Raw genomic sequence first — 509631 nt, 5'->3', positions numbered from 1 at the left:
CTGAATACTGGTTGTATATGAAAATACAGTGCCTGTTGAGGAGAAATGATTTTGAACCCACTCATGGTGATGATGATGGCCTTGGTATATATCGCTTACCCGCATTTGTAATAGAGAATATGTTAGCACACCGATATAGTCATGTCTTAAGCACAAGTCACACTTGAACACAACGACCAGGCTGTTTTTCAACCTACAAAAAGTGTTGGCTTCAGTACTGAAAGACATTTAAGCTGAAATGCCAAACAGCTCTGACAGTAATAAATGTGGCATTCACTCAACATGGTTCTGCTTTTACTTTGAATATATTCAGTCTTTAATATTGTTTTTGGTAAGGCATCCAGTGAAATCCATGGCATCTAGTTACAACTCAATTGTTTATAGCCTCATGTGAGAGTTTGTGAACCCTTTTGCACTTCTTATGTGGCATGGGTGAAGCATAATGCTCCAACATCTCATACTGGGAAATTGATATCTGGATAATAACAATAAGGGGATACTAATCTTCTTAGGATTTGGATTCATCTATTCTAGATATTGAAGCCTCTCTACAATTACTGTGCAATTCCCAAGTCTTGGTTTGTTTTAATTCCTACTGTATTGGGATAATCCTTAATGAGATTTGGATATTTTTGACGGCCTTAGATAACCCTATATTGAAACTGGTATTGTTGGGTATGCTGTTGTACATTGGATCAATGACCTCTCACATGTATAAGGATGGACGTTACTTTAGTGTTGATTGATGGCTAGACTTGTGTCTGTCTTTCCTTATTTAATGACTAGCCCTACACCAAATGACGTGTCTATAAATAATAATATACTTGTCAATCTTTGAATTGATTTTATCATGAATTCAATGTCTGCCTACATTAGTGTTTTAGCAAAAGAAAAGTGCATATGTGTGAGTTACAGAGAAATTGATGTTATAACATTTTTTGTACATCCACACATTATTGCAACGTTCGTATTCAGTAAGTCGACATGATTTCTTGTCTAGACCGATGGTTCTTTAATATATAATACTACAGTATTTTCTCAACTTTTTTAGGACAGTTTTCAAGTTTCTGATTTCTTGTGGTTCAATATGGAATATACCAGGACCGAAAGCGGTGTGTTTGTGTACACTCAACGTGGGTTTAGTCCTATAATGGGTTAGATGCAGGCCTGTTTATTTTTGGATATTGGGTTTTATTTTTGGAGATTCTCCAAAAATAGGATTTGAAAACATCCAAAAATAAGATTTTTTTGGATGATGTTTTTCAGTGAAATAAACAAGTCAGAGCGATGTAAACGACTAGAAAACTCATAAAAACACACAAAACAGCATCTATGTGAGGGAAGGGGTCACCGAAACGCTAAAACTACTTCCATTCAATCCACTTCACGTTTCTGCTGACATTGCCTGCCTGCCTGCCCGCCCCTCCGCCATTGTACTCCTATAAGTTTCACAGTGCGACACGTAGAGAAGACGGGAATGCAGCTTGAGTGAGGCAAAGGGAACGGCGAAATCATATACAGCCACCTCTGTCACAATCACTTCGTCCACACGATGACGGGACTCATCTGCTGATGCTTCAGACGACAACACAACTTGATCCAGAGTAGATGGAAAGCGTGCGCCCCAAGTTTGTTGTCGCTCGTTTATTGTCAATGAAGAGGGTGGCCTCTTGGTTGACTGGAAACCGTACCAAACTCCTCGATGTTATGGACGAAAACAGTCCGGCGTGTGCAACTTCGCTGCTGTGGTGGATCCATCTGATCGTTCTCGATCGCATGGTCACGCTCGCACATAGCTGAGCACCACCGTCACGAAGCTTCATGGTCTTGACGTTCTGATCATGCAGCAGCAGGAGCTCATGCACCTGGTCGAACGCCTATGTCCAGGTGAGGACTGGGACGAGGACCGCCACAAGGAAGGTTTTCTGGTCAGATGGTGTTGGGCTGTCAAGTTCAATGAAGCACGCAACTTCGCGGAGTATCAGAGGTTTCAAGCTCATTACTGACGAGCGCTTTTCAGGAGCAAAGGAAGATTGGAAAGTTTGAAGAGTTAGACATTCCTCCATTTTTGGACCCCTAACCTCGATGTTCCCCACAATTGCGATGTTCGAGACCGATATCTCGAAAATCAAGGAGGGGGAGCGTCTCGCAGTGATTAATATTCTTTAGAAGGCATGCTCCAGGCCAAAGACTAAATTTGTGAAAAATGTATTGGAAAGTTAGATCAAGATCACTGATGATATCTATGTGTTGCAGGACTTGAATACATGATAATAACATACTTTTGGTGGATTTTTTCAGTAGTAATGGGGCTCAAAACACCTTCAATTCTTATTTTTGGAGATCCTCCAAAAATAAAATTTGAAAACATCCAAAAATAAGCTATTTTTGTTATTTTTGGAGAAATCCAAAAATAAACAGGCCTGGTTAGATGTCATCAGTGATTAAGAAATAGAATTAAGGTTTTGCTTGACAATTCTATTCGGAGCAAATATCTTGAGCGAAAGAAAAAAGGTACAGTAGTAGAAATGTAGATAGTTACTTCTTGATAGCACTCCGATTAAAGTGACTCGTCTGTGGATAATACTGTCTTCTGAATATTCTAACGGTAAATATATATTATTAATATTATTATAATAGAGGGTTACCATATTTTGAGATTCGAAATAGAGGACACTTCAAAAATCCTGAAAGCTTCAGCCCAGGTCAAGAAAACCGGTGATTTTGAACCGACAGCCCTGTGTTTGCTATAAAAAGGACGTATGGTAACCCTATTACAATATGCATGCATTCAGCATATTTTCGTACAGTAAATTTTCTGAAATCTACGTGCACCACTGTAAGCGATAAAAACCCAAATTTTGTGGGCATGAATATTCCCATCAATTGGACTGCATCCATTTGTAGTAGCCTTTGACATTTTGCGTTATTCATGAAGATTCATCGTGCAATTCGTGAACTAGCAGCCTTCGATTAACAGCTAAACATACGTGACCCATCAACCAAAGCTACATTTTTAAACCACTTACTTGAGTATCTTTTAAACCTTCCATTTTATACTTGAAAAGTATAATCGACAAATCTAGGATATCCCTGTGCAGGTCAAATTTACCATGTTACTTCTATCGGAGTACCAGCGCCGATAACTTAGACCGCCTCTGCTTATAATTGAGTAGAAATTCATGCGAGGGTCACAAGAATGACTACAGTGACCACCTCAGATTCTAATGACCATCAGAGCAACAAATTCTGAGTCTTTCGAAAGTCAGGAATGGTTTGGTACTGCCAAATCTTTCTTTCGAGCCTTGTGGCATACTTCATATTCCATTTTCGGCATATGCTATTCAACGTCAGCAACTGGTTTTAATCATACCGAATTGGTTCAGCCACGTCTGCAAGAAATTTTGTCCCAGCCCTAGGATACAATACAATTGAACTATTCTTGAATATTTATATTAATAGGTTTACAGCGTATGCTACAGATTCAAGACAAGTAAACCGAAACAGAAATTTTGAGTATTATTACTTGTATTATAATGACAAAAAAGACAAGACACTACGAAAAGAGATCGTGAGATGCAAACCAAATAAACAGCAATGCGTTTCCAACTATGTACAACACAAAGTTAAGTTTCAAAACAGCACAGGCGCTCATGCGTGAACAATCCGAACATAAACAAATCATGTCAATATCCCTTAGCACTAGGCCTACAATGAAAGGCGCGCACGAGAGCAGACAAATGCATGGGGAAATAAAGGGTGTTTTCTTGTTGGTCTGAATAATCAGACAGCAGACAGACGCGCATTAGCAATTAAATGCGGGACAGTATGGACGATACATAGTTGTTAACAATATCTTCAAAACGCCAGTGTTTTGCAGCTGAGAGACACAGCTGACTGGGATAACATGCATAGTTATCGTACAGACATCAGTCAATACGACAGCAAATACTGCAGGCGATATAGCCACAAGCATTGCTCAATTGATGTATTCGACATGCTTTGGTTGGACAACCACATTTAGATATCAAGTGATGATAGCGAGTATTGCACCAATATACGATTTAATCTTAACCGACCGACAATTTATTTGCACCGACCTAGCTTATACACTGCGTTCAGACAAGATTTCAAGGCTGATGGATGTAAACTGATCAACGACTAGTACTTATTGTGGTAATAAAAAGCAACCATAACATAATGCAAGCAACGAAAACGTGTCTATCAACAGCTAATTTCATTAGGGCCGGTAAAAATAGGTAATTTCACAACCAAATCAACGGGCGCTTCACCGTTAGATTCTTCGAAATTTCTATGGAATTTAGCCAGAGCTGCTAAACAAGTCCGCGTTTGATGGCAATCAATCAATGTATTTGTATTAATCGCAAGCGATTCCTCAGTTATTGATGATCGCCTCACAACTGTCTGAATTTACTTATTGCACAGTTTGTTTTAAGACTTACACGTTCGTTCATTCCGAAAAATTTAATGTGTTCCCAATAATATAAATGAGCATGTTCCAGAAACAATAACACAATAGTAGAGAACGCTCGTCAGTATGCCTCACGTCACAAAGAAGTTCATTGGCTACGGAGAGTATACCTCCGAATTAGCATCAAGGTATGTACAGCGATAAAATAAAAGGCACAATGAAAACGATTTCGTTATTTGGGCAGACGCATATCTTTGGTCACTGGCATCTAAACATTTGCGATGGCACGACGAATGCGATTTGATAAAATGATTTGTTCCGTAGAAAAAAGTAAACGTAGTAGGTGTAAGACAAAAATTTGGCGTCAGTAGCTCACTCGCACAATGAATAATGAAATAAACTATGCATGGCAAATAAGTCACAATGACCTATTGAATACTTAATAACGCGGACCTATTATGGCATGGATTGTAAACCAAGATACTTGACGCATACTAGTCAGTAATTTGTAGGATTCGTCTCTAGAATGTCACTCGATATAAAATCAACACCTAACGAGTTACAACGGTAACACGACCCTTTGCGAATTAAAATCAAGAATTAGCAGCATAGAAACTGGCACACAAATCGGTGTATTTAGGAGATAACTGGGACACATCACATCCTTAAGTAGCAAGAACAATTTTTAGAATAATCTCTTCGGAGCGGAGCGATACGGAACCGCGAAAATCTCAAGCGACATTTCTCGGACATGCAGTTCGCTAGCGTGGATGACAAACGCGAATACAATTTTCACGTCAAAATTTCAGAACGAAAAGAGTCTGCATGCCTTGTATATACCAAGACCCTCTTTTTCATGTTTGGAGTACAATAAAAATACAGAAAAGGACTATGCCTTCATCGACGAGTAAATTTTGCATGAAAAAATCCGATATGCGAGTCATCATGGCACTGAAAACCGTTTAGCATTGCAAGCGATGCAACGTTGGCCAAATACTAATTGGAAGCACGAATTTAAAAACAAGAAAATACAGTAGGTTGTTCGTTAGCACATTGTCACAGAAATGCGACCGCAATATCTAGCAGAAACACTTTGAAACTGCACTCTAAAATGAGCTGGTAATATGAACAAATTACAAACAATTTCTCTTGGTGGATATCAGTAGGCCTATATACCGGTTAATCAGTGTCCGATTTGACTAATTTTATAGCCTTGGCAACAATGTCGTTACTTAGTGTTGTTTAGTGGTTCTCAACCCTCCAAATAGATTCAAATTATATTTGCAAGAACCGGTGCATGATTTAAAGAATGAATTTGAGAAAATACAAAATTCAACGAAACCCATTTAGAACGATTTCTGACATGAAATAGAGTTCACAGTTTACTCTGGACCAATGCTGCATCACAATGCCGCAAGCGTCGTACCAAACCGCATAAAAGTAGCCCACAACTCGTTCAAGACCAGTAATATGTGAAAGCTCAGAGGACTTTTCCATCAAAGTTTGACAAATTTCATAAGCACAATTTAGCGACATTTGACAGCATAACAGAATCTAGCAAACTGCAAAGTCGCAACAACCCATCGGCCATAACAAAGTCGGTGGTTTCATTGCCTCGCAGACACTTTGACAGAACCACGCATAACAGGTGTAATATCTAAAAGACAGCAGTAAATTCAAGTTCCATTTCTTTGTTTTGAGAAGCATACTTTTGTGATAACACATCTCTAAATGACGGAGTGTTACCACATCCCGATTCTCGCTACAGCAAATCAAGTACATGAACAGCTTGTGCGCCCAGTGTTGTAATTAACCTATAATTTGCAACATCATTTCTTCAGGTGTTCTTTGGGTTATATGCTTATAACCTAATAAAGCTGATGTCCCTAATCATCATCAGCAGATGACACCAATTAGTAATTATTAGTTGGTATCCATTTTTAAAAAGTTTGCCAGACAGCTGAATTTATTTTGAAATTCTACCGGTGCGCAAGCACTAAAGGTTGAGAACCACTGGTTGAAATCATAATGGCCCCGGAGCTACACGAAAAATTCCGTTACTGACCAAGATTCGAATACACCTGATAGATGAACTAAATTAACGTACTATGCTTTGAAACGAGAACATATAGAGACATAAGTAATAATTCAGAAAATACGCGTGACATTTGATTGCATCTCAGATCGCAGTACAGTTGAGAATCACGAGGCCGGGCTGCCGAGATTAACGCGTCAAGCAGCGCCGGAACATATTTTAGGGCCACTCAACACAACGGAGTACATCTCATCTGGCGCTAACAAGATATTAAAAAGATAAAGCACTGGTGATCTATTCGCATTGGCACAACTCCTCGAATGGGGCCATCCTACCGATAAAACAAGCAAGCAATTACGAAATGCATAAAAACTGCCAAACGACGTCATTACCGTGAAGGCATGAGACAGTATGTCTCGTTTTTAAGTGGACGAGGTTGACAGATTCATAAAGGTTCAATTAATTGCAGTAATCGTTTTGAGATTTTAATAACCACCTATCCCACAATAACCTCAAAAACACAACAGCGGATTATCAGATTACAATGACATGATTCGCCAGTCGAAAATGTGGCTGTCTAACGAGGGTATATATCTCAAGGCACGTTATTCTGATATCTGCGGTGAAACAGGGAACAGTCAAAAGCGGAAAAAAACACAATGAAATCTGCAGTTCAGCGTGGGTTACGACGAGGGACATCGTCAAGGCGTTATTGGAGGGAAAATTGTATTCTCGACATTTCAAACATGACATTTTCCAATAAATATGTCGATTATGCAGCTACGACATAATACTGGCACGAAAGTGGCCTTTCAAGGACTTTGACAGCACGACAATGGAACATAGTAGGACCCAGATCTTGACGATGGTCTGTATTCTCTACTGCATATTTGCTACGGTGTGATACTATTAAACGTCTGTTGACGCGCGCGGATTAAAAATATTGTTTTTGACCATGCAGGCGTACGGACTTGGTAATTTACAAGGAAGAAAAATGCAGTTATCGAAATGCGACAGAACAAAGACAGCCAGTCGTACAGCGTCAATCTCGCCGGGGCCCACAATTTTTCAGATCGTTAACGATAGCCGGCGTCGCCTGGGGGCGCACCGGTCCATTCCAGGAATGAAGTTGCCTTTTCCTGTCGTTGCAACTTCATTCCAACATCAGTTTCTTTAGGTTATCCTGCAGTATGGTGTCCTCGACTGCGTTGTACACAAAGCGAATGTTCTCCGTGTCGATGGCTGTCGTGAAGTGGTGGAAAAATGGCGCGTTGCGATTTCTCCTCTGAGACTCGAATCTGCGACGAGAAAAAAACAAGTTTTTCAAATGCCATTGCTACAAGGAAAATTGATTTTTTTTCATTCATAATTATTCATTATCATTTCACATGCGCAATCACAGTGATACCAGTTTTCAGAGGTGACCAGCAGCAAAGCAGCATACGTCCGCTTTTTCAGAGTACTTAACCACGAGTACCACCTCCGAGCAGTCCTAAGTGACCCCACAAATCAAATCTAGGCCTACTTTTTGAAACAAGTCACACAAATAACTTTTAGGCATTAATTTCCGCTCCCACTCGCGAATGGCTATTTCTACTTGTAATTGAGTAGAAATTTACATTATTCTACTTCTACCGTAGTAGGCCTACCGACACTGACTATTTTGACCACCCAGGCCAGTGGTACAACCAGTATCCGGTCTGACCCACCAGGCCCGTCTGGGACAAAATTTTAAACTGTTGGATGGTCTGATGGAAAATAGCTTTCTGACTATAAGGTCACGAAAATCGCTCAAATTTCTCTGGCTAGCGTTGCTAGCTGAATGAGAGCGACTTCGGCTACAAGGCTTGTGTTGGTATATGTTACAGGCTTAAAACAGCGCTTTAGGACTTCAATTCAATTCAATTTATTGCTAAAAATTTCATCATTTCAATACACCACAAGACTGCGATACCATGAACGATAGGAAGGTGTCGAAACGACTTGGAGTGGTCTTCGAAATCGGACACCAACCTGGGCCTAGGCGATGTAGAAAAGGAGGCATGCACACTGAACGAAAAGTAAAAAAAGATAATATGAAAGGACAGGCGACAAAAAAGGCGGCATGTGTCGGAAGGCCAGATCGATATGTCAGGTCATGGTCCGGTAAACTAGAGTGCTAACCGGCGTGACACTGTTCCAGGGATGTAGTAACGAAGTCACAATTCTCCGAGTCACAAGTAAATCTCACTTTTATAGTTTTGACTCGAGTCAAGTCGAGTCATTTTCAATTCACCACCGAGTCAAGTCCGAGTCCAAGTCAGCGAGCAGAGGGTCGACTCCGAGTCATGGTATTATGACTCGAGTCCGAGTCCACGTCATTGTGTGTTAACTGCTCAGTTTCCAGTTAAAGTCTTGTTAACCCACTTTTTATAACTCTGTTTGGTGATGTCGAATGGCACGCATTTAGAATATACTAATTTTCTTCACTTTTAGCAGTTTCTGGTCGTATTTTCAAGTACCAGTACCAATAGACGAACTCCCAATAGTGTGGTAACTTTACTATTCTTCGAAATTACAATGAAATGTCTGCCTTGGCCGTCTGAGTGGCGAGTCATGACTTGATTCGAGTCAATGTCGAGACATTTCCGAATTTTGTGAAAATGACTCGAGTCAAGTCGAGTCATCAGAAAATCGTGACTCGAGTCATTACAACCCTGCACTGTTCCACAAAGCCCGTCCCGCATATTTGATAGAGCGGCGATCTTTTTTGTCTGCCATATGGTAGTTCGACGACGTGGTCGCGAGTGGTAAAAGTAGAAGCTCAATCCTTACTTGTACAGAAGAAACCCTTTCACGTGGTCCAAATTGAGCGGGTCCCCCTTATGAGTGTCGAGGAACTCCGGAAAATAGTCTGAGATTTTAATTCCCTGCTGGATTTTGGCGATCAGCAAATCATACTTGTTGAGGAAAAGAATAATGGAAATGTCTTTCAAATAAGAGTTGTTCACGATCACCTCGAATATGTCGAGCGATTCCTGAAAAAGACACAGAAAACAAATCAGGTTCAACGAAACGCGGCGGCAATCACTAAGGGCTCGTTAAATGTAAAGTTCCTGGAACTCGCAGGGAAAGGAAGTTGCAAACAATGTAATTGCAATAAACCGTCATTATGGCAACAATTCTGATTCTCATCATCGGCGACAAATGCTTGACGCGCAGATAGGAATTTGAAATAAAAATCACTATTTTATTTGCTATGTAACAATTCCTGATTCTTATGGAGATGGTCAGAGGACTCACCACAGTGATTACATCGTCGCTGGAAAACCAAGCTGTTTTATGTCCAAATTTGGTAATTTTGAGTTTTGGACAAAGATCTTTTGTTTTAGCTGGGTTACATTTTTCTAGGTGGTAGAAATCTGTATTGAAGTAAACGTATGAGCTTGAATGTTCAAGGTAAATTGAAAAGAAAAATGGTTGATGTCCAATTACATGGTCAAAGGCAAAATCACCAACATCGGACATAAGACAATTTGGTTTTCCAGCAACAACATGTAGGCTACTCAATGTGATGAGACGCCGCAAAAACCATACTTTGATAGAATCAGATGAAAATAAGAAATAATAAAGGCGAACCATATGTTTATTTTTAATTACGGTAACATAGACTACACTCGCATTCAAACAAACACCTATAACCTATAACCACAATTTCCCCTGAAGGTGAAAATTGATAGCTTCGAGCAATGTTCCCTCTAAGCTGCGCACACTAATGACAAAGCCAGCGTGCACAGAAAAATGTGCACCGCGCACAACAACAAATCAGCCCGTGGTTTAAAAAAATTATCAGACGAAATGACACAGTCTCTTTTTGTAGAAAATGTAAATGCAATAAAAAAAACTCAAGCTGGCCGCAGCGAATGTCGCGCAGCGAGTTGATGAGACCGCGCAGACTCGAGAGAAATTAGAGGGACCATTGGCGTTGAGTCCAACACTTATCGACTTGACTATACCCTGAAATAGCGTCAAAGTTTATAAGAACAATGGCCATACTTGAAATTAAGATTCTTGAGATATCAAAATGCGGACATATTTGGACAAAATGGTTCTCAGATTTTACCGTTTACCACAATATCCTGCAGATGAATTGTGAAATGGTCGGTAGACATATGAGCATGCGATATCATAGCATGCGACACTTCGGCATGCGACACATGAGCATGTGGGTTTACTTACAGGTTAGGGTTAGTCTTGGGTTAGGATGCATACAAGGATTAATTTCAGGGCTATGTTTACTTACAGATTAGGGTTAGTCTTGGGTTAGGATGTATACGAGGGTTAATTTCAGGGCTATGTTTCGGGTTAGGGTAAGTTTTTGGGTTATAAATTCACATGCGTAAACGAGGTTTTCCATTCTGCTGCATAGTATGTTTATATGTCGGGCAACCTTATGAAACACCTTCCAATCAATGAACTGCCTCAGTAGTTTCCCAGAAAAACACCCTTGTCTGTGGGCTGATCAAAGAGACATTCATATAAATAGCATCGACTGTTATCAGAAAATCAAAGATTATCTCATGATATTGTGACTTGATTGCAGCAGTGACACCGACTTATTATCGCAACATATCTACAATAAACACCAGTGAATGCAATTTATAATGTAGAAATACAAGTAGCCTACAAATTTGCTGAATACAAGTTATCATCATAACACAGTGATAGAGCCTTGTAAGCAAATTACTGACCTAAGATGTCATTTGAGTGGCAGTAGCAGGTATTGTATACATATACACATGAGTAACTTCATTATTTTAGATTAAAACATCTAATTACTACAGTTACGGTAACTCAGTACCGCAAAATACCGCAGTAACAGTAACTCATGAGCTGACAGCATGCAATGACGTTAAGGATATCGACTGTGTGATGATAATAAATTGCGTGTTATTTTCGGCAAATCAACTTGCATAACGGCTTGCCAGTCCGTTTAGGCTTTGAATCGAATTGAAAAACCATAAACCATAGTGTGGCAAATATTTAAAGGGGTTCCATACCGTTCATTCACGGTACCAGCACACCTGTCAACAGCTAGCAAACAAAGCCTTTCAGAGTGGTAAGATTTAGGAAGGTTTGCGAGGAAGACATAACATGGGACGGAGGCTTTAAAATATCATATATCACAGGAAGTAAACATTTAAGGTTTTATATTAGGATTCCGTGTGTGTGTGGCATAAATAGGAACTGGATAAAACGGGTATTGTGCACAAAATCATGATTCCTATTTCCTATCTAATACCGAATACTGTGCACGCATATTTTCTGTACCACCATCACTGCCGTTTGTTGTGTATTTTGGTTCGATGAAAATAAAGACTCTCTCTCTCTCTCTCTCTCGAGTTATTTGCCACTACTTTTATGCTTGTAATTTTGATGATAAGTTGCTTCAGTCCACGCCAACGAAGCAGTGCATTTTGACAATGTTAAAACGATGACTAACGCCCATACAGTTACAGAATCATTACAGGGGTCATCTTTGCATTGAATCCGAGAAAATTGACAAAATAACACACATAGCAATTTCCATTCTACATCGATAATTGCTGAACTGAAATAATGATGTGGAACCAAACACGATTGACTATGGCCGATAACCATGGATCAATTCAACACAGTTCGGATAAAGCCGATTCCAGAGCATACTTTATCATTCGACAATTTCCATTCCTAGCAGATGACACTGCTACGAAACTGTCAACAATTTCACACAGACCTGACCAGGGTCCCAACTACATTCCAAAGGTCTTCTAATTTACCTTCGCTTTCACGAAAACCCTCAACATGCCTCAAAGCCGTCTCATGAAAGACGTGATGTCAATTGATTGATCAGTCGTTATGACAGGTGGTGCATATGATTTCATTCGTATGGAGCTGAATAAGCTTGCGCAATGAATTGCGTCACATAATTACAGCAGGCTATACACCAAGTCATGGGATTCACCGCAGAGATTTGACTGAATAGCATGAATATTTAATGAAGTTGTTAATAATTGGTAAGTAATCCAAAGAATCTGTACATAATCACGACATTTGCATACAGCAAGCGTATGGAGTTTTGCCAAAAAAAGTAGAACCATTTCAAGTTAGATGTTCATTGATATCTTCGGATTAAAATGAGTAAAGTATACATTGTCTTTGATGAACAGATAGGCCTACTTGTTTCCAAAATAAAATAGATTTTACAGAACAAAACATGCTTTACTATAGTGACTAATATAAATACATCAAGGTCATGCTGGTGGTCAAGTCACAGAAAGACCATATCTGCACTATTTCAGAATGGTATCGCAGGCCACACATTGCGGTCAACACTTAACCTGTTACAGATGAATCTAGGTTATGCAGCCAAAGTATATACAGCAGAATCAGTGTGAAATGTCACACAGTGTAAGACTAGTGTGAACAATCTTCACTAAATGTCTTCCGTGAAATCGCAAGGCTCCGTTATTTGACATTTCATGTTCGCATTGTGACATAAATACGGATGACATGTCATAATTTAAATTACATATAGGCCAGCCTATTCTCAGTAACATAAGAGTACAGATCAGCGAATTATTGATACCTTTGTGGACTTGAATATCTTGAGTGTTAAATCTCAATCACATTGGTAAGAATACAACCTCGCCCATTCAGATTTAAATTCTAGCGTCTCACATTAGATTGCCCCCAGTTAAAAACATATCTTAATATAAGTAGATCTTAAGTCAAGTATGTCAAGGTAACTGTTGGAGGTACCGGCATCAATGATTCAAGGCCTGGAAAATGACAACTTGATACTTTACTATCAATTTGGAGATTACCATAATTTATTTAAACTTCCGAATAGTATTAGATAAGTGTTTTAGATCTCTCCAAACAAAACATCGACTCAAGAATAATCGCTAACGCAATCGTTTACAGTGAGACACCTCGCATAGGAAAGGCAATCTGCACTCTGTAGGAACAGACACTACAAAATTTCAGAGGCAGCAAGCTCACTAACCCGTAAACGATTAGTCCTGCGGTCTTCCATTAATACTTGGTCGAATTCTGAGGTAGACGCCATAAATAAAATTGATGTGACATCTTCAAAACACTGGAACCATTTCTAAAAAAAGAGTAGTAAACAATTGAATCTTGTGTAAAAGTATTGATAAAATAATCGATTTTGACACAAGCCTAAGTTGAACAACAAAATTACTATTAAAAAATATCAAGATACAAAAACAACAAAGAATCAAAAAGTTTTACGGTATATATATTTCAATATATTTTTCAATACATATTGTGTAAAAGTATTGATGAAAACAATCGATCAAGACAGTGTGCCCACAAGCCCTAGTTGAATACCAAAATTAGAAGTACAAAATGCCAAGGTACCAAAACAACAAAGAATCAAAAAGTTTTATATATATCACTATATTTTTCAATGTATATTGTGTAAAAGTATTGATGAAAACAATCGATTAAGACAGTGTGCCCACAAGCCCTAGCTGAATACCAAAATTACAAGTACAAAATACCAAGATACCAAAACAACAAATAATCAAAAACTTTGATGTATATCAATATATTTCCCGATATATATTGTGCAAAAGTATTCATGAAAACAGCCGATGTAAACAGCGTGCCCACAAGCCCCAGTTGAATAACAAAATCACAAGTACAAGATACCAAGATACCAAAACGAAAGATAACCAAGAAGATGGATATATCAACCTGTCTTTGGCTGCGTTGACCGCCGACATCGAAAAACCGAAAAGGCACGTTTCTGAATTTAAATCCATATTCCTGAATCCCTTTTGTGGCCTTCCTGGATAACAACATATCCTTTTCGCTGGGTATGTAATCCTTAAAAACAAATCACAAATATTGCATTTCTGATGTCACACGTATATTGTTTGTCAAAACACAGAATAGAGAATAATCCATCCTGCAGATGCCAACGTCGCCACTCGAAAACATCATGAGTAACATATATTCTAAAGAGGTGACACATCGGTTTCATTACAGACAATGCGTTGTATGCAAGTGTACATCATTTACTCAGGCGATAACATGTTGGTCATTGACACGAGAGTCTATTGCCCACACTTGATACTAAGTCATCTATTTATAGTAATAACTCCTCAGCAAAATGAGCTACGATACCTTGCCGACGTTACGACATGATATCGTCTATTTCTTTTGACAAATTGTTCATCCGAGATAAACTTAAAGTGATCGAAGTTTTGTAATTCGTAAAAGTTCAACGTACGAACTCGGTAAATCCTTTTTTTTGCTCAAGGGCAATAGTAGAATAATCTTCTACCGTATTGAGAATATAATGAGTTGTGCATTCAAAATTCTGAATCTGAAGAGCCACAAGTGCGGCGCCGGGAAGAAACGCATGATACAGAATTGATTGCCACAAAAGTACGTGGGATAATTGCTACTCACAAGTTCACTGATTCTTTCGAGATTTTCGTAAAAATATGAAACCGATTCTCCCTGCAAGAAGTATTCACAATTTTAAATCGGTTACGACATCAGCACGCTGCGAATATATTCGCCTTCACATACGGCAAACACACACATATTATATATTCAGGCCATCTCTTCTGTTACAATTTTAAGCACGATAACGCAAGATAGATCTAGAGAAAAGCTAGGAATTCTCATTGTGCTCTGATTCGAGACCTTATAATCTTGTCTTGTGGAAACACAACAACGATTTGTGATGAATAACTCTAATATTGCATGCAGTTCCCAACTGACACATTACAAGAGAATTTGGATTGCTACAAATTTATCAAAACAACAGTCATGGAAAAGAAATTGGTGTCTCGTGCCTATAGTACAAGACAGGGTCGATATTATTCATTTTTCATAAAGGCTTGACGTAAGTCGATTATTTTTCAGCAACATACAATAGCAATTACGTACACCATTAAAAATTGATTTAAAATAAACAATTTTCAAAAGAGCTAATTAGCTACGATAATTTGACAAAATAAAATAGAAAAAGAACAGATTGACATACATACAATAACAGGTAGGTTTTAGCGAATTCACGGAAAAAACATCTGCACCTGAAATCATGTAGAAAAGATAGTGAAATATATGTATGTACTACACCACAATAGGCTGCACATTGCACAACGATGACATAATACTTCAGACAATCAAACGATACAATAAGCATAAGAACGTCACCGTCACAGATATGCCATTAACGCAATAGGTTGAAACCTACCAATTGAAATTCACGTCTTCTCTCGTAAGCTTGCCGTATGCCGCTGTCCGTCCACAGTTCTCGAATGTGTGGCGCGCATTGACGAAAAATCTCAGGGTCGGCGTCCGTGTATCGGTTAAAAGCCATTACGAAATCCGCTTCAGTCTGCCGATTCGGCTCGCCCCATAAGATACCCAGTTTGTCTCTGGCGTCCACCAAAACCTACAGAAAATTACAAGTGCATTCCATAAAGACGCAATACACAGTCGTACGTGCAGCAACCAAAAACTGATATACTGTAGAGCTAAATGTACTACGCCATACCAAATCGAGGCGAATAATGCTTGTTTATATATTGCCAATACTATTGCTTATGTTTTTAGAATGTTCCGTATCACGGGGGAAAAATGTGAAACACCAGTTAAAACCACAAAGCCTTTCAAGCATGAAAAGCAGATGAATGAATATCGGTGATTTGGCGGTAGACTAGGCCTACTCATTGAACATGGGCCAATGGCCCATAAGGACGTTTCTTTTCAACTGGGTTTTCATCGAAGTTCAGTCAATATATCCTAATTATGCACACAGATACAAACCTAGATTGTTTTATGGTCTTTAATTAACCAAATTGAAATGGTGCTTGGACAGCGAAGTAATGGTGCAGTTCTTTCATTGTCAAAGTTTTTACTTGCTACCATTATTCGTTTTACTATGCACAGTATAAATTATGGGTAAATATGGCAACGGGTGAGCAAACATAAGCTAGAGTCAAACTATGAAAAATATAGTACAGGGGCGGCCAACCTTTTCAGCCAAAGGGCCACATTCGATTGACGAACAATTGCGCGGGCCACTAGCCGCGCGAAGCGAAAATTTTTCGAAGTTCATAGGTCAATACTGTTGCCATTTGAATATATTGCGGGCCTGCTATATATCGCTGGGCTCAGTTTGCAAGGACTGGACTATTCGATGCCTGGACATATCGATATCGAAAGCTTCGACCAACATGCGTCAATCATTTTGTGCCCAGGTTTCATTTTGGACGGTCTTTCTGCGAGCGCAAACGCAAGTTCGCATATGTTGAACGAACCTTTGTCTCGTCATCGAGAATACAGTTAGACTCAATCTGATACATTCGGCGTTCTTTCATTTTCACAACGGGGTAACAATATTAAAAGCAAGAAATCGAGTGACATGATGTTGCGCAAGCGTGTAGAAAATTTTTACTTTTGGTAAATCTATCGCAAATTCTTCTGCTTTATTGCAGTGTACTAAGATCTACCAAAATTTGACTGGCTCATGAATCTGCCAATGCGTCGCAACTGAAATTTTAGTCATCACATCTCAAGTGTTGCGGCCAGACTAGCCTAATCGAATTTTTGGTTGGCCTTGCAAGTTCACAATCTGGGTAATCCATTTTTGATAATAGGCCTATTACTAATTTCGGAAATTACCTCGCGGGCCACAGGTTGGCCGGTCCTGGTATAGTACGTGCCAGGACCGTACACAGCTGGACAACTAGAAAATGTTCAGCTTTTCCGAATTAGATTGGAATTAGAATTAGCCACACATTTTCTCCCATATTACACTAGAAATAGAATTACAGCTACACAGTTTTTCCAAACAAGATTAAAATTACTGAGTCCGCGACAACTTGAGAATTGTATCAACTTCAGTTCTTATCAAGTCAGGGTTCATCCTCAGGCTTACAAGACAGTACAGCAAGCCGGACTCGTTTTGCACCATACAGATCTCCTGTGTCCTTGTCGGGAAGAACAGAAATTAGATTAGAATTAAAATTATAGCATAGAAACATTTCAAAAATTTGATAATACCGGCAATTAGATTACCAGCATTTCCTCGTATTAATCTAATTTGACAACTAGAACTATCTAGTTGCCCAAGACTAAAGAGTATTTTACCAAATTCAACAGTCTGCGTACCGTAGTTTGTCAATAACTAGTCTACCGAAGCATACAAAAGGCGTGATGATGACACCGAACAGGAAATTCATCAAGCTAAAGCGCGACCAATGCCATCCTGGCACTCTCAAATTGAACACAAAAACGTTATTGGAGGTTTCAAGTTTTGAATCACGGCCGATTAGCCTAAATACCACACCACTACTTCGGCCGTCCAGCAAAAATATAGGCCTAATCAACTGATCGCAATTCATGGTTCATGTGTTTCAGAAACTTTAGCCAGAGAAATCTGAGTGTCTAAGAAATTGGAGAAATTACTCAGCGGAAAGGTAATTACTTCAAACCCAACGATGTACCTTCATTCCTTTGATCATATTTTGGTATATTATCGGCCGGAATTCCAGCAGATCTTTTTTCGCAAAGCCTTCGCCTCGGATTATTCTCATTTGTTTCAGAAAAGTACTCTTTCCGCTTTCTCCTGCGCCAAGCAGTAGCAATTTCACCTGAAATTCAATTGCATCGTCAAGCAATTGAGCTGGGAAATTTTCTACGTGTGGATACATCAAAATGCTGTGGCGCAATGAACAGATAGGAAACTATTTGAAAAAACACAGTCCGGACTCAAGTATAATGGGCCAATAAAACACCTATTTTGACCAACAATTACCAGATAAAACATTGCGATTAGATAGCGTCGTTGGACAGTCCATTATTGAACACCCAAGGTACAGACTGATAACCATCATTACGATTCAAAAGTTTAACTGGTACTATGAATCTTGCAAACTGTTTCGACATAAACACATCCTATCGATAGTATATTGAAGATGGTAAAAATAATCACCAAGGTGAAAATAATCATACGAGGTTGCAAATTTTTTTTCTAGAATAGCGCATTAGACAAAAGCCTGCATAAAGTACATAAACGCATAGCTCAAAACATTGCCTCGGACAACTAGTCACAGTTTACCATAGATCAAGTCAGCACAATTCTCAACAACTATAAGACGCATCTACCTGCGTGACATACATGGTATTTACAGGTGTACTGAATGCTCCATAAGAGGAATTTTAGCATTCATGATCCAGTAGATACATCATAAATGCGATGTGATCATAACATAAAGTCAACGAGGGTCAGCAACAAGAGATTTGGAGCTCGGATAGCTTTTCAAGTAGTTCTCAATTGGTTTTGTATTTACTCTAAGTCAGTTAGTGTGTACCTTGTGTCAATAATTATAGTATTTTTGTGAAGACGGATTAATGAAACTGATGCATGCATCTGGAATCGTATGGAAAATTAACTACCAACAAGTATATGAAAATTTTGTTTGGATAGTGAAATATAGTGTAAACGTCTTCTAAATGGTGCTAAATTGACAGTTGACCCTGAGAACCAAACCAACCAGTTCATAAATTACATCAACAAGACACTGGTATAAAGATAAAATAGTAAAATATGGGAGGCTAAGAGCCCTTGGTACAGTAATATAAATGTTTATATGCTCACCAGTCTTTTGTAGTACATTTTCTCCTTCGCCAACTTTTTGTCTATTTGATTACTAATCGCCGTCGATGGGTCAGTGACAAAACAATTGAGTCCACAGCCGACCATGCTTGATTGATAGCAGCGGCCGGACCGGCCAATCCAAACAGAAAGTTGACTATACAGATCCAAGAATTATGCAAGGTCACATGAAAATTGATTATGAATTTATAGACTCGCCGACTGTTCCATAAAGCAGGTACGATAATTCTGCAAATAAGAATAAGCAGGCTCATGTTGAACTGTTCATACAAACTATTTATTGAATAGCTCTTGAGATATTCAAGCACACAGATTGAAGAATTGCCGAGGCATTACGAGATCTATAGCCTGTAGTATTATTGAATGACCACTACTGCTGATTGGTCATGCCTCTGTCTACAATTATAAACAGCATAATTATCCTCAACTGAAAAAAGGACTACCAGTATGTAGGCTAGTGAAAATAAGATCAATCTTGTAATTATGAGATAGTATCATTGAATCACGCTTTCATCATCAAGGCCATAACCAGTTAAATTTGACCATAATAATGATTCTCCAATTATGACAATTTCAATTTTTTTGTATAAGTTCAGAGCTTCATATCAGATGAATTTCCCGATCTCTCTTCTGAACTATTTTCAATAGTGTAGGCTAGTGATATTCATAGTCTACCACAAACGCTAACTGCAGCGAGTCGTATTATTGCACTTTGTAGGCCTAGGCCTACTATAATATTCTGTATTAGTTTAACCAAGTTAGTCATTAGTTAAAGTTGATGACTTTATTTTGTTTGAATAACCATTTACTACATGGCTATGGTTGACACAAAGATCATGATCATATCACTGGTAACAGTCAATGCCTGGTATGATGCCTACAAACCAAATAGGGCATACAAGGCATCATTTATTCTAAACATACGTACTACGTGATTATCAGGTTTCATGCTTTAAACTTTCAAAGTATATGCAAAATATTATTTATATAGTGCGACTCTACAGTTCGAGTAGTTTAGAATAGTGTCATGGTAATTTTCTTTCCTTGATTTCAAAATGCGGATCAGATGATACGTGCAATTGGCGAAGACCATAAACACATAATCAAGTGTATAAAATTATGGAATCGGACCTAAATGTTTCAATTAAACGCATGTGATGTGGTTGACATGAAAACGAGAACATGCAGAGTATCACAAGAATGCACGAGAGGAAGGCGTTAAAACACAATCACCTAAATCTAAGATTCCGGTCCTGCAAAACATAGGTTACCATATCGATTGCCACTAAGGCTAAGCGAAGAACCATTTACTGATATTCGAAATGAAAATGAAATATTAACCTGGTCATGAATGCAATAAGTATTCTATCAATTATCATGGCTTCCAATAACTTATGGCTACCTTAAAGCCGTTAAATATGAATTAGAAAAATGCGAAACAATCGTTCAATACTTTTATGCATGGAAGGAATGGGGACTTTTGTTATCAGCATGTGTGTTTACAAATATATAACACATTACCATGATAATAAGGTATCAGACAATTTTATTATAAAAATTCCAACAACTGATAGCAAGCAACATGTGTGATGGATATAGAGCGTCAACAGTAGGCCTTCGTGATGTGACCAGAATTTTTTGTCGGCATTATTCAGGCCAGGACAATCTAAATCAAAATACTCAAAAAAATAACTGAGAATTATTCGGAACCTCGCAATACTATTATGAATACATATAGTGTTATCTTAATAACAACTCTATATGTAATCTTCGTTATTAGACAAAACTTCTTTCGCTTGGGGCTGTGATATCGATGTTGAAAAGCAGTTTTCCAAACTAATAAAAGTGCATGACATTTGAAATTACGGTATTCAGTTCATGCGGTCCAGCTAAGCCCTCGTTCTCTAACGCTTGAACTATGTATGAATGATGCAACAGAGAACATACAAAGGTGAATACTGTTTGATAGAAACCGCTGTATCTGTATGACAAACATTAATATACACTACAATTAGCCCTAAATAAGCTCGTCTAATACAGTCATATAGAGAAACAAAACTGTAACTGAACTTCACGAGAAATAGATTGGAAACAATGTGACCGGAAATGCCACCACACTGGCAGCTAAGGTAGTACATTTCCCTTCCCGCTGACAAAATTAAGTCTCACGCTTAGTCACATCACCGTGCCATGTCAACGCACGATTCTCAAAAGTGCAACTTTCACGCCTGTGCATTTGTAGTTCACACCCTCTCGACAAGCAACAGTCCCCGCTAGGTGCCGCGTTCATATTTATTCGTCGAAGGACTTCCATTTGCGGGATAGAAATACGCGTGGATGTAGATCGAAATCTGCGGCGCCACATTTATCTGACTGAAATCTAACAGAGAACGCGCAGAACAGCAGAACGCCGCCGCCGACGCGATTCCCCTTTCGTAAATGTTACGTCAATCTGAATCAATGAGAGAAAAAATAGGCTGACAAAAACAAAGAAAGTTCTGAGAGAGAAGTTGTGTGCACGGGAAACGTGACGTAATAATGACCTCTTAAATTACGCATAGTAGTAAAAAACAAACAAGTGCGCTTGCAAATAATCTTGCAGGTGGTTACTGGCTATATTTCGCATTGACCAAGCTCATCAAACCAGTCGCGTGTTTATGTTTATGATATCGCTACAACCGTGGGATGCGACGGGCCCGGTTCTTTGCTGAATCTATTGTCTGCATCTGCATTCGATTTGCCGAGCACAACTGGACTACGTACGCAAGATAATTATGGTGAGTAGTCAATTTAATTATATACAGTTTGTAATAATTAACTTTTAATGAGAATTGAAAGTGTTTGTTCTATCAGATGCCATGCATACCAACGCTAGGCTTACCATATTTTGGAAATCTAAAAAGAGGACACTTCAGAAATTCCAGACTTGCAAAACCGGAGAAAAATTCTCAAAAAAAAAAAAAAAAAAGGTCATCAATTCGCTCAGAGCTAAATTCACCGTGTTTTCTCTCCGTAATACCCGCCGTAGCTTCACTTCTGTGCTAATTTTCGGCATATCACTCGCAATTTGCTCTAAATCTAACCTAAATTTTCAAAAAAGAGGACAATATCTCAAAAAAGAGGACGAAAGGGCGTCCTCCGAGGACACTTTCAAAAAAGTCAAAAAAGAGGACAAATCCTCTTAAAAGAGGACGTATGGTAAGCCTAACCAACGTAGTGTGCGGAAATACAGAATACTACGGTCAGTTGATAAAAATCATAGTATACTTATAATCGGATCAGTCTATTTTGTACATGTCGGCAGGAAATCACTTCCAAGTATACTAATGTGCACCATTTAATGCTCCTGCATTCCCGCAATAAGACTTCATTTGCAAACCAAGGTAACGGATATCATGAAAATTCCAAGAAACTTTCATCAAATCCTCGAAATCAAAGAAGAATCATGCGAAGGAATGATTTTGTATGTTGCGGCATTAAATCTGTTATCTGTTTGTTCATGTTTATGGTGCTACATTATTTCGGAAATACTGAAAGTGCTGGTTGGCTGGAGTTGAAATCAAAGTCTTTACCTTAATCGAGCCGCTTCAACTCCTGGTGATAACTGATTAGTCATTATACACAAACGTACATAGCTGCGGTATGGCCCACATAGCCGACATGTGCAAAACCGACCCGATATAATCAATAAACCGATTGTAGATTACTTCCAAAATTGCTCGACTTACTACTAAATCAGTCTAACGACTCTAACCAAATGAACAATTTGAAGGAATTACATGAAGTCAGCAAGGAGGATGAATTTTTCAAGCAACTCAATCTATCGAAGTTATCAGAATCATCAGAAGTGGAGCATGCGGCGTTGCCTTCATCTTGCAATCTGCGCTCATCTAACAGAACGAACTCGAAGAAGTGCGATTCATCTTATCAAGGTACGATGTTGCTATCGTCTAATATAGTAGCTCTTTCTCTCTTCTCCTTCAGCCTTTAGCATTGAGATTTTCATTGCACAATCTTCTATAATCCTTTTGGAAAGATTGTCAATCATAATATTACTAATAATACACTATATTATTATAGACGACATAATTATTCTCACCGTTTCTGGGACTGTGAACTTTCTTTACATGTGCAGTGAATTTTAGCTCTTTGCTATTATGGGCACTTTCCGAGCGATGGCAAAAAAATGTGTTGCGTTTTGGTCCATTGTTTAGAGCAGAGGTTCCTAACCTACGGGTCATGCCCCCCTAAGCGTTATTCAGAGGGGCCATGAAAAAATGTTTTAAAAACCTATCATATTCAACTCCACTTCATTATCACAATTGAAATAAATTGAAATTCAAGTTTCAAGCAAAGAGAGCATCTCGATTGAACTTTTAGAAAGATTCCCCATATTTGGGACGAAACTAAGCAGAGCATACCATCTGCTCAATGAAATTGTACCATTGTATGCCGTTAATTCTGAAAGCAAATTAATTTTTCTAACAATTATTTTATTAATTAATAATAATTAATTTATCAATGAAATTAATTTATTTAAAATGCTGAAAAAATAGGGGCTATTGAAATTTCAAAATTTTCGAAGGGGGCCACTGTGTACAAAAAGGTTGGGAATCTCTAATTTAGAGCTTCCACCTTGATAGAAATTGTAGTGGGCTACCTTAATATTCACCCGATAGCACTATTTCATCTTCAGATGCTACTGACGAGTTGGACGGCAGTGGAAATGCAGATATCATGCCAAGTAAAGATGTAAATTACATGGGGGATGCCGACAGGTAGCAATTAACTCAGTCATAAAAGTGCATGAACTAGTCCGAATTTTAATCCACCCCATTCCTATTTACATGTATTTTTGCAAATGCCTGTCTCGTGTAAACTTTTTTTTTATTGTATTGCTGATATCGTCCCTGTGGAGTCCAAGTACCTTATGCCCATTGTTCAAATTTACAGAGGATCAAATTTTTGTACAATTTTAATTTTTTTCCACATCTTGGCCAACTTTACGTTTGACAAATTGTTTGAAAGTTAACCATGGCAGAAAGAAAATGAAATCTTTAGATCAAGTTAATGTTCCCAAAATGTGTAAAATAGCCATAAGCAACTTTGATTCCACAGCGACGATATATGCTGGTGGTATACATTTAGACAAGTCTGTCTGCTGTTCACCAGCATCTTCCAGAACTTGGTCAACGGTCCATTTCTTTTGGCTAGTACATCCATTAGGGTTGTTCAGAATTGACCGACTTTCAAAAAGTCCAGGTTTTCAGTCCGATTCCCATGCCTTATACCTTAAAAACATATTCTGGCTACTTTTTTTTGTAACTCGTCCCCTGCATCCGTGTGCACATTGAGCTGGAAGAATAGCAGCTGAAAATAGGGGATTCCCCTAAAATCTGAGTGTCACGATTTTACCTAGCCTAGTTAAAGTGACATATATTATGGATTTATGCAGCTGTTGCGGTTTGGAGTGCTTCAAAACCCCACTATACAAGGCATTCCTAGTTCAGGATATCATTTCCATGTCCCACACTGCCTTAGAACTGCTCAAAACTACCTCAAACTGATAGTCATTTTGTTGGATCACATATCCTACACCCCTCAAACCTACCCGGCACTGTTCATCAATTTCCTGGATCCCCTTGTGCAAGAATACAACTGTACATGTAACATCCACTCACAGCCACATAATAAACATCACAGGAAACGAAAAAATAAGGCAAAGAAAGAGATCAACTTGGCAAAATATTACGTAAATCAGGTGGATGAAATGGTTGCTTTCGAGAAATCTGCATATCTGTTCCGGTGATCTTCCACAGCTTGTAGGAGGCTCGCTCGCTGTTTTTTGTCATCCGTTATGAACGCAGCATAGTCGGTATTTAATTTTACCATACGCTCTGCTGCATCATTAACTACTTCAACAGTATTCACAAATTCTTGAGCAGTCACGAAATCCGGATCAGTATGCCATTCCGAAACTGGAAGACTCAACCAATCATGTTCTACATGTATAGCATCAAATAGAAACCACGATTCTGGCCCAATCAAATCGACCATACTCATTGACTCAGAGACAGAGTCAGAGATCAGACTGAGAGGGATACCTCTGCGACATTTTTCAGGGATTGGCATTTTCAGCAATTTAGCAGCCATCGCTTCCTTCAGTTTGTCAGGAATCTTTGGATTAGCCGAGAACATGGTAAATACCACCATTTTCTCAGTTAGATACCAATGATGTTTTCGCAATTTCTTGTATGCCACATCAGCAACAGTGACATCGCATAATGAAAAGTTTTTCATGTCATGAAGGAATTTGAGATCATTCCAAGGTGCGTCACATGCAATACCAGTTTTCAACCAAGCTGGAACATAAAGCAAAGCAATGAATGTATTGATTCGTTCCAACTTTCCAATGAACTCTTCAGAATAGTCCATTTGCTCACTCCACATGAACATTTTTTGACAGTACAGGACTTGACTCATCCATCTAGCGCTATGAGTAGCACCAGGCTTGCGAAAACGATGATCAACATATTTGTCATCCAAAATCGCCAAGGTGCCTGTTGCACATTCTCTGTAGTCATCTCTTATCAAGACTTCTTTCTGCTTTCCATCATTGGGTTTCATCAGTGGAAGTATTTCTTGCTTTGCTTCATCAGCTTACATTGCCAACCAGCTGCCTTCAATAAACCTTAGCGTTTTATAGCTTCTTGATTTATCAATATGTTTCCCCTTCTTCTTGAAGGTATTAAAATCCGTGTTTTCAGGGCCTGTGGTTGTCGATCCAAACAAACACTTCCAAACCTCTCGAATGACAAGTTCATAAATATGATGGCGACAGGCATTGTAGAAAACTTTCCTGTTAATCAATTCTTCAAGTAACGGAACCGCACCTTTGTTTTTACCAGTGTTTGAGGATGTTGTGTCAAACACAAGAGCTCTAACAGATTATGTTAAATTCCAAAGTTCCAGCAGTTCAAATGATGCATCAGCCTGTGCTTTTCCTGCAGCACTTTCCAGAGTTTGAATGCAAAGAAGTTTCCCTTTCTTAAATGCGCCGGAATACGCAGACGATGCGAGCACTGCCAAGGCCTCAAATTGATATCCTAGACGACTCTTAGTGAGCTTTCCATCCCAGTGCAATGCAATGTGCTCTGGTGGATTGGTGGATATTTTTTCAAAGATAGATTCGGAAATTTTCAAACGACTTGCAATGCGTCGTCGATAGGTCCCAGATCTTGAAAGATGGAAGTCATTAGGGTTGCCATCGCAAGCTTTAATCAGTGCTGAAGTTATCATGGTAGCGGCATTATCACTGACTTTCAAGCGATCAAAAACTTGGCATAGGTCTTCGTCGCTGAATAGGTTTACAGGAGCTTTTAGAGTCACAAATTTAGCGGAATGTTCAGATGTCGACTGTGCAAGTTCAAAATCAGTGCTGTGAGAAGTGTCAGCTACCTGTGAAGATATAGATGAGCTCTCTGTAAATTCACCTTCGCTACTTGATGCTGGTGCAGACTCTCTTGCACTCATGGTCCGTCTCTTTTGATGCATGATTTTCGCTTTCAACACTTTCTCTCTGCCACCGATCGTTGCTAATCTCGGACCCCTTTGATCCTGATAAAATGCTATGTCTTCACGTTTTTTATCGTCAGATAGAAGTCTACTTGCTTCAATTGTCGCTATCGCGTCAGGGGCTCCTATATCCCATAGCTTACTCAGTTTGGCTTCAAAGTCGCTTTTTTTTGATACATATTGCCGGCCTGCAGTTTTCTTTAGTGACAGCCATTGTTTCCATAATGTTTCCAATCTTTTAGTGGCATTGACTTTTGTGATAGTCTTTATGCCAGCAAGTAACCAAAAACCGATCACTTCATCTACTGCGACCTGGATGTGTGACTTGACTGGTTCATTTTTTAAAAATGAATGCTCTCTCAGGTGTAGCACATATTGCATAACTTGCCTCAGAGTGGGCAACTTCGATCCCGTAATGGCTTCCTCAGATGGCCCAACTAAGAAATGCTGTGTCTGCGATCGTGGTCTTCTAGTTTTCTTCGGTACTGCTTCACTAGATGACGATGTTCTTTTTTTTCAGACATTTCGCACTACAGCTAATCCTAGAAAAACAGATATACATAAACTCAGTCAAGCAACAAAGAATAGTGGAAAACATTTCAGTTCTTTTAGAGTTTTAGGTCGAACACATACTGCATAACTTGCACAGGAGTAGCCAGATTAGATCCAGTTATAGATTATCGAAGATAGTTATTCCTAAATTGGAAAAACTCATACCAGTATATTGATATCTTGGGATATAACAAAAAATTTAGAGCAATCGACTGGCGGTTTCCCCCATTCACTAGAATAGACATTTGCAAGCTTTGTTTCTATCCCAGTAGAAAGGAAAAGAGTATCAGGTCTATTATATCAAATAGTTGTATACTGCTATAATACTATGTTCACTAATCACACGCTAAACTCGCTAATAGCATGAGTCAAAACGCCGCCTGATAAGTCCTGCACCTCAATCGTAACACAGTCCATCGACAACAAAGCAGCAAGGCACCTGACTAATCAATGATCCCCGTTTCACAGCCGTGCTCAGCGCTTCATCAGCGCTAGAACTTACGCGTCACGTCAATGAGAACACACGCCATTCCTGTCGAGTCACTGACAACGGGGGAATCCCCTAATTCCGAAGAAATTTTTAGGTGCATGAGAAAACGGCAATGTGCACACGGATGCAGGGGATGAATTACAAAAAAAAGTTGCCAGAATTTGTTTTTAAGGTATAAGGCATGGGAAACGGACTGAAAACCTAGACTTTTTGAAAGTCGGTCAATTCTGAACAACCCTAACATCCATGTTGTTTGCTCGCCGCTCGGTATGCATGTTTTTGTCTACAATAAAACTTGCCATTGTTTGCTGACATGGCATGCAGCGTGGGGATGGATTTCAACTGCAATCCAGCTCAGTCCCTGACACTGAAAAACGTCTTTGTGGCTCTAATCTTAATCCTAAACGAAATGGGTAACATGATAGCACGCGGTTACTAATGTCACTGTTTGGTATTATATCTCTGTTGTCAAAGTCTTCGAAATCACACCACAATATGTGTGTAAAATATATCTATTCACTAAAGCACGTCCACAATAGTTCAGCTGCATTCGCCACACCACAATTTGTTTGTAAATTACGTACTGTACAATCTCGTTTCGACACGTGCATGCGTTTGATGTAATTTCCGTGTAATTTCCAAGGAAGGTCAACAATTGATGCTGTTGCGTTTCAGTGATACAGAAATATCTGACCTTTACGAAGAAAGTAGTGACGACCAGGCTTCCGAATTACCGAGCGATATGAGAGACGTATCAGCCGGTAAAGCAGCATTGATCAAGTCAGAAGTGAGTAAAAATAGATGTAATGTCCTAAAAATCGACTCAATTCGGGTAGAAGAAGCAATTCGCAAAATATGTCAAAACCACTTCCAGTGGAATTAGAAAATGGAAGGTTTGATAATAATTACTCAAGTAGATGTAAAAAGCAGATTCCATTGAGGTTTGCGTACTTTTGTAGGTTAATCAAGTGTATCTACGGTAGGGGTGTTCAAAAATAACTTTTTTTCTCAAATTCTACTGGCTACTTGATAAAATTGTTAGGTTACCTAATTGAAGCCTGCACACCAAATTTGGTTCAATTCCAACCAGTAGCCGCATTGCTACAGCAGAAGGAAGTTTTTTATTTATTGCATAGAAGTAGATAAAAAAATTCCCCATGAAATTGTTCAGTTATCTATAGGAACGATGCTCACCCTATGCTCAATTCCAACCAGCGGAAGCGGAGTTATTGATGTCGAAAAATTTGGATTTGAATAAAACGGTGTTCACGGTGAGCACAACTATAATAAATAATTCAAGAATTGGTCACCGTAAATGCTATTTTATTCAAATCCAAAATTTTTCGACGGCAATAACTCCGCTTCTAGTGGTTGGAATTGAGCATATGGTGGGCATCGTTCCTGTAGACAACTGAACAATTTCATTGGGTGAACAGAAAATTTTGAAATTTTTTTCCATTTATTTTTATGTCATAAATAAAACTTTCTTCTGCTGTAGCAATGCGGCTACTCATTGGAATTGAACCAAATTTGGTGTGCAGGCTTCAATTGGGTAACCTAACAATTTTATCAAGTAGCCAGTAGAATTTGCGAAAAAAAGTCATTTTTGAACACCCCTATTCTACAGTCATGTACAAATTGACTAATGACAACACAAATACGGTAGGTAATATTTGAAAACATATTCAGTTACCATAATAGAGGGCTATTTCACATGGATGGTTCCTACAAAAATTTCATAAAACTGCGGCACTACTTTTTGAAATCCAGAGTGTAACATAACAAGTAGTTGTACCTGAGTATTCTGGAAAAGTTCAAGTTGAGGTTGGAACTGAGTCACAAGGTTTGAATATCACAAGTCAATTTGACTTTGATAATTTTGACTCAAGTCAAGTTGGGTCATTTTCAATTCACCACCGAGTCAAGTTCAAGTCAGGGAGCAACGGGTCGAGTCATAGTGTTAATATTCGAGTCCAAGTCGTGTTTATTGTTTTATATCGAGTTCAAGTCAGGCTTAACTCACTTCCGTGGAACTTTTGGGTAATATCGAAGTCTTCTAATTCATAATATTCTCATTTTTCGCACTCTAAATATGTTTATTCAAACTGATAGAAGACAGTTTCTGAGCCTATTTTTCAAATATCGGTCCTGATATCAGGGTTGTAACCAAGTCACAAGGCTGCAAGTCACAAGTCAATCTCACTTTTTTAATTTTGACTCGAGTCGAGTTATTTTAAATTCGCCACCGAGTCAAGTCCAAGTCCAAGTCATCGAGAAGAGGTTCAAGTCCGAGTCATGGCATTATGACTCGAGTCCGAGTCCAAGTCATTGTGTTGACTGCTCAGTTTCCGGATAAAGTCTTGTGAAACCCACTGTTAAAACCCTGTTTGGTAACATCGAATGGTTCTCATTTATAATATACTAATTTTCCTCACATTTAATGGTTTCTGGTCGCATTTTCAAGTAACAGTACCCATAGACGAACTCCCAATAGGGTTGTTATACTTTACTACTCTTCGAAATTTCAATGAAACGCCGCTCTTGGCTGGCTGAGTCTAGAGTCATATGACTTGGTTTGAGTCATGCGTAATGACTCGAGTCCAAGTCGAGTCAATACACATATTGACTCGAGTCGAGTCATTTCCGTATTTTGAGAAAATGACTCGAGTCATTTGAAAATCGTGACTCGAGTCGAGTCATGACTCGAGTCATTTGAAAATCGTGACTCGAGTCGAGTCATGACTCGAGTCATTACAACCCTGCCTGATATACGATACTGGGATAAGTCCTATAAAATGTATCGAGTCAATACAGCCCAGGTTCAAATAACTTACCACCTCTGCTATTCTATAGACGGAGAAAGGCACAGATCAGTCTGTGCTAAAGCGGGAGAAAATGCTGATGAAGAAGCTCAAGTGTCCGCCGTACAACTGCATCGTGAACGGCTGCGACGTGTCGTTTGACGCGTGGAAAAATTTTGTCCGTCACTTGCGAAAACATCAGTCCCTGTGCCCGTATTCGTGCACCCAGTGTAAAGCGAAATTCCGATGCCGCAGTGATCTCAGGAGTCACCTACAGAGACACTTTGGTATGCTATGATTTCTTCCAGTTACCTGGTATATTCTTCATATTATGATAGACTTGAACTCAAACTTCAGATATCAGAACTGTGTGGGTTAAAGTTTCAAGTCTTGGTTAAAGTCATCATATATTCTACTTAGCAAAGCATTCTGCACCTCTCGGTATATCTGCAGTTTCCCAAACCAGCCATGTCATTTTGAAATGAAGAGTAAAAATATCTCCTAGACCTCTAAACTTAACTTTATTTCTCATCTGCACATAATGAGGTCTGCATTGATTAACTATATAGCTGTTGTGCAACATTTAAGCCAACTGATGTGGTTTGGATTGAACTATAATCCCGTAGTATTTAGCATTGAAAACTATTCGCTGTAACTTACGTGAAGGAGTCGTGACTCGCGTGGTCCCAGTATAATTTCGAAATGACACGGCTCCAAGTTCGACCTAGTATGGCCATTACTCGTGATACATGTCCGTAGAATAATTCAGAAGACTCGAGAACACTGAAATTTGTTTGCCACTCGAAATCAGATAATTTCAGATGAGTTGGATGTACTTGAAAAATTTCACTACTCTACTCAAGACTAATTTTTTGAAACTTTGACTTCAATTGAGTCAAAATTTACGGTGTGTTAAAAGGACTTGTGACACAAAACCTCCATACTGACTGTATCGCTGATTGAATAATGTCAGAGCGAATGCTAGTAATGCAATCAATGTTTTCAGAGGTCAAAAGTTTATTTATAGTGTGGCATGGATACGAAATAAGAGTAGCTTGACGATACATTTGTTCGCTTTAGGCATCATGAAGATAAGATGCAAGTTTTGCGGGGAAGGATTTGAGAAGAAGAGAAGTCTAACGTCCCACATGATTGCCAAACACGACCAGCCCGATGAGAGGGCGAGAAATTTCAGATGCACGGTAAGGACTGGGTAGATTGACTTGTTACAAATTCTCCAGTGGTGGTCATGGTCAGTAACGGAGTACTCGTGCTTATTTGGTGTAGTGTGCTCGTTGCTTTCACCAGTTTCTCTGCCGTTGATTCTAAGCTGTCAATTTACCCGCCTTCAGGAATGCGGGGAAGCTTTTTTGTCCAAGTCTGCTGTTGATCGGCACATGCGTTTTCACACGGGTTTCCGGCCAGAAATTTGCAAGATATGCAAGGCGTGCTTCCATACGGAGTACGATTTAAAAGAACACTTCAGAATTCACACAGGTAAATTGCAGGGTTGTGACCAAATCACAAAGCTCTGAGTCACAAGTCAATCTTGCTTTTATAGTTTTGACTCGAGTCAAGTCGAGTCATTTTCAATTCACCACCGAGTCATCAAGCAGTGTCCGAGTCATGGTATTATGACTCAAGTCCAAGTTGTTGTGTCGACTGCTCAGTTTTTAGTTATAGTCTTGTTAAACCCACTTTTATAACTCTGTTTGGTGATATCCAATGGTTCGCATTTATAATATACTAATTTTCCTCACTTTAAAAAGTTTGTCGTCGCACTTTCAAGTACCAGTACTAGGCTTACCATACGTCCTCTTTTAAGAGGATTTGTCCTCTTTTTTGACTTTTTTGAAAGTGTCCTCGGAGGACGCCCTTTTGTCCTCTTTTTTGAGATTTTGTCCTCTTTTTTGAAAATGTAGGTAAGATTTAGAGGAAATTGCGAGTGATATGCCGCAAATTAGCGCAGAAGTGAAGCTCCGGCGGGTATTTCGGACGGAAAAGTGGTGATTTCAGCTCTGAGCTAGCAACGTGGAGTGAAAAACGTGTTTTTGAGCTCTGAGCGGAAGTGATGACCTTTTTTTTTTTTTTTTAGTCAACCGATCATGAAGCGGGTGTAATTTTTACCTGTTTTTGAGAATCCTTCTCCAGTTTTGCTTGTTTGAAATTTCTGAAAAAGTGTCCTCTTTTTTCATTTCCGAAATATGGTAAGCCTAACCAGTACCAATAGACGAAATCCCAATAGGGTGGTTGCTTTACTGTTCTTTGAAATTACAATGAAATGCCGGTCTTGACTGTCTGAGTCCCGAGTCATATGACTTGGTTCGAGTCATGCGCAATGACTTGAGTCCAAGTCGAGTCAATACACAGATTGACTCGAGTCGAGTCATTTCAATATTTTGAGAAAATCGTGACTCGAGTCTAACTCTAGAGTCATTACAACCCCGGTAAATTGCTGAGTTGACAGGCATCGATATATAGGCAGGGCTGACCTGGTACTTGCACTGTTTTGAAGCAGTTGACCAACAAATTGGTAACGTTGGTGATGTAGGGACCCATAACTTTGGTACTGCTATTTTGAAAAAATCTATGAAGTGTTTGATTAGAATCATTACAGTCAATATCAGACTCAGAATCAAGTACAATTAGTTTGATAAGTCTCCACCAACTTGGACGATGTTCAAATTGTAGGTGAAAAACCATTCACGTGTGACGAGTGTAGCTACAGCGCGAGGACTGCTCAACTACTCAAGAGACACAAAAAGTAACGGAGTTTTCTGTCTCGTTTTGATATGTTCGACGTCACGTCTGCTTTGGTTTATAGGTCGCACAGCTACGATCAACCCTATCACTGTGACAAGTGCAATTTTACGTGCAATAATGCGCAGTCGTTGAAAAGGCACAAAGTGAAACATACTGGGAAAATGCCTTTCAAATGTCCGTACTGTGAATACAGGTTTGTTACCAATTTATTTGAATTATTCCCACAGGCCAAAGTAGTCAGTGTCGCTAGCTTGCTACTCAGTAGTCAAGTAGAAGTAACACCGTAAATTTCTACTCAATTGCAAAGTAGCAATTTCCAAGACATGTCAAACAACTTAAAGTTGAAAATTACTACATAGTATCAAAACTTATGGCTGACGATTCGGGACACTGTTAGCAGTTAATCTGAGGTGGCTACTTTTGAATCTACAAGATGTACCTTTGTGACTTTCTCAGATTATCCAAGTGACGCTACAAAATCTTCGAAAATATTATTCACTTCCCGTGATATTGGGACTATTTCACACGGCTCATATGACAATTTCATTGGTGACTGTGATGTAGACAACTGTGTTCTACTTTTCAGTATCCAAATTGTGAAGAGATAGTAGTTATGCTTGAACTGTGCGGAGGTAGTCTTAGAACATAACCACTCGACTCTGAGAAATAGTACCACCTCTGCGGCTGGAGGTTTGTTTTTCTCCCAATTAATGAAATCCCCACTAGTTGTTGCTTTATCAGCTAATAAGTAACTGTTCATTTTCCATCACCCCCTCATGCCAAGGATTCTACTCCTAGCTGTGTGCTGCACTCCGGTCAATGGCTTTGCAAAGTGATAATTGCGTTTCTAGATGCCGTGACATGGACAACTTGAAGAAACATGTGCGCAAAGTCAAAAAGCACAAAGGTTTGAAAGTGTATCCGTGCAGGAGCTGTCAGTTTTCCTGCGACGATGGCTCAGGCTACTTGAAGCATGTCAAGCAGGTAATACACAGGAAGTTAGGTTTTGTAAAGCACACCGTCCAACATGCTCATGTACAAAGTGCCACACTCCATCGCTCGACCTCAAGACAGCAAGAGCGACAAAGCTTTCGGGAATTCTTGTGGAGGACGCGGAAAACAACACCGACAGCCCGCAAGTTCCTAAAACGCTTGAAAACGCTGCCCGTTTCACATTGAACGACAGCTTCAAATCAGCATCGCACGATGGTCACACGGAGTCTTTGTATCCGCACAGCAAAGGCGACATTCTGCTGTCCTCGACTGCGTTTGATGTTAGTGACACGTTACAAAAGGAAGGAGCATTTCCATCAGGTATGTAGGATGTACGACTGTACGTGCGTCACGTCAGCCCAGGGTTGTAACCAAGTCACAAGTCAATGTCACTTTTATAGTTTTGACTGGAGTTATTTTCAATTCAACACCGAGTCAAGTCGTAGTCCCGGTCAGCTAGTAGAGGGTCTAGTCCAAGTCATAGTGTTTTGACTCGTGTCCAAGTCATCGTGTTCTCTGTTCAGTTTTCAGCTCAATCCGGTCCAACCCACTTTTTCAACTCTGCGTGAGTGATATAGAATGGCTCGCATTCATAATATAGTGATTCTCCTCAGTCTTAACAGTTTCTGGCCTTATTTTCCAAGTATCAGGACTGATAGCCGAAATACCAATAATGTGATAACCTTGCTATGTTTGGAAGTTACAATGAAATGTGAGTCTCGGCAATGAGTACAAGTCGAGTCACCAAAAAATCGTGACTCGAGTCGGACTGCATCAGCCATCATTGGTACCAAAGTAATAGAAATTGAAGTGCAGAAATAGCCTTGTAAGGCTTTTCAAGTCAAGCGGGGAAGTCATGGATACCAGTGTCACCAATCAGGTCTTTGGTCTGACCCGGCCGGGGGTTGAACACACGACCTACCGAACAAGAAGCCGGACACTCCACCATTACGCAATCTTTTCGGTACATACAGAAGTAACCAGGGGTGGTCAAAGTAGTCATCGTTTCGTTGGTACTTGAGTAGAAGTAAGCAGAAGTGGTCAGATTACATCGTTGGTACTCGAGCAAAGGTAGAAGTAACGTCATCAATACTATTCAAGTACAATTGGAAGTAGACATTCTTAACCAAGTAATATGGTAAGTATTCTACACCTGACTCTATAAGAATGACCCTTCAAGTAGTAGTAGTCCAAAATGATAATCACTCAAGTAGCGCAGGTAGGCAAGACATACTTGATAACTTCAAAAAAGTAGGGTAAATTTCTGCTGCTTTACAAGTTGAAGTGGCAAGGCTACTTCAAGCGGAAGTAAAAAATGAAAGTAAGAGAAGCACTCATGTAAGTAATTTCAAGAGAGGAGTGGATTTTGTCGACATGTTGCCTACTTTAGCAGTTGATTTGCGGCAGCTACTTGCGAAATTGGTGGGCGCGTCTTCGCGACTGACACAAATTGACAAAAGTCACTACAAAATGAGGTGGAATTTTCGAAAATATATTTAGTTACCGTGCTGCAAGTATATGCTGCCCAGTGCCCGGTTATGACAATTTTACGTGCGAAAGTGACACAACTATATAGTTGAGCCTAAAAAACAGCTGGTAGAAGTGAAAGTTGCAAAAAAACAACCGCGGTAGTAGGAATTGCAAGTAGACAAGACCTGCTTAAGTAATTCAAAAAAAGAAGTGTATGACTTTCTTCAATAGCAATTCAGCATCTCATTATTCCTGACGCAGGATCATTCAACGAAAGCACGTGCTGGGTGCCGGCTGCGTGCGGCGGCGCAGCATTAGAGGAAAAGGCACCCTGCGGGTCAGAAGAAATTCAAACGCAGGAGTACATAGCTATCTTTATCGAGCACCCTCCGGCGCAAAGGACAGATCTGCATCGAAGCAGCGGCAACGATACACAAGTGTCTGACCATTGAAATATAAAAATGCGCAAAGTACAATACTTTCGAGATTTCATCAGTATGAAGCGTGTCGGAGAAGTTTCATTCGTCTTTCGATGATTCTTCAGCCTTCGGTTTCAAAGAAACTTTGAATTCTTTAAAGTTGGTGTTCATCGCTAATTCTCTAGCCTCCTCCAGCCTTCCTTCGCTCTCCAGCCTACGGATCTTTTTAATGGTGCTTCCCTCTTTCATCAACGGAGCCAACGTGTAGTATGTAGTTAGGGAGCAGACTCCGATCATAGCAGCGTACATGAGCAGGCGATTACCTTGGAGCATGTTAGACCTAGACTGCAAGGGTGTCTTTAACTATTGAACATATATATGGATGCTAGTGAACACAGGGATCATAATGAAATATCAATAAACTTCAGAATGCAGCAAAACTACCATCTCCTCCCAAATTCGGGGTTTGATAAGTCAAGATTAGGATTATAGGCCTAGTCATTATACTAATCGAAATTTGGATTGAAACAATTAAAATTATGATTCAAAAATCTATATGTGGATTCGAACAATGTGAATTCTTAAAAAAATTCATATGTATGATCCTTATTGTTCTATTTTCATTGTGATCCCGTGTTCATTTGCTTCCTTGTACAAAATAACGATACCAGAGTGCGATAAAATGGGTGTGCTCAATATAACGCTGTCAATAAGGGACTTGTGTTTGAGTGTCGAATACACAGCAGCATGCTCAGTTGTTACCGTGATAAATTGCAAGCGAAAGTGGAATTTGCACCATACTTATGATGCGAAACTCGGCAGTGATTGTGCAGCGATTATTTGCCTGGATGGTGAGACAAGCAAACAGTTATCGCCAAGTTGCGAGATGTAACTACGGGGAGTCATTGTACTTTCTTTTTTTGTGTTTAGGTTTTTTCTTTAAAAACTTGAGTTCTTTGTGGTCTTTCTTGCGTTTTTTATGCTTATGGCGAGGCTTAGTTTCCTCTTCAGACGATTCTTCGCGGGGTACTGGCCGAGATTGTCGCATCTGTGGTTTTGGGGCAACCCCTTCTTCCCTTATATGCTTGGTAAGTTCATCAATGTCGTCATCGTCTTTGGGCGGCTTATAATTGATAACGTGGTCTACGCGTATCTGCCTTCCTTTTATCTTTGTTCCATTCAAATTATCAACTGCGAGAATCGTACTTCTCTGATCTTGATAACAAACAAATGCAAAACCTTTTGACTTGCCCGTCTTCTTATCTCTTATCAGGTTGATATTCACAATCTCCCCGTATTGAGATAATACACATATCACATCTCCCTCCGAAAGTTCAAAGGGCAAACCTCCTGCATATATCCAAGCGCTGTCCCTATACTGTTCATGCCATGATGCTTTGGTGCCTGCGATTCCTAATCGCAGCTCTCTCTCGTTCAAGTCATTTAGAAGTCTGATCTTAGTTAATATATTCATCTAAATTTGATGGAAACACAGGATTACACAACCATCATCACTGAAACTGTATAAATCTGTAATCTGACCAATATGAAAAGTCATGCAAAATTCGGCTCAGTTCCCAACTTTAATTTGAAATCGGATCAAAACGGAATTTCAACTAACAAATTTGGTACGAAATACGCTAGATTACAATGCAAACAGAATCAGGAAAGCGATCATGAGACAAAAGAGACCCATGGCTTCTGACAATGCGAATCCCAAGATAGTAAATGAAAACATTTGCTGTTTCAAAGATGGGTTTCTTGCATATCCGATGATGAAGCTACCGAACACTGTGCCAATACCAGCTCCTGATCCAGCAGCGCCGACTGTAGCTGCACCAGCTCCGATGAATCTTGCGGCAGAGTCGATATCCCTTTGCGCTGCGGAGGTTTGGAGGCTTCTTTCAGCAACTACCGTGCTTTGCGTCACTGACGGAGCGAAGCTTCTCATAACGAGACGGACGGTGGTCTTTGAGATCGGCGCGAGCTTGTTGCAATAAGCCATCTTGATTGAAATTTACCTTTCGACTGATGCGCAACTACAAGTCAACTGAAGATAGTGCTGAGGGAGCAGATTACCGAATGAGCTCGAGCGAATGACCTGTGGCAGACGTCGACCTCGTTTCGTTCCGCATCGACGATTGTCATTGTGATGATCTTTGAACCGGGCGGTTTGACTAGGACGAAATTTTATCTAACGATGTTTTTACGTGTTCGTTTGCATTCGAGTTCGGTTCGGTTTATTAGCAATTTTCATCAGTTCAAGGCGCCACAAAAATTGCGATACAATGAAACGATAGCAAGGTGCCGAAGCGACTTGCAGTAGTCTATGGAATCAGAAACCCACCTTGACCTAGCTAGGCGATGCACACTGAATGAAAAGTAAAGTAGATAATATAGAAAATGGAAAGCATCAAGAAATGGGCGGCATGTCATGAGAAGAGAGATCGATAAGTCAGTCGTGATCTGGTAATCTTGAGGATGAACTAGAATTTATTTAGTAGTAACGGCATGTATTTCGACTTGAATGTGGACACTGGACATGCTCGTCGACTGTCGGATGACCGGCGGGGTATTGTTCCACATATCAGGCCCGACATATTTGATAGAGCGATGATATTTTCGGACGATCATAAGATATTTGGACGACGTGGATGCGCGTGTGTTGTACTTGTGCGCATTTGATTCCGAGGTAAAGAAGTCATTGAAATATTCGGGGAAACGACCGCCATGGAATTGATACATAAACTTTTCGATTTCTACTTTCCGCATATCTTCTATGTTTCGGACACTGAATCTCTTCAGCAGAGACTTGTTGGATGAGCAAGCAGGCCCCTTTGGGGCCCTAGTCATGATACGGAGTACTTTATGTTGTAGTTTTGCAGTGGCTCGAGTGCCTAGATAGTTGATAGAGTAATGTTAGAGTGCATATCTTATTGCTCGGTCAGATAAACCACTTTACATTAAAACTGGTGTCCACAGCTTCCACGCCAGGCGCTCAACGCACTGGGATTGCGTGGACAGATGAAATCGTGGTGCAGGCTCGATAGCCTTGCAGTTTCTTCGCATCTCCATCGCGCAAGCCCATTAGTGATGCAAGCTTGGATAATCTGACTCCCTGCCCCTCATTCCTTTTCTACATACAGAAGCCGCCTTGCTTCAAACAGTTCGTTTATTCCGTTATTAAAATCGAAAGTAATAGGAGATATGATTGCAATCATTCATATACAAGTAGTTAAATGCAATGTATTGAATACATGCTTTTCACATAAAACACCGAGGGGCACGAGAGATCAGAGAGATGTAGCCTACTTTACCCGGCGATAAGTATTTGCACTGTATTCTGATGTCGAACCATAATGAACGATTGGAACTGGTCTGTGTCAACAAGATTGTTCCCTGAACATTGATTGGGGGAAACATTCCATTGTTCCCTGCATCAACCACAAAGATATCATGACTATTGGTCAATACGCAGGCTTGGCCTAAGCATTTTTCATCGATCGATGGTGCTGCATTTGATGACGCAAAGTAGGCTATCTGGAGTCATTTATTATTATAACAGTAATTTGATTATATAGTAGGCAGATTTACGACCTATGTCCACCTCATCGGTTAGCAGCTTGATCTAACAACCACTTGCGCGATACAAACCGATCCTTGCACCCAAGTAATCAAGTATCCCCTGGCATACACGCCATCGATAGTGACTGCGACATTTTATTCGTACATGATTTGTTTCAACCTGGAAGAACGGGACCTAGCTATAGGCCTATCCAACTTCTTTTGAATATCGGCTGATATTCGGGTTAAAGGTCAAGGTGTGAGACATGGGTTTTATCGGTATCGACCCAAAAATCCAATATCGGTCGGGCTCTAGAATATATACCAAAGGTTATTCGCTGCTATCTTTGCGCTCGAATATCCTGCAGCGATGAAGTGCTTAAAACCTCATTGGAAGTCGGATATGTCCGTTGTGCAACGCGATCTCCCGTTGATATGATTGCGAAATTAGTAGGGATGGTGTGAACCTCTGAAAGGTTCAGGTTCGTGTGAGCGTGAACCTTTTTGAAAGGTTCTGTGTGAACACGAACGTGAACCTTATGACGCCACGTGACGTCATATTGCTAATTTCAACCCCATATTTCAATTAGGTCAGTGGTTCCCAACCAGGGAGGAATTCCCCCCTTGGGGGGAATTTTGCAATTTTTAGGGGGGAATTGGACTTTAGAATTTTAACGGATTTCCCAAATTGTTCATTTTCGAACAGTCATTTAGTCAACCAGTTATATCCGAACGTATACTCCTTATGGCTGTTTTTTGTTTGCTGAAACTATGTTCAAATGCTATTTGAAATTTCTTTTTCACATTCAGATCCCCCCACCCCCTTTTTAATTAGTTCAGATGTGACAAGACAATTTTGTAGGCCAGCGACGGCCTCTCAATCAAATATATCCTACGCGTGCCGAATCTATCACAAGGCCTCTAGTGAAAGTATTTATCTTATATTTTCAAGTCAACATTTTCAGATTGCGACTAAATATTCCAACGTCATCGATTCAAGTCAGAGAGATTGCTAGCCTTGCTTTATTTTTAGTGAACAGCTACCCGATCGAAAAAAGACATGATAAACTTGGTGCAATGTTGCCGAAACGTAATGGGTGTCCTAAATTTCAATGAGCTCTAGCAGGGAATCTGATCACGTGTATATGTTATATATCAGGGCTGTAACCCAATCAAGAGGCTCCGAGTCACAAGTCAATCTCACTTTCATAGTTTTGACTCGAGTCAAGTCGAGTCATTTTCAATTCACCATTGAGTCAAGTCCAAGTCACCGAGTAGACGGTCGAGTTCGAGTCATGGTATTATGACTCGAGTACGAGTCCGAGTCACACTCAAGTCAACACTGTTTGGTGATATTTAATGATTTGGATTTATGATATACTAACTTTCCTCACTTTGAGCAGTTTCTTGTCCCATTGTCAAGTACCGGGATCAATAGACGAACTTCCAACAGGGTGGTCACTTTACTGTTCTTCGAAATCACAATGACCAGTCGGTCTTGGCCGTTTTATAGTCTTGAGTCATATGACTTGGTTCGAGTCATGCACAATGACTAGAGTCCAAGTCGAGTCAATACCCAAATTGTCTCGAGTCGAGTCGAGTCGTTTCCGTATTTTGAGAAAATGACTCGAGTCAAGTCGAATTATCAGAAAATGGTGACCCGATTCAAACTCGAGTCTGGTCAACCCTGCTATATATCAACGTACCACTATTGTTGGCCATATGCATGCGCAAACTTGAGAAAAAAATCGCGAGACCAGTAAATTTATGGATACTGATTTTTCACAGCAGTTATATTAGCGATTGGTGCATGGTAAGCCGAAAACACAAATGGAAGTGTGGGGTAGGGCTCTTCAAAAATGACCTGTTGAGTCAAGCCTTCCAGAATTTGTGTGATTGGGACCAAGACCATGGTTTTTGGAGGTCTACAAAGTGTTATTACAGCACTGCTAGAAACAAACACTCGGTACCGCCCGTCTTATTCTCTTAGTCAACAGGTGTTTGCGCGGTAAAAATGACCATTTTTAATCATCGGGCAGATTTATCCTAAGGGGGGAATTTTGGCCCAACTTTCGGCCAAGGGAGGCACGAGATGAGAAAGGTTGGGAACCACTGAATTAGGTGATTGCCTATATTAATCTACTGTACAGTGTACACGATATCGAGCGACGACTCAGGGCCACATAATAGCTCAGTACTTATAAATACATATTGACGTTTGAAACGTCGCCAAATGTATCAACTGAGGAAATCAAATGATATAATAATCTCATAAAATCAGTATCTTGCGTCGCTTTGCCAACAATTTCGACCTGATCGGACAATGTATTCGGCGTCTGAGTATTGCCACATGGATATTGAGCAGAGCGTAAATGGGTTTCTACATTTACTACCGATTAACAAGTTATACAGCAGTATAGCCAACACCCCAGTCGCACGGATTTGGTTTTTAATATACAGTATACATATGTAGTCAAGATTGACCCCCTACGCCTTCAAGATTTTTACATCAGAAGACGATATCAATCTCATTGATTGGTTGAATAAGGATCATTCGCTGAAAAAATACAGTGTATTTCGCTCTTGATGTCATGTGATTGAGGGTCAAGCTCACAGCACAGAGACACTATAAATATGCACAAACGGAAAGCTGGATATTTCGAGCAAACTTTTGTAACAATACAAGTAAATCTTCGAGATTGTCAAGGGCATGCTCGTTTAGTGTTTAATGTTTATGCTGCCAGCTCCATGCATAGAGTAGCCCGCAGTTGAAAGTCAATAAATTTGAACCAAAGATGTTATAATGAAGTGAAAATTGCAATATATGAAAAAGGTTCACAGTGCAGAACCTACCAAGGTTCTGTTGTGAACGCGAACCTCAAATTTTCCGAGGTTCACACACAGAACGCGAACGTGAACCTCACGTTCACACCATCCCTAGAAATTAGGTCATTGGTTGACGCGTTCTCGGCAATCGCCGCTAGCCTGATTAATCGCGTCTCCATCAAGCTTAGTTCCGCTGGCTTCAAGAATCGCATCTGCAATAGGCCCGGTGCACACTATACCATCGCTGGCCTGTACAATTGCGTCTGGTACGAAATATATTATCGCTGTCCTAACTATCGCGTCTCGGGCCTAGCATGCTTTGGCTCCTAACTCCCAATTGTGATTAAAGGTTGACATCGCGAACCTGGATGACATCGATTGTCCGCACCGCATATGTGCGACGCGTGCGTACTTGCGTCTTTGATTTCTGCTAATACTCAAACATAACCACCAGAAGATGTGTGTCCACTGTCAAGGCTTGAGTTATAAAAGAAAAGGTTTGAACCACCAGAAATCGATGCCATCATAGAACATACTCCATAACAAGTCGGCTATGCCGAGACCTCGATACTAAAGGTGTCAATTTCTATATGCGCGAAATGTGGCGATCGTCATCTTCTGCTGTGATATTGAAACTTCTGACTCCTCTGAAATCAGAGTCCCTAATGAATAGAGTCCAGAACAGACTTTCCATCAACGAAAATAACTCCTGTAACATAAGTTTATTAGCCGTCGGGCCCGTCGCCAAAGACGCGTATTCGTTTGTTCTCGATTGAAATCTCCAGATTGTCGGCGAATATGTTGCAGGAGATGGCGAGCTCGCTAATTGACTGCACAGTAGGGCTGTTCAAAAATAACTTTTTTTCCCGAATCTTGCGGGCTCCGTGATTAAATCGTTAGGTTGCCTTGAAAAACGACGCACACCAAATTTGGATTCATTCAACCTATAATCGCTGATTTCGTAGAGTTTGAAAATTTTGAGTTTACCCAAAAGTCCGAAAGTTTTAAAAAAGTGTCCACCTTTCTCGATTCATGGTAACCCTATTTAATAGTAACAACGACATGAGTTAGCAGGCATACAAATTACAAAGCCAACTGAAGTAAAATGTTTACAAATTTATTGATATAGTTAAATATAATTTATTGACGAGTAAAAAAGCTTTTCAGTTTGCTCCACCAGGATCTTTTCGTGACCTCAGGAGCAGCAGTATCCATCGATTCATACTTGACATCCGCAGATGCGTGATCTTCATCACTTTCCGACTTTTTCAAATTTTCTGCAATAATATCTGCTCAGTAATGGCGATAGTTACTTCCATAGTCGCATATTCGTGACGTAATTGGGCGGGGATCTGCTACGTTCATATTTGTTGCTTTTCTCTGTAGATAATAGTGGATACATGAATATTTTCCGTTGAGGTTCGTTCTGCATCCCTGCCATGCATTGCATTCTGTCCTATGCTATGCAAAGCCTATATGTCATTGGTCATTATTGATGTCGTGCATCATTGTACGCACTTACACTAGCCTATTAAATGAAGTGTCCAGCCTTCCATGTTGTGTCCGAAATGTACCGGTAACGGGGAACAGCTTGCTCATATAACCTGCCTTGCCTTTACCATTGGATTTTATATTTGCATGATTAATTACCATGCAAAAAGTTGGGGCAGTAGTTCTATACCAGGGGTGGCCAACCTTTTCAGCCAAAGGGCCACATTTGATCGACGATCTATTGCGCGGGCCACTAGCCGCGCGAAGCGCGAAAATTTTTCGTTCATGGATCAATAATATTGTCACTTGACTATATTGCGGGCATGCTGTATATCGCTGGGCTCAGTTTGCAAGGAATGGACTATTTGGCGCCTGGACATATCGATATCGAAAGCTTCGACCAACATGCGTCAATCATTTTGTGCCTAGGTTTCATAGTCGACGGTCTTTCTGCGAGCGCAAACGCAAGGTCGCATATGTTGAACGACACTTTGTTTCGTAATCACGAATATAGTTAGACGAAATGTGACAGTTCTTTCATTTTGACAAAGGGGTAGCAATATTAAAAGCAAGAAATCGAGTGACAACATGCTGCGCGAAGCGTGTAGAAAATTTTTACTTTTGATAAATTTATCGCAAATTATTCCGCTTTATTGTAGTGTACGAAGATCTACGAAAATGGGATTGGCTTATGGATTTGCCAATGCGTCGGAACTGATATTTTAGTCATCACATCTCAAGTGTTGCGGCTAGACTAATCAATTTTTCGGTTGGCCTTGCAAGTTCACAATCTGTGCAATCCATTTTTGATAATATTACTAATTTCGGAAATTACCTTGCGGGCCACATGTGGCCCGCGGTCCACGGGTTGGCCGGCCCTGTTCTATACCAATATCTGTTTATGATTTTGAAATATCTTTTACATATTTAGAAAGCAAAGGGTAATGAGGTTTGACCTGCGAGTAGCCAAACTCTAATAAATTCTTGATCACCAATAAATGATCACTCTTGTCACAGTTGAATAAATCCATTCATGAGATTTCAGACTGCTGATTGCTGAATACAATATTCAAAGGATATTTATAGCTGATTTTCTCAAGTTCGTCAGCATTGAAGCTGAATACCTGCTACTTTTATAACTGCAGGAAGCCAGAGCAAAACATCAGTCACGGGCATCTGAACACTGTGACAGGCAAACCTTTTACATACCCTGTGAACTGCTATCAGAGCTGGAAAAGTCGATGTTGTTTTCGCTGGTTTCATCGACGTCGAAACTTGAAATTATTTCGCGCTGCCGTTTTGACAGTGTGCTGGAATTGAACAGCGATTGATACTTGTATTATGTGGGGTCACAGCACCGTGTATCGTTGTACCTGGGCATTTTGATGAAGGTGTGAACATGATGATCACCGTGCCCGTACGAATTTAGTCTTCGTATCCCTTTCCCGCGGTATGTAAAAACGTGATGCGATGAAGTTAACTCCGGAATCTGCATAGAATGTGAACATATTATGCTACTGCGTGACATTTACTTCGAAGAAATTCAATCATCGCGTTCCACTGAGTGTAATGGCAAGTTCAAGAGATAGTTTTCTAGTGAAGGTTTACTAAACTGTACATGTACACTGGCTTGAAAAAAAATTAGACTTCCGGCACTGCAGCAACACTTTTCCATCAATAACCATATGAATAGTTTAATACAAACTCTCCAAAGTTGCCCCTATGTCGCAAGCAACCCCGCATTACGTATTATGGATACGAGGCATTCAATATCACATGCCTTGAGCTCGGTAATAAACAATGAACACTCTGACTTGGACTAGAGTCCCAACACTATTACCGGTACTCGGATTTGACACTTCGTTGCCTGACTATGACTCGGACTTGACACGGTGGTGAATAGAAAATGACTTGACTTCAGTCAAAACTATAAAAGACTTGTGACTCGGAACCTTAGGACTTTACAATTATGAACTCCAGTCACCCCACTTCCCGCACCATGGCGTAGAGGTGGCTGGAATAGAACCACATGGCGCTCAACAATAGAGACCGAGCTAGCGCAACGCGGGCTATCGCTCGAAGACGCCCACGACCGCCCACGATGGAGGCGCTTAATAAGGGCCCAAAACTCATTATCTTGATGTTCATTTGTTTCCTGTTTTCTTTTGCCCTTTTATTTAATTGAAAGCCGATATATATTTATCCCGCACCAATTGTAGATAGAATCCCCAGAGAACCAAGAAATACTCACTCTGACCAATATATCGTCATGGATACCCGGTATTTTGATGGATCCTCCTAGGATTGCTTGCGAAAACGATATTTTAATGTCAGAATGCACATCAAATCCCTGTCTTCTAAAAACAGGACTTGGTGCAACCTGAAATGGAAATTTATAACATGGTTTCATTTCAACGCTCAAGTCCGACGCGTCATCTGACTGACCTTAAATGTCACGTATATCTCTTTAGATCCCGCTTGCGTACGCATCGTTTGGTGATTGTCCACACCTAAATTCATCGTTACCCACATATATATTAATGATTGATATTTTGTTAGTATAAATCAGTGCCATACCGGGTGGGACGGGTACAGTGATACTCTTCATTTGAATCAATTGACCTCTTCCAACACACATAGTGCAGGGTGTTGTAATCAATTTACCGGATCCGTTGCATTTTCGACACGTGGAACGCATTACAAATGGTCCCGATATGATTTGTTCCTATACATAAAGCATACAATCTGCACACATGGTCCAAGTAGTCAGCGTTGTTACCAGTGTTGGGATCAAGTCACTACCTTCGAGTCACGAGTCATTTCGCGTCATTGCACATTTTGACTCGAGTCAAGTCAAGTCAATCGATTTTCGAAGGTGACTCGAGTCAAGTCAAGTCACTCGATTTTTGGAGGTGACTCGAGTCAAGTCAAGTCAAGTCACGAGTTAAGTCACGATTCAAGTCAAGTTACCTTTTCGAAGTATGAGGCATGATTACATCATTGCATTTTGCTAGCTGTCTGATATACAGATTGAGTGGTTATTGATTTCGAACCGATGAACGAATATAGAGTTGAATATACACGATGTGTTGCTCACACTGCTGAACTACCTAAGTAATTGCATAGCCTAAGTTTATAGTTACCAGCCAAAATAGACAATAGAGAAACGAATTGATAAGATGCAATACATTGCCCATTTTAAAATTGATATGGTATAATTCGAGCCTGCGCCAATGACGCTATTGTCGTACTATATCAACTATATTCTAATTCAATTTCAATAAAGCAAGAGGTTTGGTTAAGGTACGAACAGAGAACAGAAATAGACATTTTGCTATTAAATTACTTTATTATACTAGTTTACGACAACGTAAGCTGTAAGCTTCGATCACTTCGTTTGCGGTCAATATATTTGTGAGAGAACAATGGAGGCTCAGTAAAACGCACGATCATTGCATGATTGGTTGCTCTCACGGGTTACACCTGCGTTTCGCGAACAATCCGAACATATACAAGATACAGTGATTTTTATCGACACCGATTACTTGATGACTTGAAATTGACTCGTGAATTTTGCTCGTCACGAGTCAATCCACATTTCTGATACGCTGAGTCAAGTCAAGCCATTTTAGCAAAGTGACTCGAGTCAAGTCAAGTCAACGAAAAAGGTGACTCGAGTCAAGTCATGACTCGAGTCATCCCATCACTGGTTGTTACTCAAGTGCAATTAAATGTAACGCAGTAAATGTACACTCAATTATAAGTAGAACGTAGAAGATACGATTTCAAATTCATGTCATAAGTACTTTTAGTAGAATTATTAAAGGAAAACTCAAACATACTCAAGAAATAGTTTCGAGTAGATTTGGCAGGGTGGCAATGGAGTCATGACTTGACTCGAGTCACGGTTTTTTGGTGACTTGACTTGACTCGAGTCAATCTGTGTATCGACTCGACTTGTATTCGAGTCATTGTGCATGACTCGGGCCAAGTCAGACTCGAGACCAGGACATCCAAGACAGACATATCATTGTAACTTCAAAGAATAGTAAAGGCACCACGTTATTGATATTTCATCGATCAGGCCTGATACTAGGAAAATCGGGCCGGAAAAACTGTTGCGACTGAGGAAAATAACGATATTATGAATGCGAGCCATTCTGCATCGCTCAAGCAGAGCTGAAAAAGTGGGTTGAACTCACAACTGAAGAGTAAACAATGAACATAATGACTTGGACTCGGACTCAAGTCACAACACTATGACTCGGACTCGACCCTCTACTCACTGACTTGGACTTGACTCGGTGGTGAATTGAAAATGACTCGACTTGACTCGAGTCAAAACTAAAAAAGTGAGATTGACTTGTGACTTGGTTATAACCCTGAGATTTGGTTGCGGGGCCGCATACTTTCGACAGGTAATGGGGGGTGGGCACTTTTGAAATTGCAGGATGCATCTTCACGACTAACACAAAATGACCAATGACATTACAAATAGGTGGAATGTTCGGAAGTGTATCCGGTTATACGGGTCTCTTTCGGCCAGTTGTCATGACAATTTCACCCAGAAGTGATGCAAGCATATCCCAAAAGTACTTTCTACTTTTAAAAATCCTGAGTGTCAAAGTAGCTGAATTAGTTTTGACCTAAAAAAAATGTCGAGCAGATGTGCAAATATTTGAAAACATAGCTACTTGACTAGAGAAAGATACATTCAAGTAGTCACTTGGAAAAAGTATAATTACTTTCTATCGGCTAACCGTGTCACAATATCATTGAGTGAGTCGCAAATATTACCATGCCAGAGCCGCCACAATAGCCACACTTGGCTATCTTAGTCCCAGGTTCGTTACCGTGACCTTGGCATCTGGGACACGAATCCATCAATTCCAATGATAAAGTCTTCTTTGCACCGCGCGCTGCTTCAAGGAAGCTGATATCGAGTGAAACCTTCACAAAAGGAATGAGGCAATTGTTAGGCATTATACGGGTAGAAAAAGGATAGTTTTGCAGTGTGATCAATAAACTCCCCAGTAAATACCATTTTACATGTTCATTACTACTATACCCATATGCTTTTTATGTTTCATTTTATGTCACCGTCATAATTGGTTGTATGCAAAGCATTCAAATTAGAGTTTTTAAAAATTCCTAATTTGACGACGATTGCCATTGAAGAGGGTTAGCTTGAAAGTATATTTAGTCCTGTACCCAAAAAAATTCATATATCGTACCGGCAGCAGTTGCCAACTATTAACAGCCCCATGCACAGACATTGGTCACACCAGAAAAATAAAATGATGTCTTCCTTATCAATATTTCAAGTTCTTGCTGTTTCCCTTACTGTTTCTCACTATTATCGACCTATTTACAATATGTAATATTTACTTCTACTAGGCTACTATACACAATTAGTCAAAAATATGAATTAAAAGAGGAAAGTTACAGTTATGTGATCATGTGATTGCTACATTAGCGGCAACCTATGTAAAATTTGAAAATTTTTGTTTCAGGATAACTGAGCCAACCAGGGATGAGGAAGTTCCAGTTTCGTACTTCATAGAGGCCCATGACATGACGTTACCGATATGGACTACAGGTTGGCAGATAGCAGTATAAAAATCTCACGTTATTGAAATCTGCTGACACTATGGAAACACAATCACCGCGAGCACGGTCAGAAGGAAGTTAGAGCACTCATAATCTAGACGCAAATAACAAAACTGCCTAAGCTACATGTTTTTGAGGATAGATAAAAGTATGAAGCGAAATACTCACCTCAACAGGGGCATATTCCCGAAAATCTTGAAAAGATTCACCTTGCGAGTGGAAGTCGGAGAATATTTTTCGAAATAACTCCTCGGGATCGATATTCTGTTGGGAAAATCCAAATCCTCCTCCTGGCCAGGACGTTTGGTCCGACTGAAATCCAGTCGGTCCAAGTGTATCGTACTGCTGTCTCTTCGTTTCATCGCTCAATACCTGTTGGCATAATGTAAAAAGCTCATTGAAAGACCATAATAATTCAGTTATCGGTACCATGAAATACCTCCGTGGATAATAGAAAGAAGCAAATATATGCATTACTCATAATATTCACAGGTGGTCTAAGTAGTGATCGTTGGCACTCAAGTAGAAGGACGGATGCAATTTATACTAAATTACAAGTGGAAATAGCGATTTTAAAAACATGTCATAACTAATTCAATTTGAAGTACAATATTAAGGTCAGAAAAATATTCGAGACGTTTCGAACAGTAGATTTAGTCGATGGGTCATATACATTTACCAGTTGATCAAAGCTTGCTAATTTCAAAATGGAAGTGTACGTCCGCACAACCAACACAAAATGACAAAAGACAGCAAAAAGAGTCTCTATTTTCTACAAATGTATTCTTTACTATGAAACCGGGAATATTTTTTGCGTTTGACATGGCAACTTCCGTCATAAGAGCGATTAAAACATATTCCAAAAACTCTATTTCTTTCACAAGGTTCAATGTATAAAAATAGGTAATTTTGCATCTATAGAACTATTGCAGCAGAATAGGAAGTATAGTGGGGGGTGATGGTTACAATTCGTCGGAATCTCTGTACGACATTTCCGATCAATATGTGTGATGAGTCGGGTTGGAATACCGGCAATATATTTGGTGTGCCAAGACAGTTCTCATTGACACAAATATGTGCAGTGAGTAGAATCTTAGGTGTGCACGAGACACTGAATCCATATTTCGGGGATGAGACCATTCCAAACATGCCTGTACTATGTGATAGTCCTATCGTATGAAATGTGACTAATCCGTGCGATGGTTGAGATGAAAAAAATACAGGTTTAGACTTAATTCTTGCTATCGAGAGCGATCCTGATGAAACATATACGATGGAAATATATTTTCAGGCATCTTCACTACTTGAAAACCTTTTTAAGCAGTCAGTCGGTCAATGCCAAGTTTCCATCCATGGTAACATATATCATATTGATATTGCTAATGTATAACCCAGAGTGGAAACAGTAGTTGTTTTCAGCAATAAGTTGCGTAACAGAAGGGTTTCTTGCATAGAACAATTAAGTAATTAAATGAAAAGTTTCGCGTGACGATTCCACCAATTCTACTCTGGTGTACTGGTATAACAAATACACACTTTTCATTAATCATTACTAACTTACAGTAGCCTACATTACCTCATATGCCTCTGCTACTTCTGAAAATTTTTCCTGGGATGATCGATCCCCTTTGTTTGTGTCCGGATGATATTTCTTTGCGAGTTGATAATAAGCCTTTTTAATTTCCGCAGGTGACGAGTTTCGAGCGATGTTGAGTATTTTGTAATAATCCTTGCGGGCAAGAGCAGGATTTGTAGTATGAAATGTCGCACAAAGATCTTGAATACGGCCTTTCGATTTGTCAAGCCTTTGAACTAAAATTTACATTCAAGGTTCACATCATTCTCATCATGATATAATCCGTTCAAGTTTACTTACTTTTCTTCGCACTGTTGAATGCATGCAAACTGCGATTGAGTATTACAAATCGGCGTAATATGCTTCGTGTAAGAAGAGTTACATTCTTGGAAGACACTCTCACTGCAGTCATACTGGTTGTTATCATCTCATTGAGTCAATCAATCCAGATATACGCGAATAGTAGCTGGGATTGATATCGTCTCTAGCTCACTACTCGCCAGATTAGTTCACGTCGCAAATAAAACGAAATCCTGTGGAAAAATATGAAGTTGCGCAATACAACATTGCTGCGGGGGATTTCCCTCCTAATCATATTTTCAGAGATGAGCATGGATTAGGATTAGGTTTTGAAAAAACAGGATTTGTGAAATTTTGTCGGATTTGGATTGGATTTGGATTAGACATTTTTTTCAGAACGGATTAGGATTTGGATTGGATTTACCTATTTTCTGGGAGATTGAAATGTCGTGTGGCGAATGGCGACAAACTTTATTCAGATCAGTTTTTAATGTACTTATGATTACCAAGTTATCTTGAATCAAGTGAATCGGCCGTGAAAGAAAATTTTCGAATCCCTCCATTGCAGTAGTTTTTCTGAATTTCCAGTTGGAATCGGATTAGGATTGGACATGGACTTGAATATGAAAAAGTTATGGATTAGGATTTGGATTTGAAGGTTCGGATTTGGATTGGATTAGGACATAGAAATTTCAAATCCGCTCATCTCTGCATATTTTACCTACTGACCACTGAGCTATATAAACACTATATACTGACTGACTGAGCCTGATCCGGTTTTCAGAAATCAGAAGCCGATGCAGGGCAAGGATACTACGGTAGAAACGGAGTGTGCAGTCAGAGCGGATCCTAGACAGCCAAGGGAGTTTAAACATGACAAGATTTGCAGGATTCTTCGGCGCAACCGGAGTGAGTTTGCGTAGTGATGACGTTGGTGCCTGTTACCCGGGCCTCCTCGGTTCGATTCCGTGTCGGAGGTTTATCTGAGCTCCTCATCCCCTGCATGGGGCGTCAAAAAGCCCAGAAAAAGACCTGATGAAAGAACGCACTCTCAAGGAACGGAAAGAGCAGTGGAATAGAGATCATCATCGAAAAGAACTGTGACATTGGGCACTAGGCCGATGCAAACGCCAGAATAATCCAATTCAAATCAATTTTCATCATTTCACTCAATGTAACAAACGACTGCGATACCATGAAAGATAGGAAAGTGTCAAAATTCTTATTGGAGTAGTCTTCGAAATCAGACATCCACCTGACCTAGGCGATGTAAAATAGGAGGCATGCACACTGAATGAAAAGTAAAAGAAGGTATTATATAATCACAGGTGACAAAATGGTGGCATCTGTAGGAAGGCGAGATCGATATGTCAGATCTTGGTCAGGTAAACTATAGAGGCTTACTATAGGCCAAGAGACCACAACCAGTCGTTGAGCATCCTCTTATCTGTTATTCATTACATCGTATTGTACATTGTATGTGTCTTGACAGACAGACAGACAGACATTTATTGCTTCGTCAAACATAAAAAGTTGACTGGAGGTGACGATATGGCCTATAAAGGCCTTGTTACTCGTCACCTCCATGGCAGTAAAGTAATCGAGTGCACTCATCCGAATAAATATAACACTGGACAGTCTGCAACACAGAAGAAAATAATAATCACAAATAGAAGAAAATAATAATCACAAATATATAACAAAGACAGTAGTCATGGCAACATACTAGGTAAAGCAATATGAAATCAATAAATAGATGTATAATTTATAAATTGCCGGGTAGCCTACATACTCTCATATCTTATTATAATTTGAAATAAGGTAATCCAGGTATTGGGTTTTAAATTCATGCTGAGAGAGCTCTTTAATACTGTCGGGCACTCCATTCCAAATATTTGGGCCCATATATTCAATGGACTGTTGGGTCAATCTGGAGTTCATCCGGTGAACATAAAGATGACCAGATTCCGATGATCTAGTAGAATACCCATGTACAGTGGAAGATTGCTCAAACAAGCTATTAAAGTAAGGAGAGATATTTCCGTTTGTAAATTTATGCATCAGGTTGGCTATTTCATATTTATACAAATCGGGTAGCTTAAGTATCCTGAGAGCTAAATAACCAGGAGTAGCAGATGATCTAGAATCTATTCCACATATATTTCTTATGGCTCGATTTTGGATGACACAGATTCTGTTTAAATCCGTCTGATTGGCCTTCCCCCATACACACAATCCATAAAGCAGATGAGGGTGAAATAAGGAGAAATAAATGGTTCTCAAGATCTGTCTAGGGAGAGAATGTCTCAGTCTCGCTAGAATTCCGGCCGTAGCAGATAGCTTTTTACATAGATTGAAAATGTGGGTCTTCCATTTAAGATTGGAGTCAATGATAATTCCCAGATATCGAGTATGGGTTGAGGGTGCAATAATGACATCAGATACACTTAGTGAAAAAGTTGAGGTAGCTTTACAATTGAAGACCAGTATCTGAGTCTTAATTGGATTAATGGTTAATCGATTGGTTTTCATCCAAGCAGTCATCTGACAAATCTCGGAATTAGCTTTGGTTTGTAGAGAGGTCAAGTCTGTAGCAGATATAAGTACACAAGTATCATCGGCAAATAGGACTGAGGTCTCTGAGATACATGCAGCAACATCATTGATATAAAGACTAAATAATAGGGGTCCTAAAACGGAGCCCTGTGGTACACCACACACTATGTCACCCTTTTCAGAAGGTAGGTGATCCTTACTGTAAACATATTGACATCGATTGGTAAGATAGCTTGTAATCAAATCCAAGGCTACACCTCTGATACCATAACACGAGAGTTTACTTACAAGTATTGAATGATTGACAGTGTCGAAAGCTTTTTTTATATCAAGAAAAACAACACATGAAATCATACCAGAGTTGTGTCTCTGATATATTTTGGAAGTAAGGGCAAGAATTGCTTGATTTGTGTCAAGATTTTGTCGGAAGCCAAACTGGTTGTCTAGTATGACAGAATGAGCATCGAGGAAGTTGGTAAGTCGTCGATGTAATAGCTTTTCAAAAATGGTTGACAAGGATGGTTGGATAGATATGGGGCGGTAGTTGTTGACATTGTATTTATCACCTGACTTGAAAATAGTGACAACCTTGGCGACCTTCAATGCATCTGGAAATATCCCTAATGAAATAGAACTGTTGAAAAAATGGACCAGGTGTCTAGAAACCAAAGGAAAAATCAATTTTAGTAGTTTAATAGGAATTCGATCACATCCTTCAGCTTTGTCATTCTTGAGTGAGTACGCTAAGATAATCATTTCCTCTTCTGTGGTCGGAGAGAGAAGTATCGAGTTGGGAACACTGCGAATAGCTGCTATAGGGGAATCATTGCTTGGCGGCACTTTGGATGCGAGGTTATTACCGATAGAACAGAAATGTTTATTGAATAACGATGCTATGTCATGAGAATTTGAAGTGGGTACTCCCTGCTCATTTGTAATGGTTGTTGGCAGCGTACCTTTAGCCAAAGGACGATTTATTAAGCTATTGATAGTTTTCCAGGTTTGCTTAGGATTGGTTTTATTTCTGTGAAACAGCTGATAGTAATACGTCCGTTTTGCTTTAGCTTTGATCCTGGAGAGTGCTTTAGCATACTCTTGGTATTCAATTTTGGATTCGTCTGAGCCTAGTGATATCCATTTTCTATGAAGACTATTGCGTTTTTTGATGGACCTAATTATACTGGGTGTTATCCAAGGTTTCAATAACAATTTTCTCTTTTTTCTACTCAGTTTTTGCAGAGGCATATGTCGCTCAATTAGTAGCTTCACAACTGACAGGAAATGGTCAAATGATGGATTAAAGTTGCTGTTGCACAAAGTGGGAAGTTCATTGGATGTGAAAAATTCCTCTACATCATCTGTCAGAAGTTCACATGCTTCATTATGTATACTGCGCCGGTATATCGGTTGCATATTATCATTTTGACGTTTTTTTGACAATTTTACCTGCGCAAGAACAGGGTAGTGATCCGTCATGTCATAGTCTAACACTATAGGCCTTATATCAATAATGGAAAGATTGGTGTATATGTGATCGATAATGGTGGAAGAGGTAGCTGTGACTCTAGTGGGTTTTGAAATGATGGATGCAACGCCTTTAGATCGTAGCATAAGGAGATAGTCCTGGTGAGACGTTAAATCAGATAGGTGGTCAATATTGATGTCTCCCATTATGAAAAATTGGATATTTTTTGCTGCAGTTTGGTGAGAGTACTACTGAGTTCACTGGCGAATTCTGAAATAGTGAAGTTAGGGTGACGATAGATGACACCAACAACAGTATGTTTGTTTCTAATTCTTGGATTAGAAATTTCCACCCATAATTGTTCAACACCACTGCAATTCAAGTCATATTCATGCAGCTGTTTGGAGTTGATATAGGACTTTAGGTAAAGTCCTACACCCCCTGCCATTCCCTGTGTAGGTGAATTTAGGTAGTAGTAGCCGTTGATATCAATTGAAGTATTCGGGTCAGCTTTTAGCTTAGTTTCTGATATGGCAATCGAGCAAGGTATACTATTTAAGTTAGCAATCAAATCACTCAGCTCATCCAAATGACTAGGTAAAGACCTAATGTTAAGGTGAATCATTGTAAACTGTGCATATTCTTGGACTTGGCTTAAAATAGGCAATAAATGGTCACGCGTAGTCATAATACAGTCGCTAATATTTGGGTATTGCATATCCTGGATATTAGAGGAAACGTCAGCATTGTCCTCGTTTGGAGAAGACATAAAAATAAATGATAGACAAGAAAACAATGATTTAAGCTTCGCAGCGCAGCTTTTCTAGGGTTTCGTAAGAATCAATGAAAATAGATTTTGTGTTATCAAGAAGTCTGAGAAAAATTTTACCATTGACCACCCAACAGTGCTTGTATCCAAGAGATTTACCCAGCTGGCGAGTCTTCGAGTGGAGCACTCTTCTGAACTTGGTCAAGTTTTCATTAATATAGAGATCCTCAAAGCCAGTCAAGTTGTCATGGATGCTTCGAAGTTCTTTTCTTTTTTGCAGGAGTTGCGATCTGATTTTGGAGTTCCTGAACTTTACGAGAGCCAGTGGAGCATGTTTGTCTGCAGTTTTCGATGATTGTTTGAGTCGGTAAGAACACTCAAGGTCACTGGGTTGGATATCCAGTCCAATCCTTCCTCCCATATCAATTATTTCTTTTTCCAGATTTTCGTTTTCTTTTTTAGGTAATCCACTGATAACCAAGGAATCGTTCCGCTGATTCTGTTCGAGCTGGTCGATCATTTGGCGATTGCTGTGGAGTAGTCCTCTCAGATTCTGATTGTCCAGAGTGATTGCCTCAACCTTTGATTCCAATTCTTTCAGCCTAGTGTCCTGGGCTTCCAGTTTGGATTTCAAGGCGTCCTGAAATCCTTTTATTTCGTATAGACTATTTTCTGTTTCTTTATTTTGATGAATTATATGATCCATCTTCTCATGGAGCAAACTGATGGCATTGGTGTCGTTGTCTTGATTTTTGGAGATAGCAGAATCCAGATGGTTTTCCACGCTTCTCTCCACCAGAGGTTTTAGTTCCTGTACAAGTTTCTTGAGTAAACGGTTTTCACTGTTGTCGATTTTAGTTGCAAGTTGTTTGGTTATTTCTTTCAGTTTCTTTGATATCTCTGGATCCATATCAAGTTGCAGAGCAGCCAGTTGTTATACTAGGCTAGACTTAACAGCTTAATTCCATGAAAATATTATCTGATGATGATTATAATTATTTATAGGACTCCAGATTTCAGATTACTAGCCGGAGCCGCATGACATTTAAGAATCGGATTCAGGTATATAGAAATACAAATGCGATCATTCCAATCATTACCTTTTTACTTTTACCACCGAATGTCACAATCAATGATGTTGGCCCCAGGGTAAAAACAGTCGATAATAAGGAGAATGTATTTCTTCACTCTTGAGTCCTATTCAACGATTCTTATTTGAGCAATGACGTCATCAGTTTCTGAATATGATCATCACGTTATGAAGCGCCCAGAGGCGATCAAAGTAGTCAAGAAAGCTACTCAAGTAAAAGCAGCGATGAAAAAATCGACTAAAGTACGGGTAGAAGTAGCCTACTTCTTTCATAAGCAACCTAAAACTACTTGAAGTAGAAGTATAATTGACTGACTTTAAATCTACTGAAGTAAGTTTAGTTCTGAAAACGATCGCAATTCGTTCGCACAGACTGTCAAAAGCTGCAATAGAGCTATGCAAAAGGTGCCGAGCTTGATTCATATTGACGCATACCAGGAGGTATCCAATTTTCGACACCATAAGCATTCGTCCGCATCATGGGAAGAAAATGACAGTATTGAAATGGAAATGCGATACGTATCCTCTGTTTACTCGAACAGTTCATTTTAGAAAATATCATGGTATGGCGCCCTCCGTCAAATTATAAGGCCTGTAGTTTAGTCGAAGAGCAATTCGGAGAAGTTATTGGATACGGTGTAAACATTTGTGCGATTATTAAACGTTAATAAACATTATGGGGGATCGTAAAATGGCATCTGTAGCTTTTATTTCCAGAAATTCAAGGCAGTACACTACACTTGTTTTTTTTTCTCTTCAACCTGTATGTTCTCCAGACAAAGAACTGAAACTAATTAGAACTCAAGGTATCATACTGGGAATTGAAAGAGAAATATAAATACTACTTCTTAAAGCGTAAAATGTATTTCATGTCATTAGTCCAGAAAGTTTCAAAGGTGGTATGATAAAACAGGTCGAAGGCTAAAAAAAGTCAGAGTCCACTTTTCCAATTTAGGACACGTCATGGACTGCTAGATTACGATATGATGAGTAAATGCTAGATAGCGAAACATCAGTTAAAAAAGTTCTGATGGTCCACTGTGATGAAATAATTCATATGGGAGACAATGCGGTGTGGACGGAACCACGAAACCCGCCACCTAAATTATATTCACCGATACTGTCGTGAAATCATATTGGTCACTCCATATCCACTGTGCGCAAAGCTCAATATATACTCCATATTTATGATAATTAAATGTTGATACTCCGTGAAAACAGCCGCCCCAAAATTCCTCAGGGTATCATCCTGATTAGAGGATTAAACTACTTCTACTTGACAAACTGAAAATAGCGCAAAGTAAGTAAGTAGATCGAAAAATATTACGAAGTAGAAGTAACGGGAAATTAGATCTACTTGAGTAAGTACCCAAGTAACGGAAAACTACTTAAGTACTTTAAAAGAGTAGAAGTACTTCTGTACTGACCACCTCTGGTAGCGCCCAATAGAAATTCAGTTGCATCTATACCAGGGGTTGCCAACTCGAAACGGTTCGCGGGCAACTTTTCAAATTTTGTAGAGGCGGTGGACCGCATGAACTCAATATCGAGATAAAACAGGCAAAACAGTTTAAAGCCACGTTTTTTTAAAAACTTTACGTCGGTACAACGCTGTGCGCATATGCGACGGGCATAGTTACCACAAAAGAAATATTATTTTATTAAAGAAATACAAATGCAAAATAATATATATCATGATCATCACTTTTATTATATTTTTAACAATGATGTGCGCACGATGCGTGACAACACTTTTCAGCGAATAAAGAATCTAGAGATAGCTATAGAGATGGTAGTCATAGCCGGTACTTGCTGAAAAACTATCTTATCGTAGAGCTATAGATTATTAACCTACGGGATTTGATTGCACGTCAAGGCAATATGTCCATCATATTCCGGATCTTGTGACGTACTGAAAATATGGGGTTGCAGTACCCAACTCGATGGAGGGGGAGTGGGAGCGAAGGCACTCTTTGCGAACCTGGCTATATATGCATTAACAATCCCCGTGAAAATGATACCTCGATAAACAAACAACACGCTTAGCGTTAATATTTGATATCACTATATGCCGGGTTCGACTTTCCTGGCCATTGTATAACTAACCATGCATTGAATAAACAAGGTACCATCGGTATGTCAACAGAAATCTTGCAGAAGTATACAGGATAGTCGGCATCGATAAAGGAGTCATAGTCCTGTTATGAACTAAAAAGTTTCATCGTTTTACTTATTCGGATATATTAGATGTGTAATATGACGAAATAACCACTCGTTGACTATAGTCAGATTAAGAGAATATATTCCCTATTTTGGGAAGACGATAGGATAGGACAAATGGATGATTTCTTCGACCCAGTGTCCTCCACGGGAAATGGCCAACAAGGAAGTCTTGGAGGTGACTTACTCAACTCGGACGATTTCTTTGTTCTAAGTGACATTGGAGACTCAACAGCTCCGGCGAGCAGTCAGAACCAAGGAGGAAATTCTCTCGATATCTTTGGGATCAATAGTCAACAGGTTAATGATCTCGGAAATCAGAACGATTCGTTTACCCTGGTGGATGACGCTTCCACGGTGTCAAAAAATATGGAAAACGATAATGTTTATGAGCTCGGCGGTGTTGCAACGTCACAAGAGCCGTTTAGTCCTGGAAGTTCTTTCGACGTGCTGAGTTTTGATGGTGGTTCACCAGATCCACAGTCTTTTGCGCCATCTACTGAGGTTGATATGTTCGACTTTGGTGGCCACAAATCCGATAATTCTAACGGCCTACAACCCCCATCGTCGATATTAGGAGATCTCGATACAAAGGCAGCACCCAACGCTGCAAATAGCTTAAACAGCGAGAATGAACCTCCGACAGCCCATGTTTTCGCATCGGTTACGATGGTTCCCCCTACCGATTCCGTGAGAGTGGATGGAGCGCTAAGCTTCCAGCAAGACGTGCCGGATGATGGGAATGTTTCAAACCCTGTCACGGCTTTAGAGTTCGGCGGGATTGCTCCTACTGCTCAAGATAAAAGGGAAAAGACAAGCATCAAAGGCCCAATCAACGAGGACATATATGCTGCTGTGGACAGAGGAAGTAAAAAGCATAGTACTCAAAATGTGACTTACACCAACGAAATGTCTGCAGCTGCAGGTGGCAGTATCATTGGCACTGCGGGTTCTATGATTGTCGGATCACAGTCTGGAAGCTTAGCAATTCCTTCAAATGACAGCTTACTGTATCAATCTGATAGCCACCGGGCGATACCTTCGACGCTTGACTTGGGAGGAGATTTTGAGCATACCGGTACCCCGCCGAGTTCTCCGACACTTATCATCGATCAGGAGGCAGTGGCTGCAAATGCCATGGGTGCAGTAGATCAGTTTCTAGAAGATTTTGAACGCCAAAAGTCGGAACCGGAGCGTGATGTCAGCCCGACTTTAGATTTAGACCAGGTTATAGCGAAGAGTACGACGGCTGTAGAGCCTGCTATGTTAGATGCAAGCGACAATTCCGAATCCGCGAATAATCAGCCTCCCAAAAATCAACAATCGAAGAAAATTTCATCTTCAAAAAAGAAAGTCAGTTTTGCAGATGTTCACGAAAAGCCAGCGGGTAAAACGCTTAGATCTCCGGGACCTCCCAACGGCGAATTCGGTACGGGCGGCCCAAGCATAACCATGCCTGAATTTTCAGACAGATGGGATTTTGCCGATGTAGACGATGGCAAAAGCGAATTTATTCCAACTACCAATTTAGAGTGAGTATTATGGTTGGTATAATGCAGTAACAAGTACTTCTATACTTTTTCGATGTGCTCACGAAAGTTTTGCCTTCTTGCACAATGCACACACTACGTAGGCTACTCTAGTGGTTATGATTTCAGGTTACTTGTAGTTCACAGTATTCAATTTTTCTGTAAAACTAGGCCCACATTACCTAATTTATTTTGACTTGTTGTAGATCGTTACTTATACCTGTACTTGAATAGGTGTTTAAGACGGTACTTCGTCTTCTACTTGAGTACGTTCCGGACATATATGGTCTGCGGTAGACATATTGGCATCGTATTCACATCAGATGAATAGAGTCAACTTATAGTATTGTGTCCTTCATTCACAGCGTAAACAGCAAAGCAAGAGCTATTATTATTTATTCGAATTGACTGCCAGCAATGTTGATGAATAATTTATAGCAGAAATAAGTAATATATTGAACCGTATAGCCCCACGTCGTACATCTCGACTGTTCCGAAGCGGAATGTCATTTGTATTGCAAATGAGCAAGTGATAGTGCAAGTGAGCAATGATAGCCTACTCTGCGACTAACTTGATGACAAAATCGTGATCGTATCAGACATGGGGTAATCGCAATTAGTAATCGTAATCGATTGCAGCATTTTCAAGTAATCGTAATCGCAATCGATTACATTAAAAAAAACTCAAAGTAATCGTAATCGTAATCGACTACTTCGCATATCTAATCGATTTCTTTATGTAATAACTATTACTTTTTATTTGTACAAGGACTATGACATAAACTGAACATTAGGGCTCTTCAAAAATGACTTTTTTTCTCAAATCGTACTAGCTACTTGACAAAATTGTTAGGTTACCTAATTTAAGCCTACACACAAAATTTGGTTCAATTCCAGCCAGTAACTGCTTTGCTACAGGAGATGAAAGTTTCTATTCATTCATATTTATAACATCTGATATGCTGTTATAATTACGTTATTGTATGTTATTAATTGATGACGTCTGTTATATAATCAAAAGATATTGTAGTCGCCCAAACGTAGCAGACTAAAAACTTCGTGGGAAGCACACACAAATTGCTATGCATTCATTCCTCTGAGGGTGCCCTGGGTGGCATCTGTATTTTGGAGTTCAGATTTGGAAGACATGACTATTCGTCACGCCCATCCACCGCGGCTATTGACAATGAACACATACCCAAAGTGGTATTTTTTGGTAGCACACTTCGTGGAGTCGCATATTGGTTGAAGCTGCACCTGTCTTTTGGTGTGTCGTGGCGTGGTAATGCCGTGCACCGAGCCCCCTATTGTTATAAATTAGGCATGCTTTTTTGCTTAACGGGAGACGTATGCATTTCAGAACCAAGCTATCCATACGGAAATGAAATTAAGAAGCTTGACGAAAATTTTGAAGTTGATTAAATTTCTTGAAAATTGTCTAGAATTTATGTTGATTACGAATTACTTTCGATTCCCTTCGAGCTCGCTCCAGGACCGTAACTACCGCAATCCAAACCCTTCAATTGAGGGGGGGTTCGATAAGGACCCAAAATAATTTCGTGAGTATTTTTTTTGAAAATATATGCAACTTTATGCAACAACGATTCAATGGTGCCGAACCTCTTCGTTATTGTGTACTATTCTCCAAGCAAAATACGCATGATTAATAGAAATTGTCATTTCGGCGTCGGCCATTACCGCGCCACGACGCATCGAAACATATAAAGTTTTAGGCCATGTAATATGCAACTCCGATAAGTGTGCAAGAACGATAAGCAGCGAGAAAAAATTGACCGACCGCCCTTATGCTGACCGAAAACTTATATATATATACAGATATGTTCAATTGGTTATAGTAGCCTTTTACTGGCTGGCGCCAAATGTCCCTGTCCTGACAATCTACAAGACAAGTGCCGCACTGCAGAGAAAAATTATTTGCCAGTGAGGAAATACCAATTTGAAATCGTGTGCGACTTTTAGTTTAGTACGTTTGGGCGTTTTTAATATCATCTGACATAGCAGACAGGAGTACACGAAATAACAACGGGCCCATTCGATTATGTTCAATTATTATTTACGAGCCCGACATTTTCCCAGGCAACACCTCACTCAGCACTACCGGCAAATCTGATTACGTGGGCAGAGAGAGGATAAATTTTTTATAGCAATCTATATGCAATACCCAATAGTCTTGACCGAATCAACAATGAATTATATAAAATTATTAAAAAAATAGTGATCCTATGGGTGCCCAAGACAAATGTTTTTTGGGTGGAGGGGGGCTGACGAAGTGATTTTTAGGCACTTGCTCGCTCACTATCATATGAGGGAGTTTGGGGTTCGGTAGTTACGGATCTGACAAGGATGCAAATCGGTGGGTGCGATAAATCGTCCCCTATAAAGTTGAGCAAATATTATGACGTAACAAGAAAATGATGTATCATCGATAAAGAAGGTTGTTTTTAGGCCTTTTCATCGCAATCTTTATATTGTCTTCCAATACACTTTCTAAGTTTAGTTCAAAGAAGAAAAATAAATGTAATCGTGAGTAATCGTGATTACTTGACCAATGTAATCGTAATCGTAATCGACTACTTCCTGATTTTGCTGTAATCGTAATCGCGCTATTCAGAAGTAATCGTAATCGCAATCGATTACATTCATGAAGTAATCACCCCATGTCTGGATCCTATCCCAAGCTGCGCATCTCTCTCGTTTGCTCATGCATAAACGGGCTCAATTTACTCAATCGCATGGTCGCACAATTTTGTATGACACGAGTGATCTGTTTTACAGAAAAGCCCAGTATAAAGTGAGACTATTTGTGGATCATCTTCCCGTGCGTCTGTTCATTTGCGCTCTCATTCTCCTCGATGTTATACTCACGATTGTCGATCTTAGTATATCGGAAAAACCCAGGAAGACCCAATTATTCTACGATGGAATGGCACTCGCCCTGTCAATCATATTTATGATTGATCTACTACTAAGGATTTTCGCATATGGGTAAATAAAAAGCATCAATAACGTTACTTGAAAGCGTGCATGAAGTTTGAGATATTGTCATTCAGAAAAAAATTCTTCGAGAACAAATGGGAGGTTGCAGACGCTTGTATCGTGGTGATAACATTCATTACTGTCGTAATATATATTGCACTTGATGAGAAGATACAGAACGCCGACACAAACGCGGCTGACATAGGCAGGTGAGCAAAAATTTGAACCAGCCTGCACATGTTAAAAATACGGCAACATTGTGTATCACTCAGCCGAATCATAATGATTTGCGAGTGAGAGCATGTCTTTATGTAGATTGTATGTTTATGTATTTCTTTTCTTTATTTCATGCCATCATGTTAGTTTTAAGGCGTTCCGGTGTAACTTACTAATCGCCATTTGCGTATTTTAGTGCGGCTGTTGGTCCAAGTGGTCATTGAGGCAATATCAATATAAGTTTAATTGATACCTCAACCGCTAGAGGTAGCCTACTTCAAGTAGATATCGAAAACCAAAGTTTTTAATGTGCTGAAGTAAGTAGCTTGAAGAGCTTCTTTGAGGTACAGCACTTCAATATACAATTGAATTATTCATGTTGAAATAAACCCGAATATTTTCCGCTGATAATCGTCAGGGGTAATCGTCAGCAACTAGTAGAGAATTGGAAAGAACATTGTATGTGAACGATCGTATCACCAAATATGACGTCACCATGGGTAGAGTAAGTACTACAAGTGAATAGAACCTATTCGGCGGCACTAAATAGCAGTGTTGGAATGAATCGAGTCTCACCTTTTTCGTATGGCTTGACTTGACTCGACTCGAAGTTTCAGAAATGCGGGCTGACTCGTGACTCGAAGCAAAATTTGCGAGTCAATTTCAAGTCAGCAAGTAAAGCAGTAGGTTAATCGATGTCGACTAAATCACTGTATATCTTCGGATTGTTAACGATACGTTGGTGTGACATGTGAGCGCAACAAATCACTCAATGTTTGTGCTTTTCACCGAGCCTCCATTGTTATATCACAAATAAATTGATCGCAAACGCAGTGATCGGAGCATACTGCCTATGTTGTCGTAAACTAGTAGTAAAGTAACATACTAGCAATGTATCCCTGTTCTATAAACAGCTCACTGTGCGAGTGCTCACCTTGACCAACCCTATTGCATGATTTAAATCGAACGAATAACGTTCATACGTTTATATTTGTATATGCTGCATATGTAGGAGGTTAGGGTATTGCAACATACCATTTTTCTACTTTCTGAGGTTTCGTATTTTATCCCGTATTTTGGCTGAGACTGGGGTTATACCGATACTATAGCGTAGTTTATCATATATAGCCTACGTGAGCGGTTTGCGTGTATAATATTCAATCAACTATTTCAAGGGTTCTCAACCCGCGGCCCGCATGATAGAAGCCCACAAATGCACGGTAATAATGTTTTGCGGCCCGCAGCGTCTTTTGCAGGTAAAATGCGGCCCGTTATACATGGGAAGTTGAGAACCCCTGAACTATTTATTCGTTCAGAATAAATGAGGACTACATTGTATTTAAAATAGTTAGCAAAATGCAATGACTCTGAATCATGTTTCGTACTTTGAAAATTTAACTTGACTTGACTAGTAACTTGACTCGTGACTTGACTTGACTTGAGTCGAGTCATCTACAAAAATCGAGTGACCTGAATTGACTCTAGTCAAAATGTGCAATGACTCGAGATGAGTCGTGACTCGAAGGTAGTGACTTGATCCCAACACTGTCAAATAGTAGTAGTACTTAGTAACCACCACATGTGTTCACTTCATCCGACTTGCATTTCGTCGGTTTCAATGTCGGACTAACGAGTAAAACAATGACATTTACAGCGCGGGCAGACGTTATTAATTTCCTATTAATGTATATATGCATGGTATAAAAGGGATCTGAGCTAACCATCGATCCGTTTCGATTTAGATTAATCGTACTGGCTCGTTTGCTTCGGATCGTTCGATTTGCACGACTCATCTACGGGCACGAGCAAATGAAGGCATCTACGAGGCGCACGGTGTCACAGAATAAAAGAAGATATCAGGTCATGTGTACGCCAGAATTAGGAAAAATATAGGCCTACTTGTACACAAAGCCCAGGCGGTCCTATATGACGTGGTTAGTCACACATCCTATTCTTAAAATAAGTCCATATACTAGAGGTAGGGTTGCCATATATTGGAATCCGGAAAAGAGACCCCTTTTTACAAATTAACAAAGTCGGAAGACCGGACTAGAAAACTGCTGATTCTAAAATTTGTACTGGAAATTTTTTTGTGTTGACTAAAAAAAGGTCATCTTTCCGACTCGACTACCGATTTACCCGCTTTCTGACGAGACTGATGTGGTGTTGACTAAGAAAGGTAATTTTGCCAGACCTACTCCCGAATGACCCGCTCGAAGTCCGCATTCCAGAAGTCGCGTCATTTATGGCCTTTTTAGTTTAGTCTGGCTGTCAAAGCTATGTAGGAGGACAAATTTCCAAAACGGAGGATATCTACGTTTCCTCGGAGGACATTTTCGATTTCCTGAAAAAGAGGGCATTTGGTAACCCTAATATTCGGAAACTATCCGAAGATCATGTCGCAGTCTGCCACTAAATGGCGGTTTTACTCTTACCACAGAAAGATGGATTTGACCTGGACTTGACTTACGTCACAGACAGAATTATCGCGATGTCATTTCCAAGTTCTGGAAAAACCAGCATTTTCCGCAATCCGATCGAAGAAGTCAGCCGATTCATGAAGACGAAACATCCTGGGAATTACAAGCTCTACAATCTGTGCAGTAAGAGCAGATAGTTCACTGCCTTTCTTAATCACGCGTTGCGGTAGAGCGTCCGGTTTGTCAGTCGTGGGTTCAAGCCCTGGCCGGATCAAACCAATGACTTGTTCGTAAAACTGCCATCCACGGCTTTCAAGCTAAGAGATCAGCATTCCGGGAGAGCGTGGAGAGGAAAATGATACCACTGAATCGATACCCTCCGCATCTCCATCGACACACCAGCTTTTGAGTCCAGTGCAGAAGAAAATATTCATGTTCCTTCAAACGAAAATCCATACCGGCCAGGAATATATTGATATCGTGGTCGCGATTTGTCGTCCATTTTGTACAATCTAATCGCTGAGATAGGCAATAAATGAATATTACTGCGAGCAATTCGAACTCAACCTTCACGCCGCCACATTTGTTCTGCTTTACGATCGTACTGTCAATATGTCCTCTTCCATGTGTCAATATCGCAGAATATTTTCCGTCAAATTTATGACATCATTTGGTATTGAATCGACGTTTGCATCCAATCGTAACAATGGATCGGAATCGGAACAATCGTTTCATTCTTCGCTTGGATACTTTTCAACCTATATCCCAAATGACGTTAACATGGAAAGTATGACGAGTAGGCTATATATTTCATTGGTGTTACTACTCAGCCCTTAGCCGAGAGTTGAGTAACTTTGTACGTGACTTCTACATAGATTTCAATGCTGATCGATATTTTGTTTCCGGTGACCCCGCTTACTACATTTTCATCGATTGATATTCCCGATTCCTCAAATTATACCAGGTGAACGAAGTTATGATCCGAAATACTTCGAAGGAAGAGTAAGCCGGGTGCACATCGATGACCACAACGTACCGACTCTTGAGTAAGTGGGATGATATTGTCACAAATCGCAATACTTAGCCTCATTATGCAATTATGTAGCCCAGTGCTTTTCAACCTCCATTCGCACTTTTTTTGTAAAATAATTTTCATTCACACAAACTAATCGAAAATTAATATACAGAAAGAAGATACTTAACAGCATTTTGTTCAGATGTGCAACAATTGGTTACTATGTAGCTCAAGCTATCAAGTGCCTCATTAAAAAGGGAACTTTTTTCGCTAGTTTTGATTTCAAGTATTTCACTAACCCCCTTCTCGGTAAAACAAGTTGTTGGGTTTTATACAAGAACGGCTACTAGTGCTTGGATGGCCAGGTATTAGAATCTGTTCTGTACTCCTATTCAAAATACAGCGTATTTTTCGCGAGTGAAAAATGCTTGCTGGCAGAAATCGTTTTTGAGAGCCGTCACAAAGGTCCCGGAGGCTCCAGTTTGTCGAGAGGGTGCAAAACCCAAATGTTTGTGTTGAGGCTTTTGCCTGATGTCTTGGAACATAAGGTGCAAAACGATCAAGGAGAGTATATGCACATGAAAGCTCGCTTACCTTATGATACGTTGCTCCATATTCCGTCTCGCGAGTACATGTGAAGAGCTACTAAACTCACGATACTGTGTGTTTCGCTCTTTAGCTCAATCTATCTTGAGAATTAAGAACAGTTTAATAACGGTAAAGCTGCTTTTGGACCACCACTAAATTCTGAGTTTTTGGGGCATCTCGCGACCCGAGCATCACCCGTGTACAGTACGCGCACACCACAATTCTACCCAACACAGCTCTACAAAACATGTCTGACGCATGCGATTTCAAATTAGGGCAAATTAAATTGCTCTGCGTGTCGCAGCTGTGCTGAACATATCCATATCGAAAGCTTTGGCCATCAAGCATCGGTCATTTTATGGCCAAGGTTTTGTCACCGCTTATATTTTGGGACCGCATTTTATCAGCGGTTTGCTGGCCAAAACTTCACGTCTTCATGTGTTCCGACGCAGAAGTGGTTGGCCTCGAAATGAATGAGTCTCATATAGGCCTGAACTCACCAGCTTCCAAACCAGGCTTTTGGTTACGCAATAAGCATAGTGCGAAAATATTAATTCACTACTGCTTGTGAGAGCTACGATTAGTGGTGCAATAAGTTAAACAAGTTTTTACAATTGCGTCGCCACTACAAAAGTTACACTGACCTTAAATTTCCTATTAGGTTTATTTGAATTATTCCACGTCAGAAAAATCAACAATTATTCACGATTTTCATTTGTACTTAGTCCGGATCAAAATTCGCACTATTCGCACCACCTTCGTCATTCGCACTGCAATATTTTTCATTCGAACCATGGCCATGTTCACACAAGTGTGAACCGTTACACAGGTAGATGTAGGCTATAGCGATGTTGGTGCCAAGAAATTGCTGATGCAATATCGCCAGTAGTTGTGATGTACAATCCTAATGACCCTACCCCAGTCGATAGATATCACCAAATAACTGGATATGCCATAGAGCAGGGGTGGGCAAACTACGGCCCGCGGGCCGCATGCGGCCCGCCACACCGTTCTGTGCGGCCCGCGAGAGTCTAAAGAAACTTTTTTAAAATATTGATAAAATCCGCACTAAAAATCGAATTAATGCAGGGACTTCATTAAACTTTTTCTTAGTATACTTCACCATGATAATTCGAAGACAGTGGTTCTAAAACTGGGGTACGCCCTCCCTCCACTGAAAAATTTTTTCGCGCTACGTGCGATTCTCATTCACGTCATGATTATTGCTCTGTATTTAGTCTCAATTTCAAATTTAAAAATTCCTCATCCATATTCGTAACCCTCCGTGCCATCAAACTATCTGTTAGGTTGCTAGCACCCTATTTGCGTTTTGTAATATGACGATAAGGTCGGCGCAAAATATTTCACCATCACAAGGGGGGTAGCGTGTCTCAAAAAATTGATAGCCACTGTTATGAGGAAAATACTTCTTTACTTTATGATTAATTTCTGGCGCGACAGCCCGATCTCAAGGCGCACTCAGTTTGAAAGGTTTCAACTGCTAAACATCACAGAAATCCTAAACTAGATTGACATAATTCGGATGACGAGTGGGATTTCATATTGGCCACTTCATTGCAGTTTTAATTATTTCAGTGATGTGCTTATAGAAACGATTTGCGCGTGTCTTAGGTATAGATTCCTTCTCTGTATGCGCAGAATTGGGGTATATATATTTTATCTACACATCGCAGATGCGTGTTTGAAGCTAACATGGTTATGATGTGTCCTGGAACTGAGCCAAAAGTGGAATTAGTAATTCTATGAACGGATCACTGCTCATAGATTTAAATTGCAATCCTGTTCTAAGAATCGGGACAAACGACTTTCATCTCTATAATTTTGACAAATTGGTTATTGAGGTCGACCAGCCTCTGAAATTTCGCCACTATGTTTCTGACGTGTGTACGATATCATCAAAGCAATGTTTTTTTTTTAAAATAGGAACATATATAATCTCCATGTCCTCACCATTATATGCATATAATCTCAGTTTTATTCAATGCGGCCCGCGAATGGATTTAGATGTTGAATGCGGCCCGCGAGCTCAAAAGTTTGCCCACCCCTGCCATAGAGAGAGTTATCAGGAGAGGCAATAGGTCTTGGGCGGAGAATATGAGTATTTACGAAATTTACACCATAGAGTATAAGGTGCAAATCAGACTATCGGCACTGTCTTGTATCGAATAGTGTTTGCACAATGCACACCCATACAGACGGGTGACAACGAGACAATTACACCATAGTGTCCTATATGGTGTCGACACAAGCAAATCTCACGCCTCAGTGAAATTGTATGACGTCACAATTTCCATTTGGCGACAGGCAATTTGACGGTCATTTTTGACCGGCTTGCCGAGCATTAAATTTAGTAAAACGGGAATCAATCGAAAGCTGACTCTGCACTGATTACGAAAATATAAATTTTATTCCGCTCGTGGCCCTGGAACTCCCACAATCAGCCTCGAATTTTTCATTGTTAAGGAGATTGGCATTGAGACGCAACAATGCTGTCTGGCTCTTTTTCTCTTGAGCTACTCTCTCGTTTCGCCAGACAGCATTGTTGCGTCCCAATGCCAAATCTCCATAACAATGAAAAATTCGAGGCTGATTGTGGGAGTTCCAGGGCCACGAGCGGAATAAAATTTATATTTTCGTAATCAGTGCAGAGTCAGCTTTCGATTGATTCCCGTTTTACTAAATTTAATGCTCGGCAAGCCGGTCAGAAATGACCGTCAAATTGCCTGTCGCCAAATGGAAATTGTGACGTGATACAATTTCACTGAGGCGTGAGATTTGCCTGTTTCGACACCATATAGGACACTATTACTTCGTTTCCATGCTCGGCCGACGGTCGGCCGAAAGGCCATGACGCATGCGTTGTACATGTCGGCCGTGTTTCCATGAGCAGACGTAACCCAACCGTGACTTGGCCGAACTAGGTGGGCGAAGCGATCGCGATGACGTTTTTGGCTTACTTACTCAGTAACAATTTCATAATAATCAGAAGATTGCGATAAATGACTCGGTAGGAATGAGCCGAAAAGACTTGTAGCGGTCATTCAATCAAATAACACGCTTTGACCTTGAACACGAAATGCATCCAACATGTAAAATGGTCACGATGAACCAATTGCTTAAAACAAACAGAAGATAAAATAAGATGGATAAAAGATGAAAATTGGTGGTATATCTTAGTATGTGGGGGATATAGATATGGGATATCGTGGTCCAATAATTTCGAGCACAGAATAGTAACTTCTCCAGTAGTCTACCGGTACTACTGTTTCGTCGTCATGATTCAGACATGAACGTCCAGTGTCCTGTCGATGATTTGCTTACCATGGGAATGTGAATAAGTTCACCTAGTTTGTGGTCAAGCGGTATAGTTTGTATTGTATCCATGCACCATAGAACGCAAACCTTCGAATTGTGGCAGCAGCGTATGAGATCAGATCGCGAAGATTTCGGTAGCCTACGGGTAATTCGCAGCAGTACCGGTACTACTAAATTCCGTTGCGATCATAATTCTTGGTTTCTCAAGGCGTCCAAGATCCGTCCGGAGTGCAGCCATGGTTAATTTGATACGAAAAGTGTATTGTAAGTAGCGAATACCAATTAGCTAATCGAAGACACAGCGCAAGCATGGCCGAAGGGCTAAGCCGAAGGATTTACTAGATGGCCGACGAGTCGGCCGACGTGGGTGTGCATCACTGTAAATGCGCAACAAAATTCTCTCGTTCGTCGGCCGAGTCTCTCGAAAATGGGCCCATCGGCCGAGCATGGAAACGAAGTATATGATTACACAAATCCTTATGACGATATATCCCAGGACTGTAGTGGATTCTGTTTCAATGGTATCATTTTTGAGCCTCATGGCATGGATTAACTCACGAAAACAGAACCCAATCCGCCCCCGGGATACATATCCAGAACAATTAGTGTATCTGTCTCTTTTCAACCCATTGTAATTGGTTGAAGATTGAAATCAACAATTTATACCATAGAAAGTGCCGTTTAGCTGATTTGCACCCAAGGTTATGGTGGAAATCAGTGAAATACAGGATTTTTGTTCACAGTGTATAGGCACGTGAATTCGAATCGCTAAATTCTCTCTCTAAGAGTGTGAAATTCTACCGGTTTAGGAACCTATGCCTTTGGTTGCAGGCTACATATTGAATGTGATTATACGGTGTTATTGCATGACAGAGACCTGTTCTCGTTCATTGAAAACGCGAGAGAATGGATGGCCGACGAAAACCACATAATGGCGATTCACTGCAAAGGCGGCAAAGGCAGAACAGGAACGATAATCTGCTCCTGGCTCATTGAAGACGGGATGTTCGTCAACGCCAAGGTGATGAGCGTATAACAATAACGATTATATCCCCAATTTGCAATGTTAGAATGAAGTGGAGTTACAAGTTATTTTGCCATGAATCAGATTAAGTCATTTCAGAAATTTTCAAGTCAAGTCACGCAAATCTTCAAAGTGATTCGAGAACGTATTAAGTCATCTTGAATTTTCCGATTTCGAGTCAATTTCGAGTAATTATCAATTATCGACAGGTGTCGTCATCGAGTGTGGATGCATATGCATGATTGCATATTGGCTGGTCTAAGTTGATGAGATTCACCGCTGTAATATTTGCGCATTGGTGAGAATACTGTCCACAGGTTATGCTCAATTAAAAATAATATATGGGGCATATATTTCAAAGTGAATAGAATGAAATGTGGCAAGAAGGCTATAAAATCATTTGCCACCGAGTCACGAGTCCTTCCTTATATCTTTCACGTTAATTGAGAGCCGAGTCAAGCCATTTTGGGACAGTGACTCGAGGCAACACGGCATGGCAATTATGCGATATTTGAAAGTAACATTTTAGCCTCTGTTTTAGGACGCACTGAACTATTTCGGACAACGACGAACCGATCTGGAGGTCGGAGAAACATTCCAAGGAGTAGAAACTGCCTCTCAGATTCGATACGTCGGTTATTATGAGAAGATCAAGAATGAATTTGGTGGAGGATTGCCAGAACCTGTCCCGCTAACGCTAAAATCAGTCAAGATATCATCTATTCGAGGTAACGCGTACTTTTTCGATACCTCATTTGTTCTGGGATTTAATCAAGATAAGGAACGCCCTTCATTCTATATTTTGATTGTGATACGGTGTAGTGACACAAATTATAACATAGCCATCAACTTGTGGTGACTAATACCAGGGCTGGGCACAATGATTCGAGTACTCGAATTTGAATCGAGTATTAATTTTAATGATTCGAGTCGAGTAGTAAAAGACTATTTTTTCGAGTACTGAAATTTTACGCTCCTCGCAACTGAAAGTTAATTTACTAACGAGAATTATAATTTTGATACTTATTTTCCACTGAGGAAGCCTTGAAACCTTGATTGGCCGTGTCGCAGCATACGACACATAGTGCAAAGCTGCGAACGTTACTGAAAATAACGCATTTCCGAAGTCATGATCATCCCACAACATTGTCAAGAAGTGCAATGAAATCGGCATGGTCGAACAAATACAACAGTATCTTTAATGTGAAGGATAAAAGGCGTTATATGTTGCTTGTGGAAGCATAAAAGGTACATATTTGAACTTTGACATAGTGCATTCTGTTGTGACGTCATAATGAGTAACACTCGAATTCTCGACTCGAAGCGTAATACGTGATTCAGAATCGAATCACTCAGGTACTCGATTTTGCCCAGCCCTAACTAATACCCGCAATTGAAATATTTCGAACCCTTCAGTTTTTAATAAATTTCCTTATGATCTAGAATCCGGAATCTCTATCCTAGATGTTGCTATGAACATAAAATTTGGAATATATGCATATTGGGTATGCAAATATGTTTGAGGCTTTTGAGTGACTTGAGTTACGCTGATAAGTCCCGTGTGACCCAATGTCGATGCAACCTCGTATACATGTGATCTGTGGATGCAAATGAGTTTCACACCCCTATTTTAAGGTGTCGGAAGAGGAAACGGTTCCGACTTGTCCATGACTATAATTGTCAAAGGAGATGAAGTATTTCACTGTAAATTCGCGGAAGGACTCAATTGTCAGGTAACGTTTGCATATGTTCACCGTGCACGTGTCAACATGTACAACCTACCAATCTAGGTGGTTGGTGGCCAACTAACTTCTGTTTTTATAGTAGTTTTTAGTTCTAGTTTCGGGTTTTGAAAAGAGATTAGTTCTAGTTCTAGTTGCGCATTTTAAAAATCCACTAGTTTTTACAAGTCGGGCATGTGCAGTGCATTGTGCATTGTGGACGTATTCTGTTGGAATCAACTGCGCAGGTGCGCATACACTCAGGATTGTTGATTCGCTGCCGACTTTTGAAGATTCATGTAACTTTTCCACGCAGAGGTGATGATATACCATGTTCGTTAGATATAGTCCATTTTCTATTGCGGTTGAAAACTACCCCGTATTGATATCGGAAGCCTTTAAGTATTTTATAAATCCCCATTTCAAACTACCATAGTACTTTTACAAAAATGGCTTACAAAAACACATTTTTCATTTACAGATGCTTCATAACTCTGACCTAAACCACATAATCGTTACTGATTTGAAGCAATGTCCAGTTCTGTCTGGTGATATCAAAGTCCGATTCACCTCCACGAGCGTACGTATCGGTTAATCAATACATTTTCCCGACATTATCGAACGACCGCTCACATTTTAGAAAGAGCTCCCGCGTGGATACGATAATTGCCCGTTCTATTTCTGGTTCCACACCAGTTTCGTTCCGGGAGACCGTGTTCTGCGTCTCAAGAGAGATGAGCTTGACAATCCACACAAAAAGAAAACGTGGCATATTTTCCAGGAAGACTTCGCCATCGAAATGGAATTTAGTTCCACTCCCGAATCGCTATGCTGATCTGAGCGATTGCGCTAAACTGAGAAGTGTTAAGTTGTCGATGAAGATCTGCAAGTTTTGGCAGTTACTACTGATCGTTGAGCTCCTACAATTTACCTGAAGCGCTTCCGCATCGTTGCAATAAGTTTTCCAGCTCTATTAAGCAGTTGTAGTGATATTTTAGGTATCAAAAGCTGCGTTACGGGCGATATTCTCTACAATTTATCATGATCACCTGTTCCACGTTTCTGCGCCTTTCAAAACTGATTCAAGCTTCCGATTTACCACAGAGCTGAAATATAATAATATAATAAGGTATATGATTGAGCAACGACATCATTTTTACGGAATGTGCGAGATACCCAACCTGAATCATATAAGAAACAGGATTCTTCAATTTCGCTATTGCATAAATTTGCGTTATTAGATTTATCTTTGCTCACAGATGTGTGCGTTCCAAAGTAATGTTGCAGCGGGACTGCTCAAACTAGGACGTTATCTAAGACAAATCGTGTTTAAAAACGCCCCTATCCAAAACGAGCCTTCTTAAAATGATATTGAAAGTTTTTTAGAGCACTGTAATTATATCATAAGGACCTAATTATTTTCTAAACAGCACTCAGCATTATCCAACGTGATATTCTTAAGAAGATCCCGATTATTACGTGAATGCCTGACTAGACAGCAGCATGATCACACCGAAACAATACCATTTGTAGAATCGGCTTCTACAAGAATATTTCATGACTATGCATTATATAAAGCTTCAAATGTATTATATACAGTGGCGGCTCGTGACACTATCGGGTGGTGGGGCAAGGGCTGCAAGCGACTTTTTATCAAGATGACGTCACAATGGCGTTTTCCAACGTAAACATGTAACTTAATGATGCTACTATAGAATGTAAACGTTTACATTCTATAATGGTACGGTAACATGAATTTCCCGACAACAGTGATTTTAACGTATGTGCCACGAGAGGTCTGCCGGTGAGCAATGACTTGAAGTGTGGTAACTGCGTAAACGGCGTACGGAACAAAGATTCCACACGGTTCATGTTCGCACTAGACCTGACTAATTATCTGCAGAAATGGAAATGACTATAACTCGAGAGATTGCGTAAGCTTAATTGGAAAGGTCAACGAGTTCGGACACGTACGCAATTGTTATCTCATACATTGGGCCTGTCATATTGAATCCAAAACATTCTGAAGAACTAAGAATAGCAGCCTCGGAAATTCGGTCTCGGTACAGCATAGAAGATTTTGGCCTTGAAACTGGAGATTGTAACACGACACATACGGCTTTATTACTGTCTATAGGTCTGCTGCGAAATCGCCTTTGGAAAATATATTACCGAATAAATACGTGGATGAAAGCAGTAAACTTAGTACACTGTCACATGACATCATCGAGAAGTAGCCTCATGGCCCTTTTTGGTATGGTACACTGTCAAAATTAATGCGAACAGACCGAATTTTGCGTGAAATTTACTGAGGAATAGGCTGATCAAGTGATCAGCTGTTAGCCGCCATCGAAAACGAAATAGCTATCGCGCTTGACAGTGGGTTGTAAGTAAGCAAATGGCTTGAAGGCTACAATTTCACGGTGAAATTGACATTGGAGAATAAAATATCAAAGTAAATATTTGAATGCAAACCGAGAATGATATCATCATCTCATCACCTATCTCAGTATGGAACACAGTTAACGTTACCACAGATACATCGGCTTTTGCGTGAAATCCGCAATGCGTTGTAGGCTAAAGTGTCAGATCAGAGCATATCTCTACCATACTCGACCCTGATAACAAAATTACTGCCCTAATCATTGAGTGTCAACCTTGAGACTGGGCACAGCGTTCGATACTAAAATCAAGACATACCGTGCAAAAGCTTATGATGGATCTAGGTAAGGAGCATCGTTAAAATCAATAGAGACCAATACCGGATTTGCGTAAAATCTGTTAGCGCTAAATGACGAGTCAGCTCTCACTCGACTTAGGAAACGAAATTACCACTAACATAGTTCAGTGACAAACTTAAAACTTGGTACAGCGTTCGATACTAACATTAAGACTTACCGTGCCAAATGTCATAACCGATCTCAGTATTGAACATCGTCAAAATCAATGGATACCAATACCGGCTTTTGAGTAAAATCTGTTTGCGATACATGACGGATCAGCGCGCATTCAACTTCGGAAACGTAATTACTACCCTAAACTTTAAGTAGAAACCCTGAAATTTGGGGCAGTGTTAAATACCACCATCACGACATGACATACCAAGTTTCAAGAGTTTTCATGGTGTGAAACACCATCAAAATCGACCGATACCAGCAAAGGTCGACTAAACGCATATGACGGTAACCGAGTTCAGATATAAATACGATTGTTACGTCACACCTTAGGGGCACAGAGCTATTGTGCCCCGGTTGCTCGGTAATTTTGTGAATAGGAGAGAGTAAATCACCGTTTCTTTATTGTGCGCGGCTTTGAGAGAATAGACAGTGAAAGCTTGTTATGAGCGCTACCGGGGCATGCCCCGGCTAAGCATTCGCAAAGCGAAAACACAGAAGAGAATTTGATTTTCGCAGAGACTTCGCTATATATGGGCAATGGGCATTTACAAGCGAAAGGACAAGAAGAATACGATTTTTGCTGTGATTTCGGTATATATAGATTGCTGTGCGTCTATAAATGGTAAAGAATTGTTATTGAACAGAATTTTAGGTGGGGCAATGCCCCAGTTGCCCTATAGGACGAGCCGCCACTGATTATATACGGTTGATATATTAGTGTGCGACTTTCGTGCCGTGGAATTGAAGCGAAGGAATTTTATCAATTTATATTTACATCCATGATTTTGGTATATGAATATACATCTCATATATGCCTCACTATACACTTGTCACTATATATGCAGGAGGATTAAATTACTTGAAGAACAATAAAATAGGAATGCATCAACAGGTCAATTATATTATGGAGCGAACTAACTCATTCGAAAGCAAAGTGACATAATTATCATACATCATCTGTGCGAAAAGCAGGATTTCTCCGACTCCAACTCCGACTGGAAAGACTACACTGGATTAGGCCCCTCGAAAACTGAAGTTTGCTACCGAACGCTCGATTCTCAAAAACTCGGAATCTGAAATATAATGAACAAGAGGGAGCTGCATATTGCCATCCAAATTAGCTCATAAATCGCACCCAATTCCACAATTTACGGTCACGAATCACCAACGGGTGGTATTTTATCACCATGGACTAGACTTGTGCCATAATAGCTGATTTTCAACCCCGTAGCCCTTGAAAGTGATGTGGTAGCAAAGTTGGATGAGATTTCAGGTTTTAGGAGAAGTTTTAGTGTGAACTTTAAGTTATCAAATTTACAAAAGAGATGTGGCAGTTGAATATATTGTCGGATACTTGAAAATCCAAAATACTGCTACGGGCCGCGTGTTTGAGCCCCCTGTTTTAGAGCATATACGAGCATGTACAACAGAACTTATGAATTTAGCGTTGTAGCGTATACTTCAATTGATGTTTCAGTCTACAAAATAGTATTCTGAGAAATGTTTTGAAATTTCCATTGATATGGATTTGTTAAAGGGGGTCAAGTCAATCGTCCAGATGCGGGCCGCAGAAAATCGTCTTTTACGCACTTGGGAGACCCCTGCTGGCCATATGCGTTGATATATGCATGTTTCAAATTCAAATAAAAAGTGTGCTGTGACAATGTAAATACATTACAATGTTGAAATAACTCGCTTTGCAAAATTCTAATAGCTCCTACTCGTCTTGACGTAAATTTTCCTGTCATCACTAATTCACGAGTGATGATTCAGAAACACTGAGACTCTATATCAGAGGTCTCAAACACGCGGCCCGCGAGGACATTTCAGATTTTCATTAATTTTACAACATATAAGTGCCACATATATCTTTTCAAATTGTAAAGGGAAACTTCCCTCTTAAATTGCTCCGATAGCCTAAAACTATTCATCCAACTTCACTATCCGCGACCATGCAGTAGAGATTCCCTATTTCGCAACATTTCCAATTCATGATAATAAACCCTGACCCTTAGACGATAGTCGTTTACAGCACTATGCTTGGACGATTCGTGACTGAAATTTTTGAGTTAGACTTGGACGCGACCTTTATTAGAATTACTCGGACTAAGGCTGACTCGATGGCCAAATGAAAATGACGGAAGTGGACTCGGAAACCCGTGAATTGGTTAAAACCATGGACGCAACAAACTATTCGCGTGTCATGGGAATAGTACTAGATCAGAAGGTAGCAGCTTGGCATTTCGCTAACTAAGCAAGTAGTTATGGCAACCATTGGCAATCTGTTACTTACATCTTGGGTCGCTAAACCATGTTATTAATGCCACTTAAAGATTCCGAGTATACCGTAGTGGTACGCTCCAACGATGTAACGATGTTGTTCGGCGTTCCGATATTTCTATAACTATGACACAATCATTAATAGATTTATATTGGTATTTTTCTGCTCCAATATTCGAAGGTATTTGACCATGAGCTTAATAACCTAATTATCAGGAGTATATCCGAATCCTGGATTGGGCTACACTGCTAAACCCCAAATGCTGTGATAGCAGGCAATCTCTATTATCAATCTGTTAAATTCAAAATATTCATAGTAGCTGCAAAATTGTAACGTGATAGCTTTACGATAACATTATATCATTGTCCGCTCAAATGGCGTCTATATCTTAGAATTAATACATATCAAATACAACAACACTTCTAAATGTGATATTTTTTTCATGCCAGGCCTAAATTGATACAAGAGTAAACCCCATTTTTATGATGAGTGTTGAATGTCAGTCTGTTGGATTGGCTCACTTTCAATACGATAATTTCATCCCGTCAAATACGGCCTACTTTGAAAGACATGAAATACCCCTGTTGATGCTGCGGCCCGCGGCGTCGTCAAAACTAGAAAATTGGCCCGCGAGCACATTTGAGTTTGAGACCTCTGCTCTATATATTAGGAAATTTTCGATGAGCATTGAAACTAACACTGAACATTATGGAACGCTGGATCTTTTGCGAGTCCTTATATTTTGGATATTCCATAAAATGAGAGAGCGGAAGTAAGGATGTCTCACGATCATGCATCATGCGTGATAATGATTAGGAGTTATGATTGCGCTCATTTTGACCAGTACAGATTTTTTACCAAAATCATACATAGTTAGAAATAATTTGTATGTACTGTACGTATATTCTGGGCAATGCATTTGAGTTTTATCACCATTGCAAGTTGTATCAAGTATCGCCACAATGACTTGAACGTCTTCGAGTTAGCGAATCTGATCCTGAAAGTATTCGAGTTAGGGAATCTGTTCCTGAAAGCAATATTCAAACTTGGTGCAGCTAATGAATTGAAAGTAAATGAAGTTTTAAGCTATCAGTTAGTGGTATAGGCTATTAGGGCCTATGGGTACGCGCGGATCACTTCTAGACATAATTAATACATCCCTACAATAGTCATGAAGAAGTTTTGGATGAATTTCATTATAAATTTCAGAAGTGGTGGACCTATTCCATGGAGAAGTTATGATGTTACTATTTTATTCGATTCGTTTGTTTATAAGATTCGCAAAGCATATTGCTGCCACAGTTATCCTAATGAGTGCTAAAGAAGGCGATATGTTTTTGATCTGAACGAGGACCATATTTTCATCAATCAACGAGAATGAATATTGGGAATATTTTGCTGACTTACTGCCATCAGTGACATAAGACGCCCCTTAAGCAGAATAATGTCTTAATGACGGTTAAAATGACAAAAAAACGAATAGTTAATATGATGGAGTCACGGATAACTGATACCTAATGCAACATCTTTCACTCCCTGTGTTTAATCTACCCTTCCCTCCAAATGGGGGAGGTGTAGGGCCGAGCTGTCACTTTCGATATTCCAACAACAGCCGTCCGAGACGATCTAGCAACCGTAATGCGAAGTCCATGATAAACTTACCGAGAGCGATATGAAATTACAATCTTTTCGGCAAAATTCTAAGCGGGCACATTTTCAATGCCGTTAATCTCTGATGGGACAATAACGCGAGAGACCTATACCCAGGGAGTGGTATTCACATTATGTAAACTAGCAAATATTTGAGAAGCAAGCACGGCCTCGCCGATGAAATCAAACGCTTTCAATTCAACATCAGCAAAGTACGTTGTTGGTACAAATTGGGCAACAGTCGAGGTTTGGATACCACCGCAGAGGAAAGATCTTGAAAGGTGAGTGGTACATCTTTTCAATGTTTTTATTAGTAATTAGGAAGTTTACTTTGGTCAACATACTATGCTTACTAGGTAGACCAATTTATCAACATATTCAACCAAAACAGAAGAACCATATTGCTTAACCATAAAATACGGCCGATTTTAGTGAATGAGTATTTTAGCGCATCAACATGTATTTCTTCATCCATAGGCGTATATATTCAATACATTTCGACGCATCGAAATCAACGTATATTTGACACATTCCGAAGTAGGCTATACTCTGTATTTACCCACTGGGCAGCACGACATAAGCCTAGCATTTGGCGAGATTATAGCCTAATAGCGAGAGAAATAGATAAACTCTATTAGATATCTCGTTAAGGGGATCCAGATGTTTGATTAGCTGTCCAACATCCACCGAGTGATCTACGGCACCAGCAATTACTACAAGTATACCGTGTTGACTTACGCCGTAGCCGCCATATGTTTTTTAGTGTTCTCGGGCAACAGCCGATCAAGGATAACGATACGCTACAAATTGTATTGTAAACTTTTACGGTAGTAGCTCAAAATGTTTTGAGGCATCCCCGAATGGGAGTTTCCTGTGCAGCCAGAAAATGAGCTGAATCCGTCATGATAGTATCGCCTTTCAGCGCAACGCTCCAAATGACATTTTCGAAACAATACATCCACGACAAATAATAACTCTTTTGGAGCATAGCGAAGTTCCGTCTGAAGACAATTCAATCAATTCAATGGAACACCTAAAAGGCTAAAAATTGTTTAAATGTAACTTCAAAATCCATGCAACCAAATCGAATCGACTCGTAATTGAAATAACACTAAACTCGAAAAGGGCATTTTTTCCACCAAATTTAGTAATAAAAAGCCTACCCCATCCACTGGATTACTGGCAATTACTAGACATCCCGGGTGGAATCTCAGTGGCTTTTAAGTAATTAAATGCGAATGATGAGAGAGTTCTCAGCGTGAAAGAACCGAATATAAAGGGTTATTATAAGAGCCGCGACTGTTCTCCAGAAGCATGGTGTACTTCGCACTAGCTTGTCTACCATAACGCACGATAAACCAAAGGTTTGCCATAGAATTTCCCTGACATGTCCGGTATTTTGGTGTTGAAATCTGCGTCTGAATTTTTATGCATGAAAGACCGATGATATCCCAAACATTTTATCGTATTCAGGTTTTTCGACATATAGGTTGCCACCTTTTCCTTCATCTTTAAATGCAGTGAACAATTGAATAAATGAACATTCATACTTGTGCCATAATTGCCGTCGCTTTTCCGATCGATAGGTATACTACCTGTGATGTCGTACTCTGTACCCCCATTCCAATTTGTTTCCAATTCAACATCCTCCATTGATTCCGACCTTTCCTCCAAGCCTATATTTCCGTTCTGATTCATACGCGCTCGTACATTAGCTTGATGCTTCAAAATTATATCCCGGAGTCGGTTTACGATGAGGTTCCTAACCCAGTTCCCTGTTCGGGGTTGGGCAAACCTTCCAAATCCAACTTCATGCTCACCTGAAATACCTACAGGGTAGGGATGGTGTGAACGTGAGGTTCACGTTCGGGTTCTGTGTGTGAATCTCAGAAATTTAGAGGTTCAAGTTCACAAGCGAACCTTGGTAGGTTCGGCACTGGGAACCTTTTTCATATAATACAATTTTTCATGTCATTATAACATCTTTGGTTGAAATTCTTTGCATTTCAACTTCTGACCTCTCTATGCATGGTGCATAGAATAAAAATGGCGCATGGCGCATAAAATATCAACACTAAACGATCATGCATGCACCTTGCCTATCTCAAATATTTCACTTGCTTTGTTACAAAAGTTCGCTCGAAATATTCAGCTTTCCAGTAGTCAATATTTAATGACTCTCTGCTGTGGGCTTGACCCGCAATAATATAACATCAAGCACAAAAATCACTACATTTGGGAAGTCAGCAATCAGTGAAATTGATATAAAGAATACATTGTTGTCTAATGTAAAAGATCTACAGCAGGAGCACGGGATAGATCTTGATTTGATATGTATATTGTATCATAAAAAGTAAATCCATGCGTTTGGGGTGATCGTTACTGTATAACTTGTTAATGGAGTAATATATTATAGAACGTATAGAAACTAGAGGTCGGCCGATTATCGAAATGGCCGATTATCGAGGCCGATATTTAGAGCTTTTCCGATTATCGATATCGGCCTATGAAGGCCGATATTTTATATTTAAAAAAATTCAAAAATATTGGAAATTCTCTGCTCCTTCCATTTTAATATCGGCCTATGATATCGGTTATAGGCCTTGTGAGTGTGCCGATATATCGGTATCGGCCTGTAAAAATCAATATCGGTCGACCTCTTATAGGAACCCGTTTTACAGTCTGCTCAATATCAATGTAGCAATAATCAGACGCCGAATACATTGTCATTTCTAGCCTATAGACCGCTAAGGCGTAAGTTTATGTTCCCTTGTAAGTCGAAATTGTTGACAAAGCCACGAAAGATATCGATTTTATTATAGCATTTGATTGCTCCAGTTGATACATTTGGTGACGTTTAAAACGTCAGTACACTTAATTAAGCATTGTGGCTTATGTGACATGAAATGAAGGGTTGGAATTGGCAATATGACGTCACGTGACGTCATAAGGTTCACGTTTAAGTTCACACGAACCCGAACCTTTTAGGGGTTCGCATCATCCCTACTACAGGTCCAACCAGTGATAGAAGGTGTTACGTACTCAAACTTAATTGGATTACTGGATTAGGCTCTGTTCACGTACACACTCAAGTGGTTCCTGTTTCCCAGATCTGGTTCACCTCCAGTTCAGTGTAACCTTAGTCTTACTTTTTAAAATACGTTCCTGGGATATTATAGAAAGACGCTTCCATATTTTACTTCAAATTCAAGTACATTTGGGTTGTTTCATTCATGGATGCTCTACTCAAGTAGAACATTCTGGTAATACTTCTAATCAAGTAGCATCCATGATTTGTCCAGGATTGCTGTATTCTCAAATATGGTCAGATTGGCCACTTCTACACTTAGCAGGCATGTTACAAACTTTGGTTTCACGGATGGCCTTCGATTCAAAGTTGATTAATAATGATCTACAAAACACACTCTGAAATGATACAATAAAGCGGCAATAGATTTGTTAAATTACGTCATAATTTCAGCTGAACATCGAATTACATCTTCAGTAGCCCCTGGGCGACATAAACGTCACAGTTTAGCCTACCAAATGAATGGAAACATACCAAACACGCGTGAAAAGCATCCGGCACATTCAGCGTACACGGTGCTCAAGTAATATTTGTGGTGTGCGAAACGTAACGCAGCGTTAAGCATTTTGTAGTATCTGTAGCAATAGTCGTAAAGCAACGGAAGTAGAACAGTAGACTATAGTTCTGGGTCTAAATAATCAGCTTGACTCTAGTATCAAGATGTGCGACGAGGCCATGAAAGTATAAAGTTAACGAGATTAGCACTTTCGTAAGCTAAGGCATAGCAGTTCATGAACCCTATTCTAAATACACAATTTGGTTGGAGATTTTGGCCATCGAAGATAGCAAAGATTCCGAATGAATAATGCAAACTTTATATAGCATTATCCTAATGGGATTTTCTTGCATGTGCCGACATGAAAGTTCGTGGATGTATAGGCTACTCACATCATACTGGAAATTTTGATTATAGGCTTGTGTCTTGAGCCATAAGCATTACACAGATATATCTGTCTCTGGTTACATCACAATAATGGGCGGATTATTGGCAACACGACGTCACGGAAGTCAACGAAAACATGCGCCCAAACATAGACATGATTCCTCATCTTCCAGTTCAATATCTGATGCGCGCGTACCCAAATCCGAACCACAAACACATATTGCTAAAGGGAATGTCCAAGGCAAAATGAAAATGTTCAATAAGTTGGATGAAGAAGCGTCGCATCGCCATAAACCTTACAGACCTGCATCACGCAAAACCAACAGCACAACAAAGGGATTCGATTATAAAGTTGATAAGCGAAGCAAAAACGAAAACGTAGTCACCATCGATTTAGATATCCCCAAACTTACCGCTTCCCAGCACCCTCCCCATTCCTACCTTCCTAACAAAACTTCTTCAAAAGCTACACCGTCCAGAATGCCGACCAAGAAGGAATTCGAAGAGGCTTGCATCAAGGCCCACAATCAATACAGAAGTTGCCATGGTAGCAAACCTCTGGAACGAGATTCGAAGCTAACATCGATGGCCCAAGAATGGGCGAACAAGCTCGCCAAGGCTGGCAAGATGCAGCATTCTACTAACAAGGGCTACGGAGAAAACATTGCATTCACCTCAAGAGATGAACCTTCAGGTAAACGGGACATTAGCTTTATTGGCCAACTCGTTTAGCCTCCGATATTGGATGTGGAAGTAAGCGATTATATATCTGAATAAGGTAGGCCTATCATCAGATTCGGTTTTCAATCAATTCCAACACGGTGTTCTCTGGTACATAAATATTAGGAAAAACTGCCAATTTGTAAGCTCAGTCATCGGTCCAACCGGTGTACGATTATATTGGCATGAATGAGCATTGGGTAAAGTCAAGTCCATGGATCAGCTGCTTGATTACCAGTGGCGGCTCGTGACAATATCGGGTGGTGGGGCAAGGGCTGCAAGCGACTTTTTATCAACATGACGTCACAATGGCGTTTTCCAACGTAAACAAGTAACTTGGTGGTACGGTAACACGAACTTCCCGACAACAGTGATTTTAACGTATGTGCCGCGAGAAGTCTGCCGGTCAGATGTGACTTGAAGTGTGGTAACTGCGTGAACGGCGTACGGAACAAAGATTCGACACGGTTCATGTTCGCACTATAGCTGACTAATTATCTGCAGAAATGGAAATGACTATAACTCGAGAGATTGCGTAAGCTTAACTGGAAAGGTCAACGAGTTCGGACACATATCCAATTGTTATCTCATAGATTGGGCCTGTCATATTGAATCCAAAACATCATTCTGAAGAACTACGGATAGCAGCCTCGGAAATTCGGTCCCGGTACAGCATAGGAGATTTTGGCCTTGAGGCTGGAGACTGTCACACGACACATACGGCTTACGAGTGTCTATATGTCTGCTGCAAAATCTCCTTTGGAAAACATATTACCGAATAAATACGTGGATGAAAGCCGAAAACTTGGTAGGCTACACTGTTACATGAAATCATCGAGAAGTAGCCTCATGACCGTTTTCGGTATGGTACACTGTCAAAATTAATACGAACAGACCAGCACCGAATTTTGCGTAAAATTTACTGAGGAATAGGCTGATCAAGCAATCTGCTGTTAGCCGCCATCGAAAACGAAACAGCTATCGCGCTTGACAGGGGTTGTAATTGAAAGCAAATGGCCTTAAGGCCACAATTTCACGGTGAAATTGACATTGGAGAATATAAAATAAAAGTAAATATTTGAATGCAAACCGAGGATGTTAGTAAACTGTTTCATGATATCATCATCTCATCACCTATCTCAGTATGGAATACAGTTAGCGTTAACACAGATACGCCGGCTTTTGCGTGAAATCCGCAATGCGTTAGGTAGGCGTGTCAGATCAGCGCACATCTCTACCATACTCGACCTTGATAACCAAATTGCTGCCCTAATCATTGAGTGCCAACCTTAAGACTTGGCACAGCGTTCGATACTAAAATCAAGACATACCATGCAAAAGCTCATGACGGATCTAGGTAAGGAGCATCGTTAAAATCAATGGGGATCAATACCGGCTTTGCGTAAAATATGTTTGCGATAAATGACGAGTCAGCTCTCACTCGACTTAGGAAACGAAATTACCACTACATAGTCCAGTGACAAACTTGAAACTTGGTACAGCGTTCGATACTAACATTAGGACTTACCGTACCAAATGTCATGACCGATCTCGGTATGGAACATCGTCAAAATCAATGGATACCAATACCGGCTTTTGAGTAAAATCTGTTTGCGATATAGAACGGATCAGCACACACTCAACTTCGGAAACGGAATTACTACCCTAAACTTTAAGTAGAAACCCTGAAACTTGGGACAGTGTTAAATACCACCATCACGACATGACATACCAAGTTTCAAGAATTATCATGGTGTGAAACACCATCAAAATCGACCTATACCAGCAAAGATCGACTAAACGCATATGACGGTAACCGAGTTCAGATATAGATACGATTGTTACATCACACCTTAAGGGCGACCAGGCTATGTTGCCCCACCTGCTCGGTAATTTTATGAATAGGAGAGAGTAAATCAGTGTTTCTTTATTGTGCGCTGTTTTGAGAGAATAGACAGTGAAAGCTTGTTATGAGCGCTACCGGGGCATGCCCCGGCTAGGCATTCGCAAAGCGAAAACACGAAGACAATTCGATTTTCGCAGAGACTTCGCTATATATGGGCATTTACAAGCGAAAGGACAAGAAGAATACGATTTTCGCTGTGATTTCGGTATATATAGATTGCTGTGCGTCAATAAATGGTAAAGAAGTGTTATTGAACAGAATTTTAGGTGGGGCAATGCCCCAGTTGCCCTATAGGACGAGCCGCCACTGTTGATTACACTTATTTAAAATTCGTACAGTGAGGAAATACTTTCTGTTCGCAGGTCTCGAAATCTGCAAGATGTGGTACGACGAGATCAAGGACTACAATTTCAGGTCTCCGGGGTTTGCCGGAAATACTGGTTAGTAGGAAGCAGACCTTATAAAATTAGTGACGCACGTTTACCTGTATATCTCACACGCACCAGGTCATTTCACACAAGTTGTTTGGAAAGGCACGACCCACGTGGGCGTCGGTATCGCTACGGGATCAAAAGGTGAGTGAGAAATGACTGCAATGTTTGCTGTAACATAATTAAGACGAATCAATCACGCGTCTGTTGACATCGGTTGATATAGGAACATACCAAATCGGCGATATCTTCTGCCATTGACGTGAGTGCATTAGCGATATAATTCGCTGCAATTTTGCACGTGAACCTGATGTTCAGCTGATGTCTGGACATCACAGTGCTTGCGTCTTAGCAACGGTGGAAATCCCAAGCATCGTATTATGATTTACAGGTTTACACCATGTACTCTCGTATACAGTCGATGACGATAAACCATAGTGGTTATGAACTTTTTTCGACTCATCGCCCCTTTGTCAATGTCGACACAAATTTTCGCCCCCCCCCCCCATATTTATGGATCTAAAAATGGGGACTTATATATAAACTCTGGTCGCTGATGAATTTACTAAGGCCATTTTCCGATGTTAGGTGCTCGGAAAACCTGTTTCCACGTCGCCTTCCGTTGAGTTGACCTTTTTTCGCGTCATTTGCAGAATAACCGTCTTTACGTGCATATTTAGCCGTGTAACTAATACATCTCACTGGATGTTCCAACATTTTCGCCTCTAGCGCCCCCGGTCGCCCCCTTGTTTCCCAAAATCGCCTACTGGGGGCGGAAAAGTATGTTATCGCGACTTCTTGGGGCTTGGCCCCCAGACCCCCCTTCAGCATCTATTATTTTCAACTTCATATTAGTCCGCCATATGGAACGGAATTACGTGGTGTGTGTATGACACTACGACACGGCTTCTGAAGCAGGCTTAGATGGGGAATTGCTCTAGCTCCAGAGCCTTCTTTTATCATACATTGTCAAATTATAAAAGAAGTGACCCAGCTATAGCTCATGTTGAAGATGTATGGCATGTAGCGTGAAATAATAGAATACCCATACAACTGCTGCAGGATAAATATACCACACTAATCTGGAAAGCTATCGGCTGTCATTAGTAATAAGCCAGCAGACCACGTCCAGGTTTGAGCCAGGCGCTGGATTAGGCCATATCTATTATTATTGCATGTGTGCATGTGCATTGTGCAAGGATAGATTACATCAAAACCAAGTAACTCTACCGCATGCAGAGACGTGATGATTATCGGGATATAGGACTTTTCTAAAAAATTGCAGAGATTTGATGATGATTGACCCATCTGTACCGAATTATCTTCTTGATGGGTACACGGATTTCCACGTTTATTCGCTATAATCCTTGAAAAAGCGCTTAAACCAAAGAGGGGGCCCCTTCGACCAGGGAGGAGGGGCGGGCGACCACCAATCTCGCCCACCCCAAAAGCCACCACTGCATATATGGTATCATAGGCGCCGAGTTACGGGGTGGCGGGGTGGCGCAGCCACCCCATGACATAATTATGGGGTGGCGGCCACCCCATACAAAATGCTTAAACGCCTGCCGTCTGTGCTGTCAATTAGCGAGTCTATGATTATCGCGTAAATGCCAACTGCTTACTATTAGCCGATACGCGCGCGACTAATTGTATACGCAGCTTAAACTAGTGCTTAACGGCCACATAAATTGTAATCCGTGATTAGTAATCATGCAATCGAAGCGATCTCGTTTACGACGTCGATTTCGACACGCGTGCTCTGAGAAACACCAGCTCTCTCTACAGGACGAGCGAATTCACGTTATACTTCTCTCAATTAAATTGTCTTTGCACGCATATTCGTTTACAAAGTAATTCTTGAGTTAGGATCGTGATAGCCTTTTTGATTGGACCGCGAAATAGGACAGTTGTTTATGTATGCCTGCGAATTGAAAGTCATTCCTGCGCTAAGTGCGCATATTCAATTGCAAAGAATTGTCGCGATGTCAGACTCGGAACTCCATTGTGCCACACGCAAGTTGAGGAATTACTGATTAGATACGCGCTTTCTCGTTTGCTATCATCTCTAGGCTACTAATTCTTGTCTGCTTTACACACTCGTATTCCCTCGAAGACACTTATATAAGTGTTTGATCTGTTAATAACACTGTGCATTGTGCAGTGCACGGCGTTGAACTATGTTGTCAAATATTGATGCAACAAGAGATTCTCGAGGGCGCAAATTCTGAATTTATTCGATTAGTTTGAGCGGGAACCTTTTAACTTCCAATAAACTTCATTGCTGGACGGACTCTATCGGGCACAACTATGTCGCGGATCGAATTTCAAACCATCGGGATTTGTATTTCTATTGAAGAGGTTGCGGCATGCGCAGCCATAATGCTCCTGCAGCAATAACACCTGGATAATTAAAATCGCACCATTTCACGATCAAATTCGACTGGCTGATCGGGACTTGCGTCTGCCGTAGATCCCGGCTGAATAACCAGCGCGTTGTCGGTATTAAAGCCCTAGGTGCGTAGCCAGTGAGTTTCTCATTTAAAACTAGAAATCCGGCCCTTTTCAAATGCCAATTCACTAATTCGTATTATCGATGCTGCGTACTGAAAAATAGCTAGAATCATTTGTGTGCGAAATGGGTCATCGGTGTCTCATTGGTACTATCAGCGGTGGCATGATTTAGCGCCTCCGCATGCAGGCCTACTACCATCTGCAGAATCAGTTTCGCCAAACAGTAACAATCTCTGAGTGCAATATTGTTAGTGTCTATGTATCTTTTTGATTAAAACTTATGCCCGCGTCTGAACAAATTGTGCTCGTTGTCATTGCCGAATCTGGGTATTTAGGTATGACTAGCGCACCCTGTAATTGTAATTATTGAAGGTTTGCGGCATGTCTGCAATTTCCTTATCAGCGCAACCTTGCCGGTCGATTGTAGCCTACAGTCCGATAAAATTGATCACTAACATGTATTTCGCACAGCGTACTGATGCTGATTTCAGCAAACTGACGATCCTTATTAGATGTGCAAATTCGACCTCATCGCTAGAAACGTAGATTTCATCGCGCGCTCTGAGAAACACCATCTCCTATCGCGATTTGACGACAAAATATACGTTCACCTTCTACAAATTAAAGTGCATTATTTGCATCGATGAGGGACGCAAGCCGCGTTTAAAATATTTTGTGAACCATTTTTGTGATACATATTCTCGCAGCGCAAAGTTGAACAGTGTTTTATTGTGTGTGCCTGCTAGTTGGAATTTATTCCAGTGCCCATAATATTAATCCAATTATGGTTTGCGAACGTAAATCGGGAAATGCAGCAATGCAGTCAAAATCGATGTTTTAATCAGCAACCAATTGTCGCGATGTGAGATACTTAATACTAAGTAAAAATCCATTGCGTTGGCGGTAAGGGATCATTACTGATTGGCCGCGCGCGTTTGTAATCATCATTCTTGCCTGTCTTTCGTGTTCCAGAATTGTCCCGCCGTGTTACTGCTCTGTCCAGCGACGAATGCCGTGTGCGCGATAATCAATGACCTACTTTCGCAATCATCTCAGCGGGAGATCGTGTCGCGTTACATCGTGTGATGCGATATGCGTGCACAGAATAATCTCGCTAATTGGCCCCGCGTAACACTGATAACACGGCTTGTGAATTGCAACTGAATATTACCGTCAGAATGGTCATTTCAAAAGGAAGGGATTTTTCGTTTCAAAAGGTAGGGGTTTCGACACCCCCTGGCTACGCGCCTGCCGCCACCCCATGCAAAAATAAAAGTCGGCGCCTATGTATGGTATCCCTAAATTAGGCTAGAATTATCTAGTTGCCAAGTCTGATTTCTAGTCAGTACGAGCTACAGAACTTTTCCATATATAACTAGTACCATCAAATGTTCGACACATATCTTAACGACAGGACGCATGTGCGGATAGCGGCGCGATATTTATTTGCCTTCGTTTGTGACGTAAATTCTGACCGACATTGTCGATGTTTGCTCTATGCATTCAGCGAGTGCCTGGCGTGTTTGCGAACGCCATCAATCAACGCTTATCCATGGCAGGTACATTTGTGGTAGCCAACTACAAGCCGTCCGGTAACATCACCAATCCCGGTTACTTCAAAGAGAATGTTGAGAAGCAGAAGAGCAAACCGACATTCGCAGTACGAAGGAGATCCAGTTCCTCATCATCATCAAGCTCTTCAGACGATGGTAAGTAAATAGTCGTTCCCAACACTTTATTGTCTTACTTCACCTTGGTCCTTTTCATTGTGAATATTGGTTATGTTTATGAAGCAGTGAAGTGACAAACAGCACTAACTGATACTTCTCTGTGTCATACATTTCGTCGCTCTACGTTTTGCTGTAAACCATTCAGTAACAAAAGGAGCTTTTCTCTCAACTAGTGTGTCAACAGCTGATGGTGTCACGCCGCATTGGACGCCCGGTGTAAAATTTCGATGTCGATCGATGCAAAATGTATAGCCGACACATGGTTCTTGCTTCAGGCGGGAGATGCCCAATAAAGCATAAATCCATGGACTGGAGAAATCCGTCGAATTCAATGTGATGCAAATAAACTCGCACCCCGCCCGTCGGCTCGTTGGTCTAGGGGTATGATTCTCGCTTCGGGTGCGAGAGGTCCCGGGTTCAAATCCCGGACGAGCCCGCTCTAACCATTTGTTTTTCTTCAATTTGAGATACGTATATCTCTGTTGGAAATGTTGTAATTCATAGTGCTAAATATCACGTCGTGGACCACACCCGCCTGCTCGTTGGTCTAGGGCAGGCATCTACAACCCACGGGCAGGCCACGCGGGCCCGCGCCTACTTATTTTTCGAAATCGCCTATTATAGTAATTGATGGCGAACTTATATTCCGAGACATTCGCGTTTATTATTTGCTTTCTTTGTATATTACTCTATAGCAGTGATTTTCAACCAGAAAGTAGCTTTGTTTGTCCTTTGTTCTCGGAGCGGTGAAAGGTTCTGATAAATAACAATACCAATGTTGTCACTGTGCTATGCAATGTGCATACACAGATGAACTACACATATCAGAGTGCCATGTTTTTGCAGAAGATCGTTAGTTATAGTATGTTGCTAAAATGACTCGCGATATGAAAAAGGTTAAAAACCACCACTCCATGCTTGCAGTGCAGGGTTATACAATTTGTCAAGTTAATTATAATCCATCACATGCATATTGCAACGCATCAAAATTTTCCTCATTGTTTCATCCAAATTCTTTCCACACAATCGTATACTCGGGCTTCAAGTGAGAAAATACAAGACAGTCATTTCTTCACAAACTCGCTTCTAACACTCAAATTGGCACAGTCAGTCATTCGTAAACCGCATGCGGCCCGTTGACCGAAAAGGTTGGACACATCTAGTATATAATAGGCTCCTCACCCCGAGTTCCTCAGTAAGACTGTATATAATCGCTCCATATTGTGATTACACGAGACAATAATAACCTTAAAGTCCAGCCTGTTGCTACACATCGGGTTGATTGCAGTATATTTTATTTCGAGAGTGACTCTGCAAGATTCGATTCTCCTGGGATCCCTCACCGATAGCAATTAAGGTCAATAGCGCATCGCTATAGGCGTATGATGTGGAATTAAATCTCAAGATGCCTGCTACACTTCTGGTTCCAGTTCGTTTTATTACTATTTTTATCAATTCTTTACCAGATTGCGATGAAATGAAAGGATAGGATGTGTCGGAACTAGGGATACATTTAAAACAGACGGTGTTTTAAAACACTTTGTTTAAAACATGTTTTAAACAGTGTTTTAAAAAATAGCCTTTAAAAAAACAAAATTGTGTTTTTTCAAGTTGTAAAATTATGCCCTAATTGTCTAAACACTTTGCAAAAAACATGTTGTAGGGGCCTACGGACAATTACCACCCGATGTATAGCCGACGTATATATCGATATGAGATGGTTGGAACACTCAAAATAGTCGGTTCAACAGCAATAGTACATATATTTCGTCAAAATAGCTATGTCTACCCTATTTTTTCAATTGTCAATGTCAATCCACTATGACGTAACAATTGAATATTCGTGACGTCATGGCTTTAAAGAACATAAAAACAATAAAAAACATGTTTTAAATCAGGGTCTCGTTTTAAACATGTTTGTTTTCAATTGATTATTATTTTAAATGCAACCCTAGTGAAGTAGTCTTTCAATCACATAAATACACCCATACCTTTTCCAAATCATTACTGTAGTCCTAGTACCATAATTACTCCAACTTCCGCATTATCGTCAATCAGCGTGATATCTGCAGACCTATACTGCAAACATCAAAACCTGTAAATGAAACTTGACTCCTTTTCGACAAGATAGCCTTATTGTGTAGCGTCAGGCTGATTCTTCGATCGGTAGGTCGTGGATTCAATCCGCAGTCGGGTCAGACCAAAGACCTGATTAGTAAAACTTGGTACTCAGTACTTCCGGGATAGCATAGAGGGATGGTGCAAGACAAGGCTATTTCTGCACCTTCCTTGCCCATCGGCATATTCACAATGCGCATCATGCACTCATTGTGTCCATATGTCCATATCGTGTGTATGTGTCGGTATACATGCCGCGCAAACAAATATATACAACGTTATATCCTATCCTTTCAGACTCAAGAAAAAAACACAAGTCGAAATCGGGTGCGGTCGCAAAAAGCTCGTCCGGGGCGCCAAAGCCGGGCAAGACTGTGGATACGAAGACAGAGATCTACACTGAAAACGGTAGGTCTTCTAAAAAGCAGACACGAATACACTTGTTTCAAAGACGCGTACACAATTTTCATACGACAGGAGTGCGTAAGAAGAAGACAATAGTTACTACGACAACTGTTACGGTGACGCCTAAAGGAACTCAAACTTCGACGCAAACTCAAACGAAAACCGAAACTTTACCAGACGACGGCAAATCAACATCATCGCGTAAGATAGTTGACAAATTTCTAACTGTAACCGGAACAAAAATGTCAGAGAATTGAACAAGAGTGCAGAGATCATCAGTAACGAAACCCTTCTACTACCTACTTTTCCCACTTTAAATCTTGAAAAGTATTGCTACTTCTACTTGTAATTGTGTAGAAAGGTACGTCGTTTCTTCTACTTGAGTAGCTACGCTGACTAGGTACCTTTACCACGTCTGTAAGAATAGCTTTGAATTACGCCCGCCTATATGATGGACATGAAATACTCAAATCATCGCATCGGCATTGCTGCAATATAGTTCATGATCATTCGCAACGCGTGCGTCCAAAATATGCTATATTAATGAAAGTCATATGATGCGTCGTCCCAGTGGAATCGCGGTGCCACAAATAGCCTATACACCCGGGTGAGTTCCAGACAGTTCTTACGCTTTCGGTAACCGCGTATATAAAAGTCAGTGCGAAGCGGAATGTAGCGTTTAGTAGCTATCACGATTCTCACCAACAGCAGTATAGAATAAAGATATAATCAATATGCCGACAAGCGAGAAAAACGTATATAGCTTCGACACCTTCGTGTTGGATTTAGATTTAAATTTAGATTTAGACATCGAATTTGAAGGTGAGTTGATATTACTTGATGATCAGAGGTATAGTCAGTAACGAAGTGCTCCTTACTTTTTCGAAGAACTCAAGTCATTTTTGCTTGCTTCTACTAAACTTACGCAAGTGGCTATGTTTTCGGACTATTTCTATTTCTACTCGAACAATTTTTAGGCAGAGCTACTTACTTTTTCCGCTTTGAATTTCGAAAAGTATAATGGCTATTGTTGGGGTGAGTTTGCATCACTTTTATGTGTGAAATTGTCGTAAGAACCGCCTTAAATAGCCATCGCAATAACGGTTGAAGTGATGAATATGTATAGTTGACTATCGTAACCATTTGGAGCATAGTGATTTTACGTTGGTCGCGAACCAGTCACCGCCGATTAATTGCCAAAAGTAAGCGAACCCTCGACTAAATCTACTTTTCGAAACTACTTACCCGAGTAATTTTCAGACCTTTCATTTTGTATTTCCAATTGAAGCTCTGCTTTTAATTGAGTAGAAATGTACTGCGTTACTTCCGCGCCTGTACTTTAGTAGCAACGCTGACTACTTTCACCACCTCCGCTGATATACCGCGGCGACACTTTGAAACACCGGTCTAAAATTTCAGTTGTTTTGCAGTCGGAGATAAATTCAAAAAGCTGAGAACCCGCCGGGACAGCAGCAGTAGCAGCAGCAGCAGTAGCGACGATGACGACGGCGGGAAAAACGTAATGTCGTCGTCCGACACCAAGAAATTCCGCAAGGAATGCCTTGAAAGACACAACGAGCTGAGGCGGAGACACGGCGCGCCAAAGTATAGCCCCCACCAATCGTATTGGCAAACCCATTGCGATCCAACGCCTACCGTTTCTTTCGTAGACTGAAGGAAAGTAAGAAACTGCAAGAGGCTGCCCAGAGACACGCCAACCGCATGCTAAGGCGCGAGAAATTGTCGCATGCCGATAAGAAGAAGTACGGAGAGAATGTGGCGATGAAGATGCCGAGGCCGTCAGGTATGTATTCGTATTTGCTGAGGAGTTCACTGGTCAGTAACGATCTACTTCAACTATTTTGGAGTATGCTCAAGTAGACAATGCTTACTCGTAGTACTAACTATTACCTCAGGTGGTGTCATGTTTTTACACTACGTCTTCTTCTACTTAACGGTTTATCGTGAATTACTGCTTACTTTTTTTATACTTTTGATTTTAAAAAGTATAATGTAGTTTTGGGTTGACTTAGCATCACTTTTATGAATATGTTCGTCATAAGAGGCAAGTGAGGTGACCCCTGTATCGCGGTAATTAAACATAATTTCGGAGATGCCCCCGATATCTGTAGTGTCATTAGTAGGGCAAGTTTTTGTCGCAGACAAATCCGCGGAATGTTGCACTTATTTTTTACAAAAGTTTCAGTAAAAATTGCATTTATTTTCACAAAAGGTGCACTAAAAAGTTGCATTTATGGAGAAGCTCTTGAAATTATTAGGGTATGAGATACTCGAATGAATCCGTATCCAAGGCACTGTAGCAAAACTCAATGTTGGCGACTGCAACAAAATCAACAGCATGAAAAAAATTGACCCAGTGAAAATATAATTTTCGGCGATCCATAGCCTGAAGGTACGTCAAATCAGAAAGTACCTCAAATTTAAACGACAGTGAAATAATGAAGCGATCTATTTACATATGGTGCCAAATATTTCAAGTAAAATGTTAGTTGCATGAAAATGCAAATGAAAATTGCAAAGAATTTCATGAAAAATCGAAAAAAGTTCCAAAAAGTTGCTTAAAAAAACGGAGAGAAGTTGGAAAAAGTTGCGGTTTAAGATTCCTCCAAACAGCTTAAAACTCCATACTACATAACTTCTGAGTATTCAGGAAGTTGCCGGAATCTGTAAAAACGTGGCAAAAGCTGCAAAAACTTGCCCTAGTAATTATTCAGTTTGTGTTAGTTGCGAAGATTTATCTTGAATTTTGCAATATAGTCACATCTGGTGTATGCATGTATGTATAAGGGGTTTTTATGGTGCTCGACTACTAAGGTCTTGTGCACCAGGCCTGGGGGAGCTAATAGTTGTATCATATGTGTCTGCACCAGTGGTTCTCAACCTTTTTCACCTCGCGGACCGGTAAAATTTCAAAAAAAATGTCTGGCGGACCGGTGAACTTTGAAAATTGAAATGAAGCCAGAATGTAAAGTATGCCACCGTTTTTTGCAATTATATGGTGCTAGAGAGTGACATTTAGAGGGTTTTGATCGTGATTGATTATCTTCATGATGGCATCCATGTGATTTTATGATGGTCAGTCTGTGGAGTCGAGGTAAAATTGCCTTATCCAGATGAACGTGCTACTGCCGAGAGTCGTTTACAGTATTTCGCACCGAAGGCCGTGGGTTTAACCGACCTCGCCAACTCGAACCAAGCACCTTGTAGTGCTACCTTTCTCATTGCCCACTGCCACCAGACGCAGCATAGGCTATTCAGGCAACTACGAATACAATGCTTCCGCAAGAAAACACCTTGCAGCAAACTATACCGGCCATCCGCAAATCCGGGCCGCAAAAGCACTTCGCTAGCCCGCCCACAATGACGTTGATCTTGGGCCCCACAGGGCGATAATCCCGACTTCCGGGGCTTCGCCCCCAGACCCTATTCCTACAGTTAGGTGGATGTTTTCACCTGTACCTACTTGTGAGCACATTCATTCTACTCAGTGTAAGCAGAGAGTTTATCCAGCTTAATCGCGCCAATAGCGAAAATTATTGATACTTCATGACTGAATCGGTTTTCTCGCTGCCGAATTTTTGGCACACCTTTCGGAGTCCCATGTTAGCCTAAACTTCATTATGGGTTGCGTGGCATGGTAATGGCTGACGCCGAAATACCTATTTCTATACACCGTGCGTATTTCTCGGAGAAGGGCACCTAATATAAGCAAGACATTCAGTGATACTAAATCGCGCAAAGGGCGAAAAGAAATTGAAAAATGTTGGAAAAAGTTTCAGAAAAATGCACTATGATTTATATTCATCTGGAAAATAATTTTGCGCTCTTTTCAATCGGCCCCTCTCCAATTGGGTTTGGGTGCCCCAGTTACGGTCCTGCATAAAATGAATGAATCGAAAACGAGTGATCGCGCAGACTGCGCTGTTTAGCGGCGGGTCAGCTCGTATCTGCTCTGTACTTCTCGCTCACATGTCGTCAAATGACATATCTTGAACTTTAAGTCAAATTGAACATGTTTCCAGTCCTAGTGTTACCTCATGAAGTTCTGAATTATTTTAAAATTTGATGTTTTATTTATTTTATCAATGGACGAGCCTTCAATATTGCATCTTAAAATTAAGGTATAAAATTGTAATATACCTGGCGGACCGGCCGGAATGTCGTCGCGGACCGGCACCGGTCCGCGGACCGGCGGTTGAGAACCACTGGTCTACACAATACAACAAATTCTATGACCGGATTAACCATACGCGGATCAGATCTGGTGTATATGGGACCTCTTGAAGAAATGTACTTTGTGAAAATATGCACTTGTTTTCTTGCCTTGAAGCAGTGTTGTAACCAAGTCACAAGGTTCTGAGTCACAAGTCAATCTCACATTTATAATTTTGACTCGAGTCAGTTCGAGTCATTTTCAATTCACCACCGAGTCAAGTCCGAGTCTAAGTCATCTAGTAGAAGGTCGAGTCCTTGTTTTGACTCGAGTCCAAGTAATTATGTTCACTGTTCAGTTTTCAGTTCAGTCCGGCACAACCCACCCTTTTCAACTCTGCTCTAATGATATAGATAATATAATAGCTCGCAGTCATAATATAATAATTTTTCTCAGTCTTAACAATTTCTGGCCCTATTTTCCAAGTATCAGGGCTGATATACGAAATTCCAATAATTTGGTAACTGTACTATTCTTCGAAGTTACAATGATATGTCAGTTTTGACCGTCCTAGTATCGAGTCCTATGTCTCGGTTCGATTCATGTACAAATCGAGTCATTTTACGCATTGGAAAAAAATGACTCGAGTCTAGTCGAGTCACTAAAAAATCGTGACTCGACTCGGACTCAAGTTGAGTCACGACTCGAGTCATTACACCCTGACTTGAAGTAGTTTAGACATGTCTTGGAGATCATTACTTGTAATTGCAATTGCGTGGTAATTTATGGGATTACTCCTAGTTCTATTACGTAGTAACGTTGACTTCTTTGTCCGCCTCTGCTTATTTCGTTATTTCGTTGTTGATTCTACTTTGACGTGCTCTGTGACAGGGTCCGAAGCTTGCGATATGTGGTACGACGAAAAGAAGGACTATGATTTCAAGAAAGCCGTCTTCAGCGGAAATACAGGTGAGTTGCGTCATTGTCATGATACGTAATGTTATTCAATCTTCGCCCGTTACTGCAATACAGAAAATTAATCTGCAGCGCCCCGTGCAACGAGATACTTAATTTGTAACATTGTAATTGGAAAAGTACAAATTATTGCCAGTTTAACCTTCTATTCCACGAATTTGGAGTCAAACAGATATATTTAGTGACCAGATTTTTCCGCGAATGGTTGACCATATCTGGTTGAATTCGAGGCATAAGTATGGCTAAAATTGATCTGGCAACCGAATTTCAGTTCGGAGTCTAACAAAAATTTATAACGGCAAAATTTTGTCAGCTAATGGTCGGCCATATCTGGTTGAATTCGAGGTATATAGTAGTATACAAATATACAAAATATTTGTACTTGTATTTGTAATCTGGCAATCTTGAGTAGGCAACATGCATTGATGTTTATGCCTGATGCAATTAACTCCATCATGGTTAGCTGATATTTATATCCGCTATTTCTTAACGTGGGTAATCGAAAGATAAAGGCAACATATATTCATAATTGGGTTATTACGTGCGTGGAATTGAAAAACAGTAACATGTCTTCAAATCGGAACTCAAAGTTTATACCTAATCACAATATACGTATTTCAGGTCATTTCACTCAAGTAGTGTGGAAAGAGACGACGGAAATTGGCGTGGGGGTAGCATCCGACTCTAAAGGAAAGACTTACGTCGCGTGCTTCTACAACCCGCCAGGAAATATGCGGGGGGAGTTTGCAAATAACGTGAAACGCGCATGAATGGGAGATTCTCAACTCAACGATGGAAAGCATTCAATTTTTTACCCTGTTCTAACTTGAACTCTCTGTTCACATTCCTGATCTTCTTCAACGCCTTTCCGAAACTTCAAATCCATGAGATTCAAATGTCAAACTTTCTCTTCAGATAGTACAATTTTTCATTCCTGCACGTTTTATTATGTCTCCCGATTGTGAAACACGTACGGCCAAACTGTGATTAGTTCGGTGGAATCATGTCCTTTATGCATAATAAAGTTGGAAGAATCGATTGAGCGAGAGTCGACTCTGTTCTGTCATAGATGTGGTGTAGTCTGATGCGCGAACAGTGGTAGCACGCCAGCTTATTTTGTATTCTGAAGGAAAGGTGTGCTAAAGACGTGATGGCAGGGTTTTGTATGTTAGGCTGTATATCGAATGGATCATATCGAAGGAAGCCCGGGATTAACAAAAGAACATCGCATGTAATAGCACTAATCCTTGAAGCATCAAAGAAACATTCCTATTGACTACTGAGATGGAGGATTATTACTTTTATTACCCAATAATATGTGGACAAACTGTGTATTTGATGATGCCGAGACGTATTCGCGCGTGTCTGCGTCTTCCAACGGCTAAAAGTGTTTTGGATAATATTCAGCAAGCTGTCGTGGTGCTGTAAGTTGCACAATGCGCTGATCGGAGTAGTTGTTATTTTCGTTTCGTTGTGTAACACATCTAACCTAAAGAATTTGTATATGCATATCATGCATTATGATGGGGGTTTCTTCTAAAGCAGGGGTGGCCAACCTTTTCGGGCAAAGGGCCACGTGAGATTTACGAACTATTGCGCGGGCCACCTGAATGTTGATGCCATTTTTTAGTCTGCAGATAGTAGCGAACCGGATTAGGTAACTCTGAAAACTATACTTATAATAATAATACGCATCAAAGTGAATACCAATTATGACATGTAGATTCAGAGTGTAACCACGAGCCAGCCGCGCTTAGCGCAAATTTTTTTGAAAGCTAATATATGAATTCGGTGAATAATAATGTTACTTGCATATATATTGTGGGCCGCCTCTATGTATAGAACGTTGGGCTCATTTGGTAAGGAAAGGACTATTCGGCGGTGGACTCATAAATATCAAAGATTTCGGATAATATGCGAAATATTGTACTTTATCGTCATGAAAGAAGATCTACGACAGATGTGGCTGGTTCCTGGCTACGCCAATACGTCGGGACTGGTATTTCAGTCATCAAAATTCCAAATTTCGCGATCAAGCTAATCAAATTTTGGTTATTTCGTTTTGATATTTTTTTGATAATAGAACTAATTTCGAGGATTACTCCGCGGGCCACTTAAAACATTCTTGCGGGCGACGGGTTGGCCGCCCCTGGTCTAAATGCAACGTACCTGTGAAGTGAGATACTCGCATCGGACGTAACTGCGATTTTATGACATTGACGATTGGCCTCCCGGTATAACGTATAACAGCCAGCATATGATACTACTCATAGACATTGTGTTCAAATCTTGGTATTTCGTGAATAGTTGACTAAGTGCAGAACCTTTGTATGCTCTGAATTAAGAATACATCTGTATAGGAGTCGAGGGTAGTAAAACCGCATACACACAATTAAAAATAAAACACGCTGGCCATACGCATAAAAAGACATTATAAAATTATCTGACGCGTTTCAAATTTGAATTACCACCCACGTGTATTAACGTCGAGATCGAAAATAAACTATCCATCCATTCGAATAACAGGAATGATAAAGGTTCACAGTTTATTGACCGCTAAAATCACGTGTTGTCCGCAGAAAAGATTCAAGATATAAATTGGCTGGGCGGCTGGCGATTCCATCATCTAGCATAGCATGCAATATGCCGCAAAACCAATTCTCCCACGTCCACTGAACGTGTATGTAGGAAATATCAGAAACGATCGCATTGGTCTACTCCTCCAGTATATAGTATGACATTTCCTGATAGGTGGGGCTGCTACCGGCTATGGTCAGAGGTCACTGCGGATGGGAATAACCCGTACGAAGTGTTTGTTGTTATATTCTCCGTCCAAATGGACGGATAGATCGCAGAAGCCAACCGCTATACAATGATGTCAGAAACAAAAGCAAGTGCTTACAATGGAGCGACCCATTTAATGTAACGTACTTTCTCGAAAATACTACTAAACGTGCAACCCAATATACCCGAGCTTAGTCATAAGTCCAGTCGGCATTCTGCTGGAATCCAGGGTTTAAACATGCGATGCCGCCAACACAGAGTCCACATACCGCGATGGCATTCATGACGGGCGTGTCTATTATGCTTGAATGTGCCTCCGTTACTGCTGCTTTCTAGCAACCCGTATATTTTAGTTTAAACCTACAGTTAGAATACCAACGTAATGGAATGGCTTTATAGATGTCCTTTCAAGCGCAGCGATTTAGAAAAACATTATTATTATTATTATTTGCGACGTGAATAGGAATTCTTGATATGCCAGATTGACTTTTCATTTGAGTATATCGGTAAGGTCTGACACGGTGGAATCGATATTCAGCATCTAATATGTCTATCGAAATATCTACCGTATGGAGCGTAGTTCCGATTCAGTCAGTTAGCATACCTACCAACCAGTAGCCTGAGCGGCCGTCCATTTAAATATGCAAGGCCTCATTTGGGTACGGCTCATATGAATATAATATCAAAGCAGGATATGGGATACGATTATACGCTACAAGTGATGAGGAGCAGGAAATATTTCGCAGTATATCCGGTATTGCAGGCACCGTATGATTCTGGTGATTAGATAGCCTTACATTACAGAATAGCTAAAGGAAGCAGGGACATTGGGGACTGATGGTCCTAACTAGGGCTGGGTAAAATCGAAGACTCGATTCAGATTCGGATACTCAGACAAGTGAAACTTTTCGGTGACATAACAATTTGTGTCTGTAGCCCATCGATCGATAGTACAGTAGCGACAAATTGAGTTATGGACGCGTCGAAGCTGCGGACATTTCGTGACGAATGCATGAAGGCTCACAACGAGTACAGAAGAGCGCACGGTGCCGAGAGTCTGCAGGAGTCGAAAGAGTTGAATGATTTCGCGCAGTCGTGGGCGGAGACAATGGCGGCCAGCGGGCAATTCAAACATTCGAATACCCGCGATTACGGCGAAAACATCGCTTTCATGATGCGGAATCCTGGCCCGACAGGTGATCTCGTGCCGGCTTTTTGGGCGTAGCGTAAATGGATAAATTCTGTCTGGCTAATTCTGGATTGTTGAACACGAGATGCCAGCTGCCGAATCGAACATTCTGCAGTAAATATGTTGAACTATCTTACACATAGGTGGTCAGTGACCAAGTATAGCCTACTTATACTATTTTAGAGTATCCAATTAGGTTTTGTAGCTAGCAGTACTTATTCGAGTGGTAATGTTTTTTTTTTGAATTCTAACCGGACAGGAATCCGGCAAGTTTTTCTGAAACAGGATTGGATCCGAATTCACATTTTGCAGGATTGTACATTTATAGGAATGCATCAAATCGAATTCCTGTATAATGTATATTTATATGGATGTTTTTGTGTGAGACCCAGCATTTTTAGTGTCTTGGAAATCGCGTAGACAATTACGATGTTACTCATCTTTCTACTTGAGTAGCCACGTTGACTACTTTGACACTCTCGGCAGAAAATACTCGGTCTTGGTCTGGACCAAACTTTAATATACAGGATTGAGGATATTCTTTATATCATAATCCAAGCAATAAAGAAAATCTTTGAGGAGCTCTCACTACTTTGACCACCTCTGATATTATATCCTTTCTCAGGCTACGACATCACAACGATGTGGTACGACGAGGTGAAGGACTACAGTTGGGAAACTCAAAAATCCAAGGTGCCAGGCCGTGCTATCGGTAAGTCGAAATCACCTCCGCTGTAAACGTGACCTTTTGGCAAACAGTACATTGCAACAGCGAGGTTAACCAATACAGTACCTCGGGTGAATGGTCTATGCTGTCACAATTGTGAAATTTATACAAGCTTGCCTTGAAGAATATCTTGCTGATCAAAAACGGACTATAACAAAATCCTATAACGTTACGTTTCGATGCTACATCTGACTTCCACACTGTCTGCTTTTACGAATTTAAAAAGGGTTGAAATTCGACCCCAAACAATTGAAACACGTATAGTTAGTAAATGTAGCAAAGATACCGGAACGAAGGTCGCGAGTATCAGTCTTTAGTTGTAGGTTTCTTGATATTTTGAATGATTAACCCCAGGCGTTGCAAAATGTCCAATTATTTCATGGAAAACCATAAGGGAGGGGTTGCAAAATCACCTCGGCTATTCTATAAAGTTTGAATCAAGTTGAGAAGGCACCGTCATAGTTAAATGAATTTATGTATATACACTATACAGCCAACATATATAGGTTGTATGCTGTGAATATAAAGTTATTGCTAACTCGGGTTCGTTTGCGTTTGGTTGCAGGTCACTTCACCCAAGTGGTTTGGATGAGCACGACCCACGCAGGTTTTGGAATCGCACAAACGAGCAACAACAGTAACTATTACAGTCTAACATTTTTCTTTCTATAACCCACATATTACGAATACCGCGAGTGACCCTGTAAAACAGGGCTACTTAACTGGTGAACCGTGGTCTGAATGCGGACCTTTTCAGTGCTGAATTTGAACCTTATCTGTCACAGTATTTACTTAATATTTTTAACAAAAATAAATCCATTATCATTGATTTGCTAAAATAAAATTCAGTGTTTTTGTTCTATTTGTTCAACTCCAGGCTAGCAATATGTAACCGCCTTGGTTAGAGTCATAATGTCACCTGGATCTCTGGTCACCACTGCATTCGACTGCCTCTCACCTCGTTAGAAGCAAGATATAGAGAACTATCTAAAATGATAATTCTTCAATTAGCTGTAACTAACAGAACAATAATTACAATTGCTTATTGCATTTTCAAATACTGCTATACCTAATTTTTTAAATTTAGTTATACCATACCGTAATACATTTGTTTGATTGTTAATTATTTCATGAGAGTTATAACAGACCTAAGCAAATTTTAACCTTTTGTAACTGAACCTTTGCTAAAAATAGTTGAGTGGCCCTGCTATAGAGTTACTAGTAAATACAAGATACTTCCCTGCTGAAACCATCTATTACGGTTTTATATTACTTCCAAGTGTCTCACCCCTACATCACGGTACGTTGATCAGTCATTGAATTCCCTACTTGAAAGACGTAGGCTACATGCAATGATGCAACATTTTGTAAGCTGTCCTGTTTTAGAGTACTATGCCGTCGGAAGCTACAACCCCGCCGGAAACATGCAAATGCCCGGATATTACGAAAGGAACGTTGGTAGAAAGACCGGCACACCGAATCTGCCGGAGCCAGAGAAACCTCCCAAACACGGTACTGATATCCAAGAATATTATGAATGTTGTGATATTACGGCTCCTAAAAGAATAAACTCGAAGTACGTAGCGATGCTGGCAGGTCGTCAACGCGCACCACAACCACGCGTTGCATTTGCGTTGAATATACTCGTTGAACAGTTGCCAAGGCACTTGAATCTTCTTACACTGCAGTGGGACGAAATTGGTGCGGTGAACTAAAAGTTACACAAAACAGAATCAGATACTTGACTTGTGTGTCCTATCTAACAATGCAAATATTGCCAATTTATTCCGGCAACAATCCTGAACTGACGTCACTGACTCGTCATTACGTCTGTATAAAGGTAAATAACTACTAAATATACCGATTAACCATGAACAAAAATAGACCACGATGATTGCATTATAGTTGAATGCACATTGCACTCATTGCTCGATCTTGGGACGGTGTGAACGTGGGGTTCACGTTCGCGTTCTGTGTGTGAACCTCGGAAATTTGGAGGTTCACGTTCACCAGCGAACATTGGTTGGTTCTGCACTGTGAACCTTTTTCACATATTACAATTTTCACTTCATTATGGCAGATTTGGTTGTAATTTACCACATTTCAACTCCATGCATTTGAATCAATCAATCATTTAGTTATATTTTTCATCTGAACAAGTCACACACAATGTACAATGCGATAAGACACAATGCGATGTAATGAACAGATCGGAAGATGTCGAACGACACGCAGTTGCCATCATTTTAATCTCACATCCACCTCGGCCTAGAGTGCCCGTTTTCATCGTTCTTTTCGATATTGAACTTTTTTGAAGGCTTAGCCCTTTCTACTAGCTCTTTCCATTCCTTGTGAATGCTTTCTTTCGTCGGGTCTTTTTCTAGGATTTTTTGTCGCCGTAAGAACAAAAACAGCGAGGGAAGAGGAGCCCAGATAAACCTCAGACGGGAATCGAATCGGGTCCGCCAGATTAGTAGGCGCTTATCGTCACTACTACGCAATGTCCCCCGCGTGGCGCTGACAGAGTACAAAAATCAACACTAAACGAGCATGCACCTTGGCAATCTTGAACATTCTACTCGATTTGTTACAAAAGTTTGCTTGAAATATCCAGTTTTCCGTTTGTGGATATTGAGTGACTCTCTGTTGCGAGCTTGACCCGCAATCACACAACATCAAGAGCGAAATACCCTACATGTAGGTAGTCAGCTAATGATGCTTATTCAACCGATCAATGAAATTTATATAAAGAACACATGTCTGATGTAACAAATCTAGCAGGCGTACGGGTCAATCTTAATTTCATATGTTTATTGTATCATGAAAACCAACTCCGTGCAATTGGGGTGTTGGCTACTGCTGTATAACTCGTTAAAGGGGTGATATCGGTAGCAAGTACAGATACCCGTTTTACATTCGGCCCAATATTAACGTATCAATTATACTCAGACGCTGAATACATTGTCCGGTCTGACCTAGAGACAGTTAAGGCGTAACCTTATATTCAAGTCCTCGTCGAAATTGTTGGCAAAGCGACGGAAGCTATTGATGTTATGGCATTATTATATCATTTGATTGCCCCATTTGCCGAGGTTTAAAACGTCAATATGTGGCATTATGTGGCCCGAATCGTCGCTTGCGGTATCTTGTACATTAATATCGGCTCTCACTTCACTGAAATATAGGGTCGGAATTAGCAATATGACGTCACGTGACGTCATCAGGTTCACGCCCCCGTTCACGCAGAACCTTTCAAAAAGTTTCGCGTTCACACGAACCTGAACCTTTCAGAGGTTCACACCGTCCCTATAGCCCAGTGGTTCCCAAACGGTGGGGAATTCCCCACTGGTGAGGAATTTCGGGATTTCTGATGGGGAATAGACTCACTTTTGAAAAAATCTATACGGCAATAATCTCCTTTATTAAATGTCGTGTTGAAATCCCGACCCAATATTTCATAGCTCATTTGCAATTCAGCGATTCACATTATCAGTGTCTCCAATTAGCGAGAATCACCTGGATAGCAACAGGCGATCTCCAGAAATGTTTTTATTCATTTGTACACCATCATCGGTCACGAAACCTAGTGATAGAAAAATTATGATTCGTTGTAATAGGAGCTCATATTGCTGAACATGTATTCAAGAGAGATCGTGGACTCGCTAATTGATTGCACATCCGGACTCGTTACAAATGAAATTACATATTTATGTATTTCCAAGTTCTCTCAGTACTGTGCGAAAGGGTAGTTTACGGCGGCTTATATATAAATCGCACGCATGAGTTCGTCAACATCAGGAAGTTTAGTCGGCATTTCCGTATGTAAATTGACGCTACTCCGCAACATTTGGAAAATTTTCAAACCCCTCCTATTTTTCTGTTGGCTGCGCGCCGGGGTAGATACATATATTTACGGAGGTGCGTTGACGGTTACCAGTTCACCGCTGCGTTAATTTTATTGTGTGCTGATCAATTCCGGGGATCTTAACAATCCCCAATAGCACGTACTATTTACTAAGCAAAGTATTGCAAAATTTTATTGGAGGTAGCACTATAAAGGGTGGATATGGATTTGGATATAGAGATTTTAGGTGGGGAATGAAGGCTCGGAATAAATCGGAAGTGGGGAATTAGGATAAAAAGGTTGGGAACCACTGCTATAGCCCGATACAAATTCTAAATAACGATAGCGAGCTATCGGTGCATGCTACTCATTTCGTACAGGAAAATAAGGTGCTTCGAGATTCAATATATACTTTTCGGATAGGGGCATAACGTAACTGATATTGTGACTGTTAATATTTAAAATACACTTTTACTTTTCAGGCGGTTCAGCGAGTAAGCCCATCGCTCCTACTGATGGAGGTAAGGATCGCTAAGATGAAACTTTGGTATTCACCTGATTGCATTATACAGCATGCTACATAATTAACATGTTTATGTCCATGTGACAGGGAGCATGCCGAAACCCGGCGAAAAGGTCGAGACAAAAGTGGAGTTCTATAATGAGGGAGGTGAGGATGACTTGTATTTGAAATGACATAGCGAGTCCAAAAATCTTGGCAAAATATAAAACAATTTATTTTAAAGAATACTCGATTGCTATAGTTGTTATTCAACGTCATACTCAAATATATATCACGACACTGCGTAGTGGTAAGATAAGTCAGTAAAAGTCAACCTGTAATGGAAGTATTTCCAATATAAGCAGGTTCAGATTTCTCGGGCATCTGGAGATCGTTTAAATGAAGCACGAATAGCAAGTCCGAGATTCAGTCCCTGTTATATTTCCGTAAAGGAAAAAGATATAAAAAGACTACAACCATCACTACGACCGTAACTGAACAGCCGGGCGGGGGCATGAAGACGCTCACATCTACCGCAACACGAACCGAGGAAGTAGACCCGTCTGCTACGCAAGGTATGAGAGGAATTTTAATTTTGCTATACATTATTTATGGACAATGGGAACAAAGGCTAAGATGTGGGTCATGCATCCATAGGCGCCAATGTCCTTTGCTTCCTTCCACTCAACAATATAAGTCGTAGACATTATAAGGTCAAGAATGTTCATTACGTAATTGTGACAATCTTCCCTGCCCATAACACTATGTTTTACATGTATGCCCTTCCAACTTTCCGTGATACAATAGATGTTTCGCCCAATTGTTTTGGCAATTTCGCTCAAGCGATGCCAACATCTCTATTACTACTTTCTACTTTACAAAATACAAAGTGTAAAACGTAGATAGTTTGGCCTAAACACTGAAGTAGTTCAAGTATAGCAAACATCTACTGAGTACTCCGAAAAAGAAGTCACTTCTATACGAGGCCACTCCTGTATCCTGGCCGTGCTTGCCTTGTAATACCTTAACATAATATATATATGGTATGTTATGTTTGTATAGTGTATATGTTACTTACGGACATTATACGGCGCTTCTTTGGTATACCTCCGATATCAAAATTAATAAACGGAAAAAATAAATTCTTTTTTAGTGTTTGGTACTGGATATTAGGGTTGGAAGTGGGTTAAGGTTAGGATTATACATAGGGTTTATGTTTAGGAATGATACTGCAATATGTAGACGCATACATTTGTGCTATTGGTGTTGTTAAAATGTTCAAATGCGTTAGTAAATGTCTTTCATATTCTCCCGAGGCCAAATTGGTGGTATATATACGGTATGGTGTGTACATATGTAATAGTTCTTATTTATATTTCAACTGTGCAGATATGGCAGTAATGATGCTTGTGTACCAGACTAATAATGATACGCATTCATTCAAGATTCAGTCACGGACAAGCTCGAGAAATTGAATGTTACCAAAGACAGTGATGATGACGTGGAAGAACAGGATGACGCGAGTGAAGGGAATACACTGTCCAGGCCAACAATGAAATCCTTCAGAAAATCGTTCCTAGAACAAGCGAACGCATTCCGAACCAGCAAGGGAGCTTCTAGGTTTGTTGATTATCGTGTATATTTTTAAGTACTCTACAAATGTTTCGCTGACATGCAGAGGTTATAGAATCTTTACTGGGAGTGGTGCTCTTACGTCGTTGACCAACTATTGACAGTACTTCTAGACGACGTAAACCTTGAATTCGTTTTCTTTTTTTTGTGGAAGCGGTAGCACTAACAGAAGTGTTATGTATCGATTTATATACTTTTACGTATTCCTAGTGCTCAATTAAGTTTTGCAATTTGAACAGCAACAGTAAGTATTTAATAGCACTTACGGAATTATATAATTTGCGTACCAGCCGACCTATAGTTAGACAGTGCCACTGTCGATCATGCCACTAAAAATGAACAAGGCGAGCTGGAAGTATATAGGCATAATTGATCCGATAAAGCATAATTTAAAATGTCCAGTGGGCGAAGAGGAATGGTATCCTTTAGAAACTTTGCCTGTACTTCAAGTGTGGAACTGTCCCGGCATTTCTAACATAGACGGGTACGGATTGAAATATATCGTTTACAGCTTGGCAAAAGATAATGCACTCCAAAAGCTGGCTCAAAAATGCGCAAACGCCAGGGCAAAAGGAAAGGACAGAAGTGATCAAGTCGGAGCTGCGTTGAAAATGGCGGTAGCCCCGTTCCCCGAGTCCGGTAAGCTGACTACACGCCAGCATACGGTTCTTGATGTATCAGGATGATATGGTATTTTTTAATTGCTTTCCAGGGGGTGAAGCCGCTAAAAATCTGGAGATGAGAAGTAAATCAGACGAAAGCTCGAAACGTATGATTATTTGCAATGTTACTTGAAGTTCTATCGACACTGTAAACACCACATCATCCGCGTATCGGCGCGTGAACGATCAAAAGTCTGCAATAGAGGAGTAATTCTGATGCATATATAAGTCAATGAGTATCAACTTCATCTCCAAATGATATTAAGTCGTCGGATGACCGCCTTATTTTAATTCAAGAAAACCTGCAAATTGACTGAAGCATTTAAAAATAAGGGCATTACCACAAAATTTAAAAAACAGTGGTGGTTTCGTGAAACGTAATTGTATAGTCCGTGTATAAGCCAATTGGAATAATATTAACTCGTAATTCATATTCATTTAACTACTTCTAGCTAGCATCCAGTGGTCGGGAACCTTTTTTGTCCGAAGAGCCATATTGACCCCATATTTTCCATTTTAACTTCCAAAGAGCCATACATTTTAATCAACTAATACGTCACAATTGAAAAATCGTGACGTCATGGTAGCGCAAATTCGTCGACTTTCGTTAGTTAAACGAGATCGTAGGTTCGTCTTGACGAAATTTTTAAATGCGAGGACCCATGGGGACACAAGTAGGCGGAGCCAAACATGATGGTCACTACACAGCAGCATGCATACGCACTGTAATGTGTGATGCGTCAGTGACGTGGTTTCAGGAGAGGCACGTGCGGCTGTGCCTTACCTGTCAACTAGATTTTGAACATTTTTACTACGAAAATCACGCAACTTGCCTATTTATTGTTCGAAAATATAGCGTGAGAGGGGAGATAAGGCATAGGTGAGGCACGGCCGGTATTAGCATAGCGCAATTCATCGTAAATATCATATAATTTATAATAACTGATAACACTGGTCAACACATATTTTCAGGCATTCAAAGTAGGAGTGGGTTTGGTGGTTCTGAAGGGCGCTGATTCCGAAAATGGCCTTAGTTTTTTTTCAATTTGGCTCTTGTTTCGGAGATAACCTAACCAATGGGGACGACATGAGGGTTCTTCATAGTCAATTATTATCTATTGAAGGTGCAGTATAAAATTAGAAAAAAACTACGATTTTCTTCTTGCCAAGTGAAATATTCAATGGTAAATACAGTAATTTTGGACTTTTTTAGGGGTACAAGAGCCAATCTCTAATCACTAATAGGATATTCGTAATCAGCATCCTCGAAATCCCCAGAAACGGCTCTTGGATGTTCTGCCCCATTTTTTTTCGTTCTGTTGACCCGTGAATGTAATTGCCGCCCCGATTCCGATTCGATTTTTCAATTCTCAAAGTATTCGGCGGTAACACAACGTTGTGCCACACACCTACATTGAACAGCAACTACAAAGCCAAGTTGTCAATCAAGAACGTGGATCACTATGGCGTTGTTTGTAATTTGAATTTGAATTGTGAATGACATTTCCACGGAGTTCATTTCTCGCCGTAGATCAGGAAGACAATGTGTATATGAAGACTGCATTGTCATACAGGCATCGCCTTGTCTGCTATTCTGATTGAGCAATCAACGCATCGTGCAATCCGAGATTTCGTGTCGGATACTTCGAAATTCGCGAATGATATTGGTCGCAGGCGAGACAGCAACTTGGATTTGAGGATTTTGAAACGGGGTCCGAGCCCCTAACCTTGAATACACCCACTATATTCACCTCTCAAAGACATGTTATAGTGCCACAAGAATAATTATACTGGTCGTGCTGAAGATTTAATAACAAGTTGCTGCAATATTGATAAATTATGCACACAATTTGAATTTTCGGAAAGAGCCATACTTTATGCCCAAAAGAGCCATATATGGCTCGCGAGCCATAGGTTCCCGACCACTGTAGTATACTGTAAGCAGAAGTGGTCAGTAACAAATACTTCTACTTTTCGAAGTATACTAAGTAGGTTTTGCCTACTCTCACCACTATTATCACGGGATTACATATATCTACTTCTACTTCACGATCTTCAGTTTGTAGGCTAGGGCTGGAATACATAGTTTTTACTTACCTGGAAATCGTTACTTGTACTTGTACTGGAATAGAAATTGGCGACGTTACTTCTACTTCTACGATGACTACTTTAACCAGCTCTGACTGAATTAGTCAGCCCCCGAGTTTACCGGATAGAAGATACCTCGATCGATCCGACGAATAAACCTCACCTATATCGATATATTCGACATATCCGTGATGCGTCATTCATTTTTATCTCTATTCGTTTTATGTTATCCCATATATTTTCAATCCAGTGTGCATGCCTCTTATAGTGTAACGTAGCATCTGAGCAATGTTTCGGTGAGCGATTTTTCTTCAGCTGTTGGAAATATCCTATTATAGTAGCATGATTGAGCTGGGCCCATTGTTCATTATGATTTGCTTCTTTCGGTTATACTTTTCTGACTTAAGGAACCTTATAAACCTAATGTGTACCTAACTTCTTCAATTCCAAACTAATCCCCGATATAATCTGCAACGAATACCATTAGCTTGCAGGTCTGACAAAATTATGAGAAAAACTGGTTTCTCCTGTAGACCGAATGCCCTTAAGTTTACCGGACCACGACCTGTCATACCGATGTCGCTTTCCGTCACACACCACCTCTTTTTATCGCCTCTACTTTTATACTATCTTCTATTACTTTTCATATACAGTGTCCATGCCTCCTCTTTACATCAACTAGACACAGGTGGGTGTCTAATTTCAAAGACTACTCTCCAAGGCGTTTCGACACCTTCTTATCATTTCATTGTATCGCAGTCTTGTGGTGTTTTGAAATTATGAAACTTATAAATATACTGATACAGATTATTAAAGGTAGATGCACAAATGAGATATTTTTAAAAATTATATTTCAGAACTGTTTGAGATACTCATGTCTCAGGATCGTAGCAGGATGGGAGTCGGGGTATCCTGTACAGAGGGTGGCGACCCGGATTTCACACATATCATCATATATATGGAGTGAGCAAAGCCGAGGATTATGATCATATGGAGCTGATGTTACGACTAACGATTTATTGCCCCTTGTCTTTTTGCTCTTCAGTAGTTTTGCACTCGAGTTTGTATACCAAGACCAAATAAATATAGAAATGTATGAACCACAACCAGTAAGTTTGTCGTATTGTTAAGCTTCCATCTAGCGATCATAATTTCAGAGAAAGAGTTTGCCACAAGCTGTCGGCCAAGGACTTTAGGATGATAGCGCAATGGAAAACAATTTCTGAATTGTGCAGTGCACATGTGCAGTGCATACAGTACTTCTATCCCGGGTGAATTCGCGTCGGAATGCATCGCATTAATCGCCAGATTATATCTTTTTATCCGATTAAGACACACTATGTATAATGCGATACACAAGACACAATGCGACAGATGGGCGGATGCCGAAACGACCAACGTGCGGTCTCTTAATTTGACATCCATCTCGGCCTGGTACCCGGGGCCGGAGCCACATTTGGTCGATGTTAATCCTTATTCAGCGGTCGTTTAGACACTCTTTCTTGCTCTTTGCATTCGCTTTTTTTAGTATGCTCTTCATCGGGTCTTTACTGGCATTTTCTGTCGCCACAAGAACGTCGACACCGGGATGAGGAGAGGAACCCATGTAAACCTCCTACACCAAATTGTACCAGGGCCTCGTGCGAGTTGACCGGCATTCACAAGTAGACGATGAAGGCTTCAGTGCGATAGAAAACGAGGCAGAATCATACAAGTTGCACTTGGCTGAAGTAATGTGTGGCATCAAAAGGAATGCTGTTGATTCACATTGGAATAACGAAGACGATCGGGTGTAATATTGCACTTGCGCTCTCTATGCCCATCCCAGTGATGGTAGACGGGTGAGACTAAATTGCACCTGAAGCGTCGATCACAAAACCTATTGAAGGGGGGTAGCATTTCCAACAATTGTCCTTTAAAACACACATGCTAAAAGCATGTCTTCAACATAATTTAAAACGCAAATCCTTGAAAACAACATTTCTTTTTGCAAAAACGTGGTAATATGTCACAATAACTCAATTACTTTCGAAAGGAAGTTGTTTGAGTATTGTGAGGTCTTTGCATAGAGATATTCTATCTTAGGGTTGCCATACGCCCAGAATTTCCCGGACATGTCCGGAATTTCACTGTTCAAACTGCGTCCGGGAGGAAATTCTAAAATTTGCCCTAACGTCCGGAATTTTGAAGGTTGAAAATAGGATCAAATTTGTTTCGTAAATCAACATAACCTATCTAATTTTTTGGCAGATTTATGCCACTTGAAAGTTTTCTTCGCGCAGGGCGCGATTTAGTGTCACCTTCATTGATTTTTATATGTGAACCACCGCCCTCGCAAAACATGAAATCAAAAATTAATGTAAATAACCATCATTTACTAAAATAACTTGTAATCGCAATTATAGGAGAACGTTATATTCCTAGAGTAGGTTAAGGCCATTTAGATGCTTAAGTTAAAGACGGTGGCTCCAAATCTGGGGTTCACGAAGATGTTGAACGTAATTAGCTTCCAAAATAAGCTGCAAGTAAGTCTGGGCAAAGGTGCTGACCGTTTTTTAGTAATCACTAGGGCGTTTTTTTTTTGACATGTCAAAATTTGTCAAAATTTTGTCAAAATTGTAGCGTTAGGTCAAAATTTGTCAAAATTGTTCATTAAGTCAAAAATTTTTTGACGTCTTTATTTCGTTTGTATCGTAGATTTTGCACTGTCGGTGAACGTATCATTTGATATTTTAAAGCTTGTAGCCTACTTTATAGGCCTACTGTTGTAAACGGCTAATTGTCTGCTCATACTGAATCATCAACGGTCAAATAAAACAAATAGGTGGACATGGTATTATGGTCAACGTACCGCAATATCCTAACTGGGGCATCATTCTTATATTGAGAAGCGCATGATGAAAAATTGTAATAGACAACATTGTCAGAATGAAGCAACATGGTGTGCCACCAGTAGTGTATGCACAACTTGAGTGTTGTCAGCCTACAACTGCTGCTGTTGAACGTCCTTGGCAAGTAAGGACATGCACTTTTTACCCAAGAATATAGGAAAGTATCTCTCGTTGTACTACAATTTTTTAATACGTACTGCAACCACTGGAATTCTTCCTAGGGCCAGATTTCGTTAAAATATTGTTTTTTGTATGTACAAAGTTGCCTGTTTCTATGCCAAAAACGTTTTTTCAGGTCAAACTACTTCGTTGGGACAGCCAGTTACAACCGGAAATGTAGATAACTGGTACAATTTTGACATTATTTGGGAAAACACCTAATTTGCATAAGTTAGGTCAAAATTTGGTCAAAATTCATTTTTTTAGGTCAAAAAAAGTCAAAATTTTAATTTTTTAGGTCAAAATTTTCTTTTTTTTAGGTAAAAAAAAACCGCCCTAGTAATCACTAATCAGCTTATCAAATTTTGAGCTGGGCCACAGAAAATTTTCAAATTAGAAATGGAGTCGCGACCATAAAATATTGAAAACCCGCGGATGTGCAACCTGCTGGTGCGGACCGGTATTTAGAGTCATAAATAGTCTTATCCGTGTGACATGACATAACTTTACGATGTATAATTACGTTTCCTACATTTTCGAAGTCACCATCCTCCACCAGCTCAACCACTAACTAAAATCATGCTGTCACCAGAGAAAGGATCAAAATTTTATAGTAATACATGGAAGAAACCAGATGAATATAGTAAGCCCCCAGAGGTTGTATCGATTACCTTATGGTGGGCTCAAGATCAGTGTTTATTTGAACGGGAGGGGACTGAAAAAGCGTTTCTTCGGCCCTGGTTACAACACAGTACCACATAAACGCACCGACCAAACATTGTAGCGGCTCTTGATCCGGATCGTGACCACCTCTGGTCGAAAAGCAAAGCTTTGCTAGTGTGACGTCATATTGACAGACAATGTGTCATACCTCATTTTAAAATCCGCTAGAGAACGCTAAAGAGTATCCGGAATTTGGTCCACAAAATATGGTAACCTTGTATTATCTGAATAGAGTGTTAAAATACAATATTATTACGTCTGCTCACCCCGGATATGATATCAGTAAAGTCAAATCGAGGCTTGGGGAATTTCAGATACTTTGCGCAAGTACGAGTGATTTTTGTGTTGAACGAGCGAAAAAAAACTAATGTTTCTGTAAATTTGCCGCAATGTTATCATTTCAAATTGCAACGCCGTATGTCAATGAAGCGACTAAGTTAAACTGGTGGTAGCAAAATTATTATATGCGAGGACAAGTTTAGAAATTTCGATTGGTAGGTAAATTTTGCCGCGGTCTTAGTTTGCTGCAACAAATGCATTAATTGACCACAATTCATGTGGAAATTAGGAAATTATTCTACAATCTACTTGTTAAGGCTTAAGGCTCTGTTTCGTGTCATCGTCGACCAATGTTTATTGCATTCGATATAGAAGTGTAACTAGCGTAGCTATTTGACCGTCAATTGTGTTTTTCTTTCGCAAAGGGCGTTATCAGGTAAAATCAACATTCATGTAGTGTCATCCGTCGTTACTTCTTTGCTAAAAAAGGCCGTATTTGCGATATGAATCCGAAAAATGTCAGTGAATGCCGAAGCGCGTCAGTACCGATACGTATGCCGTATACACAGACACGGCTCAATGACTACCATTCACCGGATATGCGCGCGACGGACGTCGAGGCACAATTATTTCGTAGCCTATCGGGTAGTGCTTCAATATCACTTTATCTCTCTCGCACTCAAGGTTAACTTGTAGCTAAACCATGTCGGAGCCAGGAAAAACTATCGAAACCAAGGTGGAGTACGTCGACGAAGATGGTGAGTTGCTTTTAATGGTCGCGTACCGGTCTTGCGTCATATGGGACGTATGACGTGAAGATATATAGCCTAGAGCCGTCGTAATTTGTCTAAATCTCCAAATTCAATCGAGATTACTCGTGGCGAGATCATTTCGCATGTTTCAAACAATTTAGGACTAGATGTAGCCGTGTTTATAATACGGCATTCGTGTAATATACATTATACATTTGACTGAAATATGTGCACATGTACAATTGCACATGCACAGTTGCACACTGCACAGTGCTCAGCCCCGAATGTGTGAAAATGTGCTTTACTATATTAGCGCTGCCCTGCATGGCCTGACTCGACATATGAAATTAGGTTCAATCCGATTTTTTGTGCTTCAATTATCTCAAGTTTTATCGCCCCAAAACGGATTGTAAAATGAAATTACATATGTCATGTCAGATAAGGTGATCTTTAGAAAACATATGAAGTGTTTGGATTTTAGTGGCACTCAAAATGTTTCGTTAGATCTTATATACGAAGAAAGGTTTATATTCTAGTTCACTTGTTTGATTCAACATACGTGAATCAGGCGAACTTTTGCGACATAATTGTCGTTTGCGCGTGTCATTTGACAGCGCAGCTCTTGAAAATAACTCGCTGTTTCAGCAATGCTACGGTATTTCCTGCGCCTTCTCGCTGCTGCAATCAATGCGTCAAGTGCAGCGACAGCATTCTGCTGCATTACACATGATCAATCAATGTTTTTGATTCTGTACCAGTCCTACGTTAAACCTGCACTGCGCAGTGACGCATCCAAACATTGCCTGCTTTCCGGTATTTCGCTATATAGTCAGTACCGGAATGTCAAGCCAACTTGTCACAACGTAATGCATCGCAGAATGCCATCATAATCACGTTTCGCTGTGCGAAGTATATCAAATGAAACATGGTTGTTTCTTGTTGTTTTGTGGTATTCACAGCGTTTATCGGCTACAATGGTCATTTACACCAGACCGATATTCATTATTACAAATGCACAGTGCACAGTGCACACACATACAAATTACAAAAATGACAAAAGCGCATCCTGGATTTATCCCTGGACACCAGCGTGCCGTTTACAGTGGTTTTATTATAGCAGCACATGAAGCTATCGGCATTTCGGCCTCTGCCTCACTGATTTTGAAATCTGACACCGTAAAACTGCCCGAACATACAACGGTTTATGTACCGTTATGTGTTTAGGACAAAAGAAAAGGAAAACAACCAAAACAACCACGATAGTGCGAGAAACGAAATCCGGAAGCTTGCAAACGAAGACTGCAACCGAAATTCGCACGGAGCACCTGCCCGGGGATTATTCAGGCACAGAAGAAAGTATGATACACGTTTCGAAAGGGTACCGGTATAAGTCAAGGGTGCACTTGAACTAGGTACACAAAGGTGCGGCGGTGCATTTTAGAATCGCAGGCTATCAACCAATGACGTCTGCCTACCGAAGTGTGTCCACCAATTATACCTCAGTAAGAGAAGTTATGACGCGCGATACACCTATTAGTCGGGATTTCACTAATTTATAGGATGCGGCGCACGTTTCGTCCGTACTTATCGGTATTCCGGTAGATCGTGTAGGAGAAAATAACTTGGATCATTAAAAAGGGTTCGGGCGCGACCGTGACCCTGTTGTCGTAAAAGATACGTCGGGTTTACATTGGTGTGCTTCTTCAAACAGTGCTTGAACCTCGACCCACCAGGGTGACAAAGCATTCGCCTATCGGAAAACTACATCACCTCTATATCTCTTACGCTTTCATTAGGCGTGCGTCGCTGGTAACAATGGAACCGTGATACCCGATACAGAGTGGCAACTATGGTGATTTCGATATAATCAGTTACTTACAGAATACATGACCGCCTGAAATACTCCACGAAAACAATATTTTCTTTGGGGTCGGGTGTCTAAGTCTAAGATATACACATTACACATACTTTCAGGACAGTCACTTTACCCGTTATCGCATGTGAAGTACAGATTAAAGCTGTCATGATGCGCTCTGAGATTACGACGGAATGAACATGTCATATATAGGATCAAAAGTCATAGTTGCAATCCCCTTTGATATCAGGACTACAGGGTCGCAGTGATATGACATATATATAATCGGATAGGGGGTATACTATGCGTGTAGTTAATAAATCTTTTTAATAAGTTCTGTCTTACGACCTACTTGGGAGTAGCAGACCTTTCTTAGTCACTTCAAACGGCTTGATGGTCTCTGTCGTATACACGTTTCTTTTCTAGGTATGTAATGATATGCTCCACACGATCTGATCATTCTTGCGTGATATCGGACAAGATTGTGAGCAATGACGCGTTATTTGTCGATTCCCATATAAGGCGCAACTTGCATTCTCTCAGACTCAGATATAGGATTGGTATTAGAATATATGGTAAAATTTTGGAGTTGCTCTAAAGAAGGGTGCCGAACACAAACATATCAAAACGGGTTTAACGAGTAAATCTTCTAGGGAAATTTGACTTGATTTTCATCATTAAAAGAAGTAAAAATTGTGATTTTCAGCTGGACTCTCAATTTGGACAAATTGCATCTACTTGACTTGGCCATCGATAGGTTGTCACTTCGCGAAAGACGAAATTGTTGTGAATTAGAATCTATCTACCAGTGGTTCCCATTTCCCAACCTTTTGAAGGTCACGCCGAATATTTATGAAGCCAATAATTTTAAAAGACTATGGCTCAGTTCAGTTCATTAATAATTTCATTATTTCAAAACACCACAAGATCGCGATATTATGGAAAGTTGGAAGGGGTCGAAGCGATCTGAGTTATCATTCAATCAAACACTCAGCCGTGCCTACTGCCTATGTAGAACGTGTTACTATAAGCGGCACGCACCATTCACACTGAACAAAAAGCGACACAAGAGATCATAAAAATGACAAGGGATTAAAATGAAGTGGCATATGTCGGTAGGCGAAATAGATTTGCAGTTTTAAGCAGGCTGCTAGTAAATTGTAAAAGATTAATAGGATAGCCAAAAACTTCCGGAAAAAGAACTCATTCCGAATCCAATTACGTTTCATGAAATACGCTAAAAGTGATACAAGTTTATTGTCGTCATTTCGCGTGAAGTCACAGAATTTCTCATGAGACTCTATCTGGGATTGTCCCTCCTATTCTCAACTCCGTCCAGCTCCAGGTATGACTCCCACTTACGGCCCGATCAGTTTCCACAGGTGGTCAAAGTTGTCAGCGTTGCTACTCAAGTATCGAAGTAGAAGTAACGCCCTAACTGTCCACTCAATTGCAAGTATGGATGTCAATTTGCGAGACATGTCAAAACTACTTGAAGTGGACTTAGAAACGTGAAGATGTGCCAAGTAATTTGTCGAGATAGCGTTTTGGGATAAATCACAGCTGCAACACCAATGGGTTGCGGGTTCGAGTCCGACCGAGATCGACTCCGGAATTCCTACCCAAGTGTTGGAGGTTTATCTCGGCTCCTCCTCGCTACGTCATCCGCATAAGCGGTGTCTTACAAAAAGCCTAGAAGCGGGCCGTGCTACGGAATGAAAAATAAAGAATATCGGCCCGGTGTAAAATGACCAATGTTGTCGAAACACCATGAATATAAAAATGTGAACATTTTCAAGAACTAGTTTCGGGCGAGGGGGTCACATACTTTTGGCAGTTGAGCATGAGATGTGACCATTTTCGAAATTGCAAGAGGGTGGACGAAATGAATTCAATGACGGCGCTACAGGGGCTATTTCACGCTGCTATCATGGCGATTTCACCCCGAAAAACCACGGACCTCATTAGAAGAGATAAAAGATTTTCTCCCGTTACAGCCACTATAAATATCGAAAAACTGAAAATCACCGACGATAGCGACGACGAAGAGCACGACGGGAAAAACGCAATGAACCTCGGCGACACGCAGGATTTCAGAGAGGATTGCATCAACGCTATCAACAAATTCAGAAAGAAGCACTCGGTCAAGAAGTAAGTACCGCCAATGAGCCAAGATCTTATTCGTACCAACTTCTAATCTAGTTAGTTGGCGGTCGACAAACTACTCGTTTTGGAGTAGTTCTAGATAAGATAAGATAATCGTCACAATATACAATGCGATAAGATACAATGCGATGTGATGGACAGATAGGAGGATGCCGAACGACCAATTGCGATTGCGGTTGCTCTCTTTTAAACTGGCATCCACCTCGGCCTAGTGTCCGATGTCGCAGTTCTTTCTTCGATGTTTGTCTCTATTTCGCGGCTCTTTGCTGCTCCATCCATTTCTTATAAGTGCGCTAATTCTTCTTCGGGTCGTTTTCTGGGATGTTTTTGTCGCCGTAAGAACAGCGACGCGTGGTAGCAGGAGCCCGGGCGGCAGGCGCTTATCGTCACCACTACGCTATCTCCCCCGCTGTTTCTAGTTGGAGATTATGAAAAAGCGAGTAGTTCCAGTTCTACTCTTTGTTGCGCATTTGGAGAATCGTTAGGGATGGTGTGAACGTGAGGTTCACGTTCGCGTTCTGTGTGTGAACCTCCGAAATTTAAAGGTTCACGTTCATAAACGAACCTTGATAGGTTCTGCACTGTGAACCTTTTTAATATATTACAATTTTCAGTTCAATATAACATCTTTGGTTGAAATTTATTTCACTTTCAACTTCGGGTCACTCCATCAACGGCGATGGTCGCATAAAAAAATCAACACTAAACGAGCATATGCAACTTGACAATCTCAAATATTTTACTTGCTTTGTTAGAAAAGTTTGCTCAAAATATTCAGCTTTGCGTTTGTGAATATTTAGCGACTCTCTGCTGTAAGCTTGAACCGCAATCACACAACAGCAAGATCGAAATACACTACATGAAGGTAGTCAACAAATGATGCTTATTCAACCAATCAATGAAATTGATATCGTTGTCTAATGTAAAAAATCAGCAGGCGTACGGGTTCAATCTTGATTTCATATGTTTATTGTATCATAAAAACCGAATCTGTGCGAGTGGGGTGTTGGCTACTGCTGTATAGCTTGTTACTGGGGTAATATCGGTAGCAAGTATAAAAACCCGTTTTACAATCTGCTCAATATCAACGTGGCAATATTCAGACGCCGAATACATTTTTCGATCTGGCCCAGACCACTACGGCATAAGCTAACTGTCCCTTGCAAGTCCTTTTCGAAATTGTTGGCAAAGCGACGGAAGATATTGATTTTATGGGATAATTATATCATTTGATTGCCCCAGTTGATATATTTAGCAAAGTATAAAATGTCAATAAATACTTCAGCATTGTGGCATTATGTTGCCCGAGTCGTCGCTAGGTATCGTGAGCATTATTATAGGCTATCACTTCACAGAGATGTTGGGTTGGAATTAGCAATATGATGTCTCGTGACGTCATGAGGTTCACGTTCGCGTTCACACAGAACCTTTCAAAGAGGTTCACGTTCACGCGAACCTGAACCTTTCAGAGGTTCACACCATCCCTAAGAATCATAGTTGGTACATATCTAGCCAAGACGGAATACAGAAAACCTTAAGCTTCTCGCGGATGACTCGCGACTATGGCGCTGAACAAAATCCGATTACCTGAATGATTCCAGGTTGAGTATTCGAGTGTCCCTCATTATAGTATATCATAATAGTAAGAAGAACTTCAACCATTCAATTTCGCCTAACGCAAATATGACACTGGTAATCGAATCTGAATCGAGTATTAATTTTAATGATTCGAGTCGAGTAGTGAAAGACGATTTTTTTGAGTACTGAAATTTTGCGCTTCTCACCACTGAAAGTGAATTTATCAATGAGATTTATAGTTTCGATACAAATTTTCACCGTTGAAGTCTTGAATCCTTGATTGGCGGTACATATACAAAGCTACTGGATGTAGCTCATTTCTGAAGTCATGATTATTCCACAACATTGTCGCCAGGTGGAATGAAATCTGTATGATCGAAAAAATGCCAAAGTATCTTTTATGAGATATGGATAACTGGCATTATATTCTTTGTGCTGGCGTAAAAGGTACATATTCGAACTTTGACGTATTCTGTTATGACGTCATAATGAGTGATACTCGACTCGAAGGATATTACGTGATTCAGAACTGAATCACTCAGGTACTCGATTTTGCCCACCCCTACTGGTAATAGGTGCAATTTTCGAAAATATATTCAGTTGCCGCGATACAGGGGCTCTTCCGCCCTCTTGTCATGACAATTCACCAATTGAAGCGATGAAGACATACCAAATCTGTACTGTACTATTCTGCCAAATCCAAAGCGTGAGAAGTTAATAGTTTTGCCTAAAAACTGTCGAGTAGACGTGGAAGTAGAGTGAAACATCGTCACTTGGGTAAGTATTGGAAGTAGGCAAAACCTTGGTTGTTCCCCAAAAATAGAAGTACTTCGTTACGAACCAACTATATGCCGGTAGTATTACCACATCAGTTCAAGAGTCCAGTTTAACACTTGACCACTCGAGTAACAAAGTACTCGAAGTACGCAAAACCGACATGAGTACTCCAGAAAACTAAAGGTAATTCTTAACAGACCACCTATGGGTGTAGCACATAATATCTGATGACTTCCATTTCTGCATTTGCATGCTCGTTCGTTTTGCCAAAGCTGTTCATCCGCTCTTTTAGACTCAAAATGTCCGGCAACCTGACCGCGAAAGCCCAAGACCACGCTGTGAAGATGTTAAAGAAAAATTGTCTCAGCACCCTCAAGGGAGCGTACGGACAATCGCTTTCCATGAAAATGCCGCGCCCGAAAGGTAAAAAACAAAGCAGGAACAGCAATGTATCGTGCGTAGCGAATTTCCGTAATTTCTATGCGTTGCAGGTAAAGAGGTGGCGCAATTGTGGTATAAAGAGGGAGAGGACTACGATTACTCCAAGAACGAATTTGTGAAAGGAAAAGGTAATGAGTCAGAGCGCGCCGCCCGGACATAAGATGTATTTTGGATAGTTGAAAAGTCGGCCGCTTACAAGGGACAGGAACAGGGCGGAAAACGCGTTCCAACAATACGTCATGATATAATGTCTCTGATAGTTGTCAAACCAAGCATACTCCTGGCTAACCATCGAAAGGGGCAGACATATATACTTTATACTAAAAATAATCGGCAGAAAATGCAACCCCTTCACTATATCTAAATTTTCATGTTCTTGTACTTGAGTAGTAAGTCTGTTTACTTTGATCACACCTGAAAATTCTTTAGTTTAAAAACGTGTCTATTAGCTGATACAGAACCCGACGCTAGGGTTGTTCGGAATTGACCGACTTTCAAAAAGACGTGGTTTTCAGTCCGTTTCCCGTGCCTTATGCCTTAAAACATATTCTAGCTGCCCTTTTCCCTTGCATCTGTGTGCACTGTGCATGTTGTGCTGAGAGAATATCGGTTGAAAATGGGGACTCCGCTAAAATTTGCGAGCCGCGATTTTACCTAGCCTACTAAAATGCCATATATGTCGGGTTTTAAGCAGCTGTTGTGGTTTTGGGTGATGCAAAACCTCGCTGTAGATATTCAGGACACCATTTTCATATTGCACACTGTCTTGGAAATCTTCAAACTTACCTAAAACTAAGCATCATTTAGCACTATTCACCACGTAGAAGAATACAACTATAAACGCACCATCCAATCTTACTATACTTACTTACTACTTCAATAAAACGTAAGAACATAACGGGTAAATGGATAAGGAAGCGAAATAACATAACAAAGAAATGGATTTATTTGACAAAATCCCATCAGTTTGATGGGTTGATTTTTCAAAATTTGGAATTCTTTGCCGGAGATCTTCCACGGCTTGTAAGAGACAGGCTTGCTTTTTCTGTCGTCTGGTATGTGGGCTACATAGCGCGGTCGGTATTTATTATTAATTTGGCGATGGAAACTTATCTCCAAACTGCTTTCTACTTTTCAAAATCCGAATTGTAGAAAGTAAGTAGTTTTGTTTAAAATCTGTTAAAGAAGAAGTGGAAGAATATAGTCCAGAAACATAACAACTTGTTGATGTAGCGCAAGTGTAGGAAAAACCGACTTCTGTGCTGCGAAAAAAGCGATAATCGATGGGTATAAAAGCGAATACTCGTCAGATACAGGAATTCGATACCGTTTGCAATATACAATATGAAGAGCTAACCCGAATTGGTATTTTCAGGAAATTTCACTCAAATCGTTTGGGCGGACAGTACCGAAATCGGCGTGGGCATCGCTTCGAATCAAGCCGGCGTCACATTCTCCATAGCACTCTTCACTCCGCCGGGCAACGTGCAGGGTCAATTCACAGATAACGTGAAAAAATGCTGAGCTTCGCGCACCTTCGATGTTGCCATTCTAGTTCTGTAACTGACTGTACGTAACAGCGTCTGCATTTTATATAGTCGATGCGATTTTACTTCATAATCATGCGTTGCGATGTTGTTTCATCTTTTGCACCTGCGTAGTGTGTTACTGTCGATAGATATAGTCACAAGAAATGCTATATGCTTTTAGATGTGTAATATCAATTCTTGATCTAACACACGACACTGCTTAGTAAGATTAGATCAGGTTAGAGGGTATGGTTTGTCGTGAGATAATACATACACGTGAATGTTTTAGATTCAGAATACACGAATGAAGTGTGTGTTCGCAGTATACTTTATTGCGTTGCCAGGAAGTTTTGCTGACTCCGGAATTGGTTGATTGTACTCAACGCTTTTGGCTGTAACGCGTGTATTCAGCAGATGTTGTCAAATTAGTCATCGTTGGTACTCAAGTAGAAGGAGCCATTTTCAAGACATCTCAAAACTACTTCACGAGAAAGTAGAAATGACAGGCTGAGAGGTATTTAATTCAGTGATGTAGAAATGTGCATTTGTTCGAGGTGTTACTTCTAGCAGTCAATCGGAGGTTCAACTTTTTGAAAGGTTTTGTGTGAACGCAAATGTGAACCTACGGCGTCACGTGACGTCATATTCCCAATTCCAACCCTACATTTCCGTTAAGCGGTATAATAATGTACACCAGTGTTTCTCAACCGGAGGGCCGCGAAGACATTTTAAAAAACAATCATATAGATCCTAATTTGTAGATCTGTTCTCTACCACGCAAGTCGAAAATTAACGACAAATGTCAAAATTTTCAACGGTTTCTTCCACTTTCGGATGATGATTCCGGAACATGTAATTGACGGACCTGCGGGGCTCGTGCACTTTCGGGCCAAACTCACTACAGCCTTACGGAGAAAATGTGTTTTTGGTCTGAAAGTGCACGAGTCCCGTACTTCTCCGGTTTCGTCAAATTCAGATTTGGGAATTAGGCTGCGTGATTCGCAAAATACCAGTTTTGAAATGTTAGTCACCTTTATTGCTCTCAGAGAAATGCAGAGATACCTGAAAAATGTGACTGGCGGTAGGGCTTTCAGAACTACATTGATTGCAGTTGAATTTGTTACCTCAAATAATTTTCGTGCGCCCCTTATCAAATTTCCATACATTTTATATTCTCAAGATTAGAAAAGTAATTTCACATTCTCCTGCTCCAAATTAAATTGTTTTGCGCCACAAGCTGCGTCGCCGTGCTCGCTATTCGGGAGTCAGATTTTCGCCACAATCATATTGATTGGAGCGTGAAATCCGACAGTGCTTTATTGTGTATGCGGGAGATTGAAAATCACTCTTTCTTCAAAGTCTTTGCGAACGTTGATCGGGAAATGCAGCAATCCAGCCCAATTACCGCAAATCAAGCTCCTCATAACCCGTTAATTCGACGTAATAGACGAATTGCTGATTGGATATTCGCTTTATTGTCTGTGGTATTCATGGTGTTTTTGTACTACTAGGCGCGACGAGATAACTGTACCGCACTGAAAACATAAAAACTGGCGCCCAGTAGCAGTGGTTTGAACGTTTGTCGCGAAAGAGTGTCTGGTGGGCCGCGCAATGAAATTTGGATGAAAAGTGAGACGCGAACTGAAAAAGGTTGAGAAGCACTGATGTACACGATACCCAGCGAAAACTCAGATCACATTATGCCACCATGTTGAAGTAGGCATATACTTGCTGGCTATGCCTATAGCTAGAGGTCATGGTGAATGAGGAACTACAGTTGCCAGATTTAATACAGTTACCACGGTTTCTTTCAACGTGAATGTCAGCTTTGCTCAGTATTAGTGCCGATTCAGAGATTTCCACGGATACGAACTTTTATTTTCTTCTACAGTACACAAACAGGAACAGATGTGAACAAACAAATACTTATCAGACAGAGGAACTCAGCTTACAAAACGAAACATGAATAAGTTCATATGAAACAATATCGATATAAAGTGCTTGCATACCGAGTGTAAAACTGCACGTTGTACAGAAAAAGTGCATAAAATGGTAAATATTATCTATTCTCCAACGAGAATGGGTCTGCTCGTAAAGGCCGCTTTGTCATGAACCGTTAAGAGCTATAAATAACTGTGCAATGCGATGATGACGATGATTCTTTGTTGAAGTAGGTTTTCATTGTAGTCTGAAAATAAAGCATATAATACAGCATATTCAAACGTAACGGCAAATGGAAGTCACAGAGAATTATAGCGCCGTCCTCGTAACAACTGCACGTCAGATATATTGAGTTAGTTACACCTGTAAAGCAACTTTAGTCCAATGCTGCTTTGTGACAATATATCGATAAGATCAACGAATGGCCTATTTATTCGATTCAAATGATCTCTATCAAACTTGAAGAGCTTCTTGGAGGTACAGAACTTCAATATACAATTAAATAGTATATTCATATTGAAATGAACCCGAATATTTTCGGCTGACACTCGTCAGGGGTAATCGTCAGCAACTAGTAGAGAATTGGAAAGAACATTGTATATCAACAATCGTATCACAAAATATGACGTCACCAGCATGAAATTTCGAATGAGAGAGCGTTCAATGTACTATTTTTCGGTGATACACGAACTCCTTTTGTTGACAGAGTTTTGGTTGGTGTATTTTGATAAAAGTTGATTCCAAGGCACACAAATGGAATTGTGAACGGCCTCGACCTACGATTCGAAATCGGTCGAATCAAACTTCATTCACATGTTATAGGTAGAGATGATCGGTATTTATACTTTTTCAAAGTACTCAAGTAGCTTCGGCCTGCTTTGTATCGTAATCTTGTGGTGTTTTGAAATGATGATGATAACTGAGTGCTATCCATTTCGGGTATTTTGTAAGTTATTAGCGCATATTCTCCAAGGGATTTGCGAAAAGAAACAAGTTTCAGACATAGCTACTGCGGAAATAAACTTCCACAATGGTTGTTTCATACGTGACATAAATAAACTCAAACGCAAACCCGACTTTACCTGCAGTCATTGCGAATCACGTAACTTCCACGGGGAGTGATTGGCGTGATGATGATCTACTTGTCAGCTCTTGACTTAGCGATGGTGTTTCGAGACTACTCGGAGAAGAATCGTTAGCAGCTTGTTGTCTGAAAATGTAATCGAGCATTAGACGTCGAGTCGAATGAGTAATAGTCATTATGACGTTATACCGATACCAATGACTCGAGAAGTTCAAATAACTTATGTTTACGCGACCAGAAATGAAATAATGCAACGAACTGCTTTTCATCTGACGCTTCAAGCTAATAAATTTCGAATATGAATGTCATCGTTCGTTGCATTATTCAAATCCTGTAGCCTATACCAAGAGAAACTTATTTATCATTTTCATGACTACCTTATGCGGGTCAATAACTATTTCACAGCAATGCGGTTCCCGCTAAAGCTCGCAGCCTAGTTCTCCGCGTCTTGAATGCTGGGATGGCTTCAAGGTTTCTACTGGGAGTGTTTCACTACTACTCGAATCATCACATTTACTAAACGGTTCGGAGCCGAGTATACTCGTGACAGCGCGAAGTCTAAACCATGATCTATGCACGATTCTTCTTTTGACTTTCAAATTCTTGAAGTATCAGATTATGAACGCATTATCCGTTGCATTATTCACATTCTGTACCACGAAGAACTTATTTCAATAAAACAATGACACTTACACTTACACGTTCTTTGCTCACCATATCAATTTCATAGCGCTTTTAAGATCACTTCATGTGGGTCAATCATGATTTCATAGAAATGCGGTTTCCACTAACGTTCGCAGCCTAGTTCTCCGCGTTTTGGATGCTGGGATGGTTTCACCGCTTTCAAGGTTTCTACAGCGAGTACCAAAATTATATTTTTCGTTGATAAAATAACTCGTAGCTCTAAGGGCACCCCGAAAAATCGTGACAATTAATCAAACAAATCTGCTCGAATCATGACAATTAATAATTGTTAAACGGTTCGTAATCGAGTATACTCGATCATGATCTATGCACGATTCTTCTTTTGATTTTCAAGTTCATGAAGTGCGACACCTTGAAGCTTTGGGCAGCACCAAATTTGCGAAATCCACGATGCTAAATTTATCAGGTAGGCTACGCTGAATAGCTATATTGTGAGTAACGAATCTCAGATCGTAACGATGGCGACACCGAAAAAACTGAACTCCATCCATATAGTAGGCCTATATATAGAAAACAGTAATAAATTCTCTTCGGAAGTAAGCTGGGATATAGAACTCGCCGAAGCAAGGCCGCATTACATGCGTCACATCGGCACGACGCAAGCGTGAAACACGCTCAGAATACATGGCAACGACACAAATGCATCTGGAATGGACTGCTCTTGAAGTTCTGATAAGCTGAAGTGGCAGCATTAGACATTCACTGTGAATTGTGGTGTATATTTGTATCAAGTCTAATTTTTGATCTCATATTTCAATAGCATTGCTGTAAAATGAGCCTTGAACTTTAAGATTTATAATCCATTGCTCTAGAGCCAGAAACAATGATGGGAATCCAGTTGAAGTATAAACCAATTATGAAGGACATTATGCCAATCATTTTCGTAAGTCAATGATGACATGAACTGATAACTAGCACATTTATTCCATACACTGTTTTTGTTGTCCATTATGATTATTTCCCATCGATCTTCGTATACCGTTGGTAATCATGTTTCTTCAAATCTGTGCACTTTTTAGTATTCATTATTTCTGTTCATGAAAATTCAATTCAGTATTTGTAAATGTTGCTTTCTTCAAGTGTATGTATTTTATTTTATAGTACATAATTACTTTACATAACATGATTGGGGACCTGGAAATTCACTTCTGTATTGAAAGGCATATGAGATTTGGTGGAATGATCAGGGATAGGCGACTTTTTATCAGAGTTATGCATACGTTTAACAGATAATCGGAGATGGTCAGTTTTGAAATTACAGAGTACATCTTTGTGACTACTGCAAAATGACCAATGACACTACAAGTAGGTGCAAATATTCAAAGTGCAAAAAGCAAGTAGCCATGCTGTTACGTGGAAGTGGTATTACAAAACACAACTATTTGAGAAACCCTTCAATGTATCCTTATGTTGAAAAATCGACACAAGCTGGAATGTATCGGGTAATGTAATGCCACGAACAACCGTGCTTGCACGACGGCGACTGTGTGAATATACGCCCGATTGTTTGAATGTATGAATTGGATCTTGCGATACGTGCGTTACGCGTGAATTTACCGTACGAACCAGGTGTGTGTGAATTCGCCTTAAGAATTCCAAGCGCGATAATACGGCGCAGAAGCCTTATGGCTACGCATGGTTACCGATCAGATTGGTGCGTCACCCACAGCGGGTCGACTTATAACATTGCGCATTCTGCACGGAAATAATACCATAGCCTGCTGTACCGACTGTACCGGTGACGAGCCCACGTCTTTTTGAAGGACTATGAAAATATTGTACTAGCTCCAAACATTGCTTGGGTGTTACGATGTCAAGAAAGTATCAAAACTATAATTCTCGCAGATAACACAACTCCTAGAGCTAATAAACGTATAGTTTCAGTACCCAAAACAATAGGCTCTCACGATTCTACTCGAATCACTACAAATAATACACGATTCGGGTTCGAGGACAAGAATGATTGTGACCAGCCCTACTAATAGCCAGTGGCGGCTCGTGACAATATCGGGTGGTGGGGCAAGGGCCGCAAGCGACTTGTTATCAATATGACGTCACAGTAGCGTTTTTCAACGTTCATGATGGCCACATGAATTTCCCGTAAACAATGATTTTTAACGTAGGTGCCGCGAGAGGTTTGCCGGTGGCGTGACTTGAAGTGCGGTAACAAATGTTTTATTCATTGTTTTTTATTCAAATGATTATTTTACAAAATGTACGCGAACTAAGAATCGTTCCCATGCCACGAATCAATCATCAGGTTATCCTTAGTAGCATGCGTTATGATTTCGTGGTAGAGATTACGCAAGCGCCGAGTAAGACTATACCAAAAATACACAGACCAACTACCTACAAAGAGCATTCGCATGACACCTTGTGGTGTTTTAATCGTTCCATGCTCAGCAATTCTGTAAAGTGCTGCAGCGCCTCCGACCCGGTTTGTATATGGATTCTCGTCCCGAAAGCGAGTCAAATCGATTTGCCCTCGTCCGAAAGTGTTTGGTACACGATCCTGATGCGTTACGACCAGGGGATAGGCAATCAAAGCGGTGGCACCCATAAACGTAAAACATGATAAAAAGCCAGCTGTTATCCATGGAAGATTAATTACGAGTCTGCCTGCCATCATTCAAGCAGGAATCAAAGCATTGTGTTAAATTGAAATGCGAGCACATATCGCATTAAACAATTTCATGAATAAATTATTTCATCTTGATGAATTTTTCACTTTTTTTCCATAGCCATAACAAAATATATCGGTAAATTAACTGTCAGTGTGCCTCGAGTAATAAGGATGAAAACCACTCACTTTTCCTTAGCCATAGACATGGTTGAGTTGCCTGGGCTCACTTGATTGAAATTATTCGGAAAGAACATGATGTGTACAGTCGTCCGCCCACCAGCATTAATTTATGTCTTGTATAAGTATTGTGCGCGACGTGATTTCGTATTAGCAAAATGTTCAATAACGAGTTCCCAGAACCACGTCGTTGTGAATCGAGAGAACAGCCAACGCATTAAGCCTAAGGTCAACGAGTTCGGACACATACGCAATTGTTATCTCATAGATTGGACAAGGAAATGTCATATTGAATCCAAAACATCATTCTGAAGAACTACGGATAGCAGCCTCGGAAATTCGGTCCCGGTACAGCTTGGGAGATTCTGGCCTTGAGGCTGGAGACTGTCACACGACACATACGGCTTACGGTCTATAGTGTCTATATGTCTGCTGCAAAATCGCCTTCGGAAAATATATTACCGAATAAATAGGTGGATGAAAGCCGAAAACTTGGTACACTGTTACATGAAATCATCGAGAAGTATAGCCTCATGACCGTTTTCGGTATGGTACACTGTCAAAATTAATACGAACAGATCAACGCCGAATTTTGCGTAATATTTACTGAGGAATCGGCTGATCAAGCGATCAGCTGTTAGCCGCCATCGAAAACGAAACAGCTATCGCGCTTGACAGGGGTTGTAATTGTGAGCAAATGGCCCGAAGGCCACCATTCCACGGTGAAATTGACATTGGAGAATATAAAATAAAACTAAATATTTGAATGCAAACCGAGGATGTTAGTAAACTGTTTCATGATATCATCATCTCATCACCTATCTCAGTATGGAACACAGATACACCGGCTTTTGCGTGAAATCCGCAATGCGTTAGGTAGGCTAAGTGTCAGATCAGCGCACATCTCTACCATACTCGAACTTAATAACGAAATTGCTGCCCTAATCATTGAGTGTCAACCTTGAGACTTGGCACAGCGTTCGATACTAAAATCAAGACATACCATGTAAAAGTTCATGACGGATCTAGCTAAGGAGCATCGTTAAAATCAATGGAGACCAATACCGGCTTTGCGTGAAATATGTTTGCGATACATGACCGATCAGCACACACTCGACTTTGGAAACGGAATTACTACCCTAAACTTTGAGTAGAAACCCTGAAACTTAGGACAGTGTTAAATACCACCATCACGACATGACATACCAAGTTTCAATAATTATCATGGTGTGAAACACCATCAAAATCGACCTGTACCAGCAACGGTCGACTCAACGCATATCACGGTATCCGAGTTCAGATATAGATACGATTGTTACATCACACCTTAGGGGCGAGCAAGCATATTTGCCCCGGTTGCTCGGCCATTTTACGAATAGGAGAGAGTAAAGCAACGTTTCTTAATTGTGCGCAGCTTTGAGAGAATAGATAGTGAAAGCTTGTTATGAGCGCTACCGGGGCAAGCCCCGGCTAGGCATTCACAAAGCGAAAACACAGAAGAGAATTCGATTTTCGCGGAGACTTCGCTATGTATGGGCTGGGCATTTGCAAGCGAAAGCACAAGAAGAACGCGGGTTTCGCTGTGATCTCGATATATATTGAGCGCTGTGCGTCTATAAATGGTTAAATTGTTATTGAACAGAATTTTAGGTGGGGCAATGCCCCAGTTGCCCTATAGGACGAGCCGCCACTGCTAATAGCCATCAAATACTTACTCAATTCCGTCATTCTGCGTATTCTCTTCTGCGTTTTCTGTGAGGTCTTCACTTGCTGTACCGTCAACAGCATCCACGGTGTCGGAATGGATTAGGGCTGCCTCGTCGTCGTCATCGCGATCAAGCGTCACTTCCGACAGTGGCACGTCGACCTCTTGAGCGTTTTCGTCGGAATCTATCGAATAGGCCAAATTCGAAAAGCCTCCGTCGCTCTTAGCCTCGGAACGATTTTGCGCCCTCGACTTCTCCACAATGTCACGGATATTCTTCAAGTTCGGGTCGTACTCGGATATCGGTAAGTCCGACTCTTTATTCTCAATCGTGAACATGTACCACACAAGGAAGAATCCGATGCCGAAAAATATAGACAAGCCGCCGACGTAACCGACCAAATCCGCGCTGCTAAAGGTCCCCGCTATTCCAGTGATCATGAGAGGCAGGCCGCATATTATAAGGATTGCACCGACGATGTAAATGGCCTTGCATTTGCTGAAGTCCCCTGGTCTCTTCAACAGAGCCATACTGCTTACACTGATCACCTACGACACATTATATATTAAGTCTATCGCCTGCATAGAAATTACTGCCACAATCAACACATAAAGGCAGAGACTGATGGGCAGAACTATATTAATCACTACGCTGTATTTCCTTCAGCGTTACGGATATTAAATCACTGCATGACATTTTCCTGTATCAACGCCTTTGACGCTATTGCTGAAACTTGGCTTAATGTCATCTCAACGCTTGAACCGGCATTAGAAACATCGATGCATTACCGAAATGCCTGTTTTGACATACGTCTTTACCGAACGATCGTGTTCCAAAAACGTGACAACCACAAAAAACGTAGCAAATTCTTTCGCGCTCGCTTTTACAGTGCGTTGGGATTGTAGATGCTAGGTCTTTACTACATTACATCATAACGATTTTCCGATGACCAGCGCCTAGTAATATATAACTTGTTTTTGACGGAATATTCAGTCTGCTGCTGACAAATAATGAATGAATGGCCCGGTAGCTTTATGTAGAAATATTGAGAAAACAAACTTTCAGAGCGTACATCATGTTATCACAACTAATGGAGAACTTATTTGATATCGAGATTATGCAACAACAATGACTGCCTACATTTTTATTCTACCAACCGGTAGCCCATTTAGCCTCTAAGAGGCCTGAATACCTGAAGTAATAGCTCACTGAAGTAATTTTCTCGTAACCCTGCTTATAATTCAACCCCAGCTTACCGTTGTATGTGGTATCTTAATAATACAATGAATGAAGCCTTGCTTAGGCCTGTTTACCTTTCTTTCATAGCCAACCAGGCGCGACCCCTCACATAATTCTATTTCAAACGAATTCGTTCAAACCCGTCAATTCATTATTATTGACGTCTCTATTTATCACAATGTGATAGCCTGGGGCACCGCTCGGTATTGCTATGTCACGCACCGACGTTACGAGGTGACATGAGACATCAAATTGATATCCTGTCACTCATGCAGTGACATCGCATAAAGGCACTTCAATAGCTGGATGATATGCGTTATTGTGAATAGGGCGTCTGTTATATCGACTTGGTAAATAGTCTGCTGTATATAGTAGTTATTTGTATATGTTACAATGCATGCATTTATTAATGCTATGCTACTATGATTCAGTAGTCGTTTGTTATTATTTAGTCATCAATGGTTCACAATGTTAGTGATGACGGAAGTCCTTCTGTAGCACAAATAGATGACGAAAGTCCTTCTGTAAAAGCCTCAACAGAAGTGAAGCAGTACTTAGGCTTACCATATTTTGGAAAACTTAAAAGAGGACACTTTTTCAGAAATTTGAGACTTGCTACAGCCGGAGAAGAATTTTCAAAAACCGGTAAATTTTTCCCACTTTGTGATCGGTTGACTAAAAAAAAAGGTCATCTTTTCGCTCAGAGCTCAAAATATCGTTTTTCTACCCGCATTGCTAGGTGGGTGACCGTTTTTCACTCCAAAATACCCGCCGGAGCGTCACTTCTGTGCTAATTTACGGCATATCACTCGCAATTTGCTCTAAATCTGACCGAAATTTTAAAAAAGAGGACAAAATCTCAAAAAAAAGGACAAAAGGGCGTCCTCCGAGGACACTTTCAAAAAAGTCAAAAAAGAGGACGTATGGTAACCCTAAGCAGTACTGCTCTCTGCTGATGGAATAATAATTTTAAAATTCAGTATACTAGTAAAAATCTCTACTTTGTGGTCATGGCGTTTCAACTACATTTATTGCTACACAAAGTAACGGGTGCAAGTGAACATTAGGGGTCTTCAAAAATGACGTTTTTTCTCCAATCGTACTGGCTACTTGATACAATTGATAGGTTACCTAATTTAGTCCTACACCCCAAATTTGGTTCAATTCTAGCCAGTAGCCGCTTTGCTACTGGAGAAGAAAGTTTCCATTTATTATATGAAAATAAATAACGAAAAATTGGAAAATTTTCTGTTCACCCCATGAAAGTGTTAGGTTGCCAATGGAACCGATGCCCACAAGATCTGGTTCAATTCGAACCAGTGGAAGCGGAGTTATTGCCGTCAAAAAATTTTGGATTTGAATAAAATAGTATTTACGGTGGGCACCACTATAATAAATAATTAAAGAATTGGTCACCGTAAATACTATTTTTTTCATAATCGAAATTTTTCGACGGCAATAACAAAATATAGTAGACAGATTGTACTGAGAATGGGCATTAATGACGCTAAATAGGAATTTCGTCGTTCGAACGAAAGTGATAACTTCTTTTTCTTTTAGTCAACCAACAAAAAGAGCGATAGATAAACTGTATTTCCGGAGTTGAGCCAGAAGCGCGAAAAGTGTCTATGATTCATGATTTAATCGCTCAATATGATTGGAAATTGCATATGTATTGCTATCAATTTTTTAACCTCTCTCTGCCCACGTAGTCAGATTTATTTGTAGAGCTGAGTGAGGTGTTTTGAAAAATGTAGGGCCCGTAAATAATAATTAAACATAATCGGGTGGACCCCTTGGTATAATGACCTCGTTACATTACGTTTTTTCGTGTGATCCTGTCTGCTATGTCAAAAGATTTTGAAATCGCCCAAAAGTACCAAACTAAAAGACGCACAGGATTTCAAATTGGTATTTTTTCATTGGTAAATAATTTTTCTCTGCCGGATGGCATTTGCATTGTGGGGTTCAGATTGCCATGACAGGAACATTCGGCGTCAGCCATTTAACATATATTTATAAATACCGAAGTTTTCGGTCAGCATAAGGGATGTCCTTTTCGGTCAAGTCTTTCTTGATCGTTCTGGCACAATTCTCGAAGACACATGTCATATTTTCTAACACTTCATATATCTTGGTGCGTCGTGGCGCGGTGATACTCGACGCCGAAATTCCCATTCCTATAAATCATGGGTATTTTTTCCTGGGGCAGGGGCACCTAATAATTAAGATACTTGACAACATTAAATTGTTGCAGAAATTTTCAAAAAAATACTTTTTAAGTTATGTTAATTCACAAAGTAATATTGGCCCCCCTTCGAGCTCGCCTCCTTCAATTGGGGGATTTGCGGTCCTGCGTGTAACCATGACCAGGTACGCCAAATGAACCATGACCACCCCCACGACTAAGTGTCACTTGATTTCTATATTCTTGATTTTTATATATCGAATACGGTGCCCATTGTCCATACTTATGCGTCGGGTGCGTATGACCACCACATAGCAAACGGCAGTAAATGCCACAAATAAATAAACACATTCGCGGTATCGCACTGGATTGCCGACAATGTGAGTGAGTCTTGGATCACTGGCGCCAGTTACCGGCAAATGCAAAATTGTGTTTGACCGAGGGATGATATGTATGTGGAACGACACGAACGCCATCTCAAGTCTTCCTTGTTATCGCGTAATGACTAGACATCACTAGCGCAATAACTAGACATTTTTCTGATGTAAATGCGTATGCATTTTGTTGCATCATGTAGCCGCCACGTGCTGCCCAGGCTGCATTTAGCTCAAATGCATACCAAATTCCATTCCCCTTTAACTTGCAATGAAAACTGTCTGCACAGGCTATATGTTCAATGTTCATTTTTCAATTACTGATAGATTGCGTCACGTTTTCAATTAGGGACATAGTTTCATCAATGAACAGACAAAAATAGCCCTCCAGATCTATACATATTTTCATATTAAAAATATTGACTCATGAAGTCACGCATGATTTCTACATATTGGTTAGGGAGTGAAGGCAGCGATCTAGCCAGAGTCCAATTTAAATTGTTATTATAAGTATTGTGACCAACGTGCCCTCTAATTTTTCACGAATCTGTGCTCACTCATCAATTTTCTGCGTGGTCCCTTGAACAACAGTGCGTAACGACTAAAAAAGTCATCAATTCGGATTTTTTGTGCGCAGCTTAGATTTTCTGTGTGCAGAGACCGTGCCAGCACTGCGCAATTTTGCACGCACAGTGAATCGACTATTGAGAATAGGTATTGTAGGATTTAAATCTTGCTCTTTGATGGCACATGTGGATACTACATGTTTTGTGACTTCCGTGAAAGACCAAACTGAAGCATTTTACATGGTTAATTCGAGGCTATATAAATCAGTTCAAGACGATGCCCAAATTGCCAAAAATAAAATATGAAAAATGCCAAAAATAAGCTATTTTTGTTATTTCTGGTGACATGTGCCCAAAACAACAAGGCCTGGCTATAACTGGTGAAGTGAGCTGACGACGATTTCGATGGTTCTTATCAATCCATATCGTTTACGACGACTATATCGGGTGCAAATCATCCGTATCTTCACACTACATGTTTTGTGGAATGTCTTTACACAATTATAGCATAGTTGTATATCTCTTGAAAAAAATATTCATTTTTAGATGATTTTTTTTAAACAAAAACATGTTTTAAACGAAGTATATAAAAGTACCATTTGTTTTAGATGCCACCCAATATACAGTGTTAAATGGAAGAACGTGGTAAGAACTTGCATGCATACTCATTGGGGCATGTAGCGTACAGGCGACATCGGTGTGCCAAATTGCTTCGGCAACCTGAATACGCGCGCTAGTATTCATTCAGCAGAAACTGGTGTATTTAGAGTTTTAGACTTCAAGGCTACCTGGTCATACTTTACTACGCTCTGATATCCGGCGAAATATCATTCCACGCATTAGGTCCTTCTACCTTCATTGAATGTTTTGTTTTGCTATAAGTCACGCCTATTTTGTGTTAATTCGACGACGTGAATGAACTCTATTGTATATATGCACGCGAGAATTCCAGAGTGAAGAAGCCGTTAAATTCGTCAGGACGGGTACAGAACTGATACATGAACTTCGCAATTTCTACTTTCAGTGATCAAGACACCAAATTCGCTGCCCTGGTCGCATGCCCTGGTCCGTTTCAAGTTGTTTTTCATAATTTCTACTGACCAGTGTGTGTTTGATTGGAAGTATACCAAGTTCAGTCGACACTTTCCTGTCCTTCATTTTATCATAATCTAATGATTTGCGGAATAACATGAATCAGAGAATGTAAGGATACGTTCAGTTCCAGACGAACCGCTAGATGTCGCAATTGGTCCGAATTTATCACTGGATCCTGAAGTTATGAAGTTTTAGCAATTATGAACGAAACTGTCTCGTGATTTCTCTAATTTAAAAAAAGGTTAAGTTATCAACCATTTTGCAAATTTGGAGGTTTCGCGGACCCCCTGAAAATGCTTCGGAGACCCCAAGGGTCCCCTAGCAACGATGTACCTTGTGTCTATAGCCTACTCCACGATTTTCTTAATAGTATTTTCGTTCAAATAAATATGCTGTTTCGTTTACTTTTGTCGGCACAGAGTATGTGACCTTGTACAAATTTTGTCATTTCAGAGGTAGTAAATTTGTACATTAATCATAGGTTGTGACGATTATAAGTTCTGGGTAGACGGAGACATAAGTAGTAGGGATGGTGCGAACCCTTGAAAGGTTCAGGTTCGTGTGAAAGCGAACGTTTTTGAAAAATTCCTTGTGAACGCAAACCTTATGACGTCACATTTCTAATTCCCCCTACATGTCAGTGAAGTGATATATTAATGTACAATTGTATATGTATACCTAGCAACGACTCAGATCACATAATGTCACAATACTGAAGTACATGCTGACTTTATAAACGTCAAAAAATCCATGAACAATCATATGCTATAATAATCGCATAACGTCAATATCTTCTGTCGCTTTGCCATCAATTTCGACGAAGACTTACAAGGTAACGTAAGCTTACGCCTTAACGGTCGAGGCCAGACCGGACGATGTATTCGGCGTCTGACTATTGCGACATTGATATTGAGCAGATGGATCCCGAGCGCCTGCTTGTTGTTTTAAATTAGACAGCGACGTATTTTTTTAATCAATTTCAATGATTGGTTAAATAAGCATCATTCGCAGACTACTTACATGTACTGTATTTCGTTCTTGGTGTTGTGTGATTGCGGGCTCACAGCAGAGAGTAACTAAATATTCACCACCGGAGAGCTTAATATTTCAAGCAAACCTTTTTGTATGTGTTGTAAAATTTTTTGGGATTGGCAAGGTGTATACTGTATATGCTTGTTTAATGTTGATTTGTTTTATGCTGCCAGCCCCTTGCACAAAGATGGTCTGAAGTTGAAATGCAAAGAATTTAAACCATTGAAGTGATAATGACGTGATGAAAAAGGTTCACAGTGCAGAACCTACCAAGCTTCGTTTGTGAACGTGAACCTCTCAATTTCTGAGGTTCACACACAGGACGCAAACCTCACGTTCACACCACCCCTAATAAATAGCTAATATCACTATGACCAAGGGAAAAAGAAAGTAGCATTGGAAAGTCCTACAATTCGCCATTTTTAGAGGAAATTGAACCTACTGTAGAAAATGAAACATCGTACGAGCACGTATAGTCTGAAGAAGTATTTCGAAGCTCCGCACCCCTACATTTCATTGTAATGCAGCTGAACAAGAACAGGCCCGTATTTACGTTGCACACGCATACTTTTTGTACATGAATATCCCAGTTCATGAGATAATATGTGTGTGCACAATGCCATTGAAGAACTTCAGGGAATTGTATTGGTTTCTGTTTATACTTTACAAGATCATCCTGGATATTATTATACCGTTAACGAATCCGAGAAACCACAAGCAAAATAGACACCCTTTGGCCTCGCAAATAATATAATTGAGCGTGAACCGACTTTTCCCGCACAGTTAAATGCAAATTATAATCTATTATTTAGCCTAAATGACCAGGCACTTTTCGGAGAAAAGTTACACATTAGTATATAATACATCAACCTTGGGAAATAACATAAAAACTGTGATCTGTAAGTTGGCTATTCTATTTTTCTATATACGAACGTTATTGGCAGAAGTGCTGTCAATCAATCAATGGACAGACTATATTTTCATCTGCACAACACACGCACACAATGTACAATGCGATACACAAGACACACAATGCGATGTAGTGAACAGATAGGGGTGTGCCGAACGACCAACCAGTTGGGGTCTCTTGAACACTGGCATTCACCTCGACCTAGCGCCCGTGTGTCACAGTCTTCTTCGATGCTATATTCATTCTTCGTCGGTCCTTTTTAGAATCTATTCCTTGCTCGCTTTCTTTCTTTATCAGGTCTTTTTTCTGGGCTTCTTTGTTGCCGTAAGAACAACGACACGGAGGACGAAGAGCCCAGAATAATCTCCGACGGCGGGAACCGAACCCGCAACACCTGCTTGAATGGCGCCGACGCTCACCACTACGCTATAGTGAATTCCAATACATGCCGAAACTATACTTTAAGTGGAAAGGAATGTATGAAAAGTACTTGAATAAATAGTTTCAAAAAGTATATTGGGCCGAGGGATGTTATACTTTTAATAATCGTCCGAAATTGGCTATTTTTGAAATTGCATGAGCATAATCACACTGCAAATTCCTGCAAGTTCGAAAATATATTCGACAACCGTCATATACAGCGGATATTTCGCCGATTGCCGCTATAGCAGTTTCACTCATAAACGTGTTTGAAAGATATCGCTAAACTAAATTCTACTTTGCGAAATCCAAAGTCTAAAAAGTGCCATAAACTGTCGGGTAGTCCAAAAACTTAAATATTCAAGTAGTAAGTACTAAGTAGTGTAAGTTGGTAAAAGTAGAAGTACTTCGTTACTGATCACTAGAGCATTTATTTTACGAAAACATCGGAAGGTTTTGACCTACAAATCAAAGTTATGACATTTTGTGACCGTAAAGGACTAAAACCAAATTTCAACCCCATGTATGCAAAGTAGGTGTTTTCATGTATAGTGTTATAATTGTACTCTTATCTTCATTTCTGTTTGGAGCTGTCTGTCATTACGAAGTAGTTTGGCCTGAAATAAGCTTTTTTGGCTTAACAACTGACAGATTTCAACATGAAAAAAAAATTATTTTAACGAAATCTGGACCTATGAAGAATTCCAGTAGTTGCCCCACGCATTATGGTAGAAATAATTGAAATTTGTTGTAGTAAAACGAAAGATACTTTGCTGCATTCTCAGGTAGAAAGTGACAACATTGCTAAGTGGATTGCCAAGAATGGACAAAGAACGTTCAACAGCAGCAGTTGTTGGCTGGCAACACTGGAGTTGTGCGTACACCAGTGTTGGCATCAAGTCACTACCTTCGAGTCACGAGTCATTTCGAGTCATTACACATTTTGACTCGAGTCAAGTCAATCTATTTTCAAAGGTGACTGGAATCAAGTCAAGTCACTCGATTTTTGGAAGTGACTCGAGTCAAGTCGAGTCAAGTCAACTCAAGTCACGAGTCAAGTCACATTTCAAGTCAAGTTGGCTTTTCGCAGTATTAGAAATGATTACGTCATTGCAATCTTCTAGCTGTCTGAACTACAGATTGAGGGGTCATTGATTCCGAACCGATGAACGAATACAGAGTTATATAAACGCAGGAAGGCGCTGCATCGCTCACATATACGTATATACGCGTAATTGCATAGCCTCAGTTTATAGTTACCAGACAAAACAGAGAATAGAGAAACAAATTGATAAGTTGCAATACATTACCCATTTACAAAAAGATATGATAGAATTCGAGCCTGCGCCAATGGTAGAGCTTCAGAATTATATAAACTATATTCCAATTCAATTTCAAATAAACATTAGGTTTGGTTAAGGTAAGAACAGAGAACAGAAATAAACATTTGGCTATACTCTACTACTAGAGTTACGACAACGTAAGCTGTAAGCTTCGATCACTTCGTTTGCGGTCAATTTATTTGTGAGAGAACAATCGAGGTTCAATGAAACACATGATCATTGAATGACTGGTCGCTTTCACGGCTTACACCAGCGTTTCGCGAACAATCCGAACATATGCAAGATACAGTGGTTTTTATCGACATCGATTACTAGATGACTTGAAATTGACTCGTGAATTTTGCTCCGAGTCACGAGTCAATCCACATTTCTGATACGCCGAGTCAAGTCAAGTCAAGTCATTTTAGCGAAATGACTCGAGTCAAGTCAAGTCATGCGAAAAATGTGACTCGAGTCATCCCAACACTGGCGTACACTGCCGGATGACACACCGTGTTGCTGCATTCTGACAATGTTGTATAGGCCTACATCACAATTTTTCATCATGCGTTTCTTGATGTAAAAACCAATGCCCACGCAGTCTTCCTTCAGTTGGGACATTGCGGTACGTTGAGCATAACACCACAGTGACCTATTTGTTTCATTTGACCCTTTATGATTCACAATGTGCAGACATTGGGGCGTCTACAACGCTAGGTTTATAAAGTAGGCTACAATCTGTAAAATGTCAAATGATAGGTTCACAGTGCAAACAAATTTTTTACTTTGTAAACAAGTTTAACAATTTTTAGATCTAACACTACAATTTTGGCAAAATTTTGAATTATTTTGACATGCCAAAAAAATCGCCTTACTGATCACATATAGTACCGATACCACACCCACACACCCACACACATAACATGCACACTCTATGTTATGGTAAATATCGTGACATCGCTATGTCTATGTCGTTTTGTTGCAAACGTTTTTTACCATCAAATCGCCTGGCTATGACGCTCGCTACCTGAGCTATGTGATTTTATTTCTTTGATTCGGTATTAATGCAGGGTTACCATATTTCGGAATTGGGAGAGAGGACACCTTCATCAAATCATAAAAGTTGGTTTACAGAAATGGATAATAGATGATTTTTCGATATTTACTGGACCCAACCTTGTTATGTTGACTAAAAAAATTGTCATTACTTTAACTCGAATCCCGAATGACCCGCTCGAACGTCCGTTGACCATGTCCATTATCCTAGCTGTCAAAGCTGTAAATGAAAACGAATTTCCAAAAATGAGGACAGTTAGGCGTGTTAGGCTGACATTTTCGATCTTCTGAAAAAGAAGGACAAATCCCCCTCAAGTAGGATACATGGTAACCCTGTATAAATTATAACAGAACATGATAAACGGCAGTGCCAGTATCGCTTATTTTGTACATCAATTTCACTGCCACCGCGTGCTGGAACCGTTTTTATCACATAACTGCATGTATTATACAATATCTCCTTCGCTAATCCGCATGGTCGATCGAAATATTTATATCTGGATATATACTTGACAATAGTCTCATGCGACCTATGTATACATATTCATGTTGATCCATATACATATCCACAACGCCAACGAAAGGGAATTGAGTTATGATGGCTCCAGTCAGTAATTCCGGCGAAAAATAGTTCGTGTTGCATCTGATGATATTAGTATTTCGAACAACAAGCCATCGAATTCATTCAGTTAGTACAATATATTGCGGAATTAGATAAGTTAAAATGGCCGTTCATGCTGTGATCATGATCAGCACCAAATTGTCCCATTAGAAATCTTGCATCTTCGTGACGACGATGAGCCGTGCTGATCAAGTGCGCACAAAACCAATGTCGGAGATTAATTGCGACTTTGTTTGTGTAGTCATAATGCTCGATTAAGATCTCAAAATACATGACTTCCATCCACGAAATGTCGTGGTCTGAAAGTGGCCTCTCTTTTAACAACAAATCAAAGCTTTTTGCTCTCACTTTCAATCAAAAACGCTTGGAGCAATGTCGCGCGTTCTTGGTAAGCGAGGAGTATATAGCACATTGGCGCTGCCTCATTAATTTAAATTTTGGTTGATAATACGTTGCGAGCAAGGAAGCGTCAAAATATAAGACAGATCGAACACTGTAATGTTGGGCAATACCAGTAGGGCGAAGTGCGTGTTAGATTGACAGACCGCACATCGTCGTTTCGACATCTTCCTATCTGCCGACCACAACGCATTGTGCGATGTGCGTTGTGTGTCTTGTGCAGATAAAAACACTAATACTGTCGATGGTATTCTTATGCCTACAATAACCATCTTGGACGTTTCCGAACAAATTCTCTTGCGGGCAAGATGTCACGACGGAGAATGTCGGTTATGCTGACTAGCTTTCGATATATGGTTTCGTTTGATATCTTCTTAATATTACAATATAAGCTAATTTATTGCAGAATTTCCCTTCCCAGACATATAGTAAACATGCTAAGAATCGCGTTGGTGGTTCTCGTTGTAGCAGTAATCGACCTTTCGACTTGTCAAACTCCATGGCAGTTGCGGAAGAAATTTAAAGCTCTCCAATGCGCTCCGAGTAAGTTATCTCTTTTTAATCGAGACGAATGGAAATGCTGAACATTTTCCCGATTGATATCAAGAAACTGGATTCGAAGACAAAGTCCAACCGTGCTATGATTTCATAACGAAGAAAATCGTGTCCCCCGAAGATTGCGGTCTGGTCAAAAATCAACACTGCTGCCTGCACGACTGCGCGTGTGTGATAAGAGGAGGTAAACTATCCCTTTGATATTATTCTTTATATTCTGTTGAAAGTGAATCTTGAATTAACAGCTGGACATCCGAGTCCAGCGATTCCAAAGCGATTCGCACGGCCCACGTCAATTTTAAAGAGTGCAAACAACAAGCTGCAATTTTTGGAGGGATGCGCGCGCAGTGAAACAGGAGAGGAGACATCAAGCCAGACAACGACCAAACCCGTCGTGAAAACCACAAGAAAACCATACTCTAGGCCTGCGTGGCGACGCACGCCGCGGCCATCGACAGTATCAACTGCCAAGCCAACTCGAAAAAGTTTCATACCCAGGAGGTGGAGACCAAGGCCTGCGAAAGTGACACCAAAGCCAACTCGAAAGGCATTTTCAAGACCTGCTTGGCGGCGCACACCGCGGCCATCGGCAATGACAACAGCCAAGCCAACTAGAAGGACCTACGCATGGAGGCGGACACCAAAGCCTTTCAAAGTAACGACGCCTAAACCGACCACCAAAAGCTTAAGAAAACCAGCGTGGCGACGAACACCAGCGCCGGTCAAAGTAACGACACCTAAACCAACCCCCAGAATGTTACGAAAACCAGCTTGGAGGCGGACACCAAAGCCTGCCAAAGTCACAACACCTAAACCAACTCCCAAAAGCTTACCAAAACCAGCGTGGCGACGACGAACGGCTTGGAATCGCGCATCAAAACCTGTACAAACCACCACCACTCCCACGCCGACCCGTAAGACTTTTGCCAAACCTGCTTGGCGGCGCACGACACCAACGGCCAAGCCCGCGAAGATCGTAGTCCCAAAGCCCACACTCAAGCTTTGGCGACGCAGAACTAGACCGGTGACTACCACAGCGAAACCTACCCCACGATTCCAGCGGAAAACGAGACCGGCGTGGAGAAGGCCAGCCATCACGCCTAAGCCTGCACTAACGCGCAAGCCTTGGACTCCGAAGACTACGAAGAAGCCATGCAAGAACAGCAACACGGAGCCATCGCTGTCGCTTGATTTCTTCTCCATGCTGTCTGGGTATATGAACAATTATGGGTTCAATTCTAGCGTCGTCAGTAATGAGGACTGCTGAGTATCGCACTGATCAGATTTCATTTTCGACTATGTTGTGATATTTTGAACAAGCGAATGCTGACAGCCTTGAGATTGGCAAGATCACCGTGGTAACGTCTACAGCATTGTTTACCGGTCGTTATGAGTCTGAAATTTGCCGCGGTGCCTTAAGTGATAATGGCGATTCGTATGCTCGTTTTGCCTTAAGATTAAGATGTAATGCATCCTGGCGAATACCAAGTCGATGGCATTTTCTTCCTGTTAAAATCGAAAGCGGTATCGCTGAATTTATCGCAAAGCCTGTGATTGCTTCCAATACTATTTTCGTTGAATGTATAAGCCTGGTAACCGATACTTTCGTTTCTTGCAATGAAAATTTGTCTTGTAATGAATGGAAGGAGGATTTGTGCGTGACGTTGTGAATGTATGTCTTTCGGGGTTTCACGTCTAAACTCACTGTATTTGCAACCCGTATTTATCTATGGTAATACCGACACTGACGACACATTGCACATACTTGATTGGGCAGTTTCAGGTGTCGAACATTTATAAAATCATGAACTCATATCCGGAATCAAAGTCATTTAGAACTTTACATAAGCTACGACAAGCGTTTTATGGATATTCCTAATATTTTGTGCATAGCGATAGACATTGTCCTCCACGATGATGACTCCTCTTAACCTCCTGCACATACTACAGCTGCTATCGATTGCCCCTATAGTTTAATCTACCCTTGCTTGAAATTGGAGCATGCGCCGCAATCAAAACCGGCAGTTAAGCGATAATTCACTCTTGCATGCGCACTGCGCAGTGGAAAATGTGAGTTTATGACCCTAAAACCAACGCCAAGCCTAATCCAAACCACAACCCCAACCCTAATCTGCACAGTGCACACTGCACCGCATCTATATCCCGCTCTTCGGACCTTCTACAACACATCGGTTCTTAAAGTATGGGTCGGGAAGGGTCACATTTTGGTCACCACCGCACCAGAGGTATTATTTAATTCACGTAATATTTTCTGAATCTCCCGAAAAAAATCTTCGCGCTTGACGCGATCTTCTTTCGGTGCTTTGGTCATTCCTCAGCCATCTGTGCTCGGCTACGTATACAATATGTACACAAAAGTTATTTGGACATTGTGGCTTTATGATAAAATTGCGTCCACCACTGGAATAAACTAAACTAAAATCTCCTTTCGTGAGACGCACAAGTATACAGATTCGGATTGCTTCGCGATTTCAATTATTTTCCTATGTGAGACGCATATGCACAATGCACCGCATGGCTCAGGTTGCAAGGGCCGGACTATAACGTGCTTGTCATATCGGCGCCCGTGCATAGTAATATTGAAGGTTTCGGCAAACATACGGCTGTCATTTTTATCCTTGGTTTATCGCCGCTAATCTTTTTGGCAGCGCGCTTCATGGAGTCGCATGTTGCCAAACACGTTATATGCCTTGGTGTGTCCGGATCTTGCAAGCCGCGAAATGTCGAAAACGTCAAAAACGAATTATGTATAGCGGACAAGTGGTCGTCTCGTATTCACTTTAGCGATTCCATAAATGACCACAAAAATGTAGCTTACTAACGTTCTTTCCATGTCTGTGGTTTGGGTCGCAAGGAGTAAATAAGACTGAGATTTGGGTCGCGTTCGAAAAAAGATTAAGATCCACTGCTATAACAGGACAGCCAATCTATTGGGGCATATGGGCAGAATATAGTTCGAGCCTATCCGTACAAAATATGGGCTGAAATGAATATTACCCGATTGCTGCACACACTTAAGGTGTTGTACAATTGTACAATGTACATCAATATTATAATGACACAGTTTAAATTGGACATATCACAGTACCAAATGGAATACGAAGTTCCACGATTAATGTCACTCTGCAGAAAAGTTCGGGAATAGTATTTTTGAAAGAACTACAGCACGTGATATTTATGAGATGAATAATAAACAACCGTGGAGACAAAGAGATACCACGTGTTATGGTCCATTGAAAAATACTGATCCCAAACTTTACGACTTGAGCGGCGACACAAACATAACATTTTCACCATGTTATCGTAGCACCGGCTCGCCCAATGTTGTGATGGTAAATATATTTATTATTGATTTTCCAATCAGATATTATGAATGTCCTATCTTTACTTATCTTGGGGAGGATTTAACTATGTGAATAACGCTAATGGGCTACATCACTCAAAACAGGCGATGGTCGCACGTGCTCCAACACGTGGCTATAAGTATAAGTGGTCACGTCATTCAATGATCGTTGAGTCGAGTACGTGCCATGCCAGGGATATCTAGATATTTAGATACCCCTGGCCATGCCTTGCACAAAACTGGTTTGAAAATTAAGCCGATGATCAATGTTTCAAGTATACCTACTATTCACAATATTTCGCTTTGTTATTTAAAAATTAATACATTGGTAACTTTCACGCCGTATTTCCACTTGAAAATCAATATACCTTTATTTGTTACACGAGCTTTCGGAAAGCCGTTCCTTCACCATATCATTAATTCGCGAGTGAAGTTATTAATCTAACGCAATGTGACATATTGAAAATAGTTAATTACGAGCCCCATCAGCGATTGTTTAATGAGTCAGTAGTTTACACTGCATTAAAATTTATATTTCATAGGAGCTATCAATGATCATTGATCACTCTACGACATGTGGGGCGTGTGCGCGGATATATTTATTATTGAAACGGAAATTTCCATCGGTAATCTTCGTAAACATATCGAGCGGGTTCCAAGGTCAGATTTGAATATCGAGTCGACACACCAGCTGTGAGACTGCGGCCGAGGCTAAAGGCCCGTCAACTCTGTCAAGAGCATTGAAGATATGAATTCATTGCTGACAAGTACGTTCTTTCTATCGACTGCGGACCGTTCAGAATCGCCTTTACGAGAACAGCTTGTTGTTCGAATAATGCGCTCACTGTAGACTGGCATCTCTTTTGCTCAATTCAATTAAATTCAATTGAAAGTTTGGTATATACCTTCTACATTGTACTGATGCTTTCGCGATGATATTCTCCTGTCGCAGAGTACATTTTCCCACGCGGCGAGTATTTATTAGTTATAAAATGGACCCCAAATATTTATTCTTACCTTCCTCATCCCATAATGTAGAAGCGAACATACAATGTATAGTCTGTTCGTCATTTTATAAAACTCATTATTCGCGGCGCACCAGGCTGATAGCTTCGAATGACAAATGTATATAAAATGTGAATGGCGAATGCCTATATAAAATGGCGAACGAATATAACATGGATGATGGCTGATGAACTTAAGTTCATCACATGAAATAAAACATCGTATCTTGGTAACCTTTCCTCACAAGGTCAGTGTGTAATATGTACTGTTACGGAATATATATCACCCTCCCGGGCTAAACAGCAGAGCTGCGCGCGTATTCTACAGTTTAACCTCTGTGAGAATATTATTGTATGTCGACCACAAGTTTATTGTGCATTCTTCTGTTCACAATCCTGTTATAATAAGTCGTTCAATCGATAGCAGACGATATAGATAACAATAAGGTCGTATTATAATCCTGTCATAGTTACTTAAGTTGGATAATGTTATATAGTTGCAACGAGTAACCGTAACGTAAGTTTTATACATATACAGAAACTATTTGTGCCTTGACAAATTTCCAGAAAGCGAAAGCTGAAAAACAAGTTGAAGATGTTTGTAAATCTCGCTGAATGTATACGTTGGCAATATTTAAGATGTTATTCACATGTTTCACCTGATAAAGACACAGCTTCTTGTACCAGAATAGTTCCTGCGGTGGTCGGTAACGAAGTACTTTTTTACATTTCCGGGGTACTCGAGTAGATTGTGCCGATACATGCACTATAGTTGCACAAGTGGCTTGGTATTTGGACTACTTTTACTTCTAGTTCATAGTTTTTCAGCCTAATTAATTACTTTTTAAACCTTAGATTTTGTAAAGACATCAGTTTTCGGATATATTTCCATTGCGTTTACGAGTGAAATTATCATAACGACTGCGTGAAATAGCCCCTGTATCACGGTAACTGAATATATTTCCGAAAATGTCTCCAATTGCCGGTGGCATTAGTCACTTTGTGTTAGTCGTAAAGATGTACCATGCAATTTTGAAAGTTCTCGCTTTCGATTGGTTACTGAAAGTATGCGACGTCTAAGCAAAATCTACTTTTTGAAATAACCTACTTTGGTACTTTTAAAATCTTCATTTTTAGTTGCACTTCAAGTGGTTTTACATTGAAAATCGCTAGTTCTACTTTCAATTGACTAGAACTTAACGGTGTGATGTCTACGTCTACTGGAGTACCAACGATGAACTATATTTTGACTATCTCTGAATAGTTACATAAAGTAGGAGTGTCAGGTGATGCTGACTACTGCATACATCATTTTCTCAGACGGGTAGGTGAAATCTAGCCACAGATTTAGACGAGTCGTTTGTTTATGGTGCCAAATGTTGTTGACTCAAAACCAAATATTGATTTACGCGCTGTTTCAAGATTGTGCGTTGGTTCGAGTCATAGCTATTGTTTTGTCTCATTCTGATAAATATCATCTTGTTTTATTCCTCAATGTGAATGTTTTTCCGTTTTGGATCCCAAACAATCTTAATCGCCTACGCACACCATAATATTATGGGTGACAAGGGAAATCCTAGCGTAGCAACCCAGGCCTTCGTTCCGGTCGTTCCTCTGACAGAGCGGACTCTCTTTCAGGCGAGTGTCTTCAGGATATATTGCCACATCGAAGTACATCCATAATACCTAGAAATTGAAATATCAATTGGACCACACATTTCACCAAGTAATTCGGTCGAATGATTGTGTCAAACGGGCATTGTTTCGAGTGACGTCAGTGGAGGCACTGTCTCCGTGACAAGTGGAATAAAATCATGAAAACCTTCAATGATAATATTATTGGTTGTTTTCTACCGATGTTCATGAATGACTATCATTGAGCTTTTTAAACCCAAAAATATGCAGTTAGGAAAATTATTCTTAAAAATGTGGCGCGAAATCACAGCCGCACACGGGGGGGGGGGGGGGGGGGGGGGGTATGGCATAGACGAGACAATCCTCGCCTGTAATAGCGTAATTCATCATTAACAGTTCAAAATTTATATTAACTGGCATTCATCGAATGCTATTGTCGCACTGAGTCAGACAATCTAAATATTAATGCCGTCAGAGCACCAGAACCCGCTCCAAATCGCCAAGGAACGAGAAAATCGACGTTGTTATGTACAATGATAGCGCGGTACAACGATGCCGACGGTGTAGAAGTTGCGACGGCCAACATCAATATGTAGTACAGAGCAAATACCTTCTCTTGCTGATGTAGTATGATGTATGTAACCGCAATCAGCAACGAATATTCACCGTAGTACCTTCCGACGTAGCTAGCGTGTGCAGAATGCTAATGACATATGAAGTAAAAAGTAGTCATTGAATGAGCAACCCTTTTGGCTTCATGTATTTGTAAATCTGGCTCTAAAGGGTTCATTTATCATCAATCATGAGCCTCACCGCACATCACAAATTGTTTCACCGAGCATTTCCATCAGCAACCGCTGCTAGCGTAAATTTAAGTCGTTAAAGATAATTACATGCTATATCGCAGCGCTGTCATTTGTATTTAGTCTGCGATGCTGGACTGACCCGAGTTAAATATCTTAAGTTGTTTATCTGATGCTCCCATTCAAGCTATCATTACTTGATCAGTCAGCGTACCCGCAACATCTGTGATTAAATCTGAGAACCGTCGGATGTGATGCTGGTCAATGAAGTGGTTGCACCTGACTTTCGCTGAAGACTTGCACACATATCAAATTATTATTTCACCTCGCTTTGATGAATTATCGCCGAACGATGTAGCGACGAAAAACAACTCTTCCTTCGCATCGACATCCTACGGCGAACGCTGGATGAACTTTGTATTGACACCGTTTCTCACCTCACCTTTCACCTCTTACATTATGAACGTGACAGTAAACGAATGAAAATTCAGGAGTTGAGAATTCGGGAAGCGGGGAAACTTTCGACAATGGCATGACGTCGTAGATTTATTGTGGCTAAATCAAATCATATGACGTCCAGGAGTGGTCAGTCACGAAGCACCTTTACTTTTTCGCAGTCCTGAAGCTTGGTTTGCCATACTTGCAGCACTTATTCAACGGAGCGAGCGAGATAGTGTAATGCTGGTGCGTCCGACTTCTTGATTGGTATGTCGCGGGTTCGATCCCCGGCCGGGTCAGACCAAAGACTCGAAAACTGGTATTCGCACTCCGCAGCTATCTTGCTAGGCGCTGAGCATACGGATAGCATGGTGGAGAAAAAACGGGGCGCAGACTAGATGACCTTACGGTCGCATCGCATCTCCGTCGTCAAAAGCATCATGGTGAAGGCGGTAACGAATCCCCCCTTCTCTCGTCTCTCTCTCTCTCTCTCTCCCTCTCTTTTTCTCTAAAAGACTACTTCAACCTCTAATGAACCAGTTTTTTTTTTCGCCAAAAGTACCGTTCTTGAACACTTTGGATTTTGAAAAGTAAAAAGTAGTTTTGGGATAAGTTTGCATGACTTCGACGAGGGAGATTGTCATAAGAACCGCGGTAAATAGCCACCGTATCACGATAACTAAGTATATTCTCGTAGATCGCGTCTATTTGAAGAGGCAATAGTTTTTTTTACGTTTGTGGGGATGGAACATCTTGTAATTTTGAAAGAGGCCACCTACGTTTGAATCCTAAAATTATGGGACCGTTCGACCACGTTTAGTTTTTAAGGATTTTTCTGATCTTTCGTGGTATAAGTCCCCTTGAAGTGGTATTAACATGCCTTACAACTTGCTACTTCTAATTGACATTGAGTAGAAATCTAAGGCTTTACTTCAACTTCTACTTGAGCAGTAACAAGCAACGCTTATTACTTGGACCAGCTTTGATCACCTCACGATATCCAAATGAACAGGAGAGACCAAAGGCGCTTATTGAGCATTGGCCAAGTCTGAGATTCCACTTACTAAAAGTCCCTCATGCATGCGGATGTGGAAGCAGCATTTACAACTATAGCTTTGGTTAAGAGTCTCCGATGAAATAAAAATAAATGATTGAATTTGTCCCCGAATTCCCATTCCCGACGTGTCGCCAGTAAGCTAAATATATATGGTGTGATGTGATACTTTATTGTTGCCGATAATTAGCTATTGAGAAATTTACGATCATCACCCGTCAGTCTGCATTTCAATTCATTGAGTCTGGCGAATTTTATCTCGCTCTGACCGCACAGTCATTTGAAGTGCCTTTTGAGAATGTCCATCGTGCATCATTCAAAATCATTGAGATTATTTTTCATAATGCCCAATCCAACACTGCATATCGCACTCCTGTATATCCACCACCTCCGGGGGTGTGATTGTCAAACCACTAATTGTAGAGTGATAGCAAACAGTACGATATTTATCAGTGAATTTTCCGTCGAAAATCACCGATAAAACGTTCTTGAAACTTCCCTAAACAGGGAATAAGCGGTAATTTTGTTGAACCACCACCTAAACGCTGAATATTAGGGGAGTTTCTGTGGTAAACCGGTAAAAAACGTCACGATACTACCAACTAACGACCCGATTCAACCGGTTACCACAAACCCGTAGATTTGCGTACGCGATCCGGTTTATAATCCGACATATTGACCATTCGAAACGGCACTTACGGGAAATGAATCATCCGGTTTCAATATAGCCTGTTATAGAGGCGGGGTTTTGTATAGGAGAAGGTGAATTCGTCACTTATACTGGCAAAAACAATTGTACAGATGATTGCATATTGTAGAATGTAAGAAAGTTCGAGATGTCTACGTATCCACAGTCCGATCAAAAATTGCTATTTTAGAATATCGCAATCTCTTGAGAAAACACTCTAGGAAATTCCAGGAAGTTCGTGTTTCGAAATAAGTACCCAGACTGTTGTCAAGTCGATTTATGGCGCTGATACATGGGAAACCGCCAACAGTTCTAAATAATACATACCTCACCATCAAATTCCAATCTGACGTGCGGTGGGAAATTAGTATATTCGGATTATATTATCGTTATCTTCAGCACGCCTCGTTATGATTTCCGGCCACGCAGTTTGCGGGCCCTGACTTTTGACAAGTCTGTCACGTAGCCGATGTCGGAGATACGCATACCTTCTGTTGTGTTTTGCGCGTGACCGCCAAGGTATAAATAACCATGACATGGAAAATCTACGACAACAAAAGATCGAGAAAGCAACAAACACAATCCGTAAGAAAAATAATAAGAACAACAACAATAATAATACATTCTGATGTATGATGAATCAACAGCTTAGTAGTTCATGTAGATCAAGCCGATATCATTATAAATATTGCATTTGTTTCCGCCATGCGTATATGATACTTCATAATAAAAAAAAAATTACGCGACTTTTCCTGTTACATATCAAAGAGGGGAAACCATTGGGTCGCATGACCAGAACATGATACCTTCTATCATTAATGAATTCATGTATAGCAGGGGTTCCTAGCCTGTGGGCCATTGGCTTTTTCTTGAGCCATGAAAAAATTTGTAAAATTATACTTTCTAAAATTTATCATCTCTATGTCCATGTCCACTCCACTATAATTGCATAAACCAGTTTGTTTAGTTAAAATGAAGTTTAAAAAATCTCCAAGGTTCGTAAATAATAGTGGATCCATTGAATTTTGAAAAAAATACAAAGAGGGTCACGGTGTAAAAAAGGTTGGTAACCCCCTGATGTATAGTTTTGAATATGCACCAAGGGCTGTAAAGAAATGTAGTAACGGATTTGATGTTATGTCTGAATTGAGAGAGTTTGAACGCGACTCACCCTCCCCTTTTCATATACCGCGAGTATACGGGGATGGAAAATGGGTTTACGTACCAGATTTCTACCCGTACGACGTGTAGTGTCAAAACTCAAAAGAAGTCAAATACAAAAATCTCTATGGCATAGGGGACTGAGGCCTTTTTCACCACGGGTGCATGAGTTCTATAGACGTAGACCAATTTTTTGCCTTTTTAAGGTGGTGCATCGTACACTAAAACTGAGCCCAATTCACCCTGGGATTCATCACCATAGAAATTGGTGTATTTGACTCGTTTTCAACGAGAGGAATGAGTGTGTAAGCAAAAGTTTGTACCAGAAAGTGTCGTTTAATTGATTTATTGCCTATACGCTACGTTAGAAATGTCCGTTTACAATGAGAAACACACGTATGAGTGTATTTAGCTCAATCACGCCAAGTGACGGTATGTTTCTATTTGCACACAATGCTACGGTTGTAATCCCGAAAATCCGCATTTTTCTCTTCCAGTGAAATGCTGGGAGCCGTATCTTGTGTCGATGCTAATCCGGTAAATTCGATATCGCTTGTTTTTACACCTGAATTCTTTCGCGACAAAACACGAGTAAAACGTGATATAAAAAGCGGCCTTATGTGGGAAGTAATATAGTCGGCTCAGTGTCGAATAACGGGTATCTGCATTGATGACGCTGTCACGTAGATATAATCGAAAAAATTTGAGCGTAAGTCGGTCAACATCAGAAGCATTTTCTAACTGATTCCAATCCAATACAGTCTAACAATAAAAATAAGTCCGCCAATGCAAATTATAATATTGCATTGCACATGGTTACATCTCGGAATGTAGATGCGTCATAATTTAGCAACCATTTTACACGTCACCAAGGATTTTGATAAATACGAAATACGATATTATGTCTATATATATCCGAAGACATGGTCTGGTCATTTCAGACAGCGAGGCGCCGGGTGATATTACCTCGTATCTCATTAAAATTCGTGGTCGCATTAACTTATTTGTGTTTAGAACCTCAGATAATGCACCCATCGCGTACACGTTACTCGGACTTGGCGGCGAGTTCATCGTTGTGAAAATGAAAGCCGCGAAGTGATTATATTACTATTAAACGGATTTTCGTCAAAAGCGATGCGTTGATGCATAAGGTCCCGACCGCTAAATAGGATTGACATTTGCAGGAATAAATAAAGTCGTTGAGGTTAAATAAACACATATCTGCTAATACCTTCCGATTGATGAACACGCGTGTTGCAAAAGAATGTGAGAACAACTTTATCGACTTGATTATATGGTACATAGGGCCGTTGTGGAATCAAGGTAATTATTAGGGATGGTGTGAACCTCTGAAAGGTTCGGGTTCGTGTGAACGCGAACCTTTTTGAAAGGTTATGTGTGAACACGAACGTGAACCTCGTGACGTCATATTGCTAATTCGAACCCTATCTTTCAATGACGTGATAGCATATATTAATGTACACGGTACCCAGCGAAGACTCGGGCCACATAATGTCGCATTGCTGAAGTACATATTGGCGTTTTAAACGTCGCTAAATGTATCAACCGCGGTTATCAAAGGATATAATAATCTCATAAAATCAATACATTCCGTCGCTTTGCCAACAATTTCGACGAGGACTTACCAGGGAATCTAAGCTTACGCCTTAACGGTCTTAGCCAGACCGGACAATGTGTCCGGAATCTGAGTATTGCTACATTGATATTGAGCAGAGTGTAAAACGGGTTTCTGTATTCGCTACCGATATAATAAACAACAAGTTATATAGCAGTAGCCAGCACCTTAATCGCACGGATTTGGTTTTATTGATACAGTAAAGATATGAAGTCGAGATTGACCCCGTACGCCCGCTCGACTTTTACATCAGAAAACGATATCAATGTCATTGATTGGTTGAATAAGCATCATTCGCTGACTACGTATATCGCTCGTGATGTTGTGTGATTGCGGGTCAAGCTCACAGCAGAGAGTCACTAAATATTCACAAACGGAAAGCTGGATATTTCGAGAAATTTTTGAATACTTTGTTGCGCCGATGGCAGACGAAATATATTAACGTAAGACCTTGATAGCTTTCACACCCTATTTAACGTCCACTTGTATGAATATAACTTTATTAGTTACACGAGCTTTCGGAAACTTTTGGTAACAAAAAAGCAAGTACCCGTAAAACTGTTAAGGTTGTCAGGGTGCATGCTCGTTTAGTGTTGATTTTTATGCTGCCAGCGCCATGCATAGAGTGACCCGCAGTTAAAATGCAATAAATTTGAACCAAAGATCGTATAATGAAGTGCAAATTACAATTTACCAAAAAGGTTCACAGTGCAGAACCTATCAAGGTTCTGTTGTGAACGCGAACCTCTAAATTTCCGAGGTTCACACACAGAACGCGAACGTGAACCTCACGTTCACACCATCCCTATAGTAATTATGTCTAATTTACAAATTTTGATCAAATTAACTTTCTTTAAAGTTTTCATATTCATATATTCGTAATATAGTCGGTAAAGATAATTCATTGCATCTCAGGAATAGAAATAGGACGTTGTATATTTATGCCCTTGATGCTATTGCGGCATATACACTGACTCATGATATTCATACACAGTACACACGATATGTGCAAATGCAAACCGTGAGTGGATGATGTGAATATGCCGCTGGACAAGGAATGTGCAGTTACAGCCTTGCAAGACTTTCTAAGTCTTGCATCACCCATCCATGTTATCCCGGTCCCGCTGAGCGCGAGCCGGGGAAGCCATAGATGCCAGTGTTACTAATCAGGTCTTTGGTTTGACTCGGCCGGGGATTGGACCCACGACCTACCGATCAGGAAGCCGGACGCTCCACCATTATTCGATATCTTGTCGGTAAAGTACTTGTAGTGCATTTTTGTAGCGTGCCTGGCACTATAGACACTGTCTACTTGCTCGGTGATTGAGAACGCACTTCAAGTGCACCCATCGCTCAAAATACACCGATCACATTATATTCAGACCACCAACGACTGGTGTAAATTTCCAAGCTCGTCTATGTTGAAATAATACCACATTTTTGTGAAATGTCATTTATAATATATGCCAATTATTGTGGTTCTGCGGAAATGCGTATCGTTTTACCTGCGACTTTTATCTGCAGTGCCTGCGAATTTCCTGCGCGGCTAGGATTACATCTCACGCTCGCGAAATGTACACGATTCGTAGAAAAAAGTTTATCGCCGTGGATCGTGAATCTCACTTTTCAAATCACGGAACATTTTTTTTCCTCATTCATTTTCAAAGCGTACAAATGCTTTGGTGACGGGACAATTCAGATGAAAATAAGATTACTGTAATCTTAGTCACCATTCTCAGTTATAGAAAGCTGTGTCCACTAATCCTGACCAGAAACGCATACTTTGAAATAATTATTGCCTAAACAAATACTGTCGCAACAAGGTTTCGCAAGCTAAAATTATCAGAACTGATCACGATTACTCATTGTTAGTATTTTTCCTGCACATTTTGCTGCGATTGTTTGTAGAAAACTGCGACAAAGTTGAGATTTTTTAATTTACAATCCAATTAATGGCGTGGAAACAAATACCCGATCATCACATACAATTAACAAGTGGATTAGTTTTTGACACAGCCTACCGCGAAAATAAGCAAGACATATTAGGATGTATCGGTCAGATTATGACCGAATGGAAGTGCAATTGTATAGAAGAAACACATTACGATATATCCTTTAGTGTCCACTCATGTCAAGTACGAAGATATGTGCCCAGCTGCAACGATATCACAGCAATAAGTCAATAACTCGCCTTGAAAAAGTCGTCTGCTCATATCTCTCAAATAATCTCAAAATGTTTTATCATCACCTTGTTACAACACGCGTGAGCCAGGGTTAAATGTCAAGTCACATTCCTGTGCGTGGTCACGAGAAAGAGGGGTTTTCATAAAATTTCATATAATACATATGTGGTGCATGCGATATATAATTTCGTCATAATATATGTGAAACGTCACATCGCCGTTGAAATATCCCCTCCAAATATCCGCGCCCATGTCCTGCTGGTCACAGTGTTTAAATTCTAAAATTTTATGTTTGTTTTCATGTTCTATTCAGCTCTTCTGTAGATATTCGGCACGGGTCGGCAACTTTTTATGCTCTGCGAGCAGGTTTCGTAATGACTTCGTATCGCGGATCAGTCTTCAAAAATCACAAATGTTCAACATAGAAAATTGCTTTCAGCTCACACACTTTATGGCCACTAAAGGGTGCCTAAGCAAGGCAGTAACACACATGTATAGATTAAATAGACGAACTTTATTTTAGTGTTAAATTTATAGCATTGATTGACCAAATGACCACAGTGCAAAATACGAAAGTTTCGAGGTCAGTAACGAACCTCTCGCGGACCACAGGTCGCCGGCTTCTGTAGTAGAGAACCCCTAAATCACGCGAAGATGTTTCACGAAAAAAAGTGATTTTTGATGCGGGAGTACAGCCATTTCTATAATTTTGCTTCATTTTGCGCTTCACGAGTGGGCCGTGTTTTGATAGTCTTCTAGCGTGACAGGCTTGGTAACAGAATAGCGATACAATCGACGACGACGAATTAAACAATATTGTTCTTTCGTCTCGAGACCAGAGTTTCCCGACTAGAAAACTTTAAGATTTTCCAAATCAGATTAGAATTCGAATCTCTCAATTTACAAAAGCTTATAAATTGCATTAAATTCCGAATTAGGAGGAAGTACAAGAAAATAAAATTCAGCTCCTACAAAATCAGAGTTCGTTATCATAATCACGAGGATGGCAAATGTCAACTGTCTGCACACCAAGCTTGATTCGTTTCGCACAATACAATACTCCTGTAGCATTTTCAGGAAACCAGATATTACATTAGAATAAAAATTAGAGCTGGGAAAAATTTCACACATTAGACTAGAATTAAATTGCTGGCCTTTCGTTCGAATTGGTCTAATTCGATAACTAGAATTATGTAGTTTTTCAGGTCTACTCATAAACAGAGCGACCACGTGCATCGAGTCATGGCCGCGTCACGGCATTTAGCGGTGGCATGACTCTGGAAACGCCACGCTGTGTTGACGCTGACTTTTTTAATTACCGGACTGTCGCGATACGCGAGCATCACCGCGTGATTGCGGATAAGGACAATTCATTGTAGACAACCGCCAAGCCATATGACGACGCTCTTGCGCAGGGATAGAAGAGACTCGCAGAAAGCCGATGGACGTTGAACTTGACCACGGGTGCTCACTGTTCAGTGTTCATGTACAAGCTTTTTGCTTTCACGGCCGCTTCCGGCGTGTAGAGTCGTTAAAACTCAGTGGTTCTTAACTTTCGTTGACCCGAGAAACACTTACCCTAATCTGCACGCCTTCGGGAATCCCAAATCTTCTCTTGCGTGACAAAAAACTCCAGCTCAATACACCTTTGGCTACAGTGTGGCGAAATAACGTAATCGGCAGAACTCCTATACTAAGTGTTCGAGGTTTATCTAGGCTCGTCCTCGCCATCTCATCCGTGTAAGCGGTGTGTTGTAAAAGCCTAAAGTGGCCCGTGCTACAAGTCGGCAGCTACGGAATAACAATGAAGAACATTGGCCTGGTGTAAATGACCATAGTATTCAACAAACACCACGAATACCTCAAAACAAACAAGTCCTAGTGGAAAGGGAAGTCTAATCTCAGTAGGCTACTCGAGCAAAATCGTCTCTCATCACTCAACTCGAATCAATACAATTAAAATTCTATTCGAATTCGAGTATACTCAAACCAATGTACCCGCAGCCGAACTAACGTAATTAGAAAGCGATATCACTATCACTTTACCGTTATAGATACCATCAGAGGTGGTCAAGTACTCAAGCAGGTTTCGGCTACTCGGCTTCTTACTGAAAGAGTTATGTTTTTATATCAAATATGGGAAGCTGATGACCACAAAAACAAAAGTCCTCACTGATTTTATCGCCCAACCTCCATCTCGGCTCATTTAAGAAGCACTACGCTAAAATTATTTTGCATGCGCAACGGGCATGGAAAGACACTTTTCATTAAAAATATGCGGTTATCAAATACATATCTTCGAGAACGAAGTATGCTATGAATTGCAAGTAAACACACATTACTATGATGCACTATATATGTATGATTATATAGTACTCTGGCATCGAGTCTCGGGCGCAAATGGACGGTCCAAAATTGACATATTGTTATTGTTGTATAAGTTTTATATTGGTGCTCGACTTGTAATGATCTTTTGCACCAGATCTATGATGAGAGTATTATGTATCGTTATATATCTTTATATAAATCTCGACCAGTTACTAGGGCATATTCTATCAGAGTACCCATGGTGAGAGGATTGACCAGTAATGTTTCCAAGCGGAAAGGTAATGTCTCTTATTTGGTCCCTCAGATACCTACTGTCGAGGGTCTTCATATTTGGTGCAGTGAATGACGTGAATGTTTAGCTGTTCCAGGTACGCCAAAGCTCTCGCACTATGTCCCGTATCGTGATTCCCTAATCTATGCAGACGAGAGTTAAGTTTGCAATGGCCGGTTTGCAGACATATTTTTTGACATATTCGGAAGGTTTATTAAATCCTATAGTTATGTTATATCAGTTGCCGAAATACAAAAAGCGTTTGATGCGAAAAGCACCGCTAAATGGTTTGATACCTAATAATAACAATAATAATGACTTATCACATTGTTTAATGAAAAATGGTCTCTTCAGAATACTGTATCGCGCTACAAATGATCCATGCCAATACTATACATTGCCGTTTAGCTCTCGTACGTGTAGGACGTAAGTGACTATGTACTGTGCATTGTATTATATATCTGCCCTGCATATATTAGGTTGCTTGCAGACTTTTCAAGATTTCATTCGTGGATGCTTTGCGAAAACGCTATTATCGTAATTGTAATGGCGAAAAAGAACTCCGCTAATGATTAGAACACTGCAATTGGCAATGATGGAAGTATTCGTGAATTCACGCCAAGGTGCTTTTGTGAACTAAGTGTGCACCCGTCTGGTTGACGACAGTGAAACTCGTCGATTAGTGAAGCTGTCATTACAAGTCTATACCGGAACCGGTGATGAGTTACGACAACAGTGTAAACTATGCAACTCAAAACACATAGTTGTAATATGAGCCCGTGTATAATTGACGGTATCGCTTCCTCGTTGCGGTCTGGGTCATCTTTGAAGATGTCTGGATAGTCTGCATAGCCCGGAAAATAGGTAAGCTACCTAGCCGATCGCAACAATTGCGGGTTCGAGTCCGACCGAGGTCGACTTCAGAATTCCGATACCCAAGTGTTGGAGGTTTACCTAGGCTCCTCCTCGCCACCTCATCCGCATAAGCGGTGTCTTACAAAAAGCCTAGAGGTGGGCCGTGCTATAAGTCGGCAGTTACGGAAAATAATGAAGAATATCGGCCTGGTGTAAATGACCATAGTAGTCGACAAACACCATGAACACCAAAAAACAAACGAAGGTAAGCTACCTAGCTGATCGCAACTATTGCGTTGCAAAAGCAAGAAACTTGCCGACACTGCGAATGCCTTTATATACTTGTCCCGTCTTTATCCCACGTTTTGTAACACGATTACTGGTCTAAATACACATGTCAAGGACAGTATGATTTTGATATCAGTAGAACCGCTTAGCACCCCGAGTGGCTTTTTCATGAGATACCAAAGCATTTACTACACCGTGTACATTGCACAACACACTGTGTTTCAACTACACTACAAGGGTGGCCAACCTTTTTGCTATTCACGGCCGCATTCCAGGTCATAGTCGTAATGAACAAAGTGGACGCCAAATACCCATGTTATACGGTCCATGTTCATTCCCGGTGAACTTTGGACTAATATACTTTTTTCATAACGGCTTACCATACGGACAGAAATCGCGAGTGGTCATGTTATGAATAGTTACTGGGATTGGCTAAGGTCGCGCGAAGCGAGAAAATTTTTCAGATTCACCAATGAATTTCGTCAACAATATTATAGTATAGCTTTACATATCAGTATCAAATATTTGTCCTTTCTCAGCCCATGTGATCATTTATTCACCATAATAAATGATGATGCATCTTCGGGTAGCCAAGTCACTTTGTTGCATGCTGTTATTTCTTGACCTCCCATCAGGACTGTCGGTGCCTCAGACGCACCAGAAACAAATTTCTTTCGTGAGTAGCGCACGATTCAAAGTTGGTATTTTTATTTGGGGTGCATCATTTTCCTCAGCTGGTCGCAAATGTACTGTGGGGTTCAGATTGCGAAGGGCGCTACTGTATTAAAATCGAAAAATAAAGCCGCACTAAAACACGCCTAGCGCGAAAAAAATTCAAGATCAATTAAAATCTCAAAAAATTCAGGAGTCAATTTCTAAATCCAATCTGATGTCGACGGCCGCCAACACATACTAATTGAATTACGTGTATACGGCCGCACAAATTTCCTTCTGCAGCCGCAGGTTGGCCACTCCTACAAGCATGTAGGGCTGCCCAACATGTGAGCATGTGGCATTTGAGTGTTTGACTTCATATGTATGAAATTAACCGTTCCCCGGCAGTAATTTTGGCCTGCAACATAACCCTGAACTAATCCCAACTCTAACTAGTCTTACCCACATGATGCTCGATTGTCGCATCGCATGATAATTGCTTAATGCGCATGCTCAGGTGTCCAAATATCCACGGATTGTCTGATGTCCTGCCCTAACTATCTTTAACCCTCACAATATTTCTGATCTACATCCCGACCCTGAAACTAATCGCAACCCTAACCTAAACATAGCCTTCCGCAGATGCTCATTGCTCAAGTGTCGCATTATGTACTATTGTGCGACAAAATTACAATTCCACGGGTAACCTGATGCAGTACCGGTATACTGTGTAGCTTGATATTGTTGCGATTAGATTTGCATTTAAAACAAAATTATTTTATAGAAACCTTTTTAAAACAAGGCCCTTGTTTAAAACATGTTTTTGATTATTTTTTTAAGCCATGACATCATGGATATTCCATTGTGACATCATAGTGGATTTACATTGACAATTGAGAATATAGGGTAAATATAGCTCCTTTGACGAAGTAGGCTTCCAATTCCAACTGCTGTCATATACGGACCAAAAATATCTTTAACCAGGACTACATCGTCATGCATCATTTTTACGGTCGGCGGTCATCATGATCAGAACATTCATTCCGTACCAATGATCTATGTCTACGTACTATAGCTGTTGAACCGACTATTTCGCGGGTTCCAACCATCTCATATCGTATACGTCGGCTATCGGGTGGTAATCGTCCGTAGGCTCATACAACATGTTTTTGGACAGTATTTACACCATTATAGCATAATTATAGAACTTAAAAAAACAATTTTTCAAAGTGTTTTTAACAGCCATTTGTTTAAATGCAACCCTAGTTGCGATATATATCAACAACGTTTCGCCATATCTTAATCAAAATCAATTTTATTTATTTGTGCTCTCTGTTTCACGACACAGCATGTGCGATGTTCAACATAATAAATATGAGCATCTGTAATAATAATTAGCAAGTTACAATATCTTTGTACGCATTCCCTTTGACTACTCATTGCAATTAGCAATCATCGGACTCGTCAGCTCTGAGGCTACAGGGCCATGTGGGAGTTTTGCTGGATTCGACGTTAGGTTCCATGAGAGTGTTTGTAACGTTTTCAAACTAGGCGAGGGCGTAGGTGTCGTGTTCGGCTTGGAGGTGGTTGATTTCGCCGGGATACATCCTTCTTGTAATACCACTTTTGTTGGGGCTGTTTTCATGATCGGTGTAGGACGGGCGAATCGTTTCGGTATGACAGGAGAATCGTGACCCGCTGCAACCTACTAAGTTTACAGGCAAAATACCAGCTATATATCGGCCATCGGGGTCTTGTCAGTTTACCTCTTCTCATCACACACGCGCAGTCGTGGATACAGCAGTGCTTATATTTAGAAATCTTGCATTCCTTGGGATAGACCACTGTATTTGAAACGAAATCGTAACATGGTCGCACTTGGAATACGAATCCTGCTTCTCTGAATTGCAAACGAGGAATTGAAAACGGCAAAGAAGATATGAAACTTACTCGGACTACATTGACGTGCCCTTAATTTATTTCCTAGCTGCAAGACCGTTACACTGTTTGTCACGTTAGACAATGTCACGGATAAAAGAACTATCGTAATCTCCATCATGTTAACTATAAGTGGCCGAAAATATAATGAGTCTGTGAGCATTGTACTCTTGGTTTAACTCAAGGACACACAATGTCGACAGCATCATAACCATGTTACCTTTAAATACGCATCTACAATATTTAAATATTAAAAATACAAATACTTCTACACAGACAAAGAACGAATCCATCTAACAAACCCGCGAATCGGTTTTTCCAAGTACAGCACTAAAAGTAATAAACTTGCTCGTGTTGCCAATCTAAAATCACAGTCGTAGTCTGAATTAAGTCATTTACGTTTCACTTTTTGTGATGTTCAGCAATTGAAACCCTGAAAAAGACATGGGCCACGAGGTCATCAACAAATAGAAGAAATACTATGGTACGAATAGAACTTATCATCATCATGTTGAAATATATTACGAAAAAGTTTAATCAAGTACCTACAGTAATTTGATTTTTAGTACGTAGGCCTATTTTATCAATATTTTTACACAGTTTCCTGAGGCTTTTGCGGACATGCACAGAACGGTGTTGCGGGCCGTAGTTTGTCCACCCCTGGTATAGTGGGTACGAATATAAATCAGCGGGAAAGGGTACGATGAAAAAATGAGTACAATTTGGTTACGTCCATCAAGCCTGTGCCCGCAGAAGGAGTTTGTGTGCCTTCTAAATTTAGTACATTGAGCTCAAGCGTTATCTCCGCCCCGCTTATTCGAAATTACACGCCGGTGACGTCATATTTTGTGATACGATTGTTGATATATAATGTTCTTGCGAATTCTCTACTAGTTGCTGACGATTACCCCTGACGAGTGTCAGTCGAAAATATTCGAGTTCCTTTCAATATTAATTTACCATTTAATTGTATATTGAAGTTATGTACCTCCAAGAAGCTCTTCAAATAAATAGATCCTAAATGTATAGTCTCAGAATGTAATATTCATTATGGGAATAGTTTGTTTAAGTTTTCTGCCAATTCTCTGAAAAATATCACTTTTCGCTTAGTGCACGAATTTCATACACGCTAACTGCAATAACTATACACTCGCATCTTTGACAATTCTATATAGCTATTCCCAAATGCACCGTCGACACGCACACTGCGCTGTACTGAGCATTTGCACTTTACTTCATCGTCAAACATTCATTACATGTTTCAAAATATTTCTATAGTTCGATATAAATAGTGAGTGTCTATTCCATACTGGGACCAACCGCAACGATGGGATCTCTTTTATGCAACATTTATGATATATATTTTGATGTTTTTCCTATCATTGCACGATATTGAAGGTGCGACTTATGGTGACGAAATAAATCACAATACTAACTCCGGTTGCGTCACAGCAGGCGCAGCTACACTTTAGTGCAAACCGGCAATATTCGTTACTGAACTAATGAATCATTTGCCCAATGCTACTTACGATACGTTATACAGACTGATTTTATGGCGATAAATAATTGCGTCACGTCTATCGAAAACTACCACCGCCATCATCATCGGTATTACAATATTATTGCGTATGGATATCGTGAAACGATTATATGCGTAAAATCCGCTGGAATCTTCAGACCACAAAGTGCTGGGTAATGGGTATGCATCACCACAAAGACGTATTCGCAGTTCGCACTCCCGAACACGCCAGGAATCGATTTTGATTCCTAAGCATGGTGACGGGAAATCTTACGAGGAAATGACTCGGAATTGTGTTACCACAATGTCATATTACAACCAGTCTCTGGAATAACGGCACTGTATACAATACATGATACATGCGACCATAGGCGCCGACTTTTATTTTTTTACGAGGTGGCGAAGTCTTGTGACGTCATAATTGTTCCATACCGATGACGTCATCGTCGCACGAAAACGCACGTTACTACATGCCGGTGGTGTGCGTGCAGCGTTAAACCATTCGCGTGACATTTTAATACGGGCCTTGCACTCATTAATATCAAAACCATGCAGTCGAGATATTAAATGGAATCTTAAAACGGTAAGATCATTAGAAGTGTTGAAGTGCCTGCGCTACCAGTCCGTCCGACGGAATCTGCAGTTGCATCGATGTTATTCACGCGCCATGCTCAGTGTGACTAACGAAATGCAATACGCAGTGGCCTTGCAAGTAACACACGACAACTCTCGAATACTTTAAGCAGACAATAATGATGATTACAAACGCGAAATCGCACAGCCAATCAATAATTGTCTCTTGCGGTTTCTTGCTTCGCGTTGACCAACTCGCATCGCGGCAATTGTTTGATGATTAAAACATTGGTGCATTTCCCGATTCAAGTTCGCGAAGCATTCCGGGAGTTCATCGGTCAATTCGTAAATTCAATCTGCATGTCGACGGCCGCCAACGCATACTAATTGAATTACGTGTTGACGGCCGCACAAATTTCGTTCTACGGCCGCGGGTTGACCACCCTTGGGCTAGAATTAATTCCACTTTCGGACGCATGCCGCGATCTTACCAATAGAAATCCACTGTCTATATAATGCCTAATAGTTTAATATTCGATAATGTTGTTCTCGATGCGAGTACATCAGCAATCATCAAGTTTATCGCAATGTAGAAGGTTCCCTGATCAAACAAATCGAATAAAATCAGAATTTGTTGCACCCATAATCCTGTGATGCATCACGTTAATAATGAGAGGAAGACTGAAAAATGACTTTAGAATGAATTTAGATTTCAGAAAAGCAGAACGTATATTTGCGCGCTTGGTCGGCAGAGGAGATCTAGGATGGTGCTTCTCAGCACACGCTAGGCGCGTAGCAAGTCGAAAAATTGGTAGGATTTGGATTTTTTTTAAATTTACCAATATAACATCAATTCAATTAGGGGTCAAGTACAATGTACATGCGTAAATGGCGATCATATAATAACTTCGTATTGACGATTTTAGGCGTATGATAAGCTTGCCAGAGTCCGGGAGTGCTGCCAATTAGCGAGTCACTGATCTCTGGTGAACAATTAAATACGCGCGAGTATTACGCAGGCTACAGTTTTCGCAAATCAAAATGTCCGAGCTTGATTGCACCGATTTCAAACCTTTGTCGTATTTCAGAACTCGAGACATGATACACATCTTCTGGTCGTTACGTTCAAGTATTAGCGGGAATCAATTTTGCACGTTAAAGTCTGTTTGCAGCGATTTGATTTTATTCAGGTTCGCGGTGTCGCTTTTTAATCAATATGACATAAAACAATAACTAATTAGCGTAAACTAGGCCGCATTGTCTCGAAACCAGCGGGAGACAGGAACCAAAGCATGCTAGGCCCGAGACGCGATAGTTAGGCCATAGACCAGCATTCAGCAATGATATCGTTCACTCCAGGCCTATTGCATATGCTATTGTGTAGGCCAGCGATGATATCGTGCACACGAGGCCGAAGCCGCCAATGCAGATTCGATTGCGCAGTTAAGCGATGATATATAGTGTGAACTGGGCCCATTGCAGATGCGATTGTTGAAGCCTGCGGAACCAGGCAGGCTTGATCGAGACGCGATGAATCAGGCTAGCGACGATTGCCCCGCGCACGGGGATTACCAGTGAACCCAGCCCTCGGCAAACCCAGCCTTACAAACCCAGCCCTCGGTAAACCCAGCCCTCGGTGAACTCGACCCTCGGGAACTTTTGTAATTAAGTGTATTAACAAGTATTATTATGAATTATTAAACTAATAATGTTATTATCAACTGATTTGTCGATCTTGTAAGGAGGTCAGGGCATGCGTAGATCACGCAGTCACGGCGTGATCAGATCACGTGATCACGATTACGCAAGCGCTAAGCGCGGCCTTACAAACTCGGCCCTCGGGAAATTTTGTATTCACCGGCAACCCTAATATCCCCCTCCCCAAACCCTAATATCCCACCTCCCCCAACCCTAATATCCCACTTCCCCCAACCCTAATATCCCACCTCCACCAACCCTAATATCCCCCCTCCCCCAACCCTAATATCCCACCTCTGACAACCCTAATATCCCCCCTCCCCCAACCCTAATATCCCACCTTCCCCTACCCTAATATCCCCCCTCCCCAACCCTATATCCCACCTCCCCCAACCCTAATATCCCACCTCCACCAATCCTAATATCCCCCCTCCCCCAACCCTAATATCCCACCTCCCCCAACCCTAATATCCCACCTCCCCCAACCCTAATATCCCACCTCCCCCAACCCTAATATCCCCCCTCCCCCAACCCTAATATCCCACCTCCCCAACCCTAATATCCCACCTCCACCAACCCTAATATCCCCCCTCCCCCAACCCTAATATTCCACCTCCGGCAACCCTAATATCCCACCTCCCCCAACCCTAATATCCCACCTCGACCAACCCTAATATCCCAGCTCCCAGCTTTAATTCAAAATTGTTCGGGGGCGGAATTCACCGAGGTCCATAGTATTCGAGAAACACCATGAATACCACAAAACAAACAAGTAGAGTATGTGAGCGTCGCGTTATCTTCCCCGCTTACTCAATCCGTGAATACAAAATTTCCCAAGGGCCGAGTTCACCGAGGGCTGGGTTTACCGAGGGCTGGGTTTGTAAGGCTGGGTTTACCGAGGGCTGGGTTCACCGGCAACCCGCACGGGAATGAATGACCTAATTTCGCGACCATCTCAGCGGGAGATGATCACAGATTCTTCGCGCTAATTGACAACACGTTTCTCGCAAACCCGCCGCGCGGAACACTGATTACACAATTATTGAATTGCAACTGTTGCAATTGCAAGAGTTAGAATGATCATTTCAAAATGACGCGGTTTCGCGTTTCAAGTAGGGAAGTTCGACCCCCGAAAACCGGTGTCTACGCGCCTGGCACACGCGCGTATCAAAATCGAAGACGCCTCTAACGAGGTCGCATCGATTCGCCTGATTACTAATTACTGATCACAAATCACTTGGGCGTTTGAGCATTTTGTACGAGGTGGCCGCCACCTCGTAAATATGGTCACGAGGTGGCTGCGCCACCTCATAACCTCGTAAGTCGGCGCCTATGCATGCGACTATTACTCATAGGCGATCTGTGACGAAATACTTCTGCTTTTTCGAAGCACTCGAATATAGGTTTTGCATACTTGTGCTATACTTAATCTTGCAGTTCTGCTTTTTGAGTAAGTTCCACTTCTACTAAACAGTTTTTGGGCGAAAAAACTTACTTTTTACACTTCAAATTTTGTAAAGTAGAAAGTAGTTTAGAGGTATGTTAGTATCGCAGTCATGAGTGATATTCTCATACCTACACCGGGAGAAATAGCCTGTGTATCGCGAGAACTGAGCAAGTGAGCATATTTTCGAAAATCGCACCTTATGGCGCGTCAGTCATTTGCGTCGGTTGCAACATTTGGGAAGAAGCCGCCTGCGATTAACGGCTAAAATTGTGCGAACCTCGGCCAAATCTACTGCATGAAACTAATTACTTGAGTAAATTTCACACCTTCACTTTCTGCGTCCATCATTAATTCTCTATCATTAATTTCTCTAAGCCTTTCATTTTGCGATGATGTGTAAGGCTTTATGGTGGTCGAGAATACGATCAATGAATATGCTAACAAATAATGCATTTCGTGGGACTGAAAGCAAAAATGGACAAGGATTCACTCTCCATCGAAAAGCGCAATCACAGCTATTCATCACTGTGACCACCACCCCTCCTATTCTTCCTCGTGCTTACCGTGCATTTCAAGGAATCCGTAATCCATGCAGATGATTGCAAGATATAGAAGAGAAACGCATAGAATGTAACGTAATCTTTGTCGTCGTTAGAGATGTATGCTTGGTAACGTTAAGGTAAACTGCAACCGCATTTATACAGAATAGTCTCAGAAACGTTACTATGTCACCTACCGTATTTTCGATACGACGTGTAGATCTGAAGCATCTGTCGAAAATTAATGTTCATGAAACAATAATCGAATGTTGTTGATGATACAAATTCATTACGCGTGCAATCAACGAATTGGGATTTTCACAAATGTGAAATGCGTCAGGACTGTTGAGGGATGCGTGCGTGAAACACGCATACGCGGTATACGAACCTTGTAGAGTAGATTTCAGAAATCCCAAAACTGATTACATCATGTTTTGTCTGATAATTTCATTTAATCATCGATACTGGATTACTCTGCTCAAAGTGATTTTTAAATGTGATTCACGAATGAATAAAACAAGGATTTGGTGATATATCATATCTCAACGATAGTCATGTTATTTTGCTATTCACGGGTGGTCGCCCTCAATCGCGCACAGTAAGACCTCGAAACTCAGAGAACTGGAGTAAAAATGCGGACACCGGGCCCGCACTTATTTCAAGTTCCTTCAGAAGTAAAAATCTACTTTTGCATTACAATAAAGGCATTCTCGATCTGCGCTGAGCTCAGCCAATGATGCGTAGGAGCCAAAACTTAATTTCCAAAACTCGCCGGATATACGGAGGACCTGCGGGTGCCGGAGTGTACATTCAATATAGTTTTCGGAAGTTTACAGCTACCTTTGCCATCACAATTTACAATAGAGGCAATCTGGATCCCAGCCGAGCTGAAGCTCAGCTAACTTGTTCGTAGGGGCCGAACATAATTTCGAAAACTAGCTGTCTTAATCCAAGTGCCCGGAATTTATTAGTCCCTCCCAGTTTGTATGATATACCTAAATCTCCACGGAAAGTATTTGGTAAAGTATAGGCTAATTGGCCTGACCTGTAATCATAGAAGAGACATTCAAGTCCTGCCAGACACTTTCAAGTCGGGTTTCGGACGTTTAATAAAAACCTCTCCAAATCTTATTTACTTCCATTATGAGTAGTCATTCATGCAAATCTACTGGGTGCTGGATTTGATATTTCAGGTTTCGCGTTCAAGAGTGGTCTAAAATTTCTGCTACTTTGTTGCTACTGTGCGATGGAGACCTACGTTGACTGCCCATATGGGTCCAATGCAAACGACAAGAGCGCGTTCGTAAACAAGGTGATCCTTGCATCCAGACAGACAACGAATTGCGTAGTTTACAACTGATCATATTTCCGCACAACTTTTGGCTAATGGCTGTCTTTCTAATTTTTCTTCTCATCCGACGACGTAGTTATGAGCGATGAGCGAGTTGGTAACTACCTTATTAGAATAGTCAATATAGAAGATTGCTGCTATACAGCCATTGGCCGATATATCATACGCAAAGCAAGGCTATACACTTGGAAGTGTGGTACGATATTTATTGAATTTCGCAGCAAGACTGACGCAAATGAGGTAGTAAAACAATAGACCGTGAAAAAAGTAATAATTAAACATTACATTTCCATCCGGTAGAAATGATATTATCATTCGAACTGCGGTTAGCGATCAAAGTAGTAATGTACAGGAAATTGTTTTTGGTATTGTGCTATTTCATAGCCAGGAACACGATATTGATTCTATAAATATTTCAGTAAAATACAAAAATGAACATACACTGTGGCAATATACTCTCAACAATCACTAGTATCGACCCCTGTGTTGAAGCCGAATTGACTGAATATGCTCGAAAACGATGAAAAGAAACCGAAAGAAGAGCCCGAATTATTACAGGGTTTCTTCGTCGTTGATTTGGTGGTTTTGGGAAAACGCTGCTTCCACGGCTTCACTGTGGCTTTTTGAGTAGTCGTCTTTGTTTTTCGTGTCCACTTCGTTATTTTCTGCGCAGTGGCTTTGGTTGTTTTCGGAGACCATTTCCACACGCGTTTCGTTGTTTTCTGTGATGTCGCTTGGGTGGCTTTCGGAGACCATTTTTGCACGCGTTTCGTGGTTGTATTGGGAGCCTTAGAAGTGCTTTTCTGTATTGCTTTCGGTGTTCGTCTCCAAGCTAGCTTCGGCGACAATGTCGAGTCTAATGTAGTAGTCGGCATTGTTGTTGGGTCCGCCACACCTGCTTTCGAAGGAACACACCCTTCCAATAGTTCTGTGTTAGTGGCTGCGCTTTTCTTCACCGACTGCTTAGTCATGAATCGTTTGGGAATCATGGGCGAGGAATATCCCGCTGCAAATGAATTACGAAATATAAAAACTGGCAAATTATGGAAAATCTGAAGATCTTACCCCCTCTCATTACGCATGCGCACTCGTGGAGGCAACAGTGTTGGTATTTAGGCAGCTTGCAGTCTTTCGGCGAAACCAATTCCTTTGTCACGAAATCGTAGCAGGGTTGAACTTGATCTTCAAATCCCGTTTCTACGAAAAGTAACAGTCATCGATGATAAATACGAATAATAACAACAAATAGTGATATTTCAGTAAAAGTTACTCGATGTGTCATGTATTATCAAGACGCTTACTTGGAGCACATTGTAGCGCTTTGAACTTTTTTCCCAACTGCCACGCGGTCTGACAGTTAGTCACCTCTAACAGTGCAGCAGAAACAGCAATTGCAATCATTATTCTCAACATGTTTATCGCTAATCTAAAATATAAAAATTCAAATGTTTTTGTAGAATTCGTACCCAAAAGCAATCTTCACATTCATTATATACACAAAGATAAACAGATGTATAATTTGTCGAAGGTAAAAAATCAGGGGATTTTATATTTTATGTCAACGCCAAATTTTGCTATCACGCTGATATTAAATATTAATAAAAGGTGTCAATTTAGGTCGCCGCCACAGCATGTCGGCGTTAGCTGGTAATAGTTACTGTGATACAGTCAAAAAGACATGCAGTCATTACAATGTACTTTCTAAAACATTTTGAATGCTTTAGGCCTGTCAAATATATCTTCATTTTTGACTAGGAGTGTATTAAACACTGGTAAAATCATTCGCAAGAGGGCCCTTATATACAATTTTTTCAATGATTTAATTACTGACTTCTCTCAACGCGGATTGTTATCGCAAGAAATCTGTGCGTAATGTGTTGCGTCACTCAAAAAAAGGTGTCTCGATTCCAAGACTGCCAGAATAGCTCATCTACGTCAAAATTGCGCCGCGATACTGCACACAAGTCGACTATCGTACAGGCTGCAGATTTCTAGACAACAAACAACTCAAAACCATCTTGTAACGCGCTATTCCAACACGCTGATCTTACCGCGATAATTTACACCTCTTGACTAATAGGTATATTTTTACGTCACGCGCACGGGTATCTGCAAAGAGCGTTTTAATTCGTAACAAGCGCGGAAATGTTGAATAGGTACGGTTCTAGCAGAGTGGAAGGTCGTAACCTCGAGATGTTAAATTTGAGTCAACACAATGCATTGCGTGGGCGCCGGTTCACTATACAGCGAATAGGACGAGAATTGCGATGGCGATGGCGAAAATGACATCTTATAACAAGCCAATGTTGCAAATACAATTTTATCAATATAACAGGAGTTTTGCAGATACGGACCTACATATGGGAATTATAGCCAGTATAGTCAGTATACTTGCGACCATTAATTTCTCTGGGGAAAATAAAATTGATATCATCTAATTTTCCAGCTTGATGGAATATCGTTAGATAATAAGGTTGGGACTTTGCATCTGCTTCCAGGTGTTTCTTAATACCGCCGATTAAATATAAATCAATTTATGTCATCCGGTGCTATCCCATCAGGTTATTTTGCGAAAATAAAATGTTACTGACAAATTTTCTAACATAATGGAAGTCTTTCTTTCCAAATGTATCAATAAAATCCTGTTCACTCCCCAGTCACTGGTCAAAGCAAGTCGCCTCGACGCATGATTTGACAAAATTATTCCAATTAATATTTTCCAAAACAAATGTATCGTTAGATAATTAAGTAGGGATTTTACATATACCCCAATAATACTATCGATTAAATGTAACACTCCTCAATTGATGTCATTCGATGCTATAATTGCCGAATTATAGCAGACTGAATTAGTGAGCGGGAGATCTTATGGTTTACACATACGCTATTGATGGCGTATTCTGTAGCGAGACGTGTTGTCTGGTTACCAGACTCTGATGATACGGGATTCGTTTCTTCATTATTATCCATGCGCCGTAACCTATTCTGGTGCTAATGAATAGCCAAGCATATACCTGACACTTGGTGAGGTATTGTTCCCAGTTTCGTGCTATACGTTATGACAGGGGTTCTCAACTTCCCTTGCGTCGCGGGCCGCAACAGCAAAAACCGCAGATCATTATTACCGTATATTTGTTGGCTACTATTAAATTTAGGCTATTGTTGCCTATTTACCAGTCGTATACGGGCATTTATTACATTTTATACATTCTAAAGCCTTAATGGACAGAGTTAGTAAGTTTGCAGTTGCTGTTTCTTGTGAGAATATGTCGTCTTCCAGCGACGCAAGTAAATCCCTCCATGGAACGTGCATTGCATTCTTTGCCAAGCCGGTATATACAGTGCGTAAACCTTCAAACCCTTTAAGCAGAGAACCGAACCCTCTGTTTCAATGTCCGAGTGAGAACGATTGAAATTACGTTAACTTTTTCGTTACAGAGGCCATTATCACTTTTAGATTTCAGTGACATGAGAAGAAGTCTGGGGTTCGGGGTCATTTCTGAGCGAACCTATTCTATTCTCCTTTCCTTCCATGACTGGAGCCCTGCACCAATAGTCACAGAACTCAGCTTTGGCAAGTCGATGTTTTGCTGGTCCCCTGGCCACGTTTGCATGATGCGTCTTTAACGTCGTCGGCAATTTTAACAATGCCTCGAAATATGGATTGCTGGGCTTGACACCTAGCTAGCAACGTTCTTTCCTAAGAGCAGGCGATATGTATAAATCCAGAAGAAGCTGTCGTGCTATCATATTAAGCTTCTACGCTTCGTGACGACAACTGTTCTTCGATAAATATGACACGCCGGGTTTCCATTTGTATCTGAGAGAGCAAATTCATTGTTCCACGCAGAGTTACAAACCGAGTTTTCGTCGTTTAATTTCCCGGTCCTTGTTTTTGTTTCCCTTCAAACCATTCGCGGTGAGTGTAAAATTCTTCAAAAGTGTTCTACGCAGCGGGATTGTCTTTAACCCGGGTCGAGTCAAATACAGATTCAAAACAATAAAAAATCTAAACCCGAGCATATAACAAGAAACCAGAACACATCGAAGAATGAGTATATACTCAAACGAATCAGAGACGGTGCGATAAGACAGCAAAGCCACTTGATTATTTTGTAACAATACGGTGCCGATAGTGATTGCTTTCATCATGAAAGATGTGGCGAGCCGCAAAATAAGCGTCTGCGGTCCGCGGGTTGAGAACCCCTGCGTTATGAGATACATAAACGCAGCTTAATTGTCCACAATGAACTACAATTTGCATCGCTGCCATATATGGTCCATATGTGTTTGCCATCATTCGTTATTGCTTACATATCTGTTATATTGTTTATGGCGGGTGAAAATACAAATGAATAACCTATATCAAAATCATTCCATATAGGTATTTACATATATTGCGGCCTATGGAAGGTAGAATAGAAGCGACATCCTATTTTTATATCTGTCCGTTGCACCTCAAAATTTTGGTATATAATATATGATGTTTGTAGATTTTCGATAAAGATTCTTTTACCTTGATATAGTTGAGATCCATCATCATGGCATGTATATAGTTAGATTATGGCGATACGGAATTTGACATTCATTTGTTCGATATCGAATTTAACCTGCTAATATAATATTTCTACTTATGCGATATCCTTAAAACATGTGGTGTAGGATATGGAATTTATACCATCGAATCACAAACCGTAGGAAACTTAATTCTCCAGATTGCAGTAGCTTGACACCGGTATCTTTTGAGCTATTGCACAAGGAAGCGATAATTCGATTTCATGATATTTTACAATTAGATATTTCTGACTGATCAAATTTATCCATTCCGTGAAATTTCCAAGCATGGGATTATTGAGGAGCTGCTTCCAATGTACAATACATTGAGTTCAAACCATAAGTTCAATGTCTCTTATCAATCGTTCTGGTTACAGAAGACAATCAGAGGGAAATTTTAGATTGTTCTTATCAAAACTGAAACCATATATCATACCAATGATGACAATACACCAGCGTTCACCTCATTCGTGGTAATAAATGAAATGTTAGTTTCATTTGATTATTTATGAGCGGGAGGGTCGCTTTAGTGCTTTAGCGCTTTAGAAAGTCTAGGAAACACTGATGTAGACTATATGGATAGTGTGAACGTAAGGTTCACGTTCGCGTTCGGTGTGTGATCCAGTTATACATTTCGTGACGTTTCAAAAGTCAAGTACATATACATATACAAAATGTGGTCTGAGTCGTTGCTAGGCATCGTCCACATCAGTGGTTCCCAACCTTTTTCGGCTCATCGCCCCCTTTTCAAGCTCCACACCGATCATCGCCCCCCAAATTTTGTGAACCGAATGATGAGCATACAAACTGTAATCACCGGCTGGTTGACTAAGAAAAAAAAAGGTCAACTTTTCGGCTCGATGTCGAATTTCGATACTTTTGCAGCTAAATTTTAATGGGTTGACTAAAAAAAGGTCATTTCTCCGATTTGGCTCCAATTTCCCCGTTTTAACGCGCCATCGCCCCTTCGCTATTTTCGCCCCCTGTCGCCCGGTTTGTCCATTTTCGCCCCCTATCGCCCCTTCGTCATTTTCGCCTCCCTAGACCGCCAAATCGCCCCCTGGGGGGCGATATCGCCCACGTTGGGAACCACTGGTCTACATTAATATATAACCAAACAGAAATGTATTGTTGGAAGCAGTACATGACGTCATAGGTTCGTGTTAACGTTCGCCTTCACACAGAATAGGGGCGGGCAACATACAGCCCGCGGGCCGGATCCGGCCATCAACGAGATTTTGAGCGGCCCGCAGACACTTTCAGGTGGTCTGCGGATCTATGCATGTGCAAGCAAACATTTTCTACCATGAACATTAACGAGAAAAAGCTGTGTTACAATATAACTGATATTCACGTACAGTCTTTACTAAGGGTTTCGTTGAAAACTTTAATCGAAGACCGATGTCTCACTGGCTTCAACAGATATTGTAGGGCATTACGTTAATGAATCGTGTCTGGCGAGATAGCGTATAGTGGTGTAATCCACAGCTGCGACATCAATGGGCTGCGGGTTCCAGTCCGACCGAGGTCGACTCAAGAATTCCTACCTAACTGTAGGAGGTTTATCTAGGCTCCTCCTCGCTATCTCATCCGCGTAAGCGGTGTCTTATGAAAGCCTAGAAGTGGGCCGTGCTACAAGTCGGTAGCTACGGAATAAAAATGAAGAATATTGGCCTGGTTTAAATGACTATAGTAGTCGACAAACACCGTGAATACCACAAACAGCAGCAATAACGTTAGAAGATTCATTGAATGCTGTTTTTGGTTTCTATGCTTTCTACAAAAACGATTTATTACTTTTATATAAGCGGATAAATCCGCGATTAAGGTATCGATTCGGGAATCCATCCCGACAAGTACTTAATTTTCCGATATCCGGCCCGCCGACTGGAGAAGTTCCCCGCCCCTAAAATAGGACCTTTCGATGAGGTTCGCGTTCACACGAGCCAGAACCTTTCAGGGGTTCGCACCATCCCTAGGTATAGGCGTATAGGTCGTAGGGTCATACCAGGGTTGTATCCAAGTCAAAAGGCTCCGAGTCACAAGTCAATCTCACTTTTATAGTTTTGACTCGAGTCAAGTCGAGTCATTTTCAATTCACCACCGAGTCAAGTCCGAGTCCAAGTCATCGAGCAGAGGTTTAAGTCCAAGTCATGGTATTATGACTCGAATCCGAGTCCAAGTCATTGTGTTGACTGCTCAGTTTCCAGTTAAAGTCTTGTTAAACCCACTTTTATAACTCTGTTTGGTGATATCAAATGGTTCGCATACTAATTTTCCTCGCTTTTAGCAGTTGCAGGATGCATTTTCAAGTGCTAGTACCATAGACGAAATGCCAGTAGCGTGGTCATGTTACTATTCTTCGAAATGACAATGAAATGTCGGTATTGACCGTCTGAGTCTCGAGTCATGTGACTTGGTTCGAGTCATGCGCAATGACCCGAGTCCAAGTCGAGTCAATAGACAGATTGACTCCAGTCGATTCGAGTCATTTCCGTATTTTGAGAAAATGACTCGATTCATTACAACCCTGGGTCATACACGATTGATTCGGTGTCTCTTACAAGTCGATACGCCACTTCGTTTTCTCTTGCGTCCGAATGCCCTGTATCCAATATTAATGTTATACCGAGTGATGGGAATTGCTTCGTTTTTCAGCCGGCGAACTAGTACCACAATTTCATTGATTAGGAAATTCCACGCTGAATGAAAATTCTAAATGGACTGCAGAGCACTGCTAAAATCAGTAGTATTTGTTGTAATATGGTTGTCATAAGTTGTCCTTTTTGTCACGAGTCGCGACACTGTTTTTACTCGATATGTAGTGAACCGGGTCTTGCCTAATACTGGAATCTCGAGTCTAGACTATATAGGCTCAAGGTGAACATGAACATGCTGAGATTACTATCTTTCGTCCAGCTAGAACCGGAACTATTGCCGCCGCTTGACATTTTCGCGATTGCTATAATAATTATAACTTTCTTACCAGATTCACGTGCGCGTGACGTGGTTATACCGGGTTAAGAGGTGTAAATTATCGCGGTACAATCAGCTTGTTGGAATAAAGCGCTGTAAAATGGTTTTGAGGTGTTTGTTGGCTAGAAATCTGCAGCCTGTACTATAATCAATTTGCGCACAGTATCGCCGCGCAATTTTGACGTAGATGAGCTATTTTGGCAGCCTTGGAATCGTGGCACTTTTGAATGACGCATTACATATACGCACAGATATCGTGCGATAACAATCAGAAATGAGAGAATAAAGTAATTAAATCATTGAAAAAATTGTATATAAGGGCCCACTTGCAAAAGAAGTCATCAGTGTTTCATACACTCCTGATCAAAGCTGAAGATATATAGGGCAGACCTAAAATGTCCATAGTGCTTTTGAAAGTACATTGTGACGTCTATCCGTCCTTTGGTTATATCACGGTGGCTGCATTTAATGTCTACGTACTGAAAAGACGGTCCAAATTGACACATTTCAATAATATTTTATATCAGTGCCACAAGCAAAATTGAGTGTTGCTCAAAATTGGAAAATCATTTCGAAACATCTATTTTTCGTTGTTTATAATTAGAGTTAACATTAATTATGAGTATGAAAAATCTTTATAACACTGAATTGTTATATTTTAGATCAACGATAAACACGATGAAATTAATAATTGCTATTGCTGTCGCTGCTACACTATTGGAGGTCACCAATTGCCAAACCCCATGGCAGTTGGGAAAAAAGTTCAAAGCGCTTCAATGTGCTCCAAGTAAGTGTCTTGATAATAAATGATACATCCAGTAACGTTTACTGAATTAGCAGTATTTGTTGTTAATATTCGTATTGTTATCATCGATGACTGTTACTCCTGTAGAAATGGGATTTGAAGATCAAGTTCAACCATGCTACGATTTTATGACAAAGGAATTGGTTTCGCCGAATGACTGCAAGCTGCCTAAATACCAACACTGTTGCCTCCACGAGTGCGCATGCGTAATAAGAGGGGGTAGGTATACTTCTGATATTCTATACTTGTCCATTTTTTTTATTTCATAATGCATTTGCAGCGGGATATTCCTCCCCCGTGATACCCAAGCGATTCATGCGTAAGAAGTCGGTGAAGAAAAGCGCTGCCACCAAGACAGAATTATTGGAAGGGTGTGTTCCTTCGAAGGTAGATGTTGCAGACCCAGCAACAACAAACCCGACTACTGCATCTGACTCGACATTGTCGCCGAAGCTAGCTTGGAGACGAACATCGACAACAGTACAGAAAATCACTTCCGAGGCTCCGAGTACAACAACGAAACGCGTGCGGAAATGGACACCGAAAACCACCCAAGCTACATCACAGAAAACGACGAAACGCGTGTGGAAATGGTCTCCGAAAACAACCAAGGCAACAACACAGAAATCTCTGAAATGGACACGGAAAACGAAGACGACTACCGAAAAAGCCACAGTCAAACCGTGGAAGCAGCGTTCTCCCAAAACTACCAAATCAACGACGAAGAAACCGTGTGATAATTCGGGCTCTACTTTTGGCTTCTTTTCTTCGTTTTCAAGTATATTCAGTCAATTCGGCTTCAACACAGGAGTCGATACCAGTGACTGCTGAGAGTATATTACCACTGTGTAAACTCGTATGGGTATCTTACTAAATTATTGATCGGAACAAGATCGCGTTCGCTCGCTATGAAATAGCACAATAATAAATAAAATTTTCTATTTTATTGTTATTTAGATCAGTTATTGCAGCTCGAGTTATTGTGCATTTCTACCTGATGTGAAAGTATATACACTATTATTGTCTATTTTAATACTTCATTTTGGTACGTGGTGAAATTCAATAAATATCGTACCACAAATTCAAGAATGTAATCTTCCTTTGTATATTACACATTGACCAATGGGCTGTAGCAGCATTCTTCATATAGAGGCCTAACCAACACGCGGCTCCCGAGGCGTATGTGGCTCTTTGCGCGATTTAGTGCGTATCTCTTTTATATTCGTGGATACTTATGTTCGTTAATGATAGGCTCGAGTCGCACATCTCTATGTTTAATTGTTCTGTCTATTGATGGAGCGCATCTCACTTCGAAAATATAGCGGCATGGGGAGACAGAGCCTTGTGCTTTAATGCAGTGGTTCTCAACCTCCGACTACTCAATTCTATGCAATAAGTGTGGCGCTTGTCTATAACTAAAAACAAGAAAATGTCAAATTAGAAGCTGATTTGGAGGTGTTGAATGTATTTTTCTCAATGATTCCGTGATAGAGAGTTCATGGTTTACTCTCTAGGCCAGGGGTTCTCAACCTGGGGGGGGGGCGCGGGAGGCTCTCAGGGGGGGCGCGAGAAATTTTTGTCAATTTTGTCAATGTCTGTATAAATTGTGACTAAACATGTGTTTTACAACCATTCTGAAGATACGATTATTGAAGATTAAACTTAATTCGTATTCTAGAAAGTTTGACAAACTCAAACTCCAGCAGTCGCGCTCAACGGAGTATAGGCTGACTTCAACTTCAGTTGAGCAAATTTTAGATATTCTTTGAAGATTTAGAGAAATTCCTACGTGCAAGTCATTCATTACTTTATAGCTTTGGCAGTAGCCTAAAGCTCTGTGCGCTAGGTAACTGTTGTTGATAGCTGGCGAACTGCACTGCCTAAGACAGACTTAGATGCAATATAGGTTGCCCGGTTTCGCCCTCAATTTGGCTATAAATCAACACAACTTAATTAATTTCCAAAACTGATCAAATTTAGCATGGCAGGACAGAACGACGCCGTGCTCTCTGTAGTCACTACCAGCATCAGGATTAGTCTCAGTGCCACCTACCTTGAAATTAATTGATGTCCTTTTCAATGTTTTTTTGTTATTTTCAAACAAGTTTGGGGAGTTTGTCAGCAATGTAAAAGACTAAACAACTGTAATGCGGATTCAAAATTGGCGTAAGATATACCTTATGTATACTATTATGTCAGGGGTGGGCAGCCCGTACGGCCGCATGCGGCCGTAGAAGGGAATTTGTGCAGCCGTTGACGCCTAATTAAATTAGTATGTGTTGGCAGCCGTAGACATGCAAATTGCAATTACGAATTCACTCCCTAATTTTTGAGAGATTTTATTTGATCTTGAAATTTTATTCGCGCTCCGCGCAATTCAACAAGATTTCATTTTTCGATTTTAATGCAGTAGCGCCGTTCTTAATTGGAACAGGAATGGGAATCCTCAAGAAATAACAATTCATTCGCGGCTCTGAAAATTTTTCGCGCCCCGCGCGACAATATGCGCTCCCAGCAACTATTCATAACATTGCCACTCGCGATTTCGGTGCGTACAATAGGCCGTTGTGAAAAATAGAATAGTCCGGAGTTCACCGGGAATAGATATGGACAGTTTACCATAGGCATTTTGTGTCCAGATCGTTCATTGCGGCTATGCCCTGGAATGCGGCCTTAGGCTACATAATTAATCGAAATGCGGCCATGATTAGCAGGAAGGTTGCCACCTCTGTATTAGATGATGTGCTCTTTTTGACATGACGATAAATGTAAGGGGAGTCAGGTGGCGCGATTTTTTTGACCATCGCCAAGGGGGGCGCATGTCAAAAAAGGTTGAGAACCGCTTCACTAGGCGTAGGACTACATCGCAATATAGCCAGTGATGTACGAACTGTTTGTAGCTTACCACTCATTTCGGACAAGTTATGTGTGAAAACTACGGAGATTTGTAAACAAATTCGTGAAATTCCTAGTGTGAAATTAAGCGACACTTGTCGGGACAAAGAAGCTAGAGCAGGGGTGTCAAACTCCACTTGGCCCGCGAGCCAGAGTCAAACCCTTTGATAGCCTGAGCGCAGGTAAATTCAATTGTGCCAAATTCCAAACACTTGCTTTGCACCGAAATCCTACATCATCAAATCTGTATGTATACACAGTATAGATTGTATTACGGATCATAGGAAACGTCTTTATACGCAAACAACGGAATTTGCCAAATGATTGGGCGATTGAATTCAGTTAAAAACCGTTAAAACAATGGCTATCCCTTTGTTTTAGCCGTGAAGCGACATTGGCCCTGATATAAGTTGTGAGGAAGACAAGAGATTAACTGTAAAACACTCAACTGACGTCGCGGGCAGGATTCAACACCTCAGATCGCTCGCGGGCCACACCAAAATCACTCAATCCCTAAATACCTCAAAATCCATGCTCTTTTTTCCATTTGAATACTTCACTAACCAGCGTATACACACAATAGTATATTACATATAGTAATGATCATAGGGGTTCTATTGTTCGCAAAAAAAATCGGCAATAATACGATGATTGGGCGGCTGAATACAGTTACAAGCCGATAAAACAGCGGCTCTAACAATGACATAGGTTGGCATACTTCTATGCTACCTTCGTTTTAGTCAGAGGTCTCAAACTCAAATGTGCTCGCGGGCCAATTTCCTAGTTTTTGATGACGTCGCGGGCCGCGGTATCAATAATAGGGATATTCAATGTTTAATTTCCAAGTAGGCCTTATTTGACGGGACCTTGCTGACAGGCATTCCACAAACATCGCGGAAATGTAATTTGCTATTGTACTAGTCACGATTGACACAGAAAAAAATCACATTTTCAAATATTTGAAGAAAATTGATTTTGTGCCGGGAATCATGCGAGAGGATGCATCCTGACATCGTAAAAAAGCTGTCGGGTTATAATACTGCAGCTAGTGGACCTTTGACGTGCCACAATTTTATGCAGAATATTTTAAAATCTACTGACGATTGATCTGATATCAGAGCATTTGAGCGGTGTAGCCTAATACTGGTTTTGATTTAGTCGTGATAAGTATAGGCCAGTGTTTCCCAACCTTTTTCGACTCATCGCCCCCTTTTCAAACTCCACACCGATCATCATCACCTGTCGCCCCTTCGTTATTTTGGCCCCCCTAGAGCCAAGTCGCCCCTGGGGGGCGATATCGCCCACGTTGAGAACCACTGGTATAGGCTATTGTTACTGTCATTGTTAAAGTCAAATTAAATCAGCGTTAGATTTTGCCTTCGATTATTATTGGAACATATCAATAACAACTTAAACATAATCATTATTGAGCCATAGTAATAGCATTTCTTCTTAACCCTTTTAACGATCGTGCCCCTTGTGCTTCCAGCATGTCGTACACCCTGATGTGGTGCTTCGTACTACGATGGGGTCTGCGTACCCTGGTTAATAGAATAGAAATTTCCAATCGGCGAAGCATTCATTGGTGTTACAGCTGTAGAGCGTACTATACTTCCTTACTAGCCACCGATAATAACATGGATAAAGACAACAATAAATAACACCCAGCATGTAACCAACTATACGTCACGGGGGTCACAGAATACCAATGGTTGCCAATTACCATACTGACCTGATCAGATAGCTAACCCTACGCAACGCAAGCTTCGATATCTTGATATATTACTATTCACCATGACAGTTTCATAGATTGTTACATCCGCAGGATTACCAAGTCACCGTTCCGAGTCGCAAGTTCTTCTCTAATTTTAACGTTTGACCCGACTCAACTCGAGTCATTTTTATTTGATCACCCAGCCAATCCGAAATCGAGTAATTTTACGAAAAGGTCGCACCAAACCAAATCACAATGTTATGTCACGAATCATCAACGGGTCATGTTTTATCATCATGAACTAAAAATGTGACGTAATAGCCGATCTTCTACCGCATGGTAGCTTTTAAAAGTGATGTGATAGTGAAGTTTGTTGAGATTTCAGTGATTTTTATAGTATTTTTATCGTGAACTTCAAGTTCTTGTACCTTGAAAAGACATATGGCACTTGAATATATTGTTGAATACTTGAAATTCCAAAAGGGCATCACGGGACGTACAAAATGCTCTCGCGCGCCGCGTGTTTGAGACTTTTGGCTTTAGTGATACATTGCCATCAACCTTGCGTATGCAGTGTGAGGAATGCAAAGGATTTAACTGTAAACGCGGGCGGTGGAATTTGCTTCATATTAATTATATCGCGATGCGGGTTTCTTTCGAGGTTCGAGACCATGTAACCTGCAAATCAGGATTCTAGGCGTTTTCGCTTCTGGGAATAACTAGTTTTTGATCAGTGAAATGAATTCACAATTTCTTGCCTTGACTTGGAAGAATATTTCTTACCAAAAATCTCAATATTTGTTAGAAATGTGCTGGATAATACACGCATTTTTCAATCTACTCAGAATTAAAGTCACAAGAAATCACTTTTTCCATATACAGTTTATTTCAAACCTTCTTTGTTGCCATCGTCACATTACGCATTACACGGTCTGTGTTACCAATTATTACGCGATAAGTTTCCAAATCCCTAATCCGCAGAACAAGTCAATCAGTGCTTGCGAATACTATAGTACTCATCATATCTAATATCTATCATACAAAGGACGGGCATTTCAAAAAGGAAGCCGAAAGCCGAAATTCAAAGAAGGCTTATAGCACTAGATATTTGTATACTGGAGTCAGAGATAAACCTTTGAGTTTGTGCCGAGCATGTCGCCGAGATTGAGGATTTTAATTATAGTCCGTCTTATGACAAAAACACGAATGCAGACATTCGGTCAAGGGAAGGAGAATTTCAGAAAAACTGCAAGCTTTGCTCAACATCATGGCTATTTAAGCTGCACACTGCTCGGAAGGCAGCGACCAAGACAATAAGCTTTGTACTATCCCAAATACATTTCAGTACAGTGATTCTTGAACCGGGGAAAAAAAACATCTGAAAGGGGCGCGACACCGACGTTGAATGGAAAAAATTTTCGCGCTCCTCGCGATTCACCACCAGCTCATAGTTGTTACTCTGTGATTTGATATTCTAGAATTCCCCCATCAACAGTCATCACCTTCCATGCCATCAAACTATCTGTTGGGATTGCTAGCATTCTGGTTGATCTTTTTACTATTTCGTGATATCATGATAAGGGGGGCGCTAAATATTTCACTGTCATAAAGGGGGCATGCCTAAAAAAGTTTGAGAATCACTGTTTTAGTGTCTTAATAGTAGAACGTGGATACGGGTTTACATATAGTTGTGGTGTCATGGTGTCATTGATGGCTTTGTAGTCTGGTTGATAATTGGTGAGGTTAAGCTTCATACAAGCGTTGAGACTTTCGTCGGTTAAACGAGATCGTAGGCTCGTCTTGATGTTTTTTAAATACGAGAAAGACTGCTCACATGCGTAGGTGGAGCCGAACATGGTCACTACAGCAGTACATACTCTCTGCAGGGTGTGATATGTGACAGGAAGCTCATTCCAGGCTTTCACGATCAACTGATCTACGGGTTGAAGTGTTTTCATTTCCGTCCATTTGTGTTTGCTAGCAAGCTCTGCTTGCCGCCGAGCAATTTTTTCCAAATCTTCATTCAGTGACTTGAATTTGTTCACCCAAATCTCAGAAGCTTTCAAATCTACAACTTCTAATTCAAAATCTCTGACGGAGACACCAGGGATATAACTCAAGTCCACTTCGTCCACAACACACTCATGCGGATGAGTGATAAATTTAAAAAGAGAAGAGCGCTCACGAAATTCTTCGAAGCGTTCTTTGAACGACTGCAGAAGATTATCTGTGAAAGCAACCAGTTGCTGGATATTAAATTGTTGGGTAGGGTTACTTGTAATGAAAGCATCTCTAAATGCTTTCAACGTTTCAAAATGTAACAGACGACCCGTTCCAATATCCGCTATGAATAGCTCAAGCTTTCTTTCGAATGCAAACACTGCTTGTTGAAGAGATAATATTGTATTACCAGTGCCTTGCATTTTGATATTTAGCTGGTTTAAGTGTCCTGTCATGTCCACGAGATAGTAAAATTTCCGGAGCCAGTCATTATTAGTTAGCTCAGGATGCTTAACGTTGTTCATTTCGAGAAAAGTCCTTATTTCTTCCAAGCAAGCTGCAAAACGGCTGAGCACCCTTCCTCTTGATAACCAACGCACATTACTGTGCAAAACCAGTCCGGGATAATTATTGCCAACTTCATCCAGCAACGCTTTAAATTGACGATGATTTGAAGCTCGGGAAACGATGAAGTTGACCACCGAAAACACAACACTCATCACTTCACCAAATTGTTTGCCACACGTTTGCGCACAAATTGCTTCTTGGTGCAGAATACAATGGTAGCTTAGGATGCGTCGACTTTCATGTTGGCGAAGAAGCGCTACAAATCCTTTGTGTTTGCCCAACATAGATGGAGCACCATCAGTACATACAGAAATAAGATTATCCAATCGCAATTTTTTCTCTCTTGCGAAATCTAGGAAAGACCTGAGTAAATCCTCCCCTCTTGCTTTTCCTTTCATTGGTAAGACAGCAAGACTTTCCTCGCGTACTATGTTACCTGTAACGTATCTTGCAATCACGCTGAACTGACATAAATGACTTACGTCCGTCGACTCGTCCAATGCGAGGGAATAGTATGTCGCTGTATCAATATCTTTCAACTGAATTTCCTCCACCTGATTTGCCATCATGATGGTACGGTCATGAACAGTTCTGGCGGAAAGAGGCATCTCTTTTATTCTCTTGATTATTTGATCTTTATTTCTAAAGTCTTCAAATAACTCATTAGCCACATCAAGCATAAATCTTTTAACATACTCTCCATCTGTGAATGGCTTTCCATTCTTCACTATTGCTAAAGATCCAGCCAAGCTAGCCGAGTTGCAGTCACCTTGTTGCACCCATACACGTAGTTGGTGCTTACGTGCTTCCACTCCGCGTAACAGTTCTTGGCACGCTTTCTTCCTCTTGTTTCCCATTGGATATTTGGATGCAAACGATGCATGGCGCGATTCAAAATGCCGTTTTATATTCGACCGTTTCATTGACGAAATCTTATCATTGCATATAAGACATACTGCACAATCTGTTTTTCCAACAAATGCAAATTCTTCTGTCCATTCTTGCTGAAATGTACGATACTCTTCTCTACTTCTTTTAGGCATCTCAATAGTGCTAAAAAAACTAGCCTTCCCTGGACAAAAAAATGCGTAGGATATTCTTATTCTTGATCATCTAGGGGCGAACACAGCCGCGCAGGTGGCGCCCTTCGATTGACATATATATTATTTACTATACGAATTGCTACATTACTAAACGAAGCCCACTATACCGCATCGTCGATGTAATTAACCATCGCACAGCAGAGGCCGCTGGCATCATATGCGTAACTTAAGGTTGAGCCACGCGTTGTAATTTGAATTTGTTGTTGTGAACGTCACTTCCAAGGCTGCTAATTCCTCTCCGTAGTTCACGAACACAGTGTGTATTTGAAACGGCATTGTCATTAGGCGTCACCATGTCTGCTTTCTCTTTGATCAATCAACGTATCGTGTCAATCAACATTTCGAAGCGTATACGTTGTTAGGTACATTGAATTCGAGAGTGCTATTTGTCGCTAACGCGGCAACAACTTGAATTTGATAATTTTAAAAAGGCATGTCTGAGCCTCTAACCCGCGATACGCCACTGTCTTCACCTCTCAAAAGCAGGTATATGTTGCCACGAGAATAATGATGCTGGCCGTTATGAAAATTAACTATCTAGTTCTAATATTGATAAATTGAGTCCAAAATTAAAAATTTGTAAAAGAGCCACATCTTATACCCAAAAGAGCCATATGTGGCTCGCGAGCCATAGGTTCCCGACCACTGCTCTAATGAATAGTAAATAAAAAATTAAATGAGGTGGGTCAGCTTCCTAAATAATAATGTTTATCGATACACAACACAGGCGTGTAGTAACACTAAATTCATTCCGTGGAAATAATTTTTAACATATCGATGGCATTGCTTGAGAGATAATTAAGGTTCATTAATTACCACTGATCGGCATAGGTATAGCGAATTGGACTTTTCGCAAATGTGCAATGCGTCATTAAAATCAGGAGGTTCGCTTGAAAGGTAACGTAATTCACGTTCAGCGTCGATAGCAATCATTCATCGCGCAAACGTTGAGGTAAACTGCAACCGCATATCCAGTAGTCTCAAAAACGTCACTATATCCACCGTATTTTCGATATGACGTCTAGATCTGCAGCATTGTTGAAAATTTATGTTCATGAAACCATAATCGAATGTTATTGATCATAAAAATTCATCACGCGCTCTATTTTCACAAATGTGATACGTCAAGACTTTTAAGGTTGAAGCTACCTTAGAGATAATTTATAATTACATCATGTTCTGTCAGAGAAGTTCAATATAATCATTGATACTAGATTACTCATCTAATGATTCCTCGGTGTTACTTAATAAAGACTAAAACAATGAATATGTAATTAATCATATCTCAAAGATGGGCATGCTATATCCACCATTCATATAGCTTGTCGCCCTCAACCGACATACAGTAAAACCTGGCAAATTCTGAGAACTGGAAGATTCAGGAGCATAAATGCGGAGTAGTAATTGACCACCGGGCGCGTACTACTAGTTTTCGGAAGTATAGAGCTACTTTTGAATTATAATAAATGCAATCTTAATCCCTGCTAGACTGAAGCTCAGTTCACATTAGATGGAGACAAAATATAATTTGGAAAACTAGCTGTCTTGATCGACGTGCTGGGAAGATATCCGCCCCTGTCGGGTTGCATTATATACTCAGTTTTGCTGGAAGCATTTTTGAGGTAGACCAGCCTGCATTTACAGGAGAAAATTCTAAGTCCTGTAACGGCCCTATCTGTGGAGTTGCATTGCGATTATTCGATGATAAACAAAACACACGATGCAAACCTACTGTAGGTGGGTTTGATAAACTGTAGACTGTAGAGCAGTGGTTCTCAACCTTTTTGGCTTCGCGGACCCCTTTTGACCGTCACGGACCCTCGCGGACCCCCTCAAGTTTTAGTTCAATTTTAGCCCTATTATGGTGCAACCTTCATCTGCTTGTGCAAATATGAACTGTAGACTTGTGATTAACAGCAAAATAATGATTTTTCTTGAAGATAAAATCGTACTATTTATGTAGAAATAGGTGGACTATTATTATTTCAAAGCTAATTTTGCTGCTGCATTTCTTGACGTACGTGGTCGTGTCTTGAAAATCTGCGTCTTCGTTTTGATATGAACGAGGAGTGCCAAAAACCATTTCCGCAAAGATAGATGGAGGCTAATGCAATTTTAACCCATAACGCCTCCGACGATACTTTTGGTGTGATCGCAACATTTATGGCACCAAAATGAAGAAACACATATTTTATGAACATATCACGTCCAGCATCTAGCGCAGGGACGGGCAACATACTGACCGCGGGCCGGATTCAGCCCGCAGAGAGTTTCTACCGCCAAAGTGAGATCCTAATCTAAAAGTATAGACAAATTGTTTGCTCCAAAGAATTGATCGAAGTTTTCCAACCAGAGAAAGACTGTCATGAAACGACTTGTTCTGTTCGGGTTTACTTATATATTTACGAGCAAATATTTTCGATCATGAACAATGGACATTAACAAGTCAAGGCTGCATACCAATATAACTGGTGATATGAATTTCAGGGTTGGAGGGTAATGCTTTGATAGCAACGAAACACTCCTTGTTCATCAAAAAAAATCAGCATTGTCGATAGGGCATCCGCAATAAGAATGCGCCAAATCTGACAGCCGATCGAGCTTTAAGAGCAGGTATATCATTGTCCGATTTATGACGAGTGTCAGCCGAAAATATTTGGGTTCATTTCAATATGAATATACTATTCAATTGTATATTAAAGTTCTGTACCTCCAAGAAGCTGTTCCCTGCATTGCGACAAATTATGGAAATACTTCGGAAATTTTTATTTCAAACGACTGTTCACTAATTTGATGAGACTGACAACTTCAAATCGAGAAGGATTCGCAGACATTACGAATAGGGTTGGATTATCCGGATAACGGTTAACCGGTTACCCGCAGATATTTTCACTATCTGATATCCGGATATTTTTCTGCCGGTTAACCGGATAAAAAAGAATCGTTGCTAATGCATTTTACTCGTTTTAGTAAGCTTCAATAAGTCGTATTCAGTGTTGGCGCGGCCGACTAACGTGAAGCGTGTTGCCAATTAGCGAGATGCGTCTGTACTGTACACATTGCACAATGTAATGTGACGCGATCTCCTGCTGAAAAGATCGTTAAATTAGATCATTGATTGCCGCGCGCTCGGCTATCGTCTCTGGCCTGATTTATCGCGTCTTCAACAAGCCGATAGTTCCACTGGATTGAAGAATCGCATCTGCAATAGGCCATGTGCAGTGTACAGTACACACTAATCCATCGCTGGCCTGCACAATCGCATCTTCATTGGCTTGGTGCTCACGATATTATCGTTGACCTACACAATCGCATCGGCAATAGGCCTACGAACGATATAATCGCTGGCCTAACCATCTCGGACCCAGCATGCATTGGCTCCTATCTCTCGATGGCTTGTTGACGATATGCCGTTAAGTGTATTCTAATCAGTGATTCTGAGAATGACACCGCGAAACTGAATGACATCGAATGTTCGCAAAAATGTGCGTGCGTGCAAGCGTAATTGATTTCCGCTGATGATTAATTCGAAAAACTAATCGAAACCCCCTGATTTTATTTCAATCCCCCTACATTTTCGGCTGGCTGCGTGCCTGATCACGTGAATTAGAGCGAGGTATCATGTCGGCATCAATTCCAGTATCAGCTAGTCGTCCTTCTAGTACTCCAAACCTAAAGATAAGGATGGTCAAAAGGATGTAAAGCCGTTGAAGTTTCCGGCGTACGATCTGCCAACCTTTTGACTCTCTACGAAGCGCTGCTTTCTATTCAGCCCACTTATGTGGAAGCTGAAAAAGCATTCAATGAACGTGGACTCTTTGTTACAAAATTCCGGTCCCGGCTACAGGATCCCACAATTGATGCATCTGTGCTTTATAAAGAGGGCATTGCAGAAGCAGTGAACATTAAATTTACGTGGTTTTTCTCGTATTCGCTCATACTGCGCGCGTTGCCGTAGGTATAGGTACTCTACAATAACACTGTGTAACGATTTTGCGATCCGTTTTAAATGCAGACCTAATGAAATCGATTGTCTCATTTAGCAGTTATTATCCGGTTAACCGGTTAGATAAATTCCAAAATATCCGGATATATCCGTTATCCGGATAGTGAAAATTATTGATATCCGAACTAACCCTAATTACGAAGCCACCCTAATTGACGTTACTATCTCCATATTTTTTTTTTTCCACAAACTCCAACAAAACGTCTCTAAACAGCAATATGTCTGTATCAGCAGGTTATAGGAAAATTGGCAATGAAAATGAGTTTCCACACTACCATAGTCCATGTCAGACGATTATTATGATGATATGAGTCATGAGGTTTTAGCAGTTGTGGTGCGAAACTGCCTCATGCTTTCTCAAATTAAAGAATAAAATAAAAATTAGGTTATCAACCATTTATAAAATTTAGAGGTCTCGCGGACCCCCTGATATTGCTTCGCGGACCCCTAGGGGTCCGCGGACCCCCTGTTGAGAACCGCTGCTGTAGAGTATATGTGGAAGTATATGCAAAAAACATAAGGAGATTGAGTAAGCATTGCAGGCAGGGGAATACCGACCAAGGTATTCCCGGGAGAATAAAGGTACCTCGTTACTGACCATCTCTTCCATCCTAAGTGCGTCACGAGGGAGTTGACCTGAAGTTAATAACGATTCCGGAATTTAATTGTAAGACGGCTTTATAGGCGGGGGCCATACGGATTTTTTGTGGGGTGGAGGTGAAATGGTACTGTTGCGCCCCTGACCATAATATCCCTCTATTGCTCATTAAACGCTGACCAGTGAAAATTTGTGAACCATATACTTATCCATACAACGATATCCTCGATTTGTTAAAAATGATTTTCTTCGGGTGAAGATATATTGTTGGTGAACCACTAAGTTGTGTATCGTTGGATGATATTTTTTTCAAAAGTTTGTCCGCCGAAGCTAATTTTGAAATTTCGAATATGAAGAATGCTACTACAATCCATTGTCTTGTAGTGTATGTATGCAGAGCGAGATTACGTTCTAAATGTTTGATATATTTCGCCAGAAGATTGATGAAAAGGTAATTGAAATGTACTAAAAAGGGTTAATGCAAATAGACAATTGTATACTTTTTCATATCGCGGAAATGCTGTGGAAAATAGAAATGCGACTACTGATCAAAATAGTAAAATAGGAAATTGTAATTTATATGCTATTTCATAGCGAGAAAACACGATATTGTTTCGATAAATATTTTAGCAAGATACCCAAACGAGTGCCCGCAGTGGTAATGTACTTTCAACAGTCACTGGTATCGACTCCTGCGTTGAAGCCGAATTGATTGAATATGCTTGAAAACGAAGAAATGAAACCGAAACAAGAGCCCGAATTATCACAGGGCTTCTTGGTCATTGATTTGGCGGATTTGGGAGAACGCCGCTTCCACGCTGGTTTTACTGTGGCTTTCTGCGTAGGGGTAATCGCCTTAGTTTTCTGTGTCCATTTCCTTGTTCATTTTGACAAGGAGTGTGTGAAACACTGGTAACATCTTTTACAAGTGGGCCCTTATATACAATTTTTTCAATGATTCAATTACTTGATTCTCTCGCTGCTGATTGTTATCGCACGGAATCTGTGCGTAATGTGTTTCGTCATTCAAAAAAGGTGTCACGATTCCAAGACTGCCAGAATAGCTCATCTACGTCAAAACTGCGGCGCGATACTGAACACAAGTCGATTGTAGTACAGGCTGCAGACTTCTAAACAACAAACAACTCAAAACCATCTTGTAACGCGCTATTCCAACACGCTGATCTTATACCGCGATAATTTACACCTCTTGACTAATAGGTATATCTGTACGTCATGCGCACGGGTATCTGCAAAGAATGTTCTAATTCGTAACAAGCGCGAAAATGTTAAATAGATGCGGTTCTAGCAGGATGGAAGGTCATAACCTCGACATGTTCAATTCGAGCGAACACATTACATTGCTTGGGCGCCGGTCCAATTCCAATATACATCCAGTAGGACGAGAATTGAGATTCGAAGCGAAAATGACATCTTATAACAGGCCAATGATACAAATACAATTTTATCAATATAACAGGAGTTGTGCAGATACATACCTACATATGGGAATTACAACGAGTGTAGTCAGTATAGTAACTCCCATTAATTTCTCCGGGGAAAATGAAATTGTTACCAACTTATTTTCCAGCTTAATGGAATATCGTTAATAAGGTAGGAATTTAGCATCTTCCTCCAGATGTTTCTCAATACCGCCGATCAGATAAACATCAATTCATGTCATCCGGTGCTATCCCATCAGGTTATTTTGTGAAAATAAAATGTTACAAACATATTTGATGACATAATGGAAGTCTGTTCACTCCCTAGTCATTAGCCAAAGCCAGTCGCCTCGACGCATAATTTGACATAATTATTCAATTATTTTCCAAAACAAATATATTGTTAGATAATTAAGTAGGGATTTTACATATACCCCAATAATGCTATCGATTAAATGTAACACTCCTCAATTGGTGTCAGTCGATGCTGTAATTGCAGAACTAGCAGACCTGAATTAGTGAGCGGAAAGTCTTATGGCATTCGCATACTTTATTGATGGCATATGAGTCATATTGCCCCTTTACTTTCTCCTTCTGGGACTTATTTTGTTGCGAGACGTGTTGTCTGGTTACCAGACTCTGGTAACACGGGCTTTGTTTCTTGATGATTATTATTATTACCCAGTCGACTATAACCTATACGTATACCTGAGATTTGGCGAGTTGTCGTTCCCAGTTTCATGAGTCAACTACAAATTTCATCGGGGTCATATATTATGCATATTTGTTTTATTCCTTATATTTATGTTATATTATCTATGGTATGTGAACATACACATGAACATAGCAAACGTACTATACGTGTCATACAAACATCTCTACCTTATAATAGGTATTCACTCATATATATGTCCTGTCTACTGAAGGTATAATGGCAGCAATGTTCTGTAACATTTTAAATAGTAAGTATCGAATTCACCTAATGGTGTATATTCGTATATTTCGATATGCTTTCTGTGGACGTGATATGCTTACGATCCCTCATGACGGCATGTATAAGTAATAAGTAAATACTGTAGATTAGGTTATGGCCGTGCGGAATTTAACATATACGCTTGTTCGAATTCGGAGTGTTTCAACTATTTTTCGTTTATCTTTATAATATCATTTTTATTGTGGAATGTTATAAAAGTCAACAGACTTATAAAGCTTCGTACCGGAATTTTACCTGACCATATGACATTTCTACCGATGCGATATCTTTACAAAATATGGTACGGTATGAAATGTAGGCCATTGAATTACAGCCGAAGGGAAATTGTAACCAATCCTGAACTTGCATGAGCTTGATGTCGGTCGTTCTTGAACGAATAAATACACAATTCGAGTTCGGGATAATTTACAATCAGAAATTCGTGACTGAGTAATCAATCCATTCTGTCAAAATTGAGCTCAAACCAAACTTCAAGATTTTTTATCAGTCGTTCTGGACACAGAAGCAATTCAAAGGGTATTATCCTACGAGAGGTCGGGTTGGATTTTTTCTCATTGCTTTTTCCAGCTAGTAGTTCGTAGAGATCCCAGTTCATATTTGGTAGTGCGTGATTTCACTGATGTGACAAAGTATCTGACTCACAACATGAACCAGCTTGACATAGCGGGACGCGGAGATTTCAGATTGTTTTTACGAAAACTGAAACCATTTATACCATATTACCACACGGATGATGACAATACACCAGCATCATTCATCTCATTAGCGGCAATACATGCAGTGTGACTTATGTTTAATTATTTAGGCGGGAAAGGGGACGCTGACACTTTATTCGTTTTTGTCCAGTGGATGCTAGATAAAGAAAATTTAGGAAACACTGGTGTAGAAGTAGGTCATACACACGATTGGTGCGGTCTCTTTTACAAGTCGAAAGCAACTTCGTTTTCTCTTGCGATAGAATGTCCGGTATCTATTAGTATTTATCCATGTTATATATATATAAGATGTCCTTTTTTCACGAGTCGCAATACTGTTCTTACTGGATGTATATATGACCCAGGGCTTGTCTAATGCTACGTGTGTAGGCTCGAGGTGAACATGTTGAGATTACGAGCTTCCATCCAGCTAGAACCGAAACTAGTGCTGCTATTCGACACTTTCGCGCTTGCTATATAGTAATACCAGCTTTCCTACCAGATTCTCGTGCGCGTGACGTATAACTGGTTAAGAAGGGTAAATTATCGCGGTACAATCAGTGTGTTGGAATACCGTGTTATAAAATCGCTTTGAGATGTTTGTTGACTAGAAATCTGCAGCCTGAGGTATAATCGACTTGCGTGCAGTATCGCCGCGCAATTTTGACGTAGGTGAGCTATTCTGGCAGCCTTGGAATCGCGGCACTTTTGAATGACGCATCGCGTACACGTGAGGTTACCGTGCGATGACAATCAGAGACGAGAGAAAAAAGTAATTAAATCATTGAAAATATTGTATATAAGGGCCCACTTGCAAAAAATGTTACCAGTGTTTCATGCTCTCCTGGTCAAAGCCGGAGATATATAGGGCGGACCTAAAACGTTCACAGTTCTTTCGAAAGTACCATGTGGCGTTTACCTATCCCTTTTGGTTATATCCCAGTTCCTGTAATTAATGTCCACGTACTGTAGATACGGCCTAAATTGATGCATTTCAATATTATTTCATATCAGCGCCATAAGCAATATTAAGTGACGGTCAGAATAATTTCAAAACACAATGAGGGTGCACATTATTTTTGAGTACGAAAAACCTTTAAAACTCTGAATTGTTATATTTTAGATCACCGATAGACATGATGAAAATAATAATTGCTATTGCTGTTGCTGCTGCACTGTTAGAGGTGACCAATTGTTAAACCCCATGGCAGTTAGGAAAAAAGTTCAAAGCGCTACAATGTGCTCCAAGTAAGTGTCTTGATAATAAATGATACATCCAATAACGTTGACTGAATTATCAGTACTTGTTGTTAATATTCGCATTGTTATCATCGATGACTCATATTCCTCGTAGAAACGGGATTTGAAGATCAAGTTCAACCATGCTACGATTTTATGACAAAGGAATTGGTTTCGCCGAAAGACTGCAAGCTTCCTAAATACCAACACTGTTGCCTCCGCGAATGCGCGTGTGTAATGAGAGGGGGTAGGTACTATATAGGCACTTCCGATAATCCATACTTTTCCATTTTTTATTTCATAATTCATTTTCAGCGGGATATTCCACGCCCGTGATTCCCAAGCGATTCATGCGTAAAAAGTCGGTGAAGAAAAGCGATGCCACTAAGACAGAATTATTGGAAGGGTATGTTCCTTCGACTGCTGGTGTCGCAGACACAACGACAGTGCTGACTACTGCATCTGAATCCACATTGTCACCAAAGCTAGCTTGGAGAAGAACATCGACAGCAGTACAGAAAATAACTTCCGAGGCCCCGAGTACAACAACGAAACGCGCGTGGAAATGGTCACCGAAAACCACCAAAGCTACATCACAGAAAACAACGAAGCGCGTGTGGAAATGGTCTCCGAAAACAACCAAAGCAACAACACAAAAAATTACGAAATGGACACGGAAAACGAAGACGACTACTGAAAAAGTCACAGTCAAACCGTGGAAGCATCGTTCTGCCAAGACTACCAAACCAACGACGAAGAAACCCTGTGATAATTCGGGCTCTTCTTTCGGCTTCTTTTCTTCGTTTTCAAGCATATTCAGTCAATTCGGCTTCAACACAGGAGTCGATACCAGCGACTGCTGAGAGTATATTACCACTTTGTAAATGGTATGCGTATCTAACTAAATTATTGATCGAATCAAGATCGCTCGCTATGAAATAGCACAATATTAAATAAAATTTTCGATTTTTCTGTACTTGAATCAGTTATCTCAGTTCGAGTTATTGTGCATTTCTGCCTGATGTAAAAGTATATACACTATTATTGTCTATTTTTAATACTTCATTTTGATTAGTGGTGAAATTCAATAATTATCGTGCCACAAATCCATGAATGTAATCTTCCTTTGTATATGTTACATTGATCAATGGGGCTGTAGCAGCGTTCTTCATATCCAGGCCTGGCCAACACAAGTCTTCTCATTTACTTAGAATTGCTTCGTAGGCCGGATGAAATCGTCTGGCGTGCCGTATGTTTGAAACTCTTGGGCTAGAGCAAACAGCAATGTCATTTCTTTCAAAGGATATAGAGAAATCACAACCAAGTTAGAGGTTTTTAACAGGACTTCACGAGAGTCATTTTGCAGAACCTTCTATAGAACCGCTTGTAATTTAATCTGATAATAGCATTACATTACATTCACAATATTACAGTTGGTTCCATTTGTCGTAATTAAATTTAGGGTAAATTTTGATTTTTGAAGTTTGACCGGTCCGCGTGGTAAACAAATGGTTAAGAACCACCCAGGCTCTAATGCAGTGGTTCTTAACCGGTGTCCCGCGGCACACCAAAGTGCCATAGGTGCCGCGAGCAAATGTAGAAAACATGTCGACGTATAACAATATTGAAGGAATAAAAATTCTGAGTATGGCATAATCGGTTGTTTTCATATTGTTACCCGCTCAATGTACAATACGATGCAATGAACAGACACAAGGATGTTGAAACTAATGGTTGCGGTCTCTCAATCTGGTATATCATATTATCCTCGATCTTTTCATCATCTTTCTTGGATTGGTTCTGGATCGGGTCTCTTTATTGTAAATACGCGGTGAGCTTGAGCATACAGCCACCATCACAGATAAATCCCCGATGCTTCGGGATTTCCTACTGACATGATTCAAACTGGGGCCATCGCCGTCAGTTATGGTGATACGCTGATTCGCCCACATATGGTAGCATTTGCGACGGTGATAACTCAACAGAAGGTCATCACTCGGGCAATTGGGCTGTGAGGTGTAGCCAAGAATGTTCACCTTTTTTCCTGTCATCCCCATCATAATCGGAGGCTGAACAGTGACACGTTAGTAGTTAGTATGATCGGTCGTGATCTGCCATTGGTTCTTATGGGTGCGGCGGTGAGGTGCCGCGAAAACTCGTGTTGAACCGGTGACCCTTTTGACCCCCCTTCCGCTCGACCGGTGCCTGGGTTGGTATAGGCATCTCTCGACCGGTAACCCTTTTTGGTATAGGGATCGCTCAACCGGTGCCTCGAAACTCGTGTTGAACCGGTAACCCTTTTCGGTATATGCATCGCTCAACCGGTGCTAGTATAGCCATCTCTCGACCGGTAACCCTTTTCGGTATATGAATCGCTCAACCTGTGTCGCGGTGGTAATTCATACTTTCGGGTATATGCATCTCTCGACCGGTGTTGAATATGTATCAAGTAAATAGTCATGTGATTGGTCCTTAGGTAATGTGTATATTCCAAATTACGGCGAGTACGACAATGATATATCGTTATTCTTATGGACGCGGCGATGATTCGTACTTTCAGGCATCTCTCGCGTGGTGTTGAATAGTCACCAACAATAACCGCACAGACGGAAACGTGGCTTGCAAGAGGATTAAGCAGTGCGTGCGACCTATATTCCGAATGACCTGCGCGCTGAATTATTTCTCGTCCAGCCGCTACTATCGATTATTACACTAGGTCAGTCAGTGCGAAATAGTTTGCTAAATCTAGGAATCACTTCCAAGGTAATATTTTGGTAATTAGTTTACTGCAGAGCCGGCGTAGACGGCGATTCGAATATCGACAATAACCGCGTTCGCATACTAACACTCTAAAAAGGTGTGAAATATTTGTAAAAATCCTACGACCACTCACAAGATAACACATCAGAATAGTCATCTCTCGTGGTTTGGTGTTACAAAGGTAGGAATTACGCATAAGTAATATTTTGGACGACAATGATATATCGTTATTCTTATGGACGCGACGACATGATAACGTTACAGGTATAGGCTGTGGTGGTGATTCGCCATGTGTTCTTATGGGTGCGCTCGCACGTCGTACTTTCAAGTATAGGTATCTCTCGCATGTCGTATTGGAAACTCGTGTTGGCTCGCTCACGCGGTGAAATTTTAGTAATCAGTTTGTCGCAGAACTTGATTTCGCTGGTAAGATTTAATAAGTAACGACTAACAGAACCGCCAGTGTCGGTAACTTGAATAGCAACAAATTACCACTTATTTCCGTCCTAACCCTAATCCTTTGTGAGGTTACCGCATACTCAAATAGGTGTGAAATAATTGTAAAATCCCACGATCGCTCACAAGGGTAAGGAATAACAGAACCACAACGGTAACGACTTGAATACCCACAGATTGTCAATTGTTGGTATAACTCGAATCTTTTTAAGAGTATAATCCTTTTGAAACTGAATATTACTTGACTTGACCAACTTTCAACTCCGTTTCCCGATCATTCACACATTCCACGCCGATGTTTTAACAATTATAGAATCAATACCAACTATCTCTAACCCGATAATATTCAATCATTTTGGTAATTTGTCAACTTTAAATCCATTCGTCAGATGTACTACAGGTAAACTGAGATAATCCAGAATGAAATATTTTGACTTTGACATAGTGTGAATTGAAATAGGATTGACAAGCATAACTACCAACTTTGATCCAGTCACATTTCGAGATTATACTTTGAAACAACCCTTGAAACTGACAACTCTATTCGCGATCTTGCTTTCCGTTTGCCAAAGAGACATTTTAACATCTTACCATACTCAAAAGAATTATTCATAACATTAACCGGTGTTAAAAATATAGTTTTACTTACTTGATTATATCACTACAACTCGCAAACTTGAATTAATTCATCCTGGTTGTATTCATATGACGATATTACTTCTCAGTGTCGGCGACTTGAGATTAACATAATATGTTTGAGTATACGAGATTTGAAAGTCCGACCAACGTAGTTGAGAATTCATTTCTTACAATCGAACGATGGTGTTATATTCAAAGTTATCATGCTGTGAACATAAGGATTGACACATTGATTTGACATATGAGATTTTGTAATAGTTGATCATTACTTTATTATTAAATTATTTGCGTTAATTAGACCCGGCGTTGTGGTAAATGTTATGACAGCAACAAACTTTTCAGTACCAATGTTATTGACATATTAAGCTGTAAAACTATGTGTGTCTGAAATGTTCTTGATAGGAAAATTACTCCACCTTGGTAAAAATCACTCTGCGTATCGCGGATATCAGAAAATATTTCCAGTAACCAAGACTAAAGATGAAACGACAATATCGGTATTATTACATTCAGCAATCAGTACAATTATTAAAATCTATCGTTTGCGATAAACAGCACTAAAGATGTAATAATTCCAGTATTCATACATTGAACATCCGATACAAAATGCTTTATTATCCCGATTCCCAACGGGTAATTGAAACGAATATGTGTAGAATCAGTATATCACAATATCGTTACTATTGAATCCAACGATTTATTGTCGGAATTTGTGACAGAGAATTGAAACATATGCACTTTACAGAGTGTGAAAATATCACTTTGAGTATCGAGTACCGTTCGAAGCTAGCGATCAATTCTTAATCATTTCAGTAACTCCCCATTGTGCGTGCTAAATGTAAAATATCGCGAGGTTATACACTCTAAGACTTTGATTATTGTAAAAGTAAATTGTGATATGTTTGTTAGATGCATCCAATTCAACTAGAAGTGTCTAGTATCCAACACTCGTAATATCAAAAAAGTACTTGCTACACTGTTATTTGCTAAACGTGTTTTGTATTGTTGTTCATTTCTAGTATTGATTGAAATCATTCTTGAACCCTCAAATAATAATTCCCGACATGAAACCAAGCCGCTGAAAGTCGTTACCATCACGAAGATACAATGTGTACGATGTTTGTCAAATGTGTCCTACCTGGCCAACAGAAAACAAATTTCACTAGCTTGGTAATGAAACCGAAGTCTCCATTCGATATTTTGTTTGTGTCAAATACTTTACAATGAACACATTTGCGTGGTTGAGCTTTACATCATCAAGCTGTTATTTGTAAATCAAGATTTCGGTAAACTTGTAAATGTATCGTTTAACTAACTGACATTTAGTGATTGATGAACATGCCGAACGATACACATCCATCTCCGAAATACTGCATTGATCTTAATTTCCATCATCGTGATAAGCGAAGTACATTTGTTTTGAATTCATAACAATAGGCTTTTCTATGGCATGATAAATTATTGACAAGTTCTGCTCAGAAGATGGGTTGCATATCACTAAACGACAATGATATATCGTTATTCTTATGGACGCGACGACATGATAACGTTACAGGTATAGGCTGTGGTGGTGATTCGCCATGTGTTCTTATGGGTGCGCTCGCACGTCGTACTTTCAAGTATAGGTATCTCTCGCATGTCGTATTGGAAACTCGTGTTGGCTCGCTCACGCGGTGAAATTTTAGTAATCAGTTTGTCGCAGAACTTGATTTCGCTGGTAAGATTTAATAAGTAACGACTAACAGAACCGCCAGTGTCGGTAACTTGAATAGCAACAAATTACCACTTATTTCCGTCCTAACCCTAATCCTTTGTGAGGTTACCGCATACTCAAATAGGTGTGAAATAATTGTAAAATCCCACGATCGCTCACAAGGGTAAGGAATAACAGAACCACAACGGTAACGACTTGAATACCCACAGATTGTCAATTGTTGGTATAACTCGAATCTTTTTAAGAGTATAATCCTTTTGAAACTGAATATTACTTGACTTGACCAACTTTCAACTCCGTTTCCCGATCATTCACACATTCCACGCCGATGTTTTAACAATTATAGAATCAATACCAACTATCTCTAACCCGATAATATTCAATCATTTTGGTAATTTGTCAACTTTAAATCCATTCGTCAGATGTACTACAGGTAAACTGAGATAATCCAGAATGAAATATTTTGACTTTGACATAGTGTGAATTGAAATAGGATTGACAAGCATAACTACCAACTTTGATCCAGTCACATTTCGAGATTATACTTTGAAACAACCCTTGAAACTGACAACTCTATTCGCGATCTTGCTTTCCGTTTGCCAAAGAGACATTTTAACATCTTACCATACTCAAAAGAATTATTCATAACATTAACCGGTGTTAAAAATATAGTTTTACTTACTTGATTATATCACTACAACTCGCAAACTTGAATTAATTCATCCTGGTTGTATTCATATGACGATATTACTTCTCAGTGTCGGCGACTTGAGATTAACATAATATGTTTGAGTATACGAGATTTGAAAGTCCGACCAACGTAGTTGAGAATTCATTTCTTACAATCGAACGATGGTGTTATATTCAAAGTTATCATGCTGTGAACATAAGGATTGACACATTGATTTGACATATGAGATTTTGTAATAGTTGATCATTACTTTATTATTAAATTATTTGCGTTAATTAGACCCGGCGTTGTGGTAAATGTTATGACAGCAACAAACTTTTCAGTACCAATGTTATTGACATATTAAGCTGTAAAACTATGTGTGTCTGAGATGTTCTTGATAGGAAAATTACTCCACCTTGGTAAAAATCACTCTGCGTATCGCGGATATCAGAAAATATTTCCAGTAACCAAGACTAAAGTTGAAACAACAATATCGGTATTATTACATTCAACACCCGATGCAAAATGCTTTATTGGTCTAATTCACAACGGGTAATTGAAACGACTAAGTGTAGAGTATATCACAATGACACGGCGTTACTATTGAATCCAACAATTGATACGATTTATTGTCGAGATTTGTGACAGCACATTGAAACATACACAACTTACAGAGTGTGAAAATATCACTTTGGGTATCGAGTACCGTTTTAAGCGCGCGATCAATACATAATTCCGTTCGCACTCTCTAAGATGTTGTGAAGTCTACAGATTTACACTTCAAGACTTTGATCAACACAGAAGCAATTTGGAATATCTTTACTGGACGCATCCTATTCTACTAGACTTGGGTGATACACAAAACTCATAGCATTAACAAAATCGCAATAGGCGCTACACTGAAATCTACAAAATGTGTTTGCATCGTTGTTAGTGATCATAAATTATCATTTGAATAAGTAATTGTAATCATAAAACCAAACTTGCGAAAGTCATTACCATAACAAAAGAATATTGTAGGTTGCTTGCTAAATGTACGCCAGAAATATTTGTGGAACGCTCACGACCAAAGAAATCGGAAATTTCCCTCGTTGTCATTCGTCAAAGTAAATGTTGTCACAATACTCAACCCATAAAAGATCTTACTTGTATGTGATTGAATCGCAGGTAATTAACCCGCTAAATCAAACCATAAGGAAATTTCACTCACTCATCGGATATGAAACAGCGTCACTTAATCGGCGTAGATCGTTTTACTAAATGCAAATCATACCTGACCAACAGAAAACAATTTTCACTCACCTTGTAATGAAACCAAGCGGTGGGCCTTCGTTCAATATTTTGTCCGTGTCAAATACTTCGTAATAAACACAATGGAGTGGTTGAGCTTTACATCATCAAGCTGTCATTAATAAATCAAGATTTCGGTAAACTTGTAAATGTATCGTTTAACTAACCGAGTTGTATGCACAGTTTGATATTTTTGTCATTTAGTGATTGCTGAACATACCACTTCGAAATACTGCGTTGATCTCAATTCCCTTTGTCCTGATAATCGAAGTACTTTTGTTTTGAATTCATAACAATCGGCTTTTCTATGACATGATAAATTAGAAGGTTTAGAAGATTGGTTGCATATCACTAAAAATAATATACCACACATATTATTACTGTTACTCCATTCATCGGTATTTTTTCCGTTGTCGATTTTCAAACGAGTAAGATTTATTACTTGAGTTGCTCTGCTTAATGTAAATGTAAACTCACCCGTCTTTCAACAACAAACAATGTTAAAAAAAGTATGCAATCAAACACAACAAGTTTTACGATACTAACACTGGTCAACAATTTTTTTTTCGTTTCTTGTTGCATGAGATTTTTTAACTGATTCTACACAATTTTAGGATGCTGATTTCAAATCTGCAATCAGTTTCTTTATGCATGCTCTAGTTTTCATGCAATCGACAATTTAATTTTTTTTCGTTTGTGGCACATATTTAGTGCATAAATCTCATCTGCATCGAACACTTTTTATCTATCCAGCCCCTTTTCTTTTTGTATACATCATCTGAACCATTCTGAATATTTGCTAGTCATTGCTGACTGACTTGCACATGGTGGAGGAGTGTTTTTGCAGGCCTGCTTGCTCAACAGCATGTTTTACTGATACTCAGGTTTTCAAAGTTAGCTTATTTGTGTGTGCGTTGTCTGTACTATGGTACAGTACCAGTGTTTCAGATAGATGCTTTCAGCTCTTTTAAGTTGTAGCCTACTACTGTTTAAGGGCATTTGAAGAAGTTAGGCAACTTGATGATAGTGAGGTATTGCGGATCGATGCTGTAGAATATTCTATAAGCTCTATTTTACGGTCTCTGCTGGTAGCCCTAATTAGAACCATGTTTTTTTATTCTTTTTGATTCACATAGATATCACCGGACTTTCTTTCGATTCTGAACTTTTTTCAGATTTGGTCATGGCTTCTTCTAGTAGATTTAAATGCAAAAATAAACCTGATTCATTTTGTTTTATCTGTGGTGTGTACACGCTTTCTCGTCAAAGACGAAATATAACATCGTTCGTGAAGCGTGCCTACAGAGCTTACTTTGGCATCCATCTTGGCGATCAAGATAAGAAATGGTCTCCAGCTCCACATGTTGTGTGCCATAACTGCGAAGAAATGCACAGAGACTGGACAAAAGGAAAGCGGAAGAGTCTGCCTTTTGGCATTCCAATGGTGTGGCGTGAACCCCAAGATCACACGACTGACTGTTACTTTTGCATGGTAAATAGCCTACAAAAGGTGTTGGCAGGAAGAGCCGACAAATGCTTTCTTATCCAAGTATACCATCAGCTATACGACCTGTTCCGCACTCTGATAGATTCCCTCCTCCAGTCTTTAGTGGTTTTACATTTTCTGAAGATGAGGAAACTGAATCGCAAAGAGAAGAGGTTATGGAAATGGAGTATAAAAGAACAGATACAGGATCTGAATCTGAACATTCTTCTTGTGAAACCAGAGTAGCTGTTCAGCAGTTTAATCAATCAGAACTGAATGACTTAGTACGTGATTTAGATTTGTCCAAGCAAGCAGCTGAGCTCTTAGCCTCCAGACTCAAGGAAAAACAGGTTCTGGATCAATCTGTAAAGGTACCCTTTTTCGAAAAAGAGAAGAACTCTTTCTTCCCTATTTTCCAGAGGAAAATAAGCTGGTATTTTGCAACGATATACCTGGTCTTCTCGGACAATTGGTTATCTTCTCGTATGATCCGGGAGAATGGCGATTGTTTTTGGACAGTTCCAAGCGCAGCCTCAAGTGTGCCCTTTTACACAATGACAATGTTTATGGAGCTGTTCCAGTTGGTCACTCCACTGTCTTAAAGGAACGGCATGATGACATTAAAACTGTTATGGGTTTGCTCAGATATCATGAGCACATCTGGATCATTTGTATTGACCTCAAAATGGTTAGTTTTCTGCTAGGTCAGCAAAAAGGATACACTAAATTTCCATGTTATCTATGCATGTGGGTCAGCAGGGCACGTGAAGAACATTGGACACAAAAGGAGTGGCCCTTACGTGAAACATTTAAAGCTGGCATGCCTAATGTAACACACAACCCAATCGTAAGCAGAGACACAATTGTTTTTCCGCCCCTGCACATCAAACTAGGTCTCATGACACAGTTTGTTAAAGCTCTAAATCAGTGGTTCTTAACCTTGCCACCAGCGCCCCCCAGGGGGCGCTGGCGATCTTGAAGGGGGGCGGAAACGCTCAGGGGGCGATATGGGGGGCGCTGGGCTCAGGGGGGCGGTATGGGGGGCGCTGGAGAAAAATGGCTTCGCAGTAGATGATGTGGTGATAGGACATATCCTTAATGAGTATTCAGAGCAAATTAACACCGAAAACGTCGTTACATATAGCCTTCAAAATACATATCGGTTTAATTGTCCATGGGCGCTTAAAGGACTGACACCGATTGTTCCTGTCTTGGCAATCAGAACCCCAGAAGACGAATTCCATCTGGCAGGGAAAAATTATATGTCAGTAAAGAAATATCAACCTGAAATCGTGTGCGTCTTTTAGTTTAGTACGATTGGGCGACAGGGATATTCCTGCTGGGCGATATCCCCGTTGAGCGATTCTATATTTTTTGATATTGCAGACAGGGGGTCAGGAAATAACATTATGCAACGAAGTCATACCAACGGGTTCGCCCGCCCGAATATGTTCAATTATCAGTAACGGGCCCTGCAGTTTCCAAGAAACCTCACAATGTTCGCTTTAAGTTTTGATTAGTCTGCGCACACTCAACAACTCACTGCGCTGACCCTTGGACAACAGTGCGTAACGACTTAAAAAGGTAATAACTCCGGATTTGTTGTGCGCATCGTAGATTTTCTGTGTGCAGAGACCGTGTCAGTACTGCGCACGTGCGCAGCTTAGAGGGAACATTGCACCTCACTCAGCTCTACCGGTAAATGTGTTTACGTGAGCAGAGAGAGGATAAAAATTGATCTCAATTTACATGCAATTCTCGATGATATTGACCAATTCAGTCATTAATTAGTGAATTTTTTCGCACTTCGCGCGAATAGGCGAGAATAGCTGCCTCAGTAAATGGACACCCAATGTAGATACCTAATAGGCTATCAGCAAATAGCGGACAGCCTAATGGGGGTCTGGGAGTGAAGTCCCCCGGAAGTTTGGTTTATCACCCGATGGGGCCCAGGACCAACGTTTTTAGTTTGGGCGGGGGGGGGGTGGGATGACGAAGTGCTGTTACGGCCCTGGTAACGAATAATTGTACCTGCGGGCACGCCCGAATATGTTTAATTAATAATTACGTGCCCTTTATTTTCCTATACAACAGCTCACTCAGTGCTACTGGCAAATCTGATTACGTGGGCTGAGAGGATAAAAAGTTTATATAGCGACTTATATATGTAATTACCACTTATTCATTCATGCATTATGGAAAATTTTGGTACTTAGGGCGACCAGGCCACACAAACTTTGCTGACCATCAAAATCACGATATGGGGTTCGTGGGGGCGAAGCACTCAGAAGTTCGGTTTATCACGCTATGGGTGAGCAAGGCAATCGTTTTTAGGGGGGTTAACGAAGTGCTGTTACGGCCCTCCCTCTTACTCATTGTCTTTATTACATTCCTTACAATATGAAGTTGGGGGGGGGCGCTGGAGCACGATAATTTTTGAAAGGGGGCGCTGGAAGAAAAAAGGTTAAGAACCACTGCCTAAATCCTGACAATGAATCCTTTCGTCATCTTCTTCATACTTTCCCTGCTTTGTCATATGATGAAATGAAAGCAGGAGTGTTTAATGGACCACAGATACGTACACTTATTCGTGACCGAAACTTCATTCAGAAAATGAATGTCAAGGAGAAAGCGGCATGGCTATCTTTTGTAGATGTTATAAAGAACTTTCTTGGCAACAAAAAGGCTCAAAACTATGAAACACTTGTATCCAAGATGCTCTCAGGGTTTCGTGATTTAGGATGCAACATGAGCATAAAAGTACATTTTCTGTACAGCCACCTGGACAAATTCCCTGAAAACCTTGGGGCTGTCAGTGATGAACAGGGAGAGCGTTTCCACCGGGATCTCATGACAGTGGAAGAACGCGACCAAAGGTCGGTGGGATCGACATATGATGGCGGATTATTGTTGGGGCATCAAACGTGACTTTCCTCGAAAAGCGTACAAACGCAGAAGTTATAAGAGGAAATTTTTTCCGGGGTTGTAGAATAATTGAATTTTTTGCATCTTTTCATCGATAGCTTTAAGTTTATACAGTGGATTGTCAGCATTCTTTTCAATGTCATTTTGCAACAAAAACTCGCTTATTACATGTATTTTACCAGCAAAAATGTTCTTTGTTACATTTTTTCAAACATTTGGTGCCTAATTGTCTGTAAATACAATTGCTAGTGGTAACACAATAATTTCTGGGAACCTATTATTGTTTTGAGGTTGGTTATTCGACTATAAGCAAGAGCGTCATTTGAAAAATCATGTAATTTTTCAGAAAATTTGAATTTAGTAAAAATAAAATAAAATCTCGATTTGCTAAAAATCTAGACCTTGCAGAAAAAAACTAAGGTCAGATTCGGATTCGGCGCCCCAAAATTAGGTAAGAACAAGTGTTGGTAGAAATGCAACAAAATTTTTGTTGACCAGTGTAATTATTATCCCACATAACCCATTTCTTACCGAAGCCATACGAAATATATTCATGTTACACGAAAATATTCGCTCATGCTACAAACCTGTACAATGATTGGTGGTGCTTTCAAACTGTTTCGTTACCTCAAGAACTTTATTGTCTGAATGGTTGTTCATGTATCTTAATAATCAAGTAGTTCAACACATAACTAGTATTAACAGAAACACCAGAGTTGTTTACACAAAAGTTTGTATGTGTACAGTATGCGAATACCATGTGCAAGTCCAGCACAATTGTGGTATCCATACGAGTTTAGTTAACACAATTTACGACACCGAGGTCGTATCATCTTTCGTAAGACAACAAACCAAGGCTTCAGGATATGTCCATGTCATAACAATAAATCAGCTACTCCAACAACAGAGTACATATGTTTTCTAGTTACGGTGCTTACATCTTACACACAATTCATCACATGGTTGTCCCCACAACAAAACAGCTAGAAGATGTTATCATACAAAATGGTCGTTATAGTTTGCACACCAATGGTACATCGTACAAGTAACAAGTCTCGAGAATCCAGTTATTCAAAAAACGTGAAAGTGTTTCTACACCAAGTCGTTATGTTGACGAAAGCGTATATTGTAATATCATGATCGATTTGCATTCGTTGGTTACAAAATGTCACTACTCTAAATAATTTTTTTTTCACTCAAACACAAACGCATACTTGTCACCATTCGTTTCATCAAGCACGAGTTCAAGAAACCTGCTACGACATGAAGTGTTATTTTTATGTTGTGTAAATAGGTAATAATTAATTTTAGTAACACTATATCAACATCATCGAGTTGCGCGAATAGATTTACATGTGGTCTTGTGGTTTTAATCGAAGTATACAGCACGGTCTAATGTAGAGTCATCTCTACTGTACAGCAACTCGGTAATCGAAATGCATTAAAATTTAAACAACGATCTTGTTTCGTCGCACCAAAAATATGTTTACTATCGCGATACTCTGCACAGGCCGTGTAAATCCTTTTCACACTCGTAATAGTATACCAAACGCTACCGGCGACAACGTTTAACAATACCAACAACACTAAACATACGATACCTACCCAAGTAAAATTACCATTTTCACCTGGAGGTCAGTCGTTATCCGAGTAGAAATACCATTATCCTTTGGAGATTTATCGTTTACCCAATGTAACAAACCCCTTTTCCTTTGGTAATCTATTTTTTCTCTGGGTAACAATCCTTTTTCACTTGGAAATATATTTTTTCTCTGGGTAACAATCCTTTTTCACTTGGAAATATATTTTTTCTCTGGTTAAGAAACCTTTTTCACTTGGAAATATATTTTTTCTCTGGTTAAGAAACCTTTTTCACTTGGAAATATATTTTTTCTCTGGTTAACAAACATTTTTCACTTGGAAATATATTTTTTCTCTGGTTAACAAACATTTTTCACTTGGAAATATATTTTTTCTCTGGTTAACAAACCTTTTTCACTTGGAAATATATTTTTTCTCTGGGTAACAAACCTTTTTCATTTGGAAATATAATTTTTCTCTGGTTAACAAACATTTTTCACTTGGAAATATATTTTTTCTCTGGGTAACAATCCTTTTTCACTTGGAAATATATTTTTTCTCTGGTTAACAAACCTTTTTCACTTGGAAATATATTTTTTCCCGGGTAACAAACCTTTTTCCCTGAGCAACAAACCATTTTCACTTGGTGATCCGTCGTTTACCCGAGTAAAAATATCATTTTCCTTTGGAGATTCGGCGTTTACCCAGTGTAACAATACATTTTTACTTGGAAAAATACTTTTACCTAGAGTAACTAATCATTTTCTTCTGGGTAACAAACCCTTTTCGTCTGGAAACTGTCATTTACCTGAGTACCAATACCGTTTTCACTTGGAAATCTATCTTCTCCCTGGGTAACAATATCATTTTCGTTTTGAAAACTGACAACCACACCGGTCAATTTGATATTTTTGTATATTGTTACAACGGACAGTGACAAAATATACACCAACAACGACTCCGATACATTTGTGTAATCAAATATTCACTTGCTCTGATGCATCCCATCAAAATCATTGGTTACTCACATACAATAACAATGAGCTGTTGTACATCGACATGTATGTTTTCGGAATTGGCGAATAAAGGGGTTTCCGATATGTCCGTGATGTCCGGGTTCGTGCTTTGGATTTTCCAGAGTCAAAATGCCTGAATAAAACACCTCCTCGACTTTGGTAGCTGGTTGATACACGGATAATGGTATTCGGAAAACGGATGAATTTATGTTCCCCATCGCGCCAACAACTCCGGGTTACTTGTGAGTTTCCTCGGGTCTGTTTACTATATTGTGTCTTTACTGGTCAATACATGTCGCTCCAGTCAGCTGAAACCGGATCACTAATACGAGAAAGTGTGTGGGGGCCTGATCCGGATATTCACTCATGAACCAACGACCGATATTCAAGTAAACATGTTACAGACAGTGTTTTGTCTCCATGAAAAATACCAACCATCACATACAAGTAACGTCGCGATTGTTCACAAGTATTCGCGTAAACGAGGTGTACAAACAATGTGTCGGTGTACAAACATCATGGAAAACAAATTCATGTTCTCAAGTCTCATCATGTGACGACTCTGTACATTCAATGTGGGCATAGATGACACACGACATGACACAATTGACAGCGCATTATGCCTGTTGATATATTCTCAGTCAAATATGCGAACCATACACAATCATATACCCTGATTTTCGCTGAATATCCACAACACCAACAAATCTGTACATTTCTTTTCCCTCAACCTTGACGATAGAGTTGTCCTCCCAATGTATCAATCGAGTGTATGGTTCATCAGGTGTAAAATCCAAATCAAATGTCACCAAGGTATCGTTTTTCATTTTTAATATTTCCACTACCGCATCTTGCCTGTGTCGTAAAACCACGGTGTGGGGCCAGAGGAATCTATGGACAGTTACGCGTAGTCCCATATTTACTCGTGGATATGGTTAGGTTACGACAACGTTTTCTCAATGGTCTGTGTGGGTGCACCGTTTCAATACGTTGCTGGATCAACTAGACCAAAAGTTTCCAACCGCGGTTTTTGTTGACCTGTAGAATTACGAGACAGCGCCCTCTTGTGGCGTGATTAACACGAAGTCAGTCTTCGACTCGCAGAGATTCACCTTGGATTACATTATCAAATCGTAATCGAACTCGAGATTCACACACACACAGAGTCCATGTTTACGATTTCAATGCGGAGTCAATGCTCACGATGTTTATCTGTAGTCGTTATGTGGGAGTAGCGACATCTGACATATTCATCGCGTGAAAGATTGATAACGATGGTGATCGCCAAATACATTATGTCGGGTGAAACACTGTGGTCTCGGCGAAAAAGTTAGCAGGTTATGACCAACAATGCGCAGGGATTAAGTGAGTTACGCAACACGATTATATCGAGGTCTTGATCACGATGCAAGTCTATCTGAGAATCCGAACAATCTTGCAAAATCAAGGTGTGAACCCGTGAAAGGGTTGTACTGGTGTGAGATTGATTTTTCACAAGTTGGGTGGAGGTTGGTTCATACTAAGACCATGTTACGTCCAAATATGGCTGCTTGCCTGTCCCCAAGTCATCTATGCCCACATTGAATGTACAGAGTCGTCACATGATGAGACTTGAGAACATGAATTTGTTTTCCATGATGTTTGTACACCGACACATTGTTTGTACACCTCGTTTACGCGAATACTTGTGAACAATCGCGACGTTACTTGTATGTGATGGTTGGTATTTTTCATGGAGACAAAACACTGTCTGTAACATGTTTACTTGAATATCGGTCGTTGGTTCATGAGTGAATATCCGGATCAGGCCCCCACACACTTTCTCGTATTAGTGATCCGGTTTCAGCTGACTGGAGCGACATGTATTGACCAGTAAAGACACAATATAGTAAACAGACCCGAGGAAACTCACAAGTAACCCGGAGTTGTTGGCGCGATGGGGAACATAAATTCATCCGTTTTCCGAATACCATTATCCGTGTATCAACCAGCTACCAAAGTCGAGGAGGTGTTTTATTCAGGCATTTTGACTCTGGAAAATCCAAAGCACGAACCCGGACATCACGGACATATCGGAAACCCCTTTATTCGCCAATTCCGAAAACATACATGTCGATGTACAACAGCTCATTGTTATTGTATGTGAGTAACCAATGATTTTGATGGGATGCATCAGAGCAAGTGAATATTTGATTACACAAATGTATCGGAGTCGTTGTTGGTGTATATTTTGTCACTGTCCGTTGTAACAATATACAAAAATATCAAATTGACCGGTGTGGTTGTCAGTTTTCAAAACGAAAATGATATTGTTACCCAGGGAGAAGATAGATTTCCAAGTGAAAACGGTATTGGTACTCAGGTAAATGACAGTTTCCAGACGAAAAGGGTTTGTTACCCAGGAGAAAATGATTAGTTACTCTAGGTAAAAGTATTTTTCCAAGTAAAAATGTATTGTTACACTGGGTAAACGCCGAATCTCCAAAGGAAAATGATATTTTTACTCGGGTAAACGACGGATCACCAAGTGAAAATGGTTTGTTGCTCAGGGAAAAAGGTTTGTTACCCGGGAAAAAATATATTTCCAAGTGAAAAAGGTTTGTTAACCAGAGAAAAAATATATTTCCAAGTGAAAAAGGATTGTTACCCAGAGAAAAAATATATTTCCAAGTGAAAAATGTTTGTTAACCAGAGAAAAATTATATTTCCAAATGAAAAAGGTTTGTTACCCAGAGAAAAAATATATTTCCAAGTGAAAAAGGTTTGTTAACCAGAGAAAAAATATATTTCCAAGTGAAAAATGTTTGTTAACCAGAGAAAAAATATATTTCCAAGTGAAAAATGTTTGTTAACCAGAGAAAAAATATATTTCCAAGTGAAAAAGGTTTCTTAACCAGAGAAAAAATATATTTCCAAGTGAAAAAGGTTTCTTAACCAGAGAAAAAATATATTTCCAAGTGAAAAAGGATTGTTACCCAGAGAAAAAATATATTTCCAAGTGAAAAAGGATTGTTACCCAGAGAAAAAATAGATTACCAAAGGAAAAGGGGTTTGTTACATTGGGTAAACGATAAATCTCCAAAGGATAATGGTATTTCTACTCGGATAACGACTGACCTCCAGGTGAAAATGGTAATTTTACTTGGGTAGGTATCGTATGTTTAGTGTTGTTGGTATTGTTAAACGTTGTCGCCGGTAGCGTTTGGTATACTATTACGAGTGTGAAAAGGATTTACACGGCCTGTGCAGAGTATCGCGATAGTAAACATATTTTTGGTGCGACGAAACAAGATCGTTGTTTAAATTTTAATGCATTTCGATTACCGAGTTGCTGTACAGTAGAGATGACTCTACATTAGACCGTGCTGTATACTTCGATTAAAACCACAAGACCACATGTAAATCTATTCGCGCAACTCGATGATGTTGATATAGTGTTACTAAAATTAATTATTACCTATTTACACAACATAAAAATAACACTTCATGTCGTAGCAGGTTTCTTGAACTCGTGCTTGATGAAACGAATGGTGACAAGTATGCGTTTGTGTTTGAGTGAAAAAAAAATTATTTAGAGTAGTGACATTTTGTAACCAACGAATGCAAATCGATCATGATATTACAATATACGCTTTCGTCAACATAACGACTTGGTGTAGAAACACTTTCACGTTTTTTGAATAACTGGATTCTCGAGACTTGTTACTTGTACGATGTACCATTGGTGTGCAAACTATAACGACCATTTTGTATGATAACATCTTCTAGCTGTTTTGTTGTGGGGACAACCATGTGATGAATTGTGTGTAAGATGTAAGCACCGTAACTAGAAAACATATGTACTCTGTTGTTGGAGTAGCTGATTTATTGTTATGACATGGACATATCCTGAAGCCTTGGTTTGTTGTCTTACGAAAGATGATACGACCTCGGTGTCGTAAATTGTGTTAACTAAACTCGTATGGATACCACAATTGTGCTGGACTTGCACATGGTATTCGCATACTGTACACATACAAACTTTTGTGTAAACAACTCTGGTGTTTCTGTTAATACTAGTTATGTGTTGAACTACTTGATTATTAAGATACATGAACAACCATTCAGACAATAAAGTTCTTGAGGTATCGAAACAGTTTGAAAGCACCACCAATCATTGTACAGGTTTGTAGCATGAGCGAATATTTTCGTGTAACATGAATATATTTCGTATGGCTTCGGTAAGAAATGGGTTATGTGGGATAATAATTAGTATCGTAAAACTTGTTGTGTTTGATTGCATACTTTTTTTAACATTGTTTGTTGTTGAAAGACGGGTGAGTTTACATTTACATTAAGCAGAGCAACTCAAGTAATAAATCTTACTCGTTTGAAAATCGACAACGGAAAAAATACCGATGAATGGAGTAACAGTAATAATATGTGTGGTATATTATTTTTAGTGATATGCAACCAATCTTCTAAACCTTCTAATTTATCATGTCATAGAAAAGCCGATTGTTATGAATTCAAAACAAAAGTACTTCGATTATCAGGACAAAGGGAATTGAGATCAACGCAGTATTTCGAAGTGGTATGTTCAGCAATCACTAAATGACAAAAATATCAAACTGTGCATACAACTCGGTTAGTTAAACGATACATTTACAAGTTTACCGAAATCTTGATTTATTAATGACAGCTTGATGATGTAAAGCTCAACCACTCCATTGTGTTTATTACGAAGTATTTGACACGGACAAAATATTGAACGAAGGCCCACCGCTTGGTTTCATTACAAGGTGAGTGAAAATTGTTTTCTGTTGGTCAGGTATGATTTGCATTTAGTAAAACGATCTACGCCGATTAAGTGACGCTGTTTCATATCCGATGAGTGAGTGAAATTTCCTTATGGTTTGATTTAGCGGGTTAATTACCTGCGATTCAATCACATACAAGTAAGATCTTTTATGGGTTGAGTATTGTGACAACATTTACTTTGACGAATGACAACGAGGGAAATTTCCGATTTCTTTGGTCGTGAGCGTTCCACAAATATTTCTGGCGTACATTTAGCAAGCAACCTACAATATTCTTTTGTTATGGTAATGACTTTCGCAAGTTTGGTTTTATGATTACAATTACTTATTCAAATGATAATTTATGATCACTAACAACGATGCAAACACATTTTGTAGATTTCAGTGTAGCGCCTATTGCGATTTTGTTAATGCTATGAGTTTTGTGTATCACCCAAGTCTAGTAGAATAGGATGCGTCCAGTAAAGATATTCCAAATTGCTTCTGTGTTGATCAAAGTCTTGAAGTGTAAATCTGTAGACTTCACAACATCTTAGAGAGTGCGAACGGAATTATGTATTGATCGCGCGCTTAAAACGGTACTCGATACCCAAAGTGATATTTTCACACTCTGTAAGTTGTGTATGTTTCAATGTGCTGTCACAAATCTCGACAATAAATCGTATCAATTGTTGGATTCAATAGTAACGCCGTGTCATTGTGATATACTCTACACTTAGTCGTTTCAATTACCCGTTGTGAATTAGACCAATAAAGCATTTTGCATCGGGTGTTGAATGTAATAATACCGATATTGTTGTTTCAACTTTAGTCTTGGTTACTGGAAATATTTTCTGATATCCGCGATACGCAGAGTGATTTTTACCAAGGTGGAGTAATTTTCCTATCAAGAACATCTCAGACACACATAGTTTTACAGCTTAATATGTCAATAACATTGGTACTGAAAAGTTTGTTGCTGTCATAACATTTACCACAACGCCGGGTCTAATTAACGCAAATAATTTAATAATAAAGTAATGATCAACTATTACAAAATCTCATATGTCAAATCAATGTGTCAATCCTTATGTTCACAGCATGATAACTTTGAATATAACACCATCGTTCGATTGTAAGAAATGAATTCTCAACTACGTTGGTCGGACTTTCAAATCTCGTATACTCAAACATATTATGTTAATCTCAAGTCGCCGACACTGAGAAGTAATATCGTCATATGAATACAACCAGGATGAATTAATTCAAGTTTGCGAGTTGTAGTGATATAATCAAGTAAGTAAAACTATATTTTTAACACCGGTTAATGTTATGAATAATTCTTTTGAGTATGGTAAGATGTTAAAATGTCTCTTTGGCAAACGGAAAGCAAGATCGCGAATAGAGTTGTCAGTTTCAAGGGTTGTTTCAAAGTATAATCTCGAAATGTGACTGGATCAAAGTTGGTAGTTATGCTTGTCAATCCTATTTCAATTCACACTATGTCAAAGTCAAAATATTTCATTCTGGATTATCTCAGTTTACCTGTAGTACATCTGACGAATGGATTTAAAGTTGACAAATTACCAAAATGATTGAATATTATCGGGTTAGAGATAGTTGGTATTGATTCTATAATTGTTAAAACATCGGCGTGGAATGTGTGAATGATCGGGAAACGGAGTTGAAAGTTGGTCAAGTCAAGTAATATTCAGTTTCAAAAGGATTATACTCTTAAAAAGATTCGAGTTATACCAACAATTGACAATCTGTGGGTATTCAAGTCGTTACCGTTGTGGTTCTGTTATTCCTTACCCTTGTGAGCGATCGTGGGATTTTACAATTATTTCACACCTATTTGAGTATGCGGTAACCTCACAAAGGATTAGGGTTAGGACGGAAATAAGTGGTAATTTGTTGCTATTCAAGTTACCGACACTGGCGGTTCTGTTAGTCGTTACTTATTAAATCTTACCAGCGAAATCAAGTTCTGCGACAAACTGATTACTAAAATTTCACCGCGTGAGCGAGCCAACACGAGTTTCCAATACGACATGCGAGAGATACCTATACTTGAAAGTACGACGTGCGAGCGCACCCATAAGAACACATGGCGAATCACCACCACAGCCTATACCTGTAACGTTATCATGTCGTCGCGTCCATAAGAATAACGATATATCATTGTCGTCCAAAATATTACTTATGCGTAATTCCTACCTTTGTAACACCAAACCACGAGAGATGACTATTCTGATGTGTTATCTTGTGAGTGGTCGTAGGATTTTTACAAATATTTCACACCTTTTTAGAGTGTTAGTATGCGAACGCGGTTATTGTCGATATTCGAATCGCCGTCTACGCCGGCTCTGCAGTAAACTAATTACCAAAATATTACCTTGGAAGTGATTCCTAGATTTAGCAAACTATTTCGCACTGACTGACCTAGTGTAATAATCGATAGTAGCGGCTGGACGAGAAATAATTCAGCGCGCAGGTCATTCGGATTATAGGTCGCACGCACTGCTTAATCCTCTTGCAAGCCACGTTTCCGTCTGTGCGGTTATTGTTGGTGACTATTCAACACCACGCGAGAGATGCCTGAAAGTACGAATCATCGCCGCGTCCATAAGAATAACGATATATCATTGTCGTACTCGCCGTAATTTGGAATATACACATTACCTAAGGACCAATCACATGACTATTTACTTGATACATATTCAACACCGGTCGAGAGATGCATATACCCGAAAGTATGAATTACCACCGCGACACAGGTTGAGCGATTCATATACCGAAAAGGGTTACCGGTCGAGAGATGGCTATACTAGCACCGGTTGAGCGATGCATATACCGAAAAGGGTTACCGGTTCAACACGAGTTTCGAGGCACCGGTTGAGCGATCCCTATACCAAAAAGGGTTACCGGTCGAGAGATGCCTATACCAACCCAGGCACCGGTCGAGCGGAAGGGGGGGTCAAAAGGGTCACCGGTTCAACACGAGTTTTCGCGGCACCTCACCGCCGCACCCATAAGAAGCAATGGCAGGTCACGACCGATCATACTAACTACTCACGTTCCTGGTTGATGACCTTTTTCTGTTTCTTTTTTAGTTATCATCTTGTCATGTCTTCGACCTCGTTTAGTCGTTTTACACCATCGATATTGCTTAGTGATTTGTTTAGTGACACTGCTTATGCGTGATAAGCACCTACAATCTGGCGGATCCGGCTTGATTCCCGTCGACGGTTTATCTGGGCTCCTCTTCCCCTGCCGTTGCCGTACTTACGGCGACAGAAAAAGTCCAGAAAAATACCCTACGAAAGAAAGCACTCACAAGAAATGGAAGAAACCAGTAGAAAGGACCGCGGCTTCTAAAAGATCGACATCGAAAAGAACTGTGACATCGGGCACTCTAGGCCGAGGTGGATGTTACATTAAAAGGATCGCTACTGATGCAAGTCGTTCGACATCCTCCTATCTGTTCATGACATCGCATTGTGTCTTATCGCATTGTACATTGTGTGTGACCTATTCAGATGAAAAATATAACTCAATGATTATCATTATTATTATCAGATAAACCCCCAACACTTAATTAGCAAGAGATTCTGGACTAGAACCCGTCACCGATTTGTGTTGCAGTGGTACAATGTAACACTCCACGATATACCCGCCACTCAAGGTACTCGAAGTGCTATGGGGTGCCGCCAAGCCGCGAACTATTTCCCTGATGAGAGTGTGCCGTAAGCTCGAAAAGGTTGAGAACCACTGATCTAATGAATACTAAACAAAAAATTAACTGAGGCGGGTCATCTTCCGATGTAACATCGTTGACCGATACACAACACAGACATGTGGTAACACTACATTCACTCCGTGGAAATTGTTTTTCAACATATTGATGTCATTGCTTGAGAAATAATTATGTTTCACCAATTACCACCGACCGGCATCCCGCCAGCAAAGATTGCCAATGTGCAGGTGACGAATTGGACTCTTCGCAAATGTGCGATGCGTCATTACAATCAGGACTTTGAAGATTCGCTTGGAATGTGACGTAATTCATGTTCAGCGTCGTTCGCGATGCATTAATCAGTAAACTGCAACCATATGTACAGTAGTCTCAGACATGTCACTATATATCCACCGTATTTTCGATATGACGTCTAGATCTGTAGCAATGTTGAAAATTTATGTTCATGAAACAATAATCCAATGTCATTGATCATAAATAATTCATCAGGCGCCTAATTTTTGCAAATGTGATAAGCGTCAAGACTTTCAATCATTGATACTAGATTACTGATCGAGTGATTCCACGGTGTTATTCAATAATGAATATAGCAATGAATATGTAATTAATCATATCTCCAGGATAAGCATGTTATATCCACCATAATTATAACCACCGGGCGCGTACTATAGTTAAATAGTTTTCGGAAGTATAAAGCTACATTGGAATTAAAATAAATGCAATCTTGATCTTCGCTGGACTGGAGCTCATTCAGTTAATAGTTCGATCGAGACAAACATAATTTCGAAAACTCGCTGTATTGATCGCCGTTCTGGGAACGTATCCTTCCCTGTCAGGTTGCAAAAATTACTACTGTAAAAATGTTTGAGGTAGGCCATTCGATCTGGGGTTACGCTCGCATTTATAGAAAGGAAAAATGGTACTGCATACCGATTTGGGTGGCGGGTGTTCGATGATAAAAAAATACTCCCGAAATCCTCGTTACTGACCACCTATATCAGCCTCCCCCCACTCAGGGGTTGGGAGGCTGAAATAATACTGTTACGGTCCTGACCACAATAGCTGTCCATTACTCATAAAATGATGATTAGTGGTAATTTATGAATAATATGCTTATCTATACAATAATGACCTCGATCTGTTGTAAATGACTTCCTCTGAGTAAATGTATACTGCTGGTAACCCCTGCGTTGTGTATCATTAAACGATAATATCTCGATAGTTGGCCCGCTGAAGGTAATTTTGAATTTTCGAATATGAAGAATGCAATTACAACCAGACATGGGGTAATCGCGATTAGTAATCGTAATCGATTACGACGATTACAGCACTTTGAAGTAATCGTAATCGCAATCGATTACATTCGAAAAAAATCCGAGGTAATCGTAATCGTAATCGACTACTTCCGATATCCAATCGATTTCTTTGTGAAAGAACGATTACTTTGTATCTGTACAAGGACTACGACATAAACTGAACATTCGTGAACAAGGAACAGATATTATACGAGGTTAGTGATAGCACAAACGTCTGATTTTCAAACGCCACTCCTCATTATTACGTCAGAAGTATTAGCTTTGCTCGTCATTGCGTAAGAAGTATCCACACATAGTAAATAGGTATTCGATGTACATTGTAGAGCAGGGGCGGGCAACTTCTTCAATCGGCGGGCCGGATATAGGAAAATTTAGTACTTGGCGGGCCGGATTGCTGAATCGATACATTATTCGCCCATTTATCCATATATACAAGGAATAAATCGTCTTTAATGAATGTATTTTAACGACAACGATAATGGCGAAGACAATGTGGATTTGAGAATAACATTGTCATACAGGCACCGCCATGTCTGCATCTCACTGATCATGATCAATCAACACACGGTGCAATCCCTAATTAAGATTTCAAGGCGTTCGGTAGGCCCGGTTACATTAATTATCCAAGATATCAATTCATCAAGGTTGAGTACGCGACGGGATAGCGTCGTTGTTCAACTGCGTGTGGCCTATTAACACTAGAACGATCAAGTGGCTTTTTTGACGCATTTTCATTTTTGAAGAGCTGGCATTCAGTCAAATCTTACGCTGTTCGGCTGAAACTTCTTGACTTTTATTTATTTTATGTAGGCCACCTTACCCATGATTTTCATCACTCATCTAGTACAAATAAAAAAGGTATACACAGAACTACCTATAACTACCGAGTGGCTTTTTTGACGCATTACACTTTTTCTACCTTCAGGCATCACAGTTTCATATTCTTGAAAGTGGTTATGTATCTGATAAACGCAGAAAAGCCGTTTGTAACAACAGAACTTTGTTAATATCGACTCGGTCTAACTGTGTTAGCAACAACATCCCTTGTAATAGAAGGCCCTGGATCTTCCTCGTTCCCAGTCACTAAAGCTCTGTAATATTATATTTCTGAAGCTCAGCGTGTTACAGGACATGAAATTTGAAATGTACCATTAGACCAAGCCGACATCTGTATTGTCCATACTAATATACTAGGATTGTACAAGGGCAAAGGGTCTTTGCTCCGGTCTACGAGATGGATCTTCGGGGGGAGAGTGAGCTGAATCTAGTGAATTGAATGCATATGAGGACTGAGGGCATGGGTGCATTATGTTTAGTCAGGCCCTCTCGAAGAACAGAATTATGAAAGTCATTATCTTTCCATTGACATAAGGAGTACAAAAAGGTGTGGATTCGATAAAGATAATATGGTTTTCGTTCATTACATGGTCGAAATGCCAGCAAATAATTGGGGTAAAATGTCAGATGGTGGACGCTGCTGCTACCAAGTATCTGTACAAGGGCGTCTCATATTTAGGCAAGGATAGGACAGGACACCTCTTCCATAATCTATACATTTGCCAAGCATAGTAATGTGAAGAGTCTGATGTAATCCATCTCGAAACAATGTTACGTGGATGTGGCTGTATACGCTTGGAGAAGCAAACGAAGTCCCGGTTGACACTATTGTCAAAAGTTGCTTGAAGCTACCCAGGACCAGAAGGAACACAGGCAGCCACACTTTTCAAAGCTATCATCTTGTTGATAAGCGTAACGGCGAGATGCCAGTGTAGAGATCGAATTTGTACACATATATATTGAGTTCACTGCAACTTGAGGTAACTGTTTCCTTCAGAAACAACACAAACAAGAAACCAGTGACGGTTAAATGTTATAACGAAACAAAACCAGGGGGATATTATTGGTCAGGTTGCAAGGCAGTATTCTATGAGGGTACCAACAAGTCGACGATGGTCCGTGCATGTTTTCTTAGAATGTGAATGATCGTCTACTTGCCAAAATGCCGATACTCTAAAAATATGCAAATCGAGGATTAGTTGCAAAATTGAATTATGCAAATCTTATCTGATAAGCTTTATGATATGTCAGCAATAACCAACAATGATGATGTGGCTAAAGCGAATCTGGAACCTACTCTAAATTTTTAAAGAACGTGCTCAAATACCAAATGCACACCAGAGCAACACTTATATGTTACACCAAAAACGGCGATTTGTTTTATAAGTGTTGACCTAAGGTGTATGTAAAATATTGCAAGTAGCTGTGAGCGCAATAAACAATGGTTTCTGATGCCGTTTGTTGAGATTTGTGCTGATTTTTAGCTCCGATAAATGCATTTAATCGAAGAAGATTCAACATGCGTCAAAAAAGCCACATGGTAGTTCTAGGTAGTTCGAAGTTCCGGTAGTTCTAGTGTTAATCTCGACATTGCATTCATGCGGCCCGCGTCCTCTACGAAGTTTGAAAAGTGGCCTGCGATCCGTTTTGAGTTGGCGACACCCGGCATAAGCGGTGCCTTGCCTAGAAGTGCGCTGTGAAGAAATATCAGCCTGGTGCAAATGACCATTGTAGTCGACAAAAATCATGATAACCACAGACGGCATTATGGTTGAGTGCATCGTAAATGCCGATAATGCAAGTCTTCTCGCTTCGACGAACTTACGCATAAGCTGCACTCTCGCAACGCTGCGCATACACGTGTATAATGACATACAGTCTCTAAAATTTGACGTAGTAAGCACGTAGTGCGGAATCTCGGCAGGCTGGGGCCGCTGGCCACATTATCATGTAAGACGGAAAACTATCCGCGGGCCGGACAAAATCCTTTCGCGGGCCGTATCCGGCCCGCGGGCCGTATGTTGCCCACCCCTGTTGTAGAGTGATTGTAATAAGTAACACTCACCGCGGTGAATATCGGATTATCAATGCTTTTCAGACGCCACTACCTCGCAGCAGGATAATAATCACCACTCTGCAGAGTGTCAAATAGTAACTTATGTATTGATGTTTGGTTGATGGTTATTCTTAGTTATACGTAGTTTGACCGCTGCTGCTTGGCGAACAGTAGGCCTATGTAGTGTGTACGTATACGTACAACGTACACCAGACAAAGATTTGAAATTTTGTACTCAAATAAAACATTACGGTTTCCACAACGAAGAATTAAAAATCAACAGTTGCTGATATATATCATAACCGAGACGTTCTTTGCCGTTTCTTGTAACGGCAGCTGGCAGTATCTATATTGAGTTGAAGGTAGAATATTATGTTTTCTTTATCTTATTCTCATATGACTCTATACTTGAAACGGGTGTCAATCGATATTTCACAATTCTTTACTCAATATTGGGACCTGCCGCCATAGCCATCCGCTTATACACCATGTGCGCGTGAGTTATAGCTAGAATCAGACCAAAACAGCAATTCGTCCCCGACTCCAAACGTTGGTCTTGGGCCCCATAGGGTGGTCAATTTTCAAGTTCCAGACCTAATTTCGTCAATAATATTGGTAATTGCATTATATTTAGGGTTGCATTGCACCATTTGTTTCATTTGAATTTTTTAATATGATTCACAATGAGCAGACAATGGGCTAATCTACAACGGTAGGCCTATAAAGTAGGCTATAAACTGTAAAATGCTAAATGATAAATGCACCGAAAGTGAAAAATGTACGGTACAAACGAAATGCAGGTTGAAAAAAAGGTTTAATTTCGTAAACAATTTTGACATTTTTTGACCTAACGCTACAATTTTGACCTAATTTTGAAATGTCAAAAAAAAATCGCCCAAATTATTATTCATTTTTGATCCTCTGCGGTCCCCGATGGTCAGATTTACTTGTAGATCCGTGGGAAGTAATTCATAATCATTACCATCTGGTATGTTGTTATAATTACTGTATTGTATGTTGTTAAATCGTGACCTCCGGTCTGTTATGTAATAAAAAGATATTGCAGTCGCCCAAACGTAGCAGACCAAAAGAAAAACCTTCGTGAGACGTTCACACAGATTGTCATGCCTTAATTCGTTTTTGGGTGCCCTCGGTTGGCATTCGCATTGTGGGCCCTGATTGAAAGGACAGCACTATTAGTCACGCCCACCCAGCGCGGATATTGAGAATGGACAAATACCCCAAGTTTCGAAAAAGGTCTTTCTTTAGTAACTCACTCCGTGGAGTCGCATATTGGCCGAAACTGCATATGTCTTTTGGTGTGTCGTGGCGCGGTAATGACCTGCACCCAAATGCCTATTACCATCAATTATGCATGTTTTTTTCCTGAGGGGGAGAGGTATGAATCTCAAACTTAAGCTATCTAGAAACATTTAAATCGCGAAGCTCGAAAAAAATTTCAAATTAATTAAATCTCTCGAAAATACTCTATAATTTATGTTGATTTAGGAAGTATTTTTTATTCCACTTCTCGCTCCCCACCCTATTGGTGATTTTTGGGTGCGGCAGTTACGGACCTAGCTGACAATAATGCAAATCGTTGTGTGCGATAAATTCTATATTGTTGGGAAATGGCTACATGATGACGTAACAAGCAACTGACGCATCATTTCTAAAGAAAGTTGTTAAATCATTAGGCCTTATATTGTCCTCCAATATATCTTCTAAGATTATAGTTCTAAGAATAAGCAAAATAAATGTAATCGTGAGTAATCGTGATTACTTTTCCAATGTAATCGTAATCGACTACTTCCTGATTTTGCCGTAATCGTAATCGTAATCGTAATCGCGTGATTCTGAAGTAATCGTAATCGCAATCGATTACATTCATGAAGTAATCACCCCATGTCTGACTACAACCCATTGGGCGATGTATCACATGCAGAGGACGGTAAAATTTTTGAAATTGTTGTAGGACGTTTAGTATATTTTGCAACAAGATTGATGAAAGGGTATAGTTGAACGGTGATAAAAATGGAAAATTAAAAAAAACTATATATGTATACTTTTTCATATCGCTGAAATGCTGTAACACATCGAAATGCGACTACTGATGAAAGTAGTAAAATAGGAAATTGTAATTTATAGTATTGTGGTGTTTCATAGCGAGAGAACACTATATTGTGTCGATAAATATTTTAGAATGATACAAAACGAGTTCACACAGTGCTATATATACTATCAACAGTCACTGGTATCGACTCCTGTGTTGAATCCGAATTGACTGAATATGCTCGAAAACGAAGAAAAGAAACCGAAAGATGATCCCGAATTATTACAGGGTTTCTTGGTGGTTGATTTGGCGGTTTCGGGAGAACGCCGTTTCCACGTAGGTTTGGCTGTGGTTTTCCGAGTAGTCGTCTTCGTTTTCCGTGTCCATTTCGTTGTTTTCTGTGCTGTTGCTTTGGTTGTTTTTGGTGACCATTTCCGCACGAGTTTTGTTGTCTTCTGTGATGTTGCATGGGTTGTTTTCGGAGACCATTTCCACACGCGTTTCGTTGTTGTACTCGGAGCCTCGGAAGTGCTTTCCTGTACTGCTTTCGTTGTCCGTCTCCAAGCTAGCTTCGGCGACAATGTCGAGTCGGTTGTAGTAGTCGGCACTGTTGTAGGGTCCGCCACATCTCTTTTGGAAGGTACGCACCCTTCTAATAATTCTGTCTTGTTTTCTGCGCTTTTCTTCGCCGACTTTGTACGCATGAATCGTTTGGGAATCACGGGTGAGAAATATCCCGCTGCAAATGAACTATGAAATAAAAAATATTCAAGTATGGAAAATGTGGCGAACCTACCCCCTCTCATCACGCACGCGCACTCGTGGAGGCAACAGTGCTGGTATTTAGGCAGCTTGCATTCTTTAGCAGAAACCAACTCCTTCGAGATGAAATCGTAGCAAGGTTGAACTTGATCTTCAAATCCCGTTTCTACGAGGAGTAGCAGCAATCGATGATAACAATACCAACAATACCGAATATTATTTATTTTTGATAATAGGGTAAAGGCGACAAATGGTGATAATTCAGTAAAAACTTCTGGATGTATCATATATTATCGAGACACTTACTGGGAGCACATTGCAGCGCTTTGAACTTTTTCCCCAACTGCCATGCGGTCTGACCATTGGTCCCCTCTGACAGTGCAGCAACGGCAACAACCACGACACATATTATTTTCGTCATGTTTATAGCTGATCTTAGGTATAACAATTTGATGTTTTAACGAATTCGTATAAACAAGTTATCTTGACCCTTATTATACACAAAGATAAATTGTTGTATGCTATTTCGAAATGAAAATGTGAGGGTGATATTCCAATTTTGAGCATGGCTCAATCTTGATTATGGCATTGGTATTAAATATTATTGAATGGTATCAATTTAAGCAGTTGCTACATCACGTCGACATAAAATGCACGAACTGTGATACAACCTAAAAAAAAATCGATATCACGATGTGCGTTCTAAAGCACTCTGATCGTTTTCCGTCTGCCCTATTTCTATTCAGCTTTGAGCAGGAGTGCCCGAAACACTGGTACGTTCTTTTGCAAGTGGGGCCTTATATACAATATTTTCAATAGGTTAATAACTTGAATCTCTCATTTCTTATTGTTATTGCATGGTATCTGTGCGTATATGGGATGCGTCCTTTTAAAGTGTCACGATTCCAAGGCTGCCGGAATAGCTCATCTACGTCAAAATTGTGCCGCGATGCTGCAGACTAGTCGATTCTACTCCAGACTGAAAATTACTAGTCAACAAACAACTCAAAGCGATCGAATAATGCGCTGTTCCCACACGCTGATTTTACCGCGATAATTTACACCATTTGACGAGGTATGTTTACGTCACACGCACGGGAATTTGGTAAGAAAGTTATAATTAGTAGCAAGCGCGAAGGTACCGTCAAATAGCAGCAATATAGTTCCGATCGTAGCTGGATGGTAGCTCGCAATCTCGACAGAAGCATAAGCCTAGCTTCACTATACATTGAATAGTAAGGATATTGCGCGAGGTGTCAAAAAGGAAGTCCGATAACAAGCCATGCTGCAGACAAAACTTTATCAATACCAAAATGGGACCATTTCTACTCATTGCTTTTGTGCTTCCCAATTCTCTTTCTTTGCAGGGGCATCCTCACCGAATCGGTGTCTCTGCGCCGGCATTCACTGTTGAACGCACGAAGATCTCATTCCTCAACACTGGTCTATTATGCTAGTGCAGTGGTTCTCAACCGGGGGTCCGCGGACCCCTGGGGGTCCACGAAGCATTTTCAGGGGGTCCGCGAAGCCTCAAAATAGTGGTCAGCATAATTTGTATTCTTTCAAATTCGGAAAATCACGAGGCAGTTTCGCTTCATTACTATAGTAAAGCTCCAGATTTCACATCAACAGAACCGCCGTCTGAGAAGAAATATTCTACTGTGCAGACTCATTTTAATTGCTAAATTGACAATATAGCCTACTGATACAAACATTATGCTGTTTAGATAAGTGTTGTTGGGGATTATGTAAAAAAAAGTTGGATAAGTAAGGTCAAGAACAGGGACTGCGAAATGTTTACAAAAATACCGTCTCTCCTGAAGTATAAAATTAAGCTGATAGGTGGAAATGACCAGGCTTGACGTTATATGTTCATTAAATAAAAATCGGTTGTCAAATTTGGGACCATATATATATAGCGACTTTTCAATTAGATAAAATAAAAAAGGGCAAAAGAAAACAGCAGACAAAAAGAACATCGAGATAATCAGTTTTGGGCTCGTGTTAAGCGTCTGCAACGTGGGCGGTCGTGGGCGTCTTCAAGCGACAGCCCGCGTTGCGCTAGATCAGTCTCCATTGTCGAGCGCTATGTTCTCCGATTCCAGCCACCTCTGCGCCATGGCTCCGTGGGAATGTGATTAATGATGGCGGCGGCTGGTTGCTCGTCTTGATGCCGCACTAGATGGCCGATTAGGCGGAAGCGTCGTTCAGCTGCCAGCAGACGGCATGGGACCGTTCCTGTGAGTTCTCGCAATGCGTTCGTGGATATATGCTCCGGATGGTGAATGCCGAGTGCATAGCGGAGGAGTGCGTCATAGTTAGCGTTGAGCGTCTTAGCCATAGTTGTTGCGATGATACCCAAATGTATCGTCGGAAGTGTTACGCGTTATCGCTACATTCGCCCCCACCTATATTTGTGGAAATGGATTTTCGGCACTCGTTAATATCCAATCGAAGGCGCGGATTTTCAAGACACGACCACGTATTTCAAGAAATTCAGTTGCAGAATTCGCTTTGAAATAATAGAAGTCATGAATGGTATGATTTTATTTTCAGGAAAATTCATGTTTTTGCTGTTTATCACTGAGCCTACAGTTATCACTTGCATCAGACATATGACGATTGCACGATAGCTGAGCTAATTTTGTCCAAACTTTTCGTGGGGGTCCGCGAGCTCCGTGATGGTCCGAAAGGGGTCCGCGACGACAAAAAGGTTGAGAACCACTGTGCTAGTGGATTGTCCGGGACTAGAACATCGTCGTCAGATTGTTCCATTCCATTTGAATGACTTATTGACTGACAATAATATGTTACAACATACTGTCGATTTTGCGGTTGCATTGCAACGTCGCATATAATTTATGACCGTCTTTTAATATTTTGAATGTCGTATAGTGTTTTGCAAAATTAATTAATTACCTTGCATTGAAAAATATATTCATTGTTTTAAGTAGGGGAGATGTGGTACCGATGAGACACTGGGACTGAAAAAATACTTGAAAAGTTCTCTCTGATAATCCCATGATTACACTCCGTGAAATGGTCTACAATTGCATGCTGGCAGAGTCTTTCCTCACACGCAAAAAACTTCGACCTGCACGAGATATGGGGTCACTGGCTGATGTCTTCTGTTTTAAGGGGTGCCAGATAAATTTCAATCGACGCATTCATTTCTCTTTGTAACCTTCAACACGAACAAACCATCAATCATTTCTATTGTGCAGTGTGGGGCTTGTACCAGGCTATATAACGGCACATATTTTTTCATTCAATACCATCCTTGGGTAGACTTTTTCCAATTCAATTACAAAATTTATGGAGATGAGGCCGATGATACCATAGCCAAATCAAGCAATATAGTTGGACTAACCAATCATGCGAAACAGAAACGCTGCTACATACATAGACGCTGTATATAAAAATTATATGTTTTACCGCTATAATGAGCTACTTGGAAGTCAAAATCTCGATTTACGGGCAATGTGTTTGTGTATGTACCCTCAAATTTATAAGTTTGTGCTTAAATCGGAACGGGATTTCATGACTACATTTAAGCTATTATATTTATTTTATTTTCTCGGCGGTTGCGACCAAACATTCGTTTTTGGCATGCTGTAGCTTAGACACAGCAATAAATTTGGAACATTTAAGTTTTTGAGCGTAAGCCTCATAGGTCCCCAGGTCGTGTTCCTTCCGACCCACCGTGCGAGGACCGATGATACGTTCCAGCTACAAATTTTGAACGTTCATAAATATTCTTTGAAAAAGCGGATAATCATGTATATAAGTGCGGTAGGTAGAGTTTATATCAAAGTGTTGAGCCAGCAGAAGATCTGTCGTTATCGGCTGAAGATCATTTAACAATTTTTGATCCATCTGTGCCACATCTCCCCTATCACACCATGACTTTGTAACAATAAGCAATCAGATCTGAACATCCATAACCTAGTATATTTTAACTGGGTGATTATGCAGAGAAACTATTCTTCCTGCATTACAATCTATCTCTACTGGACTGATCTGCCATTCTGTATTACGTTTTGCTCGTTTGTTGTTCAGCTTTCTCTGGCATGTGTAAGTGCCACATTGCCTAATATATAATATTTTTGTGAAATGGCTCGCTGCTCCTTCCATCTTACTATCGGCCTATGTTATCGGTTATCGGCCTCGTGAGTGTGTCGAAATCAGTATCGGTATCGGCCTGCAAAAATCAATATCGGTCGACCTCCAGTTGGTAAGGGTTTAAAACTACTGGAGTAAGCAATCGGGTGGTATATGTTATGACGTTATGGATAGCATATTGTGATTGTGATTAACGTAATTATTATGTGTGTGCTCCCGACGCTCCTGTCACGCGATAGACAGAACGGGCTCGAAGGCGAGAGGACTGGTTGTGCGGTTTTTACGGAAACGTTTTAAATACATTGAACTATATTACAGATATGAATCATATTACCACTTTAATTTCTCCTTCATAGACTCATTATGTAGCGAGACGAGTTGTCTAGCACAACAGGTTCGTTTCTTGATCACCGAAAGGACGTAACGTACTCTCGTGACACTAAATAGACAGACCTACGTGAAACGTGACATTTGGTAGGTTGTTGTTTTCTGGTCTGCCGCGTGATACGTTGCTGCGATGCGTGTTGATTAATCATTGGTAATTAACTACAACTTGCATCGCTGCCATATTTTGTCCAGTCCATATGTGTTTTATAGCCATCCTTTATTCCTTATATATTTGTTATAACCTGCGCGATGTGTAAAATACAAATGTAAATAAGTAAATAGGTATTTCACTGTCACGTATATTTGGCTTTCTACCTAAGATATGATGAAAGTGATATCCCATGACTTTGTATTTCAATGATTGTAGAGTTCACCTCAAGGATTCACGTACTGTACAATATCTGTAGACCTTCTTCATAGTTTCTGTGGATTTTATAAATAGTTGCGCTCCATCATTGTGGCTAGGTATATTATGCCCATGCGGATTTTGACATTCCTCTATTTGATTTTTTGATTTTCAACCATGTTGCTTAGATCATATCATATCGATGCGAGCATGTCGAGGTTACGATCTTCCATCCTGCTAGAACCGGAATTATTGCTACTATTTCACATTTTCGCGCATGCTATACTAATTATAACTTACCAGCCAGATTCCCATACGCATGACGCAAATACACCGGGTTAAGAGGTGAAAATTATCGCGGTACAATCAGCGTGTTGGAATACCGCATTGTATTATCACTTTGAGTTGTTTGTTGAACAGAAATTCGCAGTCTTAACTATAATTCATTTGCGGGCAGTGTCACCGCGCAATTTTGACGTAGATGAGCTATTCTGGCAGCCTTGACATCGTGACACTTTTAAATGACGCAACACATACGCGTACAGATACGGTGCGATAACAATCAGCAGTGACAGAATCAAGTAATTGAATCATTGAAAAAATTGTATATAAGGACCCTCCTGCAAATGATGTTACCAGTGTTTAATACACTTCTGGTCAGAAATGAAGATGTGTTTCAATGTTCGGCAGGCCTATAACATTCATATTGTTTTGGAAATTACATTGAGACGCCTGCATGCCTTTTGGGTAGTATGACGGTACTAGCAGTTAAAGTCGACGTGCTGTGGCGACGCCCAAATTGATACCTTTTAATAATATTTAAGATTAAGTCTCATAACTAAGATTGAGTAATGCTCAAGATTAAAAAACGCCCTACATTTTAATTTCGAAAGAATAAACAATTATTTTTCGTTGTATATAATGAGGGTGATGATTGGTATTTATGACTACAAGTTCACCAAAACACTGAATTGTTATACTTCAGATTAGCGATAAATATGATGAATATAATGATTGCTGCTGTTGCTGTTGCTGCACTGTCGGAGGTGACCAATTGTCAGACACCATGGCAGTTAGGAAAAAAGTTTAAAGCGCTACAATGTGCTCCCAGTAAGTGTCTTGATAATATTTTATGCATCCAGTATTTCATATTGTTTGTCAATAATAATATTTGTTGTTACTGTCCATATCGTTTTCAACAATGGCTACTATTCCTCGTAGAAATAGGATTTGAAGATAAAGTTCAACCATGCTACGATTTCATGACAAAGGATTTGGTTTCCCCGAAAGACTGTAATCTGCCAAAATACCAACACTGTTGCCTCCACGAGTGCGCATGCGTAATGAGAGGGGGTAAGATCTTCAGATTTTACCTACTTGAATATTTTTTTATTTCATAATTCATTTGCAGCGGGATATCCATCACCCGTGATTCCCAAGCGATTCATGCGTAAAAAGTCGGTGATGAAGAGCGCTGCCGCTAAGGCCGAATTATTAGAAGGCTGTGTTCCTTCGAAAGAAGATGTCGAGGACTCAACCATATTGCCGACAACCGTGCCTGACTTGACATTGTCGCCGAAGCTAGCTTGGAGGCGAACATCGACAGCAGTGCAGAAAAGCACTACCAAGGCTCCGAGTACAACGACGAAACGCGCGCGGAAATGGTCTCCGAAAACCACCCGAGCAACATCACAGAAAACAACGAAACGCGTGTGGAAATGGTCTCCGAAAACAACCAAAGCAATAGCGCAGAAAACAAACAAATGGACACGGAAAACGACCACGACTACTCAAAAAACCACAGTCAAACCATGGAAGCACCGTTCTCCCAAAACCACCCAATCAACGACCAAGAAAGCCTGTAATAATTCGGCCTCTTCTTTCGGTTTCTTTTCTTCATTTTCAAGCATATTCAGTCAATTCGGATTCAACACAGGGGTCGATAGCAGCAATGACTGTTGATAGTATCATATCATTGTGTAAACTCGTTTTGCTCTCTTACTAAAATGTTTATCGGAACAATATCGTGTTCACTCGCTATGACATAGCACAATATTTAATTGAAATTTCCTATTTCAATATACATAGATCAATAATCACAGCTCGATTTATCACAGCATTTCCACCATATAGATGTAAAGTATATATTGTTATTGTATATTTTCTTACTACCTCATTATCATCTGTCTTGCGAAGATATTCAATAAAATTCGTACCAAGCAAGTGATCTTACTTTGCATATGAACCAACGGTCAATGCTTGTCTGTAGCAGCCTCCTTCATATATAATCTAATAAAGAAGATGCTGGAACTAGATTATGATCGCTTCCAATTATGTCACCAGAGGAGAAGCAAAATTACAACTACTGCTATTAACCACACAACTTAAGTTGAAATTGATCGAGTTTTAAACTGAGTGATTCATTTTATCTCTGGAGGCATGGATCTCCTTATTTGTGAATGCAGGATCAGGGATGTTAAACACACGGCCTGCGGAACAAGTATGAGTTAACGAACTTTCAAAAGTACTACTAAGTTAATAATCTCAGAACAGCAAATGTCGAACACTTTTCTACGCCATCAGACGTAACGTATAGTACTAGTACTTATAAGGAGTATTCAAGAAGGCTTTTTTGGAAGAATCATATGGGCCTACTTTTTTGTTTCCTACATAGGAAAGGAAAGGACGTAGTTTATTTTTTTGCGGCATAAACACCTACTAATGATATACATACACACGATATGCGCATATTGCGCATATGCATATCATGAGTGCATGATGTGCATATGCCGCTGGACAAGGAAGCTGCAGATATAGTCTTGTAAGGCTTTCTAAGTCTTGCACCACCCCTCCATGGTATCCCAGAAATGCATGAGCGCCAAGCGGGGAAGTCATGGATACCAGTGTTACTAATCAGGTCTTTGGTCTGACCCGGCCGGGAATAGAACCCACGACCTAGCGATCAAGAAGCCGAACGCTTAACCATCATGCTATCTGGTCAGGATATCGCTGCTTCTACTACTACTTGTACTTGAGTAGAAATTTACAACGCTACGTCTATACTTGAGTACTAGATAAACTACTTTGAGCACCTCTGTATGCCATATTATAAGCGCCCGGCGCCAATGTTCGGCTCTTACTCTTGTCATCATTAGTACTAGTAATTAATCTGTGACATCGACACCAAATTCGGAAGAGGTAAAAAGTAGCCTACACAAGCAGTTAAAAGTTTTCAGGAATACAGCTAGAAAGAGACTCCAATACTATATCGCAGTACGTACGTTACTTAAAGAATATAATTAGGTTTACGATACGTCCTCCTTTAGGAGGATTAGTCCTCTTTTTTCCGGAAATTGAAAATGTCCCCCTTTTTGACAATTTGCCCTCCTTCACAGCTTTTACGGCAAGACTAACGGACAGGGTCAACTGAAAATTGGTATAAATGAACAAAATAGATCATGCGTACGTTCGAACGGGTCATTCGGGAGTCGAATCATAGTGATGACCTTTTCTTTAGTCAAGACAACAATATTTCCAGTAAATATTTCAAAAGCAGCTGTATAGGCCTATTCAATTTCAAAAATTGAATTTCAATTTTTAAAATTTCAATGCAATTCAAAAAGTTTCCTCCTTTCCAGATTCCAAAATATGGTAAATCCAAATATACCAACAATATATTTGGTCACACTGTTATACAGCTTCTGACTCAAAAGGCCCCGCCCTTTCAATGTCTCTATTCTGTCCATCAATTGTTCGCTTTCAAAGAATAGGCCTATATCAATTGCGGTATAAAACATTTCTTCACGTCTCCCACTTCCTTTAGTGCAGTTAGCAGGTTCAGTACGAAGGTACAGCAACATGTTCTATGCCGTGAATACGTGAATGGTGATTTAATAATAATGAATCTCATTCGAAGAGCCCGCAATTACAGTTGAATCGCTTGTATTCCCCGCGACGCTTACGCGGGCTAACGTCGCATCTAGGGTTGCATTTAAAGCAAATGACAAAGTGTTTTAAGCAGAAGCCTTTTTAAAAAAATTATGTTTTTTAACATGTATAATTACGCCATAATTGTGTAAATACTTTCCAAAACACACGTTGTATGAGCCTACGTATACGATTACCACTCGATATAGCCGACGTATACGATATGGGATGTTTGGAGCCTCGAAATAGTCGGTTCAGCCGCTACAGTGCGTAGCTATAGATCAGTGATTCTCAACCGCGGCTCTCCGAGCCGCATGCGGCTCTCGACTGCTCTCCGTGCGGCTCTCACTAACGATGTGAAATCATTGATGCTTCTACGGAAATTCTAATTATTCATGATCATAAATAAATCGCGCCTTCAACACAACAAATGTACGTTTATGTTCACGTTTACTGACGCGAAGGTCATTCCCTGATCACAATAGAATCCTACGTAATACAAGTTGTACGGGTTGTGACGTAACATTACCGATAGTAATTTCGGTAGGCTTTAAATCCGAACCTTTACTGCTTTACTGAAGGCTCTGACCGTCTGACCTAAGCCTAATCAGGTGTCTGTAATGAGACGGGCGAAGTTTATTTCGCTCGAGACGGCGGCTCATATTAGAATACGGGTGACAAGAGACTCGGTCAATAAGACAATCAACGTTTGGGGTAACTGCAGGTACTTTATTTTCTTACTCTTTGCTTTGATCTTGATAGCGTTAGAAAATATCGGAGACTTTGGTTCAATGATAATGTCAGGTTCAGATCAACCTGCAAAGAAATCTCGCACCCTTGTGCAAGAAAATCGGGCCTTTCAAAGTGAATGGGAAGAGGCGTATTTTCAAATTGAGGAAAACGGCAAAGCGAAATGCCTTCTGTGCCCTATAATAATAAACGGTGTAAAATCTTTCAACGTTAAGAGGCATTATAAAACACATGCGGGAAAATACGACGTCTATCAAGGTGAATCAAGGAAACGGAAGTTAGAATGTCTGAAAGCAGAGCGTAGCAAACAAGGAAAAATGTTTTTAAAAAAAAAAGAACCCGAAGAGGTAACAATAACATCATATAAGATCAGTCATCTATTGGCCAGCAATATGAAGCCATATTCTGATGGCGAAATTACGAAGCAGGCTATTGTTTTGTTTACCGAAGACAATTGTTCTCCTGCCATTCAGCAGAAAGCTAAAAAATTGCAGCTTAGCAATGATACAGTAACGCGTCGTGTCGATTGCATATCCCAAGATCTGCATGAGCAACTTATTCACAAGTCGCAAGATTTTTCTTACTACTCGCTTGCTCTTGACAGCACTAACGACATTACCGACATAGAGCAATTAGCTGTATTCATCCGGGGAGTCATGCCAGATTTCAAGATTTGCGAGGAGTTTCTTACTTTGCGATCTATTCATGGCACAACGAAGGGAACCGACATGTTTCGTGAATTTCATGCTACTCTTCAAGAAGCGCATTTAGACCCATCGAAATTATATTCATTGGCGACAGATGGCTGCCCAGCAATGCTCGGCAAAAATCTAGGTCTTCAAGGACTCGTCAACAAATGGCGTGCTGAACAGAATCTTGACGCTGTGACTTGGCAACACTGCATTATACACCAGGAAAGTCTTGTTGCTAAATCATTAAAGATGTCCAATGTGACAGATATAGTAATATCGACCGTAAATTGGATTCGAGCAAACGCACTTAACCATCGAAAATTCAAGGCTTTTCTCACCGATATTGATGCTGACCATGGAGACTTGATCATGTTCACCGCTGTACGATGGCTAAGCCGAGCTGCATGCCTCAAAAGATTTTACGCGCTACTTCCTGAGATTAAAATATTTGTCGAAGGAAAGAAAGACATCCCTCAGTTGGGAAACGAACACTGGGTTGCTGACTTGGCGTTCATGGTGGATATTACCTCACACCTGTCGTCACTAAATCGGAACTTACAAGGAAATAACAAGCTCTGTCACGCCTGGTACGGGACAGTGTCTGGTTTCATTGAGAAATTGTGTCTTTGGAGAAAGCACCTAGAGGAGGGTGTTACGACACATTTTGTAACGCTTTCAAACCACCGACAGAATGGATCATTCAAAACATATGACCAGGTTATTAGTACCTTGATTGACGGGTTTAAACGTCGAATAGAGGGAATGCATCATTCCGTACCCCTGATGAATATATTTTCAAACCCAATGGCAGTAGATGCCGCCACTGCCCCTGATATTTTTCAGATGGAACTGCTGGACTTGCAGTCCGATATAGAATTGCGACTGTTGTTTCAAAGCAATGGACTCCTTGAATTTTGGGGTGCTGTTCCTGAAGAAAAATACCCCAACCTGATAGCTAACGCATCGAAGAATGCCTGCATGTTCGGTTCAACCTATGTATGTGAAGCCCTTTTCAGCAAATTAGTGAGGATCAAAAGCAAATATCGCAACCGATTGACTGATCGTCATCTGAAACAGCTCTTGTGCACAGCTTCCTCCACGATGAAACCTCGTTATGACAAACTTGTGAAAAATCAAATTCAATTTCAAGTTTCGCACTAAGTTGCAAAATAGATAGTGATCACCACAGATTTAGCGTCACGCCTTGTTCATCCAAACTCAATTCACATGCTCTCGGAACTCAGAAAGATTGTGGATTAAGTCTCAATAAACATGTTGTGACGCTAAATCTGTGGTGATCACTATCTATTTACTATCTGGAAGAATGTAAATTGTAAATCATCCGCAATCGGCTTCAACGGTGAAGGGTATACCTCGGTATACCATCGGTGAAGGGACGTGGCTGGGTAACGTCGTTTCGGAAGTTGTCCGTATGGGGAGTGCCCGCTGTCACAGTGTCGTCTGGGGAAATTGTCGTATTTGTTTTGGCCGTCGCTGTTTGAGCCAATCGCGGTTTTGGCCGTCGCTGTTATGGCCGTCGCTGTTGTGGCCAGTCGGTGTTTTGGCCGTCGCTATTAAGGCCGTCGCTATTTTAGCCGTACACCATTTCGTTGATACCATTTTTGATGATATTTTTCTATTCTCAATAAATTACGTTATTCGTGCCATCATGCGGCTCCCGACAGAGTTGAGGTTCATAAAATGGCTCCCACAGTGAAAAAGCTTGAGAACCACTGCTATAGATCATTGGTACGGAATGAATGTCCTGATGATGATGACCACCGACCGTTAAAATGCTGCATGACGATGTAGGTAGTCCATGGTTAAAGATATTTTTGGTCCGTATATGACAGGGGTTGGAAGCCTATTTCGTCAAAGGAGCTATGTTTACCCTATATTTTCAATGGTGAATGTCAATCCACTACGACGTCACAAATGAATATTCGTGACGTCATGACTTTAAAAAAAAAGGAGTAAAAAAACATGTTTTAGACAAGGGCCCTGTTTTAAACATGTCTGTTTTAAATTGATTTTTGTTTTTAATGCAACCCTAGTCGCATCACGACTGAAACAAAGGGAGCATTGATATGCAAATTGCTTGTCGTGACCATGCAGTGTAGGCTAGGACGTTGGTCTGTACTTTTTAGTGGTTAATGACTGTATTCAAGCGGCCAATCATTTTATGTTTGCCAATTCCATAATAGGCGAGACTAGAATAAATGGAGTACCTAGAATAGAGCCCCAATATGATCAGTGATATTTTGACTTTTATCAAAATACACCAACCCAAACTCTGTCAACAAAAGGACTTCGTGTACCACCTAAAAATAGTACATTGAACGCTCTCTCATTCGAAATTCCGTGCTGGAGACGTGGTATTTTGTGATACGATTGTTGATATACAATGTTCTTTCCAATTCTCTGCTAGTTGCTGACGATTACCCCTTACGAGTGTCAGCCGAAAATATTCGGGTTTATTTCAATATGAATATACTATTCAATTGTATAGTGAAGTTCTGTACCTCCAAGAAACTCTTCAAATATTTCGTATTATGAATGGTTTTTATGATGAGGTATCCCACTGAGAGAAGGTATGGATTTATCTAGAACAGTGATTTTTAACCGGTTTTCCACGGGTTTGTAAAGGTTAAGAATATCTGATGAATCTGGTATATTCTGAATGGTTCAGCCCGCAAGTGATCAAAAGGATTGGATCCGCCCAAATTGAGTTTGACATCTCTGATATACAGTACATTTGACGAACATCCAATCTCCTAAATGTATCATAGCCGACGGGACCCTGTGTAGCACAATTGACAAAATACATCTATTTATTGGTGTAATTTAACGGGAACCTCGTAAAAAAGAATTCTTAATTCAAGATAACCCGTATGATATGACAGAGAACAAACTATATAATTTGACAGCGGCATTACTCAAGTAAGCCTATAGGAATGTATATAAATGGAATCTAGTGCGTCATCGAGATAAATGTCGTGCAAAAAACACTCCAAGCACTGTTCACAGACGCGGCAATGCGGCATATGATTAACGTATTGTAGAGTTTACGAACTTTCAATCCCATCTGCAAATTAAAGCGTAAAAAACCCTTCAAACAGCCAATATACTTCACCGTGTAAACTATCTCCAGTTAATCACAAATACTTATAACAATTGGATTCTCTGTTGACTAGTACAAAATCTGCAGTGACATTTCATTGCAGACTGTCGTGACGCAATCGGTATTGGGTTTCACGCTCATGACGACAAAAGTCCTATTATGTAACCCATTAAATCATAAGTAGATATGGAAACGACACCTAAGCTGCACACCGACATTTTGCACGATCGCAATCTAGCACGAATTTGTCAATGCAACATTCCGAAATATTGTATATAAGGGCTTACCTGGTGCAATGGTGCAAGTCGCCTTGAATGCACTACATTCGAGAACAGACCAGATGTATTAGGTATATCCCGTAACCTGTATGTCGATTAGGTTCCGATTATTGAAATTGTAGCTAAGTATGATATACATCGCATATATACTGTCGCCCTATGAGAGGTTGGTAAATCGTCGCAGTAATCGTCAAATCAGTCGTAATTCAAAAGGAATTTGCAGTATCCCCGCACAACTAAGTTAGGGTTGCCATACGTCCGGAATTTCCCGGACATGTCCGGAATTTCACTGAAAAAACTGCGTCCGGGAGGAATTTCTAAAATATGCCTAAATGTCCGGAATTTTGAAGGCTTGAAGCAGGCTCAGAAGTTTTTCGTAAATCCACATAAACAATATTATTTTCAAGCGTATTTATGCTATTCAAAATTCTTCCTCGCGTCGTTGCAACGTATAATGATATTAGTATGGGCACCAGGCACCACCCTCGTCAAAAATGCGATCAAAATAAATATAAATAACCACGATTTACTGAAATAAGTCTGATCGTAATTGCAATTATAAGCTAACGGTATATTCCTAGAGTTGGTTAAGGCCGATTGGATTCTTCAGTCACAGACAGTGGTTCCAAATCTTGAGGTCGTTTGCCTTTATCTGGGGATCGCGATGACTTTGGACGTAATCAGCTTTCTAGGCCGTGAGTGAGTTTAGGCAAGCTGAAGGTTTTTAGTAATCAGCTTATCAAGTTTTTAACTTTGCCACGGAACATTTTCAAGTTGGAAATGAGGTCGCAACCATAAAAGGTTGGAAATCACCGGATGTGCGACCTCTGGTGCATTGTATGAGCCTAATATATGGAAGAATCAATATTATTGACGGAATTCATATTATCTAAAATTTAACAACTAAATGCATATAGTAAGTGTCCAACAAGTTACATCGACCACCCTATGGTGGGCCCAAGATCAGTGCTTTTTTGGGGGGAAGGGGGCAGAAAATATGTTGTTTCGGACCTGATTAATACACATAACCAGCTGCGCCAACCTAACAAACAATATCCTGACAGGTCAGACACAATCCTGACAGGTCAGACACAGCCCGCCAGACGGTTTCATCCGGCCCATGGAGGAATTTATTGCATACCCTAGCAAGTAGAAATCACCAGAGCTCGCATTACAGATGACCCAATTCATGACCTATGTTCCACTTCAGTCCTGTATAGTGTATACCAGCTGCATCCCGCCGGCCAGATGGTTTCATCCGACCCGTGACGCACGCATTTTCAGCACATTTCTAACAAATGGCGATTCAGTGCTGTATAACCGACTATGATTCATGTTAAAAACAAGGGCATGGATTTTGAGGTAACATTTTGGAACCATTTGACTGGTCCCACCCGCGCGCGAGTGCTCTGAAGGTTTCAATCTGGCCCGCAACGCAAGTTGAGTTTGACACCCCTGGTGTATACACTCGATGAGCAATCCTTTGCTAGTGTGACGTCATATTGACGGACAATGTGTTAAACCTCATTTTGAAATCCGCTAGTGGGCACTAAAGAGTGTCCGGAATTCGCTCCACAGAAATATGGTAACCCTAAACTAAGTACGCTATTGAATCCCATGGTTTTTCACGCATTGATTGGTTTGCAAACAGATTTATTTATAACTAGCACTATGAAATTTACTTTGGTTGCAATCGTCCTTTATTCCGCACTGCAGTTGTCGCACGGTCAGACAGCGTGGCAGTTGGGAAAAAAGTTTAAAAAACTGGAATGTGTTCCAAGTAAGTTTCTGATAAATTGTCTATTTCCGTCGGCGGGAAATGTAACGCGATTTGTGACTCTTTAAGAAACTGGACACGAACACAGCGTCCGACCCTGCTACGATTTTGTCACCAAGAAGCTCGTTTCTCCAGATGACTGTACGTTACTGAAATATCAGCATTGCTGCATTCACGACTGCGCATGCGTAATGCGAGGAGGTAATGTACAGACCAGACTTCGACAAGGATAATTCTAGTTTTCATATTAGATAAACTAATGAGAACGAATGCCGATAATCTATTTCTAATCTAATTTGTGAAATTGGATTCCATCTCCAATTTTTTGCCAATTCAGTAATTCTAATTCTAATCGAATTTGGACAAGATAACAGTTTTCTAGTTATCCAATGTTAGGATAAGCATGTCTCTCAACGCTATTTCATTTATAGCCGGATATGATGTGCCTGATATTCCGAAGCGATTTGTCAAACCATCACCTATCAAGAAATCAGCGACCGTCGCGGTGACGCTGTTAGAAGGATGCACTCCGGGCGAGGAAAACCCAACTCCATCTAAAAAAACCGCGCCAAAACGCAGACGAAAGTGGCAGCCGAAGACAAACAGAAACGGGAAAGTCACGAAGAAACCGGCGCGAAAATGGGCGCCAAAGACAACTCCGAAAACCCCGTCGAGACCAGCGAGAAAATGGACTCCGAAAACGACGACCAAGAAACCGTGGGTGAAACCTCGAAGGCAGAACACTAGGGCCTGGAAACCAACGCCCGCACCGACAACCAAAAGGACGACCACCAAGCCGTGCAACAACTCGGGTTCTTCACTTAATATTTTCTCGCAGTTTTCCGACATGTTCAGTCAGTTCGGATTCAACGCCGGAGTGGAAGCGACCGATTGTTAACTTCATTTTATTTCACAGTCAGCGTTGAAGTATATATATAATATACATAGTGTCTGACGAAATGTTTCACTGACTCGCCAGCTGTACACTGAAATGAAACACGGCATCGTGCGTCCCGCGGTTATAATTACCATTCCGCTATTTTATGAGGGATGAAGCTACTCTTTTTCTGTATTTGTTTTGCATGTGTGCGTTGTTATTGAAATAAAAATTGTAAAACACTAATGCGGGAATTTGAACTTGTTGCTTCGTTGATAGAGGTCTTTTTGTTGCTTTCTTATTTGGTTTATCTTGCGCTCCAGCTGTATAGGCTAACTCGAACCGAGAACAATCTATAGATCGGTGCCCCATTTCCACGCTCTATAATAATTTACGTCCACACCGTCTACAGTGAGAAAACATTCGTTTATGACGAGTACATCTTAGTTGGGTCACAGTTAATGTTCAGGCCTAGGCAAATTGATATTAGTCTGGGATATTCGTCCCTAAACCAAACTTGAATGTCGAGGGCAGTGGTTCCTAAACTTTATCACCTTGTGGCACATTACAAATATTATGTAACGCTCGCGCCGCATATACACACAAAATTGAATAAAACATTTATTTTCGCGTTTAATTAGGGCTGTGAACCACTGGACTAACTGTTGAATGTATGCGACCATCCGCCCACCGACCAAATACAGCCTACTTAGATATTCACTGACTTCCTCAGACCCTTCATTTCCTATTCCGCTTGAAATAGTTTTCAGATGTCTTAGAAACTATTACTTCTACTTGTAACTAGGTAGCAGTAAAAGGCGTTACTTGTGCTACTTGAGGGGCAACGCCGCTTCCTTCGACCAACTCTAATTCATAGTAAAATATTACGGCAAATCAGAAACCACCAAAAATGTAAGCTGCTTGAATTTAGAACTGGCATTTAATCCTGCAAAACACTAGGGAAAAGCCTCGAAACCATATAAAACATCACTAGAAGTTAATCAATGCTCATCTCTGGGCTCTCTTCCAGCATAGAATACATGGTATTTGGTGTAGGTCATAAAATGTCCTTTGCCGAGATGGATCGACTGTCCTTGAACCGATGCATGTTTAATTGTTTATTTCTATTTTGCAGTAACACACACTTCAGGTTTCGTGTTGAGCTGTTAGTAAGCAGTCTCCATTCATCTGGTTGTCTATTATACACAATGCAAAAGAAGCCCTTTATACCATGGCAATAAACCAAAAGAAATAAAGCGTTCGGAGACAGCTTTCCTCGATTCCAATAAAATGGTACAGAATATGAAAACTGGAATATAAGAATTAGCATGATAAGTACAGGCGTAGATTAATAATGATAAATTCTTTCAAGTTATCATGATAAGCCCTTTTTTTGGAAAAGCAGATATCCTGTTTCTTTTAATGTTTCAAAACAAACTTAAAGGGGCACATATTTACGTCATGTACCGGAGCGAACAATTCTCTTCTACATAATATACCAGCAATACAATGTTTGTTGTTTGCAAACTTTTACGTTTTACGAAAGAGCAGTGTGCTGTCATCAAATGCATTGACCGATTAAGTCTGCAGGACAGATGCATAAAGATAGATAACGTAGGGAACTAAATTAGGTACGGAGCTACTAATGACAATCTTTAAATGAACAGTGGTATACAAAGATGATGACTGCTAAAATTAGTTGCATCCACGTATAAATTTATTTGTCGAAAGGAGGTCTTGATCGAAAGAAGATAGAGAACCACTGGATTCAAGATCACCGAAAACTCCGTTATTTTGTTCTATAACAACCCAGGTTTCATCATTATAGATGATTTTAATAACAATATTTGATTTGTTGCAGTTGTACGTTCACCGCAATGTCACTAGCGAAAGCCGAAATTTGATTAATTAAAATTAGTAAAATACATACCGTAAAAATTGACGTGATGGAGAAATTCTCCGCACAGAATCGGATTTAGCAACCTAATATTAGCCTAAATCAATCATCAAAATTTTGGAGGCAAATTTTTCTTGAAATTTGTAGATCAGTATAATTTTATGGGTCGAAAAGAGCTGCTGATTGAACGAAGATAGCGAATCACTGAATTCAAGTTCATCGAAAACTCACTCATTCTGTACTATAACAACCCAGGTTTCATGATGCATGATTTTAATAACAATATTTGATCTGTTGCTGTTGTATGCTAACCGTGATATCACTAACGAAAGCCTAAATTTGATTAATTTACGAAAATGGGAAAAATACATACTGACAAAATTTGACGTGATAGAGAAATTCTGAGCACAGAATCAGATTCAGCAACCGTAAATTAGCCTAAACCGATCATTAAAATTTTTGGCGCAATTTTTTTTCGAAATTTGTAGATCAGTGTAATAGATCGCCTAGGACCCTAGCTCAATGTGGGTGTCTGATTCTAAAGACTACTCCGAGTCGTTTCGAGACCTTCCTATACCTTTTCATTGCATCGCAGTGTTCTGGTGTTTTGAATTGATGAAATTATTTAATCTGATACTGATATATACTATGTCGGTGGCAGGTAAATCATATTAGCATTTCAATTTTAAGTCCTGAGACTATATAGTATTGTACGATGTTTTACGAGACGAGCTGTCTGGGGAAGCCCGCCATGCGTCTCCTAATTATAGATTCTCAAGTAAAACCGTAGAGCGCCTTCTCGCGACCAATAGCAACCATGCCAAAAAGTCATTTGATGAGCCTTTCTTTTCATATCGCGGGGATTCCATATATTGTAGTGCAATGTGACTTTACCTGAAACATTTAGAACAAATTTATGTCAATGTATTGCATGTTTCAGCGTGTTTTGCTAACCATAGCTTATGTGATACGGCACCGATGGAAACGATGTCATAAAGTACGTTTTCTCGGCATTAATTGACTGCGAAAGACTTTCGATGTATTCTCTGCGTGCTTGGTAGAGTTTTTTCCTGTTAGAACGTATAGGTAGATCAGTCGTACCAATTTAAGCAATTAAAATACATATTTCAATTAGCTTCGTTTTAAAAATCAGCGAATTTATGATGTAAGATTTTCAACTTTGGTCAGCATATTTCCATGCCAAATTTAATAACTTATCCGAAATATCCTTACAAATTCTGTGATATGAAATCAATACACCGTCGAAAATATATCAGCACTCGCTGACAATAGCAATCAAAACCCTCATCACTGAAGCGTTGGCTGAACATAAAAATTTAACATGCATCAGAGGTGTTCAAAGTAGTCACCGTCGCTACTCAAGTACAAGTAGAAGTAACGCTGAAATGTCTACTCAAGTAGAAGTAGGAGTGATGGTTCACGAGTAAGTAAGTAGGTAGGTATTCTACCCCTATTTGTGCCTAAAAAACTGAAAACTGTTAAGTAGAAGTAGAAGTAGTCTAAAATCATAACTACTTAATAAGTAGTGCGAGTAGGCAAAATCTACTTCAAGTACTTGAAAAGTAGAGGTACTTCGTTACTGACCACCTCTGACATGCATGGAGAGTGGAGACACAAAATGGCAAAAATGTTGTGAGCATCTCGTCATGTTATACCTTGATTCCTTCAGTACCACCAACAAAGCACGACAGAGTAGCTTTATCGAAATGAAGTTAGAAAACGGAATACTTGGAAAATTTTATTTGAGCATGGAAGTGACTAACCGTTTGACATCACGAAATAGCATGTTGTGACAAAATCCAACACAAAATTTTACGACGTCAGTTTTCAAGTAAGTATAAACAAGTTATAAGAGAATCTTGTGCGTCATCACGATAAAAAAAAACTCATTTCAAGCAGCTATCATATATAGGCCACTTGGAACTGCGACATATGATTAATGTGCAATTTATGGACTTTCGATGGCGGCCTCAAATTATAACGTAGTGTTCACTTGCTAGTGCTTTACTCTATAAATGTTCATGAGCGATATAATTTATCTCGGGTAAATCGCTAATACATGCGACAATGGTTGCTCTATTAATTTGAAATCGATCTCCAGTGACATTTCATGCTTCAGATTGCATCTATAGAGCTGAGTTCCGGGTCATAACGGAAATGCCTATTCTATAATATATAATTCTTAAATACGGCGTTAAATCTGCAATTGCGCAGGATTTGATGAAAATTTAGCAACTTTTGTCGATTCCTCATACCCTATCGGCCTTGCACGTTGCAAATTGACCCCACCCTATATATTTAATAGGGATGGTGTGAACGTGAGGTTCACGTTCGCGTTCTGTGTGTGAACCTCCGAAATTTAGAGGTTCGCGTTCACAAACGAACCTTGGTAGGTTCTGCACTGTGAACCTTTTTCATGTATTACAATTTTCACTTCATTATGACATCTTTGGTTGAAATTTATTGCCTGTCAACTGCGAGCCACTCTATGCGTGGCGCTGGCAGCATAAAAAACAATTAACACTGAACGACCATGCACATTGAAAATCTCAAAAATTCTACTTGCTTAGTGACAAATGTTTGCTCGAAATATCCAGCTTTCCGTTTGTGAATATTTAGTGACTCTCTGATGTGAGCTTGACCTGCAATCACACAAGATCAAGAAGGAAATACGCTACATGTAGGTACTCAATTAGCCAGGGATATCCATGACTTAGCGAATGATGCTTATTCAACCAATCAATGAAACTGATATCGTTGTCTGATGTAAAAAAAATCTAGCTGCCGTACGGGGTCAATCTTGATTTCATGTGTTTATTGTATCATAAAAAACAAATCCTTGCAATTGGGGTGTTGGCTACTGCTATATAACTTGTTAATGGGGTAATATCGGTAGCAAGTATAGAAACCCGTTTTACGCTCTGCGCAATATCAACGTAGCAATACTCAGACGCCGAATGCATTGTCTGGTCTGGCGTAGACCGTTAAGTCGTAAGCTTATATTCCCTTGCAAGTCCTCGTCTAAATTGTTGGCAAAGCGACGGAAGATATTGATTTTATGGGATCATTATATGATTTGATTGCCCCAGTTGATACACTTGACGACGTTTGTCGACGTTTACATTGTTATAGGCTATCACATCACTGAAATGTAAGTTTGGAATTAGCAATATGACGTCACGTGACGTCATGCGGTTCATGTTCGCGTTCACACAGAACCTTTCAAAAAGGTTCGCGTTCACACGAACCTGAACCTTTCTGGGGTTCACACCATCCTTAATATTTAACCAATACTATGCACAAGGAGAATGGAAAGAGCACTACACTCCCATGCACCTTAAAATTGTATATAGGATTGTCCATTATTTGCAGCTATAATGGTACATCATTCCTAACACTGATCAAACACATGCAAAATTAACTTTGTCGATACGCAGCGTCATCCCATTGCCGATTGTGTGTTAGTAACAAAAATGGCACTGGGAGTTTTGAAAGTTCTCGACATGTAGTCTGAGACTTCAATTTTTCTTGTCTCTAGATTTGGAAGGTTCCCGAATTTTCATTTAGCCCTCTTGAAAGTCGCTTTACTTCAGCTTGTACTCAAATTAATGGCATCAATATTTGCAGTTTACTTGAGTACAGATCCTGTGACGGCTTTTAACCTCCTGCATGTGATGGACGCGGCAATGCTCATAATATGGTGTTTGCACTGTGCAGGCAAAGGCAACTATATTATTTGATATGATAACACACGTATCTAATTCATTTCCGAATCGTGAGAAGATTTTTAAGATAGATATACGAAAAGATTAAATTGGCATCGATGGCAACAGGATGCATCAGTCAACAAGAAATTCGATCAGGATCTCGACGAGGCGAAATTGTTTTAATGAAGCATGCTATATGCTCTTACTTTTTCTCTCCCCGACAATTATGACGAGATGTGACATCACAGTGACTAAAATTCAAAAGAGAGTGGTCTTCGATAACGTGGTTGCAACGACTGCATGTAAACATATAGGCGTCATTCGTGCGGCGCTGTAATTCTTAAGAAGTGATATTGTGTATAGATAGGGGTATCAGCAAGCATATCCAGTGCCCCATCAGGTGCATGTTATCTAGGCTTACCATATTTTGGAAATCTAAAAAGAGGACACTTTTTCAGAAATTTGAGACTTGCAAAACTGGAGTAGAATTCTCAAAAACCGGTGAATTTTTCCCACTTTGTGACCGGTTGACTAAAAAATAAAAAAATAAAAAAAAAGGTCATCACTTCGCGCTCAGAGCTCAAAATACCGTTTTTTTCTGCGCATTGCTAGGTGGATGACTAAAAAAAAAGGTCATCTCTCCGCTCGGAGCTCAATATAGCGTTTTTCGCTCCGAAATACCCTCCGGAGCGTCACTTCTGTGCTAATTTACGGCATATCACTCGCAATTTGCTCTAAATCTGACCTAAATTTTCAAAAAAGAGGACAAAATCTCAAAAAAGAGGACAAAAGGCCGTCCTCCGAGGACACTTTCAAAAAAGCCAAAAAAGAGGACAAATCCTCTTAAAAGAGGACGTATGGTAAGCCTAATGTTATCAAGCTTGACAACGTAACATTCTGATTAAAGCCATACCGAATCGATATATCACGTATACTGTATAGCAGCCATTGTCTCTAAGATACGATTGACCGGTCACCATACGCTTGGATGCTTCTGGAATAATCCAGTCGGGAAGACTTGAATGAATGTGCGCTTCATAAATCAGGAATTCTTCATTCAATTATTTTCCGCTGCAGTCAATTGCCGACAGGCGGCATGCTGAATAAGAATCGCTGTTACTCGATCGATCAAAGTAAATTTGTCGATATTACTTGACCGCACAGGAAATTGGATTGTCGTTCATAAATGGTCGTTGTCCTCAGAAATTACTTCGGTCTATACTGCAGCAAATAACCCCCAGCACACAGACTGGGTCATTGGTTCCATATTGAGTTGAATGCTTTTATTTATATTACGATATCCGTTAGCTCTGACCTCGAATCCTTATCATAATGCACAAAACTTTTTAGTATTTTGCCTTCTCTCAATATTGTTGTTACGAATCAATAAAGAAGCATCCGGTTTTTGAATGAATATAATAACAAGTGCGGTACGGGAATCGTGCATGCTCACGGCCTCCGTCTCAGTGCGTCTTTGAAATATATTATCCCATACAAATGCCGCCTTTGCGGTGCATGGGCCGGTAACGCCAGGTTATTTTACGAGTGTAGGCAGGAAAGGAAGGCATACATTCCTCAGGCACCGGCGGGTGGGGGTGGGGGGGGGGTAGTAGAAGTAGTTGCAACAGTCAACACCTCATATGCCGTATTATGATCAGAAATGTAGTTTGCTTCCGCTCATCAGATATGATTTAATGAGCGTGACAATTCGACACAGCACGGCGATAGAATCGTATGCGACTCGCCTTTGATCGTAAACATATGAATTTGAGAATTATATAGGCCTTCTGCAACAAACTATAGGGTACCGCTTAGGCCTACCTTGTGTAACTATCAGAAGAAAATAAATCGCTCATAAAAACTAGCCATGAATCGTGAATGTCCCGTCAATAGAATGTAAATGTCAAATGCAGTCATGACGTGCTTGAACTAATAATAGGAATCAGTATCGATGCCCACTTCGGACAACGGCTTTTATGTATGTTATATGAAATAGCAAGCGCTTTTTGGATTTGAATTATCGCTAACGAAATCTTTTGGTATAGTATAGCTTGATGATTCGAAAATTTAATGTTTGTTGACAAAACAGTGTTTATCCCTGAAAAACAATCCATGACTTGCATCGAGCATTGACTTATGACGTAGGACGACTCCATCCATTTTGAGACGGTTTCACTCCACCCGAATTATTATCGATGCTCAATAGATCTAGATAGCAAAGGAAATGTTATACGCAATTTTAAGCGTCACCCCAAAGGTCTGCGGCAGTGCAAGGATTATTTATGAAATACTGCACTTTCAAATAAAAGCACCTATACACACAAAGATGACTAAAGTCACGTTTTATGAATGACTTGCCCGACACGGCATATGAGAAATATGGTATCATTCGTGACTCGGAGACGACTTTTCGAGTCAATTGTCAAGTCATTAAATGTACTAATTCTCAAAGCATTCAGAACCTGCCAGCTGCACTCGTGATTTTCATTAACAATAATCTTATATTTACCGGATTCCATTTCCGTTTACTTCTTCCATGTAGTTAACTCCAGAAGTAGCGAAGAAAAAAGAACAGATTGAGCATGCCCTTAACTACTGATTCCGGTCTGCGTAGTCGGAATACGGAAATGATGAAGATAATAATCTATAAGCTTGCACTTTTATACGACGATCTAAATTCCTTTTGGGTTTCCGTGCACAGAAAGTCATATTTCGAGTCTGTTGAACGTAATGGAGATATTAACATTTGTAGTCATTGCGACTGGGCTGCTGATTGAGATCTCCCACGGTCAAACGGCATGGCAATTGAGTAAAAAGTTTAAAGATATGCAATGCACTCCAAGTCAGTATAAATGAATAATATGTGAGTCTTACCATTCTCTAATATGTTTTTCTTCAGAGATTGGACATGAGGAGCATATCGAACCGTGCTACAATTTTATCACCAAGAAACTGGTACCGCCGTCAGACTGTGACCTCATGAAGAACCAGCACTGCTGCATATATAATTGCCGGTGCATCATGAGAGGCGGTGAGACCACTATCGCTCTGCGTCAGACTTGTACAAATGTATACAAACTATCAATCCAGTTAATTGACGGTCAACTAACCACCGGTCCTATAATTCTAGTTGTACACTTAAAAATAATTAGGTGTCGAATAACTCGAAAACACACGTCGTCGTTTGGCTTGAATCATGATACAGGCGTTCTGTTTCGTTATGTTCTTGCAGCCATAGCAGGTATCACTATACTAACAGTGGAGTAGCCGGGGGGTTTGGGGGTCGAAACCCCTCCCGTTTCAAACCTGTACTGATGTTCATGTGGAACGCCGATCCGATTCCGATAAGTTAAAAATTAATAAGTTGCTTCGGTATTGAATCTGTTTGGTTATTCGTGTCTGGGTTGGTTCGTTGCGAATTTTTATGTAGGTCATTGGTTCTAGTTCTAATTGAGAGGTTTAAAAGTGAGTAGTTCTAGTTTTAGTCGCTAGCTTTGAAAAGTGATTACTACTGAATCTAGTTCTGCTTGCGCATTTTGAAGATCCGGTAGTTTGTACAAGTGTGCTCTGCGCCTCTATAGACCGATTTTGAAACTGTCTTGCGTTCACAGCTGGGCACGAAGTTCCTGAGATTCCGAAACGATTCAAACGACCGGAGACATCATCCGATTCTGATGAGATAGAAGTAATCGAGGGTTGTATTCCGATAACGTCGGAAAAGAAGGCGTCGACTACTGGCGAACTTGTTGGGAAAACTTCGAAAGTTACTGATGCAGGGGACGACAACAAGCAGGAGCACAAACGAAAATGGAAACCGGCATCGGCTCCCAAAACAACAACTACCGCTAAACCGGCACGGAAACGTAAATTTACGCCGACCCAAAAGCCAAAGAAAAAAAGATGTACAACGACGGCTTCCTCCTCCGCTTTCCATTCATCGTTCGCGAGCATTTTCTCGCACTTCGGATTCAACCTCGTCAGTAACACGAATGACAATGACTGTTAGAGTAGTGTTTCTTTACCTTTTTCTAGCGCGGACCCTTAAAAGTTTATTAGGTGATTGCTTGGGTCCCTAACCTTGGAATTTGGGAAGCTGGTGACTAAACAAATGTCATCACTTCCTCCCAGCCCTAATCATAGCCTTACAATACCATCCGGTCTAATTGTTGCCTACAAAGGTACTTGGCGGCTAACAGTCAAAAATAATGTCAGATATTATCAAGGAAACTGTAGTGCACCCCAGGCCTTTCATGGACCCCTTAGAAATAGTCAGCGGGCCCCCAATATATCCACGGACCCCAAGTTAAGGATCCATGTGCTATGGAGTGTTGGGGAGATTGCGATGGATCGGAATCGCTACCTGCGAAATTAAGGGTGTCTTTTTTGGGTGGTTGAAGCACTGCAAACCACAGTCACCTGGACTCGGAACATCACATGTCGTCAACTCTCTATAAAATCAATTCGCTGTCAAAATGGTTGTATCTTTACCCCCCTTAATTTTGCATATTCACTGATTTGTGTTCTGTTTTTTTTTTGTGTGTGTGCGTGTTTGCTTGACCCATTATATCATGATATCTGGAACTGAAACTAAGTGCGTTTTATAGGAAACGAAAAAACGTTTCACGTTCGCAATTCCATTATCAATGAATAATGAATATTTACGAGCTGATAAATATTGCACAACACATTCTTCGTTAGATATTAGAAGAGAAAGTATCTACATTCAGTATTGTATGTCTGCGTCGAATTTTGTTAACCAGTCTATCATCTCCGCGTCGACAAAGCATTTTTAATCCTGCGTGTTGTAAATAGACCTTTTAAGTTTGTTATTGTTATTCTCTCCATAAATACATTGGAAACATAACAACAACAAGTATGTATTTGTCGTGTAAGTAAAATATAATCAACTGGCATCTATACTTGCTTCCGTTTTGTATATACCCAAATATTTTGATGTTAACGGTAGTTTGTACTTATAAATGCCATCAAGATTTCTAAAACAGGGATATCAAGGAATTGTGACGCTGGGTATAGTCCTGTAGTACTATTTCGAACCCTATCTTACATATAACGTGATCGAATCCGAAATAAATCGTCAGTGTGCGCGAGATCTAAATGATTTAAGTTGGGGTATCAAGTTTATTATGTAAGAGAAGAAGTTCACCACACAAATGCTTTCAATAAAAACATACTGGTACTCAAAACCGTGATACGATCTTTAGCTAACGGATAATTACAGGATATTAGTCATAGCGATTACGAACTTTCAGGAAGAAACCGTAATGCTGGATGTTCATTTCTGGTTATGCCATAATGCGGATGTAATAATTCTTTTCCTTCACTTTTGTCATGCGACTAAGCACGTACATTAGGAAATGTCCTGAAATTCTTCAATATTCTGACTTGGTGCCATGCTGTGCAAAATATATATCCACATGGTCACCGGTGTCGTGCGAGTGGTAAACAATAGCTGCGATAATTCCTCGAGTGATATAATATTTCTCATACCTTTTCTCGCTTTGTTAAACGCTTTGTTGAAAAGTCGGAATACACATCTGAAATTCCCATTATTATTCTGTTGGTTTTGTCAATGCTGCTGATGCGGTTGCTGCTGCCTTTTCGGTAATTGATATCGTAGAGAATATTATTCAGTATAGGCCTATTTGTTAGTTGGATTGTTATCAATTACACGCTAGTTTTGATTTTTCAAATAAAAGCAATTCTTCGAAAAATTCGAGAACATCGGACCAGGAACTTTTTTGGCACCCCGAAATGTCAATACTCGGCCATGCCCATTTCGCCGTGAGTTACAGCTGTAATTATGTATACTATACTAACATATTTGTTACCCTTCACGTATACTTTTAGTACGGTCATTTCACGTTAGTTTCGGTGCATACAAATGATCATTCTCTTTCAAATTGCTGTGTGGAAATGTGCTTCTGATTACAGTATCTACCGAGCCTTTCTTCCGAATGAGATAAACAAAACGGCCGAAGTAAGAAAATAGTGTATTCCTCCTGTTAAACTATTAAAATTGCACATGTCTTTCGGAAATTTCGATCATGAAACGTTTACTTAAATCGAATCATCTCGCCGACTTATAATTGTAATGAAATCGAGTGGAAACTATTAATCATGGGTGCTATTCTCAATACTTTGTATCACTCATATAGAGTGATAATTGTTGTTTCGAAGACTGGTGCCTTCACTTCGAGACCCTGCAGTTGTTACAGAAACAGGGTAGCCTACACTTACAGTGTGCGGTGAGAATGATGAAGAAATTTACTTTTAAATGATGGGGAAATACGGCATATATATGATATAATCCATTTTAATACATCCTATGGCTGTATCTGGGAAACTGTATGCCAGGTTGCAATATCTCAGCCGTAATCGTTTGAATAAATTCCAATGCAGCAGTTAGAGAGAATCCATTTCTAACGTTTTGGGAGTTTATCTAGGCTTCTCCTCGCCATCTGATCCGCGTAAGCGGTGTCTGGCTAGAAGTGGGATGCGCTACAAGTTATCAGCAACGAAATCAGAATAAAGTCTATATCGGTCAGTTGAAAATGACCATTGTTGTCGGAAAACAACACGAATATCACAAACATCAGCCGAGTTAGACATATGTACGATGGAGGTACCAAGGTCTTATGCTCAATCCACCGTACAGTATGTCAACAGCTAAAGTTAGAGGACATTATTCTATATCTGATAATCCCTCAACAGATGTATCGATCGGTTTGGACTGAAATGTATTCTTTAGTTACCTGTAGGCCTACAGCAACTTGTTTCTTTTATTGCAGGTGTCGTATTTATGAGTCCTGGAGAACGTTATTTCACCACAGTCAGATTTATTTGTAACACCGTAGTTTTAAGTCCCTGCTAAGAGACAAGTAGGCACCTGTTATATAGAATAGATCGTTTTCGGACAGTGAGCCTTTCTCTGCTAATCGTATGGAATACAAAATCACCAAGTTTTATGAATGTGAAACGAAAATTCGGATCAAAGTTTGTCGTTGGAAATTTTCTATAACCACCAGAGTATTGTGGAGGTTGCGTGCTCGCTTATCGGAGACCAATCCTCCCGGAAATAGGCTACAGCCACGATATATATATGCCATCCGTCGTGTCTCTGACGTGTCGGAACACCATATTTTGTACGACGATGGTGCTGGATTGAAGAACCGTATTCAACATGATTCTACAATCGAATCGGTGGAACGTAGGACATGGTATTTGGGGACTCGGTGGTATCTCCATTACCGACTGTCAAGTGCTCAATTCCAATATTCCGGTTCATAACCATAAATCAGCTTTCCAGATTTAAGAAATTCCGCGGCTCTGCAGGTTTAACTTAGCCTAAACAGCAACAAGACAAAAAAAAAACGAAATATTCGTCGCCCGCATATCCACATATATATTGTCGAGCAGTGTAAATCACTGGTTTTTAGCGTACATTCGCATAATTCACACAAAGCCTCCAAGCTATCAAACGAATCGTATGATACGCCGGTCCAAAAGTAGCCGATATCGTCATAAGTTGGTAATATCACATTTTTTCTCACGACATGAGATCTCGTTTTTTGCTAAAACGCGATGGGAATTTACGATAACCGGCAGTATAAAACCACCCGCGTTTGCTTGTCTTGTGATAGTTAGGTTTTATTTCGGGTATGAGTGACATGAAATCTCATTTTATTCAAATAGGAGTAAGAAAATGAGTCCAGTGAAAGTATACAGTGTTCAATCTATATATATACTACAATATATTCGTTATTTACAGATCTCTAGTCAACATGTTGCGGATTACAGTAGTGGCTCTGGTTGTGGCGTTATTTGAAGTGACGAACTGTCAAACATCGTGGCAGTTATCGCAACGGTTAAATAAATTGGAATGCATTCCAAGTAAGTGGCCTATATTATTATATATTCCGACTTCCTTTGTTAACAAAATTCACGCACGCTTTTCAGAAACTGGATTTGAGAATCAAGTTCAACCATGCTACGATTTCAATACCAAGGCAATCGTCGCTCCAGAAGACTGTGGATTGCGGAAGTACGCGCATTGCTGTCTACATGAATGCGCTTGCATCATGAGAGGGGGTAAGTAGCTTGCTTTTGGCGATTCAGTTTCATGAAACTTAAACTTGAAATACTTCAGCTGGATATCCGACGCAGGCGATACCTGCGAGATTCGCGGCCAAATCGCCAACGAAGAAGAAAAATGTCGTGAAACTGCAGTTGTTAGATGACTGTATTCCTTCCACTGAAAGCGCTACAAAACCCACACAAAAACCGAGATGGACGCCTAAGACCACAACGAAGAAAGCGAGAAAGCCGTCGAAACCCACTGCAAAGCCGAAATGGACCAAACCAACAACATCAAAACCAGTATGGAAGCCGAAAAAACCGAAGGTGAAACCCGCCAAACCAACAGCATCAAAGCCAGCATGGAAGCCCAAAAAACCGACGGTGAAACCCGCCAAACCAACTGCGTCAAAGCCAGCATGGAAGCCCAAAAAAACGACGGTGAAACCCGCTAAACCAACCGCGTCAAAGCCAGCATGGAAGCCCAAAAAACCGACGGTGAAACCAGCCAAGCCAACATGGAAGCCTAAAAAGCAGACGGTGAAACCTAAATGGACCAAACCATCAAAGAAGCCGGTCCCCACTACTCTTAAACCCAAGAAACCCAAGTGGAACCGTCCGAAAACTACGGATAAACCCAAAACAACAAAATCCACTTTTAGTTGTAAGACGGTGCGACCAAAGAAGATAAATGGCAAATGGATTCGTCCGACGTGCATTCCCTTCACAACAACCAAAGCATGTAAAAAGGTTAAAACCACTACTGAGAGCTTCTCGTTCAATTTTTTCAGTTCGTTTTCCAGTATTCTATCTGGATTTGGGTTTAATACGGACGTTGTCAGAACCGATGGCTGCTGAGCTATATACGTACGCATCACGAATTCTGAACTCCAGTCAGTATCGAATGACTATATTTTTGTACTCTGTAACAAAAGTCTATCGCTCGTCGGCGTGAAACCATGTTGAAAATTGATATGGCCCGGAAATTTGAGCTTCCTTGCCAATCACCGATATGACGAATTGCCCACTGCATATCTTTATTGACTGTGGATGGATAGAATACAACGTTAATGATACCATGACGCTATGACGACTACAAGCAGAATTTACTGCACCACTTGTCGGCTAGGATGTTGTCCAGCAAGGCACTGGTTACTTTTATACCTCAAATCGTATGTACGTACACCCGTCGCGGGTCGATGAAGTGAGACTGTTTTGTACATTTGCAACTAGATTTGAAGTGTTTTATGCTTCTGATGAGTTCGAAATATAAATTTGAAAATGAATCCAGAATTCTGCAAGATGTGTGAAGTTTGTATAAGCGACAATACTTTTAAATTTGCCATCATGCAGGATTTCGACGTACCAAATTTAGCAGCTCAGGTGCCGGACAATCACTGCAGAATATATCAATAACACAGCTTATCAAATTGATAGAAGAGACTTCAGATCTGCTTACATGATTTTTTATAGAACCCGCTCCAGCCAGCAGATTCACATATAGTGTTGCAGTTGCCGCATTAAAATGGTCTGGGCGTGGCGTTGCAAGTAATTGGAGTTCTATGAAGAATTCTCAACAAGTTCTGCAACGTTTTTGTGGGTACAATTATTTTCGCAAGTATTGTCCATGCCGAAATGACAGTATATCATATTGAGAACTCTTAAGTCTTGCTGTAAGTGAGGAATGCCCCTTAACCCATATGTAAGGAATTTCCTCTCACTGGAGATCGAATATATTTAACAACAAATCGTAGTAATGCCAATTTGTCCGTCCGATTCTACAAAGTAAATTCCAAAAAGAATCCTAATTGATATAGATTACATTGCTTGAAACCAACATATCTTTATTAATGATAGGTATGCTTACATTTTGTAGATATAGTTTATCCGATTGGAATGATTTATCGAATAATATCGCATGTTAGAACGCGCAAGGGCAAGAAGATAGGCGTCAGATAGACAAATATTCGATGACTTATCCAATCTCCAATCATCATCTCGAAAGATTGAAGATACGGAGAGAGTTGATTTTGGATAACAGCAAAGATCACTGTCTCTGGGTATTGCGGCAGCGGCAATCGCATCGTTAAAGTATTTACACTGTAGTTTTGAACCATAGAAATAATAGCGGGTGATCTTCCTGGAGATATAAATTTCCCTATAAGCGATGCAAATAACCAAATTAAACATTATCAAATTAGTTTAAATCCTTGAGCACTAATTTTATTTCATCCCCAGAAATAGGGAGAACATGACTATTTTATTATCGGGGTACACTTGAAACATTACATAATTATTTTAATGTTTGTCGTGGGTTCCGGATAGTAATGCAAATACTAACGGCAAACTAAAACGGTTAACCGACAAATTTGATGCATGTCTTGTGAAATAGGCATTGAATATACCGAGAAGTTTGACGAATATATTTACATTTATCCAATGCGTGCTTATGTTCAGTTGCTACCATCGAACGTGGCTGAACGATAGTCAGGGGATGGGATCATGAGTCCTGATCATGTCAAAACTGCCACTAAAATTCGTTTAGCTGTTGTTAGTTATTTAGCTTTCGGCGTATAGACGCGTTCAATTAGATCTGGTGCGTGTGTAGCGCCATAGCATACGGCTCTTCAATTATCCAAGTCGTATAATGCGAACCGGGAAGCAACAGTAATCAATGTGGCCATTCAACATCAAGGACATCGAGAATAGAAATACCAACGAAACGACCGATTCTTATTTAGTTCAGCGATCTTTTAATGATCATTCCAATCGCTTGTCGAAATTCTCGGATTCTCTCGGATTCTGCTATGTGCCGTAGATTATGCAAAAAAAACCATAGTTCAAAGCTCCTTTACCGTTCGATATATGAAACAACACGAATGTGGATCACGTATATACAGTGTTGGGATGACTCGAGTCATGACTTGACTCGAGTCAGACTTGAGTCAACTTTTTCGATTGACTTGACTTGACTCGAGTCACTTTGCAAAAATGACTTGACTTGACTCGGCGCTTTAAAATGCGGATTGACTCATGACTCGAAGCAAAATTTACGAGTCAATTACGAGTCATCAAGTAATATAATAATAAATACATCACAGTAATTTATGTTCATTAATGTATGTTCGTATTGTTCGCGATACGCCTGCGTCACTTGTGAGAGTAACCAGGCATTCACTGAATAAACGTTTGAATGATCCTCCATTATTGTATCACAGATACATTGACCATAAACGAAATGATCACGGGTTACGTTGTCATAGTAGTAGTAGTAGAAGAAGAAGATTATAATAGCAACGTATCCATGATTCTTAGACGGCTCAGTGCTAACATTGCCCAGTGATCACCTTTACCAACCCTCTTATAAGAATTAAATCTAGCGAATATAGTTGATGCGTCTATTTTCTCACGGATGTGTAGATGGGTAGTGTATTGTACCATATCAATTTGTTACAACTTCTCGAGGCTTCGTATTCGATCCTATTGGCTGATAATAAGTAATAACAGACTGTAGAATAGCTATACAGTTCGTCGCGTATTTTATCTGCAGTTCTACGTGTGCGTGATGGACACAACGCCTTCTTGCTTGCATATTAAACTTTATATTCGGTATTTGATGCAAGATAAATGGCAAATTATTCAATCTTTCTCACAGCTAGCAAAATGTCATGACTTTGAATCGTCGCTGATACTTCGAAAATTCAATTTGACTTGAATTGTGACTTGACTCGTGACTCGACTTGACTTGACTTGACTGGACTCGAGTCACATCCGAAAAACGAGTGACTTGACTTGACTCGAGTCACCTTGGAAAATCGATTGACTTGACTTGACTCGAGTCAAAATGTGCAATGACTCGAGATGACTCGAGATGACTCGTGACTCGAAGGTAGTGACTTGATCCCAATACTGCGTATATACCGAGTCAGCGTTGTGACAGTTATCTTCAAAGTAAAATATATGAAACCCGCGCTGTTCCGTTGTTCGGATAGCCAGATTTGTCAAAACTTTCTCATTGTGGAAGATCAATATCATATAGATGTATTTTTCGAGGCGACGCGCGACCTGTCGTTCATGCTTTGACGAGTGACGGTATGGCAGAACATTGAAAAGGAGTGGCCATCTCTAGTGAGATGCATTTCAAAGGTACAAAATGGGATAAATGTCCCATACATGATATCAACGTGATATGCAAACTCGCTATGGTAACCGATATCATCAATCAGCCTTAAGGATTCTGATGCTCGTGAAGTTGACACCCTATTATAGTATCATGCCAAATCGTTGGAATCGTAAAATTATGCAAGTATAAAACATGTATTGACGAGAAACGCCCTGGTTCAAATTAATGTAATTTCTCTCGACGTGATTAAACTTGGGCGAATGTTCCGGTCAAATAATGGTGAAAATCATTCCTCTATCTCACTCGATGAAAACAAGGCATTCCCGGAGGCAATGGCCCAACTGCTCATTCCGGATAAAATAGGAAGGTATATGTAAAGGTAATAACTAGGGCGATTTTTTTAACATGTCCAAAAAGTCAAAATTAGGTCAAAATTGTACCGTTAGGTCAAAAAATGTCTAAATTGTAGGGATGGTGTGAACCTCTGAAACGTTCAGGTTCGTGTGAACGCGAACCTTTTTGAAAGGTTCTGTGTGAACGCGAACGTGAACCTCATGACGTCATATTGCTAATTCCGACTCTACATTTCAGTGGAGTGATAGCCTTGTTATACTTAGCGACGAGTCGGGCCACAATGCTGAAGTACATATTGACGTTTTAAACGTCTACAGATGTATCAACTGGGGAAATCAATTGATATAATCAATCGCTTTGCCAACAATTTCGACGAGGACTTGCAAGGGAATATAAGCTTACGCCTTCACGGTCTAGACCAGACCGGACAATATATTCGGCGTCTGAGTATTGCTATGCGTTGATATTGAGCAGAGTGTAAAACGGGTTTCTATACTTGCTAGCGATATTATAGCATTAAAAAGTTATACAGTAGTAGCCAATACCAGAAACGCACGGATTTGGTTTTTATGATACAATAAACATATGAAATCAAAATTGACCCCGAACGCCTGCTAGATTTTTTACATCAGACATCGATATCAATTCAATTGATCGGTTGAATAAGCATCATTCGCTGACTATGACAACCTAGGTAGTGTATTTCGCTTTTGATGTTGTGTGATTGTAGGTCAAGCTCACAGCCGAGAGTCACTAAATATTCACAAACGGAAAGCTGGATATTTCGAGCAAACTTTCGTAACAAAGCAAGTGAAATTCGTGACCGACAAGATAGCGTAATGGGTAAGCGTCCGGCTTCCTGATCGGTACGTCGTGGGTTCGATTCCCGGTCGGGTCAGACCAAAGACCTGATTAGTACCACTGGTATCCATGGCTTCCCTGCTTGGCGCTCATGCATTACTGGGATAGCATGGAGGGGTGGTGCATGACTTAGAAAGCCGTAAAGGCTACATCTGCACTCTCTTGTCCAGCGGCATATGCACATCATGCACTCATGGTATGCGTATGCGCAGAACGTGTTTATGTGTATCATGAGTCGGTGTATATGCCGCAAAAAACATCAAGGACGACAATAAACTACGTCCTGTCCTGTGAGATGGTCAAGGTGCATTATCGTTTAGTGTTGATTTTGTTATGCTGCCAGCGCCATGCATAGAGTGACCCGCCGTTGAAATGCAATAAATTTCAACTAAAAATGTTGTAATGAAGTGAAAATTTTAATATATGAAAAAGGTTCACAGTGCAGAACCTATCAAGGTTCGTTTGTGAACGTGAACCTCTAAATTTATGAGGTTCACACACAGAACGCGAACGTGAACCTCGCGTTCACACCATCCCTACTAAATTGTTTACGAAGTTAAAACTTTTTGCAACCTGCATTTCGCTTGTATCGTAGATTTTGCACTTTCGGTGCACTTATCATTTGGCATTTTACAGCTTGTAGTTTACTTTATAGGCCTACCGTTGTAGATGGCCCCTTGTCTGCTCATTATGAATCATATTAAACATTCAAATGAAACAAATGGTGTTATGCTCAACGTACCGCAATATCCCAACTGAAGGAAGACGGCGTGGGCCAGAGATGGAAGCGGGCCGGGTGAGCCGGACCCGAACCCGGCCCGAACCCGACAAGTTCAGCCCGAACCCGGCCCGAACCCGACGGTTGAGTTTTGAGCCCGTTTCGGCCCGAAACCAAGTTCAAATAGCAATTTTCAACTGTTGCGAGCAAATAAGCTGATATACGATTCAAATTTCGAGCATTTCAATGCTCTAACTTTGTTTTCTTTCGATAGCAATCTTGCATATGGCAAGAGAGCTTAATATATCTGAATGAGAATACGCTGAAAACAGCCCCACTGTTAACTTAGTCTGCAACTTTACCCTGAATTTTAGTCGGTTCACTATAATTGAGATTTAGTCGCATCTGCATGCTCGATCGTGGCGTCTTTGGTATCATAGAAACAAGGAGATCGCCCTCTACAGTATTATGCCATCGAAAAAGCTATCCGCAAGGTGTATCATAGGGCTATTGGCTGTTGAAAGCGAAAATATTAAGTTTTCCTCAACAATTCTGTTTTTATAACTGCTGATGAACCCTGATAAACTGTTCTGCGGCATTAAACATGTTGCTATTTGAAAAGATAATGATCTTCTCTTCTCAACAAAACATCAATGATTTCTTTACCGTTATTCGTCTCGAAATAGTGTGTGGAATTATGACCTCGGTTTACAGAATTTCGGTAGGCCTGATATCTCGATGCGATGCCGAGTAATCACGGCTGAGTGAACACTTCTTGAAATAGTGATTACGCGATGCCTACGCAATGTCGACGGCTTGTAGCTACCTTGCCTGCAACGATACAGTCATTGGACACAAATCATATAACAGATATGAACAAAATTTGAATGAATTGCCTAAAAACTATGTACATACATGACGCTCACAATATGAAATGTTCATAACAACAGGATTCGTGTTCAAGTCAAGAATCAAATTAGACTTTTTGGTGATAGAACAGAAAGCATTGTTAGACATTGTGAGACCATTGTCAGACAAAACAACATCCACTCTAATGGCACTCTCTATCTATAAGCTGGGACAAGGTCAGACCGCACGATGAAAAATCTCTTTCGGATTGCGCACTTGAGCACTGGGCTGCAAACATCTTTCTAGCCACCCTGGAGAGCGTTGGAAAGTCCCGTTCATATTTTCTCCAGAAGTCCAGCGGATTGGGGTGCGATGATGCATTTTGGTATTCCTTGTACCGTTGAAGTTCCTGGAGTAAGTTTCGCTTGATACTGTCAGACGAAGCGAGGCTTGGAGCGGAATGTCTGTCAAGACCGTCGCGAAATTGGGAGAATGGATCATCAAGTTCGATTGGTCGCATTTCTCTTGCTTCTGATCGAACATAGTCTTGATTGCCTGGGCTATAATCGGCAACCTTTTCCATGTGTTCAATTACCCATTTATCAATGTCCGAGAGCAATCTTATCTTGAATGAGACCTCTTCATTACTGATAAGTGGCAGAAATTCAAATCGTTTGAAATTTGGATCAAGAAAGGTAGCTAGCCAGTGATGGGCCTTCAGCGAAGATTCAAAATATACTGTGTCCAAAAGTTGTCTAAGTTCTGTCTTCATGGCCTTGATAACGGGATGGTCATTCTGGCAAGGTTTTGCAAGTTCAAACGCCTTATAATACGCTAGCACGGCGTAGCCTATCGTTGGTTTGGAATTAAATTGCATAACATCAAATATATCGCCGAATGGTTTCATGAATTGTAAAATTTCCGCGTTCATTCTTCGATTAACAGATGCTATGAGCTGCATGCGGTCTCTGTGTGGTTCTGAAAGAATGCGCACCAAAGCTTCATAACTTTCGTTGATGGAATATGCTCTATCAATATAGCCTTGCCATCTCCGAGTTGACGAGCCTTTTTTCAACGACACGGGCAGTTGTTCCTGCACACCGGAGGCTTGATTACAATACTTTACCAGAGAAGATGCATTGTTATCGTAATCGAGCAATTCTGACTGTGAAGTGCATACCCGTGACCACATGGTTGAGAAGCAAGTGTGTAGCCTATGTGCCATACAGTCAAGGCGTGCGGACGTTTCCAACATTCCTACTCGAAAGGCAGCGACCACATTTGCACCGTGGTCGGTAGTTGCCGTAATGTTTGAAGCATCAATAGCATATTCAGCCAATATAGTCTGTATAGCCTGTGAAATATTTTCAGCAGTGTGACGTTCAGTCCCAAAATGACGTACCGCCAAAACTTGATGTTTCATTTCAAAGGACTTATCAATCCAGAAGACGTGTACGTCTAGGTATGACGTATGCTTGTATTCGTCCGTCCACAAGTCCAACGTTACTGCGACGGCTTCGGCTAACTGTGGTTCAACTAAAACCTCTGTTATCCTTTCCCTTATTACTGCAGCTTTTTCCTTGCAATATAACGATATAGTTTTACGTCCATATATCACGTCTGATACATTAAAACGTCCATGCGTCGCGGACATGTTCACAAATTGCTGTAATAGCTTGATCAGGCCGTCATTTTCAACTGAATGAAAGGCATGATAGCCACGAACGCAAAACTCCAATTCAGCAGTTTTTATGTCCAGCTTTTCAGATTCGCTTAGTCTAAGCGTTTTATTTGCAAACTGTAACATTAGCTGCTGCTTCTTTTTTCCATGAGGCCCAGGCTTGCAATGTTCGGAATGGCGCTTGATATGGGACGACCCTGTTTTTTGGCAATCGTATTTTAATACTAGTTTGCAAACACCGCATGAAACTATTCCGGTCAAAATTTCCGGCGTGACACCAATTACAGCATTAGTAGGCTGACAACGCCGTGCTACGACTTTCATTGTCCTCCAAAACTCTGATCGACCTGGAGCAGGAGAAAACGTAAACCGTTCTGGATGTCTTTGCAATTCTTTTGATAATTCATGTATCGTCTGCATTATTTACTGTTAGTGTAGCCTACTATATAACAATACTACCGCTGTCACATAGCCTAATACAATATAAGTTAGTCGCGTCGTTCACGCGTTGTTTTCTCATCAACAGTTAATTGTAAACGATAACGAACATTGATAACATGAAAATAACAACTTATAACTGAATGAAATCATGTTTTGAAGCAATCGCATCTGATTCGTGCTTTGCCGAACTCAAGCCTGTTCCCCAAAACACCGTGAAGACACAATACATTCGATTCGCATTATATTTTTGACGCCATTGTTGTGCCTTGTCTTGACCTCAATGACCATGTATACGTCATACTAGATTATGCCTTTCGTGATCGGTATCCCACCAGGACGCATTCAGCCTTCAATAGCCGCGCCGAAACTTGTTTGAGATTCCCTCGCTTTGCGAATAAGTCATTATTCACACGCCGGTACAATTAGTATATGCGCCATGTTCGAAATGAATGGAATTAAAACGCCGAGAAGACGTTACTCTTACACGCGAATTGAGTCATGTCAAAATTCATGAAGATATAACAGATTCTGCGCTGTATAGATTGTTCGTCGTGAAATGTTGTTCTGGTATTGTTCCAAGGTCGATTACTTATTTGAATACAAATAAGATCTCCTGCACTGTCACGGGATAAGCGCATGCGCATCGTAACATGATCCCCGTGCAAGTTGTTGATTGCTAACACGATCCCGTGCAAGCTGTTGATTGCTAACTCGCTTTCAGTAATTAGATCCGCCAATTAGTTACGCTTTCAAAAGCGTACGGAATACAGAAGTCGCTATCGCTAAAGGTATGGCGCATAGAGGCTCATTCTGCCCCCTTTATTCAGTTCTACCCCCTTTTTATCTCGGCTGGCTACGCCCCTGACTATGGCGCATCTAAAAGCTTTCTTTAATAAATATTAACACCGCCTTAACACATCTATCGATCAATCCTGCTGTGCCACAACGGAAGCCGTCGTCTCATCACCTGCTTCTAGCTGTTCAGTTCAGCATGCCTCATCGAAAATAAAACTAAATTGGTAGTAATCCAGGCTCCAGCATGGTTATCCATCCATCCGTAATTCATGTTTTCGTCACAATGTGGCCTGAACAATGATCAATGTTTGGCGTATTTGGGACGCTTGTTTACTATTTAGCTGACATTGTTTCATTACAATCATAGTCTTCGGGCCGTCTTATAATGAAGTTTATCTGGGTTCGTACTTCGTATAAAGTTTATTCACAGATATTGCCATACTTACGTGATACGGTATTGGTGTATCTTATATGTAGTTGTGCCACTTTCGATCAAAATTGCAAATCAAATTTGTATATGAAGTCAATGCTTTTCGTAGTGACTATTCGGCCCGATTCAAGCCCGATAATTTTTATAACTTTGGGCCCGAACCCGGCCCGAACCCGGCCCGAACCCGGCCCGAACCCGAAAAGCCCGGCCCGACTTCCATCTCTGGCGTGGGCATTGCATGGTTCTTATATCAAGAAGCGCACGATGAAAAATTGTTATATAGACAACGTTGTCAGAATGAAGCAACACGGTTGGTCACCAGCAGTGTACGCACAACTTCAGTGTTGTCAACCAACAACTGCTGCTGTTGAACGGTCTTTCTCCATTCTTGGAAAGCTACTTAGTAAGGACAGACACTTTCTACCTGTAAATGTAGGAAAGTATCTTTCGTTGTACTACAATTTGATTTAATTATTTCTACCATAATGCGTGATGTAACTACTGGAACTCTTCATAGGGCCAGATTTCGGTAAAATATTAGTTCTTCATGTAAAAATTTGTCAGTTTTTTAGCCAAAAAAAAACGTTTTTTCAGGCCAAACTACTTCGTAAGGAGAGACAGTTCCAACCATAAATGAATATTAGTAGTACAATTTTAACATTATGTGCAAAAACACCTAATTTGCATACGCGAGGTCAAAATTTGGTCAAAATTCATTTTTTTTAGGTAAAAAAAAGTCAAAATTTAAATTTTTTAGGTGAAAATCTTCCGCATTTTAGGTAAAACAAAATCGCCCTAGTAATAACGTATGCCCTTGATGAGGCACAGGTTAATTTTCGGAGTCCTAATTGTCATTTATGTTTTCCAAATTATCATTTGGGACATGTTTTTTCTTACCTTAGATATCAGGCTATTTCTGTCATTCTTATGAACAACGTAAATTTTGCAGCGCATATGCTGATTCCTCAATGTAGCAAAACATTCGAAATCCTATTAAAAAGATATCCCGTTTCGAATTCTTGCTATAAGATACTGATGATCTTGATATTGACCACGGAATCCGTTCTATTTTTACACTTGCAGCTGCATGAACTCATTTTATCAGTGATAACGCGAGACAGGATAATTGCCGGAGAATATCCTACCCTCAAACTTAGATAAGCTTTGAAGATGGTGCCGATATACCATCACTAATACCGCAATGACGTTGGAATTGCGCTAAAATTGTTATCGAGCGGCTTTAGTTTCGGAATTCCGTGCGTTTCAGAATGAACGTATTGTCCCCAAGCGGAAAACCATCAAAATAATATAATATCCGTATACAATGGAGTTTCGTGCACCGTGATTTACATTGGAGTCTTCCTACCACGGTACGTATCTATTGCTTAGCTAAATGTGATTTTGTCGGCATGTGGCAAACAAATTTCCATCACAAATATTTAAAGTTATGAAGTAGATTCATTTGATATGCATTGTCGCCTATACATAATGAGACTTGCGGCAGACGTGGTTCTGTGATTATTATGTAACCGCTAAGGATTATAAAGTAAAGATTAAAGTGACGGGTGAGATAATCTAAAAGGTTCTGGTTCGGGTGCACACGAACCTTTACAAAAAGTTCGATTTCGTCGAACATATGACGACATTTAACGTCTCCATGCTAAATCGCGTTTAGTCTCCCTGTATAAATAGCACAGGCGTAGATTCATAATACTCTTGGTTTCAAGCGAATGATGTCGTCCGACTACATGACCGAAGCGGAATGTTCTGCCGTGATGTTATAACAGCTTGTTTGTTAAATTTTAATAGACCCGGGATTCGTTTTCGTCCCGCAAAGACTCCTTACTCCCACCTAGTATTATCGGGTCGCTCTAAATCTTCCAAGCCTATACGAGCAATTGGGAACCGCGAGACCCAAATATCAGTCGTGAATTCATCAGCACTGCCACTGCGCGGGAATATAAGATCTCGGTCTAGTATGCTAGCCCATTCCTGGTCAAACAAGTAGCGATGACGGAAGCAAGCCAATATATGACGCAGGATTTCATGCAAAATTGTCGAGAATCAATAAAATAATCGACTATGATATGTTATCCAAGTTTTGTCGTCATATATCTCTTTCTTGCTGTCAACCCGCGCGGACTTGATATGGAGTATAAATTGAAGGCATTATGATCGAACATTGCACTGCGCTCTAAATATGTTGCGACTCAAATTTAAGTTGAGATTGTGAAAAACATTTTGGCTCCGAAATTTTCCTCGGGAAGCCTCTGCATACGAACCTCTGCTAAAAGATTATCACGGAAGGTGCCATTCCGCTATCTACCTGCCTTTGTAGTATCGAGTTCAGGCGTCATGACCTCTCAACCCTATGCGAAATTTCTGGCGCGCAGAGTGCAGACCTGATTCAGATTTGAAAACCGAAATTAGGATAATGGATTCATAATAATATTGGAACCGGAATAAATCCTTTAATATGAATTTATCGTCCCTGTGATTGTAAGGTCATCGCGGTTTCAATTTAATAATAGTCGCATCACGGTTCTTATGGTATGCTATCATTATCTTAAAGCTCATGTACGTCAGACATCAATTCAGTATCTCAAGCTATCGCACAATAAATGTTCATTGTCCTCGGGATGGTGATGTTAATCATCCGCAAGACAATGACATATGTGCGGCGCTGTGCGGTCACCCGCAGATTAATGGCAAAGTATTTAAAGAGACCATTCTAGTCGCGATGATGGATTACGACCTTGAAAGTGTATAAGTGCTTCAAATTCGGTGTTTGCGGCTGATTCCCTGGCTTTACGATTGTGATTGTTTCCTAGACGTTATATTGTAAATGACCTTTGAAATATCGGTAACAATCACCTCGGATTATCCTTCTTTTCTATTTCGAGATAGGGGCATGGACATGGTTTGCTACAATTACGAAGATTTTACAAGAAAAACGATCCTGAAACCAAATATGTTTTCTCAGCTTGCAGTTGTTCATCTGGTTATATCACTGTGTCATAATTTGCGACCAATGAAACGGTAACGAAGATGCGGATATGACAGCGCTCAAAATAATCATGAAGTGCGAATATGGAAGAATACTCGTTTTACTGGTACGGCGGAAAATATTTGTGGAATTTTGTGTAAACTCATACTGTACGATAGCTAAGGTTGTATTTGAAACAGACGAGCTTAAAACACGTCTGTTTAAAACCTGTTTTAAACATTGTTTATAAAAACACTTTAAGTCATACTCAAATCTGCCACAATACTATTCCTGCTGCATATCTCATTAGAGATGGTCAGTAACGAAGTACTTTTACTTTTAAGAAGTACTCAAGTATTTTTCCTTTACTTGCAGCAATTACTCAATTAAATCTAACTTTCCGCCATTTGTACTTCTATACTTCGTAATATGTTGTGATTTACTTACTTACTGATAGCTATTTACAGTGTGTGAAATAGAAGTATTATGTTCTTCCAACGAGATAGGGGGAGATCTGAGACACAGAAATATACGGGGCTGTTTTTACGGAGTACCATCAATATTTTAATTTGCACAAAATAATCTGGAATTTTCGTTGAGCTTCGCGCGAAATAGATATAGAGTGACATGTTTTCACGAAAGTATCAGTCAATATAATTAAGATAGCATGTTAGTTCCTTTCTCATCATATTGTGGTCCGTGTGACAAGTATCATAACAGTAAATATGGCTCAGCAAACATTTGGAATTATCTTATCGCAATCCAGCAGGTCACGGCGTGTCCTATACTAACTAGAAAAGTTCTCCTTGGCTCTTTGAGCGTTGCGTTTTTAGTTAAAAGCGTATTGCTTTTCATACGCGGTATCATTACTTCGAGTTCTTCTAATTGATGTGAGTTCTTTTTTCTTGACATTTAAAGCTAACAGCAGTTACCGGTATTTTCCACCGATTTGTAAAATGCCAGTGACCGTGGTGCAAAAGGTTGTCAGCAGAGGTGGTCAAAGTAGTCAAAAAAACTACTCAAGTAGAAGTAGAAGTAGCGACGAAAAAATCTACTCAAGTGCGAGTAGAAGTACTTCTTCCATCAGCCACCTAAAACTACTTGAAGTAGAATTGACTGATTTGAAATCTAGTCAAGTAAGTAAGTAGTTTTGAAAACAGTCTCAATTCGTTTGCATTAACTGTCAAAAGCTGCAAATTGAACTATGCGGAAGGCACAGAGAGCTTGATTCGTATTAATACATCCTACGAGGTATCAATTATCGACGTAAGAAGCCTTCTTTCGCATCATGGGATGCAAATTATAGTATTGATATGAAAATGCGATACTAACCCTTTGTTTACTAGAAGACCCCGTTTTATTGAACATCATGGCATGTCGCCCTACCCCATAATCTAAGGCCTCAAGTTTAGGCGAAGAGCAATACGGAGAAGTTGTATCGGATACGGTTTCAACACTTTGCGCAATTATTATACGTTAATAACAAATATTGTGGATCGTAAAATTTATATTTAGTGCACTGAAAGTAATTAGAACTAAACGTATGATACTCTGAATTGAAAGTGAAATACAAATACCATACAGCTTCAAAGCTGATCTGTTAAAACACGTGTAACGTTATAAGAAGACGGATTTTCCAGATTATCAGGACATGTCATGAGCTGCTAGATTACGATATGATAGGTAATTGCTAGATTGCGAAACGGTAGTCTCAAACATTATAGTGGGGCATATTTACTGTGATGAAATATTTGATATAGGCAACAATGCGGTGTGAGCAGAACCAAGCAATTCTATTCACTACTACCTTCGTGAAAACATATTTGTGAAGCCAAAAGTACTGTGCGCTAAGCGCACCAAAATTTCTGGGCTTTTCTTTTGACTTTTATGAATAATAAATGTTGGTACTCCGTGAAAATAGCCCCGAAATTCCTCAGGCTATCTTTCGTATTGGGAGATTAAACTACTTCTACTTGACAAACTGAAAATAGCGAAAAGTAAGTAAGTATATCACAAGATATTACGAAGTAGAAGTAGAAGTAGAGAAAATCAGTTCTACTTGAGTAAGTACCAGAATTAGAGGAAAACTACTTGAGTACTTCCAAAAAGTAGAAGTACTTCGTTACTGACCATCTCTGTTGTCAGGAAAATCTTTTCGTTTAATAAACAACAACAACAAAACAATAAATCTCTATTTTCCAGAAGTATCTATTGCATAGCTAAATGTGATTTTGTCGGCACGTGACACACAAATTTCCATCACAAATATCTAAACTCCAAAGTAATAAAGTGAATTAAACTGATATGCATAGTCGCCTATACATAATGAGACTTGCAGCATCACTGCAAATTGATATTTCAATCGTAGTCTGGCGTGGTTCTGTTATTATTATGTAAAGTTCACATCTGTGAAAATCCGGTATACGGGCCAGGGTGACGACAAGGGGCCGGGAGGTACACAGTCGCCGCCTGTAGCAGTACACACACTACAATCAATGGCACATTACAACCAAAACAAATAGATCAAGATACAAGTATTAAGCGTAAACAAATGCAACCAGGATACAACATGTGGATCGAGATTTGGAACATCAATGCAGGACTATTACCGTAGTGTTATGAACTGCATTTCAGAAGGACAGGTTTTCGATTTTGAGCCCAACCTCCCATGCGTACGCTATACTGCACACGACGGACCATCACATGCAGCCATAATTCCATTACTGATTGCCAGCAACCAATGATGGCCAAGACGGGCGTGTCATCACAAATCATAAGTAGGGGTGGACTGTGTGACCTCCAGTGAACCCCTGAGGCTGACTCAGTGAACCCCTGGGGCTCCGGGGATCACCGGTTAAGAGCCCCTGATCTACATAAATATTTCGAAAAACCGGGTATAGGGTGAGCGTGCGGGTTACTTGCACTAGAAATAGATGACGTGTACGACATAAAACCTTCGACGCCCGCAGATATCGACGACAGCTGCATCACGCAGATCATAGGCTATATCAATTAACTCAAGGGTCGGCAAAACTTATCCGGCATGATGTAGATAAATCAAGTATTTGGCGGGCCAGATCAGTGAGGACAACGTTGTTTAACAAGAGCCAGCTTCACGGAATCTTATTGACATGTAAAGGAAAGGACTATTAATTTTTTTCCTTGATGTTTTTGCGGTATATACTCCGACTCTTGATACACATACACACGACATGTGCATATGCATACCATGAGTGCATGATGTGCATATGCCGCATATAGCCTTGTACGGATTTCTAAGTCTTGTACCCCCTTCATGCTATCCCAGTAATGCATGAGCGCCAAGCGGGGAAGTCATTGATACCAGTGTTGCTAATCACGTCTTTGGTCTAACCCGGCCGGGTCGGGTATCAAACCCATGACCTACTGATCAAGAAGCCGGACGCTTCACAATTACGCTATCTTATCGTGAGCATGAGCACATAATATGACCGCACAATCGTCCAGTCGCCGACTTTTTGGGGGTGGAGGGTAAGGGTACCTTACGCAACCCGGGCGACCCAAGTGGGAATATTGTAGTCCAACTCCGAGCAGTTGCAACTGAGTCGGCTTAATATACAGCCTTGTATTTATTGACACACATGGGGGGAAGTCAAGTAAATTGTTAATATATTATACATCTCAGTCTGCCGTGGATGTGCCCCTTGAAAATACCCGTTGAATACAGGCACGAAGACATTGTTTCTTAATACGGGTACCGATGCAAATAGAATCTCTTATCCGGAACTAGTTATCCACTACGGCCATTACCATGTTTAATAATATCTCATCATGATTGGCTTCATTTATTGTAACATAACAAAATAATATTGCGTGCCGCCCTGTGGTTCATTGCAATGAACAACAATAAGTCGATTCTTGAGCGTGAAGAATCTTTGTATTTCTAGAGCTACAGGTAGAATTTAACTAGAGCGTGTATACTAAGGGAATATTCACGCTAATACGTGACAAAATACCTAAACTATACTTACATGCTTGTGACATCACGTATGCACGACAGCAGCTTTGCGATCAATTGTAAAGTTTGCAGTATAGTACCCTACAGCAACACATATAACGCTTTTCAGTTATACATAGACACAGTCAAGCTAGACAGCCTAATTATAGATACCGTTTCCTAACTTGGAATAGGACGTACTATATTTCTGTCTTTGGTGTTTTTGCGGCATATAGACCGACTCGTGATGTACATACACTCGATCTTTGCTGTGCATATGCAATGCACACCATGAGTAGGGGAGATTTGGTACCGATGGATCACTGGGACCGAAAATACTTTGAAAATTCTCTATGATAATTCCGTGATTACATTCCGTGAACTTGTCTACAATTGCATGCTGGCAAAATCTTTCCTCACATACAAAAAAATTCAACGTGCTCGAGCTATGGGGTCTTTCACAGATGTTTTTTGTTTTGGGGGGTGTAAACTAAATTTCGATCGACATATACATTTTTCTTTGTTACCTTCAACACGAACAAACCAGCAATCATTTTTATTGTGAAGTGTAGGGCTTGTATCAGGCTATATAATGGCACCTATTATTTTTTTCAGTACCTTCCTTGAGTGGAATTTTTTCGATTCATGTATCAAATTCGTAGTTTGGGGACCGATGACACAATAGCAAAATCAAGCGAAATAATCAAGCATACTAATCATGAAACAAATGAAACATGTCTACGTACAGAAAATCTTCATGTAATAATTGCATATGATGTTTTATCGCTATAACGAGGTATTTGGAAGTCACACTGTCGATTTTCGGGCAATATGTATGTACCCTCAAATTTATAAGTTCGAGCCTAAATTGAAACGTGATTTTATGACAACATTTGAGTTAATATTTATTCTATTTTTTGACGGTTGCGACCAAACATTCTTCTTTGGCTTGCTGTAGCTTAGATTATAATACTGACCAAGAAAAATTGTCACATCTGAGTTTTTTAGGGTATATGTGTCATAGGTCCCCGGGTCGTGTGCCATTGGACCCACCGGGTGGGGACCGATGATACGTTCGAGCAACAAATTTTGAACGTCCATAAATATTTTTTAAAAAGACGGATATTCATGTATATGTGCGCGATAAGTATAGCTTGTATCAAAGTGCTGAGCCAGCAAAAGATCTGCTGTTTTCGGCAGAATATTTTGGGGCCAGAGATCATTTTCCAAATTTTGATCCATCGGTACCACATCTCCCCTACATGATGCGCATATGCCGTAGGACAAGGAAGGTACAGATATAGCCTTGTGAGGCTTTCTAAGTCTTGCACCATCCATGCTATCCCGAGAATGCGGAGCGCCAATCGGGGACGGATGCCAGAAGTGGGATTGAGCCCACGACCTACCCCTATCGATCAAGAAGCCGGACGCGTCCCCATTATGCTATATCTTGTCGCTGACTGGTCTGGACATGACGATCTGATAGCGCTTTGAACTAATAAAAATCTCAGTATACCGAAAGTGGGAACGAATATATTTGGGGTATCTTGGATACATGCACCTTTCAAGTTCAAGATAAATCTATGAATATCTTGTATGTGTTGGGGAGTGGGGGAGAGCGAGTCTTTTAGTCCAATAGTGAATAAAATATATTGAAGAGTAATATATAAAAACAACATTTGGTATTGTATATGATCGAGTCTATTTGGGGGCAACGTATGACCGTGGCCTGAATTTGTGCATCTACATCAGGGGTGTCAAACATACGGCCCGCGGGCCGCATCCGGCCCCCCAGACGATTTCATCCGGCCCGCAAAGCAATTCTGAGTAGAGTGAAAAATTCCTATATTTTCCAGCACATTTGTAAAAAATGTTGAGATTCTTGCAGGAAATACTACCAAGTTCGTAGGCCCCATTATAAGCACTCGACTACGACGCTGTGGTTCCACTATAGTTATCTCTATAAGCAAGTCGGTGAAATTAATATTCAATTTCAAGAAGGCAAAAAGTGCACACTAAGTTCAGAGTTTTATACAAATATAGCCCTAAAAGTAGTAATTCACAGAAGCAAAAACGCCAATGCGGAACCGTTATAGGCAATTTACATGGAAAATATGTTAGTCCACAAATATATAATTAGAATATCTATGATAGCACTGCTGTGTCACTATCAACCCACTACATCCCCAGACATAAGAGAAACGGGACTCGCGGTTTCATAATAATAAACCAAATTTCAACGTTCGCGTTTCCAATTAAATGTCTTGTATTCTTCACAACGTATATGCAGGGCTAACGACAGATTACAACTAAATCAAAGGGAGCATAGAATATGGCAAGTTACATCGTTGTTAACGCCGCTGTTTTAGCGGACAATCATCGCATTTCTGTCAATTTCATTGTTCGCGAACAATGATGTTGCGACTTCTTACTTTAAAAACCCTATGATCCGTGTATTATCTATATATGCTGTCGAGGTATTCAAAAGCAAGAGCACGAGGTAACATTTTGGAACCAGTTGACTCGTCCGTCCCGCGAGCTATTTGAAGACTTGAATCCGACCCGCGACGCAATTTGAGTTTGACACCCCTGATCTACATTCTACGTTATATTCAATATAGGCTATCCATCTTGTTGATTGCAGCATTCCGTCACTTCAGAAGTGACTTTAACTGATCAGTCCGGGTGATAGCGTGGTATCGTACCAAGAAATGAAGAGAGAATCGACGGGATTCTTCCACGACGGCTAGCATAGTAAGCTTTGCATTCGCTGTAACAGTCATTAGAGCGACGCAATAAATTTTGAGTCGCGTGTATTTCTTTAGTACCGTAATAGGCTAAATCCTACCAAATCCCATGTTGATAAGCGTATCAGTATGATAATACATGATTAGCATTTAACGTTGTGACCATTCTCATTCGATAGATTCTACGAAGCGTTTCATATCTAAACAGGATCTTGAGAACAAGGTTTCGAAAACTGAAATAAAGTAAGCGTCTCACGATTGTTTATTGTGCTATTAGTCATCATACTCTGGAATATTCTGCAGTTGTTCCTATCGTCGATTTAAGATAAGATGCAATATGCAGTTCATGTCAAGGTTGCGAAAGGGTTTTCGGAATCTACGCCATAATTCGGTTGGTTCAAAGAGACGAAGTGTGAACATAAATGAAATTCCGGTCACAGTGGCTGTGACGCAACAGACATCTCCTATTGTTACTATAGTTATATTTGAGTCGATAGTTATCGTCTGTCCGTGAATAAAACATATTCTTTATAGACGGAGATGTCCGACACGATGATGACATGAGAACATAAGTATTTGTTAAAGCAGTAATCCATGTTAGTAAGATTGAGGATCAGTTAGTACAGGGCATATATTGTACATGTCATAGGCTACAACTCGGGAAAACCAAACCATATGAAACTGCGCCGGTAATAGAAACGACGGCCATTTGCAAATAGCCCTTGAGTATTCAAAATATTGCGGTGGATTCGTAACAATGTTGCAATGTTTATGACAGCATTTGGTCTGAAAGTATTTATTATTGTTTCTGGGACCAAATCTCATTGTTACATTACTACTAACAGGTGATGGCAGGTCAGGTGTTTAGTGGACGGACTCAAGCAGGACATTTATACACTTTTCCGTCGCTGAATTGTATTGCAGCATTGTGATCTTCTAAAACGTTCATCTGATAAATACAGGACCGAATGAATGTAGTCCGTATCAACAAAAGTCTTCTCCCTGACACAATGGCAATCCAATAAAATTCTAAATTGAGACACACCACTGAAAGAAAACAGAATCATTTTCCAAAAGATCCTAATGTCACATTAATCAAGAGGGCATACATTACTTTTCGTGATTCGAAATCTAGCTTAGATCGAATCCGTGAGATTCACCCGCGGGTAAAGAAAATGGCGAATTCAATTATGTATGGAGTCGTCTCAACACCACCACCTGGAGATGAGAATAAATGAGTCCACGAACGATCGACTTCCCTTGAACCCCAAGGCAAGAACACGACACTTGGCGGGTTTAAATTTCATACCAGACCACCGAGAAAATTCATCGCACAGATCTAAATGCGCTTGAAGCTAGTCGCGAGACGAAGCACACAGACATGTGTCATCTGCATAACCCTGAACTCTGACAGTGACGCCATCTGCCGCGGAAATTAACAATAAGACATATGAAGCTGTTGTATGTGTCATCATCCTTATCATTATATTGGGTTCAATATTTTATAAGAACAATCTGAAATCTCCACGTCCGGCTATGTGAAGTAGGTTTCTGCTGTGAGTTAGAAGATTTGTCACGGCACTGAAAGCACGTTCTAATAAATATAAGCCGGGAGGGCTAATGAGGACAAATTTAACCCGACTCCAAGGAGAGTATTTCTATTCGATTCAATTGTGTATCCAGAACGATTGATAGTAAGAGATGTTGAACTTTGGTGTGAGCGCAAAATTGTTCTGCAACGTAGAAGGCTCCTAAATCATTCCATTCTCGGAAATTTCACGGAATGTACTGATTATCCTGTAAAGATAACTTCTGACTGGAATATATTCTGAAATGAAATTACCATAAATCCTTATGCAGTTTTTCGATATGATTGCTGTATGCTGATACGTCAAAATTAGATAGGCCTATGCGAGCAGGACCGTTATCAAGCCCAGGCAAGCTGGAGAATTGGAAAAGTTCACGTCTTAATAAATCTCTCTGATCTATCACGAGCTTATTACTGAATACAGACAGCGCCATTTTCACGTTGATGAGCTTCCATCATTACCAAAAGAGGATAAGTTCGACTCATAAAACATGATGAATAGCCTTTGTCCGTCAATTATTAGCGATATCTTTTCTCGCAACCAGAACTATTGTGGGACGGGGTCGCATCAGTGTGAAAATTCCACGACCGTTGGAAACAGAGAGTAAAATCGCGGAAGGCGCTTTTCCTTAAAGCCATCGCACCTAACTGTGCATCAATACAAGTGTTCAAATACATCATAGTTCTCACCACACAATATACCACGCTTTCTGGTCATTCTGCTGACTGCTGAATCAGTCCATTGGTGGGCAGGATATATATTGTTAAGAACAATCGAATTTTCCGGTACTGCCGCTTGAACACTTGAACAGACCGACTCTTGGATCGACCGTAAATTGCCGTGACGTAACCGATTTCCCAGTTTTACTGCATATATTCATGTTTTATTCATCAATCGTTTCAACACTACGCAGCAATTGCCTCTAAACCTACACCGCCCCCATTTGCTCTCAGCGCCTCCCTACCACCCAATTCGTAGCCAGCGCCCAATTTGGGAACCACTGCTCAAGCGGAATAGCCTAGCGACCCGGCTTCTTGATCGGTAAGTCGTGGATTCAATCCCCGGCCAGACATGACAAAAAATCCGAACAGTATAATACTGTTATTCATGGCTTCATCGCTTAGGCGCTTAGCATTCCCGGGATGGCATGGAGGGGTGGTGCGAGACTTTGAAGACTTACAAGGCTATTTCTGTACCCTGCTTGCCAAGTGTCATATGCACGTCATGCACGCAAGGTATGCATGCATTGCAAATGCATGCACATTGCACAATTGCACATATATATCGTGTCTATGTACCATGGCGTTGTTAATCGTTGCATATGCCGCAAAACGTCAAAAGACAAAATAACAGCGTCCTATTCATCTTCTCTTTTTCTCTCTCACGCTAGTAAAGATCGCGCGAACGTTACGTTCAGGTTTGCTTCCGGTGTGCCAACCTGGATAGGGTTCCAAAACGAACCTTTGTAGGTGAACACAACCTTGAACGCTAGCGAAATATCAGAACTTTAGCATTTAAAATCAAAATGACTTGAATTTCAACTTGCTCTTGTTTGAAAAATCACGCTATTCCCGGTGACAACTGACAACGATAAATATAGGGATGGTTACGAATGATTCGAGTAGCCTACTCGAATCCGAATCAAATATTAATTCTAATGATTGGAGTCGTGCAGTGAAAGACAATTTCTTCGAGTACATAAATTATAAGCCCCTTTCGTTCAAGACTTATATTAGCAACGTGTAAGTCTTGAAACCCCGATTGGTCGTATCAGCATTTGAAATAAGTACCGGGTGCTGTGCGTACTATAACTGACCGCATGTTGGAGTATGCGAGCTACAGAAATTAAGTTTTAGACCGGAAGTTCGCAATAAGGACGATTTCACCCGATAGGGGTGATCTCGCGCAACAAATGAGGAGGAAAATCCACGGGGCGATTCCGGTGCGAAAATGCCCAGCACTCAGGCGTTCATTTCCAGTTTTTGAGAAGTGGAATTTCAGATCGATGGAGAATGGGGCATGGGAATTGCTAAAACGATTCAATGATTTCTTGATGCACATGCACAATGTGCAATTAAACATGGTCGATGCGCCCTAAAATACATAGTTATTTTGACACCATTGCCCTATATATCCTATTGTTAATTGCTTCATAGTACGATTATTTCGTCTAACGATAGCAGTGGTCTCTGACAATAAAAACACGCAACCAAACCAAGACTCTGCCAAATGGTTCGTGGTAATTTTGACGCAAATGCTGACTCCTGCTGGGCCCTTAGAATCTACATATCATAGTCTGGAACATTAACCTCCTTGAATATTATTTTTCTAGTGTGCTCGGCATCATCGCTGTAGTTTTGTTAAATATTAGTATATTTCAGCATCAGAACTGTCGAGGTAAAGGTCGCAAACAAACAAAACTACTCGAATAAGTAATACATATAGGCCTACATAAACATAAACCTGAGTAATCTATAAAAGTAAATTAATTCGCTGTTGATGACCTCCGACTTTTGGGGGCGATAAAGATGTGTCTGGCGATAAGGGAGCGATGAGTTTTGCAACAGTTTGAACTCCACCATTGGTTTTCAACTCCTTTTATGCTCGCGACTGAATTTGCGATATGAAAATGCTTCGCGACCCACCTTTACATTTGGTAAGCTGATTGGTTATTAAAAATGTAAGCCTTCGCTCAAAACAAAAAAGTAAGCATCTTCACGATCCTCGGAAAATGGCAAACAATCCTCCGGGACGGGTTGTGACACCCAGGTTGAAAACCACATTTTTCGAAAATCGTATAGATAACTCGTAACTCGTTGTGTTACATCACAGATGACATTCGTATCGTGTATCGGATATTTTTGAAGCAGTCACGGTAATTATGGAACCGAATGAATCCTGTGGGTAGAAAGCCCAAACGCGTCGCAGTATTTAATGAATTTTTTAACGACTCAGCTGGTATGCCATGAAATAATATAATCACAGAATGCTGCTACAGCCAATATAGATTAGGTTTTCACTCCACACAGATAAGGACCATCCAAAATTAAGATCTGCGTCAGCCTCTAGAACCGATCGTACTTCCTAATTTTGTAACTTTCCTGCGACACATATGTGCATAATCGATAATTCCAGCTGTCCGCCGCATAATTGGTTAAATTCCAAATCTTATCCCGTCAAATTGTTTGTGTTTATCGCAAATCTCCCGTCATTTTGAAGATGACTTCCCGTTCAGTTCGTTAAGAGTGATGTATGTTCTGTAAATGAGACGTGCTACTGTAATGAATTGCGTACCGCCTTAAAACGGATTTAAAACTGTTCAGGTCGCGTCATTTGCCGTTACAAGCGCAGAAATTGCATAGTCGCAACGATGTGTTTATCATGCTCGATAATACAAACATGCTGGAAGTATGCAGCATTCTTGGAATGCTTATTCTTTACCAGAAAAAATTCTCAGAAAGATGAAGATATCGGATTATTCGCGAGTTGTCGAATGAGTAAAATGGAGTGTCAAGAATCCTCCGTACGAGTGCATTTGTGTTCTATTGCTGACTGTTGCGATACGTCAGGATGATGGGTAAGGCCATTTCTCATGCCAAATCCAGAACCAGACGAAACGAATAGTATACAATACGAGTCCGAGGTCACGTTAGGTGCGTATTGACATTTTGCGACATACCTTGCGGCGTTAGAAGCATATTTAATAAGTAAATGGTGAGAGATGTCGGCTAAATGAACGCGATCTTACCGGCGACATCACATTTCGCACCGATAGGGGGAAGTCGCATCTGAATACATGGGCTGACAGCGATGGACTGACCTTTTGTCCGAATGCTATATAATTAGAGTATGTATTGTATATAGATAAGACAAGCTATACGTAAAATATTAGTTTACATTCACGTGAACCGACTAAAACGAATACGTGTAGCCTGTATATCCAATTCCTAATCCCATAACACATTCTTTTTTAATTCCTATATATCATTCTTGTCGAATCAACTGTTTAATAATCTTCTTGACATAGCCAGCAGACATCGCAATATTATAACGTATTTAATGCTAAACACGATAAATTGTTCGTGGATTAAAATATTTTAAACAAGAATATACTTTTTAACTATTTACAGAACACTATTTAGAATAGCTAATAATAAATCGAATACCTTACAAATACTTGGGCACAATCTACAATAGACATTAAAACACGCTGCTTTTGTGCCGAAAGTACAGAAACAATTGCGGTTTGTCCGTTGCAAGCGCGACCTTTCACGAGGTGCGTTAGAATAATATAAAGAACTTGTTCCAATATTACGCATCATTCTTCATTGTATTAGCATGTTGTGCTTCGAAGGATGTGGGATTGAACGTAACAAATTTTAGGTTACTTGACGAGTGGCAGGCTTGATTCAGACCTTCATAAATCATCATCTCGTTACATTCGTGCAGATATCGCAACCCCGGGAAACGAGTTTGGAGACTGCATTCTGCTGTGCAAACACCCATTGTTCGCTGTATACATATAAATTAAATGCATGAGAGAAGACTTGTATATAACCTTAGATGAAATGCAGACATGATTACGCAAAATAATCCAGCAAGCGCCTAGCAATATCGCTGTGTCAGAGACGGGGTCCAAAATTGTAATGAAGCATGTGTAAACTTATAATCGGGAGCATCTGCTGTGTTTCGATATGCATAAAATGTTTTCGGGGCCCGGACTGGGTAAACCCAATTTATCGCTACGTGCATGTGCTGTGCATGTGCATTTTGCAATTCTCGCTAATCCAACAATTGACGACACATTGCACTGCTAAAGCGGGGGATTTTGAAGAGTAGGAATTGAGAGATGTCAATAAACGCCTTGGATAAAATCGTAAATCATGGTGAGATTTAGGTCATGGGTAGAATATGACTTCACGCACAAGGTGCGAGGCCTATAGTCAGATCTATTTTAGAATTGCAATTGGATGATGATGTTGGGTAATCAGTATCGTGCCGCCACACTCTCGTCAGTGGATAGTGTGTCAAAAAAACCACCATCACTTCGCGTTGTTTGTTTATTCAAGGGCGATACAGAATACTCTCGAAGTTACTGATCAGAATTTTAAAATATTACGTTTCCGGAGTGCAAATGTCTGGTAATATGACCACGAGACTTTGCGAAGGTCAAGAAACTTTTCAATGGTCAGTGATTTTGAAATCTGACGAAGTCGGCGTTCGGATTGACCGCCAACGTAAATCCTTATATTTTCTATAATCAATCGTATAACATGCAGAGTATGGACCTTTGTTTAAAAGTTCATCATATTCATACTAGCTCATTACTAAATCGTATATTTAAAGTGGATTGCACTTTTGTGTGTGTCAGATATCTTACGTGCCATCTTGAAGAGTTTGTTCGTCAACATAGTTTTAAGCCGCAATTGGCAGCTTAAACTGCTCGTAGCTTCGGCGTGCGTGAATGAATAAATTCGAGAATGAGACCACATATTCAAGTACTCGACAAGAATGACATTTACGCCGGTTCCACTTATATATTTTCACGGCACCAATCATTCTGCATATTCTACATATTGTCTATGGGTCGCGCCTGAACGCAGGTGTGGCATACTTTAGTGTGGCAGCAAAATAATTGGCTTCGATCTGGTAAAGCAAGACGCAGCAATATTGCTGTTAGAGTAATTTAAATATATATACCAATAAACAAGCTATATATTTACCAATTCGTTACTCGGAAATCAAAGTAATATCGTGTCAGACAGCGAGGGGGTGACGGATAACTTACTGAAATAGATGTACGCAATTATAGAAAGCTCGTGTGGTTCGACTGACACTCGGGAACTGTCATGTTATATTTTTGGAGTGTAATTGTGGGTTTGAAATCAACATTGAAAATTTCGAAATCCCTTATATTCTGTATTTCTCCCACCCGTGACTCATTCCAACCTCCAGGCATTTCAATATCGCAATATGCAAACTGAGGGCAGCGTCGTCGAAAGCCGAAAGGCACATGCGGACTTTGCGATATCATGCAGCGGATCAAGCGGTAGCAAATCGAGTTATTTTTCATTCTCCATGCAGGACGTCAATCAGGAAGCATCGAAGCATTACGGCATATGCAAATGGGTTCTTAAACTGGGGCCCGTGAAAGGGCAATGTTGAACTACATCATTACAAAACTACAAAACCAGATTATTATCCTTTGGCAATGACGCCGTGAGTGGGAATGTGGCTACCAGCTTATTTGAGGCACAGCATAGCCTAAATCATGGGTTCATAAACTGAAAGGGCAAACCAATTCAATTCATTTTATTGTTAACAATTTCATCATGGCAATACACCACAAGACTGCGATATAATGAAAGATAGGAAGGTGTCGAAACGATTTGGAGAAGTCTTCGAAATCAGATATCCACCTGGCCTAGGCGGTGTAAAAAGTAGGCATGCACATTGCACAGTTGTACATTGAATGAAAGTAAAATAAGATTATATAAAAGGACAGGCGACTAAAAGAGGTGGCATGTGCCGGAAAGCGAGATCGATATGTCAGGTCGTGGTCCGGTAAACATGAGGGCAGACTATGGTATTGATTTAGTAAATATTTTTCGTATTTCGACTTGAATGTGGACACTGGATATGCTCGACGGTTGTCGGATAGCCGACGAGATACTGTTCCCCACTGCAGGTCTGGGCAGGTCCGGCATATTTGATGGAGCGATGATCTTATACGTCGACCATATGGTAGTTGGACGACAAGAACGCGCGTATGATGTACTTAAGCAATCTTGATAACGAAGTATAAAGAAGTCATTGGAATTTCCGTGGCATTATCGCAGTGGAACATGACCAATGACCGTAATCTCTACACCGGTCTCACTCTTTTCGGCTCACTGGTTGAGATTTTGGTCAAAATTATAGACCTTTTCGACCTTCAGCGGCGGCATCATCGTCGGTTTATATCAACAGGGGTTGTTTTACTGGTTAAATTAGATGTAATATTCCATCAAGAACTAGTTATGGAAAGCTGTGTGAGTTACAACTTTTTTTCAAGGGTAATTAACTAACCTTAACCAACACTTAAATTAATATTGTTTGGTCGTTTAGGCATTCTTCAAAGGATAAAATAACGCGTGTTGAATTATACAACATCACGAAAATATGATAACCTCGTGGATAGAGGATTCCGACGACCCTTGCGACCTTCGGTATGTCTGTAAAGTGCTTGTGGTCAGCACCAATTGCTTTCAATTTTAAACTATCATTACTATGGCGATTTTTTTACCTAAAAAATCACGATTTTGACATTTTCCGACCTTAAAAAACTTAATTTTGACCAAATTTTGACCTCATGTATGTAAAAATGACCTCATCGGTAGGCGTATAAAGTAGGCTAAAAGCTGTAAAATGTCACCGACAGTGCAAACATTTACGATAGAAACGATATGCAGGTGGCAACATTTTTTTGACTTTGTAAATAATTTGACAATTTTTTGACCTAACGTTACAATTTTGACAAAATTTTTACTCATTTTCAAATATCAGAAAAAAACAACGCTCAAAGCATCACCTATCCAGTATATCCGTACGAAGGTTGGGTGATATAGGTAGTTGGATATCATCAACAACGCCACTTGGTGTGATGATGTAAGAAGATGTAGAGTAGATATTGTATAGGTTCATTGCATTGTACCACTATATATATCAAAACCCCAAACACATTTACTTATGAACTATGAAGTACGCAAACCATCACATATGTTACGGGTTATACATAATGTGTTATAGGTAGACCCCATGTAACATTTGAAAGGAGCTGTTCATTTCTTGAATGCGTGGAACCTGTAAGTACGGACTATTATACATTTCACAGGTAGAGTTATTCAACGATTTACTTTTCCATAATACGGTGGCCGTCTATACTAAAACGGAAGTCATGAATTGATTGTTGCTAACCGGTGAAGTGGAATTCAAAATAATAAGCCGCGACATTATGGAATTATGGTACGTGGTTCCACCGAGTATTTATGCAAAGGAATCATTCGCAAGGACTTGAAGAGCTCTTGTCTCAGATGGCTCACAGAATGACAATATAATAGAATGTGGAATAAGTACCAGCAAACGAAAGATACTTGATGGCATCACTAAATTTCGTTCGAATCAGTAGGAAATGAGTCACTGTGAGCGCACGTACATTGTAGCGAAATCCATATAATTGGTTCCATTTCCCAATCTTATCCACTGCATCAAATAATCACAAATTGGTTTGCTCTTGATCTGCTGACCCCCGCGTTTCTCAGAGATAAGAGAAATTGTCACTTGATTGCATTTTGCATATTGTAGACATAACCTGTTTGATCGCGCGCGCGGTATCGTGATATGATTTCCTACACAATGTGCACGATGAAATGCAGGCGTGTTCCTCTCTAACTGTCGAGACATTGACGTACTTCCTTTGGACACGAATATCGGAAAATTTTGAGAAATCCGCAATATTATATCTTGAGATATCTCTGCTCTCTCGTACTTGTGGCCGTATTTCATGTGAAATCGAATGAACTTGTAGTTGGAAGGTCGCAATATGAAACCCGATGTGATGTAATTATCTTAACCTGCATATCCAGACCCTGAATCTATGGATTTATAAGCTACATCCTCCAAGATAATACGGAAATGATACAGTCAGCCTACTTTCGGAAATACTAATCTCTTCGTGCCACCGCTAGAGTTAATTCCTTAAAACCATCGTTCATAACTCATCAATTACAAATTCAATAAAATGTCTCTGCTTTGCTGGTGCCACGAGACTTTGGAAAAATACTTTGGAAAAACCAGATTGCTGCATCACAGAGTCACGACATTTTGTGTTGTAGATAGTGGTTTGCGCACGAAGTTGCAACGTATATCGTGTTATAATCATTAGAAGAAAGTAGAATATACCAATACGTTGTTCGGCAACGGAAGTTTAATGAAATTAATGGATTGATGTAATTACATTAATTCTGGATTGTTCGGAAGATTTAATGTGATATCACTTTGAATTATTCGACTCGCGCAGATCACTCAGCATTTCCCGTGTAGGGTTTGTCACTGCATTATTGTTAGGTTGAAGGTGAACTTACGGCGGATGCCCTTCCTGCCGAAAACCTGTGCGGTGCTTTCTTATAAGGCTATGGCGGCTGTCGCGCAACTATATAGCACAAAATTGAGATAGGTATATAGTTGGAAATCGTCAATATCTCCAGACATAACGCCTAAATCGCATGATTCGACGAGTCAATCCCCGTAGAATTGGTGCTAGGTAGACACTCCGCAAATAGCTTTAGATAGTAGTATGCGTGATGGAATATGTTGGAATCCGTCACCCGTCAAAAATTATGCATTTCTATAGCATTAAGCATTTCAACCTTGAACTGAAATACCGATTCAGGGGAGCGCATAAGGTCTATTAGAATTTACTGGTAAGGCGAACCAGGTTGCATACATCGCCTGACGTCTTGCAGTCACACCGCCGTCCATCATATTCCCTTCACCATGATCATTTGAATTATAAATCAAGGTAGCATCAACCAAATTATGTGAAAGAAACAGCATCAATATAGGATTCATTTTGAATGTAGATCGCACGCTGAAGATTAGTGACCACCGCTGTTTCAATTAATGTACCGACACCAACATTGTGGACCACTATAATAATACGGTGCGTTTTCTTTTCTAGAGCTTACGTATGGATAGCATCACAGATTTATATGTGATATGCTTCTGCATTTTGACCGAGATGCTGTGTGATAATGCTAAGATGTCTATAGGGTAATGTGTCTACGGTGTAGATTAATAATAATCTCATTAAATCAGTAAACAGCACGGCCTAGCACGGTTCCGAATGTTTGCGAGCTAACGTCTGCCAGACTTAACATATCTTCCCTACGCGTTCGCAAAATGCCCAACGGCGAAATAACTTTGGTCGGATTTCAGAATCCGTACTCGGAACTTAACACGCGAATATTATTTCGAAGATGAAGACGGTGATAAGATCTAAGAAAAATGTCGCCAATTTCACCAGAAGCCTTTTCAGTTTGTAAAACGTGATATACAACGGTTTACCAACGTGGCCGTGCATCATTCTACTTTGTACGATCTAAATATTTTGTCAGAATGTGTCAAGATGCAGATATTGTGCAGAGCAAAAGCATCATTCTGTCCTACAATAAGTATGTTAGTATTCTAACAATATGTGAAACACAGTGGCGTTATATTGAGCGTAAAATAAATTTTAAAATAATAATTAATTATATAAGCCTTATGTATCGAAACAATACAGGACAAAGTTGGTTTTTAATTAGACATTTGGTTTATTAACGGACCGGAATATTTTGAAACGTATCGATTATTAGAAAAGAAAGAAAGAACGAACAAAATGCGCCGACGCGAAAAATTTGGCTCAGAATCGCTTTTGCCAGTTTCAGGAAATAGTCAATACTAAAGATTTAAATTAGAATGATAGCTTCCACAAAGCTTTGGATTTTTCTGATAAGTCTGTACTCGGTGAGGAGCGACTTTGTCGGCAAGCTGCGATTTTCCGATATTTTCGACGATCCAAATTCGGAATCGTCGGTGTGTCTTGGGAAAGTCGAAGGAAAAACAGAGCCGGTGGAAATTGTGCGCTGTATAGAAGTCACGGAGTCTTCGGAAAGATATGTGAATGTTTGGTTTCAAGATAAAGAGGTGAGAACAAAGTCACAGTTTACTTTTGTGGAGATCGCCTGTGTTGGTGTGGCTTTGATAGAATCGCAGACACGGTCTATCGAAATATTGCTTGTTAAGCCAAAGCAGTAATACCGCGATCCGTACTATTCTACGAGATATTAAATGTAAATTAAAAACAAATTTAGTTTCGCGTGAGTTTTCGCTGTGGTTGATCAGACTAACTGTTATGATTAACCAATCACTGAATGTGTTGGCACTACCAATTTCACAAGGGGGCGATGTGTTTGACCTTGAGCACGGTCCTGATATAGTCTGTATTGCACGTCCTTGATATTGTCTCTTGAGCAGTCTTGCAAGCAGAATACCCGACCAGAAAAACATCCATCCCACACCATCCATTGGAGCTTCCGTAGCAAAGTAATCACAAATCAATGACCTTCGAGTAGGCATAAAAGTTTCAGGAAGATATTCGGATAAGCGTTTGTATACAGTTTTGTGCTCTTGTTAAACACCGTCAGATTGGTATATAGTATACTATTCAGATTATTCACGGCCAAAACGAACAGACACGCAACCAACCCAAGTTTCAGTCGATTATTACCGTTAACAACACGAACTGCAACAGTATCGTTCCATTTGCAGTGACGCTCGATTAAACCTAGGATGTGTTGCAGGACGTTTCTGTTTAGTGCACACCGCATGTCAAATAACATTCATCAATGGCATAGATGTGAATTGTCAAAAAATGTCGGCAGGACCTAATTCTAGCAATACCAACCAAATGCATTAAATCATATCGTTGGATTTTCGATAATACGTAAACACTTTTAATCAAAGATATGTATGTTTAAAACATAGCAAATCCCGCAAGTGCCAAGGCTTGCAAATTATGATGCATGATTATGATTAGCTTAACTAATGCAAGGTAGGCTATTGCAGACATTCTTAAATATAATTATGACAAAGGCCACTTGCATTTTTAAAGAATGGATTCGTATGGAATACTGTATATTTTTAGCACATCTTCACTTCACGCCTTATCCATCATTAATCGCGGGCATGACGTGCTACTAGTTACGCGATCGATTACTCAACCAACGCCCAACCGGCAATTTCAATATTAATTACAATGCTGCATTTACACAAGCATCGTAAGTAATTGCCAAGTCATGGGCAGATCAAAGGAAGTGCTTATATGCCGGCGATATATCAGATATTATGACAAAGGCAATTCTCGAGGAAATGTAGGGATGGTAGGGCTTGTGTCTGAAACGTGCGTTTTATTTGCCAGTTATTCCGGTTGCTAGCAGAACCGTGTGGCCGCTGGAATAGTTATGGCGTCGCTGTGACGTGAGGCCTAGGGAATCAATATGTATTACGCCAAGAATATGGCACGCTCTTGGACACCGCCATGGTGGTAACCAAATATCAAATTCCACATGAATCGCATAGTTTCGAGTAAACATGACCTAACGCGAGTGCGGTACATCCAGGATCATCTCCTAGTGAGTTGAATCATTGCCCTGCAACATATAGACAACGGGAGAATTTCACACAATATCCTACCTCTTGCATCATCACGATGCTCCGTGGATGCTATCTTTCCAGAGAAAGGTTCACTTGCGCGAACAATCCATTCAATAACCTCTTATATTAACATTGACGCACAGCTCCTAATTACTATTGAAACTGAATTTACAAAATATAATGCCGAAGTACTTTCCACTATGTAATGCGAAACTATGAAAATCGACTTTGCAATGCCTTGCATGATACATTGAATTATGCGTTACATAGCTATCAAAAACGTGTGTAGTGTGTTAATGTATTTCTTTCAAAACGCTGTTTTTGTTAATTCCCGCAAACATTCAATCTCCTGAAATGTATAATACCGACCGATTAAGGCCTTACCGAAACCAATAAAATGTATGAATTTCAATAGAAAGTAATTAACTACTGTTGTCTTTACATCAGATATTTTCACACTTGGTGATTCTGGATAGAAATTCATGGCAGAAAGCGAATCCTGACAATGGAAATATGAAAATGCTGAAGGAGATTGAATCAAACTTTGTCACCGACTATGCTGCCATCCCAGCAATATTTCCTAACGAAGACGAGAGACAGTCTATCTTCACCGTAGAAGGTTTGTGTTGATTTAGCCATGGTTTTCGGAAGATGTCCCAGTATAGGCTCAACAATAGCCGGTAAATCAAGCCTGGGCAACATACAGATCGTTAAACTTTCCAATCGGGCCCGACGAATTATGGTCGGCCGGTTTTCAGGCTTAATTAACGCGTTTAATATTGAAAGTACCGGTAGTAGCCACACAACTTGAGCTGAATAAAACCAGGCATGGTAATGGCTGAATTTTGTAAGTGCGTAAGGGAAATTAGGATCAGAGATGTGAAATTGCCAAGGTTGGGGACTCCGCCATATATATCCTATCCGTTTCTCATATCGACACACGGGAAATATTCGCACTCCCTAGAAATAAATACTCGTGATTGTTTCTCTCCAAAATGAAGACCATAGTGGCGAATGGATCGATTCAAATGTGCTGTGAGCTGTTATTGCAACATGCACTACAAAAGATTGTTACACACATTTCGCATCATGTATTCTGATAGCGGGATGTTATTGCGGTAATATTATACTGATAGGCTTCAGAAAGCTAGGACAAATGCTACTTATAAGCTTGACAGGGCAGACAGACTTGTCAGATAAGAACGTCAGGCGCTGTGCGATTCGCTGTGGCTACCACCCGCAGCAGATATGAGATGAACATTCATGTTATCATTCAGAGACTTTATCGCTAACATGATACTATATAACCTGAAGCACAATGTTGTGACATAAAATCGCGGCCGCCACCACACCAATTAATCACAATGCATTGGAAGTGTACTGAGATAACATACGGATAAGAAGGAGTGGCTTTTCTCACCTTATATGGACTTTGGCACATGGTCAAAATGAAATGGTCGTAGAAGGACGGAGTATCGACGGTTTGTGGGACCGGCACAATTGGCATGATAGCACGACACGCCCGAATGAGGCATCGTTCTTTGGATATGTCTGCGCAATGCAATGGGATAGGCACACTTACACCAGTAATCCAACTATTCAAAATACGCGGAGTAGCATGCAGGCTTTTTGAGAACTTGTGAAATCCGAAGTCTACTCATATATACCAGAACAACCTATAAAACACACATGCTCGCTGGTCAGTGGTCAGTGATCAAACTGATTAGGCTTCCAACACAATAAAGTATATTCAAAATCACTCACTAATCAACCTAGTTTTAGCCCGCTATTGTTTAAGGCATACGCCAACACCAACACCAACAGTCGTCCTCAACCGTGAATCTCACCGATTGAGTGACTTAGAGAGCTCTCTTGAGTTCCCATGACAACGTTGGTTCCCAACGACACAACACACGTAATTTTGCAGCTCACGCCACAGCTGGCGAGTTATCAACTCAAATCATCTCAAATACTGACGAAACGTCATAAGATGGCGGGAACAATTAAAGCACTGGACAATTCAATGATACATTTATACAGTTAACGTGGTGATATGAATGTTAAAGGGATGTGCAGAAAGAATGCTGTTAATGCACAGCAATGTATGAATTGGTCAAGAAGTAATCTATAATAAAATTGCTAGATCCATTTGCAATTCTTTCTTATTCTGTTACAGGCCTGGCGGTTGGAATGGTTCTGGAATGTATTCCCCACCACTTCGGCCCCAGATGTATGCAAATGTGCAATGAAACAGAGTCTGTCGGAAGATATTTCTGTCATCCACAAACAGGAGAGAAAATTTGCGAGGCGGGTTGGGTCGGAAAAGAATGCTCGAGGAAAGGTAAAATTGAAGAATGGAATGTGATGTAAAGATTGATATGGCAATTTGCGAAGTTATTCAGTGATGTCAAATATCGACCGCATCCTAGCACGTTACCTAAACTTTATTTTCAAGTGACATTGTTGAAATTCGCTAATCTTTAAACCGGTCATTATTTGTGGCGAGATAAAATGTACTATTCGAACAATGCATAATTGCTCGAAGTGAGCTTCTGGAAATTACAGCCTTCATTTAACAACTAAAGAAGCATTTGGATTTCGATTATTTTACACCTATCACGCGGGCTTGGGCTATTGAAGAATAGGAAATACATGATAAGACGCTAATATGTTTTTCAAACGGGGCATGGATGGAGGTTGTCAACGTAGTCATCGTTGGCACTAAAGTATAGGCGTAGAAGTAACGTCGTAAAATTCTTACTAAGTAGAAGAAGAATTAGCGATTTGTATGAAAGTAAAAAAAGTGACTATTGTATGGGCCTGGTCTTGACTAAAAATGACAACTGTGGAGTAGCAGTGGAAGTTAGCTACCTTAGTATTATAAAAGAGTGTAGGTAGGTACATCGTTACTGACCACCACTGGACATAAGGGCTCTTCAAAAATGACTTTTTTCTCAAATCGTACTGGCTACTTGATAAAATTGTTAGGTTACCTAATTTAAGCCTACACACAAAATTTGGTTCAATTCCAGCGAGTAACCGCTTTGCTACAGGAGAAGTAAGTTTCTATTTATTATATAAAAATAAATCATAAAAAAATTGAAAATTTTCTGTTCACCCCATGAAAGTGTTGGGCTGTCTATAGAAACGACGATCACCAAATTTGGTTCAATTCCAACCAGTGGAAGCGGAGTTATTGCCGTCGAAAATTTTGGATTTGAATAAAATAGTATTTACGGTGACCGATTCTTTGTTTATTTATTATAGTTGTGCTCACCGTAAATACTATTTTATTCAAATCCGAATTTTTCGACGGCAATAACTCCGCTTCCACTGGTTGGAATTGAACCAAATTTGGTGAGCGTCGTTTCTATAGACAGCCCAACACTTTCCTGGGGTGAACAGAAAATTTTCAATTTTTTATTATTTAGTTTTACATAATAAATAGAAACTTACTTCTCCTGTAGCAAAGCGGTTACGGGCTGGAATTGAACCAAATTTTGTGTGTAGGCTTAAATTAGGTAACCTAACAATTTTATCAAGTAGCCAGTACGATTTGAGAAAAAAAGTCATTTTTGAAGAGCCCTACTGGACATGGGTGACCCATTGACCATTGACTAAGTGTGCCGTTTAGTTGGTTGCCAGTGAACTCGGCCCTTTGTGAACTCGGCACCTTCAACTCGGCACATTGAACTCGGCACTTCGTTTGACCATAGATGCTTAGCGATCTCTATTGTTTTACGTTTATGACAACACACTCTTTCCCGTGACACCAATAAATCTTTCCCATGAACACATCGAAACTTATAAAGGCCAAAATAATTATTTTTTGCGTTCGAAGAAACGGATATTATAAATTAAATATCGCCATTTAACTATATTTTGTTAGCAGGATGTTTCCCTAACGTCACCCTTCAACCTGCTCATGACCAGATACCTGTGACAAAATCACACTTTTCTATAAGTAATCAGCTAATACAAAACCGGTGAATTTTTCCCACTTTGAGATCGGTTGACTAAAAAAAAGGTCATATTTTCCGCTCAGAGCACAAAATACCGTTTTTCTTCCCGCATTGCTGGGTGGATGACTAAAAAATAAAAATAAAAGAAAGGTCATCTTTCCGCCTAGAGCTAAAATAACCGATTTTCGCTCCGAAATACCCGCCGGAGCGTCAGTTCTGTGCTAATTTACGGCATATCACTCGCAATTTGCTCTAAATCTGACCTAAATTTTCAAAAAAGAGGACAAAATCTCAAAAAAGAGGACAAAAGGGCGTACTCCGCGGACACTTTCAAAAAAGTCAAAAAAGAGGACAAATCCTCTTAAAAGAGGACGTATGGTAACCCTATCTAATAAACCTAACAGTTGAACTTATCAATAACTAATAAACTAACCGACAGACGGCATTGTTGCGTCACAATACAATCGCCGATTTCACCAAGTGCCGAGTTAAAGGTGCCGAGTTCACTAAGGGCCGAGTTCACTGGCAACCGTTTAGTTTACAAGACAAGCTACTATTCTCAAAATCGACAACCTTGCTACGATAATCACTGTGAAAGAGCAACAGTAATCAGTACCCTTATTTATCACCATATAGCTATAAATGGAACTAGTACCAACGTCGAAGTGGTGAAAAGTCGTCCAAAACGGAGCGATTGTGCCGAGGAGCCTTGTTCAAATGGAGAATTATCGCATGGTGTAAGTGAGCATAATTTTTATATTTATATAACCAATGATCATTGCCGTAGTATAACTCACTAAGTCACACTTGGTCTCATTTCCTCAGCACATTTGACCTTCCTGTGCTTCGTGAATTACCGGGATACCAGATGACTAATGTGATATCATCGTCAATGGCAATGCAGTTCCCAATTCATGTCCATGATATATATTACGTGGTTACAGATCCGAGTTACCTTCGCAATTCTAGACACCTTCATAACGTGTCGTGTTAAAAGGTCAAGTCGTATTGATAAAAACAATATTCAAATGACCTAAAATTAAAATCTACTCTTGTGACTGTAGGTGGTTATCATTACAATCGCCGCGCTTTTATGCCACACGCATTTGGAACTATTCTTCACTAATTCTATTTGACGTGATTGGCACTTCCCTTGCAACCGTATAGTTGCCTTCCATTCCCGGTATTGGAGAAATAAGTTGTAGGAAATAAATAGCGCGTTATTACGTAACTGCGACTTGAGGTTTGGAGTAGACTGAACTAAGCTTGTAAATGTGTGTGTTCCGGTAAACTCGGCCTTCAAAAATGACGAATAGCGATAATGCAGACATTTGGAACCTTTATAGGAATTACAGATGTGGAGAAGTATATTTCGTCAACGTTATCCGCGTAACGACCTACCAATACTTTAGTCCGGCGATGGCCGAATATTTTGAGAAGAGACATTCTCATTACTTCTTGCTTGCAATAATTAGGGAAAGCAAATCGTGTACTGAAATGAACCGTATGGCCGGGCAGACCGCCAAATTACCAAATAATCAATTACCAGATATGTGCAACGTGCATGTACAGTAGGGCTCTTCAAAAATGACTTTTTTCTCAAATCCTACTGGCTACTTGATAAAATTGTTAGGCTACCTAATTTAAGCCTACACACCAAATTTGGTTCAATTCCAACCAGTAGCCGCATTGCTACAGGAGAACAAAGTCTCTATTTATTATATAAAAATAAATAACAAAAAATTTGACAATTTTCTGTTCACCCCAGAAAAGTGTTAGGTTGTCTATAGAAACAGCGTTCACCACATTTGGTTTGATTCCAACCAGTGAAAGCGGAGTTATAGCCGTTGGAAAATTTGGATTATGAATAAAATAGTATTTACGGTGACCAATTCCTTAATTATTTATTATAGTGGTGCCCACCGTAAATACTATTTTATTCAAATCCAAATTTTTCGACGTCAATAACTCAGCTTTTACTGGTTGGAATTGAACCAACTTTGGTGAACATCGTTTCTATAGACAGCCTAACACTTTCATGGGGTGAAAAGGATATTTTCAAATTTTTTGTTATTTGTTTTTATATAATAAATAAAAACTTTCTACTCCTGTAGCAATGAGGCTACTGGTTGGAATTGAACCAAATTTGGTGTGTAGGCTTAAATTAGGTAACCTAACAATTTTATCAAGTAGCCAGTGCGATTTGAGAAAAAAGTCATTTTTGAAGAGCCCTCATGTACTGTGTACACCCGGTGTCACGCAGATAAAGGTATGCCTATATAATTAAATAATAGAACGCCGATTCGCGACCCTGATCGTATGAATGGTATGGAATATTTCGCTGTAATTTCAACTATATTAAAAGTAGTACAGTGCGATTCCTATAGATGGCTATGACTCGAGAAAGCGAATATATATAAATGGGCAATTAGTGCTGATGCGTCGTACATTCTGATCGGGGTGCTCTAAACCAATAGTACGTTTTTCAACTAGTCTCTCTTTCACCATAGGTATAGCTACAATCTATAAATGAATCCTTGCCATCAATGGTGGGCAACCACGCAGTGAATTTGGCGTCATGTGTACGTAAATACTGGAACGTCCAATCAAGACGTATTTGTCAATTTACTCCGAGCTGGTGCCAATCAGCAATCGTAATTTTGATAGTTATTTTCGAAATTTCCAAGTTTTGATGACATATAGTCTGATTGACAACATAATGGCATATGACAACATGAATATTACAATGTATTTGTATTCATTCTAGCCAAAATGTTCGAGCTATCTGTATATTTCACTATTAGACATGGACATCAGTTGTTTGAAGACGTGTTCTAAATACCACAAGATAATTTCCTAACCGTATATGACTCTTTTTAAATTTTTCTACGTCCTCCCACAAGAATGCAATTTTAATCTATAAATCCTGTAATGTACGTAACAACCACTCTCAGTTATGCGTCACGTGATAATCTCAGTGGTTCTTAACCTGGGGGTAATTACCCCCAAAGGGGTAATTTACCAATTTATGGGGGGTAATTAGAATCTTTATACTTATCATCGCCGCCTGACGTATTTTCAAACTTAAATATGAATGTAAGCTAACATATGTTTTTGCGAGCGTCTATATATTTCATTTCACTTAACACACCACGCCTGCTGTGATATTATTGTAACCATTAGTGATTATGAATCACAGGGCCGAATGTAGTTTAGTATAGTGTTAGGTAAGTTCAATATATTTTGCAGTAGTGCGGATCAAATATTGTTGCGCATGCTGACAAATTGAAAAAGAACAAGGGGCGTCTAAGTTTAACGTTACACCTATAATGCAGTAACAAAACAATATCGTATCAATATAGTTGTTATTATTGAAAAGTGTAGTGGTCGTCTAGTCTAATCTGTAAAATTAAATCTGAAATCATCAAAAATCCTCCGAAGAAACGAGGAGAAGATTTCGGAGCATTTTGGTTTCGCCTTCATAAAAGAATAACCAGTCTTTGTCATAATGGCATTGAACCTTCTGAATTCCCTTCAACTTATTGCTGTGAAGTAGGATTTTCTGCAATGGCGTATCTATCAAAAAGAAATGAGCTTGCGATTGACAATTACAGGACAGATGTTGTCTATTATCATCCTATCCTTTGTCCAGATTTGACCACTAACACGAAAACAGCATCAGTATTCACATTGACTTGATATTTGTAAATGTGCAGATTTCAGTGTACATTATGACGTCATATTTATCAGTTTTTGAAAAGGGGTAATTGCATCCAGTCATGTTCTTCTTGGGGGTAACGTTATGAAAAAGGTTAAGAACCACTGCTAAAGAGTAACGTAACATACATTACTAACCTACGTATAGGTTAGTAATCTATAAACGTACTGATTTATTTGATTATTCAACAGGGTAGAATCGAAATGGACTATCTCGGGGCAGAAAGTGAGTAATTTATCTATCTATCTATACTTTTATGATACGCTGTCGAATTTCCTTGCGGTATTTCTTTTCGTATATTTAAGCTGACGTTAGTCATAACCAAAAAGGCATCCAAAAAAATTGAGGCGATATGCTGGCAAGTCCCAAGGGAAGGCACCTAAAGAATGTACAATGTAGTCCTATAATAGTTTGCACGCGTGCATATATACATATGCACTTCATGCGTTGAATTCGTATCGTAAATAAGGATATGACGACTATACTGTTTATGTAGTATTTTTATACTTCGCCAATACCTAAAAAGGCATGTCACGAACATGGTGCAAACTGTAGCAATAATTGCTTATTTTCGATCCGCCATCAATACGATGTAAATCCGCCATTGTGGAAATTCATTGTCTTGATTTGAAGTATATTCATGGTATTCGTGTCATTTTCGAGGCTTGAATGGCTGCAGTGCGGATTGCAGTCAAGCTGGGACGCAACTTTGCATGGTCGATGAAGAGGAAGGATCTTTGTGTAAATGTAAACCAGGATACAGTGGAATCAAATGTACAGGTAATTGTGATAGAATATCTATGTAGAATATAGATAGGTAGATAAGTCGAACTCATATGAAGAAATATCAAGCACGCACTCAGCTACTTGAATTGCATATATTGTGGAAGGTTCAAATAATTGTCCTGTTAAATACTAGTATAATTTGAAATTATTAGAATTACCATAGCAATGGCATACATATGTTATCAGAACTCTGATTAGCTTAGTGTTAAATATGTATTCCGTTATATAAACACCTCTTCTATACTAAACATCCCGCATTGATATAATTAGACCCACATTTTCCGAAGTCAAATCTCGTAAAATATTCTGTCATCAGTCATTTCCAATAGTGACGGAACCGGGGCCTACGATACCGACGGAACATTCCTTGATTTCCCAAATTTAATCAAATGAAATTCTATACAAGAATGACGTCATTGTCCTTTTTAGAGATGGACATCTGCGTTTTCGAGCTGTGCGAAAATGGAGCAGAATGCAAGGTACATCCGCATGTTTGTTTACTACAATAAATTCGTCGCTTAATAATAGATTTGATAACAGTGTGCGCTTTAGGCGACAACAACATCCGGGTGGTGTGTGCCCCTCTGAAAATTGCCCATTCGACAGATTTTGTGATGTAGTTCATCACGTTTCAGTCATCGAGCGATACGTGATTGTGTAAAGACTTCTAGAACTATATCCTCAATCTTTAGAGGTTACACAGCACAGCCATAATGTATGCCCATTGCCCATATCACGATCTCATGTATTCGATAGCTCGGAATAGAGATTTACATTCTGGAAGACATTGAAGGTCGTGAATGAAGTCCTGAAGACATGCGACACAATATAAAACACGGGAGCAGTATGTAACATAGGAAATTACCTGAGCACTATTCACAACTTGAACGGACTGCATCCTATGTGCTACGTTCTGTCGATAATGGGGTGTACTGTGACGATATGTAGAGAGATTTGGCCCGGCCGCTATACGCATAATAGCCGCGAGATCTCATATCGAAAGATCGTATAATAGTTCTATTCTCAATTACGAATGACACAGCTGGTGTCAACGGATGAGTTCAAATTGGCGCGCATTCCTCAACTTGACGAGACTTGTGCCATCGAAAACATGCCCGAGTGAGTGTTGCATGTCGTTGCTCCGAAATCGACTTTAATCCAGTTTTCGCAAATAAAAATTCTTAGTAAACTACTCTCGAAAATGTGTCTCCTGTATCGCATACTTAAGATTTTGGAACACACTATAGTACCAAGTATATCACTTCATGGAGCCGTTGATTTGAATGGATTGGGCGGAGAAATCTTGACTGGCCGTTTGTTTTCCTGGTATTATCAGAAGAAATGTAATAGGAAGTGCGCAAACATATCCGGTTCAAGATTCACGTCATGGCGCAATGTTATGATCAATCCAAAGCACGTCGTGTCGACAACTGATAACATATGCTGGTGGATTATGCATCACCTTTTGTGTCACTGTAAACTCGCAGCGAGCAATATCTTATTCTAGTAGCATTTTATTTAATTGAGTCACTATAACGACGTAATTATGGGTTAAGTAGGTGTCCGCTACTATGATTTTGAGATAAATGTCAGCCATCAATCAGAAGATAAGATATACTCTTGACTTTGTTCTCAATATCCTTGGATCGGAAATAAAATGTCGGAACGAATGCTAGGACGATATTTAGTTCCATCCCTTTACTCTACCATCGGAGTAACTAATAACTATGTATCATATTGGGGCAGCGTAGTACCCAAGGGTCTATAATTTTGTGCAATAAGCATCTTCAACATAGTTTCACCGTGAAAAATTACACGTTGGTAGTATTTATTCATAATCGAAGAGACTTTTGGTGGTACAGAACTTTAACATACGTTTTAATAATATATTCACTACGCAAATATATAAAAACCCGAAGCTTTTCGAGCTGAAACTCTTCAGGGGCAATCGAGGGAGGGGAAATCACAATATTTGTAGTTGAATGATTTGACTTTCCTACGAGCTGTAGATTCAAGATCATTCAAAATTTGCGTCCGTTCCGAATCGCGACATATAGTCATATAAGTTTCTCGTCGACTTGAAAATCTTTGTATTACGAAGTCAATTTTTTTGTGTGCGTTCAGAAGCCGGCCAGTCACGTATTCATATGTGTGAGGCTTATATTACAAAACATCATCACAACAAACATCGCGATGCGTTGACGTGCCTGTAGGCCATGCGATGCTGAAAACGTTTTCGCGATAGAAAATATATGAGTTGGCATGCGCTAGTAATATTTCCCGATGACTCAGCCGTGTTTAAGATTTTTTTGTTTTTAGAAGATCTTGATATTATCGTAATCTACTCCGTGTTTTAACTTCCAGAGATTTGAAGATGGAGAATCGGTCTGCGAGTGTCCCGACGGTTTTGCGGGCAGGTTCTGCGAATCCGAAATCGACAACTGCTTGGACGAACCGTGCGGCGAGTTTGGAGAGTGCGTGTCGGATATTACCGGTTTCCGGTGCACCTGTGACGCAGGCTTCAAAGGTGCAATGACTTTCTTACGTTTCGACGCATTATCGTAATCTAACGTAGGCCAATTAGCGATGAGTCTTATCCATTTTATGATTGACGCCTATTGGCATGCCAGGCCGATGACATAAAGTAGATCGGCGGTTTGAATTGATACCTTTCCCGGCGTTCTCGGTAAACATACGCGTTAATAAGTGTGATCAACTTCAAGTGGTTGTGTAACAAGAACGGCATTGCTATCGTTTTTGTGGTTTTTAATTAGTGTAAGTCTTCCTCGTGATCGTAATAGTGTTACTATCCCGTACAGGCGAACGCTGTGAGATCGACATCGACGAATGCGCCGACAAGCCGTGTTTGGGACGCGGTCACTGTTACGACGGTCGCAACACCTACGATTGCGATTGCTATGAGGGGTTCTACGGAAAAAGCTGCGAACACGAATTGAACGGATGTGAAAGCGATCCGTGTCAAAATGGTAGGCCGATCGTTTTGGGAATCCAATTAAATCCGTGATTCATGCCGTAAATGGGAAATTTCGCAACATATTCAACTCACATTTAGCCTGTGTGGGAGATCTAGCTCACACGATTATTTCATTTTATATAAATCAGCGGCCTAAAAGGAAAAAGTTCGATCGACAATTTACTGCTACTATATTGCAATAGATCATTTCCATTCCCATTCCATTTCCATGCCTTTGAACTTCTCTTATGGATTTTAAATGTCATTTGATCTTTTGACCTTGATCTGTATATAGCGACAGCCACGTATGATAGAGCTGGTCGGTAATTTCGGGTTTGGGATAAGTATGCAGATTAGATTTCCGACTTCTGCTGCTTCTCTTCAACTTCTAATGCCAAAAATATGCAGGAAATGGCAGAACATGACCAATCTTGATATTATAGTTATTCCCAAGATAGTAATACTTCAATACTCGTGTATGCTGTCCAGACGTTTATAATGCTCACTCTGCATTCGAATTAAACCAAAATCCATCTGATTAGGCCTGCATTACTAATTTTATTCGATAAAGCAGTTTGATTACAATGATTGCATCATTTGATTCCGAACTTTACGATGTGCGTGGCAAAGTGGCAATTGATGAGCGACTTTTGCAGGAGTGTCGTTGGTCTCAACTTCTCGTTAAGTATAGTAACTATTCCGTCCCGTTCCACGTCAGATCGGCCTACGTTTAGAATTACGATACGGTATAGTCTTATCTCCTCACATCAGTTACATAACTGTTTATAACAGGAGGGAATTGCTCCAATGATGGCATGGATTTCCATTGTCAATGCCCGGAAGGATACGGCGGTGTGACTTGCTTAGACAATATTACGAATCCCTGTGATCCAAATACGTGCAACGGGCAAGGATCCTGCTATGCAGAGTTGAAGGAGGACCCAGAAAACAATTCATACAAGGTTAGTAATCAGAAATTGCAGCCTATTTTCGTCCCGTAAATCAACACAGCTATAGGCCGAATGCAAACGGGATGGAATCACAACTGAAAACATCTTATTTGATTTAATTAAAACATGAAGACTTTCGATCAAATTTACTGCATATATATATCCAAATACATCAATGTGCCTTCAAACTCTGTTCGTTTCTTATGCGGGGTTTTCCATACGATGGCTAATGGCTTTCTCATTATAAGATCCAATCCATTCGTCCATTACTACCTGGTGCGAGACCGGTGTAGGCTTTTGTAACTGACATCTCGATATATATATCACAGAATGTTGCGGCCTGCTCGTGTAATCCGGGATATATCGGAGAACACTGCGAGCTATCAGTTTCCTTCTGCGACGTGGCCGGGGCCTGTCCAACGAACGCGACTTGTGTAAGCCTAAACGAGGAATATACGTAAGCAAAGTTGACTATACTTATATAGCGATATGCCGTTAAAATGCCATTGCTGCAGGTGCCTCTGCCCGACTGGTTTTCAAGGGCTGTACTGTCACGAGGAATGCGAAGATTGTCAGCTAATGGACGAATTGCGATGCGAGGAAGACCCGTGCAGGAACGGCGGGAGATGTGTAGCTGCAGGACAAGATATACGATGCGTTTGCCAGTACGTAAATGCAAGCTGCAATCCGCATATCCCATTGTTATTGAAACTCTTTACTCAGCGAAGCATCATTGTATTATTTGCTATTACGCAAACCTAATACCGGTGTGTTTTTGTGTTGTTATTGTTTTACTAGATTGATACGATCATTGGCTGTGGCATATGCGATCATCTGATCAAATGTATGATATAATATGAGATATGAAATGATATTAGAAAGGCCAATACAAGCAAGATTTACCTATATTACAGGAGGGGATTTTTCGGATCGCGGTGCGACTACGAAATCAACTACTGCCTACAGCACCCTTGCAAACACGGTATTTGCGAGTCCACAAGAGAAGGACACAAGTGTCTATGTGAGGAGGTAAGCATTTAGTCACTATACTGTTACCACGCTTCGATAACTATGCTGTCACCAAATCATACAAACCAGCTTCCCCCGACAATGCGTAAGCACAAGCGAATCGCTGTGGGCTATGCGGAGCGCGTTTCGTAATTGTTTTGTCTTCGTCACAGGGTTACACGGGAGACAGGTGTGAAAAAGATCTTGACGAATGCAAGGATTCCGTGAATCTGTGCAAGAATGAAGGGGAATGCGTCAACACACCCGGTGGATATGAATGCTCTTGTCGCAAGGGATACGCTGGAACGTATGTAAAGAGCCTGCTGTTCTCCTTTGGCTTGTCATAAGACCTGGTTCATGATTTGTGATGATTCATTGGACAACAGCTTGCTTTGGTTTTACTTAGCTTCATTCTGGTCTAAGTCTCCTCTAAGTCACCTGAGTCACCTTTTACGTATGACTTGACTTGACTCGGGTCACTTTGCAAAAATGACTTGACGTGACTTGACTCGGCGTTTCAGAAATGCGGATTGACTCGTGACTCGGAGCGAAATTTCAAGTCGTCAAGTAATCGGTGTCGATAACAATCGCTATATTCTTTACAAATGTTCGGATTGTTTTCGATAGGCTGGTGTGACTTGTAAGAGCGACAAATCTCATTCATTCAATTATTTTGCGTTTTACTGAACCTCCATTGTTCTATCACAAATACATTGATCTCGTACAGCGTACGTTTTCGCAGTAGTAAAGTATTATAACAAGGTATCTATCTCTGTTCTATAGCCTGGTCAGTGGTCATTCGTGTTATGTGATCACTTGTATGATCTAAATCAAATTTGAATATACTTTACAAGTTTATATTACTAGTCAAGCATTGGCGCTGCTTAAATTGTATCCCGTGGATATGTAGTTGGGTACTGTATCATATCAATTCGTTTCCCCTGCCTGCGGTTTCGTATTTTGGCGGATAGGGTACTACGCATTCGTGAGATACACAACGCCTTTTTGCATGAAAATTTAACTCTATATTTCATCCCTCGATTTAAAATGAATACCGATCCAATATGAATATCAAACAGCTAGCGAAATGCAATGACTTAATCATTCCTCGTGTTTCGAAAAGACAACTTGACTTGAATTGTGACTTGACTCGTGACTTGACTTGACTTGACTCGACTTGACTCGAGTCACCGCCAAAAATCGAGTGACTTAACTTGACTCGAGTCGCTTTCAAAAATCGATTGATCTAATGCGAACCATACACTCCTTACACACAATCTTCCAGCATTCCATATTCTTGATGGCTAACATATACACAACATCACTTAACCGATGAAAATAGTGTGATGTATTCTTAAGGTAATTGGATCTCACTAATTGTTTGCATGGCGCCAGAACGATAGTGCTAACATCGTACGGTACATACGAATATGTAACTTATATGGTGTTTACTAAAAGAACCGTTCCTTAACATGTAATCTAGCTTCATGAGAGAATTTTTCATATATAGTATTGCATGGGGATATCAAATCACAATATTGTCTTTATACTCTCGAAAGTTTCAGTTTCCGTCCGTTATCTTAAATTTCCTCTAATATTCAAAACTATTTTTAGATTATGCGAACTTTCCATCGATGCCTGTACGTATAACAATCCGTGTCATAATGGCGGACTCTGCCGATCCCAAGACGAATACTCCTTCAAATGCGAGTGCGTGCCAGGTAATCCAATTTTCTTTGCGGATAAGAATATAGATTGATGTGATCAATTTAGGGTACGTTGGAAGGCTCTGCGACCAAGCAGTATCTTGCGAAGACAATCTATGTAAAAACGGAGGCAAATGCGAAATTAAGCCGGAGCATGACGATTATTACGTGTGCGTGTGCGCAGAAGGCTTCCACGGACGGCATTGCGAGCAAAGTGAGTGTGTATTGAATGAATACAATTTCCTAAATTGTGGAATAGCTATAGACTTGAAAATACTTGTAGATAATAATATTATAAGGTATTGGCGGACATAGGGTATGATTAGCAGAAGAATGTTCCTGTAAGACTAATATTACAGACGATATGTGTTAACCGTATCTCTGGCATCGTAATTGCGAGAAATAAGTGCTTTATAACCGCTGAACTTCAAAGATTTTCTTTAAAAAGGCTAGGTTCTAATTTCCCACGTACAAATACAAATTGGTCTAAAATTTAATAATAATTTATAGCCGGAATATATATACCATATCGATTCAGCACATATTAGCTGATGAATGGATGACTGAATGGCAAATTTATTGCTAGCCGACCAAAACATGTATCGTTGAGAAATGGGGATGTTCATGTTCATAATTCCCGTATAGAGATCCAGTTATAGTTGTTTCAGTCTGTTCATGCATGATGTTTCAACTCATGCGACGGTCATTTGACACCAGGCCGATATTCTTTTATGATTCTTAGATGCTTTTGGCACGGTCAACATTCGTTCTAGGCTTTTTGCAAGACACCGTTTACGCGAATAGGATGACGAGATATCCAGCTAGAGCACAATACTATGTATCCCTGAGCATATCACATTCACGCTGCGCAATTTAACTTATAGGGATTCACCCGTGTACGACTAAGAAAGAACTTATCGATGGTACCTACGAGTATGTCCCTCGAAAAGATTGCGGGTCTAACGGGATATGCCAGCCGAACGGAGAAACAGACTACAAGTGTAAATGCATGCCAGGGTACACTGGGACATTCTGTGATCAAGGTTAGCAGCCAGCCGTCTTCGTAGGGGAGAATTTTATAACGCGTATTGCTACTCCGCATTCACAGAAATTCGAATAATCAAATGCGAGGACCCATATTGTGTTTGCGAATCTGCGTTGCCCAACCACAGATCGTTGAATCGAAAACAAGAGAAGTCTTCTTGCCAGCATCCGAGCTACGGGCTGGGGACTTGCTCCCCTTCAAAATGCCTGACTGCTAATTGCCGAACTCCGCCTCAGTTCACATGTCAATATAACTCGCAATGTGCGGATGAAGGTAAGCGTATATATGGTCAACTTATACAGTATGTTGTATATATACCTTTACATTACCAATTAACATAATACCTTTGTGCCCAAACCGTAAGTTTCGTCACCGCTTCATTATGTCATCGTAATTCCAAAATTTGAGATAGCATACAAATAATGATTACGTCAGCATTAACATCTGTGGTTAGACTGGCATCCTAACTGACGCAGTATCAGTACATTCCGATATTTCCTGTCTTTTCATTTCATCGGCGTTTTGAAATGATAATATTAGTAATAAACTGTACTCAACTGCTATTTGGGTTTGATAAACACGTGTCGAATAATCGTTTGTTATATATTGCGCATATGCATTATGAAATCTTAGATCCAACACTATTAAATATTGAATGATAATAATGTGATGGAGGAAATGTTGCGATGCTATTCATATATCTTGAATGAAATTTGTGAATTTCAAAATCACGAGTTTAGAAATGAGAATTTTCCAGATATCAGTCCGGAGGTGTTGGAAGGGAAATATATGGCATGCGCCAGAGTGTGGATAACCCTGAATCGAGCTGAACTTCCATCGGTATATCATGTTGATATTGCGCATGAATACAAATTTAATGATTTCGATTTTTCGCCAGGAGACCACAGTTCAAGGAGTATGCAATAGAGTCAGAAAGATCCCAGTGTTGAAAAATGTTCACAACATCGTGGCCAAATGCTTTCTACACTCGCAGACCGACAGCACATCAGTGATATCGATATCTCTAGTAAGGACATCGCAATACTTTGACCGTGTTATAAAATTACCTACCGGGGTCATAATTAATATAAAACGTATCGTAACAGGAAGGACGGCGTAAATCAAACTCGCTTCGAGTGAGAGAAGAATTCCTGAAATACTTGGAAGACTTACTAACGACGGATAATCTCACAAGTAAGCTCTTAATAGAAATAATTTATACCGCTTATCGTACATCTTAATTTCAGACAACTCTGCTTCATTAAACCCAATTTTCCTCGTAATAATTGTATATTCCGACACCCATTCTCATTTCCCACCCACACATTTTGGTAATTCAAGTATATTTATGGTAACGTGCCCGTATCGGTAAGCCGCACAGCTGCGTTTTACCCGCGTGAAGCATCCACGTAACTGTCGTGATACAACTCGCTTCACTAGCGTACCTGGAATTTCGTGTAATGAATTTGGTTGTCATAGATTTCTTCCAAGTTCCAAGTATTAATTTATTATCTATACCAGATTCTAGCTTGAAAACATGCAATGATGTCCGAAGCTTTTAACGTTGTAAATTATAATTTCATGGCTTCTTTGGTTTCATCAGTAGTGATAGTATAGTCTTCCATAAACGGATCGATTTTTCGAGAATTGAAGAGAATAGATCCAGAGGTGGTCAGGATAACGAAGTATACTTCTACTTTATCGGAGTACTCTAGTAGATTTTGTCTCATACTTACACCACTTACTCATGTGATTATGATTTTAGATTATTTCCACTTCTGCTTAACAGTTTCTCAGTTGTTTTGTAGGCAAAACTAGGAATGAAATAACTTGGTTTTCTTTTTCTCTTTTTTGTGTGTGTTATGTGTATATGTGTGGGTATGTGGAGGATTCTTTTTGTTATATATGGTATATATGCCCAAACTGAGAATATTATTTGCCTCAAATCTTCCCTAATCTCCCATGCCTAATAATTCCGGTCTCTATAGTCTTTTGAGGATACCATTCGATTTGCGCTTAGCAAAGCATCATCATTTGCTTGTCTTTGCAGAAATCGAAGATGAATCTACAGTCACGATATTTGAAGCAATCGCCAACGTGACAGACGGTCGCTATGCTATCTATGCGAACAATCGCGCGCGCACGCCGAACTCAGGAAGCTCTGCGAAAACGACTTTGATAATTTCGATCTGCTGCGTGGCCCTATTTGTCATCGTCGTCTTCGCAATCGGGTTGTTACTGTGGATGAAAAAACGAAAGCCGTCCACGGCACAATCACCTGTAGCGACGCGAGCTGAGAATAATAACTTCCCGGTAAATAGTTATCAACTGTTCAGTCCCTTATTTCAACAAGTGACAATCATTTACTTCTTCGAAAGGTTGATTCCGTAAAATATTCGAAACAAAGTAACGGGAAGGTTAATCCACTGTTTTTCGAAGACCACACTGAAGGTGAGTTGAACTGTAACTTACATTTACATTTTATTGTGATACGTATTTGACGTCACTGATCAATCACACTGAAACAAGGCGGATGGAAACATGTTGAAGTTGTCGCAATCAAAGTAATTGTGCTGTGAAAAGTCATCCCCGGCCAAAGTCATGCAAAACACGATAAAGGTTTCAACAGTCGGTCTTGTATAGCTTAAATTCTGTGTATTTTGACTAATACAGTGGTATCCATTATGGGCATGGTTCATGTATTAATATTTTCGTAATAGAATTCATTTGTCCGTCATCTCTCCAGTAAAATTTTAACACCGGACATGGGGATCACTATATATTCATTGCGTGTTTCAGCACACGACCTGCGCGTTTTGTTTTTCTCCTCCAACAATATAATGGATTTAATATGCATCATATGAAAGATCCCATCTTGCAAAAGATTGATTTTCGATTGATGTATTTGTATGCAATGTGTGTGTGCTAGCGAATACCACATGAAGTTTTTAATGTTGAGTTACGTTTTCCACAATCATATCTGTTTAGTATTCTACGTGGATACCGAAAAGAATAAGGACATTTCTCGGATGGAACTCACGAGTAAAGACACATCAACCAATGTATCGTCTGTCGTGGCGGATAAATCAACGCAAAATTTTTCCGATAGTGACAATTCGAAGAGATGAAGATCTGAACATCTCTCCATAATGTCAACATTACTAACGAATATGCACGAGCCAACAATCTCGCACGCTGTATGAACTGACTTGTTTCAATTTACAATTAGGCTTATGATGACTTGACATTCATATACAATCGAGATTCTATTTGTTTTATATTTTTCTTTCGTATTTATATGCCCGCAATCTTCACGTTGTGTACATGCTTAACTTATGATCTCTTGCAGTACGATGAAGATGGAATAGATTTATTATTTAACCGAGTTGGTTTCTTGATTTCCGAACAGAATCACGTAGTTTCGACATGTATTGAGAACATAAGCAGGCTGTGATTGCATTTAGCAAAGTGGGCGGTATGTCGTGCGTGGGGCTGCACAAAATCGAGTACATGAGCCAGTGTAGACACGTTAGATCATTGCAAATTTGAACATTGCGGCTCACGCAAAAATATACAAGTGGTGTTGCAAAACAAATGCTTTTCCTAAAAAATGGCTTCCTAATCGGTCAACAGAATTGAAAACTCCCCTCCAGAAAGTCATACGTCTCTCGTTATTGTCTGGTATTCCGTTTGTGACACTGATGTCGAACCACAGAGATAGTCGGAACATTTATTGCATCTCTAGCTTACAGATAAGAATGCACACCCTTCCCGTTGAAATCACCATCGACATTGCTAAAAAAAGAAATGATTAAATAAACGACAGATATTACGTAGGCGTTTGAAGGTATCTTCAATGTTCGTCGTGATAACGATTGTCGAAACGGCTACCGGAGCTGCGATGGTAGTTGGAGCTTCCGCTTGAGCTTGAAGAACGTTGATACGAAGACCGGGAGGTGTCGCTGTAACTCGGCGTTTCGTCGAAGTCGGCGTACTTTGCCGAGTCGAGATTCCAATCGTCGTCGACGTTCCGGTAAGTCTTGTCCACCGCGTCTCCTGCGCTGTCGCTCGGGTCCCTGCCTGTTGTTACATATATTTTGGACTAATAAATTCATACAGACCGTATGTAGGTTATAAGCGTAGTATAAATTGAGTCGCTATGGGGAGCGCGATATACAATCCAGGAAGGCATGCACGGAACCGCGACCAATAACTCAGACACGGGAGAGGGAGAGAGAGAGAGACTTTATTTTCATACATACGTATTGTTCTGAACATTCTGGACATTGTGACACATTGCATCCGTGATTGATTGTGTATGTAAATCACAGGATTTCTGATCTAGCCAGTTGCATTCAAGACAAAGCACAGAGCGTGATAACTTCCTTTCATTATGACATAACCAGTTTCATTCAGTTATACAAAGAGTTCTATCATTTCAAAATATTAGACTGAAAATTGGAGTTGGGTTAAAGTCGAAGTAGTGTGACTTGGTAGGATGTTATCCGTGATGTTAAAAATAAATATAATAATATGCAGTGTTGGGATGACTCGAGTCATGACTTGACTCGAGTCAGACTCGAGTCACTTTTTTCGTATGACTTGACTTGACTCGAGTCACTTTGCTAAAATGACTTGACTTGACTTGACTCGGCGGATCAGAAATGTGGATTGACTCGTGACTCGGAGCAAAATTCACGAGTCATCAAGTTTGTTTTTTGTTTGTTTTGGGGTATTCATGGTGTTTGTCGACTGCTATGGTCATTTACACCAGGCCGATATTCTTCATATTTTCCGTAACTGCCGACTTATAGCACGGCCCACCTCTAGGCTTTTGTAAGACACCGCTGACGCGGATGAGGTGGCGAGGAGGAGCCTAGGTAAACCTCCAACACTTAGGTATCGGAATTCGGAAGTCGACCTCGGTCGGACTCGAACCCGCACCCATTGGTGTTGCAGCCGCGGATTATACCACTGCGCTATCTCGCCACCTAAGTCATCAAGTAATCGGTGTCGCTAAAAATCACTGTATCTTGCATATGTTCGTATTGTTCGCGTAACGCTGGTGTAATCCTTGAAAGCGACCAATCATTCAATGATCGAGCGTTTCACCGAGCCGCGATTGTTCTCTCATAAATAAATTGACGGCAAGCGAAGTGATCGAAGCTTACAGCTTACGCTGTCGTTCACTCTAGTAGTAAAATAATAAAATAGCAAAATGTCTATTTCTGTTCTGTTACCTTTACCAAACCTCTTGTTTTATTTGAATTGAATTCGAATATAGTTTATATTGTCCTCAACGCATGCTCGAATTGTATCATATCTATTTGTAAATGGGTAATGTATTGCATCTTATCAATTCGTTTCTCTATTCTCTATTTTGGCTGGTAGGCTATGCAATTACTTACGTAGTTTAATAGTTCTACGTATATGTGAGCGATGCAGCGTCTCCTTGCTAGCGTATTTAACTCTATATTCGTTCATCGGTTCGGAATCAATGACCACTCAATCTGTATTTCAGACAGCTAGCAAATTGCAATGATGTAATCATGCCTCATACTTCGAAAAGGCTACTTGACTTGAAATGTGACTTGACTCGTGACTTGACTTGACTTGACTCGACTTGACTCGAGTCACCTCCAAAAATCGAGTGACTTGACTTGACTCGAGTCAAAATGTGCAATGACTCGAAATGACTCGTGACTCGAAGGTAGTGACTTGATCCCAACACTGATAATATGTAACAATGTCCAGATTCTATGTTAGGAGAGATATGTGCATTGTGCATCCGCCGGTTATGTGAGTGTTTACAATTATATGTTCATTGTTCATGGATATTTCTGCTATTATGATTATCATTCATTCATTCGTTTATTTATATTTTCATCAGTTTAAACCATCACAAGATTGTTGCAAAATGAATAGACGGTGAGGAGTCGAAACGTCTGGGAGTAGTATTTCAATCAGGCACCTTGGCCCGCCCTATAGAATATGCGAATAAGAGGCATGCTCGCCTAATGTAAAGTAACAGCAGAAGGACATGTTGTGTTTTTGCATTTTACGTTGGTATCGTTTATCTCTGATTTTTCTCGGATTATTAATTACCGCCAATTATTATTTCCACGTGTGTCGTGCATCGTATTTATACCCTGTGTTCTGTTGTCTATTGTCTTTCGTTGAACTGCACTCTGGGCCGTGTCGCTGCCCCAAAGTCATTCTGCTGATAACATTATTTCATACTACAACCTCGTCGTATGAGTTATTGCTCAAACAAGATCAAGAACATAACAGGACAAGAGAGGGAGATGACATGGCGTGTCACGATAGGCGAAGTCAACATGTCAGATCGTGGTCAAGTAATCTATAACACTGACCATGTTTACATTATCTTAAAATCCATGCTGGAAAATTAGGCATACGAATGCACAATGTGCACAGCACATCCGCGTCCGGACTGCAATTCTGAATGAAGAATGAGCAATCACTCAAGCTATGGAGCACCTTCGATATCTTTGAGGGCATCTTGCATCTTGCCATCGGAATCGCGCCATTTGTCCCACTTTTGATCGCCAGCTCCGTAGTTCATTTTGAAGGGATCTTCATACGTGCCGTAAGCCTGTTCTTCGTACTCGTAGCCTCCTTTACCGCGACTATACGAATCGAAGTCCTACAACGGGAAAAGGCCAGATGCGTTCGCGGGGCAGTCGGGATATTTGGAAAATTTGCAAAACAAAAGTATCCTGGATCACTCACCATGTAGTTGGGTGCTCCGTTGGCATCGATGAAGGCCATCATGGTGTTAAGAGATTTTTCACCTCTGAGAGCTTTTATCTAAAAGAGAGAATGAACTGATTCCCTTCTTAGTGGAAAATTCAACACCAGTGTTCAAAAACCATTCTTCGCAGACAGATTTGGTGACCTGGGTCTTAGAATTCGGGCTCGTAGTTTCGGTTGGCCAACTTAGAGCAACGTGTCGCCATATGTAGGGATAACATATGTCCTATCCGAGGTTCGAAGCTGACAATCGCATCCAATTATCTCCGGGGTGAAGTAAACTTCGACGAACTTCGACTTCATTTGATATGCCGAAGAAACGAACCTTGTTATCGGCAGTGAAGAGTCGGAAAGACGGGTATTCCGTGTGAACTTCTATATCTACGTCATTCTTGCTCACGTCGACAGCGGCAATGATGACAGTCTTGTTGTCCTTGTATCTCATCGCGAGTTCGTCGACGACCGGCAGTAACCTTTCACACTCTGCGTGCTCGGGGATGTCTATACACGAAAAATTACATCTTATCGTGAAAAGGTGATTTCAGGGATGAAAAATTTTGAGAGCATCTTTGAATTGCGTTTTCGAAAATTTCCGAATATCCAAGCAGTTTAGTCAAACTATCCTTCGCCGTGTTGAATATATTAACTTGCGATTATTGTATTACCTCTACCGTGGTAAGACAATAACGAAAATACATAAGACAGTACTGAATGATTCAGAATTTAGATGTTTCGAATATATGATTACCCTTGTTTGTGATCGTATAAGTGGGACCCAAAAACCTAGTGTTGTGATGAGCGTCACTCAACTTGTTTTAAATATAGTACCGTAATAGTAATAGTAATATTACTAATACCTATGGCCAAGGCTGCAGAGTCGGAGTCACAAAAATTTTATACCATCCTCTCTAGTCGGAGTCAGAGTTCGTTAAAATGCTTTGACGCTAACTTCAACCTATCCACAAACGAAACAAAGGTTCACGAACGTTTTGAAAAAGTGCCGTTGCAGCTCCAAAAGTTATCAAAGTATCGCCTTCTATACTCACAGTACGCAACAAACACGGCTTTTCCTTTCAGTCTCGTGACTTGTTCATAGTTGGAGCCCACCAGTATCTTCAAGGGATATTTGTCCCAATCGTCCGGGAGTCGTTCGGACAGAATAGTACGCTTGAAATAAGCGGAGGGTTGGAATGGTAGTTGGAAGTTTATAATCAAGCATAGAAGTAAAGTGCGTTTTCAATGATGTCGCATAAATGGTATGTAACAATCTGAGAGCAAAATCTGGTGTGCTTACTGTACCACCTTACGAAGGCATATGTCATCGAGGTGTAAAGGTAAACGGCAACATACACAATAACTGTTCTGGCTGTGAAATATGAGTTTTCACTGAAAGTGCCGGTGACATGATAAGCATCTGGCGCTATGTTGAAAATCTTTACAAATGCACGGATTTCGTTTTCAGTGTGACCGCATTTTAGTGTGGTATCTATATGCAACATCGCTGGCTCTCTTTGATTGATGGATAGTCACAATATTCTACGTCGACCTCGTACTGGCAATCATTGGAATTTCTTGAGATAACATACCTTTTATAGGTATTGCGTTAAGTCTTTTTACGAGTGAAATAGCAAATGAATCTCATAGACAGTAAAATTGAGAACAGTATTGACCCCTTTTTTGTCAAGTAATCTGCGAATTGCACAGAATTGCAATAAAGGTTCGCATTATTTCGATGTCACACAGTCATTTTGTACCGTCTCATTTTTTATGATTACGCTGAAAGACATGACAGAATTTGGTCATGGTTATGGTGTTTCGTCTCACGACATCATCACGCATAAAACGCGATATTCGTAATGTCCCACTATCATCAATCGTCATCAACAGAGAATTACAAATCCTTCTTCTACTGATAAAACTTGTCCATGAACTCTGAGCAGTGTAGATTGGAAAGAATCAAAATATTCTATAACGACGCGCTACAGTCATATTGTGACTACTAAAATACAACGTATATACAAAGTGAGTCAAAGAATTGCATTTTACCGGAACCATCCCTTTCATGACATCGTTCGTAAAGTCCACAAAACCCTGTCTCGAGAAATCCCGTCTGTTCGGTACGAATCGCGAGTGGAACTTGTCCGCTTTGCCGATGCGATTGCACGGCAAATTGTTCCGCTCTACGTGGAAGAATGACATGACCTTGGCTATGTCTGGCTTGCTGGTATCGGCGAGGGTAAATAAGACCTCGAGTTCATCCTGTAAATCGACGTTAAAACCTTAGAATGATCAGTATAGCCGAGAGCAGGGGTCACCAACACGCGGCCCGCGAGGTCATATTCCGCGGCCCGCGACCTGATTTCAGATTTCAGAAGAACGCTAAGTAAAGCATTCTAAACTGCTGAAATTAATTCCAGTTTCAAAATATTGTTGTTGCTGTTTCAAAATAAGCTATCATCTTTCGCCTAACATCACTACTCCTCACTAGCTGAAACGGCTTTGGCGATGTTGTGTCTACAGCTTTCCATCGAGGGAGAATCAGCTGATCTGAATGGGCATGGGAAATTGGGTATATTGCCATGACGTACAACGGCCCAGACACTGCAAAGACTGAGACGCTTAGAAAAGGGCTTAGTGCTACCCATAGGATCAAGCTTACGAGGAGATAGTCTTTCACCTATAGTACAGTGTCTCGCTAGCTCCAATATCGATTCCTTATTCGCTGAAAAGGGTTGTCAGGTATCATGTGCAGCTCATATTTCAAAATAATATTAAATTGATGATCATGATATTTTTGTAGAATTTGTATTTATCTAATAACATATTACTTCTTTTGTTGACACTATGCCCGTCGCCCAGAGCACAGCGTTGTACAGACATAAATAACTGAAGCAGCGTGGTTGCAAAAGGTCTGGCCTGATTTGTCTCGATATTGCATTCTTGCGGCCCGCGGCCTCTATGAGATTTGAAAAGTGGCCCGCTCCCGTTTTGAGTTGGCGACCCCTGGCGTAGAGCAAGCTGCGTCACAACAAAGGCACTTTGCGGTTCTTGCGCCCCCACAAAATAAATATTACCCATTGCATGACTTTAGACCCATTCTAATGAAGTGACTTGTGGGGAACACTGTTTCGAACGGGGGTGCATGGGGAAAATAATTAGCGTTACAATGACGCCGTATATTTCTACTCAATTACATTTAAAAGTAGTTTTTTAAGGAGATATACCGAAACTACTTGGAAGTTTGAAATAAAGTTCTGAAAGCAACATGTATCTTTGCGATCAATGCAAAATGACTAACGACAATGCACATGAGTTGTTCAATTTTGGAAATTACATTCGGCTACCGTGATGTCCGGCTCTTTCGCCCATGCAGTTGTTATGCCAATGAAAACATCCCAAAACTCTTTTCTATAGTTTACAAAATACAGAGTTTATGAAGAAAGTAGATTAGCCTTTCAAAGCTGTCCATCAACACAGGTATAGCCTCATTGAGTAAGTGAGCGTAAGTATAGTCAAAACCTACTCGATCACTCTGAAAAAATATAAGTCCTTCATTACTGACCAACACTGGTCTTGACAACATCCCGGTAAGGCTCAGAATTAGGTTAGTGATGCAGATGTTCAGACTATCTATTTACGCTTTACATTTGTCCAGGGTTGTAACCAAGTCACAACAGAGATGGAAGCGGGCCGGGTGAGCCGGACCCGAACCCGGCCCGAACCCGACAAGTTCAGCCCGAACCCGGCCCGAACCCGACGGTAGAGTTTTGAGCCCGTTTCGGCCCGAAACCTAGTTCAAATAGCAATTTTCAACTGTTGCGAGCAAATAAGCTGATATACGATTCAAATTTCGAGCTTTTCAACGCTTTCAATGCTCTCACTTTGTTTTCTTTCGATAGCAATCTTGCATATGACAAGAGAACTTAATATGTCTGAATGAGAATACGCTGAAAACAGCCCCACTGTTAACTTAGTTCCACCATCCTTTTTGCAAAATGTGGACTGTATTAAATGGTTCAATATTAAACTAAATTAAAGCAATAAAGGAATGAAATTGGCCAAGATGAGAAAAAATAGTGTGTTCAAAATACAAGTCAACTGTCATCCATACAAAGGGCGTTGCATTCACACGTTATGCGAAGAATTGATTATTTCAATAGCCTCAACAGTTACTGGATACAGTCGGGTTCGTCTCTCAATTTGTAAATGGGTAATGTATTGCATCTTATCAATTCGTTCTCAATCAATTCTCTATTCTCTATTTTGGCTGGTGACTATCAACGTAGTTTACCAGTTATACGTATATGTGAGCGATACAGCGCCTGCTTGCGTGTATATTCAACTCTATATTCGTTTAGCGGTTCAGAATCAGGGACCACTCAATATGTATTTCAGACAGCTAGCAAAATGCAATGATGCAATCATGCCTCATACTTCGAAATGGCAACTTGACTTGAATTGTGACTTGACTCGTGACTTGACTTGACTTGACTCGACTTGACTCGAGTCACCTTTGAAAATCGATTGACTTGACTTGACTCGAGTCAAAATGCGCAATGACTCGAAATGACTCGTGACTCGAAGGAAGTGACTTGATCCCAACACTGCTATATAACAATACTACCGCTGTCACATAGCCTAATACAATATAAGTTAGTTTCCGTATAGACCTAAAGCAATTCACCATGGACGACAAAATCACTATGGCGCATCTAAAAGCTTTCTTTAATAAATATTAACACCGCCGTCTTATAATGAAGTTTATCTGGGTTCGTACTTCGTATAAAATTTATTCACAGATATTGCCATACTTATACGTGATACGGTATTGGTGTATTTTATATGTAGTTGTGCCACTTTCGAACAAAATTGCAAATCAAATGCTTTTCGTAGTGACTATTCGGCCCGATTCAATCCCGATAATTTTTATAACTTTGGGCCCGAACCCGGCCCGAGCCCGGCCCGAACCCGGCCCGAACCCGAAAAGCCCGGCCCGACTTCCATCTCTGAGTCACAAGGTTACGAGCCACAAGTCAATCTCCCTTTTGTAGTTTTGACTCGAGTCAAGTCGAGTCATTCTCAATTCACCCCCGAGTCAAGTCCGAGTCCAAGTTAGTTAGTAAGAGGGTCGAGTCCGAGTCAAAGTGTTTTGACTCTCGAGTCCCAACCATTATGTTTATTGTTTAGTTTTCAGTTCAATCCGGTTCGGCCCACTTTTTCAACTCTGCTTGAGTGATATAGAGTGGATCGGATTCATATTATCGAAATTTTCCTCAGTCCTAACAGCTTCTGGTCCTATTTGTCACGTATCAGGAGTGATAGACGAAATCCCGTGACTTTACTATTCTTCGAAGTTACAATGAAATGTCTGTCTTGGCCGTCCTAGTTTCGAGTCATATGACTTGGTTCAAGTCATGCACAATGTCTCGAGTACAAGTCGAGTCAATACACAAATTGACTCGAGTCGAGTCGAGTCATTAAACGCATTTTAAAAAATGACCCGAGTCAAGTCGAGCCACTAAAAAATCGTGACTCGAATCAATACTTCTCTGCATTTGCCAAAACCCGTGCCAGTCCACTAGGGCTGTTCAAAAATAACTTTTTTTCTGGATTCCAGCCATTCACTGATTAAATTGTGAGGTTACCCTAAAAACGCTGCACACCAAATTTGGTTCAATTCTAACAAGTATAAGACTCCGCAGATCCAATCAAAATTTTGATTTATTAGGGAAAATTAAAAAAAATCAAATTTTTCTGTCAACCCCATGAAATTGTTGAGCTGTCTTCAAAGACGATGCAACACAAATTGGACTCAATTCCAAGTAGTAGAAGGGGAGGTATTTGATTTTTTCGTTGATAATTATCGGATTATCCTTGATCGGTGGATCACGTCCACATCTTACCCGGTTCTTTCTAAACGATTTTGCGGCGGCTTTGAAATTCCTAAACGTTTCTTTGAAAAACGGCGCCCTCGAATCCATAAACAGAATATGGTGCATCTTCATGTCACCCCTCGACAATCGGAACGCATACTAAAACCAAGCGAATGCAGATAATATTCTCCAATTTCGCTTTGCTGCGATCCAAAAATATACCTCAGTGTTTCCATACGGGAAGACAATGGGCGTCGTCTCGTCTTCCAACCAATCCAAGAGTCTGTGTGTGTCCGACAATGACCCGTCGTATTCGACTTTGGCCCCTCCTTCAAATTTCTGAACAATAACACATCCAATGGGTGGAAAATGCTTTTGGACGTATCAAACTCGGGTAATACTCAGACATCATGAGGCCATTCAAGTTTGTGACTTCATGATCGAGAGTAACTCAAGTAGGCCTAGGCTCTTCTCTGCATCAATTACCCAAGTGCATTTATACTGCTTCAAATTCTATAGTTGATCAGTTTTATAGGAAACACTGTTTACTTTTATCATTTGCGTTTTGAATACTACATATTTGTTTTGAGATGAGTTTCATCACTTCTGTGAGTGGGATAGTCATAACAACCCCATGAAATAGCCCCTGTATAACGTGATCTAAACGGATTTTTAAACGCTGTTCAAAACATGTTTTAAACAAAGTGTTTTATAACACCATTTGTTTTAAATGCAACCCTAGATGTTATATCTTATACCTTATACACTGCGACGGAACCGGTCGTCAGCCCTGCGTCCTGCACCAGGCTTCTCGTTGTCAAAATTACAAACATGGGCGTTGGTAAATACTTGGCTGGCATGTAAAAAGCGCTGGCGTTTAAAAAATGTCCATATTCCAATTCTGGATTCCCCTGTCAACGCAAGGACAGACATCAGAACATGCAGAACACAAATAAAAAGCTATTCAAAATAATGATTGCAGCGAGGCGTTATGCACATCATAGGTTCACGTGGAGAAGAATAAATAGTGGGACTGAGTAGATATCTTTACGATTGTTTCAGAATCTATATTACCAAAGCACCGCGACGGTTCGGACCAGAGTTGTAGTACATGCACAACTGGTAAACTTCCAAATTAGTAGCACTAGAGTTAGAGCTACACAGTTTTTCAGATTAGATTTGAATTTGAATTGCAGGATTCGCGAAAACTTTGAAATTGAATTATATTCCGAATTAGAAAGAAATAAAACAAAAATCAAGATCATATCAAATCAAAATTCGTTTTTATGAGCATAAAATGGAAAATGTATGTACAGCATGCTTGGCTCGATTCGCACTATACAGTAAGTCTGTAGCATTTTCAGCAAATCCTGAAATTAGATTAGATCAAATTAGATTTGATGTTAGAGAATAGATACATTTCACAAATTTTATCACAATTATATTACCGGCATTTCGCTTTAATTGGTCTAATTGCATAACTAAAATTATATACTTGTCCATATGTCCAAGTTTGATGCTGGCGAAAATAAACCGCCCTTCTTCCTTCCATTACAATAGTTCTGTTAAATTGGTGAATGGTCACGTCCAGAAAAAATACCACCACTAACATCGGGAAAGCAACCCACGACAAGGGTGCTGGTACTCTTGAAATTCTCCAGTTCGGCCTTGGTTTTCAGTAAGAACGGAGTGTTCATGGCAAGATGCACCCATGACTTGATATGCTGCACGGTTTTCTCTCCTAACAAAACATGACACGTCACAACAGGATCAGGTTGTCGGCGTCAAAATACCATTACCGACAAAATCGAAATGGCGTCCATGCTTGTAAAACCGCAGCATGGGTAATTCCTTCAGGGCGTGCTTTTTCTCAATGTCTCGGTATTTGTCAATGTTGATTCTCGTGAAGCAGATGTGCTTGTTCTCCTTGTGCAGCTCAGCGGCCGCGTTGTAATATAGGCGCTCAAAGTCATTGCTAGCACGGGATTCCTTGGAATCTAATTATATATATCGATATAATTCACGTTTGTACTGTTGTGAATGTATTGAATCAATAACTACTGTACGAAAAAAAAACTATATAGGCTAAGTATCGTAAATTGACTATTGTTGTCATTTGTTGGACTGGGAACAATGATTCGAGTAATGGAATCCGAATGGAGCATTTACTGACATGATTCAAGTCCGAACAGTTAGAGATACAGGTGGCGAGATAGCGCAGTGGTATAATCCGCGGCTGCAACACCAATGGGTGCGGGTTCGAGGTCGACTTCCGAATTCCGATACCTAAGTGTTGGAGGTTTACCTAGGCTCCTCCTCGCCACCTCATCCGCGTCAGCGGTGTCTTACAAAAGACTAGAGGTGGGCCGTGCTATAAGTCGGCAGTTACGGAAAATAAGAAGAATATCGGTCTGGTGTAAATGACCATAGTAGTCGACAAACACCATGAATACCCCAAAACAAACAAACAAACAGTGAGAGACGGATTTTCGAGTGATGAAATTATACTTCACTTCCCATCAAGAATTAAAGAAAATCATTAACGTTATTTATGGTTTCAATACTTTTGCGGGTCCAATCTTCCGAACCTCAATTGATCTTATCACAGCATCCAATACGTTAAAAAGCTACACGCACAGTAGTGGAAATGACATTTCTGTGTCGTCATCGTCGGCAAAATATGAGTCTCATGGAAAGAGGTAGTAAACGTCACTTACAATACCAAACGACCAAGAAAGACATCTCATTGATCAGTCGTTCAACAGCGACATTATCCAACTCGTAGACGCCGTCGTGCGGGTGCTGCGTGTCTTGTATTTTGTCATGCAGTCCTGCAATATGTCATGCAGCAATCATGCAACACACCAATGCATATATAAAGCCTTGAAAACGAGGCATAATTCGTTTGATGACACTTCAACTGTATGTCGGCGTTTGTGCTCTAGAACCGGGCTCATCAACCGGGGGGTGTACCATCATGTTTAAAGGGTGTACTACTCGGATGGGGTGTACTGGGGCGTACCAGATTTGCATTACAGTGTACAATTTACTAGCTATCACCATAAATAGGCAAGCTCACGCTTCAGAATAGTTTGGCCGGATCGCAGGGCTCTTCAACCGTGTGTATCGTACACCCTAGGCCTAGGGTGTACCATAATGTTTAAAGGGTGCACCACTCGTACGGGGTGTACTGGGGCGTACCAGATTTGAATTACAATGGACCTATAAGTAGCTATCGCAATAAATAGGTACGTTATGCTTCAGGACAGGTTAACCGGATGTGCAATAATTTTACAGTTGGAGGTCATAATCATCATCAGAATATCCATTTCATACCAATGATATACAATAAACTACGTGCTATAACAGCCCGAGGACCATTTCGAAGGCTCCAACCATTCCGTATCGTGTACCACATGTATTTTTGAAAGTATTTACGGAATTATGGCATAATTGTAAAACTTCATGGGAAAAAACATGGCATTCGTCAAAAATAAGTGTTTTAGTACATCACTTGTTTTAAGTATACAACCCTAAACCCCAACCTTTCAGCCCATCAAGCTGTGTGTTGTGGAGTCAGAATGCGGATTGAGAGTGGTGGATAGGAGCCTGAGCTTCAATTTATATATGCGGATTGGGATAAAATAAACGAAGTAGGCCTATACTCCTTCGTGTCCGTTTCCCACGTACCTTGAGAACCGTCTATTGCGCTTTCCATGGATTTCATCTCGTCCTGGCTCCACATTTTCTCTCTCTTCTCCGCCTCTTCGTACCTCAATTCCTCTGGGTTTCGGACATCCTCGGGTAGCTTTTGGAAGTGGAATATAGCTTCCTCACCCATTTTCTCCTTGCGAGAAATATGATCGATAATAATCATTTATGCATACATTAGTCAAAAGGGTGTGCGATTGTGCGTGCATGCGTGCGTGCGATTGTGCGTGCATGCGTCCAACAGATATGGGAAACGCAAAGTACAAGAACGTCGTTTATACCCTGAAAACACGACGAAAAAACGCGACAGAATTTTGCATTACAGGCAAAAGATTTTAAACTGTGCTTCTACGTGTTTACCAGGGTTGTAGCCAAGTCACAAGTCAATTTTAGTTTTATAGTTTTGACTCGAGTCAAGTCGAGTCACTTTCAATTCACCACCGAGTCCAAGTCATAGTGTTTACTGTTCGGTATCGAGTTCAAATCAGGTACAAATCACTTCTGTGAAACTCTTGGGTGATATCGAAAGCCTCGGATCCATAATTTATTCATTTTCTCACTCTTAGCATGTTTATTTAAACAGGTAAAATAAGGTTTATGCGGCTATTATCCCTGGTATTTACTGTATCTCGCGCCTTTTCTGACCTTTCATATTCTATGCTTCCATTGGAAGTATAGGCTTGACTGTAGGGTCGGGCACTATGATTCGAGTATCCCAACCCGAATCAAGTATTGTTTGAAATAATTCCTGTCGAATTGTGAGAGACTTTTTTTTCGAGTTTACTCAAATTATACGTCTATTTCACACCAATAATTATAAACGAAAATTCTAGTTTTTATACATTTTTCAAATGTGGAAACCTGGAAAGTCTCGATTGGTTCAAAAGCGTGTGGTAAATATCCAAAAGATGTGGTGCAAAACTACGCACGTTAGTATGAATGACATTTCTATGAACTCGTGACGTTGTTTGTGGTATATTCATGGTGTTTGTCGACTACTATGGTCATTTGCATAAGCAGATATTCCTTATTTATGATTCCGTATCTGTCGACTTGTAGCACGGCTCACTTCTAGGCTTTCATAAGGAACCGCTTACACCAGTGGTTCTTAACCTTGCCTCCAGCCCCCCCCCCCCCAAGGGGCGCTGACGATTTTGAAGGGGGCGGTAACGCTCAGGGGGCGATATGGGGGGCGCTGAAGAAAAATGTCTTCGTAGTAGATGATGTGATAGTAAGACATATACTTAGTGAGTATTCAGAGCAAATTAACATTCCACAGAACATGTCAAATCCCAAAATTTTTGGTCGCATTACTCGACGATGTTTGCTACATATGTTTTAATAAATGTAATGGATTATTATAATTCATGTAAAACGAATTGCGGGTACTTTTAGAGCCCCCTCGTACATAAAATAGGTTTGAAGCTTTGTGTACGAAATGAATAACTAAATATACTTGTATTTCAGAGCTACAAAATTAAATCGTCAGAATATTTCTTTATCGTATCATAGAGGATGATACTATCAAGTGTTGTGGTTCACAACCTTACATGAACGTTTTAATATATAATATGAGTTGCTTTGTTTGGAATACATTCACGCTAAAATTAATAACTGGGTACAGTACTAAATTCAATGTGAGCAGATGTATGCATCCCATTCTCAGTTGACTTACTTGTAGTTACACAAAGCACTAAGACAAAATCCAATACCATTAATTTCCCCGTATTGCCAATCGCAGATGTGAATTCGGGATGGTTCGAACCACAGGGTATGAGACCGTGCCCGATTGTTGTTATAACAACCTTGATTTAACCCTCAATATACCACAAACAAATATTAAATGGTTTATTATAGTCGAATGGTCCTCGAGCGCGATTAAAGCGCGAAATATTTCCAATACCAAAGTCTCGAAGAGACCGACTGGACTTTGACCTCTACCAGAACCGAAACTGTTGCAACCCAAATCCCCAATCCGTGAGCTCGAAGGGTGCCCTAAATTATTTCGGTGAATGAACATAAATTACACATCATGTTTTGACGACTCCCCCACGGAAGAATTCGCATAATTATAGAAATTAGTAATAGGCATTCCGGCGTCGGACATTACCACGCCACGACGCACGAAGACACGAGAAGTTCCGGTCAATATGGGACTCCGAGAAGTGTGTCAAAAAGATCCTCAGCGAGAAAATCTTAGCCGAAGAGGATTGCCCTTATGTTGACGTAAATCTTCGATATATATAAGTCTAATTGTCCATAGGTTCTTAAATCGCTCGTGCCGAATTATCGTATTGTCGCAATCTGCACCCCACAGGACAAATAACATCCATCAGATAAAATTATTTGCCTGTTAAGAAATACCAATTCTGAATCGTGTGCTTACATTGGTTTAATACGTTTATGCGTTTCAATATCTTTTGACTATATACCGGACAAGAGGTAACAAAATAACAACATGTAACAAATTAATTGTACCAACAGGCACGCCCGAATATGTTCAATTATAAATTACGTGGCCTTCATTTTCTAATACAACAGCTCACTCAGCGCTACTAGTAAATCTGATTACCTGGGTGGAGAGGATAGAAAGTTTATAGCGACATATATATGCAATTACCACCTATTCATTCATGCATTATAAAAAAATTTGACGCCCAGGGCGACCAGGCCACACAAACTTTGCTGACAATCGAAATCACGCGACGGGGTTCTTGGGGGCGAAGCCCGCAGAAGTTTGGTTTATCACGCTATGAATGCGCAAGAAAATCGTTTTTAGGGTGTCCGGTCAATACCGAGAAAACCATTACCGAGAATGCCATTACCGAGAATAGACACCACAGAGAATGGACATTACCGAGAATGGACACTACCGAGAATGGACATTACCGAGAATGCAATACATGCAATGCAGGCATGTTATGCATGTGTACAGGTCGTGTGTATGTGCATCACGACGTTGTCACATTAGGTGTCGATTCTCAGGTGCAAATATCGATAATTTCCGTCCCAGTAAGTTGGATTCTTGGCACTGGCCATTCTCGGTGATGTCCATTCTCGGTAATGTCCGTTCTCGGTGTTGTCCATTCTCGGTGTTGTCCATTCTCGGTAATGTCCATTTTTGGTAATAGCATTCTCGGTAATGTCCATTCTCGGTAATGGTTTTCTCGGTAGTGGTATAGAACCCGTTTTTAGGGGGCTGACGAAGTGCTTAGGGCCCTCTTGCCCATTGTCTTTAATACAGTCCTTACAATATGAGGTGGGGGGCGCTGGAGCACGATAATTTTTGAAAGGGGCGCTGGAGGAAAAAAGGTTAAGAACCACTGGCTTACACGGATGAGATGGCGAGGAGGAGCCTAGATAAACCTTTAACACTTAGGTAGAAATTCTGGAGTCGACCTCGGTCAGAATCGAACCCACAATCCATTGGTGTTGTAGCTGTGGATTATACCACTACGCCGTGAGCTAGGGATCAACCCGCAATATTGCCACAAAGTGCAATAAAAAACTACCAAATGATATTTGATGTGGTGAGGGACTGACATCATATTCTTTGCGGCCGCATTAAATTACACATTTAAAATTTCATAGCATCCATCATCTTATCACGTCACAAAAAGATATACTCGAATACGTTGCCTATCCCTATAAAGTCGATTCATAACCGAATCGCCCAGGCAACAGCCCTACTTCTACGATACTGTCTTGTAAATTTCCTATTGTACTTGCAATTGAGTAACGCTAACGCTGACTACCTCTGAACATAATTATCAACTCACATCGGTTTCGCTCTCTCCATTGCTATCGATGAACTCCATTACGGCTTCCACCGACTTGGTTCCATTGAATCGGTATATCTGAACACAACATTATTTACGCGTGTGATATCAGTATTTAAAATTCGAAAGTGCACCTTATTGTCCGCGGTAAACATTTTGAACGTTGGCACTTCTTGGAAAACGTCAATTTCGACGTCGTTTTGGCTTATGTCCATCGTCGCTATGGTAACAGTGCTGTTACCACGGTATCTCATCGCCACCTCTTCCATAACCGGCATCACCCTTTTGCATTCGTCGACTTGGGGAACATCTTATCGTGAAAAAAACGACTAGTATTTTCCGAGGATCGAGCCCATTGATGCCAGTGTACTCACAGTACATTACAAACACTATTTGTCCCTTTTTCCTCGTAACTTCTTCGTAATTTTTACCGACGAGTATCTTCAAAGTATATTTGTCCCAGTCGCTCGGTAGGTCTGCGCTTCGGACGGTTTTCTGTACGTATATGACACATAATTGGCAAAGAGAATATGCGATGAGTGTGGGCTAAATATATTATTACTGTACATAGGAACTGATTGAGCCTGCATAAATGCCAGTTCAACAATTTAGCCATGGCTCCCTTCGCGGATGCTGCGGATTCCTTGGAAAGTCGCTGACAGTACTAGGGTGTGTTACTGAGGAAGAAACAGTAAATTCACATGTTTAATGTTGTCTACCATTGTCTGCTTTGAGGTAAAATGTACATTTTAATTGCCTTAAGTTTAAAAAAACATCATATTGGCTCTCAGGGAAATAAAATTAAAAATGTGAAGCTTGCAAAAGCTTCCCAAAACCTGTACCTAAGCATAATTGTGCCTTGCCCAACTGGCGTTTTTCATTGCGTCGCATGTGCAAACGTCGAGCAACGGGCTTGAGTGGGGCATTAACACGAGATTACACAGCAAATATGGTGCACAAGACGATTTACATGTATTTGTGCATAGTTTACTTCGATTGTACGTGTCCCCATGACTTCACAAATCCTCAATTGTGACGTAATGGTAAATAGAAATCCTCATATGGCTCTTTCAGAATTACAATTGAAATCATAGGGTATGACTCTTTTGACGAAATAGATTCCATACCCCTGCTATCAAAGGCATGCGACACCCACGTCTAAATGAACTTTTCAAAACTACTGAATGAATTTCTTTTCAAGTAATAAAACCTAGCACTTCATAATTAAGCCGAAGAAATACATTCATGTCACTTTAGATTACACAGCTTGGTCATTTACCCACCGATACTTTCCCATCCAAAACTCGTCTCGTAAAATCAGTGAATCCCGATTCCGTCAAATCCTTCTTCTCCGGAACGTATCTCGAATGAAATTCGTCGGGCTTTGCGATCCTGTTGCAAGGCACGTCTTTTTTTGGGTCGACGTGAAAGAACGCCAAAACATTTTCAATGTCTTTCTTCGTTGTATCGACGTGGATGAACAAAACCTCGATGTCACTCTAAAAGAGTAGCATTAGTGATTAGACATTTTATGCTGTATTGACAGGTCTGACAATGCTTTCGAATAATAAAGGCGAAAATCTCCTGACATTGTAGAATGTAGATTAACGCAGATGCAACAGAACGTTTTAGAGAGCTATATTTTCCACCTTACATCCAGACGTTCAAATAACAGGTGACATGCTTTGTCACGTGTCCAATACTGTACATATGTATTCAGTACTAGATACATGGTGACCATGATAATACTACCATAATAACAATATTCAATATAAATACCACATAATATCGCGATGTAATTGTATTGGGATAGCGACAAAAGAATAATGATGTTAATAAACGAACGAACAATGTTATATATCGAAACGTAACTTCATTCAATCGCGAACCTGTGATTTTCTGAATTTCTTCGCCGATTCCTTGAAGCTGTTGAAAGTGGACTTGAAATTGTAATCATTCGGGCTCATAAACAATAAGTGTTGCAGTTTAGTGTCTCGTCTCGTCAAAATATAAGAAAACTGAAAGAATATCGACGCGGATGAATACATTGCTTCATTTATTCATAGAATCGTTAAGTTTAATCCGCTTATACCTCAGCTTGACCGTGAGGGAAAACAAGCGGCTGGGATTCTTCCTCGCAAAACTTCAGCAGCTTGTCCGAGTCAGACATTGATCCCCCGTACACCGATTTCGCTCCGTTTTCAAACTTACAAACAAAAAAATGTTTAAGAACAAGTGTACATTAGGGCTCTTCAAAAATGACTTTTTTCTCAAATCGCACTGGCTACTTGATAAAATTGTTAGGTTACCTAATTTAAGCCTATACACCAAATTTGGTTCAAATCCAACCAGTAGCCGCATTGCTACATGAGAAGAAAGTTTCTATTCATTGTATAAATATTATTTATTATTTAAATATATAAAAATAAATAACAAAAAATTTGAAAATTTTTTGTTCACCCCATGAAAGTGTTAGGTTGTTTGTAGAAACGATGTTCATCAAATTTGGTTGAGTTTCAACCAGTGGAAGCGGAGTTATCTCCGTCGAAAAATTTGGATCATGAATAAAATAGTATTTACGGTGACCAATTCGTTAATTATTTATTATAGTGGTGACCACCATAAATACTATTTTATTCAAATCCAAATTTTTCGACGGCAATAACTCCGCTTGTATCGTAGGCCCCGGCGTGTTAGTGAACGAAGTGTTTATATATTCCTAAATAGATATTCGACTTTCAAGTTACCCATCACCGTATAGAAATGCGATTGTAATATAACTTTTAAAAATAATAGCCGGAAATTCAAACAGAGTATATGTTGGTACCATTTGGAGGCAATTCGTACGCGTCACGCTTTCCCACAAACCGATGTTTGGCGTAGAATATAGAACGATAGCTTACAAAAGGAACATGGCGTAATACAAGAGACAATATACAATCATATCGTCATTGGCAAAGCTCAAAAATAAACCAACACGAATGTTAACTATCACAAATTAGCCTGCGATGGAGAGTCACTTCTATATACGAACCGCTAGCCAATAAAAGTTATCCCAGTAGGATTGAGAGGTATTAATCAGACCAAGGTACTTGCACTTTGAGAAACCTGGATGTCACTGATTAGCACTTTCCACAAATGACACTTACACTCTTAATAACCGACACTGATCCTTTCGCGAACCCGAGTTCTCTCATCAACCTCGCCGTGTTGATCAGAGCAAAGAGTGGCAATGGCAGATTTTTACCAGAAACGAAAAACGCGCTCGCATTCAAAAATTTCTTATACTCCGCTTGTGGTGCTTCCTATTGGAAAAGAACCAGTGTTGATGAAATAAACTTGCAGACCGACAAATTGATTCCAACTCACTCCTGGAAAACAGCCGACGATAACGGAACCTAATTTTTTCATTTCTGTAAACTCGCTTGAGGACGGAACAATGGCTGGTAAATTCATGGCTACGTGAATCCAGTTGGTGATATTATCAGCCTTGGGAATCCCTGCATACAAAATTCAGCATCAAATCACCGGTCTAGCAACGGCACATGGAAGAATCTCATCCCCCAAACAGTCGCTTTGAATGGACAGGTAACCGAAAATTGACTTTGTTCATTGGATTTATACCTTGTAGGTGGACATTCCCGTTTGTTAAAAAGTTCACGCCTCCCAAACCGTAAACGGCCCATTCGAAATTAACATGATGAGATTCCAGCTACACAAAAGTGTTTTACCTCTGTAGTCGTAGTGTCGCCCGTACTTATAGAACTTGAGCAGCGGTATTTCATCAATTTTGTGCTTAATCTCAATATGCTGATGTTTGTCAAGGTCAATCCTTGCGAAGCGAATGTACGGGTTTGTCTTGTGCACTTCCACCACCACGTTAAAATATTCAGACTGGAACTCGCGACTCCGTCTGGACTTCTCCGAATCTATATCATAGACAATATTTGTTAGAAAGATCCTACTCACCTCAGGTTGAACGGCATTTACTTACAAAAGCATACTACGTAAAAATCTGCATATTTTATAATGCTGGCAAGGCCGTCATCGTCAATCTCGAACACTCGGTTAGTCTCATTGTGTAGATCTGCACGCATAAAAGACAAAATTGATTACAGATTTATCACAAGTTAAAAGTAACAACTATAGGCCAGTGGCTCGTATCCTTTGACTATAACAACGGTGCGTATAGGCAACACAAAGAATTGAGTCGAAGTGAAACGCCAAATGTTGAAATGAACGCGAGCCTGTTCGCATACAAAGACATCCACCATGCAGGAGGGAGCCAACTTCTACCCATGTCGTGTCCACTTAAATTACATGCAGATAGTGTTAAAAACGAAGTGCTTCCCTTTTTGAAGTATCGGAGAGGCGTGATGCTGCTCCCGCAAGATCTATTTTGGATATACTGTATACAGTGTTTACTACATCTGATGTTGTTGTTGTTGTTGTTGTTGTTGTTGTTGTTGTTGTTGTTGTTAAGATCATTCCTTTTCGCGAACCGCCGGCGAATTATTTCCGGCTAAATTCCACTGAAGAAAGTATACTGGGAACACTGGTTGTTATTGCTATTGGTAATGTTATTGCTATTGGCATTGTTATTGGCATTGTTATTGTTGCTATTGTTATTGTTATTGTTGCTGTTGTTGTCGTTGTTGTTGTTGTTGTTGTTGTTTTGTTGTTGTTGTTGATACTTATTTAAATATAATATTTGGTGTTTATAGCTTGTTGGCATTTCGCACCACAATGTCGTACTTGAGCAAGTTTCTGTAGGCCACTGCCTTTCAACTTGACCGCCTCTGTTCACTTTTGTTCAGTTCATTGTTCAAGTGATCTTCAGAAAATCCCATTCAGGTAATCCCCACAAATTACTCCAATTATCCTTATAATACCTTCCGAGGTTTAACTTTCTCGCGGAAATTTCTTACCCAGCAACCTTGATCATTTTTAATTTACGAACAACCGTAAATGAATTAGCTAACTCACTGTGCTTGCCGATCGGAAGAATTGATGTCTGTAACTCTTCCATTTTCCCGTAATCCAGTGCATCTGGATCCTTGTAAAGTTGATATTTCTTATCTCCAAATTCGTAGATACTTGCAGGTTTGGTTTTTGGATCGATGCCCTGACGAAATCACATTCACGTAAATCGAAGAAAGTTTTGGAATATAGTTACGAATAAACATGATATACCCCAATGTGGATCGCCCCGTTGCTGTCAATAAATGATTGAATGGCTTCGGCAGTCTGTGTTCCCGTGAATCTCAAAACCTGGTGAAAAACGCAGAACGTTTTTGCAGTACTGTCAACGAGATGTCATGTATCTATAGTTACACGAAGTAGGCCTATACGCCATTTGGTATCTTAAATCATAATATATATAGCCAAGCCATGTCATCAATAAACCTATGCCATTTACTTCCATGAACTTGTGATTCGTATAGATAGACTCACCAAAATACTTACATTCTACAATTTAAGTACACAGCAATGACAGCATGTACAATATAATTATAATCAAACCCTTCACTATACGGTTTCATGAGGGAATTCGATACATGGAAAAATAGGGGCCTGTGAGTCGTGGTGGCAACTGGCATGGCTACTTACGTCAGTACTTATGCAAGGTCTGTGCAACTACCTTGGAAATCATTAGGTATTGGCTACTCAACCGATATTGAGAAAATTCTATAACTCCAACAACAATTCTATCTACTCGAAAAATATTTCATTTTCGCGTTCACGATATTTATTACTGTTAATATTGCGTATCTATGGAAACTCAAAACTGTTCTCCTTACTTTATTATCACTTGTAAATAACTTGAAGGATGGAAATTCGAAATGCACATCAATTTCGCCATCATTTTTGCTCACGTCCATCGTAGCGATGACAACCGAGTTGTTGTTATTGTTTTTCATCGCAACTTCGTCCATCACCGGCAGTGCCTTCTTACACGCCTCGTTGTAAGGGATCTCTGTCAAATGTGGGATGCTTGCGTGAATTATGTATTGTGATAAAGCACAAGTAGGTACGACAACACCTATTAAACTCCGTTCTCAGTTTTTTCTCAGCAGCAAGGCCGCTAAGGGTATATCGTCACAAGCGTTAGGTATATAAAGTAGCATTTTTGAGCATTGAGCAATACCAATAGCCTATGAACAATTTGGGAATAAGGATCGTTTATTAACAAGGTTTAGCCATTTCATGCCAAATCATATAGTATATAATAGTGTCATTGGGGATGACATTTAATGATTGTGTCGGGCGATATCCTGAAATTGGGACACACAGTAAATAGTCTACCAAGGACGAAACTGTATAGAGCCCTAATCTTTATTTAATCTTTCAAGTAATTGAATTAATGTGAATTGAATTCAAGCACATTCTGATTTTCGATACCAATATAATGAATTCTATACTTACGATACATAACAAAGACTGTCTTTCCACGTTCACGCGTTACGCGTTCATAGTTGGATCCGACCAGTATTTTGAGAGGGTATCTGTTCCAATCCGAAGGAAGTTCTTCACTTCGTGTCGTGCGCTGAAATTGGGCAAAGATATCCCTGTTATACCATGTGAGCAGGTCTAAGATTATATGTATAGGCTATATAAAGACTCAGACGCCTCCTGCAACATTATGAAATCTTTTGCGTTGAATAAAAGAGTCAACTTTAAGTTGAGCAGTACCATTAGATTGTCTACAGAGCTTATCATATAAAATTAGAATATGCCTACACAACCGACTTTCAAAACATTTAAACTGGCATACATACCCTGACACTCCCACGCAATACTCGTCTTGTGAAAGATATGAATCCGTCCTTGGTAAAATCATTCTGTGATGGTACAAATCTCGAATGGTATTCATCTAACTTGGTCATGCGATTGCATGGTGCATCTCGCGTAACGTCGACGTGGAAGAATGAAGTAACTTTATCGATTCCCTCTTGCGTCGGATCAACGTGTATAAATAGTACCTGTATGTCATCCTGAAACGGTATAACGCAGCGCTTATAACATGAAACGATAGTTGTAACGAACTATCATCATCCGAACACAAGGCTACCACGAGGCTAGGCTAGCGTAACCCATGGAATTCTGCGAATCCGTCCTCTGTGCAATGTGCTTACGGCTACAACTCACACATGACTAACTACTTGGTGAATGGTGAGCCATTGATCTATGTATGGCTGACATGGAGTAAGAAAATATATATTAATGCCACAGAGAAAAGTGGTCAGCGCAGTCACATTTTCATTAAGCATGATATCACTAAGATTAGTTTAATAACAGAAAACGTTTTGGTGCATTGAAAAGCAGCGCTGACGTAGATCTGCATCTGACGAAAATGGGTTGAAGTTCTACATTTATTATGTGACAATTCAAACAGAGACGACTGGTATCATATTCTGTCATCATAGATGACGCTATTATTGTATCTTTGAAATCTACGTATATTCATATTCATGATTATTTTAGTTTCCTAACGAACTCTTATATTCAACGATTTTCACTAACCGGAGTTGACATGAAAGATTTTGCTGCAGTTCTGAAGTTGTCGTAAGTTTCCTTGAAGTTGTAACTTTTCGGATCCATGAATAAAACGTGTTGATGTTTGACATTTCCCATAGTCAATTTCATTGTAAACTGTGACATGACAAAGTTAAACAAAAACAATTGCACGCGTAGGCCTATACCCAGCAGTCTACCTAAGGTGTGAATTATTATGTTCCGTATAATAAAATTATGTTACCTCCTCTCTTCCGTATGGAAATACTACTGGTTGACTCTCGTCCTCGCAAAATTGCAGAAGGCGATCGGAGTCAGTAAGCAATCCTTTATACGTCACTCTTTCCCGGCCATCGAACTAATCATTATGGATTGAACGTGAATTGAAATAAATATATTCAAACAACAAGCTTTACTGACACTTTTGAGAACGGTTACGGATCCTTTATCCACTCCACACTCGTACATAGTTTCCTCGTTTTCTATCACGGCAAACATTGGCAACGGCATGTACTTGGCTGACACAAACCAGTGTGTTGCGTTGATAAATTTGTCATATTCGTCCGCTGGTTTTTCCTGTAATAGTATTTGAGCTCTCCGTATGAATAATTGTCGCTTATGGAATTAACGAACGAAAAATCAACATACATTTGGAAAGCATCCTAAAATGACGGTTCCTGCTTTCCTTAAACTATCGAGTTGGGAGCCAGACGTCAATACAAATGGAGTGTTCAATGCCATGTGTATCCAAGTGGTAATGTGCTTGACGCTTTTATCCCCTAGAAAGATATTGACCGTAAACGCTTCAAGCAGACACAAATATCTCGGACAGTTTCTTACCGATGAAATCATAATGTCTTCCATTCTTATAAAATTTTAGCATAGGAAGCTCCGATATTTTATATTCGTTTTCGATCCTAGGATATCTTGTAACGTCGATTCGCGTGAAGTGTATAAATTTAAACTCCCGGCGTACCTCTTGCGCCACTTGAAGGAAAGTTTGATCAAATTCACGACTAGTTCTTGACTTCCCTGAATCTAGTGAACAATCGAATTTTAAAATATAGTCGACGTGACAACCTATGTACGCTTTTTTATATACTCACAAAAACATATCACAACAAAATAATTCTTCTTGACGGCTACTTCGATATTTTTGTCAGTCAATTCATAAATTACTCGATTCTTTGGTGATCCAGTTCCTCCGTCGGTTTTTTCGAAGAAACCATTTAGTAATAGAAGAGTTAAGACAATGAACGTCTTCATCACTATCTATAAGAAACGTGAAGACCGCTAACTGCTTCTAACAACCATACCAATTCAACATTTGCCGTATAGTACACGTGTTCTATTGAGTCGTTCCGTTGTGTTGTTTATGCAGGTCTGGTGTAAACTGCGACGTGTCGCACTCGCGAGAGTACTCGAAAGCGATTTTGTTTTTATATGCCTTTGTAAGTGATTGAAACATCGCATGTTTCTATCTGTATCAAATGGCATATACAAAAGTGGTTGGATGTATCAGTTTGACCATGGCAATTTACAGCGTAGCTGGCATGAGTGTTCCATCTGAATAAAATCGATTTTGTGGTTTACAACGTCACCTAGTGCTAACGTAACAATATGTCGTCGTCCGCGAAAACAGAGATGTAAACAGTAGCCTATATAATTATTTAGCCAACTTTTCCCGTGAATGCATCATGTGAACGTACACTGACCCGCCACTCATTACAAAAGCATTTAGTTGCTAAATTAAGCAATAGAAACGCATTGTTTTCTTCTGAGAGACGGCTGCATCTATTCTGTTGTTGAAGCAGATTCCGAGTGTAAATTATTCCAACGAGTGAAACCTATCCGCTTGGTTTTTTTTTACATTTTATGCGCACTATATTTCCAGTTATTGTTTAGCGTTGGTACAACAACGTAGTCTCAACTATGAGCTCATCTTCGAAAGTTTGTAAAAGCAGAAGCTGCATTCCCCGCATTCTGCTGCATTCCCGAATGCACGGGCTCAAATACGAACGGCGGAATCAACCTCTACAAAATAATACCTGCCTTTTCTAGAAAGCAGTTTAGAGGAAACATAAAGCAATTTGCGAAGGTATTTCACCCCTGTAGCTTTGAAATAACGCTAGGCAGTAAACGACTATGGTCTGACAGTTTTAAACCTTGTTGGATATCGCAAATTTGACGGTGGTTTCAGAAGCGAAATGATGAATACTTCGATTGGTATAACCAATTTAACGCAGAGCGAACGTTTGTAGTTGTATAATTGTATATCTGACTCCAAGATGTATTATTGACTCCAAGAAGGTTGCGTTTACAATTCGCTGCGTGTTTCTTCTTCCGTTCGACGACCGGCGTAACCCACGCCGTACGACCTTGTTGGCTGACGTACCACCAGGCCTGTCTATTGCACACGTATTCGATGGATCACACTGACGAATATATTTTGTTTCCGTCTCCCCGACTTGTAACTTTATTGAATATCACGTACGGTTCAAAATGCAATATATCTCTCGCAATTAGCGAAGCACTTATAAATGTCTATCGACTTCCGAACCGGCTCATAATCATGCATGTATATCGACTTCCTCACCAGCTAATAATCACCAACGAATGCACCAACGTCTCTACGTGGTATTACACACGTATATCTCGAAATGAACCCAACGTCGTACGATTTCATATTTCTTATCTATCATTCATACGACAAATAAACGACTCACACATGTCTTATCGGGTCTCAGTTCAGGGAATTACGTAAGGTTTACCAACTCCCTATTGACTATTATTAAGATGGCATTATACCAATATATTTCGTTAAAAGTTCCCCCTTCCTAGCAAAAGAACTTGGTGTAAAAAAAAACGAATATATTGGTCAATATCTCATACCTAGGGTCATACGACATATGGACTGGGGCTAATCATAGGGACTGAAGTTAATCCTAGGGATTGGAGACAGGAAACGATTTTATATGCAGGGGCAAAAGTAAACTAATGAAACGACATACCATCCAAGCGTGGCATTCGGAAACCCTATTTTACATCACCACCTCGGAATGACTCGCAATATCATAGTTCCGTCCTACTGGCAACTGAAACTGAGATCAATAATAGGTATAGCGTTCAAACAAAACAAAGAAATAAAATACATAATTCAACCAGCGCAAAAGCGTTACAACAGCGACATTAAAGGTCACTTCGCTTGCAATTACATATTATATCATCAACACACTAACATACATAATAATTAGTCCAAACTTGATACCATAGAGACATTCACGATCTCATTGCTTGCAACACATACCATCATTAAACACAAATACAAAACTAAAATATCAATAGCACAACAGCGGGGCAGCGGATACATTAAAGGTATCTTCGCATGCAAACAATAAAGTACTGAAAATGGATAATAAAGATAAACAAAAGGCACATATACAATGTAATTCATAGACGAAACCAGTCTATATGCGCTGACGAATGCCATCAACGTGTATGCAAGGTCAACACCATAATTCATCCAGCAATCATGCTTCAAAACCCACAGAACATGCTATTCACTGTCATCAATCACTTCCTCTACTTTCTCACTATTACTGTTAAAACCCGTCCAGCGGGAACAGCAATCATTCCTACCAAATCCGTGTCGCTCGTACGTCTACGTAACAACAGAGGGCTTATGGTAAATCAACGGCAATTCTGCCGTGACCATCTCAAATATGACGCACAGTTCCGTGCCACATAACCGGGCCTACACGAGACCAACATTTTGCCTTCGTGGCCCTCCCAACACTTATCGAAATGCATTAATTTCAATCAACATAACACTTCAGCAACTAGCTTCGGTGACCCCACCTTACATTCTACGACGGGAGTCACAACATGATGCAGCAATCCTGCATTTACATATCACAACAACATATCACTGTATAAAGCGCACTTTAACCGCGTCTATCTTTACTTTACGCGATTCAACAATCGACGAAGCAGCAATCCTGCCTTTACGCAACATATTATTGCACAAGGCACAATTTTCATCACACGTATCTTTATTCTACGCGATTTAATGCAACACATAATCATTCAAATGTCTTGGTCTAACAATTCGTCTCCCTCTGGACGTATACTTTGGACTTGGCTCGTTGAGAGTTCTGCCTTCATTACATGTTTGGGTCTTAGGTTAGGATTCATGTCCATTATTATCGCAATCGACTTCAACAGGTAAGCTATCAGATATTCGCTCTCGAGACGCGTCACTAACACTACCCGGACAGTCGCTACCGCTGTCATCATCACTAGTCGACACTACACACGCGTCGCCCGGAGTTACCGCGGAGTTTAGTACCACTTTGTCCGCATCAACGGGCGGAAACTGCCGCACAAAATCATCGAACATGTCGTTATCTACGTCAAAGTAACGGCGGAAAGTAACATCAGTCTGTGTATGCAGACTACTGAAATACAAATCAACAACATTAGGCGCTCAAAAAAACATTAACATCACTTAATACCTCAAAACAATACATACGCGATATCACGACAACATTAAAGGATACCTTACATTAGGCATTCAGAAAACCGATAATATCACTTGCACGCCGACTAATCAGCAAGATACTGTTATGGGTATAAAAAAAAATCGAATATTCACCAGCAATCATTTTATTTTAAATTGATATGAAACTTCCTAATTCATATCACGAAGCATTTAACATTGGTATATACCAACAGAACGAGAGTGTGCCCTATTTATTGTATTACATGCAAAGCAATGTTTGCAAATATCATGCACTACCGCGGTGCATATTTTCTCAATGATATACTCAACATAAGGGTATCGTCGTACGGCAGAGGCCTAATATCTCTTCAAAAGGCTTGCAATATATCATCATTCATCATACATACATAATAAGCTATTCAGCTATTGGGTGCATCATGGCATCGAATAAATAGGGTAGCCTTCTTGCCACGGGTTTACCCGCACACTTCTCTTATCAAAACATTATGCTATATAAGCACCTGCGTCCTACATCTGCAAGCTGCGCAGTATTTGACCCGCAGGAAATGCGACCCCTACCTGGGTTTATAAACCAATGATTGCAAGTTACTCTACTAAACTATACTTTGTCAATATCCCAATAACAGTAACCAACTAATGTCGTAGTGCATGAGAATAAAATCGATCTACCTTAAATTATTCTAATCCGTGTGATGCATTAATCAGCGATTTCAGAGCTCTGGGGTTCATGCCCGGAACTGCCTCGGCATAAAAGTTATTCAACTTCTGATTAATCGGAACATCAAAACGGTCCAACAGAACACTTTTAAACAAGTTGTAGCAATTACGATCATGTGGGCCAGGAATACTTCCATCGATAGCGGCGAAGTGTGCGTTAGGGCTGTTCAAAAATAACTTTTTTTCCCTGATTCCAGCCATTCACTGATTAAATTGTCAGGTTGCCACAACAAAGGCTGCACACCAAATTTGGTTCAATTCGAACATGTCTAAGCGTCCGCAGAGCCAATTAAAATTTTAAATTTAATACGTAAAATTAAAAAAAAAAAAATTTCAAATTTTTCTCTCAACCCCATGAAAATGTTGAGATGTCTTCAAAGACCATGCAAATGAAATTTGAGTCAATTCCAACCAGTAGAAACCGAGTTATTTGAGTTTTTCGTTGATAATTCTCGGATTATCCACCAATCAAGGATAATTGGAGAATTATCAACGAAAAACTCCAATAACTCCACTTCTACTAGTACGAATTGAGTCAAATTTTATTTGCATCGTCTCTGAAGACAGCTCATCAATTTCATGGGGTTGACAGAAAAATTTGAAAATTTTTTTTTTTTCAATTTTCCTGTATAAATTAAAAATTTTAATTGGATCCGCGGAGCCCTATACTTGTTAGAATTGAACCAAATTTGGTGTGCAGCGTTTTTTAAGGTAACCTGACGATTTAATCACTGAATGGCTGGAATCCGGAAAAAAAAGTTATTTTTGAACAGCCCTAGTGTGCGTCATTCAAGTTCCTCAACAAAATGAGATATTTAGCTTTTTGCGACCGTACATTCTCGCCCTCGAGCTGATGTTCTAATATTCTGAAATACAGTGCCGGTTCCTGCTCGTTAAAAGGTCGATTGATAGTGATCTCGCGAGAAGTGAATCTATCCAGAAGTTCGTTGTCACTACTTTCCACTTCCATTTATGACAGTGAATAGCAATTACTCATGCGAGAATTGAAAATGATTACCTTTTTCCGTTGCCCGTACACGCCAATGTCGCATTGCACACAGACGAAGATTCCGCAGCAATAACAGCTGAGACTCTAGCACGAATTATTGGCTATATCACTGAGAAAACAAAACTAAAGTAAGCCACATGGAATTTACACCGAAATACTAGGAATCTTCTACGTTTTAATTAACTTATTCAATCGGATATGGCATATTCATAACACAATACACATTTACAACATATCTCGACTCTCTGACATGACTCAAAGAATGAATTCCGATATTTAGGCAGTTCAATACACACTCCACCGTCTTTGAAACCGAAATAAAATGCAAAGCCCTCTCCGGGAATGCTACTTAACTTCAAAATATGTTACAATCCTCCGTATCTTCTGCACCCTGCTCTTCGTTGTCAATTCTTCTTGCGAGAATGTCGCGATGACTTTTGTTATCTGTCCTCGTCACTGATTGCTGATTGATCCTTCTCACCGTCGTGTGAGGCGTAGTTTTCTCTGAATGGTCTTTCTCGCCGTTGTGTAAGGCGAATCTTTATATTTATCGTTTCCGTGGTCCGTTGCTGTATTGCTCTTTCTCGCCGTCGTGCAAGGCGAATCTTTATATTGATTGTGTTCGGTCGGTCGGCCGGTCGGTCTTGATTGATTGAACGTCGGAAGGTCAACCACTTTAACGCAGAGCGAACGTTTCGTTCAATAGTCTCTTCGTATTATATCTGAATGTTCTTTGTCGTCGTTGTGCAAGGCGAATATTTATCTGTCGCTCGGCCGGCCGGTCGTCTTGATTAATTGAACGTCGGAGGGTCACCACTTTAACGCAGAGCGAACGTTTGTAGTTGTATAATTGTATATCTGACTCCAAGATGTATTATTGACTCCAAGAAGGTTGCGTTTACAATTCGCTGCGTGTTTCTTCTTCCGTTCGACGACCGGCGTAACCCACGCCGTACGACCTTGTTGGCTGACGTACCACCAGGCCTGTCTATTGCACACGTATTCGATGGATCACACTGACGAATATATTTTGTTTCCGTCTCCCCGACTTGTAACTTTATTGAATATCACGTACGGTTCAAAATGCAATATATCTCTCGCAATTAGCGAAGCACTTATAAATGTCTATCGACTTCCGAACCGGCTCATAATCATGCATGTATATCGACTTCCTCACCAGCTAATAATCACCAACGAATGCACCAACGTCTCTACGTGGTATTACACACGTATATCTCGAAATGAACCCAACGTCGTACGATTTCATATTTCTTATCTATCATTCATACGACAAATAAACGACTCACACATGTCTTATCGGGTCTCAGTTCAGGGAATTACGTAAGGTTTACCAACTCCCTATTGACTATTATTAAGATGGCATTATACCAATATATTTCGTTAAAACCAAGTAGTGCATGGTGATGTTGTCTCTTTAATTAGTGTTACGCCCTCAAAACATTAGTATTATGAAATGTTTCCAAAGAAATGCATGACTGGTTTCCCATTCCTGTTTGATATAACGGCACCGTTCATAGCCTTGTATTTAGAGTCACCCCATAACGCTAAATACTGATGTGTCCAAATGACTGTTTGTTTTGCATCTGCACTGCAGTCTTGCATGATTTGTGTTATTGTTGTAACAGTGCTAGGACTAACTCATTGTAATTGCTGAGATGAAAGCCTAGCTGTAGAATTAAGCTGAACAATGCTTACGATTATATGGTGGCACTGACACGATAACGCAACGGTTCACCTCGTCCAAGCACGGAAGCTCCTCGATACTGCTAACGAAAATAAATTACAATAGATATACCATATATATATATACCATTAGGTGGGAATCGCAAATGCTGAGCTTAGTAAGATAGTGTACCGTACCTGTATTACCCCACGCCACTACGATACTTGCACACTCGATTGAAAGTATTAATTAATCAGTCTTATATATATCGTTCTATTCTTTAGTTAGTGAATCTGGGAGTAGACATGAAATTGGGCTTGATCATACTATTCATCTTTGTCTTCTGTCACCTCGGAGCGGAATGTGACTCACAGAAAAATAAGGAAATGGATTCTCCAAACCAAATGGATGGCGCAAAAGATGTTAAAGATTCCAGCATTGATAATGAACTCAAGACGCAAAAAACAGATTCCATAATCGCGACAGATTATGTTTCATTAACTGACAAAGCCAGTAATTTGAAACATTCCATCGATGAAGATGAAGACATAAAGAGCAAAATTAATGATAAGGATCAAATAACTGCCACCAAGCCGGTGTCTGAAAAATTAGAAGCCAAGACGGTGTCGAAGAATTCGCAGCCGCAAAAAACTGAAGATGATATCAAGGATACCTCTCGTCCACAAAGAGTCCATGGTAAGCATCAACCAGCACACCACCAAATGAAAGAAGAAAAACAAATGCCAGTCAGACACTCGCCTCCAACACCATCACAAGACTCTCCAATATCTGATGCTTCACCAATGGCTGACAAGACGACCATGGAAAATGAAGTACCAATAAAAGAAGAAAATAGTGTGCAAGACGTCAGTAGCCATTCAGTGGCTCAAGATAAAACAGTACAACATAAAGAAGCGCAACAAAAAATCCTAGCTACGTCTCATAATTCCAATAGTCAAAAGAGCTCGAATGACTTGCACGATTCAAAGCCAGATGATGTGAAATCTACAGATTCTATCATCGTTAAACCTGTACGTGATTCAATACCATTTACTCACGACCTTTCTCAACATCTGGAGACTCCAGATGTTACCCCAACGGAAACTCCTTTAACAGAAGATGAGATCAAAGCGAATACGTTGTATACCGATGGAATGAAAAAAATTAATTCTTCCTACCACTTCGACACCATCAAATCTGGGTATGAAGAGCTTTTACAAGCTGCAGAATTGGGACACTCGTCTGCCAAAGTCGAAATAGCGTTCGCGCAATTACACGGACGATTCGTTACAATTAATATTGGTGAAGCTAAGAAAACTTTTATGGAACAAGCTACGAAAGGCCTACCCCAAGCGCAAACAGGATTAGGATTTTTATACGGTACTGGTGTGAGCATGAACTCTAGTCAAGCAAAGTCGTTGATATATTTGACTTTCGCCGCACTCGGTGGTGACACAATGGGTCAAATGATGCTCGGATATCGATACTGGGCGGGAATTGGCGTTTCCCAAAATTGCGAAACGGCATTAACATACTATCGTAAAGTAGCCGCTGAGGTTGCTAGTACTGTGAAAATTAGCGGTGGTGTTATGATTCAAAGGATACGATTGTTGGATGAAGTGGAAGCCGCAGGGTCTGCGTCTGGAAAAATGGATGAAGATTTAATACAGTATTATCAATTTTTGGCGGACAAGGGTGATGTGCAAGCACAAGTAGGACTCGGCCAGTTAAATTATCAGGGAGGACGCGGGTTCGAACAAAACATGAAAAAAGCGTTTCAATACTTCTCACTAGCAGCAGGTGCTGATAACGCCAACGCTCAAGCTTATCTTGGCAAGATTTACGCAGAAGGATCGGATGAAGTCAAGCAAAACAATGAGACGGCTTTGAGATACTTTGAAAAAGCTGCAGAGCAAGGTAATCCTGTGGGACAAGCGGGTTTAGGCACTATGTATCTGCACGGTAAAGGAGTGAAAATCGATTACGAGAAGGCTCTCAAAAATTTTCAACTATCCTCCGATCAAGGCTGGGTCGAAGGTCAACTCCAACTCGGTAACATGTACTACCGCGGCTTGGGAGTGAAACGTGATTACAAGCAAGCTGTGCGGTACTTCAATTTGGCTTCTCAAAACGGCCATTTGCTTGCCGTGTATAATTTAGCCCAAATGCATACCAGCGGTGTCGGAGTGCAAAGATCTTGCCATATGGCTGTAGAATTATATAAGAATGTTTGCGAACGTGGACGCTGGTCTGCTTTGTTCGATGCCGCTTACCAACAGTACCAGGAAGGCAAAATCGATGCAGCCCTGGTCACTTATCTAACACTCGGGGAATTAGGGTATGAAGTAGCGCAAAGCAATGTAGCTCATATCTTGGACCAACAAGAGTCGAAACTGCTGTTGAACGAATCATACCCGAGAGCTTTACTGTATTGGAACAGAGCCGCATCGCAAGGATACATCGCCGCTAGAATCAAGTTAGGAGATTACCATTACTACGGACATGGTACGGACGTTGATTTCGAAACAGCAGCCAGTCATTATAAAGTCGCGAGCGAGCAGAGCAACAACCCGCAAGCCATGTTCAACCTTGGTTACATGCACGAACAAGGGTTGGGTTTGAAAAAGGACTATCACCTGGCGAAAAGGTTTTATGATCTAGCGGCAGAAGCCAGTCCGGATGCACAAGCTCCAGTAATGATGGCGCTCATGAAAGTTTGGATTTTATACGGTGTTGAATATTTAACGGGACTGCAGTGGAACCAAGTTATAAGGTCCACGGGTATTCATGATTATATCAGCGATGATTGGGACATATATGTAATGACTGTGATAGCGCTTGTGTTAGGTTTTGTAATTGCTTTCCGAAGGCAGCACGCAATGCAAAGGCAGCCAGCCCAACGATAGCATGTAAATCCACTGTTAATAGGTTATGATTCGTTCTGACTTACGGTAACGTCGCTGAAGCATGGCAGCTCACCCAGTTGGGTGATATGTGTGGAATTCTGGGTACTACGCCGATTGGGATAGCTTGCTGCAGAATTTATTTTGAACATTGCAGTGCCTGATTAGAACCTTGACGTAGCTTCGCAATTTTATAGATCCATGTTTACCCCTTGAAAGTGTGCTACTACGCGGATGACTTGCACTTTGTTTCAGCATTTTCTGAAAAGTCTTTCAGTTGCCCCTATTCTTTTCTTGATACTGGATTAGTTTATAAAATCAGCAAAAATATTTAGCCAAGGAATATTTATGACTGGTTTCACCGGTTTTGTTGTGTGTTTATGAGTGGTGAAGCACATCATTTGCGCGAATGCATTTGAGTATTTTGTGGTATTTTTGGCTGTCGTTGGTATACTACCTATGTTTACAATGGAGCGAGTATTCTTCAAATAATGTCGAGACTTCAATTTGTCGTTTCTTGAAGTCTCTGCGGTGGAATCGGACATTTTGAAATGTAAAGAAGGATCGGATGTTAAAATTGGCGACGATGCAGTGTCATTTCTACAAAACCTTGATGGTGCGTCACTTGGAATATTTTGGTCTATATTTATATCCGCAATTTGATGTGTAATACATATCGTTTTGCTATCGGGTGTGGTGTCGACCAGTCGATAGCAGTACTGGAATCAGCTCATAGTCAGTTAGCTCCTGCAACCAACCCGAATCAATCTGTCCGACGGTATTTATTCAATCATAATGAAGGTCTTTGACTTCGTTCGAAATCATCACGAAATTCAATGCTACAGGATAACTGCTAGGAGTCGAGGCACGTTTAGTGACTGAACGTGGACAGTGGACACTTTTCAGCTTACCATATTTTATCCGGCCTGGGCAAAATCGAGTGGAGTATTCGAGCATTCCTGATTACGACGTCATAACAGTATGAAAATGTGGAAAGCTCGAATATGTACCAATTATGCTACCACAAAGAATATAATGTAAATTCTAATCACAATGAAAATAATTCGGGATTATATCGACCATGCCTATTTCATTGCACTTTCTGACAATGCTGCGGATTGACCACAACTTCACAGATGAGTTATTTTAAGAAATTGTGTAGCTGTGGTAGCTAAACTAGATGTAATAGGATAACACGCTTTGAGATTTTATTTACAAACGTTGTAGTAATTCAATTATTAGTCATCGTCTTTATCGCGTCTTTTCACTTGGGGTATATAAAGCGTTTGTCGGACATTTTTAGGTTGGGTATTTTGATGACGCTCAATTAATTGTGAATCCTGTTCTGTACTCGCAGCGTTTGGATAATACATTTCTTCAGTATTTAACATTGGAGTGCCAGACAGTTGAATTGCGACAGTTTTGCGTCAAGATATCTCAAGATTAGAAAGGCTTCTGCGCCTAGAAATCGGCAATCAAAGCCGCGCAGAAACAGGGGCGTCGATATTCGCACGGGTCGAAAAGCGCTTTATCATGAAATGCGGGTGAGGCGAAAACGCGTAAATTTCAGATTTACAGAGACGGAATCGGCCTATCAATACGTATTTTGCAATAACGAAGGATCACAGGTAGATGCAGTGTAGCCTGTTCGCATTTCGCTTTAATCTCGGTACATCCTAAAACAGGGGACCAGTGAACTTTTACTTGAGTGATCGCTATATCCTGCTATCGCTACGCTAATCGCATAAAATTTGGTAGTCAGTCAGTATGTTTTATTCCTCTCACCAACAAACACAACATGCAAATTGGTGAGGATTGAGAGACGACGGGGAATCGGAAGGTCTTAGATTCAGTCGCCACCCAGCGGAGTTATAAACGAGTAGGCTATCTGGGATCATCATAACTCACAGCGCTGAACAGAGGTAGCATACGCGAGACCAAATGGCTGGACTTAGAGGCTTATCAATGCGCCTGTCCTGTGTCGCTCGTTATTATCGCATCACAAAGGTAATGCATATGCATGTTTTCTTTGCTATGATATGACCAATCCGGCTTTCAAGGCTACTACAATGGAAAATAGTATCGAAACTATAATTTTCATTGCGGAACGTAGGCCTATAATTTCATTACTCGAAAATTCCTTTTTTACTACTCTACTCATACTCGATTCATACTCGATTCAGATTCGATTTTTTGAATCATTGCGCCCAGCCCTTACAATCGAGTTGAACAAAAAGAACAAGGAGTGTCTAAACTTGTAAAGCAGTGGTTCTCAACCTTTTCGTCTTCGCGGTCCCCTTTTGCACCGTCACAGACCTTCGCAGACTCCTCCAATTTAGTTGAAATTCGTGCAACCGTGATCTGTCTTGTGCAAATATTAACTGTAGGCAAGTGATAAACAGCAATAACACGACTTTTCTCGAAAATTACGCCACATTATTTCTGTAATAATTTGGAATACTTTTATTATCAAAGCGAATTATGTAGTTGTATTTCTTGGTATGCGCGGTCGTGTCTTGAAAATCCACGCCATTCATTTGATATGAATGAGTGCCAAAAATCCACTTCCACAAAGAAAGGTATAATAATGTAACAATAACGCGTGACGTAACTTGGAAATTGAATCAGGTTTCGTTCATATCAAATCATAGTTCACATTCTTATAAGCATTAGGATGGCAAATGTCTGTACAATAATCATTGGTTTATTAGCAATTTGATCAGTTCAATACACCACAAAAAATGCGATACAATGAAAAGACAGGAAGATGTCGAAGCGACTTGGAGTAGTCTATGGCACCAGACACCCACCTTGGCCTAGGCGATGTGAAGAGGAGTACAGTAAGCTTGGCTTTACAATTCTAAGCAATTTCAGGAAAATATAATGATTAAAATTAGAGCATAGAAACATTTCATAAATTACATTACAATTAGGTTACCGGCTTTTCGCTCTAATTATTGTCAAAGTCAACTATAGAATTATCTAGTTCTCCAAATCCGTATCAGGCGCTATATACCCAGGTGAATGACAGTTTGACAAACCGTATTTGATCGTTTCGGAATCCTCCTTTGTTGATTACGTCGCGTCTGCATCGCAAGTACATTGTTTGTCTTGAGCAGATGAAATAATAATAGAACCGTCGATTATGCCCTCACTGGTGTGATTCTGAGCGTGTAACCCAGTGGTCGGGAACCTATGGCTCGCGAGCCATATATGGCTCTTTTGGGTATAAGATATGGCTCTTTGACGTATTTTCAAATTTGCACTTATTTTTATCGATAATACAGCAATTTGTTAGTAAGTTTTCTTAGCGGCCAGAATAATTATTCTCGTGGCAGCATAAGCATTCGAGAGGTCAAGGCAGTGGCATATCCAGGGTTAAGGGCTCGGACCCCTTTACAAAATCCTCAAATTTAAGTTGCTTTAACGCCAGCGACCAATATCCCTCGCGAATTCGACGTACCCGGCATCGCGCGTTGCGTAATTTTGGATTGCACCATACGTTGGTTGATCAAGAGAACAGCAGACATGGGGACGCCTATATGACAAGCTATAGTTTTCAAATACACATTGTTTTCCTGATCTACGCCGAGAAATGAACTGCATTGAAAGTGACATTCCAATTACAAATCCAAATTACAAACAACGCTTCGCTATCCACGTCCAAATTTATAAGTATAATAGCTTTCTAGTACTGCCGATAAAATGTAGGCGTGCAGTGCAACGTTTATGTTACCGCCGAATTAAGAAGTTGATCATTATTTAAATTTTCGGAATCAGCTCTACAGTTATATCAGATTAATATCAATTATTATAGATTCTGAGCTATACGATGAATTACGCTATCACAGGATGAATAGTAGCCTACGAGTTTTTACAAAGAAAATATGGCGCCCACGACGAATCCCATGTAGTGCGTTCGAATTAGTGCTACCATGGCGTCACAAATATTCAATTGTGACGTAACAGTTGATTGACATGTATGGCTCTTTGGGAGTTGAGATGGAAAAAATAGGGCCAATATGGCTCTTCGGACAAAAAAGGTTCCCGACCACTGGTGTAACCTATGACGCAAAAGCTGTGCTTTTGTCGCCTGACGGACACTTTGACATTATTGTTAATGCCATTGTCGCTTCCGTAACTGCGATGGAATTTCACCTCTCAAATTTAGTGTAGGCCTATATCCGAAAACAGCGTTGTCTCTCGTTTACTTTTCCTTCATATCATTATCATTGTTTCAGTATATATGAATTACTTCTCATTGCCGTTGCCGAAAGCAGTCTGATTAAATTGGTGCGTTTGAAGTACGTTATCTTGTCAAAGGTCACGGAATCGTCAATTATAATCGGACAAGTATTACCTAAAGAAAATTTAGCACGACCATTCTCGACAGCTATACCTGGATATAAGTCTAGGCTACTTCCCAAGATCACTATTGATCGTGTTTCGGCGTTTTTATCCTAAATCCGTTCTTGCTAGATCCAAACAAATTCATACAATCTGTAAACGATTTTGGATGCATCAGGAGCATAGCCTCTCATAGCCGAGCTTATCCTACTCAGGAAAGATAATCTTACTCCGGAGTCATGTATGAGGATAAACTTACGTAAAGAGATTAAAACTCTTATGCTAACGTGGTCTTGACTTTTCGTATTTGTATATTGACTGTCGTTGACTCATACTTCAGACTATTTCAATTGTGAGCGGAGGCGTCGCGCGGAGATATCCCTTTCTCTGCGTATGGCTCGTTTTCGGACTCATCACGTTCACGAAGTTACAATAGATCTCTCATGTTGCTTAATTTATCAAAATGCATTCGCACCCCAAAATTTGTCTCTGCCTCTCTGCATGAAAGATTGTGGTAGGCTTATATACGAAACAAAATTAGTACGGTATGCAATGAAATATGTAATTTTTCCCATAGCAAGCAAAACGAGAGAAGTTCATTTTTGCCTGGAAAATTCTGGTGCTTTGGTGATATAACCCATACATTCTACTAGGGTTGCATTTAAAACAAACCGTGTTTTAAAACACTTTGTTTAAAACATGTTTTAAACAGTGTTTTAAATGAAGTCCTTTTAAAAAAAATTGTTTTTTTTCAAGTTGTAAAATTATGCCATAATTGTGTAAATACTTTCAAAAAAACATGTTGTATGAGCCTATACGGACAACTACTACCCGATATATAGCCGACGTATATCGATATGGGATGGTTAAAACCCTTATAGAGTAGTCGGTTAAACATTGATAGTACAGATATTTCGTCAATTCACTATGACGTCACAATTGAATATCCGTGGCGTCATGGCTTAACTGGTGGGGTGTGTTTGACCCCACCTCGCCATCCGTGTAACGGTTTTACGCCTCAGGGGGAACTTTGAAGTGGGTAGACAGTATAGGGTTCAAAAAAGAAAGACTGATCATTATAACGTCCTGCAGGAGGTTACTAGACAGCTGTATAGCGAAATTAGTGAGAAAAAAAAGCATATTAACCAAAAGAGTCAATGTGACCCCACCTCGCCATTCGTGTAACGGTTTCCACCTTAGTGGTCTAGGGTTAAAAAAAACATGTTTTGAATTATGGCTTTGTTTTAAACATGTTTGTTTCAAATTGATTTTTGTTTTAAATGCAACCCCACATTCTACAATGTACTTGTACATGTAAAGGAACGATTAGGTTACCGAGTCAATATCACATTTTCCCTCTCCAAGCAATCCCGGGTAGCATGCCGTGGATACCAGTCTTTTGCCTGACCAGGCCGGGGTTCGTAACCATATGACCTTCTGATACAAAACAACACTCTATCTGACACTCTATCAATATGCTATCTCGTCGGACCGATAGCGTACTATATATCATATACAAGGTACAACGCTACCCCGATCACTGGACTTTCTATTAGACGTATAAAGTAAGATATATGGATTATCCGAAATATGGCCGGTTATCCTGATTGTGCCTTGGACTTTGGCCTATGCACCAAGTTCTCCTTTTTAGAGTGATGGTCAGATAGACGTATCTTTGTCACTACTTTTCGAGAGTTGGCTTCAGAATCGAGCTCGTGAAATCGAACCTTTCTCGAAGATTGTTTGTCCGAGTTATACGACTGATTTCGGTGAGGCGGGTGACTCGACGTTTGATGAATGTAAATGTCCAATTTCCCAACAACCTGACGGTCTCGTTTGTCCTTAAAGTCCGACTTTACGTGATCTTTATCGTGCTTCGTTTTCAAGGTGCGCCTGCTTGATTGGTCGTCTTCTCTGTGATGACATCTTCTCTTCCGGTGTGACCGGCTGCGATGCGATGAGTGCTCATGGCGTTGTTTTGATTGACGTAATTCTCGCAATTCACGAAGTAACTTCTCTTCGCGCAATACTGCTTCTTTCTTCATCTCCAGAAGCCTCCTCTCGGCGATTTCATTTTGCTGCCACATCAAAGTCTGAAACTGCAGACGCAGACACTTGATTTCCTCTTCGCTGGATGATTTGGATTTAGTTGAGTTCTGCGAACGAGATGACTCTGAACTACTCCTTGTTCTTTCTGGACTGGCATGGTCGGACATTCTCCAATGCAGTAACGCGCATGCGATTCAATCTGACATGAAATATATTCCGGATCTGTGAGCTGTTAAATCGGATTTAAAACTAATGAAGAGATAATTTGCATTAGCTACGTCTCGGTATTGTGAAAGACGTCTAGTTGTGTGTTCACGAACTCAGATAGAACGCCTAAGTGATTATGATTACTAGTATAACTGCGTATACGTGGAATGTGTGCAGAGAGGTAGTGATTTCTGACGCACCGCAACAAACGAAGCATCTGCAGATAGTGAGAGTAGAACATAAATCGAATTACATAATCCATCGTTGTTTCCGAAGAACGCCCTATACTGCCCAGTCTATATATCCCTACTTTTGAACATTATTGTTGCACTCTAGTCCACATGATGAAGGATATAAATAATAATAATAGTTAACACAACTACGTCACAATCGATCCGTGACGTCATGTGATTGTTGAAATTCTTCTGCCACTCTGCAAGATCATCTTGGTCCCTTTAATGTTAAAAGCATACCTGTGTCTATACTTCATTTTATCAGATATATACTATGCAAAGATGGAATGAAATACGAAGCTACCTGCTGCATGCTGGTTTTTATTACACGTGGGTAATATTTTAATTGTAGCCTACGGATCTTTTGTATTCCGTTAAACGGAGTGTAAACCCGGTGCAAATCATTCTGCTCAGTACACAAACCGACGAATAGCTCTGCAATAAAACTCGGTAAGAGTTTTCCGAATCACTCGCTACTAACATCTTGTCTAACATCGTTCCGTAAACAGCTGATGCTCGTCTTCGCGGCGTGATATTTTCCTGAAAATGGTAGCTTTTTCGTCGGGCGAAATGTATTTTCGATCTCGTTTTAATGTCGTGAGTCAAGAGTAAATAATTGGGTCGACCTTTTTGTTTTTACAAACAATGACGTAGTTGGAAAATCAAGGAATTAATTTCCCAATAGGATTTTACTGATTTAATCCTAAAAACATTTCTCGGCAGATTTCTTATAATCCTAATCTTATAAAATTCGTTAGTTCCTAATAAAGGATGTATATACCGATTTTTGATGGCTTGTTGTTGGCTCAAAAGGTACACCGGTAAGGAAGTGGAACCTCATTAATTCCAGTTAATATTTATATAGAGACCACTTTTTCCTCTAATCCCGGAGCTCCGAGTATAGGACGCCGTGGATACTAGTTTCACAAGCAAGTCTTCGGTCGGACCGGGATTCAAGATCATGACCGGCCAATCGAGAAGCTGGACGCACTTCCCGTCTACGACCACGCTTTTAATGTAAGACATGGAGTAATTGTGATTTGCAATGGTAATCGATTATGATGATTACAGCATTTTCAAATAATCGTAATCGCATTCGATTAAATTCGAAAAAATTCCGAATTAATTGTTTTCGATTATTTCACATATCTATATAATCGTTTTCTTTATAAAAGGACGTTTGACTTATACAGTGGCTATGATAAACTGAAAATTCGTGAACAAGGGATAGCGAGTTATATATTAGCTTCATAATATCAGGTAGCAGAAACGTCGGATTTGTAATCTCCACTGTTCATTATTGCACCACAAGCAGCCCTATTAGATTTGCTTGTAATTGCGTAACGATGAATTATCCACCCACAGAAAATTTATATTCGATATATTAGTATGATTGAAAGAACTATCGCCATGCATATTGTCAGGTTATAACGATACACACCAGACACCACTACCTCGCAGGAGGATGATAATAATCATGCACACTCTGCTTAGTTTCAAATATAGTAACATGATCATTGATGTTTGGTTAGGCTTAAAACGCAGCTTGAACGTTTCTGCGTGGCGAGGAGTGAACGCCACATCGAAGCACTGAAAATCAACTGCTGCTTATACAAATCATAACCGAGCTGTTACCCGTAACGACAGCTCGCAATATTTGTAATTATAAGTGGATTGTAGTAGGGTTACCACTTACCATATGTCCTCCTCAAGGAGGATTTCTCCCCCTTTTTCGGGAAATCGAAAATATCCTCCGAGGATGCGTAAATGTCCTCCTGTTGGGTATTTGTCCTCCTTTATCGCCTTGAGAGCCAGGCTAATGGACGGACACAACTAAAAGCAGCATAAATGACATGAAATCTGCGATGCGGACGCTCGGGCGCGTTTTCCGGGAATAGGACTGGAAAACGATTTTTTTTTAGTCAACACCACACCAGCAGGGCCGTAACTGCCGCACCCCAAACCCCCCAATTGGGGGGGCGAGCTCGAAGGGGGCCCAAAATTATTTCCTGAATTAGCATAAATTATAGAGTATTTTTTGAAAATTTGTGCAACTTTTTCAAAAATTTTTCGCGCTGCGCGCGATTTCAAGTTGCCAAATTTCTTTATTATTGGGTACTTTTCCCCCCCAAAAAAATACGCAACATTTATAGAAATGGGCATATAAGCGTTGGCCATTACCGCGCCACGACGAACCAAGACGTATAAAATCTTAGACCATGCAATATGCGACTCCAAGAAGTGTGCCAGAACGATCGGCAGCGAGAAAACTTCTGCCGAAAGGGACTGCCCTTATACTGACCTAAAACTTCGTTACATATACAAATTACACATAGGTTTGATTGTCCATAGGCGCCTGAATGACTGGCGCCGAAAGTCTTGGCAACCTGAACCTTAGAAGACAAATACCATCCCGCAGAGAAAAATTATATGGCAATGAAGAAATACCTATTTGAAATCGTGTGTACTTTTAGTTTAGTACGTTTGGGCGATTCTATATTTTTTTTTATAGCAGACAGGAGGTCACGAAGTAACATCATGTAGCCAAGTCATACCAACGGGTACGCCCGCCCGAATATGTTTAATTATTATTTACGGGCTCTACAGTTTCGAAGACACCTCCCTAAGCTATACCGGTAAATATGAGTAGAGAGGACAAGAAATTTATAGCAATATATATGCAATTCCCGATCTTATTGACCGATTTATCATGAATTATCGAAAATTTTCGCGCATGGCGCTGGCTCACGAAACGGTACCACTATAACTTCGTGGTAAAAGTGAACAACGTGATGGGGGACGGTTTATCACCTAATGGAAGCCCATGACTCAAGTTTTTTTGGGGGCCTGACGAAGTGCTGTTTTGTTCCTGTCAACGGGTATACACCAGGAGATGTTTAACTATTATTGAGGGTTCCTACCTTTTCAAACACACCTCACTCAGCTCTACCGGTCAATCAGATTACGTGAGCAGAGAGAGGGTAAAAATTAATAGCAATATATATGTAATTCCCGATCATATTGCCCGATTCAAACATGAATTACTGAAATTTTTCGCGATTCGCGCGTCTAGTCGGGAAAAGCTGTTTCACCAAACGGACATGCAACGGAGATGTCAAATAGCGTCAAAAAGCGGATAGCCAAAGGGTGGTCTGGGGGGCGAAGCCCCCCAGAAGTTAGGTTTATCACCCTGTGGGGGCCCAAGACCAACGTTTTGGGGGGGGGCCTGACGAAGTGCTGTTACGGCCCTGCACACCAGTGTACTGTAAAGTGGTTAATTCGGGAGTCGAGTTATTTTGTCGCCTACATTTATGTTATCCTTTCTTAAATCCAGTGTGCATACCTCTTTGTTTACATGCTGGAGGCCACGTGAGTGTCTGATTTTTCGGCAGTATTGGCGCGCTCCTATCTTTTCAATATATCGTAATCGTGTGGTGTATTGATTTGATAAAACTTTTAGTAAAATGATGATAAAAATTTTATAGTCCGGCAATGCAACTTTTGTAGTTTGTTAAAAGTGTCCTCCATTCCGGATCCCAAAAAATGGTATAAGGGCATAACCCTAATCGCCGGCAATAGACATATAATGATAACTACGAGAATCATTATTCACTATATGACAGAATTTTATGCTCACTTTATCTGAGCCATCGTTATTTCGCAATTCTTTTCTCGTCATTTGAATCCGCCGCCTTAGCCCTCCTCCGTTAATGCACGGCGCCTTTGTGAGTCGTAGCTAGAATGAAAATCGCTGGGGACAATAAATCGTCAACTATAAAGTTGGGCAGTGGATATATTGTGATGCAACAAAGAAAATAATGTCAAAGAAAATCGTTCTTTCGCGAGGCCTAGTTTTCCAATATCTGTTCCAGAAAAGACTTATGTTCTAACGGAAATCTAACCTTAGACGTAAAATAAATGTAATCGTACTTTTGCATGAAATCGTAATCGTAATCGCGTGATTTAGAAGTAATCATTACATTGGTAAGGTAATCACCCGTCACCCCATTTCTGTTATACTTGACGTTACGAAATGTTTTGTCGGGGTACACATACTTTGTGAATGTCGGCAATGTCGCGCAATGTCGGCAATGTCTGCAACGTTGGTAGTAGGTACAATATACGAACTTATAATTATATCTGATATTATACTTGACCGATAGCAATGTCTGTGATGTTGCCGCAATGTTGATAATACCAGCGCAATGTCGACAATGCCGACATTGCTGACTTTGCGCCGAATTATCGACATTGCGCCGGCATTGTCGACATTGCGCTGGTATTATCGACATTGCGGCAACATCATCGACATTGCTATCGGTCAAGTGAAATATCAGTTATAATTATTTGGATATAAGTATATTGCAAGTTCCGTTATGCGCTATAGCGGTACTATACAAATGCCTTTTCTCATCAGATCAGAAGGCATTTGTACAGTACCGGAGGTCGCATCGAGAAAGTGCAACCGTGAAGGAATGCGCGCGCGCTCAAATTTAGCAAAGGGTTAAAAAGCGATGACGAGTGGTCTCGATACCACTGAGATAGCTAGAGTGCAACAGGACCGTTCGCGAAAATCCTTTAGCACCCGTTCGAGTATGGCTGCTGTCAATAATGTTTTCACGCTATCATCTTTAGTTCCAGACCATCAATCAATCGTCAGATTATATTTTCATCTGTCCAAGAAGGACACACAATGTACAATGCGATATACAAGACACACAATGCGATGTAATGAACAGATCGGGGATGCCGAACGACCAACCAGTTGAGGTGATAGGGTCCATGTCATATATAGCGCCGTGGAAGTCATCCAAATCCGGTTTTCTCAATCCATGCCTGCCTGTACCTAATGTTTACTCGTAAATGGTGATGATAATTCTGAAATTTGTAATGTAACACTCGCCAAGCACCAGCAAATGGGTAAAACCACTGAAGCGTATCGAAATAGCTATAAAATGCTCAAGATTCCCCGGGAATCTCGCTAGATATGGCTTCAGCTGTGGATCAATACAAAGTACAAGCGGAAATGGTTGGCCCACGAGTCGGGGGTTCACTGCATACGAAAGATTACCGACCTCTGCAATATTATAAACGTCAAAGTTGAAAACTCGCATGCTGCTGAGAAGATATGGCACATAAATAGTCCCACAAAATGACCGGTGTAGTGGCGAAATGGTTTGAAACGTGCACAGTAGGGTTGTCCAAAATTTGGAAAATTTTAAAAATACCCCGTGATTGTGTCTCATTCCATAGATTATTGATAAAAAATAACAATGAGCCTGAAAGAAGCTCACGGGAAGGCCGTTAAGATTTCGGCCAAAGCGTTTGAAAGTAGCTGCCCAAGAATGGGCGTGCCACCGACCATAGAACGGCGAGAAGACTAGTAATCAAATAACCACGGCCCTTGATTGGCTAATTGGCTATGCTTCAATGATCACCACAGCAACAGCTTTCTGATTATGTGCTCAAGGAGTCTGCTAACGGTGGGATTCTGAAATCGCGTTCTTGGTAGGTTGGCAGATGATGATTTGAGATTAATTCAGGACATGTTAAGGTACGAAATACATGATGAACAATCAACAGCTGCTTCACAAAAACTTCTACAGCATGACTGCTTTATTGGAAGGAAACGGCTGTAGCCTACATGCCGTGTTTTCATCGAGGGAAAGCAAAGGCGCTTATGCAAGCGGTAAACGAATTCCCCGTTTGGAAAGGATCCATCATCAGTGAACACAAATATAAAGCTTAACAATGACACGATACCGTAATTTGTGTGATCTTATTAGGCTCAAGCTGTAATATATAGGTGACGTTTTGAATGATATTGGAATAGGCTGAATCAGCGGGTTATGCTTGGCACTCATCAGATGCTTACAGTAAATTGAATTCACTTGTAAGTGTTGCTAAAGTCCCTAATGATAACGCACACTCGCACAGGCTATGCCCAATGTGGTATGTCAAAGTCCCTATTGATCCCGCAGAAAATAGGTGTAAAGATAATCACAGACTATACTGCATAGTATCCAGCATAGTTTGGACATGATATCCAGCATTGTGCTTACTTTACACCTCTTTTCTGCAGCATCATTAAGGACTTTGACAACACTTACATGTGAATTCAATTTGCTGTAAGTATAACTGCCAAGCACAACCGGCTGATTCAGTCAATCCCTAGAGCATTCAAAATATCAACTATATACTACAACTTGAGTCCAATAAGCTCACACAAAGTATAGTGTCATGGTCAAGCTTTATATTTGTATTCACTGATGATGGATCCCTTCTGAAACGGGGAATTCGTTCACTACTTGCATAAGCGTCTTTGCTTTCCCTCGATGAAAACACGGCATGTAGGCTACAGCCGTTTCCTTCACAATAAAGCAGTCCTGCTGTAGATGTTTTTGTGAAGCAGCTGTTGATTGTTCATCATGCATTTCGTACCTTAACATGTCCTGAATTAATCTTAAATCATCATCTGCCAACCTACCAACAACGCGATTTCAGAATCCCCACTGGTAGCAGACTCCTTGAGCACATAATCAGCAAGTTGTTGCTGTGGTGATCATTGAAGCATAGCCAATTAGCCAATCAGGAGCCGTGGTTATTTGATTACTAGTCTTCTCGCCGTTCTATGGTCGGTGGCACGCCCATTCTTGGGCAGCTACTTTAAAACGCTTTGGCCGAAATCTTAACGGCTTTCCCGTGAGCTTCTTTTGGGCTCATTGTTATTTTTTATCAATAATCTATGGAATGAGACACAATCACGGGGTATTTTTAAGATTTTCCAAATTTTGGACAACCCTAGTGCACAGGTGCACACGACAATTTTTTTGCACGATGTGGTAGGAGACTAGACTTGGTATCATCCATACGTCAACCCCTGTTTGCCATATATGTCCAGTGTCCACATTGCAGTGGCGTGACGTCCACCTGGCAAATGAAAACTTAACTTTGCTGTGGTTGAAAATAATGTTATATATGCAACACGCATCGCCGATTACATCCCATTGTCTTGGTGAAAATATCTGTATCAGCATTTAAAATTGTCGTAAAATGCTATTGCTTGGTGAATTTGACGGTGGCTTTGTATTCATTATTTGCTCAATTACATCGTTACCGGGTAACTAACAGCGGTGTTTGCTAGGGGCAATCAACATTTCGATGTCGGCAATATTTTGGAATCGGGATTTCGCAACCAATCATAGTACAGTTTTGCCAAGGGGCGTATTCGACGAATTTAGAATTCTAATTGAAAAAGTCTTATTCCATAGCGTATGGATTTAGGGATATCTTCTCTTCTTTTGTAATCCACGAAACAATATGTTCATATTGTTATTTTATTCACCAAGAGAAAAGTAGCGAAGGTCCGAGTACGGTGATGTAATGAGTAACTATTCTGTCTGTGTGACATATCAATAACAAAACTGACGTTCGCTACTCATGAGAGTCAGTCGACAAGCTTTTAGTGAATAAATTTACAATATGAACGAACATGTTGCTTCGTGTAACTCTGAAGCTCTGTACCGCGAAAGCATTGTTTATGTATTCGTGTCATATTTTAACCCGTCGCAATGATTCGAGACATAATTCGAATACGACGAATTGATTGAACCAGGACTAACTCTTAAATTTAGAACAAGTTGTGCAACATATATATATCAGTGGGATATGTTACATAACAGGCAGACGCTTAAATGAGAACAATTTATTTTGGTGACAAATGATTGTGAAACGCGGAAGTTCGCGCCACGATCTTATGTAGAAAACCTGCGATACGCTTCAATCAGTTTATGACCTCGGGGGAACATAAGGCTTAGGCCAGGTTTGCAGCATATCGGCATTTCAGTATCCGTGTTTCAAATCGCTGTACCGAAGAGTAATCCTGTTTCGCATATATAGTATTGCGGTAGTTATCAATATGGAGCACCTGCGTGAAAAATTCGCCTCCATGCAAGGCGCCATGAATCTGGAGCAAAACGAGCGCATCAAGGAGTTACAGAAAGCAGGGCATAAGATATACCACTTGGGATTTGGCCAGTCGCCGTTCCCGGTACCTGACTTTGCGCAAGAAGCCTTACAATCGCACGCCGATAAAGCCGAATATCTTCCTGTGAAGGGTCTTCAGAAAACCAGACAACGTATATGCGAATATCACGCCCGAATTGACGGGCACACACACTTTACACCCGATGACGTTATAATCGGACCTGGCTCCAAGGATCTTATTTTTCTTCTCATGAATGCTCTTAAGGGTGATGTATATTTGGCTGCGCCGACTTGGACCACTTATAAACCGCAATCAGTCATTGCTGGTCTGGACTGTCATTTGTTGAAAACCCAACGTGAGAACGGCTGGAAATTGACAGGCGATCAAATAAAAAGAGAGTGCATAGACTGCAAGCCGGGATCCGTGCTTATATTTTGCAATCCAGACAACCCCACAGGGGCAACATATTCCGAAAAAGAGCTTGGAAGCTTGGCAGATGCAATCCGAAACACGAATATGCTGGTTCTATGCGATGAGATCTACGCAAGGTTGAAGTATGACGGAGAGCACCGTTCATTAGTTACGTATCTCCCAGAAAAATGCATACTCAGCACGGGAATATCCAAATGGGCCAGTTGCGGTGGGTGGCGAATGGGTTATCACATGTACCCACAGAATCTACGGCCAATACTAAAGGCCGTACAGGCGATTGCAAGCAATTCGTTTACGTGTTGCTCCGCCCCGGTACAGTACGCGGCTATATCTCTTCTCCAATTCGGCGACAATGCTGTCGAGTATGTTCGCCACTGTCGACGAGTTCTGTCTAACGTCGGTGGATACTGCGCTAAAACGCTATCCGCAGCGGGCGTACAAGTAGTACATCCAAATGCAGGTTACTATATCTTTCCTGACTTTGAGCCGTTCCGTGCGCGTTTTAAAGTCAAAGGCATCACGACAGGAGAACAGATGTGCGACGCGATATTGAAGGAAGCTAAAGTCTGCCTTCTGGCAGGAGGCCCGGCTTTCCTGGACGAAACTTCTCGATTTACAGTCCGGCTATGTTTTATCAACTTCGACGGAGCGCAGGCTTTAAAAGAGAGTGGAAAGTTCAGTTTGAACGACCCTCTTCCGACTGATTTTGTCGCGAAGTGTTGCAAAGATACCGTGGATGCAATAGAAGCTATAGTTACCTGGCTTAAAAGCTTGCCGGATGACTGATACTTATATATTATACCCAGGATTTGAGATAAATACAGTTCCCTTAAAAATATTCGTGAAAGCTTTTTCTCTCTGCATATATATATAATATACCGTATATCGAGTATGAAATATCCCAATGTAATATATATAGATAATATCGATCGCCTAGTTCGCGCCGCGAGGGTGGCAGATCAGTCCGTATCGAAAACTTTCAGCGTTGGCATCATAACCTTCGCTCTTCCCGATCTCATTTCATTCTATACATTGTACGGCGTTTTTCATTGGGTCTTTCTTGGGCTTTTAGGACGCCGTGTAAGAACGAGCGACACGTGTCGGGAGGGCAGTGTTGGGATCAAGTCACTACCTTCGAGGCACGAGTCATTTCGAGTCATTGCACATTTTGACTCGAGTCTAGTCAAGTCAATCGATTTTCGAAGGTGACTCCAGTCAAGTCAAGTCACTCAATATTTGGAGGTCAAGTCAAGTCACGAGTCAAGTCACATTTCAAGTCAAGTTGCCTTTTCGAAGTATGAGGTATGCTACGTCATGGCATTTTGCTAACTGTCTGAAATACAGATTGAGTTGAACGAACATAGCGTTAAATATACACGCAAGAAGGCGCTGTATTGCTCACATATGATTAGAACTGCTAAACTACGTATGTATAATTGTATAGCCTCAGTTTATAGTCACCAGCCAAAATAGAGAATGAGAAACGAATTGATTAGATGCAATACATTACCCATTTACTAATTGATATGATACATTTCGAGCCAGCACCAACGGTTGAGGACGATGTAAACTGTATTCGAATTCAATTTCAATAAAACAAGAAGTTTGGTTAAGGTAAAAACGGAGAACAGAAATATACATTCTGCTATAAAATTACTTCACTATACTAGTCTACGACAACGTAAGCTGTAAGCTTCTATCACTTCGCTTCTGTCAATAGGGCCAATATTTGTGAGAGGACCATGGAGGCTCAGTAAAACGCACGATCATTGAATGATTGGTCGCTCTCACGGGTTACACCAGCGTTTCGCGAACAATCCGAACAAATGCAAGATACAGTGATTTTTATCGAAACCGATTATACTTGATGACTTGAAATTGACTCGTGAATTTTGCTTCGAGTCACGAGTCAATCCACATTTCTGATGCGCCGAGTCAAGTCAAGTCATTTTAGCAAAGTGTCTCGAGTCAATTCAAGTCATACAAAAAAGGTGACTCGAGTCATCCCAACACTGCGGGAGGGATGACCCCATATATACTCACGACGTTTTACCTACCGACGAGAATGCCGGTGGAGCTGGAGATGGTAGTGGATTTCGTCACTACACGTCAACTGCAGCTGTGCTGTCCCAAGGTATTGAGCTGTGAGCCAGTAGTCCCTTTGCAGGATAAGTAGTCTTGGAGTGACGTCATGCGACGGCTTGTGAAAGTGTTAAAAACGCGATCTGTTTATAGCAGCCAAAGCCAACCAACTGAGGCGTTGAGCCGTATTGTTGAGTGGCTTTGCGTTTGCACGAGGCCTAGGGATATCTAGAACTATAGTTATAGAAAGATATCCCAGCACGAGGCCAAGTCGTAGTTTTGAAACGATACGATTGTTGATATACAATGTTCTTTCCAATTCTCTATTAGTTGCTGACGACTACCCCTGACGAGTGTCAGCCGAAAATATTCGGGTTCATTTCAATATGAATATACTACTCACTGTACTCAGTTTTGAAACTGAAATATATTATAGATAACTATAACCGACGGTAAGTTTAGTTATCTATAAAACAGTGCTTTTCAACCTTTTTGAGCTCCATTCGCACTTTTTTTTTATTTCATTCGCACCAGCCTGCCGAAATTTATTACACAAAAAGAAAATTAAGAAACTTATCACTTTTGTAATCGGAAAGCTTCTTGCAGGTACAGAACTTCATTATTTTACATTCAGCGTATCGTATTATTGATTAATGAAGTACTATAAAATCACTGCAGTAGAAAAATCACAGATATCGCACTCAAGGTGTTCGTTGCATTTTCCGGGGATATCGTGCAGTGATTTCCTTCGAAGCTTAAAGGGCGAACCCAAAAACAATATTCACTCGCAACAATATCACTTTTCCACTAAATCGACATGTTACGTCATCGCGGTGTGAATGTGTTCGCAATTAGAACCCACAAATGAGTGAAACTGCATGGACTTGAATCGTAGCATCAATATTGCGCCTAGCACCTTTTGGTTCATTTTCTGACAACATTCGAAAAGATGCTTCATCGTAATAACCTATATGCTAGCCGAGTGAATGGTACGGTGTACGTTGAAAACAGGAATGCGTTGCTATACAGCAGGCCTGGGCAAAGTGCGGCCCGTGGGCCAAATGAGGCCCGCGAAATTATTCTGTGCGGCCCGCGAACGGTTGCTGCGAATTCAGAACATAAATTTGCTTTTTGTATGACTAAAGCCATAGGCTGTATCAAATGAACAGGAAATTCGTTTACTTTGAAGCCTGTTCATTCATATGCCACGATTACGTTGCCTACTTACCTGACATGCGTAATAAAAGCAATGTGGCAAGCAAAATAAAAGCAATGTGGCAAAGTATGAGTAGCAATTGAAGTAAAGAAATCACTCCTTCCATATAGTTTAGTTCAAACCTGCCTTGTTGCCATTGTCACATTACGCGTTATACCGTATGTGTTTCAATTTGTTACGTGATATGTTTACAAATCATTAATTCGTAAAACAAGTCAATCAGTGCTCGCGATTGCTATGACTGACTCATCATATCTATCACCCATTAAAGATTAACGGGCATGCCAAAAAAGAAAGCCGAAAACTGAAATTCAAAGACGTTTTAGGTTTAGAATTTAGAGCACTAAATATTCGCATACTGGAGTCAGGGGTAAACCCATCCTTTCAGTTTCCGCCGAGCATGTCGCCGAGATTAAGAATTTTAATTATTAAAGTCGGTCTTATGACAAAAACACGAAACACTCGGTCAAGAGAGGGCGAATTTCAGAAAAAAAACTGCAAGCTTCGCTCAACATAAAGGCTATAAAGCTGCAAACTGCTCGGAAGGCAGCGACCAAGAAAATAAGCTTTGTACTATTGCATATACATTTCAGTGCAGGGTTCTCGAACTGAGAGACGTGAATGAATCAGAAGGGTGGCGCGAAGCCGCTCCGCGCGATATACCAGAGCTTATGGCTGTTGCTCTGTGTATTGTCAGACTTCGATATTTCATAATTCGCTCATCAACAGCCATAATCTCCAATGCCATCAAAGTATCCGTTGGGATTGCTAGCATTCTGATTGCAGTTTATAATATTTTGTGATATCATGGGCGCAAAATTGTTCACTATCATAAAGCGCACAAGTACAACACACGCGCGTCCACGTCGTCCAAATATCATATGATCGACCGAAAAGATCATCGCTCCATCAAATATGCCGGACCTGATGTGTGAAACAGTATCCCGCCGGCCATCCGACAGTCGACGAGCATGTCCACATTCAAGTCGAAATACAAGCAATTACTACTAAATAAATACAGTCCATCCTCAAGATTACCGGACCACGACTGACCTATCGATCTCGCTTCCCATGACATGCCGCCCTATTTCTTGTCGCATTCTTCTTCTATACTATCTTCTTTACTTTCATTCAGTGTGCATGCCTCCTCTTTACATCGCCTAGGCCAAGGTGGGTGTCAGATTCCATAGACTACTCCTTGTCGCTTCGACATCTTCCTGTCTTTTCATTGTATCGCATTTTTGTGGTGTATTGAACTGATAAAATTGCTAATAAACCAATGATGATGATGATGATGATGAGACGTGCCTAAAAAAGTTTGAGAACCACTGCTTCAGATTCTTCATAGAAGAACGTGGATAGGGGTTTAAAGAGATCTAAAATGTATCATGTTTAACATTGTTTCGAATCATGACAGCAAATAGATATTTTTGAATTACCGGTCACTTTCTCATTCCCTACTATCACCACATTTAAAGAGCAGCATTTATTAACAACGTAATTTAGAAATAAAATTAAAATACGCTTGAGAATATAGCTAACATTTTTCACCCGGCCCGCCGACGTATTTATTTTTCTCATTTGGCCCGCGGAGCAAAATCATTGCCCACCCCTGCTATACAGTATATCAGTGGTTCCCAACATTTTTCGACTCATCGCCCCCTTTTCAAGCTCCACACCGATCATCGCCCCCCAAATATTGGGAACCGAAAAACAGCACTTCGTCAGCCCCCCCCCCCCCAAAGAAAACGTTGGTCTTTTGGCCCCATAAAGTGATAAACCAAACCCCTAACCCCCCTCAGCCAGTGGGCATTTTGTCGCTACATATCAGCTATACCCTATTTCATGTACTGTTTGGTGAGTCACCGTATTTCGCCTAAACGCGCGAAGCGCCACAAATTTATATAATTATTGTTTGAATCGGTCAATATGGTCGATGTGGTATGTTGGAAAAGGTAGGACCCCTAAATAATAATTAAACATCTTCGGCGGAATCGTTGTTATATTGACTTCTTTACATGATGCTATTTCGTGACCTCCTATATCTGCTATGTCAGGAGATATGGAAATCGTCAAAACGTACCAAACTAAAAGACGCACATGATTTCATATTGGTATTTCTTTACTGGCAAATAATTTTTTCCTTGCGGGATGGCATTTGTCCTGTAGGGTTAAGATCGCCAGGACAGGAACATTCGACGCCAGCCATTGAGGCGCCTATGGACAATTAAACATATATGTATATTGTATATATATTGAAGTTTTCGGTCAGCACAAGGGCATTTCTTTTGGCCAAGGTCTTCTCGCTGCTGATCGTTCTGACACACTTCTCGGAGTCGCATGTTACATGGCCTTTATTTTCATATGACTTGGTGCACCGTGGCGCAGTAATGGCCGACGCCGAAGTCTCCCATTTCCATAAATCATGCGTATTTTTGTTGGGTGACGGGGACCCCAACATCAAGATACACAAAAATATTAAATCGCGCTCAGCGCGAAAACTTTTGAAAAAGTCGCTTGAATTTCTAAAAAATTACTCTATCATTCATGTTAATTCACGAAATAAATTCGGGCTTCCTTCGATTTCGGGCCCCCACTCCCAATGTGGGGGTTTGGCGTGCGATAGTTACGTTCCCGACTCCAATATAGCCGTTTTAGCGCGCCATCGCCCCCTTCGTTATTTTCGCCCCCCCTAGACCGCCAAATCGCCCCCTGGGGGGCGATATCGCCCGCGTTGGGAACCAATGCAGTATATAATACACAAACCCACACAATCCGAGTAATTGATGACCGTTGTTTATGGATAGACTTCATTCTCTTTTTATCCATGCAATACACAAATCAACGGATCTTTCAAGAACAACGTGTGGTATCCTTCTGGTTGTCAAGGCCAACCATTACACCTTCTTGAATAATTATGTAAATAAGATTCATGATTAACACATAGCTATATCGGCCAGGGTTGCCAACTGCGGGATGGCTCTTAGAGCACAATATTGGCAAACTGACTGAAATAATGTCAAATTATCTTTAATATCCAAAATATTCTTATACATAAAGAGGATTAAGTTTCAACAATATAATTAAGCTTAAGTTAGGCTGCAGACGGAATAGCGTAAGACACGTCTTGGGGATTTGATTTTGCCCTACAGAGGGTGCTCAAGTTGAATTGGTAGTGTTCGCAATATTACAAAGTTTGTAGTACAAACAAAGGTGGTACGAATACAAACTAGGCAAATTTTTCCTCTGGATCAGCAAGCTGAGTGGTATCACCAATTAATTATATATAGGCCTATGCCTAGACTCGGTCTGAGATCATCAGTCGAAGAATAAAAAACCGTGTCTAAGCCTAAATTAAGCTGCAGAAGAAATATTGTAAGACATACGTCTTGGGGATTTGATTTCGCTCTGCAGAGGGTGCTCAAGTTGAATCGATAGAGTTCGTAATATTACAAAGTTTGTAATACAAACACAGGCGGTACGAATACGAACTAGGCAAATTTTTCCTCTGGATCAGCAAGCTTAGTGGCATCATTAATTAATTATATATAGGCCTATGCCTAGACTCGGTCTCAGATCATCAGTCCAGGAACACGAAGGCGTGACGAAGCCTAAATGGTGTAGTTCGCATTACAAACATGCTATTGCAATGGTCAGTAGATAAACTCCCCAGTGACCTAATAATTCGATGTAATGCAAGATAAAGATGCGTCGGACGTAAGACACCAATGTGCTTACTCCAATTTTATTTTTAACAGCCTCTCTAATACTTGGTTAGGTACACGAGTAAACAACACTCGCTACAGATCTAATTTACTCATTGTTATAGTTGAAGAAAGTCGACAGTGCCAACGTGATAAACGCAAAATTCTGGTGCCCACCAACATGAATATGTGCCAAAATCCCAATACTTTGCATTCAAATATGCCAAATCTCAACACTGGCATCGGTTGCTATTACCTGCAACAGGGTGTAAACATACGGCCCGCCCTACGATTTCTAGCGACAAGATAGCGTAATGGTTAAGCGTCCGGCTTCTTGATCGGTAGGTCGTGGGTTCGATTCCCGGCCGGGTCAGACCAAAGACCTGATTAGTAACGCTGGTATCCATGGCTTCCCTGCTTGGCGCTCATGCATTACTGGGATAGCATGGAGGGGTGGTGCATGACTTGGAAAGCCGTAAAGGCTATATCTGCACTTCCTTGTCCAGCGGCATATGCACATCATGCACTCATGGTATGCAGATCGTGTGTATGTGTATCATGAGTCGGTGTATATGCCGCAAAAAAACATCAAGGGCAAAAATAAACTACGTCCTCTCCTATAGTCCGGCCGGCGAATCAATTTTGAGCAAATGCAAAAAACCTAGCATTATCCAGCACATTTCTAACAAAGTTGAGATTTTAGATAAGAAATACTTCCAGTAAGTAATCCCCAAAGACAGCCAAAGTAGAAGATGCTCATTGCTCATAATAATCATCCGATAGCGTTGTAGCGGTTTCACTCTAGGCACCATTAGGGACAAGTCGATGATATTAATCACATCGGCGAAAACGCCAATACGAACCCTTATATGTAAAGTACATGGATCATGTAATAGTTACACGGAGAATACAATTCAAATATATTTGGTCGCAAATAGGGTTGCATTTAAAACAAACGGTGTTTTAAAACACTTTGTTTAAAACATGTTTTAAACAGTGTTTTAAACAAATGCCTTTTTAAAAAAATGTGTTTTTTTCAAGTTGTAAAATTATGCCATAATTGTGCAAATACTTTCCAAAAAACATGTTGTATGAGCCTACTGACAATTACCACCCGATATAGCCGACTTATATCGATATGGGATGTTTGGAACCCTCAAAATAGTCGGTTCAACATTGTACAGATATCCAAAAAAGCTATATTTTCCCCATATTTGCAATTGTCAATTTCAATCTAGTATGACGTCACAATTGATTATTCGTGACGTCATGGTTTTAAAAAACTTACAATAAAACCATGTTTTAAATTAGGGCCTTGTTTTAAACATATGTTTGTTTTAAATGCAACCCTAGTCGCAACGCTGAGTACCGTATTCTGACCCAAAGGACCCAAGCCTTATTGTTCTCCAGAGAAACCCTAATTGTGATTTTAAAACAATGAAATAAATTCCAACACCCGCGTTTACAGTAAAATCTGCTGGATAGGCCTACCTCACAACGAAAATGCAGGGCCTACGCCGCATCACGACTCAAACAAAGGGAGGAACATAGAAACATGCCAACTTATATCTTCGTTAGAGCTATACCGTCAGAGTGGTTTATAGCTGTATTCAATCGGCCGATCATCGTGGTTTTGTCTATTCCGCTGTTTGTGAATAACGTCATTGGTAGCCTGGGCCTCATTTATTATATGTAATAGATATATAATGTATACATGCACTGCTTTGAAAATAAAGCATTCCAGTTGAAATCGACAGTATGGATACGAAGTTAACATTTTGGGATCATTTGACTGGTGGGGACCGCGAGCGATCAAATTGTTTGAATCGGACTCGCGAACCAAATTGAGTTTGACACCCGTGACGTACAAGGGTAAAAGGTGCGTACACACACTACGCGGTGGATATGTTGTCGAGCAACTGATACCGATTTCACTGTTTTTTTTTCGAGGCAGTGACGTAATCCTCTCGCGAGTAATAATTAGGGCTGGGCAAAATCGAGTATTCGATTCTAAATCACGTAATATGCTTCGAGTCGAGTCGAGTAATCGAGTATCACTTATTATGACGTTACAACAGGATGTACTATGTCGAAGTCCAAATATGAACCTTTTATGCCACCACAAAGAACGTAATATGCCTGTTATCCATCACAATAAAGATAGCCTACTTTGGTATTTTTTCGACCATACCGATTTCATTGCACTTCTTAACAATTTTGTTGCATGATAATGACTTCGGAAATGTGTTATTTCCAGTAACGTTCGTAGCTTTAAACTGTGCCTGGTATGCTCAAACACGGCCAATCAAGGTTTCCCGGCTTCCTCACTGGAAAATAGTATCAGAACTATAATTCTCGTCAGTAAATTAACTTTCAGTTGCGAGGACCGTATAATTTCAGTACTCGAAAAAATCGTCTTTTACTACTCTACTCGAATCATTAAAATTACTACTCGATTCAGATTCGAGTACTCGAATCATTTTGCCCAGCCCTAGTAATAATTCTCTCAAACTTTGCAATGTAAGCGCATCATGGGCGTTCCTCATTTGTGAACTAGACAAGCACAGCTGCCAACAAGTTTTTAGAATTGCGACCAAGCGACAAAAGTTACGGACTCACTCTACTTTATATCCTATCAAGTTTATTTGAATAATTCCACGGCAGAAAAAGTGAGATGCATGGACAATTTTCATGCGCACTCCATCCGGATTTTCATTCGCACCACGCTTCTCATTCGCCTTGATTTTTTTTCATTCGCGTAAGTGCGAACCATTGAGAAGCACTGCTACAAAATAATTTACGCTCAGCGCCACCAAGTGTCGTTAGAATGTCTTCCAAGTGGGCCGTACTACAAGTCGTCAGCAACGAAAAAAATTGGTCAGGTGTAAGAATGACCATAGTAGTCGACAGACACCATGAATAACACAATGAATATTACTTTCCACTCGAGAATGTAGAAAAGTATCTTTCGTTGTACTACAACAAATTCGTTAAACTATAGTTTTTTTCATGTAAAAATTTGTCAGTTTTCAAGTTAAAAAAGTTTTTTTTCAGGCCAAACTACTTCGTAAAGACAGACAGTTCCAACCAGAGATGAAGATAAGTAGTACAATTTTAACATTATGTGCGAGAGAGAGAGAGATATGATATTCTTTTTCGCCTGCACCATCGAGATGCTTTGGCGACGGAGTTGCGATACGGCCCCATGAGGTCATCTAGTCTGCGCCCCCGTTTTTTTTCTCCTCCATGCTATCCGTGATTGCTGAGCGCCTAGCAGGATAGCTGCGGATACCATTTTTCCAGTCTTTGGTATGACCCGGCCGGGGATCGAACCCACGACCTACCGCTCGAGAAGCCGGACGCATAACCATTACACTATCTCGCTCTCGCGAAAACACCTAATTTACATACATGAGGGTAAAATTTTAGGTTTTTAGGTAAAAAAATATCTCCCTCCTCTTCAGCTAAAATCTGCTAAACCTCAAGGTTTAAACATTTAACTATAAGGCGGTCAGTGGAAAAGTGGAGATATTCGTTAAGAAAAATTACGTAAATACGGATATTTTGTTCCGAGTCTACCGATTCGTACTCGTACACCAAATAACATCGCAGCTAACCAAAGATATAGCCTATCCGAATTGATGCACGATGATAATTTCGTAATTTTACTTTCGAACACAAGAAGATTGCGATACATTGAAAAGATATGAAAGTTTTTTTAGACAACATCGCTGAAATGGGGTAAAAAGCGGGTAATTCGGGAGTCGAGTCAGAAAGACGACCTTTTTTGTTTTGTACTATTGGTCGAAATAGTTTCAAAATCACCAGTTTTCTTTTCCGGTACTAAACAATTTTTGAAAAGTGTCCTCTATTTCGCATCTCAAAATATGGTTATGGTTAACCCTTCGAATCTGACTAATGCTATGCGTAGTCGAGGCCTATCTCTCATGACTAGGGCATTTTTTACCTAAAAAACGGAAGATTTTGACCTAAAAATCAATATTCTGACATTTTTTGACTTTAAAAAACTTAATTTTGTCCAAATGTTGACCTAATTCCTAGCGTATGCAAATTCGGTGTTTTCCCACATAATGTGAGGTCTACTAGTTATCTTCAATTCTGGTTAGAATTTTCTGTCCTTACGAAGTAGTTCGGCTTGAAAAAACTTATTTTACTTAAAATCTGACAAATGTTTTCATGAAAAAAAACTTGATTGCAACGAAATCTGGCCTTATGAAGAATTCCAGTAGTTCATGGTAGAAATAATTAAAATATGTTGTAGTACAAAGAAATATATACTTCCAAATATTTTTGGATAAAAAGTGTCTGTACATACTAATTAGCTTGCCAAGAATGGAGAAAGGATGTTCAACCATAGTGTCCTATATGGTGTGGACACAAACAAATCTCACGGCTCAGTGAAATTGGTACGTCACATTTTTCCTTTGACTGAATCCAATTTTACGGTAATTTTTGACCGGCTTGCCGAGCATCAAATTTGATGAAACGGGTATCAATCGAAGGTTGTAGCTGTGCTGATTACGAAAATATAAATTTTATTTCGCTCGTGGCCCTCGAACTCTCACAATAAGCCTAGGATTTTTCATATTAATAGAGAGTGACATAGTGACGCAACAATGCTGTCTAGCGAAACGAGAGCGTAGCTCGGGAGTAAATGAGTGGCTGCGCGGCACGATACCAACAAAATGCAGATTGTAAAAAAATTGACTTTGTTTACAATTTTGACATTTTTTGACTTAACGCTACAATTTTGACCTAATTTTGACTTTTTTTGAGATGTTATAAAAATGTCCCTACTCGATCATGACCAATAACTCAAGTGTGTCAGAAAAGAGATTCGATCGGTGACATATTCATTGAGGGAGATAGGGATATTTGTTCGATATTCACCGTGTTTCGATTACATTGGCCATTCTACACCAGGCCGATACTCTTTATTTTTTTATTCTGTATTTACCGACTATTGTAGCATGGCCATGGCCAACTTCTAGGCTTTTTATGAGACACCGCTCTCACGAGTATAACTGGGCGAGTAGGCTAGGAAACTAGATAATTAAACCTCCATGCTCGCATGAAGTGGGTTATTCGACTGGAGTAACCGATATATTTCCACGAAAGTCTCCGACAATGTAATTTATTTATCGGTTGGGTGGTTCATTTGCGCAATTTCAGTCCCCATACATTCGCTCATACGACAGTTCCATCACAGTAAAAGAGGTCAGAAAAACTTCGAATTATACCGTCTACGATATTTTCAGTTGCCTCCTTAATCGCGCCAATCGTTAATGTAGTATCCCATACAACTTCTCCGTATCATTTATCGACGAATTAACTACGGGTCTAGAGGGCGCAACACCACCACATTTCTAAAAGGGGCATTGGGGTGAAACAAAGATATAGAACAACTGACAATAGCAAAGGTATTATTTGTATAACACACCATGCGGTCGAATCCTTATACCGCTGACCATATATATCACATGAATGGGATGTATAGCGAGCAGCAGCACAAACCCAGCTATCTGGACTGCCCGCTAATTATGTCGGTTTTCAGGTTTTGACGGTCCATGAGAGCGTATTTATGAATGTTTATCAAAAACTACTTACTTGACTAGCTTTAAGATCATAAATTCTACTTGAAGTAGTTTTCGACTGCTTTGTAGAGCAATGCTTCTACCCTAGTAGAATTCTGCATCCCCACTTCTACTTGAGTAGCTGTCTGGACTACTGTGGCCACCTCTGGTTTTGGGTGACATGCGCAGCTGTAGTTGTTCATCGCGCTGCATGCTCAAATGTCGGGCAACCCTTCAGTTAAATTCCTGATGCTGGTAAGCTTCCCCGCATAATATATAGGTAACCAGACCTATAGAATTTAGATCCTAAAAACGGTCATGGCATCAATGTGCATGCATGTTATCTGTACCACTGTCATTACCGTTTGTTGTCATTGTTTTTTATGTATTTTGGTTAAAATACATTTGGTCGCACCAATGTATCACTTCTGACTCAAAAGGTCCAAGATAGACATAGAAACTATAATCACGATTTACTATTAAATGACAAACTTCTAATGTCCGCGTTTGCAGTTAAATCTGTTATATTCCTCACAACGTTAACGCCAGATTACCACCGAAACAAAGGGAGAATAAACATTTGCAAACTTATTCCGTCGTCAAAGTCGGTGTTTTAGCAGTTAACTCAGCCGACCAATCCCAGAATTTTTTCCAAAACTCCATTGTTTGCGGATCCTGCTGATACCGGACACCACTGGCTTATAGGATAAGCTTCATAACATGACCATTGACCAAGGGTGGTGCCAAATTTACCCTGTCGCTATCAGACACTACTCAATAACACGTCTTTGTTGCAGGAAACATAAATATATCAGATACTGTGACTCTAAACTTTCTTGACTCTGCCTCGAAGAGCTCTCTTAGTGCCTCGTCACATACGATCAGTTTATCACATAGTCTGGCAGTATCTGGATGGCAGAAAAGCAAAGTTACACTCTTGAATGCGTTAGCTTTAGAGAAGAAATGGGAACTTCAATATATACAAGAAATGACTGCCAGACTCACCTATATGGGATGCAAATAAATAAAAGACATTGCCTTGCGAAGAACGAAGAATATTTCATGTGAGCTGTAATTGCGGAAACGCACTGTTTTTATGCGGTGTCAGGGATCAGGGGTGTCATGAATTTCAATATAGTGCATCCTCGTTTCACCATGAAACAAAGGGTGGACGAGCATGGTCAGGACTCAGGAGTCTATCCAGCTTTCATTTAACGCAAGAAATGAAGCTTCAAATCGACATGTATACATGGGTAGGATGCAGAAAATATTTTGTACAGAACTAAAAACAGATAAATATGCTGTCCCACAAAAATCGATGCCTGTTTCACTACGCAAGGATTTGAAGCAGAATCCGTTAAAGAACAGTGCCTTTGTTGAAGAGTTGGAACATCAGTAACTCTCGCTGTACGACATTTCCTCATATTCAGGGGTAGCGTCCAGATCTTCTTGCGAACTCCTCTGTTGAGTGAGTTGCGACAAAATTTCCTCACCTTGTATGTTCCGATTTTTCAAATTTCCCAACCAGAAAGCCTCTTGGCAATCGTGAGCGGTCAACATGGCCTTCACCCTGAACAACAGCGATTCCAAACACTTTTTGAGAGGGGGAACGTGCTTCGCTAAGACCACGTCTTGTGTCACCTTCGAATGGCAGGTGAGATGTTGCAATTGGCGCGTCGAAAGCTGAAGGTGTTTCAATGTACCAACGATATCGTCTTGGTATTGATGAAATAGTTTTTCACAAATGGGCATGCCGTTTTTGATGAAGTTTTCGATGATTACTTTACCGCTTTTCAGGGACGAAAGCACATTCTGTCTGGAGTGATATTCGCGTAACAGCCTCCCAATCACACCGATGACTTTCATACAATCATTCCATTTCAATAATATTTCAATACTAACAGATTCCTCATCCCTCGCTTTCAAGGCAGGAATTTTGCTAGTTTGATCGGCCATGATTTCCAAAAGCCCGCAGTAAAGTACGTGACAGTTGGATTTTTGGAAATTCGGATAACTGCTGTCCTCGGCGCCTAGCTTACATAGACCTTCGTCGACAAAATGAGCGGCACATTTCAACACATCGTCCGCGGTCAGCACATTCATTTTCAACAGGCTTGTCAGCAACTCGTTTGTCTTTCCGGCCGAGAGAGATTGATCCAAGCATACACCCCAGTCCACTTTCAACATTGACGTTGAAAACGAATGCAACATGGACGCCACCTCTTCGTTGGGGTTGTTCGATTCAAAACTAGCCAGCAAGAATAATATTTTCATTAAACCTACTGAAGACTGAAGAGAGCAATCCGCTATTGTGTTTTCGAAGTTTTTCAAATATTCAACACATCCTTTGATGAGATTCCTGATCGACGAGTCTTCGGTCAGTTCAGAAGAAAACCTACGAACGATACTGTACAGCACACGTTTCAATAACAGAAGATCCGATCTCAATCCTCTCCAAGACAATCCATGAAATATAACTTCGAGCGTATTTTCGTAGCACTGGATCAATACGCGTCGATTTCTAGGACCGAGACACTCCTGTCTCTTCTCTTCAAAAACGCCACTCACACTTTCAAGGTGATTGCACAAGCTCGGAACGAGATTGCATACCGTGTGTCCGAATTCATCTTCCGAAACTTTATCTAACTCTTCAAATCCGTGACTGGAAACCGGCAACAAAAATGGCACACGTTTCTCCTCGCTGCGAGCCGGCAGTTTATAGCACACTTTTCTCCTCAAATCCAGCAAGATGAACAGGGCCTGGCCGGCCGTCAACGTTGTGTTTTCACCGCTATCTTCAACACTGAGGTCGGCTTCAAATAAGTCTTCCGCCAAGGGTTTTTCCAGGACTTTCATCAACCCAGTAAAGAGTTCACGAAAATGATTTGGCTTCAGAGATTGAATACTGAAATTGGTTTCATTCTTCTTCTTCGCTTTGTTCTTTTTCCCGGTATTTTCGCCACTGATTTGAGATTGCGATGTCACGTTGAGTCGTATTGAATCGTTTTGCGTAGAAGAGCCTCCTGTGGAAACGCTGTTATGTTGAGCAAAGTTGCCGAAATCCGTCATCATCACAAGCGGGGCGTATTTATTAGAGAGAGAAGGCAGTAACGATTCAATCATGCAATCGATTTCAATGATGTTGTTAATACGAGAGAGAAGGTGATGGTATAGCGAGGGTTGATTACACAGAAAATTGATGTGCTCTCGGAACAAGTTCGTGGAGATGAACATTGCGTCTAAAGCCAATTTTTGCTCGGTCCAAGGTAGCAGCTTAAATTCCTTCGGATCGAAAACGGAATGATGGAATTCGACTGGCAGTAGACAAAACACAATTGCTTGATCCTTTTGCTTCTCAGACACGATTTTATAAAGGGCTTTGAAAACTGGACACAGAACTAAATGAGACGAATCGCAGAGTCGTGTTAAACGATATACAGGAATCACAGACTCCGTGTCTTTCTGTATTCCGAAACTTGACTTCAAATTCACATCATCATCGTCGCTTTCCTGCAAGAGTTTTTGGGACATACTCTTTTCAATGATGGAATACAATTTGGATTTGACGCGAGGCTGTATTGAAGCGAACGATACGTTGCACAGCTCGTCAAAAAAGTAAGAACCGATCCTATTGTCAGATGCGATCAATTCTTGCAATAAATTCAAAGTTAATTTCACCTTTTTATACGTTCCACTATTGCAATGTTCATTCATCCCCAATATACTAATAGTACTGACTGCTCCAATAACACCAATGCATTGGAATTTTGTCGAAGTGTGGGTTGCGTAGTTTCTCACGATCGTAACAAGTTCATCCTGCAATTCAGACGATTCGCACGCGCCAGAGCAAGACAGCTGATTCAGTATCGCGAAAATTTGACGCATCTGAGGCGCCGTCAGCCTTTCCATATGATCGACCATGTCTTTTATAATATCCGCGTACGCCGTGACGACATCAATGTTGCCGAGAACAATTTTCTGCAAGGCGCTCAACGCGGAGTCAACCTCGGAGGCGGAAAATGTACTCACGTGCTGCACAAGTGACTTGATCACCTTCTTCCGGAACGATGAATCCATATAATTGAACATGCACACGTAAAGGTGCGCGCCTAGATGACGGACACTGATTGTATTTGATGACAAGAATTGCACGGCAAGGTTGGATATTTTCGGAAAATATGGATTTAGCACATCTCCACTGTCGATAAAAGCAGCTTGCACCAAATTATCCACAAGAATCCCTTCCTGGACTTTACTTTTTAAAACGGCAATTGCGTTCTTCTTGAGCGTCGAGTTATAGGTGGCAGAGAGAAGAATGGCTGTGATCAAATCGGCACTCGTAAATTCACCGGCATTCAAATTTTTCAAAATCTTAACCCACGCTTCGGCAACAACAGATCTGTACTGAGCCGCATGCAAAATAGTTTCTGCTACCACATGTAAAGGAGACTGCTCCATATTTTCAGAATCTTGTGAATAATCTGACATTGCGAATGAAATGTGTGGCCTCAGTCGGGCGATGTTATCATCTGCATTGTCCGCACTTATCGTTTGCAGGAGATATTTGAGGATGAACGGGAATTCGTTTAAATTCTTTGAATGAAGGAGGGAGAATACGACATTTTCGATGTCCGTAACATATTTTTTGGAACAGTTCAAACTGCTTATTGTGCTCAAAATAGGGATTGTTAAGCTATGATTGGATGACAAGAAGTCTCTCAATTTATCCATTACGTTATCATGCACCTCGTCACCAATAATTTCCGGGAGGGTCGTTATGATCATGAACGATGCTTGCTTGCTCATTCTAGACGCGGCATCTATAAGTTTCAAAGCGATTTTCTCCGCATCATTCATAGTATTCAACCAGCGTAATTGATACAAAATCAATTGAGGGGCGTTCACAAGGTCAACACCTTCAACGTCACGATTTGGTCTGCTATCAAATTGGTGCATTTGGTCGATAATCATTTCTGCGAGACCCGTTTGTAGAGGCTGCGTATTGAGTAAGAGTCTTAACACACTATCTTGCGGAAACGACGGTATGTCTTCATCCGCATCTTTCTCGACAAGATCCGTCGCCAACATCATTCTTAAAAATCTCTTTTCCTCTTTCATGTATTGAGCAATGCCTTTTATAATTTCCGTGGTCACAGATGGGAAATCCTTGTGCGTCTGAATTTCGTGTTGAAATTTCTTCAGAAATTGACTCTGTTCAATTGAGATTGTGTTGGGTTTGTGCCCACCCATCAATATTACTCCACATTTGGTAATTAACTTTGAAAACAAGGTTTCTTCCGTGTAAGCTCCATCTATACGCGGTATCTTGGCGTCACTGCGCTTGGTCTTTGATAGTCTCTTGGAAAGAGGCATTATTAGTATGAAGGCGTCACTGTAATATAGCGTCAAATGAATGTTTTGCTGTAAATCGAAGATTGGCGCGTTACAAGGACATCATCTTAAATGGCACACTAACATCCACATCACCATTCTTATAATCATTTGCAATCAGGGCTGTAATGACTCGAGTCACGATTTTTGGGTGACTTGAAGAGTCAATTTGTGTATTGACTCGACTTGTAGACTCGAGACTATAGGACAGCCAAGACAGACATTTCATTGTAACTTCAAAGAATGGTAAAGTCGCTGCGTTATTGGTATTTCGTCAATCATTCCTGATATTAGGAAAATAGGGCCAGAAACTGTTCGGACTGAGGGAAATTACGATATTATGAATGCGGACCATTCTATATCACTCCTGCAGAGTTCAAAAAATCTGAGTTGAACTCAAAACAGAGCAGTGGACACAATGACTTGAGTTACAACACTATAACTGGACCCTCTACTCACTGACTTCACTTGATGGTGAATTGAAAATGACTCGACTTGACTCGAGTCAAAACTAGAAAAGTGCTAGTGACTTATGACTCTGAACCTTGTGACTTGGTTACAAGCCTGTTTACAATCCACGTACCTTATAGAAACATTCGGACATTTGATATTGAGGTTATGATTTCGCGTGGAACGCGATACATCACTCAATCATGCTTGTCATGTGTACGTTTATTAGCTTTCAAGTACTCGCTTCAACACTTATGCTGCTTATATACACCAGGTCAAGTAAGGGTGGAGAGTGGATGAGCACAGTGTGCCCACATGAATTAAATCAAGCAATGTGATTTTATCATGAAACTTATGAAGTCAAGTTTATTATTTGGCCCAAAAGATAAATCAAAGCAATTGAAATTAGTAGCCTATGTGCTCTAGTTTTGGTATTCAAAATTTCAAGTTCAGAATTCGGGGTGGAATGGAAGTACTTTTCCCACAATTAGTTGTGTGCAGACATGGGGTGATTACTTCATGAATGTAATCGATTGCGATTACGATTACTTCTGAATGACGCGATTACGATTACGATTACAGCAAAATCAGGAAGTAGTCGATTACGATTACATTGGAAAAGTAATCACGATTACTCACGATTACATTTATTTTGCATCTTACAAGTTATATCGGAAGACAATATATGGATTGCGCTGAAAAGGCCTAATGAGATAACAAACTTCCTTTAAAAAAAGATGCGTCATTGGCTTCTTACGTCATGGTGTACCGATTGCCCATTTTTATAGAGGTCGATTTATCGCACCCAACGATTTGCATTCTTGCCAGGTCCATAACCGCCGCCCCCAAATTTCCCAACAGGGTAGGGAGGGAGATCGAAGGGGACTCAAAAGTATTTCGTAATCCAACGTAAATTATAGTCTTTTCGAGAGATTTAAATAACTTGAAAATTATCTCTGGATAGCTTGATTTTGAAATGCATACGTCTGCCCCTAAAAAAAGGCATACATAATTTATACTAGGGTTGCATTTAAAACAAATGGTTGTTTAAAACACTTTGTTTAAAACATGTTTTAAACGGTGTTTTAAAAACAAAGGCTTAAAAAAAACTAAATTGTGTTTTGAAAGTTATTACGTTATGCCATAATTGTGTAAACACTTTCCAAAAAACATTTGGTATGAGCCTACGGACAATTACCACCCGATTTGGCCGACGTACATCGATATGGGATGGTTCGAACCCTCAAAATTGTCTGTTCAACATTTATAGTCCAGATATTTCGTAAAATGAGCTATATTTACCCTATATTTTCAATTGTCAATCTCAATCCACTAGGACGTTACAATTTTATATTCGTGACGTCATGGTTAAAAAAAAACATTTTTAAACAAGGGTCTTGTTTTAAACATGTCTGTTTCAAATTGATTTTTGTTTTAAATGCAACCCTAATTTATAGTAATAGGCATTTAGGTGCAAGTCAATACCGTGCCGCGACACACCAAAAGATATACACAGTTTCGACCAACATGCGACTTTACGAAGTGTGCTACTAAAGAAAGACATTGGTCGAAACTTAGGGTATGTGTCCATTGTCAATAGCCACGCTGGGTGGACGTGACTAATAGTCCGGCCCTTGCAATCTGAGCTCATAATGCAAATGCCACCCGGGAACCCACAGAGTTTTAAAGACATGACAATTTGTGTGTGCGTATCACCAAAGTTCTTGCGCCACTTCAATATCTTTTGATTATATAACAGACCAGAGGTCACGAATTAACAACATAAACTAAAGTAATTATAACAAGATATCGAACGTTATAATTATGAATTACGTGCTCCCAGCTCTACAGGTAAATCTGACCACCGGGGCTGAGAGAAGATTAAAAATTAATAGTAATATAATGCAATTACTAATAATATTGACGAAAATCAGTCTTCAACTTGAAAATACCACCCTATGGGGCCAAAGACCAAAGTTTGGAATCTGGGACGAATTGCTGTTTAGGTCCAGATTCTAGCCACAACCCACGCTAACATGTTATAGAAGCCCATGGCCATGGTGGCAGGGTCCAATGTTGAGTAAAGAATTGTGAAATAACGATTGACGCCCGTTTCAAGTAGAGTCATATGAGAATAAGATGCCGCCGAGGCCCGATGAAGCGAACATAAAATTATGCCTTCAACTTCATACAGATAATGTACTGCAAGCTGCCGTTACGAGAAACGGCAAAGACGGCTCGGTTATGATATATATCATTAGCTGTTGATTTTCACTGCTTCCTTGTGGAAACCGTAATGTTTTATTTGGCGAGTACAAAATTTCAAATCTTTGTCCGGTGTACGTAAGTCAGGGCCGGCCAACCCGTGGCCCGCGAGAAGGTTTTGAGTGGCCCGCAAGGTAATTTTAGAAATTAGTAATTTTACCAAACATGGATGGCCTAGATTTTGAACTGGCATTGCCAACCAAAAATTTTATTAGTCTGGCCGCAACACTGGGGATGTGATGACTAAAATATCAGTTTCGACGCATTGGCAGATACATATGGGTCAGTCAAATTTTGATAGATCTTCCTACATTACAATAAAGCAGAATATTCTGCGGTAGATTTATTTAAAGTAAAAATTTTCTCTACGCTTCCCGCAATATTGTTACTCGAGTTCTTGCTTTTAATATTGTTACCCACTCCTTAAAATGAAGGAACGCCTAATGTACCAGATTAAGTCTAATTATAATCGCAATTACGAGAGAAAGTGTTGTCCAACATGCGACCTTGCGTTTGCGCTTGCAGAAAGACCGTCGCCGATCAAACGTAGGCATAAAATGATTGACACATGTTGCTCGAAGCTTTCGATCAGGGTTGTAATGACTCGACTCTAGTCCGACTCGAGCCACCATTTTCTGATGACTCGACTTGACTTGACAGGTTGGCCACCCCTGACGTAAGTAGTACATAGGCCTACTGCTCGCCAAGAAGCAACGGTCAAACTGCGCTTAACTAAGCATAGCCAAACATCAATACATAAGTTACTATTTTAAACTAGGCAGAATGGAAATTAATTATCCTGCTGCGAGGGAGTGGCGTGTGGAACGTGTTGATAACCTGATATACAGCACGGCGGGTGTTCTTACAATCACACTAATGTAGGCTACGTACATCGGATATCTATTTACTGTGGATAATTCTTACGCAATGACGAGCAAAGCTAATAGGCTACTTCTGACGTAATAATGAGCAATAGCATTTGGAAATCAGACGTGTGTGCTTAGTGCTATCGCGAACCTGGTATAATATCTCTTCCTTGTTCAATGTTCACGAATGTTCAGTTTATGTCATAGTCCTTGTAAAAATAAAAAGTAATCGTTCTTTCACTAAGAAATCGATTAGATATGCGAAGTAGTCGATTACGATTACTTTGGAATTTTTTCGAATGTAATCGATTGCGATTTCTTGAAAATGCTGTAATCGTCGTAATCGATTACGATTACTAATCGCGATTACCCCATGCCTGGTTGTGTGGTGTGAATTTTCTTTGTGTGACGCTACTAGAATTGTGTGATACTTACGCAAGAGACGAACTGGACAACGTATACAAGTCAGCGAGATAGTGTAATGGTTGTGTGTCCGGCTTGTCCGGAATGGAATTGGTGGCAACGTCACACAGGATTTTCTGTTGATTTGCTTAATTATTCTATACAGAAGCTCTCATCACGCAGGATTTATTTCAAAAAATGAACCGAGATTCCATATAGGCGGCTTGTCGATCGGTAGGTCGTGGGTTCGATCCCTGGCCGGGTCAGACCAAAGATTAGAAAACTGGTATCCGCGGCTATCCTGCTAGGCGCTCGGCAATCACGGATAGCACGGAGACAAAACCAGGGGTGCATGACCTTGCTATAAAGGCCGTATCGCATCTCCGTCGTCAAAGCACCTCAATGGTGCAGGCGAAAAAGAATACCATCTCTCTTTCTCTCTCTCTCAGCCCAGTATGGTAGGTTACATAACTACATAGCAACATACAGCCACGGCCACAAGTAGTGATAAAAATTGACATTTATGGACTCACATGATCCCCATGAATTTATATAGCATTTGGGGTGGGCCTGATTTTTGTTGACGCAGGATTTGTCACGATTGAGTGAATTGGGATAAACGCAGTTCAGCTCCGGTATGGAATCGGTGCGCAGTGCTCACACGTTTTATTTTTTTATTATTTTCAATTAAATTACTTCAACTCGGAGAATCATCGCTGCTCACCTGATATATCGGGCAAATCGTACCGAGATTCCACGTCCACCCAGTAGGGGATCAGCTCATCACCACTTATTAGTTATAACAAATTCCATCGGTTCAAAACACCACAATATATTGCGACAATGAAAAGATAGGAGTCAGAACGACTTGGAATAGTCATTCAATAACACCAATCTTGACCAATAGATCGTATTATTTATAAGAGCATGGTAATACCGAACTGAATGAAAAGTAGCCTAACAGACGATAAAGGGATGATTTGAATACGGTATAGTGAATGTCACTTGTCCGTAGACGAAAAATCCAGATTGCAGACTGCGTAGCTAGTACAGTAGGGCCTACACAGTACAGCAGCATCCTGAGCTTGAATGGATCTTAATTTAATATTCCTTATAAATCCTTAATACTATAGTTATTGGCCATTGCGATTACGTTGAGATTTTCGGAATGGCCTTATGGGTCCTGTGTGCTGTGGAAGCTAGAGCATAGTGAATCTTCTTAAGCAGGCGGCCCCAACGTAAAATCGAATGAAATGCCGCAAGACGCAATCACGCAACGCAAGCAAAGTGATCAATCATCAGATTTCGTTACATGGGGAATTCAACAACACTGATGCAATCTGTTTCTTGATATCGTAAAGAAGGTTACGTAAGTCTATCATTCATGAGTACAGACAAATGAAATTAGGAAATTTCAAATATTTTACGGCGTTGCATCAGCTTACGCTGGACTATTGCACCACATTACACCAGTTCAAGCCTTAAGGTGATTCCCCTTACCTTGGCGGGAAAAAAAAGTAAATATTGGGAAGGCTAATAAATATCATTGCGACGGCGCCGAAGGTTACATGTGAATATCACATTAGATAGGGAAAGTCATTCAACTCAGAATTAAAAATATATTCAACTAAAGATATTGAAAAAGTACTATAATATTTTGTTTTGATAAAAAAAATCTAGGAAGGAGTACAATAACGCAGGATCATTGTTCCCAATAAATATAAATGATATAAATCATGCACTTATTATATGTAAATTGAAAACACTACGGAAAACTGAAAGTTTTTACACGGAAAACGCAATCACTGAAATACATTTTAATAGTTGAGCTAAGCTCAAAGGTTATTGTGGTAGAAAGTAAGTATCTGTTTACCTATGGATCGTGATTACTATTCCACCTATTCCGATAAAAATAATTTCCAGAGATTACGAGCAAGATTATTGAACTTTTGAGACGAGACAATCAATATTTGCATCCATTTCGATTTTACACCGGGTCTGAACGCCGGATGCGGATACGGACAGGACACCCTGTCATTCAGAAATCAGGCTTTGTTGACGTTGCGAGCGCAAAATAGTGAAGTGGCCGGCTGTTATCGACGTTATCGTTACGCAGACTTAGCAGAGTTTATCAGTGTAGTACACCAGTAGTTGCTACCGTCGCCCTCTTTTCCTTGTCCTTTGCATTCATGCCGTATATTATCTGGAATCATGAACTTTCTATTCATTTAAATTTGACAATCCTCAGTCAGTTGGGCTTGGGTATTGAATGTAAATTTGCATAAATGCGGCGCTTCTACAATATGATGGGATAACGCCCGTACTCTAGCTGTTATCTTTGATATAGTTGTTTTTACTGTTGCATGTTCCTCATTTTTCGTTACCATCTGAATTATTTGTGTTTTATGCCGAAATTGCTTTGATTTATGATGGACTATATATAGCACGAGTGGCTCCTAAAGTGGCAATATCGCCCCCAATTTTCCAAATAGAGATAGATTAGGACGAAAAATGTTGAAGTAGAAGTAGGCTACTATACAATTAAAACAGCTTGAGTAAGTGTATAAACCTACTTGAATTTGATGGAAAAGTATAAGGATAACCTTAATGAGCTTGAGCAATAAGTCAAAATTTTTGAAACCACAAACCACTGAACTATAACGGTACTCTCATCGTCCACTTTTTTTGTATCGCTACCATTCCTACCAATGTTCCCTCTAATTTTTCACGAGTCTGCGTGCACTCACCGACTCACTGCGCGGTCCCCTTGGACAACAGTGCGTAACTACTAAGAAAAGGTCATCACTTTGGACTTTTTGTGCGCAGCTTAGATTTTCAGTGCGCAGAGACCGTGTCAGCACTGCGCAATTGCGCACGTGTGCAGCTTAGGGGGAAAATTTGGCGCTTCTTCGATGGCAGTCAGAGATCAAAAAGTGTTCACCATGATCACCAATGAATGTTTTCCACGAACACGAATAATATATTGTTTTTGCGTTTGGAGAGGGTTAGGGAGGTTGGGTTGCGGGAGGGCGTTATTAGGGTTGTGGGAGGGTGTATATTAGGGTTGGGGTTAGGGATATTAGGGACAAGGGAGGGGGACATTAGGGTTGGGGAGGGGGATATTAGGGTTGTGGGAGGGGGATATTAGAGTCGGGGATATTTGGGTGGGAGAAAGGGGGATTGGAGGTGGCTTCGGTTCAAAGTTAAGGTTAGATTACCCCTAACCAGGGTTTAACCCACCTTCAATCTCCCTTTCCCCCAACCCTAATATCCCCTCTCCCACAGCCCTAATATACCCCTTCCCCAACCCTTATCTTGGGATACCCTAACCCACTTCCAATCTTCCCCTTTCACTAACATCCCCAACCCTAATCTTGGGATACCCAACCCCAACTTTAACCCTAACCCACTTCCAATCTTCCTTTCCTCCCACCCCAACCCTAATATCCGTCCCTCCAAACGCACACAAAAACAATTTATTTTGACGTTTATAATTTTGTGTTCGTGTTCATGGAAAACATTCATTGGTGATCATGGTGAACACTTTTCGATCTCTGACTGCCATCGAAGAAGTGCCGAAAATTTATCGGTATCTTAACTGATGAAACTAATAATGAATGTGAATGGTCAATAATGCTGGATTCCATGATTATTTCAGTTTTTGTTAGGTTAAGTTAGGGCGATCCTGTTACAGCAATCGTTGAGCACACTGTATTGCTCGAATTGTATATGATATGCAACACGCATGAGAGAATTGAATAATTAGCACATCGTCATTGGTATATTCCTGTAAAACAAGACGCTACCAGCAGTACAAAAGAATAACAATGGCCACGGCAGCAACTCAGACGGCACCTGGAAATGTGTCTAACGAGATAGAAGTGAATAACATATTCTCGAACGATAATGACTTTGCTTTTGATGATGAAGAAGATCAACAATTCATGATCCAGAAGGTAAACACAAATAAAATCTATTTCGACTTTGGTCCTGGGTTATAACCAGGTCACAAGTCAATATTACTTGATTCTAGTCGAAGATATTTTTAATCCTCAACAAAGCAAGTCAACGTAAAATTATTCAAACACATAAAAGACCTATTCTGGACCGATTTTTCAACTATCGGTCCAGATAGATAATACTCTAATCAAGTTATACAGAATGTCTGGAGTCAAATGGCTCGAGTAGAAGTCGCGTCATTATATGACTCAAGTGACTCAAGTCGAGTCATTTTCCATGTTTGTGAAAATGACTAGGGTCAAGTCTATGATAAATTGTGACTAGACTCATTGCAGTCGTAGTATATTGTGATGACGCCTAGATCGGTGTTTGTATGTTTCAGGACATGTTGATCAGCCCATCTGACGACGAATATGACATACTTGTGCGTCGACTGATGCAGCTTGTATCGGAGAACCAAGGAGAGTGTGTCTATTCGGTCGGCGAGAGTGGTGAGTAAAGAGAATATTTGCCTGCGTTCTTGTAATTACTTTCTTGTTGTACAGAACATTGATTCATTCTTCAAAATCAGTGGAGTTGAGAAAATGTTCAAAATTCCTTTTTCTTGTTCGAGTTTCTCAAGTTGCGTACTTCCCCATCCTAATCAAGCGGATTTTAGATCATTGCTAAACTGAATTTCAAGTGAAAATATGTCGAGACTCGAGATTAGTATTTGGTCAGATTCACATCATATTTATATGTGAATTTGTCATTACAAATGGTCGATGCAGATACTGCATGACAATAACAGAATATTATTTGGAAAATGACATTATTCATTCCATGTTAGTCACAAAGATGCCTCTTACACATTTTGACAAAGGAGCCTATGTCACCGGTGATTGGTCACTAAAGAGTTTTCGGTGCCTCATCCCAATCTACTTCTTAAACTACTTCTGTACTTCTCAAGTATATAGTTTCTCCTACTTAAAGTACCTTTTCTATGTCTAGGCAATTGCTACTTTTCATGGTAATTTAGCAATGGTGATTACCTTAACCATATGTGATACTTCTGAGGTGTGGGATTTGCTTGGTAGTAGACTATCAGTAGCGCAGTGTTTTGAGCAGAAATAATCCTCACATCTGATCTTAGAAATTGAAGTCTAGTACCTGCTAGTATGCCACCCCATTCAAAAGGAAGCTGGGAAGGGGCTGACTGGAGTTGGTCACAATGTTTTCATATCCCATGTTCACATTTTCTTATTTCAATCTCAGAGGATGACACAGAGAGTGGTTTATCAGACGACGACTTGGAACATTCGAAGCATACCTTGATCAGCATCGCGGCAGCTAACGAATGCGACTGCTCCTTCCTCCGCGAGAGAACGGCGACCAAAGGAAAAGTTCACGAATATCTTGTGCGGAGACAATACGGGGAAACGGACTTTCTCGAAGTCAAGTGAGTGGTTCTGAATCGAGTTTAACATGCAAAGTTTTCTTGTATGTATCGGTCTTTTGAATTTGACTTGCCACATCTATAAAACTTACCTCATTTTTGATATCGTGTCTCGAATAATGGCATCAGTGACACTGTAGTAAGTTTCAGAACTGCTGAACTTAGTGACGGTATTGCAACATATTGAAGTGAATTTGTGGGGAAACAGTTGCGCTTGTATGAGACTCTCAGCTATTCAGGTGTATTATGACACACAGTGCTACAACCCAGCATTATGCTTCTTTTTAAATTTTCGAAGATGAGTTAATTTTATCGTAGCTTACTACCAGAGATGGTCAGTATTCTCAGTAGTACTTCTATTTTTTCGAAGTACTCAAGTAGTTTTCCCTTTACTTCTGGTACTAACTCAAGTGGATCTGATTTTCACTACTTCTATTTCTACTTCGTAATATTTTGTGATCTACTTACTTACTTTTCGTTATTTTCAGTTTGTCAAGTAGAAGTAGTTCAATCCTCCAATCTGGAAGATAGCCTGAGGAATTTCGGGGCTGTTTTCAAGGAGTATCAACATTCAATTTTCATAAAAGTGGAGTAAAGCCCAGAATTTTCGTCGCCGTTCGCGCGCAGTGGATACGGAGTAACCAGTATAATTTAACGATAGTACTGATGAATATAATTTAAGTAGCGGGTTGGCGTGTTCCATTCACACCACATTGTCTCCCTTCGCCCATATGAAATAGTTCATCACAGTATATATGAAACTGATGTTTCGCAATCTAGCATTTACTTATCATATCGTAATCAAGCATTTCCATGTCCATGGCGTGTCCTAATCTGGAAAAGTGGACTCTGACTTTTTTTAGTTTTAAAGCAGTCTTAGCATACCACCTTTGAAACTTTCTGGACCAAAGACATGAAATACATGTTCCGCTTTTAGAAGTAGTATTTATATTTCACTTTCAATTCCCTGTATCATATACTTTGTGTTCTAATTAATATCAGTTCTTTTGTCTGGATAACATACATGTTGAAGTAGAAAAGCAAGTGTAGTAATGCCTTCAATTTCTGGAAATAAAGATACACAATATGGCAGTTTTGTGGTCCACCATATTTTTTATTAACGTTTACTAATCGCGTAAAGTGTTTACACTGTACCCTATGCAACTTCTCCGTATTGCTCTTCGACTAAACTACGGGCCTTATAATATGGGGGAGGGAACTATACCATGATATTTTCTGAAACGTGGTGTTCGAGAAAACTGAGGATTAGTATCGCATTTCCATTCCAATACTATCATTTTCATCCCATGATGGGGACGAATGCTTATGCTGTCGAAAATTGAATACCTCCTGGTATGCATCAATATGAATCAAGCTTGTCACCTTTCGCATAGGTCAATTTGCACCTTTTGACAATCCATGTGAACGAATTAGGATCGTTTTCACAACTACTCACTTAAGTAGATTTAAAGTCAGTCAATTCTACTTCTACTTGAAGTAGTTTTAGGTTGCTTATGGAAGAAGTACTTCTACTCTTACTTAAGTAGCTTTCTTGACTACTTTGACCACCTCTGCTTACTACTAAATGTGATATTAACATGTTTTTAGGGACTGTGTTACCAATTCCAGTTTATTGATTATTATTTTATTATTTGCGTTTCTGATGTTATACGTGGGGTGCTATCACGACTAGAGCCCGACCGATATTGGATTTCTGAGCCGATACCGATTAAACCGATATCCAGTACCTTCACCGATAACCCCGATATATTCAGCCGATATTCAAAAGATATGGAATCTAGCTCAAGGCCCCTATTTAACACCTCAAGAGTATTTATTTCAACAACTTCACAGCCATTGCTATGCTTGAACATGAAATAAATGATCTAGGGGCTATAAAAATATATCAATAGTACCAGTCTAGTAGTTGCAGATTACAGATCAGCACAATTTCTCGCCCCTTTGTCCTAGGAGTGAACTTCTGTAGTCTTCATAAATGATGTATATAGTGCTAAACACAGTGAGCAGTCTTTCACTTGGTACCATAGTTAGTGGCACAGCAAGAATTGGAAATCTTTCTTCATTTCGGTTCCACCGCTCCATTGCAGGAATCTTTACTTCAATGGTTTCACCTAGTATTGATAAACTTCTGGCAGTGCACCTGGAGCCTTCAGCACATCATTAACAGTTAGCTTAAGAGAATGTGCAAAACTACTCAAATTGCCATCCCCTTGGGCCTTGACAACGACCAGCATTTCAACAATCAATTGATCAATATTTTACGCTCTTTTGCCAGAATTGACCCATGTCATCATGGAAACATTTTCGTATTAACTGTTGGCTTCACTCCACTTTTTGTTTGATTTTCTTGCACTCTATGCTCGCATATTTCCTATCATGGTATCCCTCAGGCCTCCGTCAGATAGATGACTTCATACATTACTGGCATAGGCGCCGAACGCTAATTTTCCCTAGGCATGCGAGTTCGATGACGTCACAAAGGAATGACGTCATGATCCGACGGAATTGATAATTAGGGATAATATAGCATCAATTCATGAGAGTTAAGTGCCTGCATAAATGCCGATTATGCAATATCTTCGTGTTAACAAACTTGCGCGTATGATAAGCTTGTCAACGAGTCCGGAAGTGCTGTCAATTAGCGAGTTCCTGATTGCTAGCGAACAATTAAATACGCCGCTTATCAACGCGTATTACGTAACCTCGGCGACGATTTGCGCAAGGCAAAATGTCAGAGTTGTCTGCGGACATTCGATGTTATTCAGGTCAGCGATGTCGCTCTTTAATTACAATCGCTAACCAACAAACACGGCATTGTCACCAAGCCATCGAGAGATTGGAACTAACGCATGGTAGGCTCGAGAGATGGGAGCCAACGCATGCTCGGCTCTAGACGTGATAGTTGGCCAGCGATGATATCTTTCGTACCAGGCCTGTTGCAGATGCGATTGTGTAGGCAAGCGATAATATCGTGCGCGCCAATGCAGATGCGATAGTGCAGGCAGCGATGGCACCGGGCCTACTGCTGATATGATTTCATGCTCAAGCAAGTGAAACTAGGCTTGTCGGAGACACGATAAAGCAGGCAAGCGTCCCAAACGATGATTGCCGAGCGCACGGCAATCAATGACACAATTTCGCGATCATCTCAGCGGGAGATCGCGTCGCGTTACATTGTGCACAAACAAATCTCGTTAATTGGCAACGCGCTTGTAGCTAATTGGCCGCGCGCAACGGGTTACCTCACGCACATAAGCGGTAGCAGGTAATGTCGTAAACGGAAATACATTACGATTCGTTCTAAATAACACAATCGGGGTTTATGCCGATTCATGCCAAACCGAATTCTAGGCATGCCGCATGCCTAAAAAAATGTCTAGGCATGCCTGGCATGCCTTGCATGCCCAGGTTCGGCGCCTATGATTACTGGTATATTTCGCTCTGTTGGTACCGAGCCTTGGCTTGTCAGCTTCTTACACAGACACCACCAGCACTATCTACAGAAAATGCTTCGACTCGATGTTCTTCTCTATCATCCCGAGGGTCAGTGCAGCATGAATGAAGTTCTCATTTCTCTAATCGATTGAAATCTTCTGTAGACAACTATCCATCCAGCTGCTCTCTGCCATTGGTGATCGATCAATGCTGGGGATTCCCATGAAGTCAGTGGGGCATGACGGTGAAAGTATATTTTCACACAAGCACGCAGACTGGCCTGTATGCACTATATGCAGCTTGGCCATTTATTTTTATCATTTACTGACAGGCAGTGAAGACCTTACGTCTTCTCTGACTCCCTACCACCATGTTGTGACGTCACGAAAATGGCCGATATTTTTTTACCTCCAATGGCCGATACCGACATTTCTTTCCAAGTGTGACATCGACTCGATATTATCGGCTCCCGATAATCGATCGGACTCTAATCACGACGCAGGAATCTATAGTGACTAACAATGCGTTTTGCGTCATGCCGGATAGGCCTACTGTTTCTCATGTAAAATGTGACTCAATTTGTTTTGTTTTTATTGCTCAGTGAGTGCCGGTTATAGCTGAATCATGATTTCAGTCGTTGCATTTAAGTTCCGTTGTGAATGCTGGATAGATGGATTTATTTTAAAGACATTTTGTGGTTTTAGTCTCAATCACAGTACACTGGGCTGTTGTGTCGTATGGATATTGGTACGTTTCTACAATTGAACAGCTTCTTTGAGGTACAGAACTTCAATATACAATTGAATAGTATATTCATATTGAAATGAACCCGAATATTTTCACCTGACGATTACCCCTGACGAGTGTCAGCCGAAAATATTCGGGTTCATTTCACTATGAATATACTATTCAATTGTTTCTACAATTGTAGATAATTGAATAGTATATTCATATTGAAATGAACCCGAATATTTACGGCTGACACTCTTCAGGGGTAATCGTCAGCAACTAGTAGAGAATTGGAAAGAACATTGTATATCAACAATCAACGATGTTCGGGTTCATTTCAATATGAATATACTATTCAATTATCTACAATTGTAGAAACAATTGAATAGTATATTCATATTGAAATGAACCCGAATATTTTCGGCTGACGATTACCCCTGACGAGTGTCAGCCGAAAATATTCGGGTTCATTTCACTATGAATATACTATTCAATTGTTTCTACAATTGTAGATAATTGAATAGTATATTCATATTGAAATGAACCCGAACATCCGTTGATTGTTGATATACAATGTTCTTTCCAATTCTCTACTAGTTGCTGACGATTACCCCTGAAGAGTGTCAGCCGTAAATATTCGGGTTCATTTCGATATGAATATACTATTCAATTATCTACAATTGTAGAAACAATTGAATAGTATATTCATATTGAAATGAACCCGAATATTTTCGGCTGACGATTACCCCTGACGAGTGTCAGCCGAAAATATTCGGGTTCGTTTCAATATGAATATACTATTCAATTGTTTCTACAATTGTAGATAATTGAATAGTATATTCATATTGAAATGAACCCGAACATTGTTGATTGTTGATATACAATGTTCTTTCCAATTCTCTACTAGTTGTTGACGATTACTCCTGACGAGTGTCAGCCGAAAATATTCGGGTTCATTTCAATATGAATATACTATTCAATTATCTACAATTGTAGAAACAATTGAATAGTATATTCATATTGAAATGAACCCGAATATACTATTCAATTGTTTCTACAATTGTAGATAATTGAATAGTATATTCATATTGAAATGAACCCGAACATTGTTGATTGTTGATATACGCTGTTCTTTCCAATTCTCTACTGGTTGCTGACGATTACCCCTGACGAGTGTCAGCCGTAAATATTTGGGTTCATTTCAATATGAATATAACTATTCAATTGTATATTGAAGTTCTGTACCTCCAAGAAGCTCTTCAATGGTAGATAAGAACCAAGGTTACAACCTTATAGAACCTATCCTATTGTTGTCATTGCTTTAATTGTTGTTTGTGTCAATGATATGTTTTCGAAGGTTTGAACTCGCTTGACCCCTCCATTAACAGTTAAGTCGCTGAAACCTTTCTGGCAAGGCAGGAGTCAGCAGCCTTGAGTCTGTGGGCTATGTCTGGCCCGCTAGCTGTTGTGATCCGTATACATTTTTAAATAGTATATTCATATTGAAATGAACCCGAATATTTTCGGCTGACACTCGTCAGGGGTAATCGTCAGCAACTAGTAGAGAATTGGAAAGAACATTGTATATGAACAATCGTATCACAAAATATGACGTCACCAGCATGAAATTTCGAATGAGAGAGCGTTCAATGTACTATTTTTAGGTGGTACACGAACTCCTTTTGTTGACAGAGTATACATTTTTGTAATATGATAATTTAAAAATGATAAATATATTGAGAATTACCGAACACTCTTGCAGAAGAGACTCTTTGGGGTACAGAACTTTAATATACATTTTAATAATATATTCATAGTGAAAATATATTAAAACCCGAAGCTTGCAGAAGCATGCACATTAAAATACCAGTAGATGTGAATTCCACATGATTGAGAATTTTTCATATTGATTAGTCTTGCACCACCCGCAATGCTATCCCTGAAATGTTGAGCGCCATACTGGGAGCTTACTCAACACAAATGAATATTTTATGTATTCGGAATGACATGCCTATTGAGTATCAAGAACACAGCAACCTATCTCTTTCAGAGTCGCCGTGGTGGGCAATGTAGACGCAGGCAAATCCACCCTGCTCGGAGTGTTGACTCATAACGAACTGGACAACGGCAGGGGTCACGCTCGGCAGAAATTATTTCGGCACAAGCACGAAGCCGAGTCGGGCAGGACCAGCAGTGTCGGGAATGAAATTCTAGGGTTCGACAGCGGCGGGGCAGTCGTCAACAAAGCAGACAGCCACGGTATGGTGAAATATATCTTTGTGCCAATATTTCGTATTTGCTTTTCTGTATTGTGTTTACACTAGTACTTTGTATGTTTGCGTTGAATTGTCGCCTGGACCAATGGTTCTGGGAGACGGGTAAAATATCAATAAAGGCTGGTAAACCCTCTAATTTACCCAAAATGTAATTACAACATAATTTATGTATGCAACCCAAAAGCAAATATTGGTAACTTCATTTAATGCTGTCTCTTTGTTATTAGACATTGTGCTGTTCCGTTGTGCATGGTTCTATTGAAGTTTTGGAGAGGCTAAGTCCCAGGATTGTAATGACTCGAGTCATAATTTTCTGATGACTTGACTTGACTCGAGTGATTTTCTCAAAATACGAAAATGAGTCGACTCGAGTCAACCTGTGTATTGACTCGACTTGGACTCGAGTTATTGCGCATGACTCGAACCAAGTCATATGACTCGAGACTCAGACGACCAAGACCGACATTTCATTGTTATTTCGAAGAATAGTAAAGTAACTACCGTATAGGGATTTCGTCTATTGGTACTGGTACTTGAAATTGCAACCAGTGACTGCTAAAAGTGAGGGAAATTAGTATATTATAAATGCATACAATCGATATATCGAAACAAAGTTATAAAAAGTGGGTTTAACAAGACTTCAACTGAAAACTGAGCAGTTAACACAATGACTTGGACTCGGACTCGAGTCATAATACCATGACTTGGACTCGGACTCGACCCTCTGCTTGATGACTCGGACTTGACTCGGTGGTGAATTGAAAATGACTCGACTTGACTCGAGTCAAAACTATAAAAGTGAGATTGACTTGTGACTCGGTTACAACCCTGCTAAGTCCTGTTGAAACTTCACTCGGACCAGCGGTTAAGAACTGCTGGCCTTGCGTATCAGTCTGTAGTGGTGCTATATGAATTTGGAAATATATATATAAACTACAAAATTAATATTAAAATATTATTTTTATTATTATCATAATATAATAAAATATTTCAGGAGGTCACATCGATTGGAGTATGATTTGCCGACAGTCTTCCAAAGTCATCACCTTCGTGGATTTGGCGGGGCACGAAAAATATCTGAAAACCACCGTGTTCGGAATGACTGGGCATTTACCAGATTTCTGTATGCTAATGGTAACGTCTACCGGGTGCTTATCTCAAAAATCAGTGGATTTACACGTTGTTTGATTCTGCAGATTGGAAGTAACGCCGGTATCGTGGGTATGACAAAAGAGCATCTCGGATTGGCTTTGGCGTTGAACGTGCCTGTCTTTGTAGTCGTCACTAAGATCGATATGTGCCCACCCAATGTGTTGCAGGTACGGATTGGCTAAGATTTAAACTGGTTGAAGTAAGGTAGGCCTACATGTGAATTTTGATTTCATTACCTCAAATTACTGCCGGTTTTTTTCTTCGTTGAAACCCGTGTGGTGATGTATAATGGTCGGAGCAAGCTGGTGTAGGTGAATATGTGACAAAATGTGTTCGTTTTTCAATAGGAAACATTGAAGCTTTTGGTGAAGATCTTGAAATCTCCCGGCTGCCGGAAGATTCCTGTCCTGGTGTCGAATCAGGACGACGTGGTCGTCACAGCAACGAATTTTACCTCCGAAAGGTAAGTCTATTGGTTCGAGATCGCAGCAATGCTATTTTGGCTCGCGAGAGATGCCCGACTGTCTACAAAACAGAATCGGACAAATAGACAATTTCAGTTGTGTAAATACACTAGTAATTACGAAGTACCGTAATTTTCCATGTAAAATGTGCAAAATTTTCACGATTTTTTGCCCTAAAATAGGGGGGTGCGTATTATACATGGGTACAACAAGCCTTGAAAAAAATCTCCCTCGACAAAAAAACTTGAAATCAAACCTTTCTTCATGTTTGTTTCCAATCGCGCATCACTTTCAGCCATCGCGCCCAGTAATTCGTATTATAGAGTGTAACGCGCTGCCAATTAGTGGGAAGCGTGTTGCCAATTAACGAGAGTCGTGTGCACATGCACGCGATCTCCTGCTGAGTTGGTTTGCCGTTTATACGTTAGCGAAATTAGGTTACTCGCGCGCGGCAATTCCCGACAATTCATCGCGTCAACGACTGGCCCGAACAATCGCATATGCAATGTATACATATACAAGAGGCTTGCCTAATCACTAATCCATCAGTCGCATCTCCAACAGACCTGTTGTGCATGACATAACCGTTAGCCTAGGCGCAATCGCATCCTTAATGGGCATCGTGCGCAAGATGTCGACTCGTTGGCCTAAATTAACTCGCTGCCGGCCTCGCAGGCTTTGGCTGCTATCTACTATCATTTAGAGACAATACCGTTAATTGTATAATGATTAGCAATCGCATCTGTAAAAGGTCTCCTCGTGCCCAAGATGTCGTGTCGCTAGCCTGAACTATCGCGCCGCCCGCGTCGCAGGCTTCGGCTGCTATCTACTATCGTTTAAAGACAATCCCGCTAATTGTATAATGATTAGCGATCGTTGTGTAATGATTGTTCAAGAGTGACATCGCAAAACAGAATGACGTCGTGTATGAAATCGGAACTATTCATTTACTGAAATGCAGGGTGCGTACTATACATGGGTACAGGCTTTTTCCCAGAATTTACATGCCATTTAAGGGGTGCGTATTATACATGGGGGGGGGTACTATACTTGGAAAATTACGGTATTCGGTAATTCTAATTTAATTCAGGAAAAACTGTGTAGATATAATTCTAATTCTAATTAAAAAAGCCCAAAAATTTCTAGTGCAACTCTGCTACAAAATCATTTTTGAAGATGTGCTACAAGGAAAAGCTATTTTTTTTTACGAATTGCACTTTTTCAGGGTCTGCCCCATTTTTCAAATAAGCAACGTCACAGGACAAAACCTGGACCTGTTGAAGATGTTTTTGAATCTCCTGCACTGCCGGACGAAATTTAACGAGAAAGAAAACTCCGAGTTACTGATCGACGATACGTTCTCCGTGCCGGTACGTGGGAGTTTAGTAAACTCTTTATACATCCGATGTTATTTGTGGGATATTCTTTTCAGGGTGTGGGCACTGTGGTGTCTGGCACTGTTCTCAGAGGGCTGATCAAGGCCGGGGAGGTTTTGCTCCTGGGACCGGACGCGCTCGGAAAGTTTGACCCCATCCAAATCAAAAGTATACACAGAAAAAGAATGATTGTCAAAGAAGTCAGAGCCGGGCAGTCTGCAGCGTTGGCTTTGAAAAAGGTAAGCTTGATATACATTTTAATATTACATTCCAATTACAATAAATAAAGAACTATTAACTTTCACTAGAATCCAACCTCATTGAAATTCAAGAATATTTAATCGCCTTAATCATGGATTTTCTTGGCGTCTGGAAAAATAACAAATTTGAAAACAAGTGTTGTTGTAGTGAAATAGTGGTTAAGGGTCAGCATATTTATATTGGTTAGGTCTGATGTTCGGGTTATCTCAGAGTTGTAATGACTCGACTCGAGTCGCGATTTTCTGATGATTTGAGTCATTTTCTCAAAATACGGAAATGACTCGACTTGGACTCGAGACTCAGACGACCAGCGTTTCGATTGTAATTTCAAAGAATAGTAAAGTAACCACACTATTGAGAGTTCGTCAAATTGGTACTGGTGCTTGAAAATGCGACCAGAAACTACTAAAAGTGAGGAAAATTAGTATATTATGAATGCGAACCATTCGATATCACCAAGCGGAGTTATGAAAAGTGGGTTTAACTAGACTTCAACTGGAAACTGAGCAGCCTACTCAATGGCTTGGACTCGGACTCGAGTCATAATATAGCATGACTCGGACTCGAACCTCTGCTCGCTGACTTGCGACTCGGAGCCTTGTGACTTGGTTACGACCCTGGGTTATCTTGTGTTATTTTGAATGACTCCCTATTTTCAATGAATGTCTCACTACTATGATAGGCCACTCACAGTCTTGAAGGTCAGCCATTTTTCTTGGTAGGATCAAGATTAGTGTTTTTGAAAAATATAATTTCTTCGCGTCACGTTGTGAACCAATTATAACGGGTGTTTTTTAAAGGCTTGGGTCTACTTTTCAACAGTCGTGTCCCAGATGCGACTCGGTAATTTTGGACCTCGCTCCTTTGCAGATTAAAAGGGCAAACATCCGAAAAGGCATGGTGATGGTCCATCCCAAATCGAATCCGAAAGCAGTTTGGGAATTTTACGGCGACGTTCTGGTACTGCATCATCCGACCACGATAAGTCCCAAGTATCAAGCGATGGGTGAGTTCGGCACATCAGTATAGGTTTTGCCTGCATCCATTACTTACTGAAGTGGTAATGCCTTTTGACTACTTTCACTTTTACTTGAACAATTTTTAGGCATAACTACTTACTTATGCACTGTTGATTTTTTACATGTGAATAGAATATCCATATTGAAATCAATCCAAATATTTTTGACTGACGCTCGTCAAAGGTGATCCTCAGCAACTAGTAGAGAATTAGGGACAACATTATATATCAACAATCGTATCACTAAATGTGTATGCTCAATGTACTATTTTTAGATGGTGGCATCATATTTTGTGATACAATTGTTGATATACAATGTTCTTTCCGTTTCTCTGCTAGTTGCTGACGATTACCCCTGACGAGTGTCAGCCGAATATATTCGGGTTCATTTCAATATGAATATACTATGCAATTGTATATTGAAGCTATGTACCTCCAGAAGTTCTACAAATGAAAGTGTGAACGGTAGGGTCACCATACGTCCTCTTCTATGAGAATTTGTCCTTTTTTTTTCCAAAAATGTAAATGTCCTCGGAGGATTCCTAAATGTCCTTTTTTTCTATAAAAAGGATTAACGGAGCTTTTTTTTTCAGGCAATACAGTTTTATCAGTCAAAAAAATTTCCGAATTTTTGAAAAGTGTCCTCTTTTTTAGGACCTCAAGATATGGCAACCCTAGTGAACGGTCTCTCCCGAGGACTCTAAATCTGTCGTCTCGATAATTTTTCGCACAAACATAATTATCCAACAAAAGTATGACAATGCCTGTGATCTGTTGGATAATTCTGTTTGTAAGATGACTAGTCATTTTGCATTAGTCACAAAGATACATCTTGCAATTACAAAGGTAGCCAGCTATGATTAACTGCTAGAAGTATTCGACCCCTTCGACTAGATCTACTTTATAAAACTACATAATCAAGTAGTGCATCTATTATATCCACCTCTGTGTGATGTCATGCAATTCGCCGACCGTAACATTCCGCAATCCTTGCCTTGTTTAGTTCACTGCGGGAGCATCCGACAGACTGCCAGCATCCTGAAGATGAATCAGAACCACTTGAGAACGGGCGACAAGGCCAGCGTTCACTTCCGTTTCTTGAAAAATCCCGAATATCTTCGCGTCGGGCAGCGGTTCGTGTTTCGAGAGGGACGAACGAAGGCCGTAGGCACCATCACAGACGTAAGTGTTCATTCTGGTTGTCAAAAAATGACTTTTTTTTCAAATTTTACTGGCTACTGGATAAAATTGTTAGGTTGATTAAAAATAACGCTGCACACCAATTCTGGCTCAATTCCGACATACGTAAGCAAGTTTTGGATTTTTCAAATTTTACTGGTTAGGTTGTGGCAATATACGATGCGCAACTAATTCGGCTCAATTCCAACCAGTACAAGCCAAGTTGTTAGAGGACAAAATTTTGAATTTAAAAAGAAATATTATGCATCTACCCACCGCAAATACTACCATTTGAAATCCTGAATTTTAAACATCAATATCGTCTAATCTGCTGGTTGCAATTGAGCCAAATTTCATGTACATCGTTTTTGTAGTAACGCTGACAAGTTTACCACAAAGTGAATCGGCCTATTTTTTTTAACTGAAAAAATTTGCTCTCGGAAATAAATTTAGTTTGAGAAAAACATGATAACTCTCGTATCTGCAACGGCACTTCTCAGTTCGCAGTAACGTTTGAGAACATTTTAAGGAGGATGAGTCGGAGCATTTTGAAAATCTTTGACTCGCTGAGACGGAGTATTGCAAAATTTCTGTGAGCTTAAGTCTGTCTCAACCAGGGTTGTAACCAAGTCACGAGGCTCCGAGTCACAAGTCAATCTCACTTTTATAGTTTTGACTCGAGTCAAGTCGAGTTCAAGTCATCAATCAGAGGTTCGAGTCCGAGTCATGGTATTATGACTCGAGTCCAAGTCATTGTCTTGACAGCTCAGTTTCCAGTAAAAGTCTTGTTAAACCCACTTTATATAACTCTGTTTGGTGATATCGAATGATTCGCATTTATAATACACTCGTTTCCCTTGTTTTTAGCAGTTTCTTGTCGCATTTTCAAGTACCAGTACCAATAAACTAAATTTCAATCGGGTGGTTACTTTACTATTCTCCGAAATCACAACAAAATGTCGGTCTTGGCCGTCTGAGCCTCGAGTCATGCGCGATGACTCGTGTCCGAGTCGAGTCAACACACAGATTGACTCGAGTCGTGTCATTTCGGTATTTTGAGAAAATGACTCGAGTCGAGTCTGGTCCCAACCAAGACGAAATTTAACAAACCCCCGGCTCCACAACCCTGATAATTTGTTCCTCACTTAAATTTTGGATTTTCATTTTCCAGCTTCTATTCGACGCCCCAGTCTACCAAAGCCACCTGAAGCAATCTCGCAACACCCGACAAATGTCGGCGCTACAGCGTCAGCAGTACGCAGCGGCGTTGGCCGGCACCGCTGTGCCCAACGCAGGCAATTCGGAACCTTCAACGTCAAAAGCGGCACAAGGCGGCGCGAGTGCGCGGAAAGGAGCGACCGCGAGACGGCGCGGTGGGAGGAAGCAATACGACAAGCGAGCTAACGAAGCTGAACTCGTTGACACGGCACCCCCTGTAAATTCTGCCCTGTCGACACAAACGCAGCCTTAGAATTTGATGTATGTTACAAGGGCTGGGCAAATGGTTACCGAGTTATTCGTTTCCAAATCGAGTATTGCTCATTAAAACAGTATTGGAGGATATGGCAATTCCAGATATGTACCTTTTACATGACCCCTAAGAAAATAAAGGCAGTTCTATGCCACATAAATATAATTGTGATATTTTCAGACCATACCAGGGTTGTAACCAAGTCGCAAGGTTCCGAGCCACAAGTAAATCTCACTTTTATAGTTTTGACTTCAGTTTTGAGTTCGATCAAGTTCAACTCAATTTCTTTCAACTCTGCTAGTGTGATATAGAATGGCACGCATTCGCAATATCGTAATTTTCCTCAGTCGTGACAGTTTTTGGCCGTGTTTTCCAAATATTAGACTAAATACCAATAATATGGTGACTTTAGTATTCTTGGAAGTTACAACAAAATGTCTGTCTTGGCCGTCCTAGTCTCGAGTCATAATGACTTGACTTGGTTCGAGTCATACACAGTGACTAAAGTACAAGTCGAGTCAATACACAAATTGACTCGAGTCAAGTCATTTTATGCATTTGAAAAAATGACTCGAGTTAATTCGAGTCGCCATAAAATCGAGACGTTACAACCCTGGGCCGTAACTACTTCAGTGGAATTTGTGACAAAGTGAGGGGTTGATCACGGCCTCGCAGAACAGTCATTTCCACTAACGAGGGTAACTTTGTACTATGTGTTTTGGATGCTGTGATATGACCGACTGTGGTTTAACGGCTTATACGATGGGAAAAATTGTCAAAACTGTAACTCTCGTCGAGAATATGAGTTGCAATCAAACGGGGGGTATAATTTCAGTAGGCCTACTTGATGAAAATAGTCTCAATAAATACTCGATTTGGATTTGAGTACTTGGAACATTGTGCTCAGCCCTAACTGTTACATGTTCATGCCGTGTTTACTCGAATATAAGACACAGGTTGGTTTCCCTACAACCTCTCAAGTTTGAATGCGTAAAACACTCTGATACAATATAAATAAGGTAAATTGTGGAAATCTGAAAATGTTTCAAAATTTCACTGTGCCCAACGTCCGCGTGGTAACGGAACGGTGTCTTGTATTCTTGTAGTAACGGTGAATTGTTTTTCACCGCAGCAAAAATGTTTTTAATAACGGTAAAGTTCTGTGGCTAAATTGGTTCGGCGTACTTTTCGACAACTTGTTCCAGCGTGGGTGTCTTTTGCTCGATGGGGATGGTAGAGCCGTCGTTTGTGTGTAGTGGAGTACGTTAACGTGTACTGTATGTTTTATCCGTTTCAAATCCCGGAAATACATTTGAACTCTTGATGAATGCATTTCTTGATTTGCAGCTGTGTGTTGAGCTAACTATATGCAAGGCTCGTCAACATTAAATCCTGTAACTGATTTTAGCTACAAAAAATCTAGATTCATGGACAAATACTTCTGCAGCTGATTTATCTAATGCTACGCAAATAGTGCCTGTCACAGCGGTTCTCAACGTTTTTTTAGACACACCCCCCTTTATGATAATGAAAAATTTCTCGCCCCCCTTATTGTCACATCACAAAATCCAACTGATTGTTTGATGGCATGGAAGGTTAGGACTGCTGATGAGAGAGAATTCAAAATTATGAAAATCGGTCTGTATATAGAGAAACACGCGTGAATTGAAGGTAAATCGCGCTCTATTTTCCAGTTGACCTTATCTTCGCGCCCCTCTTCAGATGCTTTCACGCCCTTCAGGTTGAGAACCAATGCTCTAGCATGATTAACAACTTATTGGGGTATTCAATAGAGTGCAAATCCTGTATTTTGCATCGCAAACATGAAAGGAACTGAACGCAATAAATCATTTCGAAGAAATATCGATCAACATCACGAGTTCAAAACCAAATGAAATTAGTGCTATAGGCATACCGTACGGTATATAACAATGAATTGAACTATGGTAAGTAGCAATCATTGGGTAGAGTGCACTAGACACGAAAATAACTCAAATGAAATAACCTACGCTACAACTAATATTCCGAGTAATAATCAAAATTATAGCAGTTAAAATCTACACCGAACTAAAGTACTGGCATAGTAAATGTAATTTAACCTGGAAGTTACTTTTGATGGGAAAGTGGTTTATGAAATAGCAAACTGCACATGATAGTATATTGAAAATCTCAACACAACGACACAAGAAAGGAGATGGGTAATACTGGGGCAAGTTTTTGTTGCAGTCAAATATCCGTGGAAAGTTGCATTATTTTTCACAAAAGTTGCATTTATGAACAGGTTCCACTGCAGAAAAACTCAGTGTTGGCGACTTTCAACAAAATCAATAGCCTGAAAACATAAACCCAATGAAAATATAATTTTCGGCGGTCTAGCCTGTAGTACGTCAAATCAGAAAGAGACCTCAAATTTAAAAACGACAGTGAAATAAACAAGCGATCTATTTACATATAGTGCCAAACATTTCCAGTAAAAAGTTAGTTGCATGAAAAATCGAAAAAAAACTTCCAAAAGTTGCATGAAAAAATGGAGAAAAGTTGCAATGTAAGATTCCTCCAAACAGCTTATAAAACACCATACTACATAACTTCTGAGTATTTAGGAAGCTGTAAAACATGTTGCAAAAACTTGCCCTAGTAATATCCTAAAATACTTTGTAATAAATGGAACAGTTGGACACTATCCTGAATTTCATATTTCTACATGCTGATTATGCCATTATAATAGTTGCAACATTCAATAAATGTATATATAATGGTTTAAATTCGGAATATTCTTCCCAAGAGGTAGTATGTGACTGTGTTCGAGAGTGACTTGTGTCCGAGTTCTAATTTATAGCTAGTATATCTTGCATAAAACTATTTTAGGAATCACATTTTTATCAGAAGTACACAGAGCACAGTAGGCTCATATCATTGATCAATCACATATATCTGCATGAACTCAAATTGCTTGAACGTGGGCCAAGATAATAGCTTTAATGAAACGCATTAAATTGATCCCCATTGCTATCACATTGGCTGTATCGGTATATAGTACAAAAACTGCAATAGAAAGTTTCTACAAGAAATAACGATTTTTAAAACTTTAGACACGATTTAAAACTGCAAGTACGATATCTACAGATCTGTAGTACAATCCTCCCACATCATAATTTCATGAAAATAATTGAAAAATACAAAATATGGCGCGTTTTGCGGTAGGCTATAACAATGCTTTGCAACAATCATTTCATTAATATTTCCTGATTATAAGTAAGGCAAGGCAAAAAAAGATTGTTTGTTTTGTTAGATTTGTAGGCTTAGAACCTGTAGCATTAGGGTTCATCATTGCCCATAAGATACAGTCTACATCCATAAACTCTTCACTTCATATGTATTACTTCTCCTTATGAACTTTATCGTAGATTTCAGGGAGTGCGATTTCACACATCGGAAGTGATTTCTTCAGCTTGTTATATAATGTGTGGTCGAACATCTCAAAGAATTCTTCGCGTGACATATAACTGTCAGCGTATAACATTTGAAATCCTCCGAGCTTCATTGTCGCTTTTTCGATAGCACGGGTGCTTTTATAGCAACTAAATCCAGGGGCTTTTGGCTCACCGTAGGTACCCACATCGACATACATCTCTTCTTTACCAGACTTCGGGTGGACCATACCGGGATCATTAGGCAGCTTGAACGGGCAAAGCCATTGGGGATAAATTTCTATTTCTTTATGGAAAAATTCCAAGCAATCCCGAAGTCGAGATAATGGCGGAAGCATATCTTGAATGACCTGATGCTCTTCATAAAGTCGTTTTATTGTCTTCCCTTGGGTCAATTTAAGTAGAGATACTTTAGGTGGTACTAACCAGCCGAATAGTATCCGGAAAAAGATGTTGTTACCGAAAGGTATGATATCTTGCAATTCCCAAAATATGCTCCTGGTATGTCTATGGTAGTAGTCTCGTATCGGTATATATTCAACAGCAGCTCCTTTATGCAAAAACTTTTCAACATGTCGAAAAAACCATGGCTTGTACCATTTCCCGATTCGATTCAACTTATCAGCTTCGTAAAGGTCAACCATTCTTCCTGTCATGATAACAGCTGTGTTTTTGGAATACATCAACCCTTCGACAAAATCATTCTTTTCCGTTTCAAATGACTCCTTTGAGAATTTATCAATGATATCATCAAACGAGTGTACCGGCTCATATTTGATCTTTACATAACGTTTCGCAGGTACAATACGGATTTCAGCTGCAACCAAAAATCCTAATGTACCATAAGACCACGGTATGGCATAAAATAAATCCGAATTTTCATCCTTAGTGCATCTGACAAATGTACCATCAGCTAGTACAAGCTCATACGCAACACACACATGCTGCATTAAACCGTATTTGTGAGACGATGTCTCGATACCTGTTCCCATAATAAGACCACCGACTGTTAAATCATCCATTTCAGGCAGAACAGGCAATGTCCAGCCAGACGGAAGCAACAATTTTGATATCTGACCCATGGTAACTAGAGGCTCGGTACGTACTATTTTTCGTTTCACATCTACAGCCAGCACATCCATTAGATTGATATTAATTTTCTTCATGTTATCTTTGTACTTTCCCAACCTTGGTGATATAGTGGACCATCCAGGCCTGGCCGTACACATTTTTTGACCGGAACCGGTTTTGTGCCAATTTTTGACTTGCCTTTGAACTTCCGCCACCCTAGCATCGTGCTGTTTAGGAGCGCTGTTCAATTGAAATATAATCCAGAATCTCATGTACATGAAAATGTCGAAGAAAAACGAAGCCGGCAGCAGGAAGAAGCATACAAACACCCATCGATAGTAAATTAGAACGTATTCCAAGCCTTTGTTCTTGAGGTAGAGTAGGAATAATACAAGACATCCCAATGCACCACCAACCAAATAACTTCCAAATGAAGCGAGAAAATCCATTGGCTATATAGGTTGTACACGAAAATCTGAAATATATGTCATGGATTAGATTATGTAGAAAAAATAGAATTTAGGATAACAATAAGAATATAAGATAATATTATGATAAGAAATATTAGGAATAAATTAGAAATAAAAGTATCAAGACAAGTTCATGGTCAGAAGAAGGTAGGGTTAGCATATTTCGGAAATCTAAAAAGAGGACACTTTTTCAGAATTTTCAGACATGCAAAATCGGAAAAAAATGGTAAATTTTTCCCACTTTGAGGTCGGTTGACTAAGAAAAAAAAAAGGTCAACTTTCCACTCGGCTCCCGAAATACCCGCCGGAGCGGCGTCATTTACGACATCTCAGTCGAATTTTGCTATAAATATGACCAAAATTCTCAAAAAAGAGGACCAAATCTCAAAAATGAGGTCAAAAAGGCGTCCTCCGAGGTCAGTTTCAAAAACGTCAAAAAAGAGAACATATCCTCTTAAAAGAGGACGTATGGTTACGGTTGCCGGTGAACTCGGCCCTCGGTGAATTCGGCCCTCGAGTAATTTTGTATTAAAGCGTATTAACAACTATTAATACGAATTATTAAACTAATAATCATATTATCAAGTGATTTGTCAATATTGCACGGAGGTCAGGGCATGCGTAGATCATGCAGTCACGGCGTGATTGGATCACGGATTGCGTAAGCGCGGGAGATAACGCGACGCTCACATATCAACCACGCGTGGTCTGCTCGTTATTGCAACTGTAGGTTGGGGGTGGGGCATTAGGGTTGGGTAGGCGGGATATTAGGGTTGGGGGAGGATATTAGGATTGCGGGATATTAGGGTTGGTGGTTGGTTAGGGTTCAAGTTGGGGTTAAGGTATCCCAAGATTACGGTTAGGGGAGGAGGGACATTAGGGTTGGGGGAGGATATTAGGATTGCGGAATATTAGGGTTGGGGGTGGGGAATATTGAATATTAGGGTTGGTGGTGGGTTTGGGTTAAGGTATCCCAAGATTAGGGTTAGGGGAGGAGGGACATTAGGGTTGGGGGAGGGGGATATTAGGGTTGGAGGAGGAGGATATTAGGGTTGGTAGTGGGTTAGGGTATCCCAAGATTAGGGTTAGGGGAGGAGGGACATCAGGGTTGGGGGAGGGGGATATAAGGATTGGAGAAGGAGGATATTAGGGTTGGTAGTGGGTTAGGGTATCCCAAGATTAGGGTTAGGGGATGAGGGACATTAGGGTTGGGGGAGGGGGATATTCGGGTTGGAGAAGGAGGATATTAGGGTTGGTAGTGGGTTAGGGTATCCCGAGATTAGGGTTAGGGAAGGAGGGACATTAGGGTTGGGGGATATTAGGGTTGGTAGTGGGTTAGGGTATCCCAAGATTAGGGTTAGGGAAGGAGGGACATTAGGGTTGGGGGATATTAGGGTTGGAGGAGGGGGATATTAGGGTTGGTAGTGGGTTAGGGTCCAAGTTAGGGTTAGGGTATCCCAAGATTAGGGTGCCCTGACATGAATATCCCCAACCATTTCATTTATATTTTCGGAATCAGTGCGACAGTAGCTTTTGATCAAGACCAGATTCAGTAAATTCTGCCCTCTGGAAGATAACTTTTGAATTGCCAGAAATCCTACAGTCGCTGCCGCAAAATAATTCCGAAAATAGCCTCAGCGAAGCTGCAAAATCGGTCGTTGCCATTCCATGTTTACATTCGATTAATTCCAGTAACCAATCACAGTGAACCGGTAGCGTGCGTGGAGGAGTCTTCGATATCAGGCTCTCGCACTGCGAGATCTACCACGGCACGTGATTCTTCCCTATCTAAGATCGACCAATCACTTGATAATAATATTATTAGTTTAATAATTCGTATTAATAGTTGTTAATACGCTTGAATGCAAAATTTCCCGAGGGCCGAATTCACCGAGGGCCGAGTTAGTGAGGCCGAGTTCACCGAGGGCCAAGTTCACTGGTAATCATCGTCACCCTAGTGGGAATGTATATGAGTTTCAAGAGGATTGCTCTGGTCAAAACCCTATTGTTTTTGAAACCATACCGCTGAATTCGTCTCTTCAGATTGAATCTGCAATCGGAGCTTAACAAAACAACTTGAATATAAGACATTTAAATTGGCTACTGTACATTTTTCTAGTCAACACATATGTGTTCAGAGCTTATAATGGTGGATTCATGTCTTTTTATATTATATTATAATTCTCTACTTTATGTCATGCTAGAGAAATCGTACAACAATTAACAAATGCACGAATCGCTACAGTTACGGTACAGGTACCATATTTGGGATTGCAAAATATCAGCCAACTTTACAAGGATGACAGTACACTGTAAACTAGTGAAGACACAGAAATAAGAGTATTTATAACATATAAAAGACTGGGGAAAACCGCACATGGCGAGTCAATTTTGGTTCCCTCTGGCATCAGGCAGCGAGTTGCAATTATATAGGGATGAAAACAATGCAAGGATAAAACGTATTCAAGATATACCGGTAAAGGCATATGTATGGCAATGGCATATGTTTCTCAGAAGCAGAAGCGGCGAAAGATAAACGATCGATATCCTGGCGAACTTTGAACAAGGAATACCTGAAAGTTCGTCAAAATCCTGAACAATCCTATACGACATGCAATGCTTACACATTATCATCATGCGTCATGCCACTGTATTGCCGAATACAGACCTCGTCAAGGGTTTTCGCAATACTCATTTACACCCAATTAGGCTATTCCCCAATAAAATGACAGGCAATGACATTGCGGGACTTCCAAGAGCCCCAGAAGTTATCAATCAATTCATATACAGTACCTAGCTATGAAAGACATTATTCTTTCGTTCCTATACTACGATCGCAGAGACCCACCCATTACGTTATGTACGGTTGAGACACGAATGCAGATTGCATAACTCAGACAGCAGGAGCAGAGGGGCGTCAAGGCAACCAAGCTTGAAACTCGCTAATTTATTGGTGCATGCAATAATTTTCTTTGCAGATGCGGCAATGATTCAGATTCATACAACCATAGCAATTTACAACGTTGCTATGATACAACCGTGGCAATATAAAACTATTCATTCATTAACTTATTAATAATAATTTCACTAGTACGAAATAGCATAAAATTATAGTAGAAAGAAAACATAAAAAGTAGTCGAAACGACTTAACTTATATACTTCAATATCATATGAAAAATTGATGAATTATTTTAAACTATTACCATTTAAAATTTTAGCCTTGTGTCAAGCTGACAACAAGCTTAGGAAACCAGCTCACGGACCCAAAATCACTGAGCTTAACGCTCCATTGATCACAGATGTACGAAGTGGCGCGAAACCAAATCTTCGACTTCAGAACTCGGAATTGCTCTTTCTGCGTTTTCTCCATCTATATTTTTTCTTACCGAATAGATAAAATGACTGGACTAACTCGCGGTGCGTTTATAGTAATCGAGGGCCTTGACAGAACTGGGAAGTCAACGCAGTGTGGCCTTCTCGCAAAAGCTCTGAATAGTAATAATTGCCCAGCTAAAGTACTGAAGTTTCCGGACCGTACTACAACCATCGGGACAATGATCGACTCGTATCTTAAGAAAAGCTGTGATATCGACGACCGTGCGATACATCTTCTGTTTTCCGCCAACCGATGGGAAGCCAGTAACAGACTGACACAGGATTTAAAAAGCGGATTAACTTTGATTGTGGATCGATACGCATACTCTGGAGTAGCTTACAGTAGCGCAAAGCACGGAATGGATATTGATTGGTGCAAAATGTCTGATGTAGGCTTGCCAAAACCGGATGTTGTCATGTACATGAATTTACCAGCTGATGTGGCAGAACGGCGGTCGGGATTTGGGGATGAACGGTATGAGAAAAAAGAATTTCAGAAACGCGTGTTGCAGAATTTTTACAAACTTAACGATTCAAGTTATTGGGTATCGATTGATGCCAGTGGAACTGTTGATGAGGTTCACAGTAATATGCTTGCAATCGCGGAGGATATTGTGAAGGACGTGAAAAATAAAGAAATTGGAAAACTTTGGTCCGAATAGAAAACATCAATGGTGGTATCTTTGTAGCCTATTTTGTCAATATCGACAATGTCGCCAATTTAAAATTTCACGAATATTGCTAATGTCATGCGACCGACAATAAACAATGCTACTCGAGTAGCATCTATGCTGTCGGCAACAATCTGGACTCCACCAGGAAATATTTCATTTTTCCAATAGCAAGAGTATTGCATCAGTGCCGCTATGGAATCTCGGTCCTTTTTTTTAAATAAATCCTGTGTGACAGGAGCTTTTATCGCGTGACGGAGCCAACTTTGCGGCGTGACAAGCAAGGTTACTGATTTCAAATGACTGTGCTAACCCAGTGACAATAGATCAGATGCTAACGGTTAGCAACTGGCAAGGTGCAAGTACTTTACCGACAGTAATCAACAGATCCTGGCTTAAGGATTAGGTCAAAACATTATATACCACATACTAACTGGAATATAGCATTTGGGGTGGCTGAGAACATTGACGTTTTTTCATTTTTTTCATCAAAATCAACGACCCGTGACGGCGTGCAACTGGGGGGACCAAGTCGGAGTGATCCTGCGTGTTATTGACACCGATTCCATACAGGCATCAGTGTTGACTGTTGATGAAATATAGTTCCTGGAGCCTGGAGGGATCGAGATATATAGTAGGCGACATTGGTGCTGCTCAAGTAAAATAATAAAATAATTTGTGGTTGAGTAGAGATTGTTGCCAATATTGATATTATTTGAGTATAGTTGGTAACATACCGACATTGACGGCATACAAATCAAGACTTTTGACTGCCTCAAATCTCGCGAACAGTTTGCGGTAGGCCTACTGAAAATATATATCTTCTGGGAAATAGGGATTTATTTTGATCCAAAGTGGAAGTGGTGGCGACGTCACGCTCAACTTTCTGTTTAACTACGTAATTATTCTATGCAAGAATCCCTTCTGTCACGTGCAACTTATTGCCGAAAATAACCGTTGTTTCCAGTCTGGCCTATGATTAGAATTTGGCTTGCTGGCAATCGTATGTGGCGTGGTCACCCTTGAATTTTTCCCAAGTTTTAATCGATCATATTGGTTCCAAAATTACAGATAATATGTAGGCAGAAGGAATTCCTGAGCCTAAGCCATCTACTCGCCCTAGGTATTCGAAATTGGTGATATGACTGTTATTATACAAACTTCTTTTGGATTCTAGACCAGTTGCTGATGATTACCCCTGAGTTTTAGCTGAAAATATTTGGCTTTATATCAATATGAATATAATTATGATTATATATGTAGTTTAGTAGCCAAATAGTCGGGTCACTGAATGATTTGAATGAATACTAGTCTTCGCTCAAGATTTCAGAACAATGGTCCGACACAAGCTGCTTCATTTTAATGCTTGTCCACTCTTTCTTATCTTTTCATTTTATCGTAATCTTATGGTGTTTTGTGTTGAAAAATTTGTTAAAAAACTGAACTGAACCCCCTAAAACTTGCCCTCAGGCCTCAATGTTTAAAATCGTTGTTGGTACGAACAGTCGTGGCGAAGCAGTATAGTGCACTACAGACACGGTGCATCGCATGTAGACGAAGTTGAACAGTGTTTCACCGTGACTAAAGTTTCATGCGGTTATGATAATGATTAAAATAATAATAGCCTATAATACATGCAGTACATATCAATACATCTGTTAAGATAAAATCTGCATTGAATATTCTACATCAAATATTTTTAAATGATATCATTGTATTGAGACCTTGAAGACCTTGGGCCAATTTTTTCAAAATATTGGCTTGCGATGTGACGCAATTTAAACTCGCACAAATTTTCCTCAAAAAGGAAGCGTTAGAAATGTTGGTTCTAATTTTTTCCTTGTTGAATAAGCATGGTTGTATCACTCTTGGCCAAAGCAGCTAGGTACACATATAAATCCATCTTGAATCTTATTTCAAATCCCAAATCTGAGCATACTGCAATATCTGCCTTCCTCCTATCATTGTAACTCCGTCATCTTGTCTAAATATTTTATGTTTTCAAGCATGTAAGTTCGATGATTTCTCAATTTCAGCTTGAATATAGTGATAAAATACAGTTCAAAATCAAAATATAGTGGATGGTGACGTCAGATATGGAATCAGAGTCGAAAACTGATTGCATAAAGGTCTACGTGCGTGTCAGACCTTCTGAGGATGGTAATTGCTGCTTCGCTGTCAGATCGTCCAAGCAAATTGTATTCAGCGGCCAGAATCAGCGATCATTCGAATTCGATCACGTCGCAGATCAAGACACCACTCAGGTATGTATTCAACACTTTGTTACAAAATGTCTTCATCATAGTGAGTGGTCTGCTATGTAGCATGATAATTTATTTAATGGCCAGTATGAAATCATTTCCTTAGAGTAGAGTTTCATAAGGCACAGTACTTCTACTTTATCGTACCTAAAAGTGCTTTTGTATTTCTGTTTTTGAAGAATGTATTTGTAGTATACCGGGTAGGCAATTATCACAATTTCAATGATTGAGTAGGTCACCGACTTTGAGATCACACCCACTAAATCTAATGGGTTTCAGATCGAACACAAGACAGGATTGTCATTCCATCACATGTCACATAACTACTTGATCTAAAACAGAGACATTACGTTATACTGATGATATTTCTATAAATAGCTATAATATATTACAAGTACCGTAGGTCTTTGCTAGCATCTGGAATTGGCATCTTCAAATGTAGGAGATATCCTGTCATTGGTTAATGGTTTTCTATAAACAGCATTATATTCAATATTAAGTCATGTATAATTTATTGCAAACTGAGTAATTGACCATTGATTTTTCAGAGTTCTGTGTTTTCAAGCGTTGGAAGGCAAATTGTTGAAAGCTGCGTCGAAGGTTACAATGGAACAATTTTCGCATAGTAGGATGATTCTTGCAACATTCTTTTACGCTGAGAATTCTGTTATTAATGTGCGATATTACTTGCAGTGGGCAGACAGGCTCTGGCAAAACGTATACTATGCTTGGTCCAGGAGAAGGACAAAATGCTGATATGGACGTGAAAGGCTTGATACCGAGAAGTTTGGATTATCTCTTTGAATTGCTAAACAGAAAGAAAGCTATGGTAATATGAAATTGCTACTGCTGTAATTTATTTGTGAACCATACACAAACACAATGTTATTTTATTGTCAATATATTATAGTGTTATAGCAATGGGGCAATGAAAAAATGGCAATTTAGTTGTACTGCAAATACAAGCTCTCGTGTGATGTTGTCTAATTTGTGATTGCAGGAATTTTTGCTGTGGCTGTGAAACAAATTATATGACTATGATGTCACTAAAATGACCTAAAATATATCCACAGGATACCCTATCCGTAGCTCATCACAAGTAGATCTAGGTAAAATCGAGTACCTGGGTGATTGGTTGGAGTATCGCTCATTATCACGTCATACGAGTGTGTATGCACTTTTTATGCGACCACAATGAAATTAATTCCAGCTCTGCACCTCTTACAGATAATAATGTGGGTATATTTTCAACCATACCCATTTCATTACGCTTTGTGAAAATACTTCGGGTTTATCAAGATTTTAGCGACAAGATAGCGTAATGATTGGTACTGGTAGGTTGGGGGTTCAATCCCCGGCCAGGACAGACCAAAGACCTGATTAGTATCATTAGTGTTCATGACTTGGCGCTCAGCCTTACTGGGATGGCATGGAGAGGTGGTGCAAGATTTTCTGGACTTTCCTTGTCCGCAGGCATATACACATCACGCATTCATGGTATGCATATGCACACTTGCACGGATCGTGTGATCTATGACGAGTCGGAGTATATGTCGCAAAAACATCAACGACAAAAATATTCCTATTCAGATATATCGTTTCTACTAATGTGCATAGCTTTTTACTGCATGTTTTGAATGCTGTGATTTGGCCAATCGAGGTTTCAAGCCTTCCACGTTGGGAAAACTATGCTTCAAGTTGATTATATAACTCGCGGTGAAAGGGGGAGTGTAATTTCAATACTCGAAAAAATGTATCTCACTACTCAGCTAGAATTATCACAATTAATACTCAATTCGGGTTCTTGACCATTGTGGCCAGCTATGATTACAAGTCACAGCCTGTCAAGGCACTGCTAGTTTCTTTCAGCTTCCTCAATTCGATCACGATGTATTCCTGATGCCTGATCACCAATCCTGTTTGACAGCACGGCCAAAATTTTGAGTACCAATGCTGCGCTTCGTTTCTCGAAATCTACAACGAACAAGTGTACGATCTCCTCGACCAGTTTCACGTGAAGTCCATCGCTCTCCGCGAGAGCCAGATTCGCGGCGTCTATCCCGAAGGGATTATCGAGAGGAACGTTTCCAACAGTTACGAAGCCTGGAACGTGAGTGGAAGTTAAATGCTGGAATCCAACTTTTCCGGGATTTGCATTTGTTTTGCTGACTTTGTGATGTAGTTCTGTTTCTATGAGTGGAATTCAATGCCGGAACGCATTGCCTTGAACCAGACTTGTACAACTAGATCGTTCTGGTTGCATAATTAAACTTATGAGAGGAGTTCGTGTATCACCTAAAAATAGTACATTGAACGCTCTCTCATTCGAAATTTCATGCTGGTGACGTCATATTTTGTGATACGATTGTTGATATACAATGTTCTTTCCAATTCTCTACTAGTTGCTGACGATTACCCCTGACGAGTGTCAGCCGAAAATATTCGGGTTCATTTCAATATGAATATACTATTTAAACTTATGAGAGCAAAATGCCAGTAGTCTAATTCTAATCTAATTTATGAAATGTTTCTATGCTGTAATTTTAATTGTAATCTAGTTTCCGGTTTTCCTCAAGTGCTACAGTGGAAACTGCACAATTCAGGGTTGCAATGACTCGAGTCACGATTTTCTGATGACTCGACTTGACTCGAGTCATTTTTACAAAATATGGAAATGACTCGATATGGACTCGAGGCATTGCGCATGACTCGGACCAAGTCATACGACTCGAGACTCAGATGGTCAAGACCGACATTTCATTGTAATTTCGAAGAATAGTAAAGTAACCACCGTAGTGGGATTTCGTCTATTGGTACTGGTAATTGAAAATACGACCAAAACTGCTAAAAGTGAGGAAAATTAGTATATTATAAATGCGAACCATTCGATATCACCAAACAGGGTTATAAAAAGTGGGTTTAACATGAATTTAACGGAAACTGAGCAGTCAATATATATAATGGCTTGGACTGGGACTCGAGTCATAATACCATGACTCGGACTCGACCCTCTGCTTGATGACTCGGACTTGACTCGGTGGTGAATTGAAAATGGCTCGAGTCAAAACTATAAAAGGAAGATTTGACTTGTGACTCGGAGCCTTGTGACTTGGTTACAACCCTGGTACAATGCAAAACGAGTCACGCTTGGTGTAGCCTACAGACATTTGTCATTCTTCTCTGATTTGATTTGAAGTTAACTTCATTATTGTTGTATTTCCTAATTTGTTTCTTTTAAAGTCGAAATTTATTAAGTTTCCAACTTTTTGTAAATTCTAATTCTAATGTAATTTTGAAAAAATAACTGTAATTGTAATGTGATTTGTAAAAGCTGAGAATTCTAATTGGCCGAGCTCTGCCTTGAACATATTTCATACCAGCCATTTGCGTGAAGCCAGCTGACAACTTTTGTCTGTTGTGGCCTGCAAACTTTAGTCGTTACTCTTTCTTTAATAGGTTTTAGCGGAAGGCTGGAGAAATCGAAGAGTTAGTTCGACCGCTATGAACAGAGAGAGTTCTAGAAGTCACGCCGTTTTCACGCTAGCCGTGCAGACGAAGGAACACTCGGCCACAGGTTTGCATTTGTTATTCTTTGAATTAGAGAACATCCGAGGGTAGGTAGTAGTCATGACAGATCATATCATCATACCAGCTGTCATACATTGAAAATCAAGTTATTGACCACGCGTTAACGTAAAATCGAACGCAACCGCCATTCATTCAATTTTACTCGAACAATTTCTTGTTTTAAGATTGTGGTCCGGCAAATCTTCAAAAATACAAATTGGTGTTACAAATCTGTTTAGTGATATCGAATGGTTCGCATTGATAATATACTAATTTTCCTCACTTTTAGCAGTTTTTGGTCGCATTTTCAAGTACCATACCAATAGACGAAATTCCAATAGTGTGGTGACTTTGCTATTCTTCGAAATTACAATGAAACGTCGATCTTGGCCGTCTGAGTCTCGAGTCATATGACTTGGTTCGAGTCATGCGCAATGACTCGAGTCCAAATCGAGTCAATACACAGATTGACTCGAGTCGAGTCATTTCTGAATTTTGCGAAAATGACTCGAGTCATTATAACCCTGCTGTGAACTCTGTATTATGACATAATACGGAAATCTCAGTTCCAAATTTCTAAATCAATTGAAACTTTGATGTTTATATCACTCACTAATGGACAAGCGTCTGACTTCTAGCTTTTTGCAATTGGGATTTGAATCTGTAGTATACCGGTACTCAGCGATTGAAAACTACCTGTTTAGTGTATATCGTAGTAGAATAAGGGCTGTTCGAAAAAAAACTTTTCCTTTAGATTTCACTTGCTACTTGATAAAATTGTTACGTTGGTTAAAAAACGCTGCACAACAACTTGGCTCCATTCCAACCAGTAGAAGCGAGATTCTTGCAGTAGAAAGTTTTTAATTCATCATTAAAAACAAAAAAATAAAATTTCAAAATTTTTCGGCCGACCCCATAAAATTGTTGAAATGTCGGTAGAAAAATTTCTAATTCCATGATTTTATAATAAATAATTAGAGAGTTAGTCACCGTAAATACTATTTTATTCAAATCCAAATTTTTCTACTGCAATAACTTCGCTTCTAGTGGTTGGAATTGAGCCAAATTTGGTGTACATCATCTCTACTGATATTTCAACAATTTTATGGGGTCGGCCGAAAAATTTTGAAATTTTATTTTTTTGTGTTTTAATGATGAATTAAAAACTTTCTACTGCAAGAATCCCGCTTCTACTGGTTGGAATGGAGCCAAGTTGGTGTGCAGCGTTTTTTTAACCAACGTAACAATTTTATCAAGTAGCCAGTGAAATCTGAAGGAAAAGTTTTTTTTTTTAACAGCCCCTATTGTAGATTCGACCTTGTTTTTTAACGTCGCATAAAGGTTTTTATTATTAGAACTTGACCTCTCGATGTTTTTCAAATGTCATTGGCTGTCCCGGTTATTTATTCAATCCAGTATCACTGACTTTTGTTCTGCTTTTGTGCAGGCGGCATCACGAAAGTCCGTCAGTCCGTGCTGAATCTCGTGGACCTGGCCGGGTCCGAACGCCAGAAAGACACACACTCGACAGGTCTGCAATTGCGCGAGGCGGGGAAGATCAACAGGTCCCTTTCCGTGCTGGGGCAAGTCATTATGGCGCTGGACGATGTCGGCCACGGCAAGCAGAGATTCATCCCGTACCGGGAATCGAAGCTGACCATGCTGCTACGTGTACGATGGTCAAGATGAGTAGGGTTGGGCAAAATGGAATGCCTGAGTGATTCGATTGTGACGTCACGCCAGTATGAATGATGCGCAAAGTTGAAATATATACTTTTATGCGGCCGCAACGAATCTAATCCTAGTTCTACACAGCGTTAAAGATTAATTGAAATTTTTTCGACCACACCCATCATTTCCACTCACATGACCAGTAGGGTTGTTTTACATAACTTTTTTTTCTGGATCCGGAAAAAAGTTATTTTTGAACAACCCTAGTGTTTAATTCCAGTGCTCGAAAAATCCAAGATTCTCAAGTGGAAAAAATTGTAATTAGGAGTAGGGTATAATTTCAAAACTTGAAAAATCATCTCACAGTTCTAATTTTGAAACATAAGAGTTAATACTCGATTCAGATACGAGTGCTCGAGTCATCGTGCTCAACCCTAATGCTATCCCGGATTAATGCTCGGATATCGTAACGCTATTCGTTCGGACAGGATTCGCTCGGAGGCAACACTAAGACGGTGGTGGTGGTCAACGTGCATCCTAATATCCAGTACACCGGCGAGACCGTTTCGACTCTGCAATTTGCTCAGCGCGCGAAACAAATCAGAAACCGCGCCATCGTCAACGAGAACACGCAGGGGAATATGGTCGAGCTCCAGGTAAATGTTCATTTTTTCGAGTCATCCGTCATTTTTTTACATTAAAAAACGTAGTTTTGATAACATTTTGCCCTCGAGTATTTAAAATTACCGCAATTTTCCACGTGTAATGCGCGAAATTTTCCTGATTTTTTTCGCCTAAAATCGGGGGTGCGTATTATGCATGGGTACTACAAGCCTTGAAAAAAATCTCCCCCGAAACATAACTTGAAATCAACCTTTCTTCTTCTCCGCGAATCCGCACCCAGCCAACCTTTTCCATTCCTTTCGGTAACTGCACTATCCTTCCTACTGAATCAGTCCGTTATCTTGGCATTGAAATAGACAACAAGTTGTCATGGAAACATCACATCTATCTCGTCACCTCTAAATTATCTCGGGCCACCGGTATTTTGCATAGGCTAAAGAATTTGTTATCGCGTAATGGTCTGCGGTCGATATACTTTTCAATCTTTCATTCACAATTACAATACTGTGTCAGTGTGTGGGGTCACACCCATTCTACATATCTTAAGCCCATTATCACTCTCCAAAATAGTGCTATACAGGCACTAAGTGGTGTAGGTCTTCGTCGTAGATTGCTGCCAGAATACAAAAAACTTGGTATTCTGAGAGTGACAGACGTCATAAAATACGAAACGGCAAAAATGATGCACAATATCTTCCATCATAATAGATCCTTCTTCGACAAACATTTCACTACTTTTGCCTCGGTACACTCGCCTCATCTAATGGTTTGTTACTTCCGCGTGTAGATAAATCGTCCTCCCAGAAAAGTTTCTATTATATTGGTGCCGCTACCTGGAACTCTCTACCAGAAGACCTCAGAGATTTGCCCGATCATCTATTTAAAAAACGTTATCGGAAATATATATTAGATAAGTATAATTGATAATATGCCGTTTTGCAACTACTGTCTTATTGTTGAAAAGTACCGTATAATCTACTCTATTGACCCTTTTCTGCACTGCTGTCTTGAAACTGTAATATTTATAGCTCGTGTATCCTTGTTGAATTTTTTTTCTCTGCTTTTCTTGTAGTTTTGTATATTTATTGTCATTTGTTTTGTGCCATTGAATATAATGTGTATACTCCTTCAGGTGGCGACTGTGTACTAAGGCCTTGCGGCCCCTCGTCGTCATCCTGGTCCGTACCGGATTTTCACTGGTGTGACAAATAAATGATTGATTGATTGATTGTTTTAATCGCGCATCACATTAAGACATCATGCCCTGTAATTCGTATTAGCGATAAGCGTGCTGCCAATTAGCATCTGCGCTGCACAACAGCAAGCTATCTCCTGAGTTGGTTTGCCGTTTGTACGCGAGCGAAATTAGGTCATTGGATTGCTGCACGCACATGCGGCATGCTCGCTAATTTATCGCGTCAACGACAGGCCTGAACAATCGCATTAACAACACGCCATGTGCACAATATGTAATCGCTGGCCTAAACACTATAGTCGCATCTCCAACAGGCCTGGTGCGCACGACATAATCGTTTGCCTGAGCATTGAGCAATCGCATCTATAATAGGCCTCGTGCGCAAGATATCGTCGCTGGATCACGTCGCGGGCCTCGCAGGCTTTGGCTGCTATTTACCATCGTTTTGAGACAATGCCGTCAAGTTTATAATGATTCGCGATCGTTATGTCATGATTGTTCAACAGTGACATCGCAGAACAGAATGACATCAAATACTAAAACATAACTATTCATGTACTGCGAATGCAAGGTGCATACTATACATGGGTACAGGCTTTTTCCCAGAATTTACACGCCATTTTAAGGGTGCCTATTATACATGGGGAGCGCACTGTATTCGGAAAATTACGGTAGGCAGCGCTGGATATAATGTTAGAATTGTAGTACTTCTCTACATTTCTGGTTGGAACTGTCTGTCCTTACTAAGTAGCTTGGCAAGAATAAAGGAAAACGGCGTGAGCTTGTTATATCTCTGGACCTACTGAAGATTTCACCCATTTTTAGGTGTATTGATCATCACTAGGCGATTTTTTTTGACATGTCAAAAAAAAGTCAAAATAAGGTCAAAATTTTAGCGTTAGGTCAAAAAATTGTCAAAATTGTTTACAAAGACAAAATTTTTTGCAACGTGCATTTTATTTGTATCGTAAATTTTGCACAATCGGTGAACTTATCGTTTGACATTTTACAGCTTGTAGACTACTTTATAGGCCTACCGTGGCAGACGGCGCATTGTCTGCTCATTATGAATCACACGCTACGCTATCTCGCCCCATCTTCATCCTTGGCAAGCTACTTAGTAAAGACAGACACTTTTTACCCGAAAATCAGGGAATGTAGGGAATGCCGAGAATGTAGGAAAGTATCTTTCGTTGTACTACAACAAATTTTAATTAGTTTCACCATAGTACGTCATGTACTGGAATTCATCATAGGGCCAGATTTCGTTGAAATAATATTTTGTCATGTAAAAATTTGTCAGTTTTTGAGTCAAACAAGTTTTTTCAGGGAAAACCACTTCATAAGGACAAACCAGAAATGAGGATAAGTAGTACAATTCTAACATTTTTTGGGAAAACGCCCAATTTGCATATGTTAGGTCAAAAAAGGTCAAAATTTAGATATTTTAGGTAAATAAAAATCGCCCTAATCATCAGACGATGTCAACTTCTCTGTCTCACTCGCTGGTTTATGATTCACAATGAGTAGAAAATGGGCCTTCAACAGCAGCAGGGTATATAACGTAGGCTACAAGGTGTAAATGTCAAATAAGTTTGAACACGATGACACCAACAAAATGAAGTGTTCCAAATTCGTAGACAATTTTGACTAAATTTTGCCTTTTTTGACATGGCAAAAAACAATCCCCTGATAATGACTTGAAAAGTTCGAATATCTGTATTTTTGCCGCTACAAGGATAATGCTGCTAGTTATAAGTGGTTTAACATATTTTTCTATGCTGACTTTTTGAGTATCCACTCCAAAATGTTGAAACAATATACTTGCTGAGGAAATATTATGTGAAAATTTAAGTGAGTGTGTATATTTTTTTCGTTACTCGAATGCTTTTGCCGAGCTCCACCGGTGACACTGTCAGGGCGTTGCATTGTATATGTCAGTGACATACATACTTCTTAAATCTGTTTGGTTTACAGAAAGAATTGAAAAGATTGAAGGAAATAGTGGCGCAGTATGAAGAAGTTGGCCACAAAGTGCCGATCAATGGTGACGCGGAAGTTTTCAAGAGCGAAGGTGAGAATTTTTGCTGTCCCATTTTTGCTTTGACTCGAGTCAAGTCGAGTCATTTTCAATTCACCACCAATGTCGAGTCCAAGTCATCGAGTTAACTGTTCAGTTCCGAGTTGAGGTAATGTGAAACCCACTTTTTACAGCTTCGCTCGGTGATATCGAATGGTTCGCATTCATGATATTCTGATTTTCCTCACTTTCACTCAGTTTCAGGTAGCATTTTTCAAGTAGCCTACCAGTACTGATAGACGAAATAATAATAGTGTGATAACTTGACCGTTCTTCGAAATTACAATGCAATGCCGGTCTTTGTAGACACAGTCTCGAGTCATATGACTTGGTTCGAGTCATGCGCAATAGGGCTCTTCAAGAATGACTTTTTTTCTCAAATCGTACTGGCTACTTGATAAAATTGTTAGGTTACCTAATTTAAGCGTACACACCAAATTTGGTTCAATTCCAACCAGTAGCCGCATTGCTACAGGAGAAGAAAGTTTCTATTTATTATATAAAAATAAATAACAAAAAATTTGAAAACTTTCTGTTCACCCCATGAAAGTGTTACGTTGTCCAAATTTGGTTCAATTCCAACCAGTGGAAGCGGAATTATAGCCGTCGAAAAATTTGGATTTGAATATAATAGTATTCACGGTGGGCACCACTATAATAAATAATTGAAGAATTGGCCACCGTAAATACTATTTTATTCATAATCCAAATTTTTCGACGCCAATAACTCCGCTTCCGCTGGTGGGAATTGAACCAAATTTGGTGTGTAGGCTTGAATTGGGTAACCTGACAATTTTATCAAGTAGCCAGTACGATTTGAGAAAAAAGTCATTTTTGAAGAGCCGTAATGAGCAATGACTCGAGCACAAGTCGAGTAAATGCACAAATAGACTCGAGTCGAGTCATTTTTTTATTTTTAAGAAAATGACTAGAGTCACCGAAAAAGGGCGACTCAAGTCACTACAACCCTGGATATGCAAAACGGTTGAGATCTGTGATCCCTAATCGAAATAATACTTTTCCGATTGCGCATTTTTGCATTCAGGTAGCGACGATTACTGCGAGAAGTTTTTCTGGGCCATGACAATCCTGGAGCAGAAGATTGAGACGGCGAAAATTCATCAGACCCAAATTAAAAAGCTGCAACGTTACACCCTGTCTAAGGATTTCATTGTGAAGCTCAGGGATTCGGCCCTCGCCGCTCACGAGAAGGGGAAAATCCCGTCGGATGACGAGACGATAGTTTCTCTCAAAAAGGAGATCGAACAACTCAAAGAACAGGTCCGAATTCGATTTATAATAAATTTCTATACTTTTGTTTACCCTTAATTTTAATCTTGTCGATATGACATTGTCGCAATTAGGTATTTCGAAGAATATTTTGAGCATTTTCAGTCTTATGTAAATACCGAGACTTGTTAGCTGTTCAGCACGATGTCTCAAACTCATCGGAAGTATGCAATTGTGGTCAAATTCCACCTTTTGCGGCGAAATTTCGAGTACCATAATATTTTTAATTTCGTGGAGAAGATGTTAAAGTTGTATAGGATATGTATTTTGAATGAAGACCTAGTAATCTAATATGTAGTATATTTTAATGGGAACTCAATTATCGATATTGGACTCAAAGACCGTATGGTACAATAGGCCTTGTCCTAAGAACGAATGTTTTCCATATTCTGTTAAATTCAACACGACTCGATGTCCATCATGACGCTTCAAAATTTAACGTTCTCCAATAAGAACTCCAACCTTATTAAAACCCCTTTGAAATTCTAGGTGTGTCAGTCTGTCCTCTCGTCTTTTAGATAACTCACCATCCGGACGTGGCCCGATACAAAGCGGAAATCTCACGTCTACAAAATGAAATGCAGACTTATCAGAACGTGAAAACGGAGGTGAGTGTCTCGGTCAATGACTCGTAATTTGTTTTGAGGTCATGTACTTTATTTCAAGGTTTAAGGTTAATTTTCAAATTACAATTTCTCATTGCTCACGGCTGATACTCGTAGATACTCGCTTTCTTGAGAATAAGAATTTGATTAATATATGTTTCGTCGGTTTTGAGATGTCTTGAGATTATGACTCAAAAATGTCGGACACATGCATCGTAATTTGGTATAAAAGCCAATACGGTCCCAACAACTTTTTGCTGTGATCCGAGTACGTAAATACAGTGTAATGCTGGACAAAATTAGCATACTAGTTATAAACTTTCAGAATGCTTTATTTAACTAATAGAATCGCGCTGAATTCACAGTGACCTTGTTTAGATCACGCAACCCCGAGCAAAGCAATTGCAGGACCTATACTCTGCGTTGCTCGTGCAATACGAGAACCTGTCGCCATCGATCGGCGGGCCGTTACTGACCCCGTCCTGTCAGAGCGTGGACGCAAGCAAAGCAGCTATGGACGAACTCAAGCAAGCGATGGCCACGCAGAAAGAGGAGCTAGAATTGATGAAGTGAGAATGGTTTTGCCGTCGTAAATGGGGCGACTGCACGATTGCGCAACTACTGGATTTTCAAAATGCACAACTATAACTAGGGCTAGAACTACTCACTTTTCAAAACTGGCTACTAGAACTAGAAGCCCCCCCCCCTTTTGAAGCGCGAAACCCCGTCCTTTTGAAATGACCAATCTGACGCTAATGTTCAGTTGCAATTCAATAAGTCGTGTTATCAGTATTGCGATAAGCGTGTTGCCAATTAGCGGGATTCGTCTGTGCACAATGTAATTTCCCGCTGTGATGATTGCAAAATTAGGTCATTGATTGCCGCACGCTCAGCAATCGTCGCCGGCCTGATTAATCGCGTCTCCAACAAGCCCTGTTCCACTGACTTGCAGAAACGAGTCTGCAATAGGCCCGGTGCCCACGATACCATCGATGGCCTTCACAATCGCATCTGCGTTGGCCTGGTGCGCACGATATCATTGCTGGCCCACGCAATCGCATCTGCAATAGGCCTGCTTTGGTTCCATCTCTCGATGTGTGTGCGTACCGTACATAATTGATTTCTGCTAATAATTAAACACAGCCATCAGAAGATGTGTGTCAATGCTTGAGTTATAAAAGATGAAAAAGGTTTGAACCATGTGAAATCGGTACCATTATAGAACAAATTCCTTAACAACCCGGACATTTTGAATTACGCAAATCGTCGCCGAGGCTACGTAATACTCGCTGATAAGCGCACGCGTATTCAATTGCTCACGAGAGATTAGGGGCTCGCTAATTGACAGCACTTCCGGACTCGTTGGCCAGCTTATCGTATGCGTAAATTCGTCAACACGAGGAGATTGTATAATCGCAGCTTTTACCAGTGTTGTTGGCCGCGAATCTGGCAAACTGAACATTCCGAGACTGGCCTCTGACTCCGACTCCGGGCCCTTTGCTTGATCAGCTGAACACTTTTGTAAAATCTCCATTTCCGCGTTTATTTCACAGAGACAGAAACGAGAAGCTGGAGTCTGAACTGAACGGCTCGAAACTGCGCATCGAAGAGCTCAACGCCACCATCGCCGACAACCGCACGCTCTCGAACTCCGAGTTCGGCCGCATATTCGACATGCACAACGCGACCCTGGACAAGTTCGTCGGGACCCCGTCCCGCAAGCGCGGCAGCCTCTCGTTTTTGGACGACTCTCTCGCCAAACAGCCCAGAGCCGACGGCGATTGCGTCCCATGCGAGAAGCTGCTGGACTTGAGCATCCCGGAAGCGAAAGCAGACACCCCGGTTAAAGACGACGGGGTGGTGGCCCCGTCTATTTTGGACCAGTCCATTCCGATGATACATGACGACACGGTAGAATTGGCGCTTCGGGAGGAACTGCGACAGGTTCGTGGGTCAAGATTGGCGGTGATCGTAATCAGGGTCGTAATAACTCGAGTCATGATGTTCTAATGACTCGACTTGACTCGAGTCATTTTCTCCAAAAACGGAAATGACTCGACTTGGACTTTAGTCATTGCGCATGACTCGAACCAAGTTATATGACTCGAGACTCAGACGGCTTTGACCGGAATTTCGTTGTAATTTCGAAGAACAGTAAAGTAACCACACGGCACTGGTGCTTGAAAATGCGACCAGAAACAGCTGAAAATGAGGAAATAATTAGTATGTTATAAATGCGAACCATTTGAAATCACCAAACAGAGTTATGAAAAGGGGGTTTGACAAGACTTTGACTGGAAACTGAGCAGTCAACACAATGACTTGAACTCGAACTCGAGTCATAATACCATAATGCCACTGAGAGTGAATCTATCAACAACAATTATAGGTTTAATACTTCCTAGTTCTTTCCGCTGTGGAAGGCTGCAAACCTGGGTTGTAATGACTCGACTCGAGTCGCGATTTTTTGATGACTCGACTTGACTGAAGTCATTTTCTCAAAATACGGACTTGAGTCGAGTCATTGCGCATGACTCAAGTCTCATGCTCAACGTACCGCTATATCCCAACTGAAGCAAGACTGCGTGGGCATTGCATGGTTCTTATGTCGAGAAGCGCATGATGAAAAATTGTGATGTAGACATCATTGCCAGAATGAAGCGAAACGGTTTGTCACCAGCAGTGCACGCACAACTTCAGTGTTGTCAGCCAACAACTGCTGCTGTTGAACATTCTTTCTCCATTCTTGGCAAGCTACTTAGTAAGGACAGACAGTTCCAACAAGAAATGACGATAAGTAGTACAATTCTAACATTCTTTGTGAAAACACCTAATCTGCATACGCTAGGTCAGATTTGATCAAAATTAGGATTTTTAAGGTAAAAAATGTCAAAATTTTGATTTTTTAGGTCAAAATCTTCTGTTTTTAGGTTAAAAAAATCGCCCTAGTTATAACAGACGTAAACAAAATTTAAAAGTTTGGACCTTTAGACCTGTACTGAAAGATTTTAGGATCCCTGAACTATTGATTCTGGTTCTGGGATGCCCCACCTTTTTGTCCAAAGACCACATACGGTTTGCGGGTGATTGTACGGGTCACTCAGGTGTTCTCTGCAAAATTGTGATCTTCGAAATGGCTGACTTATAATTTGCGATTGAAATCGCGTCGCGAATGCTGTGAAAGTCTCCTAACGTAGGCCTCTGATCACGGGGTAGAATGTAGGATATGTCGCTTAAACTTGCTGCATCAAACGTTTTCAGAGTTTTTAGAAGGTTCTTGCGTCGGACTTTGCTCGAGCAGTCGGTGTTATTGACGTTTTTTCATTAAAGTTATCGGAAGAGTTGAAAAAATACAGAGAAAACTGCATGAAGATGGAAGACGATCTCGCCGCCAAACGATACTCGGAGTCTTGTTTGCAAGAACAGCTGGGCGGTGCCGAGAAGGTTTGGACTCAAATTTCAGCCAGGCGTAAGTGTAAGCTCCGCTCTTTTATTAGACTTTGAACGAAACGAATCTGAAGTTACTGGAAGTCCGCGAATCGTTGAAAATCGAGACCACGACCAGATCAGGTAAGTTTGCCACCCTGATTTGAGACTTTTACTAACTACTACATTTTCTAAATGCACAACTAGAACTACTCATCTTTAAGAACTCAAACTATAACTAACAACCTTTAAAAACCCGCAACTAACTAAAACACAGCTATTCCAAAGCAATTCATTAATTTTGACTTTCCACGTCAACATCAGTACATGTTTGAAATGGATGGGGTTTTGACCCCCAAAACTCACCCCATTGCTACGTCACAGTCGTAGGGATGAATTTGAGGTTTGAGGTTGAGAACCACTGGTCTAGACCAAATCAACGTTTTAAATCCACTCGAGTACCTTTCATATCTTCATGTTCCACCTCCAACTGCGTAGACATTTACACCATTGCTTCCACTTCTACTCGTGTACAAGCAATGCCCACTTTGACCGCCTCCACGAATAAATCAGCGATCAATCGATCGATGACGGCCCTGGATGTTAATAAGAAGGACGCCGCCTTCACTTTGCAGCCTGCGAGACGGAGCTGGGTCTGCTCAAGGAACAGCTCCAGTTGCTGAAAAACGCGCAAGCGGAAAACGAACTGGAATTGAAATCTGTCCGCGACTCCCTCAACTCGGTGAGTACAATTGAATAGTATATTCAGGCGTGTAGCCAGCCGAAAAATATGGGAGGGGTTTGAAATGAAGAGGGCGGGGTTTCGATTTTTATAGCATCAATTCATTAGCGTAATGCGTAAATGACGATTATACAATCGCCTCGCGTTGACAAACTTACGCGTATGATAAGCTTGCCAACGTGTCCGGAAGTGCTGTTAATTAGCGAGTCCCTGATCTCTCGCGAACAATTGAATACGCGAGCTTTCTCAACGCGTATTACGCGCATATCAACGCATATTACGTAACCTCGGCGACTATTTGCACAAGTCAAAATGTCCGAGTTGTTATGGAATCTGTTCTATAATGGCACCGATTTCAGGTGGTTCAATTTCAAACCTTTCTCATCTTTTATAACTCAAGCATTGACACACATCTTCCGACGGTTATGTTCAAGTATTAGCGAAAATCAATCAAGTATGCACGGCAGTACGCACGTATATGTTTGAGGTCGATTGCGGACATTCGATGTCATTCAGTTTAGCGATTCAGTTTAGCGATGTCACTCTTTAATCACAATCGCAAATCCGCATACAATCCATCGAGAGATGGGAGCCAAAGCATGCTAGGCCTGAGACGCGATCGTTAGGCTAGCGATGATATCTTTAGTATCAGGCATATTGCGGATGCGATTGTTGTGTAAGCCAACGATGACATGGTGCGGGACAGGCAAAGCAGATGCGATTGTGCAGGCGATGGTATAGTTCGCACCGGACCTATTGCAGATGCGCTTCTTCAAGCCCGTAGAACTAGGCTTGTTAGAGACGTGATATATCAGGCTAGCAACGATGGCCGAGCGCGCGCCAATCGATGACTCAATTTCGCAATCATCTCAGCGAGATCGATTCTCGTTAGTTTTTGCCGTGCTGGGTGCAATCGTTGCTAGCCCGATTTATCACGTCTCTAACAAGCCTAGTTCTACTGGCTTGAAGAACCGCATCTGCAATAGGCCCGGCCGCGCGCAAGCCTGGCTTGGCTGTGTTGAAGGATTTTAGCAAAAACATGTTGGCGTAGATTGAAGAATGCCGTTTGAATACAGTGTTCTTCAGATAACCTGTTGCTATTTCTTTGCTCTTTGTTGATATTAAGCCGTCAAATTGTAAATCAAAGTTGCGTTGCCGTGTATCGGTGAATGCGTGAGATTAAGCATCCAATTGTTGGAGCATAGATCTAATAGAGTTCTAGATTTGATGAGATCACGGACCACGCGACAATTATGAATTACGCGTCGCCAGTGAGGTGAATACTGCAATAGATCCGATATTATTAATATTGATTACGCGCTTTCGGAAAAGCGACGCGACGAGTTGTAGCTACACTGTGACTGTGATTACATTATTATACGATATAACGATGTAACGAGCCCTCTCTCGTCTACTGTGCACACGAGAGAAGACGCGAGAAAAAAGCCATCATATGTATCGGTCATATCATTGCGCAAGAGCGTGCTACAAATTAGCTAGTGCTACCGACCGACGAAATATTGAAATGCATCGAGAGGGGTTTCGCGTAAATGGAAGGGGTTTCGCGTTTCAAAAGTCGGGGGTTCCGACCCCCGAAACCCCCCTCTGGCTACGCGCCTGAGTATATTCATATTGAAATGAACCCGCATACCGTAATTTTCCATTTATAATGCGCAAAATTTTCACGATTTTTTGCCCTAAAATAGGGGGGTGCGTATTATACATGGGTACAACAAGCCATGAAAAAAATCTCCCTCGATAAAAAACTTGAAGCAACGCCTTTCTTCATGTTTGTTTCCAATCGCGCATCACTTTCAGTCATCGCGCACAGTAATTCGTATTATAGAGTGTAGCCCGCTGCCAATTAACGAGAATCTGTGCACATTGCACAAGCACGCGATCTCCTGCTGAGTTGGTTTGCCGTTTGAACGCGAGCGAAATCAGGTCACTAATAGGTACTCGCGTGCGGCAATTCTCGCTAATTCATCGCGTCAACGACAGGCCCGAACAATCGCATATACAATTATACATATACAAGAGGCCATGTGCGCAAGATATAATCGATTGCGTAATCAGTCGCATCTACAACAGACCTGGTGTGCACGACATAACCGTTAGCCTGAGCAATCGCATCTGTAATAGTAATAGGCGTCGTGCGCAAGATGTCGGTTCGTTGGTCTAAATCAGAGGTCTCAAACACGCGGCCCACGAGAACATTTTGTGCGGCCCGCGAAGGCATTTTGGAATTTCAAGTGTTCGACAATATATTCAAGTTTCATATATCTTTTTTAGATTTCACAACCTAAAGTTCCCTCTAAAACCACTACAAAAACTTGAAATCTAAACAATTCACTATCACGCCATTTCTAAAATCTACCATGCGGTGGAAGATCACTATTGCGTCACATTTCAGGTTCATGATGATAAAACATGAACCGTTGGTGATTCGAGACGGAACATTGTGATTTTGTTTGGTGCGACCTTTCATCAAATTACTCGATTTTGTATTGACTGGGTGATAAACTAAAAATGACTCGAGTTGAGTCGGGTCAAACGTTAAAACCAGAGAAGAACGTGAGTCTCGGAATAGTGACTTGGTATTCCTACGGACGCAACAATCTATGAAACAGTCGTGAAGAATAGTAATATCAAAAGCCCATAGCTGGCGTTGCATGAGGCATATAGATATTTAATTAGGTCTGTATGGAAATCATTGGCATTCTGTGGCCCCGTGACGTCTGGCTGTTGCTTGTTATCTTTATACATGTCATGATCGGTAGAGAGTAACGTATATAGTGGTACGATCCACAGCTGTAACACCAATGGATTCTTCGGCGATTGGTGATGTCTATTCCAGGGGTTCTTAACCAGTGGTCCGTAGCCCCATTCGTGGTACGAAGCACCACATCAGAGGGTACGAGATGCGTTGTAGAAATAGACCTATATGCTGTGGAATATTTTTTGGGCCAATTTATTTAAGTGAAAAATATTGTTCGCTCTACTCGCGATTTTATGGTAATGGGCTTTCTGATTTGTATATAGTTGCCATAAGAAATTGTGTTGAAAACTTGAAATTGGACAGAAGCACGGGAAATCTTATTGAAAGCAAAAGGGGTACGATCGCTAAAACGGCTAAGAAACTATGCTTTTACTATGGACCAATAATGATTATATTCAAGTTGTTATTGATCTGTTCCAATATTAATCGAAGAAAATCTAACGCTGGTTTAATTTGACTTTGGTAATGACAGTAACAATAGCCTACTTATCACGACCATATCAGAAACCCCGATTAGGCTACAACGCTTACATGCTCTGATATCAGATCAATCTTTCTTTAGTAAATTCTAAAATATTCCACGTAAAATTGTGACACGTCAAAGGTCCACTAGCTGCAATATTATAACCCAACAGCTTTCACGATGTCATCATACGTCCTCTCACATGATGTCTATAACTCATTATTTTAGCAAATTATGCGGGAACAAAAACTAGCTTATTCAAATATTTGAAAATGTGATTTTTTTCGTGCCAACCGTGAATAGTATAATAGTAAATTACATTTTCACAATGTTTGTTGAATGCCTGTCAGCATCGTGCCGTCAAATAAGGCCTACTTGGATATTATACATTGATTACCTCTATTATTGATGCTGCGGCCCGCGACGTCATCAAAACTTAGGAAATTGGCCCGCGAGCACATTTGAGTTTGAGACCTCTGGTCTAAACTATCTCGCCGCCGACCTCGCAGGCTTTGGCTGCTATCTACTATCGTTTAGAGACAATGCCGTTAATTGTATAATGATTGGCAATCGCATCTGTAATAGATCTCGTTCTGAAGATGTCGTGTCGCTAGCCTGAACTATCGTGCCGCCGGCCTCGGAGGCTTTGGCTGCTATCTACTATCGTTTAAAGACAATCCCGTTAATTGTATAATGATTAGCGATCGTTACAGAATGACATCGTATACTAAATCGGAACTATTCATGTACAGAAATGCTGGATGCGTACTATACATGGGTACAGGCTTTTTCCCAGAATTTGCATGCTATTTTAGGGGTGCGTATTATACATGGGAACGTACTATACTTGGAAAATTACGGTATTTTCGGCTGACACTCGTCAGGGGTAATCGTCAGCAACTAGTAGACAATTGGAAAGAACATCATATATCAACAATCGTAGCACAAAATATGACGTCGACAGCATGAAATTTCGAATGAGAGTGCGTTCACGGTACTATTTTCAGATGATACACGAACTCCTTTTGCTGACACAGCCTTGGCTGGTGTATTTTGACGAAAGTCGACTACAATTTACTTTGAAAATGTCACCATCGACAATTTGAAATTGTCGCCAATTTTGCGTTAGATGCTTAGGACTACTTCACTTTTTTTAGACAAAGCTAGGCGTAGAATACTTTATTTCTTACTAAAAAATTGCCACTTCTGCTGGAACATCAACTTTGACCGCCTCTGAATATCGCAGATGCAAGAGAAGTACTTCGAAAAGGTCACCGAAGTGAACAGCTTGACGGAGCGGACCTCCATTTGTAACGAGAAGATCCAAGGCTTGATTCAAGAGCGCGAGGGTCTGACGCTCGAGATATCCGTTGTCAAAAACGAGTCTGCGAACCTGCAGATGCAGCTTGCTGAGTCGAAGGATGTCGAGGAGAGTTTTTCCCTTGATTTGGAGGTATTTCGAAACTTGAAAAGCTTTTATTGCAGTGTCTGGTAGTTTCTGATTATCGCTGTAATCGTGGGTACGGTTTGGTAAAATGGAATACTAGAGTGATTCGACTCAAACTCCTGTGTTCAATTATCACTTGGCATAATGTCATAAAAGTATGGATGGTGTTGAAGTTGAAATATGTACCTTGTAAATGACCGCAAAGAATAAATGCGATTTCTACTTCACATTTAAGATAATTCCGAGGTTAATCCATTGTATTTTGTTGTTTGCCTCGTTCGCAGACTAGAACACACTCCAGACATGATATCCGACCGTTTCACGGACCCGGACACATTCTGGAACAGTGATTCTTAACAGGGTTGTAACCAAATCGCGAGGTTCCGTGGCACGAGTCAATCTCACTTGTATAGTTTTGATTTATGGCCAATTCGAGTCATTTTAAATTCACCACCGAGTCAAGTCGTAGTGTTTTGACTCGAGTCCAAGACATTAGTTTCACTGTTCAGTTTTCAGTTCATCCCACTATTTTCAACTCTGCTCGAGTGATATAGAATGGCTCGCGTTCATAATACCGTAGTTTTCCTCAGTCCTAACAGGTTCTGGCCCTATTTTCCAAGTATCGGGACTGCTAGACGAAATACCACTCATGTGTACTCTTCGAAGTTACAACGAAATGACTTGGCGGTCCTAGGCTCCAGCCATATGACTTGGATTGAGTCATTCACAATGACTCGAAAATTGAAACGAAATTTGACTCGAGTCGAGTCACTTGACGGATTTGAATTCGACCACTATAGGAACCACTGATTTAGGCAAGAGTCTGGCCGTTTAATATTTATCGGCGCGATTCCGGTTTAGAATGCGAGAGTGGAGCTGGCCCAGCAAAGGCAGGACAACGAAACCCTGAAACGGAACTTGGAAGGAAAAGCGAAGGAAGTCGCGGAAGAAATCGCAAAGCTCAGGGCCGAGAATCACGAACTCGATCAGAGAAAGGCGAGTCTTCGGAAAGGGACGGAATCGCTGGCTCAGACCCTTCGCGAAAAGGAAATGGCCTTGGAAGAAAGTCGGGAAGACAACGAACGTCTCTCTGTAAGTAGGAGCTATCAGTGTCTTACTCGCCGTAATGGCGGAGATGGTCAGTAGGGTTGTTCAAGATTCACTGATTAAATTGTTAGGTTGAGTAGAAAAAAACGCTGCAGATCAGCTCTGGCTCGAATTCAACTGGTAGACGTGAACGCGTATAGAATAATTTTCAAATTTTACTTTCAACCCCATGAAATTGTTCGGTAGTCTACACAAACGACGCAAAACCAAATTTGACGCAATTCCCACCCGTAGAAGCGAAGTTATTTCAGTTTTTCATTGATAAATTCTGGGATTACCCACCGCCTACTCTATTTTTGCGAATCCAAAATTTTCAACTGCAATAACTCAGCTTCTACCGATTGGTAGTTAGCAAAAATTGTTAAGCGTCGTTCTTTTAGGCAACTTAACAATTTCATGGGGTTGACAGTAACGTTTGAAGGAATTGAAAAAAAAATTTATAATGCATTCAAAATTTTCAAACTCCTTGGTGTTCACATCTACCGGTTGGAATCGAGCCAAAATTTGTTGTAGGCAACCAAACCTGATAACTTAATCAGCATATCTCCGGAATCCGGGGGAATAAAGTTATTTCGAGTCATGCACAATTGCTCGAGTATATTCATATCGAAATCTTCTCGAATATTTTCGGCTGACACTCTCGTCAGGGGTAATCGTCGGCGACCAGTAGAGCATTGGAATGAACATTGTATTTCAACAAACGTATCAGAAAATATGACGTCACCTGCATGAATCCGAATAATCGGGGCGAAGAGAGAGCTTCAGCTTAATGTACTATTTTCAGATGTTACGTGAAATCCTTCTGTCGGCACAGACTTGACCCAGAGGCACCCAATTACTCCTGTTGAGTGTTAGCCGAAAATATTTGGGTTCATTTCAATATGAATATGCTATTCAATTGAGTATTAAGTTCTGTACCTCAAAGAAGCTCGAGAACGACTCGAGTCGCTAAAATAGCGCGACTCGCGTCATCACAACCCTGTTTCCCACTAAATTTTGGCTCTTTCGCATGCAGTCTACTGTGACGATGCTCCGGGGCAAGGTCGAGGCTCACGAGGAAGCCTATTCCAGCCTCGAGGCCGACAAATTGAATGCGGAAAGCGGCTTTAACGAGCTGATGCAGAAATTCGAAGACGCCGCCGCGGAACTAGACTCTCTCAAAGGAAGGGCGGAAAAAGCGGAGGAAGCGCTGAGCAACGAGAGGCAGGAGTTTGAGACGCAGACTCAGAAACATAGCTTCGAGGTACGCTTTTTCAATTGACTGAAACAAGTTGGTACTGGAATTACAAAACGCACGAGTAGAACTTCTCAGTTTTCAAAACTAGCAACTACAAGTATAAGTATGTCAAGAAAATTCAAAATTTTGTCAAAATTAGGTCAAAAAATTGTGAAAATTGTTCACAAAGTCAAAATTTTTTTGCAACCTGCATTTCGTTTGTATCGTAGATGTTTGCACTGTCGGTGAACTTCTCATTCGACATTTTTACCTCTTGTAGCCTACATTATAGGCCTACCGTTGTAGACGACTCATTGTGAATCCTAAACGGTCAAATGAAATACATAGGTTTAAACGGTGTTATGCTCAACGTACCGCAATATCCTAACTGAAGCAAGACTGCGTGGGCATTGGTTCATATATCAGGAAGCGCATGATGAAAAATTATGATGTAGACACCATTGTCAGAATGAAGCAACACGGTTTGTCGCCAGCAGTGTACGCAACCTACTTAGTAAGGACAGACACTTTCCAGCCGACAACGTAGGAAAGTAGCTTTCGGAATTCTTCATAGGTTTTCAGATTTCTTTAAAATAAAGTTTTTTCATATAAAAGTTTGTCAGTTTTTAAGCCAAAAAAAGTATTTTGAGGCCAAACTACTTCGTAAGGACAGACAGTTCCAACCAGAAATGATGATAAGTACTGCAATTCTAACATTATGTGCGAAAACACCTAATTTACATACATGAGGTCAAAATTTTGTCAAAATTAAGTTGTTTAAGGTCAAAAAATGTCAATATTTATTATTAGGTCAAAATCTTTTAGTTTTAGGTTTAAAAAAACGCCCTAGTAATCACGTTTAAAAAAAACAGTGGTTCTCAACCGCGTACATCACGATGGTGCAGGTGTCTACCCGATCGAAACCGGCGGGTTTTTCCGAATAATTTTGCTTCACTTTTGAAAACTTGAAAACAAGCCCGCAACGGGATGGGAAACCAACAAGTATTGTGTCGTTGGACCCGGAATGTCGACGCCTGACCAACTACGCCGCCAGGCCAGACGAGAACGATTCAACCGCGCGTTTATATGAGCTAGAAGTTGAGAAAACCTTGCTGTAGAAATGTACAATGTACATGTTTTATTGACTTCCTTAGAACCCACTATGTATACCTTGTGCGAATAACAACGTGCTGTTCACTGCAACAGATATAACATCTTTCGAACAAGACAGGAATGACCGCTTTTGCTCAACTAATGCGATCGATACCATCAAAACGTTCTAGAGCGTTTCACCGTAAACGTCAGTCTGACTCATGCGCCAGCCGAGCACGATATATACTTGAAGGTCGTGTTTTGCAGTTTTGGAGAGAGAAGCAAAATTTTTCGGTAAAACCAGCAGCCGGTTAATGCATGACTCAGAATTTAATCACTCGAATATCCAATGTTGTGAAATCTTTACTTTTTTTCGAGTTCGGACATGAAGTAACGTCAATCAATATCTGTCCCGCAGATGGATTGTCTTCAAGAAGACCTGATCGTGATCACGGATTCGGCCACCAAATTCGAACGGGACCTCCGCCTCAAAATAGAGGAATTGGACGGCGCCGTCCAAGAAAAGGAGGCCCTCCTCTGTCAGTTGAAAGCTGCCGAAAACAAAGTCGTTCGGATGGAGAAAGAATTTCAGGATTCCGTCGTGAGTTGCTCACCCTTTCTGGATGCTGTTTTTGATTGAAGTATTGACTTGGTTTGGAGCTTTTGTATCTGGAGCATCAAATGTAGACTCTAATCAAGAATAGATAATCGTACAGTTTGAAAATTTTGAATCTACCCAAAAAATGCAAAAAAAAAATCTTTTTAAATTTTTCTGTCAACCCCATGAAATTGTTGCGCCGTCTTCAAAAACGATGCAATACAAATTTGACTCCATTCCAAGCCGTAGAAGCGGAGTTATGTGAGTTTTTCATTGATAATTCTTGGATTAGCCACCGATCAAGGATAATCCAAGAATTGTCAAAGAAAATCCCCAATAACTTGTTTCAAATAATTTGTTTTGCATCGTTTTTGAAGACAGCGCCGACAATTTCACGGGGTTGACAGAAAAATTTGAAAAAAATTTGTTTCTGCATTTTTGGGTACATTCAAAATTTTCAAACTGTACGAAATCCGCGATTACCGGTTGGAACGAATTCAAATTTGGTGTGCGTCGTTTTTTAAGGCAGCTTAACGATTTAATAACCTAGCCAGCAAGATTCAGGAAAAAAAGTTTTTTTTGAACGGCCCTAATGGATAAGGTGTTGAATTACTCGGCAGGATAATCTGCTGCGAATATTCCTTTTCTTGAATTGTGTCGCGCCAAGTAAACATAGAAGCAGCTATTCTAGGTTTTTGTTTGCCTAATAACTTGAAAACGGTCAAGGTAAAGCAGGACTAACCAGCCATATGAGATTTACCAACCACCGGGCCAATTGAATGTGGATGACCTTTTATTAGTCGTACGATCGGAATGTTCCGGGTTAGGTAACAGTGAAAAAAAGACTTATCTTAAAGAGCTTCTTGGAGGTACAGAACTTCAATATGCAATTGAATAGTGTATTCATATTGAAATGAACCCGAATATTTCTGGCTGACACTCATCAGGGGTAATCGTCAGCAACTCGTAGAGAATTGGAAAGAACATTGTATAACAACAATCGTATCACTTATCTTACCGCGAAACAAAATCGATTACAAGTATATCACGGAAACTCCGTGTGCAATCATCCAAGCGGCTAAGAGTGTTAAGTAACCGCTAAGTGACTAGACAAGAATCGAGTGACAATAAATCGCATTTTATAATGTTCAGTAGCAAAAATTCTTTTCGACAATTCGGTCGATTGTAGCGCGACGTGTGACGGTATGTTTTTCAACCGACCAGAACGCAATAAACGAAGAGAATTTTCGACACAAGAGCGATTTGAGAGATTTAGAGGCAAGATGCAAAGAGCTGGATTCGTCGAGGAGTCGTTTGCAGGTGATTTCATTTCTGTTTTGCGTTGATAGCAAACAGGGTCGTATGGCATTATCGTCGACTTGTCTCGAATCATTTTGTTGAAAATGGAAGATTATTCTACCTGACTCGAGTTTGAATAAACATGTTTATAGAAGAGAAAAATGAGTATATTGTCAATGGGAGGCCTTTGCCCAAGAGTTTCACAGTGGTGAGTTGAACTTCACTAGAACTCGATCTTGAACAGTAAACATTATAAGTTGGACTCGGGCTCAAGTCTCAACACTTTGACGTACTCGACCCTGACTTGACTCGGTGGTGAATTGAAAATGACTCGAGTCAAAACTACACAAGTCAAATTGACTTGTGACTTGGTTACAACCGTGATAGTAAATGCCGCACACTCTTCCAGAGCGAAATCGACGCCGCTAATTTGCGAATCGCAGAGACTGAAACAACGCACAAAGCAAGTTTGGAAGAGCAAAAGAAGATGTAAGGATATGAGCAAATCATATTTGCTGTTATTTTTCGCTTGAAGCGCAGTGGCCTTGTGTAGTTAGTATGAAAATTGTGGCGCGATGTATTTGTGCCGCACATTGCAGATTTCCAATGTAATTACGGTTATACCTAGAGACGGGCAGTAACGAGGTGCTTCTACGTTTTCTTAGCACTCGAATAGGCGTTGCCTGCTTTGACTGCTCACTTTAGTAGATATTTTTTTCAACGGTTGAGTATTTCTGCTCGGCACTCTGAATCCAGTGCTGCCGATTAAAGGCTTAGAAGCCTGTCTAATGAGTTATACGCAAACACAAATCGTTGTAATTCAATAAACGTTCAACGGTTCAAGTTGGATTGTTATGAAGACAGCTGACCAGTAGTACAGCAACATAAAACTGCATGAAGATAGCAGACACTTAGAACAGCAACATACAACTGAATGAAGATAGTTGACAAATAGTACAGCGACATACAACTGCATGAAGATAGCTGACATGTAGAACAGCTACAACAATATACAACCGACTGAAGACAGCTGACAAGTACACAGGATTTACAATTAATTTGGTGTAGACTTGAATAACCCAAAATTTGCGGTTCGCAGATGCTTTATATAGCCGTGAGAGCAGCCAATCTGAAAAGGCTTCATTACAAATGATTACTAAAATATGAACGCAATTGAAGATTACCAAATAACATTTGTAACCGCAAATAATGTGAGGTGGTCAAAGTAGTGTTGTAATTATCTACTGCAGTGCAAGTAAAAGTTGGATTTCCATGTATGTATTGCAGGCCTAGTTTAGCTTAAAAAACTGAATATTGTGAAGTAGAAGTAGCTTGAAATCATAACCACTTGAGTACATAGTGCAAGTATGTAAAACCTACTTGGTGTACTTTTTGTTAACCACCTGGGTGTGATGTTCGATGTTGTCTGCAGACTGATATTTATCGGACGGGCTCTAGTGATTTCGTCTCACTCCTGTATGAGGAAAGTGATTTCGTTTGTCAACGCAGTGACTACACTCTACCGATGCACTTAAAGCTCTCCGTTTCCAGCGTAAAGCGACTCGAACTGGAGATAAAGCACGCCAAGGACGCTGCCAACGAGCTGGAAATGGTTTCCGAGCAGTTGAGGGAGGCCAACCAGGTGATTGCTCGACACGAGGGAGAGAGGGAGAGGTTGCGGCTGGCGGTCGACGCGTCCAAAGATTCTAATCAACAACAGATAAAAGAGGCTCTCAACGATAAAGAAACGGAAATAGCAAAGCTAAAGGAAGATTTTGCGCGGGTTCAAGTGCTGAAAGACCACGCTGAAAAGGTGTAGGACAGTAGGACACCTTTACTAACGTGCACGCCTTCAAGAAGCCTAAAATTTCCGTTCAGTCATGAACACAAAAATCTACCATAATTCACATCTAATACATTATTCATCATAATACATCGTGCGCAAGATGAACTGTGCATGAACACAGTGGTAAAAAGACGAAACCATTATAATATGATTTTTACACTAAAGGAAAACAAGATATTTACGAAAATTACATCGAGTTGAGTCATTTTACGCATCTGAAAAAACGATTTTGGTCAAGTCGAGACCCGAGTCATTACAACCTGTCCGTCGTGTGCAATGGAACATTGGTTAATAACCACTTTTGGGGATCCGAAACCTGTTTTGCCCAAATTGACCGTAAACCAGTGATCCGATTTGATTCAGTCAGCTCGCAATGGTTCTATAAAACCTTCCATGAATTTTTCGTGATCAGCAAACCATGTAGCGTTACTGGTTACTGTCAACAACTTTTTGTGATACAAGGGTTGACAGGAAATTTGAATTTGATCACTGCCGTAAACAACAAACGCACCATCACGCACTGCGACTATTCAACTTGAAAGCACTTTACACACATTTAGGACTTGAGAAGCTGACTCAACCAAGAGAAGGATTCATGTAGCTACCATGATTTGCAACCCAACCAACAGATTTATTTTTATCCCAAAGGATATCAAGTAATCTGGGTCGCTTGATTTTGTTGAGAAGATTTGTCATATCATTGAATGTATTCGTCGAAAATTTAACTGGATGCACGGGTCGTGAATACGTCATAGCGGTTTCATGGCACTTATTGTAATTTTGAAGCAGTGAAGAAAACTGGTAGGATATCATTTTAAAATGATCACGCGACTCCAACCACCAATTTGCGATGTATCCGAAAACATCGCTGTCACCTACACCCGTAACGCAAAGCGCTTTTTATTCCAGGAGCTCTCCAAGATCGCGGAGGAAAAAGAAAACTTGTTGACCGAGGTGGCGTCACTGGCGGGGCACCAAAACCACAAGCAAAAGATTCAGCATCTTGTCAAAGTCAAGGACAAGCTGCATAAGGCGGAAGCGGTATGAATTATGTGTTAATACCAGAGCTAGTCAGGGTTGTAATTAAGTCGCAAGGTTCCGAGTCACAAGTCAAGTCATTTTCATTTCCCCACCGAGTCAGGTCCAAGTCATAGGGTTAGGACTCGAGTGCAGGTCCTAATGTTCACTACTTGGTATGGAGTTCAAGTTGTAGGTTCAACTTATATGTGTGAAACTCTTGGGTGGCATCGAATGCCTGAAAACTCATTTTCTCACTCTTACTACGTTACTAGTATTAATATAAGTATTAGTATTCCTAAGTAGTGATTTCCAAGACATGTACAAACTACTTTGAGCTCAAGTAGAATATTCAGGGCTCAAGTAGGTAAATTCAAAAAGTAGATTTGCTCAAAGGGTCGCGTTATTTTTACTGTTAATGTATAATCGGAAGTGATTGCTTTCGAAACTCCAAGATGTGCCATTGTGATTAACTCACCGAATAGGTGCAATTTTCTAAAATTGATTCAGTTACCGTGATTAAGGGGCTGTTTCGGACCATTCTCGTGACAAGTCCAATCATTAAATCAGTGTTGGATTGACTGGAGTCATCACTTGACTCGAGTCACTTTGCGAAAATGACTCGACTCGGCTCATCAGAAATGTGGATTGACTAGTGACTCGGAGCATGTAGTAATCGGCGTCAATAAAAAGCTTTGTAACTTTCGTATGTTCCGATAGTTCACAATACGCTGGTGAGACCTGCGAGAGCGACCAATCATTCAATGATGCAGCGTTTTACTGAGTCTCCCTGTCACAATTAAAGCTTATGTTGTCATAAGCTAGCAGTAAAGTAACCTAATAGCATAATATATATCTCTGTTCTATAGACTGGTAATTGTGCTATGTTCTCACCTTAACCCAGTGGATCCCGGACGGGGGAAATCCCCCCCTTGGGGGAATTTCAAATTTTTTAGGGGGGAATTTGGCTTTAGCGTTGTAACGCGATACACTAGATTCACAACATTTTTCGACTTTTATGTTAGAACTGCAAAGTATGAAACTAGTTCTTTGGAGGTCTCTTTCGGCGAATTCTTAGCTAGATATATATTTATATGCCTCTATAATCTTCCACCCCTTGAAAAAGTGAGGCGAGTGAGAAAATGTCGTTGGGGCCGCGACAGCCTCTCAACCAAATTGCCACCAAGCAGGGAAAACTCGGGGAGAATTCAGGACAAAAAGGCCGTTGGGGAAAATGTTTACTTTTTTAAGCCAACATCTCTGCTAACAGGAAAAACACGAAATTCATTGATTCAACTCAAGGCCATCGCAAAAGCGAATTTAGTGATTTATTTGTAGTCAGGAGCTACCCGACCAGTAATAAAACGACCAAATTTAGAGTAATTTTACCACAACGGAAAGTGATGACCAAATATCTTTTGATTTAGATAAATTTTTAATAACAATCAGTGGTGGCCCTACTATTGGGGGTCCTGGGCGAGAATTCCAGGGGACCCTGTGAGTATGTAATCGCAGCATTCGGGGGACTTCACCCCCAGACCCCCTCGCTTCTATTATTACCAACTTAAATCAATGCGCCATATGGACCGGAATTACGTCACTCACGTGTATGACACTGTAACACGGTTTTGAAGCAGTCTTCAATGTTGAATTGTTGCAGCTCCTGAGCCTTCTTTTATTATACATTGAAAAATTATAAAATAAGTGACCCCGCTAAATATATCTCATGTCTTCATGTTGAAGATGTATGGCATGCAGCGTGAAATAATAAAACAGGGATGCAACTGCTGCAGGCTAATAGACCATCTGGCAAGCTATCGGGTGACATTAGCAATAAGCCAACACAACACGTTAAGGTTTGATTATCGGGTTATGGAACTCTTCTAACAAATGCAGAGATTTGATGATTGACCTATCTGTACGGAACCATCTTCTTGATTGGTACACGGATTTCCACGTTTATTTGCTATAATCCTTGAAAAGGCACTAGATGGGGGTCCTTCGTCCAAGGGCCCCTGGGCGACCGCCCACACCAAAAGCCACCACTGATAACAATACACCTAGTGTCAAATAATTGATATGGAAGTTGTCAGCGGTACTTTACGAAAGTGTAATGCGGTCCGCATTCAACATAGTTAGGGTATGTTTTGGCATATATTGCTCAGTCAACAAATGGCAGTGCGTTAAAAAGCACCTTTTCTGTAACCGGGCAACTTTTTCTGAGGGCGGGAATTTCGGCTCAAATATCGGCCAAGGGGTCCACAAGCCGAAAAAGGTTGGGAACCACTGCCTCAACCAAACCTCTTGCTTGATTCATATGGAATTCAAATATAACTTGTAGGTTTCTACTGCTAGTCAGCCATTGTCTCATGCTTAAATTGTGTCTCCTGGATGTGTAGGTGGGTAGTGTGTTGCATCACATACATTCCTTTCTACTTCCTAACGTATTCTATTCTCCATTTCGGCTGATAATTATTGACCGAGGCTATACAGTTTGATAGTTCAGCAGTTCTCCGTATGTGTGTGCGATACAACGCCCTTTCGCATGTATAATTTTCGAAAATCGTTCCTAGATTCAAAATGAATGGCCACTCGATCTGTATTTCAAACAGCTAGCAAAATGCAATGACGTTTTTCAAAAATACAACTTTACACTTGACTCGACGCGAGTCACCTCCAAAAATCAGGTGTCTTGTCTTGACTTGACTCGAGTCGAAATGTGCAATGACTTGTGACTCGAAGGTAGTGAATTGTTCCTAACACTGTGTTAAAGCGACACAGACTCATCCAAAAACTACTTTTATAAATCTAAATTAAAGAAAGTGTCTAGTTTTGCCTAAAAAACGGTTTGGTTGAAGTGGGAGTAGTCCAAATACTTTATCACTTTACAAAGTAGTGGAATCAGGCAAAAAGTTGAACTTCGTTACCGTTACTGACCACCCCTGCACGGCATTATGTAATCTTCGAAAATATATCCCGTTTTTCTTTTCCATCCAGGAAAATTTAAAATTGAGCAAGCAGGTCGCGGTGCTCGTCGCTCACATCAAAAAGTCGCATCCCGAGTTCGAAATGAGGAACGTTTTGGTCGAAAAAGAAGAAAATTCGTGAAGACGCCCAGAAAATTGCTAAGAAAAGATGTCAGCCGTGGCGCCAGCCGTAAATCCACGCAGCCGTACGGTGCCTGATTCGCGTCCAGGCGTTGAGTGTTTTGGTTGATATCCAACATCTGTTACGAACGTGGGCTCTAACATTTGATTTATGTGACCGTAGGCCATATAAAAAAAGTGAAGTGAATAATTTTTCAGCGTTTCAACTATTTCACCCTATCGCCCTGTGTACGATTTTGCCGTAAGCGTGACATATCGCCCACTTTAAATTGGTTTTTGGATATTTATCGACACAATTCCGGTTTGGAATGCGAATTTTCTTGAGAAATAGTTGATAATGATATTACCCTGAAGAGTGTTAGCTGAAAATATTCAGGTTTATTTCAATATGGATAAATTATTCAATTGTATACTGAAGTTCTGTACCTTAAGAGTCTTAGATAACAATCATCAGTCTTTTGGGCTTGCAGGACGCTTTCGAGAATCTATTTTGTTACATGCTGGATAACAGTGTGGTTTGGTGTCAAGAGAAATATGTGTTTTGCTGTTCGGTCAATATCAATAAATACTCTTCTCCCAGATCAAGGCTTGGTTGGTAATAGTACAGATACTGTGTGATATGTTTGGCTGCAGACGTGTAAGGTTAGGCAGAGGAACAAATTTATGTGTAGCTAACAAGGTGGGGCCGCCAGTTTTCGATGGCAGATGCTGAGACGCAAGATAGAATTGCTACCCGTCTGGTGTCCGGTGGACTCTCCTTGGCAAGGTCAACTGCCCGAGTGATCGGAGTATCGCTTATTTGGTCGTCGTTAGTTCAATGATGATCTCGAAAGCGCGATTTTGATAACCAGAAAGACAGAAACTTTACATATTGGAATAAGCTCGAATTATTTTCGCCTGGATCAAAACACAAAAAGGTGAACACTTAACAATCGTATCGTCGTGCATACCGCGTAGCCAGGATGAACATTCAACATATTTCACGCTTTTGCCAGTACCAGTAGAAAATTGGGATGCGAAGGCAAAATTCTCCCGCCTGCTTGTCTGGCTTTAGGTTTGGTAACCTCGTAACTGCTTGCAATAGGACGTTATATATTTTGTCACTGATTATTTTTGCGGCATAGCCTAAACAAATTCTCATGTTATAAACACGCACAGTATGTGTATTGCATTTGCATTACATATCGCGAGTACATGCTATACATATGCCACTGGATGGGCATTGGGCAAGGAAGGTGCAGACTGCAGATATAACCTTGCCCATTACCCATAGGCCTACATGCCATCCGTGAAATGCTGAGCGCCACCGGCTAGGTTAGTTATCAGACTTGGACAACTAGAAATTTTTTAGCTTTTTCAAATTAGGTTAGAACTAGAGCTACACAGTTTTTTCCAAATTAGATTAGAATTAGAGCTACACAGTTTTTCCAAATTAGACTTGAATTAGACCAACAAAAATTTACCAAATTAGAGCTACACAGCTTTTTTCAAATTAGATTAGAATTAGAATTACCGAATTCGTAAAAAATTGGAAACTGAATGAAATTGTGAATGAGAAATAAATATACCAAAAATCAAGTTCAGTTCATATCAAATCACAGTGCGTTCCCATAAGCATGAGAACGGTTAACATCTGTACACCAAGCTTATTGACTCGTTTTGCACTCACCAGGGTTCACCAAGACGTGGGCCGCACGCGGCCGGCGATCTGATTTGTGATTTTGGAAGAACGTGAAGTGAAAGCAGTTTGAAATTGATTTCAGTTTCCAATTATTATTATTTTTTTCAAAATAAGCGATTCGCCTGTGCCCAAAAACACTATTGCGCACTAGCAGAAACGGCTTCGGAGTTGTACTAACGCATGATTATTACTCGTCACAATTAGTACTATGACCATACGTACGGTGTATTGTATAAGTAATGCGATGGCGGCTTGGCACTGGATTTCTCTCCGCGAGATGGATATTCTTGCTGCGGACTACGACTACGAGGCATTTTCAGGAAAACAACAAATTAGATTAGAATTAGATTACTGGCATTTCGCTCTAATTTAGTGAAATTAGACAACTAGAATTATCTAGTTGTCCAAGTCTGTTAGTAATGGCGACATAGCGTAGTGGTAGTTGTTGTTTGTGGTATTCAAGGTGTCTGTCGACTACAATGGTCCTTTACACCAGGCGGCGGATATTCGTTATTTTTGATACCGTAATTGCGTGGCGAGACAGCGTAGTGGTATAATCCACAGCTACAACACCAATGGATTGCGGATTCGAGTCCGACTGAAGTCGACTCCAGAATTTCCACCAAAGTGTTGGAGGTTTATCTAGGCTCCTCCTAGCTATCTCATCCGCGTAAGCGGTGTGTCTTACAAAAAGCCCAGAAGTGGGCCAAGCTACAAATCGGCAGCTACGGAATTAAAATATGGAATATCGGGCTGGTGTAAATGCCGATTGTAGTCGACATGCACCTTGAATACCACAAATAACAACAACTCAGGAGGCCGGACACTAGCTCCAACAGTACGTCATGATATCTTGCATACAGCGTGTTTTGCGTAATGTGTCACGTCAAATAGAAGTTTCACTATAGAGGTTGTAGTTTCTCTGTAGTTTCACGACTCCCATAGTGGAAAAACCTATCGTAACAACATATTGTACATGGATTACCTAGCTGGCTAAGAAATAAAAATTCATCCTCAACTATCCTTTTTGTGTTTTCTAGGTGTATACCGTTGTCCTTGGGTTCAATCGATAGTGTTGATCTACGAAGCTATATGATATGTGGGAGACACGGTATATTAACGCTTATGTCTAAGATTTATTTCAACTAAATTTGTGATGTGATCGTGATGTATTTTTATTATTTCCGTTTATATTTATGTCACGCTACATTGACAGAGATCGTAAATGCGTGAGTGATTCTCCTTGTTTATCGCTTCTGGCTTCATTATTCAATGATTTGTTTTGAGAAATGACCAACCGGAATTGTGCGCAGACGTTTACCCACCACCGTTTAGAAATATGGACAGTGTGATACTGACTCCTGAGTGTAACCGAAAAATATTAGGAACAGTCGAGAGTGGACAGCTGGACACGGTACTTTGTTATGTATTATCATAAACAGCTCGGTATATATACGCGATTACGTTTCAAACATAGAACAGCATGGCTCTACTAAACTAGGATTCGCTGAAGGTCAAGTAGATATTAATCTCATGTTTCGATGTTTTGTTCTTTTAACACTATTGTTGATGTATGGTTCATTCTGTACAGAGTACACCGGTGATCCATAGTAGAATCTATACTAGATGCGTATGCGTAATGTATTAGATTTTTTCCAATTACCCATAAGGTTACAAGGTTATGAGGTTAAAAACCAGATGTGCAAGTCAGAGAGAGAGTCTTTATTTTCATCACACCAAAATACATAACACATGGCAGTGGTGGTGGTACTGAAAATATGCATGCACAGTATTCGGTATTATATAGGAATGATCGATAAGACCGTAAAGGCCATCTAGTCTGATCACAGTTCACACCACTACTTATATTATGTTTATGTTCGATGTCTGTGCCAGAACATTCATTTTCAGTTAGAGAATTTCATTAACTAGTTTAGTAATCTTTGAAATCACAGTTCTATTGATACGGTAATATCGTTTATAGAAATCATATCTAAATAAAGACGATGTCTCTGAAACCACGGATTGTGGATTTTGACCAGACCTGGCGTAAGTTGACTGCGACAATTAGTAGTGTCATCACTTCAGCTCCGGTGCTGCCTGCTATATGGAATGAAAGATTTACGTATCCTTTATGAAAATAGTAAAAAATTGGTTTGCTGAATCGCATTCTGCTGAACTGGCGCTATATTCTTTGTGGTTGCATGATATATATATATTTGCACTTACCACATCATTCATATTATTGTGATGTCATCATACTTGATTCAAAGCCTAATACTCAGGTGCTTGATTGAATCCTTACATTAGCCAATCGATTGCTAGTCTTGCACTGATTCTGAAAATATAAAGTACAATCTGGTTAGGATTCAATGTTTGGTCACGCGCACAACGATTACCACATACTAGAGTTTCATACGATCCACAAAAAATGAATTTTGAGGAAAAGATACCTTTTATAAGTCTACCTTAATGTACCGTGCATTTAGGAGCTTTCCAATTGGTCGTAAATTTTAGACGTGACTAGTGCACGTCTTGATTGCGAGGCTCTGTTTTCATACTTGTTGCATCCTTGACCAAATTGACATAAAGAGACGTCTATTCACTGTGCGTTGCATATCCGGAGCCCTTAACGGAGGAATTATATTCTGCGGTCAAGGATTTTCTTGTACATCATGTCTCCGGTCTTTGTCCGGTAAGTCATTAGCATTTTCAGGAAAACCAGACATTCTATTATAAGAGCTTCTTGTAGGTACAGAACTGTAATAGACAATTGTATTTGAGTTAAAATTAGATCATAGAAACACTTCTCAAACTGGATTAGACTTGGCTTACCGGCATTTCGCTTCAATTAGTCTAATTAACAACTTAAGTATCTTGCTGTTGAAGTCTACTCCGTGGGCACCGCTGACAACATTGTTACCTGACATAAATTACGCCTGATGACTGTCACATATTTCATTTGGTTGCCCAACATCTGACCATGCGACACAATGAAAAGCGACATATCAGCATGGGACACTTTTACATGTGTCACTTTGGCATATGGTTTCACGACCCCCAAGCTTACCCTAACCCTAACTCCGAAATCAGTCCTTGTATAAATATATCCTAACCCAATCATCAACCCAGCCTAACCCCAAATTTTACCCACATGCTGAAGTGTCGCTTGATATTATGTCGCATGCACATATGTCAACAGACCATTTCATTTATCTTGACTGAATTTGTGATTAGTGCAGTATTTTCTTTTTAACGAATAAGTGCCAGTGCTTTTTTATCGTAGCCCATTGTACAATGTGCAGTACATGTGCTATTGTACATGCTAGTGTTAGTGTATATATTTCAACTGGTTTAATGCCACCCGTTCCACCACCACTTTCCAGGCAATAGCAGCAGTAGACCTATTACCAAATTAAACTATTCATCATATTATTCATGACCATTATTTTGTGATGGTGTGAATAATAATATATTATCTTTTATTATGTGTCAATATCAAATTAGTGAAAAGAATGATTAATCCATGATTGGAACGCAATCAGCAAGAAGATATGTGATAAATTGTACCTATGTTTTCGCAGATAATACAGGACTCTGATAACTTATTGAACAGCTACTACAGGTAAGTCCGACGTGTGTTTAGTCGGCAGTCCTGCCATAACACAATGTGATGCTTTCAGGCACTGGACAGAGTTCAGGCGGGGCGCCCGATACCTAGATTTATTATTCCGGTATTTGAATCAGCAGCACGCCAAAAACAGCAAAACCTGCGCGGATCTTGATTACGATTATTCGTTCGAAGTACGAGAACCGATCTTAGAAATCGGGGAAGTAAGTCTCTTCCGCTCCAAATATAGCAAAGTTACGCCTTTGTATGTTTAAACAAATATACACCATTCTTTCTAGCTGGCGCTGGACACGTGGCACAATATCATGATCGAAGGGGTGGGCGAGAAACTTGTGGAGCGTGTTTTGGATTTAATCGACATGGACCGGGCCCACTCCACGGTGAACAGGCCTGTTGTCAGCGGGGTGATCGAATCGTTCGTGATCGTGAAGGAATACAGAAAGAAACAGGCGTTGAAGGTTGGTCATGTCTATGTTAAACTGGTACTGCCCTTCTAGTTAGCTGACGGTCAACTAGCTACAGGTTTTTTGAGTAGGTAAGTTCTGATTCTAGTAGCGGATCTTGAAAAGTGAACAGTCCTAGCTGTAGTTGCACATTTTGAAAAGCGAGTAGTTTTAGATTCGCATTTTGAAAAAGTAAACAGTTCTAGTTCTAGTAGTGCATTTTGAAAAGTCAGTAGTTCCAGTTCTAGCTGCGGATTTTTCAATAGTGAACAGGTCTAGTTTTAGTTGTGCATTTTGAAAAGGGAGTAGTTCTAGTTCTAGCTGCGGATTTTTAAATAGTGAACAGGTCTAGTTTGAGTTTTGCATTTTGAAAAGGGAGTTGTTCTAGTTCTAGCTGCGGATTTTTAAATAGTGAACAGGTCTGGTTTTAGTTGTGCATTTTGAAAAGGGAGTAGTTCTAGTTCTAGCTGCGGATTTTTAAATAGTGAACAGGTCTAGTTTTAGTTGTGGATTTTGAAAAGAGACCATACAATTGAACGGTGTATTCATACTGAAACTAGGTCGAATATTTTCGGCTGACACTCGTCAGGGGTAATCGTCTCCATCTAGCAGAGAATCGGAAAGAACATTGTATAGCAGCAATCGCATCACAAACTACAACATTGTCAATTTTCGTATGCAATACAGCAAAGTCTATGGAGCATACATTTCATAATGTGTAACTTTATGATGTTTGGACAATCCAGTACAGTTGTTTCGGACGACCGGAAGATTGTGAATTTGCACATAGCCTACTTTTTGACATTATCATTTGACGAAATAAATATATCTCGCTCTCAAACTCGCTCAATTTAACGTTTCGCTATTGTGCAGCTGTACGAGGACATGTTCGAAGTGAAATATCTATCGAGATCGGAGGAATTTTATCGGAAGAAAGCATCCGAGTTCATAAAAGACGGCGATTGTTCTCACTATATGAAAAAGGTGCTTTGTATTTAACTTTACTGAATACGCTCGTTATTTTTTTGGATTGGTGGACTAATCATTTTCACTCCTACGGGCGAATGTGCGCGTGATGCACTTGTGTGGCATTCTTGATTTTAATAAAGTTCGCGTCGCATGTGATTACAGCGCGATAATCCTTGCGATGTGATTCCGCTTTGGTAGTGTTTTGATTGTGATTGAGATTGAATGCGCTTGATTTCTAAACTGGTTTGAACTTTGATCTCTGTAGTGCAGACTTGGGCGTCTAGGTTATGCTACTTGTCAGTAGAAAAAATGCCAACATTTCATTCTCTAATTATCATTTTGATTGAGTATCTGGTTTCTCTGAAAATGATGCAGGAGAACTCGGGGTTGAAACCAAGTCGCAAAGTTGCGAGTCACAAGTCAAATTTACTTTTATAATTTTGTGTCGAGTCATTTTCACTTCAACACCGGTTCAGGGAACAACCGTTCAAGTCATAGAGTTCACTGTTCAGTATTGAGTTTGAGACGGGCTCAACATATTCCTGTGAACCTCTTTGGTGATATTGAAGGCCTCACCAGGGTTGTAATGACTTGAGTCGCCATTTTTGGTGACTCGAGTCATTTTTTCAAATGCGTAAAATGACTCGACTTGAGTCAATTTTTGTATTGACCCGACTTGTACTCGAGTCAATGTGCATGACTCGAACCAAGTCATATGACTCGAGACTAGGACGGGCGAGACCGACATTTCATTGTAACTTCGAAGAATAGGAAAGTTACTACATGATTGGTATTTCGTCTGATACTTTGAAAATAGGGTGAAAAACTATTAAGACTGAGGAAAATTATGATATATCGCTCGGGAAGAGTTGGTAAAAAGTTGGTTGAGCCGGATTGGACTGAAAACCGGACAGTTAACATAATGACTTGAACTCGAGTCAAAGCGCTACGACTCGGATTCTGCACTCTACTAGCTGACTTAGACTCAGACTTGACTCGTTGGCGAATTGAAAATGGCTCGAGTCAAAATTATGAAAGCGAGATTGACTTGTGACTCGGGACCTCGCGACTTGGTTACAACTCTGATAGAATGCCTCGAGTCCAAAAAAAAACTTTCATCAGATTTCACTGGCTGTGTGATAAAACTGCTAGGTTGGTTAAAACAACGCTGCACACCAACTTTAGCTCAGTTCCCACCAGTAGAAACGAGATTCTTGCAGTAGAGAGTTTTAGATTTATAATAAAAAAATTGACAAATTAAATTTCAAAATTTTTTTGTCAACCCCATAAAATTGTTGGGCTATCAGTAGAGATGATGCACACCAAATTTGGCTCAATTCCAACCGCTAGAAGCATGGTTATTGCAGTAGAAAACTTTGGATTTAAATAAAATCATGGAATTAGAAATTTCTCTACTGCAATAACTTCGTTTCTAGTGGTTGGAATCAAGCCAAATTTGGTGTGCATCATCTCTACGGGTTGACAGAAACCATAAAATCAACCATAAATTCAAGACTTTTTACTGTAAGAATCTCGATTCTACTGGTTGGAATTGCGCCAAATTTGGTGTGCAGTGTTGTTTTAACCAACCTAACAATTTTATCGCATAGCCGGTGAAATCTGAAGAAAAAGTTTGTTTTTGAACAGCCCTACTGTACAGACATTTGTCATCCTCGTGCTTATGATAATGAACTCTGATTTGGCACGTACTGAACTTGTTTTTTGTTGTGTAACTAATTCAATTTAATTTGGGAAAAAACTGTGTAATTGTAATTGTAATTTTTTCAAGTTGCGGAGTGATAGTACGGCCTCGATCAAACTATTAACGTCGTTCAGGTGCTGCAACTGTTGAGCGAAGAAGAAATGAGGAGCGCCAATTTCTTGCACAAGTCCTCCTATCCCAAGGTCACCAAGTCTTGCCGTAACAGAATGGTGGCGGACTATCAGAAATTTTTGCACTCAAACGCGAGAGTGATGATACGACAAAGCAGGCAAACAGGTGCGGCTAGAGATTTTTCTACATATTGAAATGGAGGTGGATGTAGTCATTGTTGATGTAGAAAACGCTGTAAATTTCTGCTCAATTGCATGTAGGAGTAATGGTTTGAGAGGCGTGTCAAAGTCCTTCAAGTGGACACGTATTATGCTCAAGTTGTTTGAAAAAGTGGAATTTGGTTGGTTGAAAGATCGTTTATAAACTCGGCACTTAGACTTGGTGTGTAGCCTATGTATTAATGTTTTCGGGTTGGGGGTTAGGATTAGGAATAAGGGTCAAATTCACTGATTGTTGCGTAGGCCTATCACAATTCGCGCTCATTACGGCTGTTCATAAATAAGCTTTTTCATCAAATTTCACTGTCAACTCTACCCTATGAATTTGTTAGGTTCTCTGAAAAAAAAAACGGTGCACGACAAATTTGGCTTGATTCCAACCGGTAAAAGGGAAGTTTTTGATGTTAGAAATTTATGATTTCAAATCATAGTATTCACGGTAGGTAGATGTATAATAAAAAATTGAAGAATTTGCCACTGTCAATAGGCTTACCGTAAACCGGGGTAACTTTGGACAATTTTCAACAATCCCGATTTGTATCTCAGAAATGCTGGGGTGTAGGGGAGGCAAGTTTTGTGTTTTTTTAGGGGTCATGGAGCATAGATTAGAATTACCTAATCCAAAATCTTCATGGTCATAAATAAGTACCTTATTTTTGTAAATTATCCGTGTCCAAAGTTATCCCTGCATGTGGGGTAACTTTGGACAATGTAGTTTTTTGTATGCCTTTACACTCAATTGTTTATGAAACTTCGTAAATGGGGCTTATTTGGTGAGAGTTGATGAGAGCAGTGGATAAAACTGAAACAAAATAGTATATGTCTGACCTATTGCATGATTTATACCTAATTCCCCCCCCCCCCAAAAAAAAAAAAATTAGGTCGTTTATGAAGGCTAATGGGCCCTCTTATCTCAATTTTCCCTCATGCCTTCGCCAATTGGGACTTATAAATAACGTATGGTGATAAGGGATATCCCACTGGCAGTGTCAGCAATCGACAGTGAAAGTTAAACATGTTAACGTGATTAATGCCGATTTCAAATATATTACTGTTCTTTAAAAGATACACTTCCCCTTTCCTATCTCCTCTGATGGATATATTTGTCGTAATTTACGATATCCCATATTCAGCACTCAGCAGGCACATCTTTATGAGTATGTGATAAGTTTTTGAAGTAGCTTACACCCGATTACAATCTCTCAGCTGATTGCCTATCCATTTTTTCATATTTTGGCAAACTCTAATTTATTAACCTTCTCATTCCATTTTAAAAAGCCATCAGGCCGGTAATAAGGAATATAGTTGACCATACACTTTGACAGAGATGAAGCAGCCACTTTCCAGAGCTCTAAATATCACATTTTCCTCTGTCCAAAGTTACCCCGTTCTGATAAAATTTGACGGGGTTACTTTGGACATCACATTTTCTTGTATTGATCTGAGGGTGAGCCCACTGAGATTTTTGCCATGGATTAAGACTGCTTAGAGGTATCTGCTGCCAAGTTTTCAATCTACGAACCACATGTTATCTATGTTTGCTTGTAAGAAGTTGAATGGCCATTAAATTTGATGAAATTGACCCCCTCCATTAATTTATCAATGTTGGGTCAAGTTTATCTGGTAGTGAAATGAATCCACCTTCTATTGAGACTACTTATGGTACCGATGCCACATGAAAAAAAATTGGACATTCAGCGGCAACCCTTTTTCATCAATAACCATTTAAATCTTTTACTGCTTAGTGTCCAAAGTTACCCTTAAGTCCAAAGTTACCCCGGTTTACGGTACTATTTTTTCAAATTATAATTTTGTACCCTAAAAACTTCGCTTATACTGTTTGGAATCGAGCCGAATTTGTTGTGCATCGTGTCGTCAGACAATCTAACAATTTCAGCCAGTAAAATTTGTAAAATTTTGATATCTATTTTTATTAAATAGATCTAAAAGTATTTTCTTATACAGCAATTAGTCGATAGGCTGGAATTGCCCCAAAATCGGTGTGCAACGTATTGTTTTAGGCAACCTATCAATTTTATCAAACAGCCAGTAAAATTTGAAGGAAAAAAAAGTTCTTTGAACAGCCCTATTCCATGCGTTTGAGTTCAGCCAAATTTGGTGTGCAGTTTTTTTTGTCATCATAATAATTTTAACGAATTTATTTTGAACAAACCTAACGCTCTTATTCGGTGAAACATTCATTTTCGAATTTCGTAATAGTATTTGTTATTACTAGGGCAAGTTTTTGTTGCTGTTAAATCCGCGGAAAGTTGCATTTATTTATTTATTTTTGACAAAAGTTGCACTAAAAGACCACATTTTGCTCGGTTGACTAAAAAAAAGGTCAATTTACCGGCTCAGCCGTACTTCAGTGCTGATTTACGGTGTTTCAGTGGAATTTGGCCGTGTATTTCACCAAAACCGAAAATACTTTCATGAAAAATCGAAAAAGTAGCAAAATGTTGCAAAGAGTTGCATGAAAAAAATGGACAAAACTTGCAAAAAGTTGCACTATAAGATTCCTTCGAACAGCCTAAAACAGCATTCTGCGTATCTTACGAGTGTTTAGGAAGCTGCCGGAGGCTGTAAAAAAAAGTTGCAAAAACTTGCCCTATTACATTTCCAATGCCAAATTCATGTCAAAAGTACAGAATTCGCCGGTGACTGGCCGAACAACAGAAAAAATCACGCGGCCCAAAAACGTGATTCAAAAATCATTATTTTCCCAGACCTCCAACACCTGTACACGATACTGAAACACGTTCCAAGCGGGCTGACCTTGGTCTGCGACGAACTGCGACTCCACATCGAGGAGACCGGTTTGATCATGGTCAGGGCGCAAAAGGAGGACGGCAACGTAACGCGACGATGCATAATTGAAGTCGCCAACTTCTTGATTTGTATTTTTATGCACGTACAGCTCGCGGCCACCTTCATCGATTGCATTCTGGACGTGCACACCAAGTTCTCGCAGCTGATATCGCAGTGCTTTCAGGAGGACAAGCAGTTCGGCGACGCGTTGAACGCGGCCTGTCGCGCCATCGTGAACCACAAGGAGAAGAAGCAGCCGTGTCGTTCGCCGGAATTGGTATTGCTGGCTTTAGGTTTTACACTGCGCACTAGGGGTGTTCAAAGATGAATTTTTTACTCCAATCGTTATGGCTACTTGATAAAATTGTTAGGTTACCTAATTTAAGCCTACACACCAAATTTGGTTCAATTCCAACCAGTGGAAGCGGTGTTGTTGTCGTTGAAAAATTTGGATTATGAATAAAATAGTATATACGGTGACCAATTCTTTAATTATTTATTACATTGGTGCCCACCGTAAATACTATTTTATTCAGATCCAAATTTTTAGACGGCAATAACTCCGCTTCCGCTGGTTGGAATTGAACCAAATTTGGTGAAAATCGTTTCTATGGACAACCTAACACTTTCATGGGGAGAACAGAAAATCTTCAAATATTTTCTTGTATATTTTTATATAATAAATAGAAACTTTCTTTTCCTGTAGCAATGCGGCTACTGGCTGGAATTGAACCAAATTTGGTGTGTAGGCTTAAATTAGGTAACCTATCAATTTTATCCAAGTAGCCAGTACAATTTGAGAAAAAAAGTCATTTTTGAACACCCCTACTGTGCACGCAGTTCTATTCTAATTCTCTACTAGTTGCTGACGATTACCCCTGACGAGTGTCAGCCGAAAATATTCGGGTTCATTTCAATATGAATATACTACTCAATTGCATATTGAAGTTCTGTACCTCCGAGAAGCTCTTCAAATATTGGAGCAAAGAAACATTTCACAAATGAGTTTATAACTAGTAGCCTGCGATCGACTGCTAAGAGTATCCTATGCGAGCCATCGACCAAATCAGCATATTTAAACTACGTACTGAATTCTTGTTCAGACCTTCATTTTTTACTTTTTCATGAAGCAGTTTGGATATGTCTTCGTTATTGCTGCGTCTAGTGAGACTGGTTTAACGATCGCCTCTGCTATTACCATATTATCCTAGTAATGCCGGCGATCTCACATAGTTGTTCCTTCGCAGCTGGGTAAGTATTGCGACAGCCTGCTACGGAAAAGCATGAAGGGTTTGACCGAGAACGATATCGACGAGAAATTGAAGAACAGCATCACCGTCTTCCGATATATCGAAGACAAGGACCTTTTCCTCAAGGTAAAATCGATCGAACAATCGAGTTTATTTTGTTACTATTAGGGCTGACTACAGTAATTCGAGTCGAGTAATGATGGATGATTTTGTCTAGTAATGAAATTATCCTCTTGACGCTAAGAGACTTTGATTTATCATCGGGAACGATAGTTTCGATACTCTCTTCCGCTCTTGAAGCCTGGTAACCTCCATTGAACGCAATTCAGCTTACGGACATGTAGCCCTAATTCTTACTCAGGTACTCGATTTTGCCCAGCCTTAGCTGTCAGAATAAATACGAGTAATAATGAGATATCAAGTCATCCACATGAAGATTATCAATAGACCTCGATCGAATTTAGAAGTGTATTTGATAATAATATAAAATATACTAAGCTACAAAATAATTTAATTACCAAGGTGACTGATACCAAGAATATATTGTATCGATGAGTACTGTCTCATAGGTCCGCACACATAGGCTACAGACCGGTACAATTTTTTCTGTGAAACCGGAAGTTTTGAAAATGCCTCGGCGTGGCGTCTAGCCATTTCCTTGACATTTTAACAGCGCAACGCGCAGACTCGACCAATCTGTTATTCGCGAGGTCACATTGTGGAAATGATTTCATTGTTGATTGCGTACAAAGGGGTAATGAATATCCATTGATCAATGTATCGGTCGATATCAATTGTCTTGCAAAATTTCAATGTCAACTTCTGTTCGTTTTTGAGCAAAAGCTGAGCGTGCTGCCGTGAAGTATTCGTTCAAATTTTGAATGACTTTTTCCAAGAAAGGCAATAAAGTACTGCATGTATCGACAGACGATATCTAATTACATGTTTGATAATCTCAGGATCCCATCTTTGTAAAATAACTACAGTGAAGGGGCTCGAGCACAGCCCAACAGATTATTATAATATTGAGTTGATACCGCACATTAAAAGAAGTATCAACATAGGCCATTAAAGGGGAAAAACTTTCAGCGTTTTTCACGTCTTCACAAAATGAAAAACTATAATCCGCAAATTCTTGACTGGAGATATTGATATAATTCTTATCGCTTATAGGTGTCCGTTAGGATTGTTCAAAAATAACCTAATCATCCCGATTCCGGGAATTCACTGATTAAATTGTTAGGTTGTCTAAAAAAAAAAACGCTACACGCCGAATTTGGCTCAATTCCAATGTATAGAGGCCGAGGCAGAGCCAATTGAAGTTTCGGTTATTTTCAAAACGATAGTATTCACGGTGGCATGCAATTTCAAATACCCGGGGCGTCATATTTTGTGATACGATTATTGATATACAATGTTCTTTTCTATTCTCTACTAGCTAGCTGACAATTACCCCTGACAAGTGTCAGCTCAAAATATTCGGGCTCATTTCGAGATGAATATAACATACAATAGGGGTCTTCAAAAATGACTTTTTTTCTCAATCGTACTGGCTACTTGATAAAATTGTTAGGTTACCTGATTCAAGCCTACACACCAAATTTGGTTCAATTCCAACCAGTAGCCGAATTGCTATAGGAGAAGAAAGTTTTTATTTATTATATAAAAATATATAATGAAAAATTTGAAAATTTTCTCTTCACCCCATGAGAGTGTTAGGTTGTCTATAGAAACAATGTTCACTAAATTTGGTTCAATTCCAACCAGTGGAAGTGGAGTTATTGGCGTCGAAAAATTTGGATTATGCATAAAATAGTATTTACGGTGACCAATTCTATAATTATTTATTATAGTGGTGCCCAACGTAAATACCATTTCATTCAAATCCAAATTTTCCGATGGTAATAACTCCACTTCCACTGGTTGGAATTCAACCAAATTTGGTGTGTATACCTAAATTAGGTAACCCGACAATTTTATCCAGTAGCCAGTACGATTTGAGAAAAAATTCAATTTTGATGACCCCTAATATACAATTGTATATTGAATTTCTGTACCTCCAAGAAGCTCTTTATTGAATTGTAGGCCTATACTGTGGTTCTGTTCAACAGTCGAATCTAATTTCGCGTATCTCGCTGCAGTTTTACAGCCGAAATCTCGCCAAACGTCTCATCCACGGCCTGTGCAACTCGATGTACATGGAGGAGATGATGATCAACCAGCTGAAAGGCGTCTGCGGGTACGACTACACTTCGAAACTGCACCGAATGTTCAACGACATCCGGCTGAGCGCCGATTTGAATTCGAAGTTTATGGAGCACTCTCGATCAAAGAGCGCCGAACACAGTCTCAATTTTAACGTGAACGTATTGCAGGTAGGCGTCTCGATTTATCATATTATAATCATTAGGGATGTTCAAATATGACTTTTCTCAAATTGTACTGGCTACTTGATAAAATTGTTAGGTTACCTAATTAAAGACTACACACCAAATTTGGTTCAATTCCAGCCAGCAGCCGCGTTGCTACAGAAGAACAAAGTTTCTATTTATTATATAAAAATAAATAAACAGAAATTTCAAAATTTTCCGTTCACTCCATGAACGTGTTAGGTTGTCTATGGAAACGATGTTCACCAAATTTGGCTCAATTCCGGCCAGTGGAAGCGGAGGTATTGCCTTTGAAAAATTTGGATTTGAATAAAATAGTATTTACGGTGGGCACACCCATATTAAATAATTAAAGAATTGGTCACCGTAAATACTGTTATATTGATAATCCAAATTTTTCGACGGCAATAACTCCTCTTTCACTTGTCGGAATTGAGCCTAATTTGGTGAACATCGTTTCTATAGACAACCTAACACTTCCATGGGGTGAACAGAAAATTTTGAAATTTTTGTTCATTTTTGTATAATAAATAGAAACTTTTTTCTCCTGTAACACAGCGGCTACTGGCTGGAATTGAACCAGATTTTGTGTGTAGGCTTAAATTAGGTAACCTTACAGTTTTATCAAGTAGCCGGTACAATTTGAGAAAAACAGTCATTTTTGAACACCCCTAATAATCATATTGAAATAAACTCTATTGTTTTCGGCTGACACTCGTCAGCCAGGCTTGTAATGACTCGAGTCATTTCTTAAGAGAGAATTGAGGAAGGATTTGAAATACAGATGAAAATATCCGGGCTTATTTCTAAACGGATATATTATTCAACCGAAGTTCTGTATCTCCAAGATTTTCATTTCGGCCAACGTGTGGTCTCTGTTTAGGCCGGCGCGTGGCCATTCAATTCAACGCAGACATTGCTGTACTTGCCCGAGGAATTGACGAAAAGCGTTAACATGGTGAGTGGTCGCACGCGAATTCTTTACTATGTCGTAAGAGCTGGTGAGACTGAATATCAACAGTTAAATCTAATTAGTTTGACTTATTATTTTGATAATTGTAGCTCTGTTTTTGCTTTGTCTCTTTTCAGAAGTTCGATTAGAATTAGATTACCCGCTTTTCGGTCTAATCGGACAGCTTGAATATCTGGTGTTTCAAGTCTGCTTGGGACTCTGAGGCTTAGTCGGAACATGCATAGAGGTTTTAGCAACGATAGCTGCTGTGTTTCTTATGCCTGGCCGATACAAGCAGTACTCGACTGATGTCGGATATTCAAAATGATATCGATATTTGACATACTTATAATATCATTGAACATATTCGATGACATCATATCCCATATAGATCGATCTCTAGTCACTGCCTCATTTCCACTACAAGTTAAATTTATGTCATGTTATGATGATTTTGTTGTCGCCTTCGTTCGCATTTTTTTGTGTCTTTCAGTTTAAAGGATTTTATGACGAGAAGTTCCAAGGACGCAAGCTATCCTGGCTGCATCATCTGGCGCAGGCCGAGGTCAAAGTTCAGCTGACGCCTAAAACGTATTTTGTAAGTTGCCATAATCGTTATTCCAGACCTATAACAAGCACCTATAACGATAACCAGGGTTGTGATGACGTGACTCGCGACAAACGAAGCAGGGTTGTAACCAAGTCACAAACATCCAAGTCGCAAGTCAATTTTATTTTTTTAGTTTCGACTCGAGTCAAGTCGAGTCATTTTCAAATCCCCACCCAGTCAAGTCCAAGTTACTGAGTAGACCAGTGGTTCCCAACCTTTTTGTCTTCGTTCCCCACTTCAGATTTATTTCGAGTCCCCATTCCCCACTACCCAAAACTCATATTTACCCTTAAAAATGGGGTTACCATATTTTGAGATCTCAAAAAGCGAACGCTTTTTATCAATTCTGAAAGCTCCCAGAAAACGGGTGGTTTTGATAAATTTCCAGCCGATAGTATTGCGTTGACTAAAAAAAGGCCATTGATTCGACTTGGCCCCCAAATTTTTACGAAACTCTGACGTTCGCTTCGTCGGAGTCGTATTTTTTGTGGCATTTAAATCCTTTTCAGAGAAAAAGAGGACAAATTCCTAAAAAGACGACATTTAGGCGTTCTCCTAGGACACTTTCAATTTATAATTTTCGACGCATACAATCCGGGGCAGTTAACTGGTAACGGCAATAACACATGTGTCTCCGCAAATATGTAGACCATCCTGTACGTAATGTTTAACGGATGCGCTTATTCCCCACCAGAAACAATTCCCCGCTGGTTGGGAACCACTGGAGTAGACGGACGAGTCCGAGTCATATTGTTGTGACTCGAGTCCAAGTCACGATTTTTGATATGTCGCCAGACTGCACGTTTGAAATCTTCAGGTCACAATGTCGACGTACCAGCTCGCCGTCCTTTTGCTATTTAACGACTCCCCCGAACAGTCGCTGATGTTCATATCGCAATCTACGAACCTCGCCGGTAAAGAACTGGAAAAAACCTTGAGCCTACTCGTCGATGCAAAGTTACTTGTGAAACAGGTGAAGTATTGTGGTGGTTCCCTGACATTCGGTGCTGGTACACTTCAACGTGTGATTATACCACCCCAAAATTTGGAACTTTCTGACATGATGGAATAAACGGTCCACGCTTGACTTGACCTACGTCACAATGGCACTAGTGTTGTAGCAGCCTGCAACTTGTTTAAGACCAATAACATGTAGATAAGACCAAATAAAACTTTAACATTGCAGTTTATCGATTTCAACCTCTTGTAATATATTTATAATATGTAATATGATATTAATAATATATATATTGTTTATAATATTTATGTTTGCAGGATTCTGATTCCGGCAATCCGAAATACGCCGTCAATTTGTCTTTCGCTAACAAGCGTACGAGGTTCAAGATCGCGACCGCTCTGCAGAAAGAAGGCGTCCAGGAGATCCAGAACACGCACGCTTCCGTCATCGAAGATAGGAAGCTTTACCTGCAGGTACAGTCGCAGTAGTCCTAGCGGTCAAGAATGGTTTTAGTACTCGAATTTGAGCCGGGTAGCGAAAATATACACCTTTCACACTCGGAGTAATATTTCATCTCCAAATATTTTGGTTTTAATACCCCTTTTTCCACCTTTACAGCCTCAAAGCCTCAGCATTTGCTCAGCTACAGTACAAATTACCGCCGCTAATTACAAGGTCGTGTTGAAATACGTCACATTTTAATATCGGGTTTATCGTAGAAAATATATTATATTTGTGTCAACTCGAAAATTATGATATTGCTCGAGCTTTCCGCTGTTACCAATTGGCACTGGTCGGTTTTTATCTGACTGCTGTCCGTTTTTGTCGCAGGCCGCTATCGTTCGAATTATGAAGGCGAGAAAAAGTCTAAAGCATAACGAACTTATACAAGAGGTTTGTTGTTTATTTCTCCTTGACGTGGGACCGGACTGGGCAGATGTGAAAAGTCTATATTTTGTGATACGATTGTTGATGTACAATGCTCTCTGTCAGTGTCAGGTTTATTTCAATATGAATACACTTCGAAAATGCATTCATTCACCTCGATACAGGGGTTGTTTCACCAATAAAAGTGACGCAAACTAATTCCAAAACTACTGTCTACTTTTCGAAATCGGAACTGTTGAAAGTAATTAGCCTGCTTTTGTTTAAAATACTGCAAAAATGGAAAGTAATCTAATGTAATCCTTAGAGTAAGTAATGCATGTAAGTAAATCGTACTAAGGACTCTTGAAAAGTAGATGTAATTCGTCACTGACCACTTTTATTTCGGCTCAAGCACCAGCACTAACAATCGCTGCTGCAAGATTCAGGCTCCTGACCGTCTGATAACTTGTATGTGTTAATCTTGCGTCAATTCTCCAGATTATCGGAATGTCCAGGGCCCGGTTCTCACCGACTATCAGCGTTATAAAGAAATCGATCGAGTCGCTGATCGAGAAAAGTTACGTCGAACGCTCCCCTCAGTCGCCAGACGAATACCGGTATTTGAATATTAGTGCTTTTTTGTTTGTTGTGACTAGGGCGATTTTTTTTGACTTGTCAAAAAATGTCAAAATATTTTTGCAACCTGCATTTCGTTTGTATCGTAGACTGTCGGTGAACTTATCATTTGACATTTTACAGCTTGTAGCCTACTTTATAGGACTACCGTTGTAGACAGCCCATTGTCTGCTCATTGTGAATCATAAACATTCAAATGAAACAAGTAGGTTGACATGGTGTTATGCTCAACGTACCGCAATATCTCAACTGAAGCAAGACTGCGCGGGCATTGCATGATTCTTATATCAAGAAGCGTGTGATGAAAAATTGTGATGTAGACACCATTGTCAGAATGCAGCAACACGGTTTGTCAGCCAACAACTGCTGCTTTTGAACGTTCTTTCTCCATTCTTGGCAAGCTACTTGGTAAGGACAAAGACTTGCTACCCGAGAATGTAGGAAAGTATCTTTCGTTGTACTACAACAAATTCATATGGCCAGATTTTGTTAAAATGAAGTGTTTCACGTAAAATTTTGTCTGTTTTTGTCAGTCAATGTTTTTTCAGGCCAGACTACTTCATAATGACAGACAGTTCCAACCGGAAGTGAAGATAAAGTAGTACAATTCTAGCATTATGTGGGAAAACACCTAATTTGCATACGTTAGGTGAAAATTAAGATTTCTAAGGTCTAAAAATGTCAAAATTTTGATTTTTAGGTAAAAAAAATCGCCATAGTTATGATGTTCCCGTTCCCGGGAGCTTAATTTCTCTTTTTCTTTTCAGGTACTTGGCTTGATGTGACGACCAGCCGTGCCAGATCTTACTTCGCAAAGGGGCGCGAATTCTTGCAGTTTCAATGATAGGAAATATACAACGACGCGTGCTTCGGATATGTTTTCACCAAAGTATCGCAACACCGCCGATTCACCATACGCCGATTGCGCTTGTCCGCTTCATACCGAAAACCAGCATTTGCCCGTTACCTAATGTTCTTGTGTGTCACAGGAACCGATATCAATTAGGCGTATCTTTTTCAAACGGTCACCGACTTTCAGGGGGCGAGGGAATTTGGCTACTATGCGAAGTGTGGACAACTATGTAATTCTAGTCTAATTTGTGAAAGAAATAGATATATTTCTAGTTTTAATCTAATTTGAAAAAGGTGAAAATTTTGTATAGTCTAACTCGGGGGGGAAGAACTTGTTCATTAACTCTATGCCAATATTCCTCGCTTATGTCGTGACTGTTGCAAACGATTCGTATCCAAACGCGATTCGTATCTTCAAAATCGTTTGCGTACTTTGTATTTCCTTGCACATACCGCGAGTATTTCCCTGGCACGGCAGGGCGCTTTTGCTGATTTATCCATAAGAGTTATTATATGATATATTTTTCGTTTTGACTTGGTGCGTTTTTTTGTGTTACACTCTGCAGAGGGAACGGGGTATCAAACCCCTAATTCGCATTTCAAGTAGACATGCAGACAGCAAGTGTATTGAGTCTTACTAAAGTACGGTTAAAGATATTATATTAGGACGGTATGAAGCAGGGGTGGGCAAATTGCGGCTCTTTGAGCATGATTGCGGCTCTTCAATGATTACACATTCACAATCATTGTGTTCAACAAATGGACTCAATAATAATTAATCACGGAAGTGCAGGTCATGATAATTTCTGCGATTGTTGTTGGCGCTTATCACAACTTTCAAAACAGAATGGGAGGAAGAGTTTGAATTCAGGGATAATGGAAGTGGCCTAAGCCACTGTGCATTGTCCGTCAGGCTCTGCTCGGTAATAAGTACAAAGCCAATAACATGAAATGTCGTGGTGCACATAGCCTTAAAACGGCGATAATCGCCACTCTGTTGTACCAATAATGATACTAATGTCATTTCGAAACCTAACACCAAAAGTTTGCCACGAGTTACCCAACGAAGACAGATTTACGGAGTAATAATATCCCCGAGCTGATCTATTAAAATGCGCATCAACACTTCGCAGTGATCGTATGATTTCGTTGAAGTATAATGCAATTAAAAATCAAAATGCTATAGTCTTACCACTAGCTATTTTCTTGATTAACTGCAATCCTTTGCATTTTTGAACTGATAAAAATACAAATGTCTGAATGAATATTGGTAGCTATACATTAAACGTATAAACGCCTAAATGTACGCCTGCGTTGATGACCCGACGCCTCAATTTGAGATTTTGATTTAGAAACGGCAATGCAAAGACTATATTGATCTGTATTTTCGATCAATAAGGTAAGGCGATGCAGAAAACGCCTTGTATATATAGTTCCGAATTGCTACCTCTGTCTAATGCAGTGGTTCCCAACCGGTAGGGAATAGAAGCAATTGTTAAACACTTTATAGGGGATAGTCTACATATTTACGGAGACACATGCGCGATTACCGTTACCAGTAACCGCGCTCTGGAATGTATATGTATCAAAAATTACATTGCGTGGTGTTCTCAAAAACTCTTTTTGAACTATCGATAACCAATAGTGATATAGCGTCAAAAAAGCATCCAGCACAACCAGCATGTCGTGAAATAACGCTTTTGCTAAATTTTTAGGGTTACCGGTATCGGTTCAGAAAACGAATTAAGTTGCAGTAATTGGCGATTGTCTTGCGTACTGGTGTGGTTTTGTGTCTCAAACAAGCAATAGCTGCTCCGTAATGACCAGGGCGACTTTTTTTTGACATGTCAAAATTTCATCAAAATTGTCTACAAAGTCAAAATTTGTCCGTTTCAAGGCCAAAATCGTTTTTACAGGCCAAGCTACTTCGTAATGACAGATTTCCGACCAGAAATGAAGATAAGTAGTACAATAATAACATTATGTGCGAAAACACCTAATTTGCATACGTGAGGTCAAAATTTGGTCAAAATTCAGTTTTTTTAGGTCAAAAAGAGTAAAAATTTAGATTTTTTAGGACAAAATCTTCCGTTGTTTAGGTAAAAAAAATAGCCCTAGTAATGACTAAAGTTAAAAGGAAACATGACGATAGTAGTGGGGATGAAGACTCGGAATTAATCTGAAGTGGGGAATGAAGACTAAAAGGTTGGGAACCACTGGTCTAATAGCAATGGTGTTGAGTGTGTATTCACACCCCCGGTGATACAGAATCTAACTCATCATGACACCGTGGTTACAAATCCTACGTGTCAAGTGCATACCCCCTACGTCCCTAGAAGAAAGCATCATTTGGATTCAAATAGATTGTTTGATGTATACTTTGGTGCAAGTTTTTCAATATGGTCTGAAGTAGGTTCTGGTTTTATGCACCACGGGTGTATATTCACACCCGTATATCCCCAGTGATTTTTCGCTGAGATTGGACACTGTATAGCAGTGATTGCCAATCTTTTTGAATGTCGGAGCCGCATTTCAAACATCAGAGTATGTATGGGGCCGGGCCGCATGAAAACACGTAGGTGACTTATAACGAAAATTGAAAGGTATAAGCTTGCCTCGATTTTACCATCCAACAGCTAATTCAAAAGCATGCACTTCTATATATTCTATATTTGTTATTTTAGCATTGATAGGTGCAGATTGGCGAGGTGCTATTAATTGAAATAAACTGAAAATACATATCATTACTGTACAATATAGCATATTATTATATCATTATGTGATTACTCTTCAGTCTTCATACATTCCAGCACTTTATGCACAAGTTGGCGGGGAATTATACGCCAAGTAATATTGGACTTATTGCAAGTTTTACTTGACTATGAGCCGTTATTTTGATGTTAGCAAAATTGTGTCGAAATTTACTCTTCACAGAGACGATATATAAAGGTCTATGAACACTGAACAGCATAACTCGAGATATATCCTTGTCTGACGGATATTCAATTCATCCATGCGTTTGACGATAGTCTGGAAGAATTCTCTTTCCCGGTTTTCAGAAGCGACCTTGGACGGCTTTAAACATAACTAATATCCCTCATTATAGCATTCATATTTAGAAATTGATTGCACCTATCCATAGTAACAAACAACAACAACAACTGTCGTCTATATTTCGTGGCATATTTAGGGGTCAATCAGATGAGCCGCAAGAAGGCTACCTTGAAGACGCATGCGGCTCTGAGAGCCGCGGTTAAGAATCACTGCTGTGTAGTGTGTATATACCTTATTGAGAGTGGGAATCATTTTATACGCTGTCAAGCCGTTTTATCGACTAATTGGAAGCTTGCGTATTAGTGCGGAGCATGGACCGGAGCCGGATTGGATATCCGGCCGGATTTTTACAATTTTGACCGGACCGGATCGGAGCCGGCTCAGTACTTTTTTTGTTACGGCCAGAATCTTTATGGATAAGCATGACTTTTATAACTAAATAAGTACCAACCAACCACACGCATGTAACCGCCAAGCCAGTGCGAACATAAACGAGGTAGGCTATATTTATCAATCCACGAAACCCCCGTACCGTGTTAGGCCGGATTTCTGGCCGGACTTTTTCATTTTTGGCCGGAGCCGGATCAGTACTTTTTCCTGATACGGCTGGAGCCGGACCAGAGAATTGAACAGCCGGACCAGAGAATTTGTCGATCCGCTTCGCACTATTGCGTATAGGCTCCTCCTGGCCATATGATCTGCGTAAATCAAGGGTCGGTAACCTTTCGTGTGCAGCGTGCTAAAATATGTCAATTTCAAAAACATTACCTGAGTCGTTCTTATTCGTTTCGAGGAAGGAATTCTACCATCCGCTTATCTGAAGCAGCAAAAAGCAACTGCATTTGGTTCGCCATGTGGTTCTCAAAGTATGGGTCGCGAAAGGTATAAATTCTGGTCGCTACCGTATCAGAGCTGTCATTTCATGTATAGTCTACGCCAGTGCTCTTCAACCTTTTTCGTCGTGGTACACCCTTTTAACATTTTCTCAAAACTCGTACACCCCTGACCATATAATACACCGAAAACCAGAGGTGGTCAAAGTAGTCAAGAAAGCTACTCAAGTAGAAGTAGAAGTAGCGACGAAAAAATATACCCAAGTACAAGTAGAAGTACTTCTTTCATGAGCAACCTAAAACTACTTGAAGTAGAAGTAGAATTGACTGACTTTAAAAGTACTCAAGTAAGTAAGTAGTTGTGAAAATGATCCTGATTGGATGGATTATAAAAAGGTGCAAATTGAGCTATGTGATAGGTGACGAGCTTGATTCATATTGATGCATACCAGCAGGTATCCAATTTTCGATAGCATAAGCATTCGTTCACATCATGCGATGAAAATGATAGTATTGATAAGGAAATGCGATACTAATCCTCTGTTTTCTCGAACAACACGTTTTGGAAAATAGCATGGTATGGCGCCATGCCCCATATTATAAGGCCCGTATAGTTAAGTCGAACAGCAATATGGAGAAGTTGTATAGGATACGGTGTAAACCAGGGGTGGGCAAACTTTTGAGCTCGCGGGCCGCATTCAACATCTAAATCCATTCACGGGCCGCACTATATAAAATTGGGATCATAAACCAAAACGCAATATTGTTGGCATTTGATTATATAGTGAGGACATGGAGATAATGCTTATTTGAAACAAACCAAACATTGCTATGATGATATCGTACACGCGCCAGAAACAATAGCGAGATTTCATAGGCCGGTCGACCTCAATAACCAATTTGTCAAATCTATAGAGATGAAAGTCTGTTGTCCCGATTCTTAGAACAGGATTGAAATATAAATCTGTGAGCAGTGATCTGTTCATAGATATACTAATTCTGCTTTGGGTTCAGTTCCAGGAGACACAATGCTGACAGCATCATAACCATGTTAGCTTCAAACACGCTTCTACTATACGTGTAGATTTACCCCCCCCCCCCCCCCTTATCGTCATATCACAAAACGCAACCTGGATGCTATAGTAAACCTAACGGATAGTTTGGTAGTATGGGAGGTTACGACTATTGATGAGATGTTTTTAAATATGAAATTCATACTAAATACAGAGCAACAATTATGAATTGGAAGTAAATCGCGCGAAGCGCGAATATTTTTTAGTCGAGCTCAGCTTCGCGATCCCCAAGGTTGAGACCCACTGCCTTAGAATTATCATGGTGAAATATACCAAGAATAAGTTTAATCAAGTCACTGCATTAATTCGATTTTTAGTACGCATTTTATCAATATTTTTACTAAGTTTCTTTAGACTATCGCGGGCCGCACAGAACGGTGTTGCGGGCTGCATGCGGCCCGCGGGCCGTAGTTTGCCCACTCCTGGTGTAAACACTTTGCGCGATTAGTAAATGTTAATAAAGAATATGGTGGACCGTAAAAATGCCATATTGTTTAGCTTTATTTCCAGAAATTAAAGGCATTACTGCACTTGCTTTTATACTTCAACATGTATGTTATTCGTACAACAGAACTGATATTAATTATAATTCAAAGAATATGATACTGGGAATTGAAAGTGAAATATAAATACTACTTCTAAAAGCAGAATATGTATTTCATGTTTTTAGTCCAGAAAGTTTCAAAGATGGTATGCTAATACAGCTCTAAAACTAAAAAAAGTCAAAGTCCACTTTTCCAGATTAGGACACGTCATGGATATATATGCTAGATCACGATATGACAAGAAAATGCTAGATTGCGAAACATCAGTTTCAAACGTTATGATGAGCCATATACTGTGATGAATTATTTCATATGGGTGAAGGGCGACATCGTGGTGTTAACGGAACCACGCCAACCCTCCACCTAAATGATATTCACCGATACTTTCGTGAAATCAGACTGGTCACTCCGTATCCACTGCGCGCGAAGCGCGACGAAAATTCCTAATTACTAAACTTTTATGAAAATTAAATGTTAATACTCCGTGAAAACAGCTCCCAAATTCCTCAGGCTATCTTCCTAATTGGAAGATTGAACTACTTCTACTTGACAAACTGAAAATAGCGAAAAGTAAGTAAGTAGATCACAAAATATTAAGAAGTTGAAGTAGAAGTAGCGAAAATCAGATCTACTTGAGTAAGTACCAGAAGTAGAGGAAACTACTTGAGTACTTCGAAAAAGTAGAAGTACTTCGTTACTGACCACCTTTACCGAAAACTCAGAAAGCCACATTTTGATTACGTATACAATACGTCCGGATTCCAGCGGGGAGACGCCATGGCCCATGGAAGAAAAAAATTCTCAATTGAAATTTGCGATTGGGAACATAACACCGCGGAGAGCTCCCTTGCGGTGTTCTGTGCCTTCACTACTCTCTTGAGATATGCCTTGCGTAAATTTCCTTATTGTAGAAGCAAAACATCCCAGCAGGCTTACAATATATAATTTATGTACCAAAATCGCGAGTATAAATGTCAAGAAAAGATACTAGAATTATGTGTGTAGTCGCGCGGAGCGCGATAATTTTGCCCCTTGAATGGATTTCATCGAAAATTTTGGTAGTTTCACATTTTTTTGCCAAAAGTTTATTTATTCTCAGCTCACGTGATCAGATTAACCCGTAGAGCTGATGGAGGGTATCTTCGAAGATATTGGGCACAATATTAATGATGCATCTTCCTATTTTTATTAATCACTTATTTGCATGTTGTTATTTCTTGGCCTCCCACCAGGATTGTTTGTAAAGTTTTTAATATTATTTCTATTACACATCAATGACAGTGGCGATAATCGCATGTTTAGAATTTGTGCGCCACGACAGTGCCTTTGTGATAGCTAGCCATCGGCTTATTGTAATTCGGATCTGGTACACCCCTGTACACCCCATCCGAGTGGTACACCCTTTGAAAATTCTGGTACACCCTGGGGTGTACGAAAACCCAGGTTGAAGAGCACTGGTCTACGCAATATCAATTTATTGCGAAAAATCTATTCGCGTAAATTCAATCTTTTGAGGTTGCTTTGTAGTTTCCAAATACATTGTGTTCGGTGTCACAGTCAGTGAGGTATATACTGTCGCTGCTCAAAATAGATTGGAATAGCTTACACATACCAGACGATATTATAATAAAATCTCCTTTCGTGAGACGAACACGACTCCAAATTCGCATTTCGTCGCGGGGGTCATTATTTTTCTCTGCGTGTCTCATTTGTACCGCGCGGCTCAGGCACAAGAACATTCCGCGCCGGTCATTTCGACGCCCGGGAATGTCAATATCGAACGTGTTGTCCAACATGTGGTGGTTATTTAATTGCAAGGTTTTCGCACTTCACGCAGTCACATGTTTCGTTATGTCTTGTTGTCTCACATAGCTTAGAAACACCCAGTGCCTAAATCCCGGTTTCCAATAGTCGTTCTGTAGGCTACAGGCTGGACAATGCGCACGCCTAGACTAAAGCATTCCAACGCCCACATACGATGTTAGCATACCGTGTTCTTTCATAATTGCTTTACGTTTGAGCTGGAGTCATTGCTGAATATTAAGAACATTTTGTATTTTCCGATATCTTTTTTGGGGTACCGGTATCCACATTAAAATCAAATTCGGTTCCAATAAATCACGCGAAGCACGGAGAAAATTTTCACGATAAATAGTACCATCCCTAAAATACTCTATACTTTATATATTGGTTTACGAATACACCTTCGAGCTTTTTCCATTTTGACAACTTCTGTTTCATAGGGTTACCATACCATACGTCCCATACCATAGGTCATATTTTAAGAGGATATATTCTCTTTTTTGACTTTTTTGAAAGTGTCCTCGGAGGACGACTAAATATCCTCTATTTTGCGATTGTGTCATCTTTTTTGAGAATTTTGGTTAAATATAGGGTAAAATTCGACTGAGATACAGTAAATCAGCAATGAAGTGACGCTCCAGCGGCTATTTCGGGAGCTGAGCCAGAAACCTGACTTTTTTTAGTCAACCAACCACAAATTCGGGAAAATGTTTACCAATTTTTCCGGATTTTACTCTAGTATTGTAAGTCTGGAAATTTTGAAAAAGTGTGCTCTTTTCAGATTTCCAAAATATGGAAACCCTATATACGTGTTTCACTTTTTGCAACAAACGTAATTGTAACATGTCCTATGTGTCAATTAACTTTATGTGCCATGAAAAATAATTTCGCGTGCCCCAGTCAGCGCAATCCTCTGATATAAATACTTACTAACGTAGCAATCCCTCGCAATGCGCACTATACCTGCACAATGCCCATTGCCTAGGTATACGCACACGAGACTCGACCACCGCTATATTTCTGATCGAAAAGATATCAATATATTGTAATCTTCGCAAATTGAAAATTAATCATACTAAATTTCACTCTGAATCGGCGTCATTAGTCTAGAGAAGTCGCTTGTTGCAAAGGTCTCCTGTACAACATTGGACTTGGCACTGCGGTATGTGAGCTTTAATTCCATCGTCGGACTTGATAGATGAGCAGAACTGACTACAGACGCCCATTGTGGAGCATAAGCCTTGCTGAAACTTCACATGTGACCCTGTATGTACAATGGTGAGTTTATTACTACCCAAATTTTACCAGCCAGGTCCATACCGTCTGATTCAAGCTGTGCTGTGTACTGAAGGGACACACATGTCGTTTTCGATTCGTCGCAGACGACCGGGTTGATAGCATCGGACACTCCGTGGTAAGTATCTTCAGTGTATTGTTGACACTCCAACGAATAACCTACGCAATGACGTACAATCTGCATGTATTAATCGAATCATGACATGTATCCAGTACATAACTATCGTGCATATTTTGTATGTATCTTCAAATACATATTAAATAGGCCTAAGTTGGCATAGATATTAAAACATCGTGGTCCGCACTCGCAGCTACACGACTGCATATTTATTTCCCGGTTTAATTGCTAGCCGCAGTACAATCGAGTCGAGAATCTTCATCTGTAAAGAGGCTATGGGCTTATTCTGTTGAAAAACAGCGAGGTATACTGTTTTCAGAATAGGCTTACAATGGCAACCAGGTCGATTATTGACAACTGTAGCCCAGCCTGCATCACAAGACATATAATAAGAATTCTAATGCATAGTCAAAATCTAGTACCGTTTTAACTAGTGTATAATTATATACAAAATTTGATAAAAAACATAACTTTGTTTTAAAAGGCATTTATTAAAGCGCTGTTTAAAACAAAGTGTTTTAACACTTTAGCTGCCAAGGCCTATTCTGGAAATTGCCAGTAAACGCCAGCGAACAATGAATTTTCGACTAGTTGGATATTTGGCTGGAATCAGGCGTGCTGATAAGTGCAAACCTTGCGCAATTTTTTTCAACATCATGGAATTATAAAAATAATTCAATTTTTTTGCTGCTCATTTTATGAAAAGTCACCTAGTGATCAAACCAAAAAAAGGTTGACCTATTGTATGCAGATGTGATTTTTAAAAAATACTTCCGGCAACGAAAATGGTGGTTTATGACAACAAGCCTATTCAGTAACCTCGGATACAGCCGTAATCCGGGGATAGAACCAATTCCGGACTTCACTGTACATACTCATTTCAAAAATATCCTAAATATAGGATCGCTGGCCCTTTATGGGAATGAGTAAAATCCTATATTTAGGATTATTGGCAGTCAAAGTGTTAAACACCATTTGTTTCAAATGTTACCACAGTTTTAATGAAATTGTGTGCTTAAGGATATGTAGATGTGCCCAACTAACCTTGTGGAGCCAGCAAAATGGTCAGCACACTCGAAAGAATTATGTAATTCATTTCCTTTCTAAAGTCTGTCAGAAATTCTGGATTATTAAAGAATACAGTCAATCAATTCATTGTTCCATCTCGCGGAGAAAAGAAAATTAATGGAAATGGATTGGGGGACAACGGGGGATCGTATAGCGGATCATAGATTTATCATAAAGAACTGAATTGGTCAAAGTAGTCACCGTCGGTTGGTACTCAAGTAGGAGTAGAAGTAACGCCACAAAATTCTACTCAAGTAGAAGTAGCGATTTACAAGTAAGCAAAAATGTTCGTATTATAGGCCTAGTTTTGCCTAAAACTGAAAACTGCAAAAAAGATTGGAAGCAGCGAAACGGGAAACAAAACGCATTTAGCATCACCCAACCAGTTGCTATTTCCTTCACTTTACATTCAGTATTGGTCATGACCAATCCAATCGCAACTATTGGGAAAATAGTTTATCAGCACCACATGAAACTATCAGTCGTAAATGAGGGTAGAGCGTTCGGAAAACCGAGGAAAAATATGCAACTGCGAGATGAAAACCGAGTAGGCCTAGGCTACCGTGGACTGTATCAAGGGATTGAAATAATGAGTCGAACTTAAATTTCTTGGAATGATAAATACATCCGTTTAGCCTTCCATAGTAATGATAACCATGGCTTGGTGTACGAAATATCTGTTTCACGTGAGTGACGACAACACAACACGCTAACAGAACGCTGATCCTCTAGCTGGGCCATCTTAGCCATGCAGAATACAGATCTATCATGCTGATTCGGTTGAATCCTGACAGCTGGAAATGCGAACACCTTTGAACACCCACATAGATCCTGCTTATACGGCTACGTAATTATGTCTGGCTGTGAAGATTCTAACCTGGCCTGAATACGGAGATATATCCCAACAATCATTTCTTGCTGAGCCACCAAAGGCGAGTATTTTATGGCGAAATGAAATTTACCTTTTGGGATGATTATAACTATGTAGACTTACGAGGCGTTTTCGTCTGCCTTAGTAAATACTTCGTACATTGAATAGTTCTTCATAGATAATGATTTATACATAACCCTCAAACGTGCACAGACTGTAACTTATTTGCGGAAGGCGTTCTAAAACTGTATCACGGTATCTTTCAATAAATAATGAACTTGGTAGGCTAGTCTATTTCAAGGGTGCGCACTTTGCATTCTGTGTAACCTTTTTGACAAGCGCCCCCGACATCAATAATGCGATCAAACTGCGGACGATCAATTCAATAAACTACGATACGGGGCTACACAGTACACATTACAATTATTATTAGCTGAGGATAAATCGTGCGAAACGCGCAAAAAAACTTCGGACACACTCGAGGCAATTTCGGGTAGCCTACCATACAAATATGATGAATTTATTTCAATATCTCTCGGTTGTTTATTTTATATGACCACGCATTTAGAGGGTGACATTTTTTAACAATCACGTCAGCTTACGTAACCATTATTGTAACCTTCGGAAACATATATGACGCCGAGGGTCACGTGCTATTTCCGCGGTGCTGTCGCCCGTGAATCACCAGAAATGTCAACTATGATAGCAGATTTCCGAGGTCAGTAATGAAACTGTTTAAAGAGTTTTTCAAATATATTATTTTCAAATTTCAAAAAATGTCATGGACAATGGAATTGTGCCCTCCGCCGGGTGTTATAAGGCCCGTAATTGAGGCGAAATGAAATACGGAGTTGTATCAGAAACGGCATTGCCAATTTACGCGATGATTGTTTCTTGAAACAACAATATATGGTATATAGCTCGTAATTTCAAACTTTTACGTGCGTGTGACAAAAGAACTTGGATTAATTATACTAGGCTTACCATATTTTGGAAATCAAAAAAGAGGACACTTTTTCAGAAATTTGCAACTTGTAGATCCGGAGTGAAATTCTCAAAAATCGGTTAATTTTTCCCACTTTGTGATCGGTTGACTAAAAAAAAAAAAAAAAGTTCGTCTCTTCCGCACAGAACTCAAAATACCGTTTTTCTCCCCACATTGCCAGGTGGATAACTAAAAAAGCTTTACGTCTGTGCTAATATGTGGCATATCACTCGCAATTTGCTCTAAATCTGCTCTAAATCCTAAAAAAGAGGACAAAATCTCAAAAAAGAGGACAAAAGGGCGTCCTCCGAGGACACTTTAAAAAAAGTCAAAAAAGAGGACAAATCCTCTTAAAAGAGGACGTATGGTAAGCCTAAATTATACAGAAGACCTCTCTGTAACGATACCGTCATACATAAAGTGAAATCAACTACAATATTTTTAAAGAGGGAATATATTTCATGTCTAGGGTTGTAATGACTCGAGTCACGATTTTCTGATGACTCGACTTGACTCGAGTCATTTTCTCAAAACACGGAAATGACTCGACTCGAGTCAATCCGTGCATTGCCTCGACTTGGACTCGGGTCATTGAACATGACTCGAACCAAGTCATATGACTCGAGACTCAGACGGCCAAGACCGTCATTTCATTGGAATTACGAAAAATAGTAAAGTAACGACTAGGGCTGGGCAAAATCGAGTACCTGACTGATTCGATTCTGAATCACGTAATATGCTTCGAGTCGAGTCGAGTAATCGAGTATCACTCATTATGACGTCATAACGGAACGTGATATGTTAAAGTTCAAATATGTACCATTTATGCCACCACAAAGAATAAAATGCCTGTTATCCATCATATTAAAGATACTTTGGTATTTTTTCGACCATACCGATTTTATTGGACTTGGTGACAATGTTGTGCGACGATCATGACTTCGAAAATGTGCTAGTTCCAGTAACGTTCGTAGCTTTGTACTATATGTTTCGTGTGCTACGATACGGCCAATCAAGGTTTCAAGGCTTCAACAGTGAAATTACTGTCAAAACTATTATTCTCGTTGCAAAATTAACTTCCGGTGCCGAGGAGCGTAAAATTTCAATACTCGAAAAAATCGTCTTTTACTACTCGACTCGAATCATTACAATTAATACTCGATTCAGATTCGAGTACTCGAATCATTTTGCCCATCCCTAGTAACGACACGATTGGGCTTTCGTCTATTCGTACGGGTACTTGAAAATGCGACCATAAACTGCTAAAAGTGAGGAAAATCAGTGTATTATAAATACGAACCATTCGATATCACCAAACAGAGTTATAAAAAGTGGGTTTAACAAGACGTTAACTGGGAACTGAGCAGTCAACACAATGACTTGGACTCGGACTCGAGTCATAATACCATGACTCGGACTCGACCCTCAACTCGATGACTTGGACTAGGACTTGACTCGGTGGTGAATTGAAAATGACTTGATTTGACTGGCGAGTCAAAGCCATAAAAGTGAGATTGACTTGTGGCTCGGAGCTTTGTGACTTGGTTACAACCCCGGTCTTTTGTCCGGATAGAGTTTCAACAGGGGTAGATGCTCAACGGTCTAACTCTAAAAAAGTCAAGTACCACTTTTTTCCTATCTGAACATTCACTGTGCGGCTAGAATGCTAGATTACGATTAGATATGTTCCAAATATTTTCTGAGCCATATTGACTGTGATGAAGCATGTCATATGGGCGACAGTACGGGATGAAAGGAACCTGCTACCTAAATGATACTATATGACCAACACCTTCGTGAAAACATACAATGTCTATTTCGCGAGAAGCACGACGAAAATAGTGCACTTTAATATAATACTTTAATAAATACTCAGAGGTGGTCAGTAACGAAGTATTTCTACTTTTTGAAAGTACTCAAGTAGATTTCCTCTACTTCTGGTACTTACTCAAGTAGATCTGATTTTCTCTTCTTCTACTTCTACTTCGTAACATTTTGTGATCTACTTATACTTACTTTTCTCTATTTTCGGTTTGGCAAGTAAAAGTAGTTTAACCCCCCAATACAAAAGATAGCCTGAGGAATTTCGGGGCTGTTTTCACGGAGTAGGCTACCATAACATTTAATATTCATAAAAGTCAAGTAAAGCCCAGAAATTTTGTTGCGGTTCGCGCACAGTAGTTATGGTGTGACAAATATGTTTTCACGAAAGTATCAGTGAATATAATTTAGGTACCGGATTGCTTGGTTCCGCTCACACCGCATAGTCGCCCATATGGAATATTTCATCACAGTAAATATGGCCCACAATAACGTTTGAAACTACCGTTTCGCAATCTAGCAATTACCTATCATTTCGTAATCTAGCAGCCCATGACGTCCTGCTAATCTGGAAAATCCGGCTTTTTTGAAAGTTACACATGTTTTAGCAGATCACCTTTGAAGCTTTATGGACAAAAGACATGAAATATATTTTCCGCTTTTTAGAAGTGGTATTTGTATTTCCCTTTAAATTCCGAGTATCATATTTTCAGTTCTAATTACTTTCAATTCTTTTATCTGCAGAACATAAGCATAAAAACAAGCGCAGTATTTTCCGAAAATAAAACTACACTAAATATAACTTTTACGATCCACAATATTTGTTATTAACGTAGGCCTATACTAATCGCGCCAAGTGTTAAAACCGCATTCGATAAATTCCGTACTGCTCTTCGCCTAAACTTGGGGCCTTATATAATATTGGGGTAGGGCGCCATGCCATGATATTCTCTAAAACGGGGTCTTCTAGTAAACAAAGGGTTAGTATCGCATTTTCATATCATAACTATAATTTGCATCCCATGATGCGAAAGAATGCTTATTCTGTCGAAAATTGATACCTCCTGGGATGCATCACGAATCAAGCTCTCTGCGGTCTACACCTTCTGCATAGCTCAATTTACAGCTTTTGACAGTCCATGCGAACGAATTAAGACTGTTTTCAAAACAACTCACTTACTTGAGTAGATTTAAAGTCAGTGAATTCTACTTCTACTTCAAGTAGTTTTAGGTGACATTATGGAAGAAGCACTTCTACTCGTACTTGAGTAGATTTTTCCGTCGCTACTTCTACTTCTACTTGAGTAGCTTTCTTGACTACTTTGACCACCTCTGAACTCTAATACTTCGACTTCACAAACTGTAAATAGCGAAAAGTAAATAGGTAATAAATCACAAAATAATATGAAGTAGGAGAGTAGCGAAAAATTAGTTCTACTTGAGTAAGTACTGGAAGTAGAGGAAAACTAGTTGAGTACTTTAAAATAGTAGAAGTGCTGAATCGTTACTGACCAACTCTGCTTATATTGAGGAAAGGATATTGTTTGAATGATGCGACGGTTTCTATTGTGTCGCAAATCGCTTCTTGCGCGGATTGTCCTACTGCCGAACAAAGTGCGTTTGTAATTTGTTCCAGAATTTAAAATTCGAAATTCAGATTCAGGCCGGCTATCGATGAAATCTTGCTCCTTCTTCGGCTCGTATATTAGGCTTACCATATTTTGGAAATCAAAAAAGAGGACACTTTTTCAGAAATTTGCAACTTGCAAAACCAGAGTGTAATTCTCAAAATCCGGTTAATTTTCCCCACCTTGTGATCGGTTGACTAAAAAAAAAAGAAAAAAGGTCATCACTTCTACTCGGAGCTCAAAATAACGTTATTTACTCCACATTGCCAGGTGGATGACTAAAAAAAAAAAAAAAAAAAAAAAAAGGGTCATCTTTTCGCTCAGAGCTAAAATCACCGTTTTTCACTACAAAATACCCGCCGGAGCTTCACGTGCTAATATGCGGCATATCACTCGCAATTTGCTCTTAATCTGCCCAAATTTTCAAAAAAGAGGACAAAATCTCAAAAAAGAGGACAAAAGGGCGTCCTCCGAGGACACTTTCAAAAAAGTCAAAAAAGAGGACAAATCCTCTTAAAAGAGGACGTATGGTAAGCCTATCGTATATGGACCCGATCGTGGCCACCTCAGCAGTCAGCACCTCTGCTCCCATTTCTCTCATAGTCGATACCCGATATCAATTTTGCTCGCCATCTATAGGATGATCATGGTAGGCAACTTACACCGCAAGGTGTAGACAAACAACCGCGGTTTCGTCAATTCCACATCACAATCTTGTTGGCATCCGACGTGAAACAATGTTCGTCTAGAACAGTGGTTCCCAACGTGGGCGATATCGCCCCCCAGGGGGCGATTTGGCGGTCTAGGGGGGCGAAAATAACGAAGGGGGCGAAAACGGACGAGGGGGGCGAAAACAACGAAGGGGGCGATATGGGGGCGATGGCGCGTTAAAACGGCTAATTTGGAGTCGGGACCGTAAATGCCGCACCCCAAACCTCCCAATTGGGGTGGGGGGCCGAACTCGAAGGGGGCCCAAAATTGTTTCGTGAATTAACATAAATTATGGAGCAACTTTTTTAGAAATTCGTGCAACTTTTTCAAAAATTTTTCGCGCTGCGCGCGATTTAAGATTTTTATATATCTTGATTTTGAGATACCTGTCACCCAACAAAAATACGAGTGCTTTATAGAAATGGGAGACTTCGGCGTCGGCACCAAGACATATGAAGTTAGAGGCCATGTAATATGCGACTCCGAGAAGTATGCCAGAACGATCAGCAGCGATAAGACCTTGGCCGAAAAGGAATGCCCTTGTGGTGACCGAAAACTTTGATTGTTTAATTGTCCATAGGCCCCTCAATGACTGGCGCCGAATGTTCCTGTCCTGGCGACCTTAACCCTACAGGACAAATGCCATCCCGCAAGGAAAAAATTATTTGCCAGTAAAGAAATACCAATTTTAAATCATGTGCGTCTTTTAGTTTGGTACGTTTTGACGATTTCCATATCTTCTGACATAGCAGATATAGGAGGTCACGAAAGAGTATCATGTAACGAAGTCAATATAGCAACGATTCCGCCCGAAGATGTTAAATTATTATTTAGGGGTCCTATACCTTTTCCAACACACACCACACTCAGCTCTACCGGAAAATCTGATTACGTGAGCAGAAAGAGGATATAAAATTGATAGCAATATCTATGCAATTCCCGATCATATTGACTGATTCAAACATGAATTATATAAATTTGTCGCGCATCGCGCGTTTTCGGCGAAATACGGTGATTACCACCAAACAGTACATGAAGTAGGGTATAGCCGATATGTAACGACAAAAAGCCCACTGGCTGAGGGGGGTCTGGTTTATCACTCTATGGGGCCAAAGACCAACGTTTTGGGGGGCCTGACGAAGTGCTGTTTTTCGATTCCCAATATTTGGGGGGCGATGATCGGTGCGGAGCTTCAAAAGGGGGCGATGACTCGAAAAAGGTTGGGAACCACTGGTCTAGAAGCTTGTAAAAGTTTGTGGTTTTGTATAGACTGCATTTATGGCTCTATTGACTTGAGACGTTGTGGACTTGTGGTGTGTTGGTCAGTACACGCCTGTTACTAGAAGCTACTCAATATTACTTTTCACTGAAGCATTATAATATTATAAGGAATCTTGTGATGTTTTGACCTAATGAAAATAAAATAAAATAATGATGTAGTGAATCTGTGAATCAGAACCATAATAACTTTTTACTCAGTATACCAGGCAGCAGGCACGGTAAGGGGCCTTCCTACTATTAGTGACAGAATTTGGCGAATGAATAGAAGTGAATTCATCTTCAATAACCACTAGATTCTAAGATTTACCAACAATTGGATCTCATTAGCACAATCACAACAATAAGCTACTTCAGTTTCTACATACTGCTGGCTCATGCTCGGCTGACGTAATAATATTTTAGTGTCTCTAGTGGAAGCGGCCTGACGATGATCGATATGTTATCATATTATTCAGAGTAAATTAGCCGATACCAAATTACTAATGAGTGATGAGTTCGAACGTGAAGAGTTTCGTCTCTGAAAAACAGATAGAAGAGAAACGCAAAGCCAGGCAGGAAGAATGGGAGAGAGTACGAAAACCTGAGGACCCCGTGGAAGCCCCCGAAGAAACCTACGACCCTAGACCGCTTTACGACAGATTGAAGGAGCAGAGAGACAAAAAACAGGAAGATTTCGAAGAGCAGTTGAAGTTCAAAAACCATTTTCGCGGAATCAACCAGGAGGAATCCGCGTTTCTGTCTGACGTCAACAAGTTATCTTCTGAAATCGAAAGGAAAAAGGCTCTCGAAGAGAGACAGGAATTGGAAGACTTTAAAAATGCAGTGGCGCAATCTAGAGAATTACCGGAAGTCGGCATCGAAGTTTCTGAAGAATCAGACGCTGCGCTTGAGAAAACGTCGAAAAAAACTGTATCGTCCAAAAAAAGCAATCAGCACAATATTCTGAAAGCTGCCGTAAAAAGAAAAGCGGGTTCCGATAAATCTACCGAAGTACCGCCAAAAATTAGCAATAAATCGGACGATAAAGTCATGGAAAATCAACCCCGGCCTCAAAATACGATTGTTTTTCCTTCTGTTACGAAATGCGTAGGGATATTACCGGGGCTAGCCGCTTACAGTGAAGATAGCGAGGGTTCGGAAACAGAAAACACATCTTCTGATGAAGAAGGATTCGTTTCGACGAATCTACTATCTTCTATTGTTCGAAATCAGGAGCAATGAACTGATTATGGAGTTGGAAACTTCGTTGGTTGTGATCAATAGCTGCAGTTCTGTTTCATGCTTGATTTTCGTAGCACTGTCACAATATTGGCAGCGACCCGACATTTGGGCAGAGGTGGTCGTTAACAACGCTGTTGGGATAACTCGAGTCACTACAAAAATGACTCGACTTGGCACTTCAGAAATGTGGTTTGACTAGAAGCGTGATTTTCGAATAAAACTTCAAGTCATCGATCTCAGTGTCGACTAAATCACTGTATACTTGTACTTGCGCTTTCGTTTTCATTTTTCTTGAATTGACTCGAGTCACCTTAAAAAATCGAGCGACTTGACGTGACTCGAGTCGAAAGAGTTTTTCAGGCAAAACTGGTCCTAAAATACTTCTGTATTTGGAAATCACAACTTGTACTTTGAATCAGGGTTGTAACCAAGTCACAAGTCAATCTCACTTTTTTAGTTTTGACTCGAGTCAAGTTGAGTCGTTTTCAATTCGCAACCGAGTCAAGTCTGAGTCCAAGTTATTGTGTTCGCTGTTAAGTTTTGAGTTCAATTTGGTTCAAACCACTCTTTTTAACTCTGCTTGAGTGATATAGAATGGCTCGCATTCATAATATCGTAATTTTCCTCAGTTCTAACAGTTTCTGGCCCTATTTTCCAAGTATCAGGACTGATAGACGAAATACCAATCGTGTGGTGACTCTACTATTCTTCGCAGTTACAATGGAATGTCTGTCTTGGCCGTCCTAGTCTCGAGTCAAATGACTTGGTTTGAGTCATGAACAATACAAAATTGACTCAAGTCAAGTACTTTTACGCATTTGAAAAATGACTCGTGTCAAGTCGAGTCAACAAAACATCGTGAATCAAGTCATTACAACCCTGAACCATTGTGGCCAGCCTTACTCAATCCACAGACCCACATTATTATTATCAGTCTTTTCCTGAAACGCTAGCCAGTTGAACCTTCACTTACAATCTTCAAGTGTGATTAGATTATCATGAGATACTTGTGATCATTCAATATCAAATTATACAGAGCGGATGCATCTGGTACATGTCCTCAGCTGATTTTTGTAATGCTGGGGCGATTTGAGTTGCATACTATTTTTTCGACTGATGAGAGTCTGAGCTTATTGGTCAAGAGCCCAAATTCCGTTCCTGACCTCTCGCCGTATGTGTCGGTAAATGAAATAGCCAGGAATTTGGAGATGGATCATTTTGAAAATCTGGTCAACGCCAGTTTTGCCCTCGGGTGTCTGTTTTGGGTTATTTACTTACATAAATGTGTTACCTTTTTAATTATTAAGCTCTTTTTATCAGGCAATATCAGACAGAATGTCTAAAAATAAATATTCAGTCTTGCTGCCGACCTACAACGAAAGGGAAAACCTCCCGTTAATCGTATGGCTCATCGTGAAATACATGACTGAGGCGTGAGTAATTTTTTACCATCTCTGTGCCATGTTGTTCACATTTTACTCTAAACTTATCATTTTGTAAGCAAACGCACGTTCGAAATTATTATCATCGACGATGGAAGTCCAGACGGAACATTGGATGTCGCTAAGGAATTGCAGAAGATTTACGGAAAAGAAAAAATTGTGATTTGATATAATGGTGTGATGGATACGCAGGCTTCTAAGCTTTGATTCATATTCAGTTGCTGCGCCCGAGAGCTAAGAAACTAGGACTTGGCACGGCGTATATGCACGGAATTAAACACGCGACTGGAGATTTCATATTTATAATGGACGCAGACTTGTCTCATCATGTAAGTACATTATATCTTAACAATCACACAATGTGCAACTTGATGCACGAGACACATAGTAATGTAATGAACAGATAAGAATATGTCGAAACGACCAAGTGCTGTTCATCAATATAATATCCATCTCGTTCTGTTACATAATTTAGATAGATATATAGGCAGATGTGGCTAGTACGAAATATTATAACCCAATTGAATATAAATGAGTAAGCAGGCACTTGTTACGAAATAATCAATGTTTGCATATATTTTACCCCTGTGTTCTTATCTATTTTACAGCCTAAATTCATTCCAGATTTCATAAAGTAAGTTTTCTCGTTCTCCTGCCTTGAAAAAGCGTGCAAAAAGTTTGACAGGGAACTTTGTTTTCAGGCAACAGGAAGGTAACGATTTCGACGTTGTCACTGGTACGAGATACATGGGGTCTGGAGGGGTTTATGGGTGGGACTGGAAAAGGAAACTTGTCAGGTACCGTTGTATATTGTGTCACAACAATCGTTTACATTAGATGTGTTGTTAAGACTGGTTGAAAGCCGGCTCTAATGATATCGCAAGCGCTAGCAGAAATAGGCCAGTTCTAAAACCGTGAGTAGTACCATAGTGAGGTAGAAGCAGAAGTGGTCAGTAACGACGTACTACTACTTTTTCCGAGTACTCTGGTTTATTTTGCTTAGTTGTGCCGCTTTGGAGGTGTTCAGATTTGCTCAAACTACTGGATTTTCAAAATGCGCAACTAAAACTAGAACTACTCACTCACTAAAAATCCGCAACTACAACTGATCCCATGAATAAACTGGCGACGAGAACTAGAACTACTCACTTCTGAAAACTCGCAACTACAACTAGAACTTACTCTCTTCTAAAAACTCGCAACTAAAACTTGAACTAGAACTACTCGCTTTTCAAAATCCTCAACTAGAACTAGAACTGTTCCCTTTTGAAAACTCGCAACTACATCTAGAACTAGAACTACTCACTTTTGAAAACTCCCAATAAAAACTTGAACTACTCGCTTTTCAAAATCCACAACTACAACTAGAACTACTCAATTTTGAAAACTTGCAACTGCAACTAGAACTAGAAATACTCGCTTTTGAAAACTCGCAACTAAAACTTGAACTATCGACTTTTCAAAATCCGCAACTAGAAATAGAACTACTCAAACTCGTTAGTTAGTTGACCCATCGCCATGGTTGACCGTCAACAAACTGGGCTGGTAGTTTATACAAGTCTGATGGTGATGTGTTTAGGATGCTTCCTCTTTTACTTGTACAGCATTTTGGGCGAAACTACCTGAATTAGGAATTTACGGTGTTACTTTTTCTTCCACTTGAGTAGTAATGCTGAACACGCTGACCACCTCTGTAACGCATTCGCCAAATCACTTCTATTTCAGTCGAACCGCGAACTACATAGCGCAAGTGTTGCTCAGACCCGGCGTGTCTGACTTGACCGGCAGTTTTCGTCTCTACAAGAAAGAAGTTTTGGAGAAGCTGATCTCGTCCTGCGTATCGAAAGGATACGTTTTTCAAATGGAGATGATGGTCCGGGCCAGACAGTTCGAATTCTCTGTGGGCGAGGTGTGTTTCCGGAATTTTTCGTGGATTTTTCGTTCATGTCATGGGTGCTTGATAATAATCGGAGGGGATCGGTAATTGCTGTATCTGCGCGTCGTCAGTCTATTTGCATTGTAACAAAGATTTATTTTGAATGTGGCCCTTCCGATTTACTATAAAAAGTATGCGAAACCTCGACCAAATCTACTTACTTCGGCAAATTTCACACCTTTTGTAGTCCACTTCCAGTCGAGGGAGTATTGGCAAATCTTGAAAATCACTGCATCTATTTTTAATTGAGTTGCCCACATTCAGATTGAAAATGGAAGATGGGGCATAGGTGTAACTTTGATGTGGGATGTCAAGGATTAATATAACATAATAATGTCCGGATTCTAAGTAGGAGAACTACAAGGTCGTAGCCAAGTCACAAGTGAATCCCAGAATTATAGTTTTGACTCGAGTCAAGTCGAGTCATTTTCAATTCACCTCTGAGTCAAGTCCGAGTCAGCTAGTAGAGGGTTGACTCGAAATCATAGATTTTTGACTCGTGTTTGAGTCCAAGTCGTCATGTTCACTGTTTAGTTTTCAGTTCAATCTGGTTCAACCCACCTTTTTCAACTCTGCTCGAATGATATAGAATGGCTCGCGTTCATAATAATAGTAATTTTCCTCAGTTTCAAGTACCAGGACTGATAGACGAAGTACCAATCATGTGGTGACTTTATTCTTCTTCGAAGTTACAATGAAATGTCTGTCTTGGCCGTCCTAGTCTCAAGTCATATGACTTGCTTCGAGTCATTTTACGCATTTGTAAAAATGACTCGAGTCAAGTCGAGTCACCAAAAAAGCGACTCGGGTCATGACAAACCTGGAGAAATATGTGCCTGCCCCCTTGATAATGTTGGTGTCAAAATGTCTCTTCCCTAGGGGTACGTGTACCCCAGTTTGAGAGCCCCTGAATTTCATCGTAAATTACATATGTACTTTTGACATGATAATTTCTTTCATTGCAGGTTCCAATAACATTTGTCGATCGGTTCTACGGCGAATCGAAACTTGGCGGCACGGAGATCATACAGTACTTGAAAGGCCTTCTGTACCTATTTGCAACTACGTAATCATGTCTATATACGCGATAATATATATCTGTACTGCCTTTCTAGATTAGTGCAATCCTCTGTCTCCGTGCCCTTGGTGAAGCAGCTTTTTTAAAATTAAAACAGTGATGCAGTTTTAATATGGATGTATTTTGATCCCGTGTCAAGAGAAAGACACGATATTCTTTTCAGCATATCAATTTCAAATTTAGTGAACTTTATTGAAATTATAATCACACAATAAGATACACACTGTGATACACCAGACCAGGGCTCTAGAGTCGGAGTTTCGTTAAAAAATAAATAATTTTGTAACACTCATTGGAATCGGATTTGAGGAAACAATTACTGGTTGGAGTCGGAGTTCGTGATAAACGCTCTGACTCCGCCTCAAACTGCTGTAAAATCGACCAACTGTTCTCAGGTGTTACTGAAAATTGGAGTTGCAGCAGTTATCGATATCGATTTTTCACGACGTATTTTCACACACTTAATTTTTGCTCAATTCGAAAAAATGGGTTGATTCACCTCATAAAAATATAAACAGAAATGTAATAAACACATAATTTTATGAGTAGATATCAGAGGTGGTCAGTAACGAAGTACTTCTACTTTTTCGAAGTACTCAAGTAGTTTTCCTCTACTTCTGGTATTTACTCAAGTAGATCTGATGTTTTCTACTTCGTAATATTTTGTGATCTACTTACTCACTTTTCGCTATTTTCAGTTTGTCAAGTACAAGTAGTTTAATCCTATCAGGAAGATAGCCTGAGGAATTTCGGGGCTGTTTTCACGGAGTATCAACATTTGATTTTCATAAAAGGTGATTAAAGCCCAGAATTGTCGTCGGTTACAGAGTGTCCAGTATGATTGTACAAAAGTATCAGGGAATATAATTTAGGTAGCGGGCTGTCATGGTTCCGTTCACACTGCGTTGTCGCCCTTTGCCCATATGAAATATTTCATCACAGTATATATGGCTCATCATAACATTTGAAACTGGCGTTTCGCAATCTAGCATGACGTGTCCTAATCTGGAAAAGTGGACTCCTTTTTTTTAGTTTCGGAGCTGTTTCAGCATACCAACCTTCGAAACTTTCTGTACTAAAGACATGAACAGAGGTGGTCAAAGTAGTCAAGAAAGCTACTCAAGGAGAAGTAGAAGTAGCGGCAAAAAAATCTACTCAAGTACGAGTAGAAGTACTTCCGTAATCCACCTAAAACTACTTGAAGTAGAAGTAGAATTGACTGACTTTAAATCTACTCAAGTATGTAAGTAGTTTTGAAAACACTCTTAATTCATTCGCATGGACTTTCAAAAGCTGCAAATTGAGCTATGCGGAAGGTGCAGAGAGCTTGATTCGTATTGATGCATCCCAGGAGGTATCAATTTTCGACAGAATAAGCATATTCTTTCGCATCATGGGAAGCAAATTATAGTATTGATATGAAAATGCGATACTAACCCTCTGTTTACTGGAAAACCTCGTTTTGGAGAATATCATGGCATGGCGCCCTACCCCATATTATAAGGCCCCAAGTTTAGGTGAAGAGCAATACGGAGAAGTTGTATCGGACACGGTTTCAACATTTTGCGCGATTAGTATACGTTAATAACAAATATTGTGGATCGTAAAATTTATATTTAGTATAGCTTTATTTTCGGAAAATAGAAGCATTATCACACTTGCTTTTATGCTTGAACATGTATGTTCTGCAGACAAAAGACGTGAAAGTAATTAGAACTCAAAGTATGATACTCGGAATTGAAAGTGAAATATAAATACCACTTGAAAAAAGCGGAAATATATTTCATGTCTTTTGTCCATAAAGCTTCAAAGGTGATCTGCTTAAACAGGTATAACGTTCAAAAAAGCCGTATTTCCCAGGTTAGCAGGACACACCATGAGCTGCTAGATTACGATATGATAGGTAATTGCTAGATTGCGAAACGGTAGTTTTAAATCTTATGGTGGGCCATATTTACTGTGATGAAATATTTGATGGCGACAATGCGTTGTGAGCGGAATCAATCAATCAGGTACCTAAATAATATTTACTGATACTTTCGTGAAAACATATCTGTCACTCCATAACTACTGTGCGCGAAGCGCAACAACATTTCTGGGCTTTACTTGACTTTTATCAATATGAAATGTTGATACTCCTTGAAAACAGCCCCGAAATTCCTCAGGCTATATTCCTGATTGAAGGATTAAACTACTTCTACTTGACAAACTGAAAATAGCGAAAAGTAAGTAAGTAGATCACAAAATATTACGAAGTAGAAGTAGCAAAAATCAGATCTACTTGAGTAAGTACTAGAAGTAGAGGAAGACTACTCTTGACCCCGATCTGATGCAAAACTATCGACCGATATCGCAGCTTCCGCATCTCTCAAAACTTCTGGAAAAGGTTGTCGCCAAACGCATTGTCGACCATATGTGACCGAGTACGATCTTCACGACATGAATCAGTCGGCATATCGTGCCGGACACTCGACTGAAACAGCAACGTTACGTGTCCGCAATGACATTGCTTCTGCCCTCGACAACGGAAACATGGTCGCTCTAATCATGCTGGATCTCTCCGCTGCCTTCGATGTAATCGACCACGTTCTATTGGTGGAATGGCTCCATCATGTATTCGGAATCTCCGGCGTGGCATTAGAATGGGTAAAATCTTATATGAAAGATACAATGCAGTGCGTATCTGTGGATGCTACAAAAGATCCAAAACATCGCTGCTCGTTTGGTAACTCGGTCAAGGAAGCGTGATCACGTCACGCCGATTCTTAGATCCCTTCATTGGTTACCCGTGAAATTTAGGTCTGAATACAATTAAGCTTCTTCTGTACGTCTTCAAATGCATGGAGGGAAGTGCACCAGTGTATCTTCGTGAGCTAGTGACAATGTATAGGCTAATCCCGGAAGAGCGCTTCGTTCTCAGTCGCAAAAGCTCTTGTCAGTTCCAAGAGTCAGAACATCGACCTACGGCGAGAGAACCTTTTCTTCCTCGATCGGCCGCCATTCTGTGGAACAATCTTCCATTTTCTATCAGAGTATGTGACTCGCTATATGTTTTCAAAAACGCAAAATCAAGACCGTTTTATTAACACGAGCGTTCGAACTATAGAGTAGTGTTCATTCCGCCCTACAACTATGCACTTCGTCTTTTATACATATCGTTTACTTTTATATTTTATTGTCTTTTATGTACAGCGCCCTAGTGTAGTAATGATATATTGTTATATTCGGCGCTCTATAAATTATTATATTATATATTCTTTATTCACAGTAAAACTGGTAAATACACACATAATCCGGGGAGCAACTTGTCCCCAAAGGAAAATGGCGAGATTATATTATTGTTATTATTATATCAGCTTTATTCACAGTAAAACTGGTAAATACACACATAATCCGGGGAGCAACCTGCCCCCAAAGGAAAATGGTGAGATTGGAGTAAATTTTTAAAATTTCAGTAATACATTCAAATTGTTATTCCTATGCAAAACATGGAGAAGTTAGATTACAGAATTGCAGCAGATGAAGAATTGGCAAGGGTTACAGAGCAGAGGTAGAGATGATTGAAGATGAAGAATCGAAATTACAGAAATTATGCTGTGATTCACAAGTGTATATTTTGCATCGCCACATTTTCTCACATTCCATTTTGAGGTCTGCATATTTGGAGTGTTTTTCTGATTCTTTTTGCAGTAGGTTGTGATCAGCTGGGACAGCCAGTTCACTGAATAAGCATTCTCTTTTCTTTTTTAGTTTGACGATTATATCCGGGCGGTTGCTCCTGATTTCGCGGTCAGTTATAACTGGTACATCCCACAGAATTTTTACTTGTTCGTTTTCTGTCACTGGTACTTGAGTATTTCCAAATAGTAGAAGTACTTCGTTACTGACCATCTCTGGACATGAAATACATGTTCCGCTTTTAGATGTAGTAATTAGATTTTACTTTCAATTCCCAGTATCATATACTTTGAGTTCTAATTAATGCCAGTTCTTTTGTCTGGATAACATACATGCTGAAGCATAAAAGCAAGTGAAGTAATGCCTTTAATTTCCGGAAATAAAGCTACACAATATAGCATTTTTACGATCCACCATATTTTTTATCAATGTGTACTAATCGCGCAAAGTGTTTCCACCGTCTCCTATACAACTTCCCCCTATTGCTCTTCGACTAAACTACACGGGCCTTATAATACGGGGAAGGGCGTCGTACCATATTTTCTAAAACGTGCTGTTGGAGTAAACAGAGGATCAGTATCGCATTTCCATTTCAATACTATCATTTTCATCCCATGATGCGGACGAATGCTTATGCTGTCGAAAATTGGATACCTCCTGGTATGCATCAATATGAATCAAGCTTGTCACCTTTCGCATAGCTCAATTCGCACCTTTTGACAGTCCATGTGAACGAATTACGACAGTTTTCACAACTACTTACTTACTTGAGTAGATTTGAAGTCAATCAATTCTACTTCAAGTAGTTTAGGTTGCTTATGGAAGAAGTACTTCTACTCGCACTTGAGTAGATTTTTTCATCGCTACTTCTACTTGAGTAGCTTTCTTGACTACTTTGACCACCTCTGGTAGATATGCGGGGGAATATCGGAGTCGGTGTGTGTTGCGTTTCTGGACTTGGAAAATGTTCTAGAGTCGGTGGTAAAATGAACAGACTCCACTGTAGAGGTCGACTAATAATGATTTTTACAGCAGAGGGAATTTTTGGTGAAACTGAAATTGGCCACTAGCTGCGCTCGCGGTTTGCCTGTATTTCATTTTGTTTGTTCCTATGACGTCATAATTGGTTATATGCATTGTAGCTAGATGCAAGTTTTTGAAATTCCTCATTCGCTGACGATTGCCCTGAAGAGTGTCAACTCGAACAGCTTCGGGTTTCATTATATATTTATGCAATGAATATATTATTAAAATGTATATATTCAAACGCTATCACAGGCCCTTTTCAAGATGGAAACGCACGAAAAAATCATCACCCACACCCAGACTTGCTAAACTAGAAAATTTTCAGCTATTCCGAATTAGATTAGAATTAGAGCTACACATTTTTTTTCCAAATTAGATTAGAATTAGAATTAGAGCTACACAGCTTTTTCCAAATCAGATTAAAATTAGAACCAGAGCTTCGCAGTTTTTTCCAAATTAGATTAGAATTACTGAATTCTCAAAAACTTTGAAATTCAATAAAATTGTGAATGGGAAATAAATACAGCAAAAAATCAGTTCATATCAAATCTCAGTGCATTCCCATAACCATGAGAATGGTTAACGTCTGTACACCAAGCTTGGCTCGTTTTGTACTATACCAGGGTTCACCGCAATTGCGGCCGGCGATCTGATTTGTGATTTTGGAAGAACGCGAAATAAAGCATTTGGAAATCTTTCAGCAAGTAACATGTTTGAATAGCCCCAATATCGATTCATTAGTCGCTGGAAAGCGTTGTCGGGTATTGTGCGCAGCTCATAGTTCAAAATAAAAAGATGTTTATGATCATGATATTTCTTGTTGTATTTGTACTACTTTAATAATCAAATATTAATTCTTTTGGTGGTAACCATGAGCATCGCCCATGTTAGTCAGCACGACGTTGTAGACTACTAACGTAAGTTTTAAAAACTATAGAATGTTGTTCGCACACTACAAATTACTATGCTAGTAGGCTATCATTCATCACAATAACTATTATGACTGTACGGTGTGAGTAAGGCGATGGCGGCTCCGCACTGGATTTCCCTGCGCGAGAGTGACATTATTGTTAACTCGCTGCAAAATGGTTCGGACAAAGAGGCATTTTCAGTAAAAAAATTTAGATTAGAATAAGAAGAATTAGAGCATAAAAACATTTCACAAATTAGATTAAAATTAGATTACTGGCATTTCGTTCTAATTTAGTGAAATTAGACAACTAGAGTTATAAGTTGTCCAAGTCTGCTAACACCTTGCAGGCATGCCTATAACACGATGTTTGGTCACGGACAAGTGAGAAAATTTGTCACCATAAATACTATTAGTTCCGAAATGACTAAATTTCCATTGGCTCTGCCTGTGCTTCTACTGGTTGTAATCGAGTCAAATTTGGTGTACATCGTTTTTCGGCAACCTAACAATTTAATCGGTGAATCCCAGGAATCCGAGAAAAGTTATTTTTGAACAACCCTAATGGGGGGCCGAAAGAAGACCACCGTTTTGGGGGTGTGCTGACGAAGTGGTGTTTCGGTCCTGGTCGGAGTTCGTACGATCAAAATCTTTTCCAGTATTTCTCTCATCTCTATCATACAGACAAAAATCATCTATAGCCGTTGTATTGAAAATGCTCATTGCCTTTTTCGATGTACCTGCCTTCCTCATCCTTGAATTAACTTTGGTCAACATCTCCACTAGAGATAATTGGTCCCAGTGCTCCATGAAAACGTCGTGTATAATCTGCGTCAGTCGATTGGCATATGCTTTGTAATTCACATGAGTAGAATAGATCACGTAGCTATCATTTGGCATTGTGGTAATGCTGGGAGGCAAGATCTCATCTTCAGGATGATATTTCTCGCTTTCGTATTTCTTTGTCTCAGATTCGTCTTCGGAGTCGGCCTTATCCACTCCTCTATCTTTTATTTTCCCACGACAGTAATCAAATATAAATATTTTCACTTTATCTTTCCATGCCGATTTTTCACCCATGAAATAGTGAAGAATTTCACGTTCGAGTACCCTTCCAGTGCGTCCAACAAAATACGGTTGCAAGAGATTATCCTTCTTTGTTAAGCCTCCATGTGCACTTATGACTACTACGACATATTTGTATGCGATGGTGTTCGTACAAGCAATTCCCTTAAGAAGTTCTTTCATTTCTGAGGCTGATTTGTTTTCATACGGAGTATCTTTATATGGGTCGCACTTCAATGTATCTACCCATAAGTCTTTCATCATTTGGCTATCCTCCTCATGTTCTGCTAGGATGTCGCCTGACGGATTGGCAGTCTCCGGCGGATTACTGCTTGATGGATTGTTATTGATAGGCTCCAGTGAATTACTGACAATGAGTACTTGGCCCTTGGAAAGGGGTCTCGACTCGCATTCTTCCATTTCCACGGACTCAGCCATCAGATCCTCACAGGAAATCATCTCTGACGCACCTGACATATATTCATACCAAGTTGGATATAACCGGAATTGCCGCGTTTCACGGTGCATTCGATATTCTGTGAGGCTCGACTGTACTACAATTTCTGGCGGGCTTTTGCCCTCGTTGATATTTTGGCATACTTTTGTAAGTAGTTGCATAATACTTTTCTTCTTGTAATTTTCGGAAAATACGTCCCTTATTTGCGTAATAATATCTTTCGTCGATCCGTAAACGAGTAGGAAGTCTGATATAGATGGATATATCGTTTTTGTCCTTGGGCCCAGGGGCTTTGCTGGCTTGTAGGATTTGATATGCAAGAGACGTCCAGCTTTCACCACATTTAGACGATCGTAATCTAGAATAAAAAACTTCGGCTTGTTCAACCACCGCTTGTTGCTATTATGAAAAAGAGACATAATCTCATTTTCCGGCAGCCAGCAATCATCACATCCCGAAACGTAAACATCATGTATACCGTCTACTGTTTTGACCAAACCTCCTCGAGCGATTATGAAGACCACAAGATAATAGAATTTTGAAGCATTATCCAATTCTGCTAATTTCTGAAACGTCTGTTTCAATTCCGATCCATTAACATATTGGTGTATTTTGCCACCAAACAAATCACACTTAACAGTGTCTATCCAAAACTCTTTTAGTTTTTCTGCTTTCGCCAGCTTCGTCTTTTCGTTACATAAAATGCAGACACATCCGTTTGTGTTGTTTGAATTTCCAGTCTCGAACGTTTTCCGCATGGTTGATATATATCGAGAGATTATACAATATATATACTATTAAATCTGTAAGTAACACTATATTTGTAGGACTTCGGTCACGTAGTTAGCTGCGCCCGTGGTATCGTATAATATGGCACATTTCATCATCGTCATTGCAATGCAAGGTTGTCAACGTATCAAATAATTTGAGACTTGACCATGTCGGATTTGTCTGCTCCGTAAATGGTTCGTACTCTTATCGGCATAAAAAATATGAAATACTCGGTGCATTGTATTGTATTGTAAAAGCGTATTGTGGCATATGTCGTAGTGGCGAGCTTCAACGCCATCCAAGCAGGCGGCCCGGGTTCGATTCCCACGGTAGGAGGTTTTCTTGGCTAATCCTTCCCGGTGACTTCTCACGGTGACAGAAAAAGACCTGATGCAGAACGCACTCATAAAGAAAGCGGATGAAAAGAGCGTCTCTAAGGGGACCGCCGAAAGAAAATATTAACATCGAAAAACTGTGACCGTGGGCCGTGGTGGATGCCAGATCAAGAGACCGCAACTATGGTCGTTTCGGCATTCTTCAATCTGTTCATTACATTACCATGTGTACCGCATTGTGTACCATGCACAATTGCACATCTTATTCACTGCGGGTGGTGAGAGACTAAGTATAAGCTATATTAAGTTAATCATTATGGTCATAAATCTTCAAAGCATCTATAATAGGGGTGAGCAGACCTGCTTCATACGCGAGCCGCGAATCAAAAATCTTAACTTTAAAAGAGCCACAACACAAAAATTCAAAAATACGAATTTATGACGTCACATTGGAATGCAGGCTATCAAATGAAGTTCATTGTGGTATGGAGATACGATGCGTCTCTACGTCGGCTGCAAGGTGTTTGAAATCAGGCTATGACGTTTCCTTGGCAAAACACTGCCGTTATTTCTAGCCTTCACAATACAAATGGAAGAGCCGTATTCGCCATTGCTAGCCTGGAAATGATTGTGACCTGCGTCGGCGTAATTAATTATCAAGTTGATTGTTGAACACAGCGATTTGTCATTCATTGATGACCAGGCTCGATTCGAGAGTTCAATTGCAAATATCTAACCCCATAGTGCCACTTTCCGCTAAATTTTACAAGTCTTGCGTAAACATGAGTAAAGAAACAACACGACGATAATACGCATATTGTTTGTTAGTACGCGATAAAGGCATAAATTTATAATCAGGTTAAACCTCAACAGCAAAATGTCGAAACGCATGTGCATTGTGCAATCATTGAAGAGCCACAATCAACGGCTAAAAGAGCTACATGAGGCTCGCGAGCCACAGTTTGCCCACCCCCGATCTATAATTATAAAGGGCTCTCACTCTCAGTGCCTCTTTCTTGGGCAGCGACACGCTGTGCGCTTCAAAGCCTCCTCGCCACCTCATCCGCGTTAGCGGTGTCTTACAAAAAGCCTAGAAGTGGGCCGTGCTATAAGTCGGCAGTTACGGAAAAAAAATGAAGATTATCGGCCTGGTGTAAATGACCATAGTAGTCGACAAACATCATGAATGGCTCACACCAACCAACCAACCTAGTTCAAAACATTTTGTGCAAAATAACCCGAGCTAGTGTGACGGGAGTGTTTTAACGGGGAATTGCCGATATATTCTAAAAGTACGCGCAATTAATTTTACTATGTACATAAACTATAATAAACCGCTGCATTCGTGGCAACATGTTGCAAACATCGTCGGTATATATTTCGCGCGCAGCGCGATGAAAAATTTCGAGATTTGACATATTTTGTCGAATGTCAATTTGCAGTGAGAATTCAGGGATATATGGAACTATCGTTTTACAATATAATCATAAGTCCCTATTACACCCTCAACTGCGACGCCATTTTCTTCACCGCTCCCATATACCGCCCCTTTAAAAATCCAAATCGCCGCCCCCTGGAGGGAGGGGGGCTGGAGCCCAGATTAAGAACCACTGGTGTAATGTGATGTTGTGGATTCTTTAAACCATTCAATTCCCTTTAATATGGAAATGGGGTTCCGAATTCCTTACATGTCTGTAACTGTGCAATGTGCATAGGCTATCCTACGTCAATCTGTGAACTATGGGTATATTGATTATTGCGAAGTTCAGAATAAAGTTCCCACTGCAATTGCAGGGCAATATGAGAGGTAGAATTTTGATCAATTTGTCCAAGCAATTTAGCCCTACGTTTTGTGGTGGGTTAACACTGGCAAGTCTCACTATTAAGAACGGGTGCAAAAGATGGTGGTATACTTGGATGAGTCCGTGCTTGTCGTGACTTGACCGTGCGATACATTGCTATGTTTATCATACAGAAGTAATAACAGTCCTAATAGTGGCATTTTTCTCCCTCCGCACTCTCGGAATTGCAAATGTCAAAACCCTCCCTGTCGGAACCTTAGGGGTCGGCCATCTAGTTTCAGGTGGTTCGTGAAAGGGACGTCATGACACTACAAACACGGAGTATCCTGTGAGTATTACGCCGTGAGTGTGACTGTCACTATACCTTGTTTAATAATTAGTGATCTTATTTTAGGCATGGGATAGCAGCATAAATAGAGTTGAGCTTGACGTTTATTGTTTGTTATATTGACACAACAGCAGCGCTTGTCGTCTATTATAAGGTCTTGTTCCCCACGACTGTGACATATGTAATGGGCCATTGTTTTCGCTTTTCTTAATATTCCGGGCAACTTTTCACACTCGCACTCTGTCAGCGCCGGCCTCTCTTCATGCATCCGTATCTTCGCCTGTACTGCCAGCTTTGTGTCTCGGCCTTCGCTCTGGGCTTTTTCATACACCGCAATGAGGTTAACGATGAGGAGCCCAGATAAACTTCAGACACTTTGAAGATAGGTAGAACTGGGGTTCGAACCCACTTTCATTGGTGTCGTGACAATGGTGGCTTAATTACCTGCGCCACTCGCTTCCCCGAGAGCGAGATGTGATTACCTTCGACATCTGAAATTTTGGGGGTACGCGCAACCACCCACAAAACTTGAACGGGAGCTGCCCAAAACCAACCCTCAAGACAAAAACGACTCCTCGCCACATGTTACGTCTTGGAGTCCGGCCGTTGTTCTGGTTCTTTAGGCCTCCACTAAGCAGTCTAAAATATTCCCACTACTTGGTTTCTTTCACTATCTTACTGGAAATGCGTTTACTACCAACGAAATATAGCCTACTCCTCAATAGTGGTTCTCAAACTGGAAGGCGCAAAGCTGCGATCAACCGACAATTTTTTTCGCGTACTGCGCGATTTACCTTTAATTCATAGTTATTGCCGAATTTCATTATTTAGAATTCTGTCATCAACAGTCATTACCTTCCACGCCATCAAACTATCTGTTGGGATTGCTAGCATTCTGGTTGTATTTTTTGATATGGCGATTTGGGAGGCGCGAAATTTCTCATTATCATAAAGGGGCGCGTGTTTAAAAAAGTTTGAGAATCACTGCTCTAATAACATATAAAAAACATTTATTCAATTTTGCAATGATATGTTATCACACTAAACGTAACTCTGCTATGATAGCATCTACTAATGTATTAGGCCCTATTGGGCGGAGAACGAAACAGCTTTTTGCGATACCAGCCAAAACCTGCTGTTCTGACGCACGTTTCAGTAACATATATTACGGCATCCACGAGTTAATTAAGCTTTGGAGTTCATTCGCTCTATTCACTCTACATCACTGGCATAGCCTATATGTGCTATCAGGAACTGCTTCGATAGCAAACTCTTTGTTAGCATAAGGTACACCAAAAGCAGAAGTTTTAACACTCTCATTCGACCGTCACCGACCAAACAATAAAACGAATACTGGTGATACCAATTGCTTAATTACAAACGAGCTTATAAACATCGGAGAGCATTGGCATTTCAGAAAGACGGAGATTCGTTTTTGAAAGCCAACCCACCCATGCGTATACTCGACGGCACCCGACGTACCACCACAACATTTACAATTCGACCACTGATCGTGCCTAATTGCCAGCAACCAATGATAGCTAAGACGGGCGTATCATCTAAAATAGGGTTACCATATTTTTGTCGAGCAAATTCCGGACATTCTTTAGCGCCTACTAGCGGATTTTAAAATAGGCATGGCATATTCTCTATTATTATGACGTCACACTAGCAAAGCTTTGCCTATCGACCAGAGGTGGTCACGATCCGGATCGGGAGCCGCTATTATGTTAGATCGGTGCATTTATGTGGTTGTGTGTACTGTGTTGTGTTGTAACCGGGCCCGAAGCAACATTATTTAGCCCCCTTCAGTCCAAATAAAGACTGATGTTGATTGTTGAGCCCATCATAAGGTAACCGATGCCATTTCTGAGGGGATTGCTATATTCACCTGGTTTCTATAAGCTCGTTAAATTTCGTGCATGAAATCTGTCTATAATATTGGTTCATCCATGTATCACTCTAAAATTTTGATCCTCATGAACGTAATTATACATCGTAAAGCAGCGGCGGGTAACTTCTCCAGTCGGCGGTCCGGATATGGGAAAATGAAGTCGCTGGCGACCTGATTCCTGAATCGATGCATTATTCGCGTATTTATCCACCGATACAAGGAATAAATCGTACTAAATATATTAAACTAAGTTTAGAGTATATAGACCAAAAACATTATTTAATAATTTATTAATGTAATGTAGGCCTACTCCATTAGCTGTTGAAGTCAATGAGATTTTATTATTATTATTATAGCACCACAACAACAGTGGCGATTGTCGCCTGGACAGGCCTTGTGCGCCACGACATTGCATTTTATAAAGTTCAGTGTATTTGCGTTTTGGTCCGGTGAACATTCCATGTTCGCTCACTCCCACTCTTCAGCCACTCTCTCTTTCTTGGGTCCAGTTTCGGGTCTATGTTGCCGACTTCGGAGCTCGGCTCACTCTTTCTCTGGGCTTTTTAAGACGCTGTGTACACAGCAGATTAGGCGATGAGGAGCCCATAGATCAGTGGTCGGGAACCTTTTTGGTCCGAAGAGCCATATTGGCCCTGTTTTTTCCATCTAAACTCCCAAAGAGCCATACATGTCAATCAACTGTTACGTCACAATTGAAAACTCGTGACGTCATGGTAGCACGAATTCGAACTCACTACACGGGATTCCTCGTGTGCGCCATATCTTCTCGGTAAAAACTGGTATTTATTGTTCGAAAATAAAGCTCCAAACGAGAGGTAAGGCACAGGCCTCACCATTGATAACGCAATTCATCAGAAGTAGCTTAGAATTTATTGTAACTGATATTAATCGAATGCAGTGACGTGCAGTCCAATGAGGCAGTGCCTCACCTGTCCTCAGGGTGAGTAAATGAAAATTGTGAAAACCCTCCATGAGTCGATGATTATTGATATTTTACATCGATGTTCATAAATAACTAAATTTGAACATTTTTTCACCCAACATCATCAATTTGCATATGTATTATTCAAAAATAGAGCGCGAAAGGAGAGGTGAGGCAAAGGTGAGGCACGGGCGGGTCGTGCCTCACCTGCGACAATGCAATTCATCGTAAATAGCTCGGAATTCATAATAACTGGTATCAATCAAATGCTATCGTCACACTGATTCGGAAAATCCAAACATTAACAGTGTCAGAGCACCGGAACCCCCTTCAAATTGCCAAGCAAGGTGACACTCAGCTTTATTACAGACAATGCCATCCCAGAGAAACAATAGCCAGGCGAGGCGCAAACGAATCTGCCTCATGCATTACTCGCTAACAATTGGACAATTGCAGCACAGTGAAACGCGCTAACGATTTCGGAATACAACAGTCTTGTAGGAATTCCGAATTATATAGTAGCGACTAGGGATGGTGTGAACGTGAGGTTCACGTTCGCGTTCTGTGTGTGAACCTCAGAAATTTAGAGGTTCGCGTTCACAAACGAACCTTGATAGGTTCTACACTGTGAACCTTTTTCATATATTACAATTTTCACTTCATTACAACATCTTTGGTTGAAACTTATTGCATTTGAACTGCGGGCCACTCAGCATAAAAAAAATCCACACTAAACGACCATGCACCTTGGTCATCTCACGAATTTCACTTGCTTTGCTACAAAAGTTTGCTCGAAATATCCAGCTTTCCGTTTGTGAATATTTAGTTACTCTCGGCTGTGAGCTTCACCCGTAATCACACAACATCAAGAGCGAAATACACTACATGTAGGTACCTACAGGTAGTCAGCGAATGATGGTTGTTCAACCAATCAATGAAATTGATATCGATGTCTGATGTAAAAAATCTAGCAGGCGTTCGGGGTCAATCTTGATTTCATATGTTTAATGTATCATACAAACCAATTCCTTGCGATTCGGGTATTGGCTACTGCTGTACGACTATAATATCGGTAGCAAGTATAAGAACCCGTTTTACACACTGCTCAATATCAACAGCAATACTCTGACGCCGAATATACATTGTCCGGTCTGGCCTATACCGTTAAGGGGTAAGCATGTATTCCTTTGCAAGTCCTCGTCGAAATTGTTGGCAAAGCGACGGAAGATCTTGATTTTCTGGGATGATTATATCAATTGATTGCCCCAGTTGATACATCTGTAGACGTTTCAAACGTCGATATGTACTTCAGCATTGTGGCACTGTGTGGCCCGAGTCGTCGCTAGGGCTATCACTTCACTGAAATGTAGAGTCGGAATTAGCAATATGACGTCACGTGACGTCATGAGGTTCACGTTCACGTTCACACAGAACCTTTCAAAAAGGTTCGCGTTCACACGAACCTGAACCTTTCAGAGGTTCACACCACCGCCAATACGTAATGCGGAGCAAATACATTCCCTTACTTATGTAGCTGTTGTGTATTTTCCATCCATAGGTACGTTAAATTGTGGTATGTGATAGCTATTGCATAGGCTGCATTGTCGTTGTTTGTGGCCTATACGCAGTGTTCAACTGCAATAGGCCTACCAATAACCCGTTGTGGTAAGTGATAGCTATACATACATTAGGGCTCTTCAAAAATGACTTTTTTTCTCAAATCGCACTGGCTACTTGATAAAATTGTTAGGTTACCTAATTTAAGCCTACACACCAAATTTGGTTCAATTCCAACCAGTAGCCGCATTGCTACAAGAGAAGAAAGTTTCTATTTATTATGTAAAAATAAACAACAAAAAATTTGAAAATTTTCTGTTCACCCCATGAAAGTGTTAGGTTGCCTATAGAAACGATGTTCACCAAATTTGGTTCAATTCTAACCAGTGGATGCGGAGTTATCGCGGTCGAAAAATCTGGATTATGAATCGAAACTATATGCTCGCGAATGAATGTAGACAATTTCAATGCCATCTTTCTCAGGTTGGCAAATTTGGATTCATTCAGTGACGCAAAAAGATTTTTCAGGTTGGAATTTCTCTTTCAGGGTAGAATCTGTCTGCGGGCCGTTAAAAATCCCGTCGCGGCCGGATCCGGCCCGCGGGCCGTAAGTTGCCCGCCCCTGTCGTAAAGTCATGTCATATCCAGAGGTGGTCAAAGTAGTATAGAAAGCTACTCAAGTAGAAGTAGAAGTAGCGACGATAAAATCTACTCAAGTACGAGTAGAAGTACTTTTTCCATATGCTACCTAAAACTACTTGAAGTAGAAGTAGAATTGACTGACTTTAAATCTACTCAAGTAAGTAAGTAGTTGTGAAAACGATCGTAATTCATTCGCATAGATTGTCAAAAGGTGCAAATTGAGCTACGCGAAAGGTGCCGAGCTCGATTCATATTGAAGCATACCAGGAGCTATTAGTTTTTCGACGGCATAAGCATTCGTCCGCATCATGGGATGAAAATGATAGTATTGATATTAACTCGAACTCAAAGTATATGATACTGGGAATTGAAAGTGAAATATATATACTACTTCTAAAATGTATTTCATGTCCTCAGTCCAGAAAGTTTCAAAGGTGGTATGCTAAAACAGCTCTAAAACTAAAAAAAGTCAGAGTCCACTTTTCCAGATTCGTTTCCAGATTCGTACACGCCATTGACTGCTACATTACGATATGATAAGTAAACACTAGATTGCGAAACATCAGTTTCAAACGTTATAATGAGCCATATATACTGTGATGAGATATTTCATATGGGCGAAGGACGACAATGCGGTGTGAACGGAACCACGCAAACCCGCCACCTAAATTATATTCACCGATACTTTCGTGAAATCATACTGGTTGCTCCGTATCCACTGAGCGTGAAGCGCGACGAAAATTCTGGGCTTTACTCATTTTTTATGAAAATTAAATGTTGATACTTCTTGAAAACAGCCCCGAAATTCCCCAGGCTATCTTCCTGATTGGAGGATTAAACTACTTCTACTTGACAAACTGAAAATAGCGAAAAGTAAGTAAGTAGATCACAAAATATTACGAAGTAGAAGTAGCGAAAATCATACCTACTTGAGTAAGTACCAGAAGTGGAGGAAAACTACTTGAGTACTTCGAAAAAGTAGAAGTACTTCGTTACTGACCACCTCTGGTCATATCACACGGATATAACTATTTATGAGCCTAAATCCCGTGATAGCGTATATTAATGTACACGATACCCAGGGACGACTAGGACCACATAATGCCACAATGCTGAAGTAGCCTACATATTGACGTTTTAAACGTCGCCCAATGTATCAACTGCATGGGGCAATCAATCCCATAAATCAATATCTTCCGTCGCTTTGCCAACAATTTCGATGAGGGCTTGCAAGGGAATATAAGCTTACGCCTTAACGGTCTAGGCCAGACTGGACAATGTATTCGGCGCCTGAGTATTGCTACGTTGATATTGAGCAGAGTGTAAAGCGGGTTTCTATACTTGCTACCGATATTACCTCATTAACAAGTTATACAGCTGTAGCCAACACCCAGATCGCACGGATTAGGTCTTTATGATACAATAAACATATGAAGTCGAGATTGACCACATACGCCTGCTAGATGTTTTACATCACACAACAACATCAATTTCATTGATTGGTTGAATAAGCATCATTCGCTGACTACATGCAGTGTATTTCGTAGGGATGGTGTGAACGTGAGGTTCACGTTAGCGTTGTGTGAGTGAACCTCAGAAATTTAGAGGTTCAGGTTCACAAACGAACCTTGGTAGGTTCTGTACTGTGAACCTTTTTCATATATTACAATTTTCACTTCATTATAACATCTTTGTATAAAATCTATTCCATGTCAACTGCGGTCCACTCTATATGCATGGCGCTGGCAGCATAGAACCATCAACACTAAACGAGAATGCATGCGCCTTGGCAATCTCAAAAATTTTACTTGCTTTGTTACAAAAGTTTGCTCGAAATATCCAGCTTTCCGTTTGTGAATATTTAGTGACTCTCTGCTGTGAGATGGACCCGCAATCACACAACATCAAGAGAAAAATACACTACATGCAGTCAGCTAATGTTGCATATTCAATCAATCAATGAAACTGATATCGTTGTCTGATGTAAAAAATCTAGCACGCGTACGGGTTCAATCTTGACTTCATATGTTTATTGTATCATAAAAACCAAATCCGTGCGATTGGGGTGTTGGCAACTGCTTTATAACTTGTTAATGCGGTAATATCGATAGCAAGTATAGAAACACGTTTTACACTCTGCTCGATGTCAACGTAGCAATACTAATTCGCCGAATACATTGTCCGGTCTGGCTTAGACCGTTAAGGCGAAAGCATATATTCCCTTTAAAGTCCTCGCCGAAATTGTTGGCAAAGCGACGGAAGATATTGATTTATGAGATTATTATATCATTTGATTGCCCCAGTGGATACATTTGGCGACGTTTGAAACCTCAAAATGTACTTCAGCATTGTGGCATTATGTGGCCGAGTCGTCGCTAGGTATCGTAGGCTATCACTGCACTGAAATGTAGGGTTGGAATTAGCAATATGACGTCACGTGACGTCATGAGGTTCACGTTCGGCCGTTCGCGTTCACACAGAACCTTTCAAAAAGGTTCGCGTTCACACGAACCTGAACCTTTCAGAGGTTCACACCATCCCTAGATTTCGCTCTTGCTGTTGTGTGATTGCGGGTCAAGTTCACAGCAGAGAGTCACAAACAGGATATTTCGAGCAAACTTTTGTATCAAAGCAAAAAAATCTTTTGAGATTGTCAAGGTGCATGCTCGTTTTGTGTGGATTTCTTTTATGCAGCAAGAGCCATGCATAGACTGGCCCGCAGTTGAAATGCAACAAATTTCATACAAAGGTGTTATAATGAAGAGAAAATTGTAATATAGGAAAAAGGTTCCCAGTGCAGAACCTACCAAGGTTGTTTTGGGAACGTGAACCTCTAAATTTCTGAGGTTCACACACATAATGCGAACGTGAACCTCACGTTCACACCATCCCCAATTAACACCACCTGAAGGAGTGGCGCTTCGGGACAGCTCGTGTTTACCCGTCAATTGTTGAATTCCTTCACTTTGACATCCAGAGCACCGGGTAGGGTCTACGTTCCTTACCAAGAAATGATAACTCTTCCCGGGACTTACGCCTGTGTCACGAGTGCAGTCTCGTTGCCGCGCTGGGCGCCCAAGCGCCAATTTCCGCGTCGAGGCTCAGGACTCATAACTAGATTTTCTTTCGGGCTCCGCGCGGGTTAATACGATCAACGCCCCGTGACCGAGAACTGCGTTCACATGTTCCTTAGGGTCGACTGAACCATGTTCAACGGCTGTTCATATGAAACCCTTCTCCACTTCGACCTTCAAAGCATTCATCTGAATCTTTGCTACTGCCACCAAGGGCGACTCTTCCGATCCTTGCGGGCGACCTGTTGCCCGCGGCCACCGCGTTGGTGACTCCTGTTCTAGGCCAAGATGCTTGCCTGATTAAAAGACTACTCCAAGCCGTTTCGGAACCCTGCTGTTGGGGCCTTATTCATAGGCCCCGCTCCTATCTTTTCATTATATCGCAATTTCGTGATATTTTGATTTAATAAAAAATTAGTCAAAAATGACGATGACAGGTTCACTTCCTGGATTATTGTGACTGTTTCTACAATAACTATGTAGAATTGTAGATAGTAGGACTATATACCTTCAACAGCGAGGGTGGTCAGAATAGATTCTAATAGAGGTGAATTAGTATTGCGTACGGTGAAGAATCGCAGTATACGCTGTTACAGAATTAGCAATCACTCGGCCAACCCAATGATGCAAGGTATTGTATATATATCATCGGTAAACCTGAAAATTAGGTCAACTTCACAACGTGTACGGCCTATAAGCAAAGGTGGTAAAAGTAGTCAAGAAAACTGCTCAAGTAGAAGTAGAAGTAGTGACGATAAAAATCTACTCAAGTACGAGTAGAAGTACTTCTTACATGAGCAACCTACAACTACTTGAAAGTAGAAGTAGAATTGACTGACTTTAAATCTACTCAAGTAAGTAAATAGTTGTGAAAACGATCGTAATTCGTTCGCATGGACTGTCAAAAGCTGCAAATGGAGCTATGCGGACGGTGTAGAGAGCTTTATTCATATTGATGCATCCCAGGAAGTGTCAATTTTTTACAGAATAAGCAGTCGTCCACATCATGGGATGTAAATGATAGTATTGATATGGAAATGCGATACTAATCCTTTGTTTACTCGAACACCCCGTTTTAGAGAATATCGTGGCATGGCACCCTTCTCCATATTATAAGGCCCCTATAGTTCAGTCGAAGAGCAATACAGAGAAGTTGTGTTGGATACGGCTTTAACACTTTGCGCGACTAGTATACGTTAATTAAAAATATTTCAGATCATAAAAATGCCATATAGTGTATAGCTCTATTTTCGGAAAATACAAGGCATTAATACACTTGCTTCTATATTTCAACATGTATGTTCTCCAGACAAAAGAACTGAAACTATAATTGGAACTCAACGTATAATTCTTGTAATTGAAAGAAAAATACAAATTCACTACTTCTAAAATGTGGAAAAT

The 509631-nt window shown here is 40.2% G+C and overlaps 32 protein-coding genes, 3 long non-coding RNA genes and 1 other non-coding gene across 46 annotated transcripts; 23 read left to right on the top strand and 13 right to left on the bottom strand.

Annotated features, from left to right (window-relative positions):
* Positions 1-4470: 4470 nt before the first annotated feature.
* LOC145443742 (guanine nucleotide-binding protein subunit alpha-12-like) lies at positions 4471-21162 on the bottom strand. Its single transcript, XM_080321695.1, has 8 exons — positions 19138-21162; positions 17984-18130; positions 15727-15927; positions 14931-14981; positions 14211-14342; positions 13495-13599; positions 9282-9484; positions 4471-7765 (listed from the first exon to the last, which is right to left on the bottom strand). Exons 1-8 carry the CDS (start codon positions 19240-19242, stop codon positions 7621-7623), a joined length of 1089 nt encoding a protein of 362 aa, XP_080177821.1. The 5' UTR covers positions 19243-21162; the 3' UTR covers positions 4471-7620.
* Positions 21163-21545: 383 nt separating this feature from the next.
* On the top strand, positions 21546-36277 carry LOC145443732 (uncharacterized). 2 transcript variants are annotated; one of them, XM_080321681.1, is made up of 13 exons: positions 21546-21687; positions 21758-21932; positions 22928-23087; positions 23852-23933; positions 28448-28559; positions 30626-30860; positions 31654-31775; positions 31926-32070; positions 33265-33337; positions 33398-33529; positions 34188-34320; positions 34380-34650; positions 36061-36277. In XM_080321681.1, exons 2-13 carry the CDS (start codon positions 21930-21932, stop codon positions 36249-36251), a joined length of 1659 nt encoding a protein of 552 aa, XP_080177807.1. In that variant the 5' UTR covers positions 21546-21687; positions 21758-21929; the 3' UTR covers positions 36252-36277. The 2 variants fall into 2 exon arrangements, with proteins under 2 accessions (XP_080177807.1, XP_080177808.1); XM_080321682.1 differs by lacking the exons at positions 21546-21687; positions 21758-21932; positions 23852-23933 and having other exon boundaries at positions 22966-23087.
* On the bottom strand, positions 35801-37692 carry LOC145443750 (RNA-binding motif protein, X-linked 2-like). Its single transcript, XM_080321707.1, has one exon. It carries the CDS (start codon positions 37690-37692, stop codon positions 37111-37113), a length of 582 nt encoding a protein of 193 aa, XP_080177833.1. The 3' UTR covers positions 35801-37110.
* A 90-nt stretch (positions 37693-37782) lies between these two features.
* On the bottom strand, positions 37783-38223 carry LOC145443752 (uncharacterized). The gene has a single exon (XM_080321710.1). It carries the CDS (start codon positions 38221-38223, stop codon positions 37864-37866), a length of 360 nt encoding a protein of 119 aa, XP_080177836.1. The 3' UTR covers positions 37783-37863.
* A 5481-nt stretch (positions 38224-43704) lies between these two features.
* On the bottom strand, positions 43705-51874 carry LOC145443736 (dnaJ homolog subfamily A member 3, mitochondrial-like). The gene is made up of 10 exons (XM_080321688.1): positions 51586-51874; positions 51286-51521; positions 49878-50081; positions 48897-49049; positions 46677-46824; positions 46545-46609; positions 46351-46479; positions 45473-45588; positions 45309-45409; positions 43705-43885 (listed from the first exon to the last, which is right to left on the bottom strand). The coding sequence occupies exons 1-10, from the start codon at positions 51710-51712 to the stop codon at positions 43749-43751; spliced, it is 1416 nt and encodes a 471-aa protein (XP_080177814.1). The 5' UTR covers positions 51713-51874; the 3' UTR covers positions 43705-43748.
* Positions 51875-52407: 533 nt separating this feature from the next.
* Positions 52408-65170, bottom strand: LOC145443755 (uncharacterized). Its single transcript, XR_013916527.1, has 3 exons — positions 65004-65170; positions 57476-57613; positions 52408-52617 (listed from the first exon to the last, which is right to left on the bottom strand). It is a non-coding gene; the product is annotated as an uncharacterized LOC145443755 (long non-coding RNA).
* Positions 59642-75953, top strand: LOC145443729 (uncharacterized). Its single transcript, XM_080321679.1, has 11 exons — positions 59642-61217; positions 64011-64220; positions 64286-64420; positions 66170-66287; positions 66868-67030; positions 67812-67893; positions 72660-72807; positions 73352-73538; positions 74446-74543; positions 75013-75111; positions 75172-75953. The coding sequence occupies exons 1-11, from the start codon at positions 59803-59805 to the stop codon at positions 75364-75366; spliced, it is 2850 nt and encodes a 949-aa protein (XP_080177805.1). The 5' UTR covers positions 59642-59802; the 3' UTR covers positions 75367-75953.
* A 5527-nt stretch (positions 75954-81480) lies between these two features.
* Positions 81481-101346, top strand: LOC145443738 (uncharacterized). Its single transcript, XM_080321690.1, has 11 exons — positions 81481-81640; positions 85797-86024; positions 88319-88396; positions 88463-88531; positions 92461-92610; positions 95047-95157; positions 95227-95355; positions 96585-96759; positions 96825-96958; positions 100220-100297; positions 100925-101346. The coding sequence occupies exons 2-11, from the start codon at positions 85811-85813 to the stop codon at positions 101071-101073; spliced, it is 1287 nt and encodes a 428-aa protein (XP_080177816.1). The 5' UTR covers positions 81481-81640; positions 85797-85810; the 3' UTR covers positions 101074-101346.
* On the top strand, positions 92996-93067 carry Trnap-cgg (transfer RNA proline (anticodon CGG)). The gene has a single exon. It is a non-coding gene; the product is annotated as a tRNA-Pro (tRNA).
* Positions 101347-103764: 2418 nt separating the features above from the next.
* Positions 103765-114837, top strand: LOC145443741 (uncharacterized). Of its 2 annotated transcripts, XM_080321693.1 has the most exons (11): positions 103774-104283; positions 104902-104988; positions 105569-105640; positions 106390-106515; positions 109330-109368; positions 109458-109517; positions 109802-109924; positions 110795-110969; positions 111493-111620; positions 111694-111750; positions 114589-114837. In XM_080321693.1, exons 1-11 carry the CDS (start codon positions 104061-104063, stop codon positions 114696-114698), a joined length of 1200 nt encoding a protein of 399 aa, XP_080177819.1. In that variant the 5' UTR covers positions 103774-104060; the 3' UTR covers positions 114699-114837. The 2 variants fall into 2 exon arrangements, with proteins under 2 accessions (XP_080177820.1, XP_080177819.1); XM_080321694.1 differs by lacking the exon at positions 111694-111750 and having other exon boundaries at positions 103765-104283.
* Positions 114838-118373: 3536 nt separating this feature from the next.
* LOC145443745 (Golgi-associated plant pathogenesis-related protein 1-like) lies at positions 118374-127061 on the top strand. Its single transcript, XM_080321699.1, has 6 exons — positions 118374-118541; positions 119760-119891; positions 122388-122541; positions 125204-125334; positions 125403-125480; positions 126728-127061. Exons 1-6 carry the CDS (start codon positions 118487-118489, stop codon positions 126874-126876), a joined length of 699 nt encoding a protein of 232 aa, XP_080177825.1. The 5' UTR covers positions 118374-118486; the 3' UTR covers positions 126877-127061.
* A 1272-nt stretch (positions 127062-128333) lies between these two features.
* Positions 128334-135787, bottom strand: LOC145443746 (uncharacterized). 3 transcript variants are annotated; one of them, XR_013916522.1, is made up of 4 exons: positions 135127-135787; positions 130600-130758; positions 129905-130032; positions 129028-129069 (listed from the first exon to the last, which is right to left on the bottom strand). XR_013916522.1 is itself a non-coding variant. In XM_080321700.1 (3 exons), the coding sequence occupies exons 1-2, from the start codon at positions 135645-135647 to the stop codon at positions 129921-129923; spliced, it is 633 nt and encodes a 210-aa protein (XP_080177826.1). In that variant the 5' UTR covers positions 135648-135746; the 3' UTR covers positions 128334-129069; positions 129905-129920. The 3 variants fall into 3 exon arrangements, 1 of the variants encoding a protein (XP_080177826.1); XM_080321700.1 differs by lacking the exon at positions 130600-130758 and having other exon boundaries at positions 128334-129069; positions 135127-135746; XR_013916523.1 differs by lacking the exon at positions 129028-129069 and having other exon boundaries at positions 130621-130758.
* A 186-nt stretch (positions 135788-135973) lies between these two features.
* LOC145443756 (uncharacterized) lies at positions 135974-368130 on the top strand. Its single transcript, XR_013916528.1, has 2 exons — positions 135974-143967; positions 364927-368130. It is a non-coding gene; the product is annotated as an uncharacterized LOC145443756 (long non-coding RNA).
* Positions 146649-148550, top strand: LOC145443737 (uncharacterized). The gene is made up of 3 exons (XM_080321689.1): positions 146649-146883; positions 146948-147079; positions 147141-148550. Exons 1-3 carry the CDS (start codon positions 146649-146651, stop codon positions 148160-148162), a joined length of 1389 nt encoding a protein of 462 aa, XP_080177815.1. The 3' UTR covers positions 148163-148550.
* Positions 174508-175916, bottom strand: LOC145442383 (uncharacterized). The gene is made up of 3 exons (XM_080320277.1): positions 175624-175916; positions 175388-175519; positions 174508-175328 (listed from the first exon to the last, which is right to left on the bottom strand). Exons 1-3 carry the CDS (start codon positions 175733-175735, stop codon positions 174781-174783), a joined length of 792 nt encoding a protein of 263 aa, XP_080176403.1. The 5' UTR covers positions 175736-175916; the 3' UTR covers positions 174508-174780.
* On the top strand, positions 182334-183746 carry LOC145442369 (uncharacterized). The gene is made up of 3 exons (XM_080320267.1): positions 182334-182639; positions 182745-182876; positions 182938-183746. Exons 1-3 carry the CDS (start codon positions 182471-182473, stop codon positions 183486-183488), a joined length of 852 nt encoding a protein of 283 aa, XP_080176393.1. The 5' UTR covers positions 182334-182470; the 3' UTR covers positions 183489-183746.
* On the top strand, positions 199765-200796 carry LOC145443574 (uncharacterized). 2 transcript variants are annotated; one of them, XM_080321520.1, is made up of 3 exons: positions 199765-199920; positions 200027-200158; positions 200227-200796. In XM_080321520.1, exons 2-3 carry the CDS (start codon positions 200068-200070, stop codon positions 200772-200774), a joined length of 639 nt encoding a protein of 212 aa, XP_080177646.1. In that variant the 5' UTR covers positions 199765-199920; positions 200027-200067; the 3' UTR covers positions 200775-200796. The 2 variants fall into 2 exon arrangements, with proteins under 2 accessions (XP_080177646.1, XP_080177648.1); XM_080321522.1 differs by having other exon boundaries at positions 200027-200162.
* LOC145443576 (uncharacterized) lies at positions 229235-230530 on the bottom strand. The gene is made up of 3 exons (XM_080321524.1): positions 230320-230530; positions 230048-230179; positions 229235-229990 (listed from the first exon to the last, which is right to left on the bottom strand). The coding sequence occupies exons 1-3, from the start codon at positions 230432-230434 to the stop codon at positions 229440-229442; spliced, it is 798 nt and encodes a 265-aa protein (XP_080177650.1). The 5' UTR covers positions 230435-230530; the 3' UTR covers positions 229235-229439.
* On the top strand, positions 235823-237087 carry LOC145442436 (uncharacterized). Its single transcript, XM_080320343.1, has 3 exons — positions 235823-235978; positions 236090-236221; positions 236280-237087. Exons 1-3 carry the CDS (start codon positions 235867-235869, stop codon positions 236828-236830), a joined length of 795 nt encoding a protein of 264 aa, XP_080176469.1. The 5' UTR covers positions 235823-235866; the 3' UTR covers positions 236831-237087.
* Positions 245254-246550, top strand: LOC145443592 (uncharacterized). The gene is made up of 3 exons (XM_080321536.1): positions 245254-245416; positions 245483-245614; positions 245845-246550. Exons 1-3 carry the CDS (start codon positions 245254-245256, stop codon positions 246309-246311), a joined length of 762 nt encoding a protein of 253 aa, XP_080177662.1. The 3' UTR covers positions 246312-246550.
* Positions 254596-256121, top strand: LOC145442463 (uncharacterized). The gene is made up of 3 exons (XM_080320381.1): positions 254596-254757; positions 254815-254946; positions 255527-256121. Exons 1-3 carry the CDS (start codon positions 254646-254648, stop codon positions 255919-255921), a joined length of 639 nt encoding a protein of 212 aa, XP_080176507.1. The 5' UTR covers positions 254596-254645; the 3' UTR covers positions 255922-256121.
* Positions 259667-261302, top strand: LOC145442462 (uncharacterized). The gene is made up of 3 exons (XM_080320380.1): positions 259667-259826; positions 259893-260024; positions 260083-261302. The coding sequence occupies exons 1-3, from the start codon at positions 259718-259720 to the stop codon at positions 260865-260867; spliced, it is 1026 nt and encodes a 341-aa protein (XP_080176506.1). The 5' UTR covers positions 259667-259717; the 3' UTR covers positions 260868-261302.
* Positions 291819-313327, top strand: LOC145443727 (uncharacterized). The gene is made up of 24 exons (XM_080321677.1): positions 291819-292284; positions 294241-294412; positions 295970-296134; positions 298392-298492; positions 301665-301698; positions 302137-302253; positions 302689-302738; positions 304624-304786; positions 305079-305246; positions 306026-306195; positions 306513-306640; positions 306699-306848; positions 307098-307212; positions 307365-307498; positions 308806-308912; positions 308965-309111; positions 309782-309940; positions 310006-310215; positions 310700-310782; positions 310841-310969; positions 311049-311136; positions 311993-312255; positions 312321-312393; positions 312931-313327. Exons 1-24 carry the CDS (start codon positions 292057-292059, stop codon positions 313068-313070), a joined length of 3294 nt encoding a protein of 1097 aa, XP_080177803.1. The 5' UTR covers positions 291819-292056; the 3' UTR covers positions 313071-313327.
* Positions 313659-338953, bottom strand: LOC145443725 (uncharacterized). Its single transcript, XM_080321675.1, has 34 exons — positions 338701-338953; positions 338435-338632; positions 338243-338373; positions 338015-338170; positions 337839-337952; positions 337604-337732; positions 336859-337074; positions 336506-336626; positions 335881-336056; positions 335273-335350; positions 335066-335204; positions 334074-334166; positions 333811-334008; positions 333449-333579; positions 333229-333384; positions 332172-332285; positions 331969-332097; positions 331363-331578; positions 330454-330574; positions 330214-330389; positions 330080-330157; positions 326280-326436; positions 325307-325420; positions 324389-324586; positions 324200-324330; positions 323348-323500; positions 322812-322928; positions 322620-322748; positions 318763-318975; positions 317763-317883; positions 317042-317217; positions 316696-316773; positions 316444-316609; positions 313659-314022 (listed from the first exon to the last, which is right to left on the bottom strand). Exons 1-34 carry the CDS (start codon positions 338858-338860, stop codon positions 313796-313798), a joined length of 5010 nt encoding a protein of 1669 aa, XP_080177801.1. The 5' UTR covers positions 338861-338953; the 3' UTR covers positions 313659-313795.
* Positions 342981-344892, top strand: LOC145443757 (uncharacterized). The gene is made up of 2 exons (XR_013916529.1): positions 342981-344508; positions 344651-344892. It is a non-coding gene; the product is annotated as an uncharacterized LOC145443757 (long non-coding RNA).
* Positions 345533-349121, top strand: LOC145443731 (protein sel-1 homolog 1-like). Its single transcript, XM_080321680.1, has one exon. It carries the CDS (start codon positions 345832-345834, stop codon positions 348430-348432), a length of 2601 nt encoding a protein of 866 aa, XP_080177806.1. The 5' UTR covers positions 345533-345831; the 3' UTR covers positions 348433-349121.
* Positions 353204-359001, bottom strand: LOC145443747 (uncharacterized). 5 transcript variants are annotated; one of them, XM_080321701.1, is made up of 3 exons: positions 358903-359001; positions 356962-357165; positions 353204-355054 (listed from the first exon to the last, which is right to left on the bottom strand). In XM_080321701.1, the coding sequence occupies exon 3, from the start codon at positions 354990-354992 to the stop codon at positions 354375-354377; it is 618 nt and encodes a 205-aa protein (XP_080177827.1). In that variant the 5' UTR covers positions 354993-355054; positions 356962-357165; positions 358903-359001; the 3' UTR covers positions 353204-354374. The 5 variants fall into 5 exon arrangements, with proteins under 5 accessions (XP_080177827.1, XP_080177828.1, XP_080177829.1 ...); XM_080321702.1 differs by having other exon boundaries at positions 353204-355047; positions 356962-357098; XM_080321703.1 differs by having other exon boundaries at positions 353204-355024; positions 356962-357098.
* On the top strand, positions 363089-364522 carry LOC145443739 (aspartate aminotransferase-like). Its single transcript, XM_080321691.1, has one exon. It carries the CDS (start codon positions 363184-363186, stop codon positions 364468-364470), a length of 1287 nt encoding a protein of 428 aa, XP_080177817.1. The 5' UTR covers positions 363089-363183; the 3' UTR covers positions 364471-364522.
* A 9059-nt stretch (positions 368131-377189) lies between the features above and the next one.
* On the bottom strand, positions 377190-383047 carry LOC145443726 (Fanconi anemia group D2 protein-like). The gene has a single exon (XM_080321676.1). The coding sequence runs from the start codon at positions 381651-381653 to the stop codon at positions 377673-377675; it is 3981 nt and encodes a 1326-aa protein (XP_080177802.1). The 5' UTR covers positions 381654-383047; the 3' UTR covers positions 377190-377672.
* A 6235-nt stretch (positions 383048-389282) lies between these two features.
* Positions 389283-405759, top strand: LOC145442743 (GTP-binding protein 1-like). Its single transcript, XM_080320728.1, has 12 exons — positions 389283-389610; positions 389997-390105; positions 390869-391052; positions 397285-397493; positions 398505-398644; positions 398707-398829; positions 399010-399125; positions 400352-400496; positions 400559-400741; positions 401634-401769; positions 402785-402963; positions 404132-405759. The coding sequence occupies exons 1-12, from the start codon at positions 389482-389484 to the stop codon at positions 404429-404431; spliced, it is 1953 nt and encodes a 650-aa protein (XP_080176854.1). The 5' UTR covers positions 389283-389481; the 3' UTR covers positions 404432-405759.
* A 446-nt stretch (positions 405760-406205) lies between these two features.
* LOC145442747 (delta(24)-sterol reductase-like) lies at positions 406206-409417 on the bottom strand. The gene has a single exon (XM_080320731.1). It carries the CDS (start codon positions 409380-409382, stop codon positions 407811-407813), a length of 1572 nt encoding a protein of 523 aa, XP_080176857.1. The 5' UTR covers positions 409383-409417; the 3' UTR covers positions 406206-407810.
* A 4037-nt stretch (positions 409418-413454) lies between these two features.
* Positions 413455-447463, top strand: LOC145442740 (kinesin-like protein KIF15-A). Of its 2 annotated transcripts, XM_080320721.1 has the most exons (25): positions 413456-413631; positions 414024-415714; positions 416260-416336; positions 416405-416540; positions 417639-417821; positions 419168-419285; positions 420726-420949; positions 421438-421605; positions 424746-424842; positions 425894-426129; positions 426657-426746; positions 427122-427312; positions 428297-428687; positions 430074-430187; positions 430241-430313; positions 430805-430911; positions 435400-435606; positions 436462-436692; positions 437723-437950; positions 439434-439616; positions 440838-440933; positions 441322-441401; positions 442464-442725; positions 443668-443799; positions 446773-447463. In XM_080320721.1, exons 2-25 carry the CDS (start codon positions 415532-415534, stop codon positions 446881-446883), a joined length of 3918 nt encoding a protein of 1305 aa, XP_080176847.1. In that variant the 5' UTR covers positions 413456-413631; positions 414024-415531; the 3' UTR covers positions 446884-447463. The 2 variants fall into 2 exon arrangements, 1 of the variants encoding a protein (XP_080176847.1); XR_013916146.1 differs by lacking the exon at positions 442464-442725 and having other exon boundaries at positions 413455-413631.
* Positions 447464-450412: 2949 nt separating this feature from the next.
* LOC145442620 (cullin-2-like) lies at positions 450413-467518 on the top strand. The gene is made up of 18 exons (XM_080320581.1): positions 450413-450688; positions 451156-451258; positions 452148-452188; positions 452247-452397; positions 452473-452652; positions 453511-453621; positions 455443-455605; positions 458388-458515; positions 458579-458746; positions 459717-459845; positions 461861-462094; positions 462993-463067; positions 463555-463659; positions 464489-464644; positions 464947-465102; positions 465461-465523; positions 465995-466113; positions 466900-467518. Exons 1-18 carry the CDS (start codon positions 450570-450572, stop codon positions 466910-466912), a joined length of 2214 nt encoding a protein of 737 aa, XP_080176707.1. The 5' UTR covers positions 450413-450569; the 3' UTR covers positions 466913-467518.
* A 7791-nt stretch (positions 467519-475309) lies between these two features.
* LOC145442431 (uncharacterized) lies at positions 475310-476866 on the bottom strand. Its single transcript, XM_080320338.1, has 3 exons — positions 476751-476866; positions 475613-475747; positions 475310-475556 (listed from the first exon to the last, which is right to left on the bottom strand). Exons 1-3 carry the CDS (start codon positions 476800-476802, stop codon positions 475399-475401), a joined length of 345 nt encoding a protein of 114 aa, XP_080176464.1. The 5' UTR covers positions 476803-476866; the 3' UTR covers positions 475310-475398.
* Positions 476867-484416: 7550 nt separating this feature from the next.
* LOC145442768 (PSME3-interacting protein-like) lies at positions 484417-486612 on the top strand. The gene has a single exon (XM_080320751.1). The coding sequence runs from the start codon at positions 484561-484563 to the stop codon at positions 485290-485292; it is 732 nt and encodes a 243-aa protein (XP_080176877.1). The 5' UTR covers positions 484417-484560; the 3' UTR covers positions 485293-486612.
* On the top strand, positions 486602-489859 carry LOC145442769 (dolichol-phosphate mannosyltransferase subunit 1-like). The gene is made up of 7 exons (XM_080320752.1): positions 486602-486725; positions 486794-486893; positions 486953-487063; positions 487343-487368; positions 487436-487531; positions 488460-488643; positions 489636-489859. The coding sequence occupies exons 1-7, from the start codon at positions 486628-486630 to the stop codon at positions 489738-489740; spliced, it is 720 nt and encodes a 239-aa protein (XP_080176878.1). The 5' UTR covers positions 486602-486627; the 3' UTR covers positions 489741-489859.
* The last annotated feature ends 19772 nt before the right edge of the window (positions 489860-509631 follow it).

The sequence above is a fragment of the Botryllus schlosseri genome, chromosome 7 (genome assembly GCF_051294905.1).
Source record: "Botryllus schlosseri isolate E-star chromosome 7, Bs_hap1, whole genome shotgun sequence".
Lineage (NCBI taxonomy): Eukaryota > Metazoa > Chordata > Ascidiacea > Stolidobranchia > Styelidae > Botryllus > Botryllus schlosseri.
Note: the sequence above shows the minus strand (reverse complement) of the source record. Positions and strands in the feature narration are given on the sequence as shown.

Bases quoted from the DNA above. Each gene is read 5' to 3' on its own strand.
- LOC145443742 (XM_080321695.1), bottom strand. From the start codon at position 19,242: ATGGTCGGCTGTGGACTCAATTGTTTTGTCACTGACCCATCGACGGCG. The intron at 14,982-15,726 runs GTAGGTTTCAAC...TACTTCTTGCAG, and splicing joins GAAGACGTGAATTTCAATTG to GGAGAATCGGTTTCATATTT. The intron at 14,343-14,930 runs GTGAGTAGCAAT...TTTGTTTTTAAG, and splicing joins TCGAAAGAATCAGTGAACTT to GATTACATACCCAGCGAAAA.
- LOC145443732 (XM_080321681.1), top strand. The intron at 31,776-31,925 runs GTAAGGACTGGG...ACCCGCCTTCAG, and splicing joins CGAGAAATTTCAGATGCACG to GAATGCGGGGAAGCTTTTTT. The intron at 33,530-34,187 runs GTTTGTTACCAA...TTGCGTTTCTAG, and splicing joins TGTCCGTACTGTGAATACAG to ATGCCGTGACATGGACAACT.
- LOC145443750 (XM_080321707.1), bottom strand. From the start codon at position 37,692: ATGAATATATTAACTAAGATCAGACTTCTAAATGACTTGAACGAGAGA.
- LOC145443752 (XM_080321710.1), bottom strand. From the start codon at position 38,223: ATGGCTTATTGCAACAAGCTCGCGCCGATCTCAAAGACCACCGTCCGT.
- LOC145443736 (XM_080321688.1), bottom strand. From the start codon at position 51,712: ATGATAACAACCAGTATGACTGCAGTGAGAGTGTCTTCCAAGAATGTA. The intron at 46,825-48,896 runs GTAATATTTGCG...CTTTATGTATAG, and splicing joins ATTGTGGCGGCTCTGGCATG to GAACAAATCATATCGGGACC. The intron at 46,480-46,544 runs GTCAGTCAGATG...TTTCCATTTCAG, and splicing joins AGATATACGTGACATTTAAG to GTTGCACCAAGTCCTGTTTT.
- LOC145443729 (XM_080321679.1), top strand. From the start codon at position 59,803: ATGGATGATTTCTTCGACCCAGTGTCCTCCACGGGAAATGGCCAACAA. The intron at 66,288-66,867 runs GTCATGTGTACG...CTCTTACCACAG, and splicing joins AGAATAAAAGAAGATATCAG to AAAGATGGATTTGACCTGGA. The intron at 74,544-75,012 runs GTAACGTTTGCA...TTTCATTTACAG, and splicing joins CGGAAGGACTCAATTGTCAG to ATGCTTCATAACTCTGACCT.
- LOC145443738 (XM_080321690.1), top strand. From the start codon at position 85,811: ATGCCGACCAAGAAGGAATTCGAAGAGGCTTGCATCAAGGCCCACAAT. The intron at 86,025-88,318 runs GTAAACGGGACA...TTCTGTTCGCAG, and splicing joins CTCAAGAGATGAACCTTCAG to GTCTCGAAATCTGCAAGATG. The intron at 88,532-92,460 runs GTGAGTGAGAAA...TATCCATGGCAG, and splicing joins TATCGCTACGGGATCAAAAG to GTACATTTGTGGTAGCCAAC.
- LOC145443741 (XM_080321693.1), top strand. From the start codon at position 104,061: ATGGACGCGTCGAAGCTGCGGACATTTCGTGACGAATGCATGAAGGCT. The intron at 106,516-109,329 runs GTACTGATATCC...TTTACTTTTCAG, and splicing joins AGAGAAACCTCCCAAACACG to GCGGTTCAGCGAGTAAGCCC. The intron at 111,621-111,693 runs GTAAGCTGACTA...ATTGCTTTCCAG, and splicing joins AGCCCCGTTCCCCGAGTCCG to GGGGTGAAGCCGCTAAAAAT.
- LOC145443745 (XM_080321699.1), top strand. From the start codon at position 118,487: ATGTCGGAGCCAGGAAAAACTATCGAAACCAAGGTGGAGTACGTCGAC. The intron at 118,542-119,759 runs GTGAGTTGCTTT...TTATGTGTTTAG, and splicing joins GGAGTACGTCGACGAAGATG to GACAAAAGAAAAGGAAAACA. The intron at 125,335-125,402 runs GTAAAAAACAAA...TATGCGTTGCAG, and splicing joins GAAAATGCCGCGCCCGAAAG to GTAAAGAGGTGGCGCAATTG.
- LOC145443746 (XM_080321700.1), bottom strand. From the start codon at position 135,647: ATGGCTCTGTTGAAGAGACCAGGGGACTTCAGCAAATGCAAGGCCATT. The intron at 130,033-135,126 runs GTAAGTATTTGA...TTACATTTTCAG, and splicing joins ACGCAGAATGACGGAATTGA to ACAACAAGCTGCTAACGATT.
- LOC145443737 (XM_080321689.1), top strand. From the start codon at position 146,649: ATGTCACGACGGAGAATGTCGGTTATGCTGACTAGCTTTCGATATATG. The intron at 146,884-146,947 runs GTAAGTTATCTC...ATTGATATCAAG, and splicing joins AGCTCTCCAATGCGCTCCGA to AAACTGGATTCGAAGACAAA. The intron at 147,080-147,140 runs GTAAACTATCCC...TTGAATTAACAG, and splicing joins CGCGTGTGTGATAAGAGGAG to CTGGACATCCGAGTCCAGCG.
- LOC145442383 (XM_080320277.1), bottom strand. From the start codon at position 175,735: ATGTTGAGAATAATGATTGCAATTGCTGTTTCTGCTGCACTGTTAGAG. The intron at 175,520-175,623 runs GTAAGCGTCTTG...TACTTTTCGTAG, and splicing joins AGCGCTACAATGTGCTCCAA to AAACGGGATTTGAAGATCAA. The intron at 175,329-175,387 runs GTAAGATCTTCA...ATTCATTTGCAG, and splicing joins CGCATGCGTAATGAGAGGGG to CGGGATATTCCTCGCCCATG.
- LOC145442369 (XM_080320267.1), top strand. From the start codon at position 182,471: ATGAGTATGAAAAATCTTTATAACACTGAATTGTTATATTTTAGATCA. The intron at 182,640-182,744 runs GTAAGTGTCTTG...TTACTCCTGTAG, and splicing joins AGCGCTTCAATGTGCTCCAA to AAATGGGATTTGAAGATCAA. The intron at 182,877-182,937 runs GTAGGTATACTT...ATGCATTTGCAG, and splicing joins CGCATGCGTAATAAGAGGGG to CGGGATATTCCTCCCCCGTG.
- LOC145443574 (XM_080321520.1), top strand. From the start codon at position 200,068: ATGACAAAGGAATTGGTTTCGCCGAAAGACTGCAAGCTTCCTAAATAC. The intron at 200,159-200,226 runs GTAGGTACTATA...ATTCATTTTCAG, and splicing joins CGCGTGTGTAATGAGAGGGG to CGGGATATTCCACGCCCGTG.
- LOC145443576 (XM_080321524.1), bottom strand. From the start codon at position 230,434: ATGACGAAAATAATATGTGTCGTGGTTGTTGCCGTTGCTGCACTGTCA. The intron at 230,180-230,319 runs GTAAGTGTCTCG...TACTCCTCGTAG, and splicing joins AGCGCTGCAATGTGCTCCCA to AAACGGGATTTGAAGATCAA. The intron at 229,991-230,047 runs GTAGGTTCGCCA...GTTCATTTGCAG, and splicing joins CGCGTGCGTGATGAGAGGGG to CGGGATATTTCTCACCCGTG.
- LOC145442436 (XM_080320343.1), top strand. From the start codon at position 235,867: ATGATGAATATAATGATTGCTGCTGTTGCTGTTGCTGCACTGTCGGAG. The intron at 235,979-236,089 runs GTAAGTGTCTTG...TATTCCTCGTAG, and splicing joins AGCGCTACAATGTGCTCCCA to AAATAGGATTTGAAGATAAA. The intron at 236,222-236,279 runs GTAAGATCTTCA...ATTCATTTGCAG, and splicing joins CGCATGCGTAATGAGAGGGG to CGGGATATCCATCACCCGTG.
- LOC145443592 (XM_080321536.1), top strand. From the start codon at position 245,254: ATGGTTTTTCACGCATTGATTGGTTTGCAAACAGATTTATTTATAACT. The intron at 245,417-245,482 runs GTAAGTTTCTGA...TGACTCTTTAAG, and splicing joins AAAACTGGAATGTGTTCCAA to AAACTGGACACGAACACAGC. The intron at 245,615-245,844 runs GTAATGTACAGA...TTTCATTTATAG, and splicing joins CGCATGCGTAATGCGAGGAG to CCGGATATGATGTGCCTGAT.
- LOC145442463 (XM_080320381.1), top strand. From the start codon at position 254,646: ATGGAGATATTAACATTTGTAGTCATTGCGACTGGGCTGCTGATTGAG. The intron at 254,758-254,814 runs GTCAGTATAAAT...GTTTTTCTTCAG, and splicing joins AGATATGCAATGCACTCCAA to AGATTGGACATGAGGAGCAT. The intron at 254,947-255,526 runs GTGAGACCACTA...TTGCGTTCACAG, and splicing joins CCGGTGCATCATGAGAGGCG to CTGGGCACGAAGTTCCTGAG.
- LOC145442462 (XM_080320380.1), top strand. From the start codon at position 259,718: ATGTTGCGGATTACAGTAGTGGCTCTGGTTGTGGCGTTATTTGAAGTG. The intron at 259,827-259,892 runs GTAAGTGGCCTA...CACGCTTTTCAG, and splicing joins TAAATTGGAATGCATTCCAA to AAACTGGATTTGAGAATCAA. The intron at 260,025-260,082 runs GTAAGTAGCTTG...GAAATACTTCAG, and splicing joins CGCTTGCATCATGAGAGGGG to CTGGATATCCGACGCAGGCG.
- LOC145443727 (XM_080321677.1), top strand. From the start codon at position 292,057: ATGATAGCTTCCACAAAGCTTTGGATTTTTCTGATAAGTCTGTACTCG. The intron at 304,787-305,078 runs GTGCAATGACTT...TATCCCGTACAG, and splicing joins CTGTGACGCAGGCTTCAAAG to GCGAACGCTGTGAGATCGAC. The intron at 307,213-307,364 runs GTAAGCATTTAG...TCTTCGTCACAG, and splicing joins ACAAGTGTCTATGTGAGGAG to GGTTACACGGGAGACAGGTG.
- LOC145443725 (XM_080321675.1), bottom strand. From the start codon at position 338,860: ATGAAGACGTTCATTGTCTTAACTCTTCTATTACTAAATGGTTTCTTC. The intron at 324,331-324,388 runs GTAATGGTATTT...ATGTTTTGTTAG, and splicing joins ACGCCATTTCGATTTTGTCG to GAGAGAAAACCGTGCAGCAT. The intron at 314,023-316,443 runs GTGCTCCATAGC...ATGTAACAACAG, and splicing joins TGCCCTCAAAGATATCGAAG to GCAGGGACCCGAGCGACAGC.
- LOC145443731 (XM_080321680.1), top strand. From the start codon at position 345,832: ATGAAATTGGGCTTGATCATACTATTCATCTTTGTCTTCTGTCACCTC.
- LOC145443747 (XM_080321701.1), bottom strand. From the start codon at position 354,992: ATGTCCGACCATGCCAGTCCAGAAAGAACAAGGAGTAGTTCAGAGTCA.
- LOC145443739 (XM_080321691.1), top strand. From the start codon at position 363,184: ATGGAGCACCTGCGTGAAAAATTCGCCTCCATGCAAGGCGCCATGAAT.
- LOC145443726 (XM_080321676.1), bottom strand. From the start codon at position 381,653: ATGCCTCTTTCCAAGAGACTATCAAAGACCAAGCGCAGTGACGCCAAG.
- LOC145442743 (XM_080320728.1), top strand. From the start codon at position 389,482: ATGGCCACGGCAGCAACTCAGACGGCACCTGGAAATGTGTCTAACGAG. The intron at 389,611-389,996 runs GTAAACACAAAT...TGTATGTTTCAG, and splicing joins AACAATTCATGATCCAGAAG to GACATGTTGATCAGCCCATC. The intron at 397,494-398,504 runs GTATGGTGAAAT...AAAATATTTCAG, and splicing joins CAACAAAGCAGACAGCCACG to GAGGTCACATCGATTGGAGT.
- LOC145442747 (XM_080320731.1), bottom strand. From the start codon at position 409,382: ATGGATTTTCTCGCTTCATTTGGAAGTTATTTGGTTGGTGGTGCATTG.
- LOC145442740 (XM_080320721.1), top strand. From the start codon at position 415,532: ATGGTGACGTCAGATATGGAATCAGAGTCGAAAACTGATTGCATAAAG. The intron at 417,822-419,167 runs GTGAGTGGAAGT...TTTCTTTAATAG, and splicing joins ACAGTTACGAAGCCTGGAAC to GTTTTAGCGGAAGGCTGGAG. The intron at 428,688-430,073 runs GTTCGTGGGTCA...TTTTCATTAAAG, and splicing joins TTCGGGAGGAACTGCGACAG to TTATCGGAAGAGTTGAAAAA.
- LOC145442620 (XM_080320581.1), top strand. From the start codon at position 450,570: ATGTCTCTGAAACCACGGATTGTGGATTTTGACCAGACCTGGCGTAAG. The intron at 451,259-452,147 runs GTAAGTCATTAG...ATGTTTTCGCAG, and splicing joins ATGTCTCCGGTCTTTGTCCG to ATAATACAGGACTCTGATAA. The intron at 458,747-459,716 runs GTATTGCTGGCT...GTTCCTTCGCAG, and splicing joins CGTGTCGTTCGCCGGAATTG to CTGGGTAAGTATTGCGACAG.
- LOC145442431 (XM_080320338.1), bottom strand. From the start codon at position 476,802: ATGAATTACATAATTCTTTCGAGTGTGCTGACCATTTTGCTGGCTCCA. The intron at 475,748-476,750 runs GTTAGTTGGGCA...GTCATTGCGTAG, and splicing joins CATTTTGCTGGCTCCACAAG to GTTATTCGTTGGAGTGTCAA. The intron at 475,557-475,612 runs GTATGGACCTGG...TTGTACATACAG, and splicing joins AGCACAGCTTGAATCAGACG to GGTCACATGTGAAGTTTCAG.
- LOC145442768 (XM_080320751.1), top strand. From the start codon at position 484,561: ATGAGTTCGAACGTGAAGAGTTTCGTCTCTGAAAAACAGATAGAAGAG.
- LOC145442769 (XM_080320752.1), top strand. From the start codon at position 486,628: ATGTCTAAAAATAAATATTCAGTCTTGCTGCCGACCTACAACGAAAGG. The intron at 487,532-488,459 runs GTACCGTTGTAT...CTTCTATTTCAG, and splicing joins TGGAAAAGGAAACTTGTCAG to TCGAACCGCGAACTACATAG. The intron at 488,644-489,635 runs GTGTGTTTCCGG...CTTTCATTGCAG, and splicing joins TCGAATTCTCTGTGGGCGAG to GTTCCAATAACATTTGTCGA.